The sequence below is a fragment of the Ambystoma mexicanum genome, chromosome 4q (assembly GCF_040938575.1).
Source record: "Ambystoma mexicanum isolate Mex_15411 chromosome 4q, UKY_AmexF1_1, whole genome shotgun sequence".
Lineage (NCBI taxonomy): Eukaryota > Metazoa > Chordata > Amphibia > Caudata > Ambystomatidae > Ambystoma > Ambystoma mexicanum.
The window spans coordinates 444,216,594-444,793,309 of record NC_090928.1 but is presented as its reverse complement, the minus strand read 5'-3'; the positions used below and the strand labels follow the sequence as shown (position 1 = coordinate 444,793,309).

The 576,716-nt window shown below is 44.8% G+C and overlaps 2 protein-coding genes across 2 annotated transcripts in view; both read left to right on the top strand.

Moving 5' to 3' along the window:
* LOC138467255 (uncharacterized) overlaps window positions 1–77,862 on the top strand; it is a 1,232,016-nt gene extending 1,154,154 nt beyond the window's left edge. Inside the window, exons 33-35 of the mRNA XM_069607273.1 lie at window positions 22,436–22,572; window positions 48,058–48,255; window positions 77,752–77,862. Coding sequence (XP_069463374.1) covers window positions 22,436–22,572; window positions 48,058–48,255; window positions 77,752–77,862 — 446 coding nt within the window. The remainder of the gene's footprint in view (window positions 1–22,435; window positions 22,573–48,057; window positions 48,256–77,751) is intronic.
* A 41,289-nt stretch (window positions 77,863–119,151) lies between these two features.
* On the top strand, window positions 119,152–555,227 carry LOC138467253 (uncharacterized). The gene is made up of 9 exons (XM_069607272.1): window positions 119,152–119,201; window positions 119,289–119,408; window positions 287,256–287,330; window positions 312,852–312,926; window positions 354,781–354,855; window positions 423,486–423,560; window positions 454,746–454,817; window positions 551,458–551,523; window positions 555,167–555,227. Exons 1-9 carry the CDS (start codon window positions 119,152–119,154, stop codon window positions 555,225–555,227), a joined length of 669 nt encoding a protein of 222 aa, XP_069463373.1.
* Window positions 555,228–576,716: the final 21,489 nt, after the last annotated feature.

The following is a 576,716-nucleotide window of genomic DNA, read 5'->3' as shown; positions in this document are numbered from 1 at the left end:
TATCACTGATGATTGTATCTGCTTAGATTCTCATGCACCCACCCTCCCTCCCCTCTTTGAGTAGAAGGAACAGACATCTTACACCTTTTTCTTCTGTGCTCACTCATGCACTCTGTAAGGCTCCCTCATGGCAGAACAAAAACAACCAGTGGGACCTCAACACGTGAAGGATTTTGGGTACACTACAAGTCACGTTAGGGATAGAGTTACGGTCACTCCCTGGTCGCATCCCTTTTTGAAAGAAAGATGGAATATGTACTAAATATTTGCAAACTAGTAAAAGAAAATTAGATACAATAAACATTTGAATAATCTGACATCATTAAGCTCACAATGTACTTGCTACCTGTTAGGGGACATACTCCTTTAGGCGGTTCAGTTCTGCTTAAAAAAGAGAATCATTTCACGTCTTGAGAGACAATCGAACCGAATCAGGATTTAATCTTTTGATTAAATATGTAAATGCTAATACATGTACAGGTCCTGCACTCATGTAAGCACGGATAGATATTCTTGGAAGGTTGCAAACTATTTCACTTGTGATCTAAACTAAAGGACTGTCTAGCGGCTTGCACAAAGAAAGAAATCCTGGATTTTCCAACGTTAATGCACGAAAGTAAAGGAAACAAATTAAAAAGTTCAGAATCTGGCAATGACTCGTATTTTTCACTGCTTTGCACATCCACTAGCGTGCAACTTGAAGCAAATATAATTGTGAACACCACCTGTCCCTCCCCCACCCCACTCCCACGCCACCCTCAACATGGATTTACCTGGCATGGTTTTGCAGAATGTCTAAGATTGAGGCGGACCTCCAGATGGGATGATTCACTTGAAGCAAAGGCAGGCAAGAGCGGTAACGAGTAATGTGGTTTCTCTGTGGGAAAGGGTGCCGATAATAGAGGCACAAGAACAGAAGGAGGTGGCACGCCACAGCAGACACGTTGCAGAATCATCTTGTTATATATATTGGCCAGATTAGCAACGCTCCAGGCCATTGCGTATTTGGTCTGGAGGCAGAATCTTAGAATTAGAGACAATGAAGAATACATTGAATGTGACAATATTGGGTCATATACATAGAAGATGTTTTCAGCCCTCGCAAGCCAAGAAGAAAGGTCATGTTGAGCTTGACAGAGTTCTTTGAGTCAAACCCCAACGGGAATAAAGCCAAATTGATGGGGGAATACATCCCTCACTGAAAAGCTACAGTATGAACAGATACGATACAGAGGGACAGTCTTGTTCAGATAGGCCTTTAAATTTGAAACCTCCATCAACGTTAAAAATAAAAACACTTGGAGAAAGCACTGAGTTCGATTGATCTGGCAGGGAATCTCGCTCAAGACCGGAAGAAGGGATTGACAAAACAAGTTGGATGAGCAATAGGGGGTTTGATTAGGAATGAGGTGGAGATTTCAATATTAAAATGTAGCTTGCTGACGCCTTGCTCAAGATCTATCTCCATGGGTGAAAGGGATGCAATGGGATTGATTTTCGATGCTTTCTTTCAAAGGCCAGTTATAAAGGATGTTGGTGTTTACATTCAATCCATAAATCTGCTACAGTCCACCAGAGAGGTGGTGTTGGCCGATCTGAGTTGACTAGACCTCTCATTTTGCTCAATATATGTAACTCAATCGGACAAACCTACAAGCAGTAAATACCCAACGCCCAGGTGCATGCGATTCTCGCAAACCTCTCTCTACTACAGAGGCAGTGACTGTGCATTATTTTGATGCATTTTTCTTCAGGGATTGTTTCATTTGGGACGCATAATTGACTTTAGGAAAAGAGTCTGCCTAAAAATCTCCTTCCTCTCGGAGTGATCTACTTGGGGGATCGCTATCTGGGACAGGGAATGAGGCTTACTTTTAATCGTGGCTAATTAACAATCTATTGCGGTTTATTGGTACTAAATGGTTTATCACAAGAAACAAGTGTGGTGTGCAGCTGAATGAGAGTTTTAGTTCAGAGGTCTTGCTTGAGGAGTTACAGTTAAGGGGTGGAATGCTGAGCAAAACTGATCACGCACCAATGTGTTGGAAAAGGTATTCATTGTTTATTTACACCAGTTGTACTCAACACGTTGACTCATACTTAGAGTTAAAGTTACGCCTGACATGCTCAGATCTGATGACACAATTATATTGAGCATGTATCTTATCATACGGTTGGATTGATTACATTTAATGTCTGCACCCTGAATGCAGGCAAAACATGGAAGCAAATGCAAAAGTAGCTGCAGAAGCGTGAAGCAGACTTACTGTTCACCAGGGAATCCACCTACTAGCTGGAGATGTAAAGCTGCCAGGCAAATAATGTCTCCATGAAAGGGGGAGTGGCTGTGTTAATACATGAGACATGATCCTTTGTGCAGACAAACATATCAAAGATAAACAGAGAGGGTAACAACTAGTCAAGTGTGCAAAAGTAGGGGGATTCTCATGCCGCTAGGGTTGGTGTGTGCACTCAATGCAGTGCAGGAAACATCCCTATCAGAGCTTGCTTCCTAAATCATAAAATGTGCAGACATTCTCTTTGTGTCAGAGCATTAGGCAGCTCTCTGCCTCTCTCAAAAGAAAAAGAGAGAAAGTGAAAGAGAGAAGGGAAGAAGGAGAGGTTGAGATTGACCTCTCGAGTAACTTCAAGTATTTACTGCGGGAAATGGGGATATGTTATATTATGACCCCCATATTTTTTTTAAGGGAGTGGGGGACACCTCTGCTCCCAGTTACCCTATACATTATCCCCATAAATAATGTTGCCTATGCCGTTTCCCGGCAACCATATGTCTAGTGACATTATTTATGGGGATTATATTACCTGATACCGTTATATTGTGGCAGATGCTAATCTCCGGAAAAGAGATTACACCGTTCTTTTTTATGCCCACAAGAACTTCGCTAGAATTGATCCTATTCGAGCGTGCCAGTCTCCTAGAAGTTGAATAGCAAATATTGAAGTTGGAGTAATATGATCCTACCCCTTATTCAGCCAGTGTAAAACAAGCTCTTCAGGCTCCTAGACCCAAGGGGTGAAGACTTTCTTAATTCCGGATACGTGATTCCCATTGATAATGAATGGCATGTCACATCATATTAAAGGATTATATGAACTAAATATAGTTGAAGCCTTTCCAACACCTGGAAATAAAAGAGCCCACTGGAAACACATTTTGGGAGGAGGTGGATGTATTAAACCAGGGGACACTCAGACGACATAAAACCAGTAGTGAAGGGGCCCACAAATCAGATTGTTTATCACTCCAGTTGTTCAAACTACAAGAGTATAACAAGAGGCATAAACCTCCATATGGTTTAAGTGTGAGGATAGCATTCTAGTGAGAGAGTGGCAGAGTTAAAAGCAGAGGGAACTAAGGAGAGTTGATAGCAACACCTGAGTTCACCCAGCCAAAAGGGACAGAAAGCAGCAGGGTTGCTAAAAGAAGGAGACTCCGGAGACAGGAACCTGCTATGGCCATGCTAAAGGGGCCACACTGTAGTTAGAGGAGAGAGAAGGGCATAGCTAAAGCAGTTAGGCCAGAGCTGGTGAGAAGCTGGTTAAAGGGTCAGCTGGCTTCTGAGGCCTGCTGCAAAACTAGGCCCAACACTTTGTAAAGGCTCTCTCCCCAATTTACACATACATACCCAAAATAAATATAAGACACCCCAATGGGGAATGAGACTAAGAGAACAGGTTGCAAGATTTAGTTGCTTTATATAAAGTTGGCATCCAGAGAACTCTGCTGCCTCGAGAACGCTCTGGCAAATATTACAGTTACATGGAAATATAAAGTAAAACAGCATCATAGATGACGCAATTAACATAGGGTACTAAACCAGTGCAGGATTGGCTAGACAATAAGGATAAATATAGCAAAGTAGGTGCTGCTTCATCCAGATTGGTTGCCCAGTTGGCGGGAGGGTTAACGTCACGTGGTCCAGCTGCCAGCGTCCAGGAGGGGTGAGGGTTAGGTCGCGGTGAGATAGGGCGGACACTAACTAAGCTAGCATGAAAAACTACCACTAGACACACAATAAACAGTGATCATTAGTATACCTTTGAGTAAATCTTCACAAACCTATAAATTGCATACACAGAGTTATATCATCGTTCATTAGGACTTATATGGGGTACCGGGCTTAGGGGTCTTGGTTAGTGTGATAACCGCAGTCATGGGGCGGGCCTGTGCGCATCAAAGCAAGTATGGGGCACACTGACATTTGTTAGTTGTAGGGTGCAATGTACTGTGACAGAGGTCTGGTTTCAGTAGGGGGCATGCTGGGGTACGCTGCACAGCAGGGTCACACTTCTGGTACATCAAGAGAATACCTTAGGAGGGCACAGGGTTATAGTGGCAGTAATTTTCCAACAGCGGGGCTAAGAGGGCAGAGGCGGGTTGTGGAGATGGATGAGCTACAAGGCATGGTTCAGGCCGGTTCACACACAGGACAATGATCACAGTGGAAGAGTGAGATGATACAGTGTATTATTTGTTTCAATTATCCCTGGCACATCCGTGAGAAAGAGATCTGTGAAGCGTTCAGACAGAGTGTGACAAGGTGGGGGCCATGAGCGCGGTGTGCGCAGCACTGCAGAGGGGAGAGAAGCCTTTTCGTGTTATTGAAGTGAGGCCTAGTCCAAAGATGGAGTCGAGGGCACACAAAATGGAAGCCAAGTGTCCCCTGCAATAGCCCCACTTAAGCTAATGTTAGCATACAGGCAGTGGAGGCATCCCCCTCTATTGCACGAGCAAGTGTTTTTTTTTCGTGCTGATTGTATGAGGGGGGCCAAAACGACCCCTCACTCCCACACATTCCCCACTTTCGTTACATCTAAAGTAACAAACAAATCGTTTTTATTTACACTCCGATAATACTCTGCTTCTTGTACTGCCTCATCCCATCCCAGTGTCCCTTTGATTGGCATCCAAGCCCTACAAACACCCCTTAGGCTTTGACCTCTCCATGCGTATTCACCAGGTGTGCATGTCATATATATACCCCATCCAGATCCACCCACACCTCCCTGTACCATTGCAATTCACGTGGCTTTTTAATTGTGGTGTGGTATAAGTTATCTACCCTGTCCCCATGCTGGTGATATACAGCAGTCAGGCTGTGCACTGCCGAGATGACGTGGGAGAGGGTCCCGTTATCCGCATCTTCAGAAGGTGCGAATGTACAGCATGCGCTCCTGATTTTTCAGCAAACACTGCCGTCCATTGCTGTGAGGACGTCCAGGACGTACAGGTTCTGCATTGTCATTAGGCGTAGAGCTCGAAGTTCCACTTTTATGACATTGAAGCCTTCTTCAGTGTCATTTGCCAGTTGGATCAGTTCCTAGCGCACGATCTGCAGCCATTTGGTATTTGTTCGCGCTTGATAGTCCTGGCACCAGGAGGGAAGCAAAGAAGGTTTCAGCAGAATTGAACAGTTTACATTTGTCTGGAATCTCAGCAAGGAGGTTGTATGAATTGCTGGAGATATAGTTGGATGACCTCCTTTTGGGGGATACTCTGTCTTGTAGTTCATTTTCAGACAGGATGTCATATGTGGAAGGCTCTGTTGTTGCTGGCGATTTGTCAGCCAAATTTTTCCCCCCTTGGATATAGCTTTCAAGAATCGCCATTAGTGCTGAATGCAGTGTGGCCAGGGCACAGGTACCCCTCCAAGCTGGTGGAAGATGCAGGTATGCTTCTTTGCTGCATACCCAATACGTGTCCATGAGTGCTGCTGTAACTTTTTTCATGTCTGGAATGATAATTGTTTTGTTGCCTTTCTTGTTCGAACCCTTTTGTACCTTCCCTTCGCCATTAAAACAAAGTTCATGTTCAGTCTCTTTCTGTGTTTTGATGGGTTTCTCGAGAGCTGTGACCCATGTGAGCTTTGCGATGTTGGGACCAGACTGGAGTGCATGTCTCTTTAACCCATTGAAAGTTCTCTTCAGTAAGTCCTTGCAACGCTTCTGCCTTGTACGTGATTGTCTCGTCATGCCATTTGTTTTCTGTGAACCGTGTCCCTCTGATAACAAAAAATGGTTCTTTGATGCAAATCACTCCTTGCGGCTTGCTCGTGCAGGTTTTCTCGTTCTGCAGCATTTCTATTGTAACCGTCTGTGACTGGAAGGTGCTCCAAATCCTGCACAATACAAGATGAACTAAACATTGGGCATCCGACAAGGGCACTTCTTGAGGTAGAAGTATTTTAGGTGTGCCTGAGGCGTGCGGTATGAGAGAGCAGACCTAACAGCTCTCGTTTGTGGCTTGTTTTGCTGTTGCACTCATGTCTGAGTACCATTTGTTTGATTGATCTGGGTGGCGGGGGTCTTCAATTTCATTTAATCCCAGGCCATGGTATACATCATATCTTTTCCATCTCCTCCCCCGTTCCCTGTTATTTATCATTTTCACTCTCTGGTAATTTATGGGAAAGACATCTGCCCATGTTGCATTGCTTAATTCACTAGCAGCTTGCCAACACTGTGGTACTGGAGGGTGTGGGGTAATTGGGGTATTGCGGTTAAAGCGCATTACATTGTCTTGTGAGGTAGGTTCTGTGGTTGCATGTGCATTGGTATTTGTCAGATCAGGCTCACCGAACCAGGAAAATTCACCATCATACTCATTAGTCTCATTATCATTCACTAAACCTATAGCAGCAAGTGAAAAAACAGGGGTTTTGACAGTTCGGTTTTTATGCAACGTAGTAAGATTGTCGTTTACAGAGCCATTATGTTTCCACATTGTTGTGAGTCCAGCCCATATGAGGGTTGAGCCTTCCTGTATCATGTTTACCCCACTGCCCCCCTCTTTCATATCCCCAATTAGGAAAGAAAATGTCCAATACAAGGCAGCGAATAATAACATCACTGAAAATACGATCGCTGAAAATGCTAATCCGAATTCATAGTTGTACCATTTATTTATTCTATTATCTACTCTATCACTATCTAAATTTGAATCGTTGTTAGTGAGGGCCCTCCTTTCCGTCATATTTCCACCTGTAGGGGCGATATAAAATGGTTAAGTACATTGCAAAATACTTTTCATACTATACATATTTTCTTTTCGATCATTACCGTATGAATATCTTGTTTTTCAACTATTCACTCTTTCTACTTTGATTTCATAAATGTTCTTTGGAAAAGATGAACTTATTTATAAAAACTTCATACAATAATAAATGACAGAAAAGTACAGAGAGATAGAGAGAGGTAGAGAGAAATATATATGTATATGTATATATGTATATATATATATATATATATATATATATATATATATATATATATATATATATATATATATTCTGAGGCTTGTGGACTCTGCTTAGATCACATGCTGTGCATAGGCCGACATCTAGTGGAAGCTGCAGAGTATTACAGTTTGTTTTTCGAAACTCGAAAATGGGTGTCGACACAGGGCATGCCAGTAATACTATCCCTAGTGTGACGTCCACTGTGCCCATGATCCCTCACGCGTGTAGGACCCTCAGATTGTTTTTTCCGCCATACTTGACAGAAGCATTCCGCAGAGTTCCCTGACTTTCAGCCATATTTTGCTAAAAATCATAATATTTCCCCGTTTCCTTCTCTCCCACGTCGAGTCATCGAAGTTCGAAGGTCGACGCCGGCCCGGAGAAGAAACAACCGTCGAGAGCTGCACGACGGACTTTGGGCCTCGGCCCTGCAAGTAGGGAGAGTGGGGGTGGAAACATACTCTACACTCATATATATATTTCATACACACACTAGCCCGCTGCCACAGGGTGCGTATGGAGGGTACCCCTTTCAAATTCTGCCCCAAGTGCAACCGCAAGTATCCTTGGGTTGACAAACACGCCACCTGTAACCTCTGCTTGCCGAGGGACCACCCTGAGGCGTACTGTAGAGCGTGTAGCCGGTTCAAGGCTAAGACACGCCAGGCAACGCGAGGCCATGGAAGCGAAGGGCACCTTCAGTGATGGCAGCAACGCCGTACGTTCGGACGACGAGGCGTCGAAAGACAGCCAAGCGCAAGTCTCCGACCTCGGAATGCTGTCCGGCAGGGCAGTTATGGGGAACACACCCGGCGACACGAGCGCTACCCACACCACTTCCACACCTAAACACTTGAAGTCCAACCGAGACTCAATGGCGTGTCAAGTTCTTGGAAAGAGGCACACAAAGAGCGGTCCACTGAATCGGTGCCCTCTGAGCGTTCTCGGTCAAGATCGCCTCACAACACCAGGCAACCATCCACAGTTGCCAAAAATGCCTCACTCACCAAAGTCATGGTGGTCCGCTCGTCCGAAGATGAAGACGACCGCCAGCCCCAGGCCACTCACCAGGAGTCGGGGCGCCAGCAGACCGTTCGGCGGCTGCTTCTGAATCCCGACGCTCTCACTCTAAGGAAAGGGACACTACCCCCGAATCTCGACGGCAGGCGTCGAAAAGCTCTGAGAGGGTGAAAACACCAGGGAAACACTCTTCCGCTCATGGGGAAGGGGGGAAACAGCAGAAAAAACCATCTCACCCTTCTTCTGCACCACAGTTGCATAAAGACAGTTCTAAGTCTTCTGATAAACAGCTAGCCAAGACCCCTGCACAAGCCCATAGGTCCAGTCAAGTCATAGAAGGGGAACCCTCTCAAGAAAGGGTCATTCCAGCTCCAAGAAATGGACCAGTGAGGATATAGACAGGGTTATGTCTAGAATTTCCTCCCTAGCAGACTTCTACTCCAAGAACCCAGAACACTTCCTCTCCTATACCCCTGACGGTTCTACTCCCTCAGGGTCTAGGGACCCGCAGCTCCCTGGTAAGAACCCTCAGTTTGAGACCCCAACGCAAGGTCGGTCTTCAGACCCTTTTTACATCCAGCCTTTCACCCAGTATAGTGAGGATCCACTACAGGATGAGGATCCAGACTTGGTAACGTTGGACGACCAAACTGGGGTGGACTATTATGGGGACGACGAGGACCAAGAGGAGGAGGAAGATGACCCAGAAGTCTACAGAATAGACTCCCAGGTAGGCAAAGAACCTCAAGTTACAGACTCTCCAGTCGACAACCAGCCCCTCCTAAATGAGGTCTTGACTAGAGCGGCAGAACACTTCCGCATAGACACTCAGTGGGTACAGGAGGGAGGAGAGGGACTTTGCTGAGGAACTAGTAGGAGAAAAGAAACCCATTGCTCAGGCCATTCAAATTCTCAAGTCCATCCAACGGAGAATTGATCCTTCCCTTCTCAATCCTAACCTCACCAGGGCAGTAAACCCCAGAATCGAGAAATTTTTCAGGGCAGCCCAATCAGACCCGCTTTATATAAGGGGGCAACTGAAGCCTGACTCCCTGGTAGTTACTAATACCCGGAAGAGGACGGGAACGCCTCTATCATCATCTGAGGCTCCCCCCGACAAGGAGAGCAAGAAAATCTACAGTTTTGGAAGGAAGGTAGCCTCCTCCACATCCACTTACCAGGCAAGGATTGCCAGCTCCACCACTCTGCTGGCTAGTTACAACTGCCACCAGTGGGAGCAAGTAGCTGCCCTCATCGACTCCGCACCGGAACCTTTAAAGGGCCAGTTGGCCCAGGTTGCGTCGGAGGGGAGAGCCGTGTCCGGTTGCATCCTTAAGGCAACCTTTGATGCCGCAGAGAACGCCGGCAGGCTAATAGCAGAGAGAGAGGCATGCTTGGTTAAGACAGTCAGGGTTTAAACCTGAGACACAAGCATCCTTAATCGACTCTGAAATCCCTGGTATAGTTGACCACAAGTCCCCTAATCAAAGAGGGAATAGTAATTTTCGTCGCCCACGCGGCCAAAATTCACAAAGAGGCTCCAACTATTCACAGTGGCAGGGTACATCATGGGGTAACAACCAGCAGTCTACCCAGAGTTACAGCAGAGGAAACAAGAGGGGCCGTGGTAAGGGTAGAGGCAGCCCCAGCAGAGGCGGCACGCCTCCCGCTAAACAGTGACGCCACGCTCAGGGTCCCTTCTCACGCATCCCCAGTAGGGGGACGCATTTCCAACATCACCCAAGCTTGGGAAGGGATCACATCAGACAGATGGGTGCTGTTCACAGTGTCCGCAGGATACTGCATAGAACTGCTCAAGCGTCCCCAAAACCACCCCCCACGTCAGAAAGTACATTGCTTGGACCACCAGAAGATTCTCCTCGAGTAGAACGTCAATCTTCTAGCAAAGGAAGCGATAGAACTCGTCCCGGGCAACCAGGTAAACAAGGGTATTTATTCAACTTACTTCCTTGTGCCAAAAAAGATCTGACAATGCGCCCAGTATTAGACTTACGCCCTGCAAACAAGTATGTCAAGCCCCAAAGGTTTTGCATGACTACTCTCCAAGAGGTAATACCCCTCCTAAAAAAGGGGGATTACATGGGAACATTGGATATGAAAGATGCCTATTTTCATATTTCCATGTTCCCAGCACATAGAAGATTCTTGCATTTCAAGGTGGACAGTCAGCACTACCAGTTCAAGGTGCTGCCCTTCGGTATAGACTCGGCTCCAAGGGTATTCACCAAGGTACTGGCGGTGGCGGCGGCACACCTGCCCAGGGAGGCAATCCCGGTGTACCCTTACCTGGATGACTGGCTCATCACGGGGGAGACCCCAGTAATTTGCAGGTCAAACATTCAAAGAACGATCGACCTCCTCTTCGAATTGGGTTTCTCCATAAACGAGAAAAAATCAAGTCTGGTGTTAAGCACCTCCAAACAGTTCTTGGGAGCTGTCTTAGACACTCAAGAAGGGCTGACCTTTCCATCAGAGGAAAGATTTCGGAATCTACTACTGCAAATTCATTTTTACAAGCCCGGTCGCCAAATAAGGGTGCGCAAAGCGATGCGTTTGCTAGGCAGGATGGCTTCATGTATTTACCTGGTCCCCCACGCACGCCTGCGCATGCGACCCATGCAAGAATGGTTGGCGAGACAGTGGTCTCAGGCAAATGGTCAGTGGGACGATCTAGTGGTCGTTTCGCCAACACTTGTTCAAAGTCTTCACTGGTGGACAAGAGAGAACCTGTCAAAGGGGAAACCCTTCTACGATCCAGAAGCACAGGCTGTAGTCACTACAGACGCATCCCTGTCTGGGTGGGGAGCACACCTCCTCCACCACACAGCTGAGGGTCTCTGGTCTCACACAGTAGCCAAGAATCATATCAATCTGCAAGAGCTTCTGGCAGTATTCATAGCACTTCAGGTGTTCGAACCCCACCTGTTGAACCTGTCAGTGCAGATCCTGACAGACAGAACAACAGCAATGTTTTACCTAAACAAACTCATTTGCCAAATCTGTCCAAGCTTGTCCAGAAAATGTGGAGATGGGCACTCAGACGGAACATTTACCTGTCATCTTAACATGTTCCAGGGGATCTCAATTCGCTAGCGGACGCTTTAAGCAGAGATTCCCTCCCAAGAGAACACGAATGGTGTCTACTCAGAGAAGTCGTAGAAGACATCTTCTCACAGTGGGGTTTGCCCACTACAGACCTATTCGCCACAAGCGAAAACAGACAATGCCCAGAATTCGCATCCAGGTTCCCCCAGCCAGACTCCAAGGGGAACGCCCTGTGGATGAACTGGTCACGAATGTTTGCCTATGCTTTTCCACCAACCCCTCTCATGAGGAAAGTGGTCAACAAGATGCACAGGGAATCGATGACGCTCATCCTAGTTGCTCCCATGTGGGCAAGGCAACCGTGGTTCCCACACCTACGCAGACTAGCGGTGTGCGAATCCATCAGACTCCCGTGCTGGTACAACCTACTGTCCCAGCACCAAGGACAAACAGTGCACCCTCAACCCAACTCAATGAACCTGGCAGCATGGCTCCTGAAGTCATAGAGTTTGGACATCTCAATTTACCACAGAGATGTATAGACATCCTAAAGGAATCTAGGAAACCTAACATGAGGCACTGTTACTTTGATAAATGGAAAAAATGTGTTATCTGGTAACAGAATAAGCAAATCAACCCAGTTGATTGCACTCCTTCCAATATTGTCACTTACATGCTCCACCTGCTGGATGCAGGCCTGGTATTGAACTCACTAAAGGTACATCTGGCAGCACTGTCAGCCTACACCACTTCCTACAACAAGGTTTCGTGGTGGAAAGTACCAGTGGTTAAAGCCTTCATGGAAGAGGTAAAGAGACTCCACCCTCCTATTTCAAACCCACCACCTGGTTGGGACCTTAATGTGGTGCTTGCTAAGCTCATGGACCCACCATTTGAACCCATGCATAAAGCCAGTCTCAAACACCTGACCTATAAAACTGCCTTCTTAGTAGCCATTACATCCTATAAGAAGGGTCAGTGAAATTCAGGCTCTGTCAGTGCAGGATCCTTTCTTTACTGTTCATAAGGATAAACGGGTTCTACGAACACACCCTAGGTTCTCACCTAAGTTTATTTCTAAATTCCACGTTAACTAGTCCATGGAGCTTCCTGCCTTCTTCCAAGAACTCAAAAGCTCTGCTGAGATGAAACTACACACTCTATATGTGCGAAGAGCAGTCCTCTACTATGTAGACAAGACCAGACCGCTAAGGAAAACAGACCAATTGTTTGTCTCCGTAGCTACAGGCAGAGAAGGAGATTGGGTCTATAAAGGTGCCATTTCCAACGGATAGTCAATTGTATCCAACTATGTTACTCCCTTTCTGAAAAGACTGCCTTTTACGCCAAGAGCCGACTCTACAAGGGCATTGGGGCCGCTTTGGCTTTCATTGCAAATGTACCCCTTGACACCATTTGGAAAGTAGCTACTTGGAGCTCTATTCACACTTTTACTAAGCACTACTGCATTGACACTCATTCCAAGACAGATACTCAAGTGGGACAAGCGGTTCTAAGACATCTGTTTGCTCATGACCCTTCTCACATCCCACCTCCTTCTTCTAACACTGCTCGCTAATCTATACACAGCATGTGATCTAAGCAGATTCCACAAGCCTCAGAAGGAATACATTACTCACCGTAATCGTATTTCTGATGCTTGTATTTACTTAGATTCACATGCGACCCGCCCTTCCTCCCTTCTGAGAGAAGGCGCATGGATGCTTGTAGTCTTATCTTCCTATCTATCTGCTTGGATAATCTGTACTCATGCTACTCCTCATGCTACCTCATGTCAGATAAAATACAATCTGAGGGTCCTACACGCGTGAGGGATCATGGGTACAGTGCCCGTCACACTAGGGATAGTATTACTGGCACGCCCTGTGTTGACGCCCATTTTCGAGTTTCGAAAAACAAACTGTAATACTCTGCAGCTTCCGCTAGATGTCGGCCTATGCACAGCATGTGAATCTAAGCAGATACAAGCATCAGCAATACGATTACGGTGAGTAATGTATACCATATATATAGAGAGAGAGAGATAGAGATGTGTACTGTAACTTTTTTATTCAATTCTCTACACATGTTTCTTTATCGCAAAATTTTCTTTGTTACTTATTTCTCAAACCTTTTAACTTAATTTTGTTGTACGTTATACATCTTTATTTTAACCACTTGCAACTTCTTCGCTCTGTTGTTGCTCACTCTGAGGGGTTGTACTATCGTGTGCTCTTCTCACATCTGAGAGATGCACCCAATATTTCAACCCCTTGAACTTTACTGCAGTTGTTGTGCAATAGATAACCTCATAAGGAGATGAAACCGTGGGGAGTTCCATCTCCGCACAAAACTTCGCACATACGCATTCTCACCTGGCATTAACTTACCTGTTGGGCTGGCCTGTGCTAGTGTTGTGGTATCTCTATCGCTGTTCTGTGTAAATGGTGGTGCTATTTGTCTTGCTATGCTACGCACTGCACGCGTCAGTTGGGTAATGTATTCCTTAAATTCATACCCCAGCACTGTGGCAGCTCTGTGAGCATCTGATGCTCTCCTTACTGGTGAGAGTGGCGTATGAATGCGCCGTCCCATCTGCTGCCGCATTCCCCAGCGAGATTGCGTCCGTGTTATTGGTATGTGCTTGGCACTTCACCAATGTTAACACTGTTGGTTCTGCTAGTGCTTCTATTAGATCATTCAATAGTGCTGCATGTTGTACTGGTGAACCATCTGCCCTTCTAAACCCTCTTCTTCGCCATCATGACATCCCTGAGTGCACCGTTGTTGTTGCATATGCTGAGTCAGAATATAGTGTCACAACACATCCTTTAGCTGTATGTAGCGCTTCAATTAGCGCTATCAGTTCTGATGCCTGCGTTGAATAATGTGAAGGGAGGCGTTTCTGTACGATAACTTCATACCCTTCTTCTTCCATTCTTAATACTGCCGCCCTGACATATTTTTCACCTGTCTCACTGTCTATTGATGCTGACCCATCAACAAAATATATTTCTCCCTCCTGTAGTGCAGTTTCACTTGCTTTTGGAATGTCATCTTCTCTTTCATATGTAGCGCAATCATGTACCTGTATATCTTCTACCGTGCATGGCTCAGTGATGAATGTGGCTGGGTTCACTGTCTTACATCTAACCACATGAATGTTTGGACTCGATATCATTATTTCGTATGCTGTTTCCCTTTGTGTGGTGAGGGTGGATTTGGACCTTTCTAAAATGGCAAACAGTGAGTGCTCCGCGTACAGTGTCACTGAACAACCCATCACTATTGTGGTGCTTTTTTCTATAGCGAAGGCTGCTGCTGCGAGAGCTTGTTTGCACACGAAGTGGCGCTGCATTAATGAGTCTAGTGTGCCGCTGTAGTAGGCCAATGGCTTGTGGCCTAATGATGTCTTTTGTGTTAGAACTGCGGTCATTAAAATGCCATTACAATGTGAAAACAAGTAGAACTCCCGGTCATAATCCGGGTTCGCTAAAACTGGTGCATGCGCGATAAGGTCTTTTAATTTAAAATACTTTGTCATCATTTCTTGTGTCCATTTTAGCAGGACACTGTCCTTTTGTGCTTCTTTTAAGGCCTGTAATAGTGGGCACGTGTATGCTGCATAGTCAAGTATCCATGCGTGGCAGTAAATGCAAATGCCGAGAAATGTCTGCATTTCTTTAACTGTCTTTGGTATTATCAAGTGGCGTATTGCTGCTGCCCTGTCTGGTATGATTCTTTTGAGTTTAGACTAGAGGGGTGACAACAAGCTACCTTTAGATGTCCACACCAGAGGAATCAAGAATGGGTCTCAAACCATGGAATCCAAGCAAATATATATATGCTAGTTCCAAGTCACCCATGTGCTACTAACATCACTTATGACACAAAGTTGATCAATTGTCTCTTTTTACTTGATACTTTTTTTAGATGTTGTTGAGATTTGCAAATGTGACCAGATGGTCTGTTTTATGACCGAGTTAAACATAATAAATATATGAGTTATTTTTGTTAAAATTGAGCCTCCCATCTCTTTATATTTGCTAAAAGATTGATGGCATGCCTGTATACACAGATGGTTTGAGACCCATTCTCAAGAGCCTCCGTTCACGGTCTGACCACAATCGGGTCCGCACCCCATCTAAGCCGTGACCCGCCTTGGCGAGCAGTTAGTTGGGTCTTTGCAAAGATGACGGGGACCCCTGAAACCTTTCGTTTTGTGCGCACACTGGTAAACCGCGGAGGCGATGGTTTATCTGGGGGCGTCCCGGATCTTGCCGCACGGCACAGGGCCTCAGCGCACTTGTCCCGATCACATCGCAAGGGGTCACCAAATGTAAAGGCTCACTCCCCGACTTACACATGCATATCCAAAATAAATATAAGACACCCCAATGGGGAATGAGACTAAGAGAACAGGTTGCAAGATTTAGTTGCTTTATATAAAGTTGGCATCCAGACAACTCTGCTGCCTCGAGAGCTCTCTGGCAAACATTACAGTTACATGGAAATATAAAGTAAAACAGCGTCATAGATGACGCAATTAACATAGGGTACTAAACCAGTGCAGGATTGGCTCGACAATAAGGATACAAATAGCAAAGTAGGCGCTGCTTCATCTGGATTGCTTGCCCAGTTGGCGGGAGGGTGAATGTCACGTGGTCCGGCTGCCAGCGTCCAGGAGGGGTGAGTGTTAGGTTGTGGTGAGATAGGGCAGACACTAACTAAGTTAGCATGAAAAACTACCACTAGACACACAATTAACAATTAGTATACCTTTGAGTAAATCTTCACAAACCTATAAATTGCATACACAGAGTTATATTATCATTCATTAGGATTTATATGGGGTACCGGGCTTAGGGGTCTTGGTTAGTGTGATAACCGCGGTCATGGGGCGGGCCTGTGGGAACCAAAGCAAGTATGGGGCACATTGACATTTGTTAGGGGTGCAATGTACTGTGACAGAGGTCTGGTTTTAGTAGGGGGCACGCTGGGGTGGGCTGCACAGCAGGGTCACACTTCTGGTACATCAAGAGAATACCTTAGGAGGGCACAGGGTTATAGTGGCAGTAATTTTCCAACAGCGGGGGTAAGAGGACACAGGCGGGTTTGTGGAGATGGATGAGCTACAAGGCATGGTTCAGGCCGGTTCACACACAGGACAGTGATCACAGAGGAAGAGTGAGATCATATAGTGTATCATTTGTTTCAATTATCCCCGGCACATCCGTGAGAAAGAGATCTGTGAAGCGTTCAGACAGAGTGTGACAAGGTGGGGGCATGAACATGGTGTGTGCGGCGCTGCAGAGGAGAGAGAAGCCTTTTTGTGTTATTGAAGTGAGGCCTAGTCCAAAGATGGAGTCCAGGGAACACAAAATGGAAGCAAAGTGACCCCCACAATAGCCCCACTTATGCTAATGTTAGCATACGGGCAATGGAGGCGTCCCCCGCTATTGCACGAGCAAGTGGTTTATTTTGTGCTGAATGTATGAGGGGGGCCCAAACAACCCCTCACTCCCACACAACTTCAAGCAACTTCAAGTAACTTCAAGCAACCTTTGGCACACAACCTTTGGCACACAATCAAATGAAGTCTATAGCTCAGACTCCCCGGTTCCGAGATACCAGTCCAAATAAAGAAGTCTTGCACAATTGTGAATTCCCAGATTGCTGGCTAGAGATGCTACCTGTAATAACCCAGTAGAGTGGCACAGTGCAAAATCACAGGCATTGCAGCAGATATCTCTTAAGGCAAAAGGGGTCCACGGTAGGCCCTGCCTAGGTAGCAGAGTCTGCCTATTGCCTTTTCCGTCAGATTTGGATCTACCCCAACCAACATCAAGAGAAAAGACAAAAGCCCTTCCTAGACGAGGGCATCCATTGCCAGCAGGGCTACACACCAAGGACCAGCCTTGGACACATTAATGCAGTTATCTGGGAGACCTTGAACCACTTAGACAGTGATTGACTGCTTGAACAATGCCTTTGGTGGACACTCAGGAGAATGATGGAATGACCCTGGACATTAGGTCATATAGATTGACCTCAACATTACATAGGCTTTACCACTCTTTCATTTCACTGTTTGTAAAGAATATTTAATTTCGAGTTGTAGCCTGTCCTTGCACCAACCCCTTCCTGTGCTTAAAGAGAATAAATGTCCTGAAATCTATGTTTGTGTCTGTGTTCTGTTGGAGCCACCATGATGGTATCGTCAAGGGTCCACTGTGCCTAAGCAAGCTGTCTCAAAAGAGATCAGAGGCCTCCCATGAACCTATGAGTGAGTTTTTTGTAAGTACGCAAGTCCCTTCAGATTTTCTTCCAGCCTGAATCTGCAGAAATCTCATTTAAGAGACATACATCTTCAGGGAAGTTCAGCAGAGGTTTGGGCTGGTTGGGGATGATTTTTGGGAAAAACATAAGGGCTGCAGGGAACAGAGAAAGGGAGGTGGTAGGGCTGTATAGTGGAGTTACCAAGAGGAAATGGAGTCCTGTGCATCTGTGAATGTTCCCCAGATCGGGCATGCAGAATGAATGCTGCAGTAAGATATCTCAGTAGGTTAATGAACCTGCTGCAGAAATCTATGTGTAACCTGCGGTTTCAGGTATGAATTTGGTAAGAGCAACTCAAGCTTTCATCCTAGTAAAGTCGAGAAAATAAGTAAAGTTGAAGTTGTAAATTGTAATATTCCATGTTAAACCTTACGTTTGTCACATATTGGGCATGTCACTGTCTGCTTTTCATCGTTTAGAGGTGGAAATAGTTACAATTAACAAGATTTGTAATATTATAGTGAAGGAAACTTATAGCAGAGAGGGTCTTCTGAAATGCCTATGGAGCTGTGTGAAAGCCAGTTATGCAACAGATGTGTGGAAAGTTCCATACGCCTGAATATTCTTTCCTGAGTCCAACTGAAGTTAATTATTTTAAATTAGGAAGAGTCCATGGCTGCAATCAGTAACCTCAGAAAGGCCAGTAGGGCTGAGGAAGAGTCAGTCACATGTCAAGCATGCATGGATGTTGTAGACTCTTTCATACGTCTGCCATTGCTTAGATAAAAACCATTTAGTTGGTTAGCTGTGCAATGTAATGAGCTCTACACTTGGGGAAAACGCAGGACATATCTCTACGTTCAACAATAAGTGCTTTTTAAAAGATTATTTTTGTCAGCTGAAAACAAATAATTAAGTTTGGTTACTATATTAAAGAAACAACCAGGTGGAAGCCATGTTTAGGAAATGTGGAAAATTGCACCCAGGGGACCTTGTTCATGGTTCTTGGTGCCCTATAATGCAATTTCTGATTTTTTAAATGACCTCCTTAGTGATTAACATATTCTTGACAATTGATGTGGTTCTATGGCACTATATCTAATTTCCAAAATGACCTGCCTCAGCAACTGCGATTTTCTAGGCATTCTTCTCCTCTCTTCTTCCCTAATTCCTCTGTTGCCTGCACACCATAAATTGAGGGCCTGAATTCGCTATTTCTGCTCAACCTTCCTCCTAGGGGACGTGAGGAAAAGTCTTCCATGTTTACAGCTGTAGTGCTTTACAGATTCCTTTTTGCACTTTTGTGGCAATTGTTGGGAAGGTAATTACTCTGTCCCACCCACTAGGCGCTTTAGGGTGAGTAGAATCCCATTGGAAGACCTGTGACATGCCGGCGGAGAGGTGGAATTCTAAGGATCCCTGCACAATCATAATGTTATATGTAATTTAGATATAGGGCGTGCATATAAGTAGACGCCATTTTGTAGTCAAGGTATAGGGCCTGCATGGCCAAATAGTATTCAGCGTGTTAAACACAGGCCGCAAGCCTGAAGAGAGAATCTGAATAGGCCCAAGAATTGATGAGAGAGGCCCATGCTCTGCTAACTTTGACAGAAATCCCCCTTTGTTCTCTGGGCGCCTTGGCATATGTGTAATCACAAACAGGCCAAAGCAGGCCTCTGACCCCCACCCAGCCAAACACGAGTGATGGCCCCTGCCCATGCCCTAATCTTAACACCTGAATTCCAAGATACTAGTTGACCCCAGACCACTGACCGTAAACCCATCAAACATCCAAGAACATGGGTGTCTCACTTTTATCCTACAATGGCATGATTTGTAATGCGAGGTACAGAGAGGAATACATTATAGTCAAAAGCGAGGGAGGAAGCCTTGGAAGCCGAGTGACACGATCAGGATGAGTGATCTTTATGTGTGTGGATTAGTGTGACCTAGAAACTCCCCCTCTGCTCATCTTCGAGCCTGCCAGGTGCACTGTGCAGTGATAAAATAGCACTATTCTTCAAATGTGTCTAATTGCCTCTTTGACCTTGTTTCCCTGGAGATGATGAGCCCAGCAGACCCCACGTGATGGAAGACGAATGGACTGGGCTGGGGCCAATGGCCTGGCATCCCCTATGGAGTAGGCCGACCATGTATAGGGTAGCACCAACGAGACGCATAGGTTTTTACTGTATGTGAATGACGCTATGCCCCCTTTTAAGTCTCTGTTCACACCCTCTATCCTCAGAACGTTCTCGGCAGCAGAGTTCTTTGCAGGCGCATCAACTTTTGTAAAAGTAAAACTTGTCATCCTTGCAAGAGTTGCTTGGGCCTTCTTCCCTAGCGGGTCGTATTTTTTTGGTGTGAGCGTTCAGGGGCATGCCTTCACAATGTATCAGTCTCTCAGACTATATTCAATTTCATTTTACTTTATAATCCCTTTCTGAGCTGGTGTCACACATATGTACAGCTGAGAGGTGGGCACAAGTATCTTGGTATTTAGCATGACTTAGGGCCTCATTATCAGTTTGGTGGGTTTTCCTCAGGAAATAGTGCCAAACTGGATTACTGAAACGCATGCAGAAAACATGCTTAACCAGGAAAAGTCACTGTGAATTACAGCCATTCAGACCTTTTCTTTATTCACCATATTGGAACTGAATTCTTCCCCATTGAGGAAATTATACATTACCTAATTCGGTATCACTGCTTCCACAAAAAAGCAGGCAGAATACTGAATTTCGCTTTCATCATTTAGTAAAATGGCAAAACAGTATCTCTTTTAGTGTTACCCCCAAACGTGTTTCATATAGCCAGGTGGGAAGCACAAACAGGACAGAAACAGATGTATGATTACACAGCTTTATTTACAGTGTATAGAGAAAATAACTTTGAGAGAATCAAAGGAGAACATATTCAAAATCAGTAGGGTGATATAGCTTTACTCACTTCCGGGCTTCATTGCAGATTTAAGGGGGTCTTAATCCCTTATCTCTTTCAATTCTAGATCCAGGTTTGTGGTATCCCATGTCATTCTTGATATGATATGATATGATGTGACATTTATAATGCGCCTGTACACAAGTCTTCTTCTTCATAGTCTGTTGCAGATTCATCGGGGTACCCGAAATCTACTGCTGATTCCCCTCTGTACTGAACCCCCTACTACCTCCTTTTGGAAGTTACTTGTCTGGGTCCTGTCACCTTCTCTTCCTGGGAGCCTGACATTTCCCTTTTCATTGAGCTGCCTACACCTCTTCTGGCTTCCCGGTTCACAACGAGTTCCTCCTCCTTCCTCAACAGCATGCCTTGGACTATGCCTGTTTGTGTCATCCTCATCTTTTTAAGTACCAGATCTCTCTGACCCTCCTAGCCTTCTCTTTCTTACTGTTTCCCCATTCACCTCCTTCTGTTACCACTGGCTGCTTGCTTTTCTCCCAGCCGCAACTTAACGTTACCATCTTGCTTCCTTACAACTACCTCCTGTTACCACCTCTGCATTGTTTTCCTCTGACCAACTCCTGATGTTACCACCTCTTCTTTGCTTTACTTCAACCACATCTTGATGCTCCCACCTCCTCCTTCTCCCCTTCTGTCTTCCAGTCTCCTCTGAAACCTTTTCTCAACACCTCTTATATTTCTTGCCAACTTGCTCTCCAACCTCCCTCGCCAAACTCTTGCACTGAAAAACTGAGCTGGTGTCTTTTTAATAGCTCAGTGTCCCCTTCCCCGGGGCTGCCCAACTTATGCTTATTTTTGGAGTCTATTTCCCTTCTCTGCCTACTGGTACACGCTGTCCAGTACAGACACGGCACCCCTACTACCGTAGCGTGTGAACCCGATATGGAAAATTGCTCAAAAATCCTCTCAACCATTCCGCCTGCCATCCGAATGGGAAGGGAGGTTTTTTCCCTTGTTAAACTTGCATGATTTTGTTTCCAGCGAAAGAAGACTTGCCGGTAAGTTTGTATCATTTGTAGGTAACTGTCTTGCTGCAAACTACAACCTGGCAACACAGGATCCCTTTCACAAGGCTCATGGAGGACTTCTCTGGGCACTTGGAGTGTGCCTTTCTCTGCCGTGGGTTGTTTGATAGCAAAATATTGTGAGTCTTTTTGGTCTCTGAAACACTGCAAACTGGCAACACTGTATCCCTCTTCGGAACAAAGGGCTTTGGGAGAATCTCCCTGGGTTTTTTAGTTGGGTGCTACCCTGCCACCCGATGTTTAAAACAGTGCGAGTGCTCCAAGTTTCCTGCCCACAAAGCTGCCTGGCATTGAAGCAGTGCATTGTTTTGTTCTTGTGGATTGTGGGCCTACTTGCGTGAACTCATCTAGAGAGAGCCTCTAAATGGGTTTTGTTTTCAATGCCATTGTCCCCCGATCTACAACGGGAAAAAAGGGTGGATATCCAAGGAGCCATGCCAATACCACCTGAAGGTTCCTTATCCACTAGCTATGGGAGGAACCTGACCCCCTTGGTCTCCACTTTTAGTTCCCCAGAATTAGGCAGAGGACTTTGTCACAATTGTAATGTTCTAGGACTCTCACTCACGTTCTCACTATATTTACTGTTCTGTCTAATTTACAAAGTTCCTAAAAGCATAACATTATTAACATTGTATTTAGGAATTACATCATTATAATAATGACTAGCCGCCATTGAGCATACTTTAAATCGTCAGGTGTTAGGAGTGGGGTTACCTATATCAAAAAGCAGCTCCAAATGAGGCAAAATATAAAACGGCTCCATTAAAAAAAATGTGGGTGATTTATTGGGCATTTATTTTGTATTCTTCTTTGTAGATAAATCCTCTCGAGATATAGCCAGATTAACGCTATTGGTCGAACCGGTCAACAAAGAGCCAGAATTTGTCCAGAAGTCCTACTCGGCCATCATTTTGGACTCTGCTCCATACAAATCCCCAGTTGTAAAAGTGCAGGTATGGTATCCTGCTGTCTCTGTGTGTGCTTGTTGTTAAATAACCAACTTCAATGTATCTGGACATGTCTTCCTGCAGCTCTCTCAATACATGGTGAAATTAATGGATCTATGACCAGAACGAACATAACATATCGAAAAAGTCTATGGATTAGTCATGATTCACTACCTTCAGCTGTATCCTCTGCTTCCTATTTTTCTGCAAAAGCTTAGGTTTGTTGGCATTGCCACTGAATGAACAAACATCAAAGGATTTATTGAACTAAATGACCTTCAACTGAATTTGGTTAGGCACTAATGACACTTCTTCAAGGCAGGTGCAAGAATGTATTCTACTGTTACAAAAAGTTCCATGTTGTCTCCCCCCAGAATTGCAAAAGGTTCATTTGTGGGTTTTTTGGTACAAAATATTGCCTTCTAGTACCTTTCTTCTTGCGGTACCATAACTTACCACCTACGATTGATTTATTGCTCCACCAGATCGGAGTCACTTCACTGTAGGTCACCTTACCATGGCTTAGCTATAGTGGGCTCTAGCTTACCCTTGCTCACCTTGTTCACACTCTCCCCTCCGGCTGCTCTTTCTGTATGTCCTGGGTCACTCGACCATGACCGCTCTGAGAAACTGGCGGACTCAGCTGAATCATGCCCTGGCCCCTGCTCACATATACGTTTGTGCACACTCCTCTCCCACGGCCCCCCCCTGCTTCACAGAAGTGTCGGTTTCAGGGACAGTCCATGCCCTCCTCAGTAAAGGGGATGCCCCCACTGCCCGCCCTTTCAAATTTGCCTTTTTTCACAGGCCGGGAAGCCGTATCCTTATCTGCTTGGGGACACAACTGTGAACCCCCATTTTTCATTTCTTTTCATTTATGTATTATTTATTTTTATTTGTTTACTACCATTCCTTGGATATTCCACCCCCTACCAGCTACTTTGTCCACCCCTCCTGCCCATATCCAATAGCCGCATTAAGGTAACCCACAAAAACCTTCCCATGGGACAGTGAACCAATCATGCGCTACCATCTCCAATCCTCTCAGTGCTTGTCTGCAGTGACATCATTTGGGTTACGTACCTGGGGTGGCAGTCTTTGCTCATGGCCCCCCATGTGGTTCATCTGGCATTGCCCTTGTGAACACTGAGCAAGAGGACAAAAGCAAACCGTTCTCTATGAGCTATGTTTACTTTCTTGGTTACCATCCTTTCTCCCTTCCCACTCATCCCAGCAGGAAAAAGAAGGATGTGAGGGGTTAAGGGTCAGTCAGGTGGTGGAAAACTGAGCCTTTGATGGGAGTCAAGCAACCCTCTAGCAGCCTCCTCCTTTCTGCTGGAAGGGAGAGACAAGGGATGGTGACAGTCAATGCCTGCCCCACAGCCATGATGAGACCGAGTGTCATGGCATGCATCCCTCTGTGTCCTTTCTCCTGCTTGCTTCTATGGTGGTGCAAGATGTAAAGTGAATCGTAACAAGTTGTAATTTGACCAAAGACAAGCATTCCTTTCATAAACATAGGATCCAGACCCACCTTCTGATTATTAGCATCAGACTCACCCACTGGAAAGGCTGGGGAGCTGTATCTTTCTCGGGCACTAATCCTCAGCAACAGGAAATGAAATCCAAAATGAGGGACAAGACAAATAAAGATTTGAGCAACCCCAAATAGCCTGAGCATGATCAAGTGGGCCAATTCTCTCAAATTCTGGAAGCCCAGACCAGGCTCAAGGAGCACCGAGCTATAGAACCCAAAGACTCACTTTGGCAGTGTGGGAGTTTGGAGCAGGAGAATTGATGTGTTTCTAGAAACCTGTGGAAGGAGAAAGAGTCCACAAGCAGCAAGGAACCAGAGCACGAGTGAAGGCTGAAGCTTATGCCCAAGAACCGGGAGCGAGAGCAAAGACTAGCGCCACCCAGGGAGCAAAGAGTGGATTAGTGAGCCACAAGTTTGGGAGAAGCAACAAGCACATTTGACACAATAGGAGGTGGTAGCAGACAGTAAACATCAGGATGTCGTAGTTCAAAGTGAAGATAAAAAGGAGGTACAAGTAAACTTTAAGAGGTGGTTGGAGAATGAACATACCAGGAAGTAAAAGGAGAAGGTGAACTGTGCTCTATCACCTTGAAGCGTCTTTTGTGCTAGATGGATTTTCAATAATGATCTCAAACCAAATAATCGGACAGACTAAAAGAATATGGCAAAGTACTACTTTATTGTCATTTAATAAAGTAGGTGGATCTCACAAACATCGGATTGATGCTTGCATAGCTGCTTGATTACATAGATTTCTTATAACCCAATATACGTCATCTATGATGTCATTCTACGTGGCAAAATGCAAAACCTATCAAGGGAAGGGATCGCTTAAGGGAACATATCTACTTATAGAACATATAAGGAGTAGTACATCATTGGCTACCCATTATCTGTAGGGCATGCCTTAAACTATCTCTAATTACGTATAATACTGTTTATAGTGGACAAAACAACAGTGGATTGGTCTATGCTACATTGCACATTAGGTTGTCCCTCAACTCCACTGATTGATTGGTATACAATCCCAATCTTGGATTTTTGGCTCTTTAGCAGCACGTACGTGAAACAAAACTTAGGTGTTTGAATACCATCAGAAAACTTCACATTTTCCCAATTAGTCTATTGAGAGGGTGGGTGGTTGGATGTAGATTGCAGGGTGGATACCCAGGGTTGGGGTGCATGGTGTCAAGTCATGGTCTTGTTGCTGTGTTTAAATGTGTGGGTCCTCCATGCCAGGAGATGCCAATGCAATGACCCTGGGACACATAGTGGGGACTCGTGTGGGCAAGTGTGTTGGTCATGGCTAGAACATGTTTGTTTAGATAATAGTACATATTTACAGGAAGACATTTAGTTTGTGTTCAGTGTTAAGGCCTGTAGTTACGCATCTATATTTACAGGTTAGTCTGGTTTTTTTCTGATGCAAGCTTAATTCACGATCCCCTCCTCGGGAGTCGCAAGAGACTGTTTCTAGTCCTATGACTCTAATGTCTTATTTTGTTTTCCATTTGATGTTTCTCCTGTCAATGGGTTGCTAGGGGTATCTTGTGTTCTGTGAGCTCAACATATTGAGATGTTTGCTGATCCTTGTAATCAGTTCTCTTATTCTCTTATCGTGCTTCCTATGTACATTTGTGAACAGTGCTGGTTACCTTGCAATTTTTTGGTTATTATTGTATCTCATACATAAAGAGATTTTCACGCTGAATGTGGTATTTCCAGTGAGATTTTTGTTAATTATGATAGTGTAGATACATAGTCTAATAGTGGTTAGCTGACAAGTTTTTCGACCCCGAGGGGTCCTTATCAAGACAGGATTAAATGTTACAGTGAATGCTTTCTGGAAAGCATTCACTGGAAGCTTGGCGACACACTACGATCAAGAGCATGAGCTCCGGACAACGACAGACCCAATTCTGGGAGAGACATTTCCATACTCTTACCTTATGAGACACATCCTGGGGCAGCATCCCCCACTCACTCAACCTTTAATCTCTGCTCTGCATTCCCCGATTTCTATGGACTCATGCCAGAGGAAGATCTTTCTCCGTACTAGGTCCTACTCTGTGGAATGCCCTTCCTGTTGAGATTTGCAACATCCCACACTTTCTCTCTTTCCGTAAACATCTAAAAACTTTTCTATTCTAAGTCGCCCTGGCTGCTGCCCTCCTCCCTTCTCCTTTAGCGCCTTGATGCCTTTTTGGTCTTGTTCGCGCTTTATTAAGTTCTATTACAATACAATACAATACATCTCTTTTTGGGAGTAAGCAATGAGTGTACTTAGGCATCTGGTTTCTGTTGCTGCATGTTCCATAATCATTGCTGGAATCTGTCCTTGATCGGTTGGCATTCTGCTTGATATGCATCCTCTTTATTGCAGTTCCTCCAGGCATGAAGGTATCATAGCTGTGATTGCCCATCACCTGGGTACCAAACAAGTTCAAATTCAGGAATGTTTCAAATGTTTCTAAGTGTGCCATGGTACCAGACCAGATCATGAGCATGTCGTCTATATATCAGTACCATTTGATAATGTTGGGATTAAACTCTGGGTTTACAAATGCATGTATGCTTTCAAAGTGGTTCATGAATAGATTAGCAACTGCTGGTGCATATGTGGCCCACATAGCAACCCCTCTTTTTTGACAGTAGTAACATCCGTCGAAGAGAAAGACATTGTTGCAGAGAGAGAATTCAAGCAATTCTTTTGTCATTTTCAGAAGGGAGAAAAACAATGCTGATGCTTTGGCATAGGCGAAGTCAATTGCATCCACTGCCGGGGCATTCTGGATGGATGTGCACAATGCTTTGACATCTAACGTCACCATTTGGTACTCAGGTTTCCATTCTATGTCTTGTAAGATTTGTAATGTGTGCATCGTATCCCTTAGGTATGTTGCAATTATAATGACCTCTTTTTCAATTACATTATTGATATATTTCGTGATGGATTCAGTTACCGAACCAAATCTGCTGAGTATCAGTCTCCCTTCTGGGGTGGTTTCAAAATGTTTATGCACTTTGGGCAGGAATTAAATGGTGGGCATCTGAGGGTGCCCCGCCACCAGGTATTGAGGTTCATAATCTGCAAGGAGGCCACGTCTGTGCCATTTGTTAATCAGTTCTTTAACTTGTGTCGCTATGTTTGCAGTGGGATTGGATGCTAGGGATTCATAGCAATCTAGTGTCATCAGATGATTAGCAGCTATTTGAATGTAGTTCATTTTTATCAAGAATAACAATGTTCCCACCTTTGTCTGCTTCCTTGATTATAATGTTGTGGTTGTCTTTCAATGCGTTGTAGGTTGGGAGTACATTTGGATTTTCTTTTCAATTCTGATATATTCATACACTGTTCATCTATATCCAGATATTGGATTTGTTCACGTTTGGAGATTGTGACAGTGTCAGTGTCCTCCCTTGTCTTTTAGACTGCAGGCTGCACAGCTTGAGATCCCTACGGTTGCTCGCTAACTCACATGCAAACGTGCTCTGCAGTAGGCTAAACGTGAATGAGATGTAGCAATCAGGACCATTTTGTGAGAGTGTGTCACGTGCAATGGTTGGCTCTCAGCACTAACCAACTTCCTCCTTGTCACACCAAACCAAGGTGACAGGCCTTGTAAATGAGCAATAAAATACAGAACCATGAACTGGAGGTGAGTGTGACATTGAAGATGAGTTCTTCATCCCAGCAGTGCACCAACAGGCTAGAGGCTAATATTTTCAGTGCAGGTCCTTTCAAGTTTAGTACAAATCCTGATTGACAGTGGGGCATCAGTGAATGTCATGCTGACATCACAATACAAACTGCTACAACCAGAGTCCAAACTTGCCACTGCGAAAGTAAGTATCTATGTATGGGGAGTCACCCCTTTTCTTGGATTTCCACATACACATTAGTGATGAGCACTTGTCTACATTCACCACGTTCTATGTGACACCTGTAGAAAAAGACACCTTACTTAGCTGCAAGACATCAGAGGACTTGAATCTAGTTCATTGTGCTTACTAGATTTACCAAGAAGATGTTGAACAGCTACTGTAGACATACCAAAGGGCATTTGAGGGCATAGGGTGCCTTAAAGATCAATAGGCACGGCTCCAGATCAATCCATCCATTCAACTGGTGGCCTTGTAGCACAGAAGAAGCCCATTTCATCTTCAGAAGAAAGTGCAGGCGGTACTCCTCAAGCTTAAATCAGCCAATAACATTGAAAGGGTGGAGGGCCCAACTCTGTGCCTCTCCTCAATCGCAGTTTCATGCAAACCAAAGCAACCAGATGAGTTCCAGATCTGCATAGATATACGTCTTCCCAACAGGGCCATTTGACAGCGACAGCAGAGACAGCCTACCATTACCCTGGATGGCATCATGGTTGGCCTACAGGGGACAATGGTCTTCTCAACCATTGACCTAAATCATGGATAACACCAGGTTCCCCTGCATGTCAGCTCAAGTTTTCCTCCCATGTGGCACTTTTTCAATACAACCAACTCAGTTTAGGGGTGTCTTCCACAGATAAGGTGCTCCAGCACACAATCAGAGGGGTGCTGGCAGGGTTTGCTGGAGTCTTCAAACTATCAGGCAACTGCTCAAATTTGCTGCATCAAAAATGGAACACATGTGTAGATTGATGGCAGTATTCTATCAACTCAAACAACAAGGCTTGATGATACACAGATGAAAGTGTCGGTTCTTACAACCCAAAGGAGACTTCTTTGGGTTTCTGTTTCTGGAGCAAAGTCTATCAAGCTATCTTTATGAAGTGGAAGATATTAAAACGGAAAGCCCCTACATCCCCGTCATAGGTATGCAGCTTCTTTGGGATGCTGAAGCTTAGCATGCGATGTATCCATAATCTCGTCACCATCACTAAACCCATGAGACTGTATGAACAAACTGAATTTGTTAACACTGAGTCAGCTCTCTTCTCTAAAACAAAATGGCATTCTCCAATCTCTCGATGCTCACAGATCTGGTGGTCGATGCCAGTTTAGTTGGGCTGGGATGCCATGCTCACTCAGGTGGGTGTCAGGGGTGACTGAATAAATGCATTTGCTGTGCTCATTTACTGGAAGTGAACTTTTCTTTTTGTTCATTCTACCACTTAGTTGAGATTGCTTTCATTCCACAAGAAAGAAGGAACTTAACCTGCTGCAACATGGTGCTGCTACCTGGCCCAGCTGGGAGTGCTTGGGGTACTGAGGGGTACAAACCCACACTAGATGCATCCAACGTTCTGCTTTGTTGGCTGCATGTCAGATTTCCTGGATGGGGACCTGCTGGGCTGTGTCCTCTTCCTCCTGCGATAGAGTTGTTTCCCATTGTCTCTGCTGGGCTCAAATTGGCAGTCACCTACCCTGGTAAAATGGTGTCACAGAGATTACAACTTGGGCTTGATTTCTACTTCTTCCTCCTCAGAGGAGGAGCACAGTCAAGAAGGCGGGCTGGAGGAGAAACCCACCTTCTTCTTCCTCCAGATCCTCAGATTCTTCAGCTTCGCTCCAATCCACTGCTGAGGAGAAAGATGCTAAGAGGAAGCACCATCAGCAAGAAGCAGTGGGCAAGATATTGGAGCACGTGGCCAAAAAAATATAGTTTGCATACTCTGGCCCAATGACCCTTAAACCCAGTGCCATGGTGCACCAATTTAAAAAGACAGTGAAAACGGGGCTACCATTAATGAGCACATCAGCGAAACACTACTCAGTGAATGGAAAGGGCCAGATAAAATCTCCATTTGAGGGTTTATGTGAAAACCCAAAAACCTAACCTGCTAAGAGGTAAAGAATTGAAGATGCCAGTGGCACTGGAAACAGATTCCCATTTGTCCAGTCTGACAGGTCATCTGTCCATGGCTCCTAAAGTAGTGTCAATATGAGACCCAACGGAAAAAAGGGGAATTTTGCCCTAAGGAGAAGATATTCTGGCCCTCACCTAGCAATGCATGCTGCCATGTGTGCCTAGTATACTTCTAAGACTCTGCTGGATAACTTCTAGAAGTTCTATGTCGGAATTGAGGATGACTAAGAATGCTCATCATTATTGGACGCCATGCAGCATCAGGCAGAGTTCCTTTTGGATTTAGCATCCGTCGACTAAGTCCCTATCCATTGCCTTGGGTAGTACAGTGGCCGCCATAAGACATATTCATGTCAGGGAATGCTAAACAGACAATTTACAGATGAATGTGAGACTCAGCCTGCCTTTCCAGGGGGACAAATGTTTTGGATAAGAATTGGAGGAAAAAGTAGCATTAACAAGAGAACATTCGAGCACACTGAGGAACAAGTAGAAGCCGCAGTCATCCAGTCATCCATTCTCGATGAGTTAAGGCGATCTTCGGGCAGGCCCCTATGATGGGTTCTTATAAGGAGGAAGGCCCTGACCCTGTGGGGTCGGGCCGGAATCGCAAAAGACAAATGCCGTCTCCATCAGGTAAACAACAGAGACATTCCGGAATACGCCCTTTACACCATACCCCATTGTTACGGCTTTGTTCTCCTCAGCACACAGCAATACAAAGGTTAACATCTTGCTGCGCCGAGTATCTGAATGTTTACCCTTCTGCTTGGTCGTGTTGGCGGTTGCCGTGGAGATTGGGGCAAGTGCGCCAAATCCATACGTCAGACGCACGCTTGGGTCATGTGACTTTGGCTTCATAAAGTTTACCGTGTAAGTTGTTAGTTGCTTCTGATTTTGCTGAAGTACGCTACATATCCTGCATATCGTAACCTGTTGCTACCTTGTTTTCCTTGTGATCCTTGCCCCGCTTCCCAAGTCCTTTTCTGTGCTTTTGTGTCCTGATTCCACGTTCACCCTTTGAGCGCTCTCCTCCTGTCCCTTGCCTAACATTACCTCTCCTGTTCTGCTTTAAGACTTTTGCCTTGTTACCGATCCGGACTCCACTTGAACTGCTTCTGCCTCATGTTTTGTCATTGGGAAAGATCACTTGTTGCCGACCCGGACTCCATTTGGACTACTTCTGCCTCACGTTCTGTCATTATTAAGGATCCTGTGTTGCCGACCCGGACTCCCTTTGGATTGCTTTCTTTGGACCCACGCTCTTGCAAGTGTCCCGAAAAGACCGCCGGTGCCTTTCTCCTCTCCTCGCCCTAATACGAACTAGAGACTGCAGGAGCATTCATACAGGGTGAGGGGGGAGCGTCCTCTGAACCGTCGGGTATTCCCTGTTGGACTTCCTACCCCCAGGCGTCCGCGTGCCGGCGGTATAGTCCCAGTCACCCCTGCACCTGGTGGTCTTACAGGGAGCATTTGCATCATTTGCAAGATCACTTATTCCATGGTAAGAGTGTCTGTCCTTACTCCAGATTTCATGTCTTTTCATTCGTTCTGATATTTCTGTAAATACTAAGAATACTTGTTTGTTTACTGTGACAGAATCTTTGCAGTGTTTTCTTGGTGTTACGAAACAAGGGGATTGCCTGGGAAATCGTCTCCTTCCAAGAAGAGCATCTTCGACATCGCGTCTGAGTCCATTCTTCCAAGTAATTGATGCCTGGTGCTGGTTTGTTTTATCCAGACACATGGTTACATTGCAGGGTAGAATTCGTTGTCTACACCACAAGGGCAACTTGAGTTGGCTACCCTGACAGACCCATAAGGTTAGAGCTTCTCCTCCACATAAGACAGCCCACTCCTGACTGGAGGAACGTCTTTCCTGCTCCGGTCAGGGGAGGTTGTCATAGTTCTAGGATACTTGGTCCACCTCCATCAGTAATCCTTGGATGCTGGACATAAAATGCATTGGCTATCACATAGATGGCCTCGGGATCCGGAGAAGAATGCTTGTCTGAAGAAGGAGCTGGTATTGCTTTTACAGAAGAAGAAGGCGATTGGGCCAGTCCCACAAGCCTCCTTAGGCAGGGGATGCTACTTCATAGTCTTTCTGGACCAAAAGGGTTTGGGTGTGTACAGATTGGTGCTGAACCTGAAGAATGTTAACTCATTTGTGAGGAATGTACCATTCAAAATGTAGACTTTATAAAGGATCCTGCCCACGGTCTTGGTGGGGGACTTATTACATCATTTGACCTCAGCAACACTTACCTCCATGTTCGGATCCATCCTGAGCCTTTTCAATACCTGTGGTTCACAGTTACAAGCGTCCACTTTCAATTTGTACTTCTTCCATTTGGCCTGCGGTCAGCTCCACAAGTTTTCACATAGGTGCTGGCCCCTCTCAGAGGAATCCTGCATGCAGAGGGAGTGAACATATACCCTTATCTGGATGATCTGCTCTTTCAGAGGTCCACTTCCATGGAGGTGGATAAGATGGTAGATAGAGTATCACCAGCACGCACCACTCACTGCCAGCTGATCAACCAAAAGAAGTCCCAGCTCAGTCCTTCCCTGGATCTGGTATACATCGGGCCATCTTTCAGACCAACCTGGCTTGAATGTTTTGTCCGGAAGACAGGGCTATAACGATCAGACATGAGGTGACTGTCCTGTGTCACCGGAAGATGGTCTCATGCAGCAAGTGGTTGAGGGTCCAAGGTCTACTGGCAGCAACTGTCTTCATAACTCCTTGGGTGAGATTGCATCTTCACCTTCTCATATGACAACTGCACTCCTATTTGCATCAGATCTCCCAGGACTTCGAGAAGATCATTCCAGTCTCCGCTACGACTGTGAAGAACCTGTAATGGTGGCTGCAGAAGGACATCTTGCAGAAGGGGATTCCATTAAACCTGCTACTTCCCGTGGTGGGTTACAGTGACGCTAGGACTTGAGGTTGGCAAGCCGTTCTTGGGGCCATGACTATTCAAAGGCAGTGGTCTCCAACGAATCCCAGCAGTCTTCCAGCTGGAGAGAATTGAAGCCTGTTTGGAGGGCCCTATTGGGGCTTGCCGGGCAGATTCTGGGCCACCCAGTCCAGATCTTTTCGGACATCCCAACCAGGTTCATATGATATGATATGATATGATAGGTTATTTATAACACGCTTAATACCCAGAGGTTTCTAAGCGTGGACCCGGGGATCGAACCTGTGGTGCTCTGTGTTGTTTTGCTTCCAAGGCGAGCGCGTTGCCCCTGAGCTATCCTCCCTAGACTGTGTCTTACTTGAAACAGCAGGAGGGAATGGGATCTGTGGGTCTGGCAAATATTGCCCACAGATTTGGAACCTGGGCAGAGAAATGGGGTTCTATCCATAAAAGGAAGCCCACATGAGGGAGATTAACAACACCTGGGCAGATTCCCTCAGCAGGAATGTTCCATCTTCTCAGGAGCTGTCTCTCAGTGCAGAGGCCTTCTCTCTCATGGTGGCCTGGTTTGTCCTACCGACCATCGGCACGGTTGCCTATAGTCTAAACCACTGACTTCCAAAATTCTATTCCAGAAATGTGGAGGAAGGGGCACCTGAAGTGGATACTTTGTTGATGCCCTGACTGGTGGAGCTGATGTATACATTTCCACCAATCCCTCTGCTGCCCACGGTATTGAAGACAATCCAGCATAACAGGGTAGAGGTTCTATTGGCAGTCCCTTATTGGGTGCAACGGGTTTGGTCACCTCTCATGTCAGATGGCAGTGGATCAATCACTGTTTCTCTCACTCCATCCTCCTTCAATCTTAACATTAGACCAAACTCCACAAACAACTAGTGTTGGGCGGTTTGTTTCTTTAGAGGCAGATGTTGAAGTGTCAAGGCTTTTCTTCCCCAGGTTTGCTAGCAGCCCAGAAATCTAAGAGGCCTTCCATGTTGAAGGCCTACAATAGGCTTTCGGGGGCCTTCTCGGGCTGGTGTCAGCAGAATAATCTTCTCCTGTTGGACTGCTGGCCCTCTGAAGTGGCTAGGTTTTAGCAAGATGGGATTCAGCTGGGTCTTTCTGTCCCCTCTCCTAGGGCTCAAGGTGTGACAATCTGGATGGCCAGGGCTGCTTGGGTGGTGGCCCCTGAGTCTGACCAGGTTCTGGCCAGGTTGTTGCACAACCTTTTGTTGACTAGCATAAAGTCTCTTTCTCCTCCCTTAGCTCTTCCCATGGTTTTGAGGTGTTTTCAGACACCTCCATTTGTATCTTTGTCTACCACTGACATGAACTTTCTGAACATTAAGGCAAGCTTTGTAATGGCCATTGTGTCAGCCCGGAAGATCAGCCCTCTTGTCTCCTCTGTTTTCTTTGGTTTCATCTGAGGCCATTGTCTTAAGATGAGACCATACTCTCTGCCGTACAGTGGTTTCCACATTTCATGTATCACAGGACATTGTTATCCAGCCTCTACCTGAGGATATGCCTGTGGATTCCCGAGCTCTGATGAACGGTTTGGATGTGAGGGTTGCTCTGTTGGGGTGTTTGCACAGGGTTGCTCACTTGAGGTCTTCAAACAGTTCCCCACTTTCAGAGAGGCTCACAAGGGTCAGAAGACGTCATCTCTTTCTTTCAGCTGATGGATCAGGGGCACCATTGTCTTATCATACAGCCTGGTGAGGATTCCTCTGCTTGGTAGGGGGGTGGTGGGAAGATCTACCAGGGGGAGGGCAACTTCCTGGGCCGAAGCAAGAGGTGTGTTATTGATGGACATTTGTAGAGTGGCCAGATGAGCTTCACCTAATACCTTTGCCCACAATTATCACTTGGCTCTTCCGGGCTAGGGCGAATCAGATGCTTGTTTCTGTTGTGTTGTGATCTGTCATTCCATGACACACTTGTGTTGTCTGATTTTGTGCAATAAAGGTGCACTGGGTTTGCAGTATTCCTGGCTCTGTCTGGGTTTGTGGCTTAGACAAGCAACCGGTCTAGGCTTTGGGATACTTTAGATATGTCAGGACTGGATCCAAAAGAAGACTCCAAAACACTTTTTGCATGCGCTCCAATGTGGGTTTATTGGTTATAACAATAGACAATTATCCTCTACACGTGTTTCACCACTTTTGAATGCAGTGGCTCATCAGGAGGTATACAAATATAGTTCTCTGATTGCGCTCAGACTTGTCGGTGAACAAGAAGAAAAGAAAGAAACAAAAAGACATTTTTAGCTATGTACTTTTTGTTTTCAACATAGTAAAGTAGTGCATATTTATATCAAAAAACCTGAGGCTAACAATAGTATAGTTGAATAATTAGAACAGACCTTTAGGTAGTTATGGTGTTTCATACTATTTAACCTTCAGTGTGAAAAGACATTTGATTGTGTCTTGAGAAAATACCCTCATCGTTAAATCCAAAAGCTGTTGCAACATAGCATTCAATTTCCTTTAATAACTTAAAAGAGGCTTACTTTGGTGTGCTTCTTTCTTTCAAATATTTGGATTTGAAGATTTTAACAGGTCGATTTCCTGTGGGCTTTGAGGGGATCAATATTCTCAAGTGTTTACTTCATACTTTTTCATGGGGCAGTCTCTATAGAGGGAAGTGCATTATATTTTGAGATTATTAAGTAAACATCAAATTACAATTTGACCACAAAAATGAACTCACTGAGTTCAAAGTAATACCCTCAGCTTGTGCTCTACATGATTGGTCTCTTACCTAGTGGTCGGTAGCTCCTCGATTCCAATGGATGCAGGTTTAAATTCTGAACTGCTCCATTTTGGATATCAAAAATGGCCGCTATTTAAATGCATAAACCGGCGTCATGACGTCATGCGCACAATCATGTGATATGTGCGATCACGTCAGGATGCCATTTTGGATCAGGAAGAAACTCGAATATATGTTCCGTTCAGTCCCTTTCAGACGGAACAATTCACTTATTACTTATTCTTATTTTTGAAGTATAACTTGGGTAAATTAAATTAAAAGGACATGAGTCCTGGTGTGGCCATCACATCTTTAAAGAGATCTGTGTGTTCATGTGTTTACAATTTTTTAATGCTAATTAAATGTGTTAAGCGTCGACATGGCATACCGTGCACAGTACTAAGCTGTGCCTGGATACATCAGGACGCCACTTTGAAGCGAGCGATCAAAGTTTTTATCTGAATGGATTAAATATCAATTTCTAAATAGAAATAACTGCCATATTGTAAATTAACTAACTAGTAGCAGTATTAATTAAGTATTACAGGTCTTGTAAAATTTGGATCACATAATGAGTATATGTTTATGTATTGGTTAGATTATTTTATTTTATTTTTGGAGATGGCGTGAACCGCCATATTTGGTATAGGTAAGTACTTGTGTTCTGAATGCAAAGTTTAGCATGCTACTGTTTTTGGCACTATCAAGATAGATTGGCCTCTTTAACAAGAGAAAAACTGTTACCAATCTGTATAGAGAGTAGCTTAGTTGGGATGTCACTAATAATTTCAAACACAGTTAATTGGAAACGCTTCAAATGGGTATGACTCTTCATTTAAGTATCAAAATTAATTTTCTACAACGGTTACTACTTATATTACCAACCTTGTAATTGATATTGTTGATCTTCCATTGCCTAAATACAAAACATAATTTGTAGTTCCCAAGCACTGAATGGTGACATGTCATACATTTATTTAATTATTCAGAGGAAATGACTTAGTTCATGGTTCGCATTCAGACCTTTATTTGTGCTGTCCATAGAGAAGATCCAATATGCTTCCCTTTTGCGCAATTGTTTTTCTCTATTGCCTCCTCTCTCTGAGAGGCATATTTGTTCAATTCCAAAAAATCTGATCCTGATGACGTCATCTGGTTAATGATTTTCTAAGAAATGCTTGTTCAATGGGTAGCGGACATCCCTTAGTTTAATCGTCCGTATGTGTTCATAAATTCTTATCTTTAGAGGTCTGATAGTGCTTCCTATGTAGATCTTTCCGCAGACACATTTGATGGCGTACACTGTAAATTTTGTATTGCAATTAAGAAAATCCTTGATTTGATACATTTGGCCATTGGCTTTTGTGCATTCTATTAAACCATTTAAAGCAAAATTGCACATTTTGCATCATCTGCATTTTTAAAAAAACTTGTATATTTTCTGTAGCCCATAGTTGGTGTAGACCCTTCTTTTTCTTGTGTTCTACAAAGTGTGATGGACAAAGCATGTTCTTCAGGTTTGGTGCCTTTCTGAAAGTGAGACATGTCAGGACTGGGATGAGGAAGATGGGACATGGGGGAATGTTCTGTTTAGTTATGGGTAAGCATCATTACAATTGGTTCTTCTTTTACTCATCACGGTTGTGACAACTGCCTCTCCCACCCAAGGCGACCATTGTCTGTGGTCTTGGTTAGGGGACAGGTGGTTGGCTGCATCTAGTCCTGGATTTTACCCCTTGTACGGGGGAAGTAGCAGGGTTGGGGACGGACCAAAGTCCTTCAGATATGTAAGGACTGAGATGAGGAAGAGGAGGACTAGGTGCAATGAAGATTACTGTAAGTAATCAGAGCATTGTTGAGGTCCTTTGATTGCTCACCAGTGACGTCATGTATGTGCCTTTCTACGTACCAACTGAATTGACAAAATCTTTCCACCTCTCAGTTCCTCTCGGTGCGTGAGAAGAAGTTGCTGTCCAGTGATTTACAATGATAACCAGGCACATAGTGTGTTCTTCCCATCTTTTCTGGTTGTACTGGGAGAGACTTTGGCAGCACATCAAACAATGCCTCCAGATAACCTTGAGCGCTTTTTTTCCTGCAGGTTACATTCTTTCTGTGCACATTTATACTTTTTCCTTCAAAGTTCTGTTTAGGTCTTGCTCATACATTATCAATCTGTGAACAATTTGGAAACTCCTGCAACGTTTGAGTCTTGCAAAGAGCCGTTGTCTAGAAGTCTGTATGTGTCACTATTGTGCCTCTCACAGTTCATTTAGCTTCCCTACAATCCGCTACAAGATTGTCAAAGTCTACTGTAGAGATATCGCGGGACCCGTAGTCTCGCGAGATCCGGTCAGAAAAAGGAAGTGCAGGCAGATAGAGTGCGAAGTGCCAGAAGCTGGAGCAGAGGGCATGCAGCAGGTTGAGCTCCCGGTGCTCCTCTCTTGGACTGCAACCACCTACATTATAGACATTACTTTGTCCACAGCATCCAGCATTGTTGAGGGCCAGTTGCCCCAGGACTCATGGACAGTTGAGTGAGTGATAGTAATAAAGCTGATATTGGGGCCACAATAAAAGTGTCTTACCAGCCACACTAAGGTTTCCTGCGCATCCTTTATACAACATAATTGGCGACGAGGATCAGGGCTTGAACCCACGCAGCGCCATGCAAGGAGCAACCCCACCACCGCCGTTCCTTCAAACGCCAGGTAGGCCTGCCATCGCATGGCCACAATGGCAACCCCTATTCACTATGTATCTGGAAGCTTTAGGCGGCCCAGGCAACACAGCGGCAAGGCGTAGAGCCATGTTATTGAATGCACTAGGCGTTGAGGGCCAACGTGTGTTTGCAAGCCTCACGCCTGAACTAGCATTCGGTGATGATGACGATGGGTTTAAGGAGGCGGTTAGGAGCATCGTTAAACATTTTGCCAGCAAGGAGAATACCGTCCTGCACAGAATAAGGTTTTACAGCCGCAAACAAGAAGCATCTGAGCCAGTGGACGACTATGTGACCAAACTACGTGAATTAGCCGCACTGCGCAATTTTGGTAATAACGCTGAAGGACTGATCTGCGATATGCTAACAGTACATACCAACAGCAGGAAGGTGCAGGACAAATTCATTTTAGAAAAGGAGTTACTGCTGGAAAAGGCCGTCGAGATTGCGAGCGCGGTAAAAGAGACCACAGGAAGAAGGAAGGAATACGCAGGCGGACCCAGCCCTGCAGAAGTACAAGCCATAGCCTTCCGGACCAAGAAGGAGAAACCAGTCGCTGACACAAGAGACAGGAAGTGGGTAAGGAAAGAACCATTGAAGTGCCACAGATGGACCAGCACCAAACACTTAGCCAATGACAGAGAATATCCCACAAGAGACAAAGAGTGCCCATTGTGCAAGATGACACTTTCCAATTGTGTGCAGATGGAGAAGCAAAAAGGTCAGCAACATCAATGCCGAGTACAATGCAGAGGGAATCCTCCTCCGACGAAGAAGGGAGGCCAACTGTGATAATGGTGAACAGCTCACGAGCCAGGAGGGAAAAGCCCCACTGTGCTATCAAAATAAACGGCCTGGAAACGAGAGTCATGGTGGACTCAGGCTCAGACTTAACCATCTTGCCCCTTTGCACTTACAAAGAGATGATGGGCACAGAAACAGTCAAAGTCCTCAGCACCCGTCACAAGCCCATAGTGTTCGGAGGTGCATCCATCGACCTACAGGTTTACATCAAGGTGAAAGTGGAGCTTAAAGGGAGAGAAACCACTACAAGAATATATTTCAGTCAAGAAGGCCCGGCAGTCTTAGGTTGGCACGATCAGGCAAAGCACAAAATCAAGCTCGACCCCAGCACAGAGGACCAGGTGTTGACAGTCACTACAAGAGGAGAGCCGGTTGTCAGGGAAGACTTTTAAAGCTGTTCTTGCAAGGGCAAGGAAAAATGAAAGGCTTTGTTCACAAAATACTACTCAAAGTGAATGCGGTCCCTGTCAAGCACAAAGTAAGGCCAGTACCAGCAACCGCCAGAGACACGCTCAGAACCCAACTTGACAGAATGGTGAAGGAGGGCACCATCGAAGAAATCGAGGCATCAGAGTGGTTGAGCCCTATCGTCCTCATTAAAAAACAAAATTCACAAGAATTAAGGGTATGCATTGATCTTCTCAGTCTGAACCTGGAAGTGATTTCAGACAGTTACCCCCTGCCAAGCATTAATGAGCTAATCCTCATGATGAAAGAGGTCAGAGTGTTCTCCAAGTTAGACATGAGGGATGCGTATCATCAAATCCTGCGGCACAAAGACTCCAAGCCCTTGACCGCATTCATCACCCCGTTTGGCACCTACCAGTTCACAAAGATGCCCTTCGGCCCTTCATCTGCGGCCTCAGCGTTTCAACGGATGATGATGTGCTACTACGAGACATAAAAAATGTGTCCTACTTCCAGGATGATATCCTGTGTACGCCGCAGATGAGCATATGCATGATGCCACCCTGAAGATGGTTCTCACCAAGCTGCAAGTGTCTGGGGTCAAGCTAAGATATGAAAAGTGCATATTGAGAGCATGTGAAGTTGAATACTTAGGGTACAAAATTTCATCACACAGCATGAGCTCCAAACAAAACCTGCTGTGAGCAATAATCAAAGCTCCAGAGCCAACAAACAACGATGAAGTGAGGTCATTCCTAGGACTAGCAGAGTATTATACCAAATTCATCCCTAGGTTCTCGGAAATTTCGACGCCACTGCGAGACCTACTTAAAAAAGGGACTGAATTCACATGACAAGAAGCCCAGAAGAAAGCAGTAGAAAGTATCAAACAGCACATAGTGGAAGAACTATGCCTCCTGCCGTTCAATCCAGATTGGTGTACAGTCATCACCACGGATGCCAGCGCGTGTTGATTAGGAGCCGTTCTCACCCAAAGGAAATGAGATGCAGAACATGTAGTGCCATTCGCCTCTAAAGCCCTAACCACGGCTGAACAAAATTACTCCACTGTTGAGAAAGAGATGTTGGCGTGTGCAAGGGTGGTTGAACATTTCAAGACATACGTGTGGGGCACAAAATTTAGACTGGTCACCGACCATAAGCCCCTCATTCACATGCTCAGTCCAGGAGGTACAAAAGTGTTGACACCCAAGTTGGCACGCATTGCAGCCAAGCTGCAGGAATACACCTTCGAGATTAATCACATAGCAGGATGTAAAAATGGGCAGGCAGACTACATGTCAAGATTACCCGAAGACAAAGACAAAGCCACCACCTTCCTGCAGGAGGAATGCATAGTGGTGTCCGTCCAAGACCTCAAGGCCGCAGACTACCTGGAACTAAGTGAGAGACATTGGAATGAAGAAGATGGGAAAGACCCCACCATGGTGATAATCAGAGAATGGATCAGGAATGGATGGCCAGATGAAAGGTCAGTGCCAGAAGGCATGAGGCTGTACTGGAAAGTGGCAGAGGAAGTTTCAGAGGCGGATGGGTTGATCATGAAAAACGACCAAGTGATACCACCGACGGGGATGAGAAAAATAATTCTGTGCAAAGCCCAATCAGGGCATCTAGGGAACACCATGACGCGGCGAAGAGTGAGAGAAGCATACTGGTGGCCCTCCATGGATCAGGAAATTCGCACCATGATTGAGAGATGCCACGAGTGTCTCAACATTGATAAATGCTGGAAGATCAGGCAAGCTCCGATGATTCCCACAGAGATCCCCGAAGCAGTATGGTCGAAAGTGGGACTGGACTTTATCGGACCACTGGAGGCAATGACGCCCGAACATTGGTACGGTATAGTACTGGTGGACTACCTGTCGAAGTGGGTAGAAGCTGAGTTTGTCCCCAATATCACGACTGCCACTGTGATAGAAGTCCTCACATCTATCTTTCAGAGGGAAGGTCTCCCTAGCGAGTTATTAACAGACAATGGAGTACAGTTGGTGTCAAGGGATATGGAGTCATTCCTGCACAAAAACAACATTCATCAAAGAAAAGCGGAGCTGTACCATCCCCAAGCTAATGGAATTGTCGAGTGAGCCAATAGGTTCATTAAAAGAGCCATCCAACTGGCGACCGTTTCAGGGATGGATCCCCTCAAAACTGTCAAAGAGGCCATTGCGGCTCACAGGCTAACGCCTAACGGGAATACCCAAATCTCCCCATTTCGCATGTTGAGAGGGAGGAGAGCAGCGTCTACACTAGTGCCACCATGGTTGGCCCGAGTAAGAGAAGACGATGAAGTAGACATGTCAGAAGTAGTATGGAGATTAGAGAACAGCAAGGCACGCATGAAAATATGGAGCGACAGAAAAAGGATGACCCAAGGTCGAGAGGTAAAGGAAGGTGACTGGATTAAAATACGTCTACCAACCAAGGACCAAATGACCAGTTCGAAGTTCAGTCAACCCATAACAGTGATTCATAGAGGAACCAACCATGTCCACACCGAGGATGGTCGCACATGGAACATGGAGCGAGTAGCCATGTTGGAGAAGCATTGTGAAGGAGAAAAGCCACAAGAGGAACCCAACCCCTGCAAAGGCCCTGACAGAGAAGCTTTGCGAGAACAAGAACTGGAAGCAGGATGGAGAGAGTTCACGGAGGAAGAAGCCAAAGGAGATGCACCAGAAGCCTTCCTGGAAACTGGTCAGGTACTGGACACCAGTGGCGGGAAAGAAAATCGGCCGGGAAGGGAACACAGAAGACAGGTGAGAGACAATGACTGTTGTGCAATAAGCTGTTCTGCATTATCAAGGGGAGGTGTGTAGAGATATCGCGGGACCCCCTAGTCTTGCGAGATCCGGCCAGAACAAGGAAGTGCAGGCAGATAGAGCACGAAGCGCCAGAAACCATAGCAGAGGGCATGGAGAAGGCTGAGCTCCTGGTGCTCCTCTCTTGGACCGCAATCACCTACATTATAGACATTACTTTGTCCACAGCATCCAGCATTGTTGAGGGCCAGTTGCCCCAGGACTCATGGACAGTTGAGTGAGTGATAGTAATAAAGCTGATATTGGGGCCACAATAAAAGTGTCTAACCAGCCACACTTTTTCCTGCGCATCATTTATACAACATCTACTCTGGGAAGAACATGTATCTAGGCCGTAAGCACAGTGATGGTCGTGGGCACTCTCCTCTTTCATGTGCACTAGGCACTTTTAATACGGTCCTACTGATCACTATTTTTAAGAGAAAGTCTTTTTACTAGTCTTGGATGCTTAAAGACGGCGCGAGTGAACGTTTTTTTTTCAAAGGCTTACAATAAATAACCCGATCACAATTTTTGAATATGCAGTGGTTCACTGTTTGTTTGCTTATATTTGAAAAGTGAACCTTCAACAAGTTTCTCTTCAGCAGGAAACGGTAGCACATGCCCTTTAATGCACTCATTACTGTTAGTGAGCCGATTCCTTCTTATTTAGGGTCAGTGCTGAAAGTGTTAGACTTGTGGCACTCCTGTTCTTATTTGTCTTCTTTTTTTAAGGGGCCTGAACAAGAAAGCCAGACACTCCAGAAGTAAAGAGCCACATGGTGCTGGCCACAGCCCAGGAGCTTGCATTACAGAAAAAGAAAAAAACCTTTTTTCTTTGTTGTTTTTTTTGTTTAGAGTTTTCAAGGGAGACCTCAGAGGTCTCAGTTGCGACCTCTGGCGACCCCTACTTGACGTCCCTGTTTATAAGGTTGGTTTTTAAAGTCATAATGTACGTTTGGGGTTCTGAAACAATGTTTTTTGGTGTCTTATATGTTCACCGTATGTCATGATGTCCTAACTTTACCCTGAAGAAACATGTGGGGCATCATGACCGGTGTCCCGATAGCATCTCAAGCCCCGCCGCCTTAGCTCTTGGCTTGCTACAGAGTGGCACTGCAAGAGGCACATAGCATGCTCTGCTTTTTCTTTTTAATTTCACTCGCTGGCAGCTATCGCATCGACCCCACACTGTCTCTACACCACTCCACACCACCACTACCACACATCTACACTGTCACACCCCTACACCTTCACTCCTCCACCACAACTCCAACCACAAAACAAACTAAATACTGTCACCCTACAATACCACACCACTCCACACCACCACTACTCTAAGCCACTGCACTGCAACTCCACGCCCTCGTCACTCAACCTCACCACTACCACCACAACCCAACAACCTCACGAAAGAACTACACCATACCACTGCACCATTACTGTACATTCCCACTCAAAATCGCCACCACTTCACACACCACCACTCCACATTACCGCCACTCGGCACCACTCCACACGTCCACACCACCACTTGACAACACTATCACTCCACACTAACACCGCCATGTCACACCACAAGTCTACACCACCAGGACACTATCATACTACCAATCCACATCATACCCACACACCTGTACACTGCACACCCCTAAACCCTGCCTGCAGTCCCACACTCCACCACCCCAAACCATCACTCCACACTACCACTGTACAACACACCACTTCATACCATTTGACACCTTTACACCACTCTGTTTCAAGCAATCACACCTCAACACCATCAGACCACCACTCAACAGCACCTCTCTATGCCGCAGCTATAACCCAGCACTTCAGACTCCTGTCCACCCTACCTCCCCCCTATGGCTTCATGCCCTCAACCCCCACACCTCCAAATACCACACGACCCACCACACCACTGCATCACGCTGTACACCACAAATATGTACTACCACCCCACATCACCGCTCTACACCACCATTAAACCTAACCAATCCACTCTACACCACCACTCCATGCCTCCACTTACTCTACACCAATGCATCAGTACTCTGCATCACCACTCTGCACCACAACTCGACACCACCACTACACACTACCACTCCAAACAACCACATCACTGCACAGCACCACCACTCTGCACCACAATTCTACACCACTATTCCAAACCACCACCACTACAGACCATCAAACCACCTCTCTGCACCACTACACCGCCACTCCACATCACAACACCACTGCATGCATACACCCCTAGGCTACACCCCACTGCACACCCCATTCCACACCACCACTTGACGCCATTTTACCCCGGCAACCTAAACCCCACGTCATGCTGCTGCACTACCCCATGGGGTAGTTTTATGTTGGCATGCCACCACACCACCTCCCCACGCCACCAACATAAAACTATACCCCCACACACTCAGTCTGCACCCCCACTCCATACCACCACCCCAGGCTGCAACACCAATTGGCACCACACCACCACTCCATACCACCCCCACTCCAAATACCCACATAACTCCACCCTACCACTCCAACATGACACTACACTATGGCAACACTCCGCCATATAACTCCACTCCAACATGAAACCAGTCCACTCCACCACTTTTCCCCACCACACTGTTTTACTTTTTGCCCTGCTCCCTAGCACACACTCTAGCCTACCCCACTAAACCTGCAAACACTCTACCCACACACATACTTTCTCCATGTCCTGTCCAACCCAACCCCTGTCCACCTCAACCTCTGTCCACCCCTTCCCCATACCACTATATCCTACCCACCCTTCCTCATCTCTCCCTACCTCCAGCCAGCCCTCCTCACCCCTCCACATCCCCATCCACCCTTCCTCACCCCTTTCTATCATTCCTCACATCTCTCTATTCCTACGCACCATTCCACACCCGTATGCACCCCTCGCCCACCCTTCCTCACCCATCTGTACCCAACACCCACCCATTATCACTCAGTGTTAACCCACCCACCCTTCCTCAGCCTCCCTCTATCCCACCCATACTTCCTCACCTACCCCTACTATCCCACACCATCCCTAATCCATCCCTATTACCACTGCACTCCACCTCGCCGCTCTTAACCTTCCAGCATGCCTTAATCCTGTCTATCCACCAACCCCACCTAACTGCTCTTTCCCATATCCCTCTCTACCAACAGCCACCCCATTCCACCCCTCTCTACCCCACCCACTTAGCATCTCAGCCCACAACATCCCACCCTGCACTACTCCAGCCAAATTGATCCACACCTTCCCTACCTCACCCCTACCCATCGACATCAGTCCATCAACCCTAACTAGCTCACCTATGCCTACACACACTCCTACTAGCTCATCCATGTCCACCAAGCTCACCCCTGCCTACTGCCCCTGGATTTAGCTCGCCCCTTCTTCCTTAGCTCTTCCTACCACCCTAGCTCACCATGCCTACCTTAAAAGTTACACACATGTCTGCAAACTATTGTTTGGTGACACGTAACTTCAATAAAACACATGGTAAAAAGAGTTCCATCCACCTTTGCAAAGAGAAGCCTTTCTACTATGGCTATCACTGATGCTATATGCCTACAAGCACTAACCCAAGTATTTGCTGCATTGTTACTTATCAATGTAAAATGCAATAAACAACTATAAACACCAAAACTACTGGCTGTGCCAATGCTTTTTTTTATCCAGTAAGCTTTGCTGTGTGTTAATCAGGCATTGAACGTGTGGCCTTCTACCGCCATTCAGTACGTATTCACACTGTGATAGGTCAAAATCAGAACTCTGACAGCAAGGCATTGTTCAAGAGACTTTATTTTTCTTTCAAAGCACAAAATACTGTTTCCTTAAATCTATCTATCCAATACCTAGTCGATAACAGAAGAACATTCCAAAGCATGCTTATCAGGCGGTCTAAAAAATATAATAATACGGTCCACAATCCTTTTCTAACTTAACCACTTTCCCTAGCAACAAAAGAAAATAACAAAACAACAAAGAGGAACTTTGTGTAAATATTAACTGAACGGGATGGCGGCTGGCTTCTGACCCCCAAACTTGTCAACCTTTCAGTAAAAGCTTCAGCCCAAATTTGTAGTTCAAGATAAATAGTTCTTGAGGTGCTCAAATGTCCAGCTGTTCCAGTCCAGGCCTCTCTCTCTTTCTGTCTCCTCCCACTCTGGGATTCTTTCTCTCTCTCTCTCTCTCTCTCTCTCTCTCTCTCTCTCTCTCTCTCTCTCTCTCTCTTTCTCTCTCGCTCTCTCTATCTCTTCCTCTCTCTCTCCTTCTCTCTCTCCCTCTCTCTTTCTCTCCCTCTCTCTCCTTCTCTCTCTCTCTCCCTCTCCCTCTCTATTTAGGGATTCTTTCAGTCTTTCGTCCTCCTCACTCTGGACTTCTCTTTGTGTCGCCCCACTCTGTGTCTCTTCTCTTTCTCGCTCCCCTCTCTGGGTTTACTTCATCTTCTTCCAATAAGGGTTTAGTTTCCTATTTTTTTCCTAACTCTGGGTTCTCTCAGCCACTTCACACTCTGGGGTTCTTCTCTTTCACATTTCTCACTCTGGGGCTTTCGCCCTTGTTTCATACTCTGGAACTGTTCAGTTTTTCACTCCCGCCCCTTGGGGTATACTTGTCTTTCCCCACTCTGGGTTCTTTTCTCTCTTTCTCTCTGTTTTGCCCACCTCCCATTCCACTTGTGCCACTGCATACCTCACTGCCTTGAGTGGTGCTCCTGGGGAGGGGCGTTGAGTCTGGTCAGCTCTCCTGTGTTTGTGGAGCCACTTATGCACCCTTTCAGCTGGCCTTCAGATCTGTCTTCGCCCTTGTTCTCAGGGCTTCTTCGTTGCTGCAGAGTGGCTTATGTGACTTTTCAGCTGGGCTCCTCGTCTGTCTTTCAATGATGTTCTGCTTCGGTCTTGCAGCTCGATCTGTGCAGAGTCACTTATGAAATGTTTCAGCTGGTAGCTGTGTTGGTCTTCTAAAACTCTTCTTCCTCATTCTTGCAGCTCATTGGGGCTTATCCGTCTGGCCGTCAGCTGTGCCTCACTGTACTCTTGTGGTGCATGTCACGGTCCTGCCCACCGACACTAGCGTTTTCCCTAACTCGCCGGCCACACGTCCTTTGGCCTCCATGGTGCATTTGAACTCTGCGGGGCCTGCTGAGAGGCTTCAGTGATCGGTTGTCCCAGGGACACAACTCCAGGGGGTTTGGCTCACTCGTCTGTCCTTAGTCTTTGCAGGAGACTGGGCACACGGAAAGTCAGAAGCCAAGTCAGCCATTAGTAAAGGGTGTATAGGGTTTCTGGAAAAACTAGCCCCTAGATACCCTACAATGGTGTTAGTAACTGGGGAAGGGGGATGGTTTACCCTAAGGGGGAGTCACCTTCAGAGAGATCGGTGGGGGGGTTAGTGTAGTGGGCACACTTCCCTAGTCCCAAAGAGGGTGGCTTCCCCTTGGGAAGAGTTGCAGATCTCCCTAGAATTGTCACAACATCTAGAGATTGAAATAAAGTGTTTCAGTATTTTCAAATATTGCACTAAAGTAATAGACTCTAAACCCATCTTAATCTTGCTTGTATATTTAGACATTTTGATGCTTAGATGTCTGTTGTATCGGATTGCTGTGCTCTGTGTAATAAATCATGCAGCATATTATTTCACTCATCTTTTTTAAAATCTTTGTTGTGTCTTAATACAGGTGAAAGAATCAGATTTTGGAGCGAATCGCCCACTACAATATAGCCTTGTGGGTCAACCAGGTGATGAATTTGCCATTGATGCGAAAACCGGGCAGATCTATGTGGTATCAGTGGTGGGGAAGTCTGGACCATTCTCTTTCAAAGCTGTAGCCACTGACCGAGCAGGGAAGGAACTGCACACACAAACGGAAGTAGAGGTAAGAATTTAAAGATCTGGTTTGTCCCCTTGGGCCTGGGCCTTTTTGTTTTTTCTGCATGCTATTGCTACTCCAGGCATTGAGAGTAGTGCCACTATAGTCAATGCAATCCATAACCCGTACTATTATTCATCCATGGGACAGATCTTAGTCTAAGGTGTACTGTTGTTAAGTAGGAGCCATGTTCCAAATTTCAACTTGTTGAAATCCTTGCTCTTTTAGAGTCAACAATATTTGAAGCATTAATAAAGGTCTGGTTGGCAAACGGAGCCTAGGCGATCGCGGATGACCACGGCCCTGAGCAGATACCTGACATAACCAGGTGGGTGCCCTAGCCCTGAACCCACCCGAACCCCCGTTCAAGATACCTCCCCTGCCTGGCATCCACGAAGGACCCATAACGCGAGGCGAGGCTGCTCACTGCCCGCCCCCCTTCGAGCAGCCGAACACAGAGTTCAGGGCCGCCCGACATCTGCACCCCACTGCCCCCCGGACCGCATCGGATAGCGGCCGCGGACCCATCCCTCGTGAGTGGTTTGGGACTCGACGCCTCATCTTGGCCCTCTCCCCCAAAAGCTCCCCCGTGACTATCCGGTGCAGACCTGCCGGATCCCGACGCTCCAGAGGGGGACATAACGGCGCTAAAGCACTTACCAGAGAGGAGGCCTCCCCCCCAAGCGACCAACAGACTACCTAACAGATCACCCGGGAGCCAAAACGGGGAGAGACTACACGACGCGCCCGGCTCCACCCCAGAAGCGAGGTGCACCCAAGGACCGGCCTTCCAGAGGGTAATGGATGGCTCCCTGCACCCCGTAGAGGGGCCTCACCGGTAAATCACACGCACTCCTGAACCCGAGACGAGAAACCCACTGGAAGTATAGTCTGACTTGGACCCACTAGTAGTGGAGGTGAACGGGACAACCCTCTGAACCACGAACCCCGGCACAGAACGCCGTAGTGTCAAACGGGGAGAGCGACACCAGAAGGAAACCAGAGGTGAGACCCCAAATCTCGGCACGTGAACCAACCAGTGCTTCAATTTTCCTGAGAACACGCGCGAGGCATCTCCAGACCTGAGGCCCCTCCGGTGTACACCTCGCTGGCGAAACAGAAACCATACCAAACGGAGGGTAAGGCCCCTGGACACAGGGCGTGTGCCTCCTCTATTCAAAGGAACCAAGTACACACTCCCCGCCAGCATCACAGCAGTGTATTTCAAATAACCAAACCTAAAGCTGCAACCAACCCACCACTGCCAAGAGGGAACTACCCCATGTGCCTTCTAACGGATCAGTACAGAGGGTAAGGCCCCCAAAACAGGGGCGTGTGCCTCCTCTGCCTGTCGCTTCGAAGAAAACCCCGCATGAACTTCAAGCACAAGCTCCTGCACTTCGCATACGCCCCCACCCTTCCCGCCCTGACTGAACCAGCAATGGCAAACAACATCACTACGGAAAATGAACTAGCGGCAGCAACGAAAGGAGACATTGCTGCCCTTCTGGGCGAAATAAAGAACTTGGGCACTAACATAGGAGGCAAAATAGACAGGATCACCCAAAGACTCGACAGCATGGAGGACAGGCTTGAAGGGGTGGAAAATAACCAGACCTCAATCGATACGTTAGAGATACAACTCGAACAGAGAATAAAGGACCTGGAACGCAAAGAAGATGAGTTCTGACTCAAATTGGATGATTTGGAAAATAGAGAAAGAAGGAACAATATACGCATCTTTGGAATTCCTGAGAAAGAGGGGGAAACGGAGGCAGACCTCAAGGAAACACTTCACAATATTATTAAACTCCTCACAGCAGATGATGAAGTGGATGAACCAATGACGGAACAAATACACAGAGCAGGTGGCCCCACGGGTGGTCCACGATCGGTTCTTGCCCGATTCCATCGCTTCAGAGACAAAGCCAGAATTCTCGAAAAAGCCAGAAGGAGCGACGAGATCACGCTAGGAGGAACACGAATCTCAATTTACCAAGACCTTTCCTCCCTGACCCTGGCTCTCAGGAAAACATGCGGTCCGCTCACAAAGATGCTCAAAGAAAAGAATGTTCGATACAGGTGGGGCTACCCCTTCTCACTTTCATTCGAATATGAGGGAACCAGAATCAGGCTGAGATCCGAGAAAGAAATACAAACGTGCATATCTAACCTCCTTGGCACTCAGGGGGAGGTGGCTGGCCTAGGAGAGACACATGGAGAAGGACGAGAGTGGCGAATCCAAGGCCCCAGGAGAAAGAAAGTAAAGGGGTCACGAAAATTCCGGAGAGGCAACATCTCCCCAGAAGCAGATAACTGAATCCAAGCGACACTGGTAAGACAGTTCCAATTAAATAAGCAAATGATGTAATGAGGCGATACGAACACATACACGTTTCCCTAACTCTAATGACAAAAATTAGGGGGGAACCAAGGAGGGGCTCACTCCGGACAAAGATGACCTATTTGGTTAAGGGGCGTGAAGTAACGGCCCCCCAAAGTGGTCCGATGCCGACCTGGAGCAACATTCCGGGTTCGATCGGACGCCTTCAATTAGGACTGGGGAAGGGATGGAGGGAGGGTGAGGGAAAGGCCACAGGGCCGAGGCGGGTCAAAGCAGCGCACATATTAAACCAAAACAAGCACAGCAGCAAGCAATCCACGAGCACAAAGCATTACCAATCACACACGAAGAGACTGTTTCCCATGAGAAAGAGCAATGATAACAGACACTAACACAAGGAAAAATGTCTCCTTTAGAGTCGGGACACTCAATGTAAAAGGACTCAATTCACCGACGAAACGGTCCCTCGTCGCCAGAGAATTCCGTAGGGCTGAAATAGACATCCTCCTCCTGCAGGAAACGAAATATATAAAAGGAGAAGAAAGACCGATCCTTGGGAAACGAGTTGGGAATGAATACTGGGGCTCTGGCCCGCTTAGAAAAGGAGGGGTGGGAATCCTCATCAGGAAAGGCATAGCATTCACTCCTACCAGGACATGGTCTGATGTGGAAGGACGAGCTCTGCTCGTGAATGGGCAAATAGGTAAGGTGAACGTAACAATTGCGACCCTGTATTCCCCGAACACGGGTCAATCGAGATTCCTCTCCAGAACGATTCCCAAGATATTACTAGAAGCCACCGGGCACATTATCTTAGGCGGAGACTTTAACCAATGGCCGGACGCGGTCAAAGATCGTAAACCTGGGAACCCCAACACGAGTCACCAGAACAGACTTGAGCCAACTGAGCTTGTGCAAATGATGGAAATGTATAATATGATAGACGCGTGGAGGGCACATCATCCCGAAGAACAAGGCTACACCTTCTATTCCGCTCCACACAATACGTATACCCGAATTGACTACATATACCTATCCAGAGACCTCGCTGAGGCTACATCTAAAGCAGGCATAACCCCGATCACATGGTCAGACCACGACATGGTCCTCACAGACATTCAGTGGGCGAATCTGCCGACCAGGAGTGGCAAATGGCGCTGCAATGAGAGCCTCTGGAAAGACGCTGTCTTCAGAGCTGAAATGGAGATGGAAATCTCCCAATTCTTCGAAACAAATGACAATGGGGAGACGTCCAAACAGACCGTCTGGGAGGCGGGGAAGGCTACCTGGAGGGGGATTCTGATACGAGAAGGCTCCTCAAAAAAGAGAGAACGTAACCTTATCGAACAGAGGCTACGAACAGAAATCCACCAACTGGAGAGCAAACCTGACCCAGACGCAGAATTAGACCCCATAAAAATGAGTAGAGCCAGAGAGAAAAGAAACGAACTGAAACTATTAGAACACGAACAAGTGGTGCGCAAATTAAGGTTTCTGAAACAAAAATTTTATGTAAAGGGGGACAAGTCAGATGCGCTTCTCGCTGCCAGGCTTCGAGAGCAGAGAGCTCAACGAAGAGTACTAGAAATCTCTGAGGATAACTCCCCAACATCATACGCTCACACCACTATCCCAGAATCCTTCGCCAACTTTTACGAGGCACTCTATTCCTCGGAAGCGAACCCTGAACAAATAGATACAGAAACGTACCTGTCCTCAATAATTGGCCCCGCAATATCACAACAAGATGCCGAACTGTTAGAATCCCCTATCATAGAATCGGAAGTCCAAGCTGCCATAAAGAGGCTAACCCTAGGTAAATCCCCGGGAGAAGATGGCTACACTGCCGGATTCTATAAAACCTTCATTGCAACACTGTCTCCCTTCTTGACGACCCTTTTCAATGAGATAATGGATACGGGGAAACCCCCGGACTCCTTTACCAGGGCACTGATCACAGTGATCCCCAAGACAAGGAGGCCTCGTACCGCCCCATCTCCCTGCTTAACCTGGATGCGAAAATCTATACTAGAATCCTGGCTGCAAGGTTGGAAACGCTAATCCCGCAACTCATACACCCAGACCGGGTTGGATTTATACTCGGGAGACAGGGGGCTGACACGATGCGCAAAACCCTCCATCTCATCCATACATCCCAGACCCTAGATAATGACCCGGTCCTACTCTCTATCGACGCAGAAAAGGCCTTCGACAGGGTAGAATGGGGATTCCTAAAAGCGGTATTATGTAAAGTGGGAATGGGCACGAGGTTTAGGACAGCAATACAGGCAGTATACTCAGATCCTAAAGCCTCAATATTCGTGAACGGTGAATATTCCAGATGGTTTAACTTGCAGCGCGGGACTAGACAGGGATGTCCCCTCTCGGCAATTCTCTTTGCACTCTCACTAGAGCCCCTGGCAATAACGATGAGGGCCGACCCCATCCTAGAGGGTATTCGAATGGGGTCGACGGAATACAAAATTGCCCTCTATGCAGATGACATCCTCCTCCACATTACTAACCCCCTTTCTTCCATCCCTCGAGCCCTCTGTCTGCTGGAAGAATACGGTCGACTATCAGGGTTCAAAGTAAATAAAACCAAGTCAACGCTCTTTCCCCTTCAAGGCTCAGAAGATGAAAATATCACCAAATTCTCTCCCCTGGGCCTTAAAATTGAACACACAAAACTACAGTACCTGGGGATACAAATTACGAAAAAGCTGAGTGACCTATATGAGGCTAACTTCCCCACCCTACTAAACCAGTTCCGGTCCGACCTGGCAAGATGGGATAACTCACAATATCTTGGCTCGGTCGACTTAATGCAATAAAGATGTTATCCCTCCCTCGATTCCTATACCCCTTCCAAATGTTACCCATCAGGATCCCGATTGGTTTCTTTACTGAAACCAAAAGGGCCATGCTCCGATTCTTATGGCAAGGGAAGAAAGCGAGGATCCCGTATAAGATCTTAACACTCCCCAAAGACAAGGGAGGGGTCGGACTCCCTGACCTACACAAATACTATGAAGCATCCCAACTAAGAGTACTAATCCCACATCTGCATAATCGAACAGCCATCCATTGGGTCAATATGGACAATCACTATTTCTCACCAGCCACGGTCTCGGAAGGCTTTGGGCTCCGAAGGAAAGAATCCGAAGAAAACTCAAAGGTCACCCCATACTGAGCACCATTTGGGACATCTGGACACAGGGAAAGAATATGCAAAACATTACCACCTGGCCTTCCCCTTTAAGCCACTTATGGTCTCCCGGAATCAACGACCACATTCCAAATGTAGGACAATACCAAGCATGGTATGAGGCAGGATTGGAAAGAGTTGGGCAACTACAAAGAAAGGACTCCTTCATCCCTCTCCCAGAATTAACGGAAGCCCTCGGAATAGGTCCACTATCCACTTTCCAATATATACAAATCAAAGGCGTCTTGACGAGACCTCTGTGGAAGCCTAAATTCATGAGAGACCTCACTCCCTTTGAAAAGATACTCGGCTCAAGAACTGAAATGAAGGGTCTAATATCCGACATGTACACGGCACTGATAGGAGGGGAGGGAGTGAACACGGACGCACTGAAAGGCAGATGGGAAAAAGACTTTGCTGAAGAGATTACACCGGACCTATGGAATACCATATGCCAAGCGGCCACACAAATATCCATCTCAAACCAATACAAGCTCCACGCAATCAAGTTGCTGCATAGATGGCAATACGATCCAGTCAGGTTATCCAAAATGTTCCAAACAATCAAGCCAGAATGCTGGAGGGGATGTGGGGAAAAAGCAGACTATTGGCACATGTGGTGGGGGTGCCCCCGAATAAAAGTCTTCTGGTCTGAAGTGTTGGCCTGGATCAAAGAAGTCGACAGCATTATCAGAACAGCTAATCCCTACCTCATGCTCTTCGGCCTCGAGAAGGATGGGGATGACTGGATCAAAATAAAACATATAGCCCCACAACTGCTATTAGCGGCAAGAGCAACGCTGGTAATGAAATGGAAAGCCCCCACAACCCCTACGAAAAGCGAATGGATCAACGTTGCCAACAATATTTGCATAATGGAACATATCACAGCGTCACTACACGGAAGATCGTCGCAGATTGAAGCCCTCTGGATGGAATACAAGAACATACACCTACCCAACGGACGCCTCAGCCATAAACTGACCACCCCAGGAACAGAAGAGAGAAACGAGGCCTAAATAATATTGAGTCCGCCCCCACTAAAATGTCCTCTCAGGATTGAGGAAGTTCCCGACAACACATACTAACTCTGATTATCACACGATGAATGCTGCAAGAACTGTACCAAACGCTGCCTGACCACGGGGAGGGAGGGGGGTGGGCAACAGGGGCGGGGGGAAGTCATGTTTACACTCGAACATTATGTATGGAGATCGTGTCTGCCGGACAAACACGGAATACATGGAGTTTTATGGCTTAGTTCTACTGTTATAAGATATGTACTGCTTTTCTTATTGTTGTACCATGACTCACACTTGTAAAACTTAATAAAATCAAATTTACAAAAAAACAATAAAGGTCTGGTTTGACAATGATTTTCCCCACCTTGCTGTGGGGTTTCTTACATTGATGAGTGTATTTTTGAGTGATCTTGTTTGTGTGGTCCTGACCTTACTTGGAAGATGATGACCGTGTCGAATGCCTTCCTTTACTGATGAAGAGCTATGGCAAATATGTGCTGGCTGAAGTCTGCTACTGCTAAAGTGTCACACTTCGACCTTAAGTTGGAATTCTTTTTAAAGTAATGTTGGACAGGAAATTGGTGCTTTGTATGCACTCTCAAGTGTTCCTGAATTTGGAAATTGGGGTTTGGTTTAATCGATACACCAATTTATCCTTTAACTGTAAAAGAAAATAAGACCCTGGTAGATACCCAAGAAATAAGGTGTTGTCCACAACAGAGACAAGTTTTGTTTTCGGTGATTTATTATGGTGTAGTTGTTCTCAATAACACAGATCATCCAACTATTGCAGCAAACCAAATTTGGAACATAAAATAAATTTCCCAAATTAACTTGAGGGTCCTGTAGATTTCCAAGAATATTCAACAAAATAACTTTTACAAGCATTATAGTGTTTTGTACAATTCAGTGTCTTTGGGCCCCATGATGTCATTTTCTTCCTTAGTCTCCTCCTCTCCTTTTGATGTGATCAAGTAATTACAAATATCAAAATGAAACATAAAAGCTGACCTTCATCCAGGGTCAATAGAACAACCACCCTTTGTTTGAGAAAGTCCATTGCCTCAACAGACAAATCCTGTGAGAAGAGCTACCAGACCTCCGGCTCCATCAGCAATATAGGATACAACTCCACTTAACACTGTTCAGGTTGGCTTAGTATCAGCACCTAAGAGGACACAGCTACAAAAGCCTCAATTGGAAATACAATTCCTTAAGCACTTAGTCACAAAACCAGTCAGCTGATTTAATGATATCTTCAAACCTGGCACCTAGGATGCCCTGGCACTTCTAGGGGACTGAACCCTGAAGACAGCTAACCATGACTCACCTGACACAACTTGCAGAAGTAGAAATACTCACTGGTCTTTATGGGGGACACACTAGCATGTGTTCCCTCTCTGGCTTGACTTCCAGCTGGTTTTGTCTGGTCAAAATGGCCAATTGGTAGACCCCAGCTGTCTGAAAAGTTCTGCTTTCTTTGGTGAGAGAAGAGATCATGTTCAAGATTAACATCAAAGGGGCTACAACATGATCCCTGTGAATCTACACACACCTGCTCCTCCATCCGCACCAGGCTGCTCCGTAGCTCTTGGAGGCGGAGCCGGTCTACAAGTCCCAGATCTGGAATGCAACGGAAGCCAAAAGTCCTGGAATGTGGCATCACATCCTAAAATCAATAATGCTACGAGAAGTAGTGACTCCTCTATGACAGTTTCCTTTTGGATGCTTTAGGATGTCCTGGTTTCATTAAGTAAGATAGGAAAATGAGGATAAAGGTTCATAGTGATTGGATTCCAGGCTTGCATCATCCACCAGAGAGAATCAGGAGAAGAGTCATCCCTTTCAGACTGCACCTTCTCCTAGATCTTCTCCACCATGAGAAAGGGGACAGTCTTAATTAGTCTCCTAGCAGCAAGGGTTAAGAAATGTGTCTGTCGCAAAGATAAAGGAATCTGGCCTCCATCTAAAGAACCAAGGCGATTGTGAGTTGTGTCTGGATGTTAACCGATTTCTCCTCAGATGGCCCTTTGCCATGCAAAGTTTCACAAAAACCTGTGGCCCAATGTCCAATCACTGAGATCTGTGAGATACCTGGATTTTCAATCCCCTACCACATTGGCAGGTTCCAGCATGGACATAACAAGCACTGCAAATTCTCTTTTTCAGTCAAACGTGCCAAAAGACCATGGCTAATTCCAGCAGCAGGCAGAATCAAGTGCACCCAAAGTGGTTTCTAGTGGATTGCAGAACATTTATTTATTTACTTACTTTTATTTTTACATTCTTGAAACACACAGGCCCAAGGGTACCACAGCTTTTTGTACAGTGCAGGCAGGAGCGAAGAGTACATAATACCATCATAGTCATAGAGGCAGAGATGAGCTGTTACAAATATTTATCAAACAACCAGGTCTTGACTAGTTTTTTTTAAGGTGGTGAGTGTTTATTCGCTTCTGATATGAGCAGGCAGATAATTCCAGAGTGAAGGTGCTGTGGTGCAGGAACTGACACTTCCGGCTCTTTTGCTCTTAAAAATAGGGGGTTAACTGTGAGGTGCTAGTACTAGATCTGATCCCTTGCACCGGGATAATTTGTGTGTTACAACTGTTGAGGTAGAGGGGGAACTCGTTGTGAATCAGCAGTGTGCAATAGATAAAGTTTAGAATTTCACACGCGCTTCAATGGGGAGAGAGTGGGATTAATGTCTTGTAGCTGAGATGTGATCCGAGCGTTTAAGCCCAAGGGTGGTACAAAGTGCATTATTTTGGAGTTTGTGCATGTTGGCATTCGAGGTGCCATTGAGTAGGACATAGCAATATTCAAGTTTAGAGAGAATCAATGCTCATGCAAGTGTGAGACAATTGTTTGGTGAGAGGAATTGTCTACTCCTAGAGATAAGTCTTGCAGTATAAGAAGTAGACGATGCTAGGGCATTAATGTGCCTGATCATGCCTAGATCTGCTTCGAGGTAGATCCCCAGAATTTTTATCTGTTTCGTGCCATCAATACAGAAGGAGACCATAGCATCCAGGTGTCTAAACTGGTGTGGAGAGCCAATTATGAGGAGCTCGTTTTTTTCATCATTGAGGCATAAATTGCGGGTGGCCATCCAGTTTTGGATTGTGCTCTATACTACGTTGATTGTGATTGTGTCACAGATGTGATCACCTGTGATGGGGATTAGTATTTGGGTGTCATCCGCAAAATTGGTGTAGATGATCTCCCTGGAGTCAAGAAGATCGAATAGGTGTTTTGTGTATGTGTTATATACAGTAGAAGAGAGACGAGACCCTTGCCAGATGCCTAGCAGGGCGGGGATGGGTCAGCTGCTGATACCCCAGTGAATACTCGAGTGGTGCAACCACTGAGAAAGTATTTGATCCACAATGTGCCTTCATGGGAGAAGTGGAAGTAATAGCTGAGGTTGTGGCATAGTATGTTATGGTCGACTAGGTCAAACGCCGCAGAGAGATCTAGCAGGAGGAGGATAGCTAGTTTGCCGGAATCACAGGAGGAGTGCATTTGAATGTTTAAGTCCAGCAGAGCAGTTACTGTGATATGTTTTGGGCAAAAACCAGGTTGCCTTTGGCCAAGACATTGTCCATCATAAGCAGAAGACATGCTTCTATGTGATTGCCGATCAAATATCTGATCACAAAGGAGCCTGCTAAAAATTCCATGCAATAATACAGCAATCTAATTTGTCTGTTGACCACTTTCCCTTGTTTCAAAATCCCCCCATCGAGCTCCCATCAGGAGCCACTTGCATCATACGCTATCACCAGGAATATGGTAGAACCAAATATGCCAAGTCAACAAGGTCTTTAGATGCTCTACCCACCAGAGTGTCCAGGAATACCATTTGATCAATAAGTCAACTTCCAGCTAAAATGGAAAATCTCACTGCAGGCCTGAAAATAAATATGGCCTGGAAAAATCATCTGACTAGAAGCTGGTAGGAGGTCTTAAGGAAATGTACTTTTCCTTGACCATAGCCCACATTTCCATACTTTGTGTGAGGGCAATTGTATACTTCCATTCTCTGTGTCTTAGAAAGGTATGACTCCTGGCACTATACAAGGTCACCCAAGTCTTGCAATAAAGATCTTGATTTTTGTACCTGTTCCAAAAGGAGCTGGGCAACTTAAAACATGAAAGTCATGTTGTCAAGGTAAATGATCATGCACATTCCACATTCCCTAAGGGTGGCAGCTACTGTTTTTTTTTACTTTAGTGAAGCACCAGATGGCAGAAAAATAGGTCAAAGGGGTGGCATGTGCATTCCCAAAACTAGTCCCTCCAGCAGAACCGAAGGTACCTTCTGTTTGGTTTGGAATGAGGGATTGGTAGGTATGTCTCCTTGAGATGCAGGTAAACTAACCAATTGGCTTTCAATAATCTCCCAGAGTATGTGTATGCCTTCCATCTCAAGAGGCGGGGCCACATACAGTTGTTGAAATCGCTGCATTTTATGAGTGGGCACATTTTCCCTTGTACCGAAAAGAAATTGATCAGGGGGTGCAGAGAGGAAGGGACCATAGCTCCTCTACAGGCCAAGTCTGTCACTTCCTTTTCCAGTATCTGCTATAAATGTCAGTGTGCTTGAGTCAATGTCTGGTGTAACCGTAACCTTCATTTCAAGGGATACCCTCAGACATACCGCACAAGGTTTTTCTCTGGCCACCTTGTCAAGAGCGCTGAGCATTCAAAACCACATATAGAGTGCTAGCTGGAGATCCGGAATCCATTCTGAGGATTAGAGGTGATGTAAGCTTTCTAGTTCAAACAGATGTCAAAGGTTACTCCAACTCTTGTGGGGTGGATAACTTCTTACCCTTGTGCCCTTGCCAATCATCAGCAAGGGAATGTTCCTCATCCTACCCATCAATACTAGCAGTAATGTCCTTGCTTTGAGGACAGAGCCCCACAACCGATGCTGTTGATCCCAACATTTCTTCTCCCTGAGCGGATTTAAAAGGTTAGGCACTTCCCCTTTGACCATACAAGCTGCATTTAGCCATTCAAAAATGAATCCTTTAGGGATATACTCTGGACCAGATGGGTAGAAAAGTCAGGTCTCTTCTGTGCCTCAGGCATGCCTGCTTGGAGGAACTCAGGGGCCCTTTGCAGTTCTCCTGACCACCCGCCAAAGGAATCCAAAGAGGAAAATACTGACACATGTCCTTGAAGTTGCTTCTTTACTTGAGCTACTGGGGGGTATAGTCTCTGGTGAACTGCTCCTGACCCTTGGTGTGGCTGTTGGAGAGAGGATCACATGAGGAGAGACAACCGCCAGGGTGATATCCTGTCATCATCGGGTGGGACATGGTATCCCTCATTTTCACATGAGGAAGATCCCCTGTTACCCAATACCCTAATGGCCTAATGCCATGCATCTGATTCCACCCAAAGGGAAAAAAGCAACCTTTTCCCAACACCTGTTAGACCAAACTCCCATTCATAACCTGAAGATTAAAAGCTCTAAGAAAGCCCTTTTCAGTCCTACTAGTCCTTCCTGTAGAACTTATCTTCCATGTGGAAGCATTGAGAAAGACCCTCCAAGTATTATGCATCCGAAACCATCAATGGACTTTATTTCCGACGACCACCAAAATCATCAGTTTATATCAGTGGACTTCAATTCCCACAACCACCTAAGTATTGAGATGAGGAGGATGAACGGAGTGATACAGAGCAGCAGGAACATTAATTTTAATGAACGCGCTAGTTGTTGGATGCACACAACTGTGTGCAGGACCTTTAAAAATGCTAAGCGAACTATAGGAGAGGACTTGAGAGAAGTTGTGGCCTCTCCATTGAAGGCGAATAGAGGCTGGAGGCACGACCCAGTGTGCAGAACCTGGAGGGGCATGTTGGTGTGCTGAAGCTGGAGGTAAGAGCCGGTGTGACAAAGCAAAGAAGCCTGGCAGCCAAGAAGGAAAGTAAGGTGGTGCAAGCAAGACATACCATAGAGACACCAGGAACCGCAAGAGAATTCCTGGGCATTTAGTACCCAAGAGAAGCAGCATTGTCCTTGCCCGGAGCCGAACAGAAGCCGGCATGCAGGAGCTGAGCTGCGAGAGAAGCTGGAGGGACGTCAGAGCTGCCCAGAGTGGGAAGCATTCGCAAGGGCATGCTGCATAAGCGCAAGCAAGACTGAATAATACAAAGAACCGATGAGTAAATCCAAGCAGAGTGGTGTTTCGGCAGCCATGCTGAAGAAAAGGTGAACATTGTGAAGTTACAGAAGGTGAAATCATAAGAATATTGTGTATGAAGTGAAAGGGCAGAATGACAACTTGAACCCCAATAAGAAGTGAATGCAAATGGGGGGAAAACTTAAAGGGAACTGTGAAAACAAGTAGATATACCAAGATAAGAAAGGTATATGCTACTTGTAAACAAAGAGGAATGCAAGAGAAGTCCTGACGAGAGGAGTATACCAGGCAATTGTGAGCAAAAGACACATCCTGGCAGGAGAGTTCAGCAGGCAGTTGTGAGTACAAGAGAAGTCCTGGCAGGGGAGTATACCAGAAAAATTGCAAACCCACAAGGAAAGTCCAGTAGAATCAGTGTTTGTTAAACAAAGAAGACACTTGTGTTTAAAGAAGGAACTTTGTGTTAAAGAAGAACTTAAAGGATGAACAGTGTTTTATCTAATAGCATTGTTGTGGGCCAAGAAAGACACCAAGAACTGTTAGATCCACAGACAGAGTGCAGGGAGGGTTGTCTGTGTTGTTCCTTTTCCTGCTGCTGCTGTTTTCATTGAGGAGCATGGACAGTCTGCTTTCTATTTCATGCCACGCCTGACACAGAGACATTTCTACATAACCTGCCTGCATTCGCAGAGCGACGCGGAGTGCAGGGAGTGTTGTCTGTGTTGCCTGTGAGGCCTGTGAGGCCATGAGGATTTGAATACTGACATTGTGCTCCTTTCTTATGGATCTGTAGAATGCCTCTTTTTGCTTTTTTTCCCATGCCAAGGACTCGACAGCAACTTAAATCACAGGTGAGATCCTTGGCCATTGTAGCACATAAGTCTGCTAAATCTGCTAAATCCCTGCCTGCCTGCCTAAGCCAGTCTAAGATCGCGAAAAAGCATGCAAATGACTTTTGCTACAAGATCTAATGCGACGTGACTACATGATTACAATGGAGTGAAAGGTATGGGTCTGGCAGACGTACAAAAAACAGGAAAGTACCGTTACTGCCGATGGGCCCGGAACTACCTTAATCTACACCCATTAACTTACCAACTTGCTCGATTACTATGGCTTCTGAGATCCACGGGGAAAACCAGCCGGCTGATTTTACAGATGCTGAGCTTCTACATTCGGAAGCTGCCCTATCAGATTTAGACCATGAGTTTGGGGCTCCGACTGACTCCAGACTGCCTTCTGATCCTGCCTATTCTGGAGAACCTCCAAGGGGGGACGTAGAGGGGTGTCCCAAGGACGGACAATTACCATTGCGGAATGAGGCATCCTCCACTCGAGACTTAACCACCCGCCCTAAGATGCCAGTGAGCGATACAGCCTCCCTCTCTATAGCAGAGGTGAGTCTGGATGGTTTACAAGTTGTCATCCAGCTGGTCGATGACCCTACTCCTGGGCACACCAAGCATTATCCTTCTCATTCAAAAAGGCTCCCGGGAGTCCTCCAAAGAAGTTAATGCGACAGTGGTCAGCAGTAAAAAAGAGTTGGCATATCAGGATGATCTTGTTGACCAATCGTTGATAAAAAGGGCACAAAAAAATGCATTGTAACAATTCTGGCAACATGACGAAGACAGACTCAAGGATCCTGCAGAAAGACCTTCAGCGCCTGATCTAATTTGCACCTGAGCCCAGAGGGCTCCTTACCAGCATAAAAGACCCACAGCTATCTTCAGTGGCTTCAACGTTCTCTCTGAAACCCTCGGCTGACATCAGACAGGGTGACAATTCAACCTTTCAACGCACACTGCAATATGGTGTTAGCTTTAACCATCTCTCTGGCACCGTTTCTCAAGCTATATGAGGCAATAAATGAAAATGCCGAAGATCAAGCTCTGATCAACTCCAAAACTGTTTACATTGAATCTTTCATCACGTCGTTACAAACAAGAGCGGAGCAAGAGTCGGAATGTGCCAATGTGGTCCGTAGGCAGCTTCAAGCGCTCTAGGGTGGATAAGAAATGTCTGCTGAATTCGGTACTTAATCTATTACATCTGAAGTAAAATAAGAAAAAGGGCCTGCCCAATATCACGTTGGATCCCCCTTCTGTGCTGATTTTTGAAGGTGCTGAGTGTCCCCTTCTCCAACCGAGAGACATCATACAACCTTCTGAAGTGAGGCAGATATCTAAAGGTACAAAACAATAGCTACTCATTACTCCTCTCTATAACACCACCAGACCCAGTTTTTGGCCATGAACCGGACAATAATATTTCCCTGGTAGCAACGAGAGAAGTAACAAGCAAAACTCTGCCTACTGCCTACCAACAAAGGTTTTCTTCCAAAAATTCATCCGCCATCTAATTCTACAGCTAATTGCCATCCTTTTCTTATGGGTCAGAAAAGGAAGAAAAGAATGCTGAATCAAATTACATAAAAAGAGAACTCACAGGGCAACAAATTGAAGAATCAGCCTAGGCCCAGAAACAGAAACTTCAACCAGGCACAGGCATTTATTAGAAACCTGCCAACGCTGTGCGGCAACCATGTCCCACCTCCATTTGTTCTATCTCCAGGGCCAACAATGCCTACAAAGCATTCTTCTTTAATGGATCAACCACAATACTTGGAGGAGGCGGTTTACAATTGTGAAAAACATCTGAAATCTGAAGAGGAGGAATGTTAAAACTTCCCCCCCTATACGATGGAGGATGAACAGCCCGCTTGTACTAGATCAGGCCACCTTATCTGAACCGGCCCTTAAAGCACCTCTCCTAGCGCAGGAGGATATGTTAAGGCCTAAGCAAGATGTACCTTCTGCTCAGTCTGTGACTGCTCCACATAACTTCCTTAATTTTCTGCCTACTAAATCTACAAATCAATTCTTGACATCAGCAGAGAAAAGGCAGAAAAGTATTGCTTGTACTAAATCTACTGAGCTACAAGGAAGTTACACATTGCGGAACACAGAGCGTGTGTCCCACCTGGAGGTGCCTGGGCGTTCTTACGACCCTCACAGGCTGCATCAAATCCCCTTAAATTCAGAGAGGCTGGATGATCTAAAAAAAAGAAGGATGCCTACTTGGTCAGCCTGGAATGGCTGTTGACAATGAATGATGGCCTGATCTTGAACCATGCCAACGTGCTCATATTATTCCACAATATTCCTCTGATACGATTTTTGCAGTCAAAGGACATCATGATTGTGGATTTTCCAAAAGTGCACACTACAGACAAGGTGATACTCCCTCTCATATCTAACTGTATCAGGCCTTCCCTCATGGAAATGGCGCACCTCCTGTTACCGATGGGATATTAATGAACGAACTTGCTTTCTAGAAAGATGCAATCTCCTGTGCATCAGCATTGTGGGCCTGATACTTATGAGACTGAGAAGGATACAGTTGACCTAAAACATTGCAACCAACAAACAGCCTCAGCTAGCTTCTTCGGGGGGACTCAAGATGCGGCCAAAGTTGGGTAGGACGACGCTGGCTTCTACCAGGTATACTGATACGATGGGACCTCTCAGCATCACATGCATTAACAACAAGACATCAACTGGGCTCATTACTGTAGGATGAGAAGCTGTCTATCATCAGGAGACATGCTTTTCCGGGGCCAAAGGATCTTACAGACCTCAGTATCATCGAATTTGCAGACATTGTCCTGGAAAATAATCACTACACTTCTCTTACACATAATGAAACTGTTGGTCCGTCTGGCAGTGTCATTCAGCAAACATGTGACGCATCTATCATGGACTCACCAACTGTCCTTACTAATATTATTGACAAATATTCCATTACCAACTAACCGGATGGTCATGCCCACGTCAGATCGGCGTCTTCAATAGACACAGCTGACCTGTCTGGCAACGCAGCCATGCACCATACTCTTCGGGACGTTGATGAATGAATTTGATTAACTCACCCCACTCTATCAGCTTTAAATATGGTCCTGAGCTCTTGTGACATTGTATGACAACATATGGAACAAACTAAAGTCAAACTCTTTGGCACTATTGGAGGTAAATAACAAACTCAACTAGATAGGCTTCAAACAGTGTTTTGAACCGTGTCTGATTAACATCAAAGGAGGGCCACTTTGGGGTAAAACAATTTCCTCTAGCGAGTTAATTTTGATGCCGGACAACTCAGTTGAATTTGTTGCGGGCCTTACTGCAGTTTCCTCTTGTAATCAAAGTAATAATCTGAGAGAAGCCTGTATTCAAGATAATAATCTGAGAGATGCTTCAGGCCTGTCCCCTACAGTAAAACCAGGTCCGACTATTATAGATCTGTCTGGGAGATCAACGAATGCATGCACACTGGCTACCCAAACAACGGCCCCATGATTTTCATTCTACGCTCAGATAGGGCTTGGCAGTAAAGCAGCAAGTGCTTAATACTTTCTTCCAGTGCATTATAGAATCTACATCCACTGTATGCTAAAGAGAATGGGCTATTAACAAAACGAAGATCCTGGCTTTCACTAAAGGAGGGAAAAGAAGGGCGCTCCCACATGGTCGATTGATAAAGTGTTGATTAAGACATGCTCGAGTTTTACCTATCTGGGTTTCCACTTAGTGCCCGACTGGGTCTAAAGAATATTCAGGAGCTCATGTGCCAAAAAGCCATCCTGTTACAGAACCAGTCTAATAAGTTCGACCGTAAGGGCGCTTTTCATTCAAATCTGTACTGGTATTTTATGAGGGTAAGATCGTTCCTAAGGTTACCTATGGTCTTGAATTTTATGGGACTCCCATCTTTAAAGTGCTGGACCTTATAGAGGCAACATTTTGGTGTAGAGTATTAAGGGTTCGTAATGCAATCCCATTAGCAGCCATCAGATTCGATCTGGGTATAATCTCCTTAAAAGCCCTAATCGAATGGTGTATGCTTACTCTATTTGCAAAGCTGACTGCCCCGTGCCCAGGTATGCCATATGAAGTGATGGAACTATGAAAGGAGCAAACAGAAGGGGTGGTAACCCTGTCTCTTATAGCCACACTCAGGTCAGTGATGTGCCTATTGTTAGAAGGCAATGTCTCTGCAACACTTTATAAAAATGTATGAGTGTAATCATGACACTCAGTTGATCAAAAAACAGAGAGGTGCAAATGGAAAAGCAAATAACAAAAGCACCTCAAGAAACAACCACTAGATAATAACAAAATTAATTTTATTTATCTTCATAATAAAACCAATTTAAAAGTTCCACTCGAGAAAGTGGAAAATATTATTCACAATACATCAAAACGTAATTACAGCAATTGATAGATTGTTTTTCAAAGCTGAAAGTGTGGTGGGGTTAGTACGTGAAGAATAGTACTGTATAGGTACTCAATGTGCAACAACAAGCATTTAGGAGTAGAGCACTGTTAGGTTTAACCAGCTCTATCAGAAAAAAGCCTATTAGATGTCTTAGGTTTCTATTTGTGAGAGTCGACATATGTTTCGGCTAAAAGCATCCTAAAAAATCAGGCAATGCACAAAACAGTTGTCTGTTGATGCAGGTGTAGCCGTCTTCAGGACACGGAAAAACAGAGCAATAGAACAACTTGGTGGTGTTGAGTACTTCTTAATAATCGTACTTATTTGATAAAAAGGCCCACTGTAAAGTAAACAAACATAGACACATAAACAAATATGAAGTGGTTGGCATAGTACATTTAAAAAAACATTAGGCATGTTGCAGGAGCGAGGTCTTCCATAAAAGTGCACATCATCAATATCAACACTGATAGTGGCCGAGAGATATGCATGTGATATTTCTTTTTTCATGCATAACAGGAGAAGGCATGTTTTTGTAACCTTCCAAGTGGCAATTTGGAGCTAACTACCCAAAAAGAGTCAGATAACCAAGAGAGCAATCATTTATGTCTCGAGGAAATTATTTTTAAATATTTGAAGTTGTGCAATATAATAGACTCACCTATATATTAGATAAGGTAAGAAAATTGCAGTCTGCTTAGCGAAAAAAATGGCCAAGGCAAAGTTAACTTTTGATCCCAATGAGCAGAAAGGGATCTGTAGATAATGGAGACTTATGGTTAGTTTTGTCTATTTTTTCACTTCTTAATTTGGTGTCTTTCTAGAACGCCAAGTGTATCGACAGCACAAGATGCTACATGCACTCACCTATGTTTAGTGCTGTAATGATTTTTAATTTTAGAGAGTTGACCACGATGCTCATTAGTGAATGATGCTTCGTCCAACATGCGAGGCGTCACAAAATTCTGCTGGGTGGAAATTACGGCAGAAAAAGAAAAAGGCTATACATTTTCAAGGCAAAGTATATTTGCAGTCTTGGTGCAAGCAACGAGGTAGGCTCATTACCTTTTTGTGACTACGAAGGTGGGTACACTTGGTAACAGCTGCATTGACGAGGAACTGGTACGATGGTGAAAGGTGCTTGTCGGCAGAGTTACATTCAGTTAAAGCACGATCGACAATAGATGTGGTGTCAGCGAAGTGAATGTATTGTAAGCTACTGTTATAAAGTGCCATTTAGACCCGAAAGGATCACCCGGTTCTTGCCTAGTTATTGCCCGAAAAGTATGGCCGATCGACGTGAAGCTGCAAATCGGCATCAGGAAGGAGGGAGTAGTACTCTGTGTATTCCGGAACAAAGAGGCGTGTCGGACGCGTCAGCTGTTGTGGTCAGCTGAACGCGAGCAGCTGCCAGATCTTTTTATACAAGCGTTGCGTGTGACGTTACAGGAAGAGAGGACGGTCTTTTCTCATGTTCCTAATTGCAAAACAAGGAACGGAGCGGGGTGGAAAACACTAGAGGGCTGTGGATAACCTGTTTCACCATAATGATCCTTCCGTGGTTTGTGTCTTTCTAAAATTGCAACCGGAAAAATGCAAAATACTTTCTTGCTCGCAAGTTTGAAGAAGTGGAAGGGTGCAGAACGCAATGTCCCCCAAGGTCACTGGATGTACTGCAAGTCCGCAGGTTTATGAACCATGTCATTCTGGCTCTCATATTTCTGTATATCAATTATTCTTTCTAAGAGTGCAGATTCTTCACCGAATAAATGAAGGTGCTGCACTGAATGGATTATTAGCCACCACACCAGTTGAATAGATTACACCGATATGCGAATGGTTGTGAGTGGCAGACATCTAAGGTGATATTTGAACACTGGATGTTGTATTAGTGTTTCATAATTTAAGATGGTTAGTAGGAAACAGTGGGAAAAAGTGAGGAAAACAGGAAGGACTCTAGAAAAAGAGGGACCACTCCACTGTGGTGTTTAAACCCCATTTTACAGGGTCCAGAATCAAAAACCATTTTTGTTCCTGTTTTGTGAGGAGCAGATCTCTATTGCCACCTCTGGGGGGTGATCGGATCCTTTGAATAATAAACCAAAATAAATCATTATGGGAATGTTTCAACTGAGTGAAATGTGCCACCATTGGTTTATTATCAATCTTGTTTTTAATACACGAACGATTCTCTGTTTTATTGGACGCTTCGTTTTACCAATATACAGTAAATTGCATGGGCATTTTATACCATAAATGGCCCACGCGGTGTCACAGTTGGTAAAGCTTGAAAGAGTCCATTTGGTTTAGTATAACTCCATAGTCTTTACATTTTTTTTAAAGAACAAACAGAACAAAGGCCACATTTGAAGTGGCCCACTACCGGTGGTAAAGACCACAAGGTTGTTTGGGAGTTTTCTGGCCTCCGTGTGGTAGGCTAAGTGTGTAGAAGTTTGTCTCTAAGATTTGGTTGTCTCTTGAACGCAAAACGAGGTGTGGAGGGATCAAAATCAGGAGTTTTAATGATGTGCCAGTTCTTTATTATTGTTTTCCTCAGATAATGACTGATGGGTGAAAAAGTAGACACACGTGATTTTATCTAACGTGCTTCGACTGGTTGATTCTAAACAACTTTGTCTGTTGGTATGCTTTGCTCTTCTGTATGCCCGTTAGATGGTTCTAGGAGGATAACCACGGTTTGGGAGACGAGTTTTTAAAATCTTACCGTGGTGTTCAAAATCAGACGTGATGGTACAATTCCTTCTGATTCTGAGGAATTGCCCTATCGGCAAGTTTTCCTTTAGGATTGCAGGATGAAAACTGTCAAACCTTAACAAAGTGTTTTTATCTGTGTCCTTTCTGTATAGTGAGGTTTCCAGATTGCCATTCAGAGATTTTCTGATGACTAAATCTAGAAAAGGAATTTAGTTGTAGTTGTCTGTCCCTGTGAATTGAATATGTGGGATTTGACTATTGAGGCATTGGGTAAACAGAATTAGATCACTCTTTAACCCTGTCCAAACCAATACATCATTGATGTACCTATACCAACAGATGATGTTATCTTTATATGGATTCTCAGGATGATAGATTGAATGTTCTTCTAGATTGGCCATAAATCAATTGGCCAATTCTGGGGCGAAAGTCGCCCCCATACTGGTACCGTTCTTTTGATTGTAAAAGGATCCGTTATAGAGAAAGACATTTTCCATTAACGTGATTCTTGCACATTCTAGGAGAAAAGGTGTGAGTACAGAGTTCAGGGTTGAGGTTCTTTTGTTGAGATAGAGTTCAATGACTTGGATGCAATCAAGTTGAGGTATACTCGTATATAACGAGGTAATGTCAAGGGTGACCAAGATGTCTGTGTTCAAAATTGATAGATTGTCTATTATTTGAATCATGTTGGTAGTGTCTTTGACAAAAGATTTAATTTCTTTGATAAAAGGGCGAAGAAACCTATCGACATAAATGGATAAAGGCTTGAGAATGGAATTCAAAGCTGAAACAGTTGGTCTGCCGGAGGCGCAAGTGACGTTTTTATGTATTTTGGGTAATAAGTAAAACGCCAGAGTAATCAGATTTCTTGCGATCAAAAAGTGTTGTTCATCTAAGCTAATCCAGCCTTCAAGATGTGCGTGGTACATGAGGCTGGTGATTTCTTCTGTAAGTCTGGGTGTTGTATCAATGTCGATTTGGCGGTAAAACGTGGTATCGTCTAGATGCTTTTTTACTTCTGTGTTGTATGCTTCCTTGTCCCAAAGCACAATACACCTTCCCTTATCAGCAGGTTTTATGACAAAAGTGTCATTGTTTTGAAGTGTCAAACGGGCGGAGCGTTCTTTATTAGGGAGATTGTCATGATGGTAATTTGAGTTTCTTAGCAAAGATTCACTCTCATGAGTAATCTTATTTTCAAAGGCCAAGATCGCTGGGCTAACCATACTGTTAGTTGGAATAAATGTAGACGGTGGTTTTAGTCCCGTGATGTTATCTCGTTCGTCCCTGGGTTGTGAATTCCTAAAGAAGTATTTTAGGCGTATTAGCCTAAAGAACTTCTGTAATTCTATAGCTGTTTGAAAAGAATCTGCTTTTTTTGTGGGAACAAAGGTTTGCTAAGAATGTCAATTTCCTCTTGAGAGAGGATATAGCTGGTTAGGTTGAAAATCTGGATTGCATTTACCAGTTCTGTGGAGAGGCTTGCCAATTGCGGGTATGCATCCGTTGGGGGCCCGGTGGTCGGTTGCGGCTGCCTTTGCCCCACCATTGAAAAAACTGTTGTGGGTTTTGGGCCATACCGCCTCGGTTAGCGCCATTGTTGTTGGTAAGGTCAGGATCACTATTGGAACTGCTGTTGCTGGTATTAGAAAAAGTAACAAACCGTTTCCTTGGGAACCCATTGTGTTTCAGACGGTTTGAGCAAGTTTATTTTGATCGTCATAATATGAATCAATTAAATATGGATATGTTTTCGTTTCTTTGTATGTCTCAACATCTTTTTTCAATTTCCATATTTTTTTATCCAAGATAGTTTTTTAAAATTTGCTCAGTTCTTCTTCTATTTTTTCAAGAAGGGTTTTTATGCCTGCTATGTCTTTATCCCCTTTCAGGGCGATTTCTAATGTTTCAATTTTCAATTGTTGTGCAGTGGATTCTTCTTCTGCCGTCTGTATAATAAGGATAAGCAGATCACGGGAACATTTATTACTAACTCCACTGAAGTTAGTTTTGAATTTTTTGTTATCCGTGAAGACCCTTGGTATTATCCTGACCTTACGACCTTCGGGAATGATCCCGGCTTTTAAATAACCTAGCATCAGTTGGCCATGGCTATTAGTTCTAATTAGTTTTTTCTTCTTTTGTGTTAAAATGTCTGTTCGGTTTTCATTAGGCAGAGGCTGGACGGTGTCCCCGCTAGTGAAAGCTGACGGAAGTTCCATCAGTCTTTTATACAGCTCATCTGAGAAGGATACTGTATTGACATCTTCCATCTTGTTGATGGAGTCGATGGATTGTAAACTAAAAAGTGTGAGTTTAGATTAATCTAAAAATAGAGACCTATCCAACAAGTAATAGGTATGAACACAAGATGAATGTGGAACACCTTTTGTGTTTTTGTCCCAAACAACCAAGGGGTTGTCCAAAGGAGTCTAATTTAAAGAATTGGGAAAGATCCGATTTATGGGAGTGCCACCCTCAGGGATCAGGAACTATGAAAGGAGCAAACAGAAGGGGTGGTAACCCTGTCTCTTATAGCCACACTCAGGTCAGTGATGTGCCTATTGTTAGAAGGCAATGCCTCTACAACACTTTATAAAAATGTATGAGTGTAATTATGACACTCAGTTGATCAAAAAACAGAGAGTTGCAAATGGAAAAGCAAATAACAAAAGCACCTCAAGAAACAACCACTAGATAATAACGAAATTAATTTTATTTATCTTCATAATAAAACCAATTTAAAAGTTCCACTCGAGAAAGTGGAAAATATTATTCACAATACATCAAAACGTAATTACAGCAATTGATAGATTGTTTTTCAAAGCTGAAAGTGTGGTGGAGTTAGTACGTGATGAATAGTACTGTATAGGTACTCAATGTGCAACAACAAGCACTTAGGAGTAGAGCACTGTTAGGTTTAACCAGCTCTATCAGAAAAAAAAAACCTATTAGATGTCTTAGGTTTCTATTTGTGAGAGTCGACATATGTTTCTGCTAAAAGCATCCTAAAAAATCAGGAAATCACAAAACAGTTGTCTGTTGATGCAGGTGTAGCCGTCTTCAGGACACGGAAAAACAGAGCAATAGAACAACTTGGTGGTGTTAAGTACTTCTTAATAATCGTACTTATTTGACAAAAAGACCCATTGTAAAGTAAACAAACATAGACACATAAACAAATATGAAGTGGTTGGCATAGTACATTTAAAAAAACATTAGACATGTTGCAGGAGCGAGGTCTTCCATAAAAGTGCACATCACCAATATCAACACTGATAGTGGCCGAGATATATGCATGTGATATTTCTTTTTTCATGCGTAACAGGGAAAGGCATGTTTTTATAACCTTCCAAGTGGCAATTCGGAGCTAACTACCCAAAAAGAGCCAGACAACCAAGAGAGCAATCACTTATGTCTCGAGGAAATGATTTTTAAATATTTAAAGTTGTGCAATATGATAGACTCACCTATATATTAGATAAGGTAAGAGAATTGCATTCTGCTTAGGGAAAAAAATGGCCAAGGCAAAGTTAACTTTTGATCCCAATGAGCAGAAAGGGATCTGTAGATAAAGGAGACTTATGGTTAGTTTTGTCTATTTTTTCACTTCTTAATTTGGTGTCTGATGGGCCAGGCACTTAGGAGTGCATCAAGTTCACCCTCCCTGCACTCCTTGGCTGGGTTTGGTAAAGATGTGAAACACTTCTATCTGAATTATCTATGGAGGTAGGTACACTTTTGGCTAACCCACTTAAAGTTAAGAGGACATTGACAGATCATGATTGGATAGTTGCAACCAAATTGTTCCATTCCTATCCTTCATTGAACCATCTGGCTCATGAGCACAGAAAATGGGGGTCCCTTTCCACCATGCAACGAGAAGCGATACAGAGATGCCGAAAACAGCCGGCCTAAGGGAAGAGGTAGCGCCAATCAAAAGTTTTGGGAGGATAGCTCAGGAGCAACGTGCTCGCCTTGGAAGCAAGACGATACGGAGCACCAAAGGTTCGATCCCCGGGTCCGCGCTTAGTAACCTCTGGGTATTAAGCTCGTTATAAATAACCTATCATATCATATCATGTTCACTTTGTTTCCATTTAAAATCCATAGGGATATACTGATGAGATTCCGGTGGAATTTTCTCCCAACTAGGGAGATCCAATTTAGGAGAAAGCTTATCTCCGCTAACAACAGTGGATGTAGATTCTATAATGCACCGGAAGAAAGTATTAAGCACTTGCTGCTTTACTGCCAAGCCCTATCTGAGCGTAGAATGAAAATCATGGCTACATTCCAAATTTCCGACTTTATGTTAGATAATGAAAATTTGGTGGAGATGTTTAAATTTCAAGAATACTTGGAAAGGTAATGCGATATCGGTTTTTATTAAGAGTATGAATTTGATTTAGTACTTTTCTCATCTATGTGAAATTACAGATGTAAATATATTTCCTAATGTTTTACTTATTGTTTTTTTGCTTTATTGCGCTGATGTAATAATGTGTAATGTGTTAAGTATCATTTCTTCTTATTTTGTTCTAATTGTAAAGGTTTTTTTTAAACCATGTACAGTAAAATAAAAATAACCCTCAGTGCAACAAACAATTGAAACAAAACAGCTTTGGAAACTCTAAAATCATTATGGACTACAAGACCCATAGTGATTATGGAACTGGGCTAAGGAAGAGGAGCAAAGAGCTATTGATGATCTGTAGGACTGCCAAGGAGACCACACCGTATAGTTGTTGCAATTCCAATCCCATACGTGGGATATTTAAAGAGGCCAGAGAAATCACAGAAGTTGGGAAAGCCACGGAAGTCAGATAAGCAAATGAAGCAGAAGAAGAAGTGGAAACAGCAGGAAGTGAAGTTGTGTGGAAGGTAGTGGGGAAAGAAGCCCAGCTGGAATGGAGAGGTACTCCCAAGCCACAGAGGGTTGCTCTGGTGTGCTGGAGTACCCGGAGACCCGACGGAGCCTGGTGAGCACCCGGGAAGTGCCATGCAAGCAACAACAACTGCAGGAGAGCCGTCATCAGTGTTGTGGGACCTTGGAGGGTTTGACAGTTTACCCAAGACCTGCCCACAGTGATATTGCACCGCAGAAATGAGAAGCGATACAGACAGCCGGGGAGTTGACCTAAGGAAAGAGGTAACACCAGGGCGCTCCGAAAAGAACAATTACAATCGAAAGACAGTTTTGAATACAAACCAAGTAGAAAAGACAGGCAAAGAGGGTACAATTCTCATAACATGGGATATCAGTTTGGGGAAACCTGCAGCCCACATTGGCACCAGCCAAAAAACTATAAAAACAGGCAAACATTGTCCAACTCTCCTCATTTGAGATATTGGTGTGGAGAACTTGGAATAAACATTGCCACCAACAGAAGAAAGTATTTACAGTATTTATAGTTGCATGAAGTTGAAATCCTTCCAGGCAGGTGAGTAAACCAGGAAAGGAGCAAGTTATATGAAGTAATAGTTAATCCTGGCAGGCAAGTAAACCAGGAAAGTAATAATTGCTTTAAAGAAGGAAACATGGGTGTGATAAAGAGTGTTGTGGAAAGAAACTGTTTACTTTATCGTTCTGACAAACTATTGTATAACAAGAGACATTCGCTATGCTGTCCTGACAAAAGTATTGTATGGAAAGAATGGTTGTTAAATCTTTCTAAATGATAATTTTTCAACTTGGAAGAATACTTTGTGGAAGAAACAGTTGCTTTGGGTTTGAACAACTGTTTTGTGGAAGAGACAATTACTTTGCCAATTTGAAAGATGCGCTGGATGGAAAAGACATTTTTCATTGAATTGAATAGAACATTCTTGAAAACAAAACTCTTTCAAAAGACTACCTGAATTGATTCAGCTGCAGGGTTTCAAACCCTGGATGCAAGAATTGCTTGTGGGAGTTATATATTTGTACTTTTGCACATTTTGGTTGAACTGAAAGCAGATACATTTACCTTGTGTACTTTGATGTATATGTTAGTGTGACAATCAGATACATTTGGACACAAGGTCATCTTTTCTTTGGTCTTAGTCTGCTAGGTAGGAACATTCTCATTAGGATACAGACAGATAGACATTTATCTCACCCCTATTCTATTTTAATACATATGGCAAACATTGAGAAAACTACAACTTTATGTCTGTCTCTCATTTTTGACAACTCACAGTATCCAGCAACTCTTCATCGAAACATTCTTGAAAATCACTCAACCTCGAGACTTCTGCCATCATCCAAAGTAGGTCTTCAAGCCTGTTGGAATCTAAAATAACCTTATTCCTCTTTGTATAATCAGGGATTTAACTGCTTGCAGGATTCTGTGGTCTACACCCTTTGGGAATGTTGCAAGACATGACCTCAGACTGGGACTGAGGAACTTCTGCAGTGATCGAAGTGGTGATGGTCCTGATATTTCAATTGGGTTTAGGACATCTGACTCCTCCTTCTCCTGATAGACCACCATAACTGTACCATGCAAAGTTCCTTTACCATACAGAGTATCCTTGAGGAAGTCTATGTTGCCAGCAGCACAATAGACAAATCTGCCTCTGACTAACTCTGAGGGAATGTATGATCCTCCACACACATCCATGCGTTTTTTTACCTCTGTGGCTATTTGTGTCTCAAACCGAAGGACTCTGGCATAATCTAAAGAAGTTCCCATGCTATGCAGAAATTGAATGATGATTTTACTGCGGTTAGCTGTGTGCATTGTGAGCCCAACTGCCACTTTCAAGGGAATTCTTTTCGGATATGCCATGTGGCAGAAGTGCTCGCATTGGAAGCTTGTTGTGGTGATGTCATTTCATATATAAACATCTGTGACAATCTATGAGCCCTGTTCTTTACAGTGGTACTCTGCTTTTCCAAATTACTTTTCATATCCATCTCTTCGTCAGAGCACCACCTGTAAAAATGAACAACTTCCTTTGAAACAACATCTGTCAAACTTACTGCTACAAAACTTCCAGTGAATTTCCGTTTTTCACAAGTTAGAACGGCTCTCCCTAAAATCATAGCTGCTTCAGGAAGAGTTCCCATATTTTTCTAAATATCCCCAAATTCTTCTTCTGCAATTACCCTTTTGGAATTACTTAAAATAATGCCAATACATTCAAGCTCCTCTTCTATGAAACTTTTGATTTGTTTCTTGTTTTCATCTGTCCTTCTTCTAAACCATTGTTAGCTGCATCTTTCCTGTAAAGCTTTTCAATTTCCCCCATTGTTGTTACGTTGCCTTCAAGGAGAAAATCACTGATTGAAGATACAAATTCAACATTTGTTGCTTCATAAGACAGGGAATTTGGCTGCATCTTTCCACTTAGTGAAGGCTTTTGTCATCAGTCATTCACTACATGTGTGTTCCAACATAGCTTGTAATATGCAATGTCCCTTGCATGAGGGTCTCCAGGATCTGTACAATCACTCAAATGAATCTTAAATGTGTCACTATTAGACAGTTCTACTGCTCTTTTTGAACGGATCCCTGCTGAATCAGTTGCTATAAAATGTCTTCTTTTTCCTTCTTTATTGCAAAAGAAGCATTTATTTCTGTCATACACAGGTATTTTTGATCTTGTAGTGTAGCTTCATTCTACTTCTTCCTCTTCTCCATGGCTGCAGATAGATAAGTTTGGTTCACATAACTGCTCTCCATACAATCTTTTGCTTGAATCCATGTTTGCCTTATGAGTACATTGTTTGTAGCATTCCGAATGCCATGATGCCTTTTCATTTTTCAGTTCTTAAGATGTCAAGTTACCTAATTGCAGACTTATCTTCTAGTATTCATTATTGTTCCACTCGGCTCTCTTCTTAATACACTCCAAAAGCTTTTTTTCATAACATTTTGTATTAACCAGGGGAGCTGTCTTTCATTGTTGACATCAGTTATCCATTTTCTTTTTTGGCTGCTGGTAGAAGTTCTGCTTTTAAATGACTTTCGATTTCTGGAGGTATCGACATTTTGAAAAAAATAGATTTTAATGGAAGATAGAATCACATTTCAAGCTTCAACTGCTCATAAATCATTTTCATATTTTCTTGACAATTACCAGAACCTGTAATAAAATAGAAGCGAAAATATTTTAGAAATCATAAAAAGGGAACTGCGGACAGACACTTCGAAACAATACGAGATATCAAATTATTTATTCAGTTTTTTTGGTGTTCAAAAAAGGTCCTTAGGAAATATTTCATAGTATCACAAATCTGATGCAGCGGCCATCTTGGAGTAAGGACGTCACACAGGCCCTGTGCCTCAAATTCAGACAAAACACCTGGTAATACATGATTTTATGCTTCATCTGCAATGCACCCTCGGTATTCATAACTTCCCTTCATTCAAAATCCCATGGAATTACATGTCCCTCAACTATAAGGTCCATTGGTTTTGGAGCGGTGTTGGAATGAGGATTTGAATGCATAGCAAACAGGGGAGTGTGCGGTGGAGTGGAGAGGACGTGAGGGAGAGAACACCAGAGAGGAGGTGGTGGGCAGCCAGAAAAAGTTGATAGAGAAGAAGATGATTGGGGAGGAGGCGAAAGAGAATGGGTAGGCGAAAGAGAATGGGTAGAGCTATAAAGAGGAGAAAACAACCAAGGAGAAGGAGGTGGTGGCAAATATGATGTGAAGGAGGTTGAGAGGAGTTATGAGGCAGAGAAAGAGAGAACAACTTGTAATTCACAGTTGTAATATGTGGCCGGTCCTGCTATTCCAATACCAATAACATTGCATTATTATTATTATTATTATTTTTGCAGGTCACAGTTATTCCCAGCACCAGCGATAACATTGCATCTCTTGCAGTTAATCAGCCAATCAAGGCTGTTGAACAGAAGATTTCAGAAATAAAAAGGTATGGTGCTAAATAAACACTAGAAATGTATAGGAAGTCTGTTATTTACTGCTGGATCTGGATAATATGACATGCATTATTCGCCCACAACTTGTTATTAGCAGTTGTGTGGTGAAGTAATTCAGAGTTTTCTTTTTTTGCATGTACATTTTGGTTTACAAACAACCTTTGAATTTAATTGATATTTTATTTATATTGCGCTTGTACACAAGTGTTTCAGTGCGCGAAAGACATTCTTAAAGACATTCATTACATAGGTTTCAGAAGCCAGCAAAGAGAAACGTAAAGAATCATGATAACAGTAATTGGAAAGCTTAGCAAAGTGCTGAGAGAATGACTCTTGGTGATCAGGTGTTTCACAGCAATGGAGGGTTTTGGTTGACAGAACATTTTGCTGTGGATGAAGATGGTTTCAGTGGAAACTGTAAAAATGTTGGAGCTGTTGTTTGATAGATTTTCCAATGAAGCTGTGCCAGCAATACAAATAATCGAAATTGAGATGAGGCACATAAAGGATTGGTTTTGGAGAGGCCCGTGGAGCACTTGGGAGTGGGTGGGATGGTGAGGGATGGAGAAGAACGTTGATTAGTGTAGATGGGGTGCCAGTCCCTTGAAGAATTTGAAAAAGAGGGCTACACATTTGAAGAGCAGTCTGGTTTGCTTACGCTGAAAGGTAACAATAGGGAGGGGACGAAAGTTGAAAACTGCGATGCAGCAATTTTGAGTACTTCGTTGAGCGCTTTGAAGCATTATCGGGGAAAAGCTAGACAAAATCTGCAGGAGCAGTAAAGCTTGCCAAATGGAGAGTGGAATTGCATTGGATCTTGCAAGTAATGATCAGCGTTAGATAGGCAGAGCTGATGATCCTGATGATAGGGGAGGGCAGAATTATGCTTTTGAAATGAACTCGACTCTGAGGTTGCAGGCAAGTGAGAGAATGAAATATGAGGGAAAGCAGAAAAGAGCTGTTGCTGCTGCTGTTGCCGTGGATGAGGGCAAATCGAGAATCTCATTTGCGGCTTGGTTGAGCATAGCCAGGCGCAGAATCATCCGCATTAAGTAATGATGTGATCAGGGAAGTGGTATATATTGATAGAAAGGAAGGGCCAAGTACAGAACCTTGAGGCACATCCACAAGGAGATGGTTGGTGGTAGGAGTCTCAGAGGAAAGGAATACCGAGCATGAAGATTCACACAATTAAGAGTAGGGCCAGAAGAGTGCAAGATGACGAAAATAGACAACGCACAATAAAAATAGTTAATTGAAAATGTCTTTGGCTAAAGTGTCAAATAGGGCCCTGGGCTGTTTCTAGGGCTCCAGGAAAAGCCCATGGAGTCGGGGGAAACTAGGATTGCCTGGGAAGGGCCATCTAGTTCACTGGTTTTATGTCTTAGTCTCCTAATCAGGCTCAACAGTGCCAATCAACCTTTTTAGTCCCTCACTTGGCAGCAGAAGCTGATGATTCAGTTCAGGTATTTTGATACGATAAGTGTCAAGGGCCGAGAATACGGCTTTTTGTCTGAATAATCAGGAGGCATCAATATTCTTAATGTCCCTCTAAGGGCTTGATTCTGAGGTCTAGTGCCTGCTTTTTTGAAACTGCTGAAAAGCAAATGCACTCTGTCAGGATCTATTGTGATGGCTGTCACCATACCTTTGATGATGGTGGCACTCTTATTGATGACATTCCATACAGATTACTGACATGCAGTGGTCGAAGTGTACACAAAAATCAGTGGAACTATGTTCCCTGCTAGCCTGCCCCTGCTCCCCACAAACCCCATCACCATGCCCCCTCCCACACGCAATCCAAACCCCCAAACAGACACACCTGATGTTTAAGGGAATGTTCAGTGCAATGCACTGAAGTGCAAGTTTCTAATGCGTCCTACACTTTTATTTTACAACTAAACTATTCTGGAACGGTTTCTTTTTCAAATAAAAGTATAGGAATAGTCCCAATTATTTTTTGTAAAGTAGAGGAGCACCGCTCCCAACCTCTCCCGTCCACTTCAACCACTGCTGACATGGAGCGAGAACAGTGGTGGGAACCCTGCATTTGCCTGCGTTTCAGTGCCTGACACTGTTCAATGCAGATAATTAGGAGCAGACTGCACAGAAGCCCCCGATTGCAGAGGCAGATATTCATTATTCATTCATTATTTTCAATTTCCAGGAAATTGTTGCCCATCATCTATTACCTCCTCTGTTAATTTCCTCATTTCTTTATTTATTGTAATTCTTCTTTGTTGCACCCTGTGGCCATCCACCATCCATACTAACTAATGGCCCTATACAGTCCCCTCTGCTAGCCACGCGTTCTCGTTTATTCAGACAGTAAGCCACAGCACCATTTAACCCTTACACCTGCCGCACCATTGTTATCCCGAGTGCGTGCTCTCCTGTGCTTTTGACAGGCACTCAGGCTTGTCTCACAGCTAACTACACACTCCCTTGGCGTTAGCCTGGAGCCAAGAGCGTCAGGGCGACGCTAAAGTGAAACCGTGTTTCGAAGTTCTTTTTATAGGCGATGGGCCTTATTTTTCCCAGTAGCATTAGTCCGGAGCTGTACTACCCAACACAGCACACGGACCCTCTGGAGACGAGCAGCAGCCCGATCACAGGTACGCCATCCACCTAGGCCCCACAGCTGTGACCCCACACAGCCTCCGGAGTCCACTCTAACATCAATTATATTCCCAACAGGTACGCTTGACCTGCGAGCCCTGTTTGCCGTTTTGGGCTTCTACTGTGTGGTGTTGTTTCTACCACCCTTGACGTCCATCGGCCTCCTCCCTCCTACATTGGACTTATGCCCAGAGGTAATAATTTGTTTTTTAGCACCTTGCAATGGCACCAAGTAACTGCACTAGCCCGGGTTTTTTCCCAATAGGGGCCCATAGGTTGTTTGACCACCATGGCACCTCGTCCATCCTTAGTGTATATGGTGCACTCACCCCTAGATTTCACACCAGTCCTTTCCCTTCTATCGCCCCCACGTTCTTAGCCCCCCGGCGGTGAGACCCACCACAGGTGCCCAGGCACCCTCAACTTCTCCTGTAATTAATTACCCTCACAGTTCCTGCTTCCTATGCTCACCCAAACACAGTAAGAGCTCCATCTCTGCAATTGCACTGTTCTTACAGTTACCAGTGCCACCCCTTTTTGCCCTGATCGTGCTTTCCCCCTGTTCCTCCCCCCCTTCTTTTGTCTCCCTACAGGAGACACCAGAATTTTTCTCGATCATGTTCAGCTGTATTCTGAACCTTGGCAACCTAGCCTGCATCTAAAATCAACGGTCCTGACGAAGATGGCACAAATCCCTATCGCCATTGAAACCGGTCGACCCTTTTCGGTCATGAGGGCTCTCATGACCCACTTCTGATCTCTTGCATACCGACAGAGAGATTTTTTTCCTGAATAACCTGTTGCAGCACGCTCGTCACCACCGCGTGAGCTCAACACTTTTACAAGAGCCATTTTTTAGCCCTCCAGCCTTCCCCTGGCAGTGTTTTACCTCTCCATCCACCAGTGGTTTCTCCAGACGAATTGTTTTCCATCCCAACCTTAGTGACCCACGGGCACCAGTAAGGTTATACACTTTGGAAAGGAAAAAACTGTTGACCTGCCCTGCAGGTTGTACCTACCCTCTAGATCAAGCAGCCCCAAGATCTAATCCATACCTTGTTGAACATTGCTCAACCGTCTGGAGAATACCATTTTTTATTCTCTGTTTTCTCTCCTTTTTTGGACAATATGTGTCTGTCACTGGACACAGCCACCAGTATAGAAGGTTGAGGGACAGCTCTCTCCTCTATATCTATTTAGTAGGCGATACACCACGCGCTACCCAGGGAGAGACACCCCCGCCAGGGCTAGGGTGTTCTTCCTTAGGGACAGGTACGCCAAGTTGGGTGGCCCCCCTATTTCTCTGAGTTTGAATGTGAGCACTCCATTTGACCAATGTGTTAGCATACTTATGATGCACCTAAAAAATCTACCTTCCTAGTATAACCGTTGTTGTTGTGTTACCATATGTTCTCCTTGTTAACGGTTTAAAGGACGATCACGGTTTTACCGTGCACTTTAGCTTTCCAAGCATTCCCTGTTGTTTTCAAAGATATGGCCTCTGCCATTTGACCAGATTTTCTGGCTTCATCATTATGAAGCCAAAAGAAATTAGAATCTACATTTTGTTTCTTAGGAGCCTGCAGCACTACAAAATGTAAATCTGAAATACCCACTCTGTGTAATAAATATCTCTAAATATATCTAAGATGCATTTCTAGAATCTGGCCTGGTGGAGAGATTTTTGAAGAACACCCTCATTATAGTTATAGTTAAAAGGGGAGCTCTGAGAGGTTAGCCAAACCCAATCAAGGGAAGTGTGGAGAGTGGTCAAGGCTTGGTCTCAGGAGAAAGTGAGTGGGCTCAGGGGTAAACAATGAGTCCACACATAAAGTACAAAGTTATTCAATTTAGACAGGTAAGTACAAAACTACTCTATTATGGGCCCAAAACACACAACAGAAAATGAATTGTGCAGGTAGTAATATCACACAATACTCAAAACATATATATAGTCACATTTAGGAATACATACAATATTTTAGACAACTAAAATGGTTTAATTCCACTGCACCCGTGTGCAGTAGAATGAAACCATTTCACACAAATTATCCCCTCACTTTAGAAGTCCTAAGCCCATGATGTATGGGTCCTTGTGCCCAAAGTCACAAAGCTTCTTCTTAGGAGAGGGGACAGATGTAGGAAGAGTTCTTGTGCTGGTGAAAGATATTCAACAAGTTACAGGCATGTAAAATATTATTCCTATCTTTCAAATTAAAGCTTTTACATCTGATGATCAAAAAGCGCTGGAATTGAAAAACCAAAGTTTATTCAAAGGTTTACTCTGACAGAACAGAGGGAGGTGAATGCCTTGCAATTACTTACCCCCTGACTTTTCCCAGGTGACTTTTCCCAGTTTCCCAGGTGACTAGGTATGTCAACTAGGGGTCGCTGGAGGTAGGTTTTCCCACCGTTGGATCCAGTAGAAGATGCCCAGGAGCTGTGGGTGCAAGGATTCTTCAGGTCGGTTCTAGGGTCAGAGTGCAACCCTTTGTGAAGAAGAAATGCAGAATTCACCAATACAGACCTCTTCAGAACACTTCAGCAGATAGGGGAAGCCCAGTTCCGGCGACAGCTACTGCACACGGGTGACAGCAGGCATGTTTCCATTTGCGATTGAGGAAGACCTCCCATAGCAGAATCCCTTAATGATGAGATGCATAAACTTGGCCGGAAGGTGACTTGTGGCACGAGCTGGAGACCACCCAAGTTCTGGCGATGAACGCAGAATGGCGACAATCCTACTGAGGTAGCCCACTGAAGTGCTTGTCACTCCACCAAGGGGTCCTGGGACACCTCCGAAAACTCAGGACAGCTGGATCATCAAGAATGAACCAAGACTGTTTGCTCCCACCAGCCTAGGGTTGAAACACTGCTCATGGCCTTCACAGATCAGGTAGTCAAGCAGGGCTTTGCTGGGCCAAACGCAGGAAGGGATGCCAGGCCTCTTCAGGAGTCATCCACAGATCTTCAGTTGGCTGCTATTCTACACAGGGCACTTGGCTCCAATGCTTGTCTGAAGAAATGGCTGCAGGAGTCTTCTTCTTATCCTAAATCCAGGCTGGAAGCAAGTCCAAGCCCACCAATGTTAAGGATCTGCACCATGGAAACAGCCAGCAGTGGTCCAATCAGGGACTGCTGTGGGTTTCACACCTAGACTTTCAGGCACTCCAGATGTGGAGTGGGATCAGGCAGTCCCACCAGCATCCTGGGTCCAAACACACCAGGCCGGCAATAGCCATTGAAAGCAGAAGCAGAATCTTTTCCGGGCAAATGCATGGCCATATAAGGGATTTTCTGACCTGAGAAGGCAGGAAGAAGGTCAAACAACAATATCGCCAAAGAACAAGCAAACAATCTTGTGACACAAAGTGATCAAAGTGATCGGTCTACAAAGTGAGACGTGGCAAACTCGCTATGTGATAGTGGGAATGGACATTTAAGGAGCTTCATAGATTATGATACTTTTTCGTTGAGCAGCATGCAGGGCCATTCGATCTTATGGATGACTGCCACACCTTCCCCGATTTTCTCTGAACAAGCAGCAGGTTGGATGCTGTATCCCGGTAGGTTGATGACGTCCAAGACATGGGAGGAGATGGGGGAGAGCCAGGTTTTGGTGATAACCGTGGCAACTGGCTTATGAGTAATGATGAGATCAGCAGTGTCAGCTGAATGTAAGACTGCAGAGTGAACATTAATAACCATCAGAGTATGATAATAGAGTGCTTTGCGAAGGTGTGGTGCTGAGGGAAATATGGATGACCATATCAGAAACTTTGAACCATTTTCTTATGGTGGCATCGAGCATCTGACACTGATCCTTTACAATCTCCATCTTAAACTTCCTTGGGCCTGAACTTCCCTGGGATAAAAGAATAACCTTCCCAGACAATTAAACCTACACATGTAAAACATATAACTGTAGTTCCCTTCCAACAATGGTTCACCCTACTTGTTATCCTGTTTTGGTCAAAGTAAGTCTATCTGCATCTATGACAGATCCCCCACATCAGCCAGTTCACTGTATTGGCCCACTGTTTTTTAGGGAGGAGGGGGTCAGCCCTCCATAGTTCCCACCACATCCTAGCCATAACCCCATAGACCACATGTTTACTGTAAAATCAATGTTGGAAATTTTAATCACGAATGAGTGCTCTAGAATTTAACAGAAGTGCAGTCTTCCATTTTCCTGTGCTATGTTATGCTATAACCCGTGAGGTGGCACATTTTCTTAATAAATCTACTGTAAAGTTGTTGTGAGCCTGATCACAATGTGTTCTAAGTCTATTAAGAGGGCATAGCTAGCATATGAAATATGTTTAAAAAGCATGCAAGACGAACTCAGCTCAAATGCATTTTTCTTAAAATACTAAGATAAACTGTCTGCATCAGATTTAAAAAAAAAAATCTTTGCATGGTATGCCATTCTTTCTTATGTTAAATGTAATCATGCAATGCTTCTGTCACTTCTATGACAGGGTCTTGGAAGATAAGTTCCGAATGGATGTACATGTTGTTGACATCTTTTCCAAAACAGTTGGAGAAAAAATAAACAAAAGCCCAGTTGGAACCATCATGAAGATAATTGCAACTGACCATAAAAACCAAACCCTGTCACGCGAAGAAATGGAAAGGTAAGCTCTCAAACTATATGTTAATCAATGGACAGTGACAAAAGTGTCTGTAGCGTTTGAATGCTTTTTGTGAGCTATTTTTTGCTATTACATACATCCAAGCCTGCCACTTAACTTTCACTGACAGATAACCAGACTATTGTAAATCAAAGGACTACCTGTCAGGGTCCGAACTCACCAGCTTATCTGCATGCCAAGATCAATGCAAAAAAGGATCGCCTTTTCCTGGAGTCACTTAGCCCGCGCTAAGAGATGGGCTCAGGACCCTCATGGCAAGGTCTTCAGAAGGGGGGATATCTCCCTGGCTTGACTCCCCTCTTGGAATGTCTGTAAAGCATAAGGTCCTCAAAAGAGTTAGTCAAGGATCCTCCAATAGAGGAGCGATCACAAAAAGAAGACACAAGTGCTGCGAGGCATCTTCTTTCTGTCATTGTACTCTTAAGTACGATGCGCCAACCATTGACAAGAAGAGGGGGTGAAATATTGGAGCAGGATACTGCAATGAGGAGGATCCAGCCCGTATCCCGTGCTAGATTGGAAGCAAAAAAAGGGTAGATGTATTGTAATGCAAAAGTCCCCCTAAACCGTGGAGTAACCGAAAAACCAACAGTGCTTCGACCAAATGACACCTCTCAGGTCCCAACGTTCATGGATGGGCAAACGAGAATCCTTACGCCAAATGACACCATCCCTGAACCCTGAGCTGGTGGACTCTGAAACCAAGAAATGAACAACCGGCTGCATATATCATTGATGCCCCTCAAGACCTGTTAGTGCATCTTGATAGTATCCCCTCATACTTCTTGGAACCCTGGGTTTATTAGGAAATTGATGATGAAAACAACAAATCAGAATGGGAGGATGGAAAAACTAAATGGATACTGTGGCCGTGCATGTTTCTTGGGGTGGCCAAGGGTGCCAGGCGCCACCACAAGCATGATGAGGATAGGCCCGGAAGCAGCGTGAGGAAGATTTCCTGGCCATCTCCTCCATGCTTTGCGCCTAATGGTGGGAGCAGGGGACTTCTTACATGGCTTACTCAGTCACTCCAAATGCACTGAGGAACAAACCCCATCTGAAACTTTAAGAATCCCGGTGACCGCTGGGCTGCGTTTTGAAACGATTATGGGAATTCTATCCCTCAGAAAATATGACAGCAGAAAAACATACAGCACTGAGGTAACACAGTCCAGGTGGCTGAAAGTGTGCCTTTCCAATTCCGAGGTAAATTCTCTGCATGTGAATTCCAGAGCTGGAGAAATCCGTTCAGCACATTCAGCACCCTGTTCCACACAATACTATTACCTGTTGAAGAAACCGCAAGATGGGAAACTTGCACACCACTTCACTTCAGAATGCTGACATTGGGAAGGGGGGCCCCGGGGGGAACGCGCAGCGTTTCCCCCCGGGGAGTATTTTGGCGCTGCACACGGCCAGCGAGTGGCCGTGGGGGGGTAGAGCGCCTGGTCCCGGGGTATTTAAGGGCTCAGGGAAGGTTCGGGAGGCAGGCGACGGTTAGGACTTGTCGATTGTCCCTCCCTCCCACCCCTTCATTTTGTTTAAGGAAGTTATTTGTAATGGGGGGGTCGTTTTGGCAGGGGAGGATGAGGAAGAGGGGGGGGGGTTTTATGGTTTGGGGGTCGGTTAAGAGGGCGGGGTTGGTAGCTTGGCGTGACAGGTCAGGGCATCGGGGAAGTTATGTGTAATATTGTTGCTGATGTGGCAGGTCAGGCTGGCTGCAGGTCCCAGGTAAGAGGAGTTTGGTGTAGAGGGGAGTTAAAGGGGTCAAGAGTGTTCGGGTGGCCGGGGGCATGGCCCCTTTTGATGTGGGGGGGGGAAGCACAATGGGGGAATGACACGGGAAAGGAGGGGGTGGCGCTGCTTGCACAAGCAGGTCACCCCGGTGGATCAGGTATTGAGCCTGGAGGGGCATGGCCCCTGGGGAAAAAGCGGGACACCTGGAAAAGGGGCAAGGATTCGGTAGGATCCAAGGGATCATTTGGGAGGAAATGGGTTATTTAATTATTTAATTGTTGGGGGAAAATGGGAAATGTTTAAGTTATTTTAATTGATTGTTTAAATAGCCATTTAGTTTGTTAGGCCATGGAGCCAGTTATGCGTTATGATTGTAAGCTTTGGCCTGTCACATTAAAGCGACCTTTTCCACTTTTAAATGAGTCTGGGTTTTTGTGCAGTAAGCCAAAAAGCAGAGCTGTGGAATCCCAGCGATCTTAACACTAATGTGTGACTGGCTCCCAGCAACCACGTGAACGGCCCTGTCTCGGTGAAATGACTAAAAAAGAAAGCATTTCATCCTGTTGGAGTTAAACCGCGGCTGTCACGCTTCAAATGAAAATCAATGACCGGGTCAAAACTGAAACTATCAGATTTGCGCCTCCACCTATGCAAGTTTTAAAAGGAGCACTGTGATTGATGGCTCTCATTTCTGGGCATTTTAAAGCACATTCCATTTGTGAATTCAGTATGCACTTTAAAATGCCCAGAAACGCAAATGTGCAAAAGGGGAAAAAGGGCATCTGAATGAGAGCATCTAAGAAGCGCTCATTTAGATGCCCTGTGAACTTAGCTGCTACTATTTTTTGGCCTAAAAGAGAAGATGCACTTTGCCCCAAAATGTTTTGAGAGTCTGGCCCTCTGACTGCATGTCCACAAAGGACAAAATGCAAGGCTGGATACTAGTAAAAACCCAAACAAGACAACCTCCCAGAATTACCCTCACCTAAGCACTGTTAGGTAGGGGTTGATCCAGGGGGGTGGCCAAGTCCCTATTCAAGCAGAGATCTGGCAGATAGAGGTGTGGGAGTTTGGAGCTGCAGTGCATGTGCAGGCAGTTGGAGACAGGAGAGCAAGAAGCAGGAGGCTGGAGAGAGTAGGACCTAGCGAAGAAGGGTGAACGGAGTGCAATGGAGAAAAGGAGTACCAGTACATAGAGGGGCGGGGCTGGAGGAGACATGGAAGAATGAGGAGAAGAGAGACAGCATTAGGTGGTTGGAGAGAACCTTAAGAGGGAGAGGATACCTGAAGAGGGGTTTGATGAGCTGGGCGGTCAGGCCCTGAGTCGATCAAGGTGGAAGAGAGTGTTGAGGAGATGGAGCAAAATACGATGTCCAATGAGGATAAGCCTGGGAAGGGTGAAATAATGAGCCCATGCCATTGTATCTTGGAGGTGCAGGTGAAGCCACAGAAAAGTGAGGAGAACAGAGAAACAGGGAGGAAGCAAGAGCCTTAGAAATAAGGCTGTGGAAACTGTAAGGTCGCCTCCTGTGCAGTTGAGACTGTGGGCCCTTGTGAGGTCCCCGTCGAGTTTTGACTTTTAACACTGAACCAACTTGCAGTTGGAGACACCAGACCTGAGGGGGAGCAAGTGGCCTTGCCACCCAATCAAGCAAGGAAGCAGCATCTACAAAAGCAGGAAGATCAAAAGAGAAGTGACCCAGGGAGAGGACCAGAGAATCCAACAAGGATTTCGATGGACAATTATACAATGGAAGAATGCCAAGCCATACTGTTTAGAGTTTTGAGTTCTATTAAGAATTACTTTACCCAACCTTGTAAATATTCCCACTAAAACCCTCTATGACCATAGTTCCGGCATTGTGCCTTTTGTGGAGTCATGACAGCACCCATGATCTACAACTGAACCATATACTGTAAATCACTCAAATAAATTCGAGCATCATTACTCTCGGAAACTGCTAATTCCTCATGGCCACCCACCAGTATCACTGGATGTGGAATTACGTCCCAGCAAAGAGGTCAGATCCCACAGGATTCACTTGAGATATGGTAAACAAAGGATAAACCGTCAATTCGGAGGGCAAACAAAGCAACACAGTGGGCCTCATCACGAGTTTGGCGGTAACCCTTAAATCCGGCAGTAGCGCTATTACCGCTGGATTTAAGGGTCTGCCAAATCAGGGCTTCAGGGCTACGGCGGATTTCTCCCCAGCTCTGAGCTGGGGCGAAATCTGCCGAATATTCGCGCTCATACCGCCGGCAGGAAATCCCCCGGCGGTATGGGCGCGAAAATTCCCCATTGCGCCCAATGGGGAATGGGGCATTCCCGAATGGGCTCAGTGGGGAATGGGGACTTCCATTACTGCCTTACCCGTGATCCGGCGCTAATAGCGCCGGGGGGTTTAGCGGTAGGACAGATAGCGCCAGCGCTATTAGCGCCGGCTTTACCGCCCAACTCGTGATGAGGCCTAGTGTCTGGATTTATAATGTGCTTAAGAACAAAAGCTCTAAAAAAAGAGGATTCATTTCACCGTACAGAATCATCTGGAAGAAATCATGAGCATAACCCAACTTACTTTCAAACAGAATCTTCTGGAATTTAAAATGTATTATCTCTCCTTCAACCACAACTTCGCCAGTTTTTGAAGTCTCAGCAACCAAGGAACAAGTCTGACAAAAAATGGTGGGCCACTTGTATTCTGCTATGGCAGGCCCTACTGTTGTGTATCTGCAGCCAGAATAAAAGGGTATACATGAGCTTTTAAGGGAACATAAGTGATATAGCCTGACTCTGTTGTGGCAAGGGGAACCCACAAGTTTTTGTCCCAATGACTGATTCACTTTATCTGCCTGATCATTAGTTTTAGTAGAAAATCAATCAACCAAGAGCCCCCATGCCACATCTACTTTTTGTTAAATCACTTTTTATTAAATGTTCCCACAATACAAGTTACCAACAACAACTTTACTTATTCCCAAGCCCACCACCTTATCCCTCCCAACAGCCCTCAACAGCAGGTGAAGGTACTAATACGAATGATCTATGAAATTAAGATAAATGCAATGTAAAAAAAAAAAAACAGGACATATATAGTTGTGCATATTGGGTATCCTTCGTAATGTTTATGACAGGAAAGCCATGTCATGGGGTCAACCTGTAAAGGACATTGATAGTGAACCCGCTTTACATTATGATTTTCCTTTCATTCCAGTTCATCCAGGACTCTTCATTGCAAGACTGGGTCTTTGCTATAAAAGGTGTCTGACCGTAAAGGAGCCCAATAATCAACAGGGCTAGCCCCTGCTGGGAGAGAGGAAAAATACAATGTCTCTCGGCATTCACAGATTTTCAACATATGCATCCATTCTTTCACCGAAGGAGGTCTTGATCTCTACCATGTTTTAGCTATTAGGGCTCGGGGCAGCGCAGAGGCCATGGCCCAATGTTTCATATCCGCTTTAGTGGAGACTTCAAAATAAGACAGTAGCCAAGCCACAGGAGTATCCCATGGACAGTTAGGGACCAGTCAGACCATTGCCCTACACACACCTTCCCAAAAGGACTTATTTGACTGCAATTCCAAACCATGTGCATGTAGTTAGCCGGGTCAACATTACACCATGGGCAGGCAGCTGTTCTCTCAGGATAGTACTTTTGAAGTTGTGCAGGGGAGTGATAAGGCTGATGCAGGAATTTAAACTATATTAGGCGGAGCCTAGAGTTCAGGGATATCTTCTGGGTCATTCTACAAATTAGCTGCCATTGCAACTCTGAAAATGGCGTGTCCAGCAACCTCTCCCACCTTGCCTTAAATAACAGTCGAGGAGCAGGGCGAAGGGCTTTAATAAGTTTATATAGGGCACATACCACACCAGTGAGTTTGGGGGGTGGTCTCACACTGGGCCAGTAGGGAAGGGACGGGAGCCAACAGAGAGTCATCCCGCGACCCTTGAAGAGTCTCTCGTAACTTAAAATATAACAGCATGTAGACAGCGTTCCCAGGGCACCGTTCTTAAGGGAGTCCCATTTGATGAAATTGCCATCCTGTACCACATCGCCCAATAAATGAGTGTCCAGTTTCTCAAATTGTGTTTTAAAGACCCCCCTCATGAGTCAGATGTATTCCATTAACAGAGTGCAATGTGAAGTCAGCATGGTAGCTACCCCCTATGCCAGCCCTTGAGCAGACCTTATCCCACGCCCAACGTGTAACATCAATAGGCTGTATCTCACCTCTGGGTATTTGTCTGGGTGTGCCCCACAATATGCCTTTCAGCTCATCTGGCCATGCAACGGCTCTCAACTGTAATATGGGGTAGTTCCGTAGAGGAATGCCACCACCAAATGGAATACTGAATGTGATAGGTGAGAAAGTAGATGAATAAATCTTGGTAGTCCAGGCCCCCTGCCTCATATGGTAGCATCAGGGTGTCCAGTGCGATCCTCGCCTGACCTCCCGCCCATACCAGCTTTGACAACAATGACCAAGCACGCTTCCAGAACCAGGAAGGCGGGATTAGTGGAACATTGTTAAAAATGTATAGCATCTTGGGTATCACAATCATCTTGGCCAAAGCGAGCCATTCAGCCTGAGACAGCGGGAGACAGATCCAAATGCCAACCTTGCACTCCAGCTGCTCCAGGGTAGCCAGGTAGTTATCTTCAAAGAGCTTAGATGGGGAGTAGGAACCGTAATACCCAGATACCTCATTCCCTTGGGGCACCAGTGAATATCTGTTCCAGTATCTGTTGGAATTACCGTTGAGGTAAGGGGCAAAATCTCAGATTTAGACCAGTTGATTCGTAGTCCGGAGAACCCACCAAATAATTATATTTCCTGCACTAATGGCTGGAAATTATGTCTGTGCTGTTTGACATACAGAAGCATGTTATCTGTATAGAGGGAGATGGTTGAGATATGTGAATAGACCTTAACCCCCCTATGAGAGTGAAACTCCCTTAAAGCGCATGCCAGAGGTTCAACCGTTAGGGCAAAAAGTATAGGGGAAAGGGGACACCCCTGTCTCGTACCTCTGGAAGGAAAACTACTGTCTGAGGTCAGCTGGTTTGTCAATATCATGGCCCGTGGGGTGGTGTATAGCAACCAAATTCATTGAATATAGTGGAGTCGAACACCGGACATGCGTAAGGTTTCGGAGAAAAGGCCATTCGACTGAATCAAAGGCCGCCACTGCAATGGGAACCTCATCTTTGATATTATGAATCAGGGAAAATAACTGTCTTTAATTATTTTGCGTGGACCTGCCTGGGATGAACCCGGCCTGGTTAGGGGGTACCAAGGGAGAAGTCTTTCAGCAAGTCATTTGGCGAGAATTTTATTACCCGTATTGATCAGTGAAAAAGGCCTACATGAGGCACAGCAGTGGGGATCTTTATTAGGCTTTAACTGGAGTGTAACTATTGCCGTCCTGGTGGATTCAGGGAGAAGGTCTGTGAACATGGACAATTCATAAATACACAAAGGTGTGGGGCAAGAATGTTGGCATATTCTTTGTAAAATTCTATGGAAATACCATCTTGACCGGGGGCCTTACCACTAGGGAGCTCCTGGATGACCTTATGGATCTCCTCCTCAGAGGGGGGCGAATTCAGTAGATCCATCTGTGGGGGTCCAGCCATCCCAGGGGTACTCGGTCAAGGTACAATCTGATTTCCACCGGGGTCTTGCTATTTGGGATGAGTACAGCCGGTTATAATAGTCACAGAATACTTTATTAATATCATTGGAATCACGCACTGGATTCCCGCTTGTGTCATCCAACTGCAATACCCCTCCCTGACTCCTGTCCTTTTGGATCGCCCAAGCGAGGATACGGCTGGATCTATCAACTTCTGCGTATCTTGCTGCTAGAACCGGATCAAGGGTGTTTGTCCCCCCAACTTTCATGGCACACCATTTTGTTCCCATTCATTTGACTGGGGCACCTTTTTTCAGATTTCATGTCCCCCCCAACATTTTCAGCAAAGTTACTCCACTGGGTTCACCCATATATTTGTCTTCTCTATTAGCCTTTTCTAAGTGATCAAGTCTTTTCTCAGCCAATAACTTCCCACCCAGGGGGTCCCCGTCTAGTGTCTGTTTTTGTTCCAGTTCTTTCATTTCTTTTTCTAAGCGCTGCAGTGACGATCTTAGGGATTTAAGGACACTGCCCTCCCTTGAGATACCATAACCCCTTATGAACACTTTAAAGACCTTCCAGATTGTATTATAGTCCGGGACAGAACCTTCATTGGTTCAAAAGTATTCCTGAATATCCCTCTGGATCCCCTCCCAGAAAACAGCATCCTCAAAGGCACGAGGGCGAAAATGCCATCGCGTGTGTGGTACCTTGTTAGGAGTAGAAATGATAACCAATACTGGGGAATGGTCGGACAGCGTCCCTGGTAACATTCTGGCGAGTTGTGTTACACCAGCCAAGGGAATGGTTAGCATAATATCTATCGCAGAGACGCTACCATGAGCTCATGATATTGGAATGAGAACTCTCTAGAGTCGGGGTTCATACATCTCCATATGTCAACCAGTCCAAATGATTTGTCTATGTCGCCCCAAGCAGTGACTGCTCTAGGCAAAGTTGTTTGTGTCGATGTTGAGCGATTCAAGTAAAGGGACAGCGCTAAGTTAAAGTCACCAACCCACACCACTTCATATGTAGAGAATTTGTGAATCATTGCTGCACAGTTTTGAAAATATTCAGGTGAATCGACATTGGGAGCATATATATTGATAAAAAGAAGTTTCAACCCATGACATTCGCCTGCAAGGAAGATATAACGCCCCTCCTCATCACATATCTTATCATGCAAACAAAATTTCAATGAGTGATGTACATATATTGCGACTCCTCTAGATTGTGACAAGTAGGAAGACCCATATGTATGTATCCCCCAGCCCCTTGCCAATAGAAGCGTTCCATCCTTAGGGAGGTGCGTCTCTTTCAAGCGCAGCACATTTACCTTATGTAGCTTTGCTTTGTTAGTCACCAGTCAGAATGTTGTCCTATTAGTGACTCCCTTGATGTTCCAGGACATTATATTTAGGGATTCAACCCCAGTGGATGAATTAATAGAGGTCAGGTGATGTGACACCCCAGCCCAACAGGGGCAAAATGCATTGTTTTATATTCAGTAAAATGGCAAAACAATATAACATAATTTTTTTTAAACAGATAGTAGCGATCACGTAAGCACCATAAAAACAAAAGAGAAACCTTTACCTTCCCCCACCCATGCCAGAGGCACCAACATACCGGCATATTACCCACCCAGATGAAACCAAAACAAATAAGGAACAAAATGCAGTGACTGGGGAACTGGCCACGGCCGCACAGCTAGGGTGACCAGCAACAGGACTATAGTCCCCCTATCATGGGGCAGGCATGACCCCTTTCAAAACCACAATTGTGAGGAAAGACATGAATAACATTGTGAATTTAGGGGCGAGGCACAACAACGCGAAATAAGACAATCGTAGCAGCAGGCCTCTGGTAAGGACAGACAGCATTGTAAGAAGAGGAGCAAGTACAGGGCTTAGCGATTAGGGTCTCTTGGGGCATCAATGGGGTTAGATAGCTCAGAGGCGAAGCAGTTAGCAGAGGCGGGCTGGTGAAAAAAAATGTTTTTTTCATCGTGGACTACCCAGAGTTAAGGAGGGAAGAGCATAGCATAGTAGACACCATTCTTCCTGAGTTTGTTTTTAACAGCCTTTAATGACTTTCTCTGCTCCTGTACCTGTGGACTGAAGCCTGGAAATGGTTGTATAATGGAAGAGCCATATCGAAGCTTGCCTTTGTCCCTTGCGGTTCTGAGAAGAGTGTATCTGTCCCTATAATTAAGGATCTTGGCAATGATGGGTCTTTCCAGCGCTCCTGGGGGTGGTTTTGCGGCGAGGGCGCGATGCGCCCTTTCGACTATGAACATATTGGATATCGGAGGGTGCTCATGTATTTCCATTAAAAGCTTTTCCACAAACAGTTCCATGTGGATTCTGAGTGGATTCGGGAACCCCCACAATGCGAACATTGTTCCTGCACAATCTCCCCTCCAGATCATCGTTCTTGGCCTCAACCAGCCTCAATGACTGTTGCAGGGATACCAGCTCTTTGTGCAGGGAAGCCACTCTGTCCTCGTTGTCCCCAATACGCTGATCCACAGCCGTCATGCGGCCACAGAGCTTGTCGATTTGGATAGCTGAAGTTTCAACTTTGCATGTTAGTGTATCAGTTTTACGACCAAGGTTATCTGTACTGTTTTTCAAGGCAAGCAGAGTCTGCTCCAGAGTGCTTACATCGATTGTAGCGGAGCCTGAGGCAGCAGCAGATGGAGGGGAGGGCTGGTCATGCCATGCAAACTGGTCCATTTTGAAATTGTTCCTTTGGATTCCTCATTTTATTGTATAGGAATTAAGCAGTTGAAAGGGGTAGGTGGCAAGAGCACAAGACTCAGGAACAAGACCGATCAGCGTGCTAGCGACAGCCAGGGGATGCACGGGAGAAGCAATGCCTATCCCAGCACTGCCACCAACACCTCCAGACTGGGCCACATCCGAACCCCCGAGGCAGGGTACTATGTGACCCCAAATGTGGAGACGCGGTACCACTAGGTGCACTACACACCGCGGCATGATGTTTGTTGCTTGAAACTGGGAAGAGGTGTTACAGTCCAGTGCAATGTACTGAGTGATAGAGCACCGTCCGTGCACTACGCTGATTGTGCTGTCCCTGAGGATTAGGCCCCAGGGGGTTGTAATGAACACGCCCGACTGTTTCCTGGGCCGTAGTCAGGTCAGAACCCCATCCGCTAATGAAGCCCCACGCGGAATTGCGGGTGAGAGCTAGAGTCGGTCTTCAGTGTGGGGGGAGAGGCGCAGGGCTGGAGGCCGGGGGGTAGGACTGTACGGCAACCCGGAAACAGGACGCTGAGCCACGGAGCCTCAACAGAGTGTGGAGTGGAGCGCCGATGTACTTCACTCAATGTTCAGATGTCCAGGGCCAGTACTTGCCGGGCCATGGTGTCAGGGGGAGGGTCGAGCCCCGCAGCTTGACACAGGATCCAAACACCCATGGCTGGGGGGACGCACCGCAGAAGCCCCACGCCCTCACCAGTCGGGACCAGACATGGAGACATGCCGCCAGGCCCGGGAAGGAAGTTGCAGGGCTCCAGAGTCCTAGGATGTTTGCCAATCGAGCTGCAGGTAGGGTCAGATGAAGCTTCTCGTGTTCAGGAGCGCAATGCTGATATTTTCACCAGGTTATAGCCACGATAGAGGAGAATATTTTATTATGTTGGTGGATGCAAGCTCTTTCAGGCAGTGGCCCTCTTGCAGCCATGCAACAGTGCCCACCATCCACGCCACATCTCATTCCTTACCAATGGCACCCAAGATGTTGGCATACAGAAAGCCACATCAAACTTATTATTTTAAGATTAAAATATTTCTACTACAAATGTTTGGGTCAATTCAAAAGTGGTAGGCAACTTCCTTTGTGTGGTCAAATGAACCTCTTTAAGAAAGTATCCAATGACGTGCATATTACATATTGACTCATAATCTGCAATTTCACAGTAAAATCTGTGGCAAAATCAAACCAAGAATCTAGCATGAATCTGAACATCTTAATGGGCTGGGAGGGTATCTCAGGAGCAACACATTTGTCTTGAAAGCAAGACAACCCAGAGCAACACAGGCTTGAATCCCGGTCCCACATGTAGTGACTGGTCTCTAGTGTTATAAAAGATTAATTAATTGAGACCGGTCATTGATGAGAACATATAATCTGGGCCCAAATAGAGCAAAAACTGACTTACCTGCAGATGCCCTCCACCAAAGTCAGCCACCAAAATGACCTTTAGACTAGCTATAGAGTAGGCATGATACCTCTATGGCCTGCCTCTTGGCATATTCTAATCCTTTAAACACAACGTTATTTACTGGGTATAAAAAAGGCCAGACAGCAAAAATATGGTCTATTCTTCTTCACAAAATTTTGTTCCTAACTGACTGAAGATATAACTCTGTGATCACCACTAAACACATCCTCCCTTTAATTTGAAAAGAAAGAGCAGGCTAACAGCTACTATTCAGTAGCAGGTATTGTTGGGCTAAGCCTCGTTAACCACCTATTACAGATACCTCATGACACAGCATTTGCCTTGGTTTTCCTATGTCCCGATTGTAGGTGATAAAGAAATCTAATGAGAAAAGGTATACTTAGTGTGCTTCACAGCTATTTTGACACTGTACCCACCAAGGTACTTGCCGTTAGATGAATAACTTCTCTAAAGGGAGCCAAGGACCCTACAGGTGAAAACTAACTTAATAGCCATATATTCTTGTTCATTCACTGAAAAATTTAGATCAAAAGAAATCTGAAAGCAGAACAGAAAATAGGATGATCTGCTTTACCATTAGCCTCTTGTGTCGAAATAACTTGTGGTTAAACCTCCCACTCAGACCCACACTATTACGAAAGCAGTGATCCCAAACATAAAGTTGAAACACACACAGCCTGACAGGTATCTCCTTTATCTCTTTCAGTAACGTGGGCAGAGGACAGGCTACACACTTCAAGAGGGGTGTGAGCTGATACGGTTGCAACACAGGCAAAAACAGTACAGTGGTACCAAAGTACCAGAATGTCCAACCATGGTTCTTTAAAACTAGAAACGTGAATGTAAACTATGAAAGCCCACAACTAAATAAAAAAACTAAAGATTAAACCATGTAAGAGAAGCACAGAGAATGCAGACTTTGATGATAAAAGGCACTCTGGGTTGATAATCAGAGGTAGAGAGACAAACAACCTGCCAACCTCTGGAATTCCCTACCCCCACCATTAGACTGGAACCATCCTTCAATGCATTAAACTCTGGCTTACTGACAAGCCTAATAACTGATGGCTCCCAGTGATCCTGCAACACAGCTTCATTGTACTGCTAGTATTCCTTTGCTCCCTTCCTACTGTACATATTTGAATATCAGACCTCGCTGTATGTTCCCATCCTAATGTATTTTTTGGAAGATTAGACCTCTATGTAACCCAGGTCGACCTCCTGCAAATTCTTTATTTATGTCCTCTTATGTAATTATGCTTGTGTGTGTAACATGTTAAGTTCTCCAGTGCCCAATTACCTCAGGGTTAGGTGCGCGATACAACTAATAAACAAATACAAATACAAATACAAAAGAGTTCAACAGCAATGTCAGTGTTCAAGTATATTTTATTAAAAAGGCACATAAGGGGGCTTAAAAGCCACCATACTCCCTTAATTAACTGCCATGGGATTTCCCCCCCTAGTGCCAAGGCCTTTTTTGGTGATGTTGGTATTTCGCCATTCAATGCCTTCTAACGTTTTCTGTTTCATTAACCCCTTAAGTGCCAAGGACGTGGTAACTCATCCTTGGCAACAGGGAGGTAATCCCAAGGACGAGATACCTCGCCCTTGGCACTTAAGGGGTAACAGGGGGACGTGACCTCCTCAGGATACCTTTAGTTCTTTTCATGGATGCTCAACGGTTGAGCCTGCCTTTTAGGCACTTTTACTGTGATTAAGCCGATGTCGAGACATGTGAGTCATACAGTTCCACTGACAAGTCGACATTGAGTCGGTTCCATGTGCAGGCTCCTACTGGGTCAATTTGGCATTTGAAACTGGCAAGTCGATTGCTTCCAATGGTTTGAGCTGGCAGTTGAAATCAGTGGTGAAACAATGCTACTGATGGGTCAAGTGCGCAATTGAGATGGGTGAGTCCATGGCCTCCAGTAGATCGAGTACACATTTGAATCAATTGCTTCCAAGGAATTGAGCCGTCAATCGGGTCAAGACAAAGTTGTGTGCTTCATTGCATCAAGTCACTGTCTGTATGGCTCGAAGTGCAGGTAATTGGTTCGAAAATGTGTAAAGTTCCAAAAGCACGGTCCTGTAGCGGCTTAAAATACCATGAGTGCCACCAAACTGGCTTGATAGTGTTTCAAGCTGCAACTGGACTTCTTGGATGTTAGGAGTCCCAATCCAGGGGTCCCAGGGAAGAGGTGAGTCCATAACTTGCATTTCCACTTGAGAAAGTTGTCTGACACCTACCGGCGTTCCTTCACCTACAGTGAGAATAATCCTAGTTCCAGTGCACAGGCAGCATAAAGGCCTTGGTCCACAGCAGTGTCACCCCACCTTTCCATGGGGTTGGTTAGGGACCCGCAATCGCCTTTGCTGTGAGTGCCTCTGTCTTCACCTCTTAGGCAGGAACTTGGGTATAGACTGTATCACCAACAGAGGTCCACTGTATCCTTCTTATTCTTGTGAGAGTCTAAAGATGAAGCAAATAAGGAGAGGATTTCCCCTCCTTATAAAGGCAAAATGTCACAGGGGATTGGTCCAAAGCAAACCTGCTGTAATGGGTCCAATCCAGGCTGTTGTCACAAGTGTCATTTAGCTTCTGACATCATACCCAAAGTGTCTTGTCTACAGGAAATGGGGAGATGAGGAGGTTGTAGAGAGCCCTATCAGAAACCAAGATGGTGGAAAGTCTCACTCTGCCTCACTCTGTCCTCCGGCTAACCCAGCTCAAACCCCTTCCCATGTCTGCTGACTTCAAAGAGGCTTCACTGGTCAGCCCCCTGATGTGCGAGTGTCTCTGTTATGTCAGTGCTAGCTTTTAAGCACACATTCCCACAGGATCGCATGGGTAGGGCCCCTGTGCACTGCAAGGCTGATGTTGTCCTACCTCCAGGAAGATTAACAGGCAGTTCCCTGCCATTGTCCCATGTGACAGTTGTGGGGATACTATGGCAGTGGGGATACTATGGCAGACTGCTTATACACATCCCTCTCAACACTGATCACCAAGCTGACATTAGTATGATATCAAATTGATGAAGCTGTATAATTGTGTGACACTAGTAACCACCATGCCACACCCAGACATGAATCACAGTTGCAGACAATGTAAAAGCCAACTCTGCATGCTTTAATGTTGTGCAGCTGCCAGTAATGTGCATGTGACATTTGAACCTGAATTGCTGCCACTGCAGGGCTAGTGCTGGGGGTACCAGGAGATAGTCTCAGCAAAGGCACATGATGGCACTATAATATTGTAATGGGGCATTTATTAAAGGGGGTCTGATTAGCACACCTTCCTTGCAGAAACAAAATTACCTGCATCATTTAATTTCTCCAGCATTGGATCTTTCATGGATTCACATGCTTAGAATATTCCCCGTCGTCAGAGTGGGACCCCTCGGTACACATATATAGCCTTTTCCAATAGGAAAACTTACGACACTTTTGTGTCCTATCTACGTCCTTTTAGGACCCGCCTACGCATGCTCCGTAGGCCGTCCCCGTATAAGAGGCCCGTCCCCGCGGTTCCCCTTCAGATTTCAACCGTCTCCAAAGTAGTGGGATCTCCTCGTGTTGTCCTACTTTTTTGTACTAGGTTGCGTCATTGGATTTCGAGTAATAATGTCCTCTGTGCCAGGTAAAGCGCTGTTACGTCCATGCGCGACATGCGGCTTAAAAAAGGTTTACGAGGGGGACGGACATATGGACTGCATATATTGCCTCCACCCTCACCATTCGGCGGATACCTGTGACATATGCAAGGGGTTTTCTCAAAAAACCCTCAAAGACCGGAACCGACGCCTGGTGACATGGCTGAATGATGGAGCGGGGGCATACCCCCCCTCGGAGGTGGGCTCCACACAGTCGGCGAAAACATCACGCCGCGCGGCCTCGTCGGAACCACCGCCGAAGAAATCTAGACTGTCGGAAAAAGAGTCGTCTGGAAGTCACTCCACTAGAGACTCCTCGGCAAAGAAATCATCCTCATCAAAAAAGCATGAGAAGGAAAGGAAACCCTCCTCTGGCGATCATCACAGATCGACCACGAGTCGAGAGTCCAGTAAAAGCGGGCACAGTGTGGAGAAGGCGGGACCGCCGAAACCAACTGTGAAGTCTTCGTCGTCGACGGCGGTCCAGTCATCGGCCGCCTCCCTGCCACTGGCACAGGGGGCATCCACCGTCCCGTCGACAATGGCGTCGACGAGGGCCTCGTCGACGGGGTTCCTACAGGAGGCCTGGAGGCCTGAAGTCTTTGACCCGACCCCCCCGGAGCCTTTGCTTCAAGAACAAGCTATGTTGCTGTCTTCGGAGGACGAGAACGAGAGAGTTGCCGGCCCAGCAGACCTAGGGCTACGAGCGGCTGACAAGTCGTCGACGAGGGCATCCGTTACACCGGTATCTGCCCCTCTCCTCAATCCTCAATCGGTTCTGTCGTTAGATATTCTGTCCACGCTTCAGTCCTTGTTGCAGTCGTTGGACCATCAACTACCCCAGGCAAGCCTGCCACAGTCACTCGTCGACGAGCCGGGCCCGTCCCGTCAACCGACGCACCCACGCATGCCAATCTCAACACTGGCACAGGAGGAAGGTGAGCTACCAGATTCGGAGTCTGACAGGGGAGCCATGTCGGATATCTCATTATCCCCCTCCAGGGATCCTACCTGGGAGTCAGAGGCGGAGTGGGAAAACCCCAGAAGCCCAGCTCACCCGTCCCCTCCGGACGACATTGCGTCATTCCATTCTATGATGGAGAAGGCATGCAAAGAATTTGGTCTGTCCCAAGAAGAACAGAAAAAGGATTGTTTTTTGTTCGACCACATGGGCAAGAGAAGGAGGTCGGTGTTCTCGATACCAATACTAGACCATGTATGGAAAGAGGGGTTGCAGACAATGAGACACCCATTCTCAGAACCAGCAGTGAAAGGATGCCTAGAAAAGAAGTTTAAGGCTCCAGAGTCGACCCCCAAGTGTTTATCCTCTCAACCAACACCGGACTCGGTGGTGTCGGCGGCAGCAGCGAGGAAGGCAAAGGCACAGCACAAGTGCACGACTCCTCCAGAGAACGAGGCGAGACGCCAAGATGCCTTTGGCAAGAAAGTGCTCTCTGTGGGAGCGACCACAGTAAAGGCCGCAAACTCTCTGGCAATTGTGGCCAGATACGATAGGGAGATGTGGCACAGACTAGCTCCGCTGCTTGACCATCTTCCAGAAGAACAGAGAAAGGCGGCGATGCTACTGGTCCGAGAGGGTGAGGAAGCCTCAAATCACGCAATAAACATTGCGGTGGATCTCGCTGAGTCAGGCTTCAAGCAAGTCAACAATGGGGTGGTATTGCGTCGACAGTCATGGCTTAAGTGCACCTACTTCAGGCCAGAAGTGCAATACAAGACCTTAGATATGCCCTTTGAGGGAGACCTTCTTTTCGGTGAAAAGGTGGACGAGGCCCTAAAAGGGATGAAAGAAGATTCGGACACGGCACGTTCATTGGGTGCCCTCCAGAGTGGCAGAAGTTACAAGTCTTTTCGTCCCTTTAGAGGGGCTTCAGGTAATTCAAGATTCTCTTCTGGAGACAGATCCTTTGCCAGATCGGTTTACCCCTCCCAGGGATACCGACGTGCCTCACAATCGGCTAACCGTCGACGAAACTTCCAGTCTTCCAGAAAACGACCATCATACCCGTCGTCGTCGAGAGACAAGCAGAATAAAGATCAGCAGTGACATACCACACACCGTTCTGGGGGGAAGAGTTTCAGCATATGTCGAAGAATGGGAAAGGATAACAACGGACCAATGGGTGCTAGACACCATAAGAAACGGACACTCTCTGCAATTCAAACACAACCCTCCGCAAATTCCACCTGCGTTCACCGCTCAGTCCCATATGAAGGTACTGCAACAAGAGGTTACACTCATGGTAGCGAAGGGCGTGATAGAATTAGTTCCAACATCACAGAGAGGTCAAGGAGTCTACTCAAGATACTTCGTCGTAAAAAAGCCGAACGGCAAATGGGGTCCCATTCTAGACTTACGCGATCTCAACAAGTCCTTAAAGAGCCTGAAATTCAAGATGCTCACTCTGCAGGAGGTGATCCGCGCAGTTCAAAAGGGAGATTTCCTGGCGTCCCTGGATTTACAGGACGCGTATTTCCATATTCCAATGTGTCGAAACACAGGAAATTCCTACGCTTTGTAATAGGGCGAACTCACTACCAATTCACGGTTCTTCCTTTCGGGCTCGAGACCTCCCCCAGAACGTTCACAAAATGCCTGGCTCCAGTGGCTGCCTGGCTAAGAAAGCAAAGCCACCACGTATACCCATACCTCGACGATTGGCTGGTAAGGGGATCCTCCCCAGCGTCGACCAACACAAGTCTGCAAGCCACCATGCAGCTTCTACAACGGCTAGGATTCGCCATAAACTTCGAGAAATCCTCTCTCCGGCCATCGAGAACGCTGGCATTCTTGGGGGCATGGTTCGAGACTCAGTTAGGGCTGGTGAAACCTTCCCTCGACAGGACCTCAAGACTCATTCAACAAGCGGCCCGACTACGGCGAAACACCAGGATCTCAGTGAGAAAGTATGTTTCGGTCCTAGGGGCCATGGCATCCTGCATCCATCTGGTGAGAAACTGTCGACTATTCATGAGGCCAGTCCAAGAATTCCTTGCGGACCGATGGACACAGGCTCAGGGATCGTGGTCGGACAGGATAACCGTCGACGACGACAAGCTACGTCGGACCCTTCAGTGGTGGCAGAGTTCCCACAATCTGAACAGCGGTGTGCCCCTACAGGAGCCGGAGTTTCAGAGCACCATAGTTACGGATGCGTCCCTAACCGGATGGGGAGCGCACATGGGTGCTCTCCAAACGCAAGGTCGCTGGTCTCCAACGGAGTCACTCCTACACATAAACATACTGGAACTCAGAGCAGTACGATGGGCTTTGAAGGCATTCCTACCACACATCAAGAGTTCGCGAGTGCGAATACTGACGGACAATACAACAGCCATGTTTTATCTGAGGAAACAAGGAGGGACACGATCAAGGACTCTTTCCATAGAAGCCCAGAAAACATGGCATTGGGCAGCGAAGCACGGAATTTCCCTCGTGGCTCATCACCTTCCAGGAGTGAGGAACGGCCAAGCCGACTCCCTCAGCAGAAGCATGGCCCAGATACACGAGTGGGAAGTGGACACGGGTCACTTGAGGAAAGTGTTCAAGAAATGGGGTCAACCCCCTCTGGACGCCTTCGCGACCAAAGACAACAAGAAATGCGAGCAATTTGCAAGCAGATGGCCCCAAGAGGGGTCGTGGGGGAGGCGTTCTCCTTCCCATGGACGGACATGTTCCTCTATGCTTTCCCCCCGTTTCCCCTCATACGGAAAACAATACAGTGGATACGCAGATACAATTGCTGGGTGATTCTAGTGACACCATACTGGCCGAGGCAACCGTGGTTCTCAGACCTCCTCCATCTGTCGCTGGAACATCCCATAGCGTTTCCGAAAGTCCCGTACCTTCTATCCCGGGACAGAGGCACGGTGTGGCATCACGACCCGGACAGTCTCAACCTTACGTCCTGGCTCCTGACTTCTCGGAGTTCGGCGCCTTAGACATTTCAGAGGATTGCCAAAAAATTCTACAGGCGGCTAGAGCCCCTTCTACAAACAAATCCTACTCCTATAAGTGGCAGAGGTTCTGTGAATGGTGTAAGGGGCAGCAGGGCCTACAACCGTTGTCGGTGACGCCGGAACAAGTTCTACCTTACCTGCTCCTCTTAGCGGAGAGGGGATTATCCTTCACATCGATAAAGGTGCACCTGGCGGCCATCTCGAGGTTCACAAGGAAAAGGCAGTTGTCTCCTCTATTTAGCGACAGACTTGTAAAACACTTCATGAGGGGTTTATTTTGAGCTTTTCCCCCGGAAAAACGTTTCCCCCCGACTTGGAGTCTCAACACAGTGTTGGCAGGCTTAATGAAACCGCCTTTTGAGCCTATGGCCACGTCCGACATAAAATTCATTTAGTGGAAGTTGGCATTCTTGATTGCTATCACATCGGCTAGAAGAATCTCGGAACTGCAAGCGCTGGTCGTAGACCCGCCATACCTAAGATTCTTTAAGGACAAAGTAGTCCTGGCAACTAATCCTATGTTCGTCCCAAAAGTTCCGACAGTGTATCACAAACACTCGTCCATTGTTCTCCCTACTTTCTTCGCCACACCATCATCGGCAGCAGAAAAAGCTCTTCATACCCTGGACGTTAAGAGGGCTCTGAAATTTTACCTACATCGTACACAGGAATTCAGGTCTACTAGACAACTGTTCGTCGCGTATGGTCCGTCGACGAGAGGAAAAGCAATCTCTAAACAAGGATTGGCTCGATGGGTCTCATCGACGATTGCGTTTTGTCACTCTAAGGCCGGAAGGCCACTGCAAGGACATCCTAGAGCCCATTCTACAAGATCGATGTCCTCCTCAACAGCTTTGTGGGCAGGAATTCCTTTGACGGACATATGCCAAGCTGCGGCATGGTCAGTGCCCCACACGTTTACCCGCCACTACTGCCTTGATAGGCAGCATGCGGACGAGGTGCAGATGGGAAGAGCTGTCCTGCGCCATCTGTTTCAGTAAGGTAAGCTCCACGCTGTGGAGAATCTGTTGTCTACCTTTTTAATGACAGTTCATTTTATGTGGGTAAGGTTATATGAGGTAACTTATTCCTACTGTACATACGCATTGTGTAGTATGTTGAGGGTATATTGCATTACATTCTCACCACCGTCTCAAGTGTTACTGCTATACAATCTATTCTAAGCATGTGAATCCATGAAAGATCCAATGCTGGAGAAGGGAATAGTTTCTTACCTGTAACTCCATTTCTCCAGCATTGGTATCTTTCATGGATTCACATGCGCCCGCCAAGCTCCCCGGAATGTAATGTATTTAATGGATAAAATTAACCCTTCCTGCTTTGGAGGGGCCGAAATCTGAAGGGGAACCGCGGGGGCGGGCCTCTTATACGGGGACGGCCTACGGAGCATGCGTAGGCGGGTCCAAAAGGACGTAGATAGGACACAAAAGTGTCGGAAGTTTTCCTATTGGAAAAGGCTATATATGTGTACCGAGGGGTCCCAGTCTGACGACGGGGAATATTCTAAGCATGTGAATCCATCAAAGATACCAATGCTGGAGAAATGGAGTTACAGGTAAGAAACTATTCCCTTACTAAATATCAAGAAAGCTTGGGCTATCCCGCATTCAGCAGATGGCACTCTTTCACACCTGTACTTTTAACAACAGAGCTCCTATCATGCTATTATAAGTATCTCTTTGGATGAAAGAGGGCATTTAAATATCAAGATGTTGCCAGACAGGTGCAGTTTAATAGCCTTGTTAAGAGTTAAGCCACGTAATCGGGGTCAGTAGAGAGCCCAGTAGAAGAAATCCAATTCTTACACAAGCATGTCTTTAATTATGCAAAGAGGTAGATGCATTGATCAACATATCTGTAACACAAACAGTTTTTAATTCATTTAAAAATGAATTCAAAATCTAATCCATGAATCTCTGAAAACTGCTGGCGCATTGTACATCCCAAGGTGCGTTAACTGATGACCAATGTTTGTGCACAAGCAGTTTTTCACTCATCTCGTGACCCTATGCTCAAAAGTTGAGAAACTCTTCCAAATCTAATTTATAAATAAACAACCACATCTTATGTAGCTTCCAATATGTCACTTCTCGATGGTACCACAAATCAGTCTTTCATCAGGGTAATCTGTTAGACACCACACAGCGGCACATTTAGTTTTTCCTGTGGTACAAACAACCAATAATGCCCGAGCAGGGCACTGACATGGAAAATGAATATGTTATGTGAATTATCCTGCAAATATTGTACCAGAATTTCTTTTTCCTTCTGTGACAAGCTATCCCTATCACCAGGCCCTGATCCTCCCTCTCTGGCACACTCATACTCTTGATAAAGAATGAGTACATTTTTTGATGGTTTCTGAAAAACACCCAAAAAACTTGCTTCAACTAATGTGGTTCACTGTTTTTAGTTTTTGGGGAGAGCCACTGAAAAATAAATATAATGTTGCTGCTATGATTTTAATGTATTAATAGAGATAGCACCCAGCCGGGGTGAATGGAAACCAGCTGCTGAAAGTGAAACATGTAATGCATACAATCAAATGTAGTTCTTTTAGAAGGGTAAAATGAGACATCTTTGAAAAAGGCTATGAGAATTTGAGGAATCTATTTGAGGTACTTGTGACGTAGAACTCTGTGCCCTCTTTGTTCTCGTGTTTGACTTTTGAAGGTCGCATGAAAAGGGGTAACAATGGAGTCCTTGATTCATCTACTCCATTGGGAAGGGGCAATTTACAAACATGGTTACCCTTGGGGTGTGTTCATGCGCCCATTTGTTTGAACTCAATTGAAATGAAAAAGATCACACAAAGTTTGTTTTTGATTCACACAGTGTTGATTTATGTAAAAATTCAGTGATCAAATCAGGGCTTCAAAATCTAAAATCAAAAAGAAAAGCCCAAAAATACCCAAAATAATGTATGAATTTTTTGAACATTCAAAATTGCGACAAATTGCAATTAAAGTGATCATTGCCAAGTTATAAAGTGAACGACAGAAAGAACATCATTTCAACCATTATTTTTAAAGACATAAAGTTTTCAATAATTGTTGGTACATATATGAAGTAAAGAAAAAGAATGGTCATGTTCGGGAGGGGAAAGGGGTAGGAGGTTTGTGGGAGTTGAAGAAGAGAGAAAATAAAATAAAATGAGAGAGAAAAACATTATTATTTGTGAGAAACAAATATTAAGATGAAATTAATCTGGTGTATAGTTCAGTGTTGATTATTATAGCCAATGTACAGCCTTATTTTGTGTATTACCCAATGTCAAACTTCGCTTTAATTATCCTTAACAGCTTGCTCATCCGGTCATGGGTTAATCCCTGTTTCCCTATGGGAGAAGTGCCCACATTCAATCAGAAAACTTGTTCGTGTTGTCACAACAGTAAAAAGCAAAACTTTTTGTGCTTGTCCTATCCTAACATTCTTCAATACTATGAAGATTACATCCTGGTTATGCCGTGGGGCAGCTTCGTGTTACGTTTTTTTTTTTTTAAAAGGGGGTCATTCCGTGTATAGGCACGGGCAAAATAATCCTGTGATCAGCCCTGGCTTTTCATTGTCAGAGAGCCGCTGAACGTTACGTGCTTTATAAATTAACAATGGATTCGAGGGTATCCTGTTGCGTATTGTAAACACGGGCAAAATAATGTCTGCTTGAATGGTGTATAAAGGTTGCACAGAGCCGCCGCCGTGAGGCTAAGCCGCATTACGCGCGTCAAAATATTGAACAGTGTGTTCTGAAAGCGCAGAATCCACGAGGGTCTGCATGTCTGCACTACGTTTTCAATTCCCTGGTGGGCTATGATACTGTTGAACTCACCTCCGTCTTCTCAAAGTTGTGCCTTTCAGTCCTCGTGCAAGTGTGTCCACCCAACCTCTGTCTATTGTATAGTTACGTTGCTAGGTGACCGTGGTCCTACTGCTGTTTCTAACTTGGCGGCCATCCTTTGGGCTAATCCACTTCTTACCCAATGTATGTTACGTGTTTCTGTTGCCAATTCCTTCGATTGGACGTGTTAAAATAATGTTGAGATTGATTACAAATCCCGTATTTTTGACTGATTAGTTATACCCATCTTAAATGAAAATAAAGAAATTACAGCACTATTTCCGGCACGTGTTGTGAAAAAATGCGCCAAATTGTTTTTATAAATAACGTGTTACCCGCTCTCATTTCGATTTAGTTTCTTAAATGTTGAATCAATAACTTCTAATTCTTCTAATTATAATGTAGTGTAATATGATGATTCCCAATTCTGAGGGCAGTTCCCTTATGATGTAGTCCACCTCGAAGCTTCAACACTAGCACTTGACTGCTGGATTCAAGTCTGAATTAACATACCTTATCGATGTTATTGAAATAAAGTGCAGTTAAATAGTCTAATAATAGCTCAAGCATGTTCATTTGATATAAATGTGCCATGCCTACAGAAATCCATGCCTCATTCTTAAATCTGTATTTTCCAATAGTGTGCTGAAGTGTTCCGATTCACATTTGAATGAATCTAGTAATTGGTGATTCCCGTGGGTTTGACCTGATATACGGATAGTAGGTCATAGTGATTTCAGATCATGTGTCAAAAATATGAAACACTCATTATGCCAATGATATATGTGTTCTCTCATGGAACCCAGATGAACAGGTTAAAACATTATGGATAGATCAGAGAAAAGAATACATTTCATTATCCAAATTTAAACCTTGTTCAACTGTACGTAATTTGCAAATTATTTTTGCTTCTTCTTGTCGTAATTTTAGCTCATGGTTTCCTCCTCTTGGTCCTAAGGTCACTCTCTTCAAACCAGCAAATTTTAAAGTCCTTTGTCATGACATTGGTGTTCTTTTTGCCAGTTCTGGGCCAATGGTGAGTTCGTATTTGGATTGCCTATGGATGAAAGGTGTTCTCTTATTCTAGTCCTTAGTTCTCTTATGGTGTTCCCTATGTAAATCCTGTGGCATTGGCAAACACTAACATATATGATGTATTTGGTACTGCAGTTAATGTGTTCAGAGATATTATGCTTTGTGCCATGTTAGTCCTCAAAAGTTGTCGTGTTGTCCATGGCATGTTTGCACATTGTGCAGATCCCACATTTCCTAAAGCCTTTTATTTGTTTGGGTAACCAGGTGGCTGCACTCCCTGTCTCTAATATTGGAAGTAGAAATGGGCTTAATATGTTCTTAATGGTTCGTGCTTGTTTCAAAATAATCGTTGGGTTGTCCAAATGTAGTTCCTGACATGTGGGTCCAATTGTATAAGATGCCAATTCCTTTTAAGGATCTTCCTCAGGGTTCCATTGATTTTACAATAAGTGGTAATGAAGTTGACTTCTTCCATTCGGTTGTTGGTTTTAGTCTTCGGAGTTAGAGTCTCTATTCTATTCAATGCTCTGGCCTTCCTTTGTGCCTTAGAAATGGTTTGATTGCCATATCCCCAAGCTTTAAACCTACTTGAAAGCAGATGACATTCTTTCTAAAAAATCTCTTGTTCAGAACAGTTCCGACGGGCTGGAAGGAGCAAAAGAGAAGCCTTTGTTCAACAAAGCAATGTCTTCTGTTTTTAAGTGATAATCGGACAGGTTCAGAACTAGGTTGTCTGTTTGTTCTTTCTCGCCGCTTCTCTTGCTCCAGCTCTTGTTAACCGCCTGAAATCTTCTAGAGCGTCTGGATTGCCCGTGTCCACCACTCCCCCGCTGACCCCTCCTCCTATGTTCTGTAGTTGTAGATTGGTCTGTTGGGGTAATAAAAAACGCACCTGTTTCTGTAAGTTGATTTTGTTGCTTTTCTTGTACCGTCTAATTTGATTGAGGAACCCTTGTCCCTCAGTTGTTTTCTCTGGTGCTTCTGTGTCCTTTATTTGGTCTCCTTCTGATTCTGCATCTGTACTGCCGGGTGATGTGTTTGGAGTGCTCTCTCTTGATACTGGTTTTGTGAACTGTCTGTATTTCTCTTGAAAAGTATAAATTTTATCATCCTGGTAGTCCCTATCATCTCGTAAAAACTTGCGCATTTTTCTTAATTTGATTTCATCTTGGTAGTCTTTCAAAATTTCAAACATTTTTTGGTAGTTCTTCTCCTTTGTTACTTCCAAGGCTTTAGCCTCTGTGATCTCTTTTTTAATTATGTCTATTTGTTCCGTTAGTCTCTTGTGCTCTCGTGATGCATGTTCAATTAGGAGTTCCAACATGACATGGGAGCTTTGATTGAGATTCTGTTCCCATGAGTCTGCTAAATCTTTATCGTCATCTTTAGTGAAATCCAGAAAAATTAGGATGCTTAAACCTCTGGGTATTTGTTTTTTAGTTACATAATTCTTCAATTATATAATCTCCCAATATTTATCAACTTCTTTCTTTGAGGCTCTTTCCAGTTTAACAAATTTGTAGCATAAGTCCTCTCTGGGTTTGGGCAGATTAGATGCAAAAGCATGAGCATTGCTGCCCTTGGGGGCAAAGAGATTTACAGCATCCTCTTCCCTCGTTTCCAAATATTCTGCCATTTTGGCTGGTGACCGGATTAATCCTGGTCTGCAGGTTCTGAAGTACCTATTGAAAAAAGTCTAAGACACAAAATAAGGCTGTACATTGTCTATAATATTCAACACTGAACTATACACCAGATTCATTTCATCTTAATATTTGTCTCTCACAAATAATAACGTTTTTCTCTCTCGTTTTATTTTATTTTCTCTCTTCTTCAACTCCCACAAACCTCCTACCCCTTTCCCCTCCCGAACATGGCCATTCATTTTCTTTACTTCATTTATGTAACAACAATTATTGAAAACTTTATGTCTTCTTTAAAAATAATGGTTGAAATGATGTTTTTTTTGTCGTTCACTTTATAACTTGGCAATGATCACTTTAATTGCAATTTGTCGCAATTTTGAATGTTCAAAAAATTCATACATTATTTTTGGGCTTTTCTTTTTGATTTTGAAGCCCTTATTTGATCACTAAAGGGCACTGAATTTTTACATAAATCAACACTGTGTGAATCAAAAACAAACTTTGTGTGATCTTTTTCATTTCAATTGAGTTCAAACAAATGGGCGCATGAACACACCCCAAGGGTAACAATCTTTGAAAAAGGGTCTGCCCATATCAAAGCAAGAGCATCTATCAGAAAACTGGCAACTGAACATTTGTTTTTATTTTTATTTATGTGTTACAGTGCAAAGAACCTTTTCAGATATATTCTTTTTATACAATAAGATTACGTACATGATAACACAATAGTAACAAATAGAAACAAAGAATTCAAACACATAATACGATTGCGTACATTATAGCACATAGTAACAAATACAAATGAAGGATTAAAAACAAAGAGAAATAAAAAAGAGAAGAAAAAAGAGTGCATTCCCTGTAATATTGTCTAAATAAAATCATATCATCAGAGCCACACAAAACATTAGTATATTTCCTGATTCCTAATCTGCAGCGTTCCCTAATTTACAGACCATGTTCCTATGGGTATTTCCTGCTAGCAAACAGGTGGTCCAGAAGGGATCAGATTTCATCAAATTTGCGTCATGTCTGAGTTCCCCTAGCTGAATCATACAGACATCTCCCTGTGAGCTACATTGAGTGAGAGCATGTCTATTTGTTTTCATGATTTCTGTACAAAGTCAACAGTACAATTGGTCCAAAATAATGGCAGTGCTCCAGTGCCACTTGCAAAGATCTCAGTAGAGCCACTAGATGCTGTTTTGAAGGATTGCCCTGAGCACACAACACACTAAAAACAACACTGTGGTGGCCATCAGAAGACCAAGTAGAGCTCCAAAATGCTTGATGCACAAGCTTGAAAGCAGCCTTCTCATTCTGAAGCTGTATAATGCTATACTCCAGCCCTCATCCTGTGGCTTTTTCCATCCTTAATCTAATGGAATACGCAGCTACTCTATCACCCTTCAATCTTCTGTGAAAATAACTAGAATGAGAAGTGCCAACCCCACAATCTGTTGCAGGACCAATAATGCCAGTGATGGACAATACCCAGGATCTAACTCAGGGCACCACCTAGATGTGTGCTCATATTCTCATTTTGTGTTGTGCTCCAGTTGTGCTTGACCAGTGATTCCTCTCAAATTAGGAATAACATCTTGTTTTTCGTGTTACTTATCACTACTTGAGCTGAGTAACTTGCATGTGTTAAATCAATGCTTCACTGCACATTGGAGCACAAAGAGGGTATAGTTGGTATTGGTTAAGAACAATTTGTGGTTACTTTTGTATAGAAATTGTTGCTATGTGCTGCTTTTATAAAGCTTCTTATGGCACAGGCCCACAGGCACCTTTGCTACCTTCATATACCAAGCGCAGGCTCCAAAGAGAGGAACCCTATGCCCAGCAATGCTGAAGTGACACATGGTCACACTATTACAAAAGGCAACCACCTTGTCATACAGTGCTGTACTGCACCATATCTAAGTAAGCCCTTGAAATACAAAAGGAACTGCACATAAATGCAGGTTTCACGTCCAACAGAACACCATTGCTAAAACATCAAACGCATGGAGCACAGACCTCTTTGGTAGATAAGGACTCCGCAGACATTGAGAAGGTTGAAACCTTGTGCAGAGTTACTGCAATGCAAAATAAGAAACGTTAAGCAGAACATGTTATGACATGTACAAAATCGCCCTTCATCAGTTTCCAAAATGCAATTACCACCCGATTTACCATTGCTCGCCTTACAGAATCTGTGCCTGTTTGGTAGGATGCTTTCTCTCGATACTTGGTCCACTGTGTCATCGATGCCCTCAAGAACACATCAACTCCCAGGGATGGTTAGTTCAAGGGTTTTTATTTCTGATTTGTAGAAATGGGCTCTAAGGCCCATCAGTCTCGCTCTCTGACCCTCTCTCTCTTGTCTAGCGATGGGCAGTCCTCCATAAGCCTGGTATCCCTAAACCCCAGGCTGGTAGACACTATCTGCCTTACCATAATGGCCTAAATGCAATCACCTTAGCTATCTAGACTTCCTCAGGGGTTCCTACACAATTATGTTCCAATGATGTGATTCACGGTTTGTGCTTCCAGGTGCTCTGCTCTCACTCTATCTTGTTCTTATGCACTCTGGTGTTCCTTTCCCTATATCGCTCTGTCACTCTTCCTTCCTCCTCCTACTCTCCTCTCTCCTTCTCCAACCACCATCTCCATCCGGAAGGTGTCTCCATGTCTAGTCCCCTGGGAATCTGTCATCCAGGTGACCAGGACCCAGCCATCGCTTTTGGATCCAGTTCCTGGGGGTGGACCAGTGAGGGAGGATCATCTGGATGGGGGTCCTATGGCAGTTTGAGTGGGACACCGACGGGTGAGACGCGGTATCTCCCTTCCTTGGACACCTTTTCCCCCTCCTCTCACTTAGGCCATTCTAAACCACTGCCCCTCCCACTTTTCCAACACAAACACTTTCACACAACATAGATGACAACAGCCTAACACCAGAGCCATTCACCTGACATGTCCCAATAGAAGGGTAGGGCAAAGTCAGGCAATTGATCAGAATCGCACATACCTGACAGCCATTTCCCTTCCCCCCAGGGATAAAAGGTGGAGCCAGAGAGCACAGTACGAGTATGGCAGACAGCACAACAAGACGACTAATCAGGTGCAGCAGTTCAAGAGAATGAGAATGGGGGAAGGAATTTGTGAGGGTGGCGACGAAAGAAGTGACCTTGCCCTTTTCATCCCAGACCTGTGCAATCTTTGTGGAAGCGAGCCTAAGACCGCAAACAGTAGTACAAGTGTCTTGCAGCACATGTCAACAGTACATAGGGCAAGCTCATGTCGATAAGCAGGACCGAGGGAAGCTCCAGTGCCAGTGCCACTGGCCTTGACTCCAGGAAAGCCAGAAGCCAACCGGTTCATCACAGCCAGTGAGTCGAGAGGAGAATCGATAAGAACCAGGCTGTGTTGAATGAGAAGCGCAAAGTGGCAAGTTTGAACCAAGTTTAATGAACTGTGTAAAGAACTGTAAAAGTGTTAGAGGGATACCAGCTGCAGAGGGAAAACCGGCAGCACATGGGTGCTAATTCAAGAGACTCTGGTCAATCCCCGTCTGAGAGAAACTACGGGTACCAAAAGGCTGTAGGCGAGTCCCCGAAAGAGGTCAAAGTGGTCATACAGGAGGTCTAGTAAAACCCCAGAACAATCAAAAGAATTGATGCCAGTGTGAAAGCAAGGGAAACAAATCCTGCCATATGAGTAAGCAAATGAAGTGAATCCTGCAAATGCAAGCGAATGTGAAATTGACGAGAGTGAACCCGATGGAGGGATGCTGATGAAAGGGGCAAGTCCCAGGAAACAGTGTGTTGACAAGAGTAAATCTGGTGGAGGGAAGTCCACTAGAACTGTTTGGAAAAGACATCAACATTTGTCAGCAAAGGAGAAGTCGTAGTGAACTCAGAAGAGGGGGACCCAGAGGTGAAGCCCTCACCCCATGTGAAACTATAGTAAGCAATTGAGAAGGGTCAGCACCCAGAAGCAGGGGACGCAGGGGTGAAGCTATCACCCTACATGAAACTATAGTAAGCAAATGAGAAAGGTCAGAGCCCATAAGAGGGGGACTGAGGGTACCCAGGGGTGAACCTTTCACCCAGTGAACATTGAAAACAAACTTTCAATTGTTAAAGGAACTTTATTTGAAACCAAAGAGGCCCTCGAAAGCTATCCGGGGTCTTGATATCATTAAAGAACTTTCTGGGGATTTGCGCCCAAAAGAGGGGGATCCCGGTGAAAGTTGTCACCCAAAGCCCAATGCAAAGAGACTGTATATTTTTTGTGTTATTTGAAAACCTCAGATCCTCGAAGGGAAGAGACTTTCAAGTGAAATGAGACTTGGCCATCGATGGCCCTGATAGTTGAAAGCTCAAGAGTGTGTCCTGGGAGCTGCCATTAGAAACGTAGTCTCGTGCTGGAGAAGCCCGAGACTGTACTGTGCTCCAAGCTCCTATTTTACCCCATGTCCTAAACGCGGGGAAGAGAGACACAGCTACTGCATCCTGACATATTATTTGCGAACACTTCTTTCTTTTTTGGAGAATCATCCCACACCCCTTTTTCTATTATTTGTGAGGTTTGGCAATAGGTTTCTTAGTACAGGCCCTGTTATTTTGGACACAATGCCCCTAGGACTACCTTATTTTTCATTTGATGGTCGACACTTGCTCCCATCTTAGATTTAGGTTTAGAAGAGGTGTTTTTGCAACCTTCATAAAGAATTCATTGTTCAATAAACACCCTTGAACTGTGATCACTTGTGTCTGTCTTACTGTGTTCCTCTTGTTATGGTCTACCTCCACCCTCTGTATTACTCTGCCCTCCCCTCTTCTTGCCACTACTACTCTGCCCTCTCTAAACTACTACTCTGCCTTCTACACACCCATAGTACTCTCTGCGTGCTGCTCCTCCTGCTTCACACCATTACTTTGCTCCCCTTTCCACAACATTACTACTCTCCCCACATTGCTACTACTCCACTCACAACCACTGGCTCAATCACCCCCTCTTTCACTCTTCCAGGCACCTTGTCATTCACTCCCTACACTCTTCCACCACTTGACTCATACAGATACTCATTCAACTCCTAGTACCACTTCCCCTTACCAACCAATACCTTTCACCTCCTGAATTATTCACCTCCATGCTCCTTTGCACTATCCTTCCTCCGCCTGGTCTCGTAGTCTACCTCCACCTCCTCTGTCCTCACCTGAAGACCCACACCCTCCTGCTTCCTGGGTCTACTTTAGTCCTTCCCTTTCACTCCATTGGATCACCTCTTGTGCTGGTTCCATGAGCCAATCTCTCACTATTCTGCCCACCCAAGTCGTGTTACAGTATGCAAAGACATAAAAGGGGGTCTAAGCCCTGTCCCTTTCTCCTGTGCGGCTCTGCAGTAAATTACTGGTTAAGAAATAAGATTTAATCTGACCTCCAGTTGGGTTTTTGCAACTGAACAATGCCTAAACCTATCTCAAATCATGGACAAGTACTGCACTGTTATTTTCTGGCATTTATGGACTTGTGCACAACCTTTGACACTGTTGATAGCTCACTTATTTGGGTCATATTGCTAAAATTAGGTACTGTGACGAATCCTTGGATGTCGTCCCTTCTCCTGTAGGGGTGGGGGCCCTTCCCATGGGGCCAGGATGGTGCAGCAACAGTATAATAGCCCCTCTGGTGGATGGTGCACAGGGGGTGGATCACATGGGAGAGGAAGCCTCTTATGGGATTAGGGACGACTGTACCCAGAGAACGCGGTATAACGTATATGGGCCACCCTCTCCTTATCTGGTAGAATCAGACCCCTCAGATATATTGGCAAAGAATACCAGCATGTTTTATTGTGATGTCAGTCCAGCTAACACAATTGACTGGAGGAAGCCTCAGGAAAATCAAACTCTCACTGGTGACGGTAAGGCGAGTCTGTCGGTGAGCCGCCCGTCATACCAGCGGCTTACCGGAAAACTCGTAATGAGGACCTTTGACTTGCTGACTGTATGCTTAAAGCCCTTCAAAAGTACATTTGCCCACAGTTAGATAAAGTTTTGGGTTTAAGGCTTTTTGTATCATCCATAGAGCCATCTGCAATTATGATCCTAAAATACCCAACTAACCGATTTAACCACTCCAATTCATCTATGCAAAAGAACTCACCCAACCACTTTACCAAAGAAACAGGAGGGGAGGGGAAATGTTTACTGTGAATGGCCTTAGTGTTTAGAACAATCTTTTCCAGGATCGAAGATGTGTCCCCCCTTCTTCGATTTCAATAAGACTTTTAAAAACCTAATTACTCTGTCTCAAACCATGGTTGCTTTGTCAGTCTGGCTTAAGGCACTAATCTGAATTGTACTGTACCACTTTCTTTCTTCAGGTTAATTTAAATTAGCTTGTACTAAATGTTGTCAAAGACACCCATTTCAGCATGTCTCTTTTTCAATTTGCCTCCGATTTCTCTGACCCCTCCCGCCCAATTTTCATTTCTGATACTTGGAAGATACTCTGTTATGTATGTACTGTGTTCCAAGGACACACATAAATCAATATGTCGTAAGTTTACCATCACCTCTGAATTCCCAGTCTGTGAATTAATCTCTGATTTGAACCACCCCAGCATGATTAAATCTAGAGTTTATCAGTGGTTCTTTAAAAATGAGCCTGTATGTGAAATTCCTTGAATACACATCCCTTTCTAATTTTAAGGAAAGAGTTCCAAGATCTTTTGTTTGCAAAGGCTAACGTTTAATACTAATAACAATGTCCCAGGTCATACTTGACCAGCTCTTTGTTGTCTCTCCCACTGTAATGTGTGTGTATGCTGCAACTGAACATTGAAAACATGCTTCCTTTTTCTTCTACATTATATGTGTTAAATGCCACAGGTTATAAAGCCACAAAACGAATAACTCTTTCTTCGTTAACAACATTTATATACATTCTGAAAGGACTTGGATAATTTTATCAATTTGAGATTTAAGGCTACAGAAGATTAAGGTCCGTATCAATCATAATGTTAGTTAAAAATAAGAGTCTGTCTAGTTCATTGTGACCTAGGCTGTCTGTTCATTTAACGTTAATTGTTCATTTGCATGTTTAATTTGGTGTAGACTTTTCCATGAAACATTTTAACCTTCGATATATGTATATAAGAGACCATCAATTCGTAGACCACTAAAGCACAAATGATTGTAGTAAACTAGCCGTTCCCAGTTTAACATATGCCGTTCTAGCATATCTTAAAGGTAAATATCGGGCGGTAACTCATAGGGTCACTTCTGTCCACCTCTGAAATGTCGTTTTGAATTTGAAAGGCATATTTGTATCAGATGGAATGGTATGTGCGGTATAAGAAATGTATCTAAGTGTAATCCATCGATTAGAAAGGCCTCTGTGATGTGTCTTTGTAGATGCATAATTGTCAAGAGTCCCTGTGTTGGCATGAAATTATGAAGTAGCATAATTACAGCACCTACTTTCAATTTTAGCTTGTGAAGAGGCATTCGTCCTACATCGTTTCGCTCTTTAGATACTGAAACATTGAGCTAGTAATTAACTGTCCATTGACACAGGAACTGCTGTGCCTTGTATGAAGCGAAGTGGGGGTGGAAAGAAGTAACTTGAAATTATTCCGAATGTTTACGATAGTGGAAGGTGAAGGTGACCGCGTAGGACTGTGCTCATTCTGTTTATTAAAATTATTGCTGTTGTTTAAGTGGAAGTCACACAGAGGTGCACTTTGCTATTTAGACAGCAGAGTGCAACCTAACACTGATACATTTCATCAGCTGAGTACAGAAACCTAAGTGTTTATATATATAGATGTTCCATGTTATGTGTGTGATTCTACCATCGACACATACATATTAATTGTAGCTAGAGACTTAAAGCTAATATGACCAATTATCTGTCTGCTGCAACACCACGTTGTATCTGTCCATTGTACTAATACATTCTAAACATGCTAGTTTGAATGCTCTATCAAACAATGATTTAATCGTTCATTATTTCAGGATGTTCAAACATATGCCCAAGGAACTGCAAAGAGAACTAGATAAAGTTTTTGGAAAATCTGTGGATGTTAAATTTGAAGAAACTCCAACGATTCCTATGTCCCCTGAGCTCATTGCAACAATTGCATTAAGTTCTCTGCTTGGATGCGTGTCTGTAGGTTTCATTGGATACATTGCCGCCACAAAAAGAGGGTATGTTTTAATTACCTGAATAAAATGTCACTACACTGAATTAAATGTTTGTTATTAAAATACACAATGCTAGCATAAATACCTTTTTGCTATTGTCTTGTAAAGTGATTGATCATTTTTAATTTAATTACCTGAATATCCAATCACAAGAGATACCTATTGCTTCATGTCTCTTTTTTAGAACTAAAACTAGAAAATCGGTTTCCAAAAAGGCGCATGAGGTTTCCATACATGTTGACAGTCCCCATGTAGATGATGATCCAGGCAATGGAAGCACAGGAGGGACAAAGGAAGGAAGTCCGTAAGTAAAACACTGTCTTTGTGTTACAGAATTTCGATGCCCAGCTTCTCCCCATGCAGTAAAACTATTCAGTGTGACTGTGCTTTAGCATTTCAGGCTGTAGTTCCCGCTTTATATAAAGTGTAATTTTAGAATTCCCTTAGTTTGCGTTCTTCAACATATTTCCTCGGCCACCTAGTTTTCATACCACCATTGGGTGGACATGTTACTGAATCCCCTGTGTTGACATGGTGATGTGTATACCTTGAGAAAGGAACGTGGTCTGCAGGAGAAGAGAAAAAAGCCAAGGCCATGGTGAGTATGTAGACCCAGAAGGCCGCAAGAGGGGGTGACTCAAGTGCCTGCTTGAGATTATAGCTGAAGTGAATGCAAAGAGTGAAGGTCACGTGGTGTCAGAAGAAAATGGGAAAGGTGAGCGGGGGAGAGGGAGGCAGGAATGGAGAACACAGTAGTATGGTATGGTAATGTTTATTTGTAAGGCGCCTATACACAAGTGTTTCAAAGCGCTCAAGGAGGGAGGGAACAATGGGAGAAGAGCAACAGTCATTCAGAGTCTTTGAGTTTCTGAATGATACCGGTCTGCCCAGGCAGAGTAAGTGCATATAATACAATTAACAGTGTAGATAGCAGCAAATCGGTCTGACGACTATTCTGCAGATTTTCCTGGAGCATAGAGGCGCCACCATGCAGGAGGGGAGACAGGGAGGAAAAGATAGACGGTCTTCAAGGCATGGTAGGTTCAGATCGGGCAAGTGCATAGATGGTACAGGAGAGGGGAGGGATGGGGAGGACAACTGCAGGGTGGGGTCCAGGAGCACCCAGTTAGTCATAAACTGGGTAAGTGCTGAGATGCAATTTTCAATGGGTCATTGACCAAGTGCAGTAGCAATGCAGCAAGTGCAGGCCCAGAGGCAAGTGCTGGAGGAATGGCGAGGGTGCCGCAGACCTGTGAGACTCTGAGGTACGCACGGCGGCCAGTCGGCATGCTGTGTGGACAAGGGGGGAGAGAGAGATAGAGCGGAGAGAGATGTTGGCAGGGTAGAGGAAGGAAGAGGAGAAGAGGAATGTCTTAAGGAGTTTACGGAACATAAGGAGATCAGGCTCAAGACGGAGGCCAGCAGGGAGGCTATTCCAAAGGGAGGCTCCTGCTGAGGATAAAGATCTCCCTCCAAATCTCAGCTTAGAGAGCAAGCTCACTCGTAGAAGGGTGGAGGTAGATGAGCGGAGGGTTCGGGAGGGTCAATATTTAGAAAGACATCAGTGCAGATAGGTGAGACCCAGGCCCCAGAAAGCCTTGTGGACAATGCAGAGGGTCTTGAACTTGATCCTTGAAGCCACGGGGAGCCAGTGGAGGGATTTTGGCGCCAGAGAGATGCAGTCCCTGGGCTTGAGGGCAAGGATAAGTCTTGCGGTTCTGTTCTGGATGAGTTGCAGAGGGTGCATAGCAGAGGCAGGAATGTTGAGTAAGAGGCTGTTGCAGTAGTCCAGCCTTGAGAGAACCAGGGCTCTGGAGACAGTGAGCCTCTGGGGGAAGGTGAGAAAAGGAAGAGTACCTTTGAGGAGGTGCAGCTGGTAGTTGGACTTTTTAGAGATGTCTGAAATGTGAGAGAGCGTGGAGTCGAAAAAGACCCCAAGGTTTTTTGCCTCACAGGTGGGGGCAGGCGCAAAGGCCGAGGGAGGGCAGGCAGAGAGTGAGAATGGGAAAGCGGGATCAGGGGTCCCAATGCGTACGCCCTCAATCTTACTGGCGTTGAGGCAGAGGTCATTTGACACCATGACTGAATTGCGGACAGTCAGATATGAGCGAGGTAAATGAGGTGGCTAAGGGTAGCCTGAAGGAGAGTTCTGTGTCATCCGCATAACAGTGGAAGTTAGAGGTGAAACTGTCAATCACACGTGCCAGGGCAGTCATGTAAACACTGAAGAACCGTGGGGATAGGTTAGAACCCTGGGGGATGCCGCAGGTTGAAGAGTGATAGTGGAGAGAAAGGACCCAAGTTCCACCTGGGATGGCCAGACGGAAAGGAAGGAGGTTTACCACGCCAGAGCCTGACCTATGATTCCCAGGGGGTCACAGAGACATGCGATCATGTCATAGGCAGAGGAGAAGTCAAGATGAATGAGGACAGATGGGGTGTTAGTGTCAAGATTTGAGAGCAGGTCTTCACAGGTGTTCAGAAGAGCAGTTTCCGTGCCTCTGGATGCACTAAAGCCAGGCTGATGGTCGTGGAGGCAACCAGCAGATATTGTGTGCAGGGTGAGCTGAGAGATAGCCAGCTACTCCAGGAGTTTGCCCAGGAAAGGGGTGATAGAGATGGGGCGGTAGTTTGCTGGAATGGAGGGGTCAGCAGACGGTTTCTTCAGCAGAGGGTGCACATGGGCATCCTTAAGAGAAGTTGTGAAAACTCCCATGGCAAACGAGAGATTACAGAGATTAGCCAAGGCTAGAGCGAGAGAGTCAATGTTGTCCTTAACAGTTTTGGAGGGGCAGGGATCCACCTGTTTGGATGAGGCCTTCACAGATCGGACTTGTCAGGTGTGATGGGAGTGAGAGAAGAGAGGAGAAGTGGTGAAGGGGCCGAGGGAGGCTCCAGGGGTGTTGGTGTATGATGTGGTGTGGAAGTGAGAGAGAAAGGAATGTCATGGGTTTTTGCTGTGAAGTGAGAAGCCAGGGCAGAGATGGGAAGGGCAGTCAGAGAGTAATAATGAGGTCAACCTGTCAAGTGCCAAGGCTGTGATGCCAAGGGTGTCACAGAGCCGAGTTATGGTGGCATGATTGACCGTGTTGAAGGCAGAGGAACGATCCAGAAGTATAAGAAGGGAAGGAGAGTTGGAATCGAGATTTGAGAGCAAGTCTTCACGAATGTTCAGTAGAGCAGTTTCCGTGCCTCTGGCTGTTCTGAAGCCAGACTGGTGGTCGTGGAAACAATCCACAGATTCAATGTGTTGGATAAGTTGGGAGATGACCAGCTTCTCCAGGAGTTTGCCCAGAAAGGGGATAATGGAGATAGGGTGGTAGTTAGTAGAGCAGGAGAGGTCAGCAGAGGGCTTTTTTGAGGAGAGGATGCACAGGGGAGTGATTTAGGGGTAACGGGAAGGAGCCAGTGGCAAAGGATTGATTACAGAATTCAGCAAATGCTGGCACAAGGGAGGAAATGTTGTCCTTGAATGTTCTGGAGGAGCAGGGGAGCACCTGTGCAGAGGAGACTTTCATAGAGAAGACTTGTCTAGAGACCTCATCCGTTGGTATAGGCCCCAGCGATACAGGCTTGGATATGGGCCCTCTTCTTAAAGCGGATGGAGAGTCTGTATGCCTTTGGAGCAGGCGTCAGGCCAGTCTGTCAGAGGATGTACCTGATGCCCGCCACTTCTGCTCAGCAACTCCGCACTTGCTTTTCAGAGAGGCTCAGTCAAAGTCATTCCATGATGTGCGCCTCACTTTGAGTACAGAACACTCATGGTATCCAGCTGACCTCTCTTAGTGTTGAGGTTCTGGAATATTTTCATGAGCCCTTACTTTTGGACCCTAGTTGTAAAAAACTGCAGTTCTGTAAGCATTTCATGTTGTAGGCCTATATAACTTGAGGAGACTGCACTTCACTATCAAATTGAAATTGTTCCAAAAGATATTTGCAGCAACATTCTTTCATACAGTTATCATAATATATTTTTTTATCTGGGCAGTTATTATTTATGCTTCAAATGCCAGGTCTTTCAGTCAGGGTTTCCAATAAGCAAGGTTTTTTGTTGCTATAGGTGTGTAATCAGATATACTAAAGAAGCAGTTATAATAAAAAGACATGTGCTATCAGTTTCTTTTAACATCTTTCCCATGGAAAATGGCTTAGGAATGCTTAATGGCCATTCTAGATCTGATACTCTAGGCCAAGAGACTTTTTGAGGCAGTTGGGGAGGGAGGAAAGATTATTTTTATTATTGCATAACTGTGAACATCATGTTATCTGATTTTCAACTGTAGTTTGGGTGCAGGGTTTGGATCCATTAATCGTCCGTAAACCTGCTTCTTCAATTCTATAAATATGGTAATGTTAGGGAACTAACTATATAAAGGGCCATTAGCACCCTGTCAGGGGGAGCCAGCCAATCAGGTGGCTAGGAACCAGTGCTTCAATTGGAGATGAAAGTCTGCGTTTCATGCCACCTGATGGCCGGCTCACCCACCGCCATCATTCCTCCACCCTCCATCCCCTTTTTTTAAAAAATTTTCCACCCCCTCTAATTACCTTATTTTGGCAGTGACAAGTGCCGCTGCCGCAGCTGCTCCTTCCCCCTGGCTCCACGAGGTTGCCATTGAAAGGGGAGTAGGGGCTCTGAACGGAGCCCCGCCTTCCCTTGCCAGCCATCTTCAGAAAGCATTTTTAGTTATTGAATGGGACGTGCGAGGCACCCGGGTTTCTGCTTTGGTAGCCCGGGATGCTAATGGCCTTAAGCCCCTGTACCAAGTGCTGGAACGGGGGTAACAGTCTGGAGCCCTCGTTAATGGCCCTCACTTCGCTCTGGTCGTTAACTTGGGCTCCCGGGCAGTTACCACCTATTCCAGCCCTTGGAATGGGGGCTTAAGGCCACATTAATGACCTTATCACTGCATTTGATCTTGTTTATCGGATCATGCTCTGGCTCATTTGTGACGAGCCAAACACACCAGGAGGGCTCCTAAGGCTTCTGATGGCGTTGTACTCGAGCACTGATGCAGTGGTCAGATACAGTAGCATGTGTGAACACCTGCTTTTCACACTGCCAGAGGACTTCAACATGGCTGTTTTATGGCCCCTATAATTTTCAGTTTGTACCCCAATGCCTTTCAGAGTTTTCTGGTGGTAATAACCCCAGATGTTACGTTAGTTGGACAAACGAATTTGTAATGTAAAGTATTGTTTTTGTGTGTCACATTCATCATTAACATATAAATGAATGCATGAATGAATGAATGTGTATGTTGTGAATACTTGCCTTGGCGCTATTAAAGAAGTAGGATCCCAAATATCCTGGGTTGATTCCTCTCTAAACATCTATAAACTCCTTCCTTTTTGGGGATGCAGGTTTGCAAGGACATGTGTAGCTATCTGTCCACGTCTGTATTCATAAAACATTGAATGCTTATCCCAGGTAGGAAAACCCAAGGGTCCAATGTTTTTTTCCAGTTTCAATTTTGAAGTCAGTGAACAGTTAGCGCCAAGCACAGTTTTTAGGTTTAGTTAATGGGGAAAGCAAGACGGGTTAGCAGTGGACTTCAGCCAGGCTATTCAAATACTCATGTGTTCTTGGCCTCGGGCCATAATTAGCTGACAGATCATTGACCCAAGCAATAATGACACGTCACAGAGTCTACTAGGATATTAGCACATAGTGGTAACAGCAATATACGTTTTGCAGTTCTGGTGAAGTGAAAAAAACATTAGTTTAATACACAACAAATGATAATAAATGACATGTGGAAACATTATGTAATATTTAACTAGCGAGACTGTCTTTAAAATGTAAGCATTTTAACTGAAAACTTGGTTGAAATTGAATGTTTAGAAATGAGCATGCATTTGGTACAGTATAAATGGACAATTTCTCTGTACGAAAGTAAACGCATTGTTCCATGGTTTCGTTTTTATTTCGCTGCGTTTAACTAGATGTTGACGAGAAGGTGCAGAGAAAAAAGAAAGAAATTGCATTTCTGTTTCATTAATGCAGAAAGAGTGACAGTTACTGTTCACTGTCATGAAGAAAATGAATGCTGACCTCTTTTAATGTGTAAGGCTGTTATCCACTGCCCAGAAGCTGTTGTATGGGCATTCAGGCACTACCCATCCACTGCTTTCTCCCAGGCTGGTGGGACAAGGCTTTGATGCCACTACAGACGATATTCATGTGCATTGCCTTGCAGTTACTGAAAGCCCAGGTCAGAACAGAATCACATTTGAAGGGATTTAAATAGGAAAAGGGTAGACGAGCAACGTTTCCTGTTTGCACGTTCCTTACTCTGCCTTATTGCCTTAGACAGATGAAAATCATGTGGTCTTTTCGACGTTGATCTGGGATACTAATCCTGGGAGTAAATCAACGGTGCCCCTAGTGGTTGTTAGCAGAAGATGCGACATGTAAACAGATTGGCATGTGAGTTACCAAGAATCAAGGCTGAAGTAGGCCATAGTTGTACCTACGCTGGATCTCACTAGGGACCTGTGTTTTCTTTCAGAATGAATCTGGCAGGAGTTAAGAAATTAGGGAAAATCATAAAGTGAACCTTTAATACAGGAGGGTATCCCTCTAGGTTTCCAGTTATCCAAATCCTTAATTGGCTCTCATAGTTTCAAATATCTCTTTGAGTGATGGGCAGAGTTTAAAACAGTCCCAAAATGTGTAGATAGATTTCCCACATCCCACGTTTCTTCCAAGATGGGTCACAGAGGGCTGATATTGTATTCAGCTTTACTTACTTTGGGTCCCAACAGTATATTTTCTCTTATTTCACAGATGGCACAGAAACACTCTAAGTCTTTGAGACAGTTTAAGGGGTTGTCCCTCTTTCTCTCGTCTGCCCACGACCCGCCTCCATAGCCCATGCCTCCGTAAGCACTGGTTGGTGTTGCTGAATGTTGATCCCTACCATCTACAACTTTGTCTTATAAAACTGATTGGTCCTTAAATGCAGGCTATCTGAACTCCCTCAGGGACTTCCTATCTCTCCACTAGTCTGGGCAAATGTTAGTGTTCTAATGGGAGTTTGGCTAGTGCCTTGCACTTGGTCTGTTGGATACAACTGATTCAGTCACGTCCACTCGCCTCCCCCTTACTACTCTTACTAACCTACTGCTCCTCCACACTCCTCCTACAAATCCTCAATCCCTCAGATGTGTCACGCCTACTATACTGTGCCTCTACCCTTTGATGTTAGGTCCCCTCCCACTCCTCTCCACTAGAACTCTTCTCTGCTCCTACCCTCCACTACAACCCCTTGGTTGTTAGGTCTCCTCCCACTCCTCTCTACTACAACTCTTCTCTGCTCCTACCCTCCACTACAACTACAACCTCCACACTGCTACACCCCTTCTCTACTACTACTACTACTGTCCTCCCACCACTACTACCCTCCCCTCACCCCTACTACCCTCCTCATCCCCACTACTACTCTCCTAATACTACCACTCTCCTCCTCCCAACCCTACTACTCAAACACCCTCCTTTCACACAGTATCATTCATTTCACATTCACTCTCATTTCTACTCACTCACCATACAAACATACTCACTCAAACTGCACAGCCACTTTCATTCTTAAGCCAATACCTCATCTGCACCAATATTCTCCTCCACAAGCCACTGCTCATTCCTTCATCCTGTTGGTCTCTTGGTCATCCTCCATCTCCACCTCTGACCTCAGCCCAAAAAACACACTTCCTGCTTCCTGTTTCTCCTTTAATACCTCTCCCTCCTTTGGGATTTGTTACTTTTCCCTATACAATCTATACTGCTCGCCCCTCCCCGGATGTGTATGTGCACGGGAAAAGTTGGAAAAGGGTCTTCGCCCCACCCACTGCCTCTGTGCAGGCTCACGGCTTAATGTCCATGGTGGCATACCAATTTAATTGCAGCAGTTTGCGTTTCGTGGTCCATTCTCCCAGACCGTCTTGGTATGTTTTAGAAAATGTCCCTGGTGGTTAAGCAGGTTTTTATAATGTAGCGCTGGCTTGCTGGCAGAGTCCGGCAGCCTTGTAACGTGGGTCTCTTGGTGGTTTACATGCTTGGCTGCAGCAGCAGTTGTCACTCTCCTTTGAGCCATGCAGCTGCAGACAGGGCTCTGTGAGGCTGTGATGACTTGTCTCTGTTTTGCTGTGTCAATCGAAACCTGGATTGCTGCAGCTGGTCCCCTCAATGGGCATTCCCCTTTGTTCACTATACTTGTGCTCTGTTTCCCTGAAGGTAAAGTAAAACACTGGAGGGCTTGTGTTCTTATTGGTACTGCTATAGACAAGGGCCTGCACACACACATGCTGGCAGAGGAAAAGGGGAACAGGAATTGGGGCTCCCCTTCTGTATTTGTATTGCCCCCTTCACCTCCCACTACCCAGTAAGAGGGGCTCTTTCCCCATCCTGACAAGGACAAGTCCTTGGCCTTATCACAGTAGGTAGATGTTTCAATTTTAATATGTAGTGAAAAGGTGCATGCCCTTTGCCACATTCTCTCCTGGTGCATTACCAGGCCTCTAATCCAATAATTAAGCTTTCACCTCAGGCTAGCCCCTTGTGGTTTCTAGACCGTGACTGTTTTGAATGCCATAGTTTTTCCAGTTGCCACTTTCCTTACCTCTATGCTCAAAGCACATATCTGCAATTGTTCCATATTGCACTGTAGTGCTTTAAATTCTCCTCATTGAAATATGAGTGTGAATTTCTCAAAACGTCCCTCTGGCATTCACAGTGTTTTTTTGTGTTCACCCAGTGTTATGAAAAAATGATAATCTTTGTCCAAGTTATGTTATGCAGGTTTTGTTCTGTGTCAATCACCAGTGTGGTAGTCTCAGAGCACCTGGCTTGTCCGGAAGTATGCATATTGTGTCTTTGCCAGGGATGAACAGGCCTTAGTCTGAGGAGAGAGGAGGAGTGGAGATAAGAAAAGGGACTGGGAAAGCGGGTCCTGTTCTAGACAGACATTGGGCCTCATTACGACTGTGGTGGCCACGGTATGAACGGTGCCGGTAAGGGACCGGCACCGTTCATACCGGACCACCACATTACGAGTTCTGCAGCGGGTCCCAGTCTGTACGCCTGGTCTGACCAGATGTGCAGACCGGCACCAGCTAGCAGAACAGGATGCTAACAACGGACCCGTCATTAACGGGTCCGTTGTTAGCATCCTCCCCATTCCCATTGAGACCTATGGAGGTTCAAATGGGAATGGGGACGTACCGGGTCCGGATCCCGCGAATGGGAATTACCGGGCCCGCCATGGTCGGAATGGCCCGGTAATTCCCATTTTGCGGGATCCGGACCCGAGTTTGGAAGACAGGGACACATTTTGTCAGTAAGGTTTTTATTGTACACTTCCCCTGCCACCACATTCCTACCGAGCCCCCCAGTCATCAATCATTTCTGGGGAGAAGGAGGCTACTAGACAGCGTTTATGGGCCATGTACTATCCACTGTGTATGCATCGAGAGTTCTGCTGCTTCCAATTTTTTCAGCCATCCCAGTTGTCTGAACCACCTTAATAGCTCCAAGCATGTCCCAACCCTCAGGATCCCCACGCCCAAACATTTTTTTTTTTTATCACATAGTGGATTGCAGAACGAAGTTTGTGGTCAGAACGTCTGTTATTCATATTGACTTACTATTTCTGCCTATCGAATGATTGTGAGCACTTGCTTCTGATTTGTACCCACCTGCAACTTAAGCACAGTAAGCGGAAGAGGGGTTGAGGGGGGGAGGAGACAGAATCTGCCATCCTCTCGAGCCACTCGGGCATGCCCTGCCACGGCTTCTGCTTCTGTTGAATATCATACATTCTCGTTAACAACTGGTGCTCGGGGATACACACGTTCACTGATTCATCCATCACTGCCATTATGTCAAAGAGGAAAGCCACAACCTCCATAGAGACCCATAGAAAAAGTCTCTAAGATGTTTGACCCCCTGAAAGAAGTAAATGTCCTGATCATTGAAATCAAAAACTGAATGCAGGACAGGATTGTTTAGATACTAATGGGGGGAAGATGATGAGGACTGTAGAAAAGTTGGATGTGTGTCAAGGCATGGGTAAAGGCGTTTCCAACTGTGTGGTAGTGGATGTGATAGTGATATTGTCGTAGATGTATCGGCCACCCAAGACCCACCTATGAGTCTCACTAAGCAATGACAGAAACATGAGGTTGATTAAGAACCCGCTTAAAGCTTTTATGGTTGGAAAAAGGGTAGTGCGGGGGGGGGGTTTGTTTTGCCACCAAAAAGAGGTGGGGTCCCTGGGTGTGACCACCAGTGACATAATTGAAATACATCCCCAGCAGGCAGTTGTGGATTTTGTTAGCAGCGTTAGCACTGAAAACACTGCTGGCATAGGGGTTAACTCGGGTCTATCAAACATGCTGGAGGAACCCCCAGTTCCACTAACTGAGGGGATCATTGTGATTGAACCAAGTGTTCCCCTTAATAACAGGTTTTATTCATTATGCTCTCAAGACACTTTACTCAAACAAATTGAGGAACATCAGGGTGAACGGAAAATAGGCAGGAATGTTCCCACCTGTATGGTCCAAAAAAAGATCAGGCATTCAAAGAGTGGCAATCCCAAGTCCACCAAACAAGGGGTTGTGGGTTGCTGGAGTATGAGTTGTGCTAGCTCTTGCAGCGAAAAATGCCCACCATTTTGACACCCTAAGTGATCTCAGTGAAATAAAGGATCTTATTCCTTAGCTTAACATAGGACAGTTAATTGGAGAGTTTCACTAACTGATGGCACAGATCAGATCCTTCAGTGGTAGCATTCAGAATATGGGTGCAAAGCTCAACTGCTGGGATGGGACAGAATATAATGCAATGATGCCCATGGCGGGTGGCGAAAGTGGGTCCAGCACAGCCATCGGCCAAGCTTGACCGAGTCACAAGATCAGGATTTAAAAGAACAGTATACAACATCTGTGTTGGGTCGGATGACACAGTTAATTAGGATATAACCCCTGCCTTACATGCTCTAACCAGAGATCAGCCACTCCCTAACTGTCTGATGCCTATCATTGATTTTATCAGCTTTAATACAGTCCAGAAAACTTAAGCAACCAGGCCCGATAGAATTAAACCTACTGAGAGGTGTACAGCTGACATGAGGAGGTTACAATCTGCTGGCACAAGGTACCACAAGTTGGACCTGCCATTTGTGGTAATGGATATTGTCTCCAGGCTGCCCCCCAACACTTTTGAAAGTCAAGCTTTCCAGGAAGATAAATGTATTTGTTGGGTTAGGAATGTGAAAGGGTGTACCTCAATAATTCAGGAGGATATTATCAGATGTGTGCGGAGGCGGGAGCCTGATGGGCCATTAAACAGCATTAAAATATATTTAGCCAATCAGTATTTGAAGTATTGTCTCCTGGCTATTGATTATAGAACATATCCACCCAAGGGAACCTCAATAAGCTTGAGGGCACACCTACCAGAACATACACAGGCACAGGGTAACACAGGGGACTGCCTGTGAGTAAAGGTAAAATTTGATGGAATACCTACAAAATCATGTGGGACCCCCAAGGCTTGTGCTGACTCAAGAAAAATTAAATCAACACTGCGACCGGAAGATTAGAGGGAGGCGGCTGACATTCACTGGGCAGCAGAGTGGAAGCTCCTACTTCGTCTTTTAACATTCTTTCTTTGAATATTGCAGGCCTTCTTAAACATCTGTCAACACCCAGTTCACTCACCTTTACCAGAAAACTGGGCAACGGACCTAGTGGAACTGCGAGGATACCAGACTTTCCAAATCCCTCCTCACAAAGGCAATAGAGGCCGCCCAAATGGAGGATTTCTCATTTGGATCGACCCATCTCCGAATTGGAGGGTAACATCCTGTGCGACAACCCGTTTAGACCTCCAAACCTTGACAGTCAGCACCAACAACGATCAATGCATACTGCCATTTAATGTTTACAACCGCCCAATTCGGTTTCAGTCCTTACAGAAATTCAGGAGCTGGTTTAGACCTGGGAAGGCTCTGATTTTTATAAAACCTTCATAGTTGCTTCAGGGGATTTCAACATGCAACTAGAACCACTGTCAGAGCTTGAGGGGATTTGGAACGATCAGGATGAGGTGTGGAATATCCCTCCTTTAAGAGATTCCCGGCCAAATAAAGCCCATAGATTAGCAATAGACACTATTCGCATTTTATAAGAGATGGCGCAAAGAACATGTAATCAGTGTTATTCCAGTGACCATCCTACTGACAATACATTTTTTGGAGCCAACGGCTCCTCCAAAATTGATTATATTTTTGTATTTGCCAGGGCCTGGAAGAAAATAACCAAATTTGAGATTTTAAATAAAAATGATCGTGATCACAGGTTACTACTATCAGTTGATTTTACGTCAGTATTATCATCCCAACTGATCCAAAAATACCATACTACCACCCAGGCCTTAACTATAATTGACCATGCTCTCAGGGGCATCAAATGGGCAAAATTGTGGTATGATTTAAAACCTACCCACTATAAGGCGGTTCTTTGAACACAGAGACAATCTGTTTTAACAGTACCGATGACCGAGAGGTCCTCCATTTGGGTGGGTAGCTGAAGGAATTCTCCCTCTTTTAACCCACTCTAGACCTTTGGTCAAAAGGCAAGCTTTGGCCAAGGTCGAGTGGTATGACCAGGAGTGCACTCTAGCGAGACTTACTGCGTGCTATGTGTTCACAGTATAAGAACATTATTAATGGGGAAAAAAGAGTCTTATCTGAAGTCTAAATGTGTTACGCTCTGGAAATTCGTGTCGGCCGCTGAGGTCAAAGGGGATGTTGATATACAGTGCAATATAACTGCAGAGGTTTGGCAGAACCACTTCTCCAATTTGATGGTGGGGGGCGGGACCTTAAGGTCCAAGAGGAAGCAAATATAAGACCCTTGGCAGTAGAAGGAGAGTTATCATTTAGCATTGAAGATGACACCATTGCCATTAAGTGACTCGCCAAGGTACCAATTGACATCTTCAAAGATGAACTATCGCTCTGTGCCCCTGTACTCTGGAGGCCTTATACTGCTTGGGTTATGATGTATGATTGGTTATTTATAACACACTTAATACCCATAGGTTTCTAAGCACAGACCCGGGGATTGAACCTGTGTTGCTCCGTGTCGTCTTGCTTTTAAGGCAAGCATGTTGCCCCTGAGCTATCCTCCCGGGCAACACAACACAGTGCTTGAATCTTGGCGATTGGTGGAAATTGTGCCTGTCTTTAAAAAAGGAGACAAAGAACAGCCTGTAAACTACCGCCTAATATCGCTTTTCGACAGCTCAGGCAAAGTCTTTGCTAAAGCCGTCCTAAAGCGCATCCAGACATGGGTCAATGAGAATGAAATAATTGGTGCACTTGAGGCGGGTTTCCAGAGTTGTAAGGGTACCATAGATCAAAGCTATCCTCTCTTTCTACTTATTCAAAAATATACCATCCTGAGGAAAACAAAACTATACGCCACCTTCGTGGACCTTAGGACAGCATTTGACAGTGTCCCCTGTGACCTCCTCTGGAATGTGCTAGGTAAATGAAATATGCCACACTGCCTTATCTCAACCATACAGTCCCTTTATAGGAACAACAAGGCGGTTGTTAGCTGTGGGTTAGGTGGAGAAGTTACTGCACCATTTGACGTACCCAAAGGAGTACGGCAGGGATGTGTCCTGGCCCGAGCTGTTCCGCATATACATAGAAGAAGTCATCAAAGCTATGCTCTTTGAGTGCAAACCCCCTCCTAAATTGGTCTCAAACAAATTCCCTGCTCTCTTCTTCAAGGATCACAGCGTGATTTTATCTACCTCTCCCCAAGGGCTGAGGTCATCTCTGGAGTCCTTCGAGGAAGTGTGTGGAGTTGGGACTGAAGTTAAATACTGACAAAATTAAAACCATGGTCTTTAAGCCAAAGTTTGGAAAACATGCGAAAATGGAAACCACGGTTGAGGGCAACATCTTAGAGCAAGTCAAGATGTATGAGTATCTTGGAATTTGATTCCATGAGAATGGCTATTGGGCAGGCCAGTTGGAAAAGGTTTGTGTCAACCTGGAAAAATATAGTAATGGGACCTGCACTTTTTTAATAGACATGGGGGGGCTATAAAACCAGCCTTGGACCTGTGTAGGAAACAGACCACTATGTCTGCCCTCTATGGGTGTGAGCTTTGGAGGTATCTAGATGTTAAGAGACCAACTGTTGTAGAAAACAAGTTTTTAAAGAGTCTTCTTCTGTTATCATCTGGTACGTCCAACTCCTTAATTTATCTAGAAACAAACATGTGCCCCACTGACATCATCGCCTGAATGAAGCCAATTGTATACTGGTTACATCTATGGCATACTCCGGAACTCGCAGCTTTCAGGAATGAGCTAGTTCATGTGATGAGTTCTGAGGGGGTATGATCTAGGGTGGGTTGCCCATGCCAACAAAGGCCTTCCAGACTTGAATGAGCATGACTTATGGCTGCGCCCTGTGCAGATCAATAAAGCCACGTCCACCAGAATTAAAAGCAAGCTACTTTTAGCTTATTATAGGGAAAATGTGGTGGATGCATGCTGTAACTTGTGGCTCCCGGTTGTTTAAGGATCAAGCATGTATTTGGTTTTGAAAAATAACCTTGATACTGCCCTCACAGACCTAGGCTTTATACATCAGGTCACGGAGCCTACCCATATTAAAGGAAGATCCTTGGACTGTGTAGCGGACCTGAACAGTCAGATCACCATCACGTCTAATGCCCCTTGGCCTTGGTCGGACCATCACATCCTCTGCTTCATGCTCCCCTTGCAGAAACAACTTTCAGGCACTCTGAGCCTACCATTGACAATTGTCTGGAGCTCCAGGAACATATCTAAAAAATCTATCTCCCGCTTCTTGCCCCTCTGGCCCTGGAACACTTAACCTCAACAGACCCTAAGATCCTAGCAGCCCTCTACTCAAGAACCTTAACAAAACTTTGTTATTTGCCTGAACCTGCCAGCTGCTTAGCTAACGTACATAATATGTCATGTAAAGCACCAAATGCTTATACCTAACTCCAAGAAGGTATAGACATTCTGCCCCCCGAGTGTGTCTGTGTGCCCCCTCTGCCCCTCAGTTGTGTCTGTGTGCCCCCTCTGCCCCCCGAGTGTGTCTTGTGTACCCCCTCTGCCCCTGAGTGTGTCTGTGCTCCCCCTCTGCCCCTCGAGTGTGTCTGTGTGCCCCCTCTGCCCCCTGTGTGTATGTGTGCCCCCTCTGCCCCTGATTGTGCCTGTGTGCCCCCTCTGCCCCTCGAGTGTGTCTATGTTCCCCCTCTGCCCCCGTGTGTGTCTGTGCTCCCCCTCTGTCCCCAAGTGTGTCTGTGCGCCCCCTCTGCCCCCTCCCCCCCTTGTCTCTCCTCCCCTCCCTTCTCCGCCTTGCCCTCCCTTCTGTAAATCTCCGGCACTACCCCAATTGCCGCCAGGCATAGTAATTTGTAGTCGCCTGTCTTTTGCAGCCTCTCCCCCTCCCCCCTTCTCCTCTCCCTCCCATGTCCTGTGTAAGCTAGGCACTACCCAAATTGCCGTCTGGTGTATTGATTGTAGCTGCCTGCCTCCTTCAGCCTCTCGCCCTTCCCCTCTTTCACCCCTCTCATCTTTCTTTTATCTTAGCACTTACTCTTATCACAGTCCCTTGACTTCTGATAAATGCTTGTCTGTCCTCCCGCCTCCCTCCTTGTTTTCTCCTCCCACTCCCTCCCCAGCACTATCTTGGTAAGTCGCAGACCCTTTTGAGATAGTCTAATGTTTTGTTCCTCTCCTCTTCCCTTCTCCGCTCCCCCCTACCTCCCCTCCTCCTCTTGTCACTCTTGAACTACAACCATTGCCACCAGGCATAGTAATGTTACTGCTTGTATTGTTTCTCCTTTTTTTTCCTTCCCTCTCCTTTCCTTTATTGTTCCATGCACTTGTAGTATCTGTTATGATTTGATAGTCATTTTTCACATTCTGATTTGTTTCAAGGACCTGTAGGAATGTTACTGTATTTTCCCATGCTCCCTCCCTCCTTGAAGCGCTTTGAAGCACATTGTGCATAGGTGCTATACAAATAAACAATCAATCAATCAATCAATCAATAAATCAGTCAAGTAATGTCTTTCATGTAACACTCTATGTATGCTCCAGTCGTCTTCTTGTAACAGTGCCTCGATGCCTGTGGGCTGTTTGTGCGCTTTATACATTTATAAATGTAAATAAAATAAAGCAGTGAATTTGGTAGCGCCCATCCTCCCTAGAAACCAATAAGCCAAACCAACTCGTGGTTTACACCAGACCTCTTGGCCCTGCGTTCCAAAAAGAGACAGGCGGAAACTGACTGGAAGAAAGACCCCACACCACACCTCACCAAAACTACCTTCAGCATCACAGCTAAGGAATACAAACAGGCCAACACTGATGCTAAAGCAGCAGTCTGCAACGTAAGGCTAGCCAAGGCCAACTCCAACTCGCAAGAGTTATTTAAAATTCTCAGAGAACTTGAGACCCTGTCATTGCCACCAAGCACCATCACCAAGGACGAGACCTGGTGTATTGGCATTCAGAATGCTATGCATGCAAAAATAATCTCCCTGCAGCAGAAAATTGAAACCAAACGAGCAACAGTAACTCCTATCAATTTGCCAGCCAAGTCAATGACAACTCACGCCACCCTAGCTTTCAAATTTAGAAAAGTATGAGAAGTTGAAACAGCTATTATTCTCAAAACCCTAAAACCATCCGGATGCAAAGGGGACATATGATAATCAAAGAGTATGCAACAACATTAGTCCCCTTCACAACAAGATTTATCAATGTCTCCTTCTCATCGAACCTAGTCCCAACGAGTCCAAAACAATCCTGGGGACTCCCACTGCTAAATAAAAACATCCTTAGACCCACTATCTCCCAACTATCGGCCTATTACCACAGTACCATTCCTTTTAAAGATTCTAGACAGGGCAGCGTACATCCAAACACAGTCATATCTCGAAACTAATAACTTCCTTGGGATGTGTCAATCTGAATTTCGTCCTGGTCACAGCACAAAGTCAGCGCTCGTAGACCTAAAAATGCAACCATGATTTTTTAAAGACGAGGCCAAACCACCACTCCTCCTCCTCTTGGACCTATCTACTGCTTTTTTTCTGGTTGACCACAACACATTATGCCACCGAATCACAGCTTCAGCCAACTTCTCCTACGAAGCCACCTCGTGGGTAGCCTCCTTCTTCAGACAGCACAAATGCCTCGCCCATCCCCATACCCTGTGGCATCCCCCAAGGTTCCTGTGTCTCTCCCTCACTCTACAATATCTTCACCAAACCCTATTCGGCCTCCTTGACACAATTGGCATCTCTGACACATATTATGCAGACGAAACTCAAATCCTCCTCCCTCTGACTGGCTTCTACCAAGAAGACACCCTTACCAGCAACAAAATATACTCCACCATCCAGACCTGGATGGCCTCTAACCATCTATGTCTGAACAATGACAAGACGGATATCGTACTAGTGGGCTCCCCTGCTATGCTCAAGAAACTCAGTGGTGAATTAATCTCCTTCACCATAGATGGAATCCAGATACCTGTCTCCTCCACCACCGTAAAAACACTGGGGATCCATTTGGATGCCACCCTCTCCTTCACCAAACAAGTAAAGGCGATTGCCTCCTCCTCTGCATACACAATGAAACTTATCAACGTGGCTAGACATTCCCTCACACCGACGAGCTGTTTAACCATCGCCAGAGCAACCATTAGAGCAAGACTGGAATATTGTTATGTCCCCTTTGCAGGAATCTCTTGACTGGGGACACATTGTGGAACCCACTTTCTTTCCATAATCACTAACCAGTTTTCATGACATGCTAACTCTAAAAACAAAAAATTCTAAAAACTAAAAATTCTAACTCTAAAAAGCCAGCTTTGCCAAAGTATATGGGCTTTTGGATTGGTGTAAGGATACGTTGTAATTCAGCTCTCATTGCCTTTCTTGGTGTGTATGCATTCAAGCTTAGTGTATGCATCCGATCTTGCTGCTTTTTGTTTTGGCACATTTAAGAGCAACCTTGTGACCAAAACATTGCTACAAAGAAGCAAATAGGAAGTCGAGTGTTGAGAAGCAGTACTTCTCCCTCATCAGACCTTCATCGTAGCCCTTCTTCGTTGTCACAATCCTTCCTTCTCCTGCTTCACACTCCCCTTTGGTCATTGTACTTATCCTTTGACACATTCCTTGTCCTTTGTCACAGACCTTTGTCATAGTCCTCCTTCATTACAGTCCTTCATCATAGTCCTTCTCCTTGGTTGTAGTACTGCCTTCTCCTTCGTCACAGTCCTCCTTCATCAAAGTCTTTCTCCTTTGTCACAGTCATTTGCCACTGTCCTCTGTCGCAGTCCTTCTCCTTCATCACTGCCTTTCTCTATCACATTCATCCTCCTTTTTGATGGTCTGTTATCACTGTCCATCATCACAGTCCATCTCCTGTATCACAGTCCTTCACCATCACAGACCTTCTCCATTATCTCAGTTCTTACCCTTTATTACAGTCCTTTGTTACAGTCCTTCCTTCTCCTTCATCATTGTCCTGCTTTGCATAGCCCTTCTCCTTTGTTACAGTTCTTTTCCTTCCTTCATCAAAGTCATTTACATTCATCACAGACATTTGTCATAGTCCGTTTCTTTTGTCAGTCCTTTACCTCTGCCTAATTCCTTATCTTTCATAAGTCCTTCAAAACAGTCCTCCTTTATCACAGTCTTGGTCCTTTGTCAGGCCCTCACAGCCCTTCTCCTTTATCAGTCCTTTATCACAGTCATTTTCCTTTGTCACAGTTATTCTTTATCAAAATATTTCTTTTTTATGTCCCTCTCCTTCGATACACAGTCCTTGTCCTTCATTACAGATCTTCTTCTTGCCTGTACAGTTAGTTTCTTCATTGTACTACAGTATCATTGCAGCAACTGAGGGAGTCACAAATGCAACCATGGTGGATGCATAACATGTCACACCTTCCCGAGAAACAACATAAGAAAGTAGTGACATTTCTCAAGATGAAAAATTCTTTAATGAAAGCTTTCATGGGCAATTTCCAAGATTTGAGACCTGTTTTATGTTTACTAAAGGAACTATACTTTTGAAAACAAAGTGCATTCCCTCAACTTTATAATGTTCTACCCAGGGGGACTTTTCTAAGAATGGAAGAATTAACATATGTTAGCTCCCCACAGGTGGAAATAATAATGTCAATTTGATCCCCAGTTTTCTTATGTAATCGATCATCAAAAGCTTCACACTCGGTGTTAGCTTGACTTTCACAGGCACCTTGCTGGTATTCTCAACCTAGCTGCATGGCTTGCAGACTTGTATGAGATAGTCCAGGATTCACATATTGACCTGTGCTGAATGAACTCTTCTGTGAGATCCAACCTGCTGGATGAAATTGTGAAGCATTTACATTCAAGATTGTCCTGGGGGGGGGGGTGGTACACTTGACTTGAAGATTCATCGGTGACAACCTCAATGGATGTCAAAGTTGATGAGCCAAATTTCACTAATTTAGGCCCTCATTCCGAGTATGTTAGTAGCCATGGAGCAATTAGCTCCATGGCTGCCTCCCATACTAGTACCGCCTCCGGCGTCTTTCAATGGGGATTTACCGGTCCATTCCGACCCTGGAGGGACCGGTAAATCCCCATTGAACAAACCATTCCCCATTTGAGCCCCGATAGAGCTCAATGGGAATGGGAAGGGCGCAAATAACGGGCTCGCGAATGGCAAGCCCGTTATTTGCACCCTGGTCCCCTAAAGGGACCCGTAAGGTACGTTTGGTCTGACCAAACATACCTTACGGGTCCCGTTAGTAGACCTCGGAATCAGGCGGTAGGGGATTACCGGCATCGGTCTCCTTACCGGTGCCCGGTATCCCCTACCGCCCAACTCGGAATGAGGGCCTTAGTTTTTATTTTCATGATTCTTCTTCTGATTTTCGCTTTTTATTGAAGTGTTGACCAAACTAATTAATACATATACAATGTACTATCCCATTCCTGCAGTACTTATTTTTAATTTTTTAAAACCTGCTGGCTGTTTCTCCAATGTCGCTAGTAGTCATTCTCTCAGATGTCCCTAGTTAATCCTCAAATAAAATGTGGAAATAGTCAGATAAGTCTGTTAATTTGTTTCGATGTTCATCCCCTAATGGGTTGGTTTACTAACTACTGAGAGTTTCGGGGGACGTCAGTACTGAGTAGCATTATGATTGAATGTAGGTTTTCCCTGTTGTGGTGATGTAACTGTGGTATCTATGGAGTCAGCTAAACAATCTTTAGTTTTATGATCGATAAATAGATTTACATTCATCTACATTCTTAGAATATGCACCAGCAGGACAATATCCTTCACTGAGTTCTTCCTCTTAACAGTGACACCAATATGGATTCTGGGCCTCATTCCGAGTTTGGAGGTAATCATGGCGCTATTAGCGCTATGACTACCTCCAATACCGGTACCGAGTCCGCCCTCGTACAATGGGGACTTACCGCTCTAGTCTGACCTTTGCGGGACCAGTAAGTCCCCATTGAAAATACCATTCCCCATTCCCATTTGAGCCCCCATAGGGCTCAATGGCAATGGGGAAGGTGCAAATAACAGTACCGCAATTTGCGGTACCGTTTTTTGCTCCCTGGAATAGGGCGCAAAGGGATTTCCGGCACCGGTGTCCTTACCGGTGCCCGATATCCCTTTGCGCCAGCCTCGGAATGAGGCCCTCTGTGTCTTGGCTCATAGATGCTACTGTTGCAGAGGGGATAGGTGGGGGATGCCGTTAGAAAAGGTTTATCCATTATAATGAGAGAATTTAAGTCATCACGATGTACATGGTCCAGCATTTATTTGGGGGAAGGCAGCAACACCAATATGTTCAACAATGTGCCCCAAATGGACACATGTGTACATTCTAAAAACTGTATAGACTAACCAATTAGGGGGACGATTTCACAGTTAATTCATAGGCCCATCCCAATGGGGCCATAGAGCAGGAAGGTATATCTAAGTGTTGGCAATCTGAGTCTTGAAATGTTGGTAAATGATTGTCCTTGGTATGAGGTCCGTCCTCTTAGAAGGATAAAGATTTACAGGTACTGACAAGAGCATAATGAAAGTGAGTTATTACGAAAGTGGGAACAAATATTTTGGTGGGATTTGTTGGTAATTCCGCTACAATTGGGTCTATCACATTCTCTTTCTTGGGATGTATTATAGGAAGAAAGTTGACTTTGGTAGCCTCCGTAATGGAGCAGGCGCTGCAGGTCATTTATTCAGACTTCCAGATGTTTCCAGGCTTCCTGAGCTCTTAAGCATAATTCTGCAGGCAGGTGTGGTGAATATATTGTCCCTATCACTAATAAATAACCCCTTTTCTACAAAAGAATTATGGTTACTTTTAATAGGGCAAAAGAAAGTGGTTATCTTCTTTTCCATTTCCTTACAATATGTTCTACCATCAAGAATACACTGCAATGTAGGGTGTCACAGTTCCACTCTTCCATTACAGTCCATCTTTTTCCTGTTCCTCACAGTGCTTTTCTTCCCTCACAGGCCTTCTTTGCCATAGTTATTCGCATTCTTCACAGTCCTTCTACTTAGTCACATTCCTTCATCATCATAGTCCTTCTGCTTCTTCACAGTCACTTCCTTTCATCGGTTCATTGGCACAGTCCTTCTCCTTCGCCACCGTACTTGTCCTTCATCACAGTCCTTCTCCTCTGCCACAGTCCTTCATCCCAGTACTCTTGCTTCATCATAGGCTTTCTCTTTCATCATAGTCCTTACCTTTTGTCAAAGTCCTTCTCCTTCATCACAGTCCTTTTCTTTCGTCTCTTTTCTGCATCATTGTTCTTTGTTACATTCCTCCTTTGTCAAAGTCACCCTTCATCCCAGCCCTTCTCTTTTATCACAGTACTTTTCCTTCATCATATTCCTCTCCTTCATCATAGTCTTTCTTATCCACTCCTCCATCACAGTTCCTCTGCTATATTATAGTCCTCCATCACTGCCTGCCTTCATTGCATTCCTTTTCCAGCATTACAATCCTCCTTCATCAGTATTCTCCTCTGTCATAATCTTTCTCCTTCATCACAGTCCAATGTCACACTCCTCCTTCACAGTTTTTCTTCAGCGAAGAACTCCTTCATGATAGTCCTCCTGAATCACAAGTCTTCTTCTTCTTCATAGTCATTCTTCATTACAGTTCTTTGTCATAGTATTTCTCCTTTGACATAGTCTTTCTCTTTCATTCCAATCCTATGTCATAGTCCTTCTATATCATAATAGTCCTTGATCACAGGATTTCTTCTTTTTGACAGTCCTTGTCCTTTGTAAGTCCTTCTGTTTGATCACAGCCCTTATTAACGACAGTCCTTCACACTCATCATGCCTGCTGCACATTCCTCCTTCTTCACAGTCTTTCTCTTTCTTTACAGATCTTCTTTGTCACGGCCTTTCTCCTTTATCACAGCCCTACCTTCTCCATCATTACAGTCCTTCTTCATAGTCCTTCTCATTGTCATACTCCTGCTACTTCATCATAGTGCTTCTTTGTTCTCGGCCCTTATCTTTCTTCTTCACAGTCCTTCCTCTTAGTCCTTCCCCTGTGTCCTAGTCTTACGTCACAGTCCTTCTCATTTGTCAGGTCATCATAGTCCTTCTCATTTGTCATTGTCCTTTTTCACTTCATAACAGTCCTTGCCCTTTGTCCATTGCTTTTCTTTCATCAGTCCTTTGTCATAGTCCTCGTTCATCACAATCCTTGTTGCCACAAACCTTCTCCTTCATTATAGTCCTCCTTCATCACAGTCCTCCTTTGTCACAGCCATTTTCCTTCATCACAGCTTTTCATTATTGTTATTCTCCTTCACCTTAGTCCTTGCCCTTCAACGTAGTCCTTATCCCTTCACAGCACTTCTTCATCATAGTCCTCCTTTATCACAGTCCTCCATCAAATTCCTGCTCCCTCGTTACAGTCTTTCTCCTTCATCACAATCTTCCTCCTTTGTCTTAGCCCTTCTACTTTGTCACAGTCCTTCTTTGTCCATCCTTCTCCTTAATCGCAGTCCTTCTTCTTTGTTAATCCTTCTCTTAGTCAGAGTCCTTCACCATCACAGTCCTTCATCATAATTCTTCACTTTTGCAATAATCCTTCCTCAGAGTCCTTCATCTCAGTCCTTCCTCGCATTTCTCCTTTCTTACAGTGTCTATCCTCCTTCATAGTCCTTCTGCTTCATCACAGTCAGTTTCCTTGATCACAGTCCTTCTCCTCCAGTCCATCCTCACAGCCCCTCTCATTATTCCCAATACTCCCTCGTAACAGCCCTTCCCCTTAATCAAGGTCTATGTTATCATCACAGTTCAGCCCTTTCATCATATTTCTCCTTCTTCATAGACTTTCTCTTTCATCATAGTCCTTCTCCTTTATCAAAGTCCTGCTCTTTTGCCACAGTCCACCCTTCCAACAAAGCCTTTCACCCCAGTCCTTATCTATTATCATGGTACTTCTGCCTCATCACTGTCCTTCTTTGTCATAATCCTTATTTTGCCCAAAACTCAGAACTCAGGGGTAAATGGGTGTGGGAGGGGATCAATTGGTGGAAGCTCCAGCTGAACAAAGCTTTTGAATAATCTGTAGCAATGGCAGAGGGCAGGTTTATTGATACAGTGAACAGTATGGGATGCGTCTCCAAATACTTCTGCAACTCAGGATCCATGTTTCGTGTGTACTACATACCAACAACATGCCCCACGCATCATTCTGGGACATGATGTCTTCTAATGCTAAAAATGAAAATGCAGCTGTGAGTGAATGTAGCTCCTAAAATATGAAATAATGAACACTTTGATAGCAATACATACAATATGTACAGTACTGTAAAAAGAACAAGGGATAAATACAAATGATAAATGATAAATGATCTTGATGATTCCCATCTATTTTTAGGGAGCGCCACATTCATCAGGGCTGAGCGGACACTTCTGGGTTGGTGTGTCCATGTGGATGGGAAGATGTGATGCCGGTCCGTGTACACTCGTTTGTAGTTGTACAACTACAAACGAGTGTACACGGACTGGCATCACAACGCGAGCCGACTCACCGTCTGGGCCGTCGTAGAATCACAGAGAAGACCCAAAAGCATGACCATTTTCTCATGCCTCCCTGGGAAGTTCAGCACGTAATCTTCCCATCCACATGGATACAAGTGGGGATCTCTACAACTAGGTGGGATTTCCCGGTACCATCCAACCAGTTACCGATACATAGACACACCAACCCAGAAGTGTCCGCCCAGCCCTGATGAATGTGGCGCTCTTGCCACTGAAACCGGTAGGCTTTTTTGTGGCTTCCATAGCAGGATGAGTCCTAGACGAATAGATAATTAAGAATTGCCGGACTTCCTGATCCTTGACTCCCCTAAAAATAGATGGGAATCATCAAGATTTCTGAACTGGATTCTACAAATTGTAATAAAGACCAGAACAGAAGTAAAACATGGGAGATTTGAACTCTTGAAGAAAACAATTTGAAAATATACAAATAACAGGATACTACCTTTTGAGATCAATGAACATAGGTATCCAATAGGAATACGGTTACATGTATTTCTTTTTAACACCCTGTGGACAGAGAAATTTAATAAAAATATTTTTTTTCATCTTTGAAGCAGCTTTTAAAGGAATCTTAAGTACCTCACAAGAGGGTGAATTGAATCTAAAAAAAGAAAAATAATATATTTTTGGAACATTTTTATAGAATTGGCTAATCTGAGTTCTTTAATGTGTGAACATATAAGGGTAGACTCAGGTATGAGATCCCCCCTCTCCATTTGGTCCTTTTGTGTCAAGTACTTGACTTTAGTACATTCCGGGGCACGTTCATCAAGCAGTTTGACCACATTTGATAAACCATTGTGTGAAATCCTGCATTATACACCCTTCATAGTCGCAGCTTGCATTTATAATGAGCCGTTATGTTGACTTCATTATCTATCTACATGATGTACGTGTAATTCTATGACAAGACAGGAGGCGAGCATTATGCTTCATCTTCCTTTATTTCTACTCTTCGGCAGTTCAACAAAACACATAAAACTTTTTTTAAAAGTGTTCAACAACTTTTTTCTATTTTTTAACTACAACATCCATGAGTCTCTGTAGTCCATGTTCCCTCAGCCAGTCACAATCCACTTCCTGTACTTGGACTCCTACTCTTCTTTTACTGCTCTTCAAGCAGATAAGTACCCTTTTCTCCCTCTCCGTGTGTCTGAGCGATTTGACTGAGAATATATGAGAGAGTTGTGTCAGAAAATGCATTAATACTGGAGAAGTGTTTGCACAGTGAAGTACGAGAGAGGAGATTTAGTTTATGATCAGGTATACATATATAGATTTTATATGAAGTTGGTTCTACGAGCGCGCAGGCGCATAGGAGATTAGAGACTGTATGTCGGAGGTAGGCGCGAAAAAGTACGCGTGTTAATTCGTGGGAGGTTCCGTCGGTTCGGGCGGAAATTTTCCCAGCGAGGCGGACGACCCCGTGTCGCATACCCGACACCTCAGGGGTTTCTTGTCAGCCTCGCGGGCAGCATCCGAACGGACGCGTCGGTTCTCACAGTCCTGGCCCCCTCCCTCGCGGAGGAAGAGTCGGCGCGCGCGAGGATCGCAGCGTCCTGAGGTTCACAGCGGCAGACCCCACCCGCGGGTGGGCGGAGCTACCGCGAGCGGAGAGCGGAGCGCGCAGCATAACGCTCCTAGACTCTAGCCCCCACCCACGGGTGGGAGGAGCTACGGCACGTAGGACCGCGCATCAAGCAACGCCGTTGTCACAGTAGTGCGACAGTGTCCGGCGTTAGCAGCGTGCATGCAGCAAAGCTACTGAGGTGTAAGGCCATCCTTGTGGGAAAATATCCAGCTATCATACGATCGCGCGCTGTGCGTTTATGAGCACTCATAAGAGCTTCAGCTCTCGGAGCCCAGTGCAGTAGAGAGCACGGGCGTTTGTTGACACTGCTATTAAGCAGGGATTTGGCACACTGACAGCGAAGTGTTTCGCAGGAGCCAGAAGGCATAATAAGAGACTTAAGGTGCATCCACTAAAAAAAGAAAAACCAAAAAAGAAAAGAAAAAAAAAAGGATTTACCAAAATAATCAACAAGAAGAAGCAGTGGGCGTGTCAAGACACCTGACTCAGGTATTTTAGGCACACAGCACTTCAGAGATGTCTGAATTTGAGTGGAGCAAGGAAGAGCAGTCGCAGGACCTCGCTGCCAGCTTTAAGCAAGTGCTGGGAAGCTCCCTCATTGATGCAGTGGCAGAAGGGGTTAGGCCCCTCCAGGAGAGGCTAGAGACATTGGAAGCCATGCTTTCGCAGCCCCATAATAGCACCAAAGAACTTAAGCGCGCGCCCACAGAACCCTCCGAAGAGGGACATAAGGGGAGTAAGACAGCCCTCAAGAGGAAAGCCTCTGACGACCCCCGGGATTCAAGGGAAGAGGCAGTGGAAAAGGCCTCGGAGGTGCCTGACACTTTCGCAAAGCTGAAACAAGCTTATTTACAAAGGCAGGCAGTGCCGAACCTCACGACCCCCTCTCCAGGGGAAGAAAATATGGGAGAAGACCCAGGCAAGAAGAGCTAATAGAGGACCAGGCCTCGCAGGAAGAGGGGGAGGCCGAGGAGGAGGACTGGGCAGGACCCAGCGGGGGCAAGAGAGCGCGTAAGGAGAAGCATCTCCTAGAGCAGGACGATATGTTCGACTCGGACAGCATCCGCAATCCGAGGTCCACCGAGTGGCAACCGTCCCCCCGAGTAGCTCAGTATATGGCAGCAAGACTGCGCAAACCGCTAGACAAGGAAGTGAGGCAGCGACTTCGAGCAGAGTGCCCGCGACCGGACCTTCCAGGGAAAGTGGCAGAGGCCCCGGAGCTCGATCCGAAAATGCTGACCTTCGTGTCCAAGTCGAACAAAGATCCCTGCAAGGGTATTGATAGATCCTGGAAAAGTTGCCAGGAGAAAGTATTAGATTTAGCGGGACCTCTCGCCAAGATTATGGACCTCGCAGAGAGGGCGAGGGACACAGGAGAAGAGGTTGACCCAGAAGCGCTGGCGGGTTGGGCTCAGAGGGCAGTTTGTCTATTAGGCAATGCGAATTGTGCCATTGCATCAGAAAGAAGGAAGGGCCTACTACTCAAAATAGATTCAAAGTTGAGTGATCTCTCTTCGTATGAAGCGGGAGAAGGGGCCCAAGGCCTCCTGTTTGGAGAGACATTTGGAAAAGAGATGGGACGATTCGTCGGGACCTATGCTTCGCTAGAGAAGGCGCAGGCATCGATCCTCAAAATTTTCCCCAGTCAAGTTTTTGGAGGGACCAGCCGCGTCAGAGGTCGCGCAGCCGGTCGCGGTCAAGGAGGGAGAAGACCTCAGAACCCCAGAGCACAATACTGGGAGAACAAGAGTCAAGATACATTCTTCCCGTCCAGAGGGAGATTCCCAAGAGGCCGGAGGTCCAGAGGATCAGGACGTGGGCAAGGATTTACCCCAGGTGAGAGCGACTCTATATCCTCCCGTAGGGGGGAGGACGGGCATGTTTTTAGAGAATTGGCACGCGCTTTCAGCCGATTCTTGGATATGGCAGACCGTCAGAGGGCTGCGCCTGGATTTTATAGAAGTCCCAGTACAGCTAGGCAGACCGCAATGTCAGAAGTTAGCTCAAGCAGAGCAAGTTTGCCTAGACAGCGAGATAGAGCAGCTGGTCCACAAACAGGCGATAGAGAGATGCGACTCAGCCCCGAAGTTCGTCAGCAACATGTTCCTGGTGCACAGGAAAGAGAAGGTGCGACCAGTTATAAAACTCAAAGAGCTAAACGGTTGGATCATATATCGACACTTCAAGATGGAGGGCATACATCAGCTCAGAGACTCCCTGAGAGAGGGAGACTGGCTTACGTGTTTGGTTCTGAAAGACGCTTACCTTACAGTTCCAGTACTCAAGGAGTACAGGCCGTTCCTGGCTTTTCGCTGGCAGAAGCAATTCTGGCAATTCAAGACAATGCCATTCGGGCTTGCTTCCGCTCCCTGGGCATTTACGAAGCTGATGAAGCCGGTGGCAGCAGCAATCAGGGAGAAGGGCGTCAGGCTGATCATTTACCTGGACGACCTCTTACTTCTAGCGGAAGATCGGGAAGTACTGGCATACCAGACGAGATGGGTGCAGGATCTCCTGGCATCACTGGGATTCCTAGTGAATGTGGAGAAATCAGATACCACTCCAGCTCAGAGGATAGACTTTCTAGGGTTTATTCTCGATACCAAGAAAGCGACATTGGAGCTCCCAGCTCGCAAGATAAGGGACATCAAGAGAGAAATCAGAGTGTGCTTAGAAAGGCAGCAAGTATCCCTCAGAACAATAGCGAGGATAGTAGGGCTTCTAGCAGCATCTATTCAGGCCATATTTCCAGGCTCCCTGCACTACAGAGCCCTGCAGAGATTGAAGATAAAGCATCTTCAACAAGGTCTAAGATACCACCAGCAAGTACCTCTAGATCAAGATTCCATCACAGAACTACAGTGGTGGTTAAAGAATATGGACGCTTGGAATGGGCGAGCCATTTTTGGGGACAAGCCGGATCTGATAATAGAGTCGGACGCCAGCCAGAGAGGCTGGGGGGCCAGATGTGGTACTCTACAGACCGGAGGCAAGTGGAGCGAAGAGGAGCTTCGCCTTCACATAAACTGCCTAGAGCTCCTAGCAGGATTGTTTGCGATCAAAGCTTTTACAAGAGGAAGAGTAAAATCTTGCGTCCTGCTGAAGATGGACAACATATCAGCAGTGCGATACATCAATCACCTAGGCGGTATGAGGTCCAAGATGCTAGCGGAGCTAGCGAAGGACTTATGGCACTTCTGCCTCCGCTCAGAGACATGGGTGACGGCAGAGTATTTGCCAGGCACACTGAACGTGATAGCAGATTGGAACCCCCGGTACCTGACAGACTCCAGCGATTGGAGACTGGATCCAGCAGTGTTTCAGAGGCTGAACACGAAATGGGGTCCCTTTCAGATGGACATTTTTGCGTCCCGGCTCAACACGCAGATAAGCCACTACAACAGCTGGAGACTGGACCCGGGAGCGCAAGGAACCAATGCTTTCCTGCAAGAGTGGACAGGAGGTCCGCACTACGCCTTCCCTCCCTTCGTTATGCTGAGCAGAGTTCTAGCGAAATGTCGGAGGGAGAAGGCGGAGTTGGTGTTAATAGTGCCAGTATGGAAGTCACAGGTGTGGTTTCCAACGCTAATGGAGCTAGTGACAGACATACCCAGAGAACGACTGCTCACGGACCCAGCTGGGTCATTTCATCCTCTGAGAGTGAGAGGGACACTCCTGTTAGCCGCGTGCAGGATATCAGGAGATGTTGGGCTCTGCCAGGAATTTTGGCGCAAGTTGCACAGCTCATCGCGGAATCCTGGGCTCCATCCACTAGGAGGAGCTATGACGCAGCTTGGGCGAAGTGGACAAGCTGGTGCAGGAACAGAGGTGTTCATCCCGTTTCAGCACCTGTGGTAGAGATACTGAATTTCTTAGCGAACTTATTACAGAACGGGAAAGCCTTCCGTACAATAGGAGTGTACAGGTCGGTGATATCGGCAGGGCATTTGCCCATAGAAGGCGTCCCGACAGGAGAGCATCCCACAGTAGTGAGGCTCATTAGAGGGGCGAGATTCAGAGTTCCCCCAGAACCCAGGTATAATACCACATGGGATGTGTCGGCGGTACTACGATTATTATCAGGTTGGCCGGCAGATAAATATCTCTCTCTTAAACAGTTATCAGGGAAACTAGCTATGCTGTTATGCCTAATTTCCTGTAAACGAGTGTCAGACGTTAGAGCACTAGAGATTAACAGAAGGTCCTTTGGACCGGAGGGGGTGACTTTCTCTATAGCCAAGAGGACCAAGACAGGGACCACTACAGTGCATTACCCGTATTTCCCAAGCAATACTAAATGGTGCGTAGCACGATGTATTAAGGAATATGAGAGTAGGACAGCAGAGTATAGGGCAGCAGGTACTACTCAGCTTCTAATAGCGCGCAGGAAGCCCTATCATGCAGTTACATCAGCCACCATCGCAAGATGGGTCAAAGAGATTATGCTAGCAGCAGGTGTGAATGTGGACATGTATGGAGCGCACTCCGTGAGGGGGGCAATGGCTTCGTCTGCCGTAAGAGCAGGTGTACCGTTAAGTGAAATTATGCTAGCAGCTGATTGGTCAAGTGACCGTACATTTGAAGAATTCTACTTTAAGCCAGCTGAGAGTTTAGCTGGGACAGTGTTGGGGAAGCTTTGAACAAGCATAATGCTCGCCTCCTGTCTTGTCATAGAATAAAGATTACCCCTGCTAACTGCGCAGGGAGTATTAATTCTGTTAAAGACTAGGAGACGAGCATTAAATTCCCACCCTAATAGTGTACAGTCTATATTATTGAATTGTGTTATATTGCTATGTACACTACGTTGACTCCACCCTAAGTCTCCTATTTGTATCATTTCTATTAGGAGAAGATCAGAAGAATAACTGAACAGTAACTGAGTTATACTGAGAGCAGAGTTCCGCCAACAGTGGAGTTACCAAGTTAAAGATATTGTTGCACCGTTAGCGAGGATCAGTTCTGGACGTTATGGAAGTTAAGGAAGTTAAGAAGTTTTCAGAGCAAGTAAAAGCAGAGGAGGAGTCCAAGTACAGGAAGTGGATTGTGACTGGCTGAGGGAACATGGACTACAGAGACTCATGGATGTTGTAGTTAAAAAATAGAAAAAAAGTTGTTGAACACTTTAAAAAAAAGTTTTATGTGTTTTGTTGAACTGCGGAAGAGTAGAAATAAAGGAAGATGAAGCATAATGCTCGCCTCCTAGTCTTTAATAGAATTAATACTCCCTGCGCAGTTAGCAGGGGTAATCTTTATTGTTTTTCAGAAACCTTAAAACAACTAAGGACATTGATAAGGAAAAATTGATTGGTATCTCTGATCTGAAAGATGGGATGAGAGAAGGGTATGTCAAGACATTTTACTTTTATATACAGCCAGTGCTTAATGTGTGCCGGTGTTTGGTGGTGGTTAAGCCCTGGAACATTTTTACTAGCATCTGCACGTATTTAAAGTCTGTGATTTTTGTTTACTGTATTTTATAAAATGTTTGTGTCCTTCCTTAGTTTTTGACTGGGGCAGTGGTTCCTGAGACCTGAGCTGGCTAGTTGTTCTGCCCTTATCTTGCTATTCTTGCAGGATGGCAGCATAGGGTGCATAGCCCTTTTCTGCTAGGGTACAAACTCACCAACTGTTGGACACACGGAGGCATGTGCCTGTGTTCAGTATTCACACTCAAAAGCTAGTGGGCCTTATGTGAGGCAGAGCAGAAGCAAGTTCCCTGTGCCGAAGAAACCCCTGCACGTTTTGGTCGCCGAGGTTGCAACTGTGAGCCAAGTCATATCATGAAAGTGAGACAGAGAAGATAGCTCGATTGGTGTATGGAGAAAGGATGAGGGAATTGAGAGCAAGACGAGAGGAGAGATGAGAGAGGGTGGGTGGGATGAGAGGAAAGCTGTAACCAGATGGAGAGAGAGGGGATGAAATCGGGGACCTGCAGGGCTGTAAGTGAGCTGGGCTAACTGGGGCAGAGCCCTGGCAATCTCCAAAAAGGCTCCAGAGCTGGGGAAACTCCCGGCTACCCCCAAATACGCTGACCCCCTGAAGCAGACCATTCAGTCAAAGAGATGCATGATTAAAGGGCTACCTGCAGGTGCCAGTGCTTCTGATTAGAAAAAAAGGAGAGACATTGACACCTGAAGGCATCCCTTTAACCATGCAGCTCCTTGAGTAAAAGGGCTGCCTGCTGGGGATTAGCTCTGGTCACTAAGAAGCAAAAGAAGAGTTGGGGTGCTCTGCTATCATACCTTTGGTGCGCCCAATCTCTCCTTTTGTTTCTTAATCACAGGCTCTGGCCCCCACAGGCAGCCTGCCAGCTGTGATTTAGGAGCAGAAAGAAGAGGCTAGGTGCACCAAAGGTGAGGGGAGGCTCTAGTTAGTGGGCAAGACCTAAGTATGAGTAGGTGGGGTGGCCACCACTGCCACCTCACCGACTCGTACTTAGGCCACGCCGTGTATCTATAGTCCCTCATCCCTTGATTCTGCCTCCCACTTAAAGCTCTGGGAACATGCAAAGAGTGAGGAAGAGAGAAAACACCTGTCTTTGTGAGAAAGAGAGAGATGAGATTGAGCTAAATAAGACAGAGAGGTGAATATAGAGAGTGAATGAGAGGGAAAGAATGATATTGGAAGTGGGCCGGTGGTCCCAAATAGAGAAATAGGAGAGGCATGCAGCTATTAACTGCTATCAATAGGGGTGCTTGCCTCCACTCTTCAGAGGTTGCTACAGGTCTCACCAGCTAATCGGATTCTCCATAACAAGTGGTGAGGATGGTGAGAGGAGATGACGAAGAAGACCTTACCTCTCCACCTGCCACACAGCCTGTCCTGTTAACCAAGACATCACAAGGCCTCCTCTGGCTGCAGCACCCACACAAGAAGTCGAGGCATTGAGAGTGTCATCTGCCCTGGGCCCCAAGTGGTCTCTTTGGTGGTGAAAGAGACTGATGATAAAGCTAGAATGTCATCATTGCTATTCTCAACAAGCTCTGGCTTGCACGGATCTCCAAGACATTGAACCCTCCTAATGACATTTTGCGTCGAAACAGGCTCTTAGTCAGGTAAGAGTGGACCTGAAGTGAGTGGCGGGGATTACTATCTGTGTGTCTCTAACCCCCCTTTAACGCTGTCCTTTTTTCCTTGCAACTCTGAGGTGAACCAATGAGTGCTTCCTCTACCCTACCACTCTCATCCTCCCCACAGGCTGTTTCCTTTAAGTGGTGGGTTGGGGAGGAAGGTATGCCTCCTGCCGGGAGCGTTCAACCTGGCATTTTTGACAGATGATTCTGATGACTCAGATGATAAGTAGGAGGTTTTCCTATTTTCGTGCAGCAAACAAAGGGCCGCTGACAGGTCAAATACCAGGTGCTGGTGCTAGGTACAACTGTTCCAGCCCTCATTGGTATTGGGGTATCTGTGAGGTTTATAGAGATTGCATCGGAAATTAAGGGTCGACATACCAAACCATTGAATAGAAAACATCTAATGCCAAAGCATTGACAGGCTATCTTTACATGTAAAAGTGCCTTTCCATCGAAACCAGTCCATCGAAAATATAAATGGACTGGTTTCAATGGAAATGCACTTTTACATGTAAAAGATAGCATTTCAATGCTTTTTTCTGTAACTTTAAAACGTTACATGGAACTGTCCAGTGCTGAAACTTCGGCACTGGAAACAAAGGGGTGACGTCCTGCCACGTATATTTTCATTCAGTAATACTTTACTTTTCTGATTACTGTGAGACTTTTCTCATTTCACATATTGCGTATCCTAGAGACTGTGAAATTGTGCTATTTACAGTACAGAGATACAAGAGAATGATGCAAAAAACACAGGTGACTCTTAGCTTGTTTATTCAGCTAATATCACAAAATAAAGAAAAAATGGGGATGGATTACCCGTGATATTACGGTAGTTTTTTAGAACAACACTTTTCTAGCAGTTTAGTGTACATGTAAAAATGGGAGTCTATGTAAAGTAGAGTAAAGCCACAATACAGAGCTCTCATGACATGAACTTGGAGGTGCCAAAAGGCTTGTACATAAAGTTAGAGTGGTAACAGTAAGCATGTACAGTAGGGCACAGACAGTTTCACATTTGTAGTAGGTTCGTTAACATTACTTCTTTACAAACATCATCCTAATACTGGTTTCAAATGGTATATTGGATGTCTTTCAAAGAGGAGAAAACCAAGTCTTTGGTCTACGTCAAGATGTTTATCAGATGTTTTATGGAGGGACGGGCTTGCTGGCCTGGATGTGACGGGGGTCCCAGGACGTTTCGGCGTCGAAAAGCCTTCTTCAAGGGTTTAGACCCAGTCTCCCTGAAAGGGTTGGCATGGAGGAGGTGGGAGTGGTTGGTCACCCTCCGTAAGTAATGGCGTGGGTCACAGTATACTGGGTACCGTTAGGCCTGGAACATGTGTCTGTTCCTGTGCTGGGGGTATTGAAGGGCCCGGCACCTCGAGGCTGGAGAAGTCGGGGAACCCCGTTGTGGATCCCAACGGGGGCAGCCGTCTGTTGCTGCAGTCAAAAAATGCAGAATGTGCGATTGTATTCTTTAGAATTTTGGCTGTTGTCAGCGGCGGGCTGATCGGGTAGGGTCGAGCGCGAACGAAGCAGCGTCAGGATCCCGTTTTTTTTGTATATGGGGGGTTTCTCCCCCCAGACCGCCCAAACCCCACAGCCCACCCCCCCAACCCTTACCCTGATATAACCCTTAATCTAACCCTAGCCCCAACCCTAACCCTAATGTAACCCTTAATCTAACCCTAGCCCCAACCCTAACCCCAATGTAATACTTAATCCAACCCTAGCCCCAACCCTAACCCTAACCCTAACCCTAATGTAACCCTTAATCTAACCCTAGCCCCAACCCTAACCATAATGTAACCCTTAATCTAACCCTAGTCCCCCAACCCTAACCCTAATGTAACCCTTAATCTAACCCTAGCCCCAACCCCCAACCCTAACCCTAATGTAACCCTTAATCTAACCCAAGCCCCAACCCTAACCCTAATGTAACCCTTAATCTAACCCTAGCCCCCAACCCTAACCCTAATGTAACCCTTAATCTAACCCTAGCCCCAACCCTAACCCCCAACCCTAACACTAACCCTAATGTAACCCTTAATCTAACCCAAGCCCCAACCCTAACCCTAATATAACCCTTAAGCTAACCCTAGCCCCAACCCTAACCCTAATATAACCCTTAATCTAACCCTAGCGCCAACCCTAACCCAACCCTAATCCAAATCTAAACCCTAATCTTAACATTACATTTTGATGATCCACTGAATTTAATTCAACGAAATGGCCATTCTATGGAATTGTATTTCGATGGATAAAATTAGATGATTTGGTGTTAGATGGTTTGCCATTCGATGAATGACCAGATACCATCTGGGAATATATTGACCCACACCCAATTTACATCACTTCATCCGCGACCCCAGCTTGCAAGCACCCGGGTGAAGATTTCCACTTATGGATGGGTCACGCCCATGCCACTACACGGCATGAACCGTCTGCAGATCCAACACAAAGGAATCAGTGCAAAAAGTAATTTCTAGGTAACTTTTGTGGGGACCGCCGTGCTCCTTAGCTGAGAGCCTGGAGCTAGTCAGCTTTGCAACCAGCATCAATGAAGTTGAACTGAAAGATCTTGTCCATGAATTTAATGAGCTATTCTGAGGCACTGTAGAGATGTAAAGCCACAATGTGCGCTTCATATCACTGAAACAATTCGGCACGTTGCCCTAAAACACACAAACACACAGGTATCCCTTTTCCCCTCAGAGCTAAGATATATGAGAACTCCTTAACCCCTTAAGTGCCAAGGACGAGTATGCGCGTCCTTTTTGCATAGACTTGCATAATAGCCTGGCACTTGCTAGAAGAAGCAGATTTTAGGGAAATGTTGCTCAGAGGAACACCATGGGTATTACCCATAGTGGTAGCTCAGAAACCCAAAAAGCCTGACTACATCGTTTTTTGTGTCAACATGCTCGTCCCTAACAAGAGTGAGAAGCACAAGAGGCACCCGACCCGAACCATCAGTATTATTAGTGAGGACCTTCAAGGTAGAAAACATTACACCCTATCGCCATTTCACATTCCTGTAAAATTCAGCAAAATAGCCTTTTTTTCAACTACACAATAAACTACAGTCTTTCCAAAAACACCTGCGAAAATGTTAACTTTTGCAAAAACCGTTCTTTAAACAAAAGAAAATAAGACACAAAGGGCCAGGTTGTCAAAACCTTTTTGGGCACAAGTGATGTGCTGTGCTAGCGCATCACATCACTTGTGCCAAAAAGGAAGCAGCCCTATCCACAATGCACATCGGAATGTGTGCATTTTAAATGCACGCATTCAGCTAGCATTTTTCAGCCCTTTGCACAAATCGGGGGCTTTTCTGCGCTTTTAAAAGCACATCCTGAATTCACAAACAGGATGAGCTTTTAAATGCACAGAAAACTCAGGCAACCCCAATGCACCTGCTTGGAATAGGCGTGGTGGAGGGGGCATGGGTGCCGGGGGTTGGGGGGCACTTCTGACCCTTGCATGCAATTTGTTTTAAGTGTGGCAGCACAGGTACGAACCCTTTCGGTCTCAATTGCATTCTATTCCCCAAACAGGGATATACATGTTTTTTTCTTTTGGATCACATTTTAGAGTAACAGGCCCTTTATCGGCACATCCTGGTGAAATGCGCTTCAGTACCTGCGTGGCTGCTAGGAGCCTGTAGAACATCAGTGCCGGGAGCGTCGTCCCAACACTTACATATTCCAGGCAGCTAGCCACACTTCATTTGCTCTACAGCTCAGCTTCCTGGAAATGTGCAAGTCACCTTTCAGAATAAGGTGACCTGCACATTTTCCAAAAATGGATCATCTAAAAACAGCGTTCTATTTTTAGATGTCTGTCTATTTTTAGATCTGACCGAAAATCTAAGTTTTTTTATGAGTCGCACTATGAGGGGAAAGATGAGAAAGAGCGATACAGGAATCGATGGTACATATGGGGAGTGATGGGCAAGAAAGCAAGAGCATAGCAGTGGACCAGAGGGGGAAACGATGGACTAGAGAGCAGAGAGGGAGGTGCAGGCCAGAAAGCAGAGTGGGAGCACAGGGCAAGAAAGCAGAGTGAACGGTGGGCTAGAGGGGGGGAAGTGGGCCGAAAAGCTCAGAGGGAGTGGGTGGCCGGAAAGATGCATCATTCTTCGGATTGGGAGAAGAGTGTGATATAATGGGAGAAAGGATGCAAAATGCAGTAGGAGCAAGAAGGAATGAAGGGCTGCAGACTACAGGAGGAAATAGGGAGCGTAAGGTGTGAGTTGGGACTCTGGTTGGAATTGTCTCAAGAACTGGGGAGTGTGAGTTGTGACTTTGGCAGTGTGACCGAGCACGGGAGTATGCTCAGAGGGAGAGGGTTGGGAGTGTAAGTTGTGATGAGGAATCAGTGTGTATGACAGGTTTTGGCGGGTGGGGTTTAAGGGTGCTTGGAGGATTGGAGAACAAGAACGGTGAATGTTTCCACCATTACACCAGATAATGATCAATACAATTATTAACATTAAAAATCACTATTTAATGTTAATAATTTTATTGCACATTCTATCAAAAATGTCAAGCAAAACAAACACTGTTCTGTCCAGCCTGGGATATCTGGCACTCTATTCAATTGATACAAAGGGTGCAAATAATGACAACCTGGCTCCTTGTAGCCTCGCACAGACCTCTTTCTTTCAACCTGCCAATATTACATCCGCCAATCAATAGTGCTGCAAGAAATACAATTTTGTGCCAAAAAATCTGCTTTATTATGCCACAAAATATTCAATATCCTGCAGGGCCTGGTTTTTGCATTTCAAAACTGGGTACTACCAGATTCCCCTTTATGAGGACCCAACTACCTTCTCATCATATACCAGCTTATACTGTTCCAAACACCTCAGCTTTGGCATGTCCTCTGCAGCTGAACTCTTTCAGGACATGACCGAGGATTTTTGGTCAGCCTACACAGAGTCCTCAATGTCAGCTCTAACATACTAATATTGTCTTGGGTCTGACCTGGTAAGTGTGGGATGTCTCCAGGAACAATGATAGTGCATAGAGCTAAACCCCACAGTAATAAAATTTCAACCCAACCACTAAGCAAGAAGAAAAAAGATCACTGCCTGGAGGAGGCTTGATCAACAACGGTCTGTGCACAACTTTCTCAACTTGGTGTGCAGTAGTATAGAATCAAAAATGAAGGCAAAAAGGATATTTCAGTAATGGGACCATCAACTCTCAAATACCTCTATGTGCCTCCCCTTTTTGTGACATCTCCAGCTTGAAAACCAGTCCGAGTGTGTAGTGATTGGTTCTTTGTTTGGCTGCCAATCACTGTGGTACAATCGTCTTATTGCTTCAAAGTTTAGGTTTAAGGTGAAGCGATCCTTATAAATGTTAATTTAGATTAACGTATGTACCACCCTTAGTAGTCAGGGTTTTCCAAAACAAGATCTCTTTTGCAGGTATCTCTTGGAGGCGGTGCAGTGGGGTGAGAGGGTCTTAGGCTGGAGTTTTTGGGGAAGTCAGCCCTCATACTCCGGGTATAAACATCGTCCACATTTGACAGAGTACTGGTTCAGGGTCATGAAATGCTGCATAGACACTGTTCCTCTGACGTGCATCTAACTTATGGGTGAGGCTTCCCTCTACAGTTTTTGTTTGGCGGGCTGGCCTTTGCATGCCTGCCCTTTGGGTTTTTCGGCCTTGCCTGTCTTTTTCAGGGATCCGTATCATCCAGAAGTCAGAATATTGGAGTAGGCCTTGTCCCTCCTCTCCTCTTGAAGCACAAAACTGCATATTTACATTCAGCCTTGGTGCAGATGCCATCGTCCCCAGGAAGGGAGCACAATAACTGCCACTGTGGTGGAAGTCTTTCTGTGTGCCCTTTGAATTGAGTGCTTAACAGTCTGTCCCCGCAAAACCACACACCCCAACCCCTATGTAAAATTCCAGGTTTGTTTGGGTTGAGAAGATGGTAGACTTTAAGGGAGAGACGTGGTCTCTTGGGCAAAATACTAGATTAAAGTGGAATACAACATTCTACAAGAGTTCATAATTTGTTTGATTTCATACTCCTCCTCCTCCTCTTATGGCCCCACTGCTTGGGATTTCCTGTGTGTAAAATGTTGGTAAAATGGATTTCATTAGGAGGCTACAATCTGTAGATGGAAAGCCCGTCATTTGAACGGGCGTGGGTTCTTTCACCAAGGCAGCACGTTTTATTCCTTTATTGAATGTACCCTTCAGCTAGTTTGCTAGCTGAAACATTTCTATCCCAGATCTGTCATCTTGATGGATTTCCATAACTCATTATTACAGACTGTGGATCACAGTTAATGTCAAGATTTTGGAAAGAAATGAATCACCGACTGAGGACCATCCACAAGTATACGTCTGCCTATCACCCTTAAAGTGGCGGTCAAAGCGAAAGAGCAAACCAATAAATATTTACAATGTTGCGCTACCAAATCCATTGATGATTAGGTGTTCCTTCTCCAACTAGCAAAGGTGGTATAAAATAACTCCATATACACACATCATTGAAAGACATTCCCTTTCATATAGCCCACTGTTTCAACGATACTACGCTAATGTCCCAAATCCACAAGGGTTTCCAGAAGAAACCTCCACCAGGCCCATGATCAAGCCAAAAGAAAGGCAGACAAACACTGCAGACCATCCCTGCATATAATGTCCCAGACCAAGTATAACTTTCTACTTCACACATCCATCATCATCATCATCATCATCACATGCTTTATTTGACAAATGTGTCTTTAGCAAACAATATAATACAAAAACATCACAAATACAATGATAATAATATAAAAATCTAAGAGGTATCAATTCATAAAATCAATCATGGCTCATATATTATTATGGTTTTAGAAGGCCACATATAGCTCTCATTGCTTGTAAGAGATTACGGCGAGTCCAAGCCCTATAAACAAATCTTGCCACAAAATATACATCATTAACATTTTTGGTTGACTGACATAATAGTTAGGCTTCCAGGGGGCATGAAACAGAAATGTTTTGAAAAAGTGGCAATAAATACAATCTTCTTAAATCGTTATAATATTTATAAAATAACGGAAAGTGCATGATAGACTCTGGGCTCGTATTACATAGCGGGCAACTTTGCGTGTTCTGTTCTTTCCAGTTACTTGTAAATTTGGCTGTCTTTAAAGTGCTGATTCTAAATTCCATAAACAGTGTTGAAGCATAAACAGGTGTTATGAGGTCCAGATAACTTTCAATTCCCTGCTCACTTTTTAAATACAGGTAATCCAGACCTAACTTTAGTTTTAGGCAATTGATAATACGTTTTTCATAACTCGCCTGTTTTATAGCAAGCTTTACTTCTTCTCTTGTATGGCTTGTTATATGTTCAGGGTTATTCCAGATGGTGCTTCACCCCAAAGATTCCAATTGTCATTTAACATGCTTTACTCATGGTAGTGAACCCACACCTGGGGAGCTTAACAAGGCTATAACAGCCTCCTGGAATTTACTTTCCAAACCAAGTGTGTATTGATTGATTCTAATCCGCACTCCATCCACAATGGTGCATTGGGAAAGCTGTTTGGTAGATGCATTAAAATGTTTAGGGAGGTATTCTCTGTAATATCAAATTGGGGGTTCACAACATGACCCCATAGCTAATTTCCATATAAGGCAGCAGGTATAGCTTGGACCTTGTAAATACACAAGACGGGGATACCGCCCTCTCGCCATGTTAAACAGAATTTCCTTATACCCCTGCTGTTCCTGTCAGGGATTATCTTTGATTTATCTAACTGTATTGACCATGACCCACCTTTGGTGAATCTCACACCTAAGTAATCGTAATATGGTACTTGTTCCAGCTCTACTCCCTCAAATTCCTTGCAACATACACTGGGTTTGGCTTTTGAAGGTCTTAATACGTTTACCTTTGTTTTGGTCGTATTCAACATAAGGCCTACTCTGGTACAGTTGGTGACGAAACATTTCAAACTACGCTTGATCCCCAAAGTGGCCAGAAGAACGGCATCATCAGTAAAAAATAATGCCGGAATAATATCTTTGCCAAGTTTAGGGGGGTTGAGGTTATCACCTGTACACTCAGTCAATAATGCCAAGATAACTTTGTTGATGAAGAGGCAGAACAAGAGTGGAGCAAGAACGCACCCTTGGCACATGCCTTTGCCCACCCAAATTCTTCAGTGCATTCACCTGTAGTCCCCCACATTACCACGGCAGTATTTTCACAGTGCAATTGTCGAACAGCTGTAATCAATTCATTTGGAATACGTTCTACTTTGCACATCCAGTTACCCTCTGGTACAAGGAAACCTAAACCAGAATATATTGGATCCTTTCAAATATGATAGGTAATCAATCCTGTGGCCATGCTCCTTACCCTACCCAGACAAAACAAAATACACCAAGTTTTTCATGTATCAATGCTAAAAATTGTCCAAATCTCCAAAGGGGATCAACATGTTACACTCAGGAAATCCCATGCAGTGTGGCCATAAGAGGAGTATGAAATCACATGAATTATGAACTCTTGTAGATTGACGTAATACACTTTAATCTAGCACATTGCAAAAGGCATTGATCATCCTGCCAAAACCCAAATACTTTCAGATCAAGATGGAGGCTAATTCCTTGGTCAGGGTGTGGAAGAACTTACACATGTATTTATTAACAACGCTATCATCACTGACCACAAGCCACTGGTGCTGGATCTGAAGTCTGATCTTCACCTAGTATTGAAAAGTAGACCCTCCAGATTCAGAATCACCTACTGATCAGCGGCTACCAAACCTGCAGACGTTTCTCTAAACATCCGCAGTCTACCACTGTGCAGAAGGAAAAGCCAACTCACTAATTGGAGCATCATCTAGGAGTCTAAAATAATTAAATCATATTGTCAACAATGAAACCACCAAAAATAAGTAATAGGCGTTTGAAAGCAGTGAGTGCCCTCTCCATCTTTCCTTTATATGGGAACATCAGATAGGCACCCTACCAATGATGGCTACCACAATAGAAATCAAATATGCATTAAACATAATCTGTTCTTTAAATAATAGAGATGTGACCCTCCTCCAGCAAACAACATAAATAAATGTAAAACATGCACTGGCTTTTCAGGAATAATGGTTATTAAAAGAACACTGTGAAGGATCTTGTCTCTCTAAAATCAGAGTTTTAAATGCAATGTCAAACCTAAAATAAGTAAGTCACATCTTCAACAGTTACACCAACAAATAGATGGCTCAAAGAGGCAATGCCTTGAGTTTAGTTCATGTGATGGGCCTCTATCATGGTATGTGAACTAAGTGAGGCTGACCAGGGGGCCCTCCCCATATGGCTAAGGACCCCATCATCCACTAGGGTAGGGATGACCCTGGCTTCATTGTTCTCCCTGCAAGCTATTCCCAGACTAAGACCATGGAGTTCATTGCAGTGCATATTCGTTTCATATCACTATTTGGGAATCACATTTTGTGCATAAGCAGACTGCTTTTTCGGAAGCACAAATGCACTTGCACTCAAGCTGTGTGAACCAGGCAATCGGATCTAATGAGACAACATTTTTAGATAACCTTTTTTGACCTCAGTCATACAAGCAAACGTCATGTGAGCATCATCAGAGAGAAAGTAGCTGTGAAAGCTTTCAAAGCAGGTTCAACATTGGCATCATAAAGATATTGAACACTGAAAAGAGATAGGAACAGGATTAAGAGTGGGCAACATTTTAATTCAATCAGCATGTTTGGTATTTTTTTTTTTTTTACATTGATGGAATTCATCTATACGTTTATTTTCCAGTTTTGCTGCTTGGAAAATGGTTTGACAACAAGTCTGCCATAAAGCAATTTCATGAAGTTAATCTACAAAATGTGTTGAAAAGTCAAGCAAGCAGTTTTCTTAAAAATTCAGCAGACATTGTTCATTTTCAGATTTGTTTATCAGCAAAACAAGTGGAGGATTCAAGTAAAGTGTTTCCCCTTAACTTGCTAAGAACATCGCCAGCAAAACATTCTCTGTTTTTCCAGCAAAATTATTTGAAAACTCAAGTAATACATCTTCACTTAGTTTTCTGGAGAGGCTCTGCATCTAACATCAATTTGTAGATTTGTGTATCAGCAAAATTGGTTGAAAACTCAAAGAATTGTTTTTATTTAGTTTGCTGCAAAACTCTCCAATGAAAATACATTTGCAGATGTGTTTATCAGCAGCATAACTGAACAACCCCAAGAACGTGTTTTCTCTTATCCTTCTGAAAAATACAAACTAGCAAAACTGCATCTCCAGAATTGTTCTCCAGCAAAAAAGGTTGCAAACAAATGCACATAGTTTTCATTTACGTTGCTGAGAATATCCCAGCCAAAGATCCCAGGCAGATGTCTATATTATCAAAATAAGTGAAAAAGCTAAAAAAAACTCAAATAAAGGGTTTTCACTTCGTTTGCTCAAGAAATCGCCAATAAAAGTATATGTGCATATTTCTTCCCGTAAATTCAAAACTAAAGTAAATAATCTTTATGTCCTTTTTGAAGAAGATATCCAGGAAGAGACCTTTTGTGCTATTTTGAAAGAAGTCCTTTTTTTAAAACAATGTAAAATCTATTTTTTCAAAACTCAATTTCATGTAAATGCACTGATTGGGTTTTATTTACATATCTTACAATTTTACAAATGTTGTGAAACTGGCAAAATGTTCTGCAACATTTCCCTGACATTTCCAGTTTTGCACACCATAAACAACATATGTCAATGTTACTCTTTGTTTACTGTTAATAAAAGATTATAACCAACTCTCGGCCTGCTTGGGCTTGCCAGCCACACTGTCAGCCATCTTCAAGAAGGGCCAAACCAGTGGGTTTCCCACACTTTGTATATTGAAGACCAGAACATCCAAATAAATGAATTTAATTTAGAAAATTAATGTTCTCACAAGAACACATCTTAGAAAATACAAACTACTGATACAGGAGCATATGCATGTTGGGAATTTCATCATCAAAATAATGTTCAAGCTTGTGCATTATATAAAACGTTAAGCCTCTTTTTTGCAATAATGTAATGGAAGACATTTTCCAGTTACCATTACTATATAACAACAGGATCCAGAAGTTACTTCTGCAACAGAACTGTGTTCTGAAAAATCTACGGACAGTCTGACAAGAATATTACAGTAAAATGTATGGCGAGGGTGACACCCTTTTCATAATGACTTCTATGGAATATGACCGGGACATTGTTAGCCAATTGCATGTTGTTTTGAGTTATTTGAATAGAATGAGTAAACATTCAATTAAGACTCTTACAGATAGCAATCTATTGGTAATGGATTCATACAACCACAACATTTTCACTATTAAAGAATTTTGGTAATTGTTACCCAAAATTCACCAGAAGATTGGTCACCCTCTGTGGAACCCCATTATTGTAGGCTCACATTCACTCATGTAACCTCTTATATTAGATGTTGTTACATTTCTCCAAACGCTAGAACTAAATATTCCTACCTATACTCAAGATACCTCAATTGTTTATTGCAAGATCTCCAACCTTACTTTGAATGGATAGCAACATATTTTATGCACATTTTATGTGCAGTCCGATCCTTCACTTTTAGTGACGGCACTGGAGCCTGGTCTGTTCTATAGTGACTCAATTGTATGTTATTTCTTTTAAAAGGTTTGTTTTATATATACCGATCATACTCCCTTCTAGCCATTTCACAGTGATGCTACAAGCTAGGGGGAAATAATTACATATGAGACAGAAATAGATGGGGTAGCAGAGGCCGAGCACCTTTGTGATTCTTGTATCACACAGCAACTGATATTAGTCCGGCGCGAGGCATCAAAGGCATGTGTGAGGTGGGCAGTGCTGTTTGGAGTAAGTGAACATGTAGTCCTCATAGGAATTTATGTCGTTTTCATACATTTTCCAGACCATTGTACTACTTTAAAAGATTTGTCGAGATTGTTTAACTTAAAGGGTTACATGAAATAATCACATTTACATTAACAATTGGTGGTATGACTGCGATCTTTCAGGATGTTAAGTTTTCAATCTCTGAGGGCTCTATAGTAACTGTTTTATTTCGACCAACGAGTCATTAGCCTACAATTTGCACCTTAGGGGCTTGATTCACAGAATTATTTGTTGCGTGCCAAACTGTGTGCAAAATCCCATTTGTCGATTCATGGAATCGACTGCGCAGCATTTATTCGTACTATGCCGGGACATTGCGCAGGCTTGGCACGTCCCTGCAAGCGGCCGAGTGCCTTGCGTGAGACACCACACAGAACGTGGGCATGGCTTGCGCAGAGGGTAGGAAAGGGGCAGAACTCATAAAATGAGGAAGAACAAGGGATAATGTGGTCATTATGAGGGACATCCTGCAGGCAGTCCATTGCACGCCCACTGTTGCGGGGAACTATACGTATTCATGGATTAGACTGCGCAACCTCTCGGTAGGGAAATGGCCATGCAAAGCCCTCATACTATCTGCCACCTGAAAGCAGGCGTACAGACATTTCTGCATAGTATTCACCACACAGAGGTAAGATTGGGTGTCGGATTCAGGGGTGCGAGTACAAAGCTGGGGTTCCGATCTAATTTATGGGTGCGCATACACAGTGTAGCAGGGTGCAGTTTTACCCTAGTTATGATAAATCATATGCATGTTGTCGGGGTGCTGGTAACAGTTATGGGGGACCCCGTGTAGGGTGCCTGAGATGCAGACCTGCTTGCGGGCGACCCCACACACTGTTTTAAGGGTACATGTATTCATGCCTGGGTAGCACGCAAAGGTAGCTGTTTATGGGTGTTTTTGCTTTGCGTTGGGGCATGCCGGGGGTGTTCCGGCCACAACTTGCGTTTATGGCTACTTTGCGTGAACAATTCCATGAATACGCTGAGCGCACAGAAAAACCTCTGCACGCAGGCTTGCGCAGAGTCGTTCTCTGTGCACAGGGTTTTCTGGATCTCTGCGCACTTTTCCATGAATTGGGCGCTAGGTGTATAAACCATGACTTGCCTTTCAGCCAAATGTTACAATTTTGGAAAATCATGTCAAGCTAACAGGAGTACTTTGCATGTCTTGATGAACATCTAGCGCAATTTCCTGGGGTTGGGTGCTCATCACAAAACGTATGAATGACTCATGAAAAGGTAGTTGCTTTTCAAAAGCAGGGTACACTCTGACTCAAATTCAAGTCTACAAAATGAAACTTGTGACCTTATACTGATCAGGTTATAGTTGTTGTGAGGAACAATGGGAACAAGAAAACAATATTGTTGCATTATTTGCGCTGATATCAATGTTAATTCACAGAAACGAATGTTAGATATGTAATATACTGGTCAAAGCACAACATCCCATATAATGGAATAGCAAACAAATTTAATGGCAAGACCAATTGGATGGATCCATTTTGATTTGTCAGGTTTGTGACAATATCATAAAAGGAGATCGTACAATTGAACAAAGGAAACAAATCAAAACAAAGTATTATGACATATGTAACTCTAGCGTCATGGTATTCTATATACAACCAAGGAAAAACATATCTGGGCAAATCCAAACCACCCAAATATTTGCTGGATTAGTCATGTTGAGGTTTCAGAAACTTTGTTCTAAATTTGGGCTTAGAGAGTCAAGTGAGTATGATTAAAATGGTATACACAGGGCAATGTGTGGTTCAAGTTCATGATCACTCTTTTAAGGAGAGGCTGAGGCAGTGGCAGAATGTTCCTAGAGAATTTGAGGGAGAGGTAGCAAATACAGTTTTATTTTAGTGAGAGGTAGAACACTAAAACAGTATTTTGATGAGACAGCAGTAGAACACTGAAATAGGATAGGATATTTGTGTGACTACTAAGTGGAGGCAATCCCAGTAGTAATTGTACATGATGTACACACATCCACACACAACATTTCTTGTCAGTGACTAGGGAGTGAGTAGCAAATGCCAGAGTTCATTTAAAGCTGACAGGAGATCACATCCTGGAGCTGTAACTGAGTGCACAATCTTTTTGTTTTGAGACAAAGCACTAGATACAGAGAAAGAATTGTCGGAATGTGTGGTGGCATTACAGTACAATAGAGGTCTGTGCCTAAGTGTGCAAACCTTTAGTGACTGGAAAAAGAAATTACCATGGGGATTGTTCTGAGATTGCTGGTGCTGTAAAAGTCTGGTGGTAAATCCATTACCAGAATATTTGTAGTTGCCACATAATGACCACCATGCTATCCGCCCCAGCACTTGGTATTTATGTGGAGGATTTACCTCCAACACGAAAAACGGGAGGAAGTTCCACTGGCGGAATAAGTGCCCATGGTAATTCCTCTCTGTAGCACTTGCCCAGCATATATGGGACATGTGAGGGTGCCATCCGAGATGCCGCCATCACACAGTGACATTGGTCATACCTGGCCCTCCCCTGCATCCTCCCACTGCCGTTGTACTACTCTCATTTCATGACGTTCACGTGACCCATTCATGTGACTGGATTTCTGCCGGTTCTTCCCGGTGCCGGTTGGATGCTTTGCAGCACTTGACTAGCAGATGCAGGATGAGTGAGTGTACCGTGCGAGGTGCCACCATGAAACCATGACATTGGTCGCTCCTGGTCCTCCACTACCTCTCCCACTGCCATTGCACTGCTCACCTTGCATGGTGATCACGTGACCCACTCATGTGACTGAATTTCTGCTGGCTCTCCTGGTTGCCGGTTGGACACTTTGCAGCATTCACCCAGGATCCGGAAGGAGTAAGGGTACCGCCCAAGGAGCTGCCATCACACCATTACATTGGTCACACCTGGCCCTCGTTTGGACCCTCTGACTGCTGCCGTTCTGTTTTCAGTAATACTCACTTTATTCTTGATGTTTTTCTTTGGTTTCATTTTCATTTCCTCTGCATCACTGTAACTTGTATTTCATTTTCTAACAATACCACTACAGCTCCTCTACTCTCCTCTCTCACTAACTCCGCCCACTCTCTCTGCCTTTCCGGCAAAGTTGGTGGTGTAGGCATTCTTTTCCACTACTCATGGACGCTTGCTCCTTCTCCTAGCAACCTTCCAGAATTCTCCCGTTTTGATGATCACTTTTCCACCTTTTCAAAACCTCTCCCCGTTGCCTTTCTTATATCGGCCTCTCTACATTTCTTGATGATGTCACACCATTCTGTGATTTCTTCTTCCTCTTCAATGCCCTTTTCTTCTTCTTGATAACTTCATTCTTGATCTCATTTCTGCTCATTCCTCCCTTGACCCGTCTTTATTCTTTATTGCTCAGCTTCCTTCGCCACTATCTCACAACTCTTGTTCTTCCCATGACTTTACATTTGCTTCCTTTCTGTCAACACCCCTGTTCTTGACTATCCCTTATACTTATCTGACCACTTCAGTCTTCCTCTTCCCCTCTATCTATCTCCCTTCATAGACATGACCTCTGCTTCTACTCTCTCCTCTTCTCTGCCACCCTCACTACCTTTTCTTCTCTCTATGCAGGTCTCACCACATAGCTGGATTCTTCTATGCTGAGTATCCTTGACTCCTAACACCTTTCTCGTTCATTTTCTCCTTCATGTAAATCTCTGCAACCATTGTTAACTCCCTGGTTTACTCCCTCTCTTCTCCCCCCCCCCCCCCGTTCTCTACTTTGTAAAGGCGGAACCCCATTCTTCCAACAATGTTCTGTCTCTTTCATTTCTTCAATCATCCTATAATATTCTCTTGATTCATCTCTGAGAAAAAAAATCATTTGTCTTCTCCCACTCTTTCCCTTTCTCAACACCCATGGCATCTGTTCCAACTTGTTAGATAGATTTCCAAAATCCATCCCTGGGGGTAGATGTTGGAGTCCACCCTATTATGGTGAATAGGTAGGCACTGAAATGCTAGCTAAACCCAATCATGGTAAGGTAGCAGAGCGGCAGGAGGGCTGTGAGAGTTGTCTAGGGCATCAATGAGTCCACACAGAGCAACATCGAAAAATTCCAATTAGATTTGAATAAACTTATACAATCGTTTATTATATATATATTGACCATTTGGAGAAGAAAGAAAGCATATACTTCACTAACTAGTGTGATGCACTGAAGTACGTACATTTATGGATGAAATGTAGAAAATATACTTTAGAATAAGCACAGAACAGTTCCCCTAACACCTGTAACACTTTATGAGTCCAACACTAATATCAACTTTGTTGAATGCTGCCGACAAATCCAAAATAACCAGCACTGCTGTGCAACCCTTGTCTTGGAGTTATAATAATTGTTGTCGCATGTGCAATGAATGAAACCCGGACAGGGCTACAGTCAAATAAGTGCCCTTTTCAAGATGCCTTGTTAATTGACAAGTTGCTTCTCCTTCCAGTATTTTACATAGGAAACAGAGGATAGTAATAGGTTGGAAATTGTCAGGGTCAGCTTGGTCTAGATGTGCCTTTTTCAATGGAGGAGAAACATGAGTTGTGAAGACACATTGCCTATCTGGAATTAAGCATTAATAAGAATTGATAAGTCTTCAGCCAGCAAAGCAATATGATCTTTTATAAACATCGGCAGAATTTCAGTGTGTTGTCCACTCCCACTATTGAGCGCATTGCACATTACTAGGTTTCTAACTATCTAAATTCTCACTCTCTCCTTCCCCATCACTAATCTGACCTTCATCCAATGAACTCAACCAAAACGTCTTTACTTCATGTCACTAACTCTCTTCTTGCCATAAGGCATTCTAAACACTCTTTAATACTCATCCTACCTGTCCTCTGAGTTTCTATTAACACATTCGATAATTTCACACTTCTTTCCTCTCTTACTTCTATAGGTTTTCTAACTCTGCCCTTTGCTGGTTTTCATCTTATCTTTCAAAAAAGTACCTTTTCTGGTTCTCAGTCTAGCACTCGCTCCTCTTTCCTCTCATTGCAATTCGGTGTCCCCCAGGATTCTATCATTAGTCCCCTTCTTTTTTCCCTCCACACTTCTCCTGTTTCTGAATTCTATATTTAGGTTTTTGTTCCACCTCTATGCTGGTGACTTTCAAATATTCCTTTCCTTCCCTGACTTTCCTGGCTCTTTCCATATTTTCCTTTCCTCATGTCTGCTTGCCATCCAGCACTGGATGCATTCTCATTTACTTTGTATGAACCCTTTTAAGGACCAATATCCTCTATTTCCCTCTTTTGATTCTCCTTCTTTCTCTACTCTCTCTTTTCCCCCTTTTTCCGACAACGCACAAAATCTGGGTGTACTCTTTGACTCTACTCTTTCTTTTTCTCACCATATTAGTACCACTGCACGTACCTGTTTGTTCCACTTAGACAGTATCTACAAGATCCTCCTCTCTTGTCCTTTTTAATAGCAAAAACTATCATTTGGTCCTTCATTTTCTCTCACCTTTTTTATTGGTCTTCTTTACTTTTCAGTCTTCTCACCTACCAGCTTTCACCACTTAGTTCAGTCTACATCTATCTATTTCCACTCGTCTCTCTCTTTTTTCCCACACTTCCATTTCCTGAGCTCTCCTTTTATCTCTCCTAGCTCTCATTTGAAGGCTGTATTTTCTTTAATTTCCTATGCATTTTCTTCAAATGTCTTTAGGGTATTTCCTCACCCTATCTCTCTTTTTTATATCATTTTACCCCCTCACTCTTTGCTCTCCCAGTCTCTCTTTCTTTTTGCTTTGCCCAAAACTCCCTACACCCCATCCCGCTTCAGATCATTTGCCCTTGGCGCTCCTAAGTACTGGAACTCTCTGCCCCTATATATTTCTTCTTCTTCTACTCTACAAGTCTAGCACACTATACTTAACACTTTCCCTCTCTCTTCGCCAGCTTAATGTCATTTTGTAACTGATTTTCAGTTTTTTCATGTTTTTGTACCATTTATTTTGCTTATGTTCAGGACTTAAGCCGATGCACTTTTTAAATAAATGAAAAAACACATACAAAAGGGGCCAGCAAAGAGCCTGTAGCTTTCATTCCCTGCAGTCTGTTTAATACATCTGTTGGGAGGAACTCCCAGGTATGCCAGAGGGACATTGGAAGTTTTCAGACTTGGAGGGCCCAACACCCTCCCCCAGGATACATGGAGGAGTCAGTCAACAGCAAGTTCAAACTGCGGTTTATTACAAACAAAACCAACAGGGATCAGCACAGGAACAGAGAATATTCTTGCACATCTCGCTCTTCCTCAGCTCGCAGGCAGGTGTGACCCTTTAATGGCATCAGCACTTTATCACAACCTGGACCCCTCTCCAGAAAACCTATTGGGCCCGGAGATTGGTTATTGAGTATTCAATAACCTATATAGGACATTATAGATGTTATTCTACTGTCTCTCGCATGTCAGGTGGCTGGCCTGTTCGATCCCCTATTCACTAACTATAACATTGTTGCAGTGTTGTGGATTTACCATTGGTTCTTGCCCGTTGCTACCCACCCCTAGGGTACTAAACTGTGATTGGCTAGAGCTGACATCTCCAGGCCTGGGACCCGAAAAGGTTCTCAGCTCACTGTGTACCCTTTCAAGGTGATGAGAACGATTATGTGTCTATATTGTAACTTGTGTGCACCACCTTTGCCTTATGAGAGTGCTCTCCTGTCCGGCGCAGCACTTGTTGCAATCAGTGTCTGTCTGCCTGGGACCGGCTATCCTTTCCCACCGTCGATCACTCTCCATTGTCTGATTTAGCCGCGTCACGTGTTCAGTGACCACGAATTTGAGCTCTGCAGCTCTGAAGTAAGAGGATTTATTCGTATTTTCTGCAGCTGATCCCTTTGTCGTCTGGGGATTGGATTGTCATCTGTATCTCTTGACCTTGGCTGCGGGTCCTCTCTCACACGTCTTGCTCTCTGTCCAGCCTGAATCAGCTCAGCTCGTATCTTGCTCAGAGGCCTGAAGCCTGCTGTAATTTTCCTAAACCTTAAAATGAGGTTCCTACTGTGTCCATGCTATACTAAATTCTCCATAGGTTAGTCACACTTGGTTCTGTCAGGTCCTATAGGTGCTCCCGCAGTTCCATAGGGTTACTCGCATCTAAGCATCTGCAAGCTTTGCTCAGGATCTCTTGCACCTTGTGGTTTCTGCAACAATAATAAAAGTGATGACAGTATGTATATGTATCTGTCTTCCAACTATAGAACTGTACGCTTGTGTTCTTCATGTATTCGAGTGTGTGTTTGTGTCCCGAAGTGCGGATGGCACATGTGCTTCCTGTCTAACGCTGCTATGTTGTGCTGTCTCTAACGTTGTCAGCAACATTGCTTTTTGGTGCTCTAGTCCAAGATGTCCATATAGGTCTCTCTGATCATCGCCTGCGACTCTTCATCCACACAGGGATAGATCTGTACCACACCTGGTCTGTATGGCTGGCTGAGGGGATACCTCTCAACGTATTTGACAATCATTGGTGCATGAGGAATTCGTCCAAAGTAGAATGGATGATTGCGGTGTTTCCTGGCCTACTTTCTTGTTATGAATTTAGTAGGAGGGAGAGGGTGGTGGTGGCAGGATCCCGAACCCCTCTTCACATCAGTGCTAGATACAAAGTCGAAAGATTTAAACTCTAACTTTTTTCATATAATCTTGCAAGGCGAACTTTCTAACATTCCAGGTGCAGCTGCTATTGATTCCCGTTGCTTAGAAAATGTAACCAGAAAGAAAATTGCTTATTCATTGCAGAGTGCTTGTGACGGAATGCGATTGGCTACACCCTGTTTCTAAGAATGCCTTCCCAGGTGTAATATTTGTCCTCTCTGCGCGGTTTTACTGGCAGTTGATGCTGGACTCTTGCAGTCTCTCACCAAAAAGGTGAGTGTGACCAAGTAAAGGGTCAAGTCAGTGTACCACTTGGGGGTTTATACTCGCTACTCTTCTCTGTTATACAAAGGCTGCATAGCTACTCCCTCTGGTACTTGGACGCATGATGACTTGGGACGTGTGAAGGGGTTCCAGGAATCCTGGGCCTACCCAGATACTGCTTCACACACACAACTATTTCACATCCAAGGTTCTCAATGCCCCCCACTGGGTCCTGTCAGGGTTATTCAACGTGACTTCTGTTTAGTCTTGGGAGAATAGCTCAGGGGCAACGTGCTCGCTTTGGAGCAAGACGACACAGCAACATGGGTTCGATCCCTGGGTCCGCACTCAGAAACCTCTGGGTATTAAATGCATTATGAATAACCTATCATATCACACCACCCCCACCCAACCAAGGGTGTGCAAGTGGGGATTTCCTCGCATTTCAAAAGGACATCCCAGTTCAGATCTGCAAAGCGCTTAGTAATTTGGAACAGATGCAGTGGGGAGCACAGTGCAAAAGAGAGTCATTTCTAACCCCTCTGTTGACTTTCTTTTAAAACGAGAAAGCAGCAGTATGAAACCGCTGGTGTCATGGATGCATTTCTATCCATTAAGCATTGATTTCTTTTTTCATGAATTTCATAATGACAGACTTTTTAATGTCGCATCACAGACTATCGAGCATTAGTAACTGGCACACGTGTGCAATCATTGGCAGCTAATGGTTGGGGTTTAGGGGTGATGCCCTAACGTCCTTCAGCTGTCCCTGAGATAGATATTATCTCCAAGTGACATTTGATCTAACCCTCCCTTTCTCAATCATGTCTTTCTGTACTGTGAAGGTGGCTTGGTGAACTAATCCTGTCGCATGTGGACATTACAATTTTTCCTGGCTTATGGAGCATTGGCTCCACCATCCTGCAACAAAAATTGGCCTAGTACTAAACTTCAAGCGCCCACACGGCACACAGGGGACTTGCCTTCACCACTATCCTGTCTTTTACAAAAACTTGGGCAGTGTCCTACTGCTGGTCAGCCCCAGCTTTGGCACAAGCATGGAGAGTTTGGAGCCAAGAAAGTTACCCTGTGCTGGTGCTGGGCCACTACCCCATCTTGGGCGTTGGTGGTTGTGAAGCCCCACCGAGGAAGGGTGTTGCTTAGTAGAGCATGTGTATTGCATCACCCTGCCAACACGGAGCCAGACCGAGCGGACCACCGGTGCCGATGCATGCCGGAAGCTGAGTGGATTTTAGGTGTGCTTTTATGTACTGGGGGCCCATTGGGGGCAGAAATGTGGTAACAAGTGAGCCTTGTAACACACAACCTGAAATGTGTATCAAAGTAGCAATGCTTGCTGGCCTATACTGTTGGGAAAGGGCCTCTTCATTGCTTCTTCTCTCACTCAGCTTGAAAGGGCACAGCCCTGCTATTCATTCTTGAGATAGATCAAATTCTATTCATTGGCCACATGCAGCATGAAGATATGCTTTACAGTGGAAATGCTGGCCTATATTGCTGAGACATGATTTTCTTGGGACACAAACTGCATTGAAGGGTGTGGGGCAGGTCTCGCATATATTGCTGAAACATGCCTCATGATTATCCTTGGGCTCAAACAGCATCGAAGGAGATCGGGGAGTGGCGCAGCTCCAGCATATATTGTTGAGAAAGGCCTCATGGTTTTCTTTGGGCACAACCAGCATGCAACTTTGTTTCACAGCGGCAATGCTAGCATATATTGTGGAAACGGAGCCTCATGATTTTCTCTTGGCATAGCCATCATGAACGGTTTTCCAAACTGCTGCTGTGAACTCCTAGTGGTCTAGCATGTATTGGGGTATTTCATGTGTCACTACAGAACCAATTGTAAATGTAGGGCTTTTTGGCACATTTTCTGAAATGTGTGCTCTAAATTGCACCCTTTCCACCCATTATTTTGATAAATTATTTAGGTGGAAACCCTTTCACCCCTGGTTCGAGTTCACTCACTAAACCCATTTGCTCATGTCATTCTGGGGAAAATATTTGTGCCCGGCCATTTTAAAACAACAATAGTTATCTGTGCCCACCACTGATATAGGCAAGGCCGCTGGCCAGCCCATCCTCAGAGTGACGTGCGCTATTCAGAGAATCACTTAAGTAAAAAAAGTCCATCATCTACCGTTTTTTTACTTGAGTTATTCTTTGTGAGTACATCTCCTTGTGTTTCTTATATGATAGTGTTAGACATTTGAGTGTTGTCCAGTCTGTTACTGCACAATTCCTTCAAATGTGTATTGGTTTGTAAAATAAGTGCCACCTCCCTTACAGGTATGCTGCAATCTGCACAGCATGTATAAACATAGGATGCTTTGATCTACTGTCTGTTTAAGTAAATTATAGGTTTTTCTGACGGGCAAATACATTTTGTAAATTTAATGTATACTGGAAACTGTGAAACGTTCTTTGTATGTAACAGATAACGCAAGCACATACCGGACTACAAGTGGTTCAACTGCTTATGTGTTATTAGTGATTGGTATGTCTTTATTTTTTGTAAACCTAACTAATAATTAGATAAGAGGAATAGAGCATGCTGAATACTGACATTCTATGTCACTTGCATCAGATATTTCCCTCTGACCAGCATCGAAATGGGAAATTCAAGGGCTCATTTTCATGGCCGTTCAAAAACGACTGGAACGTAATCCCCAGGCTGGCTGCGTGTACTGCCTCTACCTGCAAACTACATTCTGTTCCAATTAAATGGAATTTTCTCCACATAGAAGAGGACAAAGTGAGAAGTCCTTTTCGCCTCTTATCCCAGATCTGCCCAGAAAATTCATAAGCCTCTCCGCCTGCATCTAATTTGGATGTGGGCAGAGAAAACATGAATCCCTGTGGATTCCACCTGTTTTTTACACCTGTAATTATCAATGAGAAGCCATCGTGATTCATTGTAATGCCACCTACTTTTCACATACATGGTGTTTGGCTTTACCGCTTGTTTTCAGTTAGGGTCTGTAAGGGTGTTTCGGAGAAGGAAGGTGACACAAAAGTGGCATGGTTTTGGTTATAGACTTTTATTTTATATAAGAAGAAAATCCTCACTATCCCTAACTTCTAAGAAGGGTTTCCCTGCCTCAAAACTAATACTACAGGGTCCTGTCAGAATGTCTGTCAAAGTAATTTCCACCGTCCTTTGTCACAACCTACTTCTATCCCTCACACTACAACTAAAAGGTAAACTAACAGAAAGTTCCTTCTTTAAGGAGAATGGCTCAGTTCTCCTGCTTCTTTTATAGTGTTATGATAGGTTATTTGTAACATGCTTAATACCCAGAGTTTTATAAGCGCTGCCCGGGGGATCGAACCTGTGGTGCTCCATGTCGTCTTGCTTCCAAGGTGAGCACGTTGCCCCTGAGCTATCCTCCTGAGACTTCAGAAAGAATGTTCTCTAACAACAAAATACTAGGGGGAATTACTCCCTTCCCCTGGCTTGCGGGTTTCAGCCAGTCTTTGCACAATTACCCAACTGACCCAGCACACTGAGCTTGTTGGTTGCCTGCATGACCATCAATCTGGATTCCGAGCATCCAGAGGCACGGAAGCTGCTCTTTTGAACACCTGTGAATAATTGCTCTCCTCTCTTGACTCCAACTCTCCTGTTCTCATTCTACTTGATCTCTCCTTTGCTTTTGACACTGTCAAGCACTCCATCCTCATAAAACAGATCCATGATACCCTTGGTATCTCGGAGTGGGCACTGGATTGGCTGACCTCCTTCCTCACTGACCATCCCTCCCATGTTATCCTGTGTTCTTTCTCCTCATCCCATTCTATCTCCACTTGTGGTGTTCCCCGAGGCACTATACCTTCGCCTTTGCTCTTCAACATCTATCTCACTCATCTGATCTCCACTTTCTCCCCGCACTTCCAGTGTTATGCAGATGGCACTCTACTCTTCTTCAGACTGCACTCTGTATCTTATCTGACTTCCTCTATCACTCCTTTTGCCTATCCGCCATCCAGTCTTGGTGTACCTCCAATGATCTCTGTCTCAATGCTAAAAAGACTGAGATTGTTGCTATCGGGACTCCTGCTCCCTCTTTTCTCCCTTCACTCTGGCCACCCTCAATGGGCTCTCTCCCCTCTCCTTCCTCCGAATGCAGAAACCTGCGATTCATCTGTGACTCCTCTCTGTCATTCCTCACATCCTGGACCTTGCCAAGAAGGCCCATGTCCAACTCTACCTCCTCAGGGGAATCCTCCCTTTCCTCACCTTTCCCCAGTAGCTTATAGCTTAATGTCTCGAGAGCTCCACTACTGGCCAGGCTGAACTATTGTAACAGCCTATTCCTTAATTTACCTTCTTCTTCTCTCCGCCCCCTCCAACTAATCCAGGATAGGGTGGAAAGACTTATCCTTGGCCTCAAGCCCAGGGACTGTATCTCTCTCTAGACCTAAAATCTCTTCACTGGCAACCGGTTGCTGCAAGGATAAAATGTAAATCCCTCTGCATCATCCACAAGGCTATCCAGGGTCGGGGACCATGCTATCTGCAACTCACCTTCAATAAATACTCTCCTTCCAGATCCCTCTGTTCCTCTGGTTCTAATTCTCTGCTTGTTAAGCCCTTCTCTAAGCAGAGAGCGGGCATCCGTTCCCTTTCCTCAGCTGGGTCCCTTCTCTAGAACAGCCGCCCCCTTTCTCTCCATCTTGAGCCGATCTCCTCAAATTTCACAAGCACTTAATGACTTTCCTCTTCTCCTCCTGTAACGCTCACCTGATTCCCGTAGAGGCGCCGGTCTTGACTGGGCATATACCGTATCTTCAAAGGTGATGTGTAACACACGGCTGGCTCTTTGGGCTGGACCTCTGTGCACTGTATGTCTGACTTGAAGGGTAAGATGTCTGCAGATAGAAAATATGGGATTAAGGAACTGGGTTATTGAATGTCTCTCTCTTCTTCCCTTTCTCTTCTCCTGTAGAACCCCAAAGGTTAACGCTCTCACCTTAGGTAAGTGAACGCCGTGCTCTCCATCTGCCTCGGGGCAGGGTGCTGTAACCAGTTTGTTCACTGGATAAGGGGAGCAGGCCTCTTGACTTCAGAGGACTGCTGTCCGTCGTTTACTGCACGAACGGTAAGTTTCGAGTAATTCTAATGTCTTTAAAGTCTTTAGTAATGATGTTTCTTGTTTTGCAGGGTTCCGGCGATGGCGGATGACGGGCTGAAGTGAGTTGAAGATGGAGCCCGTGTGATGAATAGAAGCGCCTGGAAGCACGTAAGTAAGCGCTTGTTGCCTGCTTCACGATGCGCTCTAACTGTCTTTTTATTTTGCAGGTACAAGTTCGGAGCGGCTGCAGGGTGCCGGAATACCCACTGGGTTAGATGTGGAAAGGAGTAATGGCACGTGAGTATTAAAGTTCCCCAATGTCTTTAAACGCACCTTGTTTTGTCTTTCAGATGCGGGATGCAGCGCCGAAGGCCTCCGGAGCGTGCAAAGAGTTGGTAAGCTTTTGTCTTTCAGATCCCGGAATGCAGTGTGAAGACCTCCGGAGCGCACGAAGAGTAGGTAAGCCTTTGTCTTTCAGATGCCGGAATGCAGCGCGAGGCGTTGGTGACAGCCGATGGACAAGGTAAGTGAAGAGCTGTCACTGAAGACCGTAATGCTTATCTGTTCTTTCTTGTCTTTATAGGTGTTGCTGAAGACTGGATTCAGGATGGTAAGCCTTTTTCCTTAGGCCCAGGATCAGATGCAGAAGACACGATGAGCGTTCTGCTGCAGAGGATGCAGAATAATGCAAAGCAAGATTCATCCATCGGGTGTGGTTTAAATAGCCTCCTGTAGTGCTTAGGTGTCTCCTTCCACAGCCACGCCTAGGTAAGAAAAGAGTTCCTGCTTTCCAGAAGAGTTCCAGTGTTCTGAATCTAGGGAGTGGCTCCTGCCCCACCCAACAGGAAAAGTAGTTCCAAACAGAAGAGGATCAGAGGCTCAACTGGCAGGCAAGTAAGCAGCATGGTCTGCTGCAGGTAAGTCCACCCAAGCATTATGAGCCCGGCGCTTCCAGCGCTGGGACTGGGCATATTTATGAGCCTGGTGCCACTGGCGCCAGGACTGGGTCCAAAAGGTCCCAATTGGGACTGGTTGGCACTCGGAACCTGGGTTATGGATCTGCTTCCAAGGGAGTTGGGAAAACCCTGACCTTTTGGAAGCAGAGATCATGACACTTCCTCCTTCTCTCTCCCCCTCCCATGCTAAACCCCACAGTCACTGTGAATGGTGGAATCACCCGCAGCATCTGCCCTCCCCCCGCACTTGACTTCGGGCAACACTGGCCTGTGCTGTTTCACTGGCCTGCACTTATTGTATTGGTAGGTGATTCCCGCATGTGGTCACTGCCTGGCACTTACCCGTTGTCTTTGCAATTGGCTCTCTGGCACTTCCCTCACATTGGAATCCTTTAGCACTTCCGCTCTTAATCCTCTAGCACGTAACCCCTTCCCTGTCCCTTCTCTCTCTCTCTGCACTTGCATGCTCCAAATGTTCACAAGGCCAAGTAGGACCTCCTTTTGTATTCTACTCATCATTGCCATCATGTTTCACTGTCTTGTTATTCCCCTGTTCCCCTTCCCTTTGGCCTGTGGGTGATTTGAAACACAATTCCTTGATGTATAAGCCCCTTACAAATGCACAATAAACAAATGTCACATCCAGGAGAATTCCTCCTATCTCCTGGTATGGATCTGTACAACTTAAAAAAAAAAACAGGGGGATGACCCCTTGTGTCTCTCTGTTCCGGCACAAGAGAATGCCTCCCTTCTCTGTTATGACTTTGCAGAGTTCCCAACAAGGCTAGGAGGAATGACTCCCTTCCCCTGGCCTCTATAATTCCACTCCGGGTTCTATACCAGGAGAATGACTCCCTTCTCCTGGTATACAGTTCAACACAAGGCTAGGGGGAATGATTCCCTTCCCCTGGCATCTTTATCAAAACCCTGATTTGGTACTAGGAAAATGACTCCCTTCTCCTGGTATTGCTGGATACAGTTCTTTATCACTGCTTTCAGTTTGGATTCACACTTTGCCACTCTATTGTTAGCAAAGTCCCAAGTCTTATTGGGATCCCAGACCCTTCACTGATGGTCAGTGGTTTTCTCTTTCCCACTGCGACAAAGAAGATTTCCTTTGATGCTTTCAGTATCTGCTCTTAGATTGCAGATCCTTTTCTGGTGGTTAGTGGTTTTCTCTTTCCCACTGTGATGGGGCAGATTTCCTCTGACACTTTCAGTATCTTCTCTTGGGTCCCAGACTCTTCTCTGGTGGTCAGTGGTTTTCTGTTTGCCACTGATATGTGGAAGATGGTGCTGGAGGGACGAATGACACTGGGTAGCCCCGATAACTGCTTCAGTCTCACTGGGCCACCTACAAACTGCTTGAGCATCTTGTCTTTGAAAAGAAGGGGTCAGCCTAAAAAGCAGTGTTGGCGCCCCAAGTCGGAGAAATCAGAAGAGATTAAATTAACAAGAGCAGAGATGCTGCAACAAAGGGATGCCACATAGGCTGACCTGGGCTTGAAACAAACTGGAAAATAGGGCCCTACTGTAGCGCTTCTCTGTTTTGCAAGAGATTGGCTAGACATGAATGGATTTGAAATCATAAGAGAGAAAAAAAAAAGGTTTTAATTCTTTTGATAAATGCAAACACTCGTAAATCAAAGATTAGGTTGAATGCACAAAATAAAACAAAAGATGTTAAAGTCACAATTTGACATGCCAAGTGTTTTGATGAAGTCCATATATTTGAGTGTTCGTGATTCTCTTAAATCAAACATTTTGGCAACACAAATTGATTTATGCTAAGTTGCATTTGCTTAGTCTTGATAAACAATATTTTGAGAGTGTTGCGAAGTAGTAGGAAACATTCTCTTGTGGCCCTTATTAGTATTGATAAGGAATTGTGCCCTTGGTTGTTGTTAAAGTAACATTGAGGAGCAATTGGCTCTATATTTGAGAAGATTCCTTGATGAAAGAATATGCCCTTAGTTATTTTTTAAGGTAATATTGAAGAGCAATTGGCTCTGAGTCCTTTTGAGCATCTTGTCTGTTCGCTCCCGCATCCCCTCCGGGTCTCCCGTACCTCCCCTTACCTCTTCTGGGCTCTAGGTACATCACTGGGGTTTCTTAAGATCGGGATCGGCTTTGTGGGTTCTTCGGGCTTCTCTCCGCATTGGGATCCACAATGTGCCATCTCCCTGCACAGCTCTGCTTCTTCCTTCCCTCAGTCACGAGCTTGGGTCTCCATCGACAGACACAACTGAGAATTCCCACAGCTGGTCACCGGCATTCTTCACGTCCCTCTCCTTCTGGACCATCATCAGGATTTGCTTCTCCCCCGCTGGAGATTGTCTGCACCTGTGTCCTCTCACAGCTGCGCTTGACTCCACCGCCTCGCTTGCCTTCTCTGATTGTCCTTTGTTGCTCTTTATACTTTGTATCAAGTTCCTCCCATGCGGTTTACAAGAGTCCTCCGTACCAGTATAAATACAGTCAATGATTTTTATGGCTCCCGTTGTATTCCTCGTTCTAGTACTTTTGGTGTTATGTTCTAGGTCACAGTAATGCATAGGCTTTCCTTCAATGTAGTGGCTCTGAACATTGGGGAAGGTTAGGGAATGTCAAGAAGTGATGACATTCAGTGGGCTGTATCCAAGGGGGTCGTCCTTGTTCCCAGAGGTGGAGTCCCTCCCCACTGAGGTCCTCCCGCATTAAATCACCCCTATGGAGACTATTGGGTAGTAGCCTCTCCTCCCTAGCCTCATGGGAAAGGGCTCCTCCTTTGGGAGAAATTCACCCTGTGAATCATCACAGGGCATAAAAAAGCAGTGACACACGGGACTGCACGGATTGCAATGGCTGTTTTGCACCCTTAAGTGAAAACAAGCTATATTGCATGGACAGGGTTGAAGCCATCACATCTGTAAAGAGTGTATCAGAGACGTAAAGAGGAAAATGTAAACATATATAAACTACACCTTTTTGAGAGCCCCCCACCTTTTGACAGAAAACAGTAATTTTAAACATACTGTCTGACCATCACTAGTGTTCTCTTTCTGCATGAAAGTGGAAAGCTTTAAATACCTTTCTCTGTCTTATACGTTACTATTTTCAGATTTGAAAATTTAGCAGGTGTGAAGCAAGTGAAAGAACGCATTCAGGGTATTTTACATGGAGCAGGGATGCACAAAATGCGCAAAATATGGGATTTAACCACGCAGATATTTGCTAGGTGAGTTTTTCTGGAAACTGATGGCTTTGGATTTGTATAAATGACAACAATGCTATGATGAAATTTGGCTCAAATATATCCACCATCCCCTTTCCACAGTATCCTTATACTGTCCATTAGGGTATTTTCATGGTCCTTACTCCACCAGTGTAGTGTACATAGCTGTTTCACTTTGGTTTATCATTATGCATAGAATATTACCCTTCTAGATCTTTATAAGAACTTTGTAGACTTGCAAAAAGGCGTACAAAACTCAGAATTCTGTGCAGTGCATGCTCTCTTTAGTGTGCCTCTGGCGTTGGCACAGGTAGAAAGGCATCACAAAAAATACAATTGCCACAGGCATGCATAGACTCTAATGGCATTTAATTATTTTTAAATGTTCATCTTTAATCTCTTCTCATAAAAAACATTTTTCATCAGAATGTATTAATTTTTTTTAAAAATATGTTTATTTTAAACAAGGCAGGAAACAAATACAGTTATGCATTGCAGCGACATTCCGGACATATTTTAATCACATTACGATCACCTTTCTCCCCTCCCTCCTTCCATCCCCCACCCTGAATGCCTGTCTGGGTTACGATCCTGGAGGTTGGTGCTCCTCCCCTTCCCTTTTCATGTTTCGCTCCCCTTATTGAGTGTGTCCCCGCTATACAGGATCTGCTTAGCTTGCTGGGGCTTGTATGTGAGAGCCATAGACAAAGAATGGGCCCCAAATGTTTTGAAAGCGGTGAAGAGTCCCTGCCTTAGCCGCCGTCACCTTTTCTACGATGAGGATATCCCACATTTTGGTCCACCAGAAGGGCAGGAGTGGTCCCTCTCTGGCTTTCCAGGAGCGGGCAATTGTTATTCTTCCTGCTAGAAGGCATTGGGATAAAAGCTTAGCTTTGGCCCGTGACCTCGAGTATATTCCTGGGATTGGTGCACCCAGCAAAATGGGTGCAGGCTCTAGGGGGAGCGTCGTTTGAGTAATATCTTCAATGATATTCAAGCATTGTCTCCAAAATTGTTGGGCTTGTGGGCATGTCCACCACATGTGGAGGAAGGACCCCGTGTGTCCGCATTGTCTCCAGCATGCCGGGTCCAGGGAACTGTTCATGTGGTGGAGCCTCAGGGGGGAATAGTACCAGCGTAACAATATTTTATAAGCACATTCCCTGTTGGTGATGCAGGCTGAGGATGAGTGTGCCTGGGACCATATATCCGCCCAGGCCTGGTCCTCTATGGGATGGCCTAGGTATGCCTCCCACTGTGCCATGGTGCAGGTTTTAGAGGTGAGGAAGTCCCCCTGGAAATGTTTATATAGGGCAGAGATCTTACCTCGGGCCGGGAGATCCATCAGAGTTAGTTCCAGCGCTGTAGGAGGACGGACTGCTGCGAGGCGAGTTTGCGGGTGGGAGCACCAATGGCAAAGCTGGATGTAGGAAAACATGTCGGTCTCGTGAAGTCGAAATGTCTCCTTGCATTGTAAGAATGTGGGCGACCCCCCCGCCCTCGAACAGTTGCCCCAGCGGTTCCAGGCCCACTGCAATCCAGTTCTTAAAGTTCCGGGGGTTCATACCCGGAGAAAAAATTGGGTTATGAAATACCGGCGATGAGGTGTTCAGTCCTCTAGGGACCCCTTTTTCCTTTAGTGCTTTATCCTATGTGTCTACAGTGTGCCCGGTGGCAAGCAGTAGTCTATCTGTCTGCCGCATAGGCAGTGGAATGTGCGAGAGAAAGTGTAAGGGGAGAGAAAGGCAAGATTGTTCGAGTTCCACCCATCTTGGGCGGTCGGAAGATATCCGCTAGGCTTGGGTGTATGCCAATTGTGCTGCCATCTGGTATCCTTGTAGGTCGGGTACTCCCAGGCCGCCTAGCCTGGCATTCCCCAGCATTGTTCTCGGGGGTATTCTAGGTTTTTTCCCCCTCCAAATAAACTGCAGCATATTCCTTTGGAGATCCCGAAGAGCCGGGGATGGGATAGGCACTGGGAGTGAGGCGCAGGCATATAGGAATCTGGGGAGAAGGTTCACTTTACAGGCAGTGATGCGGCCCATTAATGAGATTTCCTGTAATTTCCATCGCTTCAAGTCATCTGCCAGTTCCTTGAAGAGAGGGGGAAGTTTACGTGATAGACCTCCTTTGGGTTCGCCGGGATTTGGACCCCCAGGTAAGGGATTGCTGTGGATTTCCACTGAATGGGACAAAGCGGGGTCAGGGTTGCCTTTTCCGATGCGGTCAAGCCTATCCCAAGAGCTGTAGATTTGTTGAAGTTGATAGAGAAGCCAGTGACCCTTCCATAGTTCTTTATCTCGGCTAGGACGTGTTTCAGTGAGAGGCAGGGCTGTGAGATGGTGAATTGGAGGTCGTCCGCGTATAGGGCCACTTTGTGTTGGGAGGATCCGACCTGGAGCCCCCTAATGGAGTCATTTAGTCTAATTCTTTGGGCAAAGGGTTCCATAACCAAGGCGAATAAGAGTGGAGATAGCAGGCATCCCTGCCTGGTCCCGCTTGTTAGAGGGGGTGGGGAGGAGAGGGTGCCATTAATTCAAAGGAGGGTCTTTGGGGATCTGTAATTCGCCAGTACCATGGTCCGGAACCCCGGTCTGAAGCCAAAGGCCTCCAGGGTGAGGTTCATGAAGGTCCAGTCCACTTTATCGAACGCTTTGGTGGCGTCAAGGGCTAGGAATGCCAGGCCTTGAGAGTTTGGGGTAGCCAGGTCCACCAGATCCAGCGTTCTATGTATGTTATCACTCTGCTCTGGTTCTGATGAATCCAGTCTGGTCTGGGTGGATTATGTGAGGCAGGATGCGAGAGAGACGTGTTGCCAGGACCTTTGAATAGATGTTGGCATCGATATTATGCAATGCAATAGGTCTGTAGGAGGCTGGGTTCGCTAGGTCCCCCCCAGGTTTAGGCAAGCGGACTGTGATAGATTCTTGCATGGAGGGGGTTATAGTGCCTGTGCTCCGAAAGGAATTAAAGAGATTCACCAATGATGGTAATAGTTGATGCCTGAAGATTTTGTAGAATTTAGTGGTGTATCCGTCTGCTCCGGGGGCTCTGGGTTTAAGGGTTTTTATAGCCTCTTCGACCTCTTCTGCTGAGATTGGTGCGTCCAGCGTGCCTCTAGCTGAGGGCTTCAGCTGAGGGAGGGTGGCCTTCTGCAGGTATTCTGTCTGCTCCTGCCGGTTTCGTGGCTGTGCGGACATTACTTGTACAAGGTGGTTGGTCGCTAGCCGTAATTTCTCCGGCTCCGAGTATTGGGTTGTGCCCTGGGCAGAGGCGGCTCCTTATGTAGGGCGTGGGGGCACCGTCACCCCACCCCCGGAATGCAGAGAGAAAAGAATCAGTTTGTGGCAACAACAGCTTGTATTTATTTAAGTTTGCTGCGTGGGAGCAACATGTAGTCATAAATAATGACATTCCCTCGTCACGCTCTGCTCCTGTGGCTGGCTGGGCCTGAACACAGGGGTGCGTCCCATTAATACACTTTTCTTTTGTTTATACTGCATGGAGCTCGTAGCTCCAAGTAGTTTACGCAGCACTGACTAATGGCAGCTTAATTAGGAGCCTGGCGGGACGCAAGAGCAGTGGCCCCGGCCCTGCCAGTATAAATCTATGGTCTATGCGCAAATAGCGTAGTAATCAGCGTGTCCGAGTCTCTGCACAGAAACAAGAATGTACAGTTTTGATTGGCTGTTTAACAGCCAATGAAATTCATTATTGTAACGAGTGTGGGGTGGGTGATGGGCACAGCGCACTTGTTGCTGAGCCCAGGGTGTGGGCGAGACTTCCTCCTCCTCTACCAGCAGAGCCTGCCTGACCCAGCCCAGCAGCCTGCCAGCCACGTGTGGTGTGTGCTGCGGCCTAGTAGACCTTTCTGTTAGATTGTGGCCCTGGCCCACCCCGACCTGAATCGGACAGTGCACTCGGTCGACTCCCACAAAGGTAAGAGCTGTGTGTCTGAGGGGAATGGGGATCAGCAGGCTGCCACCACTAGGGTCGGGTGAGTGAGACATTCACATTCTACACAATACGCGATTCAAAATATGCCACATTTCCTAATCTTTCTATGAATCCGTTTATATTTTACTACATAAAATGTGGAAGGTTCTGTGAGAAGCAGCGTGTGCTGACAATGCTGAAATATGTCTCTAACAGCCCCCATATCAAGCAGCAATTATTGTGCCATGTATACTTTGCACTTGCTCTCACCCTCGCTTTTTGTACTAGTCGCACTAGGCATTCTACCACAGTGGCACCTCTGACGCACGCTGTCTCTGCTGCAGAAGCCTCCAGTGAAAGCAACAGTGAGAAATGTATTTATTTTACTGAAAATGAGTCGGCGACAAACAGGGGCTTCATTATTTTACCAGTATGTTTAACTCCCTTCTCTCACCCATTCACAGCGCCCTGTCGGTCTACCCTGCTCCCTCCTGCAGTGATCAAGCTGCTTTAGGGGCAGAAGGTATGTCTTACCAGTGTGACTTCAGTCAAGGCCTGCTGCTGCCTGAATAGTGCGTGTCAACTCCCTTGCCCATTCCCACGCTCTCGCGCCTCTCCCCCAAGGGATGCCTTAAGAATGTCAGTGCCTTCAGCTCCAGCACTGAAGGTGTTTAGCCTACATCCTCCTCGGCATGGCAGGGAACTTAATTGCAAGTCACAGAACATACGAAAAGGAAAAGGGCAAATTATAATGGGCTCAGATGAGTCTGCTCCTTTAAAAAAAACACCTTTATAAATAATTAAGAAAGGCGTTGAATGTGACAAAGTGTGTTTTATCTACGATGGTGTGTCGGATGGATCCTCAGAGCAGCGAGTGCCCGCTGATCTTGCGAGAAGACCAGTTAATCAAAGCCTGCATGTCATAACGTATCTTCCTATTTGTCTTGATGTCACGTGCTTTATTTTTGCTACCACTCGTACTACTCTTTCCATTCACCTTCCAACAGATCATTTCGCAAGTGATGCCACGTGAAAATCAATGTTAGTGCTTCAAGTTACATGTGTGCGCCAGGCCAGCGCGAGACAGACATTTAGGTGACAGTGGGCAGAACACACGCTTCATGCTCACTTGGGATACTGCCAGTTTGCCATATTAGAAATTAGTATTAAGCGTATGTTCTCCCCACCCAATTTTATAAAGACACTTGTTAGGGCTATTGTTCCTGCTGAGACATAGAGGAGATGACTCACTCCAATGTGTTACAGGAGTCAAAACTGAAAGCCCCAGCATCGTGGCTGTCTGGCCCCTTGAGTTACTGGTAAAACTTTCCCTTTCTTTGACAGCCAGACGGGTCTCGCAGCTGTCAGCTACTTTTTGTTAGTCAAAAAAGTATACATGTTTTAGATCATGTGAGTCGGGCAGGAAGAGTGTGTGCCTGTTGCATGCACAGTGTGCGAAATAAACACTTAATGTGGGTAGGACTTATTGGAAGGAAAAGCTGTTGCCATTCCTGTAGTTCCCTTAGAAACCCTTCAACCAGAGTCATTAATTGTCTGGTGCAAACTGAAAGGCATTTTCTCTTAAACGTAACACTAGTAGAAAGTATCTACAAGTGTTAAGAGCTTTTCAAATCTCTTGCCATTCCCTGCCCCACCTTCAACCTGACGAAATCGGTCTTGTTCATTGCTCTGGTTACAGCCCTTGAGTGTGCACAAAGATCAGGCTCCTTTAAATGCAAATAAATTAGCCAGCACACCTGAATTACATACATTTTGCACTAGTACCGTGTAATTTTTCACCCCATATGAATTGTTACAACAATGCATTAACGTTAACGCTATCCGTAAATACAGCCGGGCAATATTTGTCGCTTTGCAAACGTGGATGCAAAATTGCACCGCATCAGTCCAACCTTTATCTAAATTTGAAATGTTTTTGGAGAGATCCATTGAATATTAGGGAGATTAGGAATATAAACGGCACCCGAATGTTCGCTGGGAGTGGAAAAGCGCTGTTTGTGCATAGGCTGGTACAGGCCATTTTTCACTAACAGATTTGGCACAGCTTTGTGTGTAAATTGAGGAGAGGAAAAGTTACTTCTGTTAGCAGCCTGCCACCCACTCTCCTAATTCCCTTTTTTTTTCTTTTGACATACAATGCTCTGCAGTTATTCAATCGAAAGGTCAGTCTCCCCAAGCTTGTTTAATGTACCTACTTTTTAAAAAGGCAAAACCTAAAGAGAAAACCTATACACATACACACGTTGTTATGGTTTGGATGCATGCCAAGAGTGGAGAACTGGTTAGGAGCCCTTCCCTTTCGCACTTGATAACTGGGAACAGAGCAGGATGAGGTAGGACAAATGTTGCATTAATTAAGTGGTAAATAATATTTTAGCTTAGTTTCTCCCCTTTTAGATAATGCCGAAAATTACACCTTAGTAAGAGGATGAACACATTTGAATGCCAGTAACAGCACAACAAATGATATTTTTCCATCATTACTGGATATCTATATAATGAATTTCATAATGCATACAAAATAGTACCAGCTATTCTCAATTCAAGCTGCTGCAAAATACACCATCACACTTGCACATGTAAGAATAATGTACAACCATTAGTACCTAAAACCTAATGCTTTTCAGGCCCTATTGATGTGCGTTTGGACAGTAAATTGCACATTTTAGAAGCCATTTTTCCAAAATGTTCGTGGGGGCATACCCAGTGCTTTAAGTGGGGTAAGAAATTGAGGGGGGGCCCTCGTTTGGAGGCGTGGCCTCCATTGTGGGCGTGGCCTAAAAGTGCACAAATCATAGTAAGGTGCGCAAACAAATATATAAATGTATTTGAGCATTTATATATTTGTTTGCGCACTACTATGGTTTGTGTATTTTTCAAGCCTTCTTTTATATTCATAGCAATGTTACATATTTCTATGTTTATAAAAGGTGGCTTGAAAGTGCACACACCATAGTAAGTTACGCACACTTGTGTGCTTACCTTACTATGGTTTGTGTACTATTCAAGCTGCCTTTTATAAACAGACATTTGTAACATATGTCTATGTTTATAAAAGACGTCTTGAAACGTAGGCATCTTTTATAAAGCGTTGAGGACGGACAAAACCCAAGGTGGCTTTGTCCGTCGACAAAGCTTTATAAAAGTTGCTTTGAATTGTGTACGATTCAAGCCATCTGTTATAAACATAGAAATATTTCTACGTGTATAAAAGATGGCTTAAACGTACACAGTTGAAGGCATCTTTTATAAAGCCTTGCCAAAGGAGAAAGGCGCCTCGGGCTCAGTGATCTCTGCTCAGAGCACTGACCCCGAGGCGTCTTTCACTCTCTGCGAACCCGCGGGCTCCGTGATCTAATCTACATATTAGATCATGGAGCCTGCGGGTTCGCTGAGGGTCAGTGACCTGGCGAGGGGAACTAAGGGACTGTAGCTTCCTCAGATGGCCCCTCAGATGAGGGGTCATCAGAGAAAGTTACAGAGACTGACGGAAGTGCCAGCCAGTCACAGCGACGCTTGCCTGACGTTTAACTGGCGGGCGCATCTCTCGTTGCGGCTGCGGCCGCGGCGGGATAATGCGTCCTGCCATGGCGTGGTGGGGCTCGGGGGCCCCGGCAGGGCCCCGGCTCAGCCTCACTTTTTGGAGACTGCCGGGGCACGGCCCCGGCAGGCCCCGGCCCACTTAAAGCACTGGGCATACCCCCCGCACCTGCTGGTGCTTAAGCTCACTCGCTCGCTGCGCTCGCTCGCTTCCAAATTCGCCCTGATTGATTTATGCCTCACCACTTTCAAAAGTGACCAGCCGCCACTGGCCCTGGGGGTCTTGCAGTCTGATAATGGTGTTGTTCTTCTTGATTTTGGCGAGTTTTGCCACCATTAGTTTGTTTGCTTTGTTGTTCCTGACATAATAAAATTGCTTGGCCTTCGATAGTAGTTGTGCCATGTGTTCGGCATAGTGTGCCTCAATTTTCTTCCGTGCCGTCCTGAGCGCTCGTATTTTGGGGGACCATCCTTTTTCCTTATGCTATAGCTTCCACTTCCCAAAGGTCTTCCTCAAGAGCCATGCGCGTCTGCCTTCTGCTCCTGTGGTATGCTACTCCGCGGGCTATCAGTTCTCCCCGGATGACCGCCTTCATAGCGTCCCAGATATTGGCCGGGGAGGTGTCCTTGTTGGGGTTCTCCTGGAAGAAATTCGAGATTGATGTTGCTATGGCGTCCCTTAATGACATTTCGTTCAGCATTGGGTCATACAGTGACCATTTGCGGTGGGCTGTGGGGGTTGGGTCATAAATGCTTTCTTGCTGCCACCTGAGGCAATTAATTGTTTAGGGAATTGTGGTGAGCGTAGGCGCCCAAAGTCTGCTGGCAATAGGTGGGTTTCCTGGAGCAGGGCCACTGCTGCTTACACGTCCTGGAGCTTCTGTAAAATAGATTTACGTTTGGGGGGGGATTTAGCCCCCTGACATTGAGGGAGATGACTCTCAAAGTGCTATGACCCCGCTTGGGAGGGGAGCCTCTGGTGGGTTCATGTGAGAGGTATGGGTCGGGTTGAAGTCAGCCATTGCTCGGATGGATAGGAATGTTTTTAGTCCCTGCCTCCAACAGGGAGGCTGGGTGTTAACTAGCGGGGGGGCTGGCTTTGTGGGGCGGCATCACCCCAGGCCAAGTGGGCCAGATAACTGAGGTCAGCCAACATGGCTGGAACTTGTGGCCAGACTATGACTGGCATTCCAAGGATTTGTAGATGTAAAATACCTCAGAAGTGGGCAGGAGCCGTGGGGGGCCCCGCTGCTATGGATGTGTGATGGTACTTCTGCGGTGTTTTGATGTATGGCGTCCCGTCAGGGTCGAGGAGAACCGGGACTGAAGGAGAAGTGGGGTCACGTCAATTCGGACCCCGGTTGTGTGAGGGTTGTGGAATATCGATATCCGATATGTAAGCTTCCCAGCCTCCTGTTTACACGCCATCTTGTAGTGTTCGGTCATTTTTTCCTGCTGTCCCTCGGAACCCTTGTCCATGTATTTTGCTTTTCTTTTGGCGGGGGCACGGGGTCCCCATCTGTAGCATTTTCGAAGGCCCCTGGGGAGGTTGTCCCGGGTTAGAGTGGATGCATTATTTGTGTGGCGTCCTCTAGGTGGTTAATTCTTCATAGAGTGCCTTTAAAGGGAAATTGTAACGCTGTTGCGCAGATCCACCTGTAGCGGACCTGTTGGGCCTGAAGGAAGATAGCCAACGGTCGGAGAGATCTTCTTTTTTTAGAATGATGAGAGAAAGGTCCTGATAAATTTGGAGTGGGGAACCTTGAAAGGTTAGTTCGTCCGGGGTGCAACAGATTGATGAGAGGGCCTCTTTGGTGGTGAAAAAGTGCACTCTGGTGATGACATCGGGAGGAGAGTCTGACTCCACTCCGCGGCGTGGGCGTAACCTGTGTGTGCGATCTAATTGGAGTTGGGCCTTGTCCAGATGTGGGAGAAGGCCCTGGAAGAGATCCCCAACATATTCAGTTAGATTTTGATCCGGAACCGGGGCAGGAACACCTCGAATTTGTAGGTTATTGCGCTGGGCTTGGTTTTCAAGGTCCTCCTGTTTAAATTCCAGGATTTCACACCTGTTTTGTAGGGCTCTGATGGAGTGTTGGATTCCATCTATAGCCGTGGTATGATCTTGGGACTGGTCTTCAACCTCCCCCAATCTTTGTTCTGCCTCTGTTACTCTCTGGCCTGTGTGCTCTAATTTCGTCAAGAGCTCGGTCATGCAGGACCTAAATTCAGCTTTAATGTCGGCCATAAAGGCCAGTAGGTCGCTTCTGGTTGCGAGGGACTCTTTGCCCTCCTGGTCCGTCTGTGGCGTGGAGTTGGGGGGGTCTTGTTTCTTCCCCTTGTCTGCCGCCAGCAGCATTGTGGCAATGTCTGTATTCTTTGTGGGTTTAGGTTGCTTAGACATGATGCCCCCTCTCCTGGGCAGGGCAACGGAGGACAGGGAGTCGCTGAATGGGCCGGGCACCCAAGGAATAGTGCTGAGTGTCCTTGAAAGCCAAATAGTTCATGGGCTGTAGTGGAATACGAGCAGGGGAGGGCCCCACCGGTCTTTTGGGGTAAGGAAGAGGCGCACCCTATGCTGTGGGCGGTAGTGGGTAGGCAGGAGATCCCGGGGTTCCCCACTCATAGGTGCTGGTATTCCAGAGGATTATGTTTGGGTCCTGGAGACGAAGAAGGTGGGGGGGAAGGACTCCTCCCCTGGCGTTGCAAGGCGTACAGGAATGTCCTCATCGGGAGGGGCGGGGAGCCCTCAAGTGGGCCGGGGCGCCCCAGGAGTGGTGTTGGGTGCCCCAGGGGGTTGATGAGGCTGCAGAGCCTGGGGCAAGTCAGCACCGTGGCGTATTTTAGCTGGGGCAGAGTGCTCTTGCGGGGTTGCCCTACACCGGGGCTCCTGATGGTTGTGTTCTTCTCCTAAGGGCGGTGAAGACGAGGGGAGAGGGCCTCCCCCATCTAGCAGCGTGTGGTCAATCAGTTGTACCCCGGTGGGGGAAGGGTGGTGGGTTGTGAAGTTGGCCGGGGTGCCCCAGGAATTGGCAAGGAGACAGCTGGCCCTCCACTGGGCTCTGGATTGGGGCTCCTCCCGATGTTCGCCCCACAAATGTCCCAGGATGCAGACAGGCCTCAGGTTCCAGGCGGGGGAGTCCCGCCTCGGGCTACATGCCCCTCATTGCTGCAGGCAAGGTGCGGTGATGAGTCATGCTGGATTCAGGCCCGAAGCCTGTGAGCCGCCGCTGCCGCCGCTGCCCCCGATCGGAGCGGACCCATGGGAGGAGGCAGGCTGGCCCCACAGTATGGATCCGGCTTGCCGTGTGCACAGATCAGGGGCCGCCGAACCCAAGGCACAGGGATCGAAGGACGTCAAGCGGGGGGGTGGGCAGGCAGGGAGCAGGGCAGCGCGTTCCCAGAGTGCGCCGCGATTAGCTGATGCAATCGGTAACAGCCCCGCTCACCACGCAGTGGGTGGGGGCAGCACCCCCACGATCTCTGCACCCGCCGTCCAGAAGCCCCAGATCCACTCCGGTCACGCAAGGCACAATGCTCCGTGATGCTGTTGGGTCATGGGGACGTTGGCCCTCACTCGTCCTCCGTGTCTTCTCCACTCCTCCCCTCTTCGCCGAGGTGCCTGTCCGCCATCTTGGGATCACCGATGCCGGCAGGCAGATGCTTCCCGCACCAATTTTGGAGCCTCAGGAGGTAAGACGGCCGTACATTTTGGCACCAGATGTGCCTGGGGTGTTCCGGGTGCGGTAGCTGTAGTTTCCGACCTTTATAGGTTGCAGGGACCACCTGACTTTCTGCACAGCAGCAGGCTCCCCACGGAGGCCGTTAAAAGAACGGCCACATCAATGGCGCTTTTGGCCATGCCCCCTCAGAATGTATTAGTTTTTTACAATTTCTTCTTTTTATTATTTTATTTTCTAGAAATCATCATCATATATAAAGACAGTATACATTAGAGTAACAATCATTTAAAACATTAGTGAAACAATACAACTATATCTGTAATCAAGCAATGTCATCGTATTGGCACAACACCACATACTGTGATCACACACTCTAACTCATCCATATCAATTTCATTCATACACATTCAAAAAACAGTCATACTTGTGCAAAACACGCAATAGAAGCAATTTGTCAAAAAACAACAGGTCATATAATTAGACCTTCAATGCAAGGTAAAATGTGTTGTCCAGGAATGCATCAATACTTAAATAGTTCTGGCATATATTATGTGATTATTCTAATACAATCAGTTGCCACAAACGTTTATGTAAACCAACACAATCGAGATCCTAATTGGAACTTGAGCTGTTACAATGTCGACTTGAGTTTCATGTATGGTATTTGATGCAATTTTTCAACCACCACCCTCATCAGGACATATGAAGAAACCTTCATCTTGGATCACCTTGGTGTGTGTTGAATCATTTGGTCAATGAATTTCTCTGTCTTGTCTAAGTTCTTGCTTTGCAATGTCCATTTGTCAACATCCCTCTACGCCAGAGAAATAACTGTCTCTACTTGTCAACAGCGCTAAATCCGGTATTGAAATATAGCAGGCTCAACATTGCTTGGTTACTGGATAACTCCACCAATTCCCTCTTGTTTTTGTGAATTGGTACTGATGAACGAGGGGGACGTTCAAAATCTCAAAAACAATCCAGCCAGTTGTGTGTTGATAACCGCTGACTGGTGTGGCCTAAAACAATCTAATTGGTGTAGACTTCCCCAGCTGATTACTGTATTTTCATGCCACAGTGCTGCATACGCGTGCCCTGGCTTGTGAAGTAGCCGTTCAAAATGCTTTAGGTAGAAAGATAGGATACATAGTGACCCAGGGTGAAAGCAGGAGAAGGGTGCAGCATCTCTGTTCTCTCCCTCTGAACAGTTCAAGCAGCATGTGTGGGAGAGGGAGAAGCGATGCTCCACTCCAATCGCATGACCGGCCCTAATAGGGGATCCAGCCAATGGTTAGCGACACACTGGGAAACACCTGAATATTATTCTGCAATTCTCTTTAATTGGTTGTGTACCGAGGCATATGAGGGTGATCCCTAAAAATGATGTGAGTTCCTGGGGTTTGAAGGAAGCCCCCTACTAATAGTGTGCATACCTTTCACGGGAGTGATTCCTGAACTTTTGATAAGATTAACAATTAATGGTGTAAAATAACGGAGGATTAGTTGGCAATCCCTGACCATGAAGTGAGTTCCTGGACAGTTGATGGCACTCCATGGAGATGATGAATGTGATTATGCATTTGATGCTAATCCTTGGGTGGTGTGAGCACCTGATCCTTTGATGGCAGTGCCTGTTGGTAGTATGGGCACCTAGTGATTTCATGCTAATACCCTGCTGTTATATGCATACCCACAGGATGGATGACATTACTTGAAAAAGGAGTGAGTTCTTGTCCTTTTGATGGAAACAATGGCAAAGGCCAGATTCACTGAGCATCCTCAGTCATTGTGTGGGATATGATTGTAATACCTGTGATAAGATGTAGGTAACAGAGCATATCATAGCAATACCTGTCAAATGTTAGTGTATCCTGAGCATATCATTACAATAGCTGTCCAATGGGGTGCAGAATTCTAGAGTGCCTCAGTGCGCCCAGACACTCAGAAGCTGCTACTAGGAAGCATTTGTGTCACAATAGAAAACAGCAAAACAAACAGACAAACCATAAATAATGGTAAATGTTTGGAAAATTCCAATGCACTGAATTCACAAACCCTAATGCCATTGGCTTTGTCAATGCTTCTTTCTCCTGGTATTAAATAGGTTTTCCCCAAAATCTCTTAACATAACGCAACATGTAATTCTCAAAAAGCATTCTGCCATCATAACATCATTTGGTGCACTTTATGACATTTACTGCACCGTTTACGCCTCGTTCATACAGGTGTAATTTAGTTATGGAGAATAGTGTAGGAAATGAATGTTTGTGAATAGCCATGCTAATTATTGTTATGTGGGTGTGCTCATCAACATTTGCCTTGTCCATTCATGACCTCTTCAGGACCTCTTCCTGGACTCGCATTGGGACAACCAGTTATGCAGATCTGTATGTCAATAATATGGGTTAAATATTTACTCAGGACCTCAGTCTATGTATGTGTGTGTGTTTGTGTGTGTGCCAGGCGCTCCTGTGCTTCTGGATCACCCGCCAGACAGTTCTGACTGATCATATAGATTGCCATCAAACAAAATGTTACCAGAGAAACATCAATCACATTACCTAACTGAGCTATGAAGCCCATCTGTGCTGGACAGATCTATTAACCTTTAAAGTGTCATTGGAAGGAGGGGGAATACAATTGGACTTTGGTCATTTTGACAGAGCTTTGGGTATTGAGGATGAGTAGAGGGGAGGTTTGAAGCAGAATGGTCCCTTCATGCCCGACTGAGCTTGGTGGAGATTTTAATGCCATTTTAGGACATGAGACTGAGGTGGGTTTGGAGATTGACCTGGAAGATCAACTTTATGGGGCTTCAGCTGGGACATTGTCAAGTATGAGTCAAGATGCAGTATTTCTAGGGTAATAGGTTTGGCACGGGGGCTACACTGACTAAATGGCTGAATGGTCACTGATTATCCCCCTAAATGTACTTTTATGGTGTGAAATCAGATGTTAACAATTTTGCCTTTCTAACTATTGAAAATTGGTGTTGCGTTGAGGACCTAGAATTGATCGGTGGGATGAAGTTGATAAAAATAATCCCTCATGAAAAGTAGGACAACTGACTGTTATTTGCAACTATTTATGAGATTTTAGATGGAGGCTATTGGAAAACGAGGTAGTACTGAACCTGAATGTGAATTATGGACATTTATTTACTGCCATTTTATTACCCTTATTTTGGCCACAAACTGCCAGATATATTATTTGATACAGCTCTGCAAGTAGGTTTATTGCTTTCCCATTAGGTGTCACCTTATTATTCAACAGGAGTTGAAGCAGCTGCCCGTGTATGCCCTGTACACAACACATACGGGTGCACTGTTCTCAGAGACACAAAAGTGCTCTGCTGCTTTTCATAGAAATGCATTAAGTCTTGCTCCAAATGGGCAAGAACTGTGCCAACAAGCCAACAAATGATTACAACATACTGTGATTAGGCTTAGATTTGGTGGATGAAAACGTGAAATCTAAATATGATTTTGATCAGAAGTATTTATTAAATGGCTTTCTTTGATACTTTATTTCCAATCTGACATCCAAAAATGTGATGGAAGCATGACCTTCTTCCATTGTAAAATTGTTTCTAGGATTAACATTGATGAAACAACTGTCAGTTGTCCAATGGTCCTGGCCAGATTCCAAAAATGTTGTCACTGCACCAAGTGTATAGTTTAAGATGTGGCCTATTCTGATTGCTGTAGAATATGGTGGGTTTTACATACAAATATTGGCATAGATTGATTCCATACTCAAACCAATAGAGGTTCCAGGCATTTGAAGGTAGAATTGACCCTAAAATATAAAAAGAAATGTTATTTAAGATTAATTTTGACAATGCAGGTATTATTTCTTCTTATTGTAATAAACTATTCAACTCCTAGAGGTCCAACCTCATGCGGGATTTAACTGGAAGCAACAATTGACAACAACGGTCAAAAGTGACAGTTTCAATAGTTTTTAGTAAAAGCCCCTGTATCTTTAAGATAGGCTTTTGTTGTTGTACCTACATATTGTGCCAATTAATTAAAATGGGTTTCTGTTGCTGTTGTCATAGATCTTCTTGGTGGGCGTTTTAGAGTTTTATGGACCTTGGGTAATGAATAGAGCACTGGTGTTATGTGGAGGTCATTGGTCAGAAAGCTGTGGCTAGTTAAAATGATCAATTCATTGGCATCTGCTTCATTTAACATCTGCATAATGAAAGATTGTATTTAATCAGTTGAATCTTAATCACATGTGATATAGGTAGGTGCAGCTCTTGTTATTCTGTGACATTCCGTATTGTAATCAACACATTTTAAAAACACTACAGCATCTCCTTTATCAGCTGGATTGAAAGTGCGTGGACAATCATTTGCTAGTTTTCCCACAGCCCATTATGTATCAACTTTTTCATGACATAAAAGGGGTCCTTTGTTTTCAGGATGACATCTTGGTGTATGGAGAGAGCTGTAAGGAGCATGATGTGAGATTAAGGAAAGTTCTAGATATTTTCATGAATGCAGGTTTAACCTTAATTAGGCATAAATGCAAATTTAGTAAGACTGCTATCCAATATTTGGGAGATGAGATATCTTAACAAGGTATTCGACCCAAACCTTATTTAGTAAATAATATTGTGAACTTTCCCAGTCCCACAGTCAAAGAAAAGATAGCGTCATTCCTTGGCATGGCTGAATATTATTCAAAATTTGTACCAGGTCCGGCAAGCAAACCTGTTCATATGAGGAATTTTGTTAAAAGGGGTCTAAGATTTCAAGAAAAGTGTGGTAATGACTGATGCAAATAATGATGGTCTTGGTGCTCTGCTCTCTCAGAAGAGTGAAGTGTTAGGGAGAATTCTCTGTAAAGGCTAATTTCCCAAACCTAGTGAGTCCCCCGGCAGCTTTGCTGGATTTTTTTTTTTTTCTCCTGCTAAGAGTGAGACTCTTTTCCTCCCACTCTTAGGTATGATTTGAGGTATGTCTCTGACTTTTTGTGTGCTTATGGGCTATGGGGTCTTTTACTCCATAGGGTAACATCTGTTTTTGTGTATGTGTTACACAGCACCCTCAGTGCAGTAACACAGGGTTGTCATAGTGACCACCAAACATAGACTGCATACCCTGGGACTGACTACTGTCTGCCAGGGTATGTAAAGTCACCATTGACTTTAATAGTCCAAAATTGTGAACAGAACCAGTACAAACCATCATATTGTGGAAGTACTGGAAGGGGTTAATGCGATTGCCCCTGGGTCTGTTCCCAAGGGGGCACTGTCCAGTCCCCCCTTGTCGAGTTTCTGGCTGGTAGCAGTGGTTACCACGCAAAATATTCCATCGGAATATTTCCTCTGGGATTTTCCCATTGATTTTAAACGCACCACTTTTTGGTGCACTGTTAAAGATACCGCCGGTTTATTTATTTAATATTAAATCAACGGTTGGGTCTTTTTGCCAGAACTCTTTTCTAAAATGGCGTTTGTGTCCGTCTCTGTAACTCCAACCAAGGTTGGGCCCTTTGTTCCACTTTTTGGCGGGCTTCTCCACAGAAGCCCTCCAACTGGTGCCACTCTGTCTGGGGAATTGGCACCCTGGACTGCGTTGCCTTAGCAACCCAAGTCACATTCTGTTCTGATTGTGCCCGACGACATCACCGGTGGAGCCCTGCTGCAATGACCTCACCACTTTCCCGACAACAAGAGGAGATCTTCTGCTGGAAGAGTCTTCTCCTTCTGAGCTGGTGAGATCAACCAGTTTGCCATTTCGCCTTACAGGACGTCTCTTGGTCGAATTGCCCGTGCCAAGCACCCCGGCGGCCGGATAGCCAAGCTGCACCATTGTGACCGCGAATACCAGGAACACACCTTTTCACTGACAAACTCCGCGGCCGGTTTCTTCCCTGGGCAGTGCAACGAATCCAAGTTTCCTCCTCGACGAGATCCTCTCTTCCCCTGGTCGAAACCATGAACTGCACCTGCTGCCAGGAACAACTGCCACCGCTGGAGCTTCCTCACTCTTTAAGGTACTGTGTTCTACCTGGCCTCCCTTTCTTCGGTTTGCCCAAGGTGACCCTTAAATCCTTGGCTTTCCAACTGGGTTGGCCCCCAGACCTTCTAACTTTGTCTTTTGAACCACCCCAACCTCTTTTGAACATTTCTACAAAGACTTGAATGCATTGCTAAACCGTGTGATCTTGGGCACATTTCGCCTTGTTCCATTCAAAATGGGCCTGGCCTATGAACTTTGGCTCTACAGTATACCCTGCCTCAGTAACTTGATTTTGTCTCTTAAAAGTGTTGGGAACTGTTTTATTTTTATGACCTGCCTTTTTTTCTCCCTTTACCCTGATTCTTGGAGTGCCATCTAAGTTACGCGCTCCCCTCTGTTTTGACAAAAAGTGGTGTTTTAACTTAGACTTGTCTAGTAATTGCTATGGGAGGTGTAAATACTTTTCTGATTGTGTTGGAACTTGCTTTTGATTAATAGTGCTAGTGTATTTTCTAAAGTGTGTGTTAAATAAATAATTATATACTTTTGATACAAAGCTCTGGTCAGTGTTGGCTGTATTGTGTATCCTCTGTATACTGCCTAACTCTTCTTGAGAGAAGTCTGACTGCTCAGCCACAGCTACCAGGTAAATCTGGGTGGTACAGACTGCTATCAATTGGGTTTACTGCTTACTTCTGTAGTCTTAATCTTCTTGCAGTGGTCCCTAAGGGAACTGCACAGGATTCTGCCTAACACTGGTGTACAGCGGTGGGATTTGTATTGAGGATACATTGTAGAGTGCTTCTAATACTTTAGTGCAACTAACCACAAAACTTAGCACTAGAAAAAGTGTATTTTCTAACATGGAAAGTTACAGCCAGGAGCCCCTTTCTGCAAAAACTGCTGATTGTTTAAGAGTTCTTTGTAGACATAAGGATCTTCCTGTAAAAGGCAAGAAAATGGAATTGATATAAAGATTGTTAGAAAACCAAAGTCTGGGTGGTGGTTCAGATGAGCTTACCTCCCCAGCAAACGTAGACATCAGTGTTGAAGTTAATATGGATCAAAGTGTTGATAATATTGTTGTAGAGTCAGATGAGGACAGTGAGGCCAATGTAACTGCCCCCTACTGGCCCTCTGCCTGCTCTAGCACCTCAAGCTATATCTACTGGACCTTTGTCAGGTCCCATATTAAGTCCTGCATTCATTGAACTAGAAAAAATGAGGCTTGAATTAGAATTCAAAAGAATTAGTGCCCAAACTGAACAAAAGCACCAAGAACTAAGGCAGAGAAAATGGAGCTCAAACATGAGCTAGAGATGAAGAAATTGTCTGTCGAAAATGCTTCTCTCCCCGGATTCTCTGGGAGTTCCAGTCCCAAAAGACCCTGGATGCCTAAAGAGATTGTGGGTATGTATGAACCTAAGTTGGATGTGTTGGATTGGTTGGCTATGTTTGAGTATAACCATGGGCTCCAGGATATCACACGTAATCAGGTGCTTCCTTGGTTGTTCTCTAGGCTCCCCCCTGTTGCATCTGATGTGGTAATGGAGTTGGGGGAGGTGGATAGGATGGACTATGAATGTGTGAAGCTACCTTTAATAGCTAGATTTGGGAAGACCCCTTCCCAGTACCTTAAGAGGTTAAGGTCCCTCAAAAAGCATGATGGTACCCCTTGGGCTACCTGGGTGAGTGAAAGTTTGAAGAACTTTGAGGGATGGATTAAGGGTTACAGAGTGAACACTTATGAAGGAATGAAAAACCTTGTTATGTTGGAGTCAATTTATGATGCCTGCTCTCCTGAGCTCAGACAGCACTTGGCTGATTCAAAGGAAATAGATTCCAAGAAGCTAGCTAAGGCTGCTGACTTGTGGGTTGCCAACAGGGCCACTCACAAGGATTCTGTGGTAACTCAGAAAAAGGATAAGGGGAAACAGCCTAAAAAGGACTCCAAAGAGAATTCCAATAATTCCAATTCCAAAGAGGGACCCAAACAGTACCATAAGGGTAAGCCACATGGGAAATCAAATCAGGCTAGTGTACCTTCTGGTCCCAGACCAGAAGGAGGTCAGAACAAGCCACCATTCTTGAAGGCATTTGGAACATGCTATGTTTGTAAGGCTACTGACCATGTGAAGGGGCATCCCAGATGTAAGGGTAAACCTTCAGGGGTCCACACTGTCTCCTTAGCCTTCGCTCCAGAGGAGGAAGTACAAATGGCCAGTGTCATGACTACTGGGTTCCCCCTCAAAAGAATTTCCAAAATTTCCTGGGTGGCCGCTTACAATTCCTGGTGTGAGGATAGGTAGGCTTTGGGCTATGCTACAAGGGCGCTTCCTCATCAACCAACATGGCCGCCTGGTGTTGCAACCCCTAGATTGGGCAAGCGGTCTAGTTTTCTGTCACTCTGGAGTACTTAAGCCCCTCCCCTTTGTTCAACGGTGCTTCGCTCCTTCAGCTGTGTTCAGCGGACGCTTACCGCCGTTCATCCCTCTGACAAGAATTCCTCAGCCCCTTTGTAATTTATAGATACCCCCTCACGTCCTCCCCGTTAACATTCCTGTCTCTCCCTCTCTATTGTGCCATGGTCATTTGTTTTCCCGTGCCATCCCCGCAACTACTATTTTGTGTGCTCTGTGAGGTGTTGGCGTTCGTCAGTGAGGAGTTGTCGGGAGACGCATTCCTTTTTGGCGTTCACCTGTGAGGAGTTTTCGAGACACGCATCCCTGTTCTGTCTCCTATCCACAGCAAGTATCATTTACCTCAGTAGCTTTCTCCACTCATTATCCGTTCCTAATGGCGAGTGCTCTGCTTGCATTTTCTTCAGGGGCAAGTGTATGTTTAACCGCCTAGTAATTGTATTAGCGTTACGGAGCCCGTGGGTTTAGTGTGGAGATTCTGTTTCGAGGAACAGAGGCGTTCCTTTTTTCTGTCACAGTTAGGTACACCAATACTAGACATTAAGGTGCTTTAAATGTTAAATGTTTACGCAAGTTTAGTTTTGACACATTAGAGTTTTTCTTGTAAGGAATTCGTTAGCAATATTATCTCTGGCTGGGAATAGTCAGAAATAGCACTCTTGAGGTAGTTACAGGAGAGCGGGAGAATAAACTTCACCTTACCCTCAGACTTTGTGGCATTTTAACCGTGTTGGTACCTTGCTCCAGGATTGGAGTTAGCACACTTTGTTACCTTTCACTTGCCTCAGTTCTTCTGTGTTCTCTCCTGAGTACCTCTCCAGTCACAGTTGTGTTTGTTGGAAAGGGTTGAACATTTTTTCACCTCACCATTAGGCATCTTCTCAACACCCTACATTCCATATAGGGCTGTCCTTCTCCCCTTGTTTTTCCACGCCTAATCTAGCCCTTCTTCAGAACATGCACCCCTGCGCAGAGGCAGGATGGAGAGCTAACCAAATAACAAACTAAGGTAATTGATCAATACTGTTTTGCTGGGGATTTTTTGACCTGCAATATTTTCCCCTTACATTAGGACGCATCCCAATTATTCTTTGTGTTGTGATTTATTTTCTGTGGTATAGAAAGAGAGTCCAGTAGGGGTAGTGAACAACAGTTAACAGCGCACCCTGAGAAGTTTCATAATATCTCGTGGTGTCCCCGAGGAGTCTAAGGTAAGCGTTACAGCCAGTGGAAACTTTCTATTACTGGCTGATGAACCCATAGGAGTCTCAGCCAGTGTTTCTTTAGTGTCCCTGGGGTTGTGGGAACAACAAAATTTAGATATCTATAATTCTATCCCAGATAATACTAAAGAGTATTATAAGGACAGTGTCCAGGTGAATGGTCAGGAGACTCCTGCCATTAGGGACACTGGGGCCAGCATACCTGTGGTGGATGAATCTTTTTTAAAGGCAGAGGATGTTGCTAAGGCACCCAAACAACCTCACCAAGTTAGCTGGAGGGCCTGTGCAGATGCTTCCCCAGTTACCAGTTCTCATCCAGTGCAACAATATGGCTGTGAAGATACCTCTCAGTGTACAATGTGAGGTACCAGGAGGGGTTCTGTTCGGAAATGACCTGGAAACTCTTGGAGTAGTGTCACACATCCCCAGACCTCCTAATAAAAGGTTACAGGCGCTAAGCAGACCTGCAAGGGAGAGAACCATGAGAGGTACTCCCAATGAGATGATGAGGAAATAAATCACTCCTACTCCACTAGAGCTACTTACTGCTACATCTGAGCAACCAGAAGCAAAGGGGAAACCCAAGACTTCTAGAAGAAAAGCAGCAGCAAGCACTCCAGTGCTTCCAACTAGGTCTTCCCCTAGGTTGTCCAAAGTTATACCTGTAACTCCAGCTGAGGCTGAGAGGGAGGTACAACCCTGTGTGGTTGAACTGGACTCTGAAGAGACAGAGCTAGTAGAAGGCCAAGAACTTATTGGAGATCTGGATCCTGATGACCATCCTGAGCTGCAGTCTTTACTGGCAGAAGGTGGACCCAACAGGGCAGACTTCAGTAAAGGACAAAGAGAATGTCCCACTCTGGAAGGTCTTCGCCACCAGGCAGCTTCTCAGGCTGATGGGCAAGAGCCTGGGAAGCATAGGTTACACTGGGAAGATGGCCTCTTCTACAGTGAACCGACTGAGTCTGCACCTGGAGACTACAAGAGACTTGTAGTGCCTCAAGCAAACAGACTCCAGTTCTTGCAACTAGCCCATGGGATTCCTTTGGCTGGTCACTTGAGTTTCAAGATGACCAAGGAAAGGCTTTCTCTCTGCTTTTATTGGCCACAAATGGGGGCTGAAGTAGATAAGTTCTGCAAGAGCTGCCACACCTGCCAAACTTCTGGTAAGAGTGGTTCCAAGAATGTGGCACCTTTAGTGCCTCTCCCAGTAGTGGGAGTCCCATTTGAGAGAGTAGGGATCGACATTGTTGGTCCCCTTGATCCTCCAACCTCCTCAGGCAACAGGTTTATCCTTGTAGTAGACCATGCTACTATGTACCCTGAGGCAATTCCTATAAGGACTGTTACAGCGCAAGCTGCGGCTAAGTCCCTCCTTGGTATTGTTACCAGGGTTGGGTTTCCTAAGGAGGTAATCTCTGACAGCGGGTCAAATTATATGTCCCACTACATGAAAGCCACGTGGAAAAACTGTGGAGTTACCTACAAGTTCTCCACCGCCTACCACCCTCAGACAAATGGGTGGGTTGAAAGGTTTAATAGGACCATCAAGAGCATGATATGTGCTTTAGAAGAACCCCTTAAGAGAAAGTTGGATCTTCTACTGCCATGCCTTCTCTTTGCTTATAGAGAAGTCCCTCAGGAGGGAGTAGGTTATAGTCCCTTTGAACTTCTTTATGGCCATCCAGTCAGAGGTCCATTGGCCCTGATTAAGGAGGGGTTGGAGAGTGCTCCGACCCCCAAGCCAGTCAGACTGACTGACTACGTGATAGGACTCCGGAGGAGAATGTCACAGATGATGGCTCAAGCTAGTGATAACTTGAATTCTGGTCAAACTTTGGTCAAGCATTGGCATGATCAAAAGGCTAACATGGTTGAGTTCACTCAAAACCAGCTAGTTCTCGTTATGATACCAACAAGGCAGAGGGCCTTGCAAGACAAATGGATGGGACCCTACAAGGTTGTGGGAAAACTTGGAGAGGTGAACTATCTGGTGGACTTGGGCAATCCCAAGGAGGCTCCCAGAGTCTTCCACACCAACAGACTAAAAGCGTATGTCTCTAGACCTGAAGTAGGAGCCTTGCTTCTAGCTTCAGCAGAAGAGGAAGAAGAGAGTGAACCTCTCCCTGATCTACTCAGAGGCTTACCTTTGGATGAAAAGATTGAATGAGTTAATCTCTCTTCAAATCTGACACATGAGCAACAAGAGCAGTGCAAATCTATGTTCAATCAGTTTGCCTCCCTGTTCTCACTTCCACCAGGCTTGACCCCTTGGGGCCAGCATGATATACTCACTGGTGACTGCCTTCCAGTAAAAAGCAGAGGGTACAGAATGTCAGAGAATGTAAGAACCCACATCAAAGGAGAGGTCAGCAAGATGCGTGATGTCGGGGTAATAGAGCCCTCTTCTAGTCCATGGTCTAGCCCAGTTGTGTTAGTACCAAAGGCAGGATCCAAAGAATTGAGATTCTGTGTGGACTATAGAGCTCTTAATGCAGTCACCAAGACTGATGCCCATCCTTTGCCAAGGACAGATGAGTTGGTGGATAGAATTGGTTCAGCCAAGTACCTCAGCACATTTGATCTGACGTCAGGCTATTGACAAATAGCCCTGACAGACTGTGCCAAGGAGAAAACTGCATTTTCTATCCCAGTTGGCTTATACCAATTTAAGGTTATGCATTTTGGGCTGAAAAATGCACCCACTACATTCCAAAGGATGGTAAATAAGGTTCTGACTGGGATGGAGGACTTCTGCATGGCATACTTGGATGACATTGCAGTGTACAGCCAAACCTGGGAAGAGCATGTTGACCACCTGGTACATGTTTTGCAGGCTCTTGAGAAGGCCAATCTGACCATAAAGGCAAGTAAATGCCAGATTGGACAGAGTAAAGTGGTCTACCTTGGACATGAGGTAGGAAGTGGAGAAATAAGGCCTTTGCCCAGCAAGATTGAAGCTGTGCAAAATTGGACAACACCTACAACTCAGACCCAGGTGAGAGCCTTCTTAGGTCTCACTGGGTACTACAGGAATTTCACAGAGAACTATGGGACCAGAGCTTCTCCACTGAATGTGATCTCCTCTCCTAAGTTCCCTAAAAAGGTCAGATGGAATGAGGAGTGCAATCAGGCCTTTGAAAACCTGAAGAAAGCCCTTTGTCAAGCTCCAGCGCTAAGAGCTCCTGACTACCACCAAACTTTCATTGTACAGACCGATGCTTCAAATGCAGGTATAGGTGCAGTCCTTAGTCAACTGGATGGGAAAGGTAGGGAGCACCCCATTTGCTTCCTCAGTAGAAAACTGAAGGAACCTGAGACAATGCGGGCAACCATTGAAAGAGAGTGTTTTGCTTTTTTGACTCTGAAGAAGTTTAGGCCATACTTGTATGGTTCTACTTTTGTTATTCAGACTGACCACCAACCCTTGAGATGGTTGATGCAAATGAAAGGGGAAAACCCAAAACTTTTGAGATGGTCAATCGGCCTCCAGCGGTTTGATTTCACCATTGAGCACAGGTCAGGGTGTCACCACCAAAATGCTGATGGTCTCTCTAGGATGTTTGTAACCGACTAGAGGTATGAGATTCATCCAGGAGTGGATTCAATCCTCCTGTCCCTTAGTCTGGTGGGGGGGGCGAGTGTTAGGGAGAATTCTCTTAAAAGGCTAATTTCCCAAACCTAGTGAGTCCCCCAGCAGCTTTGCTGGATTTTTGTTTTTTTCTTTCTCCAGCTAAGAGTGAGACTCTTTTCCTCCCACTCTTAGGCATGATTTGAGGTATGTCTCTGACATTTTGTGTGCTTATGGGCTATGGGGTATTTTACTCCATAGGGTATCATCTGTTTTTTGTGTATGTGTTACACAGCACCCTCAGTGCAGTAACACAGAGGTGTCATAGTGACCCCCAAACATAGACTCCATACCCTGGGACTGACTACTGTCTCCCACGGCATGTAAAGTCACCATTGACTTTACTAGTCCAAAATTGTGAACAGAACCAGTACAAACCATCATATTGTGGAAGTACTGGAAGGGGTTAATTTGATTTCCCATGGGTCTATTCCCAAGGGGGCACTGTCCAGTCCCCCCTTGTCGAGTTTCTGGCTGATGGCAGTGGTTACCACGCAAAATATTCCACCGGAATATTTCCTATGGGATTTTCCCATTGATTTTAAACGCACCACTTTTTGGTGCAATGTTAAAGATACCGGCGGTTTATTTATTTAATATTAAATCAACAGTTGGGTCTTTTTGCCAGAACTCTTTTCTAAAATGGTGTTTGTGTCCGTCTCTGTAACTCCAACCAAGGTCGGGCCCTTTGTTCCACTTTTTGGCGGGCTTCCCAACAGAAGCCCTCCAACTGGTGCCACTCTGTGTGGGTTCCAAAGGATGTGTGGGTGGGGGAATTGGCACCCTGGACTGTGTTGCCTTAGCAACCCAAGTTGCACTCTGTTCTGATTGGGCCAGTGGTGAGCCGCCCGGCTCACCACTTAGCATGTTTGAGTGACAGCTAGGCTGTTGAATGGGGGTTTTTCTGCATAAAAGCAGAGCTTTTGGGACTGGAACTTCAGAAGTTGCCACAGGACCTAAGAAATCCAAAGAGGGAAGAAGCTGATCCATCTGCAATGATGACACCACTGGTGGAGCCCTGCTGCAACAACCTCACCACTTTCCCGACAACAAGAGGAGATCTTCTGCTGGAAGAGTCTTCTCCCTCTGAGCTGGTGGGATCAACCAGTTCGCCATTTCGCCTTCCAGGACGTCTCTTGGTCGAATCGCCCGTGCCAAGCACCCCGGCGGCCAGATAGCCAAGCTGCACCACTGTGACCGCGAATACCAAGAACACACCTTTTCACCGACGAACTCTGCGGCTGGTTTCTTCCCTGGGCAGTGCAACGACTCCAAGTTTCCTCCTCGACGCGATCCTCTCTTCCCCTGGTCGAAACCATGAACTGCACCCGCTGCCAGGAACAACTGCCACCGCTGGAGCTTCCTCACCCTTTAAGGTACTGTGTTCTACCTGGCCTCCCTTTCTTCGGTTTGCCCAATGTGACCCTTAAATCTTTGGCATTCCAACTGGGTTGGCCCCCAGACCTTCTAACTTTGTCTTTTGAACCACCCCAACCTCTTTTGAAATGTTCTACAAAGACTTGAATGCATTGCTAAACCGTGTGATCTTGGGCACTTTCGCCTTGCTACATTCAAAGTGGGCCTGGCCTATGAACTTTGCCTCTACAGTATACCCTCCCTTCAGTAACTTGATTTTGCTTCTTAAAGGTTTTGGGAACTGTTTTATTTTTATGACCTGCCTTTTTTTCTCCCTTTACCCTAATTCGTGGAGTGCCATCTAAGTTACGCGCTCACCTCTGTTTTGACCAAAAGTGGTGTTTTAACTTAGACTTGTCCAGTAATTGCTAAGGGAGGTGTAAATACTTTTCTGGTTGTGTTGGAACTTGCTTTTGATTAATAGTGCTTGTGTATTTTCTAAAGTGTGTGTTAAATAAATAATTATATACTTTTGATACAAAGCTCTGGTCAGTGTTTGCTTGTTCTACTGTGTTTTTAGCCCTATTGTGTATCCTCTGTATACTGCCTAACTCTTCTTGAGAGAAGTCTGACTGCTCAGCCACAGCTACCAGGTAAATCTGGGTGGTACAGACTGCTACCAATTGGGTTTACTGCTTACTCCTGTAGTCTTAATCTTGTTGCAGTGGTCCCTAAGGGAACTGCACAGAATTCTGCCTAACATGAAGTGGGTAGTGCACGGTTGCTTTTGCATCTAGAGTATTTAGAGATGTAGATACAATATACTCTACAATCGAAAATGAGTTATTAGCAATCAAATGGGCTATTGAAAAGTTTTGTCCTTTTCTGTGGGGTGTGAGATTTACGGTACGGTGAGACCAGAAACCTTTGAAAGAGATTCTTACCATAAAGGTGTTGGATAAAGTATCGCCTAGTATTCGGACGTGTCTAGCAAGTAGGATTCGGAAGTGTGTTGGAAGTTTGCTGGATTACAATTGGGAGACAGAGTATCTGCCAGGGATAAGAAACAAGGCAGTCTCTCGAACTTGACAAATGTGATTGAAGATGAAGAAGATCAGGAGGATAAAGAAGATCAAGTTTTGATTAGGTAGTGACAGAGTGAATGGCATGAAGCTGTGAAAGGCTTGAATGTGGCGTGAAGAGTAATGTGATTAGAAGGGTGTAATTTCTGATGCTGTTAAACATATCTTTGACAAACCTCCCATAAAAGATGGGATAGGTTTGAGAGGAGACAAATTGTTTCCTCCCATTGGAGTACAACTGAAAATAGTGGAAATGGCACATGAAGGTCATCAAGGAATGATAGAGGCAAAGCAATTAATAAGGCAGGAATATTGGTGGCCAGGTATGTATTTACAAGTTGAGAGGGCCAACAGCGGTTGTGCAGTATGTGAGGGCACTGCCAAGGGTTGTGGCATGAGAGTGGAACCAATGACTTGGATGTCCATTCCATCTGTGCCTTTTGAACACCTAGGTCTAGATATTGTGGGACCAGTAAGAACTCGGGGAACATTTAAGTATTGCATTGTATTGGTTGATATGCGTTCACATTGGATAGAAATTTCTTTGATTCAGAATGTGTGTGCCAGAAATATTAGATTTCTGGATGGAGGGATTTTAAAAAATGAATGGCATAGAACACAAAACCAGCTCGATATATCACCCAGAAGCCAATGGTGTAGTTGAAATATTTTAATAGGGTGATTAAGGACAGCATCACGTCTGCCATTTCAGAAGGAGGTGCTTGGAGAAAGGCTGCTGAGGACACAGTGGTGGCTTATAGGTTTACCCCTCATTCTACCACTGATCCTTTTTCAAATGATAGGGGGAAAAACCCAATACCAGGGTTTGCCCGGCGTGGTTAGGCAGAGCATGCCTCATTGACATTCACATGGATGTGATGAAGGAAAAGATTAGCAAGAAGCAGATGTGGATTAAAGTTTGTTTTGATGTTAGGAAGGCCACTAAGAAATCTGCAGTCACAGAAGGGGATTGGGTGAGCATAAAGTTCTCAAACAGCAGACTGGAAGGAGGTTTGACTTGGTCAAAACAGTAGAATTTATAAAAAGATTACATGGTGCTCTGAAGGTGGCAGATGGGCAGGTGTGCAATGTCAACAGTGGGCAGGTGTGTTGGAAGTCCTGTGGAATTGCAGGCTAGGAGAGAGATGAGCAATCGGAATGTTCACAAAGAGGAAACTGCGCTACAGCAGGATTGTGGTTTTCACAAGAGAACTCACCTTGTGAAAGACCTTTGTATCTGAAAGATTATGGTGAATAAAATCGCCCTGTGGTGGTGTTAAATGTTGTTATACTAATGCATTTATAGACATTTTAGATGTTAGTTATGCTAATGTACTGCCATCTTAGTTGGAATTGTCAAAATGTGTATACACATACAGCTGTAGTACTTTTAATTTAGTAATGCTATGTAGTTTGTAAATAGTTGTGTTTTGTAAATAGGTTTGCTGTTTTGTAGAAAAGGGAGATGTGTAGCATTCTCCAATATGTGGAATGTTAGAATGTTATGTTATCAGAGAATGTAGCCGGTCCGATAGCACAGCTAGTAGAGCGCTCGCTTTGATATCTGTGTAGAGCCTGCTGACGCAGGTTTGAATCCTGGCAGGGCCAAACTCAGCCTTTCATCCTTCTGAGGGTGCTCAGATGCCTGAGGGTTTGTAGCCCTATATAAATGCTAAATTAGTATTATTATTATTAATGTAGAGTGTAGGAGAAAGGATGCAGGACTGTTGGTCAGTTAAGAGGGAACCTGAGAAGAAGCTTGCGGGGTGTACATACGATCCATAAATAAAGAGGACATAAACCGCTTACGTGTCTCTGGATCATTTCAGTGGGCCTCATTTCGAGTTTAAAGGTAGCCATGCCCTTAATAAGGGCATGGCTACCCCCAAACCCAGTACGGGTTCCCTGAATGGGGAAATACCGGGCCATTCCGACCTTGGAGGGTCCAGTATTTCCCCATTCAGGGTACCCGGACCCGGTCCATCCCTATTCCCATTTGTGCCCCCATAGGGCTCAATGGGAATGGGGAGCATGCTAACAATGGGCCCGTTAATGACGGGCCCATTGTTAGCATACTGGGCCGCTCGTGGGACCTGCTAAGGACGTCTGGTAAAACCAGGCATCCTGAGCGGGTCCCGTGAGCAGACCTTGTAATGGGGCGGTAAGTGGTTAACGTCTCCGGCACCTTTACCGGCGCTGTTAACCCCTTACCGCCTTCCTCGTAATGAGGCCCAATGTGTTTTAAAGAAACATTTAAACATTTATTTTATTTCAAGACACAAATACTGCTATGCTGAATTCACCCTCAAAGAACCAGTAGGAGTTGGAGCTTTAACCCCAAATATGTTGACAGTGTATGGAACAACAGTGGGTGGTGTTCTAGTAGACATGGAACTGCCTCTCGCCCATTCAAGAAAATATTTGGACCCTGCTACTTATTTTCTGAAGAATTAAGCACTGGGTGCATTCCTTACCATTCTGTGACATTTGATATTGTAATCAACATATTAAAAAAAAAAACTAGAGCACCTCCTTTATCATCTGGACTGAAAGTGACTATGCAATAATTTGCTAATTGTTTAATCTCTTGCTGTTTGCATGATACATTTGAATATGCGTGCACAATACGTGTGATTGTCTGTAAATCATGAATTTTAGATTCATAGAAATAATCAAGCGCTGAGTTCTGTATAAAAAGACTGAAGATGCTTTTTTGGGTCAAACTCTACTGTGGTTTGCAAGAAAATGTCATGGTTAGTGCCAAGCTAGCATAAAAATCTTAAAAGTCAACTTTCTAATAAAATAAGCTAGAGAAATGCGTTGCTTAAAGAATGTCATATTATATGTAGGAAAAAGATTCTTTTAATGGTTAGTCGGTGGTTTGAGATAAATTAACAAGTTTTTTTTTCTGAGATTGTACTTTGCACAGAGGATTTCCGCTTTTTACCACTTCTAACATGGTATCATATTCTAACAAAACGTACTGTTTAGGATCACTATAATTGGTAGAAGATGTTTCTCCAATTACATTAGGGTAAGATGCTATTCATTGTGTAACTTTCTGAAAAATCAGAAGGTGTATAACTCTAGTAAGTGGTCGATTCTGTTTTTCTAATCGTTTTTTGATAAGCCCCTTGCCAATACATGCTATATGAAACTTGTAATGAAGTGTTTCCATTCTAAATATTATTTTTTACTTAGCTTCTTTTCTTTTTTTAAATTAGCTAACTGGCGGGTCGGAAGGAGGAGTCGGACACTCGGAGACATGATTCAGATTTTTCATGAAATTACAAGTAGAAGGCCTACATTTTCATATCACTAGAGAGAATACCATACCTATCTAAAAATAACCGAACTAAAGGTGCTCGTACGATGTCATAAAGTCAAAAGGAAAATATGTTCTCTGTTCAAACTACCCTATCTGGCTCTGCTACTAATGTTGTCTAACTTAAATAAACTAAGGGAATGATTTATCTTTGTCTGGTCTCCCCTCTCCGTTAAACATCTCTGTGATCGAATCTTGGAGCTCCTACAGAACACTTTTCTTTCTCCCGCTTTTTGTGATCCCCTTTTCCAAATGTCTTTTACAATAACCTTTCTTGCTACTCAGTTATTTGCAACCTCTTTCCAGTCCTTCTCCTCGGTCAGCAGTTGATAGGGGTTTTAATTTTGCCCCTTTCTAGGCTTCCATTATCATCTGTTCTCTGACTGAAAGTGTCTCTTGCTTATGTAGGGAGTTTCTCACAGGAACAGGAGTCCTTGTCCCCAAAGGGGCAGACTCTCCCAGAGAGGTCCCACTTACCTCAACCCCTAGGGAGTGCTTTGCACAACCGCAACAGGCTCACCTCCCGAGCCTCACGGGAGGGGGGCTTCCCCTTGGGGAGAAGGGGCGAATTCCTGCGATTCGTCAAAGTTTACACAGTGTTGAAACAGGTAAATCTCTTAGAAAATGTTGATCTGTAAGATATTGAGAGAAGAAGTCCTGGCTACCTTGCAACGGTATGTTCGGAAAAAGTGATTTCCACGCTACGTGTGGTTGGTACAGTGTAAGTTTTATTTCAGTGTGGACTCATGGTCCTAGTGGTGGTCAGCCAATGTTATGGCGCTGGGCTGTTTCTTCAGTTCTTTGGAATTGCATATTGTCTGTTTTGTGGCAAAAAATGTCTTGAGTTTAAGTCGTTGTGTAAACTTGAAAAGGTCTATTTGTATATCTACAAAGTTGTTGTGGCTCGTTGGTGAAAATGAGAGACCTTTATTTAGTACTTGTATTTCTGTTGGTGTCAACTGTGCTCTGAGAGATTCTTGAGTAGATTTTGTCGTTCCCCTGTCCCAGCTGATTCTGTGATTGGGATCTTGTCTGCATTTGATCTATTTATTGAACTCATTTGCGCTGTTTGTCTGTTCCTCCGCCTCTTTTCTGTGTTTTGGCGTCATGTATTTGTCAATGGCACCGCAAACCTTACAGTTTACCTGAACAGAAAATATACAAACCCAAAGAACTGAAGAAACAGCAAAGCGCCGTAACATTGGCTGACCACCACTAGGAACATGAGTCCACACTGAAATAAAACCTACACTGTACCACCGCATTTAGCGTGGAAATCACTTTTTCCGAACATGCAAGGTAGCCAGGACTTCTTCTTCTCTAAACATACCGAGAGGTGTGGGCTTCACCTCCACCAACTTGCGACCTTGCATGGATAATAATGGCAATACCAAGGACAAAATAACCAGAGGAGGAGTAGGAGTGTTCATAAACTAGGGCCCACTTCTCTTCTTTCTTTAAAGTACTAGCGAACCACTAGCGCTCAAGCTCTCCTGTCGAAATGGCAGAATACCTTTTATCAAGAACAGAAGACATTAGGGCACTTTTTGCTCCAAGAGGCTCCACAGACGTCTTCAGAAATACGAGCAACCCACAAGAGGATCTCAAACACAAATTTATAAAATTGGAGAAATTCTCAACGAAAGAGTTCAACACATTTTGGGAGAAAACAAACTATGCAAGAATATGCAGACCAAAAGAAAATCCCAAGAGGTCTAAGGATCCTAATATTTCCAGACTTCGAAGACCCAAAATATGCAGATTTAAATCTTGATCCACAGCTCTACGACAATGATCCTTCTCCTAATTCAACATGCCAAAGGAGCGCATGCTAGACTAGTGGCACTCATCAATGAAGTTGAGAAGGAAATCGAGGAATATGAGGCGTCAGCAACTACCACAGAGAAGAACTACAGAACCATGTACAAAATACTAAAAATACACCAAGATGAAGTAAAAATGAGGCAACTACACAAATTCTTTCGAGATGTTAAAGACTATCGGGAAGATAGAGTTTTTACATATCAAGCCAAATACTACCAGACCAAACCCAAGTCTTGAGAAAGCGCCCCAAACAGCTCACCGGCAAGTTCAGATGTTGAAAGTGAACCAGAGGAAACAGCAAATCAGAGTGAGAACTCCAGCACTGAACAATCCACTAGCAAACTCTCTTTTTAGAGCAAATCAAACATCACAAAAAAGCAAACAGCACCAAATTGCAACCAAGACAAACTGTATGGTTTCTGGTGCCATTGATGAATACAGGAACCCCAACAGATGGAAAAGAGGCGGAAGAACAGACAAATAGCGCAAACGAGTTTGAAAAAGAAATAGATCAAAGGCAGACAAGATCCCAGTCACAGAAGCAACTGAGACAGGGGAGCAACAAAATCTAGTCATGAATCTCTCAGACAAACAGTTGACACCAACAAAAATACAGACAATATACAAACCCAAAAGAACTGAAGAAACAGCCCAGCGCCATAACATTGGCTGACCACCACTAGGACCATAAGTCCACACTGAAATAAAACCTACACTGTATCAACCACACTTAGCATGTAAATCACTTTTTCCGAACATACATTTGCAAGGTAGCCAGGACTTCTTCTCTAAACATACCGAGATGTGTGTGTTTCACCTCCACCAACATTTGACACTGCATAGATAGTAATGGCAATGCCAAGCACAAAATAACCAGAGCTTAGCGTGTTAGGGAGAATTTCTCCAACCTAGTGAGTCCCCCAGCAGCTTTGCTGGATTTACCAGATCTTAGCACAGGAGTGTTCATAAACTACGGCCCACTTCTCTTCTTTCTGTATAATATTGACCAAGAATTGAGGCATGCAATTTCTGGTTGATTTATTGTTTAATGAACTATTTGAACTGTTTCATAATCTGCTCTGGTTGTCCTTTAGGCATGAGGTCTGTCAATGACTCAAAGGGACGAGGGTATTAATTCCCTCTCCCGAACCACAGAAGCTGAATAGATCGACCCTCCCACTGTGGTTGGCATGGGTGCCTGAATATAAATAATACAGGGAACCACGTGGCAGCCAATGGGGGGAAGACGGAGTTAGGGAAAGGGGATGGAATGACAAAGGGAAGTTAGGATAAAGAAACATGCATCTCACAACAAACACTAATAAGACCTAACCTGTTTCCTGCCTCCCTATCAAAACACTACTCCTAAGCACCCTACACCTGTAATCTTGAAATACCTGTAACCCCTGTATTACACAGACAATGCATAAGCACAATGGCACAAACAAGGGAATTCCCTGTAATGACATACACATAGACACATGGCCCTAATGGGCAAGCATAAGCCACAACACATGAACATAATACGGTACATATAGCATGAAGATTTCTCAATCATCTTCCTGTAGGTTAGTCCTAGCCCATAAACTCAGATTTGCACAGTCCTGTAAATGTTACTCAACATGCCCTTAATATGCAAGATATGACTGTGCCTTCATGTCTTTCTTTTCAGTTCACACCCATAACTCCGCAGCAAGTCAGCTTCATACGTATTACGCTGGCTATTGTGGCACATCATACTTAACTCAATGCTCGGATGCCTTCTGGAGGTCGTCCCAGCCTGTAGATATGCAGCAATGAGCCTGTAGATATGCAGCAATGTATCAGCGAAAGTCACCGCCGCAACCCAGGCTGTAGCAACTGAGCATATACGGGCACCGTTTTTTAAACGACACAACAAAAGCAGCACTTAACTGAGTGCTCGGATGCCTCGTGAGGCCGTCCGAGCCCGCAGGGATGACGCTGTACACCAGCCGGCTCCTCGAATCACTGCCGCGACCCGGCCTTCCTCAGCACGGCTCCTGGATATCTGGAGCCCAATTAACGGTGTCCCATGAGCGATCCTGCAATATGCCCCAAATCTCACTACTGGGTCTGCCACTGTGTCCGCCGCTCGCGCCGCCGTCACCGTCCGTGCTCCATAACATCAATCAACGGCACAGGAGCGTTGGGATTTATAACTCCGCCCCTAGATTGCCTGCAGCTGGTGCATGGTGCGCAGGCTGAACTGCAATTATCCCATTGCCTGCTAGGAACTGTAGTTGTTTAGCCCCTCACATTCACTTTATACATCTCCTCTTAACCAAGCCCTGAATTCTGACAAGATCTACTTGAGATTTTTTACAGTAAATTTAAAATTCTTTGGAGGATAGAGGTAAAGTTTCTTCAAATGTATAAGTTAGTATTAAACATTTTGAAAATGCCATGCCAACCTATATTCACATGGTGCGATGTGCAAAAAAGTGTGTGTAAGTAATCCTAAACTATATCTCGAAAATTAACAGCAAAACTCACTTAGTTTTCAAATAACTTTACAAACCTTTTAAGAACATTGATAGGGTTATGGGTGCTACCACATGTATGTCAACAATGCCTGACCAAACATGAAACAGAAATGCATTAAGTCTTGCTCCAAATGGGCAAGAATGGTACTGCACTCTCACTGGCCAACAATCCAACAAATGATTACCATATTCAATATATTAACACTGTGGTTATTTTTTAGATGTGAATGGTATTACTAATCTAAAGTCTCATCCCAGTATGCCTGATGCTGAAGACATGACCAAATCATTGGTATAAAAGTACCCTTGCTTGCTTCACATTTAGCACATTGCACATCTTCCATCTTCCACATCCTGTGAAGCCTGTCAACAGGAGTATACATTATATGCAATGTTTTAAATTGTATTCAGTGAAGCGGGACACTAATTGGGATCTCCTTGGGGGCACACAGAGCCTCAATCAGGTCTCCTTCTTCCATTCTAATCCCTCTGCATTGTACACAAGGCCTTCTGGGGTCTGGGGCCGCAATACCTTCAACTCTCTCTTCCTAAATATCTTCCTTCTCGAGCTCTTCGCTCATCCACCTCCATCTCCCTCAGTGTCAGTCGCTTCTCCAAACAACGAGTTGGTGGCAGATTACTCTTTTCGGCTGGGGCCTCTCTCTGGAACAGTCTTCCTGACTCCCTGAAACTCGAGGAGAACCATCTCCGGTTCCGGAAGCACCGCAAAACCTTCCTCTTTGTCTCGGCTTTCTCTCCCCCTCTCCCCTGCTGATTTCCTGACTGAAACTGCTCGGGTTACCGGCCACCCTTTGTGATCTCTGGCCCAGGCCCCGTCAATTGCCACTTGTACTGCCTCCCAGGCAACCCCTGCTCCTGGGGACCGTTGTTCTATATCCCTACAGTCCCCTTACCAGCACATTTGTCTGCACTTCCTTGCACTTGCCACCAGCTGGCCGTTTATATATTTTCTTATTTATTCCACTTTTTCCCATTTACTGCACTTTCCCCCCTCCCTTCCCCTGCGCACTTTTCCTTTTCCCCTCTTCCCATGCACTTGAGCAATCTGAATGACTCTGGCCTAGTAGGATCATTGTCTGTCCTCCCTTTGTTTCCCCCCCTTGCCTCGTCGCGCTTAACTTGACTAGTGGCCCTTAGTGATATTCCCTGTAAAGGGTTGAGATGGCTTTCCTTGGAAACTGCCCCCCCTCACCCATTGTCCAGGCAAGGAAGCCTAGGGGGTTCAGGTCCCTGTTTAATTTGGTATTGGGGGCATGAACAAATTTGATGTTGAGAAAAAATACTCCTGATCCATTTGAAATTCTTCCTGGGCATCAGTAAAAGATGTTAACTGACCCTTAATAACCACCTCCCCCACTCTCAATATTCCCAATTCGGCCCATGCACTATTGATAGAGATTTGTTTAGCTACCCAAGTAAGACATTACCCAAAAAGGAAATTAGCAGCTTGGTACCCCCACCCCATTCTATCTTGTTCCTCCATACCTTTCTTAACTGTTTCACCAGTCTACCTGTGAGGGAAGTGTTCATGACGAACCTGTCTTGGCATTCCCTACTCAATGCATTCCTTTTCTAATATTTCCGGTCAGTTCCAGCACATAAACCCCCCTTTATCATATGATATGATATGATATGATATGATATGATATGATATTATATGAGAGGGAAGACAGAGTCAGCGATTTTACTAGGCCAGGTGACATTGAGACCGCGCAAGTGCAGGGGAGGTGGGATGAGGAGAAGTGCAGGGAAAGGGGAGAGGGGGCAGTGCAGTGCATGGGATAAAGAGTAAATAAATAAAGACAATAAATAAAAAGTGCGGCCAACTGGTGGCAAGTGCATGGGTAAGTGCAGACATCAGGTGGCAAGTGCTGGCAGGGGACTGTAGGGATTCAGAAACAGCCACTGAGTGCAAGGGTAGCCAGGGGGGCAGTGCAGGTGTGCAACTGGCGGGGAGGGGACCTGGGGCAGAGAACAGAGGGTAGCCAAGTAGCCAGTGCAGTTTCAGTTTCAGCCAGGAGATCAGCAGGGGAGAGAAGGAGAGAAAGCAGAAGCAAAGAGGAAGATCTTGAGGTTCTTCCTGGAACCAGAGATGGTTCTCCACAAGTTTCAGAGTGGCAGGAAGGCTGTTCCACAGGGAGGCCCGAGCAGAAGAAAGAGATCTACCACCGACTAGTTGCTTGGAGAAGCGACTGACCCTGAAGGAGTTTGAGGCGGAGGAGCGAAGAGGTTGAGAAGGAAGATATTTAGGAAGAGAGAGTTGAAGGTATTGAGGCCCTAGGCCCCAGAAGGCCTTGTGGACAATGCAGAGTGTTTTGAACTTAATCCTTGCCGCCACTGGGAGCCAGTGCAGAGATTTCAGTCCTGGAGAGATACGCTCCCTGGGCTTGAGGTCAAGGACAAGTCTTGCAGTCCTGTTTTGGATGAGTTGCAGAGAGAGGAGATAAGAGGCAGGTAGAATAAGAAAGATGCTGTTGCAGTAGTCCAGCCTAGAGAGAACCAGAGCTCTGGAGACAGTGAGCTTCTGGGGGAAGGAGAGGAAAGGAAGAATACCTCTGAGGAGGTGCAGCTGGTAGTGTGACTTTTTAGAGGCGTCAGAGATGTGAGGAGAGAAGGAGAGTGTGGAGTCGAATATGACCCCAAGGTTTTTGGCCTCACAGGTGGGAGCAGGAAGAGGGCCAAGAGAGGCCAGCCACAGAGTGACAGGAAAGGAGGAAGCAGGTGTGCCGATGAGGAGAATCTCGGTTTTACTGGCATTAAGGCAGAGATCATTGGCGGCACACCACTCCTGGATAGCAGACAGACAGTCAGAGATGAGAGAAGGAGAAGAGGTGGCAGAAGGGAGCCTGAAAATGAGTTGAGTATCATGCGTATAGCACTGGAAGTTGGGGCAGAGAGCGGTAATGCAGTGGGCAAGAAGTGCCAGGTATTGGTTAAAAAGCCAGGGAGGGAGGTTAGACCCCTGGGGAACACCACAGGTAGAGATAGAGATAGAGTAGAGGAAGTACCCAAGTTGGACATGGGAGGGTCGATCAGAGAGGAACGAAGTCAGCCATGCCAGGGCCTGATCGGTGATACCCAGGTTATCACAGAGACAGTTGAGCAGGATGGCATGGTTGACTGTGTCAAAGGCAGAAGAGAGATCAAGTAAGATGAGAACACAGGGTGTGTAGGAGTCAAGGTTGGAGAGCAGGTCTTCACGGATGGTCAGGAGAGCAGTTTCCGTGCTTCTGGCTGCTCTGAAGCCAGACTGATGGTCATGGAGACAACCTACAGATTCAGCGTGAAGATTTAGCTGGGAGATGGCCAGCTTTTCCAGGAGTTTGCCCAGGAAAGGAGTGATGGAGATTGGGCGATAGCTGGGAAAGAAGGATCAGTCGAGGGTTTCTTAAGAAGAGGGTGCACAAGGGAGTGCTTCAAGCGGCGAAGGGAAGACTCAGCGGCGAAGGAGTCGTTGCAGAAGTCAGCCAGAGCAGGATCCAGGGTGTCAATGTGGTACTTAATGGTTTTGGAGGAACAGGGATGAACCTGTTTTGACAAGACTTTCATAGGTCAGACTTTTCTAGAAACCTCACCTCGGGAGAAAAGGGGCAAGGCAGAGAAGGAGGGAGGAGAGGTGGCCGAAGAAGGGCGAGAGGAGGAGCAGGAAGTAGAGGGAAGAGGGGAAGTGGGGAAGAGGAAGTGCGAGAGGACAGGATGCCCTGAGTTTTAGAGATGAAATGAGAATCTATGGCCATGCGGAGAGCCTGGGAGGGGATGGGAGAGGTAGAGACTGCAGCAGGATTGGCCTGCTCCGTGCAGATTTTAAAGAGTTCAGCTGAGTTGTTAGATGCCACAGAAGTCGCAGGCTTGGATGTGGGCATTCTTTTTGGTGTGGACAGAGAGCCGGTATTGGGCTTGGAGCAGGCGGCATGCCAGTTTGTCAGAGGGTGTACCTAAAGCATGCCATTTCCTCTCAGCTACCCTGCACTTGCGTTTAAAGGTGACGAGGTCTGAGTCATACCAAGAGTTGCACTTGGCTTTGGGCTTCAAGCGGATCCTCATGGGGGCTAGAAAGGGTAAGGTCTGAAGAGATCAGAACATCCAGAGTGTGCCCTGCAGAGTGAGTCGGGCCAGAGGGGAGAATAGAGAGTGAGAGAGAGTTGCAGAAGTCGAAAAAGAATCCAGAGGAAGGACAGGAAGCATCCAGGTGGATGTTAAAATCTCCAAGAAGGAGGAGTTGAGTGGTCGAGACCGAAGATCTGACCAGAAGGCTGATAGATGGTAGCCACAGTAAGGGAATGCCCAGGAGAGAGAGAGAGAGAGCCTGCAGAGGAGGCATTCGAAAGATGAGTAGGCCTGAGTAGGAATGATAGAGGCAGGAATCCACTCAGGGAAGATGTGCTTTATTTGTAATAACCATATGTGAGGCCTAACAGTACTTCTGATGGTGTGGGAGAACCAGCCCACCGTGCCATGTGGATATACATACAGTTTTCAAGGTGATCCTTGTGATTCTATTTTCCCACAATAGTTTGCAAAAATACTCGTAGGTAATATAGAGATTCATGGAAATGTGATCATCTTAAAATTGCAACCCTACGATTTAGAGGAGAGGCAACATACCGACTTGTTCTAGTTAATCCTAAAACCACTGCAGTCTCAAAACTGTTTAAGAATATCCATGTCCTGCGTTGGTGACAGAGCAGGGTGATTTAGATAAAACATGAGATTGTCCACATATAAAGAGACTATGTCCTCTGCCTGTGGACCACCCGAAACTCGTCAGTACTGGGTCTTTTCCTTTCCATTTTGCCAAGAATTGGATTGTCAGGGTGAAAAGGAGAAGGGACAGGGGTGCAGGGGTGCCCTGCCTCATACCCCGGTTCTGCAAAAACATACTGGAGTTATCAACATTAACTCTAGCCAGTGGTGCCAAGTATAGCAGTCGTGCCCAGCTTAAAATGATTAGAAAAAAGCCCATCTATTCCAACAGGGTTTACAGAAATGTCCATTCCAGGGAGTCAAAAGATTACAGGAGACCAAATAATCTCCTAAAATTAATTTGGGCAGATATCATGGACATAAAGCCACATTGATCCAGATGAACCCGGGATTCAGTCACCTGCATTAATCTCCTTGTCTCTCAAGCATACAGGGCTGGAGACATTTACAATTATTTTCACTATACAGTGCAATAAATGCGTGTTAACCGGAATCTGTCAGATTTAACATGCATTGTTGGCACTTTATAGTGGCTAAAGTGCATGAAAGACGGCTAATTTCAGAGAGGATGTGTTAATGAAATACTACATTTTTAGACAGGTATATCGGACAATCTTGCTCACCGCCCATCCTCTATGTAATTTGCCTCGCTGCTCGTTTTTGCCTCTCCCCCTCCTGCAATCCGTAGAAGCTTTGATGACAGAGTGTTATATACAAGCAATAATTACTTTAAAAAGTAAATAATGTGTGCCACACCTTTATTGGAAACTGTCCATTTTTTCCTGAGCCATTACGAGCAATTTAACCATGGGTTTAAAGCAGTTTTTTAATGTGATTACTGCTCGGATGCAGGTGGCAAATGCTAGAAGTCTTGTCAGCACTATGGTATGAGAGCTTATTTATAACGCGCTTAATACCAAGAGGTTTCTAAGCACGGACCCGGGGATCGAACCTGTGGTGTTCCATGTCTTCTTGCTTCCCAGGCGAGCACGTTGCCCCTGAGCTATCCTCCCTATTTCTAATATTCGGCAACAAACGATGCACATCTTTCCCCAATGCGAAACATATAATCCCATCTAGTGTGTATTTTTCTTGTCACTGATATGTCTAAACTGACACAAACTTCACATACGCACTCTTCTTACAGAGTGTATGGAGGTGGATTGAAACTGCGCTCCACATGCACAAACGGTTGCTCAAGCTCAGTGCATGGTGACATATGGGGAATTAATACAAAAGTGGCCCAGACTGTAGCACACATTTCAATAAAGATGTCATAATAAAGAGACACTGGTAAAACAAAGTGGTTGTCAAGCGTTTTCTAAACTCTGCTACTTGATACTTCGAGGCACTATTTCAAATCATCATTGGGAGTCTGACAAATAGAAAGATGATCTCCAGCTAGCAAGTCAGTGCACAGAACCCCTTAAACAACCAAGCAATGGTGGTAAATCTGTTCCCAAGAGTACATACGTTTAAATACAGTATTGTAAGCTACAATTAGTATTTACATTATGTGATTTGGTGTCGTTTGTATTTCTATTGCTTGAAGATGTCAAAGCAAAAGATCCATGGTCATTTTTAAAAAGGACAGTTCCAAAAGCCATTGAAAGATGTGAGAGTTGGACCCAACTCTGATGGCTTCTTGCCACAGAAGGCGAGCACTCCTACCACTTCATAACCAGTGGCTTGAAGTTGAAATCAGGAGAAGCTTAAATGAACATCAAACCCTCCACATACATCATAATGCCTTTTGATTAACGAGATGATAACATTTCACTTTATCACAGCATACAAGGCTCAGTGTAGCTCTGAGCATGTATGGTGCTGTTTCTGTTTCCTTTTTGCACTGTATGAAAACCAACAAAAGCAAGCATTGGAAAAGTATGTTTTGGCTTTTGTATGAAGTTTGCAACCCGAGGCTCACCTGATGTGTGGGCTACATCTCCCATAATCCATCACCATTGACAACAATGAATGGGGCTGAAGGGAGGCATAGTCCCAAACACCTGAAGTGCCAAAGGCTGCCGATACCTGAGAGTAACGATGTGTGTATCACTTTAAAAAGAGGCAACAGCGACGTTAATGCTAGGCTATGTTTTGATAATTTCAGGTATGCTGTACCAGCATGCAAATGTTGCGGCTTGATAACACAAAGCAACAACATATTCATTACACAGTGGCAATACATCAATCAATGATGCAAACATGTTCATATTTTCTTGTGGTTGTCAGCATTTAATGTATTATATGTGTGTAAAGAAAAGCTTCTCACAAAAAACAGTACAATATTGTGTAATTGATCAAGTTTTAATAGCTGTAGACTTGCAGCCACACTGAACTTTCTCTCAAACCCCACACCATCCTTCACCACAGGTGCTAGCTGAGAACAGCTGTCAAACGTCCATGAGGTGGTGGAAAACCATTGCCAGCCATTGGCAACTGTGATTTCTTTATATTTCTAAAGGGGGAGGATTCAAGTAGGTCAAGTGTGAAGCAGCACTTTGCTGTAAGAGTAGTCGGAGGTGAGGAGGAAAGAGAATTCAAGTGTACTGCAGGATCCAAGGACAGCAGTGGGACAAAGCATTCAAAGAAGTGAAAGGGGGGCAATTACTGTGATGGCACATGGAAAAGGGAGACGATTAAACAGATCAAAGTTGTAGAAGATACTATCACCCAGCTGAGGTATCTTTACAACACTGGTTGACGAGCTCTACAGGAGACTCAGACGAGGACAGGAGATACTTAAGACATTGCACCTTGTTAATGTAAGACATTTAACCTGGTTTTTGAAAGGTAGGATACATGGACATGGAGGCAAAATAGGAAGTTATTTGCATGGCTAGCACATAGGCTATGTAGTCCCATGGAATCCCTTGATTTTCGAAAGGGATTCCCCTAAGATGACGCCTGCAACTGTGGCTGCCTTGCAGTCATTTCATTACCCCAAGCTTAGGCCCTGCCCTCAATGCACTCTCCAAGAAGACCTCATGGATCGAAGACACGGAAGCGTTGCGTCGCTGCTCTCCTGCGAGCGGTGCATAAGTTTGTTCTAGCTTAGAATCCTTGTTCCTTAGCCCTTCATTTCACCTCTGTTACTTACCCCTTACTTTCTTTCTAGCGACCCGAACAACAGTCACAGGTATTCACTCCATGCGCAACACCAGCCATTAGTCAGAGCTTCCCAATGCTCTCCGGTTGCCTAGCATTGGTGCAGCACACATCATTCGTATTTTTAGTGTTCCCGGCTACAGCTCTCACACATAATTCTAAACTCTTTCATACCTTCTTTAGATTCTTCTGTCTCTTCCACACAGGCCGCACGCAGCTATTTCGGTCTCAACCCTGAACCTGCAGCACCGAGGTAGGTCACACTTCAACACTCACAGCATATCTACAATTACGATCCTTCCGCCTTCTGACAATCTTTCGGTACTCTTTAGTTCTGTAACTCCGGCGGACCCGCCGCAGACAGTGCAAACAGCAGAAGGGAAACTCCTGTGGCACTGACCTAGACACTTCTGCGTCCCATGTTATTTCTCTTTCTTATGATCTCTAAATACTGTACAAACTAAGAACCCCACTTACCTTGCCTTTGTTCGTAGGATTCCCAAGACGTCCAGCCACAGAAGCAGACAACCAGGTTCTTGTTCCTTAAGAATCCAGTCCAGCACTACTCCATTTAGCGGAGTTCGGGCGCAGAGTTCAGTCTGCTGCAGTCTTGGTCATGAGAGGAGCTGCAGCTACTGTTACGTGAATTCAAAATCGATTTGGTGCTCTTGACTTTGGCGTTTGCTTCTGTGCCTTTAGGGATTACAAGCCCCATAGCCTTTAAAAACTCTTGGCGAGCGCGGAGCGCGCGCGGGGTTCAGGCACAGAGTTCAGTCTGCTGCCGTCTTGGTCGTGAGAGGAGCTGCAGCTACTGCTACGTGAATTCAAAATCGATTTGGTGCTCTTGACTTTGGCTTTTGCTTCTGTGCCTTTAAGGATTACAAGCCCCATAGCCTTTAAAAACTCTTGGCGAGCGTGGAGCGCCGCAGAGTTCGGGCGCAGAGTTCAGTCTGCTGCAGTCTCGGTCGTGAGAGGAGCTGCAGCTACTGTTACGTGAATTCAAAATCGATTTGGTGCTCTTGACTTTGGCTTTTGCTTCTGTGCCTTTAAGGATTACAAGCCCCATAGCCTTTAAAAACTCTTGGCGAGTGCGGAGCGCGAGCAGAGTTTGGGCGCAGAGTTCAGTCTGCTGCAGTCCGTGGAAGCACGCAGAGGTAAGCCTTACATTGAAACACATGGCCGAAAGCGGCCCGCAGACCTGTGCAATGTTAAAGCAATCACTGCATTTACGAGATTGCTCCTTAAGCTCAAACATGCAACAGCAACAGCAACACGAACACGAACATGAAGAGAACACAACAGTAACATAGGTGTTGGGTGGTTATGACTGGTCAAGGGGGGGGGGTTGGAAGGACGGGTGGACGCCCAACATAGACTTCATAGCCCCACAAGATCCGAGCCACCCCCAAATCCATCCTCGTACCCTCAAATATACCCCCAAATATATGACCAAAATCCCTTGCCCAACTTGCAAAGGAGAACCTAAAATGCGATCGGCAGCGGCAGCGGCTGCCAATCAAAAATGTAGCAATGGACTCCAACTCGATACCCGATGTCAATGCCGACGCTTGTAGCGTCGATGTTCCCTCTAACGTAGCAGAAAGTGCCCTGCGGGTCAAGGCGGAGGTCTCGATCAGCGTGGCAGCCGAGGAAGCGAATGTTGTGGGAAAATTCAACAAGAAGGGCGTTGACGACATAAGAAAAAATGCTGTCCAAAACAATGGAGAAACCTCAAATATGATTGAAGTGAACATTACTGCCTTCCAATCGCCTTTTGATGTAACTAACACAGAGTTACTCGAGTTGGAAGTGCCTACTACTCACGTCGACACAACATTGCTAAAATTCACGTTTCCGGACAATACAAGGCGGGTCAGCACAACTTCAGAAGAAATGGAAAATTAAATCTCTAAGGAACCTTTGGCGATGTGAAGACAGAAGCAAATGGCGATGCGACAAACCATCGCCACAGGAGCCAAAGCAAATACAATGCCTAACAACGAATGCTTGAAATTAGCTGTGGTTGAAGCCCCGTTTCTCGCACAGAGACGGATTGACAAATCTTTGTCAGAGTTGCCAATAACTCCGGCACCACAACAGCAAGGAGAAAATAAAAACACACACCTCCATGTGTTCGACCTCGCGGGACGGGAAGCCCGGCTAATACAGCGTCTCAAGGCAGACTTTGAGACAATGAAGGAGCGCCTGTCGGAAAGCTTTGCAAGACCCGGCAAGCAAATAGTGGGCGAGGAACTTGAGTTGACTCAATCAGTGGGAGGAGGAGGCATTTTGTCACGAAATTCACACTCGAACACTTTCAAACAAACAAATCAAATTGACTCGCCTCAACCCAAAGCCGCTATGGACACGTGCGATGTACGTACCACCTCACAGGGTCCAAAATCTAAAACATTGCTTGATCGAGAAAACGGGACTCATCCCAATAACAAAAACAAAAGCCTACCGGCTAGAGCCGTGTGTTAAGATTGAATACAATACTTCACTGTTTTACACTCAAAGTCGCGGGCAGAGTTGCACGGTCCTGAGCATGGCTTGCAAGGAAGTGCAGGACCGGGAGCACATGCAGACAATGAGCCGTTCAACATGAGCAATGAAACTGACTCTACGCCCGTCTTAAAGATGCATCAGCAGCTATGAAATCTAACCTGTCAGCTGCTGCATCAATACAGTTCCATAATAACGTACTCGCAGCGACATCATTGGCACTCATTCTTTTCACCAAGCTTTATGAAAATTTACATGAAGCAGTACAAAATAAAGGAGCAATGCTTGGTCAAATAAACGAAAAACTGGCAAGAACAGAAAATGCGAATACAATGATACGAAGAAGTCTTGACAAGGAAATTGCGACTTTAGCAACGATGCAAAATCTTTTGAATGAAATAGCCACAAACGACATGTTAGAAAAAAAAGCGCTGATGGATGCAGTGATTGAGTGTCTGCAACAACTGACTACTACTATGAGAAACACATCGCCAATAGGCGAGGAGAGGAGCGGACACCCTTCAAATGAGATAATACTCACTTGCTCAGCTACTGAAGTCGGCACAAAGAATAACCTGCAAATTGCAGCCGCATGCGCTGGCCACTCACGAGAGAAACCGCCGGAATGCCCCGATGGCCTTGGTATAACATCAGCGGGGGCCACAAACAACATAACCGTGATTCAGAGCGAGAGCACTAATGGGCCTGAGACTGGGCAGGCATTGGCAACATCCGACAAATCCCCTACAACTACAATCGGAAAAGAACTTAACAACGAAGGCCCTGAAAAGGCGCCTGCACAACAACAGCCTGAGAAAGCTCATTGCTCCACAACAAAAATGTCCTTCGGTATATTTACTGGGCCTGCCAAAACTCTAACGACTGAAAAGGCCAAACAAAAAAAACAGGAAGTAGGCCCAGATCAACCGAAAAAGAAAAAGGAGAAACTGAAACATTGTGCCGCGAATAAATTGACCAGCAATTCAAAAAAAGTTCATACGAAACCTACCTACACTGACAAAAACAAGTTTATTTGTACGAGAAAAAAAGCGAGTATCGGCCAAACCAACAAATGCTGAAGACAGGAAACTCGGAGAGGAGCAGGTGCCCACACAAGAAACATCGAACCCAAAAAAACGTCAAAGACTAGATTCCGAGGCTCCATCAATCCATTCAGTAACGTCATCAGCAGATTTATGCAACCTCTCTACATACTCTAATGACTACGAGGTCAAAAATAATATCGCAGACCTTGAGGACTGCTTAGTCAGTATTGACGATCTTGCTACGCCGGATAAGGCGGAGGACACAAGGACCTCAAACCCATGGATATTGAAAACCAAAAATGGAACAAAACGTGTGGACGATACCTCTCAAAATGACAGAGTAAAGAAAACTGGAATCAGAGACACAAGCAATATTCCAGCACCTACCAACAAAGGTACCGTAGAAAGCAGCTGAGTAACTGCTCAACAAATGTTTGTGAACAAGACAGTGAAACTAAATCCAAAATTAACGACAGCACAGAGACAAAAGGAGGAAAGTAAAAACAAACAACAAAGCAGGGTGGCACACAACCAATTAAATGTGAACATTCTGGTTGCAAATATATTTGAGGATGAAAATGACGTGAATCTAAACAGAGGAAACGTAATCCGTCTACTTCATTCGGTTCATTCGGTACCGGCTCTAAGAACTGTGTCCTCCCACGACATTTCCATTGTCGAATACATCTCGGAAGACCAAGCCAACCAAGTATACCTGCACATAAACTCCCAGGCAGTACGCATGATCATCCTGTCTACCAAAGATGAACTGCTATTGTTGGGTTTTGAGGTCATTGAAGTGATAACTGATTCAGAATCAAGTTATCCCACAAACAATCACAACCAACTGAAGGAGACCTCTCACGAGCAGCATAGAAACGATGTAAGGCAAAAGCTGACAACAGTGCCAAAATCACCACAGTCGTCCGGCAAAAGGATGCAGAGCGCAAAAAATAATTAGCTAGCCCAAAGCCCGGAAGCAACAGCGCTGACCTTGATATCTTGGCATACCCGAGGCTTTCGACATCTGTATGACGAGTTTCCCGTAGACCTACATAACAACTTTGCAATATGTCTTCAGGAAACATGGTTGAGGACTCCTCCAGTGAAAGATGGTTACGTTACTCTGCTAAATCCTGCAGGGAAAAATGCTCAAGGTCGGCCGTATTCAGGCTTAATAACAATGATAAAAGTCGGATTAGACTGGGAAGTGATTGAAGTCGAAAATCTGAACATCTTTGTGCAAAGCATGCTGTTACAATACCATGCCGAAGCAATCCAACAAGTGCAATATCTCCTATTAATCAATGTGTACTGGAACCTGGCCCAGATAACACCTGAAAAATGTGTATCGTCGGTAACTGCGATGATAGACAAACACCAACAATCCCACTGCAACCTTCTTATAATTATATGTGGCAACATGAACCTAACCTGGTTCAACCGGAACGGACACTGCATAAAGGAAACCAAGAAAATTGGACCTCTACATCATGTAAGAAGAAATAAATGGGACAGTGAAATGGAGGCACACGATTGTGACATGGTCAATGGCCAAGTAGCAGGCAACATACCACCCAAATACACTTCGCACAATATGGGATGCGAGAACACCCTGGATTACATCTGGATATCAAAACATTCCTGGCAAAAAATACAGACAGTAAATAGCGATCATGATGCATTAGTAATGGAGATGATCTTACCTAAAAAAACAAAAGTGGGAAGAAAGGACCAAACCTTGGAAGTAAGTAATGGGAAAAACAGGCTAAACATATCTACCCAGCAGATAACATCGTTGTCCAGCAAATTTCAAAACCTGGACAAAGAACATGGACCGACAGTCAACTATCTGCTATTGCTCCCTCGTCAAAAAGAGAATTTGTTATGGCAAAAACACACAACGAAGATACACACTCATGAATGGAGTAGGACAGTAAAAAAGAAAAAAAGAAGCTCAATAAAGAAATACGCAAACTGAAATCGCAAGGAGGGACAGGTGCCACCAACTTGATCAGAAAACAAAGGCAAAAATACCGAAACTGGGCTAAAGCATTTGCCTCTCAGCGCGACCGAGAGCGAGGTGAGACAATGTTGGGATTAATAAAATCGAACAATTGCAGAGAGATCTGGCGATCCCTGAATAACTGCACAAACAATCAAGTCGATAGGATGGCCAGTGGAGTGACTGAAAGTGAGTGGAAGAAACACTACAATAAAACAGAACAATGCAATAGTACCCCAAACACATCATGAAGCGACTGTTAGTTGGGACTGCATTGAAACAGCAGATGACATCAGCAATATAATTGCAAAATTGAAAACTTCACGTGCGGCGGGGCCTGACGGCATCACAAACGTGATGTTGAAAAAAAAAAACCACGAATGGTCAAAATTCATAGAAAAACTATTCGCAAAAATTGCACTACTGAGAAAAATACCACTCACTTGGACAACCGCCATAATAGTCCCAATCTTCAAAAAGGACAATCGGGCAGATCCAGCCAACTATCGCCCGATAGCCTTGCTTGATACAATCGGTAAGATATTTGCAAATTTTCTCCAACAAAAACTCACAATCTGGGCAAATATGAAGGGAATCACAGACTTTCGCCAAACTGGGCTCACGAAAGGTGTCGGAACTGAAATCAACTTGACATTGCTAAACATGTTAAAACTGGACGCTCTGGAAAAAAAGGCAAATCTATTCCTAGCGTTCGTGGACATGCACCAAGCATTCGAAACAATAAACAGGGAAATGCTTTGGCAAAAATTAAAAAACTGGGACTGTTGGAAAGTCTTCTACAACCAATAAAAGCCCTGCACACAACAACAACATTTCGAATAAGAAAAAACGAAAAGGGTCAGTTATCAGAAGAAATGAAGACGCAAAAAGGAGTGAAGCAGGGCTGCCCGATCGCTGCATGTCTCTTTAAATTGTTCATTGCTGACGTTGCCGACGCATTGAGTGATGTAAAATGTTTTCCCCCAAAGATAAATGGGCATCAAATCAACTGCATCCCTTACGCCGACGATCTAGTGTTGGCGGACACTACACAAATAGGGTTACAACGCCTGCTGACGAAACTACAACAATACATGAATCATAATCAACTAAAAATCAACGTCACCAAAACTAAAATTATGAAAATTGGACCACAAAAAAGAGCAAAAAACAAATTTCGTTGGAGAATAGAAAACATGATTATTGAAGAGATTACAGAATTCAGATACCTGGGCATCATGGCCAGCAAATCGATACGGGAATGGAGTTGGGTGCAAGACGTTATGCGTCAGACTAACACTTTGGCCCTGCAAGGCGCACGAATCCATAACCTATACGGAAAATTTTCATTAATACCAATACAATCATTCTACCTGCAAAAAGTAATACCTGCGATCACTTTTGGCTCGGAAGCAGGTTGGAATCTTGATTACAGAATTTGGAAAAGACTAGAAGGGTTATTTTGGAAACGTGTGTTAAAGTTACCAAAAGGCATATCAATTACTGTCATCAGACACAAACTTGCATTAGATGAGCTATATCTAAATGTGATTTGGAAATCGCTGTCCGTTTTCCGAAAGATAATGCCAAACAAAGAACCAGCGTATGAAATACTCGGAGTCAAAAAAGAACGTCCTTATGCGGGAATCTTGCTGCAATGGGTATGAAGTCTAAATGCGATTATCCTAGCCGCCGACATGAACAATGCCATGTTGAAGGAGCAACCTCAAATAGCAAAAAGAAAATTGAAAGAATGGGCGTGGATACAAAACTTGGCTAGGTTTGAAGGACTACCAACTGCTCCCAACCTCGGCCCAACAAGGAACAAATTGAATAAAATTCCGAGCTATCTGTCACAATTTCCTTCGCGTCATCATCGTGACAGATTTCTGCGTCTACGAATGAATGCCATTAGAACTAAGGAAATGCTGTTAATGAAACATGATCACGATACTAGGGACAATTTATGTAGATACTGTCTAACTGAAATAGAAACAGCAAGACATCTCATAGCTGAATGTCTCAAACTCAGTGATTTGAGATCCTTACATCTTGGGAAATTTGCTCCAACGAATGGAAACATGGACGATTGGTGGTACCGCATATTAAGTGGGAGCTCGGTGCACTTAACATGCTCTGTGATAAACTTTATTGATATAATCATTGACTGAGATAACCAAGAAATCAGGAGGAGAAAAAGCTCGAACCAAGTAGTTGTGCATGTGACAGAATGCGAAGATTGATTTGGTTTGTAACAAAAGTTTGTAATAAACTATATGTTACAATAAAAAAAAAAATTAAAAAACTACTCCATTTAGAAGACTCCACACCATCAGGGTTTTCTTCCCCAGAGGATTTCCCTGGGGATTTCTTTTTTATTTTACAACTTTCTTTTTACAGTGCAATGAGAAACATACAACCTCAAACATAATCTACAACATATATATTAAGCAGAGTATTAAGTGTACATACATGTGGGTGTCGCATAGGTCATGTGAATGATTACACTCAGGATTGACTTAGGCATCATTATTCAGCGTTCTGAGCAGATAAGTATTCTCAGAATGGTTCCCAAATGTCCTTTGGCCTACAACATGGTGTTACAAGTGACACATAGGTTTCTTCACATTCATTGGCCTAAGTCATTTCCTGGATCCACATTTTAATGTCTAGGGCTATTCTAGATTTTCATCTCAGTAGAATGCATTTTTTGGCCAACAAGCAGCCCAGGTTAAAGAGGCATCTCAGTTTAATTGGTGTTTTCTTATATCTCTGAACAAATATTTAGGAAGCATCAGGTGCAGGGGGACTCACGTACATTTCTGGAGCACGGCTGCCACCTCTTGCCAAAATTGGCCTATCTTGAGGCAGCCCCAGTACATATGAAGTGCATCAGCCACCTCTGCATTACATTTGACACAGGCACTGGACGTCAGTGGGGCAAATTAAGCAGTTTTTGCGGAAGTGCAATGTAGTCTGTTGAGTAGCTTAAATTGCATGGGTCTTTTGCCTAGCATTGAGGGACCTCTCCTTTGTCAGGCGGCACCATCGGGTCCACTGTGTATCCTCTAATGTGGTTCCAGTGTCCGCACCCGTTCTCTCTTTAGCCTTAAGGAGTTGTGTTAGTGTGTCTTGGCATTTTTTGTACAGTTTGGATACTAATCCCCTGTGGTTCCCGCCTGTTACTACCATACTCAGCACTTCGCACTCCTCAGGTTCGTTCGGGAATTATGCCCAGTGTCCCCTAATAGCCGCTCTGATTCAGTAATACTATAGCATTTTGATGGGGCTAGTGCCCACTTTCTCAGAAATGTCTGTGTGTGTGACAAAAGAGCCCTTTGGGAAAAGATCATGTAGCGTCATTATGCCATCTGGATCCGAAATACTCTGTATGGATTTGTCATATTTAGGGAGCAGCCCCGGGCAGTTCCACAGGGGGATCGCTCCCGCGTATGGTACTGTGACATTCAGTTGTTTAAATATTCTGGTCCAGGCATTGACAGTCGTACAAACCAGGTCGAAAGTGCATGTGTCAGAGTGTTGATTGCCCAGAACTATTGTACGCAAGTCTGAGGGGGATGTGCTATATTTCTCCAGGCCTGTATGTGGTGGTTGATCATGAGAGTGGTACCAGTGCCCAGCAAAATGTGCCTGCGTCACTTCATAATATAGCTCAAATCCGGTGCTTGGAGCCCTCCATGTTCATACTGCCTGATCATGTCTTCCCATCTCATCCGTGGTATATATGCAACCCATGTGAAGCCCACCGCAATGGACCTCAGCTTATCAAAGAATATGCGCCCCGGCCATATTGGAACATTAGTGAATTAGTACAACAGTTTCGGGACTATGATCATCTTAAGGAGGGACGGACCATCTACCATATAGTGAGATTGGAAGCCTAGCCCATAGGTTCAATTTGTCTTTAAGTATTTGCATGTAGTTTCCATGATTCTCAAGTAATAGCGTGTGGTGCTGGTGTGTGATCACTATGCTGAGATATTTCATTTTACTTTGAGCCCATCGGAATCCCTCCAGGTTGGGGGGGAGTGGTGGCCTCATTCAAGGGGAATAGTTCTGACTTGGCTTCATTGATGCGATACCCTGAAAAGGTAGCAAATTTGCAGATCTCGTCTAGAATTGTGGTGAGATTTGTGACAGGGTTTCTGATGTACAGTAGTGAGACGTCTGCGTATAGTGAGATAATGTGTGTCGGACACGTCATGCGTAGGTCACAATGTATATGTCTGAGGTGCATAATGCAAGCCAGTGGTTCTATAGTAAGGGCGAACAGCAGCAGGGATAGTGGACAGCCCTGCCTCATGCCTCACTCCAGCAGGAACATCAGGGACAGCGTGGACCCAGTGCGGGCCCTTGCCGTGGGGAGGTATATAGCAGGTGGACACATTGGATGTAAACTTTGCCCAGGCCCATGCGGCGCAGCACTGAGAACAGGAACTGCCAGGAGACTGAGTCAAAAGCTTTCTCTGCGTCCAGGCAGGCAGCTACCATCATGTGCCTTCGGGTTGAGTTGAGAAATGATGCCAAAGAGTCTGCACAGGTTGAATGCCGTAGTCCGCCCGGGGATGAATCCTGATTGGTCATGGTGGACTAGTTTTGTCATGTGTGGAAGCAGCCTGGTGGCTAATAGCTTGGAGAAAATCTTAGAGTCTGAGTTAATTAGGGACAGTGGCCTGTACAAGCTCATACCTAAGGCTGGTCTGTTGAGCTTCAGCAGGACTGTGATCACTGCTTCCAACATTGATGGAGGAAGTTTACCAGATTGAAGTGACTCCTCCCATATTCGCAGCAACTGGGGGGCAAGGGTGGAACCCAGTTTTTTGTAGAGTTCCATCCCTAGACCATCTCGACCCGGCGCCTTACCGGAAGGGAGTGATTTAATAGCTTCAATGATCTCATCAGTGGTCAGTGGCAGGTTAATGTCCATTTGGGCCTCCTTCAAGTCACTAGGAACGGTGTCTCGTCTAAATATGTTTCGAGCTCAAATGTGCAATTATCTGAGTTTGTGTATAGGGATTTGTAAAACCTACAGAATTCCGATTTCACCTCTTCCAGGGTATTTAGGGTAGTGCCAGTTCTGCCTTGAATCCCAGTAATATGTTGGACACCAGCCTCCCCCTTGACCGTGTTTACCAATTGGCGTCCTGGTCTGTTGCCCTCGCCGTATCGCCTTGCCCGTACAGGATAATAAAGTAGTTGAACCTCTTTATCGGCTAGTTCCCTGAACTACAGTAGATTCCCTTTAATGTAACCCAGAAGGGCACGGTCAATTTTTTAAGGTCAGCCTCCACCCGACAAAATTCCTGCCTAATGCCCCGCAGTGTCCCAGGAGCCGTGTAGATGATTTCCCCACTAATCCACACTTTATAGACTTCCCATACCGTGCTGTGGTGTTGTACGGTCCCCTCATTCCTGAGGAAGAAATCGACCGTCCCATTGCATAGTCCATCAAGGAAAGCTGGGTCCGCCAAACACGAGTGGGGCATACGCCACAACGGTTGTGAGGTGGGTTGTGCACTCCATTCCATGGTCAGAAAGATCGGTGAGTAGTCTGAGATTGTGCGAGGGAGAATTTTAGCCTCAACTACGCGTGTCACAAGCGACGTGGAAATCAGCCAGAGGTCTGTTTTGGAATGCGCATCGTGGATTGTGGAGTAGTATGTGTATTCTCTTGTGGATGGGTAACAAGCTCACCATATATCCGTTAATCCCAAGTGTCCTGCCACAGTTAATAGCATCCGAGCTGCAGCGAATAGGTACCTCTGCATAGGCCTGGATCTGTCCATGATGCAGTCAAGGATCAAATTGACGTCCCCCACACATGATGTATGAATGCAATTCCCCAGGAAGGATATCTAAGATCTGGCCCTAAAATTGCGGGTCATCAATATTAGGACCGTAAGTGTTTATTAGAGTCGTGGTCACCCCTGCCAAGACTCCCCAGTGGATAACATATCTGCCAAGTAGGTCTATACTCAGTTAGTCTCTTGAAATTGTATAGATCAGTGTATTAGTGTTAGCACTCCACGGGACTGAGACGAATAATTAGTGCAACTGCATTGTGGGCCCCATGCTTAAGCAAATGAGTCGTTGGTGGGCCCCTGGGCATGTGTCTCCTGCAACATCACCACCCTGGGGGATTGTCTATTTATGTAAGAAACAACCTTGCGTGCCTTGATAGGGTGGTTTAGACCGCAAATATTCCATGACATAAACGTAATGTTAGTACCCAACATGTCTGTAGCGTAAAGAATTGTGGCCCGGTTGTAGTCGGGGCATATCTAGGGTATGAACGTATACCATGATCGAGGTGTAGTTTGCACTGTTTTTCAAATTAAACATATAAACTCCAAACTGTGTCCTATACTGTCTAAACAACAATAAACAAATCCAACAATTTCCCTGCTCCCGGCCCCCATCATCACCCCCAACTTGATGATGAAACCCATTATGCATTGTAACATTTTAGAACACTCTTGGGGTGCGCTGTGTTCAGACCACAAGGGTCGGTAGATGATCGCCTGTCTGCTGCCAGCACCGCAGCAGGAGTTACGTGTGCCCTGTCACCTTGCAGGATTAGGCCCCAGTTTCACAATGGGGATCAGTCAGTATCCATGTTGGCAGGTCCATTGTTGTCTCTGGGTAATCTATAGCCATCGTCGCAGTCTCTACCCGACAGCGGGATAGAGATTTTGGATTCAATGCACGCCTTAGCTTCGTCAGGATCTTCAAAAAAGTGCACCCTCCCTCCATTCTGTATGCGCAATTTCACTGGATATAGCAGGGCATATTGGACATGACGGACACGTAGCAGTTTTTGAACTGGGTCAAATGATTTACGTTTTGACAATATATTTGTGGCAAAGTCCGGGTATATATATGTATGTCGCTGGATTGAAATCGGAGTGCCCCCTTCTCCCTTGCCATGCATAGTATTAGGTCTCTATCTCGATAATTTAATAATTTGGCCTGCGTGGTGCGAAGGGGGGCTCCCGGCTTGGGGACACGGGCCAGGACCCGTTGTGGCCTTTTGACCAGGAAGTGTTGCGAGAATCTAGAGGGGTCAAACAGCGATTTCAATAGGTTTTCCAAAAACTGTTGCATTGGGCCTTTGCAGGAGGCCTCTGGGATCCCGACAATCCAGATGTTGTTCTGCCGCAACCTAGATTGTTTCGGACACTCCCCGGAATCCAGGCCTCCTCCAGTGATCACAGATTCTAGACAGGAGTTCGAAGTTGCAGGGATCTGCGATTCCTGCTATTTCCGGGGTCGTCTCAAGCATTTGATGGACTGGAAGGTACATTCACCGGCGGAACATTCCTGGGAACCTGCTTCAGCGGTGCATGCCAATAGGCTGGTTCGCCGCTTCCATCTGCTGCACCCGGGCCGACCGGGGGGGTCCTCCCCTTCGGAGGTGGCATACTGTCATACATCAGAGGCAGGGCTGGTCTCTTTGGGATCGGTGGCGGCATGTTGTCATGGCAACTCCTGGTTCCCCAAGGTGGCGCCCGCAACTGTGGCTGCATTGCAGTAATTCTGTTCCCCGAGGCTTATCTCCTGTCTTCATGGATCCAAGACACGGACGCGTTGCGTCACTACTCTCCTGCGAGCACTCCGTAAATTCATTCTAGCTTAGACTCCTTGTTCCTTAGCCCTTCATTTCACCTCTATTACTTACTCCTTACTTTCTTTCTAGCGATCCGAAGAACAGTCACGTGTATTCACTCCAAGCACAACGCCAGTCATTAGTCAGAGCTTCCCAACACTCTCTGGTTGCTTAGCAACGGTACAGCACACAGCATTAGCATTTTTAGCGTTCCCTGCTACAGCTCTCACACATAATTCTAAACTCTTTCATACCTTCTTCAGCACTGAGGTAGGTCACACTTCAACCCTCACGGCATTGCTACAATTACGATCCTTCGGCCTTCTGACAATCTTTCGATGCTCTTTAGTTCTGTAACGCCGGCTGACCCACCGCAGACTGTGCAAACAACAGAAGGGAAACTCCTGTGGCAGTGACCTACACACTTCTGCATCCCAGGTTATTTCTCTTTCTTATGATCTCTAAATACTGTACAAACTAAGAACCCCACTTACCTTGCCTTTGTTCGTAGGATTCCCAAGATGTCTAGCCAAAAGGTAGACAACCAGGTTCCTGTTCCTTGAGAATCTAGTCCAGCACTACTTAATTTAGAAAACTCTACGCCATCAGGGTTTTCTTCCCCAGAGGGTTTCCATGAGGATTATGTATCTCCCATTCCGTATTTGGACCGGGGCACAGGGATACTGGGGTATCTCCTCTTAGCAGCCATTTCTCCACGTCCGATTCAGGTCAGTGCTAAATAAATGTTTGGCCTTTGATATCTTTGAAAACATTTTGACAGGTGGATTCCGTTGGAATACAATGCATTATTGCCAGCATGAAATAAATGTCATGCTGGTATTAATGCATGGTTTATTGCATCCGGAATGTACAGGACAGGTATGAACTATGGGCCTCATTACACGGTAGGCGGTGGACCAAGGTGCTATTAGCACCTTGGTCCATGCCGGTAAAATACCGGCACCTCCTTGGTGGAAAGGGGAATTACCGCCCTATTCCAAGGTTGGCGGGGCGGTAATTCCCCCTTCCACCATTGCCCTTCCCCATTCCCATTTTTGCCCCATAGGGCATAATGGGAATGGGGAAGGTGCTAATTACGGTACCGCAAATTTGCGGTGCCGTAATTAGCACCAAGGTCCCTTAGCGGGTTGGTTTATAACGCCTGCTAAAAGCAGGCGTTAAAGCACCAACCCGCTAAGGGACCTCGTAGTAAGGCGGTAAGGGTTAACGGTCACCGGTACCATTACCGGTGACCGTTAACCCTTACCGCCTACTGTATGACTTTGTTCTGTGCCACATAAGAAAATGCCCTAAAGTGCAACAAAATGTGAAAGACCTGCTTATGTCTTCCAGTGTTTCAACTTGTATGAATATGTTGTTCATATAGAATATTACCCCATTGTGTCGGAAAAGTGAGTCACTTCAGAACAAGGAATGCCTTTCTAATGACAAGGTGATATGCATTGTGCCTATTTCTGCTGTAGCCCCTTCAGCCCATCTGGATGTAAACATTTACCCTCTACTGAAGAGACCTCAAACATATTTTGTTGTAATGTTTAGATTCTTCTTGAAAATATACACACTCTTCATGATGTTGATCAACTTCTGCAATACAATACATGTATAGCCTTCTCAACATCTATGTGAGTTGCAATTAAACCCATAATTACCATATTTTCCTTTTGATTCATCACCTCAGGAGTCTTTAGTTTCGTAGCATGCAAATACTAAGTTGCAAGATACAATGAAGGTGCTGGTCACCTCTCAGGTTAGGCTCTTGCTTCTTGCAGGGAATATATGTGAGCTGTGTGGATGCTGCCCTCAGCTGTTGGGGACCAATTCATCCCACGGTACTTTTATATTTGTATTTGTAGTAAGCTATGAAAGAAGATATTGGGCCTGGTTCCGAGTCAGCCAGTTCAGTATTGAATTGCCGGTATTCATGTATACAGGCACTTTATCAGACCGGTCGACTACAGGTTTGCCGATGGGTTACCCAAGTTACCTCCAGCTAAAAGCTGGAGGTAAGGCAAGCGCCCTACCAGCATAAAACACCATGATCACTGGCACTGGTATTGCTGATGCCAGTAATGGGGGCAAAGGCCCCCATGGAGTCCTATGGAACTCCATGAATGGGGGTTTACACTGGCACTTCAGTGCTCATAATCCGGGGGTAATGCTGCCTGACCGAGTGCCACAGAGGGTAATAGCCTTTTCTGGTATCCTGGCAGATTTACCTCCAGGATACTGACAAGGTCATAATGAGGCCCAATATTGTGTTTTGACACAAGACGCTTTATACAGTGGTATGGTGGCTAACACAGTCACATTTAGGGCTGGCCGAAATTGTGAAATTCCGTTCTGCCAGCCGCATTAGATTGAGATCCGTTTTATCACAACCCACCATTCCACCACCCATGCATATCGAATAGGGCGTGAAAAGTTTCTAGTGCCGTCTCGTGAACCGAAACGAGTCCCGCAAAGTTCTTGTGCCACTGCGTGAACCTAGCATGGATCAAAAAGTGCAGCATGAAGTTTCTCATGCCACTGTGCGAACCTAGGCCAAAACGAAAAGAGCGGCACAAACTTAGTTGTGCCGCTGCGTAAACCTAACACGAATAGAAAACAATGATACAAAGTTTCTCATGCTGCTGAGAGAACCTACCAAGAATTGAACAAAAAGCTGCGCGAACCTAGTACGGTTTGAAAAAACCTGCAAAGTTTCTCTTGCCACAACACATAACTAGTACAGATCTAAAATAAGCCTATGTGAAGTTTCTCATGTCGCTGCATGAAACTAGCACAATCGTGGCAAACCGTGCAAAGCTTCTCATGCTGCCACACATAACTATTGCAGATCGAAAAAGACCTGTGCAAAGTTTCTCCTGAGGCTGCACAAAACTAGTACGGATCAAAAAAGACCTACACAAAGTTTCTCGTGTTGCAAACCTAGCACAGATTGAAAAAAGACTTGCACAAAGTTTCTTGTGAAGCTGCACAAACCTAGCATGAATTGAAAAACTGTGCAAAGTTTCTCGTGGCACTCTGCAAAACTAGCACAGTTCAGAAATAAAGACCTGTGCAAAGTTTCTCGTTGCGCTACACGAAACTAAAATATGAATACAACACCATGCTCAATGTACAAAACTGGGTGAAATTTCTGTGCCAGTGGTAATCGCAATGCTAATTTCATGAAACAGGCCAAAGCGGAATGCAGTGCCGATGCTGCACTTTTCACTTTTCGGGAGAGCATTTCACTCACCCCTAGTCCCATTACTGGATGCTTTGCAATCATAGAGCACTGCTGATGGAGCAGTTACAGTAACTTGTTGGTGAAGATACATATTATTTGTGAATAATTGTACACATTTCCTCCATTTGACATTGGTGTTAAGATGGATTTCTAGAATCTGCCCTGGTGGACAGATTTTAGGAGGTCACCCTAGTTATAGTGAACAGGGTAACTCTGAGTGGTTAGCCAAAACCCAATTAAGGGATTAGAGGAGAACAGTCAAGGCTATTCTCAGGAGAGTGTGAGTGGGGTCAGGGATCCACAATGAGTACAAAAAGTGAAGCACACAATAGGTAAGTAAATAAGTATTATATTTATTGTAGGCCCAAAACACACCCTAAGAAATGAAACACACAGGTGATAATATTACACAGCACTCAATTATAAACATATATACAGTAACAATAGGATTTTATGAATGCATTCAATAACGTATTCAACGAAATAAGGTATGTAAGAGATGCTGTAGGGTGGAGCCAAGTCACAAGAAATGTGCCCTAACTTCAGAAGTCCAATCCCTGTGAAGAGTTGCAACTTTTGCCCAACAGTCACAAAGCTTCTGCCCAGAAAGGGTTCCATGTGTTAATTCCACCGCAAAAATATCGCAATGCAAGAATATCACCATATTTTTGCAGCACAATTCACACATGGACCCTGCGGGGGACACCCCCCGCAACTCCCGCATCATTTTTTAATGTGCGGGGGACACCCCCGCTCACACATAATATCCCCCCAAAAATATCGCCTATGGTGAACCAAACGGCCATATCTACACAATATTTTTGTTGGGTATATTATGTAGTGATACCCCAGAAAGTGTCTTAAGTAGGTAAAGTTCTTGTGCTGGTGAATATTCCAGAGAAGATAAGCAACAAAGTTACTGGTAGGTCAAATTAAGTGTATATCTTTCAGGTACAGCTGCTTTTCAACGTGATAATCAAAAAGCGATGGAATGGAATAAACAAAGTTTATTCTAAGGAGAACAGCGGGGAGACAAATGATATTCGTATACTTAACCCTGTGACTCCGATTTTTCCCAGAAGACTATGGCGTGCCTTAGGTTTGCTTAGTGTCAAGAGAAATATCATATATGTGCTCTAATGCTTCTGACTTGATTCTCAATAATGAACATTTAATGAATGCTCTTACACTCTCCTGTATAGTGTAATTAATGTTATTATGAGAAATAAATGTTAAAGAAACATTGCTACTAGTATTGCAACTACACATAACACACTCAATATGCAAAATGTTATAAATTAATATTCAGCTATCATTGTCATTGTCTCCGTGTCTACTCAAGAACAGTAAACCATTTTGGAAGCATAAAAGCCACTTCAAAAGTAACTGACTACCTCATTAGGTCTCACTAGACCTCTCCTCTATCTCAACGTGATATCAAAGATGAGTAAAACAGTGTCATGTCCCAAAGGCGCAGATGGTCCTTATGACAGCACTGGAGGCGGATTGGGTTGATCACTCTTGGCTCTCCCAAGATGGTGCTGTGGAGTAGAAGCTGTGTTCCAGCTTCCAGCAGTGCTCTCATGGGCTAGCTCTGCCCCGTTGCCAAGGAATACTTATCTGAGCAGCATTGCATTGCTATGCTTCCCTTGGCTACACTCTGTGAGTTTTGTCCTGGGACCCTTTCAGCATGACTTTCTACTCTCTCCCTATCTCCGTTATGTGTTAACTCTATTTATCTTTCCTTCTATCAGCCCTGCTATTGTTAGCAGCGACCTTGCCTCCTGTGACGGCTTCGACACCATCGATTGCCCTCATTCCTTCAAACTTCAATGTGTACGTAGGAAACTGTTGTAGGCAATTGGGGGGAACTGTACCACATCTCTCTTACCTGCTAATGTGTGAAATCCATATTCTGCTTTGTACATAAAGCGATCCGCGATCTACACCATTCGGTTGCCAAAGCAACCGCTCTCGCGTTCTGCAGACCCAGAAGTCTGCGCACGCTCAGCTGTCAGCACAGCCACGCCACGAAACACAGCCTTCATGGATACCGGTAGTGAAATGGTCCTTGATTATTGGCACGCACCATAGGTTTTCATTCTTGTGGGCTAATCTTCTTACTGTGCCTTTTTTCCCCAAAGTCTAGTCAAGCCTTTCAGTGGTTTCCTTGCCACACAGGATGACTTCATTCTGCAAACACATCTCCCTTACTTGCTGCAGTACTGGTAAGCAAGATTCCCATCACTCCTGACTATCCTAGTCTTAAATCCTAACACTTGAACCAACAGATCCCGAATTATTTCACGACGCAAACTCCCAGCACTGAGAAGGTTACAGCTCTCCCTACACAACAGTCCTCCAGCAGAAGAACCACCAGGGGATGACGTCTAATCTCCACCAACGTCAGGGTTTTATTCCCCAGAAGGTTTCCCTGGAAACCCACTTCCTTCTTGCAAGTACCCTCTGCAAGCGGGCGCAAGGCGACCAGGGGAATTCTTCTATCATATCCAACAGTAGCTTCTGTTCCAGGTAGGTGGCTTCCTTTCATACTTGAGACTTAGAAGTGGGAATTTATCGCTGGTACAGACAAGCATAAGTTAGCAATGCCCAATCAGGATGCTCCAAGATGGATCAGACACAGCAGTTGGTAGCTGCAGTCCAATCATTAACACCAGAGGTTTAGCAACTAAAGCAAGCAAATGCCGCTTTACGACAACAGCTCGTTAGGACACACCGCTGTTCCGAGCTACCTCCAGGATGCTTACCTGGGGGCAGATTTGATGGGAACTCGCATAGGTTGAGAGAGTTCCTTGAAGGCAGTACCATCCAGTTCACTTTCAAAGCAGCATTTTTTCCCACTGATAGAGATAATGTAGGCCATATGATTTCAAATCTATCAGGAGCAGCTCTTGCATGGGCTACCCCCCTAGTTGTTAACAATAACCCGATCCTCGACTCTTATCATGCCTTTATGAATGGTCTCCGTACTATGTTCGGAAGGCTAGAAATAACAGTTTCCACACAAGAATATCTCTTAGACTTTAAGCAGGGATCACAAGACCTGTTAACCTTCATCACCAGACTTAAACAAATAGCCACGGATACTGCTTGGCTTGATCAGCCTATTTCGCAGATGTCTCTTGGAAGAACTTAAGTATGAGGTTTCTTGGGTTCCTCAACCAGGAAATGTCACTGAAATGGTGGCATTAGTTATGCAGCTTGACTACCGGCTACAGGAGCATCATCAGGAGAAAAGAAGAAACAAGACCCCTTGTAATTTCCCATTGTTCACACTTCAAACATACAAAAGTTTAGCCCCGGAAGAACCTATCCATTTGGGAGCTGCACGAGGTCCCTTTTCCTCAGAGGAGAGACTCCGGACAAGAACTCTTGGCTTGTGTATGTACTTTGGGTCCAAGGATCATCTAGTATAGAACTGTCCTATTGCTCTCCCTCAGAGTCACGGAAACGCCAACGCCCGGTTGTAGGGGGAACCACGACTCGAGAGCAGGCTAACGGTTCTCCATCTCACTCTCTTTTCTCACAGTATAATGAACGACAGGACTCACTCATGGATATATCATTTCGGACAGGGGTTCACAATATACCTCCCGGTATTGGAAACACATCTGTTCCATTTTACAAATAGACCATGCTCTGAGCTCCAGGTTCCACCCACAGACGAATGGGCAGATTGTGCGCCTGAAGGCTTTCTGAGATGTTACATTTCGGCAGTGCAAGACACTTGGGCAGACCTCCTATCATTGGTTGAATTTGCCTATAATAATGCCTCTCATGCTTCCCTGGGTATGAGTCCTTTTCATTGTTCTGCCGGGTTTCACCCTAGCTGTTTTCCATTAGCTGCACCATCGGCCACATAATTTCTGGACATTGATGGCTTGCTTCAGGTCATCCAGCAGGGGCACCAGTCGGTGAAGATTGCCTTGTGAGCAAGGCAAGGCTGAAGATCGTGCCAAACGATTTGCCGACTGTCACCAGACCCCGGCTCCTGTGATCTTGGTCGGTGACAAGGTTTTGTTTGCATCACATTTTTGTCCTCGGCACCTTGTTCCTTCAAAGTTGTCCCCACGCTACGTTGCCCTTTCCGTGTGTTGGCATTGCGGGGCACAGCTGCCTTTCGACTGCAGCTTCCTCCTTCAAAGGCAAGGATCCATCCGGTCTTTCACATGTCTCAGCTCAAGCAGGATGTTCCTGACCACTTTGCTAGGGCGTTCCTGGCCAAACCTTCTCCTGTGGCTACTTCTTTGGGTCCTGAATTAGAAATATCCCGCATTTGTGATTCTCATTATCGCCAGGGCACCTTGCAGTATTTGGTGGATTATAAGGGTTATTCCCCTGCTGATCGCTCTTGGGAACCTTCCTCGGCAGACCATGCTCCTTGTTTGGTCCATAGTTTCCATTTGTTGCATCCCGGTAAGCCCGGCACATCCACCCTTCAGAGGGAACATACTGTCATGTCCCGCGGGCGCAGATGGTGCTTATGGCAGTGCTGGAGGTGGATTGGGTTGATCACTCTTGGCTCCAGCAAGATGGCGCTGTGGAGAGGAAGCAGTGTTCCAGCTTCCAGCAGTGCTTCTTGTGGGCTAGCTCCGCCCCATTCTCAAGAAACACTGGCAGCAGAGACAGAACAGCATTTAGTTGCTACGCTTCCCTTGACTACACTCCGTGAGTTTCATATTCGGACCCATTCAGCATGACTTTCTACTCTCTCCATATCTCCGTTCTGTGTTTACTCTATTTATCTTTCCTTCTATCAGCCTACACTATTGTTAGCAGTGACCGTGCCTCCCGTGACGGCTTAAACACCATTGCTTGCCCTCAGTCCTTCAAACTTCCATGTGTACGTAGGAAACTGTTGTAGGCAGTAGGGCGGGGGGAACTGTATCTCGTCACTCTTACCTGCTAATGTGTGAAATCCATATTCCGCTTTGTACATGCAGCGGTCCACGATCGGACGCCATTCTGTTCCCACAGCAACCGCTCTCGTGTTCTGCAGACCCAGAAGACTGTGGACGCTCAGCTGTCAGCACAGACGTACCACAAAGCACAGCCTTCCTGGATAACGGTAGTGAAATGCTCCTTGATTATTTGCACGCACCATAGGTTTTCTTTCTTGTGGGCTAATCTTCTTACTGTGCCTTCTTTACCCAATGCCTATTCCAGCCTTTCAGTGGCTTCCTCGCCATGTGGGATGACTTCATTCTGCAAACGTGTCTCCCTTACTTGCTGCCCTACTGGTAAGCAAGATTCCTATCACTCCTGACATCAAGCTTATATCCTAGTCCTACATCCTAACACTTGAACCAAAAACATCCCAAAAGATTGCACGGCGCAAACTCCCAGAACTGAGAAGGTTACAGCTCTCCCTACACGACAGTCCTCAGCAGAAGAATCGCCAGGGGGTGACGTCTAATCTCCGCCAACGACAGGGTTTTATTCCCCAGAGGGTTTCCCTTCTTGCTAGTACCCTCTGCAAGCAGGCGGAGGGCGACCAGGGGAATTCTTCTATCATTTCCAATGGTAGCTTCTGATCCAGGTAGGTGGCTTCCTTTCATACATGAGACTTAGAAGTGGGATTTTATCGCTGGTACAGACTAGCATGACAAACAGGCCATCATACTACTGTCCTTAGAGGGTAGAGTGATATCAGCTGGAGGTTGGATGCTGGATGCCTGGAAGACCTGTAGAATCCAAGAATAATCCAAAAAATATTAAATCCAATTATAAAAACCACCTATAATGGTCTCTTAGCATAAAGCAGCCACGATAGATACAAATGCCTTAAAAGGTTTTTGTGTCAATTGGAATTGACCATGGTGTAAACACCAGCCAATTAAGAAAACAATATGTCCATAGGTGGAGAGCTGGTTGCCATATGAATGCTTATTTATGCAGCTCAATCAAAAATAATAGTTCCTCTCAAAAAGCAAAAAGAAAGTCATTTCAGTCTCAAACCCAAAGGACAATTTCTGGTGCTTCACAATCCAAGCAGAAAAAAGGAGGAATTATCCCCCTCCCCTCTCCATTGGTTTGCATGGAAGGAGTGGGTTCAGTCTTGCTTCTACCAGCTCTATAATCAGCTCTCCTCCTGCCCCTCTCAGAAGCAAGTCTTTGTATAGATTTGGAGCTTTGTTTACTTAGGCCGGCTCCTCTCAAACAGCCTGCTAATGGCAAGTTGCTAAAGGGAAGATGCCAAATTATCTCCTGTAGGACAAGGCTAATGTCAAGTTGCTAAAGGCAACACACCAAATTATCTCTAAACTCTATTGGTCAACATTCTCCATCATGTCCAGCCTAGCATGGAAGCATTGTAGTCCATTGTAGTCTCCTAGAAGATTGTTATTGTTAATGGGAACATTTAGAACTATTTACCAATACAAACAGAACAATTGGAACACATCCAGACCATTGGAGTGCAGCCCAGAAGTATTGTTATTATAATGTACTTGTGTGTTCCAAAACAATAGATAAGTCTGGCGTAGAGCCCAGACAGTCAAACTGAATGACAAACTCTGTTCATAATTGTAAATATATGCTCACTGTCAGAATTCATTTCAATGCATTTCACTATGTATTTGGCTAATGGCTCCATGGCTTGACGTATGCTCAATCATCATGACTGCAGCCAGGTTAAAACTAAAACTACATTACCTCTCCGACCCATGAATACTCTGTGGAGGCATCTTAGAAATCATGGAAATAAGAGTGAAGAGACAAAAGAACATACGAACATTCCATACTGCATAGTACCAGTTGCTGAGGATCTTCCCAGTTCCCTGAAATAAAAACAGTACCAAAAGTAAAACATATATCTCCTTGAGAAGAGCTGGCTTTGGCAGATACAGGTTTGAATACAACTTCCAGTTGATGAAACAAATGCACTTACTGCAGAGGATATTGAAACCAATGTAAAATCATCATAATTGCTGAACTAGAGATGAGTCGTTTTTCATCACATGAAAGGTTCCAACCAGTTCTCATCTGTCAGTCAGGTTCCCACTTTGGTGCATTAAACATATTTTCTGTTATCTGCCACAACTAAATAAAAAGATTGATCAGGATGAATGCAGCTGCTAGGATACAGAAAGTAGGTGACATTTCTGAGGCAATTTTGCCAAAGAAGTCCAATATGCTTGTCAATGGATTGAAGGAAAACATTGAATCCATTAGCCAGTCAGTGATGGATCCCAGTATGAAACTCCCATTTGATGGAGAGGAGCTTTCCAGTAGGGCTTCGACCTCTTTTTGACCAATGTGGTGTTTTCTCCAGCAGGGCTTTGGCCATGTGCAGCGCTCTGTTTGATGCTTCCACAAAGGTTTCTGCGGTGCTAGTAACATGTATCTTCATGTGCTGGAGATATGCCAGTTTCAATGATAACTGTAGGAACTCCAGAGGTGTTAGCTTCAGGCCAATTTAATAGCACTACCGGTGGATGAAGGATAATGTTGCAACAGTTTACCACCTTTGAGACAGTGATCACGCTGGCAATTCCCACAGGCAGACCACAGCACGAAGCATTAAACTGCATGATGTAGGATCCATTATGTAGTAGTAGAGCTTTGCTACTAAAGGTGTCTGATCGAATTGCACTTAACATACATTTGGTGGAGCTTGTATTTTGCTCACATGGGCTGATCATAGAAATATCCTGGCATCTTAATTTGCATGTTGCCACACATTCTTCCAGGGAATACTGATGTACGGTAGAGTCCCCATGCACCACACAAGCATGGGTGTAGGGCACCCGTATAGATGGTTTGTACCCATTCATCTTCCCACTGATGTATGGTGCCCCAGGACTGCAATTCCTCACACAGCAGAGGTGGACTTGCTTACACAGGAATGTTCAAGATCAGATTAAGTGTCCATGACATAAGGTCTTTCTCCTGCTAATATTCCATAGAAAGTGTTTTTGAAGACGCTCAGCAGAGTATAGTTGGACTCTGAAATGGCCTGTCACTGTGCTTGTTTTAATAACTTCATTTCCTTCAGTTGTACTGGCCATGTGATGGTAGTCCAATCCAAAACTCCTGCAGACAGTATATCCAGGAAGTCTGTGATCTTCAGTAGTTTGACTACTGATTGTTGTTCAGCATGTAGGGTTTCCAAGTCCTGCTGAATGATATGCACCATATCCACTACCACATCTCTCAGTTTGTAGATTCCCTGCTGCAATTCAATGAAGTTGTCGGTTCTCAACAAGAAAGAAAGGATACTGGTATGTGTTGGGTTGGCTACTGTGAAGTCTAAATGAATTGGAAAGGTTCACCTGGTCTCAACCCATATAGTCTTGATAATTTATCAAAATTTACATGCACAGAAGGTGTGCTGGAAACCTCCACAATAATGGAACAAAAAAAAGGTTTTTTAGAAAAAAAACCTTTTATATCACAACTTAGTGCATATAATAAAAACCAACTTGGAGGTACATATATAATTGAAGACATAAATACAAATCTTCCATTTGTGGAAATAAAGAATGACAATTTTAACACAAAGGGAAAAAAAAGAGAAGGATTAGTGCATCAAAAAGAAAGCATACATAAAAATACATACGACAATTTTCCTATTAGCAAAACAACAGTTATTTATCACTAAAGTATTGGAATAGATCAAATAGCAAAACATTAGAGTAAATATAGTGATAAGTACCATACTGTCTCTATTTGAAATTATAGAAACTCAAAAATGAATATTCTTCAGTGTTTTGAATCAATCCCCAAGGACTCAGGAATGAGAATGGGGTCTGCCAACGCTTTGGGGGGAGTCAAAAAGCAAAAAATTAGATATATGTTTAACAGAGAGGACATGGTCCCATTAATGGATACATGTCACATAGGCAAAAAAAAAAAAAGGAGAGAGATCCTGGTGTCCACAGGTGATGCTGTGAAGGACCTGTAATTCCCCTCTGATAGAAGAAAAGCGTTTCGGCGGAACAGGATTGGATAAAGACAAGAAGAAAGTGTTTTTCATATCCAAGGATTGTCCTCCGCCTTCATCAGGGCAATGTTTGGCAAGACCTTGAAAAGGGCTGCTGTCTAAGTGAGCCAATGGACGTGGGGTACTGATGGCTGGTGTCGCAGAGTCCGACCGTCTGATGAAGTGTATGAGGGTCCAAAAGGTGATTCGCGTACAACAAAGGCAGAAAAGAGGGACCTGGTTCGCATATGTGTCCTTGGTCCGAAGGTAGTAAAAGAGAGACCGGAAACCATCAAGTGGAAAAAGGCTGAAAAAACATCTCGGTCGACTTCCCAATGTTAATGAGTGCCACCGGGACACGGAAAGTCGGATGTGGGCCCTGTGTTAGGGGATAGAAACGCTTGTGAAAAGTGAAGAGCGTGTGAAGAAGTCACAGAGTATCACATACTCTGTCAGCTGCCATCTGGTTTGTAAGCTGCGGCAACGCTGAGACGGAGTTCTGAGGTTGTCGGGGAAACCGTAGTGTGGCGTCCCTCAATGAAGTTGTCATCAGCAGTTAGAGAGCTCTTCTCTATGTAATGTTCTACCAGTCTTTGAATTTCCAGTACAGATTCTTCCAGATGTAGGAGGCTTCTGCACTTAGCGTCTTTTTTTTGGTCCTAGCCCTTTCTAGTTGACCTATCCTGTCTAGGATTGATGACCAACTGCCTGACTTTCCCATGTGTCTATCTCGCTAATGACCTCATTTAAAGGTGTTTGCTTTGCCATTAATTGAAATGCTTTCTCAATGGAAATGACAAAGGTTTGTGAAATGTTTCGTCGTACAAAAGCCGGTAGGGACCTATGCCTATACCTCTATGCCTTTTATAACACTCATTGGTGCCAAGATTCCAGCCTACTGGAATGAACTGTTCGCACTTCCCCAGTTCCCTCCCCCCTAGCACTTCTCCTCTCCCCCTCGCCTCTGCACGATCTGAATGACACAAGGCCTACTAAGATCATTTGTTTCATCCTCCTTGTGTCTCCCCTCATTGTCTTATCGCACCTATAAACACTTGTATACAGGCACGTTATACATTTCTCATCATATCATATCATATTTGTAATATGTTCATATTTGTTTTCCTGCATCACTTTATTAAGCTGCATAATTTTCCTCCAAAATGTACCCTCTTTGGCTTTCCAATCTGGATATGTGTATAGAACATATAAACTACAAATTACTGTAAACGTTGTGGGATTTAGGAAGTACATTAAATGTGCATTTCTACATGATATGATATGATATGATATGACATGACATTTATAATGCGCCTATACACAAGTGTTTCAAGGCGCGCCGAGGCAAGGGAGGAGGAACAGAGGAAAGACAGACAACGATCTTACTAAGCCAGGTGTCAATCAGTTCGCGCAAGTGCAAGGGAAGCGGGAAAGAAAAGTGCGGGGGAGGGGAAAGTGTAATACATGGGATAATAATCATAATAACATAAAATAAATAAAGAACGGCCAGCAGGTGGCAAGTGCAGGGTGAGTGCAAACATAAGTGCTGGTTAGGGGACTGTATGGATACAGAAAACAGTCCCCAGGTGCAGGGGTTGCCAGGAAGGCAGCGCAAGCATGCAACTGGCAGGGCTTGGGCCCGAGATGAGATGGGTGGACAGGTAACCCGTGCAATCTCAGTATCAGCCAGGACTCCATCAGGGGAGAGGGGGAGAGAAAGTAGAAGCAAAGAGGAAGGTTTTTAGGTGCTTCCGGAACTGAAGATGGTTCTCCTCAAATTTCAGGGAAGCGGGGAGGCTGTTCCAGAGGAAGGCCCCAGCCGTAGAGAGAGATCTGCCACCAACTTGTTGCTTGGATAAGCGACTGACCCTGAGGGAGTTGGAGGCAGATGAGTGAAGAGCTCAAGAGGCAAGATATTTAGGAAGAGAGAGTTGAAAGTATTGAGTCCCCAGACCCCAGAAGGCTTTGTGGACAATGCAGGGTTTTGAACTTAATCCTGGCAGCCACTGGGAGCCAGTGCAGAGATTTCAGTCCTGGAGAGATACAATCCCTGGGCTTGAGGCCAAGGACAAGTCTCGCAGTCCTGTTCTGGATGAGTTGAAGAGGGCATAGAGTAGAAGCAGACAGATTTAGAAAGAGGCTGTTGCAATAGTACAGCCTGGAGAGAACCAGAGCTCTGGAGACAGTGAGCTTCTGGGGGAAGGGGAGAAAAGGAAGAATACCTCTAAGGAGGTGCAGCTGGTAGTGTGACTTCTTAGAGACGTCAGAGATGTGAGGGGAAAAAGAGAGTGTGGAGTCGAAGATGACCCCCAGGTTCTTAGCCTTGCAGGTGGGAGCAGGGAGAGGGCCAAGAGAGGCCAGCCAGAGAGCTACAGGAAAGGAGGGAGTGGGAGGGCTGATGAGGAGAATCTCAGTCTTACTGGCATTAAGGCAGAGGTCATTGGCAGCACACAACTCCTGGATAGCAGACAGACAGTCAGAGATGAGAGTCAGGGAAGAGGTGGCCGAAGGTAGCCTGAAAATGAGCTGAGTGTCATCCGCGTAGCACTGAAAGTTGGGGCAGAGAGCGGCAATGCAGTGGGCAAGGAGTGCCAGGTATTGGTTGAACAGCCAGGGAGAGAGGTTGGACCCCTGGGGGACACCACAGGTAGAGAAAAAGATAGCAGAGAGGAAGGATCCAAGTTGGACCTGGGAGGGTCAGTCAGAGATGAAGGAAGTCAGCCACACCAGGGCCTGACCGGTGATACCTAGGTTATCACGGAGAAACATTAGCAGGATGGAATGGTTGACATTGTCAAAGGCACAATAGAGATCAAGCAAGATGAGGACACAGGGGGTGTTAGAGTCAAGGTTTGAGAGCAGATGTTCACGGATGTTCAGGAGAGCAGTTTCCATGCTTCTGGCAGCTCTGAAGCCAGACTGATGGTCATGAAGACAGCCAACAGATTCAGTGTGGAGATTAAGCTGGGAGATGGGCAGTTTCTCGAGGAGCTTTCCCAGGAAAGGAGTGATGGAGATTGGGCGATAGGAGGGATCGGCAGAGGGTTTCTTAAGAAAAGGTGCACAAGGGAGTACTTCAGGGGGAATGGGAAGACTCCCATGGCGAAGGAGTGGTTGCAGAAGTCAGCCAGGGCAGGAGCCATGTTGTCAATGTGGTCTTTGATGGTTTTGGAGGAACAGGGGTGAACCTGTTTTGACGAGACTTTCATAGATCAGACTTGTCTAGAAACCTCATATGCAGAGAACAGGGGAAAGGCAGAGAAGGAGAGAGGAAGGGTGGCTGCAGAAGAGCCAGAGGAGGAGCAGGGAGTATAGGGAGGGAGGGGAGAGGAGGAGAGTGAGGACAGGATGTCCTGAGTTTTAGAGATGAAGTGAGAAGCCAGTGCCATGCAGAGGGCCTGGGAAGGGACAGGAGAGGCAGAGACTGCGGCAGGATTGGCCAGTTCCTTGCAGATTTTAAAGAGCTCAGCTGAGTTATTAGGTTCCGCCGAGACGGGGGCTTCGATATGATCTCTCTTCTTGGTGAGGACAGAGAGCCGGTATTGCCTTTGGAGCAGGCGGCAGGCGAGTTTGTCAGAGGATGTACAAGAAGCATGCCAATTCCTTTCGGCTATGCTGCACTTGCATTTAAGGGTGACAAGGTCTTAGTCGTACCAGGAGTTGCACCTGGCTTTGGGCTTCAAGCGGATCCTCATGACAGGGGCAAGGATATCAAGGGTATCAAATATAGCAGAGTGGAGCATGGAGAGGGCTGTGTCAGTGTGAGAATCAGCCAAATGGGGAAATGGGGGGGTGAGAAAGTGGTGGCGAAAGCCTCAACTGATATGCGCTTCATGAGTCGGATGACCGAGAAGGTGGGTGGCTGTGATGGAAGTGGCTTGGCCTGTGGGGTAGATTGGGTGAGATGGGAGGAAAGGAGAAAGTGATCAATCCAGAAGAGAGGAGTGGTGAGAGCGACAGAGAGAGGAAGGTCTGAGGAGATCCAGAGTGTGCCCTGCAGAGTGAGTCGGGCCAGAAGGGAGAACAGTGAGAGAGAGAGAGAGAGAGAGAGAGAGAGAGAGAGAGAGAGACGCAGAGGTCGCGAAAGAGTCAAGAGGGAGGACAGGAGGCATCCAGGTGGATGGTGAAGTCTCCAAGAAGGAGGAATTGAGTGGCCAGGCCAGGAGTGAGGAGGAGAGGTCCGCCCACTCAGAGAGGAAGGAGGAAATCTGACCAGGCGGCCAATAGATAGTAGCCACAGTAAAGGAATGGCTGGGGGAGAATGAGAGCCTGCAGACGAGGCATTCCAAAGAGGAGTAGGCCTGGGTAGGGATGACAGAGAGGATTTTGTAGCCGTCAGGAAGGAGCGTGTCAAAGCTTGTGACAGAGCTGGCCGTGAACCATGCCTCTGTGAGACCAAGGACATCGAGGTCAAGTTCTTCCAGAAGGCGGCAGATGTCGGAGGAGTGTTTGACAGCTGAGCGAGAGTTAAGAGTGGCTGTGTGGAGAAGGTTGGCACCCTTGAAGGACATCCGGGGAGGGGTACAGATCAGAGGTACGCCCTCCAGAGGTGTGGAAGGAGCCCAAAGGGGGGCAGAGAGAGAGTGAGAGGGCAAGGTAGCCGAGCGGGGGCAGCGAGTGGAGGCGAGGAGGCTGTGGAGGGGAGAGGGGAAAGGCGGAGATGAAAGGAAATTGATGAGGCATGGGAAGCGTCTATCAAAGAGGTGAAGGTTGGCCTGAGGGCCTAGGACCAGGACGGTCCCATTAGAATAAACATTAATGATGACCTTAGAGGAATGGAAGGAAGCCAGGAGGGCATCCCACCGGGTGCCGCCATTAATGGGAGAAGAAGCGAAAGGAGAGAGCACAGAGACCATATGTATGGTCCATAGGTCTAGCTAGGGAACGACAAAGAGGATGTCGGTGAGAGTTTCCTACGTAGTTACTGGTGTAGGTGTCAGCGATAGGAAGGCCTGGGTTGCAGACCAGGATATCCTTTTTAAACTTCTTCCTACCAGATTTTGTGAGTAGGGCAGGATAGTCACTTGAGAAGCAGTTAGAAAAGATAGGAGAGACAGAAATCACCACAGGGGAGGAGAGGGTGTAAAGGAGAGGGGAACACTAGGGCAGGCAGACGAGACAGCGAGAGCCAAGATGGTTGAGCAATAGGACAAGATGAACAACACTCAGGATTAAGGAACTATCCAAATGCACGTTTAAAACAGGGGGGAAAAAAAACCTAAGTTTCAGATTCCTCAATGGAGGGAGAAAGGCCTAGGGTTCACAATGCAAATTTAAGTACTGATACAGTGCAATTTGACAACAACAGGGGGAAAACAACTGTAGGCGGCGGAAAAGGGAAGGCAGGGAAGTCAGAGGGATGGTGACTGGCAACAGGCGTCCCCTGCGGACACCTGCAGACACAGCCAGGCTCCGCCTAGATGGGAGCCGCACTTAGCCTAGGGGCCCTTCACCGAGAGGGCTCCCAGGCAGGGGGCTGCCAGGGATGGTCAGTAAAGACCATTTGGGCAGCCAATCAGGTGGTGGGGTGGGCGTGCTGGAGGCGGGAGGCAGTGGGACCAGGAAGTGGGTGCAGGGGGAGGCGAGAGAGAGAAAACAACGCTGCACCGGACACGCACAAAATCAGCAGAAAAACACAAGATTGGAAGACCAGAGAGCCGGGCGTGTCTTACTGCCGAGTTTGAATCACAGGCCCAGGCACAGTTGCTCACACCCACGTCGCCAGACAAAGGAGGCGAGCGGGGAGAGAAGCGTGCAGGTAGTCCACGAGGGCTAAGATTTTCCACCAATTGGGGGGGGCATGCTGGGAGGTGGGAGGTAGTGGGACCAGGAAGTGGCTGCATGCTAAATCTAGTGTGTCTGTTCCATGTACTTTCCAAGATTCACCTCCCCCCCATGTAGTGTTAAGAGGGATTGATTCTTGCCATGTTTTCTCTGTCATTGTGGCATAGAATATTTTATCATAGCCCACGAAATGTGTGGCCCACACAAACTGCCCGTTTGAAGGTGGTGGGGGGAATTTCTAGCTATTCGGATCTACAAACTCTTCATCCACATGGAGTTGTTATACATATGGGAATTGTGCCTTAAATTCAAGTGGTGAGTTCAGAAAAGGAACAGGACAGTGCTTAGTGCTCCCAGTTGATTTTTTCTAGCGACTGCACTGGTCTTTGTAAAATAAAGAGTTGTCATAATAATTCACAAAACATACATAATCTGCAATGTCATCTAGCTTTTCTAGATCGTCTTCAGGATCTAACAGTTCTCCTTGAGCAAAAGCTTCTATCTTGGCCCTTAACATGTTCCTATAGGTATCATAAACATGCATTGAAGGGGGGCACTATCCTAGATTCAACTATCATTGATAGTGTATGTACATGAAGCTGCATACTAGGCCCACTGTAGGTTTTATACTGGCGTGTCCAGAATTGTCCTAACTCTAGTGGGTATATGTTTGTGTGCTCTGTGATGAGACTCCACCCTTATAAGCAGCCTGCACCTCCCTCTTGTGTATCGTGTATTGTGTATGTGCTACAGCTGAAGTTGACGTGTTCAACTTTCTGCTAGTCATTCGAATTGCCATTGGGAATAAAAAATGCCCTATGCTCAATATGACAATAAAGGTGAGAAGACTTATCCACAGCAAAGTGTAAAACAGGATTACTGCTCCAATAAACATGTTACAGTTCTTGGTGCTCTTTGGAGAATCAAAAGGCTTCATCTTCATGATGGACCTTGCACTTGGTTCTACTTCTAGCCTTGTTTTTCGCTCTTCTGTTCCAGGAAAAACAAAATGTTCTCAGAGGTTGAAGAGGTTTCTGGATTCATTGTTAACATCATGTGTTCCTCTACTCTTGCCTGCTTGTCATGTTGTTCAAGATGGTCTCCTCCCACAGGAACACGGGTGTAACCATCTGGAGCTGGCTTAAGGTGATCTACTGATACCTGATAAGTACCTTTCTTAGGAGATAGTGCTAGTAGAATGGCTGTTCTTGAGCCAATTAGTTCTTGTACCTTCACAGGCGGTCTGTAGCGTGGTACAAGTGCTTCTTTGTCATGGAACGTAGTCCTCAGACCTCAAAGTGCTCTGTAACTTGTCTTTATCTTGATGCTGCAGTAAGGCTTCTTCACCATGGATGGAGTCTCTCAGGAGATTTATTATGAGCAGGTGTTCTGGCCTGGTGAGAGAACTACATGCATTGTATAAGTCAGGTATATACATGGAAGCGCCAAATAGCAACTCATATGGTGTTTTACCCTCAAATTGAGAAAGGAGAGATGAGTTATTTATGCTACACTGCACTAAAGATACATGATTTCCCTCCAGTTTAAACAGTTACTCTTTCATTGCATGCTGATTTTATACTGAAAATACAGGAGTTTGTGATGTTTCTCGGCGATGATTTCCAAAGAGTAACTGGAAAACAAAAGTGTTAGATTAAACACTGAATGTAGCACCTTTTTTCGCAATTTATCCTGGATCGAGAGGGGGGAAGTCAGTTTTTGTTTTTTGGTTTGTCTTAACTTTTTTTCCCCATTTAAAAACTGACCCCCTGTTAAAACAAAAATTAGGGAATTAGGGAAAAGAACCAATTTGTAAGCCCCCTAATGTTAGTGCTGCCATAGCTGCTTCAGACAACAATCCTTATATGACCTCTTTACAATCAGCTTTCTTCTGGGAAATTAGCCAGGTAAATCTGGTGCACAAGTCTACCATGGCCAACATATTTGTACTTGTTGACGTAAGGCATTGAGGTGACAAGTCCAGACCAGTGTCTGTGTAATAGGAAAAGTGAATACGTTGTTAAGTGTAAAGTTTCTGTTTTAAGCAGTTTTCTGATTCACTTTTACTAACTCCATCACCCATTTCTGTGAAAGGTAGCCCACTGAGAGTGGACTTGAAACTGTCTTTTGCTCCTATTGAGTTTTTAAATATTTCTTATATAATAAAAACATTTATTTTTGTACTGTAAACCATTGAGCATGGTAATGTTTATGCAGGTAGAACTTTTCTGAATGGAGTGTAACTGAGTGCGAATGATGATAGATGGCTGGTCAGAGTCACGAAAACATGTGTCTCCCACAGGTGTTCTTTTTTTCTAGATTTGTATACCGGTAGAGGGAGACACTGGTCCGGGCCCGCCTTTTTTGAGATTGTTGATGGGTGTCAGGGAACCTATGTGATCCATATACCTGCATTAAAATGGCACTGTCACCCTTATCAGTGTGCTCTCTGGTGGTTTTCAAACATATGGAGCAATTTGTCATGTACTGTCATACTTCGTTACTGTACCCTGGCCACCAATATCTGTCTTGCAAGAGTTGCGTAGTAGCTGACACCCTAACGTGGGTTGTGGATACACTTACATGTGCTTCAGAGATTAGTTTCAATCTAGCCTGTTTATTTGGTAGGACCCTGTCAAAAGAGCCTCCCTTTGACCTAGGGATAGTGACTGTCACTGTATTCTCTTTTACAGTGCAGTTATAAGTAGTGGGGAACCTTGGCGGGTTAGGACTATTTGCATCCAAGCATACTTTTAGTTCCTCATCTATGTATGTGCAAGAGCATGTTAATGCTGCCACCACCATTTGTACAGTCTTCTGTCTTGCAGACTGATCGGCAAGCATATTTCCTGCACTATGCACAGAATTCTTTCTCTGAGTTTATGCATAACCCAGATGAGAGTTCTCGCCTTCTTGATGTCCCATATATATGTATTTAACCTTTGTTTGAATTTTTTATATGTGTGAATGAATATGAATATATGAATAACTGACTGGAATGAATGAGAATAAGTGGAAGAGTGATGAATTCAAGTATGACTAAGTGATGATGCACGACACAAGCCACTTTACCATATAGGCCCCTTTTTGGGCTTTGACTTTGGAGTTGTTTTTCACACATTACTGCAGTGAATTTTTTTGTCTAGAATCACACTAGCATTTGGATCACACGTGTTTGAAGTACTCTGTGAATTATTTTACATGACAAATGTGATGTATATTTTTGTATAATGCAAATTAAAATATGTATTTTTTCTACACAAAGTAGCAATACCGTACTTATTTTTTGAGTGTTGGCTGAAGTTTGAGGACAGGAGGTAGTTTTTCCTGTTACAATAAGAAAGCGGTACTTTGGAGTCATTAGCTCCATTGTTTATTATCCAAGGGTTAAGCCCTTTACATGAGGGTCTTCTTTAGAATCCTTACACAATTTCCCTCAACCTCTCTGTGTTATGATGCCATATATACGTATTGCCAAAGTTATTTTGACAATATTTGTTTGCCTTTGGAATCTCTGAATTAATTGGCCTGCCACCAATGTAGGTCATAATTGTAAAAGTACATAGGGCCTCATTTCGACCCAGGCGGTAAGTTACCGCCTGGGTCGTACCTTTACCGCCATGGCGTAAACTACGTTTACACCATGGTGGTTGGCGGATTTACCGCCCCATTCCAAGGTGAGTGGGGCGGTAAATCCCCATTTCCCATTTTACCCTTCCCCATTCCCATTTTTGCCCCATAGGGCATAATGGGAGTGGGGAAGGCGCTAATTACGCCACCGTAAATTACGGTGGCGTAATTAGCACCATGGTCCCTTAGCGCCATGGATTTTAACGCCTGCAAAAAGCAGGCGTTAAACTCACCACGGCGCTAAGGGACCTTGTAATCAGGCGTTAAGGGTCGGCGCCGTTTACGGCGCCGTTAACCCCTTAACGCCTGACTCGTAATGAGGCCCATAGTCTGAATCAGACACAATTAGAGTGGGCTTATGTGGACCAACTTGTCGCAGGAGGAGGCCTTGAAACTCACCAACCTGAGCTGATTAGTCCCCTAAATGTTTTGTTTGTGTGTCCTGGTGTTCAAACTCATTCTTATGGTTGAATCGCCCTTTTACAGCAGCGCAGGCAGCAGAATATTTAGAGCGTGTCCTAACTGCTGGAACAGCCCTTCCATCACAGTAAATTACATTTATAAACATCCAAAGCGGGATGTCTTGTACTGCTGCATCTGCTTCTGGTTTTAAAGACCATTCCAGTTCATGCATTTGTAACAGTTCTGGTTTGTAATGATATCATATATCTGGTGCTGTCTGCCTCGAGGCCCATTGCACCCATCTGGAGTGTAGTGTCTTCCCATTTCATAAGTAAAGGCCGAAGTCAAGGTGGCAATGTAGCTTCTCTGCCCAGATCGGAAATCATCTGGATCCCGGCAGAGACCAGATTCCCAGCTCAAACAGCATGCCAGGTGATCATTTGCCTGCTGACCCCCACCACCATTCCACGATGGCTGCCGCCGCACAGCCGTGCTTTTTCATGGTTGCTGCCCTCTACATGCGGCCTTGCCATTGGCTACCGTGAAGAGCTATGGAGCCTTTATTTCCTCAATCTGCGCAGATGACCTAAATGAAGGCCGAAGTCAAGGCAGCAATGTAGCATCCCTACCAGGATAGAAAATCATCAGGATCCTGGCAGAGACCAGATGCCCAGCCCGAAGAACATGCTGGATGATCATTTGCCTGCTGAACCCCATCACCATTCCACAATAGACACCACTACACCACCATGCTTTTACATTGTTACTGCCTTCTACATTCAGCCTTGCCATTGGCTACCATGAATAGCTATTAAGCCTTTATCTCCTCAACCTGCGCCGGCAGGCGCAACCAGCCTCAGTGATGGGTGAAGTCAAGGCAGCAATGTAGCATCGCTGCCGGTCTTAGCCAGCAAAACCTGAAAGCAGCACACCTGGTGTCATCCCCTAACCAACCTCCCTTTCAGTACGGTAAGCCAGATCACTGGTGCCTTATCTTGCACTTCTGCCACGTTTCTTCTCCTTCGTAATTGTATGGCGCAAATGATATATGACTTATTCCCCTCCCACTCTCTTATCTCTCCACTTTCCCCATACCACCTTACTGGATTGAACGCTGCAGCGGCCATTAGCAATATCATTCACATGCTGCTATCAAGATTTGCACTGTTGCTGCCCAGCATCTCTACCCACTCCGCTCCTATATCTTTCTGATCTGGACTTCATTGGACTGCCTGCAAGTAATGAACCCACATACTCGGTACCCTGGGAACCCTCCCAAGAACTCATCCTCTCTTTGCCTGCTTGCACTCCGGCATTTAGCCATCTGCCCCATGAGGTGAGGCTTTCCAAGAATTTACCCTCAATAACGTTCTCTTATGCCTGCCTACTCTCCTGAAGTAGCCCTCTGCAGCATGAGGTGAGGCTTTTCAAGAATGTCCACACAATAACTTTGTCTCTTATACCTGCTTACACTACTGAAGTAGCCCCCCGTACAATGAGGTGCATACCAATTTTGTCTCTTTGTCTGTTTGTACTCCCATCGCACCATGAGGTGAGGCTTTTTCAAGCATGTTTACATACACCAATTCTGTCTCTTTGCCTGCTTGCACTCCTCTATTTAACCCCCCGCACCATGAGGTGAGGTCTTTCCAGAATGTACACGCAATAATGTTGTTGCTTATGCAGAAGTAGCCCCTGTACCAAAAGGTGAGTCCTTTCCAGAATGTCTAGGCATACCAATGCTGTCTCTTTGCCTATTTGCACTCCTGTATTTAGCTCCCTGCACCATGAGGTGAGGCTTTTCCAGAATGCACGCGCATTAATTTTGTCTCGTATGCCTGCCTAGATTGCTCAAGTAGCCTTCCGTTGCATGAGGTGAGGCTTTTCCAGAATGTGTATACACACCTATCTTGTATTCTTTCACTTCGTGTACTGTACTCTGCACTTTCTGTAACTAGCGTGTAGATGCCTCAGGGTTTTGTGCGATGATATAAATGCAAAAATAAATAAATACTTTTACAATGCTAGAGTGTGTAGCTCCTTCTAACTGCACTAAAGATGTGTTCATGTACATAGTTTTATTTACAGCTAATGTGCATTCCTTCTACACTATCATTTGAACTGCAGCCAGAATCTTCGCATCTAGAGTAAACTTCTGCTCTGTAATTGTATAGACATGTGAATGGTATGCTATGGGTTTTGTCTCTCTGTGTCTACATATTACATATGTAAAGCAGTCGAACCAGGAAACTATTTGACTTTTAAGTCTTTCTCTGTGTTTCTGTCCTGAAGAGGGCTACTTTGTGTCCTCTGCTTCAAAATGTGGTGCAAAATGCATGTGTGCTCTCCCTTCCAGTCCGATGGATGGAAGTTGGACTTCAACAAGTCATATATTGGTTTCACTAATGCTGCACAATCTGCAATGTATGGACGTCCACAATTCAAAAGTCCAAGTATGGCCTGTAACTGTATAAGTGTATGTGGGCCCTGCAAGTGTGCACATTTCTCCAGGAATTGGGGTCCAGGTCCCCTTCCCTCATCAGATAATAACATTCCCAGAAATATGATTTCTCTATTGGCTATTTTAGATTTTCTAACATTTAAAATGTAGCCTTAAGTTGCTAGTGTCCTTATAATCAAATCCACCATCTGTAAGTGTTCATTCAAATCATCTGTACAGTATATGTCATCTCTGTATGTCCAGAATGTCTGCATGCCTTCTAAGAGGGATTGCATTCTACTTGAGAATAGCCCTGGATGTTTTTTGTACCCTTGTGGGAGTCTCTTGAAACAATGATAAGCTGTTCCCCTCCAAATGGTATAGCTGTGTATCCAAAGGTTGTGCAAATAATCAATTTTCCAGATCAACACAATGTTATATTTACATCTATGTATGTGTCATGCGCGGCCGAGCCGACTGGCGGTTACTACCACGATGGAGGCTCCGGCGCCGACCGTAGTTCCAGCACGTTGTATTGCTTACGTGCAGTCACGGTCTAGTTTTCATTCAACATGGCGATCGCTGGGAGGTTCATAAGTCTCCCTCTCCCAGCGATCAATGCGTTGCAACCCCCGTAGCTTCCTCTTCAGCCTTTTGGGTTAGACGCTAGTTTTCCGCCTTGCGGCTTGGCCGCTCTGCCTTTTTCTCATTATCGCTCCTTGCGATACCTTTATTCTTCCGCATTTCTCCTCCCTCTCTTTCTCTTCCCTTCCTGGTTCTGGGTCAGTTTCGCTTTCAGTTCCGGCGGCTCTCCCCTGCTCCTCAACTGGAGTCTCTCTCTCTCTCTCTCTCTCTCTCGCTTTTTCTCCTGGGTCCCGTTGCCGCTCGAGTTCTCTTGCTTGAGCTTCCTTCACGCTCTCCCTTGTTGTGAGAGCGCTTACTGGTCTCCGTCCCCTTCGGCTCTGTTCTGCCACTTCAGCTCGCAGCAGCCGTCAGCTTCATTGGTTCGATTGCTGGACTCTGATACTTCCCCAAGGAAGACCTCTGCTCGACCTCCTGCCTCACAAGGGTTTTTTGTGCCAAGAAGGCTTTTTCCCTTGCCGCCTCCTACGGGAGAGGGGTCCCAGGACTGCTTGTTCCTAGCATTCACTGTGGCTTCCTCTCGTGGTAGGCAAGTTCCTTCATCCACTAGGAGAGATTTCTGCGCACGTCGGCGTCTCAATACAGATGAATTGGAGGATTACCACTCAGGTGAGGAGGGGAAAGGAAAGGAACGGGACAGATTGCAACGCCCGGAAACCAAGATGTCGGCCGAGGAACAGATCCAGGAACTCTGGAAGGCGGTTCAGGGCCTATCACAAGAGTTGCAGACCGTCAAGACCGAAAACATAGTCCTACGACAGCTTGCCAATACCCGAGATGTTCCGCCTGCCGAACTACCCCCAATGACGCTCCCCTCAGGGAAGTTTGATGGCTCACCAAAGAAGATAAAAGAATTCTTGGAGGCGTGTGTGGTGTACTTTACCTTTAGGCCTCGTGCCTTTGCTACCGATCAATCCAAAGTTGGGTTTTTGATCTCAAACATGACGGGCAATGCCCTTGCTTGGGCCACACCGTTGGTTACCAGTGCCAATCCCATACTACACGACTTTACCGGGTTCCAGGGTCTACTGAAACAGACTTTTGAGCGACCGGAACTAACTTTCACTGCCAGCGAGGACTTGTTGGATGTACGACAAGAGGCCTCGGATGTTCTTGCATACATATCTCGATTCAAGGCTCTGGCTGCAGAAGCAGGTTGGCCGGAACAAGCCCAGTATGCCATATTCAGAAGGGGCCTTCGAGAAGAAATCAAGGACGAACTAGCTAGGTCCTCCCGACCACCAACCTTTTCTGATTTGCTATCTTCCACATTACAGATTGAGTACCGCCTTCAGGAACGCCGAGCTGAACGCCGCAAGCACCGCCTCGCAACGGGTTCTTCTGCCTCCACTCCGTCTACATCCTCTTCTTACTCTTCCTCCCATTTCTTCGAAGAACCAATGCAGATTGGGGCTACCAGAGGCCCTCTTTCATTTTCTGAGCAAAGACGGAGAAAAGAAAAAGGACTGTGTGCCTATTGCGGGTCAGAGCAGCACCTTCTTAAGGAATGCCCGGTGGTACCAACCAGATCACAGGGAAACGAAACTCCTCGGCGCCAGTAGGGACTTGGCTCCGAGGATCACCCTGCAATTTCTTACGTCCCCACGTATCTCTCTCTATTTCAGCTCCCAGCACGTTGGAGGATTCCAGGCTAATGGTGATTCCGGTATGTATCGAATCCCGGGGGAAATCCATAGATGCCTTAGCCCTCTTGGACTGTGGGGCTGCCGGAAACTTTGTGGACACTCTATGGGCTGAGAAGGTGGGCCTTCATAGAGTAGCCTGTAATGAAGATCAAAAGGTAGAAGGGGTGGACGGTTCTCCCCTCTCTTCGGGCCTGATAACACATACCGAACTTCTCTGAGGTAGTTCTTCCCATCACAAGTCTCTTGAAGAAAGAGTCAGGGCCTTTCTTGTGGTCACCAGAAGCCGAACAGGCTTTTAGGGATCTGAAGAGATTGTTTTGTTCCACTCCGCTTCTTCGCCATCCAGATCAGAACCTACAGTTTATCGTTGAAACAGATGCATCGGCCATGGCCATAGGGGCAGTACTGTTGCAAACCTACAATACTGTGGAACATCAAGTCGCCTATCTCTCTAAAACATTGTCCTCCAGCCAACTCAATTATTCCGTTCTCGAAAAGGAACTACTCGCAATGAAACTGGCCTGTGAGGAGTGGCAACATCTACTGATGGGAGCACGACATCCCTTTATCCTCAGGACCGACCATAAGAACCTCAAAGCCTTACAAAATATGGAGTGCGCGAATTCTAGGCAGGCCAGATGGGCTTATTTCTTTGCCCAATGCGACTTCCATATCACATATGTACCTGGCACCTCTAATAAGGTGGCGGACGCCTTGTCTAGGAGGGAGATTCCCGGGGAGGGTGTCCCTAATCCTCGGGAGACCATGTTCAAAAGGAATAAGATCCTGGGATTTATCCATGTCTTCTTTCAGGAGATTAAGACCGCTTTGGCCTCAGAAGGGTCAACATCTCGGAGGCCACAAGGAAAGGCATACACCGAGAGGGAAGGATTAGTGTTTTTTGGGAACCGGCTATACATTCCAGAAGGTCCTTGGCGCAAGAAGATCATTCGGTGGTGCCATGATTCATTGACTGCAGGTCATAGAGGAGTGCATAACACTACTGAACTCATCACAAGAAGGTTTTTCTGGCCAAATTTGAAAGGAGAGAGTAAGGACTACATCAAGGCTTGTCCGACATGTGCCAGAGCCAAATGTCCCTCTGGGAGGCCTTTAGGTCTGCTTACCCAACCAGAGATGCCAACACGCCCATGGGGTCTCATATCGACCGATTTCATTGTGGACCTACCCGTGTCTGATTCCTGTACTTGTATCATGGTGACGATAGACACCTTCACTAAGTTGGCGCATTTTTCCCCGCTGCCTGGATTACCTACCGCCACTCAAATGGCAGAGACCTTTACAAGAGATGTCTTTAGACTGCATGGCCTACCAGATAAGATCATATCCGACAGAGGTAGTCAGTACGTCTCAAACTTCTGGAAGGCTTTGTGTTCTAGGGTCGGCATGGAAAGGGCACTTTCTTCTGGTTTTCACCCTCAGTCAAACGGCCAGACGGAACGACTAAATGCCACCCTGGAGCAGTATCTGAGATGCTATATCAACCAACATCAGGACAATTGGGTATCTTTATTACCCACAGCAGAATTCATGTACAATAATTCCACCCATTCCGCTATAGGTCTTACTCCTTTTTTTTGCACATACGGAGTGCATCCTCGATCCATTTTCCCCCTGATTCCGGTGCCCATCAATTCTCCCTCTGCAGAATCGGTACTTCAATCCATTGGGGAGGCGCATAAGACAGCTAAGGTCAGTCTGCAAAGGAGCAGAATCCAGAAGAAGGAACAGGCTGACAAACACCGGCAGGATTGTCCTGATTGGAAACCAGGGGATAGGGTATGGCTCTCTACCAGGTTCTTACCTCGATGGGTTCACCCTTCCAAACTTTCTCCTCGCTTTCTAGGGCCTTTTTCCATTCTATCTAAAATCAATCCTGTTTCTTTCAAATTGAAACTGCCTCCTCCTCTCAACCGCATTCACCCTGTTTTTCACTCCTCTCTTCTCAAGCCCTTCACTCATGACCCGCACCGACGGTTCCCTCCTCGTCTTCACATTCAGGGTTTTGGGGGTGCCAAGGAGTACGAAGTTTCGACTATCCGTGACTCCAGGTTCTACAGAGGTCGATTGCAATATCTAGTCTCATGGAAGGGTTACCCGGAGTCGGAGGACTCCTGGGAGCCGGTCTCCCACATACATGCCCCCCGATTACTGAGAGGTTTCCATCGGCGTTTTCCGGGTAAACCTGGGGGTTTTCGTTTTGGAGGGGGGCATACTGTCATGCGCGGCCGAGCCGACTGGCGGTTACTACCGCGATGGAGGCTCCGGTGCCAACCGTAGTTCCAGCACGTTGTATTGCTTACGTGCAGTCACGGTCTAGTTTTCTTTCAACATGGCGATCGCTGGGAGGTTCATAAGTCTCCCTCTCCCAGCGATCAATGCGTTGCAACCCCCGTAGCTTCCTCTTCAGCCTTTTGGGTTAGACCCTAGTTTTCCGCCTTGCGGCTTGGCCGCTCTGCCTTTTTCTCATTATCGCTCCTTGCGATACCTTTATTCTTCCGCATTTCTCCTCCCTCTCTTTCCCTTCCCTTCCTGGTTCTGGGTCAGTTTCGCTTTCAGTTCCGGCGGCTCTCCCCTGCTCCTCAACTGGAGTCTCTCTCTCTCTCTCGCTTTTTCTCCTGGGTCCCGTTGCCGCTCGAGTTCTCTTGCTTGAGCTTCCTTCACGCTCTCCCTTGTTGTGAGAGCGCTTACTGGTCTCTGTCCCCTTCGGCTCTGCTCTGCCACTACAGCTCGCAGCGGCCGTCAGCTTCATTGGTTCGATTGCTGGACTCTGATACTTCCCCAAGGAAGACCTCTGCTCGACCTCCTGCCTCACAAGGGTTTTTTGTGCCAAGAAGGCTTTTTCCCTTGCCGCCTCCTACGGGAGAGGGGTCCCAGGACTGCTTGTTCCTAGCATTCACTGTGGCTTCCTCTCGTGGTAGGCAAGTTCCTTCATCCACTAGGAGAGATTTCTGCGCACGTCGGTGTCTCAATACAGACGAATTGGAGGATTACCACTCAGGTGAGGAGGGGAAAGGAAAGGAACGGGACAGTATGTTACTCAGAATGCCTGAACTATGTATGTTCTGAACAGCGTCTGTGTGTGTTGGCATTTAGAATCCTAAATTCAATTATCACTCGATATGATCTATCTGGTTTGGACACTGGAAGTAGTGCTTTGTTGTGTGGGTGTGCCTCTTGTACCAGAAATCCTTGGTCTAATAACTGATCCACTATTATCTTCAAATCTGGTATTGCCTGTCCCTTGATTGGATATTTTCTCTGAGGCATTTTATGTGGAGGGCAATCTATGTCATGTCCTACATGATTCTTGAATAATTGTGATGCACCTATAACAGCCCATGAGTCTGCATAAGCGTCCAACATATTTTATACAACATCCTTGGAAAAAGCTGGTGTAATTACCTCTTCCCACCTAGAGCTTTCCCTAACATATAGCCTGGGCCAGTCTTGTTCTGCTAAAATGTCATCTCTTTCCTTTGGGTGTACCCCTTCAATTTGTATTGTGACTATGTACACTTCATTTTCCTCAACCACTTCTCATGTGGGAGTACTTACTTCTACTTTTTGATCAGTGAAAGTCTTAATATAGAGAGTTGTGCACCAGAATCCAACTGTACTACTAGCCAATCAGTTGGTTGTTTAGTCACTGGTATTATCCTGTGAGTCTGATTTAGTGATTTTGCCATTGTCCACTCTCAAAGCAGCAGTTTGCTTCCTTTCTCCCTTCTGCTCCGTCTTGACAGGCGTCTGCTCTCCCTCGGGGCTGAGCCTTGTTTCTTCTTTTTCTGTGAAGGAGAAGAACAGTCTTCATCTCTGTATATTTGTGGTTGCCTAAACTGGGCATATCCCTTAACTGATAGGTAATTTTCTCGCCATTTCCACCCTTGTAGGATCTTCTACACCAGCCAGCTGCCTGCCTGGGACCTGTACTGTCCCTCTCTACAGAAACTGTTCTACTATGAAAGGTATCCCTCTCTTCCGCTCCTATGGGCGCAGACTGGAAGAACGTGTCCTTCCCTTTCTAACTTCAGATGACAAGGCATTTCTGTCTGATTCGTGTTTGGTGCCAGTAGTGCTAGTAGGTGGTGCCCTTCTAGTATGCTTCCACTCACTTAATTATTTCTGTGTCTTCTCCCCAGGGGGCCTGCCCAGGTGATCTTTACCTATGGACCTGTATGTAGCTGTCACAATCTGGAGTTTCATTTCCTGTTCACTGGGCAATATCATGAGGCACCTGAAGACTTCCAGTCTCACTGATTCTCCTTTTATTAGTGGCATGAGTACTCCCTCTATCATGGGATAATTTCCCCTAGGTATTTGCAGTCCTAAACTCATTGCTGCTTCTGCTCTCTGGGAGCTCAGTATCTCTCCCAGAATGGAGGTTAGTGCTATCATTGAAGAAGTCTCTATTAAATCACAGTGTTCCATGGGTGGATTACAACAGTGTTCCATGGGTGGATTACAACCTATTGGCAGTATAACTGCTAAAGCCCTATGCTGACAAGTGACTTGAGGGTAGGCTGCCTCCAACTAGCTCAAATTAGTGGAATACCATCTAGGGATTTCATTTTACATAGTGGGGCAGATGCCCAATAATGCTTTGAGGTTCTGATATAGAAGTGTTCCTTCCTCCCCTGCTATTACTAGTCTATGTGATGCGGGTGCTGCCCCCATAGCGCTGTAGTCTACAGCTTGATCATGGACAGTGTCAAAGTGTCCACACAGGAGCTAATAGTGTTCCCTGATATAGGGCTCATTTGCATCCTTATTTGGGTGATACCTAAGAATGTGATCTAAGGTTACACCTTCCATAGGAAAAGGGTCATGTCTGGCCCTGGTAGTGGGATATATCAAACCCCTTGTAACCAGTTCTGGTGTTCTAGGTGCTGCAAAGCTAACTCATGATACCTATAGGATGTATATTGTATTTGGTCTAGATCCCTTCTAATGTATAGGGTGTCAAACCTCTCCGCTGGCCTGACGACAGGTGTCTTCATATGTAATCAGGGTTTCCCCTGGCAGTCCTCCAGGCCCAGCCACTGCCACGGGCCCTCCCTCTTCCGGCTCCCCTCTGTGAGGCTAAAAACCTCTGGGTCATCTTTGACTACACACTCTCCTTTTCTCCTCAAATCTATGAAGTCTCTAAACTACCAACTGCGCCTCCTCAGAGGTATTTTCCTTTCCTCTCCTTCCCCCAGAACCACGCTGACTCTAGAGCTGTGGTTCTCTCTAGGCTGGACTACTGCAAATGTCTCTTTCTAAATCTGCCTGCTTCTACTCTCCGACCCTCTGCAACTCTTCCGTTACAGCACTGCGAGACGTGTCCTTGTCCTCAAGCCCAGGGATCGTATCTCTCCAGCACTGAAATCTCTGCATTGGCTCCCAATGGCTGCAAGGATTAAGTTCCAGACCCTCTGCATTGCCCACAAGGTCTTCTGTGGCCTGGGTTCTCAATACCTCCAACCCTCCCTTTGTAAATACCTTCCTACTGGAGCTCTTTGCGCCTCCACCTCCAACTCCCCCAGGGTCACTCGCTTCTCCAAGCAACAAGTTGGTGGTAGATATCTTTCTTCAGCTGTGGCCTCCCTCTGGAACAGCCTCCCTGAATCCGGTTCCGGAAGCACCTCAAGACCTTCCTCTTTGCTTCTGCCTTCTCTCTTCTTCTCCCCTGCTGATTTCCTGTCTGATACTGCACTGGTCACCTGGCTACCCTCTGATTTCAGGCCCCGGTCGCTGCCCGCCAGTTGTACACCCTCACTGCCACCCAGAAACCCTTGCACTTGGGTCTGTATATGTAACCCTACAGTCACCCCTACCTGCACTTTTGGACAGCTGCTGTCTGCACTTTCCCCTGCACCTGCCACCTGCTGGCTGCACTTCTTGTTATTGTTTTGGTCCCATGTACAGCATTACCCCTTTCCCCTTCCCCTGGCACTTTTCCCCTGCCCCCTCCCCTGCACTTGCACAATCCCAATGTCACTTGGCCTAGTAAGATCGTTGTCTCTGTCCTCCCTCTGTTCCTGTCGCGCCTTGAAACACTTGTGTATAAGCGTGTTAAAAATGCCATATCATATCATATCACTGTAAAGTTGGTGTTAACATCTCTAACACTCCCTTCATTTAACCATCTGGTTACCGCTTGGTGGCAATCTACAGGTATAGGGACATCAACATGTGGGTTAGCCATTCCAGTATCTCTTAGCTAGATAGCTTTCAAGAGTACTTGCTTAAAAAGACACAATACTGTTCACTAGAGTGTTTTTTAAAAGATTCTTATATGCAATTCTTTGTATCACCAGACCTGTAGCAGCCCCCTTACCCCCTCTTTAGTAGCTAAGTAGGGAGAATACATAAGGGTGTAGGATTGTTTAATCTGTCGTGTCCCATCTGGGGCACTAGTATGATGTGAGTTCTTTCACCTCTACCTCACAGAGCCTTTCCTCCACCCCTCGGGGAATGTCCGGCAAACTGACCTGCCATTTCCGCCACCTGCTATCCCAGAATTTCTCAGATATTACAGGTGGTGGAAAGGTTAGTAAATCCCCATTCCATTCCATGGAGTCTCATCGGACCACATGGATGGGATTTCCAGGGTTACTGGCACCAGTAATATCAGCGGTTTTCTGTCTTTGGGGGCCTGATTCTCCTCCAGCTGTTGGCTGGAGGTAAATCAGTGACCCCCACGGCAAACTTGTACTTTTGCAGTACGTTAAATATGCTGGTTATAGAATTAACAGCACTATTACCGGCATGCTTCCTGCACCATAAAACTTGTAATGAGCCCCTAAGTGTCGATGGTGCAAACAACAGCCAATTAAGAATAAAATATTTCCATAGGTGGTGAACTGATTGCCATGGGAATGCTTCTCTATGCAGCTCAGTCAAAAATAATAGTTCCTCTCAAAAAGCAAAAAGAAATGTAATTTCAGTCTCAGAAAATCCCCAAATGCAATTTGAGGTGCTTCAGAATCTAGGCTGAAAAAACGAGGGATTATCCCCCTCCCCTCTCCATTGGTTTGCATGGAAAGAGTAATTCCATTCTGCTTTCTGGGTCCTTCCAGCCTCGTCTGCCTCCAGTCTGGTGTCATCCGCCGACGCTCTTGGTGCCTGTTTCCGCGTTGGCGGCTCTTCGACAGGAGGAGGAGCAGATATTCCGCCATGTTCCTTCCCCTGCGTAGACTGCCGGTCTAGAGGTTTTTCAATATGGCGACCGCTGGGAGGTACTTAGCTCTACTTTCCCCAGCGGTCGTCGTGGTGCAACCCCCTTGCTGTGCGTTTTCGCTACCTTTGGGTCTAAGCGCTAATGTTCCTTTTCTCACGGCCACGCTTGACCGTGCCTTTTGTTTCTCTGGCTCGTCCTTCTCACAGGTCGCCTTCTCACTCTCTTCCCTCTTACGCTTTCCTTCTTTTCTCTGCTGCTGCTCTCCTCTATTTCCCCCGCAGTTCCTGCTTCATATCTCAGCAGGCTGGCCGCGGTCGCCCTCTTGTTTTTCCCGGCAGCCTCTCTCTCCTGCCGACAGTTTTGTCTTTCTCCTCTCTCCGACCAGCTCTGTTTGTGGACGGTGTGTACTTGGAGCTGACTCCAGCGGCTCTAGTATTTCAGCGGTACCCATTCCGCTCACGCTCCTGCTGCAGCCTGCTTCTGCCAACTTACCTTCTCTCAAGTACTCGGTCAGCATCATGATCCTGGACTTCTATCAGTGCAATACGGCATTTCCACTCGCCAGAAGGGTTTTTTCCGCTGTTAAAAGCTTTTTCCCTTCTGCACAGTCTGATCACGCAAGGGGGCCCCAGGACTGCTGTTTACTAGCACTCACTGTGGCTTCCTCCCGAGACAGGCATTACACACACAAGAAAGAAAAGGATTACTTGTCTCATTGACAGCTACATTTGGAGGACTTAGAATCAGGTGAGGAGAGTGGGGAGGAAAGAGGGTTGGAAGAAAGTATTGAAGAGGACAGATTGCAACGGCAGACAGTAAAGATGTCAGCCGAAGAGCAGATTCAAGAATTATGGAAAGCAATCCAAAGCATGTCCCAAGAGCTCCAGACTGTAAAGGCAGAGTATGTTGTTCTGAAACAGATGATCTCGACACGTGAACCTCCATCGCCAGAACTACCTGTCATGGCCCTCTCTGCAGGGAAGTTTGATGGAACCCCTAAGAAGGTCAAGGAGTTCCTGGAAGCTTGCATCGTGTATTTCACCTTCATGCCCCGTTTGTTTGCCACTGACCAAACAAAGCTTGGGTTCATGATTTCTAATATGACCAGTAACGCCCTGACATGGGTTACTCCACTGGTTACAAGTGCCAACCCAATTCTACAGGATTTTACAGGATTCCAAAACTTATTAAAACAAACCTTTGAAAGGCCTGAACTGACATATACAGCCTGTGAAGATCTGTTGGATATCCGCCAGGGGTCTTCGGAAGTTCTGACGTAGATATCGGAATTCAAAACATTGGCGGCAGGGACCAGATGGTCGGAGCAAGCCCAATTCGCTATTTTCTGGTGAGGCCTCAAGGAGGAAATTAAGGATGAACTCGCTAGAGCTACTTGACCACCGTCTTTCTCGGACTTATTGTCCGCTGCTCTGCAAATCGAATATCACCTACAGCGACAGCCTATCTCACTGAACCCTCAACTTCTTCCTCCACTCCTTCTTCTTCTTCCCTTTTTCCTGAGGAACCCATGCAGATTGGAGCTACGAGGGGACCTTTGTCTGCAGCAGAAATAAGGAGAAGAAAAGAGAATGGTCTATGTGCGTATTGTGTTTCAGATCAACATCTTCTCAAAGAATGTCCCGAACTTCCTCACAAAAGGCAGGGAAAAGGGCTCCCTCAGCACCAGTAGGGACCTGGTTCCGAGGGGCTTCTGGCACTACTTGCAGTCCCTATGTTTCTCTCTCGATTTCGGCTCCCAGTTTCCAGGATGATGCAAGACTCATGGTCCTTCCTGTGCTCATCAACGTCTATGGACGGTCAGTTGAGTGCCTCGCACTCTTGGATTATGGCGCGCCAGGGAACTTTGTGGACACCCTATGGGTCAAACAGGTGGGCCTCCGTAGACTGCCCTGCATTGAAGATCAAAAGGTGGAGGGAGTGGATGGTTCACCCCTCTCTTCAGGACCCATTACTCACACTACTGAGGAACTTCCTGTGACCATCTTCCAACACTCTGAGATTATCAAGTTCAATATAATACAAGCTGCCCATTTCCTGGTTATTCTCGGTATCACGTGGCTGAGGAAGCATAACCCGTACATTAACTGGGCGGATAACCAACTAAACTTCTGCTCCTCATACTGTAAGCTCCATTGTTTGTCCAGCAGAAGTGATCTCTAGACCATGACAGTGTTGGCCAAGGAGCAGACCGGTGTTCATGCATTACCCTTGTACGGCTGTCCCTACCAGGAAGTGTTCATTGAAAGAAAGCCAGCTACCTTGCCTCCTCATAGGCCGGAGGATTGCACCATAGACTTAAAACCCAACGCACTGGTTCCGTTTGGAAGGATGTTTTCTTTGACGCAAACTGAAAAACAAGTTTTGCGGGACTATCTTGATGTCAATTTGCAGAATGGGCTCATACAACCTTCTAAGTCCCCAGCGGGAGCTTCTTTGTTTTTTATAAAGAAAAGAGATTCTAGTGACTTGCATCCTTGTATAGACTACTGAGGCCTCAATAAGGTGACAATCCGGGACCGGTACCCCATGCCATTGATACACAAAATAATTGAAGCAGTTCAAGGAGCACGCTTGTTCACTAAACTGGATTTAAGGAATGCTTACCATCTATTGCGGATTGCACAAGGGAACGAATGGAAGACAGCCTTCCGTACCCCCTTTGGGCTGTATGAGTATAAGGTTATGCCTTTTGGATTAGTTAACGCCCCAGCAGCATTCCAAAGGTTCATGGACCAGATGTTTTCAGACTTGTTGTCAGTCTCTGTTATAATCTATCTAGACCACATTTTGATATTTTCTGCCTCTCTGGAAGAACACAGGACACATGTACAACAGGTATTGGAAAGACTTACAGACAATCAGCTTTTAGTCAAACCTGAGAAGTGTGTTTTTGCCGAGTCTTCTGTTCCCTATCTGGGATACATTCTATCTAAGGAAGGCATTTCTATGGATCTGGGCAAGGTGACGGCCATTCTCGATTGGTCTTCTCTGTCTAATGTCAAAGAGGTACAAAGATTCCTCGGGCTTTCTAATTTCTATCGCAGTTTCATCCCCAACTTTTCTGAGATCGTTCTCACCATTACTCGACTGCTCAAGAAAGAGGTTAGTCCGTTCCGATGGACCGAAGAAGCGGAACAAAGCTTCGGTCGTCTCAAGAACCTCTTCTGCTCAGCTCCCATCCTTCGCCATCCCGACCGGACCAGACAATTTATTGTGGAGACTGACGCTTCTGCTTTGGCTATCAGAGCTGTTCTATTGCAGTCTTTTGACGACTTGGGACACCCCATGGCCTATCTTTCCAAGACGTTGTCTCCTAGCCAACTTAACTATTCGGTCCTGGAAAAGGAGTTACTGGCAATAAAACAGGCCTGCGAAGTCTGACAACATCTTTTGATGGGAGCTCGTCACAAGGTTATAATCAGAACGGATCACAAGAACTTAAAGGCTCTGCAAACTATGGAATGTGTCAGATCCAGGCAAGCCCGATGGGCCTATTTTTTTGCCCAATACGATTTACACATCACGTACTTACCTGGCACCAATAATAAGTTGGCTGATGCTCTCTCTCGGAAGGATTCCATTGAAGCTAAAATGCCAGTGAGTGAACCAATGTTCCACAGAAACAAGATTTTGGCTCTAGTCAACACCTTTCTCGAGGAAATAAGGTCTGGGTTGACTTCTGAAAGATCAGGACTGATACTCCAAAGGAAGACGCCATATATGGAGAAGGAAGGTCTGGTATACCTCAACAATCGCCTGTATATATCTGCTGGTCCTCTGCTTCGGAAGATCATTGGCTGGTGTCACGATACACTCACTGCCAGCCATCACGGAACGTTCAACACCACTGAACTGGTTGCTCGATCTTTTTTCTGGCCGGATCTTAAGAAGGACGTAGAAGGATACCTGCGTGCTTGTCCCATTTCTGCCATGACCAAAACCCTTACCGGTAAGCCCTTAGGCCTTTTCACCCAACCAGAGATGCCTACACGTCCTTGGGGGCTGGTATCTACAGATTTCATCGTCGAACTCCCTGTTTCCAACTCCTGCACGTGCATCATGGTGACTATTGACACCATGACCAAATTGGCTCATTTTCCCCATTACCTGGTCTGCCTACTGCTACGGAGATGGCTGAAGTTTTTGCCTGAGATATCTTTAGACTTCACGGTCTTCCTGATAAGATCATTTCTGATCGTGGCTGCCAATACGTCTCCAAGTTTTGGAAAGCTTTTTGTTCTCGTCTGGGTATGGAACAAGCTCTTTCATCGGGATTTTACCCCCAAACTAACGGTCAGACGGAGCGCCTCAATGCTACTTTGGAGCAGTATCTGAGATGTTATAGCAACCAACTCCAGGATAATTGGGTTTCTTTACTCCCCACAGCTGAGTTTACGTATAACAACTCTAAGCATTCTGCTATTGGTCAATCTCCCTTCTTCTGCACTTACGCGGGACATCCCAGTGCCATTCTCCCTTTAGTGCCGATGCCTACTAACTCCCCAACGGCAGAAGGAATCCTGCAATCCATAGTAGAAGCCCATGCCACGGCCAGACGGTGTTTGAAAGAGAATCGGAGATGCAATAAGGCTCAGGCCGATAACCATCGCAGGCCTTGCCCGGATTGGAAGGAGGGAGACAAGGTGTGGTTATCCACCAGGTTCCTACTCCGCTGGGTGCATCCCTATAAAATTTCTCCTCGTTTCTTGGGGCCCTTTCCTATCCTTTCTAAAGTTAACCATGTCTCCTTTCGGATTAAACTGTCACCTCACTTGGGGTGGATCCATCCTGTCTTCCATGCCTCACTTCTCAAGCCTTTTTTCCCTGACTCCTACCAGAGACCCGTACCCGACCAACAGTTTTCTCAAGAGACACACTCTGATGAATATGAAGTCTCTGCTATTCGGGATTCCAGATATTACCCAGGGAGATTGGAATACTTGATTTCATGGAAGGGGTATCCAAGGTAGGAGGACTCTTGGGAACTGGCTTCCTACATCCACGCTCCCAGGTTGCTTGCACGTTTTCATTCCCATTTTCCCAACAAAGCTGCGGTGCCCCGCTCTGGAGGGGGGCATACCGTCATCTGCCGACGCTCTTGGCGCCTGTTTCTGCGTTGGCGGCTCCTCGACAGGAGACGGAGCAGATATTCCGCCACGTTCCTTCCCCTGCGTAGACTGCCGGTCTAGAGGTTTTTCAGCATGGCGACCGCTGGGAGGTACTTAGCTCCACTTCCCCCAGCGGTCGTTGCGTTGCAACCCACTTGCTGTGCGTTTTCGCTACCTTTGGGTCTAAGCGCTAGTGTTCCTTTTCTCACGGCCACGCTTGACCGTGCCTTTTGTTTCTCTGGCTCTCCCTTCTCACGGGTCGCCTTCTCGCTCTCTTCCCTCTTACGCTTTCCTTCTTTTCTCTGCTGCTGCTCTCCTCTATTTCCCCCCGCAGTTCCTGCTTCATATCTCAGCAGGCTGGCCACGGTCGCCTGCTTGTTTTTCCCGGCAGCCTCTCTCTCCTGTCGACAGTTTTGTCTTTCTCCTCTCTCCGACCAGCTCTGTTTGTGGACGGTGTGTACTTGGAGCTGACTCCAGCGGCTCTAGTATTTCAGCGGTACCCATTCCGCTCACGCTCCTGCTGCAGCCTGCTTCTGCCAACTTACCTTCTCTCAAGTACTCGGTCAGCATCAAGATCCTAGACTTCTATCAGTCCAATACGGCACTTCCACTCGCCAGAAGGGTTTTTTCCGCCGGTAACGGCTTTTTCCCTTCTCAACAATCTCATCGCGGGAAGGGGGCCCCAGGACTGCTGTTTACTAGCATTCACTGTGGCTTCCTCCCGAGACAGGCATTACACACACAAGAAAGAAAAGGATTACTTGTCTCATCGACAGCAACATTTGGAGGACTTACAATCAGGTGAGGAGAGTGGGGAGGAAAGAGGGTTGGAAGAAAGTATTGAAGAGGACATCTAGTTTCTTCCAGCTCAGCGAACAGCTCTTCCCCTGCTCCAGCCTGTAGCCAGTCTTTTTATAGTAGGAGCATTGTTTACTGATGCTTTCTTCTCCCCAACGGCCACATGCCAACTTCAAGTTGCTAATGGCAAGATGCCGAATTATCTCCTGCAGCACAAGGCCAACAGCATGTTCCTAAAGGCAACATCAACTGACTAATTATTTCTAAACTCCATCAGTGAACATTCTCTCTCACGTCCGTCCTAGCCGGAAGTATTGTAGTCTATTGTAGTCTCCTAGAACATTGTTATTGTTATCAGGAACATTTAGAACTATTTAACAAAACAAACGGAACAATTGGAACACTTCCCAGACCATTGGAGTGCAGCTCAGATGTATTGTTATTATAATGTACTTCTGTGTTCCAAAACAATAGATACGTCTGGCGCACAGCCCAGACATTCAAACTGAATAAGAAACTCTGTTCATAATTGTTAATATATACTCACTGCCTGCATACATTTAAATGCATTTCACTATGTATTTGCCTAAAGGCCACACGGTTTAAGATATCGCTCAATCATCATACCCTATGCCTAGCAAAAACTAAAACTACAGCTAATTCAATCAACTGGGGGTCACTGGAGGTAGGTTTTCTGTCGTTGGTTCCAGTGAGAGGTGCCCTGGAGCTGCAGGTACACAGATTCTTACGTTTGATTCTAGGAGCAGAGTGCTAACCTTTGCGTTGAAGAAATGCAGGTGGCACTGATGTAGATCTCTTCAGGAAACTTCACCAGATGGGGGAAGGTTTAATTTCAGTGATGGCCAATGCACAGAGGCAACAGGAAGCATCCCTCCAGTCAAGGTTGAAGAAGACCTTTCAGCGCAGGATCCCTTCAAGTTGGGAGGCCTACAATTTGGTAGGAAGGTGACTTACACCACAAGTTGGTGACTACCAAAGTTCTGGCAACAAACACAGAACGGTGATGATTCTAACTAGGTAGCCCACTGGAGAGCTTGTCAGTTTACCTGGTGGTTTAGGGACAATTCTGAATGCTCAACATGGCTGGATCCTTGAGAACACATCGTCCCACCAGTCCAAGGGCTCAAGCACTGCTCAGTGCTTTCGCAGATCAGGTAGACTAGCAGGGCTTCACTGGGCCAAACTCAGGAAACATTGCTGGGCCTCTTTGAAAGTCATCCACAGATCTTCCATTGGCTCTTTTTCATGAGCCAATTTGGGCTTTTAATCAGCACAGGTGTTGTATACCTGTTTTTAGCAACTATGGGTTTCTATAAGCTTTTTGAGGAGGATTTGGTCTCTCTTTTTTCAAGTGTACATTGAGATTTTCACTCAATGTTTAGATCAGCAGAGAACATTTGAGCTGATTGTTTAAGCATGATGAGAGGTACAATCTTGTTGATATTATCTGATGCTGGCTTTTGGTGCCATTATATATCATTGAGATATTCTGCAGTGGCTAGTCGTGATCTTAAGCATCACTCAAGATGAAGCCTTGTTTGTTTGTATCTAACACAGATGTTTTTATTTCTTTGGTGAGCAAAGCATTTGTACTTTTCAATTTCAAGCATTCCTTCGATGGGAAGCCAGTGGAATAGATATAACACTGGGTGAAATGGTCTATGTGGCTAGTCTCATTTGGATCCCTCTGTATAATTATCAGTTTATTAAGTGCTGCTTTGGGGAGCTCTAGATAGAATGCTTTGCAGAAGCATAACCTACTGGATATCAAAGTGTTTATCAATTGGAGCTTATGAGAAAATGAAAACTGGTGCAGAAATATCTGTGAAATGAGGAGATAATGAAATCAAGGGTGGAACACTGAACTAATTTGAGCTTTCACTACTCTGGAGCTGAGGTCAAGTATCAAATGTAGTCAGCCAATAGGTAGAGGACTGTCCATCAACGCTGGAGCCATCCAGAGTAAGAAGTGACGAGGCAAAATGCCAATTTTTACTGGATTGATGTTTACACCGTTGCTGACAGACAAACCTCCTCCATACAACGTTGGAGTTTTTCCACTGTGGCATCCAGGTCCTCTTCAAACTGGAGAGTGAACTGACTGTGTCAGGATTCTTTTCTGCCACCCCGGCATTCCAAAGTTGGTTGTTATTGCGACGTTGGCGCTGCATTCGCCCCTTCCAAGGTGGAGGAATGCACATGCTGCTCACGCAATGTGACGCTGTGACATCACAGATCCGGAACTCTACCACCCATCGTTCTTCATGAAGGCTTTCTGGCCAGCATCCAGAGCGTTGTTCTACTCTCCATTGCAGTAATGTTAGTTTTCCCCCGGTAAGCCCTATTGGAAAATCGCCTATCCTTTTCTTGCCTCTCTGTCTCTGACCCTTCCTTGCTTCTGCCTGGCTTGCTCAGTTTTTCTCAGTTCATTTTCCCATTCATTATCTGGACACCTTTTCTACTGTTGAAGCTATTTGGACCTCTGTGGCTGTACTTTGGATGTGTTTTCTTTCCCCTACACAGGGTTTTTTCTCCTGCAAGTTTGGCCCACATTCCCTGGGTAGAGCCAAACACCCAGTTCACTCTCCTGGGTCACAGTGGCTGCCCAGGGTTTGGGACGCCACAAGCATCACACCGATCCACCTACTGACCACAAGGTAAGGTGCGATCTTGATAGTCTGTCACCCATGCACATGTAGATTAACAGGCCTTATGAGTGAAGAAGATAGGCCAGTGGTCCCATGTATGAGCTAAATAGTAATGGGACCCATAATGATCCCTGCCAGACTCCAAATGTGATGGCGCTGAGGGCCAATTCAAAGGCTGGAAGAGCCATGGATTAAGTTGTGCCCATCAGAAAGCAACTCAAACAGGCCAGGTTCTGGTATCTTACCTTTAAGCAGAAGAGACAGGAGTGTGGGGTGGCTAAGATCTTAAAGAATGAGGGCTTCGGTCCCACCACTATCAACCACGCTCCTGCAGTGGTGAATTCCCATAATCACTTGTGACTTGATTTCTACATATTAATACTGTTATTATTCTTAGATATAGATGGTATTACTAATCTAAAGTCTTATCCAAGTATTCTGAAGATGCAGACATGATCAAATCGTGTGTATGAAAGTACCTTTGCTTGCTTTGCATTTGGCACATTACACATCTTCCATCCTCCACATCCTCTGAAGCCTCTCAACAGTATAATACATTATATGCAGTATTTTAAATTGTATTGGGTGAAGCTTGGCACTAATTGTAGTCTCCTTTGGGACAGTGCCTCTGCCCAGCCTCCTTCTTCCATTCTGCCCAGATCTGCCTCCCAGTTCCCCCTTAGCTTGACTAGTGGCCCTTAGTGATATTCCCTGTATAGGGTTCAGATTGCTTTACTGGTAAACTCTGCCTCCATCATCCATTGTGCAGGTGGGGTGGGGGGGCTTCTGAGGCTTCAAATTCCCCTTTAACTGGCCATTCAGAGCTTGTAAAAATGTCAGTGATTGGAAACATGGTCCCTGATCCTCATGGATATCACTAAAAATGTTTAACTGACCATTCCTAACCACCTCTCCAATTTTCAATATTCCCAATTCAGTCCATGCTCTACCGCACAGAGATGTGTTTAGCCCTCCAGGTAAGTCATTAGCCAACAAGGAAATATATAGCTTGCCCCATCCACCACATCCTATCATTTTCCTCCTTATCTTTAATATCTTTAATATCTGTTCCAGCAGTCTACCTGCGGGGGAAGTGTGTATGGCTTTCTTGAGCAGTGAAGACCTGCTCTGATATCCCCTATGAATGCATTCCCTTTCTATTCTAATATCTGGCCATTTTCTGCACATAAAGCCCATTAGTTATAAGTGTGAGGCCGAGTAGAACTTCTGAATGTGTAGGAGACCCAGTCCAGCCTGCCATGTGGATCTACATATAGTTTTCAAGGTGATCCTTGTGATTCTATTACCCGACAATAGTTTGTGAATAGACCGCATAATGTAGAGAATCATGGAAAAGGGATCATCTTAAAATCACAACCATACCGATTAGAAGTAGTGGCAGTGACCATTGTTGAATAGCCAGCAGGGATCTATTAAGGAGACAGTACCAAATCAACCTGAATAAATCTGCTCTATTGCTAGCCAAATTGATCCAAAGGTACTTGAATGAAATTAGTTTGCTCTATAACAGACAATCAACTAGATATTATGTCCGCCTTTCGCTCTCCGTATTGCATATCAAGTAATTTCAGTCAATCCTAAAACCACTATATATCCATAGTCCTCGAAACCAACAGAACATGATCGTTTAAATGAAATATGAGATAATCCACATATAAAGAACTGTGTCCTCTGTGCTCGTGGGCCACTAGAAACTCATCAGTAGTGGGTCATTTCGCCAAGGGTCATATTACCAGGGTGAAAAGAAACAGGGGCAGGGGGTTTCTGCCACATCCTATGGCTCTTGGAAAACATCCGGGAGGAAACAATATTGACCTTAACTCTACCCAGTGGTGCCATATATAGCAGTCATAACCATCCCAAAAAGATTAGACAAAAGCCCATATATTTCGGCAGGCCTTTCAGAAATGTCTATTCCAGGGAGTCAAAGGCTTCTAAGATTTATTTCGGCAGATTTCCCAGACATAAAGCCACATTGATCTGTGTCAATTGTATTACCTGCATTAAACTCTTTGCCAAAACCTCGGTTTACATACAGGGGTGAATGACATAATATTAACCACAAAAAGAATATGTCTTTGGGTGAAAAAGGTTAGAATATGACATAACCAGTCTCAAGGGCCCAAATGGACCAAGCAAGCAGTCATTGGTCGACTGTACCTCAATTTGGGTCTTTCGCTGGTCAAAGGCTTTAAGCAGCGGTACGAGTTCAGTTTTGGTACAGTGGATTATTTGGGCTCAAGCAACAAGTGGGCGTCGAGCAGGTTCAAATGTGTTAGCTCTATGCAGCTATAAGTTGGCTTTCGGAGAGGCAGGTCAGGGTGCTCACCAGGATCTCTTCCAGGTAGGCTGGGGTAGAGTCAGGGTATAACTGTCGTGATAGGTTGATGCATGTCAGTACAGTGGTTCAAGTCAGCAGGTGGCATCGGTTGAAATGATGATCCTTTTGCTATGATGTGCATTTCGGCAAAGCAGCCCTTTCGTGGGGTGAGTTGGGTCGAGTCATGGCATAACCCCTGGTTCGAGACATTGAGTGACTCTCAAGCGGTTTGAGTTGGATCACAGTGTTGAGTGGATGATTCTAGCCCAGCATGGGACGGGCTCGGCAAGGCCACGATGAAGCGTTGAGTGGGCTCAATGTGCGAGCCATTGTTAGAAGGTTCAGAGGAATGCAAATAAGTTGCTCTGGCGGTATCCCTAGGTGTCGATGGCATCGATCTCGGCTTCTATGGCATCAAGTTTGGCTTACATGGCAGTCTCACTGGTTTCAAGGCAGCAGAACAGGGAACCTTAGCAGATCTAGCCTTGCAGAATCTGTGAGAGCCAATTCACGGGCCCTATGAGAGGGTGAATTCTTTGAGGGTCTGTTCTTCCAGGCCTGGGAGATTCTGGTGCAGAATGTCATTTCATGGTCCACGGCAAGTTTCTCCTCCAATGTGCCCTGGGAGCCGGTAGGGGCAGAGCTCTCCTCTACCTTGGACTACTCCTTCCTCCACTCACGCGTTGAGGGCTTTGGAAAGTACAACACTCCCAAAAGAGGTCCAATGAATCCTTCAAAGATGTGGTTCCAGAGTTCATCTCAAAGAAGTGCTGTGTGCCTCCTCTTTTGAAGGTAAAAGCCAGCAGGTGCTTGGATTAAGGCTACCCTCCATTAGTGGCCCAATCCCTGTACTTAAAATAAGTGGACTTTGCCCTTCTGACATCACCCCAAATGCTTTGCTCTAGCGGAAGTGAAGGGGATATGAAGGAGAGAGAGAGGCCGAGAGAAACAAGATGGTGGAAGTCTTCCTCCACTATACAGAGATCGCCTATCTACACTAACACTGGCTCCTTCCCTTCTCACTAGGATCAAAGGCCTCTAGAAATGGGGGACACTGGTGTGAGGCTACTCCCGTTGAATGGCGTGCCCTTTTGATGCCTGGGCCCATGACAGCTGCCTGTTGGGCGACTGTCTCAAGAGGACGGTGTTACCTAGCCTCACAAAGATATCAAAGACGAGGCATGGCCATTCAGGTTCCAGTCCTGTCATTTGTCAGGCTTAGTCTGTCTGATCAGAATACACTTCGCCTTCCACAGCTTAGTTAGTTCGCAGGAGCGGACACATGTGTTATATCAAATTGAATGTGGCTGCAATGATCACGATTAGTGACATACACCATGCCTTAACCTAGGCATAACCTGTCTTTAGAGTTTACCCTGCCACCAACCTGGGCCTCTTATGATCATCATAGTTTTGGTTCAAGGGTGCATATCTGGAATGAAGCCCCTGTGCTGACGAGACTTAGCTGTCACTGCAGCTGTCAAATGGGCAAATGAACCTGCTCTGTGCCACTGGTAGAGCAGACGCTCAGATCAGGATACTGGTGCAGCAAGGCACGTATACACACTATGCTTTTGGCATGGAGCTTATGAAAGGGGAATCTGATCAGTAGACTAACCTTTCAGAGATGGAATTACCTGCATAATTGTCAGATAACAATTCCTCACAACATCACAGTTGCCAACAGTTATCCATGGTTTTTCCATCACCTCACTCACCTCACTCATGCACATTTGACAGTTAGTTTCATCTAGCACATGTGGTCATGTGTGATGTGTGGTTAGAGTCTGAGTTTGGGGAGTGTGGGGCAGCAAGACTACAGCTCTTACATTGTGATTAAATATAGAATATTGTACAGTGTTATCTGAGCAGCTGATACTTTCTACATGCAAGATGAGCGTGGTTACATCGTTGAGAGATTTATTGCCACTGCATAATGGAATATGCTGCTGCTTTGTGTTATCAAGCCAAAGCATCTGCAGACTGGTACAGCATACCAGAAACTATCAAAAGATAGCCTAGCACTGAGGTATGTTTTGTCTCTTTTTAAAGTGATTTTTTAAAGTGATTCAACATAACATACACAGTGTTACTCTCAGGGATCTACATCCTTTGGCTTTTCAGGTGCTTGGGACTACATCTCCCTTCAGACCCTGTCATCTTTGTCAATAGTGAGTGCTGATGTGAGATGTAGCCCAACACATCAGAAGAGCTGCAGGTTGCAAACCTCAATACAAAAGCCAAAACATGCTTTTTCAATAGGTTATTGCATCTAAAGTACTAAAACAGACATATTTAATACAACACTGTTTCAGACAAACGACGACACTCTGAACAATTGTGCCTAGGGGTAGTACGATGTGACTTGAGACATTTAAGAATAGACAGTTCTCAATAAAAGTGTAAGGCACACTATTTTCCTTTAAACGAATTGTTGCTTGTATATAACACTCTGGCTTCGCAGCCTCTACAGATTGCTCTCAGGAAAACAGGCAGCGAGGAAAATGACATAGAAGATGGGCGGTGAGCAAGATTGTCCGATCTGTCAAAGAATTAATATTGTACTTACACATCCTGTCCAGAATAACCAGTCTTTCATGCACGTCAGTCACTAACAAGTGCTCTCATTGCATGTCAAATCTGTCAGATTCTGGTTAACAGATATTTATAGCACTTTATAGTGAAAAAAATGGTAAATGCCTCCCACATTGTATGCTTGCTAGAAGCAATTACTATGGGTTCCTATGAAATTCCCTGCTTTTAGAAGAGGCCAAGGTCAGGTTAATTTGTTCGAAATCATATTCCTTAATACCAGCAGGAAAAACATGTGATGCATGGTTTACTCCAAAACGAGAGAGTTGGCCCCTACCCTGTCAGGGACTGGGGTACATAGAACTAAAGGTTAAGGTGAGGTGTCCCGACAGGAAAGAAATGTATGTTTTAACAGAGGTTTGAGTCACTGGAAATGTCTCAACGGAACTGCATACACGTTTTGTTATTCACACATTATGTAGTGTCCTCATGCTAATTCTCTATTTGGTTAGAGCTCAAACACACTCCTCTGAATCCTAGCACTTGTGCAAGTTTCACATTTATTGTTTGCAGTGTTAAATATATACAAATATATACAAAAAAAGGGGGATTAAAGCATAAAATAAGAAAGGACTGAGTCAAGACTCAGAAAAATAGATGGAAAGATAGACAGGGATGCCTCTGGCATGTACATTCTAGGCAATGTATACTTACATTCCAAGAACTATGTTAGAGCAAGAATTGCCTATAATACATTTTCTTCACATCTTATTAACAGGACATTTTGACCATAAGCTTGTCTATAAACACTGTAAGCATATTTTTAAATCCGTGAAGCTTCAAACAACACACAAACCACTGTCCTATTGGATACAGTTAGTACAGTACGAACCTGCTGCGTTATTCTAGGATCATTGTGTGTGTGAAAAGTCTCTGGTTAGGTCGATTCGGGGTCTATTATGGCGCTGGTCCGAATCCAAGTCAGCTCACAGCTCTTGCGTGTCTGAATCGAAACGCGAGGGTAATTACTTTTGGTGATGGAGGATAATGTCCGCCTTCCTCAGGACCAAAATGGTAAGTTGTAGCGAACTGACCGCTTGCAATAGGACATCAGGTGCGTCCAAGGAGTGGGCTTGGAACGTTATCTAGCAGGCGGGAAGGTGGAAAGACCTAGCTTGAGGGGACAGAAGAATGGGGACTAGCCTGTCCCTGTGAGTTCAGGCATACGAGGTCATGAGACACAGTCAGGAAAACTCTCGGGCTGCGTGGCTGCAGAGTCAGAAATGGGTAGGACTCCCGCGCGCGTCGGGGATGCCTGCAGCGGCAAAGGTTAATGCTGGCTCAGTGGCCTATCCGCTGTGCATGGTGTACTGGCATGCAGAATGCACAGGACAGGCATAATTCATGACTTTGTTCTGTGACCCTGCTCTGCATGCCAAAAAAAAGAAAATGGCCTGAAGTGCAAAAACAGGTGAAAACCCCGTTTTTTCGATAACGTTTTCAACTTGTATTAATACTTTGTGCGTATAGTAAATTACACCATTGTGTTGGAAAAGTGAGGCACTTTTGATCAAGAAAGACCTTTCTAAAGGCAAGGAAATAAGTGATGTGCCTATTTGCTGCTGTAGCCCCATCAGCCCCTCTGGATGTGAACATTTGCCCTCTACTGAAGATACCGCAAACATGTGTTGCTGTAATGTTTCTATTCTTCTTGAAAATATGTACCCTCTTCATGATGCCGACCAACCTCTGCAATACAATACATGTCTAGCCTTCTCAGTTTCTATGTAAGTTGGATTTAAATCCATAAGTACCCTATTGTTACTTTCTTCCGTCAGTTCAGGTGGCTATAGTTTCTGGCCTTGGAAATGTCAAGTTGCAAGACTCAATGAAAGTGGCAGTCACCTCACAGGTCAGGCTCTTGCGGTATACACATGAGCTCTGTGGATGCCGCCCTCAGCTGTTGGGGTTCAATTCATCCCAGGGCACGCTTACGTTTCTGATTGTATTAAGTATATGAAAGAAGCCGTTGGCCCGATAAACAAAAATGTTTTCAGTGGGACTTTCCCATGTTATAACATGTTTATAAATCAGGCCCATTGTATTTTGCAGGAGACGCTTTATAAAGGTGGGGTGGCAGCCAACGCAGTCCTATTGCTGAGTGCTTTACAATCATAGAGCACATTTGATGAGGGAGTAACAGTAACTTGTAGGTAAAGATACATATTCTTTATAAATAGTTCTGCACATTTCCTGCATTTGACATTGGTGGAATGGGGTATGCAGGCAAGGGGGCGCAGGCATTTCTTGCAATCTCAAAATACTTCTTAGGTTTTTTCTAAGTAAATTTGGGCCTTTAATTGTCACAGGTGTTATTTGTGTACACATTTGTCACAACTACGAGTTTCTATCGGTTCATTTGGTCTCTGGAGATTTTCTCTCAATGTTTAGATCAGCAGAGAACTATGGAGCTGATTGTATAAGCATGATGAGAGATACTATCTTGTGTATGATATCTGACGCTGGCTTTTAGTACGCAGAGGAGCTGCCTTTCTACATCTTAGAGTTCTTCTTCATGGGTTAGTCATCCCTCAAGTTAAGGGCTTCATTACAAGTTTGCTGGTCCAGACACAACGGTGCCCGTAAGCTTACTGGCACTGTTGTTTCCGGACCAGCAAACTACGAGTCTGCTGGCAGTGCCTTTTTGCCTGCCATGTTGACCCTGGTGGGCAAAACGGCACCCGTCAGCAGACTTTCACAAAAGCACTGGCAACGGTATTAACGGTGCCGGTGCTTCCGTGGTCCCCATTCCAGTGGAGTCCTAGGGGACCCCACGGGAATGGGGATCAACATTTTACCGGCGACTGACTTACCGGACCTGTAATACCCCAGTTATTCTGGCAAGACAGGTGCCGGTAAACCATTACGGGTCCGGCGGCTACCTGCCGGTTTTTCCGGCGCCGTTTCCGTGGGGTTGTAATGAGGCCCTAGGTCTTGATTTTTCATATAACTAACCCACGTGTTTTTATTTCTTTGCTGACCAACGTATTTGTGCTTTTCGATTGTAATAGAACAGGAAATTAGAAAATCGCCATACCAGTCAATTCTAATTGGGTCTGCATTGCTGATCGGGCCGTGTTTTGCAATGATGAGGTCTGGATTCAAACCCATGTTATGAATGAAGTCACTTACTCTTCTAGGCAGTTTGTATTTGCAGTGAATGGCATTGCATACATTCGATTTACAATAGCACACACATAATTTTGTTTTTTTTTTTTACAGAAAAAGTAAACCAGCTCAGACCACTGATGAAATAGCAGTAGAAGATGAAAGTGGAAAAAAACAAGGCGAAGAAAGGTAAGAACTAAAGATTCAACCATAATAAAAAACTCTTATAGGGATGCAAGAACACAAAGAGATTGTCAATGGCCCATACAAAGGGGAAGCTGACCTATGAAAGTTGTTTAAAACGCTCATTATCAGTCCTTTAAAGGATTTCCCACAGTGTATAAATACATGACTTGTTTGGTCATTTATGTAAATGAGAAAACTAGTATGTTCCTAGCTTTAGGAGGACAAAGAACATATTATTGGAAAGGTAAAACCTAACAATTTTACAGTTATAATTAATGATTCTGAACATGCTGCTGGCACGCCCTCTCTGTGACTGCGCACGGTCAGATGAAAGTAAACATTGCACTTCCATTGTGCATTACTATTGCTCACACTGCCTTATCCCATTATGATGCGTATATTTCCACATTAGTTCACATTATGCCCTCGTGCATATGAGCATGTAGCATGTTCACATTCTGCCGGCCTCTGTGCAGTTTAACATGTCAACACAAATGCTGGACTGTGGATACCTTCCTTAGATCATGCTAGATCCATTTGTTTACTTTTATTTGATATAGAATGGATCCAACCCCCAGGCGTGTCAAAGTGCTGTAAAGAGCTTGTTAAATCAAGCACAGACATAAGAGAAAAGTTTATATATGAACTCAATACCATTAGCACACACACAAGTACATGGAATGTTATAGTGCAGGGTTTAATTAAGCGCTTCTACCTCTTAAAGAAGTACCTTGGCGCTAAAGCAGCCTCTTACCTCTGAAAGGGTACAAGAGCCATAATAGCACGGAGATGGGAGCCCAAAGACAAGGAAGGACCCAGAGAAACATCTGTAGGCAGTGATGTGAAATCCTAAATTGGGAAAATGATAGGGCTTGAGCTTGTGTCTGAATTGTAGGTGGTCAGTAAGCAGCCTGGTCTCTGCAGGAACATAGACTCTGGCACGCCCTCCCTGCATCTGTGCACGGTCAGAACAAAGTAAACATTGGATTTCCATTGTACATTGTTACTGCTCACACTGCCTTATTCCATTATGATGAATGAAGTTCAACGTTAATTCACATTATGCCCTAGTGTATATGAGCATGTACACATTCGCCGCGGCCTCTGTGCAGTCTACCATTCTGGCTTCTCCTCCTCCTGGAGGGCAAGTCTATGTATATGCTGGACTGTGGATACCTTCCTCACACCATGCTGGATCCATTCTTTTACTGTTATTTTCTATAGAAGGGATCAAACCCCCCAGGGTGTCAGAGTTCTAGACATAGCGAAATCTAACACAGAGATAATAGAACAGTTTATGTATAACGTCAATACAATTAGCACACAGTAGCACATTGTTTAGTATAGTGTAGGGTTTTATTAAAAGCTTGTTCACCTTAGAGAGGTGCTTTGGCGCTGAAACCACCAGTTACGCTGTAAGGGAAAAATAGCCTTACTAGCATGGAAATAGCACAGTGACAAGAAAGGACGAGGAGAAATACATGTAGACGGGGAAGAGAAATCCTCAGCGCGGAAAATAATATGCTTTGAGTTTGTGTCTGAATTTTAGGTCGTCAGTAAGCAGCCTGATCGCTGCAGGAATGGAGCTCTATAATTTGGCTGCCTGCACAGAGATGGAGTGAATCCCCTATCTGGAAGTCTGAAATGGGAAACAATCATCGGAGAGTAAAAGTAGTATTACAATGGTTGTTTAGGAATAGACAGAGAAAACGAGTGCTATGGAAATTCCTGGGCCTATGGTATACAGTGGTAGTCATTCCAAGGTGGGTGGTAAGGGATACCGGGTCCCGGTAAGGAGACCGATGCCGGTAATCCCTTACCGCCCTACTACAAGGTCCCTTAGCAGGGTCCGACCAGTAACGGCTGGTCTGACCAGCCGTTCTGGACGGGACCATTAAGGGACCAGGGCACAAATAACGGGCTTGCCATTTGCGAGCCCGTTATTTGCGCCCTATCCCATTCCCATTGAGCCCTATTGGGGCTCAAATGGGAATGGGGAATGGCATTTTCAATGGGGACTTACCGGTCCCGCAAAGGTCGGCCTACACCGGTAAGTCCCCATTGAACTATGCCTGTGCCGGACCCGTTATTGTTGGCGGTCATGGCGCAAATAGCGCCATGACTACCACTAATCTCAGAATGAGGCCCAGTGTTTGCAGTTCAACCATTTCTTCGATGGGAAGCCAGTGGAATGCATATAACACTGGGTGAAATGGTATGGGTGGACTAGTCTCGTTAGTCTCACACTGTATAATTATCAGTTTATTAAGTGCTGCTTTGAGGAGCTCTAGTTAAAATGCTTTGAGGTAGTCCAACCTACTGGATATCGAAGTGTTTATCAGTTGGAGACTATGCGAAAATGAAAACTGGTCTAGACATATCTGTGAAATGAGAATATAATAAAAGCAAGAGTGGAATACTGAATTAATTTGAGCTTTCACTACCCTGGAGCGGGGAGCAAGTATCAAATGTAAACAGCCAATAAGTAGAGGACGATCCTTCAACTCTGCAGTTATCCAGAGTAAGAAGTGACAAAGTTAAATCCCAGTTTTCGCTAGATTGATGTTTACACTGTTGATGCCAGACAATACACCTCCGTATAAAGTTGGCATTTTTCCACTGTGTATCCAGGTCCTCCCCAAAATGGAAGGTGACCTGACTGTCACCCACGCACATGCAGAATAACAGGCCTTATGAGTGAAAAAGATAGGCCAATGGTCTTGCGTGTAAATTAAATAGTAATAGGACCCATGATGAACCTTGCCGGACTCCAGATGTGATGGCACATTCTTATCTGCAGGAGCACTGAGACGAGTTGTGCCCTGCGGTGCCGTGGAAGCAGTTTTTACGTGCTACTGGTTCTCGAAATTGGCACAAATCGCCCTCTACAAAATGGCCGATGCCGCGAGCTGTACTCGTTGCTAAGCAACGCATGGACACTTTGAAAGCCCATGCTGATTTGCTTTAACGTGCCTACAAACACCAATCAGGTGTACCGGTAGGCAGGTGCTGTCCCTCACCAGAAGGCCCTAATAAGAGGCCAAATCTGTCTGGGCTTGTCTGGGCCGTAACGAGCCAGGGGCCATCCATGGCGCCCATCAGACACCTCCCGTTCCGGTAGCAGGGTAAGCAGTCTTTCGCCCTTTACTTGCTCCCCTTGTACTGACCACTGCAAGAACCACAGCTCCTAGCACCTTGTATAACATTGCACAAGCATCAGAGTTCTATGTGTTGCTCAATAACCTGCCTTCACACATATATCACAAGTCTTCAAATGCGCGATTCTGGGCTTTCAGGACTTCTGTGCCTAGAACTGTATATCTGCAATAAAACTAACGCTAGACACTACTGCTTTGCCATTTGCATCCAGGCACGCATATCACCATTCGTATTCTGTTAGATACGCCCCCTTCACGCATCTTCCTAAAATATGTTGCCTACTGTACTAAATCCACAATGTGCTACTTTTACTGCTAACTGCATTGTGTTGGACTTCACCCAACGTTTACAACTAATTGCATTGTATTAGACTAGACCCCACCAGAATCTTATCAATTATGTTGCCCTCTACACTGTACTATATATGAATTCTCGCTATCTGCATTACGCTAGCCTGGTCTCGCTTCTCTATCACATAAATGCTTATAACCTGTTAACAAAACCTTGCATGATTACTGCCGCAGTAACCATCTTAGCATAACTGATGTATTTACTAACAACCCCTATTTGTATATTGTACGAAGCACCCTCATTTGAACTAGATACCTAGATACTACACCTCTCATATTTGGTATCTCAATTTAACTTAATACTCAAACATTAGCTACGGTGTACTGAGTTGCTCTGACTTATGCCTGAGATTGACTTTATAGTCATTTTTCCTCACGTCCATAACTTGTTTGGGTGTCAGCGTATGAATACTGCATAAATATCCCACCTGGTATCTCCCAGCCACTCCCCACACTGCCCGTATATCAATACTGTGGTGATTAACGACTGACCTTATTCTAATTCAACTTAATGCTAGGAGGCACCAAGCATTGCCACTCCGTATTATGTATCCATATCGCATCACAGATGATGCCTTACCTTGCACAGGAGGTGCATTTATCCCAACAAATAATGGCCTTGCTAGACTGGGCTGCATTTGACACCATCACCTACATTGCCCCACTCCTTTCTTACCCAAAACCTCCCCTTTACAGCTCATCCTGGATCATAGGAACTGGCAAAGCATCGATTTTAACAACAAGGTAGTGACGAACACAGCCACCATCCTTAATACCTCACTTACCCCAGCAGGTCACACTGTCCCTAATAATAATACGGACCACTATGCAAAACTTAGCTCCAGATCTATACTTCCCTCCCCCATCACCATGCTCCCCATTCTATGTACCACTAGGCTAAACAGACTGCAAACTCGAACTTCCACCCAATATCCACCCAAGCCACTGAAAAATCCGATCTTGGTCATACCCCCATCTGTACCCAAAAAGTTAACAATACAACACACCACTGTGCCTGATCAACACACGAACACTACGACCCTACAGCCACAGCCCATGGCCCTCACCCAGGTATTGCAGAGTTTCCACATAGCATTAAAAGTGCTCTCCTAAATGTATGTTCATTGGGAGCGCATGCCATCGAGACCCACAACCTCACTGTAGATCAACAACTGGATCTACTAGTCGTAACTGAAACCTGGTTGCACCAAGCCTCAGACCCTCTACTAGCACTGGCCATCTCGCCTGGCTTAGGACTGACAGACCAAATGCTCACTGAGGTGGAGTGGCCATAATAGACAAATCCAACCTGCAACTAAGAACCTGCCCTCTGGATGCTATAGGAGGGTACAAACTACTCCTTATCAAAATTACTGCAAACCCCAAAACCACATTTAACATCCTAGTAATCTATAGAGCTCCTAATAATAACAACCACCCTGAATCGGACATACCACTTCTCCTAACACCCCTCCTCAAACCTAATACCAAATGTATAATCCTTGGTGACATTAAACATGATTACAAAGCTAATGCTCTCCACGCTGCTCTCACAGATATGAACTTTACACAGTTAGTCCATGCCCCCACTCATAATAAGGGCAGAATACTAGACTGGATACTTACACTAAACACTCTTATCTCAATAGACTCTATTGCACCAGTTGACTGGACGTACCACTAACTTGTCAGCTTCACACTATCTAGCAATGAGAAATGCCACACTACTCCAATCATAATGGACACTGCCGAGACAAGAAACATTCAGAATTTGACAATAGACAGCTTTACCCCCATTCTTAAGGAAGCCCTCTCCTCGAACACCCTCTCTAGTGACAACCCTAGTTGTCTTGCAGATCTCTACCATCACTGCCATCACACCATCGATTCCTTAGCCCCACTCACAACCAAATCACGACGGCCAGATAAACGCTCACATTTTTGGTTTAATGAAGCACTAGTGTTACTTAGGCGCAACAAAAGATCCACGGAACATATCCATTCAAAAACTCTCACTAATGACTCCGCCAAAGCTTTCGTAGAAGCCAATCAAACCTACAAAGCAGCTATTAGCGCATACAAAGCCAATGCCTTGAAACACCCGTATCAGCAATGCCACCTCAAACTCCAAAGAGCTCTTCAGAATGCTCAGAGAATTGGAAGATTCCATCCCATCTTCCACACGGGTTAACTCTAGTAAAGATTGGTGTACCACCATACAGAATGCTCTATCCTCTAAAATACAAGTATTTGAAGGCAAAATCGCCTCCAAAAGAAAACCCTTGGCCAAAAAAAAAACACCCCCACCTACTTTAGACAGAACCAGTGATAACACAAAGGGCCTCATTCCGAGTACGGCGCTAACCAATGGCGCTATTAACGCCTTGGTTGACGCCGTACCCGGACCGGCAGCGCCTTGGTGGATGGCGGAATTACCGCCCCATTCCAAGGTTGGCGGGGCGGTAATTCCCCATTCACCAAGGCTCTTCCCCATTCCCAAATGAGCCCCCATAGGGCTCAATGGGAATGGGGAAGATGCAAATAACGGTGACCGTTCATTACGGTCACCGTTATTGGCTTGGAGGCCCCTTTGCGCCCTCGACTTTAACACCTGCTCAAAGCAGGCGTTAAGGGCGAGGGCGCAAAGGGAACCTCGGAGTATGGCGGTAAGGGATTACCGCCACCGGTCTCGTTAGCGGTGGCCGCTATCCCTTACCGCCATACTCGGAATGAGGCCCAAAGACCCAATTCCATTTCACCATGGTAAGCCAAGACCAAGTGCTAGACACTATCTCAAAATGAAAGCCTTCCAATTGTAAAGGAGACAGTTTCCCAGCTCACTTAGTCAAACTGTGTGCGTCCCACGCTCATGCCCATCATCACAAAATGTGTTAACGTCTCCTACAATACCTACACCATCCCTACCAGTATCACAGAAGCCTGGGTGAGCCCGCTCCTTAAAAAGCCCTCCCTGGACCCAACAAACTACACAAACTACTGCCCCATAACTACTGTCCCCTTACTGAAAATAATTGATAAAATAGCCTATACTCAAATTCAAGCTCACCTTGAACAAAAACATCTCCTCGGATCCAGACAATCTGGTTTTCGACCTAACCACAGCCCGAAACAGCACTTCTGCACCTTAAAATCCAGATGGACTCCATTAGAGATGCGAGCAAACTCTGCATTCTATTGCTACTATATTTGTCTGCTGCATTCAACTTAGTCGATCATGACAAATTATGTGCCACTCTGGCAAATGACTTCCAATTCTCACAAGAAGCCACCCTATGGGTCAAATCCTTCGTTGCAGATCATACATCCCGAGTCACTATTGGGAAGGAAGCGGTAAACCCCATCCCAGTACCACTACGAGTACCGCAAGGAGCCTGTCTGTCGCCTACCCTCTACAATGCTTACGCAAAGCTGCTATTCGCTGCTCTGGACGCTATGCTTGTCATCTACACAAACTTGACTGATGACACCCAGATCCTCATCCCTATCACGAGCAACTATGATCAGGATACAATCATGATTAACAAAACTATGCAATAATTCACAACTGGATGGCTAATAGCCTCTGCCTCAACGACGAAAAAACGGAGATACTCATCGTGGGCTCCCCAGCCAAAATCAAGAACCTATACTCCGACTATTCATAAATCACCAATGATATTACTCCCATACCAGTCCTTAACCAGGTTAAAACCCTTTGGATTTACTTAGACCAACCTAACAATGTCTAAACAAGTGAACGCACTCTCCTCAGCCACCTCTTACGCATCCAAACTAATTGCCTTAAGTCGACATTTCCTCACACCGCAAAATTGATCCGCCCTAGCGAGTGCACTCATTTTATCGAAGTTAGATTACCGCAATGTACTATTGCTAGGCACCTCAAATGTTAACCTGGCCAAATTACAACTGTTATAAATTAAAGCTCTGCAAGCAGCCCTTGGAATAAAAAAATTGATAATATTTCCACAACCAGGAGGGAAGCCCACTGGCTACCCATAAAAGCCAGAATCATATTCAAAACACTCTTTGTTACCCATAAATGTCTCGCCAAGAAGGCTCAACAATACTGTCATCTTGAACAAGACAGTAAGGGCTCTTAGATCAAACAAGAATGCTCATCTCTTTGTCCCACAGTACAAATGTTCCAGAGCCAAGGGAAGCAGCTTCTCAGTAATGGCCCTAAAAATCTGGAACACATTACATTACACACTAGAATGAGCCATCCCACCAATGCTTCAAGAAGTCCCTAAACACCTGGCTTTTCAACAAATTCTAGGCCTCTGCATCATCAACCGTAGTTTAGGACCAGGTAACGTCCTACCCGCATCCCTATCCTATCCACTGTTACAGTTTTTCCAGCGCCAGCCCCTTCCTGTCTCTGGTCTAATCCTGTTCCACTACCTGTATCCTGTAAATTGATTTTAAAGTTCTAACCGTGTATCTGACCGTTTGTAAATGTTATTATCTCCAATGTGTTTATTTATGCAAGATGTCTGTAAATACGCCGTGACACCTCTGGGTTTGGGCGTAAAATAAATGCAATAAATAAATAAATGGCTCTGAGGGCCAATTCAAAGGCTGGAAGAGCTATGGATTGCGTTCAACCCAACAGGAAGCAACTCAAACCCGCCAGTGTCTGATATCTGACCCATAAGCAGAAAGGTAGAGACAGGAGAGTGGCCTGGCTAATGATATGCTATATTACCGCAAGATCTAAAAGAATGAGGACTTCTGTCCCACCACCATCAAACATGCTCCTGAGGTTGTCCATTCCCACAATCACTCATGACTCAATTAATTTCAACCTATTATTACTGTGATTATTCTTAGATATAAATGGTATTACAAATCCGAAGTCTTATAAATGTATTCCTGAAGATGCAGACATGATTAAATCACGTGTCTGAAAGTACCTTGACTTTCTTTGCATTTGGTACATTGCACATCTTCCAATCGTCTGCATTCTCTGAAGCCTGACAACAGGATAATGCATTTTATGCAGTAATTTAGATTGTATTGGGTGAAGCTGGGCACTAATTGTGGTCTCCTTGAGGGCAGTGCCTCGGTCCAGCCTCCTTCTTCCATTCTCCCCAGATCTGCCTCCCGGTTCCCCCTTAACTTGACCAGTGACCCTTAGTGATATTCGCTGTATAGGGTTGAGATTGCTTTACTTGAAAAACTCTGCCTCCATCATCCATTGTTCGGGTGGGGAAGCTTCTGGGGGTTCAAATACACCTTTACCTGGGCATTGAGAGCAAGTACAAATATCAGATATTGGAAAAACTTTCCCTCATCCATTTTAAATTCCTCCTGAAGATCAGTAAACATGTTTAACTGATCATTCCTAACCCAGTCCCCCCTGACTTGTGGATCTACATATAGTTTTCAAGGGAATCCTTGTCATTTAATTACCCAACAATAGATTGAGAATAGGCCGCATAATAAAGAGAATCATGGAAAAGTGATCCTCTTAAAACCGCAACCATAACAATTAGGAGGAGTGGCAGTAGCCATTGTTGAACAGCCACAGTGATCTATTAAGGAGACAGTACCAAATCAACCTGAAGAAGTCTGCTCTGTTGCTAGCCAAATTGATCCCAAGATACGTGAATTTAATTAGTTTGCTCTTTAACAGACAATCAACCACATATCATGTGCACCTTTCGCTCTCCGTCTTGCATATCAACTAATTTTAGTTAATTCTAAAACCACTATGGTCTCCAAACTCATAAACAATATCCACAGCCATCGAAACCGAGAGAGCTGTACCTTTTAAATAAAACATGAGATAATCCACATATAAAGAGAATGTGTACTCTGTTCCTGTGGGCCACCAGAAACTCGTCAGTACTGGGTCACTTGTTATCCATTTTGCCAAGCGTAAGATTACCAGGTTGAAAACAAGCAGGGTAAGTGAGTTCCTGCCACATCCCACGGTTCTGGGAAAACATCCAGGAGGTAATAGCATTGACCTTAACTCTACCCAGTGGTGCCATATAAAGCACTTGCACCCAGCTCAACAGGATTAGACAAAAGGCCATATATTTCAGCAGGCCTTTCAGAAATTTCTATTCCAGGGAGTCAAAGGCTTTATTTTTTACTCAAAAGAAGTTTCTTTTGTTAGGAAAATGGCATACCATAAAAACACAACAATTGACATCACAATATCCATAAAAAAACGGAAACAAATAAAATCATCACATGAACTTAAAAGCAGAATCATGGACAGTCAAGCCTTAATAAAGATTCGCTTAATGATAAGGCTTGCTTTAAAAACATTAAAACAGGCCACCCCACCTGAAAAGAATCAACCCTTAACAAATAATGTAATGCAGGCTTGTAGCGTCGCAGGCCACAGCCCTGCAAAACAGGGTTTAATGTGTTCTGCCCCACTTTCTCACTAATTGTTGAGAAAGTGGGGCAGAATAAGAGAAAATGTGCTAGATCTTCTTTGGGTGCCCTGCACAAGAAACAGGACTGGGTCGTTCTCTCTTTGGACCAGACCGACATCACTGCTCTTAGGTGTGTGCAGTTAAAACGGGGCCTTGAAACAGGACAACGCTGAGACAGATGGTTAGCGCAGCTCAGATATTTCTGGATGCCAAGGTACATAATCAGTGAATGAGACCTATTAGCAGACTTCACAGAATCAGAAGACGCTCTTGTGGGCAAAAGGAGCTGGAGCACACTTGTTCTCGCAGAGTTTATAATCTTAGGAGATAAGACTGATGTATAAAAACAATAACCCGCCCCTGCATCGGTCAGCAGCGTTTAAACATGCCTAAGCCACGGAATGTTTTAATAAGAGTCGCTGTGCAGCAAATAACTAATTCATTCCTGAGTCAAGGTAGCTCTAATGTTTCTCCAAATTCTGAGCCAGTGGCTGACCGGTGAAGCTACAACCAGATCGCCCAAGAACCGACAGCCAAGCTCTTGATGGACTGCCGAAATTAGGAGGAGACCCAGGCAGCCCAAGAATGCTCTTAAAAACACATTCTCAACCACTTGGATGAGCTCCAATGTGCCAAATCTCCACAGCTCCATGCCATATCTTGCCACAAACGTGGCTTTGCCAGGGTAGACTTTTAGTACCAATTCTGGCGGTTTCACTTTAAATAAGCCCAGAGCTCTAAATAAACCCCAATTGCCTGTTTAAACCTTTGTGATGGCTTCTCAAAATGAGCCGCGGGCCCCAAGTTTGCAAAGAATCTTACCATGAGATAATCTAAATGGTTAACTCTTGGGATTACCGCTCCATTATAAAAGATAACGAAAGACCTAGGGGGGAGGGTGTTTCTTTCCGTAGCAGGCCATAACGAGTGATTTCCCTGCATTCATGTTGTACCCAAGATTATCCATAAAGCCAGAATAATTGTCCACCAAATGCTGTAGTAATCTAGCGGTGCGGGCAAGTAAGATCACATCATCAGCGTAGAGAAGTACGGCAGACGTCTATTGCCTGGTTGTATACAAATTGTTCGTTTTACAACTGTTCGAATTACAATTGACCTTTTCACAATTGACCGAATTGTGAAGGTCAATTGTAACATATATGTGGGGGGAAACCCCCCACAACCCCCCACCTAACGCCAAACCCCCCAAAACCCCTATATATATAAATAAATATATATTACCAAACAGATATATATATATATATATATATATATATATATATATATATATACGGTCAATTGTGAAAAGGTCAATTGTGACCCTTTAAATTCGGTCAATTGTTCATTCGAACAATTGTAAACGAACAATTTGGGTAATACCTATTGCCCAGCTTGGAAAAGTAAGAAGACAAATTCAATAAGTGTTCTTATAGGCCGTTTGTGTAAAGACAAAAAAGAAGGGGAGCCAGGACACACCCTTGACGCACCCCACACTCCACTTTGAATAAGAGTGTGCGTTGTCCATCAGCTTCACTTCACACTTGGGTCATTGTAGAGAGATGCAATCTCTACATCAGTTCCGTCAGTGGACGAGGGCAATTCATGGACTGAGCACGCTCCACAGCCTAGCCCGATTGACCTTGTCGAAGGCTGTGCTCAGATCCATGAAAGCCCAAAAAATTGGCTCCTCCTTAACAAACAATGAATGTGCTGCAATTAGATAAAGATTCAAAGCCTGCTCTGCTGGGCCCAGACCAGGCCTGAAGCCCAGTTGGATAGAGGAGAAGATAGGTGCATTCTCAGCCCAGGACTGAAGTCTCCCTAGAAAAGCCTGTCCCAAGATCTTAAAAGCTAAATCTAGCAGGGAGACTGGCCTATAGGACCCTGGCTGCTCCCTTGGGGCCCTTGCTATGTATTGGGCTATTCAGCGCCTGTTAGGCAGAATCATATGCAGTACCCTTTGGGAACACCACACACAATTAAGACTACAAGTGACAGTACAAATTCACCTTTGGTACAAGCCTTTACTACACAGTAAAGTGGTAGCCATGGTTGAGCAACCAGACTTATCTCAAGAGTAAAGTGAGCAGTATCAATAGTTACACAAAGGACAACAATTACTATGGTTCAAACAAACACTGACTCAAGGTTTTTGAGTAAAAGAAGATACATTTATTTACACATCAGTTGTAAAACAATTCACTAAGTGAAGCAGCAGAAAAATCGCACTCTTAATATACTACATAACACCTGATGAATTCTGGACAAGTTAAGCTCAAAATGAAGTGTGAGCAAAATGGCACTCCCGCAATTTAAAAGGGAGGGAAAGACAAGGTTATACAAGATTAAGCAGCACCAACAAGTAAGTGGGCAGGGCAATCTAGAAAAGGCTTGCTACAATGAGGATTCAAATCAATAGTTCTGGGCCAATGTTAATGGTGCAGAGTCTGCAGAAGATCAGACAGTTCAGTGTAGTTCGCGGTTAAGACTTTGCTAAGAGTTCGAAACGAAGTTGGCCGGAAGAAAAGTTACTTTAAAGAGTAGAGAGGCATAAGCCCTCGGATTGGCAAAAGATTTCAAACACTTTCACCGTGGTCGGACAGAACGAACAACCGGATTAGAACAGTACCTTAAATGAAGAAGAAGGCTGTAGCTGAGGCAGACGGTCCTGGCAGATCCTGCAGGCTCACGGTTCCTGAAGCGACTTGCAGACTGACACAAAGTAGGAAGACTGGAGGGTCCTGCACTGCCCAGGGAAAAAAACCAGCAGCAGAGCAAAGCAACAAATAAAAGGTGCGCTCCTTAAAATCCAAACAGGGTCCGCTCCTCCTGGCTATCCGGTTCACTGCAGCTGTGCACAGCAAATTCGACCAGGGGAGGGAGGCCTTGCTTGGTGTTTGGCGAACTGGTTGGTCCCACCAACTCAAGGGAAGAAGATTCCTTGCAGATCTTCTCTGTCGTCGAAGTTTGGAGATTCGGACCTGCAGCAGGGCTTCACCGGGAGGTTCAGTCGTGGTAGTGGTCCTCTTCTTTTAGCTTCTATTTGGTTCTCTCTCCTTCCAAGCCCCAGAGACCTGCTTTTTATGCATTTTTCCCCCATTCACACAGCAGGGTGGCTGTCCTAGTTGGACAGTCACCACAGCCAATCATACAGAGTGCGACATGGGTCTCCAAGGAGACCCTGTGCAGGGAGTCTCAAACCCCTCCCTCACATCCTGTCCCCCTCATACATTCAGGCGCCTAAGGAGGGCTTCTGTGCAGAAGCCCGCCAAAGGATGGCGAACAAAGGAACCAAACCTGGTTTGGCATGCAGAGTAAAACACAAGAAAGACCTTTACAAAAAGAAATGGCGAATAAACCCAGCCTGAACCAAATATAAGTAAATGGGGTCCAGCGGATTTAAGTTCGAGGCTACTAACTTAGCCTAAAACAGTACCAAGGCTATTTGCATAGACAGTGGTAGGAAAAATAGGGTAGATACCACTGCCACCAGAAAAATCTTAACGAAAGGGGAACAAAATAATGTTCCATGAGAGACAGACAAAAAGGGATAACTATTAACCCTTTTCAGTACTCAATGGAAGATAGTTTCTAGTGGGTCTGTGAATTTAAAAAGACTAATAAAGTCAATGGCAACAGTAGTCAGTCCCAGAAAATGGAGTTTAAAGTGGGAAGTCTGAAAAAAACAACCTTGTGTCACTGCAGTAACGGTGCTGTGTGTTACACAGTAAAAAGATGATGCCTATGTAGTAGGTGAGGCTCCACAGTCTATGAACACAAAAATGTTAAACACACACAGCAACACACATGTAAGCGTGGGAAAAAAGGCTCACACTCTTATCAGGTGAAAAAATAAATCCTAAAAATCCAGCAAAGCTGCTGAGGGACTCAGTAGGTAAGGGAAATGAGCCATTCTGGAGAATTCTCCCTAACAGCGCCCTAGATCAGTAGGCAGGGATAGGTCCTCCGGCACAGACAGCGTTAAATCCAAGAGTCAAAACGAGAGCCCACAAGTCCAGCTGTGCCATGAACAAGTCTGCTGGAAGACTGTCCGGACCAGGGGCCCTGTTCTTGCCTTGATTGTTGATAGCCAATAGCCAACAAAACTTCCTCCACTGTAAAGGTCTTCAGTTTTGCATATTCTGAATTAAACCGCCTCGGGTGAGGACTAACCCTCCTTTTGCCCTCCCCCAAAGTGAATGAGGCCTAAAGGTTTGACAGAAGTAACAAAAGGTCTGGCCCGATAGCCTCCTGTTCCCTACACCCAGAGCAGTCTTTCCAAAATCTGCCAGTTATTTGTAACGATAACGCTTTGCACAATCTGAGGATCCACTGATTGCCATTTCACCCTGCGTTGCAGAGCAGTAGAAGGCACTCCCTAAAAACCACTGGAGCCCACAGGGGCGACCCACATTGAAGTCTCATTTCAAACTGGATTTGCGAATTATCACTATCTAAATTTTCAAGTACTCTAAATCCACTGATACGGCTCCAAAACTTTACTGGGACACAAAAATGATCAAAAGTCGAACGTCCTAATGTGGAAAAAAAAGTAACATTCCACGCAATGTCCTCTATAAAACGATCACTGACTGAACGCAATCCCCACACAAAAAGGACCCTCCCAATCCTAAGCCCCTACCCACAAGTTTGAGCATCTTTCATTACAGGAGGCGACACACCAGCCTGATCGTCTTCAGCCGGATCGAACAAAGTGATGCCCGTTTCACTTCCCAATTTAGCATTAAAGTCCCCTCCCAAAACGAGAAATGCCTCTTTCATGGGCGCCCAGCTCACTTACCCTCCATTGCTAGTGTGAAGGTGGAAAAGCACTTTTTACCAAATTGGGCATTGGGCTGTTATAAAAATGGACCTCCAGCATGTCTTGGCCACCCCTCCTACCTATTCTCACCCCTTGCAAGAAGGGGTGAAAAGACTCAAAATGGAAGACTTTACTCACAAGAGGGAGCTTGACCAATATACATAACACGCCATGGTGTCACCCCCTACGTCCCTTAAGGGCCGTTATTGAGTGGGTTGTGAATCCCTCTGAAACTATATTCTCACCCAGGATTCTGGTATTAAAGCAATGTAAATTCCTTCACGCAATAACAAAGATTACAAATATCCTAGTTTGGAATTAATACCTGCCACATTCCAGGACATAACGACCAAGGTTTCCATGGGCTTAAGGCAGGGAGATAACTCAAACATTTCATCAGCAGAGCGGATGGCCCTATTGAGCATGCCATTGCCGGTACAATTCAGGGACTCCCTTGCAGCAAGGGCCCTAAACTCCTGGCTTAGACTTCAAAGCCTCCATATCCGAGTATGCTAGACCAGAGCCAGGCGCCTTGGGTTTCTTGGCTCGATCGCACATATCACCTGGGTCAGAATGATTCGAAAGACCAGAGACACAGCCTCCAAAGTCACAAAAGCTTTAGGCACCGCAGCACGAGCAGCCATCAACTGCTAGCAGACTTATCACCTCCAAGCAAGAGTCCGGTAACCCTGCATCTTTATCATACCAGTCTTTAAGAGACCTGAATTCCAACTTCAGTTCCAAAAAAGCTACGGTAAAACTGCTGAGATGGCCAATGATAAGAGATGCTTGGGCTGTGTTTGAGACTGATAAGGAGTCCGCAACTCCAGGATTTGAGAAACAGAATACCGTCTGCTGAACGACCGTCTATTGTTATGGAAGGCGGGGTTGCGGGGAGTCAAGTTGGGGACTGCAACAGACCATGGTCACTGTAGAAATGCACAGAAGTTCGCTAAAATGACAGCCCTTCCGCGTTCTGAGGTTATCATCGCGGCCTAGCAAGCACCCCATCAGGACTGAATGACAAGAGTCCTCTGTGCAATTACAGACCTCAACACCCCCTAAGACCTCACCATTCAGGAGTCCCCCATCAGTTGGCTGGAGTAGAAGAGCACTGGGCTCTGATGGTTCGCGTATGGCCTGCAACAGACAACCAGATATTCTGTGCACCTTTCGCTCTCTGTGTTGCATATCAACTAATTTCAGTTAATCGTAAAACCACTTCGGTCTCCAAACTCATTAAATATATCCGCAGCCCTTGAAACCAACAGAGCAGGATCATTTAAATAAAACATGAGATAATCCACATATAAAGAGGCTGTGTCCTCTTTGCCCGTGGGCCACCTGAAACTCATCAGTGCTGGGTCACTTGTGATCCATTTTGCCAAAGGTCAGATTACCAGGGTGAAAAGAAACAGGGGATGGGGGGTTCCTGCCACATCCCATGGTTCTGGGAAATCATCCTGGAGGTAATGACATTGACCTTAGCTCTACCCAGCGGTGCCATATATAGCACTCGTACCCAGCTCAACAAGATTAGAAAGAGACTATCTATTTCAGCAGGTCTTTCAGAAATGCCTATTCCAGTGAGTCAAAGGGTTTATATGAATCTTAACAGCAGCGGGAGTCTACCCAATAATGCGGAGAGAACAATTAATGTATTAGGATTAATTTGGGCAGATTTCCAGAAATAAAGATGCATTGATCTGGGTCATCAAGGGATCGAATTTCCTACATTAATCTGTTTGCCAGAATCATGTACAAAGCTTGGCTTGGTTTCCCTATATATAGATGAGATAGAAAGGAAGGATTCATAAGATGCCAGTAATTTACCATCCTCATATATTACAACAAATAAAGTGTTCTTAGATCCAGACTCCCTGATCGTTACTATCCGTGAAATTATTTAGGAGGTGTTCATTCACCTCTTCACCAATTGCTTGCCACCACTCACTTTGGAAGCCATTTGGTCCTGGTGTTTTCCCATTTTGCAGCCGGTGGACACTGTGCTCCACTTCTGCCTGTGTTAGAGCTGCCTCCTAGGATTCCTTCTGTTGAGGCGTTATTTGTGCAAAGAAAAGTCATGTTTCCCATTACTGGTTGTAGCACTTAAATACAGTTTTAACTAGTCGGTAGCAAAGGTTTAGGCAGTTTCCTCAAACAATCTTTTCGTGAGGCCCTCGTCATCCAGCCCCTCGATTAGCCACATACCGGCCTCTTTTCTATATGACAGCCAGACAAATAGCCTCCTTATTTTGTCACCATGTTCACATATCCTAGATTTCAGCAACCAGCTCAGATGTCTCACTTTAACAAGGGATTACACTTTAAGTATCCCCTGCCTTTGGGAGGTCCCATGTAGAACTCTTCACCCAGCGTTGTCAAGAAATTTTTTTCCAGGTACGGAAATTTTTTTCCAGTTGGGTGATATTCACTTCTACAAGGTTGATTTCCGTACCTCCATCCCTTTTCCTAGTGGCTGTTAAACAGCCATTTCTCTCCCACTTTCACTGTTTTGAATGCATTGCCCCACTGCTGTTTTTGGATCCTCCTGTACATTTGAAACTTCTATCATCTTCATCTCCAACTACTCTTACAGCAAAGTGGTGCATTCAAACCTGACCTACATTGATTGCGCCACCTTTGTAGATATAAAGACATCTGTGACAAAATGAATTATGCTCTGCAGGAGTACGAGGATGAGTAGAGACCAAAATGCAGATGCTGCCCTCACACTTCTACAAACCAAGAGCCAACACAATCATAAAGGTAAAACAGGCACAGTTACGATATATACCTCCTTCATCTTTTGTAGTAACTGTTAGGGAGGATTCTCCAGAATGGCTAATTTCCTTTACATACTGAGTCCCTCAACAGGTTTGCTGGATTTCTAGGATTTATTTTTTCACCTGATAAGAGTGTGAGCCTTTTTTCCCACGCTTGCATGTGTGTTGCTGTGTGTGTTTAACATTTTTGTGTTCATAGACTGTGGAGCCTCACCTACTCCACTGGCATCATCTCTTTACTGTGTGTTACACAGCACCTTCAGTGCAGTAACAGAGGGTTGTCTTTTAGACTTCCCAACTCAGAATCAATTTTCTGGGACTGACTACAGTCTCCCAGAACATGTAAAGTTGCCATTAACTTTATTAGTCTTTTTAAATCCACAGGCCGAGTACAAACCATCTTACATGGAGTACTGGAAAGGGTTAATACCTACCCTTTTTCGTCTGTTTCTCTTGGAGCCTTTTTTCGCTCCCTTTTCATCAAGACCTGGCTGGTGGCAGTGGTAACTATCCTAATTTTTCTACCACGGTTCTCTTAAATGACCTTGGTATTGTTTTAGGCTATCTTGGTAGCCTCGAACTTAAACCCGCTAGACCATATAGGTTTTTATACGGTTCCAGCTGGGGTTAATCACGATTTCTTCTTGAAAATGTCTTTTTTGTTTTTTTCTCTGCGTGCCAAACCAGGTTTGGTTCCTTTGTTCACCTTCTCTTCGCAGACTTCTACACAGAAGCCCTCTTCAGGCGCCAGAAAGTCTGGGTAGGCAGAATGTGAGGGATGGGGTTTTATGACCCCTGCCACGGGGTCCCTGGGTAACCCTAGTCGCACTCCTGTTTGATTGGCTAGGTGACTGTCCGGCCAGGACAGCCACCCTACTGTGTGATTGACAGCCAGGCTGTGTGAATGGAGGAAAACTGCATAAAAAGCATGTCTCTGGGATTTGAAAGGCAGAGTTGCCACTGGAACAAAAGAACCGATGAGGAGCTGATGGAAGAGGACCCCTACCACGACTGAACTGCCCGGTGAAGCCCTGCTGAAGGTCCGAATCCTCGAACTCCAATGACAGAGAAGATCCTCCCGGAATCTTCTTCCCCTGAGCTGGTGGGACCAACCAGTTTGCCCAAACTACAAGCCAGGACTCCCTTCTCTGGTCGAATTCGCTGTACAGAGCTACAGTGGGCCGGATAGCCAGGAAGGTCAGACCCTGCTTGGGTTTTAAGGAGCGCACCTTTTATTTGTTGCTTTTCTCTGCTGCTGGTATCTTCCCTGGGCAGTGCATGACCCTCCAGTCTTCCTACTTCAAGTCAGTCCGACAGTCGCTTCAGGAAATGTGAGCCTGCAGTAACTGCCAGGAACGTCCGCCTCAGCTACAGCTTTTTCTCTATTTAAAGGTACTGCGCAAATCCGGTTGTGCGTTTTGTCCAGCCGCCGTGAAGGTGTGTGAAACCTTTCGCCAATCCGAGGGCTTGTCCTTCTCTACTATTTAAAGTAACTTTTCTGCCGACCAACTTCGTCCGGAACTCTTGGCAAAGACTTAACAGCGAACTACGCTAAACTGTGTGATCTTGAGCAAAATACTTTTGTCCAATTGACTTTGACCCTAAGCCTATTTGATTTGATTCCATCACTGTAGTTCCTCTTTCTAGATTGCCCTGCTTACTTACTTGTTGGTGCTGCTCAATTTCCTCCTAACCTTGTCTTTCCCTCCCTTGAGTGCCATTTTGCTCCCACCTCATTTTGTGAGCTTAACTTGTCTGGAAACTATTGGAAGGGGTGTGGTGTATTAAGAGTGTGAATTTTTAACTGCTTTACTTTAGTGAGATGTTATACAACTGATGTGTGAATAAATGTATATTCTTTTACTCAGAAACCTTGTGTCAGTGTTTGTTTGAATCATAGTAATTTGTGTCCTTTGTGTAACTATTGATACTTCTCACTTGCTCTTGAGATAGGTCTGGCTGCTCAGCCATCGCTACCACTTTTACTGTGTAGTAGAGGCTTGTAACAAAGGTGAATTTGTACTGTCACTTGTAGTCTTAATTGTGTGTGGTGTTCCCAAAGGGTACTGCATATAATTCTGCCTAACAGTAACGTGGGCCGATGGAAGACTGTGCTCTTAAGAGGGGTAGGAATGTGATCCAGTAGTGACCCAAACAACACAGTAACATAGTCCAAAATAAAGGGAATGTCCAATCAAGGTTCTATAAAGATATTTAGGGCCTGATTCACATACTGTTTTCCAACGGGATTGCACCATTGTAAGACTCTTCCATGAATCAGGCACATATCCTTTAGTGAAACACACTATCTGTAAGAAAACCAAATAGAAAATAGTGCAAAAAAGCCAGTCCTGTGGAAAGAGCAGAAGAGATGCAACAGATTGAAGAACGTAGCCCTCTGAGTATGAATATAGGGGTGAATGGCACATTATTAACCACAAAAAGGATACATCTTTGGGTGAAAGAAAGTTCAAAAGTGACATAACCAGTCTCTAAGGCCCAAATGGACCAAGTGGGCAGTAATTTATCATCTGTACCTCATTTTGGGTCTTTGGCCGGTCAACAGAGTCAAACAAGGCTTTGAGCAATGGTATGAGCAGATGGAGCTCTATTGCGATAGGATAGAATATGTGGGCTCAAGCTGCAAGTGGGCGTCGAGCAGGTTCAAATGTGGTATCTCTTTGCAGCTAGAAGTTGGCTTTCGTAATGCAGGTTAAGGCACTCAGCAGGATCTCTTCGAGGTCAGGCTGGGTCGAGTCAGGTTGTAACTGTCGGGAAGGGTCAATGCGTGAAGGTCGAGTGGTTGGATTCGGCAGGTATGAGAGGTTGAAACGGTGATAATGTTGCTGTGATGTGCGTTACTGTGAAGCAGCCGTTTATCAGGGTGAGCCGGGTCTAGTCAGGGCGTAACCCCAGGTTTGAGATGGTGAGTGTCCCTCCAGCGCTTTGAATCAGGTCACAGGGTCGAGTGGTTGATTCAAGCCTAGCAGGTGACGGGCTCAGCAAGAACACGGTGAAGCATAGAGTGGGCTCAATGTGCAAGCCATTGTTAGAAGGTTTGGAGGATTTCCAGAAAGTAGCACTGGTGGTATGCCTAGCGTCAATGGCATCCGGCTTGACTTCTATGGCATCAAATTCAGCTTCCATGGCAGTCCAACCATTTTGAAGGCAGCGGAGCCGGGATCCTTAGCCGATCTGGCCTTTCAGATACTGTGAGACCCAATTCATGGGTTCTGTGACTGGGTGAGTTCTTTTAGGGCCTGCTCTTCCAGGCATGGGAGATTCTGGTACAGAATGTCAGGCCATGGTCCACAGCAAATGTCTCCCCCAAAGTGCCCTCGTAGTCGGTAGTGGGTAGAGCTCCCCTCTTCCTTGGACTCCTCCTTCTTCAACTCAGTGATGGAGGGCTTTGAAAAGTACAACTCTCCAAAGGAGGTCGAATGAATACTTCTAAGATGTTGTTGCAGGTTGATTCAAGGAAGTGGTGTGAGCCCCCTCTTTTAAAGGTAAAAGTGAGCAGGTGATTGGACTAAGGCTACCCTGCCTTAGTGGTCCAATCCCTGTCCTTAAAATAAGTGGACTTTGCCCTCCTGACATAACCCCAAAGTGCTTAGCTTTAGAGGAAGTGGAGGGGATAGGAAGGAGAGAGAGAGGCAGAGAGAAATAAAATGATGGAAGTCTTCCACCACTGTACAGAGATCTCCTATCTACTCTAACACTGCCCCTTCCCTTCTCACTAGGATCAAAGGCCTTTAGAAATGTGGGATGCTGGTGTGAAGCTACTCCCTTTGAATGGGTTTGCCCCTTTGATGCCTGGGCCCATGACAGCTGCCTGTTGGGCGGCTGTCTCTGGAGGAGGGTGTTACCTACCCTTGCAAAGATATCAAAGCAGAGGCATGGCCATTCAAGTGCCAGTCCTGTCATTTGTCAGGCTTGGCCTTTCTGGTCAGAATACACTTCGCTTACACAGCTGAGCTAGCTCACAGGAGCTGACACATGTGTTATATTACATTGACTGTAGCTGCAATGATCATGATTAGTGCCATACCCCATGCCTTAACCTAGGCATAACTTATGTTTAAAGTTTACCCTACCACCTGCCAGGGCTACTTATGATCATCATAGTTTTGGTAGAAGGGTGTATATCTGAAAAGCAGACCCTGTGGTGCAGAGACTTAACTGTTGCTGTAGCTGTCAAATGGGCAACTGTGACCTCTGAACAGATTCTGTGCCACTGGTAGAGCAGACACTGCAGACCAGGATACTGATGCAGCAAGGCAAAGATACACATTATGCTTTTGGCATGAAACTGTTTGAAAGGGGAATCTGATCAGCAGGCTAACGTTTCAGAGATGGAATTTTGTTTAGCAATGGTTTTTCCATCACCTGACTTCTGCACATTTGACAGTTACTAATACCACCTGTCGCCATGTGTGTTGTGTGGTTAGAGTCAGAGTTCAGGGTGGGTTCGGAAGAAGGACTACAGCTATTAAAGTGTGATCAATCATAGAATATTGTACAGTGTTATCTGAGCAGCTGATACTTTCTACATAGATATAATACAACATTAAAAACGGATAACCACAAGACAAGATGAGCGTGGTTACATTATTGAGATATTTATTGCAACGGCATAATGGAATATGCTGCTGCTGTGTGTTATCAAGCCACAACATCTGCGGACTGGTACAGCATACCTGAAAACATCAAAAGGTAGCCTAGCATTAAGTTCGTTTTTGTCCCTTTTTAAAGTGATTCAACATAACATACACATTGTTGCACACAGGGATCTTCAACCTTTGGCATCTCCCTTCAGACCCTATCATCTTTGTCAATGGCGGGGTTGTTGTGAGATGTAGCCCAACACATCAGAAGAGCCACAGGTTGCAAACCTCCATACAAACGCCAAAACATGCTTTTGCAATGCTTATTTTTGTAATAATGTAAAAAGGAAAACCGAAGCAACACCAGACACGAGCTGCATTGATCCTTGCATACTGTGGTACAGTGCTTTCTTAATGATCTATTTATAGCAACATGCATTGTGAGGTACGAGATGGGGTTAATATTCTTTTCAGCTTCTCCTGATTACATCTTCATTGCACCAGTTATGAGCACGTGAGAGCGTTCGCATCCAGTGGCAAGAAGCCATCAGAGCTGGGTCTAACGCTCACATCTTACAACAGCTTTTGGAATCGGCCTTTTTCAAATGTAAAAGAGAAGAGCGTGGGCACTAGAAACTGAATCCCATGCACTCATGGAAACTATCAGAAGGGAATACTGAGATAGGCTGTTGCAGGTGTAAGTGACTGGAATAGATCATGTGCCCAGCCAGACTCTGAAGACAATAGGTTAACAAGTGGAATCACTGTCTCACCGCACTGGCATTTTAAATACACTGATATTGATTAGAATAACAATAGCAAGAAAGGGAACAGAGTTGACACGTTTTTCGACCCGCTCAGTCTTTTTAGCAGCATCTAACGAGCACGGACCCGCTACTTACTCTGTGCCGGTAATGGGCCCGTTTTTAACGGGATTCTCGGAATGAGGCCCAATGCCTCCCAACATCAAATAGCACCGTTTTGAAACTGCTTGACAACATTTGTCTTTGAGGTAAAATATTAATTATCACAACAGTGTCTCTTTATTACGACATATTTTTTTTAATCTGTGTTACAGTATCGGCCACTTTTTTCATTACTTTTCCATATGTCACGATGCACTGAGCTTGAGCAAAACTTTGTGCATGAGCAGCGCAGTTTGCATCTACACCCACACTATGACAAGAGTGGAGATGTGCAGTTTGTTTCTCTTTAGACATATCAGCGACAAGAAAATACATAAATCAAGCAGAGCTCACCAGATGGGATCACATGTCGCGCATTGGGCAAAATATGCCTGCTTTGCTGGGCGACATTAGAAATAGTGCTGACAAGTCCTGCAGCTTCTGCCACCTTTACCTGAGCTGAAGAACATGGCTTGAAAAATTATTCAGCAAATAGCTCAGCAAAGAATTGACAATTCTCAATACAAGTGTGGTGCAGACTATTTTCTTTTAAAACGAATTATTGCTTGCATATAACACTCACTCTGCCTTCGCAGCTGTTACAGATTGCTATCAGGAAAACAGGCAGTGAGGCAAATTGCAGGAGATGTGCGCTGAGCACGATTGCCTGATATGCCTGTCTAAATAAATTAGTATTTCACGAACCCATCCTCTCCGAAATCAGCACTCGCTCATGCACGTCAGTCACTATAAAGTGCAAAAATGCATGTCAAATGTCAGATTCAGGTTGACACACATGTATTGCACTTTATAGTTCAAAGAATTGTAAATGCCTCCCGCAATGTACACTTGCGAGAAGCATTTACTATGGGTTCCTATGGAATCCCCTGCTTTTAGAAGATGCCAAAGACCCGTGCATTTGTTAGGAATCCAATGCATTAATACCAGCAGGAAATACATGTGATGCTGGTGTTAATGTATGGTTTACTGGCATGCAGAATGCACAGGGCTGGCATAAACTATGACTTTGTTCTGTGCCCCTGCTCTGCATGCCAAAAAATGAAAATGGCCTGAAGTGGAAAAACAGGTGAAAACCCAGTTTTTTCCATGATCTTTTCATCTTGTATTAATAATTTGTGCATATAGTAAATGACCCCATTCTGTTGAAAAAGTGAGGCACTTTCGATCAAGAAAGACCCTTCTGGATGTGAACATTTACCCTCTACTGAAGATACCGCAAACATGTGTTGCTGTAATGTTTCTATTCTTCTTGAAAATATGTACCCTCTTCATGATGCCGACCAACCTCTGCAGTACAATACATGTCTAGCCTTCTCAGTTTCTACGTAAGTTGGATTTAAATCCATAAGTACCCTATTGTTACTTTCTTCCGTCAGTTCAGGTGGCTATAGTTTCTGGCCTTGGAAATGTCAAGTTGCAAGACTTAATGAAAGTGGCGGTCACCTCACAGGTCAGGCTCTTGCGGTATACACATGAGCTCTGTGGATGCCGCCCTCAGCTGTTGGGGTTCAATTCATCCCAGGGCACTTTTATGTTTCTGATTGTATTAAGCTATGAAAGAAGACGTTGGCCCGATTAACAAAAATGTTTTCAGTGGGACTTTCCCATGTTATAACATGTTTATAAATCAGGCCCATTGTATTTTGCAGGAGACGCTTTATAAAGGTGGGGTGGCAGCCAACGCAGTCCTATTGCTGAGTGCTTTACAATCATAGAGCACATTTGATGAGGGAGTAACAGTAACTTGTAGGTAAAGATACATATTCTTTATAAATAGTTCTGCACATTTCCTGCATTTGACATTCGGAGAATGGGGTATGCAGGCAAGGGGGTGCAGACATTTCTTGCAACCTCAAAATACTTCTTAGGGCTGTTTTTTTCTAAGGCAAATTGGGCTTTTAATTGGCACAGGTGTTATATGTGTATTTATTTCTCGCAACTGTAAGGTTTTATCAGTTTCTTTTGTCTCTGGAGATTTTCTCTCAATGGTTAGGTCAGCATAGAACTATGGAGCTGATTGTATAAGCATGATGAGAGATTGTATAAGCATGATGAGAGATACTATCTTGTGTAGGATATCTGACGCTGGCTTTTAGTATGCAGAGGAGGGAGATGGCTTTCTATATCTTGAGTTCTTCTATATGGGCTAGTCATAATATTAGCACCCCTCAAGATTAAAGTTTTGATTTTTCATGTAACTAACCCACGCGGTTTTATTTCTTTGCTGACCAAGGCATCTGTACCTTTCGATTGTAATAGAACAGTGAGTTAGAAAATCGCCATACCAGTCAATTCTAATTGGGTCTGCATTGCTGATCGAGCCCTGTTTTGCAATGATGAGGTCCCGGAATCGACCCTGTGTTATGACTGGAGTTACTCTTCTAGGCATTTTGCATTTGCAGTGATAGGCGTTGCATACATACGATTTACAAAAGCACACACATTATTTTGTTTTTTTTTACAGAAAAAGCAAACCAGCTCAGAGCACTGATGAAATAACAGTACAAGATGAAAGTGGAATAAAACAAGGCGAAGAAAGGTAAGAAGTAAACATATAAACATAATACAAAACTCTTAAAAGGATGCAAGAACACAAGGAGATTGTCAATGACCCAGACAAAAGGAAACCTGTCCTGTGAAAGCAGTTTAACACGTTCATTATCAGTCCTTTAAAGGATTTCCCACAGTGTATAAATACATGAATTGTTAGGACATTTATATAAATGCGGAAAATAGTATGTTCCTAACAATTCTAGCAAAGAACATACTAGTGGAAAGGTAAATCCTAACACTTTTACAGTTATAATGAATGATTCTGAACATGCTTCTGGCACGATCATATGAAAGTAAACATTACACTTCCATTGTGCATTACTATTGCTCACACTGCCTTATACCATTGTGATGCATAGAGTTCAACATTAGTTCACATTCTGCCCTCGTGCATATGAACATGTACACATTCTGCCTGCCTCTGTGCAGTCTAACAAGTCAACGCTAATGCTGGACTATACCTTCCTTAGATCATGCTGGATCCATTTGTTTACTTTTATTTTATATAAAATGGATCCAACCCTCACGTGGATCAGAGTGCCGTACAGACCTTGCTAAATCAAGCACAGAAAAAAGAGAAATCTTTATATACTAGTTCAGTACAACTAGTACATAGGAGTACATGGAATGTTATATTGCAGGGTTTAATTAAGCACTTGTACACCTTAAAGAGGTACCTTGGCACTGAAGCAGCCACTTACATCAGAAAGGGAAAAACAGCCCTAATAGCACGGAGATAGGAGCGCAAAGACAAGGCAGGACCCAGAGAAACACCTGTAGGCAGTGAAGTGAAATCCTCAGTAAGGAAAATGATACGGTTTGAGATTGTGTCTGAATTGTAGGTCAGTAAGCAGCCTGGTCTCTGCAGGAACGGAGCTCCATAATTTAGCTGCATGCACAGCGAATTAATGGCTGCCCTTTCTTGCTACAACAAAACAAAAAGGTGATGGCTGGACGGTTTTGAATTAATCATAACCATGGGCATGGTTATGGGCAACCTACCAGACCGTTGGTTTTCAGCCTGCCAAGCCATTACAGACGGGGAAAAACTATATGCAAATCGGGCTGGGTCCCACTCCAAAAGAGGCAGTCCAGCCCGAACTGCTAGGTCACATCCCCTCTGCACGAGACCACAAGCATCCCCCAACATGTTTCGGCCTTGTTGGGTGTCATCAGTAAGGAGTAGTCCTGTGTCTTGTGTTCCCTGCCTTGGTCCTGCATGAATGCTTTCTTAAGAGAATGCCTGGTGGAATGTTATGTCTTGGAATGTTGTTGTGTGACTGCCCCTGTAAGCTCCATGAATGTCAGTTGGAGTGAAGCAGCCTGGGAGAGAGGAGGCCGGTGGATGTCTCCTGTGTATCTTCCCACTTACTTACCTGATGTATATAGCTTGTCACTGGAACTTAGTAAAGAAGCTCACTTCACTTACCTGAGTATCAGACCTTTCATTTCACCCCGCAACATTGGCGATGAGCTGGCTTGCGGGAAGGGCCAGGAACCTACAGCTGTCCAGAGTGAGCAGTGCCTGAAGGAATAAAGGAAGCAGTGAGACCAAGGAGGGGACATCCACTGTCCTCCCTCCCCCAAGAGGCGAGTTGACTCCTGTCCCATAGCCCAACAGCAGTTACAAGGAAGAAAGGGGGCAGCTGGGGGTGGGAAGCGACTGAAGTGAGCAGTTGGAGCATAGGAGGGGCCAGCCTAACATATTTTGCCCACTGAGGAAGCACCAGTAACAGTAGGCCATCCATGGGTTTTATGGTACTGGAGGACAGTGGGCCATCTGTAGCAATTGGGGCCATCCATTCGTTTATGGCACTGGAATGCAGTGGGCCATACGGATAATTTATGGCCACTGGAGAGCAGTGCGCCATCTTTGAATTTTATGGCTGTGGGCCAACCGTGACCAGTGGGGCCATCTGTATAATTTATGGCCACTGTGGAGAAGCAGGGCATCCGTGAGTTTATGGCTACTGGAGCACATCATTAGAGGCCTGGGAGAGGGGGTCTGCAGGAAGAGAGCAGCGACTATCACCTGCAAACTGAAATGGGGCCCGTGCGCACACCGCTACAACCGCGTGCGTAGAGTAGCAGGTTGCGGTGAGGGGCGGCGGTGCCTTATGGTCTTTATGAGTAAACACCACAGTTGACAGGCTGTGGCGAGGGGAAGCGCAACAGAATTTTCAGACTTACCTTGTACCATTGTAGCATCGGAGCGTTCCTGGGGGACACAATGGGGTGCATCATATCACAGAGCGGGAGCTCTTCTCACTACGCTGCCTGGAAGATTATGATGACATTGGCCAATGTTGAAGTTGCCCCAACGTCGCCACGTTCTCCGCACGCCGAGGAGTTCCTTTACTCAAATGGATAGAGCGCTGGCCTCCTAGGGAAAAGGAGGGTCAGCGCAGATAGCGGGACACTAAAGGAGATTTACTCTGGAAATACCATGAAAAGGGGCTCACAATTAGAGAAAAGTAGAAGATTAGAAGTTGTTTCAGTGGCAGCTTCACAAGATTGCTTAGATATTGTTTTGGCGGCAGCTCCACAAGATTGCCATCCCGTTTTGGAAAAGAAGCCGGTAATGGTGATGGGTACTGGCATGGAGGGGCAATCAAATCTGCATTCCCATGATTTTGGAAGTACTGTGACAGGGATGCTGCGCTTTGTGAAGGGTGTGTCTCAGCAATAAATGAATTAGAGCTTCACTGGGATGAGAATTGGGGTCATTGTTGCTCTTGTGGCATTTTGTTTGGAGAGGAAGTGAGCACTACTATTGCTGTGTTGGAGGATCGTGATCCTGAATTCTTGGCCTTTTTCTTTGTATAATAGAGAATATTAGGGATAGTTTGCATTTGTGATGTGAGGCCTGTTATTGGGTGAAAAGTTGCAATGTTTTGGGCAGCCCTTATTTGTTTACTGTTTAAAAGTTAATGCATAATGCCCTAGAGTGGATGCATTAAGGTGAATGTGTCCCCTGTATGTGAGCTTGGAGAATATTTGGTGCTGCCTCTGAGATTCATTTCAATGGTTTTATTGTGTGACATGACAGCAATGCAAATCTTTACCCGTGTCTTGTGTTCACTGCCTCGGTCTTGCATGAATGCTTTCTTGAGAGAATGCCTGGTGGAATGTTGTGTCTTGGAATGTTCTGGTGTGAGTGCCCCTGTAAGCTCCATTAATGTCAGTTGGAGTGAAGCAGCCTGTTAGAGGAGGCCGATGGATGTCTCCTGTCTACCTTCCGACTTACTTACCCTTGGACTTACATGATGTATATACCTTGTCACTGCAACTTAGTAAAGAAGTTCACTTCCCTTACCTGAGTATCAGACCTTTTATTTCACCCCGCAACAAGTAGGTTGGGTCTCTTCTCATACCCGTCCACCTCAGGGTGACTTAAGCAAAACAAAAAGGTGATGGCTGGAAGGTTTTGAATTAATCATAACCATGGGTATAGCTCTGGGCAACTCCCCAGAACATACTAGTAGAAAGGTAAAACCTAACACTTTTTTACAGATGGAATTAATGATTCTGAGCATGCTTCTGGTACGCCCTCTCTGTGACTGCGCGCTGTCAGATCAAAGCAAACATTGCACTTCCATTGTGCATCATTACTGCTCACACTGCCTTATTCCATCAAGATGCATGAAGTTCACCGTTTGTTTACATTATGCCCTAGTACATATGAGCATATGCACTTTCGCCGCGGCCTCTGTGCAGTCTGACATTCAGGCTTCTCCTCCTCCTGGAGGCTATGTCTACACGAATGCCCGACTGTGGATACCTTCCTCACACCAAGCTGGATCCATTCATTTACTTTTATTTTCTATCAAATGTCAGAGTTCTAGACAGAACTTGTTAAATTAAACACAGAGATAATAGAACAGTTCATGTATGAGGTCAATACAATTAGTACACAGTAGTACATGGTTTGGTATAGTGTAGAGTTTTATTAAGCGCGTGTTCACTTTAAAGAGGCACCTTGGCGATGAAGCCGCAGTTACCTCTGTAAGGGAAAATCAGCCTTACTAGCATGGAAATAGCACAAAGACAAGGAAGGACCCAGAGAAATACTTGTAGGCGGGGAAGTGAAATCCTCAGCATGTAAAATAATATAGTTTGAGTTTGTGTCTGAATTTTAAGTGGTCAGTAAGGAGCCTGATCTCTGCAGGAATGGAGCTCTATAATTTGGCTGCCTGCACCGAGAAGGAATGACTGCCCCATCTTGCTAGTCTGAAATGGGGAACATTCAACAGGGAGTAAAAGTATTATTGAATTGGTTGCGTAAGAAAAGACATAGAACACTAGTGCTATGGAAATCCTCAGCCTTTGTGATACAGTGTTATTCAGTTCAACCAGTCCTTTGATGGGAAGCCACTGGAATGCATATAACACTGGTTGAAATAGTATGGGTGGACTAGTCTCGTTAGGCTCACGCTGTATAATTATCTGTTTATTAAGTGCTGCTTTGGAGAGCTGTAGGTAAAATGTGTTAATGTGTTGAGGTAGTACAACCTACTGGCTATCAAAGTTTATATCAGTTGGAGCCTGTGAGAAAAGGAAAAATGGCCTAGAAATATCTGTGAAATGAGGAGATAATAAAAGCAAGAGTGGAACACTGAACTAATTTGAGCTTTTACAACCCTGGAGTGGGGGGGGAGTATCAAATCTAAACCGCCAATAAGTAGAGGACGATCCCTCAACTCTGAAGCTATCCAGAGTAAGATCTGACAATGCAAAATCCCAGTTTTCGCTAGTTTGATGTTTAAACTGTTGCTGACAGACGATCCTCCTCCATACAGCGGCGTTGGAGTTTTTCTACTGTGGCATCCAGGTCCTCCCGAAAATGGAGGGTGACCTGACTGTCACCCATGCACATGTAGAATAACAGGCCTTATGAGTGAACAAGATAGGCCAATGGCCTCATGTGGAAGTTAGATAGTAATAGGATCGATAATGATCCCTGCCAGACTCCAGATGTGATTGCAGTGAGTGCCAATTCAGAGGCTGGAAAAGCCATGGATTGAGATCAGCCCAACAGGAAGTAACTCAAACACGCCAGTGTCTGGTATCTGACCCATAAGCAGAAAAGTAAAGACAGGGGAGTGGGGTGGCTAATGGTATGATATGCTACCACAAGATCTAAAAGAATGAGGGCTTCTGTCCCACCACCATCGACCACGCTCCTGAGCTTGTCCATTCCCACAATCACTCGTGACTCGATTTCAACATATTATTACTGTGATTATTCTTAGATATACATGGTATTATTAATCTGAAGTCTTATACAAGTATTCCTGAAGATGCGTACATGATCAAATCATGTGTCTGAAAGTATCTTGGCTTTCTTTGCATTTGGCACATTGCACATCTGCCATCATCTGCATCCTCTGAAGCCTGACAGCAGGATAATACATTCTATGCAGTAATTTAAATTGTATTGGGTGAAGCTGGGCACTCATTGTGGTCTCCTTGGGCCAGTGCCTAGGTGCAGCCTCCTTCTTCCATTCTCCCCAGATCTGCCTCCCAGTTCCCCCTTAGCTTGACTAGTGGCGCTTAGTGATATTCCTTGTATATCGGTTGAAATTGCTTTACTCGTAGACTCTGCCTACATCATCCATTGTTCATGAGGGGAAGCTTCTGGGAGTTTAAATCCCCCTTTAACTGGGCATTGAGAGCAAGTCAAAATATCAGATATTAGAAAAATATTCCCTTATCCATTTTAAATTCCTCCTGGATATCAGTAAAAATGTTTAACTGACCATTCCCAACCACTTCTCCAATTCTCAACAGTTCCGATTCGGTCCATGCTCTACTGTACAGAGATGTGTTTATCTCCCCAAGTAAATCGTAACCCAAGAAGGAAATTATTAGCTTGGCCCACCCACCACATGCTATCATTTTCCTCCATATCTTTAATATCTCTTCCACCATTCTACCTGCGGGGGAAGTGTATAAACCTTTCTTGAGCAATGAAGACCTGTTCTGGTATCCCCGACTGAATGCATTCCCTTTCTAATCTAATAGCCATCCAGTTCCTACACATCAAAACCCTTTTATTAGTTATAACCATGTGTGAGGCCTAGTACAACGTCTGTAGGTGTGGGAGACACAGTCTCTCCTGCATGTGCATCCAGATATAGTTTCAATGGAATCCTTGTGAGTCAATAACCCAACAATAGATTGCAAATAGACCGTGTTAGGCAGAATCCTGAGCAGTTCCCTTAGGGAGCACTACAGAAGATTAAGACTACAGGTGAGAGCAATAAATCGCCTTTGGTATCGGTCTGTACCACAATGATTTAGTTGGTAGCTGTGGCTGAGCAGTCAGACTTATCTCAAGAGGGAGATAAGCACTATTCAGGGTTTACACAATAGGCCTACAGTACTATGGCACAAGGAAACACTGACCAAAGCTTTGTATTAAAAAAATATATATATATTTATTTTATACACTTCTAATAAAACACATGTATCACAGTCACCAAGCAAGTTAAATAAGTCAAAGGAAAAATATACATACTCCCTAGTTAAATTGTAGACCAAGTGAACCAGAGTGAAAACTGAGCAAAACGGCACAGTGAAAACACACATTCTCACAAGGGAGGGAAAGCACAAGTTATAGAGAAATAGCTTCTTACACACCCTAACAACACTTCGCATAAGTTTGTGAACCAAATTAATCAAGACAGTGCATCAGTATAGGCAATACTTAAATGAAAACTGAGCAAAATGGCATTTCACAAGGTTAAGAAAGGGGAAGAAAAGGGTAGTTATAAGAAGTAGGTGCACCAACACAGTTCTAGTTGAGAATCAATCTAAAGAAGGCAGTTCTAACAAATGTAGCCAGAGTCAGTAGGCCTGTGACAGAGTCAGTGGTACAGGGCAAGGGTCCAGCAGCAAAATGTTCTTGTAGCTGCAGTGAAGTCTTTGGTTAACAATTTTGAAAAGGTGGATGCAGAAGTTGAAAGACAATGTTAAGAGAGAGTGGCGGCCAACCCAACAGGTAGGTAAAGGATTTAAAACACCTTTAGTGCTACCGCGAAGAAAGGGCGGCCTGGTGGAAAAATGAAGAAGTGGCTCCTGCGGTGGCAGTTGTTCCTGGTAGTTCCTGCAGTTCAGGTGATCCAGTAGAGGAAGAGAGGCTCTCGTCGTGGAGGAAGGTTCGAGTTACTGCACTACCCAGGGATGAAACCAGCCGCGGTGCTGCCCGGCGAATAAAAGGTACGCTCCTTTAAATCGTGGTCCGGGTGGACTGGTGCCTGGCTATCCGGCCTCCCAGTACAGGGTACGGGAGATCCGACCAAGCCAGGTCGGGGAAGGCAATTGGCAAACTGGTTGGCCCCAGCAGCTCAAGGGAAGAAGGCTCTTGCAGATAAAGATCTTCTCTCGTCGTGTGGAGAAAAGTGGTGAGACGCTGCAGCAGGGCTTCACCGGTGGTTCAGTCGTTGCAGATGTCTTTGGCTTCTCTCCTATTTGGCTTCTTAGTTCCAGTGGCGACGTCTTGCTCTTCCAGTCCTCAGGACCCTGCTTTTATGCAAAAAAATCTCCATTCATACAGCCTAGCTGTCACTCACACAGTGGAGTGGTCATCTTGGCGGGAGACCCTCCAGCCTATCAGGATAGAGTGCGACATGGGTTGCTGAGGCAACTCTGTCCAGGGGTCCTACTCCCCCTCCCACACAATGGACCCACCCCAGACTCAGTGGCGCCGAAAGGAGGGCTTCTCGGCAGAAGCCCACCAAAAGGACGAACAAAGGATCCCCGACCTGGGTTAGGAGTTTAGAGAAAGACACGAGAAAGAAGTTATATTAAAGTTCTGGCAAATAAAACCTACTGGAGTCAAGTTAATATTAAAATGCAACAGCGGTATGTTAGAGGCTGTCAGAAAAAGTGGTAGTCTCGAACAATGGGAAAATCCCATAGGAAAATATTTGCGGTTGAATATTTATGGTAGTAACCACTGCCACCAGCCAGAAACATTTGAGAGATGGACTGTACGGTACCCTCTCGAAAATGAACATAAGGGAAAAACTATTAACCCTTTCCAGTACCTCCATAGTAAGATGGTTTGTACTGGTTCAGTTCATAAAAATTGACTAGTAAAGTCAATTGGGACTTTACATGCCCTGGGAGACAGTAGTCAGTCCCAGGGTATGGAGTCTATGTTTGGTGGTCGCTACGACACCCCTGTGTCACTGCACGGAGGGTGCTGTGTAACACATGTGAATAAAGATGGTTCCTATGGGGTTGAGAAAATCCCATAGACATTAAACACAAAAATAGCCTAGAACACACATAGCAAAAAAATGCCTAAGAGTGGGAAAAAGAGTCTCACTCTTAGCAGGAGAAAAAAAACTAACCCTTCAAATCCAGCAAAGCTGCTGGGGAACTCTATAGGTAAGGGAAATTAGCCATAAAATGAGAATTCTCCCTACCAGACCACATAATATAGAGAATCATGATAAAGTGATCATCTTAAAACCGCAACCATACTTATTAGGAGAAGTGGCAGTGACCATCGTTTAACAGCCACCAGGGATCTATTAAGGAGAGGATACCAAATCAACCTGAAGAAGTCTGTTCTGTTGCTAGTTTGCTCTTTAACAATCAATCATATATCATGGCCACCTTTCGCTCTCCATATTGCATATCAACTAATTTTAGTTCATCCTAAAACCACTATGGTCTCCAAACTCATTAACTATATCCACAGCCCTCGAAACCGACATAGCAGAATCATTTAAATAGAACATGAGATAATCCACATATAAAGGGAATGCACCCTTTGTGCCCATGGTCCACCAGAAACTTGTCAGTATTGGTTCACTTTTGATCCATTTTGCCCATGGTCAGATTACCAGGGTGAAAAAGAAACCTGGGGATGGTGTTCCTGCCACATACCATGGTTCTTGGAAAACATCTAGGAGGTTATAACATTTACTTTAACTCTACCCAGTGGTGCCATATATAGCACTCGTACATAGCTCAACATCAGACAAAAGCCTATGTATTTCAGTGGGTCTTTCAGACATGTCCATTCCAGGGAGTCAAAGGCTTTATATGAATCTAAACAGCACTGGTTGGCCCTGGAGTCTACCCATTAATGACAGGAGACCAAATCATTGTCTAAGATTCATTTGGGTAGATTTCCCAGAAATACAGTTGCTTTGATCTGGGTCAATCAAGAATTGAATTACTTGCATTAATCTGTTTGCCAGAATCTTGGCCAAAAGCTTGGTTTCCCTATCTATAAATGATATAGAATGGAAGGATTCATAAGAGGCCAGTCATTTACCATCTTCATGCATTACAACAAATAATGTTGTACTTAGATCCAGATTCCCTGATCTTTACTATCCGTGAAAATATTTAGGAGGTGTTCTTTTTCACCTCTTCACCAATTGCTCTCCACCACTCACTTTGGAAGCCATTTGGTTCGGGTGTTTTCCCATTTTGCTGCTGGTGAACACTTCCCGCCACTTCTGCCTGTGTTAGAGCTGCCTCATAGGATTCCTTCTGTTGAGGCGTTATTTGTGCAAAGGAAAGTCATGCAGAAAGTCTTTGAATGTTTCCCATCACTGGTTGTAGCACTTCAATCTAGTTTTAAGTAGTAGGTTGCAAAGGTTTAGGCAATTTCCTCTAAACAATCTTTTTGGGGTGCCCTCGCCATCCAACCCCTCAATTACCTACATATTGGCCTCTTCTCTATATGCCAGCCAGACAAATAATTTCCATAGAAATTAACTTTCGATAGATCTATATTTATTAGGAAGAGAGCATATCGTGCCGAAGTGAGAAGTCTAGCAAGGCATCCTCTCTCTGTCAGAATGGTTCTCATCAAAAAAGTGCGCTTGACCTATAATAACTGGCTAAAAGGACATCGAGCCTCACTCTACTAAAAAGATGGAGCTATTATGTTGTCAACTTTGGCGGGGAAAAATATATCAAAAATGTGGGCCTTATTAAATCAAGCGAACAATTTCCACCAATTAGACTTGCAAACAACAGCAGTTGAGGTGCATCAGTGGATAGAACACTTCCAACTACTGTATGCACTACCTACAAACACGATGCCCATACTAAATCCTCAAGAGGAGTTGAATTTTTGGCTCCGCTTTGATCAGAATGAAATAAGACAACTAATTATGACCTCAAGCAATTCACACGCTGTGGGCCCTGACGGAATTTCAAATTCTGTGATGAAAAAGCACCCCGAAGTTTGGAGTTCCATTCTTTGTAAAATATTCTCTGCTATAAATAAACATAAAAAATTGCCTAAATTGTGGACTGAAGCAATTACAGTTCCGGTTTACAAAAAAGGTGACCGTGAACTTCCGATGAGTTACCGTCCAATCTCTTTATTGGATGCTCCTGCTAAAATATTTTGTAGAATCATACTAAAAGAGCTTAATGAGTGGGTGGATAAAAATTGCCTAAGGGACCCTTTCCAGTCTGGTTTTGTAAAGGGCATGGGCACGATACCAAACATCTTAGCCCTAACAATGATACAGTCTGAGCAAGTTGATGGTGGACTCCCACTATATCTGGGGTTCATTGATTTTAAATCCGCCTTTGATTATATAGATAGATCCATGCTCTTAGCTAAACTTAGACAACACCAGTATCCAACTTCGCCAGTAAATCTAGTGATGTTATTACATTCGACTACATCTATGCGAGTGAAACTAAATATGGAAGGAAAATTATCACCAGCCATCTTTACACATAGAGGGGTGAAACAGGGTTGTGCTCTCGCATCGTTCCTGTTTAACTTCTTCATCCTTGATTTAGGTCCTGTCTTAATGAACTGTGTAGTAGATGCGCCTTGCATAGGTTCCCAAAAGGTGGCCTATTTACTATACGCAGACGATTTGGTTTTGCTGTCTCGTACACCTATTGGCTTACAAAATATGCTAAACCAACTGGGTTCATACGCAATGGCAAATAACCTAGTGATCAATATAGCCAAATCCCAAATACTTATTTGCAATAACAATATTTCTAAAAAATATCATCTAAAATGGTCTCTTCAAAACTGTGTACTGACCGAAGTTGCGAAATATACTTATCTTGGAGTGTACATTGAACACAAGAAACCTTAAGTACTATCACCACTGAAGTTAGGGTGAAACTGAGTGCATTGATATCACAATCGAAAATTCTCCTAAGAAAATTTGGGAAGTTCACATTGAAACATATTGTGTCTTTTTATAAGTCCAAGGTAATACCAATTGTTTTATATGGAGTTGAGGCCTTGGTGCTGCAAAATTGCAAGTTTTGGGACAGCTTAGAAGCTAGATATTGGAAAGCTGTTCTATCACTTCCGCATGGAACACCATTGTGATGTCATCTTTGATATCCTGGGTGTTAGTCTTAGCAGTGCACAGTGGTGGCGCAAGTTATGGTTGCTTAGCTTACCATAACTGGCGAATTCAAGGGTTTTTTGGCTTTACTTGGAACCATAACATCCCGTTAACAACGTTTTTTTAGTGAATATATGAACTCAGCACACAAAAACTAGCATATACTCAGATATATAAAAACATATAGAAAAATGGCATCACCGTTAGCAAAGAAGCAGAAGAGACCTTCATCTTAGCCACTACAACACTGCTTAGTCCCAGAGCAGGTAGGCGAAGAGATCACTCGTACTAACGGGGTCTGAGACAGAGCGTCCTCCCTCTGAGCAAGACTGCATCACCCGGGGGTCCAAGTTCTAACTGCCTTCCACAGAATACCCGTGTCTCTTCATAGGGACAAATCCACGCCCTTCTCAGTTGTGACTACCCTCGGCCGAAGAGCAGATCACAAATGGAAGGGGCAGAGAGTAGAAAAGCCAGCCAGGAGTGGAAAAACCGAGGGCCCCTCTCCTTGCATTCATTCCCAGAACCCCTTATCATGCACCTACAGAACGCTCTGACTCTCTCCCTGTATTTGTCCTTCAGTGGGCAATACAATAACTATTCTTCACTGTTCGTCCACTCAGCAACAATATTTATGTAATTTTGTGTCCTTGTTCTGCTTTCGCCACTTAAACACTCGTTCATTTTACCCGGCCCGCGGAGACGCATGCTTTTATTGCGGTGATGGGAGATGAGTGTCCAAAATGGCTGCGCACCAACGCCATGTTTCAGCTCGTATTTCGCATAAGCATTACACCAGCTCAAATGTATCACTTTAACAAAGGACAATAACTTAAGTATCCCCTGTCCTTGCGGAGTCGCCTCTAGAACTCTTCCCCCGGTGTTGTCAAGAAATCCTTTTTCCGGTTGGGTGATATTCTATTCTACATGCTTGATCTCCTTACCAGTGTCCCTTTTTCTAGTGGCTATTAAACCCATTGCTCTCCACCCTTTCACTGCCTTTAATGCATTGTTCCACTGCTGTTTTTAGATCTACTGTACACTTGAATCTTCCCTCCTCTTCATCTCCGACTACTCTTACATCAAGGTGGTGCACTCACACCTGACTTACATTGATCGCCCCCCCTTTATAGATATAAAGACATCTGTGACAAAATAGATTCTACTCTGCGGGAGTACAAGGATAAGTAGGGACCAAAATGCAGACTGAGCCCTCACACTCCTACAAACCAAGAGCCAACACAACCATAAAGGTAAACCAGGCACAGTTAAGAGATATACCTCTTTTGCCTTTTGTGGTAACGTGGGCAGAGGGAAGGCTATGCTCTTCAGAGGGGTTTGAATGTGATTTATAACGCACCTATACACAAGTGTTTGTGCCATGAAACACTTGTGTATAGGTGCGTTATATGCCACATCATATCCACTAGTGACCCAAACAACACAGTAACATTGTCCAAAATAAAGGGAATGTCCAATCAAGGTTCTATAAAGATATATATTCGGTATTACCCAAATTGATCGCACAAATTTGAACGAATGGCAGAATTGACCGGATTCAGTGACTACCATTAGATCGAATTTGTGCATTCAATTTGATTCCGAAAATACCACCGAACATGAAGAGCGGGGGTTGCAGGGGGGTCCCATGCTCCCCATGTTCGGTATCTTTGGCCTCTAGGTTGCGGGGGTGTCCCCCGCTTCCTTCTGTGGTTTTTTGATCACATATCTGCAAGCAATCCTTTTCTCTTTATAAATGGTGTCAATCTAGGACGCTAATCGTATACTACCTAGCATCGAATATGTGAACTTCCGAAAAATAAATCTTGCGATATTTGGCATCTGAAGACTTTCCGCCTCTAGTCTCGTTATGTGGGTACTGTGTTTTTGTTCCATATCCTACTTATTACTTGTTGTCATATGGAGATATCTTTATTCTTTTGTTTTGTTAGCAAATAATTTCAGTTTATGGTGTGCGATTTGGAAGCGCGCCCTTTCTCCTCATAATCTGGCTCCATCACTGATGCTACACCGATACCACCCAGGATGCAAAACGCTAACTTCGGATTAGAAATTCACGCGATATTTCGCATCCGAAGACTTTCTATCTGGTGACTCGTTATGCAATGATCATATTATTTTGTTCAATTTCTTTATCTAAGACCTGTACTTCCACAGTACAAATGCAAAACTATGCGACTGTTTAATCTACTATGCTATTTTTGCCGTTATGAACAAAACATTAAAAAGGTCAAAATAACCACAACACTTTCCCCTGCAAGCAATTACGTTGCGAGCAATCAACACAGATCCATATATTCTTTAGTCAAACACACTATCTGTAAGAAAACTAAATAGAAAACACTGTACAAAACCCAGCGCTGTGGAAAGAGCAGAGAAGATGCAACAGATAGAAGAATGTAGCACTCTGAGTATAAATACAGGGGTAAATGGCACATTATTAACAACAAAAAGGATGTGTCTTTGGATGAAAAAAGGTTTAAAAGTGACATAACCAGGCTCTTGGGCCCAAATGGGGGCAGTTATTCATCATCTATACCTTATTTCATGTCTTTGTCCTGTCAACGGCATCAAACAAGACTTTGAGCAGCGGTACGAACGGATTGAGCTCATTTCCAGGAGTGTGGATTATGTAGGCTAAAGCAACAAGTGGACATCAAGCAGAATCAAATGCGGTAACTCTCTGCAGCTAGAAGTTGGCTTTCGGTGATGCAGTCAGGGCACTCACCAGGATATCTTCGACGTCGGTCTGGGATGAGTCAGGTTGTAACTGGCAGAAAGGTTCGATGTGTGATGGTCCAGCGGTTTGAGTCGGCGGGCGGCAGTGGATAAAACTTTTATCCTGTTGCAGCAATTTGTGTTTCAGTGAAGCAGTCATTTTCGAGGGGTGAGTCGGGTCGAGTTGGAGCATAACCCCTGGTTCGAGACATTGAGTGATCCACCAGCGGGTTGACTCGGGTCTCAGTGTCGAGTGGTCGATTCGAGCCTAGCAGGTGTTGGACTCAGCAAGACCACGATGAAGCGTTGAGTGAGTTCACTGCGCAAGCCATTATTAGAAGGTTCAGAGGATTGCCAGAAAGTATAAACACCTCTGTACACATGCGTTATAAATTCCATATCATATCATATCATATCATATCAAAGTAGCACTGGTGATATCCCTTGGCGTCAATGGCATAAAGTTTGGTTAACATGATGGTCAAACTGGTTTCAAGGCAGCTGAAAGGAGAACCTGAGCAGATATGGCCTTCCAGATACTGTGAGACCCAATTCAGGGGCTCTATGACAGGGTACGTTATTTTAGGGTCTGCTCTTCCAGGCCTGGGAGATTCTGATGCAAAATATTTGGTCATGGTCCACAGTAAGTGTCTCCCACAAAGGGCCCTGGGGGTCAATAGTGGGCAGAGCTCTCCTCTTCCCAGACATCCTCCTTCATCAACTCAGTGGTTGAGGGCTGTGGAAACTCCAACTCTTCCAAAACAGGTCCAATTAATCCTTCTAAGATGCTTTCCTAGGTTGAATCAAAGAAGTAGTGTGAGCCACCTAATTTAAAGGTAGAAGTGAGCAGGTGATTGAACTAGGGCTACCCTGCCTTAGTGGTCCAATCCAAGTCATTAAAATAAGTGCACTTTGCCCTTCTGACATCACCCCAAAGTGCTTTTCTCTACAGGAAGTGGAAGGGATAGGAAGGAGAGAGAGAGGCAGAGAGAAACAAGATAGTGGAAGCCTTCCTACACTATACAGAGATCTCCTATCTATACTAACAATGCCCCCCTTCCCTTCTCACTAGGATCAAAGGCCTTTACAAATGTGGGATGCTGGTGTGAAGCTACTCCCTTTGAATGGGTTTGCCCCTTTGCTGCCTGGGTCCATAACAGCTGCCTGATGGGCGACTGTCTCTGGAGAAGGGTGTTACCCACCTTCACAAAGATATCAAAGAAGATGCATGGCTATTCAGGTTCCAGTCCTGTCATTTGTCAGGCTTGGCCTGTGTAGTCAGAATACACATCGGCTTCCACAGCTCAGATAGCTCACAGTAGCTGGCACATGTGTTATATCAAATTGAATGTGGCTGTAATGAACATCATGATTAGTGCCATAAACCATGCCTTAACATAGGCATAACTTATCTTTAGAGTTTTTCCTGCCAACGGCCTGGGCTACTTATGATCATCCTAGATTTGGTACAAAGGTCCATATATGAAATGCAGCCCCTGTGCTGCAGAGACTTAGCTGTCACTGTAGCTGTCAAAGTGGCAACTGTGACCTCTGAACCTTTGTGCCACTGGTAGAGCAGACACTGCAGATCAGGATACTAATGCAGCAAGGCAAAGATACACATTATGCTTTTGGCATAGAGCTTATTTGTATTTGTATTTGTTTTATTTATGTAGCGCAAACCAGGCCCAAGGGCAACCAGGCGCATATTTTAGGAGAACGTTACAGACATGACATATAGTTACAGTGGTCACAATAAATTGTGAACAGAATATACAATTGACGTTACAGTTCAGAGCAACAAACAGAGCACTAGTGAAGGAGCAGAGCATATCAGGGACCCATTGGAACAACCTCCCAAATAAGGTCAGATCAATCGAATCCCATGCTGCCTTCCGCAAGGCATTAAAAACTAGGCTTTTTGTCTAGAGGGCTTCCCCATGTATGATCCCTGACATATGCTCCCGCACTGAATGATACATTGTATAATACTGTTATGTAACTGTACCAACCAAAGCTAACGTTATATACTTCTGGGCCGCTTATTGTAACCCTCAAGCAAGCCTTCTTAAGTATCCTTGACAGCACCTCTATGCCCGTGGGCTTCAGCGCGCTCTACAAATGCAAAATGAATAAATAAATAAATAAATTGGGCCAACCAGGATCAGAAGAACGGTTGTTGGTGAGATGTGGCTAGCCAGAGCTTGGCTTTGTGTTTGAATAGGTTGAATGAAGGTAGGGTTCTGATAGAGAGAGGTACAGTGTTCCAGAGCTTGCCCGCTAGGACTGGGAAACTGGCGCCCCCCGCAGATTGGAGCTTGAATCTAGGGATCGCAAGACCTTGGGATTGTGCAGATCTGAGTACTCGTGATTGAAATTTGCTGTGTAAAATGTGAGGCAATGTACGTTGGGGCCTGATGGTTTACGCATTTGTATGTGAGGGCCAGTGCTTTGAGTGAGATTCTTTGGGCGACTGAGAGCCAATTGAGGTTCGTCCTGGTTTCTGAGATGTGAGCAGAATGAGGGATATTGAGGGCCGCTCTGATGGCATTATTTTGGGTAATCTGAAGTTTATTAAGATTGCCCTGGTTAGTGCCTTGGTACAGAGCATTGCAGTAGTCCAGTTTGGACATAACCAAGTTCCTGGCCAGGGTGATGCAGTTCTGAGTGGTAAGGAATGGGCGACAGGGTGAGATCAATTTGCAAGTGTAAGAAGATGCGGTAGCTACTGCATTGGTTTGCCTAGTGAGAGTCAAGGAGGAGTCCAGATAAATACCAAAGTTTTAGTATCTTTGGATAGTTTAATTAGGTTACCATCAATGTTAAAGGAGCCGAACAGAGAACTCAGTTTGTTGAGTCTCTGTTGCGTACCTATGATGTGAATCTCAGTCTTGTCATCGTTGAGGCACAGCTCGTGTTGGGCCATCCATGCTTGGATGACAAGGTAGATGTCATTGAGGGCTTTGGAGTCGGCAGTGTAGTCACCAGTGATGGGTATGAGTATCTGGGTGTCATCGGCGTAATTTGTGTAGGTGATGCCCAGATAGTCAAGCACATCAAATAGTGGTTTGGTGAAGACATTGTAGAGAGTTGGGGAGACACAAGACCCTTGAGGGACTCCACAAGGGACTGGTGTAGGATCAGCTGATGAGGACGGAGAGAAATCTCTCATGGGCCTATTGTCAAGGAATGACCTAATCCAATTGGAAGCATTGTCGGAAAAGTGGGCGGCGGATTTCAGATGCCAACATAGTTTTTGGTGATTGACCAAATCAAAGGCCGCGGATAAGTCCAATAGTAGTAGAAGGGTCAGTTTGCCGTTTTCTTATGAAACGGTAATCTGATTAGCAGACTACCCTTTCAGAGATGTAATTACCTGCATAAGTGAGTTAATTATTAACAATTTTATTTAAAAAAACAGGGATTTCACACCCTTGCCAGATGACAATTCCTCACAACATCACAGTTCCCATTGGTTAGCAATGGTTTTTCCATCACTTCACTCATGCACATTTTTATTTTTTTCCGAAATATATTTTTATTGATTTTATACATACACTATATCAAAGTGTGGCAAGTACTTGAAGAGCGCTACAAGCAGCGCAGTCGTGCTTAGAGATGCATGTAATAAACAAAAAGAACATAAACAACAACAACAGGTCAGAGAGATGTTCGTGGGGGAAGTCAAGAGGGCAGTGGCGCCATGATAGTCAGTATTAGTTAAATGAGAGCGGACAAGGGGAATTGTACATGCTTTGGGATCAGGGCAATGGGCAGAAAGCGGGGATCACCGGCCTACCTGGCCTTCAATGTTTCGTTCCTGGGTTTACGAGCAGGCGAGCAGCTACCCTGGTTGGATCCTCTGCTATGTGCTGTCCCCTTTGCTTTTACTCAGTTTTGTCCATCCATCGTAAGGAGGGAGGTTGTCGGGCCAAGCCTGGGTATTTCTGGGTGTAGTCCAGGAAGGGGACCCACGTTTGGAGGAATTTGTCTCTGTTCCCGAACCGGAGGGCAGTTATTTTTTCCGCTGCAATTATATCCCAGCATTTCGTCCACCACATTTGTACTGCCGGGCCCTCTGGGTTTTTTCCACAGCCTAGCCACAGAAATAGTCTAGTATGGGCCACTTTTTTCATTCCTTTTCCATATGTCACCATGCACTGAGCTTGAGAAAAATGTTGTGCATGAGCAGCACAGTTTGCATCTACCTACACACTATGACAAGAGTGGAGATGTGCAGTTTGTTTCTCTGTAGACATATCGGCACCTAGAAAAATACACCAATGAAGCAGAGGTCACCAGATGGGATTGAATGTCTCGCATTGGAGCACAATGTGCATGCTTTGTTGGCTGACATTAGAGACAGTACTCAATAAAATTGTGATGCACACTATTTTAAACAGGTATGCCAGAGGACTGAGGTTCATGCTACACAGTCACCATTCAGCAGAGTGGCCAAACCCAACAAGCCCTCCCCCAGTGATGACGGAGGACTCAGCTAAGGGCAAGTTAGAACTGTCCTTAATTTTCTATAACAGACAGAGATCACACAGGAAATCAAAATATCTCCTACAATCAGAGCTCCTGAGCCTATGTCTGGGGTTTGTGTTAGCAAATGTCATCACAACTTAGAACCATTCCCCTAAAACCTATTCTATTTGGTGGCTGGTATGGTAGTGACTGTACAAGGCACCTATAGGTGTTAGATAACTGGCCCTTCCATGTCAGGTGGTCTCGCCTCGCACTTCCCCAAAAACTATTTATTACATTGTTGCATTAACCCTTGCACATTACCCTCCATCCTAGAATTTGTGTTGCCTGATTTGCTGGAGTGTACCTGGGCCCTGCTCTGTTCTCAGCGCTGTGTGTACCTTCTCAAGGTGATGAGAATGTCTATGTGTCCCAATTGTTGCCACTGATCTATCCACCTAGCCTGAGGGAGTGCCTTTAACTTGCAATGTTTGTTGGGCAACACATGAGTCAGTTCTCGTCTGCTTCAGCGTCTCTTCCCACCACGAGTAAATGGCTATTGTTCGGCTCGGCCACATCACGTGGGTGAGGACCGCAAAACTGAGCTTTTCGGTCTGCAATCAGTAAGGATTTATTCTGCTATTTTGCAGGTGGCAGCTTGCCCCTGGAGTCAGGAATTTTCCACCCACCTTTGTCCTTGGCTGCGTGCACTAGCCCCTCGCTTCGTGCTGCAGAGTCTGCATGTCTTTGTTCCTTGTTCTGAGGCCTGTGGCTTTGTGCACTTTCACTTACAATGGTTTCTCTATGTCTATATATGTTACTGTATTGCTTTCTCTTGAGGTTAGTAGTATTCGGTTCTACCAGGTTCTTTATATGTCCCTGAAGTTCCATATGTTTAGTTGCAATATGCGGCTGCAAACTTGTTTTGTGTGACCCTTGCTCTCTTTCTTTTCTGCGTCTCTGCATGTGGCTAATGAAAGAAAATAAGAAAGACTTCTGACAGTATGGACATGTATCTTTCCTCTGTCTATAGAACTGTGTATGCATATTCTTTGTGTGTGCACATGTGTGTATGTGTAACTTCGATCAGGGATTTGAGTTTGCTTTGTGGCTAACGTTACTATGTTGTGGTGTCTCTAATGACATTAACACAGCTGGATGTTTATCGTTAGTCAACCTGGTCCAGTGTTGAGGCACCTGTGTCTGCGAAGACGTAAACTGGATAGGGTTTGAATGTTTGTCTAAGAGAATATTTTCTCACATATGTAGAGTTTGCTGGCCCTCCTGGGGGCTGACCATACAGTGACTGTCATCTCTTGTCCCTCATCCTTCGGGCTGTCATGCATATAGGGATCACCTTGGCCATTCCAGGGATCCTCTTTTCAGTCTTCTCTCTAAATCTTTTCCCCTTAGCTCTTGGGAGCCATATCTTCGTTACTGATCCAAGATGTCCGTAGTAATTTGCATGGTCATCCAAACTCCATGTCATGTAACAGCACTTTCCTTCTGCGTTGCACCACACCCATTTAGTCCAATATTTATTGTAGTCGTTGGGATCATTGCATACTTTAATTTCAGGCAGGAACAGTGGGCACTCCTTTACCTGCACCCTTATTGTATTTTGAGCTTCTACTGTCTTGTCCTCTTCACCATTATTGTCTAGTAATATTTTCATCCCTACCGTTTTCTCTGTTGTATTTTGACATTGTGTTAGGCATATCCTAATCACATGTAATGTCAATAATATTGGTTTCAGTACTGCTAATAGTATTTTAGCCCATCCTCCATCCATGTGGGTATCCATGAAAATATATATGACAGCCAACTTTCATCTTTTCCTGTACCTTTTGCTTCTTCCTCCATTTTGGCATGCATTTTCGATAATCTGCTTACTGCTTTAGTTAGTGTTCTGTTTGCTTCGTCATTTGCTGGCATGAATATGCAGCAAGAAGACCCGATCTTGTGTAAACTCCTCCTTCCATTACTGTGAGAAAGTCTAGAACATATCTGTTCTGTAGGGCCATCAACCTTACTGCTCTGAGCTCTTCTTTCATAGCATTTGTGGGATGTATTAACCCAATGATGCTCTGCCCTGCGGCATCACTGTGTGCTGACGGTGCCAGAATGATCAAAATGGCCACAAAAGCCCTATGCGCGCCAAAACCTATGAAAATTGCACTCTACAAGGCACAAAAAGATGGCTGCCAAATCCATAATGCATGTTGTCAGTGGTGGAACGGAGACCTCACTCCTGAAACATGCCATTGGGCTGCCCAACCAGTAAAAATGGAGCCTGCATGAAAAGCAGTGCTTGCTGAAAGAAAGCTGGAATCTTGTTTTTAAATCTTTCTTGGTTGCTGAAAATACAGAATGCTGGTTCAAAACACCCACAAACATCCATTCTTCTTGCTCGGTGTCACATTTTACTGAATTCAAGAAATCATTGTGAAATTGAAATATCCTGGAAAGCTGAATTGGTCAGCAAAACACCCACAGCACAAGTTTGTCTGCCTGTGGGATCTGTCAAAATCTGGGCGCAGTACGAGCGGCTGCCTGAATGACTGTTTTCAAAAGCCTGCTTTAAAACTGTAAACTTGTACCATTAATATCTAATGTCTTAAATCTAAGTGACCTGTTATCAAGAGTAACCTAGGTTGTAACTATTTAAACTTCATGGTTTAGAGTCTGGAATCAGTGTTCTAGTTGGTTGTTTTAAAATTACAAGTTTATTTAAACAAAGAAAATTGCAACAAAATGACATTTAAAATGAAGCCTGACTCCAAGCCAAACCACAAACAACTTCCCCCACAGGGACCAGGCACCCCCCTTCTGCTCTCTAGACCAGGAACTCACAACCTTGTGTTCATTAAGAGGGGAGGAGATCTTGGGCTGCTGTTGGAAGAGCACAATCGACTTCCTCCAAGGGAAGGAGATGCTAATCAGGAAGGATTGTAAATGGCCTCTGCCAGAAGGAAGGGGGTGGAGATTGCTTCTGAGCTGCAAGAAGGAGAAGGAGGCAGGGTCAGACAACCTTTTGTTGATTCACAATGGACAAAAAGCATATTTCTAAAAAGACTGATAATTTACCTTGTACAATTGTAAAAAATATGGAAACCCCGGACTTCTGAACTTAATTTTTGGCTGCACATTTCTGTGCTATGTTCTGGAAAGTAACTGTAGAAATTGTGGTTTTATACCAAATCTAATTATGTCAAAAGCATGAAACTTCACACGCTTATGCCCAGATACAATGCACACAGTTGTAAACATTTTTGGACCAACTAGATATTGTGTTCAGGCACAAAAGGGCAGAATTCCGTCAAAAGCCGACACAAGATCCTACAATGATGGTGCTTGGAAGAGCATTTGCTCCACAAAATATGTGATCTAGATATGTTATTGTTAGAAAGTTTGCAAAATTGTAAATATGTATTGTACTAAAAGTAGATTTCATGATCAAAAGCCAAGGGGAGGATTCTCTGACTCACAAACCCACATCATCATGGTGACACCCTGTTTTCTCCTCCAATCAAGGGAGATGGGAGATTGTAACCTATAGCCATCCTAGGGGGCGTGCTTAGGATAATCCAGCATATACACCCCTTTACCAAATGCACAAATAGAGAAAACGGAGGACTTAAAAAGATACACAGATTTACCGACTACCCCGACCCTGGCGAAGCACCCTGAAGGAGATCCATCAATATTCCTTGCTCCAGACTCCAGAAACTTTGCAAGCAGAAAGGCCCATTCCATTAGTTTAACCATTTTCAACTACGCCTTGAATTTCCAGAACTAGAATCCCACCACCAAAGGGGAACATCAAAGAAAACAGCTGGGCTGTGCTGTAACTGCTTGCATGCCCAATAATTATCTGCAGAACCAGGGCAGATTAAACCCAATCCTGTGCCATGCTGTGCTGATTCTGTCCAGTACTGTCATGCTGTGACCATAGCGCCTTGGTGATTGCCGACCCTGTCCAGTCCGGTGTGCCCAGCAGAATTCCTGTCCAGAAATCTTGACTGACCAGAATTCCTGACGGTTCTGTTCAAATTCATATAGTGAGTATCCAGAGTATAGAACTGTGTCACTGGCCTATGTACTGTCCATAGCAATCCCTATCCAAAGCCATCCTATCTTGTCTTCAGAATTGCATGGCTAGAAATCTTTTTGAATTGCCTGAACTCTTTATCTTATCCCTACTACCTTCCTTCTGTAATAGTATTGTTAAACATATCTTTGCGCTGATATATTTCATCTGAAGAAGGCAAGCTCCTCGGCAGGCAAAAACTTGATCCAGAGGCGTCCTGCTCTAGTGGCTGTGCTCCCATGTAGTATTTGCTTCTTCATGGTCATTCCCTAGTGTAAAGAAATCCTGTTTGTCTTTTAAAAGCGCATCCCTGTTTCTCAGGGATTACCGCGCACGGAAAGGTTTGCTGGCAATTTTCGTTTTGGCAAAATATTACACATGTAAAATAGCTTTTAATTGCTCCTGACCTCAATTTTAAGTTTTCTCATTGCTTCTTGCTATCAAATCATTGCTAGTGTTTGTCTGCAACCATATAAAGTGGCCCCCATTAGAATTTAAACAATTTCAGTGATTTAAGCCATATTTAGTGTTTTACCCAATCCATTCTCAGATAACTTTAAAAACCATTTTGACAGTCTGCCAATCAATTCTGTTTCTCTCTTGTGTTTGCTGGGCGGAAATTGGGATAGACATTTGCTAGAATTCTGCATTCCTGAAACCGGTTCTCTCTCCTCCTGTCTCTCTACGTTGCATATTGGGGGGTTGAGGGGTGTGCAGGGGGAAAGAGTAACCACATTGCTATTTGACTGAACACACACCCACAAAAGTATTATTGCTGTGCTGCATTGTTTTTGCTCATTATTACCCTTGTGATTAAAGAGATTGCTTAGTTTGACATCACCCCATTGGTGATTATTGTATCACCATTAAAAATAGTGTGGTTATATTGTGAATATATAAATAAATATTTTAACTTTGCAAACCGGCCTGATTCCTGGTTCAGTGTGACCGGGGGGTTCCAAGAGAGGGGCGTGATATAAGTGGTACATCGTTCAGAATAAAAGACCTTTTAGACAAATAAATAAATAAGGATTTCAGTTGTGCATTACACGCTAAGCATTGACTTAGGTGAAGTGCCGGATAAAAATCACTTACACATTGAAGCCGTTGATCATTGAGTTTATTGTCTGCATCACCTCCGACCTCATAATCTGGAGCCATTTTGCATTTGTGTATTTCTGTGCAGCTGGAACAACTGATGCCAAGAACATTTCTGTCCTCCTGAACCATCAGTGTTCAGGTGGTATGTCGTCCAGAGAAACTTCCCATGCTGACGACAAGTAGTTTTGCCTCTTCACCCTATTAACTTCTACTGACCACTTCTTTCTTCTATTATTGTCCATTTTAGGGAAGTCTTCTGTTTTGATGTCTTTTTCTTGGGACCACTAGTGCTGGCGTATTGATGTGCACTAGTGAGCATACTCCTACCCAGTTGGCTGGCAGCTTTCCATACACCTTAGATCTGTACATCCAATAATGAACCATTAATACTTCCATCCCCACCTTCATGTCTGGACGCTTCAGTTTCTGCTTACAGTCTTTGTTTTCTCCAACCTTTACTGCTCCATCATTCTGGAAACATAATGCTGCTTTCTTCAGTGGTATTATGGGCCTTGGTCCAGCTTCATTCTCCACCCATGTCAGTAACTTCGCACTTGCGTCCCATTCCTTTAGGCATTTGTCATTCTCTGCCTGTACTGTGTTTACTGGAACTTTCGGGAGCATCAGGGCCTTGCTCCCTACTACACCTTCTTTCCATCCTTCTGCTGTTTACACTTGGCCGTACACAAGCATCTGTGGTCGTTGCCAGCATCCAGGTTCTCCTCCTATTTACTTGGGTCTCTACTTAGGACATGGTAATTCATTCAGTGTTATAGTTTTTGTCTCTCCTTTTTGTGGGTAGTCAGTTATGTATTGTATAACCTGGTCTTTCTTCCAATAATTGTCCATCAGGTCAAGCTTTTTGATGTAGCTATCTTCGTATGGGAATGTTGTTTTGGACATTAATCTCAATGTTGCCGGTTTCCCTTGGAACCTTCCTTGGGTAGTACACATGGAGGCACTCACAGCATAGAGGATAAGAGAGCAGACATAGCAGCTCTCCCCGTGGTTTGTTTCATCTACTTTAGTCATGTGCTTGTACCATGTGTTATTAGATACTCAAGCAGTATCAGTGAGTTAGACATCCACCCCTCTGATGTCTAAATCAACACTGCATCTACCTCTCCTTACCGTACTTATAGTCCTTATCTCTCCAACTGACATGGTACTTCCTCCTGGCGACATTGGGGTTGTGTTAGTAAGGGTTACAGCTGTATTACTTATAACATATGACATTCACCAAAAGATGAGTGCAAAAATACCAAACAAGATTAATACACAGGACACAATAAGCATTCTTTTAATAATATCACCTATTACTTACTCCTCTTCAGAATCTTGTGTAGTTTTGAAGATATTAATTGACCTCCTGCAATGCGCTAGAACGGGAGTAATTGCTATTAGTAGTTTATTAATTGAAGCCCTGCAAACTTGCTGTTGGGTCATTGCAAGGAAAAATTATTGTTGCCAAATTGTGCGCATTCTAGGATCACAAAGTACTGCAAACACAGAAGGGTTTCCCCTTTTCAGTTGTGGGTACATTTGGGACAAATAGGCCAGGAAGACACGGCAAAATACATTAGGATAGCATCTTCAATTGCTGTTGGATCTCTTAACAAATTGGACAACATGGCCTTGGAAGGTCACAGTATATGGATCATAGGCATCGGACAATGCAATAATAAGAGTCACAACTTTCACAATGAATGTTGTCAGTGTGCAGAAAGAAAATTAATAAACAGTCAGTGTTCCCTCACTCTGGGTGTGTATGAAGTCCTTTCCCTATCTCTCTTGCTCTGTAGAGAGTAATCATCGATTGGCTTCTACGGACTGAGATGTCCCAGGTGATCGTTTGGTTCTTCTGTTTGTGGATCGTTGGCGTTTTCATTGTTGGTGCTGGGAGAGGCCACCACTTGACAGGGCTTGACATCTCCAAGGTAATTCCAAGCCTTCCTATCTCACAATTTCACCGCCCGATCTGTGACCTGCTCCACTGTGTATGGTCCTGTAAACCGGGCTTGTACCACCAACATGTGAAATCTCTTAAAATCACCTGGTCTCCAGGATAAAGTTATGGAGGTTTCAGGCATTCTTTGTTTGCTTCTGGGTTGTTGTTTTCTTTGTTTGCTTTGGGCCTCTCCCATTGTCCCTGCTGTTGGCGAGAAATAAAAGAGGCACTAGCCATCAAGGAAGGGGTGTACTCGTAAATGTTTTGTCCCAATACTTCAGACATTTTATCTGCATCTAATAACGCCCTAGTGAGAGGAGCCAGAGGAAGTGTCATTCGCCATCTGGTTACTACCTCATGTGGGGTTAAATGGTGGTCGAACCCTGTTTTTTTACACAATGCAAATAAGGCTAAAGGCAGACAATGCAACCAACTTTCGTTGAGTGTCTTTTTTATCTTCGCAATGCCTACCTTGAGCAGCCCATTAAGATGCTCACACAACCCGTTCTCTTGTGAGTGATATGCACAAGATAATTTGTGTTGTATTCCCAACAAGGTTGTTATGTGGTGAAACATCTCCTTGGCGAAGTGAGGATCATTGACAGCCCGCAAGACCTCACACATGCCCCATCATCGGAAAATTTCATGAACCAGGAATTTTGCTGCTCTTATAGTATCAGGATGGGAACAGGGACAGGCTTAGATCCATCGAGAAACTGGGCATACAACCACTATCATGTAGCGGTAGCCCTAGCATACTTGGAGCATGTCCACATAGTTGACATGAAGGTGTTGGAATGGACCCATTTGGAGAGGTATGGCTCCTCTCACTACCCTTAGGGTTTGATCTGCTGTAAATTGTTTACACAAGGCTGTCATGAATTCTGCCACATATTCCACCAAATTAGGACATCCTTCCCCATGTGGGTAGGATGGTGTAACTGTGTCAGTGCAGTGTGCAATAATGAGAATGGCATTACCACTTTCTCTGCGTTGTTTTGCCGCCATAAGGCGACTGTTGGAGATACTGTACATCCCCTCCTTAGCCACAATTCTTTCTCTGTCATCTGGTCAGTTGTTGACGTCCTGTACGTCTCCCCCCTCAAGTGCGTTTTCCTGTATCTTTAACATGTCATGGTTTTCTATATTTGCGGTTCAGTCATGCACATAGTCGTGATCCTCTACGGGTTTGGCTAGGAAAGGCGCCGGGTTGACAAGTCAGCTACTCACTATCTTGAAAGGTGAGTTTGACAATAACACCTCATAACCGAAGCTCTGTGTGTTGTCAATGTACTTTTGGGTCTTCCAGTATTGCAAAGAGAGCATGCTCCATATAAAGAGTGGGGCTGCTTCCCCTGGTAATACTTGCTGACTTGTCTACTGCAAATGCTGCTGCAGCCAGGGCTTGTTCTCACGCATAATGTCCCCTCATCACCGGGTCCAATTTACAGCTGTAGTATGCTAATGGTTTGTGCCCCATGCTCCTCTTCTTTGTTAGTACTGCAGTCATCACTACTCCATTGGAGTGTGAGAATAGGAAGAATTCACCTTGATAATCTGGGACCACTAACACGACAACTGTGCATATTGTTTTCTTCAGCTCCTCGAATGCCTCTTGTCATTTCTTATTCCCATTTTAAGGTGCCCTCCCTTCTCTGTGCTTCCTTCAGTGCACTCCACAAGGGCGTAGTATAAGTGCTGTATTCAAATACCCCTGCTCTGCAGTAATTACATAGACCTAGGAACTGCTGCATTTGTCTTATGGCTGTGGGTTTTGGAGTCTTGCGTATTGCCTCTACTCTTTCTGGTGTCACTTTTCGTCTGTCCTGTGATATCAGTTGTCCAATGTCCAACACCTCTTTCTGGCAATATTGTAATTTGGCCTTGTCTACCTTGTGCCCTTTTTCTGCGGGCACAGTCAACATGTGTAGGGAGTCATCTCTACACTGTGCTTCTGTTTGGCTGCAAACCAATATGTCGTCTACATACTGTATAACAACGCTCTCTAACTGTATAATTCCTAAATCCATTTGAAGGACCCTGTTGAACATGGAAGATGATTTGCAGTACCCTTGAGGAAGTCTAGTGTGTTTGCATTTTGTATTTCTATATAGATACAAAGTTAAGTATTGTGAGTCTGGGTGTAGTAGTATAGAGAAGAAAGCATTCTTCAAATCTATAATCATGAAGTGGGTAGCTTCCGTAGGAATGCTAGATAGATTTGTCGCTGGATTCTGAACCAAAGGAAATTCTGTTTTCGACAATATGGTTCAGAGGGCACAAGTGCCTTGTAAAACTTCATGACCCCCTGTTGCCTTTTTGACAAGGTACACTGCCATGTTGCACAGTGATTCTGATGGTATTAAGATGCCTTGCTTCACTAGTCCTGCAATCGTCTCATAAATACCCTCGCCTGCTTCCATCAACCGTGGATACTGCTTAGCTCATGGTAAAATTGCTCCTGGTTTCAGTTTTATTTTCACTGCTCATATCCCTTTCAGAAGCCGCACTTCATAGGGACTTGTGGCCCATAAAATGCTGGGAACCTTTGCTTGTAACATCATCGCCCTCCTCTGTGGTACCTCCCTGTAGTGTATTTTCACCCACTTTGTAATGGTAATGCCAAACAATACCTTGTGATCTGAGCGGTTGTCTCTGAAAAGTTTTTCGTCTGTCATGGTAGTTAGCCTATAAACTCCTGCCACCGCTATCACTGACCTCCATGCTTGTCCGATGTCATCTGTCCCATGTACTGTTATTCGGGCATCTCCCACTATTACTGCTTCTAATTCTAGTGGTATTATTGTCCCTTCCTTCTCGTCAAGAGGTAATTCTGGTCTGAACGTGTATTAATTCGGAAGGTGCCACAGTTCTCCCTGTATTCCCTGGAGCTATGCTATTATTACATCAGCTCCATACCGGAACATCTCTTCATTTGCGGGTACCCCCCTCTGTACAGTAAGTTAGGCATGGTATCAAGAATAGACAGACACAAGTGAACACCGTTCAAGGGTGTTAATTAAACTTTATAATGTGTGAGATGAACTCCTAATCTAAACCTAAATCTAAGATGGGAGCAAGCTACAACCATCAAATAATAATAAGGAAGTCTAAGTGGCGTTTTGTCAAATAAAAGGGCCTCTACTAAAAAACCTATTGCCAATCCTCACAGCTAATTTCAAAAGAGTGTGGAATAATGTTCACAAGAAAAGAAAGAAGTGTTTACAAATAATAAGTCAGGATGTTATTGCCGGGGTCTCCCTTCCCCACGTTTTTGGCATGGACCTTTGAGCACAGCACACTCCTCGGCCTTGCCAGCACAAGGTTACAGTTTGTTTCCAAAATATGAGGGACTTCTGTGGCCAAGTCTCTTTCACCCAAATTGTCTTGCCTCAGAGTACCTGATGTAATCAACCAAAACAAAAGTTCCTTCAATAAACCTTCATGGGGCAATTACTCTTCGCCTTAGGCTCCCCCTCTGCCGGGCTCCGATCTCTCGTACAATGCAGGCCTCCCTCTATCAGGTTCTCTACAGCCTTTCATTCACACTCTAACATTCCAGAATGTTAATGTCTTTTTAAACAACCATACAATGTGGACATCCCTCATCAAGGTTCACGCTTGTCGACACTTTGTTTACTTGGCTTTATCAATATGCGGGTGTCACTTTCATTAGCTTTCCCCTTGGCATCCCTCTGAGGGGTTCACACTTGTCTTAATTCACAATGTTCACCATGTGTCAAAGACTTTCGACTGTACAATGGATTTTACTTGACCCTTGTATGACCACTTTGACACTACACACAGTCTCCCTGAAGGCCCCTTGGTCTTTGTAGTTTTGTTAGCAAAAACGTGTTCTCAGTTCAATACTTTCCCTTTCTTTCAGCAATGGAATACCATATAGAGTCCTTCGAATGAGCACCCAGGTGGCGCCTGACCACTCTATGTCTGGTCCAACTTCACTCACATAAGACCTTTTGTCTATTATTCTCTTTCGGTATATACATTGTTACCACTGCAACCTTGGCCTCAACACAGTCCGGTTCGCTATAACTGGCTTCCGACTCAACAGCTGGGTTAACCTTGGTTGCGTTTCCTTTTGTCGCTGGAGTCAAGGCCGGTACCGCAATAAGAACCATCCCTCCCTGCACTGGCAATCAGTGCAGGAGAGCTCCTTGTATCACAGACCACCGATACACCACTCGCCAGCTGCGACTCCTGGTCTTACCTTCGCTTTCAAGGATGCTTCGCGGGTCTGGGTTGAAAAGGCAGGGGGCAATTCCCTTCTGGTCGTCCTTTCAAATCGCTCTGCCTTTTTTCTCCTCTTGTCCAGTATGGCTGCTTACTCGTGCTTTTGGCCTTGCTCGAAGTGTGCTTTTGTGCTCTGCCTTTTATCCCAGTGGGGAAGGGAAAGGGCCGTAAGGTGTGCATAGTTAAGGTTAATTTCCAAACTTTGCCTGACCTTTGTGTTGGGACATGTCTGGTAAACGGCCCAGATGTTGGTCCGTTGTCTATCTCGGTGGAGGAAAGTATTTGTGTTGGAAAATGGGGGATGTAGAACTTCAAGTATCCTATGAGGTTAGATTGGGAAAAGGTGTTATATGAAAGGGGGTACCGCGTCCCTCCCATCTGTGTCCTGCTTCCACTCCCCAAGGACCACTCATCCAGGTGATCCTCCCGCACTGGTCCACCCCCAGGAACTGGATCCAATAGTGATGGTCATGCCCTGGCCACCAGGATGACAGATCCCCAGAGACTAGGGAGGGAGACACCAACAGGTTTCTCACATACCCTTCCTGCATGCGATGTAACCATATTTGTTTGACAGGGGAACTGGGAAAGAAAATCTAAATTTCCCTAGTCTTTTCCTTTTCAGTGTTCCACGGTGAAACACTAGGGTTGTAAGTCTGGAAACCATTGCATGAACCAAGGGCTGAAGTCTTTGCATTGGCTAATCCAAATTAGCGGTGAGTGATCTGTAAAAAGTGTGAATTTACGTCCTAATAGGTAGTATCTAAGATGGATAATGGCCCACTTGATGGCCAGGGCCTCTGGTTCCAACAAGAGTAATTATTTTAATGTGGGAACAGCTTGCAACTAGCAAATAATATGGGGTGTTCTGATCCGTTGCAAACCTAAGACAGGACTTATCCTAACCCTGTAAGGGAGGTATCCATCTGTAATACAAACTCTTTAGAGAAGTCGACTACTTTCAGGATTGGGTTCTGGCATGGAGTACGTTTCAATGTGTTATAACAAATATCATCTCAGTCATTCCAATGAAGTTTCTGGGGTTCGGCATTCTTGAGTTTATCTGTCAGCTGGGCTCTTTTGTCTGAAAAGTTCGGGATAAACATATGGTAATATCCTATTAACCCGAGAACAGCTCTAAGATCTCTTTTTGTCTTGGAGGTTGGTGTATCCAAGACGGCTTTTACCTTCTCATGCTGAGGCTGTACATTCCCATTTCCTACAAACAAGCTGAGGTATTTTACGGCTGACTGGGCTAATCTGCACTTAGCTGGGTTAGCAGTTAGGCCAGGCCCTCTGAAGACTTTCATGATGGTATAAAGATGGAAGAGATGGACCTCTCAAGTTTTACTGTAAATGATGATATTGTCAATATAAGCTCTGCGGAAATCGGAATAGGGTTTTAGGATTTGATCAATGAGGCATTGGAAAGGAAGTGGTGCTCTGTGTAAGCCAAAAGGAAGGACTTTGAATTGGAACAGTCCTAGCAGCGTTGAAAACACAGTCTTTTCTTTCTCTGACCCATATACAGGAACTTGCCGGTACCCCTTGGTTCAATCTAGTGTAGATAGAAAGGTGGCTACTCCGAGTTTATCAATTAGGTCAGTGATGCGTGGCATGGGATAGTCATCGAAGTCCGAAACGGCATTAACTTGATGGAAATCTATGCAGAATCTCCAGGAACGTCAGGTTTAGTTACCGACACGATAGGAGAGGACCATGGACTTGAAGAAGGCTTGATTATATTGGCTTTCAACATTTTGTTGACTTCCTCAATCACTATCTCTTTACAGGCTTCAGGGAGTCTATACGGTTTTAGATGGACCACTTTACCTTTATGTGTCTAATATACTGGTATGTGGCTTTTACCCTTCCTGGTTTTTCTGAGAATACAACGAGAAATTAAGTGGCTACATCTTTTAGATCTTGTTGTTGGATAGATAGCTCAGGAGGAATTAAATCAAAGTTATCTATCTCTTCATGGTCCAGACAGGCAAGTACTTTGGCATGGGTGACTTACAAGTTCTCTTTCCACTCTTTCAAGAGATTTACATGATACAAATTGACCTTCTGTTTTCTGTCTGGTTGGGCTACTTTATTTTAAGTACAGGTTCCTGTTCATTCTAGTAGCTCATATGCCCCTTGCCAGTTGAAGAATAGTTTTTTTTCTGAGGTGGGTAAGAGGACCAGTACTTTTTGTCCTATGGAGAATGATCTTAAGCTCACCTTTTTGTCTTAAGTGGACTTTTGTTGGCTCTGGGCCTTTTTCATATGAGTACAAACTAGATCTCAAATCACTTTCCTATGTTCCCGCATTCTGGTGGCGGTTTGCTAGATGAGAATCTTCTCCTTCTTCCCAGGTTTCCCACAGCATGTCCAGGACATATATAGGCTCTCGCCCATAGAGCAGCTCAAAAGGAGAGAATCCTGTGGAGGCCTGAGGGGTTTTCCTTACTGCAAATAGTGCCCACTGGATCATTTCGTCCCATTCTTTCCCCCTCCTCATCTACCAATGTTTCGTAAAATTAGCTTCAGAGTATTATTGAATCTTTCTACCAAGCCATCGGTTTCGGGATGGTACACAGATTTTTGCAGAGTGGTAATGTGGAGTAGCTCTTTGACTTCTGTCATAAGCTTACTCATAAAATTCAAACCCTGGTCCGTTAATATTTCTTTGGGAAATTGACCCTGGAGAAATGCGGTAGAAGGTCTTTAGGGATCTGCTATGTGGTATTATTTCGCATTGGGATTGCTTCGGAATATCGGGTTGCATAGTCCACAATCAAAAGGACATATTTGTTGCCTAGTCTGGATGTCTCTAGAGGTCCAATTATGTCCACCCCTATTCTTGAAAATGTGACTTCTATGATCGGCAACAGGTTCACAGGGGCAGGTAATGGGATGTTCGTGCTGGTCTTTTGAAATATTTCACCATGAGTCTGTAAGAGAACCTTTACATCTCCCTGGAAGTTGGGATCGATAATGCCTGTAAGACGTCTATCCCGAACTTCCACGCTAGGCCAGATTTTGGGGCCAATTCCATGTAGCACCCCGGAGGGGGTATCAAAACCAAGTCTGTAGGAGTCATTCCTCTTTTCCCAGGGGGACTAATAGCTTCCATACTGCTATACATATCAAACCCTATTGATTCCTTGGTGGCAAGGGAAGGATTAGAAGATCTCTGACTATGTTTTTGAAATTGTAGGGTTCCCCAGTTAGTTTCAATTTAGTCACATCCCATTTCTGACACCAAATGTAAAGAAGGCATTGTATCAAGAATAGACACACACAAGTGATCACAATTCAAGGGTGTTTATTAAACTGTATAATGGGTGAGATGAACACCTAATCTAAAGCTAAACCTAAATCTAAGATGGGAGCAAGCTACGACCATCAAATAATAATAATAATAATAATAATAATAATAATTCAGTCCTAGCGGTGTCTTGTCAAATAAAAGGGCCTATACAAAAAAAATATTGCCAATCCTTATAGTTACTTTCAAAAGAATGTGGGTTAGTGTTCACAAGAAAAGAAAGAAGTGTTCACAAATGATAAATCAGGATGTTATAGTATAGGGGTCTCCCTTCCCCATTCTTTCAGCATAGGGCAAGGCAGGACCTTTGAGCACAGCACACACCTGGGCCTCGCCAACATGAGTTTACAGTTTGTTTCCAAAATATTAGGGTTTTCTGTGACCAAGTCTCTTTCACCCAAAGTCTCTTGCCTCAGAGGACCTGATGTGTTGCAATCAACCAAAACAAAAGTTTCTTTAATAAATCTCCATAGGGTGATTACTCTTCGCCTTAGGATCCCCCTTGCTGGGCTCCAATACCGCGTACAATGTGGGCCTCTCTGCGTCGGGTTCACTACGGCCTTTCATTCACACTGTAACATTCCAGAATCTTGATGTCTTTTTAAACAACCATACATTGTGGACATACCTCATCCGGGTTCACTCTTGTCGACACTATGTTCACTTGGCTTTATCAATATGCGGGTGTCACTCTCATTAGCTTTCCCCTTGGCATCCCTCTGAGGGGTTCACACTTGCCTTAATTCACAATGTTCACCATGTGTCAAAGACTTTCGACTGTATAAGTGATTTTACTTGACCCTTGTATGTATGACCACTTTGACACTACACACAGCCTCCCTTAAGGTCCCTTGGTCTTTGGAGTTTCGTTAGCAACAAAATGTTCTCAGTTCAATACTTTCCCTTTCTTTCAGCAATGGTTTACCATATAGAGTCTTTCGAATGAGCATCCACGTGGTGCCTGACCACTCTATGGACTTCATTACGAGTTTGGACGTAGCCATGCCGTTTTTACTGGCATGGCTACCCCCAAACTCAGGTCCAGGTCCCGAAAAATGGGAATTACCGGGCCATTCCGACCTTTACGGGCCCAGTAAATTCCATTCGTGGGACCCGGACCTGGTACGTCCCCATTCCCATTGAGCCCCCATAGGGCTCAATGGGAATGGGGAGGATGCTAACAACGGTCCCGTTAGTAACAGGACCGTTGCTACCATCCTGTTCTGCCAGCGGGTGCCTCTCTGCACGTCTGGTCTGACCAGGCGTACAGGGTGGCCCCGCGAGCAGAACTCCTAATGTGGCGGTAGAGTGATAACGGCACTGGCAGCACTGCCGGCGCCGTTATCACTCTACGGCCAGAGTCGTAATGAGGCCCTATGTCTGGTTCCAACTTCACTCACAAAAGACCTTTGTCTGCTATACTCATTCAGTATATACAATGTTGCCACTGCAACGTTGGGCTCAACACAGTCAGGTTTGCTATCACTGGCTTCCGACTCACGGGCTGGGTGGACCTTGTTGGCGATTCCTTTTGCCGCTGGAGTCAAGGGCGGTACCACAATAAGAACCGTCTCTCCCTGCCCTGGCAATCAGTGAGGGAGGGTTCCGCGGACCTCTGATACTCCACTTGCCAGCTGCGACTCTCGGTCTTACGTTTGCTTTCAAGGAGACTTTGCGGGTCTGGGTTGAAAAGGTGGAGGGCAATTCCCTTTTGGCCGTTCTTTCAAATCGCTCTGCCTTTGTCCTCCTCTTGAACTGTGGTCCGGTATCGCTGCTTCCTCGTGTGTTCCGTCTGCACCAAGTGTGCTTTCGTGCTCTGCGTTTTAACCCAGTGGGGAAGGGAAAGGTTGTTAAGGTGTGCATAGTTAAGGTTAATTGTAAAGCGTTATTTGTTCATTTGTAAAGCGCACCCAACCCATAGGTATCTGGGCGCATTTAGATAGTGGTTGTGGCAAGTAATAGTGAATTTACATTGAGCTCAAGTTACTAGAGGTTACATTACATGAGTTAAAGTTACTAGAGGTTACATTTCATAACAATACGTGGCCCAATGACATTTCAGAACGTTGCATTCAATTACATTAGATAACATGTTATAATGGCCAACATCAAGTTAGTGCTCCTTTGCAAAGAGTCAAGTTTTCAAATTTTTTCTGAAGGTCCAGAATGACGGTTCAGCTCTCAGAACATAGTATTACACAATTTAGCGGCTAGTACCGGAAAGCTCTTTCCCCCTGCTTTTTGTAGCCTGAATCTGGAAACCTTTAGCAAGTGAGCCTAAGAGGAGCGTCTAGGTCTGTTGGATTGATGTTTTTTTACTTTGTCCACAAGATATTTAGGTGCTGTATTGGATATACATTTATGTGTCATTGATAGAGTTTTCAAGTTAATTCTGTCTTGGATTGATAACCAATGGGCATTTCGTCCTGCCGGCGTAATGTGGTTGACTCTCGGTATGTTAAGTGCCACTCTTAAGGCATTATTTATGAGGGTTTGTAATTTGTTTACATTGGAACTACTCGCTCCTAGGTACAGTGCATTACAATAGTCAAGCCTTGATAGTATCAATGCTCTGGCAAAGTGATGCAACTATCTGCTGCTAGTAAAGATCTACAAGCGTTCATTCATTTTGCTGTGTCAGCTGTTGCTGAAGCCATTGCCTTAACTTGTCTTGTCATAGTGAGATATGAATCCAGGTATATACCTCAAGTTTTCACTTCTTTAGCCACTTTGATCATACTGCTGTCAATATTGAATGACTTGTATTGGATGTCTAGTTTATTTTGTTTATTTTGAGACCCGATTAGAAGTAGCTCTGTTTTGTCGTCATTGAGACAGAGGCCATGGATAGCCATCCAGGCTTGCATGACATGGTAAATTTCATTGAGAAGTTTAGAGTCAGTGTCATATGAACCTGTGATATGGATGAGGATTTTGGTGTCATCCGCATAATTAGTATAGGTGACACTCAAATCACCCATATGGTCGAAGAAAGGATTGGCAAAAACATAACATCCGCATCACCTGTATCATCCGCAACATCTGCACCATCCGGAACTTCTGCACCATCTGTAGCATTCGCACCATCCACAATATCCGCACCATCTGTAACATCCGCACCATCTGTAACATCCGCACCATCTGTAACATCTGCACCAATCCGTAGCATCTGCACCATCCGCAACATCTGCATTGTCCGCAACATCCACACCATCCGTAACATCCGCACCATCTGTACCATCCGCACCATCCGTAACATCTGTACCATCCGTAACATCCGCACCATCCGTACCATTCAAAACATCCGCACCATCCGTAGTATTCACACCATCCGTAACATCCGTAACATCTGTAACATCTGCACCATCTGTAACATCCGCACCATCCGTAACATCCGCAACATCTGTAATATCCACAACATCTGTAACATCCGTAACATCAGCAACATCCGCACCATCTGTAACATCCGCACCATCTGTTGCATCCGCATAATTCGTAGCATCTGCACCAACTGTAACATCCGCACCATCTGTAACATCAGTAACATCTGCACCATCCGAAACATCTGCAACACCCGCAACATCTGTAACATCCGCACCATCCGTAACATCCGCACCATCCGTAACATCCGCATCATTTGTAACATCTGCACCATCCATAACATCTGCACCATCCGTAACATCTGCACCATTCGTAACATGTGCTCCATCCGTTCTATGTGTTCCATCCGTTGCATACACTTGATCCGTCCCATACACTCCATCCACTCCTTCCGTTCCATCTGTTCCGTCCATTCCATCCACTCCATCCACTCCATCCGCTCCATCCACTCCATCCGTTCCATCCGTTTCATCCGTTCCATTCAGTCTATCCGTTTTAGTCACCCTATCCGTTCCATCCACTCCATTTACTCCTTTATTTTCTCTGCTCAGTCAACTCTGACATTCTGTTTACTGTGTGCATTCACTCTGTTTACTCCATCCATCGACTCAATTCACTCCAATCATTCCCTCTAATCCATCCATTATATCCTATCATGTGGATGTGCACCAGGTAGGACAGCTTTGTTGTGTTATTCGTCATTCGGTTGCTGGGGGGTTTGGACATATCATCAGTGTTATTGGAAGAGCCACGTTTTCAGTAGTTTGCGGAATGACAAGTAGTCTTCGGTGAGTCGGATGTGGGGTGGAAGCGAGTTCCATAGAGTGGGGGCCAAGGCTGAGAACGAGGATCCTCTTATCCTGACTGAGTTGGTGTTTGGTATGACTAAAAGGAGGGTACAGCTTGATTTTAGAGTGTGCGGTGGGTGGTAGGGTTTTAGCTTGTCTTGCAAGTATAGAGGGCCTGTCTTGTGCACTGCTCGGTGGGTGATGCATAGGGTTTTGAAAGTGATGTGTAGCTAGTGAGGCACTTTTTGGTTGACACCTTACGAAATGGTGCCTTGCGACCTGATAGCGATTATGTTGGAATATATTACAGTTCTTGATTTAGATTGAGTAGATATTTCGATCCGTCTTCGCATTGAAGGAAGCTGCTACGGAAACCTAGAGACCCTCAACTCTGTTTGTAAAAACTGATTTTGGTTTGGGTGAGCTTACAGAAGACAATTTGCCGTGAAATAAAGAGATGAAGATTTTTTTGCATGGAAATTGTGTATTCCTTTTATTTTGAGTTGTAGCCTTTGCGGATGGATGAACCGCAAAGGCTACAACTCAAAACCAAAATCGGGTTTTGAAAGTGGCCCTTCGTCCGACTGGGAGCCAGTGGAGAGTTCTGAGAGCTGGAGAGGTGTGGTCTCTTGAGCCCAGTGCTAGTAGCATTTTGGCGGCAGCATTTTGTGCTCTTTGTAATTTAATGAGGTGGTATGCCCGGCATAGAGGGAGTTAGCGTAGTCCAGTCTCGACATTACCATTGACTGAACAGTGGCAAGTCTATTAGGAAAGGAGAGGTAGGGAAAAATGCATCTAAGAATTTTGAGATGGTAATGACAGGACGTAGATACGTTGTTGATTTGGTGAGAAAGGGTTAGGTCAGAGTCCAGAGTGCATCCAAGGTTTTTTACTGTGGCCGAGGTGGTGGGTGGATTGCCTATGGATGTGGGCCAAGGTAAAGGGTGGGAAAGAAGCTTGGTGTAGTCGCACACCATGATTTCGGTTTTAGTGGGAATTAGGAGGAGGTGGTTTGTGGTCATCCAACGATCAATGTCAAGGAGGGGAGGCTGCGAGGTTGTGCTGAGAATTGGAGTCTGAGTTGAGGAGTTTTAGGATTATTTGAGTGTCATCGGCATAGTTATAGCACAGGATATTGTGTGGGCAGATTATTTCAGAGAGGGCGGACATATAGAGGTTGAACAGGAGGGCTGATAGGCATGCTCCTTGTGGTACTCCAGTATTAACTGGCCGAGCGGCTGAGGCAAAGGTGCAGAGGAGGGTTATTTGTTTCCTGGTGTTGAGGAATGAGGCTATCCATTTGAGAGCGTTTCCACGGATTCCTAGGGAGTGTAGGCGGTCAAGTAGGATTGAGTGGTTAATTGAGTCGAAGGCGGCAGAGAGGTCTAGGAGGATTAGTCCAGCACATCCTGCAGAGTCTGCGGTGATCTTAAGATCATCCCAGATTGGTGGTTTCGGTTCTGTGTCCTGGTCTGAAGCCTGATTGGTCGGGGTCCAGGAGGTTGTTGGATTCGACAAACGCATTTAGTTGGGAGTATGCTGTTCGATCTATGAGTTTTGCAAGGAACCTGGTGTTTGAGATGGGGCAGTAGTTTTGGGGTTGAGGTGGTCGAGGGATGGTTTTTTTAGAAGAGGCTTGACGTGCAGTTTTGAAGGTGTCAGGGAAGATTCCCGAGCTTAGGGAGTCATTTAGGATGGTTCTTGCATACTCTCCTGCACAGGTGGATGAGAATATTTCTTTGAGGACTGAGGCGGGGCAGGGGTCAAGGGGGAAGCCAGATAGTTTTCAAGCAGAGAGAAGGTCAAGAAATGTGTCTCTCGAGATTGGGGTGAACGAGTCAAAAGTGGGCGGAGTTTGTGTTGCTGTGGCGGGCGTGGGGGTGATTGATAGGGCGGACGGATTATGTGGCGGTGAGAGGAGGGCCAGTTTGTTGTTAAGAGAAGTTGTTCTGTCGAGAGCAGTGGTGTAGAAGTGGAGAGAGAGCGAGTTGCAGAGTGATTGAGATGGGGTGGATTGGGCTGAGGTACAGGTCAGTTTGACGAATTCAGAAAGGATTTTGTGGCGTTCCTTGCTGTGGTTTCCACAGTTGAGAATTTGGGAGTTGTAGTGGCCTTTTTTTAGCTTTTCTGATTTCAGCTTTGTAGTGGCGATAACGCAGGGCTAGGGTGGATCTACTCAGGTTGGTTTTACTTTTCCGCCATTTGCGTTTGAGGTATTTATTCAGTTGTTTCACAGTCTTCAGTTCTGGGGTAAACCATCTGGGATAAGGACCACAACGAGAGGAAGATTGGCAAGTGGGGGTGAGCGGCATTAGTGAGATATTGAGCCAAGAGTCAAAGGCATCAATGATTAAAGGTTCATTACGTGGGATGGTTGAGGGAGGTCTTTGAAGCAGGGCTTTGGCTAAGTCAGGGAGGATCTTTAGTTTCTTCCAGCATTTGTGGTGGAGGGGGGCAACTGGCTCAAGGATGGGCATGGAGGCAGGCGAGCGGATGGTGAAAGGGACAATGAAGTGATCAGATGAGAGGTGCAGGAGGGGTTAGATGTATCTGCTTGTGGGAGCTAAAGATGTCATCAAGGGTTTGTCCTTTAGAGTGAGTTGGGCTGTTCATGTGAAGGCGGAGGTTAAGCACATCAAGGCAGTCGACTAGTCAGTGGGTCATGGGGTTAGTGGGAATGTCTAGCCAGATACTGAAGTCCCCTAGAAGAGTGAGAGAGGGGTGGTTTACTTGGATGGTGGCTATAGGGTCACAGAGGTTGGTTGTGAAATGTCCGTCATAGCCGGGGGGGATCTGTAGATGATTAGAAAGCTGTGGGAGAACATCGGGGGAGTGATAGTTTGACGTGAAGGGATTCGCAAGTAGGAGTGATTGTCTGGCAGTCGACAAGTGAGACAGAGAAGTGTGATTTGAAAACAACTGCTATTCCACCTCCTCTAGATGGTCTGTTGAGTGGGATGAGGGAGTACTCGAGGGGAAGGCTTCATGAGCAGCATGGGGCAAAGTTGTTGAGAAACAGGTTTCGTGATAAAGACTAGGTCTGGATTGTCGGAGGCGAGGAGATCAAAGATGCTGTGTCTGTTTTTCGCTACAGAGCGGGCATTAAAAAGGATGCATCTTACTTCGGAATGGGGGGTTGTCCTGGAGGTTGTAGGGGTGGTGGTGGGGGGAATTGAGGGTGTGTTGGGGGACGGTGGCAGGGATGGGTCACTGGTAGGAGGGAGAGGGAGGGGGTGGGGTGACAGCGGGATCTGGGAGGTGAATGATGCAGATCGGTTGATGGAAGTTGGGAAGAGTAGTCGGGCGGAGGAGGGGGTCGGCGGGAGGAGGACAGAGTTGGACAGGTGTGTGCGGGTGGGCAGTTGGGCAGAGGGATTTGGGACTGGGGATCCATGGGTGAATCACATGGGGCTAGGAATGCTAGGTGTGCTGGGCAAGAAGTCGAGGGAGAGGGGTTGGAAGTGGGCTGAGGGCGGGGGGAGGGTGGTGATGGTGGGTGGTGAGAGATTGAGGGCATGAGTCAAAGTATGAGGGGTGAGGAGTAGTGGGAGATTGAAGTGGACCAGGCTCGTTTTCTATTTTTCAGGGGCTTCAGTGCAGTTGGTGTGGGTGAGAGGGTGGGGGGGTCGGAGGGCAGTGGAGATGCGGCCACTGTTCTTGCCAGGGCGAGACGTGTAGTTTTTAGGGAGGGGAAGGGATAAGGTGGGTCGGGGATGTTAGTGGTAGTCTAAGGTTGGAAAGGGCAGGGGGTGGGTAGGTGCAGGTGGGTCTGCACTTCAGTGGTGGGATGTAAATAGTTCTGCACATTTCCTGAATTTGGCATTGGGGGAATGAAGTATGCAGGAAACGGGATGCAGGCATTTCTTGCAACTTCAAAATACTATATAGGCCTGTTTTCAATTTGGGCTTTTAATTGGCACAGGTGCTATTTGTGTACTTATTTCTCGCAACTATGAGTTTCTATGAGTTTATTTGGTCTATTTCAGCATGATGAGAGATACAATCTTGTGTATGATATCTGATGCTGGCTATTGGTATGCAGAGGAGGTGGCTCTCTATATCCTTGAGTTCTTCTACATGGGCAAGTCATAATACTAGCACCCCTCAAGATTTTCTTGATTTTTCATGTAACTAACACAGGTGTTTTTATTTCTTTGTTGACCAACGCATTTGTACTTTTTGATTGTAATAGAATAGTGAATTAGAAAATCGCCATACCAGTCAATTCTGATTGGGTCTGCATTGCTGATCGAGCCCTTTTTTGCATGATGAGGTCTGGAATCGAACCCGTGTTTTGAGTGGAGTTACTCTTCTAGGCGGTTTGCATTTGCAGTGATAGGCGTTGCATACATATGATTTACAATAACACACATATCATTTTGTTTTTTTACAGAAAAGGCAAACCAGCTCAGAGCACTGATAACATAGCAGTAGAAGATGAAAGTGGAAAAAAACAAGACAAAGAAAGGTAAGAACTAAACATTTATACAAAATATAAAAAATTCTTAAATGGATGCAAGAACACAAGGAGATTGTCAATGGCCCATACAAAAGGAAACCTGTCCTATGAAAGTCGTTTAAAACCTTCATTATCAGTCCTTTAAATGATTTCCCACAGTGTATAAATACATGACTTGTTGGGACATTTATATAAATAAGAAAACTAGTGTGTTCCAAACTTTAGGAAGTCGAAGAACATATTAGTGGAAAGGTAAAAGCTAACACTTTTACAGTTATAATTAATGATTCTGAACATGCTTCTGGCACGCCATCTCTGTGACTGCTCACGGTCAGATGAAAGTAAACATTTATTTATTTATTTTTGTATTTGTAGCAGCGTGCTCAACCCTGAGGTATCTAGGCTCTAGTTACATTAGGGAAAGGGGAAGGGTGTACAAGTAAAGGTAAACAGGGTAATTTGGAATCGTATGTTCAGGAGGTTCAGCAGTAATATAGTGTCTTGGCTCCGAGGGGCTTAGGCGAAAAACAAGTTTTTCAAGTTTCTCCTAACAGACCAATAGGAGAGTTTCATGCTCAAGAACAATGGAAGATTGATCCACCGCTTGGCGACAATGACAGGGAGGCTTGACCCTCCTGCAGATTGGTGATTGAAGCTGGGCACTCTGAGCAAGTGTCTGTGTGAGGATCTTAGTGGGTGAGAGGGGGTGTATTTATCCACGAGCTGAGAAAGGTTGGCAGGTGCAGTTTCGGAGAGGTGTCTTTTCTGGCTTCTGAGACATGGGTGTTTTTGGTAACTCCGAGGGCAGCTTGGACGGCATTGTTTTGGATAATTTGTAACCTTTTCAGGTTGCGTTACGAAGTGCCATCAAAGAGGGTGTTGCAGTAGTCCAACTTGGCCTCAGTGATAGCTCTGGCAATTGTGAGGCAATTGGATGGATAAGGAGAGGAAAGGCTTACTGGCGTTGATCAGTTTGGCTGTGTAGACGGCAGCGGAAGAGATGACTATAACTTGACGTGAGAAGTCGAGTGAGACGTCCAGATAGACACCCATAGTTTTGGCAACAGGTGAGATGGGTATTAGGTAGCTGCCGATGTTGAAGGAATTGTAGGCCGGATCCAAGTTGCAGAGTGGTGGGGTAGCCAACAATGAGAATCTCTGTTTTATCGTTGTTTAGGCATAGCATGTGTGTTGCCATCCAGTTTGGGATGATGTTGTAGACTGATTTGATGGTAGCTGTGTCTTGGTGGTAAAACCCTGAGGGGGGAAGGAGAATTTGGGTGTCATCAACGTAGTTCGTGTAGGAGATGCCGAGGACATCCAGGTAATCGAAGAGGGGTTTTGTATAGATGTTATACAGAGTCGGGGAAAGGCAAGAACCTTGAGGGACGCCCAGGTAACTGGTGTGGGTGAGGGGGCATGATCATCTATGAAGACCCCAGGGGATCTGTCAGCTTGGAAGGATTGATCCAGTCAGTGGCTGTAGGAGAGAAGTTTGCTGTGGTGGTGAGGTGATCGCAGAGAAACTGATGGCCGACGAGATCAAACGCAGCTGAGAGATCCAGCACGAGGAGCAAGGCAGGTTTACCCGTGTCTTTGATGTCGTCTAGTTGATTTTTCAGATCAAGCAGGGCAGTTTTCATGCCATGCCTTCTGCAAAAGTCTGATTGATGGGTACCGAGGATGTGGTTGTCTTCAAGATGATGTTGTACTTGGTTGTAGGATGCAAGTTGTAGGATCTTTAGGAAGAGGGGCACTGTTGTGATGGGATGTAGTTGGTAGGGATGGAGGGGTTGAGGGAGGGTTTTATTAGTAGTGGGAGGATCCATGCTTCTTTCAGTGATGCTGAAACAGTTTTTGTGGAGAAGGAGATATTGTGAATTAATGGGGTATTGCCACTCACACACCATGCTGGAGTCAGGAACTAAGTTATCAAGTACGTTTATTCCTGACTGTGAGTACAGGTAAGTCATAAAATAGGAAGTACTGGGAAATCCACCACAGCCAGCACAGCAACTCCAACTGTCAGTGTAGAACCCTTAGAACCCCGTCTCACCAACACTCCATGTCCCTCTCACCAGCACTAAAGGTTCCATATGACCTCACATTCTGCTTCCACAAACAGATGCCCATGTGACATCATCACCCTGCATTTACACCTGTCATCTACACCCAGGTGACATTATGCCACTCCTCACTCCCTACAAAACAACACAAGGAGAAAATCCACAACACCACCTATCACTTCTCACACAATCCACGTGTGGCCAGCACGCAGACCAATTAAGACCAACAACACCACCCCACAACGTATGCATTCCAACCAAATCCACCCCAAAATATCAACATACCGTAAAGGTCACACACACACACACACACAAGAATGATTACCTAGAAACCCTGCAATTCCATGACCTTGATAGCAACAATCCGAACCAAATAATGGAATGACGGAACAACCTGAATAACAAACCTAAACACGCCAAGCTCCATAGGCAAATAATGAAAACTGGAACCAGCACACCAAGATGAACCCACCAACAACAAAAGAAAGTTCAAAACAAATGAGATCCAACTCCTGCTAAACCACCCACTGGAAACACGTGAAGCCCTAAAATTCAGCTCCAACCACCAACTGGAAACACATCCCAAACACCAACCTGTGGAACCTGTGGAACTAACAACTTACAACTCACCAACCTGTGAAACTGACAACTCACCAACCTGTGGAACTGACAACTCATCACCAACTTGTGGAACTGACAACTCAGCACTCCACTCCCTCCTTTGACATCCCATCACCATCACCAACTGGAAACACATCCCAAACACCAACCCGTGGAACTGACAACTCACCAACCTGTGGAACTAACAACTCATCAAAGTAGAAATGGTATGAAACTGTGCACTCCCTATTTATAGATGTGAAGTCGATTAGTATTGATTTGTGTGTTTGTCAAAAGTTTAAATTTGATTTGAGGTGCAGAGGAGAGAAAGACAGCCTTGACATCTAGGCTGTACCACATTTATGAACAAGAAAAAAAGTTCCCAATTTGGGAATTTACGTCCCCTGCACACTATTTAATGTCTAGTTAGACATGCTAACAATGTAGGGTATCATTCCATATATGATTAAGTGTTATTCAATAAATATTGGAAAGAAGACTTTTTGTCTAGCATAAATTCAAAAAATGACAATGTAACAATTATTTATCACAAGAATCTTCTTTTTAATTCATTCGTGATGATGATGCAGAAAGGGCCCAACGTGTTTTGAGTGTTAGATCACTCTTCATCAGGGGCATATTAGGTTCTATAGAACAAGTACATATGAGATAACTATTAGTAGGTCTTATATAATGCCTTGTTTCACATTTTACATTACATATTTACATTCCATGTCTCAAGAGGATAACATTAGCATAAAAAAACAGGAGTAGTAATTAGCTATGTACCATATACATTCTGTTCGACTCATATATTACATGTGCACATCAATATTTCATTATTGTAAGTACCATCTGATTCATATAATCTTATAATCAAAAGTATGGCTGAGAATCCATTGGTAATGGAGGACTCAAAAGAGAAATGCGAACCTTGTGACTTTTTGGAGTAAAAAACCCACAGGGGGGCTGTGACTTATGTTCCCATAGCTGGAAGGCAGCCGTTGCTTGTTGAACTGCACAGGTAGCTGAATAGATCATAGGAGTCCAGGACGCTGCCCGATCAGGGACCTATGTTGGGTCCCAGTCCACGGGCTCCCTTGTTAACTATGAAAGTAAAGAAGGGAGAGCTTCTAAGTGTGTCCACTGGTTTAACTAAAAAAACTGAACAAAAATATAATTCCAAGATTAATTTACTATGGCTTTGTCAATGCGGCAGTTAAGGGTTGGAGGAAGCTACTGTAGCTGGTCTTTGGTGTCACGCCTGCAGGAGGTTGTATTAGACTGTTAAGAGGAGAGAGGGATCATGCCATAATTAGTTTGTCATCCAAGACTTAAGATGGAAACTTAGCGTGTGGTGAAGTGAGTGACCAGGCTCCCCCCTAAACATGAACAGACTTACTTAACTCAGAATAGGTGTCCAGTTCCTGAAATGACAGGAGGATGTGACTCACTCCTGTCTGCCATTACGGGCATGCGCATGCGTGCGTGACGTCATAGCTGAATGCCTTATTGTGGAAAAAAAGGGATTTGATAAAGAATCCCGGAATTCACCCTGGAGGGGTGCAGGTACATGAACTCATGTGGTACCTAATGGGGGCTAATGCAGAAACATGTTTTGAGCGTCTAATCCCTACATATATTTAAAGATAGAGTGAAGTCATTGTTCGCATGCGCGAATGACGTCACTGACGAACGTGGGAGCAATCTAGAACATACAAAAAAGGGGATTAGATAAAGAATTACAGAAATCACCCAGTAGGTGTCAGGTACATGCATTAGTGTGGTAACTAAAAGGCACTGGTGCAGAAAAATGTTTATTTATATTTAAGGTTAGAGTGACGTCAGCGTGCGCATGCGCGAATGACATCACTTGCGAATGTGGGAGCCGTTTTAGAACTGTTTTAGAACATAAAAATAGGTATTCCTGTGTCTTAGAGTTGTCAGAAAACGTATGGCTGTTACATGGAAATACCATGAAGTATGCCTTTTAACAGTGCAGTGGTACCCATGTGGGTCTCAGTCATGGCCTTAGCTGGGTAATGGTTGTAAGCAATAGAAGAGAAGGGACATTATTAAAGAAAGTACAAGCCGATATATATGTGTCACCAGAGTAAATATCACATGTCACCTGTGGTACGGGAGAGAAGGGCTAACCCATCGTCATACCCAATTGGTGCTAATTAGGTCCAAATGTATGTTAAAAGAAATGGTTATTAATTCACAAATGGGTTAGATTATTAAAACAGTAAAACATTTGGAGTACCGTATATCAGTTTATGACTGTAGCCACCAGATAGCTCTATATGTGTGTAGCATTGTGGTGTTCAATTGCCCAACATGGATTCATATTCCAACGCACATCTAACGTAAACATATCAACTCAAGTGCCTCAAAATGGGGTTCACAATCTCATCCACTTAATGGTAGTCATATGCATGTCACTGTAACTGACAACTCACCAACCTGTGGAACTGACAACTCACCAACCTGTGGAACTTACAACTCACCACTCCACTCCCTCCTTTGACATCCCATCACCATCACCAGCTAGAAACACATCCCAAACACCAACCTGTGGAACTGGCAAATCACCAACGTGTGGAACTGACAACTCATCACCAACCTATGGAACTGACAATTCACCACTCCACTCCCTCCTTTGAGACATCCCATCACCATAAAACAGCAACCACCAAGCAACCCCTCAATGCGACTCCCAGTAGGCAGGCACACAACGGATTAAGAAAATTGCAAGTTCACACAACCCTAACAAGTCCACGACCTGAGCCTGATGTCCGTCAAGAAAAAAAGAAAAGAAATTTGCTGGTGCCAACACAGAAAAAACATCACAACCCGGCAGCCCCTCACTGCAACCCTACAGCACCTCAATGCAAGAACACCGGCAGCACCTCAATGCAAAAAGGGCAGCACCTCACTGCAAGAAGGGCAGCACCTCACTGCAACCCTGCAGCACCTAACTGCAGAAACACCAGCAGCACCTCACTGCAACCCCACAGAACCTCACTGCAGAAACACCAGCAGCACCTCACTGCAACCCTGCAGCACCTCACTGCAACCCTGCAGAACATCACTGCACAACCACAAAACTCCAAACACCAAACCAGCAGTCACCCACTGCCAAACTGCAACACCACCAGAGCCCACCCGGCCACTCTGACCTCAGCAGCACCTCACTGCCAACATTGCACTCCCAGAACCCACCTAGCCATCCTGAGAATTGAGCAAAATCCACTAGGGGAAAATCCCCTACGAACAGCACACAAAACATAACAACAAGAACACATGCAACTACATGATGTGCTAAACCCCAAACTTTGAACCGAAACTCAGAACAAGTTCCAGCATCAGAGTCACAGCGCTTGAGTCCCAGCACTAGCCCCACACCCTCATGTCCCAAATGATAAAAAATAAACATTTCAAAACTGAAACAGCACCCATGCATCCCCGCACCCACAAGTCCATGAAAGACCCAAAACCCTGTGCATCCCTGTAGCCACATGTACAACATGGCTCCCTGAAAAGGAAACAAAGTCATAATAAAACCAACAAAAACAGTGCACATCTGCACCCACACGTCTACCTACACCTGAACCAATGTCCTAAACAGGAAAAGGCCTCAAACATGAACAAAACATATTTCATAAAAACAGGCCTTAGACGCTAACATTAAGCATTAATCCACAGACCTACCCACTAAACCGGTACTAAATTCCAGAGGCCACCACACTAAACAAACAAAGCAAAACATGACATGCCTCCCATAACACCACCACTATTCCTCCTCGGTGACATTGCGCCCTTTAATATGCATATAGAAAGCCCATAGATTTGGATCAAACTCTTCCAAATTACCCACCAACCTTTTGCAGGGTGAGCAAATCTGACCCATGTGCAGAACCTTCCTAGCGCATACAACACATTCTTAGAGAACCTCGTCCTGGCCCTCCACTCGGCATGACTTTGTTACCCCCAAAGCCACAAAATCCGAACCATGCCTCTTGCCCCTCACTGCAAATGTAGACATGCCTTCCTTGGAAAACTGCAGCATAAAACATACCTCTGCGTCTGTAACAGTCCACCTACTCCTCCTCCGAAGCACACCCCCCAGATCCTATGCGACTTTGTCACGTAACACACATGCCTCCTTAGTGTCATGGGAGCGCTGACTACGACAGTGTAGGCACCCTTAACACAACGGCTGCTTCCTGCGCCCCGCTCAGCACAACCATCACAGGACACCTGATCCAAACGTTGAGTGCATGCAGCGGCTAACGCAGCAGCAGCCGACATCACCAGTATGGCTGCACTTGCGGACCCACCAACACCTCCAGGATCACACAAGCCTCCGGACTAACACCGAGCTCCAGCAGAGGTGCGGACACACCCCCACCTGGCAAATCCTTAAACACAACTGTGGCAACATCCAGACTCTCCACCACCACAGATACATGCTCTGTGAGCTCTGCTCCCGCTCAGATGCTCACCTCTGCTATCATTATAAGACATGGCTGGTGCCGCCCCTCCATGATTCTGCGCCACCCAGCGCCGATGTCGCAGATGAAAACAAACTCCTGGACACTGCCGGTAGACCTCCTGGCTGCATCCCCTGGCACACTTAAACATGGCCTGCCAGCCAAGACACACTCCTCCTGGTGCCCGAACTCAACAAGATCTCCAACTTCACTGCTCCGCTCCTGCACGATGCAGCTTATTGCACAGCCTGCCAAACCTACTCCAGTCACCCGGCCCAAACCTTGCACCGCCTGGAGCGCAACACAGCAACACCTTTTCTGCTGATCCTGCACCCCTTCGCCTGGACTGACAGTCCTTCAGCCTGGCCCTTGACCCCGGACAGCTGCTGCTCTTGCACCGCCTGGCCTGCAGGATCCTCCAGACCAACTGCTTCTGTTCCACAAGGAACTGGCACCTTACTGGATGGATGTCACCCCTGGAAGGCAGTACTTCATCCCCTGCTGCCGCTTCTCGACAGCCAAGACATACTCGTCGGCAGTGAAGTGATGGGGTTCGCACCTCACAAACCACACTGGAGTCAGGAGGTATGTTATCATGTAAGATTATTCCTTACTGTGAGTACAGGTCAGTCATGAGACAGGAAGTACTGGGACATCCACCCCAGCCAGCACAGCAACTCCAATTGTCACTGTAGAACCCTTAGAACCCTGTCTCACCAACACTCCAGGTCCCTCTCATCAAAACTCCAGGTTCCATATGACCTCACATTCTGAATCCACACACAGATGCCCATGTGACATCATCATCCTGCATCTACACCTGTCATCTACACCGAGATTACATTATGACACATTGATTATGGCTGTGATAAATGGTTTGAGTGACTCTGCGCAGTCTTTGATGATGGGGGCTGGGCAAATATCACCTTTGCATTGGGATGGCTTGAGGCTTTTGATTATGTTGGCTACTTCCAGTTATGAGACAGGGTGAAAGTCAAAAGGCGTGGAGGATGGGGAGTGTGGTGCTGCAGGGTGAGAGGAGGGTGGTGGTTTGGCTCGGATGGCTTGTTACTTGGAGTGGATTTTATTCTGGAGATGTGCAGATTTTTCCTGCAACGGCTTCTTGCACCTTGGTGCACCAGTTGTCGTCTGGTTGAACGGTGGGAAGAGTGACTGGAGACTCGATTTCGCACAAGATAGAGAAGAGTTCTCGAAAATTAGGGTTTGTGCTTTCTATTCTCTTGTTGTAGCTGTTGGCTCTGGTGGTGTGTATGGCCTTTTTGTACTCTTTGCGAGAAAAGTGAATTGGGAGTGTTTGGCCGAGTGTGGCCACTACATTTTATTTTTGCAATTTCTGCAGTCTATTGGCTCTGTCCATTGAGCCTGAGGAGGGGGAGCCTGCAGCAGAAAACACTCACCAAAAGCAGAGCGTGGCGGAGAGTTTGGCCGAGTGTGGCCACTATGTTTTTTTTGTTGCAATTCCTGCAGTCTGTTGGCTCTGTCCATTGAGTCTGAGGAGCTGGAGCCTGCAGCACAAAACAAACACCACAAGTGGAGCGTGGTGGAGTGTTTGGCCAAGTGTTCAGCTCGACGAGTTCGGTGAAGAGTGACCTGGTGATAGTATTCGCCGCTGCCGCAGCCCAGTCTAGCCCTCGCAACACCTTATTCTTCATCTGCAGGACCGAAGAAATTAACTAACGACAAGGATCTAACTGGAAACCTCTGAAGTGGGAAAGCTTGCCCAGCACGAGAGACACCTGTGTGAGACCCTTTGGAAATACAGCAGCGCCATGGAAGTGGCAGATGGGGTGAGTGAGAAAAGCAAATCCCTACCATGCCCTATAAACACTCTGAACGTGGTAGTCGTAGCGAGTACGGCTTGCCACATGGCAGAATGTATGACTATTGAACCAGCTGAGGAACTGGCCCCAGTTGAATTTAAAATAGTTGAATCGGTCCAACCAAAACTTGTGAACCAAGAGTCCCCTACTAATGAGGTCATTGAAGGTAGTTGGGGGAAAATGGGAACGCTTCCTCAAGAACTATCATTAGCCCCCCCGGTCCCAATTGCACCGATAACAACTAATCGACCTGAAGCCCCACTGGTTGAAGCAGGTAATTTAACCGCACCACTAGTTAGTAAGGTGGTGGGTGTCATCGATACGGTAATCCCTCAGAAGGAAATACTGAGCCCCATTGACTTATATCTCAGAGGGGTAAACCAGACGGCAGGGGCTGGGTTGGCCAGTGCGTACCATCTGTAATCAATACGGGGGTCCTGGCAACTGATCCTTGTTGTCAATCTGTATCAAAAGGAGGGGGGGAAACCCTCAGCAATCCAAAAACTGGTCCATGAACGTCGGAAAAACAAAGATCCGAGCTACGCCTATCAGGAACCACGCAGCCCTGCCCTACCAACATCCTGAAAGAAATATATGGAAGCCAAGAGGTCTGTTCAAATGTTATCTTACTGTCAGGAAAGACTATTTTTTACCTGCAGCTGATGTCCTCTAGACAGGGGATGGTACAATTCACAGGGAATCTGGGATTGGAGATTCCAGATCAACTCTTGCTGGAATCTGCATCAACACTGGAGAGTGATACATCATGCACGTACCATCCCAAGCAGCCTCCAATTCAACATCTGTCGAGACAAGCTGAAGGGGACGAGGTCATTGTGGGTACGAGCAATTCTTACACCCAAATATCAAATAAGTCTACATCTTTGAATGAGGGGGGCACAAAGGAGAATTGCCTAGGGAAAAAAATCGGAACTCGCAAAACCGCACAAATCCAACAAAGTGGGAGTTGAAGTTTAATGCCAAACAATTCAAGATAAGACAGATGTGAACGAGAAGAGGGATAATCTTGAAAAAACAGAAAAAGACACTGAGGCATCAACAATAAGGACATTAACAGCTATCATGACACCTTTCATGAAGCTGTATGAACAGGTCGGGGATCAACTGAAGGACCAAATGACAATGCTGACCATGTTGACGTCGAAAATGATTTTTGTGGAAGCCTTATAACTGCAATACAAAAAGACATGGATTCAAGTATGGCAAATGTCACCGGCTTACTTCATTCAATCTTAGATCCCTTAATTAAGGAGAAGGAAATGCGTCGGATGTCAAGAACCTTTGATCCCTCGGAAATAAACATCTTCAAGGAAAAAATAATTGAGGGATCTAACTACACATTTGAAGAAAAAGAAACTAGTCCCCCCATGAGAGAGGGGTCTGTAGGAACAGAAGCTTGTAGCTATAATCAACGAACCATGATACCATGAAGAGAGGAGATGAGATCAGAGTCAAAAGATCCAACTCAAGAGCATATAGCAAATATGACTGCAGAAAAAAACATCATTGCACGAAATGCACCAGATGCTATTATAGCGCTCAAGAAGCAGCCAGACCAAGGGAAGAACTTGGTTCCCTCACATACCTTGTCAAAACAAGTATGCCCAATTTTTATGAAAAATCAGGGAAGTCAATGGGCAACTCAGCAGAAAGAAAGGGGGCCACCAAAATCTGCTGCAAGTGCAAAGGGGCCCCTACCTGAAAAGGGAAACACGAAATTACGGGCGATCCCTAAATTAAAAAATCAGAAGATCTCGGCTAAGCAGACAGAGATGATCGTAAAAAAAAATGTATTAACAACATAACAGTACCAACCACCAAAACTATATTCTTTCTGGAGAAAATCACCAAACTCCCGCAGCTGGAAATTCAAGCCCCAAATCGACACCAAGATGGAGTGCAAGTCAGCAAAGAAAACGGGCGTGAAACTATAGAGGAAGACAGAACTCCAGAAATAGATCAAATGAACATGACAACCTACTCGATTTCAGACTACACCTAGGATGATGAGTCAGAGAGGGAAGAAGAAAGTACCATGGACGAAACATCAGATAAAAACAATAGGGACAACTCATCAGAGGAGTATGAGGTCCCCAAAGAACCAATATGTCTGCAAATAGAGAAATCGAAAAGCCAACGGTTAGTGGGGAATTCTCAGCAAGATGTTACAACAAAAAAGGGAAGAACAACAAATCCAGCTGAATTAATAAAGGACTAGGATCCTTTGGACATTCCCAATCCACCTATGGTAAATCCATGTGAATGTCCAGCTGCACAAGATAACCAGAATAAAGATGTTAGACCCTACAAAATATCACCTCTGAAACTCCTGCGTTCTTCTGCTGGAACAGAGGGAAGATCGAACTCCCAGAACTGAGAATTGGGGAAAAATCGAGGAGGAGCAGAGGCAAATAAAATATGGGGCTATCCAGATGGACTACTCTTAGAAAGAATGACCAGGGAATCAGACAAATTAATTCTCAACAGAGCAAACTTTTTAAAATTATTACATCACGTTCCATCCCTAAGACCCCTGACATCTGACGACCTGGCAATAGTGGAGTTTTTGGATGGCGAGCGGACAGATAGGGTAATTATATACCTTACCACTCCACTCATAACACAATTGTTGAAACAAGAAGCACCCCTATTAAGACCGCTGGGGTTCGATCTGACTGAGCAAAAAATGATACTTAAACTAGCAAAAGTGGCGCAGTTACGACAAAAAGATGATTGGAGATCTGAGAGATCAAGAAGGGGTGGTGAAAACCGAGGGAGAACCCCGGAAAGGTATCGACAAGAAAGATTGCTGAGTAGACAGCGAGATCAAAAACCATGAACCCCGCGGAGAGAGGATAATCTGGATCACAGGCACAGCAAAAGACGGTCCCCCTATAACTGGAGAAATGACCCAGAAAGAACTACCTCAGGAAAAGAAGGAGAGGGGAAGAGTACACGGATCCGAAGAAAACTGGATATGGCTGATGAATATGGTTGCAGACAAGATAGGAAAGCCATAGATTCAACAGAGTATTGACTCGCAACCCCTTACTGTGGCAAGTTGGAACACTAGGGGCTTCAAGCACCTGTTGACCACCAGGGGTGACAAGATTGAAGAACATGATATATTATGTCTGCAGGAAACATGGTTAAGATCACTGCCATTGATAAAAGGCTATTCGTTGCACCTTAACCCAGCGATCAAAGGAGAAAAAGGCCGGCCTATGTCAGGTCTACTGATTTAAACTGAACTCCAATTTATGGTACTTGAAGAGCTGTTACCGACACCGCTAATACAAATACTGGTGGGAAAAATAAACTGGAAAACTCACAAAGAAGGGAAAATTCTAATCTTGCTTAACTTGTATTGGAATCCGGCAAGTATAGCAAGTATGAATTTCCCAACTCAAGTGGCAAATTGGATAGAAAAATGGAGGCTAAAATGGAAAGATCCCTGGTATGTGATCTGTGGGGACTTGAATGAAGTCTGTGTGGATAACTTTGGATCCCCAATTTTACTTCAGCTGATAAAAATTACAGCAGCGGAAAAAAGAGGGATCTTGTGGAAAGAAACAATTGAATCCCTAGACATTGTAGTGTTGAACGGGAACACCATTGGGGATATCCCGGCAAAGATTATAAGAAAGGGAAGAAGTGGGGGTAAGGTGCTTGATTATATATGCATGTCTGGAGAGATGGTGGACGTCGCAAACAGATTCATGGTGGTTCATATGGAGGAAAGCGGCCACAACTTACTGTCTGTGAAGCTGATTCCTGTTCACTATAATCGGGGACCTCATACCACGCGGATGTGGAATTAACCAGCGGGAGAAACAGAGTTGAAATTGTCCCGGAAAAAATCCCAGTGCTAATTGACCAACTGAGAAATGCGATCAATTACGCCCAATCTAATGAAGAACTAAGACCCATAAACTATCTGGCCCTATTTAACCTGTTCGAGGTTAAACTAGGGAGATGCACCAAAGAAGGGATTATGCACCGGCATGCCTATGATGCAACGGTTGCCAAAGAGAAAAAGAATATGAGGAAAAAGATTGATTCCCTAAAAAAGGTCAGTCCGCTGATAGCAGATATCCAGCGCAAAAAGATAAGACAACATTACCATAACTGGCTAAGTCGTTATAAAAATGTTATCATGAGGAATGAAGCAGAGAAAATCTTAACCTTGCCCAGCACAAAGAACACATCTAAAATGTGGAGAGTGATAAATCAATCGGATTCCCCACAGGAAGCAGCAATTCTAAATCCAATTCCAGCAGCAACCTGGGAGAATTACTTCGGATCATTCTTTGAGATCAACCTGGACAGAACGCACTGAAGTGTACCAACAAATGAGCAATGGGATATGATTGAATCTGATCCAGATGCAATCGCGGAAATCATTTTCAAATCCTCCAACTCAAGAGCTTCGGGCCCAGCTGGTTTGAGCAATATCATTTTAAAACAAGACATAGACCAATGGGCGATTTTCCTGTCAATACTGTTAAAATACATAATTAAATCTCAGAAGATCCCAACCTCTTGGAGGGAATCAATCATCATCCCAATCCACAAGAAGGGAGCAAGAGCAGACCCCGTGAACTATCGCCCTATTGCCTTGATAGATGTCCCGGGAAAAATCTTTGCCTCCTTAATATTGAAGCCTTTGAGAAGATCGACCATCACCTCGGGACATATTGACAACTGGCAGTCCGTCTTTGAAAAGGGTATGGGCACAAGTATTAACATCTTCCTAATAAATTTGTTAAAAGCCTGTATTGAAAACGGCAATGCCAAGAAATTGTATATCATATTTATGGACTTAACGCAGGCATTTGACCTACTGAGCCGCCCGTTACTTTGGTCCAAACTACATCAGTGGAGCTGCCCGCACTCGCTGTTAGCCCCAATTAAAGATCTGCACAGCGAGACATCGATCAAAGTTAGAATGAATGCAGCGTGGCTATGAACCAAAGCAATTGCAACAAATAAGGGTCTGAGCAGGGGTGCACTTTGGCCCCGGACCTATTCAAACTCTTCATCTCGGACATCGACTTCGCATCTAATGAAACTATTTGCTTTCCTCCAAAAATAGCCAATATGGAAATTGGGAGATTGTTATACGCTGATGACGTGGTGCTTATTGATCAAACCCTGATTGGGTTACAGACACAATTGGTTGCCTTACAGTCATACACTGAAAAAAATGAACTAATCATCAACCCAAAAAAATAATTTGTCCTTCCATTAGGACGCCGACAAGGGAAATCAAAATATTACGCTTGGAACCTGAACGGAACAAACATCTCAGTGTTCGCCTATATTACCTATTTGGGAGTCTGTCTAAATACCAGTACCATCGAAACACAGAGACAGGAGAGTCTTGTAAGGAAAGCACAGACTCTGGCAGGCCAAGCGAGGATTTTACTCAAAAAGTATGGTGGCTACTCATTGCTTCTACTGATCAGATTTTACCACTCCAAAGTGTCGGCTATTCTAATCTATGGAGCCGAAGGTTACCTCAACTTCAACCTATGGAATTGGGCAAAAATAGAAGGTGCCTTTTGGAAAAGGGCATTGAACATACCCGCAAGCACCCTGATCCAGGCGGTAAGGATGGAACTCGGTCTCACCTCAATACGAGCAATAGCTGATTGGAAAACATTGTCTTTCTTCAGGAAATGTATCCAAGAGGAGGTGAAAGGGGGCTTCATATGCCTAAAAAAAGCCCTAGTTGAACGAAATGAGCCTGTGTTGCAAAAATGGGAGATGGAATGCAAGATGCTCTTAGTTGGCATTGAAGAATCGCTGCAATCCCTTGTTGAAAATCCAGTTAAAACTAAGAAGAAATTGTTTATCCAGGATTGGATCCAGACACAGGCCGAAAGACAGAAATAGAAAACCTATGGGAGACCATTAGACGAGTGCAGGAAACTGAACACTCTACCGAAATACCTGCTAGTATTCCCAAATTGGTTCTTCAGAGACCAGTTCTTCCGATTCCGTTTGAACTTGTTTCAGAACAAGACGACAAAAAACTAGGGAAAATTAGATCACAATTGACTAATCTGTCTACTGTGCAAGGCTGAATATTCACAGGAATCTACTGAACATCTCGTAATGGACTGCAAAGCCCTGGACCAACAAAGAAGAAAATGAATGCAGGAGGTGATCACCAAATATGGTCAGAGAACTAGAGATGTTTTGTGGAAAATTCTGCTAGCAGTAGAGAAGACATCTATAACTTTGACTTTGGTTAAATTTTTAATAGTGATGAAAAAGCAACTTGAAAAGTAAAGGAAGAACTAGGAAAGTGGCCTTCCCTTACAGCCTTGGTCTGTACATGGTGTACGAAGTCAGACGATTTGCTTCTCTTCTGACTCACTAATTCATTCTTTCTTTTATTTCTCTTCACTTGATATATGCTTTTTCTGTTTTTATTATGAAGACCATGGTGGTCAAAGGTTGTCAAAATATATAACCAATATGATCCACCATAAATAAATAAAAATAAAAAAATGTGAGAAGCCCTGCCCGAAGTGCTTGGCCAGTTCTCCTCTGAATGAAAACTCAAAGAACCCCAGACATGTTTCGGCCTTATTGGTCCTCCTCAGTGAGGTGCAGCTTGGTTTCCTATACCAAAACGAGCAAGGGACCCATGTCTGGGCATACCCTCTCTCCTATAGGGAGACAAGCTGAAATCAGGAAAATTATGGGTGGAAGATTTTGAATCAATCTGAACCACTGGTGGGGTAGGACCAAGCCTGATTTGCATATGGTCTTTCCCCTTCTGTATTGGCTTGGCAGGTGAAGAAAGATGGTCTGGAGGGTTGCTCAGAGCAATGCCAAAGGTTAAGATTCAGTCTAAACCTTCCAGCCATCACCTCTTTGTTTTTGCTTTGTCAACCCCGAGTGTGAGAGGTATGTCCAGACGTGGTTCCCATGCCTGATTGGCCTAGAGACCCAAGCTACGCCTCACTGAGGAGGCCAAACAAGGCAGAAACATGTCTGGGGATGCTTGTTGTCTTGTGCAGAAGGGATGTGACCTAGCAGTTCGGGCCGGACCGCCCCTTTTGGGGTGGGATCAATGTGGATTTACATATGGTCTTTTCTCTTCTCTAATGGCTTAGCAGCTGGAGTACGATGGCCTGGAGGGTTGCCCAGAACAATGCCAGAGGTTAAGATTCAGTCTAAACCTTCCAGCTATCACCTATTTGTTTTTGCTTTGTCAGCCTGAGTGGGACGGGTATGCCCAGACGTGGGTCCTGTGGCTGCTGGGCCTAGAGACCCAATCTACTCCTCACTGATGAGGCCCAACAAAGCCAAAAAAAACCTGGGGATGCTTTTGGTCTCGTGCAGAAGGAATGTGACCTAGCAGTTCGGGTTGGACTGCCCCTTTTGGGGTAGGGCCAAGCATGATTTGCATAGGTCTTTCCCCTTCTGTAATGGCTTGGCAGGTGAAGAACGATGGTCTGGAGGGTTGCCCAGAGCAATGCCAGAGCTTGAGATTGAGTCTAAACCTTCCGGCCATCACCTCTTTGTTTTTGCTTTACCCCATTATGATATCAGGTTCTATAGTGCAGTGGTGAAGTGTCTGGCCTGCAAACCTGACCACTACGGTTCGATGCCTAAGATCGGCTTTTCGCGCCTTGAAACACTTGTGTATAGGCGCGTTACAAATGCCATATCATATCATATCATAAAAAACAAGGGGGGTCCTGGAACCCCCACTGCAAGACATTAGTCCTGGTTACGAGAGCCTTGCCCTGATTCTTTAGCTCACTATCTTTCACCGAGGAGAAATATCCCAAACATATCAGTCTTTGTCCCGCCCAGGGGCAGTCCAGCACCTAACTGCTCAGCAATTCTCCTCTGAACAAGAGTACCAGTACCAATAGCAACCCCAGACACGTGTTTCGGTCTGGTTGAACCTCATCAGTAGGGTGGGGCTGTGCCTCTCTAAGAATAGTGAGCAAGGGGTCCACGTCTGGATTCCCCTAGTATCTTAGGGTGAGACCCAAAGTTACTTAAATATGCAAAAAAAACAAGAGGGGGTCCTGGGAGTCTCTATGCCAAACATAAATCCTGGTTACGAGAGTCTTACCCAGATTCTTTAACTCACTAACTTTCACAGAGGAGAAATATCCCAAACATATCAGTCTTTATCCTGCTCAGGGGCAGTCCAGCACCAAAATGCTAGGCAAGTCTCCTCTTAATAAGATTACCAACAACAACCCCAGACACGTGTTTCGGTCTGGTTGAACCTCATCATTAGGGTGGAGCGGTGCCTCTAAGAATAGTGAGTAAGGGGTCCACGTCTGGATTACCCTAGTATTCATATAGTAAATTAGAAAATCGCCATACCAGTCAATTCTAATTGGGTCTGCATTGCTGATCGAGCCCTGTTTTGCAATGATGAGGTCCCGGAATCGACCCTGTGTTATGACTGGAGTTACTCTTCTATGCATTTTGCATTTGCAGTGATAGGCGTTGCATACATATGATTTACAAAAGCACACACATCATTTTGTTTTTTTACAGAAAAAGTAAACCACCTCAGATCACTGATGAAATAGCAGTAGAAGATGAAATTAGAAAAAAACAAGGCGAAGAAATGTAAGAACTAAACATTTAAACATAATACAAAACTCTTAAATGGATGCAAGAACACAAGGAGATTGTCAATGATCTATACAAAAGGAAACCTGTCCTATGAAAGTCACTTAAAACATTCATTATCAGTCCTTTAAAGGATTTCCCACAGTCTATATATACATGACTTGTTGGAACATTTATATAAATGAGAAAACGAGTCTGTTCCTAACTTTAGGAGGGCAAAGAACATACTAATAGAAAGGTAAAATCTAACGCTTTTACAGTTATAATTAATGATTATGAACATGCTTCTGGTACGCCCTCTCTGCAACTGCGCACGGTCAGATGAAAGTAAACATTTATTTATTTATTTTTGCATTTGTGGCAGCGCGCTGAACCTTGAGGTATCTAAGCGCTAGTTACATTAGGGAAAGGGGAAGGGGTGTACAGGTAAAGGTAAACAGGGTAAGTAGGAATCGTATGTTCAGGAGGTTCAACAGTAATACAGTGTCTTGGCTCCGAGGAGCTTAGGCGAAAAGCCAAGTTTTTAAGTTTGTCCTAATGGACCAAAAGGAGGTTTCATTCTCAAGAACAAAGGACGATTGTTCCACCGCTTGGCGGCAATGACAGGGAAGCTTGACCCTCCTGCAGATTGGTGATTGAAGCTGGGCATTTTGAGCAAGTGGTTGTATGAGGATCTTAGTAGGCAAGAGGGGGTGTATTTTTTCACAAGCTGAGAAAGGTTGGCAGGTGCAGTTTCAGACAGGCACTTGCGATCGATGGAGAGGATCTTGAAGTTGATCCACTCTCGGATCGGCAGCCAATGGGCGTCTTTTCTGGCTTCTGAGATGTGGGTGTTTTTGGTACTCCGAGGGCAGCTCGGACTGCATTGTTTTGGATGATTTGTAACCTTTTCAGGTTGCGTTCGAAGTGCCAAAAAAAGAGGGTGTTGCAGTAGTCCAACTTAGCCCCAGTGATAGCTCTGGCAATTGTGAGCCAATTGGGTGGACAAGGAGAGGAAAGGCTTACTGGCGTTGATCAGTTTGGCTGTGTAGACGGCAGCGGAAGAGATGACGATAACTTGACGTGAGAGGTCGAGTGAGGCGTCCAGATAGACACCCAGAGTTTTTGGCAGCAGGTGAGATGGGGATTAGGCAGCCGCTGATGTTGAAGGAATTGTAGGCCGGATCCAAGTTGCAGAGAGTGGTGGGGTAGCCGACAATGATAATCTCTGTTTTATCGCCTTTTAGGCATAGCATGTGTGTTGCCATCCAGTTTTGGATGATGTTGTAGACTGACTTGATGGTAGCAGTATCTTGATGGTAAGACCCTGAGGGGGAGAAGAATTTGGGTGTCCTCAAAGTAGTTTGTGTAGGAGATGCCGTGGACATCCAGGTGATCGAAGAGGGGTTTTGTATAGATGTTATACAGAGATGGGGGAAAGGCAAGAACCTTGCGGGACGCCACAGGTAACTGGCATGGGTGAGGGGGCATGATCATCTATGAAGACCCCAGAGGATCTGTCAGCTTGGAAGGATTGATCCAGTCAGTGGCTGTAGGAGAGAAGTTTACTGTGGTGGTGAGGTGATCACAGAGAAACTGATGGTCGACGAGATCAAACACAGCTAAGAGATCCAGCACGAGGAGCAAGGCAGGTTTACCTGTGTCTTTGATGTCATCTAGTTGATTTTTCAGATCAAGCAGGGCAGTTTTCGGGCCATGCCTTCTGCGAAAGTCTGATTGATGGGTACCGAAGATGTGGTTGTTTTCAAGATGATGTTGTACTTGGATGTAGGCTGCACGGTTGAGGATCTTCAGGTCAGGATGTGATGGGACGTAGTTGGTAGGGATGAAGGGGTCGAGGGAGGGTTTTATTAGTAGTGGGAGGATCCATGCTTCTTTCAGTGATGCTGGAACAGGTTTTGTGGAGAAGGAGGCATTTGTGAAGTAATGGGCTTTGCAACTTTCAGACCATACTGGATTCAGGAGCCAAGCTATCAAATACGTTTATTCCTGACTGTGAGTACTGGTAAGTCATAAGATAGGAAGTACTGGGACATCCACCCCAGCCAGCACAGCAACTCCAACTGTCACTGTAGAGCCCTTAGAACCCCGTCTCATCAACACTCCATGTCCCTCTCACCAACACTACAGGTTCCATATGACCTCACATTCTGCTTCCACACACAGATGCCCATGTGACATCATCACCCTGCATTTACACCTGTCATCTACACCCAGATGACATTATAACACTTCTCCCTCCCTACAAAACAACACAAGGAGAGAATCCACAACACCACCAACACTTCTCACACAATCCACGTGTGTCCAGCACGCAAACCAATTAAGGCCAACAACACCACCCCACGACATATGCATGCCAATCAAATCCACACCACAATACCACCATAGCGTAAAGGTCACACACACAAGAATGATCACCTAGAAAGTCTGCAATTCCATGATCTTGATAGCAACAATCCAAAACAAATAATGGAATGATGGCAAAACCTGAATAACAGACCTAAACATGCCAAGCTCCATAGGCAAATAATGAAAATGGGAACCAGTACACCAAGATGAACCCACCAACAACAAAAGAAAGTTCAAAACAAATGAGATCCAACTCCAGCTAAACCACCCACTGTAAACATGTGAAGCCCCAAAATTCAGCTCCAACCACCAAATGGAAACACTTCCCAAACACTAACCTGTGGAACTGACAACTCACCAACCTGTGGAACCGACAACTCACCAACCTGTTGAACTGACAACTCATCACCAACCTGTGAAACTGACAACTCACCACTCCACTCCCTCCTTTGACATCCCATCACCATCACCAGCTGAAAACTCATCCCAAACACCAACCTGTGGAACTGACAACTCACCAGCCTGTGGAACTGACAACTCACCAACCTGTGGAACTGACAACTCATCACCAGCCTATGGAACTGACAACTCACCACTCCACTCCCTCCTTTGAAACATCCCATCACCATACAACCACAACTACCATGCAACCCCTCAATGCGACTCCCAATACAACGGATTAAGAAAATTGCTAGGTTCACACAACCCCCAACAAGTCCATGACCTGAGCCTGACATCCGGCAAGAAGAAAGAAAATAAATGTGCTTGGTGCCAACACAGAAAAAACATCACAACCCGGCAGCCCCATACTGCAATCCCATAGCACCTCACTGCAAGAACACCAGCAACACCTCAATGCAACAAGGGCAGCACCTCACTGCAGAAACACCAGCAGCACCTCACTGCAGAAACACCAGCAGCACCTCACTGCAGAAACACCAGCAGCACCTCACTGCAAGAACACCAGCAGCATCTCACTGCAACCCTGCAGCACCTCACTGCAACCCTGCAGTACCTCAATGCAACCCTGCAGAACATCACTGCACAACCACAAAACTCCAAACACCAAACTAGCAGCCACCCACTGACAAATAGCACCACCACCAGAGCCCACCCGGCCACTCTGACCTCAGCAGCACCTCACTGCCAACATGGCACTCCCAGAACCCACCCAGCCATCCTGAGAATTGAGCAAAATCCACTATGCGAAAATCCCCTACAAACAGCACACAAAACATAACAACGAGAACACATGCAACTACATGATGTGCTAAACCCCAAACTTGGAACTGAAACTCAGAACAAGTTCCAGCATCAGAGTTACAGCGCTTGAGTCCTGTCAAGGGTTTTGACCCATGTTGAATTATTAGACGGGGTAGATGTGGGGATGAGCTGTCGCCGCCCATCATTCCATCCCAGAACCAGGAAAACCGCGCGGTTGTGCGCACACCAAAATGGTTGTCTAACCTGCCACCCACCAGTGCCAGCATGATGGACCGGAAGCGCCAGGGGTGAAAGGTGGTGTCAAAGGAAAAATAAAAGTGTTGTTAGACCAAAAGCGCCTTAAAATCACCTTTGTTTTCCTGAATGCAAGCTCAAAGTGCCTATTTTGAATATTGCAGTATATTCAAAAATCTTACTGAACACCAGCAGACATCTGGCAGAATGAAGTGTTGTGTGCATACAAAATCTGGGAAGATGAAGAGCCCAAAACAATGTTTATAACAAAACTGGCTGAGCTGTGGATGTCAGCAGCTTAATTGAAATTGGATTTAAAACCACTAAAATCGAAATGTTTAAATTAAATGAGTGACCTACTTTTGAGTGTCACATAGTTGCAACTGTTAAATGTCATGGTTTTGAACTTAGAATCAGCATTCTAGCTGCATGTGTAAAAATTGTAAGTTTGATTTAAACTGTGAACTAAAGTGACATTTAGCTGAATTCTGCCTGACAACTACCCCGACAGGAGAAACCTGCTCGGCCACTCTTCCCAGGCCTAGCTGCATCCTGCTGCCCCTGCCAAAAGGAGATGACACCTCTCTGATTGGGTTAGGGGAGGAGCACCTGGGGACTGCAGGAAGTTGAACAAAGCCCTGTCCTGGACTCAGGCAAATGTTATATTGGGAGGGCCGTAAAGTGGCTTCCTCTTGGGAGAAACTGGGAGGGGCAGTGCCTCTGCTAGCAAACTGAGCTTGGGGGAAGTGGATAAACCAGGTATTCCACCATGTGATGTGGGAAGCCACACCCCTTTTTGACCAGGGCATAATTTTAAAAAGATAGATAACTCATAGTGCGGACTGGTCAAAATTATATAAGTAATATCATTATTCTTGTGATTTTTCTGTGCACGTTTTAAGAGGTGTTAGGACCCTGTGGTGTATTCTGGGGGGTTGCTAGCAGGAAATAGGGTCTTACTCCAAATGTCTGCATGTTAAAAATCTGACACTTCATCAATTAATGTCCATACTCCTTGCGCACATTTGTGTAATTTTTGGTAAATGTCCGATATTGGTAAACCGACCAAAATGCGCAAAATGTTGTCATTTCTGAATCCCAGCTCGCAGGAACATGGGGCTTGAACAGAGACCTGTCTTAATTCATCTGTAATATGTACACGTAATGTCAACCACTTCTGTATCTGGGAAATATGCATTTGAATCAAATATAGATTTGTGGGCAAATTGACCAGGGGAGGATCCTCTGACCCATAAACAGACCTCATCATGATGACAATCCATTTCCTCCCCTCAATCATGGAAGAGGGGAGAATTGGGCCAATGACAAGTAGAGAGGGGCAGGCTTAGCTAGGCCCAGGAACACACCCATTTTCAAAACACCTAAAAGGAACATTGAAACCCAGGTAGGGACATTCACTTTCCACTTTCTTGCGGGATGCTTTGCCGGGAGCCTCCAGACTTCAAATCCATCAACCTCTAGAGACCAGAGATCCAGAGAGACCAGAGATCCAGCGAGACCTGAGATCCCGAGAGACCAGAACTGTGCAGTGCTGAGAGCAGAACCAGAGACCAGACCGCTGTGAAGAACCGCTAGCAGAAGTCCAGCCAATCCTGACCCGATCGGTAACGAAGCCATTCCTGTCCAAAAGATAGTGTGAGTACTCTAGGACTGTGCCAGACTAATCTCTTAGTTTAAAATAATCTAATCCAAACTATTTTAGCCTATTAGAACTGCCTCCTAGAATCATCTGTCATTCTGAGCTTTAAAATTTAAAATCCGAAAAACTACTTTGACTAAATCGGCCGTATCTCCGGAACCGTTTGTGCTATAATTTAACTTATATCTTAAAGCTATTATTGTAGGCTTTCCAACGAACCTAGAACCGACTTGCTACTCCTTATAGGGCCTCCATAATTACGCTCGACGCACACGATTAAATTTGCCGCGATTTGACATTTTGCACAATTTCAGCCACGTGTAAAAATCAGCAGCTCCTTGCTTTCCTTTGCTAAAATTTGTTTTAACCTGCTAGTTACTCATAGAGCATTGCTAAAGTGAGCCTGAACTAATATAAACTAGATATCACTCACCCTGAACCTCCTACAGGGAATTAAAATCAATTTTAGCATCATTTCACTTCATTGCCACCACATTCAAAGCATTTTGGGCCTGTGTTTTAAAATCATACCTGTTTTTCTCTAAGCTTGCTAGGGCGGACTGCATTTCGTATTGCATTTTGTTGGAATTCTTGAAGACTGTGTGCTCTCCTTCCATTTCTTACATTGCAAAGGGGGGGGAGTGAATTGCCAGAGAAAAAGTGATTAAATTATCTTTTGCTTAATCATATCAAGTTATTTCTGTACTGCATTTTATTCATCATTGCATTATCCTTGAAGCCATAAAAGCATTCTCAGCTACTTCATCCTCTCTATATCACTTCTAAGCCATCAAAAAGAGTGTACCACTGTAACATTATCCATTGTTGATCACTATCATCTTCCCAAGTGTGCTATCAAACATTAATTTATTATAAAAGTGTGATATATATATATTGTTTACTTTTCAAATAAACCTTTTAAATTTGCAAAACAAGCCTACTTCTGGGCTCAGTGGGGTCAAGGGGGATTCTAAGAGAGGGGTGTTATACAAGGGTTCATCATCCAGATTATAACTTGCCATAAAAATACATAAATAAGGGCTTCCCTTGGGCATCCCAGACAAGGCACTGACTTTGTGGGATTGCTTGATTGGAGTCACTTACAGAGTCAGGGCTCGTCCGGGATTCTGGATTACATTTACCATTTGTGCAACTTAATACAGTGTGCCAACTGACCACATACACATATCCGGTTAGATCACCACGCTGTTTTACACTGTGAAAGCACTCCTCAAAGGAACGCTCTAAGGAAAGTCTGTTTTGCAAAATAAAATACAAACTCTGTAAGTCAGGAAGGAACTAAAATCTCCAGAATGACGACACTGGTAGACATCAAAATAGCTAGAGAGCCCTTCTTACATAAGCTATTTGTGAGAGGTGAGTGGACTCATCAGGACCAAGCGGTCTGGTTGCAGGCAATCGAGCAGCAGGTCACTGAAACAGGGTCAGAAAATGGAGCGATCAGGGTCCATTACATGTGGCCCTGAGTGAACTATATATGCCCATAAGGCCAAAGATGAACACGACAGATGGTCAGGATAGCGGCATATTTGTATCTACATATGGGAGCCATGCAGGACAAATGTGCTGAAGGCCAAGATCTGGCAAATAGGCAACAGATGGCGTTAGAAAAGGCCCAATCTGACCTGGCCTCTTTTGAGCAGAGGCTGCAGAGGAGCCAGGAGTCAGAAAATGATAGTAGGCAGTATATTATTAAAATGAAGGAGGATATGGATATCCTGCAACAGGAAAATGCTGACCAGGATACCAGAATTCTGGCTTTGCAGAAGGAGCACCAAGACAGTTTGCACTCCTTACTGCAGAGCCAGAAAAGGCTGGAGCAACAGATATATTTCAACAGGGCATGCACAAAGCAGGTAGCCACCCTGCAAAGCCAATTGGATAGAGAAAAAGAGGAGAGCAATAAACTGATTCTGAAAGATCTGGACACCCAGACAGAATTTTAGGAAGAGCGCCAGAAAGCTGGTGCCTTTCAAAGGCAGAGGGACGACCTGGCAGCACAGATGCAGGCTCTTAGTCAGGAAAGGGACACCTTAGGCCAGGAAGTCTGCCAACTAAAAGAAAAAAAATGAAGAAAATCACCTGGCCCTCCAAGGGCTGGGTGACCTCCAAAAAGAGCATCACGACTTGCTAGAGCACACCAGGAGGTTGGAAGATGCTCTGGCAAGAAAGGAGCAGGCCAGTAGGGATGGGACTCAGGAGGTAACCCTCCTGCAGCAAAGACTGGCCCAGTTTTCCAGGACCAATCAGGAGGCACAGAGAGAGAATGAGGCTCTCTGTCAGCACAATGATAGGCTCCAGCAACAGGTAGCCATGCAGGAGAGACTGATAGAGTCTAGTAAGGCCTTAACTGAGGAACTGAAAGCGCAGGCTCTTGCATTGCAACAGGGAGCAGGGGCTGACAGAGATGAAGTTCGCTGGGAAAGGGAAACACCTGAGCATAACCTCAGAAGCCCTAGTACCAGAGGCCTTCATCTCTCTCAGTCCCTGGACTCTGCCACCCCCATGTCCCCTGGCGCACATGAGCACAGGGCCACAGGGATGGCAGATTACTATCCAGCTAAAAGTATGGGGCGCATAGGCCAGTACCACCCAGGAATGGAGGGGCGGGCATCCGGGTATGGGCACCCAAGCACAGTGCAATTTAGTGGGGAACCCCAAGAGAGTAGGCCCATTAAGGGCATCCTGAAAGCCTCTGCCCAGTTAGGTCAGTGGGGGGGTTCCCATCAAATCCTGGCAGCAAGGAGGGATCTGAAGACTCCTCTGAGCATTACAGGACACAGAAGACCAGGTCCCCACATTCTGCCAGCCATTCCCAGGCTCGCAGAATCCGGGAAAACCTGGAAGATCAGACGGGCACCTCTGGGAGCAGTGCTTCGGAGTCAGAGGATGAATGGACCAGGGTGACCCGAACCAAAAAGGCCAATAAGGCAAAAAGGGCCTTGATTAAGGACCCATTGAAACAAATAAAGGCAATAAGGAGTGTCATCACGCCTTATCATAAGAACGCCAAGTATTTTGTTTGGGAACAATTGGAGCTCTATGAGCAAATGATGGAGACTTTCCATTTGAAGGACAGCAGTAGCTGCATCCAGTACGTTAAATGGACATTCTCCCCAGAATACTCCAGTTTCTTTGCAGGGCTGGAGGACCAAAGCCATTCAAGATGGTGCGCATATAGGGCGGCCATCTTGAAACATTTTTCTGTTCATAGAAATCCTCAAGAGGCTCGCAAGGCAGCCTACAATTTGCAATGTGGGGAGGATCAGGCCCCACAAGAATTCGTGCAAGAATTGAAGCGTGCCTTTGCGCAGACCACCAGAAGGGTGTGCACGGACAGCAGAGAATTTATCAGTACTTTTTTCCATGCCTTGCCCAAATACATCATGACCCAGCTAGTGAGAGATTTTCCCGAGAAGAGGTCACTAGACTGGGTCATTGAACAGGCTACCCGGATCTATGAGGTGCAGAAGCCCATAGAAAATAAAAGTAATGCGCAGAAAAACCCCAAAACCAACAGCACCCCTGCTGCTGCCAAGGTGGCGGAGGTAAAGGTTGCCCCCTGTTTTAGATTTGGAGATGGGGGAGCCTAAAAACCTGCCTGCACCAAATAATTCACAGCCCAGAAGGCCTTCGGGCCAGTCACAGACAGGGAGTCGAGGAGGTAGTCCCACAAATGGGGTCCCCCGCTCCCCTGATTATGTAAGTCCCCGCTACAAGGGAAACCGACCCATCCTGGGTTATGTGTGGACTCCTCCAGCCCAAGGGGGGGATCCAGCCAAGCACCTGACCCAGGGAACTTCCCTCCTAACTTCCCCCAGGAGGGCAGAAATTCACCAAATCCTGGCCAGAACTTTTTTCCCAGGTATCCACTCAATTTCCAGCCCCAAAATCATCCATCCTTCTTTCCCCAATTCTCTGAGCCCAGACAACCTAATCCGGGAGAGGGGAGGCCAAGGGTGGAGGGGTACCCAAATCTTCCCAATCCGGGCTATTACCAGAGAAGGGATAGCTACCCTTCCCGGGATCAGCCCAGGGGAGAAAATAGAGCCCTGTATCAGCCTGAGCAGGTTTCACAACTTGAGCACCAGGTCCAAAATATGGCACGGGATCTGGGTCACATACTGAGGGCTCAACAGAACCCTCAGATGAGCATGCCACCGCAGAATGCCCCAAACTCTGGGCCTGGTGCTCCAGAACAATGACGGGGGCAGCACCCCGATAACCCACCGGTTCCCAGGGAGGAGGCACAAGGGGAAGAGGGGTTTAAAGCCTTGGAGGAAGCTTCCTTCCCAACTTGTAAACAGCCTCTGGAAAACCAGGAACCGGAAACAAAATCTCCTGCCCCTGAAAGTCTGCCACCCAAAGAGCAAAGAGGAGGTAGGAGAAACAAAGGACCCAAACAGACCCACTTTGTGGAGGAGGTACAGGTCTTCCAATTTGAGGGAGAGGGATCCTCAGAGGACTTTGGGAAAAGGATCTTCTCCTTCAGAGATGGGGGAACTGCTCCCAAGGAAAAATGGGTCCCAAGAGATTCCAATCCAGACTGGGTAGATGTGGGGATTGAGCTGTCGCCGCCCATCATCCTATCCCAGAACCAACAAAACCAAAAACCCCTGGTTCAAACCCATCCTGGTGACTGCCTCCCAAAAGGCAGGGGCGGCCCAGAACCGGAACCAGGGGAACCTAAAACCGAATCAATAGACTGGGTAGATGTGGGGATTGAGCTGTCGCCGCCCATCATTCTATCCCGGAACCAACAATACCAAAATCCCATGGGTCAAACCCATCCTGATGACTGCCTCCAAAGAGGGGGGGGCGGCCCAGAACCCAAAACCATTTCCAGTTGCCAACTTTTTCTTTCAGATCCCCCAGGCTCTCCACAGAATTCTGCCCAAATCTGTTCGCTAGCAATGTCCAAAACCAGAAAATTAGCCCACCAGTTGTCCAAAAATGTGCATTATCTGTGCCCCCTTGAGGAGAAGGAGGGAAGATACTATGCTCCGGTACAAGTACAGGGGCAGGGTACAATTTTGGCACTGGTGGACACTGGATCCCAAGCTACCCTTCTGTCCAAAAGGGACTTTGATGAACTAAATGCAGGAAGGGGGGAGAATTACCGTATCCCTCTCACCTCTCTTCGTGGACAACTGCAGAACTTTGACGGGAAGGAAATTCCTGTCGAGGGGACTGCAGATTTGGACATCAAAATTGGGCGACACAAGGTGAAACACCCGGTCATAGTAGTGACTCCAGAGGGCACCCCTTGTTTACTAGGGAACGACCTCCTGAGAAGGTTGTCACCCCTAATAGATTGTGTAAACAAGGTCCTCTGGACCCAGACTAGCCGACCAATAAAATTGAAACAGAGTGTCAACCATGTTAGTTTAAATGGCACCTGCCACATGGTTGAACAAAAATCTGACCAAGTAGAATTTCACTTCCAGAACAACCAAATTCCAGACGTGACAGTAATAGCAATAGGACAACAGACTGGTGATGGGGGGTCCTCTCTATTTCTGAAAATCAACCTTCCTTCCAGTTTAACGTGGTATTCCACACTGGAAGGAAACACTCTGAAATTCTTTACCAATCCACATTCAGACACTCCCACTCCTATAGTCCAGAAAGATGTGAAATCATCTCAGAGCCTGGCTGATAATCAGCAAATTGGAGAGCAGTTGTTCATCCCTGTTCAGTTAAATGATGGGAAGGACTCTGTTCTCGCTCGAGTGTGTGTGAACAACAGTAAGAGCTTCATCAGCGAAGCCATGTTCCGCCAACTCCCAAAAGATCCAGCCATTCCCACTTTCAAACTGATAGACAAATGGGAAATGGATCTGGAAACACCCAATTCCAAACATCTCCTGCCAAGCAGGTGTATGCTCAAAATCTCCATTGGAAACAAGAGCATAGTGAAAGCAAGCGTCCCCAAACAGCACGATCCTCCCCTCAATGAGAGACAATGAAGGACTCTCCCAAAATGGGAATAAGGCCAAGACAGAGTGCGGGTGAGCGTAAATGGGAGTTTATCAATCAGAATTGGGCATGCAAAGAACTCTGCAAACTCCGAGAGCGCTCTGTCTGACAATAGCAAAGACAGGCGTATATATTTACAAAAAACGTCATCAAAACCTACATACTATAGGGGGCACAAGTTCATTGGGATTGGGTGGCGACGGCTAACTATAGGTGCTGCTGCGGCGTGGTTGGTCTTGGCTGAAGGACGTCATTGGTCACCCTCGTGGGTTGGGCTGGGCCTGGCAGGTCGGCTTGAGTTCATCCGGGCGGTGTTGGTGTGCCAATGCTGCCTGTGGCAGAGATGAATGCCTTTTCTGACTTACTTGCCCTCGGCCATGCACACCGCAGTCATTCATTCATTTACAGTGCTATTCTCTTTAGTAAATCTTCCAATAGGTTATTTTTATAGGTTAATGCAACACAGGAGGAATGCACCTTGTGAGGGGTCTGGAGGTAATATATCGAGGCCTGGTTACTCGTGATCTGTTGACCGGGACCATAGGTCGAGGGGCTAAGCTTCGGGGACTGGGGCGGGTGGTACAGGTCTTCCTGTCTTGTTAGAAGTGGTTATGGATGTTTCGCTGTGTGTTGTCAAAGTGTTGGGTGTCCTGATTGCACAGGGCCATAAGTCTGAGACAGTCCGGTGGGTTGTGGGGTTTACGAGGGGGCGCTTGAGTTTAGACAAAGGTTTACTGCTGTGCTGTAAATAATGCAGGTGGCTGGCCGCGGCCTTGGGTGCTGCAGTGGGGCTACAAGTCTTTGAAGCGGCTCCAGTCGGGTCGGGGGAGGCGTGATAACGCAGAGCGGGGCTCTGTTCTCATGTCTTGGCAGCCTTCGCAGGGAGGGAGGGGGATACATCGAGACCTTGTACGCATTCACAAAGGTATCTCCCTCGTGTGTTGCCGAATATAGGTAAAGACATCGCAAACATTTGAATACTTTCTATAATACTTATTTAAAATCACTTCAAAACATGCATTTAACCTTTGCTGGATGCGTCTCGATTATACCCAGTCCGAGCACCATATTTGTACATTATATTCTAGCAGCTACAGTGTTTTAGTTGCATGCATATACATTCGCAGTAAATGAGGTAGTAGTTAGATCAGTGGAGTACATAGAAAACGACCCGCCACTGTACGTGACGGTGGTGGCACATAAGGGGCTTAGACATACACACATTATGAGTGCATTCTCGCGCATCCTTTACATGAGTTCATAGTATAGTTGCATTCGCTTTCTCGTGTATTCTAGCAGCATTAGCTTTAGTTATGGCGCAAAACCATGGGAGGTAGGCTGCCCAGTGATATACGCAACGAACAGATCCCTGGAGCATTCCTTTATTATTAGTATCCACCTGCAAGGGTGTGAACTCGCCATTGCTTATATCATGGGAGCATGCTTTCTCATTTTAATACATTCTACAGGCGTTTGTAATATAGGAGATTTTGTGGAAGAAAGCATACTTCGCAAGAGGTCTTGACATTAATATATACATATATATAAAGACTGTCTGCCATCAGATGACCATTTTGCCGTTCTTCTCATTGCTCAGGCCTGCTGGCCGGGTCATGCTGATAGTGATAGTACACTGCGGGAGGTGAACTGTTACAATGTTAGCGTATTGCGCTAGCTCATGTCCGTCTTGTTCGTGGGAACGTGCTCGCAGCGGATCTGCCAGGGTGCTGCGGCAACAGGGATGTTCTCCAAGGGTGGGGGCCACGCTACAGTGCGCTGAGCTCGCACCATCTTTACCGGGCAAAGAATGGTTTCTGGGCCTAGCTAAATTTGTGTTGTAATCAATACATGTGGGCATTCGATACGTGTGGGCAATGTCTCCAGTGGGTGAGCCCTCCACCACCTGGGCCCGGGTGGCATGAGGGAACGCCCAATGGGCCATAGCCCTCACCTGGGGAAGAAACGCAGGCGAGAGGGGTCTCCTGGACCAGTCCTCCCCTACATTTCCCCCCTTTCGTTACTTAAGTAACGAATTCTTTAAATCCTCTATCCTCCTACATTCTGCTTCGTCCATCACCGCCTCATCCCATGCAGGAGTTCCTTTGATAGGCATCCATGCTCTGCACACCCCCCTTAAGCTCTCACCTCTCCTGGCGTATTCATCTGGAGTACACGTAAGATATATGCACCCACCATCTCCTTCCAAATCTACCCATACTTCCTCGTACCATTCTAGTATGCGGGGCTCTTTGATGGTGGTGTGCCACAGCTTATCTACAATATCCTTGTCGTGGTACATGGGCACCAGTTGGTACCTGGGTGTGTTGTCTACCCCTGTTTGTACTTGTGCTTCTTGCATCGTTTTTATTGTACCGTGTGAGTTGCCCATTGTCACCATCATCATTGCACCATTTGGTACTGCGTTAGCACAGACTCGAAGACCCACCTGGCATAGGCAGAAAATCAAAAGGAGGAACACCACAGCTGGCATCAAAAATTTCATCGTTGTTCCAAGCCATGAGGGGACCCAGGAGAAGATGTTATCGAACCATGTACTATCTTCTGCTCCGCCTTCCATCTTCATTTTTTCTCCTAGGTTGTGGACTGCTTCGATCACATGGGACAGGGAGCCGTTCTCTGCGTCTTCAGAAGGTACGAAAGTGCAGCAGGCACTTCCTATTTTTCGGCAAACACCGCCGTCCATCGCCGTCAACAGGTCCAGGACATACCTGTTTTGCATGGTCATCAGTCGCAAGGCTCTTAGTTCGACCTTTATTATGTTAAAACCTTCTTCAGTGTCGTTTGCCAGCTGAATTAATTCCCAACGGGTTATCTGGAGCCATTTTGCGTTAGCCCTTGCTTGGACACTTGATACGAGCGAGGCAAAAAATGTTTCTGCTGAGCTGAATAATCGATATTTGTCTGGGATCTGAGCCAATAGTTCTGATGATGCCTTTGATATATAGTTTGATGCTCGTCTGTTACGGGTCAGCACCTCTCCCTTGCTTCCAGAAGACAGGACATAGATTTGTGACTCTGAAGTTGGTTGGGCCACACTCTGCTGCATGCGCTCCTGTGTCCTTTGGCTCCCCTCGATGTGGCTTTCTGGTATTACCATTAGAGCTGAGTGCAGTGTGGCCATTGAGCAGCTGCCACTCCACGACGGGGGGAGGTGTAGGTATGCCTGGTTACCACATACCCAATACGTGTCCATAAGGGCCGCTGTCCCTTTTCTTAGGTCTGGGATAGTGAGGGTTTTGTTGCACTTCTTGTTCGTCCCCATGGACGTTCTCCCCTCTCCTTTGAAACATAGTTCATAGTCTATTTCATTCTGCAATTTGAAAGGCTTTTCGATGGGCGTAACCCAGGTTAGTTTTGAAATGTGTTCCTTCCATACGGGTGTGCACGTTTCTTCTATCCATTGCAATTTCTCCGGTGCCACACCCCTCAGTGCTTCAGCTTTACACATTACTTCTTCGTTTTTCCACTTGTTATCAGAAAAAAGTGTCCCTTCGATTGCAAAAAATGGTTCTTTCAGACATACAACCCCTGATGGTTTTGGGTAGCACGTTTTCTCGTTCTGCAGCATTTGAAAAGTCACTTCATGTGCCTGGAAGGTGTCCTTAATTCTGCACAACGTGAGATGAAGGAGACATTGGGCATCTATAATCGGCAACTCTTTGGGTAACAGTACTTTGGGTGTACCTGATGCGTGAGGGATGAGGGAGCAAACATAACAGCTCTCGTTTGTTGTTTGTTTAGCTGTGGCACTCATGTCTGCATACCACTTATTTGTTTGGTGGGGGTGTCGTGGGTCTTCCATCTTATCTAGACCTAGCCCATAGTACTCATCATACTTCCTCCTCCCTGCTTCCCTCTTCCGTCTATTGTTCTTATTCCTCATATACTTCCCGATTCCCTGGGCAAGGGACAAACTAGACCCCCCTTCCTCATTCCCGCCCCCCTTCACCCAGTCATCATATAATATTTCATGTGTTTCTCTCATTCTTTGATTCTCTATGGCCGTGGGGGCAGGTTGGCTGGTGGGGGTATTATACAACCAGGATATGGCAGAGGGGTTTCGGTCGTTTAAGCTGTGAGCATTGTAATTAGACATCTCAGGTGGGGACAGTGTGTTATTTTGCCTTTTACCCTTTGGCCCTCCATCTTGTGAGATGACAACAGTGGATGACGTAATATAGTAGCCCCACACAAGTTTAGTCCCGTCCCATATCAAAAAATCACCTTCCCGTGTAGTTGCATTGACACTGGCAGTTGTATTGGTCCCAGTAGTTGTGTTGCTCCCTCCCCCCTCGTTCATCTCGATAGAGATGAACGCTATGAACCAGTATGTAACCAGACCAAATAATAATGTAAAAAACAATATAATGCATGCAGATAGTCCACATTCATACGAATATATACATTTCACAGTTAACCACTCTCTAATTCTAGTAAATCTATCCGTTGCAGGCCGCCCGTTAGATGCCATGGAAGCTCCTGTTTTAAGATATAAAAGTGCATTGAGTGCATACATGTAAACATTTTGTTAGCACCATCAGTGCCAATATACATGTGACGGGGGACGGAAAGGGGTGGGGAGACAGGGAGGGGTATTCACAGACAAGGGTGTATACAGGCTATAATTTGGCAATCCATTAACCACACATATATATGTATATTTGTATATACACGCAACCAGGTAAAAGTTAATATCTTTATCAGTTGTGCACTTATTCAACTTTAGCACCAGCACATACACATAAGTTCATATTCAGTCATTCTGCTCAGTCGCATTGTTTGCTGTTGTCTGTGCCTCCCCATCTACCTCCTCTTGTACGTTGCTATATGCTTTCCGTACGTCGGTCAAGTGCACCCAGTACCTCAATCCCTTAACCTTCACTGCGGTGGGCGTACAAAATATTACTTCGTGTGGGCCATGGAATCGTGGTGCATTCCACCGACGTACAAAGCTTCTGACATAAATCCAGTCGCCTGGCATCAGCTGTAGCTGTTGCCCCGGCTCCGTAACAGCGCCTGTTACATTTCCCTCTTCTCTAGTGAAGGGTGGGGAGAGTTGCTTTGATATCACGCGCGCTGCCCTTGTCAATTTCTTTAAATAATCTGTGAACTCATCTCCCAATATCGCGGCGCTTCTGTGAGCGTCTGAGTGTTCGCGCAGTGGCGAGTGTGCTGTGTTCATCCGTCTCCCAGTCACGATCTCGTGCGGGGACAAATGGTGGTCTTTGCTTGGCTGATTTCGTAACTCAAATAGCGCAAGCGGTAGGCAGTAAATCCAATTCTTCTTTAATGAGAAGCATAGTTTTGATAGCCTGCCCTTCAACAGTCCGTTCATCTTTTCCACTACGCCATTACTTTGAGGATGATAAATCGAACATAATTTGTGTTTTATTCCCAATAATGTAGTGACTTCCTTAAAAAGCTCATTCACAAAATGAGTGCCGTTGTCTGAGCGAATCACGTCACAAATTCCCCAGCGTGGGAATACTTCTCTTACTAGGAACTTGGCGGCGCTCTTGGCATCCGGTCGTGCGCAAGGTCCTGCTTCCACCCACCTTGAGAATGGGCACACAACCACGATCATGTACCGTGCGCCATTACACCTTTCCCCCATTTCTGCGTAATCTATATGCAGTTCCTTGAATGGGCCAATGGGTTTAGGAATTGTTCCCCGTAGAGTGCGTAATGTCATCCCTGAATTGTATATTTGGCATGTTGTACATTCCATTGCCAATCGAGACACATGCTCCTGGAGACAGGGCACGAACCATTCTTCCTGTATTTCTGCTGCGATGTGTTGTTTGGTGTTATGTGCAGGGAAGTGTAGCTGTTGAAATGCAATTTCTAATAGCTGTATTGGCATTACCACTTTCCCCGAGTTATTTTGCCGCCACAGCAGGTCTGTTCCTGACTTGCTGCACCCTTGCTTTGTCCACAATAGTTTTTCCTCTGCACTGGCTCCTTCCTGCAATTCTATTATTTGTGGTATGGGCATCATATTATATCCCTCTGGGGGCTCTTCGTTTGTTTTGTCCTTAAGCATGTATTCACCTGTGTCATTTTTCTGAAAATAGGAAGCCTCCTTGGCGGCAGCGTCCGCTGCCGCGTTCCCTAAAGACACAACATCTGTGTTGGATGTATGTGCTTGGCACTTTACTATTGCTACTGCTGTAGGGTTTTGCAGGGCTTTAATTAATTCTTTCAACAATTCTGCATGCTGTACTGGTGTTCCGTCTGTCCGCCTAAATCCCCTACGCCCCCATCTTGCCAGTCCTCCATGTACTGTCGTTGTCATGTAAGCTGAGTCTGTGTATATCGTCACTGCACAACCCTTTGCTGCATGTAGTGCTTCTATGAGCGCAATCAGTTCTGCTGCCTGTGCGGAGTAATGTGATGGGAGACGGTATTGTACCAGTGTTTCATACTCACCGTCTTCCAACCTCACCACTGCCATGCCAACGTGTTTTTCTCCCGTGTCCACGTCAATTGATGCGGACCCATCCACAAAGTACACTTCCCCCTCGCTTAGAGCGTTCTCACACACCACTGTCTCCTCCCCTCTTTCTCCTGTGTAGGTTGCGCAATCGTGGTTCTGCATGTCTTCGAGCGTGCACGCTTCTGTAATGAATGTGGCGGGGTTCACTGTCTTGCATCTCACTATATGGATGTTGGCACTGGACAGTATAATCTCGTAGGCGGTCGCCCGCTGTGTGGTCAGTGTGCTTTTTGATCTCTCGAGTATTGCAAATAATGAATGTTCCACAAACAATGTTACCGGGCAACCCATTACTATGGTGGCACTTTTCTCAATCGCGAACGCGGCTGCAGCGAGTGATTGCTCGCACGCGAAATGGCCCTGCATCACGGCATCTAGAGTGCCACTATAGTAAGCCAGTGGCTTGTGTCCTAAGGACGTTTTTTGTGTCAGAACTGCTGTCATCAGTGTTTCTTTGCAGTGTGAGAATAGGTAAAACTCGCGTCCATAATCAGGGTTTGCGAGTACTGGGGCGCTTGAAATCAAATCTTTTAATGTCTGGAAAGAGGAACTCATCTCTTCTGTCCATTCCATCTTCCTGTTCTCCTGTTGGGCCACCTTTAATGCTTGTAATAGGGGCCTGGTGTATGCCGCATAATCTAATATCCATGCTCGGCAGTAATTGCACATTCCCAAAAATTTCTGCATGTCTTTTACTGTTGTGGGTTCTCTTACTGATCTTATGGCTTCTACCCTGTCTGGTATTATTCTTTTCCCATCTCTTGAAATCAGCTGTCCTAGGTACAGGACCTCTGTCAGACAGTATTGTAGCTTTCCCTTGTCCACTTTGTACCCCTTGTTGGCCAGCAAAGCCAGTAATGTTATGGAATCTGTTCTGCATGTCTCTTCGTTTCGTGCGCAGACTAGTAAATCGTCTACGTACTGAATAATGGTGCTCTCAACTGATAGGTTTCCTAGGTCTTCATGTAATACGCGGTTGAAGATGCTTGGGCTCTCGCAGTACCCTTGCGGTAATCTGCAATGTTCATATCTTTTACCCCCCAGTGTGAAGGCAGTAAGGTATCTACTCTCTTCAGCTAGGGGTATAGAGAAAAATGCGTTTTTCAAATCCACTACTGTGAAATGTGATGCCTCTTTCGGGATGCTGCATAGTATTGATGCGGGGTTCGGGACTAGAGGGAACTCCTTCTGAATTACATCATTGAGGGGGCGTAAGTCCTGTATCATCCTCCAAGACCCCCCTTTTGCTTTTTTGATTGGATAAATACAAGTGTTACATGGGGAGTTTGAAGGCACTATTATCCCTTGTGCTAGTAGGGCATTTATTGTCTCTTTTATCCCTTCTTCAGCTTCACGAGACAGAGGATACTGTTTAACTCGTGGTAAAATTGCTCCTTGCTTTACCTTTATTACCACAGGCTGTACTCCATGCAACAGTCCCACATCATGGGGGCCTGTTGTCCATAAGTTGTTTGGTACGAGCCTCATGTCATCATCAAAAAAGGACGGTGGTGCTCCTACCACTGTCATCAATTGGACGGGGGTCTCCCTTGCATGTATTAAAATGTCACAGGGCATCGCTATTTCCATTACTATCTCACCATCCCCTTCCGTGTCTGAAAAGAGATCCTCATCTGTTACCTCTCGCAGGGCGATGTTGGCGTTTGTGCACAGCACTGTGCGCCACTCACACCCTTCCTCGTCCACTCCAATCACAGCGATTCTCTTGGCTGACACTTGCACAGCGTGCAAGTCTAACGATACCACTGATCCTGGTGCTGTGTTGGGACATACTATGGGGCGGAAGAGGAACTCCGCCGGAATCCTCCAGTCCATGCTTCTTAGCTCGGGAATTATAAGGGCCAGAGTCTTCAGCCCTTTGATAAACATTTCCTCATTTTGTGGCAGCCCTCGTATTTCTTGCGTGGTTGTGTAGGCTTGCACTACCAGCATCGCACGCAAGGGGCATATCCCGGGTGTGGAACACACTATCCCTCTCTCGGTAAATGATATGGTCATGTTGAGTTTACTCAGGAGATCCCTCCCTAGCAAGTTAATTGGGGAATGTTCGTAATACAATAAGGGTGCCTTCACAGTCTTACCCCCCACTGTTACATCCAAAGCTTCTGTGTAAGGAACTTCAACTACAGCCCCAGAGAACCCCTGCGTCTCTAACTTCCTGTTAGATAACGGGAATCGGCCTTCTCTGATACATGATTTCTCCGCTCCCGAATCAACCATGAATATAAACTGCTTGTCTCCTATCTGCGCCCCTACCAATGGTTCCTCTGCTGCATTGTAGGTGGTGGATAGAACTGGACACGCAAGTGTTCTCTGTGGGCTGTCCTATGCGGGGTATCTCGTCGCCCCTCCCTCACTAAAGACATTCCCTGAAACTACCGACATGCCGCTGTAAGGTGCTGGCGCGGGGGCCCCGTTTGCTGTTGTCGCGAAAGGGTTACCTGGCGTGTATTGCATACTGTCATTGTTTTGGGGGTGGTTCTGTGTCCTATACTGGTGTCCCTGTTGCTGGCCCGTGGTACCCTGGCCGGGGTTTCTTAGTTGCTGCTGTCCCATTGGGAGACCATATGGGCTTCCCGGGTGTGGATGACCATAATTCTCCTCCTCTTGGAACCCATTGTTTTGTCTACTTCTGCACTCCCTGGAGTAATGTCCCCATCGTCCACAGTTCCAGCAACTCCCCTGGGGGCCCCTGGGACCCTGCCATCCATTTCCTCCCATTCCCCCATACCCCTGTCCGCCTCCTCTCCGGCCCCTGTACCCACCTCGTCCCCCTCGAGGGGCCCACTCTTGCCACTGCGGACTTCCACCTTGCTCGTGCTCAGTCCACTGCCGCTGTGCTGTTCCTGCCCAATTAGTCGCCACCCTTCCTTGGAGTGCTATCAGCCCCTCCTCCTCATCATCTCCCTCTCTACTGTGTGGGAGCGCGGCTACTGCTGCTGCAACCTTCACTAACTTTGACTGTACTAACTTCGCCTCGTCTGCCAATCTTTTCTGCGCCACCTCCTTCTCCCTCTCCTTGATTCGTTTACAATGGTGTACTATTATGCTCTGAATTTCTGGCCATCCCTTTGCTTCAATACCTGCTATCTTGTCAAGCGCCTTCTGCACTTCCTTTGGGAGCCCTCTCTTTATAATAAAATAAAACAAAGATGTCGATTGATACCAGGGCGTGCCCGTTTCTGCTCTCCACATCTCTTGGACCCGAAAAATGTAATCCATAGCCTCCTCCCCGTCATTCATTGTACACTGCATCACTGACTGCAAGTCCGGTGTGTCTGGGAATGTTTCGCGTAAGGCATCCCACACCCTGGCACGCACTGTGTTAAAGGATGCCCCATCATGGCGGTCACAGTCTAACGTTACTCCCGGGAAACCGGCCTTAACCCATACCCTTTCAGCCTGATCGCCCACTGCTGATACGAGTAGACTTTTTACATCTCCTATGGCTAGGGGTACCCCGGCAGTATGTTTCTCAAAGGCATATATCCACTTACTTGCCCCCCCTGACAACGGGGGCAATAGCTTTAATAAATTGGCTTTATCCATCTGCGCCCATGGGATATAGTTAGGCCTCCCTCCTCCCCTGTGTATCAACGGGAGCTGTAGCCTTCCCTTTGTCGTGCCGTCCGGACCCGTTTTGGCTGCTGATGTTCCCAGTGATGCCATTTTTCCCACTCTGTTCCTTAGTCGCCCCGTCCACTCATCATCCAGGGTTCTCAGTGAACACGTACCTTCCTCTCCTTCGCTTCCCCCTCCCATCGCCATACTCAACCTGTCGCTTTCTTCTACTTCATCCCTTATATCACACAGCAATTCCTCTCTAACTCCCCCAAGCCTTTCTTCGCTCACAACATCTCCCTCTCTGGGTCCTACTTCTATTATTCGAGTTGGTTCTTCAATTCTGAACATAATCTCGCCCTTTTTCCACCCCTCTTCGGGCTTTCTATTTTCACCTGGCGCTCCGGACGTACGCCCTGATCTAGTTGCATCTAGTGCTGTTCGGTCGCATATGTCTTTTATCCTCGAGAGCTCATTCTTTGCTATCGTCAGTCTTGATTCTAAATCATCTGTGAGTTTCTCTATATCTACCCTTTGTGCGCCTGCCTGGGCTCGCTCCCTCGTGCTTTCATATGGCGGAGGTGCCGTGGGGCGGTGGGGTGTATCATCTTTAGGGGGAGGTATGTAAGTGGGGTCACTGTACCCCTCTGCGGGCACAGGCTTCTTTATTATTGGGTACAAACTTATTACCTCTACTGGTGGCGTTACACTTGAGCCTTCTTTGACATCTCTTTGTATTAGTAATGGATTGTCTGTGGTGGACGGGAGATCAGCGTTTAGTGCTGGTGTCTTAGGCGGTGGTATCTCTTCAAATAACCTCCAGAGATCCAATATTTCCCTCCTATTTTGCAGCTGCTTTCCTTTGTATTTTAGAAAAATGCATGTGGCCACCGTATCCAGGACACTTTTATCAAACGACCCTCCCTCGGGCCAAATCTGAGGTAACCCCTCCCCCTTTAGCTCGGTCACCCATTGGTCGTGATATTTTTTAATCCGCTCCACGTATCCCGGGAGATTCTTACAAATATGTGATAAGGGTGTTTCAGCCCCCATCTCTGTGCCCTCCTAATGCTGGTGTGTCTCAGTGTGTTTGCAACTACAATGTAAATGTAGTATCAATATTATCCTTTAAATTTTACTTCACACTCGATGTTGGGTCCCCTTGGGTTCTTCCCCTCCCTGTCTGCACAATACAAAAATGGCCGTACTCAATGTCTATTCTGTTCTCTTTGAGGGGCACATACAAGAGCAACCCATCCTTTATTGTGACAATGTCAACCTGGAAATCAAAAAGGTACTCACTCACTTCACTATAAAAAATTTTATCCGACCACACTTATCATAACCATTTAACTATTATGCATTTATGACCGCTCACACATTCACAACATCAAAATCTCTTCTATCACATACGAGGTGCACACACCTCTTGGCACCATTCACCATTCAAGCTGCCCTCCCTTTCCTCCCTAGCCGGCTGTCCCTGTTCGTCTTATTTAAATATCTAGATGCGTATATATATATGTAGATATTAACCTGTTTTTCCCCCTTCTAATAGGACTCTTTTTCTCTTACTGTCTCCCTAAGTTTGTGCTAATCACAGTTCTTTATTCTCCCCCCCCCACCCTTAAGAAAGGAAAAAAGTAATAGCGGTCACTAATGTACTCTCAGTGTCCCCTTTTGCTGAACACTTTTATTTTATACTCCACTTCTTCATATATTCCCAGTACTAGTCAAGATAGCACTATGCGGCGCCGCCTTCCACCCCCTTTCGGAGCTAGGTTCCCGTCACTTTTATCTCTTATTCACCTCTTAATCCTAATGGCCATATGCAAAGAAAAAGCAAGGAAAATTTAAGATGATCCTTAGTAGATCTGCGTACCCCCTCTTCGTTTCCTGTCCTACACTTCACTCCCCGCTCCCTTTAAGATCGCTCGCACTCAGTACTCACGTGCCCGTCTTGAACCGATAGTCTCCGAAACTGGGTCCGTCCAGGCAGTGTCGCCGTCAGCTCAACAGTCAGCCCCGGCTCCGGCGAGCGGTACTCAAAGGGGATTTTTCAACCGGGATCCCGTACCCCCTCTCTATTGAGTGCGCACTTCTTAGTGTATCGGTCGCCGTTGGCGGGCAGCCTCCCGGAGCCGGCTCACCGTGCGTATCCCTTTTCGACCGGAGATTCTCGTGCCAAAAAGGAGACGGTTATAAGGAGTTAGGAAGAAATAAAAATCACGCTATCGGGGTCACCACTGAAAGCAAGCGTCCCCAAACAGCACGATCCTCCCCTCAATGAGAGACAATGAAGGACTCTCCCAAAATGGGAATAAGGCCAAGACAGAGTGCGGGTGAGCGTAAATGGGAGTTTATCAATCAGAATTGGGCATGCAAAGAACTCTGCAAACTCCGAGAGCGCTCTGTCTGACAATAGCAAAGACAGGCGTATATATTTACAAAAAACGTCATCAAAACCTACATACTATAGGGGGCACAAGTTCATTGGGATTGGGTGGCGACGGCTAACTATAGGTGCTGCTGCGGCGTGGTTGGTCTTGGCTGAAGGACGTCATTGGTCACCCTCGTGGGTTGGGCTGGGCCTGGCAGGTCGGCTTGAGTTCATCCGGGCGGTGTTGGTGTGCCAATGCTGCCTGTGGCAGAGATGAATGCCTTTTCTGACTTACTTGCCCTCGGCCATGCACACCGCAGTCATTCAGTCATTTACAGTGCTATTCTCTTTAGTAAATCTTCCAATAGGTTATTTTTATAGGTTAATGCAACACAGGAGGAATGCACCTTGTGAGGGGTCTGGAGGTAATATATCGAGGCCTGGTTACTCGTGATCTGTTGACCGGGACCATAGGTCGAGGGGCTAAGCTTCGGGGACTGGGGCGGGTGGTACAGGTCTTCCTGTCTTGTTAGAAGTGGTTATGGATGTTTCGCTGTGTGTTGTCAAAGTGTTGGGTGTCCTGATTGCACAGGGCCATAAGTCTGAACAGTCCGGTGGGTTGTGGGGTTTACGAGGGGGCGCTTGAGTTTAGACAAAGGTTTACTGCTGTGCTGTAAATAATGCAGGTGGCTGGCCGCGGCCTTGGGTGCTGCAGTGGGGCTACAAGTCTTTGAAGCGGCTCCAGTCGGGTCGGGGGAGGCGTGATAACGCAGAGCGGGGCTCTGTTCTCATGTCTTGGCAGCCTTCGCAGGGAGGGAGGGGGATACATCGAGACCTTGTACGCATTCACAAAGGTATCTCCCTCGTGTGTTGCCGAATATAGGTAAAGACATCGCAAACATTTGAATACTTTCTATAATACTTATTTAAAATCACTTCAAAACATGCATTTAACCTTTGCTGGATGCGTCTCGATTATACCCAGTCCGAGCACCATATTTGTACATTATATTCTAGCAGCTACAGTGTTTTAGTTGCATGCATATACATTCGCAGTAAATGAGGTAGTAGTTAGATCAGTGGAGTACATAGAAAACGACCCGCCACTGTACGTGACGGTGGTGGCACATAAGGGGCTTAGACATACACACATTATGAGTGCATTCTCGCGCATCCTTTACATGAGTTCATAGTATAGTTGCATTCGCTTTCTCGTGTATTCTAGCAGCATTAGCTTTAGTTATGGCGCAAAACCATGGGAGGTAGGCTGCCCAGTGATATACGCAACGAACAGATCCCTGGAGCATTCCTTTATTATTAGTATCCACCTGCAAGGGTGTGAACTCGCCATTGCTTATATCATGGGAGCATGCTTTCTCATTTTAATACATTCTACAGGCGTTTGTAATATAGGAGATTTTGTGGAAGAAAGCATACTTCGCAAGAGGTCTTGACATTAATATATACATATATATAAAGACTGTCTGCCATCAGATGACCATTTTGCCGTTCTTCTCATTGCTCAGGCCTGCTGGCCGGGTCATGCTGATAGTGATAGTACACTGCGGGAGGTGAACTGTTACAATGTTAGCGTATTGCGCTAGCTCATGTCCGTCTTGTTCGTGGGAACGTGCTCGCAGCGGATCTGCCAGGGTGCTGCGGCAACAGGGATGTTCTCCAAGGGTGGGGGCCACGCTACAGTGCGCTGAGCTCGCACCATCTTTACCGGGCAAAGAATGGTTTCTGGGCCTAGCTAAATTTGTGTTGTAATCAATACATGTGGGCATTCGATACGTGTGGGCAATGTCTCCAGTGGGTGAGCCCTCCACCACCTGGGCCCGGGTGGCATGAGGGAACGCCCAATGGGCCATAGCCCTCACCTGGGGAAGAAACGCAGGCGAGAGGGGTCTCCTGGACCAGTCCTCCCCTACAATAGTCCATAATTGTTGGGTCGTGCGAGATGTCACTGCCACCTTTTACTTACACAGTGACATTCTCAATCGCTTTGCCATTAGTTTGGACCTAATAAACTTCAAAGCTTGGTTCCGATTAGCGGATAATCCCATGGGCTTTGATGATCCAGAAAAAGCATTTAGGTCAGCTCAATTGCTACCTTATGCAGTTGAAATTCAGATTAAGGAGGAAGTCACCATCCCAGAAAGGACCCGACAATTCTCCCTGGAAGTGAAAGTTAAAAGAGGACAAAAATTGAAAAACCCTGATGCTTACATTCATCTAAATGCTTCTCTCCAACAGCAAGGGTTAGGGGTAAACCCAACACCATTAGTCAACATAGAACATGACACCATTCCAATAGAGGTGGATAACAGCGACTTACAGAGTGTTACTCTAGTCGCAGGCACCATTATTGGAATGGCGGTTGATGACCGACATTTCTCCATTGATTTAGGAAATGAACTGTTAGGACCAATCCCCAAGGGCTGTTTTGACAGTGACAGTGAGGACAATACAACACCAGACAGGATTTTCACCCGGCATGGGGGGAACTTCCTGGTGTACACTTTTTTCCCCTATGGTAAGGAAGATGTGACTTGTGACTTCAGAGGGGATGAGGTGATTTTCCAGGTCCATGAGGGCTGCCTTTCCCACCTGAAGCCTCCGGTCCAAATCAGCACTCTGACCTGGGACTTCTCCACCCAGCTGGAGGAGGCCGCTGAGATAGCAAAACCAGAAGTCTTTCCAGGCTTCAGGCAGATGGTGGAAGAGAGAGTCAACCTAGCTGATGCCTGTGTGACTCTGGAACAGAAGCAAAAGTTGAAACAAGTTTTCTTGGATTTCCAAGATCTCTTTGCGGTAGACTCATATGACTGTGGTCGCACCGACATCCACACAACAACAATTCCTACGGACCCTGGAATGACTCCAGTGTTTGTGAAGCAATATCGTTTGCCTCTCGCATCCATGGAGTCCCTTACTGAAATAATTAAGAACCTTGAGTCCCGGGGAATAATCCATCCAGTACACAGCACCTTCAATAATCCGGTGCTGGAAATATTGAAGCCAAACGGCCAGTGGAGACTCTGCGCCGACTTTAGGGAGCTCAACAAACGGGTCCATACTTCCCGATGGCCTCTGCCCTACATTGACCAAGGGCTGGCCCAGATTCAGGCGTCACAGGTATTCACAGCAATAGACCTGACCAATGGATACTGGACCGTGCCTGTCAGTAGGGAGGACCAATACAAACTGGCTTTTACCAGTACAGTACACATGGAACCGGACTCCCTTCGCATACCTCAACTCCGGCAATGAATTCAACATTTTCCTACATAAGGCCATGCCCGGCCTGGGTGCGAGGGATAACCTGGCTTATGTAGATGATGTCCTCATCAAAAGTTCATCTGTGGAGGAACACATAGCGGAGATCCGTTATGTTCTGACACAGTTGAGGGCCGCCGGAGCAAAACTTTCCTTTCAGAAAGCACAGTGGTGTAGAACCCGTGTTAATTTCTTGGGGCATGAGATTACTCCTCAGGGTCTCTGTCCCCAGGAAAAGAAAGTGGAAGCACTCCAGAAACTGAAGGATCCCACAACTCTGCGGGAACTAAGGAGCCTCCTTGGACTTACTAATTACAGCAGAAAGTTCATTGAGGGCTACACAGAGATCACTAGACCCCTGATTCATCTCTTGAAGGGGGGGTCAAGTGGGAATGGGGTCCAGAACAATCCATGGCAGTAAGACAACTCAAGAGAAGCCTCTTACAAGCGCCTTGCCTAGCTTACCCTGTCAGAAACAAGGAGTTCTTCCTGGAGACAGGGTTCTCTAATACGTGCTTGACGACAGTATTATACCAAAGCATGACAAGATCAATAAAGTAATCTCCTATGCGAGCAAAACTTTATCCTCCGTGGAGGAAAAATTCAACGATTGTGAGAAGGCACTCCTGGCAACAGTGTGGGCATTGAAGAATTACCGCCCGTTTATCCATGGGGAACACATCATAGTGGAGACTCCACACCAGCCTCTGCAATATCTCCAAAGTGACAGAATCCGGGCCGGAAATGTGAGTAATTCCCGAATTACTTCCTGGATTGTGTCAATGCAAGGCTTTCCTGTAGAGGTCAGATATGGCCAAAACAAGAAGGTCTGGCTGACTTGCATGATTGTGCCAGAGAAAACTGTCTCGAGGACGAAAGTCTAAATATCAAGGACAACATTGAGGCATACCTTAATTCCCCACACAAAGTCTTTGAAGAAGACAAGTGTGAGGGAATGCCCACTGTCTATGTGGATGGATGCTCGTACATGTTGACAACAACGGGAGAAAGACCTGGTGGCCGGCGTAGGGAATGCATGGGTGAAAGAGTTTCCAGAACCCTCCGTTGGATACAAAATTGGTCCCCGAAGTAGTCAGGTGGCAGAGTTGATGGCTGTGCATCAGGCCATCCTCACTGCTGCCCAACATCAACTCCACGAACTGGTCATAATCACAGATTCGGATTATGTACGGAACGGGTTCGTGGAGCACCTGGTTAATTGGAAAACCAGAGGCATGTTATGTGCTAATAACAAACCCCTGAAACATGGGAAGTTAATCCAAAAAATTGATGATCTGGTCACCTCGAATGGGATGACCATCTACTGGAAAAAGATCAAGGGTCATTCCAGAGTAGAGGGATCAGACAAAACTGGAAATTACTTAGCTGATCAGCTGGCCAAAACCGGGGCCATCCAAGGGGAGCTAATAGAGTCCCTGTTGGGGGAAATCCAGGTCACTGCTATCACTAGGTCCCAGACAAACGCTCACAATGATCTTTCAACTGCACAATGGAGTAAGGAGACCCCTGATGCTGATTTGATTACAGCTCAGAAAGGGGATCCAATAATTGGTACATTTTACCAACACATTGAGGACCCTGAGAACTTTCCCCTGACGGATACCGATTACATTGGGAAAGAGGACGTAAGAGTGTTGATGAAATGTCCAAAAAGTTTCCGAATCCAAGACGGTTTGTTGGTAAGGAAATTCCAAGCTGGCTATGATCAGTGGGTGGTCCCTACCTCATTCCGAAGCCTGATGTTAAGTCAAGCCCATGATGCGGCCACCGCCGGTCATAGGGGGTTTCACACAACACTGAAAATCTTAAGAGAGATTGCATACTGGCCACACATGGGGCAGGACCTCGACCAATACTTGAAGGGGTGTCTTGTGTGTGCACAGTTTCAGCCATCATCCCTCACACACCGTGCGCCTCTCCAAAAGAGGGGGATGACACTGCCATGGTCAGATTTGCAAATCGACTTTGTAGGCCCTGTAATTCGCTCGTCTAGAGGAAACAAGTACATGTTGACCGTCACATGCTTGTTTACCAAGTGGGTGGAATGTGTCCCGGCCCCAAACTGCAAGGCAGAAACAGCAGCTGCCCTGATGACTTACCACATCTTTTCCCGTTTTGGTCTACCTCAAAGGATTGAGTCAGACAGAGGTAGCCATTTCACCAGCGAGGTAATGACAAAGATGTGGGAGATACTGGGGGTCAAAAGGAAGTTACATATTGCTTACTGGCCAGCTTCTTCGGGGGCAGTAGAACGCTACAACCAGACAATTGTGAGCATATTAAAAAAGTTTGTGGCAGATTCTGGACCAAGTTGGGATATCCGATTACCTCTGGTCCTAATGGCCATCAGATCTACCCCTTCATCTGCAACTAAAATGTCACCATTTGAGTTGATGACTGGACGCAAGATGGTGCTTCCTCAGCATTTGCTCTACAGGACCCAAGAGCAGACACTGATAAATGCCTACACAACTCATGAGTATGTGGAGAATTTAAGGAAACACCTCCAACATGCTTTTGCTTATGCTCAGCGGAATCTAGAAAGATCAGCTGAGAGTATGAAAACGCACTATGATTTGAAAACCACCAGGAAGGAATATGATGTGGGAGACCGGGTCTATCTATACAATTTCCAAAGGAACCAGGCCAAACAGCGAACATTTTTGCCTACATGGAAGGGACCCTTTGAAATTATAGACAAGATCTCCCCTGTTGCCTACAAAATCTGCATCCCCAAAGGTAATTTGGCGGAAGGGGAAGATAAGTGGGTCCATATTAATCAGCTGAAGTGTTGCCATCCCAGGCACACTCTGCAACAACTGGAGGAATCCACTGGAATCCCAGAGGGGGCCGCTCCAGAGTAATTCAGTTCCAACCCAAAAATATTCCACATATAGCATATAAAATTCTGTGATTCTTGAATATATATGTTATTTTCTCCTAATTTAAAAAAAAAATGTATATGTTCATATCTTCTGATTTATAAAATGTATATGTTCGCCACACCATTAATAGTGGTGGAAAAATGTCTAGGAATGTGTATTACCGCTTTGCTTTATCATCCTAGGAGAGATGAAACCATGGAGACTGACCAAGGAGAACGACCCAGGGACCGGGAGCAAAGATCCGAGGGGCCCGGGGTACCGCCCAATATTCCCATCAGGACCGGCGAGGAGAACCGACCGATCCAACCGGATGGAGGAAAAGATGCAGAACTGTGCCATCTACAGAATTGGGAGAAGATGATGCGGACATACCAGCGTGTGGATCAAAACATTCTTTGCACCCGACTCCCCCTCGACTCAAATTCAAAGTGCAGTCGGGCGGGGGGGTTTGTCAAGGGTTTTGACCCATGTTGAATTATTAGATGGGGTAGATGTGGGGATGAGCTGTCGCCGCCCATCATTCTATGCCAGAACAAAACTAAATCAATAGACTGCGTGGATTTGGGGATGAGCTGTCGCCACCCATCATTCCATCCCAGAACCAGGAAAAACGCGCGGTTGTGCGCACACCAAAATGGTTGTCTAACCTGCCACTCACCAGTGCCAGCATGATGGACTGGAAGCGCCAGGGGTGAAAGGTGCTATCAAAGGAAAAATAACACGGTTGTTAGACCAAAAGCGCCTTAAAATCACCTTTGTTTTCCTGAATGCAAGGTCAAAGTGCCTATTTCGAATATTGCAGGATATTCAAAAATCTTACTGAACACCAGCAGACATCTGGTAGAATGAAGTGTTGTGTGCATACAAAATCTGGGAAGATGAAGAGCCCAAAACAATGTTTATAACAAAACTGGCTGAGCTGTGGATGTCAGCAGCTTAATTGAAATTGGATTTAAAACCACTAAAATGAAAATGTTTAAATTAAATGAGTGACCTACTTTTGAGTGTCACATAGTTGCAACTGTTAAATGTCATGGTTTTGAACTTAGAATCAGCATTCTAGCTGCATGTGTAAAAATTGTAAGTTTGATTTAAACTGGGAACTAAAGTGACATTTAGCTGAATTCTGCCTGACAACTACCCCCGACAGGAGAAACCTGCTCGGCCACTCTTCCCAGGCCTAGCTGCATCCTGCTGCCCCTGCCAAAAGGAGATGACACCTCTCCGATTGGGTCAGGGGAGGAGCACCTGGGGATTGCAGGAAGTTGAACAAAGCCCTGTCCTGGACTCAGGCAAATGTTATATTGGGGGGGTGTAAAGTGGCTTCCTCTTGGGAGGGGCAGTGCCTCTGCTAGCAAACTGAGCTTGAGGGGAGTGGATAAACCAGTTATTCCACCATGTGATGTGGGAAGCCACACCCCTTTTTGACCAGGGCATAATTTTAAAAAGATAGATAACTCATAGTGCGGACTGGTCAAAATTTATAAGTAATATCATTATTCTTGTGATTTTTCTGTGCACGTTTTAAGAGGTGTTAGGACCCTGTAGTGTATTCTGGGGGGTTGCTAGCAGAAAATAGGGTCTTACTCCAAATGTCTGCATGTTAAAATTCTGACACTTCATCAATTAATGTTCATACTCCTTGCGCACCTTTGTGTAATTTTTGTTAAATGTCCGATATTGGTAAACTGACTAAAAAGCGCAAAATGTTGTCATTTCTCAATCCCAGCTCGCAGGAACATGGGGCTTGAACAGAGACCTGTCTTAATTCATCTGTAATATGTACATGTAATGTCAACCACTTGTGTATCTGGGAAATATGCATTTGAATCAAATATAGATTTGTGGGCAAATTGACCAGGGGAGGATCCTCTGACCCATAAACAGACCTCATCATGATGACAATCCATTTCCTCCCCCCAATCATGGGAGAGGGGAGAATTGGGCCAATGACAAGTAGAGAGGGGCAGGCTTAGCTAGGCCCAGGCACACACCCATTTTCAAAACACATAAAAGGAACATTGAAACCCAGGTAGGGACATTCACTTTCCACTTTCTTGCGGGACGCTTTGCTGGGAGACTCCAGACTTCAAATCCATCAACCTCCAGAGACCAGAGATCCAGAGAGACCAGAGATCCAGAGAGAACAGAGATCCAGAGAGACCAGAACTGTGCAGTGCTGAGAGCAGAACCAGAGACCAGACCGCTGTGAAGAACCGCTAGCAGAAGTCCAGCCAATCCTGACCCGATCAGTGACAAAGCCATTCCTGTCCAAAAGATAGTGTGAGTACTCTAGGACTGTGCCAGACTAATCTCTTAGTTTAAAATAATCTAATACAAACTATTTTAGCCTATTAGAACTGCCTCCTAGAATCATGTCAATCAGTCATCTTTAAAACTGAAAACTGTCATCTGTCATTCTGAGCTTTAAAATTTCAAATCCGAAAAACTACCTTTACTAAATCGGCCGTATCTCCAGGAGCGAAATTTAACTTATATCTTAAAACTAAGATTCTATGCTTTACAACGAACCTAGAACCGACTTGCTACTCCTTATAGAACCTCCGTAATTACGCTCGACGCACGCGATTAAATCTGCCGCGATTTGACATTTTGCACAATTTCAGCCACGTGTAAAAATCAGCAGCTCCTTGCTTTCCTTTGCTAAAATTCGTTTTAACCTGCTAGTTACTCATAGAACATTGCTAAAGTGAGCCTGAACTAATATAAACTAGATATCACTCACCCTGAACCTCCTACAGGGAATTAAAATCAATTTTAGCATCATTTCACTTCATTGCCACCACATTCAAAGCATTTTGGGCCTGTGTTTTAAAATCATACCTGTTTTTCTCTAAGCTTGCTAGGGGGAACTACATTTCGTATTGCATTTTGTTGGGATTCTTGAAGACTGTGTGCTCTCCTTCCATTTCTTACATTGCAAAGGGGGGGTGGGGTGAATTGCCAGAGAAAAAGTGATTATATTATTTTTGCTAAATCATATAAAGTTATTTCTGTACTGCATTTTATTCATCATTGCATTATCCTTGAAGCCATAAAAGTATTCTCAACTACTTCATCCTCTCTATATCACTTCTAAGCCATCAAAAAGAGTGTACCACTGTAACATTATCCATTGTTGATCACTATCATCTTCCCAAGTGTGCTATCAAACATTAATTTATTATAAAAGTGTGATATATATATATATATATTGTTTACTTTTCAAATAAACCTTTTAAATTTGCAACAAGCCTACTTCTTGGCTCAGTGGGGTCAAGGGGGATTCTGAGAGAGGGGTGTTATACAAGGGTTCATCATCCAGATTATAAATTGCCATAAAAATACATAAATACGGGCTTCTCTTGGGCATCCCAGACAAGGCACTGACTTAGTGGGATCGCTTGATTGAAGTCACTTACAGTCCCAGCACTAGCCCCACACCCTCATGTCTAAAATGATAAAAATAAACATTTCTAAACTGAAACAGCACCCATGCATCCTCACACCCACAAGTCCATGAAAGACCCAAAGCCTGTGCATCCCTGCAGCCACATGTCCAACATGGCTTCCTGAAAATAAAACAAAGTCACAATAAAACTAGCAAAAAAAGTGCACCTCCGCACCCACAAGTCCACCTACACCTTAACCAATGTCCTAAACTGGAAAAGGCCTCAAACGTGAACACAACATATTTCATATTTCATAAAAACAGGCCTTAGATGCTAACATTAATCCACAGACCTACCCACTAAACCGTTACTAATATCCAGAGGGCACCACACTAAACAAACAAAGCAAAATAAGACATGCCTCCCTTAACACCACCACTATTCTTCCTCGGTGACTTTGAAACCTTTAATATGCATATAGAAAGCCCATAGATCTGGATCAAACTCTTCCAGACTACCCACCAACCTTTTGCAGGGTGAGCAAATATGACCCATGTGCAGAACCTTCCCAGCGCATACAACACATTCCTGGAGAACCTCGTCCTGGCCCTCCACTCGGCATGACTTTGTTACCTCAAAGCCACAAAATCCGAACCATGCCTCTTGCCCCTCACTGCAAATGTAGACATGCCTTCCTTGGAAAACTGCGGATTAGAACAGACCTCTGTGTCTCAAACAATCCACCTCCTCCTCCTCCGAAGCACGCCCCCCAGATCCTATGCGACTTTGTCACGTATCACACATGCCTCCTTAGTGTCATGGGAGCGCCAACTGCGACAGTGTAGGCACCCTTGACACAAGGGCCACTTCCTGCGCCCAGCTCAGCAGAACCATCACAGGACACCTGATCCGAACATCGACTGCGTACAGCCGCTAACGCAGCAGCAGCAACCATCGTCACTTGTATGGCTGCACTTGCGGACCCACCCACACTTCCAGGATCACGCAAGTCCTCCAAACTAACATCGAGCTCCAGCAGAGGTGCGGACACACCCGCATCTGGCAAATCCTTCAACACAACTGTGGCAACATCCAGACTCTCCACCTCCAAAGATACATGCTCTGTGAGCTCCGCTCCTGCTCCGATGTTCACCTCTGCTATCATTATAAGACATGGCTGGTGCCGCCCCTCCATGATTCTGCGACACCCAGGGCCGATGTCGCAGATGAAAACAAACTTCTGGACACTGCCAGTAGACCTCCTAGCTGCGTCCCCTGGAACACTTAAACATGGCCTGCCAGCCAAGACACTCTCCTCCTGGTGCCCGGACACAACAAGACCTCCAACTTCACTGCTCGGCTCCTGCACGATGCAGCTTATTGCGCATCCTGCCAAACTGACTCCAGTCAGCCGGCCCAAACCATGCACCGCCTGGACAGCAACACCTTCTCCGCTGAACACTGCAATGTCATCCAAGTATGCCATGCAGAAGTCCTCCATCCCAATCAGAACTTGATTAACCATCCTTTGAAATGTAGCAGGTGCATTCTTAAATCCAAAAGGCATTACCTTAAACTGGTAGAGGCCTGCCGTGGTAGAAAATGCAGTTTTCTCCTTGGCATGGTCTGTCAGTGCTATTTGCCAATAGCCTGAGGTTACGTCAAATGTACTGAGGTACTTGGCTGAACCAAGTCTATCCACCAGCTCATCTGTCCTTGGCAAAGGATGTGCATCAGTCTTAGTGACTGCATTTAGAGCTCTATACACAGAATCTCAACACCTTGGATCCTGCCTTTGGTACTAGAACAACTGGACTAGACCATGGACTGGTAGAGGGCTCTATAACCCTGAGAACAAGAATCCTGTTGACCTCTCCTTTGATGTGGGATCTCACATGTTCTGACATTCTGTAACCCCTGCTTTTGACAGGTAAACAGTCACCAGTGAGAATATCATGCTGGCCCCAAGGGGTCAAGCCTGGTGATAGAGAAAACAGGGAGGCAAACTGATTCAACAGAACTGTGCACTCCTGCTGTTGTTCAGAAGTCAGCTGAGAAGAGAGATTAACTCCTTCTATCTGTTCATGTAAAGGTTGGCCTCTGAGGAGGTCGGGTAGAGGTTCACTCTCCTCTTCCTCTTGAGCTGAAGCTAGAAGCAAAGCTCCTACATCCGGTCTCGAGACATAAGCCTTTAAACGGTTGGTGTGAAAGACTCTGGGAGCCTCCTTAGGTCTGCCTAAATCCACCAGATAGTTCACCTCTCCAAGTTTGCCCACATTCTTGAAGGGTCCTTTCCACTTGTCCTGCACATCCCTCTGCCTTGCTGGCACCATAACTAGTACAAGCTGGTCTTGAGTAAACTCAACCATGTTGACATTCTGGTCATGCCAATGTTTGACCAGAGCCTGACCTGCTTTCAAGTTATCACTTGCTTCTGCCATCATGTGTGACATTCTCCTCCGGAGACCTATCACATAGTCAGTCACTCTAACTGGCTTGGGGGTGGGAGCACACTCCAACCCCTCCTTGATCAGGGCCAATGGACCTCTGACTGGATGGCCATAGAGAAGTTCAAAGGGACTGTAACCAACTCCCTCATGAGGGACTCTCTATATGCAAAGACAAGGCATGGCCCACTTTTTCTTAAGGGGTTCCTCTAAAGCACCTATCATGCTCTTCATAGTACGCTTAAACCTCTCTACCAGTCCATTTGTCTGTAGATGGTAGGCTGTAGAGAACTTGTAAGTGACACCACAGTTTTTCCACATGGCTTGCATGTAGGTAGCGGGACATAAAATTGGATCCCCTGTCGGATATCACTTTCTTAGGAAACCCTACTCTGGTAAAGATACCAAGTAGAGCCTTAGCCAAAGCCTGAGTCATAACAGTTCTCATAGGTATGGCTTCTGGGTATCTTGTAGCATGGTCTACTACAACCAGGATAAACCTGTCCCCTGAAGATGTGGGAGGGTCAAGGGGACCGCCAATGTCAATTCCCACCCTCTCAAAAGGAACTCACACTACTGGGAGAGGCACCAGGGGTGCCACATTCTTGGCTCCACTCTTGCCATGATTTATTTTTGCTAAATCATATAAAGTTATTTCTGTACTGCATTTGGCAAGTGTGACAGCTCCTACAGAATTTGTCCATTTCTGAACCCATCTTAGGCCAGTAGAAGTAGAGAGAGAGCCTTTCCTTGGTCTTCTTGAAACTCAAGTGACCAGCCAAAGGTATCTCATGGGCTAACTGTAGGAACTGGAGTCTGTTAGCAAGGGGCACTACAATTCCTTTGCAGTCCCTAGGGGTCGACTCAGTTGGTTCACTGTAGAAGAGACCATCTTCCCAGCTTAACCTGTGCTTTCCAGCTTCTTGCCCATCAAGTTGGTTAGCAGCCTGCTGTCGAAGACTTTCAAGAGTAGGACACTCTCTCTGTCCTTTGCTAAAGTCTGCCCTGTTGGGTCCACCTTCTGCAAGTAAAGACTGCAGCTCAGGATGTTCAGCAGGGTCAAGATCTCCAACTAAGACAGTGTCTTCTTCCAGATCTGACTCTTCAGATGCTGGTTCAACTACACAAGGTTGCACATCACACTCTGCCTCAGCAGGTGGAGAAGTTACAGGAGTGACTTTGGACAATTTTGGTGATGTCCTTGTTGGTAGCACATGGGTGCTGTCTGACTTTTTTTTGGAGGTCTTGGGTTTCCTGTTTGCCTCTGTTTTTCTAGAAATGGCAGTGAGCAACGCCTGTGGAGTGGGAGTGATATTTTCTTCTATCATCTCCTCTGGAGAGCCTCTCAAGGTTCTCTCCCCTGCAGACCTTGTGAGCTCTTGTTTCCTTTTACTGGGAGGCCTGGGGGTGCTTGACACAACTCCAAGAGTTTTAAGGTCATTACCCAACAGGTCTCTCCCAGGCACTTCACTCTGCACACTAACAGGTATCTTGACAGTCATATAATTACACTGGATGAGAGTTGGTAACTGGGGAAGCATTTGCACAGGGCCTCCAGCTAACTTGGTGAGGTGTTTGGGTGCCTTAGCAACATGCTCCACCTTGAAAAAGTATTCATCCACCACAGTTATGCTGGCTCCAGTGTCTCTGATGGCAGGGGTTTCCTGACCATTCACAAGAACACTATCTTTATAATACTCTTAAGTATTATCTGGGATGGTATTATAGACATCTAAATTCTGTTGTTCCCACAAGCCCAGGGACACTAAAGAAACACTGGCTGGGACTATCATGGGTTCTTCAGCCAGTAGGTGAAAGTTTCCACTTGCCATAGGTACTTCTTCCTCTGGGGAGAAGGCTAAGGAGACAGTGTGGACCCCTGAAGGTTTACCCAAACATCTGGGATCCCCTTTCACATGGTTAGTTGACCCAGAAACATAACATTTCCCAAATGTTTTGATGGATGGGGTTTGTTCTGACCTCCATCTGGTTTGGGTCACTAGCCTGATTTGGTTTCCCTTGTGGTTTACCCTTATGTTGCTGTTTGTGGCCCTCTTTTGGATTGGAGGTATTATAATTCTCTTTGTTGTCTTTCTTTGTTTGTTTCCCCTCATCCCTTTTCTGAGTAGCCCCAGAATTCGACCTGCTCCGATCCCCATGGCTTCCCCTTCCTCACGCTCCGCCCGCCTCCCAGACCTTCCTCCCCTGTTATTGGCCCTTCGAGCCATGCTGTGTGCCTGCAGCTTTACTTGGGAGAACGCCATTACCAGCATGGCGACCCCAGGTGAGCTGCAGGGACCCACTACACCATTCCCTGCACCATGCAGCCTCTGCCCTCAACCCCCTCGACCTGCTCTGATCCTCATGGCTCCCCCTTCCCCACCCTCCGCCCGCCTCCTGGACCTCCCTCCCCTGTGATTGGCCATTCGGGCCATGCTATGTGCCTGGGCCTGCAGTTTCACCTGGGAGAACGCCATTACCAGCAAGGCGACCCCAGGTGAGCTGCAGGGACCCACTACGCCTTTCCCTGCACCATGCAGCCTCGGACCCCCCAACCCCCTCGACCTGCTCCGATCCCCATGGCTCCCCCTTCCCCACCCTCCGCCCGCCTCCCGGACCTCCCTCCCCTGTGATTGGCTATTCGGGGCATGCTGTGTGCCTGGGCCTGCAGCTTCACCTGGGAGAACGCCATTACCAGCACTGCAACCCCAGGTGAGCTGCAGGGACCCACTACGCCATTCCCTGCACCATGCGGCCTCGGACCCAATCCTCTCAACCTGCTCCGATCCTGTTTCCCATGGCTTCCCCTCCCTCCCGGTGTTTGACTGATTGTCTGGTCTTAATTGACCCAACCAAAACAGCCCTCTGCCTGGCAGGCCTGCAGCTAAGGGCCCTAAGGCAACAGGCGGCTCCTGCACTGGCGGCTCCAAGATGTTTGCCGCTGTCCACAGGGGAAGCAAAGGAAGCCAGCAGCTAACAGACACCAACACAAACTGTAAGTGTGGCATGGGTGGGGGGGTAGAGCAATCACTCTACTCCAGAAAGCCCTTGCCCCTCTACCTACTCCTCCATAACGTTGACTATCATAAATGTTGCACTACACTATGCACTAACATACTGTTATGTTATGCTGCTTGTCATTTCTATAGTGCATTGTATATCATTGATAGGTCTGCACAGCCAATGTTAACTAGTGCCAATGTTTACTAACCTATAGAGAACGGTCAAGATCAGCCTATGTCACCTTTGACAAGTGTAATAATTGTTAGCATACGCCACATCTAGAGAGAATTGTAAATGTCAGCATATGCCGCACTTAGCTGGAATCCTCAACGTAGCCTGCCTCGCATCTAGATAGAATTGTGAAAGGTAACATGTGCACACATAGAGGGAACTCCTAAGCTTAGCATGCGCCACATCTAGATAGAATTGTAAATGTCAGCATATGCCGCACTTAGCTGGAATCCTCAACGTAGCCTGCCTTGCATCTAGATAGAATTGTGAATGTTAGCATGTGCACACATAGAGGGAACTCCTAAGCTTAGCACGTGCCACATCTAGATAGAATTGTAAATGTCAGCATATGCCGCACTTAGTTGGAATCCTCAACGTAGCCTGCCTCACATCTAGATAGAATTGTGAATGTTAGCATGTGCCCACATAGAGGGAACTCCTAAGCTTAGCACGTGCCACATCTAGATAGAATTGTAAATGTCAGCATATGCCGAACTTAGTTGGAATCCTCAACGTAGCCTGCATCGCATCTAGATATAATTGTGAATGTTAGCATGTGCACACATAGAGGGAACTCCTAAGCTTAGCACGTGACAAATCTAGATAGAATTGTAAATGTCAGCATATGCCGCACTTAGTTGGAATCTTCAACGTAGCCTGTGTTGCATCTAGATAGAGATGTTATTCAATGATTGATATACGACTCTCCTGCCAAGCCTAGACCAAGCATGCAATCATGAATCAATAACCACCCACTAACAATTTCACTCCTCGGCATACACCTCTCAATCTCAAACCAAACACAACCACAAGCCTTAAACGCAGCAAACCGCACAAACTTCACTACACTGCAACAACAAAACAAACCACACATAGACTTGCTCAACAGCACACAACGACTACCAACCAGAAAACTCCCCAAACCCAGCCAACGGACCCACCGGGCTGAGGCTGCCAACAGCATATCACTGCTATCTTGCACTTTTCCAGCACATTCCCACTAACTCACCTCCCCTCTCCATTTTTCAGAGCCGCCAGATCGCCAGAGGACCACTCCTTTGGTGATAGTGCACGGTACAAATATCCTTTAACATTAACAGAGTGCGTAGTGATGTATAAGGAGAGGTTCGTTATCTTTTAAGCTTCTCCTGATTTCATCTTCATTGCACTGGTTATGAATCTGTGGGAGTGTTTGCCTTCAGTGGCAAGAAGCCATCAGAGCTGGGTCTAACTTCCACATCCTACAACGGCTTTGGAACTGGCCTTTTTAAAATGTAAAAGAGAAGAGCGTGGGCAATAGGAACTGAATCCCATGCGCTCATAGAAACTATAAGAAGTGAATGCTGCAGGTGTCAGTAACTGGAAGAGCACCAGTGCCTAAACAGGCTCTGAAGACAATAGGGTACCAAGTGGAAACACTGTCTCACTGCCCTGGCATTTCAAATACACTAGTATTGATTAGAAACAAAATAGTAAGAACGGGAACAGAGCCAACAAATGTTTTGACCCGCTGGGGTCTTTTTCTAGGCAAAGTGAATCCTGACTTATAAAATAACCAATTGACACTAAAAACGTAGCAACGTCAAGAAGCTGTGTCCTTCATACAGTGACTGTCCCAATAATTAAGCGGCAAAAGAGCGGCATCAAGGTCCAATGCTTATTAAGCACGTCCCCATCAGACCAGTATTCCTGATAGGAGGATACCCTGCCGAATATTCAGCATAATACAGTTCGCTGTATCCAGTGACCATGAACAACCTTTCGGCAAAGCAAAACAGTGTTTTGGAGAATGAAGAACACCACACCTTGGCGTTGCTACCTTTTCAGTGGCAATTGGCTATTTTATTAGTCACGATTCCCAATAGCCTAGAATAAGACCCAGAGGGTCGAAACATCTGTTGCCTGTGTTCCCTTTCTTAATATTTTTTTTTCTAATAAATACCAGTATATTTGAAATGCCAGCACAGTGAGACAGTGATTCCACTTGTTAACCTTTTTAAAATGTGATATGATTCTTTTGCTTTGACATTTTAAAACAATCAAAATAAAAAAATAAAAAAATAACAAAATGTCAATACTAGTTGCAGCTTTAAATACTGTATGTACACTTGCATACACTTGGAAAAGCATTTACCATCATAGCCTAGTTGCTTAAGCGGCTTTGTGCACTGATTTGCTAGCTGGAGATCGTCTCTCCAGTTATCGAGACTCGCAGTGGTGATTTGAAATAATGGGGGTCATTCCGAGTTGGGCGGTAAGTATAGGGGAATACCGGCATGGCGTCAAGAGCGTTTCCGTGCTGGCACTAGACCGTAAAAATCGGCCTATTCTGACTTCGCGAGCACGTGCTTACCGCCATGCCGGTAATGAACATTACCGCTATGCCGCAAAAGTGCCCCCAAAGCCCTTACCGCCAACAAATGCACCGTACATAACACTACCGACATGGAGTAATCAGCGGTGACCGTAAATAGCGGTCCCCGCTATTTACGGTCACCGGTAAAGAATGGAACCGGAAAAAATGTCACCGCACAGGAACGGGAAGGGGCACGGCGCCCATCTTTAAAATCACAATCCATTGCCATCCTCTCCATACAGGACCTGGAGGCATATACCGAAGAGAGAAATTGGCATTCGAGACCAGCATCATGCCTAAAGCACTAAAAAAGGGGGCTGCACGCATAAGAAAGGAGCGCTTTACCCAGGATGAGCTCCAGATACTGGTGGACACCCTGCATGAACATGTGGACACTGTATTCAGCAGTGATATGCGTAGGCCCACCGTCGTCAGGAAGAAAGAGATCTGGGCCTTGGTAGCACAGAGGGTGAGTGCTGTAGGAAACACCCCCCGCACCACCAAGGATTGCCGGAAACGGTGGGATGACCTCCGTCTCCGGGTGCAGGCCATCCTCTCGGCAAACCGAAGTCAGGCCCTGGAGACAGGAGGAGGGCCAGGTTCCCCCATCAAAATGATGCTGTGGGAGGAAACGTGCACGGCCATGATGGGCACAGAAGCCATAGAAGGGGTTGGCGAAATGGAGTGCGGTGCAGCGTCATCCGCTGATGGCGGTGAGTGTCATGATTCAAGACATAACATGCATTCCTAATGAAAGTCACTGCCAAGGACTGGGCAAGGTGTCACGTCATGGTTGGGCAAACCCCCCCCTCAATGAAATCATGCCGTAACAAGTGGGACCCAGTCTGATGTCAGGTGCAAGGCTGTAACTCATATGGCCCATACCACACAAAGAGGCCGAATCTGTGAGGCACACGGGGCAGTGATTGTAAACACTGTGAATGTGAGTCATCACAGTACGCCGCCAACATGTGTGACCCAGACATCTGCATGCATTTAGCATCCAAGCCCAGATCACTGTCCCACTCACCACCCAAATGTCCACAAAACGCTGCAATCCCATTGTGATACCATAGGCATGTACTAATGCTGACACCCAAATCATTGCTCATGCCGTCTCTCTCTTCCCCCCCCACAGGCAGCGGGCTTGACAGCGAGGACCATGAAAGCCCCCAGGCCAGTACCTCCAGGGGCAGAGGCAGGGGCCAACATATACCTGCAAGCAGGAGAAAAACACAAGCCACACCACCTGCTCCTGCAACCCCCATGGAGGGTGCACAACCCCCACCTGCACCCCTACCCATGCCTGCAGTGCCGCTGGACACGTGCCCCACGCTGCACTCAGAGGAATCCAGTGTGGCTGGGGAGCATGCAGCCATGTGCCTCCTCGATGTTCCAGACAGTCCACCATCAATTTCCGGAGCCAACGCGGAGGATACCAATGACATTGCCCATACCCCTGACACACCATCATACAGCCAGGTGACACACATTGACTCCGGGCAGAGTGACACCCCAGGGCTCACAGGGCAAGGATTACAACCTGCCTGTCCTGAATCCACTTCACCTGCAGACACTCTGGAAAGGCCTGCAGGCCCAATACCAAGCCTGCCAAGCACATCGGCCACATCGGCCACGGATGTATTGCCCTCCCAGCACCTCACAGGCCTCATTGAGGAGTTCATCAGGGACAATCGTGATTCTAGGTTGGAGTGGCACAATGACCTTCAGGCTCTGGGCGAGGTGATCACGGCAAACACAAACCGGCTCTGCGAGGTGCTGGGCCGGATCGCAGATGCCCTGTAGGCAGCACACCCCACACCACAGCCCGAGCGGGTGGAACCACCCTCCCAAAGCTCGTCCACGCAGACCAGCCCAGTCCGACGCTCACTGCGTACATTGCGCCGCCACGACATGGATCCCCCTGGCTCTAGGAGTGCACGTTGACCATGCTGGCACACACATGTTGACTATGTTGTACCAATGGGACTATTGTGGGGTTGTTGTGGGGGGAGGTGGAGTGGGGTGAGGGTGTGTATGGGAGTTGGGGGGGAGGTGTAGGGGGGGGAGGGTGTGTGTGAGAGTTGGGGGGAGGGGGGAGGGTGTGTGTGGGAGTTGGGGGGGGAGGGGGTGAGGGTGGAGGTTTTGTTGTACACATTTGAACATTATTACTTAATACACTGGTTGATCATCCCTAAGAAACAGAGTGGACATTGATCATTGTGCATGTGTCCTTTAATGTCTCACAGTGCATGGTGTACATGTATCCCCACACCCAGTGCCCAATGTCCTGTCATCCTCACACCCTCAGCTGACTTGTGAGTCAGAAATATTGTCCAATCAATGATTGCTGCACGGAACGTCCCTCCTGTGCATCGGCACCGTGATGCTGTCCTGCCATTCCTTCCTCCTCCCCCTCATCATCATCTGGTGGTAGCAGTTCCACGTCAGGGGGCAGTGGCACGTTCCGACGGATGCATATGTTGTGCAGCATTACACATGCCATGGTGATCTTGGACACCTTCTCGTGGCTGTAGATGAGTGCCCCACCCGACCGGCTGAGGCAACGAAATCGTGCCTTCAACAGGCCGAAGGTCTGCTCTATCACCACCCGTGTATGGGTATGAGATCTTTTGTAGTCCTCCTTGTGCCTGTTCTGTGGGTTGCGGACCGGGGTCATGAGCCACGGCTTCAAAGGGTAGGCAGCATCACCTGCATGAGAGTGGAATGAAGGTAAGTGCTTGTACATTCATGGTGCAGAACTGTACTAGTCTTACATGGCAGCAGGTGATTACTGGCCATGCACACATGTCCCAGGATACAGTCACCCCATTACTGGCCCGGGTATGTGTCCTGTTCAATGGAATGATGGAGGGGGTAGCGTCTTCCTGATGGGTCACGGTGTGCACTCACGTCTTGTTGCATGTGCGTCGTATATGTATGCAGCAGTGTTGGACTGCATTCATTGATCTCATGCGCAAGATTTGGTGACAGGGGGGTGTTGGCTGTAGTTGGTAGCATACTCGTCATTCTGCACTGATCCCTACCATGGTGACTTGCAGCAATCCTATGGGGGTGCTGGACCAGTGACACGCTGTGTGGTCCCTGTTAGACTAACTTCTATGCACTCCCAGGGATGACTGTCCTGTGTGTTGTGATGCAGGAGTCAGCGACATGGTGCTATTGCACTGCATGGTGCAGGATGCCCTTACGGTGTGTATGGGCGCCGATGAGTGGTGCATGTGTTGTGGTATTTGTCCAGGCTTCCTGTTAGTCATGTAGTGTTAGGTGTCGCCTCGGATTCAGCACTGTGTGGTTAAGTGGTCATGTGCCGTGTCACTTGTCTTAGGGCACAGTGTTCTGTGAGGTGCACATCGTGCACTGGCGTGAACATTCCCACACAGGTGGAGTATGCATCTCCCCCCCTCCCCCTTTCCCACACAGGTGGAGTATGCATCTCCCCCCCTTTCCCACACAGGTGGAGTATGCATCCCCCCCCTTTCCCACACAGGCGGAGTATGCCAACAACCTACTCACAGCCCCAATGCACTGCCATGGCCCATTCAGGTTACTCACCAAGTAGCCAGGCACGTCGTCCAGCATGTCGCTCCATGTAGCGTGGTAGTGTTGAGTTCCGCAGGACCAAGGAGTCATGAGTTGATCCGGGGTATCGGGCATTGCAATGTGTGATGACTTTACTGGCATTACACACCATCTGGACGTTGATGGAGTGGTATTGCTTGTGGTTACGATACGGCACCTCCATGGCATGCGGGACCACCAATTTGACGTGGGTGCAGTCAAGGGCACCTATGCAATTTGGCATGCCTGCCAGTGCATGGAAGGCAACTTTGGTGTCATATATCTCCTGGGGAGTCCGTGGTAGGGATATGTAGTCCCTTGTGTGGTTGAGTATCTGGGAAAATATGGGCTGTGAAATACCATGCATGAGCCCCACTGTATGCTGGTAGGTGCCTGTGGCAAGGAAGTGGAGCACAGACACTACCTTCAGTAGAGGGGGGATGACAGTGCAGATTTCTTTGCGGCTCACTAGGTCGTCATGTATCAGGTCCACTATGGTGGTAATGGTGTCCCGGTCAAGCCGGTACAGGGTGTGTATCTGCTCTGGTGTGAGGTTGAAGGGGGTGGCACTGATGCAGGGGATTGGGGGCTGCCGGCGTGGTAATGGTGCCTGCACCGGTAGGGCATGCTGGGCCTGTCTCACCCTCCTTCTCCTCCTGTGTATCCTCTGTGGTGGGGGCTGTGGTTGTTGTTGCTGTTGTTGTAGTTGCTGCCTTGCAAGCAGGGCCTCCAGCTCCAGGAATGCTGCTACAATTGGTATCATCTTGGTGTGGGAGGGGGTGTGGTGTGTGGGTGTGCTCCTTTTGTGCTGTGACAGACTCCATTGCCTCCACCTGTGCTGATTGAGTGCACCTGTGCCTCCTTGAAGCAATGCTCATGGTTCTTAACACCTTCTCGGCGATGCCGGTATTTACTCCATGGCGGTAAGGTACTTTGCGGCCTTGTGGAGGCCGTTTTTTCCATGACCGCTTTACTTTGGATCAGCTCCAGTTTACGCCATGGCGCTATTTTCGGTATGGAGTGTCTGGCGCGCGCCACTGAACCGCTATTTACGGCCTCGTAATTTACGGCGCCGTAAATAACGGTCTGGTGGGTCAGAATGGGCCGTAAAGGGAAACGATGCCGGTAATCCGTTACTGGCATCGTTTTTCCTTTACCGCCCAACTCGGAATGACCCCCATTGTCTCCAAACATCAAATCGCACAGTTTTGAAACTGCTTGACAACTTTTGGTTTTGGGGTAAAATATTCATTATCACAACAGTGTCTCTTTATTATGACATATTTATTGAAATCTGTCGTACAGTATCGGCCACTTTTTCCATTAATTTTCCATATGTCACCATGCACTGAGCAACACTTTGTGCATGAGCAGCGTAGTTTGCATATACCCCCACACTATGACAAGAGTGGAGATTTGCAGTTTGTTTCTCTTTAGACATATCAGCGACTAGAAAAATACATAAATCAAGCAGAGGTCACCTGACAAGTCCTGCAGCTTCTGCCACCTTTACCTGAGCTGAAGAACATGGTTTGAAAAATTATTCATAATGGCTCAGCAAAGAGCTGACAGTTCTCCATAAAAGTGTGGTGCAGACTATGACTATTTTCTTTTTAAACTAATTATTGCATATAATTATGACACTCACTCTGCCTTCGCAGCTGCTACAGATCGCTATCAGGAAAACAGGCAGTGAGGCAAATTGCAGGAGATGTGCGCTGAGCTGAGCACGATTGCCTGATATGCCTGTCTAAAAAAGAGTATTTCACGAACACAATCTCTCCGAAATCAGCACTCGTTCATGCACGTCACTCACTACAAAGTGCAAAAAATGCATGTCAACTGTCAGATTCAGGTTGACACACATGTATTGCACTTTATAGTTCAAAGAATTGTAAGTGCCTCCCGCAATGTACGCTTGCGAGAAGGATTTACTATGGTTTCCTATGGAATCCCCTGCTTTTAGAAGATGCCAAAGACGGTGTGCAGTCATAATGTCGACATCAATAATGTCGACAGTCAAAATGTCGACAAATTAATGTCGAAAAACAATAATGTCGACAAACAAAAATGTCGACATTTTTCGATATTTTTTTCGAAATTTAATTTATTGTATGAATAAATAAATAAATAAATATATATATATATGATGTGTTGAGTATGAGGGGTGGTTGGGGGGGTGTGGGGGGGGTGGCAGGGGGGTGTTGGGTGAGGGGGGGTTGGGGGGGGACCCCCCCATAGTAAATGATCCTTTTTTAGGTTATTTATTTATTGAATAAATAAATAAATAAATAAATAATTGGTATGTGTTGAGTATGAGGGGTGAAAGGGTGGTTGGGGGGGTGTGGGGGGGTGGCAGGGGGTGTTGGGTGAGGGGGGGTTGGGGGGGACCCCCCCATAGTAAATGATCCTTTTTTAGGTTATTTATTTATTGAATAAATAAATAAATAATTGGTATGTGTTGAGTATGAGGGGTGAAAGGGTGGTTGGGGGGTGTGGGGGGGGTGGCAGGGGGGTGTTGGGTGAGGTGTTGATAGTTTTAAGGGTTTATAGTCATAATGTCAAAAAAAAAAATTGTCGACATTTTTTTTTCGAAAAAATGACTTTTTACATTATAAGTATAGGATGTCGACATTATTATTTTCGACATTTTTTTTCGAAATTTTTGTCTGTCGACATTTTATTTTCGACATTATGACTATAAACCGCCAAAGACAGGTGAATTTGTTAGAAATCCTATGCATTAGGCCCAGGCCAATTACAACGGTACCATTTCTGTTAAAAATACTAGACAGATTGGCTTACTTACAGATCCAAAAATACTTGGAGCTGCATCAACTATTAGGTACCAGACAATCAGGCTTCATGCCTCAGCACGGTACCGAAACCGCGCTTATCGATCTCAAAACTCGATGAGCTGAGAGATCTTGGAAAAACAGCCTTACTCCTCCTACTGGATCTCTCAGCGTCTTTCGACTTGGTAGATCATGATGTGCTCTGTACCCACCTGGAATCTGCGGCCCACTTCTCCACACATGCCATTGCGTGGATCAAGTCGTGCTTAAGTGGCAGAACTATGAGGGTTTTCTCTACCTCGGCAGCGGCTGACCCAGTACCTATCACATGTTGCTTTCCCCAGGGTGCCTGCGTCTCTCCTACCATGTATAACATTTTCACGAAGCCCCTGTTTGATGATCTGGACCTTCTGGGTGTCACCTACACTAACTATGCAGATGACACTCAGATTCTCATCCCATTTTCGGGGGATTATGAACAGGATTTGGCCATGGTGAATAAGATATACCTCATCATTCAGGCATGGATGGCCCGTCATGGTCTATGCCTGAATGATGACAAAACGGAACTCATACTGGGGAATACACAAAATATCAAAAGACTGAACGATGGCTATTCATCATTTGTTATAGATGGCAACACCATTAAAGTAGCAAAAGAGGTAAAAACATTAGGTTTTTACCTCGACTCTTGCCTCTCTCTAACAAAGCAGGTGAGTGCGATGGCCTCTAGTACAGCATACACCTGTAAGTTTATTAGAGCAGCAAAACCATACCAGTCTGCTACCAGCTGCCTCACCCTATCAAGAACTCTGTTATTATCCAAATTGGACTACCTTAACGCATTATACATAGGGTCTAATAAACACACGCTGCAAAAAATCCAAACCTTGCAGAACAATGCCTTCAGAGCCGCCTTAGGAATTCCAAGAAGAGAGCATATCTCAGATGTCAGAAGACAATCTAATTGGCTCTCTACAGCAGACAACATGAAACTCAAAACAATATCACTAACATTCAAAAGTATTCATGATTTAGCCCCCAAATACCTAACAGAAAGGTTCAAAAGAAGAACTTCCAATAGACCTACCAGAGAAGCATATACCAACCAGGTAGTTGTGCCCCCATTTAAACTGAGCACAGCCGGAAGCAACAGCTTCCCTGTCAAAGCAGCCCAGTTGTGGAACGCTCTCCCATCCCCTTTAAGGTCTGACCAATCCTATCCACACTTTAGACTTAACTGTATTAAATGGCTCAAAGGAAATAACCTATAACTGACCGACACCAGGACTACCTACGTCTTAACCATCTGTTAACCTGTAGCTGAATGCATACTTACATGATCATCTCCCCAACTTACTCCACCTTGCTTTTTGACTGCCAATGTATACTGTGTATACACCTCTGTGTACAAATACCTGTGTATATAACTCTGTATATAACTCTTTTACAAACTTGTAGGGTAATCATTAGCCTGTTGTCAATGTATCCTGTATCTACTTGGAATGTGTAACTGTAACCTGTAAGCTTAAAGTATTCTTGCACACGCGCCCGGATACCTTTGGGTCTGGCGCGCGCTATAAATAAATAAACAAACAAACAAACATTAATACCAGCAGGAAATACATGTGATGCTGGTGTTAATGTATGGTTTACTGGCTTTCGGAATGCACAGGGCAGGCATAAACCATCCCTGCTCTGCATGCCAAAAAATGGAAATGGCCTGAAGTGCAAAAACAGGTGAAAACCCAGTTTTTTCCATAATGTTTTCATCTTCTATTAATACTGTGTGCATATAGCAAATGACCCCATTGTTTTGAAAAAGTGAGGCACTTTCGATCAAGAAAGACCCTTCTGGATGTGAACATTTACCCTCTACTGAAGATACCGCAAACATATGTTACTTTAATGTTTCTATTCTTCTTGAAAATATGTACCCTCTTCATGATGCCGACCAACCTCTGCAGTACAATACATATCTAGCCTTCTCAGTTTCTACGTAAATTGGATTTAAATCCATAAGTACCCTATTGTTACTTTCTTCCGTCAGTTCAGGTGGCTATAGTTTCTGGCCTTGGAAATGTCAAGTTGCAAGACTCAATGAAAATGCCAGTCACCTCACAGGTCAGGCTCTTGCGGTATACACATGAGCTCTGTGGATGCCGCCCTCAGCTGTTGGGGTTCAATTCATCCCAGGGCACGCTTACGTTTCTGATTGTATTAAGTATATGAAAGAAGCCATTGGCCCGATTAACAAAAATGTTTTCAGTGGGACTTTCCCATGTTATAACATGTTTATAAATCAGGCCCATTGTATTTTGCAGGAGACGCTTTATAAAGGTGGGGTGGCAGCCAACGCAGTCCTATTGCTGAGTGCTTTACAATCATAGAGCACATTTGATGAGGGAGTAACAGTAACTTGTTGGTGAAAATACAATGGAGTATGCAGCCAAGGGGTGCAGGCATTTCTTGCAATCTCAAAATACTTCTTAGGCCCGTTTTCAAGGCAATTTGGGCTTTTAATTGACACAGGTGTTATTTGTGTATTTATTTCTCGCAACTATGAGTTTCTATCGGTTAATTTGGTCTCTCGAGATTTTCTCTCAATGTTTAGGTCAGCAGAGAACTATGGAGCTGATTGTATAAGCATGATGAGCGATACAATTGTGTTAATGATATCTGATGCTGGCTTTTAGTATGCAGAGGAAGTGGCTTTCTATATCTTTGAGTTCTTCTAAATGGGCAAATCATAATATTATTAGCACCCCTCAAGATTAAGTCTTGGTTTTTCATGTAACTAACACATGTTTTTATTTTTTTGCTGACCAACGCATTTGTCATTTTTGATCGTGATAGAACACGAAATTAGAAAATCGCCATATCAGTAAATTCTAATTGGGTCTGCATTGTTGATCGAGCCCTTTTAGCAACGATGAGGTCCGAAATGTACCCGTTGTATGAGTGGAGTTACTCTTCTAGGCAGTTTGCATTTGCAGCGAATGGAGTTGCATGCATACGTTTTACAATAGCACACACATCATTTTGTTTTTTTACAGAAAAAGTAAACCAGCTCAGAGCACTGATGAAATAGCAGTAGAAGATGAAAGTGGAAAAAAACAAGGCGAAGAAAGGTAAGAACTAAACATATATACATAATACAAAACTCTTAAAAGGATGCAAGAACACAAGGAGATTGTCAATGACCTATACAAAAGGTAACCTGTCCTATAAAAGTCGTTTAAAACCTTCATTATCAGTCCTTTAAAGTATTTCCCACAGTGTGTAAATACATGACTTTTTGGGACTTTTATATAATGAGAAAACTATTATGTTCCAAACTTTACAAGGGCAAAGAATATAATAGTGGAAAGGTAAAGCCTAACACTTTTAAAGTTATAATTGATGATTCTGAACATGCTGCTGGCACGCCCTCTCGGCGACTGCGCACGGTCAGATGAAAGTAAACATTGCACTTCCATTGTGCGTTGCTATTGCTCACGCTGCCTTATCCCATTATGTTGTGTTAAATTATGTTACTTTATTTATATAGCGCCAAAGCCCTAGTGAGTCCAGGCGCTGAAACAAAAAGGATAAGATAGAATAGAGAACCAACCATTATGATGCATAGAGTTCAACATTAGTTCACATTATGCCCTCGTGCATATGAGCATGTAGCATGTACACATTCTGCCGGCCTCTGTGCAGTCTAACAAGTCAACACAAATGCTGGACTGTGGATACCTTCCTTAGATCATGCTAGATCCATTTGTTTACTTTTATTTGATATAGAATGGATCTAACCCCAGGGGTGTCAAAGTGCTGTAAAGAGCTTGTTAAATCAAGCACAGACATAAGAGAAAAGTTTAAATATGAGGTCAATACAATTAGCACAAACAAGTACATGGTATGTTATAGTGTAGGGTTTAATGAAGTGCTTGTACACCTTAAAGAAGTACCTTGGTGCTAAAGCAGCCACTTACCTCTGAAACAGCCATAATAGCATGGAGATAGGAGCACAAAGACAATGAAGGACCCAGAGAAACATCTGAAAGCAGTGAGGTGAAATCCCCAGTGAGGAAAGTGATAAGGTTTGAGATTGTCTCTGAATTGTAGGTGGTCAGTAAGCAGCCTGGTCTCTGCAGGAATGGAGCTCCATAATTTAGCTGCCTGCACAGCGAAGGAATGGCTGCCCCATCTTGCTAAAGCAAAACAAAAATGTGATGGCTGGAAAGTTTTGAATTAATCATAAACAAGGGCATAGCTCTGGGCAACCCTCCCGACCATCGTATTTCAGCGTGCCAAGCCATTACAGAAGGGGAAAACCATATGCAAATCACGCTTGTTCCCTCCCCAAAAGGGGCAGTCCAGCCTAGACTGCTAGGTCACATCCCTTCTGCACAAGACCACAAGCACCCCCAGACATGTTTCTGCCTTGTTGGGTGTCATCAGTGAGGAGTAGCTTGGGTCTCTTGGCCCAGCAGCCTCGGGACCCACGTTTGGGCATACCCGTCCCACTCAGGGTGACTTAAGCAAAACAAAGAGGTGATGGCTGGAAGGTTTTGAATTAATCATAACCTCGGGTATAGCCCTGGGCAACTCTCCAGAATATACTAGTGGAAAGGTAAAACCTAACACTTTTTTACAGATGGAATTAATGATTCTGACCATGCTTCTGGCATGCCCGCTCTGCGACTGCGCATAGTCAGATCAAAGTAAGTATTGCACTTCCATTGTGCATTGTTACTGCTCACACTGCCTTATTCCATTATGATGCATGGAGTTCAACGTTAATTCACATGTACACAGTCGCCCCGGCCTCTGTGTAGTCTACCATTCCGGCTTCTCCTCCTCCTGGAGGGCAAGTCTATGTAAATGCTGGACTGTGGATACCTTCCTCCCACCAAGCTGGATCCATTCATTTACTTTCATTTACTATAGAAGGGACCAAACCCCCGAAAGTGTCATTAGCACACAGTAGTACATGGTTTGGTATAGTGTAGGGTTTTATTAAGCACTGGTTCACCTTAAAGAGGTACAACCCTACTAGCATGGAAATAGCTCAGAGACAAGGAAGGACTAGGAGAAATGCTTGTAGGTGAGGAAGTGAAATCCTCAGTGCAGAAAATAATATGGTTTGGGTTTGTTTCTGAATTTTAAGTGGTCAGTAAGCAGCCTGATCTCTGCAGGAATGGAGCTCTATAATTTGGCTGCCTGCACAGAGATGGAGTGACTGCCCCATCTTGCTAGTCGGGACAGCGGAGCAATAAGAAGGGATTACAAGTATTATTGCAATGGTTGTGTTGGAATAGATATAGAAAATTAGTGCTATGTAAATCCAGGGCTTTTGTGATGTAGTGTTTGCAGTTCAACCATTCCTTCGATGGGAAGCCAGTGGAATTCATATAACACTGGTTGAAATAGTATGTTTGGACTGGTCTCATTAGGTTCACGCTAGATAATTATCATTTTATTAAGTGCTGTAGTCCAAATGCTTTGAGGTAGTCCAACCTACTGGATATCAAACTGTTTATCAGTTGGAGCCTATGAGAAAGAGAAAACTGGTCTAGGAATATCTGTTAAATGAGTAAATAATAAAAGAAAGAGTGCAACACCGAAATCATTTGAGCTTTAACTACCCTGGAGCAGGGGGGCAAGTATCAAATGTAAACAGCCACTAAGTAGAAGACGATCCATCAACTCTGGAGCTAACCAGAGTAAAAAGTGACAAAGCAAAATCCCAGCTTTTGCTAGATTGATGTTCAAACTTTTGCAGGCAGACGGCCCTCCTCCATAATACTTTGGAGTTTTTCCACTGTGCCATCCAGGTCTTCCCCAAAATGGAGGGTTACCTGACTGTTACCCATGCACATGTAGAATAACAGGCTTTATGAGTGAACAAGATAGGCCAATGGTCTCATGTCTAAGTTAAATAGTAATAGAAACCATGATAATCCCTGCCGGAATCCAGATGTGAATAGCGATGAGGGCCAGTTCAAAGGCTGGAAGAGTTATGGATTGAGTTCAGCCCAACAGGAAGCAACTCAAACAGGCCAGTGTCTGGTATCTGACACGTAAGCATAAAGGTAGAGACAGAAGAGTGGCCTGGCTAATGGTATGATATGTTACCGAAAGATCTAAAAGAATGAGGGCTTATGTCTCACCACCATTGACCACGCTTCTGAGGTTGTCCATTCCCACAATCACTTGCAACTTGATTTCCACATATTATTACTGTGATTATTCTTAGATATAAATGGTATTACTAATCTAAAGTTTTATACAAGTATTCCTGAAGATGTGTAAATGATCAAATCATGTGTCTAAAAGTACCTTTGCTTTCTTTGCATTTGGCACATTGCACATATTCCATCATCCGCATCCTCTGAAGCCTGACAACAGGATAATACGTTCTATGCAGTCATTTAAATTGTATTGGGTGAAGCTTGGTACTAATTGTGGCCTCCTTGGGGGCAGTGCCTCGTTCCAGCCACCTTCTTTCATTCTCCCCAGATCTGCCTCCCAGTTCCCCCTTTGCTTGACTAGTGGACCTTATTGATATTCCCTGTATAGGATTGAGATTTCTTTACTGGTAAACTCTGCCTCCATCGTCCATTGTTCAAGTAGGGAAGCTTCTGGGGGTTCAAATCCCCTTTTAACTGGGCATTGAGAGCAAGTACAAATATCAGATATTGGAAAATGTTCCCGATCCATTTTAAATTCCTCCTGGATATCAGTAAAATGTTTAACTGACCATTCCCAACCACCTCTCCAATTCTCAATAGTCCTAATTCCGTCCATGCTCTACCGCACAGAGATTGGTTTAGCTCCCCACGTAAGTCATAACCCAAGAAGGAAATTAATAGCTTGGCCCTACCACCACATCCTATCATTTTCCTCCATATCTTTAATATCTGTTCCACCATTCTACCTGCAGGGGAAGTGTGTAACCCTTTATCGAGCAATGAAGACCTGTTCTGGTATCCCCTACTGAATGCATTCCCTTTCTAATATCTGGTCAGTTCCTGCACATAAAAATGTTTTATTAGATATAACCATGTATGAGGCCTAGTAGAACTACTGAATGTGTAGGAGACCCAGTCCACCCTGCCATGTGGATCTACATATAGTTTTCAAGGGAATCCTTGTGATTCAATTACCCAACAATAGTTTGAGAATAGACCGCAGAATATAGAGAATCATGAAAAACCACAACCATACCAATTATGAGGAGTGGCAGTGACCATCGTTTAACAGCCACCAGAGATCTATTAAGGAGACAAAACCAAATCAACCTGAAGAAGTCGGCTCTATTGCTAGCCACATTGATCCCAAGATACTTGAATGAAATTAGTTTGCTCTCTAACAATCAACCAGATATTATGTGCACCTTTCGCTCTCCGTATTGCACATCAACTAATTTCAGTTAATCCTAAAACCACTATGGCCTCCAAACTCATTAACTATATCGACAGCCCTCGAAACCGACAGAGCAGGATCCTTTAAATAAAACATGAGATAATCCTCTGTGCCCGGGGTCCACCAGAAACTTGTCAGTACTCGGTCACTTGTGATCCAATTCGCCAAGGGTCAGATTAACAGGGGAAGGGGGATACTGCCACATCCTACGGTTCTGAGAAAACATCCAGGAGGTAATAACATTGATCTTAACTCTACCCAGTCGTGCCTATATAACACTGGTACCCAGCTCAAGAACATTAGACAGAAGCCTATCTATTTCAGCAGGCCTTTCAGAAATGTCTGTTCCAGGGAGTCAAGAGCTTTTTATCAATCTTAACAGCACTGGTTGGCCTGAGAGTCTACCTGATAATGGCAGGAGATCAATTAACGTATTAAGATTCATTTGGGAAGATTTCTCAGACATAAAACTGCATTGATCTGGGTCAACCAGGGATCGAATTATCTGCATTAATCAGTTTGCCAGAATCTTGACCAAAAGCTTGGTTTCCCTATTTATTTATTTTTGTGTGATTTTGGTTACCAAAGCAACCTTACACAAAAAAAGACATGGTTATACAGAAATGATGCAGAAAGTAAAGCAAGTAGAAAAATACACAATTTCTCACTAGATAAATAACAAGCACATTTCACTATATAAGAACAGAAACACATAATAAAAATGGATACAAAGATAAAATGAGTGAAACCTTGGGGCAGGTTGCCGCCGGACCCGTAAAGATTTACCGGTGCCTGACTTGCCGGTAACACTGGGGTATTACAACCCCAGTAGTCCGGAAAGTCAGGCGCCGGTAAATTGTAAATCCTCATTTCCATAGAGTCCAATAGGACTCTATGGGAATGGGGAACACAGACGCACCAGCACTGTTAATAACCGTTCCGGTGCTTCTGTGACGGTCTGCCTACCATGGCTGATGTGCCTGGCAATGTCCGACTTGTCAGGCACAGCAGCTCCTGTAGTCAGTCCTGGAATATGCCGGTCCGGAAACAACATGCCGGTAAGCTTACCGGCACCGTTGCTTCCGGATCGGCATATTCGTAATGAGCCCCATTGTGTCCCCACATTAAACGGGACCAGAAAAGGTTAATGGAGAAATCATACTCCCAAGGAGCATTTTGTTTGAAGAATCTCTCTCTATTTTCCTGAAAGTAAGGAAAGACAGTAACTCAATGCTTAAGAATTTCCTAATCATGCATACAGTGGATGTTATCAAGTAAGGGCTGTTGGCCTTTCCAGTGTAAAATACGTTCCTTAGAATGAAACTGGTTAAGGAGAAAATGTAAGTAAACCTCTCAGTACTTTACTGCAGGGAAGCTTCTCTAGATATCCGGGATGCATTCAACTTTATGTACAAATTTAGCATATTCAGTGTATTTTCTGTAAAGACCAATTGCATCAACTGTTTCCCCCCAATCTAGTCTGAACAATTTAGACTTAATGGATCCTGGACGATATTCTAATTCCCCTTCAGTTCCACCAATATGAATCAGGATATCCTTCATAGTTTTAATAAAGGAATTAACGGAAAGGAACTGTGGCTTCCTTGACAATATTAGACAGATCAATGTAAAGACTACTGGGGGATGGGCAGAGAATCTTAGAAATAGAAACCAGCATACACCCGGTATACCAGGCCTTGAGTGAAATGAGGCAGAGTTCATGCCTCATTATACAGTTGAAAGTCCCAAAACCTGTTCCACAGTTTACTTTGTACCACGTTAAGATAATCCCCCATATCTGGTAGGCAGAAATCTACATCACACAAAATCACAGGTTCAACCTTAGCCAGATAGAAGCGCCGAATTGGTAGACCAGAAAACATACACACCCTTTTGTACAAATATGTCCTTTTAAAGGTCAAGGGAGAGAGCCTACTCTCAAGGTATGCTGCCAAATTACACTCACAGACTGGTTGGACAGATTATAAACCAAGTACTTTAGGGAGTCCACACATTCCAATCTCTCCCCACATAGATTCCATGAAAAAATGTTGATTCTCTTTCGGCCCTTAGAGAATATAACAATTTGTGATCTACTCCCATTAGGGGATACTTTATTATTGGTGCAGTACTGAGCAAATAAGTTAAGTTTGGATTGCAAGCCCCTGGCTTGATCTCCTTACCTCTCTACCTTTTCCTAGTGGCTATTAGAGGCATTGCCCTCCTCCCTTTCACTGCCTTAAGTTCATTGCCCCACTGCTGTTTTTATGATCCTACTGTACACTTGGAAATTCTCTCCTTTATCTCTGACTACTCTTACAGTAAAGTGGTGCATTCACACCTGACCTACATTGATCGCCCCCCTCTGTAGATATAAATACATCTGTGACAAAATGGATTCTGCTGTGCAGGAGTACGAGGATTAGTAGGGACCACAATGCAGGCTGAGCCCTCACACTTCTACGATCCGAGAGCCAACACAATCATTAAGGTAAAACAGGCACGCTACCTCATTCACGTTTTTTGGTAACGTGGGCCGAGGGAAGGCTATGCTCTTAAGAGAGGTGTGAATGTGATCCATTAGTGACCCAAACAACACAGTAACATAGTCCAAAATAAAAGGAATGTCCAATCAAGGTTCTAAAAAGATATTTATTCTTTAGTCAAACACACTGTCTGTAAGAAAACTAAATAGAAAAGACTCCAAAATCCAGCATTCTGGAAAGAGCAGAGAAGAAGCAACATATAGAAGAACACAGCACTCTGAGTATGAATACAGAGGTGAATGGCACTTTATTTACCACAAAAAGGATATGTCTTTGGGTGACAAAGGTTCAAAAGTGACAGACCCAGTGTCTAGCGCTTAAATGGTTATTCGTCATCTGCACCTCATCACAAGTCTTTGGCTGGTCAATGGCGTCAAGCAAGGCTTTGAGCAGTTGTACGAGCGGATTTGACTAAGTTCCAGGACAGTGGATTATGTGGGCTCAGCAGCAAGTGGGCATCAAGCAGGTTCAAAAGTGGTAGCTCTGTGCAGCTAGAAGTTGGCTTTCGGCGATGCAGACCAGGGCACTCACCAGGATCTCTTCGACGTTGGGCTCGAGTCAGGTTGTAACAGGTTGTAACTGTTGGAAAGGGTCGATCCAGCGGTTCAAGTTGGTGGGCGGCAGTGTTTGAAATGGTGATCCTGTTGCTTCGATGTGTGTTTCGGCAAAGCAGCCATTTCGTGGGGTGAGTCTGGTCGAGTCGGGGTGTAACCCCTGATTTGAGACAGTGAGTACTCTCCAACGGTTTGAGTCAGGTCACAGTATCAAGTGGTTCATTCGAGCCTTGCAGGTGATGGGCTCAGTAAGACCACTATGAAGCGTCGAGTGGGGTCAATGTGCAAGCCATTGTTAGAAGGTTCAGAGGATTGCCAGAAAGTAGCACTGGTGGCATCCCTCGCAGATCTGCCCTTCCATTCATGGGCTCTATGACAGGGTGCGTTCTTTTAGGGTCTGCTCCTCCAGAACTTGGGAGATTCTGGTGCAGAATGTCATTTCATGGTCCACAGCATGTGTTTCCACAAAGTGCCCCGGGAGGCAGTAGTGGGCAGAGCTCTCCTCTTCCTTGGACTGCTCCTTCTCCCACTCAATGATTGAGGGCTTTGGAAAGTAGAACTCTCCCAGAAAAGGTCCAATGAATATTTCTAAAATGCTGTTGCAAGTTGAATCAAAGAAGTGGTGTGAGCCACCTCTTTTAAAGGTGAAAGCGAGCAGGTGATTAGACTAAGGTTACCCTGCCTTAGTGGTCCAATCCCTGTCCTTAAAATAAGTGGACTTCACCCCAAAGTGCTTTGCTCTAGAGGAAGTGGAGGGCATAATAAGGACAAAGAGAGGCAGAGAGAAACAAGATGGTGTAAGTCTTTCTGCACTATACAGAGATCTCCTATCTACACTAACACTGCCCCCCTTCTGTTCTCACTAGGATGAAATGCATTTAGAAATGTGGGACGCTGGTGTGAAGCTGCTCCCTTTGAATGGGTGTGCCCCTTTGATGCCTGGGCCCATCACAGCTGCCTGTTGGGTGGCTGTCTCTGGTAGAGGGTGTTAACTACCTTCACAAAGACAACAAAGAAGAGGCATGGCCATTCAGGTTCCAGTCTTGTCCTTTGTCAGGCTTGGCCTGTATGGTCAGAATACACATCACCTTCCACAGCTGAACTAGCTCGACAGAGCTGACACATATGTTATATCGAATTTAATGTGGCTGCAATGATCATGATTAGTGCCATACACCATGCCTTAACCTAGGCATAACTTATCTTTCGAGTTTACCCTGCCACCAGCCTGGGCTACTTATGATCATCCTAGTTTTGGTACAAGGGTCCATATATGAAATGCAGCCCCTGTGCTGCAGAGATTTAGCTGTCACTGCAGCTGTCAAATAGGGCAACTGTGATCTCTGAACCTCTGTGCCACTGGTAGAGCAGACACTGCAGATCAGGATACTGATGCAGCAAGGCACAGATACACACTATGCTTTTGGCATGGAGCTTATAAAAGTGGATTGTGACCCGCAGACTAACCTTCCAGAGATGCAATTACCTGCATAATTATATTAATTAATACACATTTAAGAAAAAAACAGGGATTTCACACCCTTGTCAGATGACAATTCCTCACAACATCACAGTTCCCAATGGTTAGCAATGGTTTTTCCATCATCTCACTCATGCACATTTGACAGTTGGTTACATCTAGCAGCTGTGGTCATCTGTAATTTGTGGTTAGAGTCAGAGTCCAGGGTGGGTGTAGCAGCACGGCTATAGCTATTAAAGTGTGATCAATTATAGAATATTTTCCAGTGTTATCCGAGCAGCTGATACTTTCTACATACATATAATACAACATAAAAATGAATAACCAAAAGACAAGATGATTTTGGGAAGGGGGCAACCCCGTCCCACTGCCCCTAAGCGATTTAGAGTACGGCGAGCGGCATACGAAGCACTATGATGGGCTAGGGGGAGGTGGGACAGGGGTAGGACCCCTGCCCAATATAATCACCCCACATAGTGTAGCCCAGGACACGAGCAAGACTGCCATTTTGTGTAGATGTTAGCGCATTTTGCATAGATCTTAGTAATTATAGTTAAGAGACAAGGGGTCTCATTAGGGGTCCAGTGGTAACCCTGCCAGTGCTACTGGTGGGTTGCCGCCAGACCCGTAAAGAATTACTGATGCCTGACTTCCCGGTGCCACCGGACTATCCCAAGTCCAGCAGCTGGAAAGTCAGGCGCCGGTAATTTTGTTAATCCCCATTCCCATAGACTCACATAGGACTCTATTGGAGTGGGGACATGGAAGCACCGGCACCATTGTTAACAGTGCCGGTGCTTCTGTGACAGCTTTGCCTGCCATGACCACTGTGCCCGGCAGGGTCAGACCTGTCGGGCACAGTGCCTCCGGCAGGCAAACATGTGGTTTGCCGGTCCAGCAACAAGGGTGCTGGTGAGCTTACCGGCACCCTTATTTACATACCGGCAAACCTGTAATGAAGCCCAAAGTCTGCGGCGAATGAGGCATTTCATGCACTAGGCCCGAATTGCGAGATGAGGGAAACTTCCAGCCATGCCCGAGCTCTCATGAGGAGTACCCACACCGCAAACCACCATAAAGCTCATTCATTGTTCTAACAGTGTTGCAAAATATGTTTTTCTATCTGAAAGGAATGTGCCCAACAAGGCCCTCTCTCATAGACGTGCGCCTGGTGTGCATGTTATCACACACTGGCCAAAGCATGACCCGGCCCATCCCCAGGTGACCACGAATTATAGCCCATATAACTGACTAATCCCCAAGATCCCTGAATTCTATGGCACCAGGTGACCTTCGACCACTAACCCTAAAGTAACAAGTTCTGAATGTTAAAAGAGAACAGACATTGCACGTCTTTGAGCTACACGTATATGATTTTTATTGCGAGGTGATGAGAGGCATAAATTATAGCTCAAGAGTGGAGACCTTGGAGCCAGATGGCGCGGAAGGGAGTGAGTGAAATGTGTGTGTGGAGGTTAGAGTGCCACAGACTCTACTTTATGCCAGTCTTAAAGCCTGCCAGGTGCACAGTATAATGATGAAGTAGCATTGTGTTAGGAGTGTAGTTAATTTGTTCTTTGACCTTCGTCAGTGAGAAGAAGATGATCGCTGCAGCACCCACGTGATAGAAGACAGACAGACTGGGCTGGAACCAATGACCTGGTATCCCTTATGGAGAAGGCGGATCCTGTATAGGCGCACGCCAACCAGCCATGTGGGTTTTTACTATATGTATAGCATCACGATGACGATGTGTCTCCTCTTAAGCCTCTGCTTGTACCCTCTTTCAGCAGAACGTTCTTGTCAGCAGAGTTCTTTGCTGTTGCTCTCATCTTTGTGTGAAATTAAAACTTGTTATCCTTACAAGATCGACTTGGGCCTTTTTTCCCTAGCGGGTTATATTTGTTCTGGTGTGAGCATACAGGGGGGTTCCTTCAATGAGCATGGTTACATCATTGAGAGATTTATTGCCACTGCATAATGATATATGCTGCTGCTTTGTGTTATCAAGTCAAAACATCTGCAGACTGGTACAGCGTACCCTTTGAGACCCTGTCATCTTTGTCAATGGTGAGGGATGACATGAGATGTACCACAACACATCAGAAGAGCCACAGGTTGCAAACCTCCATACAAAAGCCAAAACATGCTTTTCCAATGCTTATTTTTATAACACTGGAATAAGGAAAGCAGCAGCAACACCAGACATGAGCAGAGCTGCATTGATCCTTGCATACAGTGGTACAGTGCATTGTTATTAGCTCTTTATAACAGAGTGCCTTGTGATCGCTGGTTATGAAGCAGTGAGAGTGTTCGTCTCCTGTGGCAAGAAGCCATCAGAGCTGGGTCTAACTCTCACATTTTGCAACTGCTTTTGGAACTTGCCTTTTAAAAATGTAAACGATAAGAGCGTGGGCACTATAAACTGAATCCCATGCACTCACAGAGACTATCAGAAGTCTGTTGCAGGTGTCAATGAATGGAAGAGATCCAGTGCCCAACCAGACTCTGAAGACAATAGGTTAACAAGTGGAATCGCTGTCTCACTGCTCTGGCATTTCAAATAAACTTGCATATGTTAGAAAAACAATAGTAAGACAGGGAACAGAGCCGGTATGTTTCTTGACCTGCTGGGTCTTTCTTTTAGTCAAAGTGAATCCTGACTAATAAAATAGCCAATTGGCACTGAAAAGGTAGCAACATCAAGCAGCTGTGTCCTTCATACAGTGCCTGTCCCAATAATTAAGGGGCTAAACAGCCGCATCAAGGTTGAACGCTTATTAAGTACATCCCGATCAGACCTGTATGGCTGATAGGAGGCAAACCTGCCAACAATTCAGCATAACACGGTTCACTGTGTTCAGCAACCACAAACAGCATTTAGGCAAAGCAAAACAGTGTAATAAGACCCAGCAGGTCCAAACACGTGTCGGCTGTGTTCCCTTTATTACTATTGTTTTTCTAATAAATACCAGTATATTTGAAATGCCAGCACAGTGAGACAGTTATTAAAATGTAATATGATTCTTTTGCTTTGACATCTTCAAACAATCAAAATAAAACAAATAAAAAATAACAAACTGTAAATACTAATTGCAGCTCACAAATCTGTATGTACACTTAAGCACCCTTGGAAAAGCATTTACCACCATGAGTAGTGTTAAGGTTACCTTCTATCAAACTCAAAAAGGGGCGTGGCTTGCATAATGTGACATGTGGGCATGCCCCTTTAACCCAGAAGTACCGCCCTGCTGGAAGTCCTGCCCCGGTACTGACATCATGGGGTCACCCGGAGGTCCCGCCCCAGAAGTGACATCATGGGGGTTGCCAGGAAGTCCTGACCTGGAAGTGACATCATGGGGGTTGCACGGAAGTGCTATCATGCAGGATCAAACGTAAGTCCCACCCTACTGGGCGTGGTGCCCCAGAAGTGGCATGACCGTAGCCTAAGTGTTACCAAGGATGTGACCTCACGGCAGTGACCCAGAAGTCCCCCAAACCATATCCTGGAAGTGACCTCATGGAGGTCCCCCGGATGTTTTGCATGGTTGGAAGACTTAGCCCAGATGTGGCAAGATGTGCTGCTCTCGTAAGTCCCCCCTCTAGGTTGGGGGTAAATGGTGTGACTATTTTGACCCGGAAGTAATTTGTGTGAAGCCCTGTTTGTGTATTGTTTGCACCGGTCAATAGAAGTCCGCATGGCTGTAGATGGTGTGTTTGACCCTCCACAGGTATGTCCCCAAGACCCCAGAAGTGGGGTATAGACTTTACAGGGTGCCGAGAGATGATGCAGGTATTAACCTGTGATGTTACGGGTGGTGTGGGGTAGGCAGGGCGCTTTTGATCTGAAATGTGTCATGGTGCGCCAGGGGCGCTGTGGAGATGATGTAGTCATACACCCTCCCCATACGGATGGAGTGAATTGTATATATATACAGAAGGAGCTCCGGCCAGTGGTATGCAGCACTCCTGAAGACTGGCTATACTATTTGTCTAACGCTAGCAATACCCTGAATCATGAAGCATTAAAGCTAGCACTCTAAGAATACCTTAGGCAATGATGACTGCAACACCATTGAAAAGTATGATCGTCCGAGAAGCCTGACAACAACAATTCCTGTAGCTGATGAGGAATCGCAACACCCCGCCGGTAGTGGGATGATTTGAGCCAGGCCTTTTTTTTAATGAATCTTGGTGATATGCTGCCGCCTAATTCCCAAACTTTCAAAGCTGCTGTTGAATGCTGTGATGGTGTAGATGCGGTTATAACGGACACCAATTCCACAGAGCCAGACTACAAAGCTATGGATGAGTCTATGAAGACTCCTGAAGAGCCCTTTTATGAGGACCTGGGCGTCCTGGATAAGCTATTTCAAGAAGTGGCCATGACACCCGAGCTGGAAGCAAGTCCCGATGAAGATAGGCTGTTTATTGATGCTGCTGATGCTATGAAGGCTTGCCCTTTGCAATCTAGTATATAGGAAAGTGTGTGTTTGTGTCTGTATTAACTTTGTGTAAAGATACATATTAAAGTAGTAAACTTCTTTCTTTTTTGAATTATAGAAAACTGCAGATAAGGTTGACGGCATTGAGAGTTAGCGGTCTTCATTCAATACCGTCACTTTTGTTTGTGTGTGCTGTTAAAAAATGATCGAAAGTACAGCAACCCAAAGCACTAATAAGTGTAAGAAACATGTCTGTTTAAAATGCTTTGAAAGTTCTGATTAAGAAGAAGAGGAAACTATCACCATTTTGGAGTCCTTAACTGTTCATTTTTTTGTGGCCTGTGTAGTGAAAATGTGCTTGAAGCATGATTATTACCAATGGTGCTATAGGCATAAATGCGATGACCCACAACAGGATGCTCATGAATGTTTACTTCCGAATGATCACGCTAGAACCATATGGCAGATATGTTTTATGTTGAATTCATATCAAGCCTTTCAGCTGTTTAAATCTGTCTATAAAGGCATGGCCATGCACGTACATGCTAGTATGGAGAGTGTTTTATCAAAAACATTCATAAAAATATACCATTGCCGCAAACCAGATAGAAAAATTAGATCTTTACAAATAGCTAGTCCCGTGGTTTTAGAAACAGGGTAGCCCGATTAATACAAAAAAGATTTTTGTAACCTTTACACTTTTGGGAAGACCCATAAATCTTGTCCGACACGCCGTAAGCTGTTTTAAATAGAAAAGAAATACAAAGAGGTTGCTTCTTATATGTGTACATTTGTTTCTAGGATAAAACTTCTGAAGTTCAAGCAATGCGTGTGGATCATAAACTGAAGCCTGAACATTTATATGTGGAAAAACTGTTATACGCTATGCTGAAAGAGAGAATATTGGAAACCACCCCAAATACTCTGAAATATCTACAGGTACCTACAACCGACCCTACCGTTCTTATAAAAGCGTGATGTTTATAGCTAACATATGTACAAACACCTGTCTACCGGTATTGGTTGAATACTGCCATCTGTACAAATACAATGTGGGCTCTCTATACCTGCACCCTAGAGCGGTATTGCAACAGCTTCTGGAGCAATTGTATGAACATTACTTTAGCATTGAAGGATACGTTTTACAGGACCGCGAATTGTATGAACTTTTAAATGCTTCGAGTCTTTTTTTACATACAGAGTTACATGCGGGTGGAGCGGGAGGTTTTGAATAATGGCATTTATAATGCTGCAGAAAAAATATCACAAATGGTAACGCTGTGTCAGGCCCTATATGTATGATAGCTGTAATAAAAATGTCTTTCACCCGTTATGCCTCTGTTTATTTTTTCAAGTGCTTCAGCAGTTAACAGCTCTCATTCAAGCATGCACAAAAGCCATTATGATAAAAACGTAATTGGTAGTTATGGCGATATTGATGCTCTTTATAAAAAACTACAACACGACAAACAACCCATCACTCATGGAGCTGTTAAGGAATGGTTATCTGGTATAGAGGCATATACTCTTCATAAAAATGCTAGAAAACATTTTAAAAGAAGCAGAGCCTTGATAGCTGACCGTGACAAGCAAAGGCAGGCAGACTTAGTGGATATGACCCCGTTTTAAAAGAAGAAGGACTGTGGTAGCTGACCGTGACAAGCAATGGCAGGCAGACTTAGTGGATATGACCCCTTTTGAAAAGCAGAACGATGGTGCGCGTTTCATCCTGGCGGTAATTGATATTTTATCAAAACATGCTTTTGCAGTGGTTTTGAGGGATAAGACCGGATCAAGAGTGACAGCTGCTTTCAAACATGTCTTCAGCAAAGGACAGGTGCCTGTAAAATTACATACGCATGCCGGCAAGGAGTTTTTAAATAGGCCCCTGCAAAATCTTCTAAAGCAACACAACGTGCATCATTTTATAATGTACAATGAAGTTATGGCTGCTGGTGTTGAATGCTTTAATAGAGCCTTAAAATCTAAACTCTGGAGATTTTTTACAGCAAACAATACACATCGTTATGTGGACATATTACAACATTTTATAGAGGTGTCCAATGATAGCTATCACTGGTCTATAAACATGACTCCAAATTCTGTAACGCCTAAAAATTCACAAACAGTGTGGAGAAAGTTGTATGCTGATATGTTATCGAAGAAGGTCAAGAAAACGCCCTTTTGAGTAGGGGGCCACATCCTCGTTTCCAAGTCAAAAGGTGTCTTTACAAAGGGGTATCACCAATCATTTACTGATAACATTTTTATAGTGTCCAAGGTGTCTGCGAAAGATGGGGTATACACCTACCAACTGGTTGATTATGTTAGGGATGGTGGGAGCAGTCATTTTTACACTGAAGAGTTACAGATGGTCACAAATGATCCCCAATGTTTTTATAGGGTTGAGAACATTATTCAGAGTAAAGGTAAAGGAATTAAGAAACAAAGGGCCTCATTACACGGTAGGCGGTGGATCAAGGTGCTATTAGCACCTTGGTCCATGCCGGTAAAATACCGGCACCGCCTTGGAGGAAAGGGGAATTACCACCCTATTCCAAGGTTGGCAGGGCGGTAATTCCCCCTTCCCACATTGCCCTTCCCCATTCCCATTTTTGCCCCATAGGGCATAATGGGGAAGGTACTAATTACGGTACCACAAATTGCGGTAACGTAATTAGCACCCTGGTCCCTTTGCGGGTTGGTTTTTAACGCCTGCTAAAAAGCAGGCGTTAAAGTACCAATCCGCAAAGGGACCTCGTAGTAAGGCAGTAAGGGTTAACGGACACCGGTACCATTACCGGTGACCGTTAACCCTTACCGCCTTCCGTGTAATGAGGCCCAAAGCCTGGTAAAATAGGTAGGGTGGCCTGAGAAATTTAACATTTGGGTCAGCGCTGCATCTGTTAATGATATAGAAAGCAAACGCACTCCCTGAGAAGATGGAAGCGTCTATTAAATCACCTTTCCCACTAACGCTTCTTTAGATACATTCCCTAACAATGAAATATCAAATTATTTTGTTAAGATGGCCAAACTCCTTGATTTACAAGGATTGTGGTAAGCTAGTCTAATGGTGATTCAATACATCCATAAATGGGACACTATGGATAGAACAGAGGCCGAATTTACCATCAAGCTTGAAGGTCCTATTGAACAGTTACACTTAGGTTTTCCTCTGGGTTTTTACAGCAGTATACAAACTTTGCTAGTGCTATCAACAAGGCTCTCGCAAACATTGAGCGGTATACAGATATACAGCTGTTTCTGGATAAGGCGCATTGAGAAGTATTTCTAAATTCGACTGGTTTTACCACAGAGTTTATATGTAGTGGGAAACTCTTTAGGGTGTTGGGAACCGTTCAACATGTAAAAAGAAATAAAGCTTTAGGCAGAACACGTGCTGATAATGATTGGGGGTTTTACAACCTCATGATCTACAGTGATACAGTAGAATATCAAAGAGTAGGTGACTCATATGCCCCCCTAATGAGAACATCCCAGGTGAAAGGGGAAAATAACGCTATTGTTAATATACAATATATTAAATCTGATTATATCCCGGTTTCTAAGAATCATTTTGACACCATCAATATACAGATAAGGGATGATCGGGGGGAACTGTTCTCATTTAAATAGGGGAAAGCCCTAGTGAAACTACACATGTGCCCTAGGAGGGAAAACGACTATTAAAACATGGTATTCATGAAGAACTATGGGGAGCTGTACGTTTATAGTGATTATTACCAGCGGCAAGCCACTTATAGAGATCAATATTACTTTCAAGGGGTGCCCGTTATGTATGGAGTGGGTTTAGGAAGTATTTGTAGAAGTGTCTTTCGAAGGGCTATGCCATTTTTATGTAAAAAAGGGTTTGAATTAGCCAAATCACATGTGAAAACCGCAGCTACAAATATCGCTAAGGATGTGCTGTCTACGGCAACAACCTCCATCGCAAATCGTTTGAATCATCCACCGCAAGAGGGTTCAGGTCTGGTACATGTGATAAAAACTCCAACCAAAAGAAAAAGGAGAGCATCGCACAAGTGAGGGCCTCCAAGGGCGCATAAAAAACAAAGATCAGCAACGAAAACCGCTCAGAAGAGAAAACGAATTAGCAAGAACAGACCAGCCAAGAGAAATCCATTGTGCCTCGGTGGAACTTGTCAAATCTGAACTAGATCTGTTTGCCGTACCCCCAACACAAATGAGCATTGAAAACAGTTTTTCCATGGAAGTGGCTCCCCTCACAGCAATATCTCTTCTAGCGTCCATAGAGTTTTACATATTGGGATCAATGGAGATGTACCTGGATCTAAATGACACATTACTTTACCTGACCTGTAAAATAACAAAGGCCGATGGGTCAGCTATCCCTTCAGTTGCTAAATTAGTCATGATTGCTTACCCCGCAGCCACCCTCTTTAATCAGGTTGACATCACTCTAGGCGACAGCCTGATCACGCAGAGTAACAACATGTATGCTTAGAGAGCGTACATAGAAAGCATTTTGAACTACAGCAATGATGCTTTGGACACCCATGTTACAGATGGGCTTTTCTATAAGGACTCAGCAAGACATATGGAGGATTATACTCTAGATGGGTCTAACACCAGATTTATAAAAACTAGCGGCACATGCAAGAGGTAGTAGAAATTTTGATTTACTAGGCCGTCTACACTCATATCTATTTTTCCAGGAGAAACTAATGGTGAATGGCGAAATTTTGATTTACTAGGCCGTCTACACTCAGATCTATTTTTCCAGGAGAAACCAATGTTGAATGGTGAATGGCGTTGATCTGAAAATTAAACTCTCTAGAAATGAAGATGCCTTTTGCCTTAACAGTGATGACGCTGAAGCCTACAAGTTGATCATCGTATCAGCAAGTTTATTTGTTAAAAGGGTCAATGTGTTCTACAAGTATTTAACTTAAAATACCCTGTCGAGAGGACATTCTTGAAAATGTTCAGTGTTACAGCGGGTAGCCGTGTCGCCAGTCAAGATAACTTATTCCTGCGGCAGTTACTGTAAATAATTATCATTGGTTTTGTGGACAATACTGCTTTTTCTGGGTCTTACGCCAGCAATCCTTTCAATTTTATACATTACAACATAAACTACGCAGCTCTTTTTAAAGACAGGGTCGTTCTACCATCCAAAGCCTAAAGCCCCAGTTTTAAACACAAAAATACAATTAGGAAGTATATGGGCCTAGTCTCCATCATTGGTAAACACTTGCGTGATAAAGGCTTTGTAATACCCTGTGACGATTAGGATGGGGGTTACACACTGTTGGCTTTTGGATTTGAGACCTGATAATGCATTAACTGGCTATTATAATCTGATTAGGAATGGTAATCTGTGCATTGAGGTACATTTTGCTGCAAGTTTACCAAACACTGTGAATCTTATTATTATGGCTCTATTTAACTTGGTCATGGAACTCAACAATCAACAGCAAGTATTGTACGACATGTAATGAATACCTACCAGATCAAATGTTTCCTGAGTAAAGAAAAACATGCTAAGAAAACATTTAGGGGTGTGTATTAATGTGATAACCTTGCAAGAGGTATACCTGATGAGCGACCTGCCAGCCTTGTGGCCAACACTGATCTAAAGAATCACAAAGGCACCCATTGGATAGCTATGTTTATAGACAAGGGTACAATAACTGTCTTTGATAGCCTGGGGTAATTCCCAAACCACCCAATATGCAGAGGCGCAATACTGAGCTATGGTATGCATATAGCATCCGTAATACATTATAATAGAACACTGGTTCAACATCCTGAAGCCGTCACATGTGGACAACACTCTTGCTACTTTGTATCTAAAATGTCTGAGAAACACTCTTTGATGGGGGTTATACAGACCTAATCACTCGACCGGCACCAAAATGATCTGATGGTAACTGTGTTCGTGAACAAGAACCAATATCACAGGACATCCAGCGGTGCTGTCTGTATGAAAGTAAAAGGTAGCACTCTGAATGTTGGCAACAGTATGAAAATCAGTTTTGATAGCTTAAAGGAGTTAGTGCAGAAGTACTCTTTAAAAAACACAACCAGAAATATCATGGTCCAGCAATCCTCAATAGTGCATGAGAAAAAACACCGGGAGATTAGTACCCAAATGCTGCAAAAAACCTTGAGGGTAGTATTTGATAAGTGTATGCTCACCGCTGATTACACGACATTACCCTATGGTTACTGAAAAGGGAGCATCATGTACGATAGACACCCTGTTACAACACCCTTTTTCATGTGTGTTTGCAGGCCCTTCTAGCTGCGGTAAAAGCTATTTTATTGAACCTCTTTTAGAAAATGCCCCCACGGTTATGACAGCAGTGCCCGAAAATCGTGTCTAGTTTTACTCCTGTTGGCAACTCCTGTATAAGGATCTGGCCGCTAAACCACCTCATTTGAAATGTGTGGAAGGTTTACCTGATTCTCTGAATGATGATCGTTTGATACCTCCGGACCTTGTAAATATGATCATTGTAGATGATTTGATGATGGAGGGTGGGCATAGTTCTGAACTGGAAAGGGCATTCACTCAATATTCCCACCATCGTAACCTCAGCATTTGTTACATTGTTCAAAATGTATTCTACCGCGGAAAGGGCCACCGCTCAATAACATTAAACGCCTGTTATATTATGCTGTTTCAGAACCCTAGAGATGAACATCACGTCACAGTCCTAGCAAGATAGATGAACCTGGGTAACAGCCGATTTTCTATGGAGGCTTTTGAAGACACTACCTTGAAACACTTTAGAGGACTACAGATTGAGGGCCAGTCTTTTCCCCCCTGATCTACCAGTGGTTTATATACAAAAGACTTCTATAAAATCCAGGTGAAAAACAATCATTCTCATTAGTGTTGATGATCAGCTGTCATGACGGCCGCTATAAGTTGGAACTTTGCATCCTGAGAATGCAAGTAAAACCGCTGCCCCAACAATAAAAGGCCATTCTGTGCTCAGCCTCTGATAATCTAGTATCGGCTATAGCAGAAATTTCCTTTAACACCATTAAGGGGAACGTTCCATTATCCACCTGTCAGTTAGGAGCCTTAAAAAAGAAAAATCACCTCTTTAAGAAACAGGGGAACAAGAGGGCATCCATAAAAACGAAAAGAAAACTTTTTAAACAATGTGGGGGCTTCATAGGTGGCTACTAGGTTTTGCATTGCCTCCATCTCTGTGCCTTATCCAGAAACAGCTGTATATCCGAATAGCGCTGAATGTTTGTGAGAGCCTTGTTGATAGCATCTAGCAAAGTTTGCATACTGCCATAAAAACCCGGAGGAAAACCTGTATGTAACAGTTCAATAGAACCTTCATGCTTGATGGTAAATTTGGCCTCTCTTCTGTCCACAGTGTCCCATGTATGTGGGTATTGAATCTCCATCAGACCAGCTTCCCACAATCCTTGTAAATCAATGGGTTTGGCCATCTTAACACAATCATTTGATATTTAATTGTGTTACGTTCACCTGGTATCCACAGGGACGCCACCCAGCCGTGTTACTCGCTGGGATGTTTCTCAGCTTTGCCCAGATGTGGTCTGCGGGGAAGGTTCTGCCTGAAAATACAGGAGGACTGTGTTCAAGGCTGACCGACTGGGGTAAGTATCCTCCCTCCACCCCCGTATGATTTCAGCCCCTCTGGGACCCTCTCCTCACCTTGTGGTAGAGTTAGGCATGCTCTCCGTCCTGCCTTCTTTGCAGGGGCGCGTTGTCTTTCATGGGCGTGTGCGGTCCAGTTACTTCACTGACGCTGGCCCGTTTGATATTGTTCATGTAGGTCTTATTGCTGTTGTTTAGTTTTGTTGCTATCCTGCATGCCTTTCTTTGTTTAAAAATGTCTCTTTATTCTCCCTCAGGTATGCGGAGCTTCAGCGCGGCGAACTGGCTTGGTTGAGCCCATCTGGTAAATGATGGCGTATTAAGAGCGCTATGATGCGGTAACGAAGCGCTATGCGCAGCGCTACAAAGTCTTGCCTTTGCTAACCTGTGTTTTCCTTCCTTGTAGGTCACGGTGTTCTTCAGCGTGAGTGGAATGTCCGAAGTGGTGCCAGCCGAGAGGTGACCAGCCAGGTAAGCCTTTTGAGCAGTTCGTAACTTGCAAATGTAACTACTGCTTTCTTTAATGTTGCCTCTATCTTCCTCTTTCAGGTCGTTCTGTCTGGGAGGCATGCAGATTCGAGGACGCTGTTCTCAGTAGCTGCGAGTGGCTAAAGATGAAGACTGCAGGTAAGATGCTGCTGCTAATGGTGTTCCTTTTGTCTCCTTGCAGGTTATGCTTCTCCGAGGGTCGAGGGAATAGCTGGACATGATGAGCGTCACGTTGCAAGCTGCAAAATAACGCAAACCGTGTTGTCTTGCTCGGGTGTGGTTTAAATAGCCCCAACAAAATAGTCCAGGTAAAGTATTCCCTAGGCTGCCACACCCAAAACACTAGACCGCATTGCTTGGTTCTTTGGAACCAAGCTATGTTGAAGCCTCCATGTTGGCTGATAACACATTAAGTAGTTCCCAAGCACATGTTTTTCATGGTGTATGAGCCTGGATTGGCCCCAAGAGGGTTTTGGAAAAGGATGCCAGGTTCTAGAGGCCGAGTCCTGACTCCACCTGTCCAATTGGTTTGCCAGAGAGGGTTTTGGGCGAGGGTCGTGACAAATTGTTAGGGAATGTATCTAAAGAAGTGTTACTGGGTAAGGTGATATAAAAGCCGCTGCTTTTCATCTTCTCAGGGAACACGTATGCTTTCTAGATCCTTTACAGATGCAGCGCTGACCCAACTGTTAAATTTCTCAGGCCACCCTATCCATTTTACCAGGCTTTGTTTCTTAATTCCTTTACCTTTACTTTGAATAATTTTCTCAACCCTATAAAAATGTTGGGGACCATTTGTGACCTTCTGTAACTCTTCAGTGTAAAAAGTACCGTTCACACCATCCTCATCATAATCAACCAGCTGGTATGTGTATACCCCCTCTTTCGCAGACACTTTGGACACTATACAAATGTCAGTGGTAAATGATTGGTCATATCCCTTTGAAAAGACACCTTTTAACTTGGAAACTCAGACATGTTCCCCTACTCGAAAGGGTGTTTTCTTGATCTTCTTTGATAACACATCAGCATACAACTTTCTCCACACTGTTAGTGAATTTTCAGGCGTTACAGAATTTGGAATCATTTTTAGAGAGTACTGGTAGCTATCGTTGGATACCTCTATAAAATGTTGTTATATGTCCATACAACGATGTGTATTGTTTGATGTAACAAATCTCCAGAATTTAGATTTTAAGGTTCTGTCAAACTGTTCAACAATAGCAGCCTTAACCTCATTCTACATTCTAAAATGATGCAAGTTGTGTTGCTTTAGAAGATTTTGGAGGGGCCTATTTAAAAACTCCTTGTCGGCATCCGTTACGAATTGTACAGACACCCTCCTTTGCTGAAGACATGTTTGAACGCGGCTGTCACTCTTGATTCAGTCGTATCCCTCAAAACCTCTGCAAAAGCTTGTTTTTATAAAATATCAATTACTGTCAGGATGAAACGGACACCATCGTTCTGCTTTGCTTGTCACGGTCAGCTACCACGGTCCGTCTTCTTTTAAAACATTTTCTAGCATTTCTATGAAGAGTATATGCCTCTTGACCAGTTAACCATTCCTTAATAGATCCATGTGTGATGAGTTGTTTGTCATGTTGTAGTTTTTATACAGAGCATCAATACCACCATAACTGTCAATTCCGTTTTTATCATAATAACTTTTGTGCATGCTTAAATGAGAGCGGTTAACCGCTGAAGCACTTGAAAAAATAAACAGAGGCATAACGGGTAAAAGACATTTTTATTACAGCTATTATGCATGTAGGGTCTGACACAGTGTTACCATTTGTGATATTTTTTCTGCAGCATTATAAATGGCATTATACAAACCCTTCCGCTCCCCCTGCATATAACTCTGAATGCGTAAAAGACTTGAAGCCTTTAAAAGTTCATACAATTTGCGGTCCTGTAAAACATATCCTTTAATGCTAAAGAAATGTCCATAAACTGTTGCAATACCGCTCTAGTGTGTAGTTATAGAGAGCCCACATCGTATTTGTACAGATGCCAGTATTCATCCAATACCGATAGCCAGGTGTTGGTACATATGTTACCTATGCACATCACGCTTTTACAAGACCGCTCGGGTTGGGGTGTAGGTACCTGTGGATATTTCAGGGTATTTGGGGAGATTTGCAATATTCTCTTTTTCAGCATAGCGTATAACAGTTTTTCCACACATACACATACAGGGTTCAGTTTACGATGCTTGACCTTCAGTTTTATCCTAGAAACAAATGTACACATATAAGGAGCAAACTCTTTCTATTTCTTTTCTCTCTAAAACAGCTTCTTGCGTGTTGGACAAGGTTTATGGGTCTTCCCAAAAGTGTATAGGTCAGAGAAATATTTTTGCATTAATCGGGCTACCCTGTTTCTAAAATCCACGGGACCAGCCATTTGTAAAGATCAAATTTTTTTATGTTTTTGATAAAGCACTCTCCAGACTAGCATGTACACGCATGCCCATGCCTTAATAGACAGCTTTAAGCAGCTGAAAATCTTTATATGAATTCAACATAAAACATATCCGCCTCATTGCTCTAGCGTGATAATTCGGAAGTAAACATTCCTGAGCATCCTGTCGCGGGTCATCGCATTTATGCCCATAGCGCCATTGGTAATAATCACGCTTCAAGCATATTTTCACTACACATTTATTACACTTATTACTGCTTTGGGTTGCTGCACGTTAGATCATCTTTTAACAGTACACACAGAAAAAAGGGACGGTATTGAATGAAGACCGCTAACTCTCAGCGCCGTCAACTTTATCTGCTATTTTCTACAATACAAAAAAGAAAGATGTTCACCTCTTGAATATGTATTTTTACACATAGTTCACACAGATACAAACACACACTTTCCTACATACCAGATTGCACAGGGTAGGCCCCTCAGCTTCCGCCTCCATAGCAACAGCAGCATCCATAAACAGCCTATCTTCATCGGGCCTTGCTTCCAGCTCGGGTGTCATGGCTGCCTCTGGAAACAGCTGTCCAGGACGGCCAGGTCCTCATACAAGTGCTCTTCAGGAGCCTACATAGACTCATTCATAGCCTTGTAGTGTGCCTATATCCAGTCTGCGTCCATCATAACCACATCTGCACCATCACATCTTTCAACAGTAGCTTTGAAAGGGTGGGAATCAGGCGGCAGCATATGACCAAGATTCATTAAAAAAAGGCCTGGCTCAAATCATCCTCATACTCCATCGCACTACCGGCGGGGCGTCGTGATTACTCATCAGCTACAGGCATTGTTGTTGTTGGGCTTCTCGGATGATTGTACTGTTCAATGGTGTTGCAGTCATCATTCCCTAAGGTATTCTTAGAGTAGTAGCTGTAACGCTTCATGATTCAGGGTATTGCTAGAGTTAGGCAAATACTATAGCCAGTCTTCAGGAGTGCTGTGTACCTCTCTCTCTCAGTGCCCTGTAAACTATATACCCCACTTCCAGGGTCTTGGGGACATACCTGGGGAGGGCCAAACACGCCATCTACAGCCTTGCCAACTTCTATTGACACCCTATGAACCAGTGCAAATAATACACAAACAGGGCTTCACACAAATTACTTCCAGGTCAAAATAGTCACACCATTTACCCACAACCCAGAGGTGATTCTTCCGAGTGAAACACATCTTGCCATATCTGGGCTAGGCCTTTGAACCAGGCAAAACATCTGGGGGACCCCCATGAGGTCACTTCCAGAGTATGAGTTAGGGGGGACTTCTGGGTCACTGCCCTGTTGTCACATCCTGGGTAATACTTAGGCGATGCCACTTCCAGGGGGCCACGTCCGGTAGGGCGGTACTTCCGTTTGATCCTGCAATATAGCACTTCCGGGGTGAGGCTTCTGGGTAACCCCCATGATGTGACTTCCAGGGAGGGACTTCCGGGCAACCCTCATGATGTCACTTCGGGGCGGGACTTCCGGCAGGACGGGACTTCTGGGTAAAGGGGGGTGGCCATCTGTCATATTATGCAAGCCACGCTGGTTTTGGGTTTGATGGAAGGTTTACCTTTACACTACTACCATGGCTTGATTGCTTAATCAGTTCTGTGCACTGATATGCTAGCTGGAGATCGTCTCTCCACGTATTGAGTCGCCCAGTGGTGATTTGAAATAATGCCTCCAAAATCAAGTAGCACAGTTTTGAAACTGCTTTACACATTTAGGCTTTGGGGTAAAATATTAATCATCTCAACATTGGGCCTCATTCCGACCCTGGCGTTAACCAAGGCGCTATTAGCGCCTTGGTTGACGCCGTTATCTTTCCGACTCCGCCATGGTGAATGGCGTAATTACCGCCCCATTCCAAGGTGGGCGGGGGCGGTAATTCCCCATTCACCATGGGCCCTTCCCCATTCCCATTTTTGGCCCATAGGGCTCAATGGGAATGGGGAAGGCGCTAATTACGGCACCGTAAATTACGGTGCCGTAATTAGCTCCTAGGTCCCTTTGCGGGTTGGTTTTTTAACGCCTGCAAAAAGCAGGCGTTAAGTACCAACCCGCAAAAGGAACTCGGAATAGGGCGGGAAGGGTTTAACGGCACCGGTCTCGTTACCGGTGACCGTTAACCCTTACCGCCCTACTTGGAATGACCCCCACTGTCTCTTTATTATGACATATTTATTGAAATCTGTGCTACAGTATGGCCCACTTTTTTCATTACTTTTCCATATGTCACCATACACTGATCTTGAGCAAAACTTTGTGCATGAGCAGCGCAGTTTGCATCTACACCCACACTATGACAAGAGTGGAGATGCACAGTTTGTTTCTCTTCAGACATATCAGCAACAAGAAAAATACATAAATCAAGCAGAGCTCACCGGGTTGGATTACATGTCTCGTATCGGAGCACAATGTGCATGCTTTCTTGGCTGACATTAGAAATAGTGCTGACAAGTCCTGCACCTTCTGCCAACTTTACCTGTGCTCAAAAACATGGCTTGAAAAGTTATTCATAATGGCTCAGCAAAGAATTGACAGTTCTCATAAAAGTGTGGTGCACACTATTTTCTTATAAAACAAATTATTGCTTGTAAATAACACTCTGCCATCGCAGCTGCTACGGATTGCTCTTAGGAAAATACGCAGCGAGGCAAATTTCAAGAGATGGGCGCTGAGCAAGAATGCCCGATATGCTTGTCTAAACAATTAATATTTCACTAACACATCCTTTCCAAAATCAGCAGTCTTTCATGCATGTCAGTCACAACAAAGTGCAAAAAATGCATGTTAACTGTCATATTCGGGTTAACACACATTTATTGCACTTTATAGTTAAAAGAATTGTAAATGCCTCCCTCAATGTACGCTTGCGAGAAGCATTTACTATGGGTTGCTATGGAACCCCCTGCTTTTAGAACATGCCCAAGACAGGTGAATTTGTTAGCAATCCTATGCATTAATAACAGCATGAAATAAATGTGATGCTGGTTTTAATGCATGCTTTATTGATATGCGGGAATGCACAGGGCAGGCATAAACAATGATTTTCTTCCATTCCCCTGCTCTGCATGCCAAAAAAAAAGAAAACTTCCGGAAGTGCAAAAACAGGTGAAAATCCTGATTTTTCCATAATGTTTTCAACTTGTATTAATACTTTGTGCCTATAGAAAATTACCCCATTGTGTCGGAAAAGTGAGGCATTTGCAATCTAAAGGCTAGAAAATATGCCATGTGCTTTTTTTAATTTCTTTTTTATTTATTGTATAAGCTGTATATACAACCTTTCATTGTCACATATTATTTAAAATGATTTCATAGTATTCCTATAAAAACTGTCATGATTCCTGCCCCTCATGTACCCAGCCCTCCAAGGTGTCAGGCTGGAGCCAGGCCACAATCACCTACATGGCCCTCAAGGGCCTCGCCATCCCTCCAAAGACCCACTTGGAGTCGGACTTGGCACTTGTGGCACCAGACTCACTCACTCCTGTAGGATAACATTGGGGATTGGACTTGTAGTGCATTGATGGGGACAAGATGGATGCCCCCACATATTTCGGTTCCCAGAACTGCATGTGCGGTCTAGTCTTTTGGGTGTGGTTCAGCCCAGAGACAGCTGGGATACCCAGAGACTATTTAAGCCACACCCAGGCTGAGAAACATGCTTTGCGTTTTCTGCACCTGCAGCGTGACGTGTTCGGATCGGTCTCCAGTAGGCCTGCATCTTTCTTCTGCGCTCAGCTCCTGCAAGAACAAGAACACCGTTAGGAACAGCCTTACCTTGCGGCGCTTCTGCCCATCATTCATCGCTCCTTCTGTTCTGCGGGCATCTTCGGCGGTGTCATTCCCATCCCAGTACGCCGCTTCCTAAGGAAAAGGGAAAAGAACAGAAAAAAAGGCTTTAGTAAGCATTCTGCAAATCTTCGCTTATTTTAAAATACTGTACGAGCTTCAAACGCTTACCTGAATCCCAGCCGCTCTGGGAGTACTCTGTCTCTGGAACTTCTCATCCATCTGCAAGAGGGAAAAGACACTCCAGGTTAGCGTGGAAACATGTAGATGTGCCGCATACCGCTCTTACCCACCGCATTTGTTTTTCACAACCGGCATCCACGCTGAAAACATCGCGGCACCTAAAAGACACAGAAAAAGAACACAGTTCAATGCATATATGAAAGGGGTGCATCGCGCATCACGCTCTCACTCAGCTTCAGCGCTACTCATCTCAGCAGCACACCGCCATCCGCGGACGCCGGCCATCATCTAAGGAAGGAAAGGAACGAAGTTAGAGAACTGTTCAAAATACTCATTATACTTACCTGTAGGACTCTTGCCAGTGAAGTAACTAGGCAGCAACGAGCCTGCATCAATCAACGCACCCCTGCGCTGAAAGCAGGATGGAGAGCACACTATCCAAGAAAACAAGGTGAGCTGTGGATGAAAGGGAAGGGTTGGACCCCGGGGAAGAAGGGGTTCAAGCACACAGAGACAATAGGGAGTTAAAATCTATCACTCCTGTGTTTCAGGCCCAGTCTCCAGTCGAATAGCCTCCAGGGAAGGGTTTGAGGTCGTAAGAGGTCAGAACAGGCTGAGTGACGTCCCCGTGGATACCAGGTAAGCGTTACAAAACAAATTTGGTTACATAAAATAATCTAATTTCATGAAACATTAAGGAAAAGAAAGACTCTCATGTAATATTCACAAATATTCTAAAAAGTTTATAGTATATCTTATTAAAAGAAAGGGAATTTTGCATCTTAGTTATCAGATTAAAACAAACATTATCTATAATATGACACTTTCCTAATAAGGAAAAGGAGCTTAAACTTTCTCAAGTTTACATTATGAATCATGTGCTTTCCCTAAATCTAAAAATTCAAGAGATTGAAGGATGGCTATTCTCACAGACGTTCATTTAGTAACAAAACTTAGAGTCCATAATGTTCCTTTATGCAATATCTCAAAACCCATAAAATGTTGTTTAAAATAAAAGCAACGTTTGTCCATTAATTTCAAACATTCAGCAATCAGATGTTTTAGGGTTTCTTTTTGTGTTTTGTCCTTACAAAATCGACAAAAGTTCTCTTCATCGGTTATAATGCCTGTGCTTGGCATAATGTCTCTCGTGTGAAGTAAATTTAATCTAAATCTAAGATATAGATTCCTAGATTTAGCGGACGGAAATTTTAACAAATAGCGTTCTGTGTTATTCCATTTTTTGTATCCAAACGGCTACTACAAAAATCTCATTATTGTCCGCATTTGTACAGGGTGTTTATCCAATCCATTTGGTATAATTTCTTTGCGCACAACCTGGATTCTGAGTTAAAAGTTCTATAGAGACATCAGAAGCATTATAAACATGATTTCTCCATTTCAGGGGGAAATCATGTGTAGACGTCAGAAGATAACTTGCTAAGTTCTAAAGTACATTTTTCCCACCTTCAACCATCAGACATTTTCTCAGTAAACAACATAGCTTCCACAAAATAATCACATTAATCACATACAAGGAAGAAAGTCCTAATTCAAACCTAACTAAGGATATTGGGGCACAATTTGGCAGATTAAACACCTTTCTCCAAAATGTCCATTTAGTCTCAGCTACGTACGTTAGTACAGGTACAGCGTTTTGCCTATAAAAGGTTAGAGCTGAGCCGCACAAGAATTTACCATATTTGTACATTAATATACACGCTTGCTATTTGTTGCTGTAGCTCCATCAGCCACTCTGGATGTGAACATTTACCCTCTATTGAAGATACCTAAAAAATATGTTGCTGTAAAGTTGCTATTCTTCTTGAACATATGTTCCCTCTTCATGATGCTGATCAACCTCTGCAATACAATACATATATAGCCTTCTCAGTTTCTACGTAACTTGAATTTAACTCCATAATTACCCTATTGTTACTTTGTTCCAACAGTTCAGGCTTGTAGAGTTTCTGGGCCTGCAAATGTCAAGTTGCAAGACTCAATGAAAGTGCCGGTCACCTCACAGGTCAGGCTCTTGCGGTATATATACGAGAGCTGTATGGATGCCGACCCTCAGCTGTTGTTTCAAGCTATGAAAGAAGACATTGGGCCATATTTACAATAATGTTTTCAAGGGGCATTTCCCATGTTAAAACCCACTATATTTTGACAGGAGACGCTTTGTAAAGGTGGTGTGGCAGCCAACACAGTCCCATTGCTGAGTGCTTTACAATCATAGAGCACGTTTGATGAGGGAGTTACAGTAACTTGTTGGGAAAGATACATATTCTTTGTAAATAGTTCTGCACATTTCCTGCATTTGACATTGGGGCAGTGGAGTATGCAAGCAAGGGTGTGCAGGCCTTTCTTGCAACTTCAAAATACTTCTTAGACCTGTTTTTTTTCTAAGTCAATTTGGGCTTTTAATTGGCACAGGTGTTATTTATCTATTTATTTCACGCAACTACGAGTTTTTATCGGTTTCTTTGGTCTCTCGAGATTTTCTCTCAATGTTTAGATCAGCAGAGAACTATGGAGCTGATTGTATAAGCATGATGAGAGATACATTCATGTTAATGATATATGATGCTGGCTTTTAGTATGCAGAGGAGATGGCTTTCTATATCTTTGAGTTTTTCTACATGGGCGAGTCATAATATTAGTCATCCCTCAATATTAAGAGCCTCATCACGAGTTGGGCTGCATTCCTGCGTGTAATACCGCTGACTGTAATAGCCCTAGCACCGACCGGCCCGGTGGTATTACCACCAGATCACGGGTTGGGCCTTAATGGTAAATCCCCATTCCTGATTGGGTCCATTGGATCCAATGGGGAATTTTCGGTGCTAATACTGTGGGCTAATGCAGCCGGCTGTAATACCACTGAAAACAGGGATTTTCTCCTCCAGAAAAAAGCTGGAGGTAAAACAGCCAAATTAGCGCCCAACTCGTGATAGGGCCAGCCCTTAAATGCGACAGTAATACCGTTACCACCGCATTTAAGGCCTACAGCCCAACTTGTGATGAGGCTTGATTTTTCATGTAACTAACCAATGTGTTTTTATTTCCTTGCTGACCAACCCATGTGTGCTTTTCAATTGTAATATAAAAGAAAATTAGAAAATCACCATACCAGTCAATTCTAATTCAGTCGGCATTGCTGATCGTTCCCTGTTTTGCAATGATGAGGTCCGGAATCGGACCCGTGTTATGAGTGCAGTTACTCTTTTAGGGAGTTTGCATTTGCATGAATGGCGTTGAATACATACCATTTATAATAGCACACACACCATTTTGTTTTTTACAGAAAAAGCAAACAAGCTCAAAGCACTGATGAAATGGCAGTAGAAGATGAAAGTGGAAAACAAGGCAAAGAAAGGTAAGAACTAAACATTTAAACATAATACAAAGATATTAAAAGGATGCAAGAACACAAGGAGATTGTCGATGACCTATACAAAAGTGAACCTGTCCTATGCACACCTTTTAAAACCTTCGTTATCAGTCCTTAAATGATTTCTCACACTGTAAATATAAATGACTTGTTGGGCCATTTAAATAAATGAGCAAACTAGTGTATTCCTAACTTTAGGAGGGGAAAGAACATACTAGTGGAAAGGTAAAAATCTAATACTTTTTTATAGTTGGAATGAATAATTCTGAACATGCTGTTGGCACGCCATCTCTATGACCGCACACTGTCAGAACAAAGTAAACATTGCGCTTCCATTGTGCGCTGTTATTGCTCACACTGTCTTAGCCCATTATGGTGCATGGAGTTCAACATTAGCTCACATTATGCCCTCTTGCAGATGAGCATGTGCATATTATGCCTGGCCTCTGTGCAGTCTAACAAGTCAACGCAAATGCAGGACTGTGGATACCTTCCTCACACCAAGCTGGATCCATTAATTTACTTTTATTTTATATATAATCGCTCAAACCCCCGTGGGTGTCAGAGTGCTTGCTGTACCGAGCCTGTTAAATCAAACACAGAGATAAGAGAAAAGTTTATATAGGAGGTCAATACAATAGTACACACAAGCACATGGTATGATATAGTGTAGGATTTTTTTAATCACTTGCACACCTTAAAGAGGTACCTTGAAGCTGAAGCATCCAATTACCTTTGGAAGGCAAAAACAGCTCTAATAGCCTGGAGATAGGAGCACAAAGACAAGGAAGGAGCAAGAGAAATCTGTAGGAAGGGGAAAGTGAAATCATCAGTGGGGGAAAACAGTAAGGTTTGAATTGATGTCTGTATTTTAGGTGGTCAGTAAGCAGCCTGGTTTCTGGAAGAATGGAGCTCTATAATCTGGCTGACTGCACAGAGAAGGAATGGCTGCCCCATTTTGCTAATCTGAACTGGGGAACAATCAGCAGGGAGTACATGTCTTATTACAAGGGGTGTCTAGAAATAGACATGGACAACTAGTTCAACTGAAATCCTGGGCCTTTGTGATGCATTGTTTGGAGTTAAACCATTCCTTCAGTGGAAGGAATGCATATAACGCTGGGCGAAATACTCTGTGTGGATTGGTCACATTAGGATCTCACTGCCTAATTATCAGCAGATACAGTGCTCCTTTGGGAAGCTCTAGATAGAATACTTTGCAGTAGACCAAACTACTGGATATCAAAGTGTTTATCAGTTGGAGCCTGTGAGAAAATGAAAATAGTCCAGAAATCTCTATGAAATGAGGACATATACAAAGCAAGAGTGGAACAATAAACTAATTTGAGCTTTCACTACCCTGGAGCAGGTGGCAAGTATTAAATGCAGACGGCAAATAAGTAGAGGGCTATCCATCAGCCAGTTTTCACTAGATTGATCTTTAAACCATTGCTGACAGACAAACCTCTTCCATACAACATTGGAGTTTTTACACTCTGGCATCCAGGTCCTCCCCAAAACGGAGGGCGACCTGACTGTCACTCATGTCCATGTAGAATAACTGTCCTTATGAGTGAACAAGATATCCCAATGGCCTTGTTTAAGTTAAATAGTAATGGGCTCCATGATGATCCCTGCTGAACTCCAGAAGTGATGGCGCTGGGGGCCATTTCAAAGGGTGGATTGAGTTCAGCCGAACAAGAAGCAACTCAAATAGGACAGGGTCTGGTAGCTGTTCCCTAAGCAGAAAAGTATAGCCAGGAGAGTGTGGTGTTAAACGGTATGAAATACTATCAAAATATCTAAAAGAATGAGGGCTTCCATCCCACCATCACCCGTCACGCGCCTGAGGTTGTCAATTACCACAGTCACTAGTGATTCATTTACAACCTATGCATACTGTGATTCTGTCAAGACTTGTAGATTTCCCCCGTTGCCTCTCCTCACCTGAATCTTCTAAGGTGCTTTTGTAAGTCTCTACTTTCTCTGAGTCTTCTTAGTCTCCTTAGGCTTCTTGTCCTTCTTTTGATGTAATTAAGGTCAAGCTCCTTCGGAGGCCACCTTGACATGTTAGAGTTCCCATGTCACGGCGCACCCCAAGGAGCAAGCCCCAAAACTCCAGGGAAAAAGCCTTGATGGCAGAAAAAAAATCTTTTGTAGTTGTAGAGACTGAACGTGATAGTAAAAGTAGTCCTCTTGATCTTGAATAAAGTTGAATACAGCAGGAAGAAACCCCACAGATCTGTGGATCGTGGTAGTCAAACTTGCAAGTGTAAGTAAGTCCTCTTGATCTTGACTGGAGTTAAATACAGCAGGAAGGATCTCCACTGATCTATGGACACAGTCTTCCTCATGAACTCCATGTAAGTCCAGAATCCCCACTATAGACTGGAGGAGGAGCGCAGTCACAGCAAGGAAGGAGAAGGCGGTATGTAATGACAATGAGACAGGTAACAAAAGTAACTTTAAACTGGCCGAAGGGCCAAGTATAGATAAGACAGATCCTCACAAGTAAGCTCACAGAAGAAAGAAGAAGATCAGCTAACAGAATACCGAATAGAGAGATAGAGGTTCAGAGCAAGATAAGAGTGAAAAGAAAGAGGATAGAAGGCTGTGCCGAGAGGGGGTGCAGCAAGGAAGGAACGCTGCTGGGAAGAAAGCCGAAGAGAGTACCAGTTAAAGTCAGAAATCTTGTAATGCAGTTACGAGTGAGAATACGAACTTTGAAAACAACCAAGCGGCTTATAGGTAAGGAAGAAAGGAGAACTGCAGAGGAGCAGGAAGACAAAAGTACCGAACCGCAGAAGGTGGAACAGAAACAGAGAGAGAAACTGAAAGTAAACAAAGGGGTATGAAATTCCCCCAACCGAGAGAAGGACGAAAAAAGATACGGAAAGATAGTAAACAAGTACCGGAGAGGTACTGAGAGTCAAAACCGAAAGGAGAATAACTAATACGAGCAAATATAGGCTGGTACCACAGGAGCGAAGTACAAGCGGAGTGATAGCTTCCAAAAGACGGATACAACGCGCTGGGCAACAGAAAAATGTCCATAGAAATAGAGGCAGCGGCCATTTTAGGAGAAGACTAGACTGCATAGTATAGTTTCAATCACAGCCATACTATCGCATCCTCCACCGGTTCCAGCACTTCCACTGCCGGTGCATGACAGATTCTTAGATATGGATGGCATTACGGGGGGCATGGCAAGCAGGCAACCGATGCAGTCTTAACTACATGGGGGTCCCAACGCCACCCATAGTAATTCTGTCCTGTATTTGTGCCGGAACTGCTGAATTTTTGTAAAGAGTTGTGTGTGGGGGTTGGGGGGGAACAGGAACCTAGAGATACCTTCCCCTAGGAATATAACCGTGAAAAACAACTGAATTTTAAAAATATCTGCAACGAGGAAAGGCACGTGACATCTGTCACTTGGCACCAAGATGTGCGGCGGTGATAGTCAGCCCCAGGGTGTAGACAGAGAAGTGCAGGGGCCAAGGTGAGCTGTGCTGAACACCCCATACTGAGTCCAACTTCACCTGAAGGCATAAGGGGCAAATGAACCCACAGAGCAGGCACATTGTATGGTGTCCATGGGCATGAGATAGATTTTGGAAGAGGAAGTCAGGATTAAGAGACCTATTATAATAGCTTGGGGTTCCCTTGCCCACCAACGCTTTGCCCCACAACAGCCAAGCTAAAATGGGGTCAAGGGCAGACAGCCTAACATGGACAAATATATGGGCCAGTGCCACATCTGCAGACCCCTATAGCTTTGCCCCTCCCTCGACCAAAAGAGGATGTCCCCTCCAATCCAGAGGGAAAAATAGCAGAGGTTTTACAGGCAATACAGAGCTCCAGATTATCCCTGCAGTCTAAAATTGGCACAATAGCCGAAGAGCTGAATCTCATTAGAGTGGATATGCAAAAATAGATAGATAAAAAGCGACCGATCTTTAAGTCACAGTAATGAGGAGGAGGTGCTGACTCTCAAGAAACAGGTTTCTGCATTGCTAGAGACAACCAATACCCTGAAGGCTCGAGCAGAGGTTGCTTAAGGCCGTTCGAGAAGAAACAATCTGCAGATAGTCAGCCTTCCTGAGAATTTAGAAGGGGACTCTATGGAACTGTTCTTGGAGAAGTGGCTGCAACAAAACAACACAATCGTTTGCAGTGGAGCGAGCACACCGGCACAGACCGGTGGAGGCCAGAATATTTAACTACTGGGACCTGCTACTACAAGCAGCTAGGTACAAGGGACCGATTACAACCTCCAACACCTCAGTCCTGATGTTTCCTGACTACACAAAGCGCATCCAGCAACAGCAGCATTATTTTGATGAGAAGATACAAGTCTTAAGAGACAATGGAATACGCTATATGCTGCTACAGCCGGCTCGACTGAAAATCATTCGGGATGACAGACACTGGTACTGTAACTCCCTATAAGAGGCTTGGGAATAATGGGAAGCCAAAGGAAGTTGGTAAACAAATCCATCAAAACATAAACATGAAGGGCGGCTCACCAATCATTGAGAGCATAACCACGTAGGATCATAGTGTCAGAGGATGGAACTTTACAATTCCATGAGGAAGGTGAGAAACCAAGGGACGAACTGTCTGAGCCTATGCAGAGTCCGAGACCATAAGCAGGAAGGGCCAGGACCCACACAAAGCCACAAACTGGGACACTTCGGGACAGACTCCTGCAGCGTTTGTTAAGATAACCAGGAGAGAGCTTACATCATTGTACATGGGTGAGGGCGGGGGGATGGAGAGTGATGCTTTACAGGTGTCCACTGCATATTGTCTGGGAAGATAGCTCAGGGACAACGTGCTCACCTTGGAAGCAAGACGACACAGAGCACCACAGGTTCGATCCCCGGGTCCGCGCTTAGAAACCTCTGGGTGTTAAGCGCATTATATATAACCTATCATATCATATTGCATTACCTGCCTACACAAAACGCGTTTGTAGCCCCTTGCATGGATGACTGAGTCCGCCCATCCTCCGGCATGGGAACACAAACCACTCCCTCCTCAGTGGGGGGACAGGCCACTGTTGAATGAGCAGGTTGCAAATATTAAACCACGAGGGGTGGAATGGGTAGGTTGGGTTTGGCGGTTTGGTTCCAGTCTGGACAGACATACTTTACCTTGGTTCGAGAGTGGAAGCAAGACTCATAACCAGGACTATGGATCTTTTGATGATTTTAACATGGAATGTGAAGGGGTGGGGCAAGCTGCCAAATGTCATGAAACACTGGGGTTCCTAAAGCGGTAGGGGGTGCATACATAACTTCTCCAGGAAACACTCCTTAATAGAACAGAACTCGAGAAGGCAAAGTCAGCTTCGGGGGGTGGGTGAGACACATGGCACTACATACTCATCCTATTCCGGGGGGTGGGGGGATTTCATTTGAATAGTGAAAGGAGTTCCCTTTAAGACCACCAAGGTTCTACGAGACAAGGAGGGGAGAACTCTCATACTCCTGGGCTGTTGGATAGGAGACAAATGTGCCTGAAAAATTCATATGCTTCAAATGCAGACATAGACACATATTTCCTAGAGGTGGCCAGTATGATAGGAGGTCAGAAGTATAGGGAGCAGAGACAGGGACTTTAATTGTGTGCTCGACCCTCACTTGGACAAATCGATCCTAAAGAGATATACAAGCCCCTGGCCTCCAGGACCCTGGCTCAAACTTGATCTGACCTTGACTTAGTGGATTTATGGCAGGAAATGAAGGGCGATGAGAAGGGTTATTCCTTTTACTCCAACCCGCATGGTGTATACTCTCGCCTCGATTATATCCTAGTGGGAAGGAAACAGTTCCCCCAATTTCAGGAGGTTGAATATCTGGGAAGGATGCTATCAGACCATGCCACAATATAGGTCCCAATGGTCTGGGGGAAGGCACTGTGCATATTCCTCACCTGGAGGTTATGGGCGGAAGTGTTGACAGACTGTATATACAGGGGGGAGATCCGACAAGCCATTGAAGAATACTTTGAGTTCAATAAAGTATCAATGGACGACTATGGGTTGATCTGGGAGGCATTTAAAGTAAAAATTAGGGGGAAATGTATGGTCACTACTCATGGCATTCACTCCACTCAACCCTGAAGGGGGCAGAGGACTGGCCTAGGACTTTGGAGTTTGAAATGGCGAGGGAATCATTATGTGAGGCTGAGCACCTCCAGGAAAGGGTTCACCGAAAGCAAGCACAGAAAAACCTGGGGAAACACGACTATGCCCAGTATACCACAAGGATTCACTGGGAAGGGGATAGGATGGAACACCTCTTGGCTTGGTTTCTTAGGCAGGAACGACCAAATGAACCCATAATCCAGTTTGAGTCCCATGAAGGCAATTTAGTCACGACGCAGGGGGCATAAAAGTCTTTTCAAGAATACTATGAGCACGTGTACAGTAGTAACAACCCAGTGAATGCCACAGACATGGAGGATGTGCTGGTGCAGGCTGCCCTTACCAAGCTATGCAAGGAGGTCGCGGTAGCGTTAGATGAACCACTGATGGAAGAGGAAACTAAATTGGCAATAGAGTCCCTTGGGAATGGGAAATCGCTGGGAGGAGATGGCCTCCTGCAAGAAATGTACAAAACATATTCTTTTATATATGTCCCCAGGCTGCGGCAGCTTTATGACTCAGCCTTCAGCAAGGGATTTTTTCCGATGTCTGTCTTGATATTGGGCAAATCTTCCTCGGGACCAGCCCTTGGGAGCAAAAATTACCCAATTCAGCCCAAAATACAGGTTCTATTGTGCCGAGCAGTGAACTCATGCTAGTGACAAATGACACCTTCAAAAAGTTTTAGTATTTATTCTAAACAGTGAATTTCAGCAACATCTTGGGATTCGAGTTAGAGAAGATTACAAAGCACAAAACTTAGAGAAATGCAAAATATAGAAAAACATAGAACTTAGAGAAACTTAGAGAAACACAGTCTTACGCCCCTTCAATCAGCACTGGGAGACCCTGGCCCTCATAAGCTAGCTGTAACAAGCCCCGCTCAGAGGACAGCGCTGCAGGGTGCCGACAGAGCCATAAATTCCGGACACTTGATCTTGCTTGAACCAAGTCCACAGATCAATCTCCCACCTGAGTCATGTGGGCATGCATTTTTATAATCTCGTGCTGTCAGTCCATGACGCACAGTTCCAGAACTTTCCCTGTGCAAAATATAGGCTTGCTCATGGAAAAACCCAACTCTGTGAATTTCCACTGTGCTCCTTTTCTGTGCCCCTCCCTACTTGGAGCCCATCTGCGCGAAAGCTCAGGAATGTCTTATCAGTGCCTTCTCAGAGAAAGAGGATTTGTTTACGAAGCCATGCAGGGCTACCGTTAGAAAGGCAGAATATTCTAAGAGAAGCCGAGATGAATTAACCCCATGTGAGCAAGCTCTAAAAGGCATGCACTCATAGCTTAGTGTTCATAGTGCTTAAGACTTGCTATCTAAGCGCTATATAGGTGCCATAATGTTACAAACACTCCAATAATGTCTATTAGCTACAGAGCTGGGGCCTTCGCCCTGCCTGTTTATCTACAATGCATAATGTGACCTACCACCCATACTAGGCCTGCATATTCCTTGTAGCTCACTACTGCATAATGGAAGTGCTACAACAGACTACTGTCAGCATTTTTGGCACATACTTTGAATAAACTATTGGCTTTCAGCGGCTAATGCTGTCATCTAAAGACCTGATTGGCTAATTTGCAATTTTGTGTATCACTACACTCCACCCCTATTCAAAGTGTGTGCGACAATGCTGACTAATACCCATCAACATAGTATGTAGTGCAGTGATAAAGACCTTGGGGCTTTGCAAGAGGTTTAAGCAAACTATCTTCTAGCGGTTAGTCAGCGTGGCATGCAAGGTTAGTAAAAACACTACCTAAACAAAAATGTACACAAAGTGAACAGTGACATATACCCTTGCCAAAACCTGGCCTACACAAAAATACCTACACAAAGTGAACATGGACATTTACTCTAGCCAAAACCTGGCCTACACAAAAATATCTAAATAAGTATTGTATAACTGATTGTCAGTTAAAAAGCAGCATGCAGTTAGAATGTCAAGGCAATCCGGTGTAGTCTAATCTACAATGCACTATTGCATTTATGTATGGTTACCAATTCTAAACCTGGCAGCCTTTCACTCTAAGGGCCTACCCTCCCCCTGATCCCAGGGCATTCAAACGTGACTATGGGCTGTGTGATTAGACACTTCCCCCATGTATGTGGAACCCAACCAGAAACCATCTAATTTCATGAGCAAGGTGAACCCATGGGCACCAGGTTATCTAAATAAAAACAATTCTACTAATTTGCATTAAAGCATGGCATGTGTTATTCATGCAATCAAAAGCAAGCGATATGATCCATATGTTTGCTGGTAACTGTAGCTCTGTGTGCCAGTGTGTTGAGGATGGTCGCCCCCACTCAGAGTGAAAAGCCAACACCTGCTGATTTAAACAATGTTTGCCATAAAATGCATCGTGTGTATTTAGCAGTTTTGTTGACCTGCCCTATGGCAGAAAAAATGTCTTCATACCTAAAATTCTGCCATCTGAGGTGGTGGCCAATACTTGTAGCAGTGTTGGGCGTATCAATGGACCCCACTAGGCCAGAAGTTTTATAGCAGAGCTGGCATCAGAACCCATAGTGGCTAGCTTATTGTGCACAGTTTCTATGTCAAAATCGTTTAAAGCTCCTGGTACTCCCCGCTGCTCCCGCAATTAATGAATCTAGCTCCCTAGCTACGCGCACTCTGGTGATGGGCCATAGAAATGGACTCCATTTGTAGCAGCTTGGTAGTACTAAGGAAACATTGCCTCATGATAAATCTATGTCTAAGTGTATCACTGTAATAATAGAGGTGTGCATTACCAGCCTACAATTTAAATGTTGCCTTACTACTGGAAAATCTAACATGTTCACAGTTTCTACCTTGTGTGACTTGGAGAATACCCTTCTCCAAGTAAGATACCTACCATATACAATATTAGTTTTTGCTACAAACACCATACTACCATCCGGCAGTGACTGTTTCATCACACCATTGTGTGAAATGCATTTAGTCAAGTTATAGTCCATAAAATCTTGGCGAGAACACTCGCTACAGTTCTTGGTCAGAAAAACATAAAACAAACAAATTGTTGGATCCATTCACTGAAACATTTGGGCCTAGGATCTCATAAACACCAGTCATATGAGTCAGTGACAAAAGATGCCCGACAATGTGCCAGGCCAGTACGCTAGCAATTCCATGTGGATACTCATTTGTAGCGCTTTTCCAAAGAATTATTCTAAATGTCTACAATCAAAAGGTGACTCTTTGCATTAGTGTGCTGGAGACAGCTGTCCCCACAAAAAACATGAAACTGGTTGGTTTAACAAAAACCGTGTCACACTATGTGTCATAAAATCAAACATCAAGTCAGTCATGGTTTCATTTTACCCGCCTTAAGGCTGGCTGTAAAAGAATCCAGTGTTTCAAAGGTTACCATCTCAAATTAGAGCTCACACACTTGGCAGCATCACTACAAATTAAGAACCTTAACCAACGCAAGCTGACTTTGGTGTGCGCACTCATTTTATCTCAAAATCAATTACGCTCCTGCTTGCATAATCCTGCTGCCCACACAATTCATAAATCATTTTCCTGCCTACGTGCAACGTAGTAGTTTTAGAAAAGGCAAAATATCTCTGGTTAAAGCAATTCAGTTGGAAAAGCAAAAAATTTCGTTTTTTCAGATTCATCTCAAAAATGCATTTAAAAACCATTTTTCAATGTGTTAGCATTCAAGTGCTGTGTCACACAGCTGTTTGTGGTGCATGATGTCACAGTCCACAACTCATTGTCCACAGTCCTTTAAACAAGGAAGGCAAAACATATCAACCAAGTTATTTCCAGCAACTGAATCATTTGAATGTGCAGCATCAAATGTTTGGTAACTAGCCAAATCTGCACCGTGCCAGTTCAGCAAAAGTTATTATTCTGCTGGACACCTTTCGCAGGTTGCAGAAAAAATGTCCTCATACGTCATGCATGTTAGCAGCATTGAGTGCGGTGCAGGACAGGTTCAAAGTTCACATATCATCTCGCAGTGATTCGCTTTCTCTGAGAATGCGTCTGCTTGACTGATCAGTGTCACCCGCAAATTGCACACATCTACCCCAATCATGGCACGCAACTGTCTTGGTTTTTTGCCTAGGCAAAATACAAACAGAAATGTTAGCATTTCATCAAAAGTACAATGTCATTGTTCTTCACGTTAGGATGTCATCAAAACTACAATATCAGCGTTATCCACCCCTTCCTTTAACACCACCCCCACCTTCAGAAGTCTCATCGGGTAACTACACACTTTATCATTGCTACCACAATTATTTGTCACCCTTCTGCATGTTTCTGGGGGCTTATTTGCACTCAACCATACGGGGTGTAACTGCCTAGTCACAAACTCATTTGTGCAATGCGATCATAGTTGGTCAATGGTACTTCAGACTGATCTGTGATTTTACAAAAGCCATATAATAAGTACCCAGGTCGCACTTCTCAATGGATCAATGCTTTCCTTTTTCACCAAAGTGATCACGAATGCCAGGCGCCATCTTGCTTCCAGTGTCTCATGATCTTGATTTAGGTTGCCCTGCTGGCATCACTCCATATTTCAAAGGTAAAGTCCTTCAGTCCAATACCGCCTGCAGTTAGTTGCACAAGCAGCTTTGTTTATTTTTCTCCATACAGCTAGTGTCTTTCAAGCCTCTGGTTTTCCACTTGTCATTTTCCCAAAGGGTGTCTGCTGATTTCTTGGCCCACCCCTTTGAGAGCGATAGTCTGAATCAGTTCCTTTTATTTGCTTCAACAAATCATTCATTCTTGCACTAAGCCGTGAGGCTTCTGGATCATGGCTAATGTGCAGTGTTCATGTTATACTCCAATGCCCCGCTCTGCATGTTGTCTCTTGCAAAACGGCTACATTTGTCAGTTGTGCTTCCATCTGGAACACCATAATGTCTTTGTCAGTTACTCCAGCCCTGGCAATGTAGCTTGCATTTTTGCCAGCTGTGTATTTTCACTTCTCAAAGCGCCTAGAGGTTTCTTCTCCAGTGCACAGCGCTTTACTTCAGTTCATATCACATGGAGCACTGGGATGCAGCTTTCACAGCAATGTCTCTTCACTTCACATCACATCACATGGCGCATGGGGATGCAGCTTGCACGGCAATGTCTCTTGAAATGGGCAGCTGTCTTTTCTTAGCCCATTCACAGATGCACAGGTTCCCCAAATGTTCAGATGCGATGTGCCCATTCTGCCATTCTGCATGTAGCATTTGTTTTCCTTCCAGTGTTGTTACTGGGCAAATTCTTTACTTCTGATCAGCTCTGTTATTGCATGCCAGTGTCCGAAAGCATGCATACATCATCATGTGTAAGGTAGATTGCGCTCTTTTTCATTTTCTCACTCACAGCAATTATTGCCTTCAGTTCTGTTTCAGCATTCTGTCTGTGCACCCCCCTCCTCAGTTTTTGCTCACACTGATGGTGTCTCTCACAGGGGACGGAATGCAGGAATGTCATTGTTTATCTTTCCTGTGCACATGGCAGCGCCATGAGCACGCAGCAAACTTATCTCTTTGCCTATAACTCTTAAACTGTGGCGGCTTCAATGAAAGGCACTCGTTTCAGACAGTTCATCCAGATTAACTATTTCCTGCACTGCTTTCAGCAACTCAGAAAAGCTCCCATATCTGCCAGCTTCTGTAAACACCATTTCACTGAACAGGAGCGCAGTATTCTGCTTTTCTGCCTTCCTCCAACAGTTTTTTTTTTCCTCGCGCACCTCGCCCAAGACAGTGCAAGTTATCTTCAAGGCACAAGCTCTACACACACAACAAGACTCTTATTTTCAAAAGAGGCACTTTCTTGTCATCAGATTCTACTCCATGTAATTTTGCCAAAATGTCAACGCGTCTTTTAGCCTGTTTTGAACTGATCAATGTCCCATTTAAAGGCATACATTTTTCTTTTCTTTTTCCTCGTAACCTTGTAGTTTGGCTTCACAAACTCACTCCAATGCAATGTGCGATCTTTAAAAAGAACCCACAACCCACTAAATCTTTGTGCTGTCTTATCACACACAGATTTTTCATTCTGTTGTACCATTGCCAGAATATAACCACTTATCTCAGTGCATTTAAAACATGCCATGTGTAGTGCAGCTCCCTGCACATGTTTTCTTCCTGCAAAAGCAACCCCCACTCTATATTGCTTGTGGGCTGTTAATGTGTCAACAACATTTTTCACCATATACCGCAGTCAACAGGTCACTATTTCCAAACCATACATCACTTACAACGCAACAGTACAAATCCATGGCATAGCGTGGGAACAGTCAAAATACTCCAGGGGCAATTTAGGGGCAATTTAGAAAAATATAAATTGTCTTTTCCCCCCAAACCATTGCAAACTGATTCTGCAATTCCAAATCAATACACAAAAATCGAAAATCCAAATCCAAATACTATTCACTCACTTTCTTTTTAAAGTGAGTCTCTCACCCATTGTAAGCATGGCACAGCTAAAATGCAATGTTTCCTTTAAACAGAATGCACCACCAGCACATGGAATTTACAGTTGCCCAAAAAACAAACCCTTTAGGCTCTCAACACAGATGTTACTCTTTCTCCTAAACACGGCTCATTCCCACGTTATCTTCAGGAATGTCAACACTTCAAAAGCATACATTTAAAAAAAAAAACAAAAACGAACCTTCGCCTCCTTACATTACAGCCCCCCACTCGCTAGCACACTGGGGCTGAATCAATAGTTAGATTACTATTCACAATTTGCATATCAAATCCTCGCAACTATTTTCCTGCCCTCATGACAGAATAGAGTTGAGAACTCCGTCTCACTTTGCATTTCAAATTACAACTTTAAACTTGGGGAAACCGCATGATAAAATTCTTTCCTAATTGAACATAAATCTTTCTTGACCATTCATCGGAGCACTTTAAACATAGCCATTTCCCGCTTGTTTATCGCCATGTGCTCCCTGGCTCCATTCCCAAGCAATAAGTCAGTCACGACTGATTTACTGAAGGGAGTCTTAACCACACAAGCTATCGGCCACGGCAAGCCGACACAACGTTGCTGTCTTTTGTGTCTCAGAGCTGCAGTGAGACCACCAAGGAAATGCGACAGCCTGCTCATCACTCTCACTGTGTTCTCTCACACAATTTGTCACTTCACAGCAAGGCACTGCTCTGCACAAATCCCACCGCTGCCACCAAATGTCTTGATATTGGGCAAATCTTCCTCAGGACCAGCCCTTGGGAGCAAAAATTACCCAATTCAGCCCAAAATACAGGTTCTATTGTGCCGAGCAGTGAACTCATGCTAGTGACAAATGACACCTTCAAAAAGTTTTAGTATTTATTCTAAACAGTGAATTTCAGCAACATCTTGGGATTCAAGTTAGAGAAGATTACAAAGCACAAAACTTAGAGAAATGCAAAATATAGAAAAACATAGAACTTAGAGAAACATAGAGAAACACAGTCTTACGCCCCTTCAATCAGCACTGGGAGACCCTGGCCCTCATAAGCTAGCTGCAACAAGCCCCGCTCAGAGGACAGCGCTGCAGGGTGCCGACAGAGCCATAAATTCCGGACACTTGATCTTGCTCGAACCAAGTCCACAGATCGATCTCCCACCTGAGTCATGTGGGCATGCATTTTTATAATCTCGTGCTGTCAGTCCATGACGCACAGTTCCAGAACTTTCCCTGTGCAAAATATAGGCTTGCTCATGGAAAAACCCAACTCTGTGAATTTCCACTGTGCTCCTTTTCTGTGCCCCTCCCTACTTGGAGCCCATCTGCGCGAAAGCTCAGGAATGTCTTATCAGTGCCTTCTCAGAGAAAGAGGATTTGTTTACAAAGCCATGCAGGGCTACCGTTAGAAAGGCAGAATATTCTAAGAGAAGCCGAGATGAATTAACCCCATGTGAGCAAGCTCTAAAAGGCATGCACTCATAGCTTAGTGTTCATAGCGCTTAAGACTGGCTATCTAAGCACTATATAGGTGCCATAATGTTCCAAACACTCCAATAATGTCTATTAGCTACAAAGCTGGGGCCTTCGCCCTGCCTGTTTATCTACAATGCATAATGTGACCTACCACCCCTACTAGGCCTGCATATTCCTTGTAGCTCACTACTGCATAATGGAAGTGCTACAACAGACTACTGTCAGCATTTTTGGCACATACTTTGAATAAACTATTGGCTTTCAGCGGCTAATGCTGTCATCTAAAGACCTGATTGGCTAATTTGCAATTTTGTGTATCACTACAATGTCCAAGAGTGAAACCATCATCATAGTGTTGCTGAAACCAGGGAGGGAATCACAACACTGTGTATCGTATCGCCCCATTTAATTGCTAAATATAGATACCAAACACTGGGCAAAGTGCTTGCGAATAGGTTACTGAAAGAGACCTGATCCAGAGGGATACAACAAAGAATCTTAGAAGACTCCAATGCGTTATAGATAAGGTACATGATGCACAGGAGGAAATGGCTGTGGTTTCTCTGGACGCGGTCAAATACTTTGACTCAGTGGAATGGGACTAGCTTTTCCACATCCTAGAGAAGAATGGGCTAGGTCCAAACATGCGTAGGTGGATTTGGATACTATATCAGGAACCTCTAGCAAGGGTGAAGATGGGCAGGGAGGTTTCTCAAAGATGTCAACTAAAGAGGGGTACCCGCCACGGTTGCCACTTATCTCCTATCCTGCTTGCCCTAGCTCTGGAACCCCTTGAGAATATATTCAGGACAGTTTTGAGATGCAGGGATAATCAATCATATGTAATTTCACTGTATACGGGTGATGCCCTTCTTTATGTAAGAATTCCCAGACTATACATTCCATATATGTTCGAAGTATTGGAACATTTTGAGGAGTTCACATGCTTCCAGATTAACATAGAGAAATCGCTAGTATTCCTCCGGGGCTCACTAAGGGAGAGGGAGATTAAGGAACTCCTTGGGTAGAAATAAGATGGAAAACTGATTCCTTCTGTTATTTGGGCATACAGATCCACCACTCTATGGCTGAAACATTTCAATATAACCAGGGCAGGGTACTCACCAGTATATAAAATAGGATCACAATCTGGAAAAGATTGTCTTTGTCATTACTGTGCAAGATAGCGTTCTACAAAATGGTACTACTCCCCAGATCACTGTACCTGTTTACAAATATCCCACATATGACCATGGTTCCCTTTTTCAGATTATGAGACAGTAGGATTGCAGACTTAATGTGGGTTGGACGACGACCTTTGGACAGCACTTAGCACACTACCTGGAACATACCAAGAGTGGGGACTGGCCCTCCCCAACTTTTAGCTATATTTTATAGCGGCACAATTGCAACATTCCACTAGGAGGGACACTAGAGATGCGGAGACAGACAGACTATGGATGGAGAATCCCAGCAAATATACAGGGATGGAATTACTCTGGATAGAGACCACTGAGGCAGAGGCATCCTATTTGAGCGGGGGGGGGCAGGCAGGTGTGGAATAAGGCACGCACTAGGTTGCAGACAGGGGACGGCTACAGCCCCAACAAACCGCTGAGGGTGGAGCATAAGGTGGCAGAGATTTTAAAAGACATAGGTGATACTAAATGTTCATCGGCAGTGTGTCACACGTTCAGGGATCTCTTTGAGGGAGTGCACTTGCTACCATTCACAGACTGGGCAGACACATTTCAGTTGGCCAGGGGACAGTTCCTGAACCATGCAAGGCTGATTAGTTTAAGGCCTTTGCATCCAAGTGGGGCACTATGCCAGAAGAACATCCAACCACTCCAATCCTTCACACTATACCCACTATATGCAACAAGAGACATGCTATTTCGAGGCTATAGGCTACATTACAGGATAGCAGAGCCCCAGCTAAAGGTAAAGGATAAGTGGGAACAGGATATGGAAACAATGTTTGAAGGTAAAGAGTGGAATAAAATATGTTTACAGATTAGCCAAGTGTCCAGGAATGCCCGGTTTAAATTATTTCAATTTAACATCCTGCATCGCTTTTACATGACTCCCCAGAAGTTGGATATGATTCATGTCGATAACTCACATCAATGCCCCAGGTGTAGGCAGGACTCTGCAGGTTTTTGGGACCTGGTGTGGGTGTGCCCAATAATACAAGACTTCAGGCACAATGTAATGGTCAGAATAAATACCTTACTGGGGAGCAAACTTGAATGCTCACCCATGGTTTGTCTGTAGGGGGTTGTGCCAGGGGGGAAGAAGCAAGGTCAAAGGAAGAGGATGGCAGCTTTCTTACTGTTGTTAACGAGACAAACGGTCCCTTGCTGACACAATAGCTCTCCGATGGACAACGTTGGGTGGCAGCAGAGAAACAGATTACACGAGAACTGGGGAGAAAGGAAGGAGATAACAATATGGGGTTTGCATGCAATATTCTCCTTAACAATCTGCAGACCTCACCAGATGACTTCCCACTCTGATGCACATGAAGCTGTTTCCGGCTGGTATGGCAGGGACCATCAAGGGAGGAGATCACAGATCGGAATTGTTTCATGCATCACACGGTCATATACATAGAACTTTTATTGGGAGGTGCACATACTGTATGATATGATTTATGTATAGGCCAAGCTGGAATGGGTGGGATTATACATTGGAATAGGTGGGGGGGGTTACTGTTATTTGTTCTGTTATTTGACTTGAAAACTCTAATAAACATTATTTTATGTAACCGCTTCAATGGAATCCAGGAAGAGCGCAGCCTCTGGGTGAGTATTGGTTGCAAAGATCCTGAGAGTGGCAGAAGGAAAAGCCTTTCAGATGGACTGCTTCTCAGGTAAGGACTCAACCACTGTTCTAGTTCTTGTTCTCTCTTCCTTTCCTTTCTCCACAGGTGCTGATGGTTATTGGTTCGCAAGACAGGCATAGCTGAAGACCGAGTAACTGGAGCTGAGCAGACACGGTGAGCGTAACGCTGCAGGAGTGCATAATAACGCGAAGCGTGTTCTGTCCTTAGTGTGTGGTTTGTATAGCTTTGCACAAGTAGTCCCAGGTAAAGTAGTCCCTCCAGCCACACCCTGCACAAGTAGTCCCAGGTAAAGTAGTCCTTCCAGCCACACCCAAAGCTAGACTGTATGGCTCAGTTCTTTAAGGCTGGGCTATGTGTGTGGGTTCCAAGTGATAATTTTTTTTTATGACGTTTTTTGTTTGAAAATGGGGGTTCCCCCCAATTCCCCCTTTTTTTTTACCTATTTTTTATATATATACTAGAGCCAAAAAAAAATATAGAAAAAAAAAATTATTCGACATTTATTTTTGACATTTTTTTTTCGACATTTTTGTCTTTCGACATTTTATTTTCGAGATTATGACTGTCCACCATGTGTGTGTCCATGCTCCCTGCAACAAGATGGAATAACATGAGCCTGGCTCCAACGGCGCCAGGACTGACTCCAGGAAGTCCTAAGGCAACCTTTTGGGGTCTTAAAGGTCCCCCTGGGTGCCAGCAACTGGGGTAGGCTGTTCTGCTCCTGATGTCTGGGGGCATGCACCATGACAACCGTTACTGCAGCTGCCTTTCTGCATGGATGGGCTACCGTTCATCCTGAGAATACATCTGCAATGACAAGAAGGTACTGCCAATTGTTGCACCATGGTAATTGCAGGAAATCTATTTGTAGGCACATAAATGGGCTATAGAGAGTGGGGGGTGCCCCCTGCCTATAAAGAACCATCTTGCCCACATTGTTTTGCATTCAGATGATGCATATCTGACAGAATTCCTGAGCCATTTAAGTGAAGTCTAGTGAGAACCAAGAACGTTTCAGTAACATTAAAATTCCGTCCCGCCCCACATGTGCTTCTCCATGGTACAATCTTACAAGATGAGAAACTAATATCTTGGGAGCCACTAACCTGCTCTGCCCATTTTTCCACAGTGAGTCTTTGTTAAGTTGGCAACTCTTTTGAATTTATTTGTTTTTCTCAATGGAGTGGTATTCTCCTGTATTAAGGCCAATTCTTCTATGGTTCAATTTGGGGAAGGGAGCAGACTGGCTTTGACAGGTAACACATAAGCATCTGCCATTCCCAATGTGGTAGCCAACTTGGATGTACAGTCTGAGAAGTAATTGCCGCAGCTAGTAGGATCATTCAGGTACTGATGTCAATCTGGAAAAATGAATACCCTTCATTTGAATGATAGACGTAACTTGATGGCCGTGGGCCAACCGTCTTATGCACCGAATTATAGAAATATAAACTGCTATGCTGACCGACGAGCGGCCATTTTAAATGTAGTAAGAATCGCCATTTTGCTTGTTAACCATTGCTCATTGCTTTCTGTCTAAAAACTGCTTTGCAGCTTGCAATTCTTGCGGATTCTGCTTACTCTGCTCAACTGTTAACATTGTTGTCTGAATATGAAAGGACAAGGTCGCGGGACTGAAGAGTTTGCTGAAACTCCTCATGAGTAGCCCAGAGAGGAATGCCCACGCTCCCTCTCTGTAGCCTTGGGAGGAAGCTGCAGGGCATTTAATCACTTCACAGCTGCCAGCCAGTCTCGTAAGATGGTAGAATATGTTAGAATAATACAGTTAAAGGCTTGAATTATGCTTCTCTTACGGCCCCCCTTTGCAAAACCCTTTAGAACGTGTCGGCTCCCAGGACACGAATAGTACCTCATAGATAGCAAAGCTTGGAATGTGGCTCTTCCCCCATGTACATATTGCTTCCAAGAACAGAACCATCGTGTTCTAAAAGATGCCTCTGCACTTTCTAAATTGCACATTGTTACTAGAATAGACATCGAAAGCATTATAATCGTCATACTCGTCGGATATGTCCATCGTCATCCCGAGTTCAAAGGAACTTAGTACAGTGGGGTGTTGAACATGACTTTGCTGATTGTATGATATGCATTTTGTATATATGTAACTGATGTACGTAATTCGCTCTCTTGCGTCCCTCGAGGTCTAGGAAACTCACATTGCGGGGTTGAGATCAGAATTGGCCAATTGATACTATCTTTTGCTTGCAATAAACCCTAGCATTGGGAATTTGAAACCTCGTGTCTGGCGCATCTTTTCGTGTATGATCATTGCCTTATTTCCATAGCACGAGGGACCCCTAGGGGCCCCTTTCAAGATGGCGCCCGAACAGGGACCCTCCCCCACTTGCCCCATCGTATATGTTGTAACGGAGTAAAGGCGGAAGAACGGCGAGGACGGGACGGTCAAGCCGGGATCAAGAAGTGTACGGGGCGCCCTGTAGAAGAGAGGAGAGATTCCTTCCGCAGATCTGCACACATCTGATCCCTGATCGACGTACCGGGCCAGAGGGCAAAGGAGGCAAGGGTCCCGAGACGAGGCAGAAGCCAGAGAAGCGCAGACACGACGTGGGGAGAGGTTGCGTTAGAATAGGCGACTTGTTTTATCAGGTGAGTCATTCCCCGATTCAAAGAGAAACCTGATTTTTGGTAGAGTGTTGATTTTGCAAACTCAAACTTCCAGGTAAAAGTGGCTAACCAAAGGGGAAGGTTAAAGAAACATGCCTGGAGTACTGTCCACTTTAGCGGGGCTTTTCAGCTGCGGTAGACAGTCCTTGGAATATGGCCAAAGTGCGCCGCCTGGGGGAACGCCGGCTTATGATATGTATGCGAAATATGGTGTGGGTGCGATAATATTTTGTGAAATTTGGCATAGGCAAATTAGAAAGCAACCCGACCATCAGTGGCCAATTAATGGTAGTTTTGAGATGGGGAGGATAGATAACCTAGAGAGGGTGCTGATTAGAAAGAAAGCGCGACCTGCAGCTTTTGAGACCGTCAAAGATTGGAGGAGGGAAGCGATGCTCCGACTAAGGAGTAGAGAGAAGCATGCGCGCAGGCATAAAACAGAGCTTGAGATAGCAGAAGAGAAGGAAGAGGAGGAGTGGACTGAGAGTCTAAGATGGGAAGGGAGACGGGACCAGATGAACATAGACAGAATATACCCGCAGCGGGAACTACACATGGCAGATGAATTAATGGAACATTTGTTAACTAACACTGGTCGAGGCCCAAAACCAGAATCAAAACCAAACACACCAGCATTGACTGCGCGGGCCCAACCAATAGCACTCATACCCCCTCCCGCAGCCCGAGCACTTCCCCTCACGCAAGCGTTAACCCAAGCCCCGCCCACAGCACGAGCACTCCCACAAGCGCAGACCGCGGACACACAATTTCCCAGCACCCAGCAAGGCCCTCCACAGATGCCACCTGTGTCACTTGTCCCATCCGCACCTCCCGCTGTAGAGACAGATTCAGCACCATCCGCCCCTCCCGAAGTCGAGATTGAGACTGGGGAGGCGAGAGGCGGTGCTGAAGGAACAGGATTTGGACGGGTAACTCGAAGCGCGATCAGCAAAGAGCGAAAGATTGAATTACGGCAAGAGGCAGAAATGTACATAGAAGGAAATGATGAGACGGCAGCATTGGCCTCATTGTATGGGTACCGAATAAGAGACGAGAGACAGGTAGTGTTGGAATGCATGGGGGAAATTCTGGTGGGAGAATGGAAAAAGTTACTTGGGAATTTACCGCCACAGCGGTTGTTAGATTTGAATAAGTTAGCACACAGTGAGCAAAGAGATGAGGATGTAAGAAAACATATGCACAAACTGATTGAAGTAAAAAATGAAATGGAAGACAGATATGCTGAACTGTTTGCTAGACCTGAGTATAGTAGAGAGTTTATTAAGAAAGGTAGGAAGGAGGCGTCAAGGTTGAGTATAAAAAAATCATGGCCGAGAGTTTTTCCAGGTGGTACAAAGCATTTGCCGGTACCGGGACAGATAGGCGATAAACAAAGATTGCAGGTATGGGTAGGGGAAACAATGCGATGGATGTCGAACAAAAGAATGTCAGTAAAAGAAGCAAGTGAGATATGTAATGGGTACCCATTGGAGATGAGAAAGGAAGCGATGCAAACGACAGTAGGGGTGTTTCTGCAGCAGGTCATTGGATACAATAGAGGTAGAGGTAATGCACAAAGCCGGGGAAATTTGAATAATATGCATGGGGTGTCATTGGGATTAAATCAATGTGCGTACTGTAAGGAGGAAGGACACTGGCGAGCGCAATGCCCGCACCTACAGAATAGAGGTGGGTTTGGTCAGAGAAGGCCTCATAGAGGACATCAGGGGTCGAACGGCCCAAGCAGAAGTAACATGCAGCAGCAGCAGGGATATACCAATGGAGGTACTCAAACCCAATCATATGGCCAAAACCAAGCACAACAGAACCAGACATTGAACCAAAGTGTTTCGAACCAAAATCAGGGTGGGCAGGGCCAACAGAGAAATGATCAGAGTGGAGGACATCGAGGGGGAAATGGGAATATTTTTGATACACAACCAAACACGTATTATAGCAGTAGCGGTGACTACACATCGGACGATGTGTTATTTTCGCGATAGGACAGCCCACGACAGGGGTCGGAACCAGTGTCTATTCCCGTGAATCAGAGAGGACCCTACGTAGAAATGAGAGTCGGGAATAAGGAGCACTGTTTCCTTGTAGATACAGGGGCACAGAAGTGTTCGATAGACCACCACTTGGTTCCGGAGATACCACTGTCGGGGCAGAAGAATGTTTCTGTAGGGTTCGCAGGTACACCAGTAATTAACCCCATGTCCGAATCTGTCCCAATTACAATAGGACCATTTATGGAGCAGTGTACATTTCTTTTGACAGAGAATTGTGAAGACAACTTGCTAGGATTAAATTTGTTGAGAAAATTAGGGGCAGTCATACATTGTACGGCAGACGGGGTGTTCCTCACGATGTGGCCTCACGATGCACCATGACGGAATTCATGTCAAAAGAGTTGCCAGAAGAGTTAAGTGGAGTACCAACCTGTCTGTGGGCAATGCATGATAATGATGTAGGATGCTTGAAAATAGAGCCAGCAAAAATAACTCTGAAAGAAGGTGGAACACTACCACGAATTCCCCAGTATAAAATTTCTGTTGAAGGTAAGAAGGGATTGAAAAGCATTGTTACTGACCTGGTGAGATTGGGGGTGGTTGAGGAAATCGCAGGTAGCACGTGCAACAGCCCGATTCTTCCAGTTTACAAGAAAGGAGGCAATGAAGTACCCTATCATTTCATAATTGATCTGCGCGCATTAAACAAAGTGGTAGACCCACAATTCCCTTTGGTCCCAGATGTCACAACAATGCTGACAATTATACCGGCCACTGCAGAATACTTTAGTGTAGTTGATTTGAAGAACGCATTCTTTAGCATCCCAGTGGATAAAAGCAGTAGATATCTGTTCGCGTTCACTCTAGGAGGTCGATCATTCACATTCACACGCATTCCACAAGGATATACAGAAAGCCCGAGCATTTAGCGCTAAAAGAGCAGCTAGACATGCTAGAAATACCCGAAGGTTGCGTACTCTTGCAGTACAAAGATGACTTGTTATTAGCTGCTGACACGAAAGAGATCTGCAAAGAAAGTACTGTATTACTCTTGACACATTTAGCGACCCATGGTCATAAGGCAAGTTTGAAGAAATTCCAGTATAGTCAAAAGGAGGTGTCTTATTTGGGATACCTACTTTCGAAAGAAGGGAGAAGATTAACAACAGAACGCATAAAAAGTATTTCTAGTATGCCTATTCCAAAAACTCAAAAAAGGAGTTAGAGCTGTAATAGGCATGGCCTCTTATTGTCGGCAGAGGATCAGTACTTTTGCGTTGATTGTGAAGCCGATGATAAAATTAACTAAAAAGGATGCAGTGATGCCTTTGCAGTGGGATGAGGAATGTCAGAAAGCGTTTGAGCAATTGAAAGTTGCATTGTGTGTTGCGCCAGTTTTAGGCACTCCCAACTATAAAAAGATCTTCAGACTATTTGTGAGTGAGAGTGTAGGATGTGCATTGGCGGTTTTGACACAGGAACAAGGTGGAAGAAATAGGCCGTACAGCTATTTTTCTTGCGCGTTGGACCCTGTAGCGCACGCACTAACACGATGTTTGCGATCCGTCGCAGCGGCTGCTGCATCAGTGAAACAAACGGAAGGAATGGTATTGGGACACACTTTAATTCTGATGGTGCCACATGCTACAGACGTTCTATTAAATAGGACGCAGATGCAACACCTCACCTCAGCTAGACTGACAAGATATGTGCTCATCTTGTTTGCACCCCACATCCAAATTATGAGGTGTAGCGCATTGAATCCTGCAGAATTAATGCCACTGCCCATAGCAGAAATTGGTGACAACGAATCACCACCCCATGATTGTTTAATGATCACTGAAGATGAAACAAAGAGAAGGATTCATTTAAGCAATATCCCACAAAAAGAGCCAGATGGGGAGTTATTTTGCGATGGCTCTTGTTTTAAATTACCTGATGGCACATCAATGGCTGCATATGCAATTACTACCCTAAAGAGAGTTGTAGAGAGCAGAAGGTTCCCCTACAATTCGGCACAAGCCGCAGAAATAATAGCACTGACCCGAGCCTGTGAACTCTCTGAGAATCTGAACCTAAATATTTATACTGACAGCCAGTACGCCTTTGGCGTGGTTCACAACTTTGGCCAACTTTGGGCTGAGAGGGGTTTCTTGACATCACATGGAGCCAGGATTCAGCATGGCCCTTTGATTGTGCGATTGTTGTCTGCACTCACGTTTCCAAAGCGCCTAGCTATAGTAAAGTGTGAGGCGCATAAGAAAGTAACATGTAGAGTGGGAGAGGGAAACGCGTTTGCAGACAGGATTGCGAAGCAAACAGCCACAGATTTGGGGAATAAAATGATGACAGTACAGACTGAGGAAGTACCTTGTATGATAGAGAATGGAGTTGACACAGTCAAAGAAATGCAGGCTGAGGCCACGACCGAAGAGATTCAGGGGTGGGCTAAGGGCTCTGCTGAGTTAGATTTGGAAGGATGTTGGGTGGACAAGGAAACAAAAATCTGGATGTTGCCAAATTGTTACGTAACTGCAACGGTTATAATGGCGCATAGCCCTACCCACATTTGCGCAAAGAAAATGGTACAGCATTTATCCACAGTATGGAAGAATGAGCACATAAAAAAGAATGCAGAAAGGCTAGTGCAGAATTGTATCACGTGCCTGCAACACAATGTAGGAAAGGGAACCGTGACTCCAGCAGTTAGTTTCGGCCCACCCTCTATGCTGTTTGAGGTGGTCCATTTTGATTTCATAGAAATGGAAAGGTGCCAGAACTACAAGTACGTGTTAGTGGTAATCTGTGCATTCAGCAAGTGGGTGGAGGCATATCCTTTAAAAGATTGTACTGCCCTGTCCACAGCAAAAGTAATGCTGAAGGAGTATTTCTCCCGGTGTGGGTTGCCTCGTGTCCTGTGGTCAGACACCGGCCTCCACTTTGTGGGTGGAGTAGTGCTACAGATCTGTGCAGGTCTGCAAATAGAGAAACGATTCCACAGTTCCAGGCATCCCAGTTCTCCCGGGCTTGTGGAGAGACACAACGGAATCCTGAAGTCAAAGATAGCGGAAATTTGCGCTGGGAGCAAGTTGAGTTGGGTGGATGCATTACCCCTAGCGCTGTTGTGTATGCGCACGTCTGTGCAGGCTAAGACTGGGCTCTCCCCTTATAAGATTATAATGGGGAGACCAGCAAATGTATGGTGCGCACCGCAGCCCAGAAAATTATGTGAGGTCGAGCATCCTATGTTAAGCACTTACTGTGGACTTTTAATACAAAAGTTACGTTTGATTCATCAGCAGGTGCAGGAGGCGTTGCCGATGCGATATACAGGACCGGGGCACTCACTGGAGCCTGGGAGCTGGGTGCTAATCAAAAACAGAAGACAGCATTAGCACCCAGGTGGCGCGGCCCCTATCAAGTACTTTTGGCAACACAGACGGCCATCCGAGTGGACGGACGCAAGGCATGGATCCATGCTACCCATGCCAAAAGGTTCCCAGCGTTACTGAAAACTTTGCCTGATCCAGACGACGAGAAAAAGACAACGGTCTTGGAAACGAAAGAAACTGTTGCCAGTCCAGTGTCACAGCATCAGCCTGAGCGAGAAGTGAAAGTTGAAACAAAGCGCAAACGAGAAGTGCAACTCGAAACAGAGCCTGAGGAGGCTGCCAGTAAGGGGGAAGGGCGAAAAGTGCCCCAACGTTGCTCAGCGGAAACAACATCACTGCCGAACGACACGAACCCTGCATTACAAACACGAGCAGAAACAACACGTGCACCCCTTTGGCGCCCACCAGTTCTCGTGAATGCACCAGAGCCAGAGAAAGAAACTACATCATTGCCACGACGCCCATCGCTGCCCATCATTGTGCCACAGGCTGACACTGAGCCTGATACTGGAAATGCAAGGGCACTATTCACGGATCATACAATAGCAGGAGTGAATCGATATAATCTGCGGCCTCGACAGGCAAAGTGATCCACAGATCTTTGATGCTTTTCTTTTTGGCCTTTGGTTCTACTCACGGACTGTGTAGGAACCAGGGGCGTAAAGGAGAGAAGTGTGAGAATTGTGTAAGTCAGACAATTCAAAACTCACGGCTCCTCGGTGCGCTTATAAAGTACATGTGTCAGGAGCCAGAGCAGGACAAGCTGGACGCACATAAGTACTAAGGCTGATAGAGTACATGTGACCTAAGCCAGAGCGGGACAAGCTGGATGCACATGGCACTCTATCAATAAAGAACTGTTCAGAAATTGTCTGAGCAGTGGGAGAAAGAACAACTAATCTTGCTCGGGAGTGGATAAATGATCCAGGCTGTGAAAAGGCTGGGAGAATTGAACTGTGACATTTTTCGTTGAACTTTTCTGGCATCAAGAACGAGAGACATTCACGACGAACTTCGCCAGCAAGAAGAAGGACGATGAAGAACAAGTCAAGACCGGTTTCAGCCTCCTCCTGCACCCCTGCTAAAAAAATAATAGATTTAGAGACTGTAAATTTAGGGAAAAAGCATGGTAAAAGGAATAAGGTACTGATTTGGACATTGGTTCTATGTTTCTTAAGTATGATAGTACCAACAATAACAGCTATTACACTATGGTTCCTGGAGTACGTACACCCATTAGAAACACTTTTGCCAAAAACAGCTACTGAAAGCCGGGTTCATGTAATCACTGGTACTTTTCCCCCAATGGAAGAAAGACATAGAGAAGGTTACGGCAACAATACATTGTTGCTCATCATGAACATGACCCATGTGGTGTTAAAGAAAAAAGATTGCTGGGTTTGCGCCCATTTACCACAGCACGGTGGGAAAGGGATAGGCTGGTATGCACAACCATTGGCATTGATTTATTCCTGTGAAGTAACGTTAAGTGCAATGTTCTTTGGGAAATGGAACAAGAGTAATACGGGTCAGCTAGATGAGACCAATATGAATGAATTTGAAGAAGTAATCATGAGACCTGTGGGTTGTTCCATATTCCAAAAAGCTTGCGTGTTTGCACTAGAACCCGTGAGAAAGAATACACGAAAAATAACAAGACTAGATAGATTACATAGGCAGAATAGACCAACCCCGCCAGCAGAAAGAACATCAGTAATGACATTTCAGATGAGGGATGAATGGAACAAAGATGCTGTGCCCCCTGCCTATACAGTGGATCACAGCCCCAAAACTGCTCCCCTATGTCTACAGAAAAAGGGTTCCCATAAAGTAGGAACGTTTAGCAACTGCCTGAACACAGTGGTTTTAAAACATGAAATAGAACCTGTGTACGTGGGAGACCCTGTTTATTTTATATGTGGAGAAAAAGCATATCCATGGTTACCTGGGAACTGGGGAGGTACATGCTACCTAGGTCTACTGTTTCCAGGAGTGTTCCTCTTGGAGACAGCAGAAGTAGCCAAACGAACAAAAGGTAGAACTCGAAGGAGTAGTGAGGATGGAATGATAGCAATGAATATAGCCAAATCATTTATACCGTTCTTGTCCCAAATAGAAAATTCTTACAATATAAGAAAACTGTCTGGAATATTACAAAAAACAATAGGTTCCACAACAGATATTTTATTGAATATGACGTTAGAAGAAAAAGGAATAAGACTGATGGCACTTCAAAACAGGATAGCTCTCGATATATTATTAGTTGATCGTGGGGGAGTTTGCAAGCTCGTAAAAACTGCATGCTGTGTGTATATAGATGACTACTCCCCTATGATATTTAAAGCGATCCGGAAATTACATGTCATAAGTTCCACCCTCTCTACTGAAGCAGGGGGTTGGGGGATAGAATCCTGGTTATGGGGATTATTGCGGTCTTGGGGATGGAAGTTAATTTCGATACTAATGATGGTACTCGGGATATTCATAACATGCTGCTGTTGCATACAATGCTTACCAATAATATGCACTGAAATAACTGGTGGATGTACTAAGGGATGTATGCACATGGTGTTGAAAGGAAAACAAACGCATGGCCGGAATAACAGAGACACTGAGGAAACAAAAATAGTAAAACAATTCCTGGCGATAGACATTAATGATGGAGATGATTCAGATGCAGATACCCCAGACTCCTCCTCAGAAGAGGAGGATACAATGAATAAATAAGACGTTTGGCACACGGCCAAAATGAGGGTTTGTCAATCTGGAAAAATGAATACCCTTCATTTGAATGATAGACGTAACTTGATGGCCGTGGGCCAACCGTCTGATGCAACGAATTATAGAAATATAAACTGCTATGCTTGACCGACGAGCGGCCATTTTAAATGTAGTAAGAATCGCCATTTTGCTTGTTAACCATTGCTCATTGCTTTCTGTCTAAAAACTGCTTTGCAGCTTGCAATTCTTGTGGATTCTGCTTACTCTGCTCAACTGTTAAAATTGTTGTCGGAATATGAAAGGACAAGGTCGCGGGACTGAAGAGTTTGCTGAAACTCCTCATGAGTAGCCCAGAGAGGAATGCCCACGCTCCCTCTCTGTAGCCTTGGGAGGAAGCTGCAGGGCATTTAATCACTTCACAGCTACCAGCCAGTCTCGTACGATGGTAGAATATGTTAGAATAATACAGTTAAAGGCTTGAATTATGCTTCTCTTACGGCCCCCCTTCGCAAAACCCTTTAGAACGTGTCGGCTCCCAGGACACGAATAGTACCTCATAGATAGTAAAGCTTGGAATGTGGCTCTTCCCCCCGTGTACAGATTACTTCCAAGAACAGAACCACTGTGTTCTAAAAGATGCCTCCGCACTTTCTAAATTGCACATTGTTACTAGAATAGACATCGAAAGCATTATAATCGTCATACTCGTCGGATATGTCCATTGTCATCCCGAGTTCAAAAGAACTTAATACAGAGGGGTGTTGAACATGACTTTGCTGATTGTATGATATGCATTTTGTATATATGTAACTGATGTACGTAATTCGCTCTCTTGCGTCCCTCGAGGTCTAGGAAACTCACGTCGCGGGCGTGAGATCAGAATTGGCCAATTGATACTATCTTTTGCTTGCAATAAACCCTAGCATTGGGAATTTGAAACCTCGTGTCTGGCGCATCTTTTCGTGTATGGTCATTGCCTTGTTTCCATAGCACGAGGGACCCCTAGGGGCCCCTTTCACTGATGGGCACCATACTTGAAAATGGCTATTTTCCCAGGTAACAGAAAGGCATCTAATAAAGGCTTTCAATAGCAACCATTTTTAATTGGGCTCCCAGTGGATGGTGGACATCAAGAAGCCTTGCAAAAAGAGTCAGTTTAGCTATTCACTGATTGTTGAGTGGCTAGCAGACACCAATTTGCCTACGTGAGCTGAGTTTACATGGGGTAGTTTTCCACTTTCTACTACTTCCCCTGGGAGCACACATTGCGTACCCTGACACCGCCTTCCCATTCTGCTCTCAATAACAAGAACCATCCACAAAATATTCTAGGTCTGGTTCCGACAAAGGCACATCAGTCAGATCCATTTGTGGCATCAATAAACAATCACTGATTGTAAAACAGTCATTGATGTGCTACAATGGGGTTCTCCATCTAGCGGCGTTGGGAGGAGAGATGGTGGATTTAAAACTGGGCACTGAGTCCAAGGTATGGTGGAGGAGTTAAAAAGTGTTTCCTATTTACTAGCATTTGAAATGGACATATGTTGAGTTTTAGTCTTTAGTAATAGGGAAACGGCTGCATGAGGTACCGCTACTCCCGGAGAGCATCCTAACACAATGTTTTCACTCCACTCCACTGCCAGGGCAGCCGCTGCCCTGATCTTAAACAATGGGACATTCCTGCTGCAACAGAATCCATCTCTTTGCTTTAATAGGCAATTGGTCTAGAATGAATCCCATGTTTCTGAGTAAGCACTGCCAATCCAAATCCATTTCAGCCAGACATGATTTTGTTTTCACAAAGGCTTATTCTGCCTCCATCATCCATTGTAATGACTCCACTGTGTTCAATTGAATATACACTATTATGATAATAATATCCACATACTGAATGAGCACTGACTTTCCTAGTAATCTTATATTGTCTAAATCCTTTATTAGCTGCTGTGAGAAGAGGGTGGGATATTCTGTATACCCTTGTGGTAAACAAGTCCATGTGTACTTGACGCCTTTATGTGAACATACAAACAATTATTGACTGTCTTTATGTATGGGTATGATATGATATCATATGTAATTTATAATGCGCCTTTACACAAGTGTTTCTAGGCGCGATGAAGAAGAAAGCGTAACGTAGGTCCACTATGGTAAAGTGGGGAGCAGGAGAGATGCAGGAAAGCATGGCAAGCATGTTCAGCACCACCGGAAAAGATGGTATCACGACTGCATTAACAGCCCTCAATTCCTGAACAAATCTATAGGTTGACTTCCCAGGCTTTTTCACTAGAACCATCAATGTATTGCATGGACTACCAGCAGGCACTATAATTCCTTCTTCTAAAAGAGATTGAATTACTGGTGTAATACCTGCTTCAGCATCTGGCTTCAAGGGATATTGAGAAATCCTCAGTCGTCTTTTGAATGGATCGACTCTAATGTGGACAGGTTATGTTGTATTGATATACTACTCCTCATTGTAATGAGCAGACCACAAGGAGTCAAGTATAGAATCAATCAGCACCTTTGAATCGCCTACCCATTCTTGATTATCAGTATCTAGCTGACCTCAATTTTCTTCCTGCATTGTTGCTAGATCTGCCTCTGCATTGGCAAAGAGTACACTCAGAAACACTCCAGATGGGGTGCAATATATGGCATACCTAAGCTTAGATAATCAATCTCTCCCTACAAGATTTAGTAGAGCAGTCAGGCTCAAAAGATAGGCATGGTGGTCGTTAATAGGTACTTCTGTGATTGTAAGAGGCTTGATAATGGAGTGTATAATAAGAGAGTTTGAAATGCCTGCAGCTTTGACAGTTCCTGCAGAAACAAGCATATCTAAAAAGGCATCCATCCTCAGGGTGGACCTGTTAGCCCATGTGTCTACGAAGAAGGCTACAGATTTCATATCTATCTGACATTGGACATACGGACCTTCCTCATCTACTGGAATCAAAAGGGACATACGTTAGGGTTGGGAAGGTATGGTGGAGCTCCCTGCAGAGCTTGAGGACCCTGAAGTCATCCTTCCTGCTGAGGTACTTGGACATTTCCGTTCCCTACATTCCCTTGATGATATGCTCTCGATGGTCTCAATGGGCACTCATTTTTTCAGTGTCCCTCCTGCCCACAAAAATTGCAAGGCTAGGGGCCAGGAATAGTTGCCCTGGCACTCTGCTGAATTGGTCTTCTTTGCTGTATTTGCTGATTGGGTGGGCTCAATACTGTTTGGTGGTCTAGCAGCCCCCAGATCTGCTGCTGCGACTGCTTCCTGGGGTCGCAGGTTACTGCCAAACACCACCAGAGGTTCGGGCCCCTAACCCTTGGCCTGCCCCCTTTGAGGATTATTCTTGCCATTTTACATCTGTCCCTACACCTGTTCCGGAAGGCACTGCATCTGTAAAGTCATCAATTTACTCTCAGTTCTCTTTCTTTTGTTCTTGGCATGCCACACAGTGATTCACATACACCAATGGAAGGGCTAGTGGTTTGGTATGCCACCTGAAGCACATGTTCTTAAGCTGTGTCTGGATCTTGGGTAAAATATCGCCAATGAAAGAGTCTGCTATCGCCGTTTGAGTGTTTTCACCTGGCTAGGAGATGCCAGTGTAGGGTGAACACCACCTTTGATGTTTCTAGATGATCAAGCTTTCTTTTGTTTACAGTTGATATCTTAGCCCAATTGGTCTTTATCAGACATATTTCAGGAATGCTGGTCACTATCAGTTCCCTAGTCTGAACTATAAATCCCCTGTTTCTGGATCGAGACCTGGCCACGTGTCGCTTTCTACTAGCCGTTGACATACCTCAGGAGGCATGATTACCCTCATTAACTGATTCATAACAGGCCAGGAAGGGTTATGACATTGTAAAACTGTCTGCAATATTTCCGCAAACCGCTGCGGCTCCTCCCGAATATTTTGGAAAGCCTTTGCTATATTTCTCAAATCCCCCAGTGTCCACATGATATGTACGTAACAAGGTTCGACTTTTGCTGTCCTTCCATATGCTTTGCCTACCCTCATCACGCATGGAATATCTGCCGGAGGTGCATCTTTCAACATATTCCCCCTAGGAGCACCTTGGTCGCTTGGTGCTGGGCTTCAGGGCTGTAGCTAATGCCGGCATCAGACCTTTTGGTAAATGTCATCTTCAGTCGGCTGCCCCACGTCTGGTTATCTCTCTCCTGTCATTATGGTAGATCGCATTCTTGTGAAGAATTCAGTAATGTCTTCAGACGATTCACTACCCTCTTCCTCCCGGTCATCTTTCCCTCTTTCTTTTCCTTTTGCCTTTTCCGATTCCTGCATTATTTATGGGCACAAGTGTATGTTCTTGTACCCTGCACCTCTTAATCTCAAATGCTTTATCTGCCCTTGGAACTGGTTATGGACTTCCTGGACTTTACTATCATTCCTTTTCGCTGTCACCTCCTCTAACCAAGTTGCAAATGCTCCCCATGATTTCTGTGTTATTTTCTATTTGTGTTTCTCTATAGCCCGTCTAAGGGCCAAAACGTATCCAGATTTAAAGTGCCCAAACCCCGCCCCCCCCCGCAATCGGGAATTGTGTGCGTTTATTATGTCGCGTGTGTGTTTAAATCTAGGGAGCTCATTGTGCTCCATGCTGCAATTTGGCAGCGGGAAGCTGTTCCATGTAGAGATACAATTGTAATCCAATGTGGCGCACAGCAATTAGACATGATGTGATGGTGAATAGTCTACTGTTTTGAAGATTAGCAGGTGGAAGGGAGAAAAATGCAGTTCCGGCACAAGTAGCTGCCAATATAAATCAAGCAAGATCGGTGTCCTTCAGTGATGGGCACTCCCGTCCCTTGCACACCATATATTTTGAAGCAAGTCTGTCAAAAGTTTTGGCTGTTCATAAGTATTAAAAATTATTGAAATATAGTGCAAACCATAGGTAAAACATAAGTATGTGAATGTCTCTGTTTTTACTACAAAAACACATTATTTAGCTTAAAGCAACGAATGAATAAACGGATGAGCTCTACGCATTTCGGGAGAATTATCCCTACATCAGGAGCAACACATCTTTAGCAGCTTGTGCTGAAGTCAATCTTCAAACTTCAAGATTTGTGTTCAATCTAAGGTATTTAGAGCAGTAATATTCTGTTCTCAGACTATTCTATATATAATCATATTGAACCTGAACTTCACCTTAATGGCAGCCAGGTGGCACCAAAGTCTCAAGTAATCTTCTTGGGATTTTCTCCAAGTAGTTTTCTAAGTGAAGGACAGAAAACATCCACCAATTTTGGAGGTTAAAAGAGTTTGAGCTAAAATTCATACTAGCATAAACCAGGGGAAAGAACTTGAGTGACAACTTAGTCAAAGCAGAAAGAGCAGATACGCAAAGACAAGAATTTCTGACCAATCCCAAACATGGGATCTTCCTGTGTCTGCATTGCAGTATTTGCAATAATGTAGAGAGAAAGGTTACCATGTGAGGATTCCACATAGTGGTAACAAAAATTTGACCGGAAACATTATGCCACCTGCGACTCCAAGCATGTTATATAGGGCGTGATTTACCCCCGTGGACAGTTCTATGTAGGACAAACTATCAGGCAAATAAAGAAAAGATTGACAGAACAAAAATCGAACATCAGAACCAATAACCAGAAATCTCCAGTTGCTGAACACTTTACTGAGAGCAGACATACAATAGCCCAATTAAAATACGTGATCCTAGAAGTAGTAAAGACACCACTAAGAGGAGGCAACCCCAATACACTGCTAATGAAGAGGGAAATGTTTTGGATCCACACATTGGACTCCATGGTACCAACAGGCATGATACAATGTTGAAAACGTATTCAACATACAGGCATGTGTAGAGATGTGACTACAGCTGGCTCAATCCCGAGAAGGCCACGCTTCCACACTTCCTTCACCACTGGAGTCTTCCCCTCGCCCCTGATGCACTCCCTTGTGCACCCTCTTCTTAAGAAACCCTCTGCTGACCCTTCCTGCCCGGCTAACTATCGTCCAATCTCTATCACTCCTTTCCTGGGCAAACTCCTGGAAAAGCTGGCCATCTTCCAGCTAAATCTTCACTCTGAATCTGTTGGTGGGCTCCATGACCATCAGATGGCTTCAGAGCTGCCAGAAGCACGTAAACTGTTCTCCTAAACATCTGTGAAGACCTGCTCTCCAACCTCGATTCCAACACTCCCTTTGTCTTCATCTTACTTGATCTCTCTTCTGCCTCTGACATGGTCAACCATGCCATCCTGCTCAACCGTCTCTGTGATAACCTCAGTATCACTGATCAGGCCCTGGCTTGGCTGATCTCCTTCCTCTCCGATCAACCCTTCCAAGTCCAACTCGGGTCCTTCCTCTCCCCTATCTGAGGAACACCTTTGGTGTTCCTCAGGGGTATAACCTCTCTCCCTGTCTGTTCAATCAATACCTGGCACTTCTAGCCCACCACATTGCCGCTCTCTGCCCCAACTTTCAGTGCTATGCGGATGACACTCAGCTCATTTTCAGGCTCCCTTCAGCTACCTCGTCTCCTTCTCTCATCTCTGACTGGCTGTCCACCATTCAGGAGAGGTTTGTCTCCAACGATCTCTGTTTTAATGCCAGTAAGACCGAGATTCTCCTCATCGGCACTCCTGCTCCCTACGTTCCTGTCACTCTCTGGCCGGCCTCTCTAGTCCTTCTTTCTGCTCCCACCTGTGAGGCTAAAAACCTTGGGGTCATCTTCGAATCCACACTTTCCTTCTCTCCTCACATCTCTGATGTCTCTAAGAAGTCACACTGTCAGCTGCACCTCCTCATAGGTATTCTTGCTTTCCTCTCCTTCCCCCAGAAGCTCACAGTTTCCAGAGCTCTGGTTCTCTCTAGGCTTGACTACTGCAACAGCCTCTTCCTAAATCTGCCTGCCTCTACACTCCGCCCTCTGCAACTCATTCAAAACAGGACTGTGAGACTTGTCCTTGGCCTCAAGCCCAGGGATCGTATCTCTTCAATACTGAAATCTCTGCACTGGCTCCCAGTGGCAGCAAGGATTAAGTTTAAACCTCTCTGCATTATTCACAAGGCCTTCTGGGGACTGGGACCTGAATACCTACAACTCTCTCTTCCTAAATATCTTCCTTCTCGAGCTCTTCGCTCATCCGCCTCCAACTCCCTCAGGGTTAGTCGCTTCTCCAGGCAGCAAGTTTGTGGTAGATCTCTTTATTCTGCTGGGGCCTCCCTCTGGAACAGTCTCCCTGCCTCTCTGAAACTTGAGAGGTACCATCTCCAGTTCCGGGAGCACCTCAAGACCTTCCTCTTTGCTTCTGCTTTCTCTCCTCCTCTCCCCTGCTGATCTCCTGGCTGAATCTGAAACTGCACTGGTTACCTGGCTACCGTATGATCTCAGGCCCAGGTCCCCTCCCCACTAGTTGCATACCTGCACTGCCCCCTGGCAACCCCTTCACTCTGACTGTTTCTGTATCCCTACAGCCCCTACTAGCACTTGACACCCGATGTCTGCACCTACCCTTGTACTTGACACCCGATGTCTGCACCTACCCTTGTACTTGACACCTGATGTCTGCACCTACCGTTGCACTTGCACCAACTGGCCGCACTTCTATTTACTTTATTTACTTATTTATTGTCCTTATTTATCTTTTCTGTTATCCTATGTACTGCACTTTCCCCCTGCACTTCTCCCCTTCCCCCATCCCCTGCACTTGCGTGATCTCAATGTCACCCGGCATAGTAGGATCGTTGTCTCTGTCTTCCCTCTGTTTCCCCTCCCTTGTCTCGTCGTGCCTTGAAACACTTGTGTATAGGCGCGTTATAAATGCCATATCATATCATAACTGAACAAGATAAAATGTGTTAGCTAGGTCACTATCATCTTGAAGGTACCTAGATATATGATGCATTGTACACTTTAGAAACTCAAATGAAGCTAATAAAAGCATGAGGACCCATACAGAGATTAACTCAATGAACCTCCTTGTATTAATTCCTCTTCCAGTCACACCCTATGTGGGATCATTTTTACCCTCAAGCTTAACCCAATATTAGGGGCTCTTGGGAGACATTGCCTGAATCCTTTCTATGAGGTGTCCATCACACACACATAGAAGGTAGGCATATAATTGCACCAGTCCTACAGATGGACCTCACCCTAACAGGCAAACACCTTAGACACCCTAACAATGGTAAAAAAAATGCTGCTGCAATGACGTCATTACGTTTACCTTGACGTCCGGCACTCCATATTTCAAGCGGCCATCTTAGATCCAGAGCGTTTCTTCTCTATGATCCGAAATGATGTGTACTCGTGGTGAGCTGGTACTTACCTTTCTTCCTATTTGGAACCTATAGCCCATTGACCCTATTGTGGTAATTTCCACTGAAGCCAATCAGTTTAGTGTTACCATATAAACTTACACAGCGCTGATATTTTCTTCTCAGATATCAGAACACACCTAATGTAAGGATGCTATCACATCCTTTCCATGTGAAATGATCAGCAAGCTGTGAGACTCATCCTATCCGCAGGTGAGTTGAGACTTCATGATCAACTCTTTTAATATAGAAATGAACCACTACACATAGAGAGGTTTTAAACTTCCATCCCGCGTGATTTATTACAGATAATCTGAATCACATTACTGGCTGATCGGAGACGATTGCAATCTGCTTAAAAACATTGTAAATCGTGTTGAACACACACCCTTGTCCTCCTTCAACACCTGTTCTTTCATAATCCAGAAGGTAGGCTCCCTAGTCTTTACATCCTCCCAGCTTAATACAGTATATGGTATTACACAGGGTATATTATAGCAGGGATCGCCTTCATTGAATGGGGAGGGCAGCAGACCCCGGTGTAGGAAATACAGGGCGGGAGTGGGCTCATTTTACCATATGCTATTGGAGTGTCCTAGAGTGAAGTCCTTTTGGGACCTAATCAGAGATAAGTTGTCCCGGACAATTGGTGCACCAATACTGAACTGCCCCAAATAGATGCTCTTACATGTATTTGGGGGACACAGGATTCTTTGTTAAAGAAAATAACCTAATTGACGCCACTATGATGATGGGAAAGTGTTGGCAATAGAATTGGGTACTGCCACGCCACCAAATATCCACAGACAGGTGAAGTGGTTGGATTATTGCTATGAATGAGAAAAAAGGGTGTATAGGGACAGGGGATTCCCCAAAAAGTTCAAAAAAGAATGGGGTTGATGGCTGGTGGTGGTTTAAGCTGTTCTTTGGGGGAAATCCACAGGAAGCAGGGGTGGACTGGCCTTTAGGGAACTCTGGGGATTTCCCAGTGGGCCTTTGCACCCTGGGCCTCTTTTCTGTGGTATTTCCAAATTTTCTCATAGGAAAAGCATTGGGCTTGCTGAAAATGTGTCATATAGGGCCACTTTGAACTTTATTTCCAGGGCCTCTTTTGGTCCCCAGTAATGATTTCCAGGGCCTCTTTTAGTTCCCAGTCCAGCCCTGACAGGAAGGGGTGAGGGGATGACGGGTCAGTGGTGTAGAGGCATTCGGCCCAATGGGAGGGGGGGGGTGGTACAGAGAGATGGGCTGGAATGGGTTTAATATTGAGTTGATACAGGGATTGGCAAGTGGACTGCTTAGTGCAACTGTACTGATCAACTTTTTGTAATGGTTTGTTTTGAAAAAATAAAAAACAATTAAAAAAATGTATGAAATTATGAAAGATGCAGACGCCTTTCTTTGCAAGCACATTTTATGGCCAATAGTTCCTTCTCATTCACGGAATAATGGATTTCGGAATAAGTAAGGTTCTGTGAATAATAGGCAAGGGGTGCTATCTTTGGACTTCATTTAGTTTTTTCAATGCTCCCCCAAAAGCACAGGTAGAAGTGTCTTCCTAAACAATGGAAGGACGAGAAGGATCAGGCTGTTTCAGCACCGTTTTCATTGAAAACATTTTTTGCGGGTAGTGAAAGCTTGTGCCGCTTCATGAGAGCATAGGAAGGATTTCTGTTGTTTTAGAAGGTTGGTCGGGGGAAGGCCATGTACAAGAGGTTCAGTATGAAATAGCGATACGTTGATCATCCTTGAACAATGAAGGTGTAGGCCACTGTAAAATAGCTTTAACCTTCTTAGAGTCCATAGTGATACCATCTGGAAATAGACGGAATCCAAAGTAGAGCAAAGAGGAGACATTACATTGAATTTTCTCAGGTTTGCCCAATAGCTGATTTAGACAGAGTCAATAAAGAACATCAGTAAAATCCATAATGTGTTTGGCTTCAGTCTCGGATAATATAAGAATGATGTTTGGATAGACAATCACGGAGTGACCTATGAGGTCAGAAAACAAATGGTACATAAACCATTGAAAAATGGCAGGGACATTAGTAAGGCCAACAGGCATCACCCTCTAATGACCATGCGAAAAGCAGTTTTTCATTCATCTCGTCTTGTATACCGACTAGGTGGTAAGCCCTCAGAGGTTAAGTTTGGTAAATATCACTGTCCCCTGTACTGCAGTAAGAATGTCAGAGATTAATTAAAGAGGGTACTTGTCCGTCATGATCCCTTTGTTAATAATCCTGAAATCCAGGCAAGCACATAGTTCATCCATATCCTTCTTCTGTACAAAAAAGAGACTTGGATTCTGTGATAAGTTCATTGCAGAGATTGCATTCTAGCTGCTCTTTAAGTGCGCATTTTTCTTTCTTGGACAATGCAAACATTCTTCCAAATGGCACTGAAGCTCCATAAATAGGATCGTTTGCACAGTCATCATCTCAATGCGGAGGATGTTTCTTGGTAGTGTCATCCACAAATATGTCCAGGTAATCATGGTACTTAGTGGGAATTATAGTTGCTTGGACAGTCAAAGCTAAGAAGCTAAGAAATGAAATTCCCTCCCACCTGCTCTTAGAGCAGAAGGTTCCTTTTGGGCCTTCCACAAAGCCCTTAAAATGTGGCTGTTCAAATATTCTGCCTATGTCAACCACACTGTAATCTGTTTGCTATTCCACGAATGTTGTCTGCCTCGACCCTCGGCCACTTTGTGATTTTAATGCGACTGGTTTCACAGCGCCCTGATGCATGAGGGTTTGTGCTCGCTTTACAAATGAAATAAATAAATAAAATAAAAATGGTTCCAGGAGAAGTGGTGAGGAAATGTTTATGGTTATCAAAGGTACATCGTTGATTTCAGTATTCTGAGCCTAGAAACAGGGTTCCAGTAGTCCAATTGATGTAAGATCCTTAGCCCAAGTATGCCAAGTATCAAAGGGAAATGGGCAGTGGTGATTAAATCGAAGGTTTACTCTTCCTGGTGGTTTGCCACTACCATTCGAACTGGATAAGTACACTCTTCCACAGGCCCTGCAAACAAAGATCACCAACTCCCTCAGTGACTACTGATAACCCTGAATCCATAAATATACCTGCCAATCCTGAGTGAACTAATGCAGATACCTTCCAGTCAATGTTGGAAACAGTGATTTCCACTAGAAGGACAATCATGCGTTAGTCTTCTTCCATAGGTTTGGTCATGGAAAATATTGGTCCTTGACTACCTTCCCGTTCAGATGAGCCCATTATGAATGGGAACTGGAATTTCACAAACACCTTGGAGGAACGATCGGGCCATCCTTGGCCAGGTGAGTATTGAATGCACAGTACATACAGAGACCAAGCTTACATCAGCAGTTTCTTTTTTCTGTTGAAAGAGGTCCTCTCATGGCTCCTATTTGCATGGATTCCCCTGATGCTGTAGCGGAATTTGTGTCTGGACTGTTTTCACCAAGTGAATGGGGAGCAGGAACGTAATGGCTTCTATGACGTCTTGTTTCTGATCGCGTTCCTAGAGACGATAATCCAACTGCAAATCCAAAGTCATACGTTCTGTGAAGGATGCCGGTTGTGGTATTCGTGCCAATTCGTCATTTATATCCTCTGAGAGACCACATCGGAATAAAGTGAATTGTGCCTCTTCAAGACATGCTGTTTTGGCAGACAACTGTTTAAATTTAGAAATGTAGAATAGTACATCTAAGAACCCTTGCTGGTAGCCCAATAGTGTTTCTTGTGCAGTGTAGGATAGCTCATGTCTACCAAACATCTGTTTTGGAGCTCCAAGAAAACCATCATAATGATCCAAGAGTGTGCTCCTGGTGGTGTCAAGGGCGTAGTCCAATCAAGGGCACTTCCGGTCAGAGTCAGACTGGGCCATAAAATTGCCTTGGACACCAATGAAAAAGTGGCCCACAGTTGCAAATGGCTATTCCTTCCTTTTGTGACACTGTTTGAAGAGTACCCAAGGGGGAGTTTTTTGATAAAATGTGATGCAAATGGTGAATTTTAAAGAATATTTATTCAGCAACACTGGTCAAAACTATTAGACGCATATTGAAGTAACTCATCAAACTAGCCCACATTGTCCCAAAAAGTGGCCCACGTTGACCAGACCAACTGCCCTACACCAGCATTTTACGTTTTTGGTTCGGCCATGGGCCTATTGCCTTATAGGCCAGTCCGAGCTTGCTTCCAGTAAGATTGGAGTTGAGATAATCCACTTTGACTCGACCGGTGGAGAAGGCGAGTGGCTTGAAAGTAAACTGTATAGTACATGCATCAATGAAAGACTTTAACTTGCTAGGAGAACCGTCATAGTGGCCATGCCTAAGGGTGGAGTAGAATTTCATATGCATGGAATCCCGGGTAGCCACGTACTGCTTAAGGGCTGAATTGTCCACTTTTGAAGAATGAGCTTTGAAGGTAAGTGTCTGTACCGCAGTCATCAATTCCTGGAAATGCTCCATCTGTATTGGCTGGTTTCTCAAACTATCACAACTGTCAGAATATGAATGCCACTAAATATGGCTGGTCTCAATAGGTAAGGTCGATCTCTCTTGGGTTCCACACTCTCTGAGGACGGATGAAAAAATAAAACACCTCTTGACAAGTGGATTCCAAGATTAACCTAAGCATGGGGGGGAAAGCACAACAGCTGAAAATAACACTGAGTGGATTTTTGCTTCAGGGTGAGTAGATCTATAGCACAGGACAGAAGAAGGGAATTAAAAGGGAAACCAAGGAACCTAGACAAGAACTGACCAAATGGGTAGATAATTTTCACAGGAATCTGAAGACTACTAAAAGTGGAAAAGGGGGAGAGTGGAAGGCTCCAGGAAAAGGAGAATTAGGAGGAAGAGACTGGAAACAAGTCAGCGTCCGCACGGTACTCACGGTCACAGAGCGTTGAGACACACCGCCGAATCACTGCGTTCCTCTCTTATCCTTCGGTCTCTCATTTGGTGTTCTCTGACATCTCGACGTGGATGGTAGCTGCCATCTTGGAATGGGCAGCAATGTCTCCTGACGTTGTGGCCACCTTGGATTGGGGAAAACATCCTATTGATGGTTGCAAGCCTTTAATTAGTGCAGTAATGCTGCTGCACTCTGCGCAGAGCCATGACAAATGATTGGATAAAAGAAGAGCATCTGACACCAAAGCCAAGTACTGCCTGGTCCCATCCTTGCCTTGCTGTACCAGCAGAATATTGAAGGTTCCTCCATCAGCAAGGCAGCAGAGCAGTGGAAGTTCAATCTAAATTAAGAAAAGAATCACTGATACATATACAAAGTGCACAGAGCAAATGCAGGCAATCCCAGATAGGTCAAAGCAGTGGAAAAACTTCTGTGGTGGCAAGTCATGCCGCCTGAATCTGTCTCCCTTTGCTGAAACATGCCAGCAGGTCCAATGCCTGCAGTTCCTCATGGATAGCCTCTATGTGCAGCCCACATAATACCACATAACTTTGACAATCTGACAGAACAGAAAAGCCACTCAACAGGATGTGGGCTTCTGCTGCTTGTCTACAGGTGTGAGCCCTCGCACTAAAATACTCCTGAATGCATGGGGTATATCACCTTGCCACCACTATTTTCAATGACACACACTGTCAGACTGGGTGTCCTGGATTTTATAGATCTGTAATCTGTCCCGAAAGTAGACCAAGTCCTTGAGTGTCTGCTCCGCAGTTTTCTATTCCATTCATGTCAATGCCAAAGTCTGCATTCAATTCCAAATCAGCCGAATGGAATCTCCAGTCGCATAAACACATGGCACCCTGCACTCCAGGAGGACCCACCCAATTGACTACCCGCATGGGTAAGAATCTTCAGGTCTGTGATTTGACAATACCTGTGCTGAGCAAATATATTCCTAAATTATAAACTAATACACATATTTTGAGACATCTACTCTCCCTACAACTCTCTCTTCCTAAATATCTTCCTTCTCGAGCTCTTCGCTCATCCGCCTCCAACTCCCTCAGGGTTAGTCGCTTCTCCAGGCAGTAAGTTTGTGGTAGATATTTCTTCTGCTGGGGCCTCCCTCTGGAACAACTTCCCTGCCTCTCTGAAACATGAGGATAACCATCTCCAGTTCCGGAAGCACCTCAAGACCTTCCTCTTTGCTTCTGCTTTCTCTCCTCCTCTCCCCTGCTGATCTCCTGGCTAAATCTGAAACTGCACTGGTGACCTGCCTACCTGGCTACCTTATGATCTCGGGCCCAGCTCCCCTCCCCACTAGTTGCATACCTGCACTGCCCCCTGGCAACCCCTGCACTCTGACTGTTTCTGTATCCCTACAGCCCCTACTATCACTTGACACCTGATGTCTGCACCTACCCTTGTACTTGACACCTGATGTCTGCACCTACCCTTGCACTTGCCACCAACTGGCCGCACTTCTATTTATTTATTTATTGTCCTTATTTATTGTCTTCTTTATCTTTTCTGTTATCCTATGTACTGCACTTTCCCCCTGCACTTCTCCCCTTCCCCCATCCCCTGCACTTGCGTGATCTCAATGTCACCCGGCCTAGTAGGATTGTTTTCTCTGTCTCCCCTCTGTTTCCCTTCCCTTGCCTCGTCCTGCCTTGAAACACTTGTGTATAGAAGCGTTATAAATGCCATATCATATCGTAACTGAACGAGATAAAATGTGTTAGCTAGGTCACTATCATCTTGAAGGTACCTAGATATATGATGCATTGTACACTTTAGAAACTCAAATGGAACTAATAAAAGCATGAGGACCCATACAGAGATTAACTCAATGAACGTCCTTGTATTAATTCCTCTTCCAGTCACACCCTATGTAGGAGCCTTTTTACCCTTGAGCTTAACCCAATATTAGGGGCTCTTGGGAGACATTGCCTGAATCCTTTCTATGAGGTGTCCATCAAGCACACATAGAAGGTAGGCATATAATTGCACCAGTCCTACAGATGGACCTCACCCTAACAGGCAAACACCTTAGACACCCTAACAATGGTAAAAAAAATGCTGCTGAAATGACGTCATTACGCTTACATTGACGTCCGGCACGCCATATTTGAAGCGGCCATCTTAGATCCAGAGTGTCTCTACTCTATGATCCGGGATGATGTGTACTCGTGGTGAGCTGGTACTTACCTTTTTTTCCTATTTGGAACCTATAGCCCATTGACCCTATTGTGGTCATTCCCACCGAAGCCAATCAGTTTAGTGCTACCATATAAATTTACACAGCGCTGATATTTTCTTCTCAGATACCAGAACACACCTAATGTAAGGATGCTATCACGTCCTTTCCATGTGAAATGATCAGCAAGCTGTGAGACTCATCCTATCCGCAGATGAGTTGAGACTTCATGATCAACTCTTTCAATATAGAAATTAACCACTACACATAGAGAGGTTTTAAACTTCCATCCCACGTGATTTATTACAGATAATCTGAATCACATTACTGGCTGATCGGAGACGATTGCAATCTGCTTAAAAACATTGTAAATCGTGTTGAACACACACCCTTGTCCTCCTTCAACACCTGTTCTTTCATAATCCAGAAGGTAGGCTCCCTAGTCTTTACATCCTCCCAGCTTAATACAGTATATGGTATTACACAGGGTAAATTATAGCAGGGATCGCCTTCATTGAATGGGGAGGGCAGCAGACCCCGGTGTAGCAAATACAGGGCGGGAGTGGGCTCATTTTACCATATGCTATTGGAGTGTCCTAGAGTGAAGTCCTTTTTTTGACCTAATCAGAGATAAGTTGTCCGGGACAATTGGTGCACCAATACTGAACTGCCCCAAATAGATGCTCTTACATGTATGCGGGGGACTCAGGATTCTTTGTTAAAGAAAATAACCTAATTGGGGTCACCTTGATGATGGGCAAGAAAGTGTTGGCAATGGAATCGGGTACTGCCACGCCACCAAATATCCACAGATAGGTGAAGGGGATGGATTATTGCGATGAATGAGAAAAAAGGGTGTATAGGGACAGGGGATTCCTCAAAAAGTTCGAAAAAGTATGTGCTTGATGGCTGGTGGTGGTTTAAGCTGTTCTTTGGGGGAAATTCACAGGAAGGGGTGAGGGGATGACGGGTCAGTGGTGTAGAGGCATTCGGCCCAATGGGGCGGTGGTACAGAGAGATCTGCTGGAATGGGTTTAATATTGAGTTGGTACAAGGATTGGCAAGTGGACTACTTAGTGCAACTGTACTGATCAACATTTTGTAATGGTTTGTTTTGAAAAAATAAAAAACAATAAAAATTGTTTTATAAAAATATAAAAGATGCAGACGCCATTCTTTGCAAGCACATTTTATGGCCAATAGTTCCTTCTCATTCATGGAATAATCGATTTCGGAATAAGTATGTTTCTGTGAATAATAGGCAAGGGGTGCTATCTTTGGACTTCATTTAGTTTTTTCAATACTCCCCCAAAAGCACAGGTAGAAGTGTCTTCCTAAACAATGAAAGGACGAGAAGAATCAGGCTGTTTCGGCACCGTTTTCATTGAAAAAAACATTTCTGAGGGTAGCAAAAGCTTGTGCCGCTTCATGAGAGCATAGGAAGGATTTCATTTTAGAAGGTTGGTCGCGGTAAGGCCATGTACGAGAGGTTCAGTATGAAATAGCAATACATTGAACATCCTTGATCAATGAAGGTGTAGGCCACTGCAAGATAGCTTTAACCTTCTTAGAGTCCATAGTGATACCATCTGGAAATAGACGGAATCCGAAGTAGAGCATAGAGGAGACATTACATTGAATTTTCTCAGGTTTGCCCAATAGCTGATTTAGACAGAGTCAATAAAGAACCTCAGTAAAATCCATAATGTGTTTGGCTTCAGTCTCGGATAATATAAGAATGATGTTTGGATAGACAATCACGGAGTGACCTATGAGGTCGGAAAACAAATGGTACATAAACCATTGAAAAATGGCAGGGACATTAGTAAGGCCAACGGGCATCACCCTCTAATGACCATGAGAAAAGCAGTTTTTCATTCATCTCGTCTTGTATACCGACTAGGTGGTAAACCCTCAGAGGTTAAGTTTGGTAAATATCACTGTCCCCTGTACTGCAGTAAGAATTTCAGAGATTAATTAAAGAGGGTACTTGTCCGTCATGGTCCCTTTGTTAATAATCCTGGAATCCAGGCAAGCACATAGTTCATCCATATCCTTCTTCTGTACAAAAAAAGGAGACTTGGATTATGTGATAAATTCATTGCAGAGATTGCATTCTAGATACTCTTTAAGTGCATTTTTTTTTCTTGGACAATGCAAACATTCTTCCAAATGGCACTCAAACTCCATAAATAAGATCGAGTGCACAGTCATCATCTCGATGCGGAGGATGTTTCTTGGTAGTGTCATCCACAAAGATGTTCAGGTAATCATGGTACTTAGTGGGAATTATAGTTGCTTGGACTGTCAAAGCTAAGAAGCTAAGAAGTGAAATTCCCTCCCACCTGCTCTTAGAGCAGAAGGTTCCTTCTGGGCCTTCCACAAAGGCCTGAAAATGTGGCTTTTCAAATATTCTGCCTATGCCAACCACACTGTAATCTGTTTGCTATTCCACAAATCTTGTCTGCCTCGACTCTCGGGCACTTTGTGATTTTAATGTGTCTGGTTTCACAGCGCCCTGATGCATGAGGGTTTGTGCTCGCTTTATAAATGAAATAAATAAATAAATACATATGGTTCCAGGAGAAGTGGTGAGGAAATGTTTATGGTTACCAAAGGCACATCTTTGATTTCAGTATTCTGAGCCTAGAAACAGGGTTCCAGTAGTCCAATTGATGTAAGGATCCTTAGCCCAAGTATGACAAGTATCGAAGGGAAATGGGCAGTGGTGATTAAATCAAAGGTTCACTCTTCCTGGCGGTTTGCCACTACCATTCGAACTGGATAAGTACACTCTTCCACAGGCCCTGCAGACAAAGATCACCAACTCCCTCAGTGACTACTGATAACCCTGAATCCATAAATGTACATGCCAGTCCTGAGTTAACTAATGCAGGTACCTTCCAGGAAATGTTGGAAACAGTGATTTCCACTTGAAGGACAATCATGCGTTAGTCTTCTTCCATAGGTTTGGTCATGGAGAATATTGGTCCTTGGCCACCTTCCCGTTCATAACCCCATTATGAATGGGAACTAGAATTTCACAAACACCTTGGAGGAAGGATCGGGCCATCCTTGGCCAGGTGAGTATTGAATGCACAGTACATACAGAGACCCAGCTCACATCAGCAGTTTCTTTTTTCTGTTGACAGAGGTCCTCTCATGGCTCCTATTTGCATGGATTCCCCTGATGCTGTAGAATTCATGTCTGGACTGTTTTCACCAAGAGAAGGGGGAGCAGGCAGGTAATGGCTTCTATGACGTATTTTTTTCTGATCGCATTCCTGGAGACCATAATCCAACTGTAAGGTCCAATGCCTGCAGTTCTGCAAGGATAGACTCTATGTGCAGCCCACATAATACCACATAACTTTGACAATCTGACAGAACAGAAAAGAAACTCAACAGGATGTCAGCTTCTGCTGCTTGTCTACAGGTGTGAGCCCTCACACTAAAATACTCCTGAATGCATGGGGTATATCACCTTGCCACCACTATCTTCAATGACACACACTGTCAGACTGGGTGTCCTGGATTTTATAGATCTGTAATCTGTCCCAGGCCGCACTCTGGGATGATCTTATAGCAAATTTGCTGGTTGTGAGTAATGAGTTCAGTTTGATCACTTAATGACTGAGAAAGTAGACCAGGTCCTTAAGTGTCTGCTCCGCAATTTTCTATTCCATACATGCCAATGCCAACGTCTGCATTCAATTCCAAATCTGCCGAATGGAATCTCCAGCTGCATAAACACATGGGACCCTGCACTCCAGGAGGATCCACCCAATTGACTACCCGCATGGGTAAGAATCTTTAGGTCTGTGATTTGACAATACCTGTGCTGAGCAAATATATTCATAAATTATAAACTAAAACACGTATATTGAGACATCTATGTCGGTCAAGTGGCACAGCCGCCCAACTTTGGAACACTATTCCACTGAACATCAAATCCCTCCCCACCTTTCAACCGTTCAGAACCCAGGTCATCACCTGGCTATTAAATACATAATTTAGGGATCCCTCTCTAGCACTCACTCACCACCACCTATATGTGCCGCTACTAGCTAATTCAGCTGTATCTCTGTGTACCTGTTATTTAATTGCTCAATGCCTTCATCATACTGTCTGCTTGATATCTGCACCTATTGTATTTTTGTAAACTGTATAAACTCTTGCACACTATTTCTGTAATTGTATTTATGCGGCACAACTGCTCCAATGTATTACATGTAACCATATCCTTGAGCGCTCATATACCCCTGGGTCTGGAGCGCTATACAAATAAATAAACAGACAAACAAACAGCGAGTAGAGTGCTTGCTTTGACATCCGTGCAGAACTTGCTAACGCAAGTTCGAATCCCGGCTGGGTCAAACTCAGCCTTTCATCCTTCCGAGGTCGATAAATGAGCACCACACACCGTGGGTAGTAATAAGCAGCGCTCAGATACCTGAGGGTTCGTAGCGCTATATAAATGCAAAATTATTATTACTCTCTAGCATATTTATACGCCACCTCCTTTTTCCAGAAATGGGCCCCGGGAGTCTGCTGTTCTCTAAATACATGCGTCTCCTCTAACAGAAACATCACAGTAATCAGTGTATCTACTGGAACTACTCCTTCCTAGCCCGTTGCAGTGGGAACCAGCATTTGAACTCAGGGATCTCTGGTTCTCTCCCCCTCAAGGTAAGATTTGGTTATGCCTATGGAGGGGCCCCTCTTGATTGCCCATAACCTCACCCTCCAGATCAATTTCTTCGGTTACACATTTTTGTACATAAACACTGGCCCATACCCCAGGTATTAGAATTCAAAATGTCTTCATTTGCTGGTTCCCCCACATGGTCACACACCTATGCCCTGATGAAAGTGGCCCACCACCGAAACGCAACAGTGCAAGGGGACATAGGTGGTTCCTTTGATCACCTCTACTAGTGCACGAAGAATTCCTCAATACATGTGCCCTTTAGTTCAGGTTCTCCTGCCAGCGTCAGCAGACCCAATGGGGTTTCCCACTAAACAATTGGAACATTGGCAAACTGAATAAGGAATTTCACATATGATTAGTGATGCGTGAACATTGAGATGCTATTTTTGGATTTTGTTACATTGTGGAAAATAGGAGGACTTCAAGCCATACATTGAAAAACTAAATGGTCCCACAAGCCATTGACTAGGTATGAACAACGGCCTATTGGACTAGAAAATGTGCACATAGTATGTAGTTAAATATGTCATTTACATTGTGTTTGAGAATTGTCTGAATTGTCATTTAATGGCAACAAGCACTGACAAGAATGGTTTGTGTTTTGATTTGATTACAAACAATGGCTGTTACACAATACGTTTTTTTATAGTTTTTTACAATTTGCTTGAAACCTCTTCTTGCTTTCCCCCTTTTTTCAAGTTATTTATGCTAACACTACAGGGTTTGCTCACAAACTTTGCCTCTCACACTGGGTCTTACCTTTCCAGAGTCTATACCTACTTAGACCTTATTACTCAAGAGTCTATATTTATTTAGGCTTACTCATATGGTTGAACTTCAGAGAAATATATTTAGAATATGACAAATGGTCTGTATATTTCCTTTTTGTCTTCTACTGCATCTTGTTTCATTTTGTTAAGGATAACATATATTTTTAATTAATTCAGATTTGTGTGTATTTTGTATGCTTGTATGTTTGTACTCTCTAAATTGTGGAAAGCGCAACAATAATATTTCTTTAATTTTGTTATACCTTAACAAGCTGTGTGGTTGTGTTTTTTTTACATATAATATATGTGTAAAGTGGGATTTGACGTTTGCAAAGGCCTACGGTTGTGATAACCCCCCTAAAGATTCATTGGCCATTGGGCCATCTAGCAGCACCTTTTCTCCATTTGATATATAAAGTCTGCAGGGAGCCACTGGGGCTGTGATCTTTTAGTGGGTCTGGTAATTGGGAATGGAAGTAAGCATGGGGTACTTGTTTCAAATTCTATCTCTAGGAGTACCCTTTCCTTAAAGTGATAATGTCACTGAACTGGTTCTCCTTAAAAAGGGTAAGCTGATTTGTGTTAGGGCCGTAGGTCTGTTAGAAAGGGCAGGGTAGTTGATTTGTTTGAGCTAGGTTGTTTCTTGGAGGTAACTTAAAGGACTGGTCTCATAAAGTGTGTTCCCAGTGACTGTACCCTGTCCTATGTGTGGGGGTAAATGAGGATGACCAGGGAATCCTCACCATACCACACCACGGCCTATGTTCCTCAAGCTTTCAGACTCCACACTCTCCTTCTCTCCTCACATCACTGACATCTCTAAGAAGTCACACTACCAGCTGCACCTCCTCAGAGGTATTCTTCCTTTCCTCTCCTTCCCCCAGAATCTCACTGTCTCCAGAGCTCTGGTTCACTCTAGGCTGGACTACTGCAACAGCCTCTTTCTAAATCTGCCTGCTTCTACTCTCTGCCCACTGCAACTCATCCAGAACAGGACTGTGAGACTTGCCCTTGACCTCAAGCCCAGGGATTATATCCCTCCAGGACTGAAATCTCTGCACTGGCTCCCAGTGGCTGCGAGGATTAAGTTCAAAACCCTCTGCATTGTCCCCAAGGCCTTCTGGGGACCGGGGCCTCAATACCTTCAACTCTCTCTTCCTTAATATCTTCCTTCTCAAACTCTTCGCTCATCCACCTCCAACTCCCTCAGGGTCAGTCGCTTCTCCAAGCAACGAGTTGGTGGTAGATCTCTTTCTTTGGCTGGGGCTTCCTTCTGGAACAGCCTCCCTGCCTCCCTGAAACTTGAGGAGAATCATCTCCGGTTCCGGAACCACCTCAAAACCTTTCTCTTTGCTTCTGCTTTTTCTCCTCCTCTCCCCTGCTGGATTTCCTGGCTGATACTGAAACTGAATTGTTTACCTGGCCACCCTATGATCTCGGGCCCAGGTCCCCTTCCCCGCCCGGTGCATACCTGCATTCTGCCTTCCTGGCAACCCTGCACTTGGGGACTGTTTTCTGTATCCCTACAGTCCCACCACCAGCACTTGACACCTGATGTCTGCACTTACCCTTGCACTTGCCACCAGCTGGCGTTACTTTCACTTATTGTTATTTATTCTGTTATCCCATGTTATGCACTGTCCCCTTCCCCTTACCCCCTGCACCTTCCTCTTTCCCCATTCCCATGCACTTGGCGATCTGAACGACACCTGGCCTAGTAGGATTGTTGTCTTTGTCTTCCCTCTATTCCCCCTCCCTTGCCACGTTGCGCCTTGAAACACTTGTGTATAGGCGCGTTATAAATGCCATATCATATCATATCATATCATAGCTGGCCCCTGAGCCACCCCACTAGAAGTTCCCTTAATAGGTCAGGGGACTTTGTCACAATCCCTGTTTGCTGAATGGTGCAGCTAATCAGTTCCAGTCTTTTGTAAGAAGGCTGAAGTTTGTTTGGGAAGAGATTATTTAGGGCCAGTTCTTAAATTCCCTGTTTTCGAGTGTCCAGAGAGCAAGATGGAGATGACTTACCTGTAATTAAATTATGTGGAGTCCTTCCCGTCCCAGTCCTTACTCATTCAATCACCCTATCCCCTGAAAAGGGCAGCACCTTCTAAAATTAAACAAATTCCTTGACCTATTCATGAATCCTACCGTCCATACCTCAGCAGTGACACCCCTACAATGACCACATGGGAAAGGGGCAGAGGAACCTAGGATTGGGACGAGGAAGTAAAAGACTCGTCTTGTTTTATTATTATTACGGGGGGGTGGCCAGCAGCCGAGCAATGCAGACGTGCTGACTTTAAGCTCCTAGGCCGCCTGTGGAAAAGCCTGCTAAAAATCCTGCTTGATGCACTCAAAACACTGAACAATCAGTGGTTCCCAACACATCGTTTTGGGACTGAGGTGTAACGAGGAACTGACCGAGACTGAGTGACGGGGGAGGCTTCGTGGAGGTGGCAACCAGTGCCTGAAGGGGCTGCTTTTCTATCGTGTTAGGCCAAGAGCAGGGAAGAGCCCCACTGAAGCCCAGGAGATTGGGGCAATATGCAGCAGTAGGTCCGGGCCACCCGCAAAGTGTCAGAGCTGGGGACGCGGCAATCAGAGGAGGAGCAGAGTTTGGCAGGCCTGAGAGGGGGGAGACTGACAAGAGGTGTGCCGCACCAGCTTGCCCCTTACATGGGTGCCATGCACGAGGCACCCTTGGAGCAGTGGCTCTTAGAAGCTAACTGCTGGTCAGCTGCTAAGAAGCTGAGGTGTTGGTGGCTGCACAGAGACCCAGCGCCAGCAGTATTCTTCTTGGCCAGGACAATAGAAAACTCAATGCAAACAGAGTGGAGTGTATCGGTGTGTGGGACAACTCCAGGAACATGCTGAGAGAACTGGCTGGGGGAGGAATAGAAGAAAGGACAGTATATGAGAGAAGCTGCATCGTGGAACAGTTGAATGAAAACAACACTGGATTTCTGCAAATACAAGACCTGCTCAAGGATAGCAGGTTAATAACAGAAGATCAGTAACTCATAATACACATTATTGGGGAAAAGCCCATAGGGACTGCATTGTGTTGGTGCTGTCACTTCCTACTGCTGGTGTCCAGGGAGCCTGAAGATACTAACAGATGTCTGGAAAATATCACAGGTGACACTTGGAATGCGCAGTGGGGAAATTAGGTGAACTGCATAAACAATATCGGACTAACAGAAATACAAAGGTTAAAGGACAGAAGATGGAACAATTTGTTGGCATGAAACACAAACAAGGCAACCATATGACAGCAGAGGGAGATTGCAATGATGGGGGCCCCAAGGCCACAGGTTGAGTCACTCTGGAAGGTCTGATGTCTGCAATCCAAGAATCTAGGTCATCACTGGAAGGTCAAATCCAAGAAGTGTAGGTGGATGTCTGCTTAGCAAAGGTATGCGAAAGAGTAACTGAGGTGGAACAGAGAGTGAACGCAATAGAGGACAAACTGACATTGTTGAGAAATCGAGTAAAGGGTCTTGTGGGGGTGACAAAAACCTTGGAAGCAAAGGCAGAGGATGAAAAAGGTTGTTCCCGCAAGTGCAACATACGTCTGATCAGAGTATTGGAATGAGAAGAAGGACCAATGTGGAGTTGTGTATCAAAAAGTTGATCCTAGAGACAGTACGCATAAGAGGTCTGTTGAAATTATTTACAGTGGAAAGTGCAGACAATGTGCCGGGAGTACAACCGAGGGCGATTGTGGACAAAGTGTTAAACTTCTGGGACAGAGATGCGATTCTGCAGGGTTCCTGGAGAGTCAGCCGCTTCGAAGTGGGCAATGCCATTCTCACCTTCCCAGACTTTACACAGGAAGTTCAAAAACATAGAAGATCATTTGACGCAGTACGCCGCCATCTATACGAAGTCAATTTAAGATACATGATGTTCTTTCCTGCAAAACTGAAATTGCTCCCAGGCGGGAAATCACATTACTTTGGCCCTCATCACAAGGTAGGCGCTCCGGTAAGAACGGTGCCGGTAAGGCAATACCGGCATCCATTACCGGTCCTGTGTATCATGACCCTAGATGCCGTTGCTACTGGCATCGTCAAGGACCCGCTGTGGCCGTGCACCACCGTACCGGCATGCGGGCACGCGCGCAGATGGGGGAGGCCTTAATAGCGGCATGCTGCAAAGAAGGGGACAACACGAGTCGCACGTACAAGTACATACCGGCATCGAGATGCCGGTAAGAAGGGCCACCATGATGCCGGCAATACCGGCATCGTGGACCACCCGTAAACTGCAAACTGCTGTGTAACCAAGTGCCACAGGTGCACACAATCAGCACAGCGGGAGGCAATGGAGTCAGGGTCAGCACAAAAGGAGCACACCCACACACCACATCCCCTTCCAAGCCAAAATGCTACCACTTGTACTTGCCATACTGGGCCTGGAGGACATGCCTGCACTGCTACTCCTTGAGCAGGCAGTACAACAGGAAACATAGAGGAGACGCAGGAGGAGGAGGAGGGTGAGACATGCCCAGCAAATCCCACCAGTGCAGGCAGTCGCTCCCCACAGACAGCCAACAATCCCATGTATAAGGCCAATCCATTTGACTTAACCCCAGCACAGATCCACACCCTGTACCACCTGGACAGAGACACCATCACCAACATAGTGGAATTAATACAGGATGACTTGATCAGCCTGATCAACATCCGCACAGCCATCCCCCCTTTGCTGAAGGTGGAATCTGTGCTCCACTTGCTGGCCACAGGCACTTACCAACACTCAGTGGGCCAAATGCATGGCATATCCCAATCATGCTTCTCTGTTGTGTTAAACCAAGTGCTGGATGCACTACTGAAGCATGCAAGTGCCCACATATCCTTACTAAGGACACCACTGGAGGCAAATGCCACCAAAATAGCATTCCATGCACTGGCAGGCATGCCCAATGTAATTGGTGCCCTCGACTGTACCCATGTAGAGTTGGTAGTCCTACATGCCGTGGAGGCGGTGTACCACAATCGGAAGCTATACCATTCCATCAATGTGCAGATGGTGTGTGATGCCAGCCAGATAATAACACATTGCTGTGCCAGATACCCAGGATCCACGCATGATGCCATGGTGCTGCGGAACTCCTCACTACCCCGCTACATGGAAGGAGACGTTGTACGAAGTGGCTGGCTGTTGGGTGAGTCTGCCCTCTGGGCCATGGGGGCAGATGGATTGGGGGGGTACATGCATATGCAAGGGGAATGCCCTCTGGGCCATGGGGGCAGATGGATTGGGGGGGTACATGCATATGCAAGGGGAATGCCCTCTGGGCCATGGGGGCAGATGGATTGGGGGGTACATGCATATGCAAGGGGAATGCCCTCTGGGCCATGGGGGCAGATGGATTTGGGGGGGTGGAAGTTTCTTAAGCCATCCGCCGACACACAGCACTCACATTTGCATGCAAAATGCCCCTAGCCAAGACATACATTGGGTGGCCTGGTGGTTTAAAAGCCTAGGACCTAGGTCGTGTATGCCACACAAGGATCCCTCTATGGATTGGCATGCACTGTACAGGGCTGACAGTCATGTGGATGTGGCTGCTAATGACTGGATTGTGCATATGAACTTGAATGATGTACAGGCTGAGCACACCTGTCAACTGAGCCTCATCCTCACACATACCTCCTTCTGCTCCCATGTAGGTGATGCTGGATATCCTCTGAAGCTGTGGCTACTCACGCCTGTCAGGAACCCGCAGAACAGGCACGAGGAGGACTTCAATCGTGCACATACACGTACACGTGTGGTCATTGAGCAGACGTTTGGCCTTTTGAAGGCACGGTTTCGCTGCATCAGCAGGTCGGAAGGGGCACTCATATACGGGCCTGAGAAGGTCGGCATGTGCAATGCTGCATAACATGTGCATCCGGCGGAACATACCCCTGCCACCTGACGTGGAGCTGCCACCACCCAGTGAAGTAGAAGGAGAGGAAGAAGTAGAAGTAGGACATAGGCCAGGACGCGTAACACGTGAGGGTCGTACAGTGTGCCAAATGGTCATATACCATTCATTCTGATGTACTTTGATGCAGAGGGTGCCATGTGTGTGAACTGTGGGCACTGGCGGTGTGGACACATGTGCACGAATCACCATGAAGCAATAAATTGACATACAAAAAATCAGCAATGTCCACTCATGTGATGTTTGCTACACAACTGGTGTATTCGTGAGGAAATTAATACATGTTTCAACAATCCACGCCCCTACCGCCCCTCCACCTCCCCCACCCTACTCCCATGCCCCCAAACACCCCAGTACTACACACTACACCCACCACCCCTCCACCTCCCCCCCTACTCCCATGCCCCCAAACACCCCAGTACTACACACTACACCCACCACCACCCTCCACCCACCCCCTAACACCCAAAGTCAACTATGGCACGACATGTGTCTGGATGTATATCCAAAGAGATTCTGCAGGGTGGCCCTGCTACTGTTGAGCCCCCTTCGGAGGTGGGGGTTGGATCTCTGAGCGGCGGGAACTCCGCAGAGACATGCGCACAGGGCTGGCCTGCCTCGAGCTCGCTGGCGTGGATGATGCGGATGACCCAGATGGTTGTGATCCCAGGGGCAGGGTTTGTCGTTGGTCCATGCTGTCAGCAATCCTGGTGAGGATCTGACCCAAGGCATTGAAGCCATCACGCACTTGCTGTGCACTTGAGTTAATGGACTGGATTACGGCTGCAGTGCTGTCCTGGATGATAAAGCGTGTTGTCTCCCCTTCAGCAAGGTACTGCTGCACATAGCCTTGCATCACCTCCTGCCGGGCCTCCATCCTAGAGAGACGTCCCGCAAGGTCCTGTATGGCAGTGTGGGTTGTGGTCGGTGGGTGATGCTGTGGCACAGCATGGATCATGGGGCTGTGCATGGCCGGAGACCACTCTCCATGGCTGCCTTGGTCGGATGAGTCCCGCAGAGGTGTGTCCTGTGAGGTGGCCTGCGGGCTTGGTGTGTGCACTACAGGCTCTGAGTGGAAAAGTCCTGCATCGTCCTCATTGTCCGGCTCAGCTCCCTCATCAACACTATGATCTGCCGATGCAGCCATCTCCCCAATTGTGCTGGCAGCAGCAGACTGTGTGCCTTCCTCCATTCCTGCTGTGTCCTCAGCCAGTGTGGATAGTGTGACCAGAGGTGCAGGGGCAGGTGTCTGCTTGTCCTGTGTGGTTGTCTGTGTGGCTGTATTGGCACCGGTTGTTGACCCGCTTCCCGCTTGGCCCATCCTTGGTCCACTTGAGGTTGATGGTCCTGTGCCATCAGCTTGCCCCCTAGGCCTTTTGGCTGCTGTTGTGCATTGTGCACTCCCATGTGCTTCATCACTGTCTGCATCCGTACCTGTGGGGGACAGAGAGTGGCAGGGCATCAGTGATTTTGGCGCTTGCATTATGCATGCATTGGTCTTTGGGCATGTGGCGCCATCTGATCAGTTGCATTCCTGGCTTTGTAGGGGACTGTGTACATGCAATGTTGGAGGGTGCATTGTGAAAGCGTAGTCATGTTCACATGTACACCATCTTGGCTGCTGTTGGGCCTTGATGTGTGTTGGGAGTGTCGTCCTGGGTGACACATGCCCGTAATATGTGTGTCGGGTGTGTATTTGTGTATGGGCGCAACATGCATTGGGATGGGATAGTGGTGGACCAGGCATGTGTATATGGATATGTGTAGGTGTGCATGATGGGCCATGTATCGGCTGGCTTTGCTGCCACATTTGGGGGACAATGATTTTGATTAGTTATCGTGTTTTTGTAGGGACACTCACCTTCACCTGCCGATGTTGGCACGCCAAACTCTGCTCCAACAACTCCTTCGATTGACTCCACGTCTATGACGGAGCTGCAGGTCTCCTCCCATCTGGCCAATTTCAGTGGTGAGTGTGGTCCTCCTCCTGTTTCCAGCCCCTGGCTCTGATTGGCCGACAATATGTGCCGGACTCTCAGCCTGAGGTCGTCCCAACGTTTTTTACAATCACGCACTGTGCGTGCGGTGGTGCTGACTGCACTTACTTTCTGGGCAACTTCTTCCCAGATGGCCTTCTTCTTTAGCTGGGCTGGATGCCTGAGGTCATTGTAGAACACCACTTCAGCATTTGAGACTAGGGTGTCAGCAAACATGTTGAGCTCATCGTCCATGAAACGTGGTTTGGGCAGGCAGGCCGTGCCTTTCTGGGTGGCCTTCAATATGTTGTCCGTGGTGGCCTAGGCATTGTGGTGTAGAAGGTCCTGTAGGTGGAGGATGGCAATGGATTGTGTTTTTGAAGATGGCCGCCATGGCATTTCCCGTTCCGGCGCGATGACGTTACTTCCGGGTCCGGTATTAACGGACCTGTTATTAGCACTATGTTCATAACGGTAGCGCTATTTAGGGGTTGCCGAGGCCGGAGGCGTTCTGTGCGTATTGGTCGATGCCGCTATCTGGGGGTTTGAGGGTCGTTAGTGGCATGCCGGTACGGTTGTTACCGGTATGCAGCGGTGCGCGTGCTCGCACACTCTTGATCTCCGCTATTTACGGGTTTGTGCCAAGACGGACATGTTATTACCGCCATGCCGGTGCGGGCTGATTTTTACCGCCAACCTTGTGATGAGGCCCACTGTTTCATGAACATTGGCACTGAGACTCATTGGATGAAGCAAACAGTGGTGTTAGCCACCTATGAAGCCAGTTTAAGACCATGAGTTTGATCTATAGATGATAAAAAGAGGGCAGAATTAGTATTATAGCAGGCTGACTGGCAGTAAACCATGGTCCAATTCCCTGATCTGAGGTCCTTCATCATTGAGAGGAATTGCGAGGGTGGATGAAGGACGAGTTACTCAGTTATAAGTGAGAAGTGGGAGGGAGGGGGCAGGGCTTGTGGTTGGTTGAGGGTGCATAAGGAAGTGGGAGGGAAAGTTGGGGATGGGATAAGATAGGAGGGGGGGATTGGGGGGTGGTAAGAGGAAAAGTTGAAACTGTTAGAGGACTCACAAAATGTGTTGTTTTTACCATGCTCATTCGTTACAGTGGAAGGGAGAATTGGCACAGAGACATGTTGTAGGCAACGAGAAAATACAATGTTCAACGGAGATGAATTTTGACAAATGGGATGTAGTTACTTGAAAGTCGGTACATGGAATGTAAGAGGCCTGGGGAAGAGTTGGAAAAAGCTGAAGGTAGGGACATTCCTGAAACGTAACTGTGCAAATAGCAGTGCTTCAGGAAACACACTTGTAGAGGAGGGGCCTACAATATCTGGAAGCCAGATAATGGGGAGGGTGTTTGGATCCTCATACTCCTCCTATGCAAGAGGGGTTTTGATATGGATAGCTCCAGGGGCCTATCAAGATAGATAAAACGATAGGAGACTCGGAAGGTAGAGAACCATAATACTGGTGGGCAAATTGGAAGGGAGAGATATATGTGTGATAAACTCATATGCTCCGAACCTGGATGACAAAGAATAGTTCCATTCGGTAGTGAAACTCGGAGGAAGTTACAGATCTGATATATGTACGTATGGGGGAGGGAATTTTTTCTTTTTTTACATCAGGAATGGGACCGAACAGGGAAATCCACTCCCTCTAAACAACAAGCATCTACATCATTACGCAAGGTTGCAATAGAATTGGATTTGGTGGAATTATGGAGGGAATCTCATGGATCGGGGAGGGGTTATTAATATCACTCACATGTATATGATTCATATTCTCGCATATACTATATCTTTGTAGGATAGGAAAATGTCCATTGGTTCACAGATACAGAATACCTATGGAGGATAATATCAGATCACTCCCCTCCGGTGACGATCATTCATGGACCTCTGCAATCTCATTATGGAGACTTGGGGTCGAGGCCTTGTAAGACGTGGCTTTTTACACTACATTGCAGGAGGAGATAATCATGTTGTTTTAACTGAATGAAGGATTGGTAGAAGATGTGGGGGTGCAATGGGAAGTCTTTAAAATGGCCTTGAGAGGAATATGCATGTCAAAGTTGGCAGGAATTTAAAAAACATTGAATGAATCCCTGAGTTAGATTAAAAAATCGGTTCATAGTTTAGAAGGTGAACTGGTGAAGGGGTTATGAGTAGGGGAAGATCTTGCACAGGGCACTAAGGTCTCGCCAGGAGGTACAGGAGCCTCTATTTAAGTTTTAGCGGAATCAATATAAAATTGGGAGTCACAGAGAAGGAGATAAAGTGGGCCGCCTATTTGCATGGTCAATAAAACAAGAATTACCTAAACCGTTGATTACTTAGGTGGTCAACCAGAAAGGGGATGTGGTGGTATCTCAGAAGGGGATTAATTAATTGTTCCGGAAATACTATAAAGACCTATATGCATGTGAGGGCACATATTCAGAAATAAAGACGGCTGACTTGTTGAGTTTGGTACAGGGGAACTCAGAGATGCACTAGATGCACCCATGGAGGAATCGGAAATCCTGTGTGCCATCACTTCTTTGCAAAGAAATAAATCACCAGGGAGTTATGGTTTCACACTGGAATTCTATCATAGGTTTGCGGAGCTTCTTGTACCACAATTGAAGAGAGTTTACAATTGCACGATTGAGATAGGAATTCTCTCAGAAACTGCGCAAAGCAGTGATTACTGTTCTCCTAAATAAAAATAAAGATCTTAGCATTTCGGTGCTGCACTGCCTTTGTGGGTGGGACAAAGACTGATATGCAAACGGATATTTCTCCTCTGTGAAGGGTGCAGTGAGCTAAAACGTGGTTGTAGATTGCCCTAAGAGGAAGAAATTCCATAGAACAGGGTATTTGACACATGCTCGTTCTCAGTAGAGGGGCTCCAACACTCCTTTGTACATTAAATTGGAGGCTTTCTTGCAGGCTTCATAGACATTTCTTTGAGTTGAATATTTTTTTTTAAATGGCTGTCTTGTAAGCGACCATTTGTAAAGATTTTGATCTTCCAGCGAAGAAACTAGAAAACTCGGGAAAGAACGTTCATTTAATGAATTCTATTTTGTTTTAGTCATTTTTCTATCTAATGATACCATCATCTGTTCGTCCAATGCTAGAATATTTTGCATTTTCATGGAAAGGGGTAATAAAGGTTTTTATGGCATTAATCTGCTAAATTGGGTCTTTCACAAACTGTGATTGTGGTTTTCTCTTTCTAAATCTCTTTACCTGAGTCCAACTGCCCTCATCAGAGTCAGAGCCACTATTTGAACCCCCCAGCCCCTGCTCGCATATCTGGCCCCTTATCGTAGTGGCTGTAAGGAGGTTTCCTATGGTTCTATGCGATTTTAATTAACCAAAAAATAAAAAATTACATTTGAATGAACCCAAAATAATGGAAAAAATACAGATTTATTTTTTGGTGGGGTGAGTCGCACCCCCGAACCCTTTGGTTTTCCATGTATAAAACCCCACCCAATCCCCTCCCCACCAGATTGAACCCCTTACCCCACCCCACATATATTTGTGTTAAACATTCTGTATTTTTTCATTATTTTGTATTTGTTATAATTTTATTCTTGATCTTTTATTAGGTATAATCACTGGATACCGTTTCCGATTTGTACAGTATAGGGCATCCTCTCTCTTTTACATTTCCCATTGGACTACTGGGTTATGGCCTTCAAATCTTTTCTGAGGGGCAGGATAGTAGGCTATGTCTTCATATTTTTGCACAGAATCAGTATTTTCCAATCTACCTAGGGATTCCGGGGTATCCCCATACACCTTGGCGTAGATAGATGACTTTTAAATGCCCTTTCTGCCTCTTAATGTCAGCCAAATGGGCTAAATGGTCTCTCTGTTGTATCATACACTGTAATTCCTATTTACTTAACTCATTTTCATATCTTGATTCAGTAATTCTATGTTTGGGTGTGCTCTCATATCCTCTCCTGTACAATCCTGACATGCCAAATGTGCCACTCCCCTCTCCTCTCACCTGATTTTCTCTATATCCATCTGTATCGGACAACTAAATTAAGTCCTCTTGTGTATCTGGGTGAGTTTAGGAAGGAGAAATGTTATGCGTGGCGCTGACTATGGCTAGGCATGCCATAACCACCACTAGGACGCTGGGACGTTCTTGGCATTGGAGAGGAAGTTTCAAGGATTGGGGAGTATCTCCCTTCTTCAACAAATGTATCTGTCTATGAGTTTTAGATTGCGATTCTGAACTCAACTGAATATCTTTGATTTCGTGTCTCCATCTAGCATTATGGTCCATTTCAACTGTAATCTGCTGTTTACTGTACCAATTGTTCTCTAGATTCATTCCGATTATCCTGGCCTTTGTCAAATGCTTTACTTTTGGAATTCATTTTTTCTTTCATGTTTTGTAGTTCTTTCTGCAAGGAATCTTTTTCTTTCTGATCAATATTTGTTTCTTCCACTGACCCTTGGCAAATAGTCTGCCAGCTAGCTATTTCTTTCTTCAGGTGCTCAATCTCTGTCATTGTGTGTTCAAGATCCTTGCTTAATGTTTCTGAATTCTCTCTCAATGTTATTATCTCTTCTATTCTTTGCATCAATTCTTCTTTAGTCACCTAATTTGAACGTCCCGTGTTTGTGCCTGTGTCAATTGTAAGGTAAACTGATGTATTTCCTGCATTGTATCATATTTGTCTTATGCCGAATCCTTTGCTTCTTAGTGATTTGTATGTAATTATATAGCTGATCAAATACAGTCTTTGAATTAACCTACTTCACAACAAGTTTCTCATTTGTCTTTTTGCTCTCTTTTAGTTGTTGTTTCACATTCATCATGTGATCTAATAAGCCACCACTATATGTGGAGTAACTAGTTTGGCCTTTAATTTATCATGTGCCTATGGGCACAGACTAGGAATGCCATTAGTATTTAACATTTCTATTTCCAATCATTGCTTGGCTTCTAAGCACACTTTCAGTTCACTTTGTATTGCATCTATTATGCTGTGTAGTTTCTGTAGTGACTATTGCTTGTCACTCATAGATTCATTCAAATGTTTGATCTCTTCTTAAAACTGATCATTAGTTTCTTGTAGGAGTATCAATTCTGCTGAGGCATGCTCTGCAAGGTGGTGCAAATGATGTTAGTTTTCAGCTAACCTGATCTCCACCATCTTAAGGTGGAAAAAGAGGTCGGTAAAACAAGTCCAAATCATTTGTTTTTCTTCTCTAGCTGTTGAGGTTCAGTATAACTTTTGTCAAGCATCATCTAGCAGGCCTTCTGGTGCTCAAATATCTGTTTGAACATTTACAACAACATTTTTAATTTAATCTTTCCATTACTGGAGATCTTGCATCAGTCATTGCCCATGCAGAAATATCTGGTTAGTGCATGATCAAAGATCACTTCCAAATAAGCCCTGACATCTTTTGACGTCATGGCAAGATTATATATTTTATAAAAAGTATGATCCTGTAACTAAATGTACCTGAATTACTTCTCTCACTTCCAAATCCACTATTTCTGAACAATAGAAAATCATAATTGCTAATTTACCATCACTACCCGTATAATCTAATGAGACTATACAACAGGAACCATCTAATCCCACCACTAATGCAACTTCCCAAACATTCTGCTTTTCATTGCATAAGTGTGTCAGCATCAGTGATGTCATCAACCTAACATCCTGGCATGAACCCCCAGTGTCTGTGAGATACATTTTGATTAATATATGGAGACACATAGTGGACCATGAAATGAAGCCGGGGCTTTATAATGCGATACTCACACACATCGAATCGATTTGCAGAGAGGGAGCCATTGATAAGTGCCAAGGACGAGTATGCTCGTCCTTTTTGCATAGACTTGCATAATAGCCTGGCCCTTAAGGGGTTAAAATAATCAGTGAATTTAAGATTCTAAAAGATTATATTCTCCCCTTTGTCACCACCTCTAAACAAATAGTCAAAAGCAGTGCCTTACGCGAACCCCTTGGTATGTGTCAGGAAACGGTATGATAACACGATTCAGGCTCCACGTTTCCATTTCCCACTTTATAATGGTACTGTTCGTACTAAGTTGTTTCATCTTGCCTCACCCCGACAACGCTCTTTGCCGTTGGCTCAGCCCGAACCCGTTTCACAGAGTGTGTTCGGTTGCCCTGGAAACTGGGCCGGCTTCCTTTTCGGTGTGGTCGCGTGCAACGTGGCACAAGGTCACGTGATGGCACACGGTCATGTGACGACCGGCTCATAGGCCATTTCAAGAAGCAGCCTGGCGCTTCTAGTTGAGACGCTTTTGCCTCTATCGTCTATTGTTTCTTGCTACGTCCTTTTGGTATCCTGACCTAAGCATTGTTATATGGACTGCTCTTGTCTATATCTTTCTGCTTATTCCTGCCCGCACATTGCTCTGACCTCTAGCTATGTTTTTTGGATTGTCTGGATATCCTTGCCTGGCCCTGTAGCTTGCCCGACCTTTGCCGAATCCAGCCTGCTTCACGGACTGTCTTTGCAATTCCCCTTATCTGCTTACGTTACTTCTGGCTCTCCATTCCAGGAATCTCAAACTGCCGCGAGCCCCATTTGCACAACCTCATATCACTGCATCAGCATCTGGCTTTACTCGTGTTTATATAGCGCACAGAACTGAACCAGTGTTTGCTGTATTGGCGGCCCGTGTATATCTGGAGGTCAGTGCACTTTCTAATTTCATCAGCTCTCAAGTGCATCTTACTAAACTGCATTGCTACTTATCTGGAGTTTTCCTGTAATTACAACAAGGACAAGAAAACAACATCTCCACCTTCTGGTCTGGGGATTATCATCTCTCAAGGCGTTCTCGTGCCGTCTGGACCGGTGGCATTTTTGGTGAACTAGAGACTCGCCACCTTAGCATAAGGCGTCCTTGTGCCGTCTGGACCGGTGGCTATTGTGGACTAGACACTGGCCATTTTGGGGTTTAGGCGTCTGCGTGTCGTCGGGTAGAGCCCTAACATTTCCCCAACCAGAGAGAGATCCTTCTCATCATTTCACTGTGGTAAGCATATTGGGTTTCTCTTTGATTTCCTAATTTCTTGTTACTCTGATTCTTATGGTCTCTTACGCCTCTTGTTGTTTCAGGGGAAGACCTGTTTTGTGTTTCTGCCTGTATCCTTTGATCTGCAGTACTACTTGTAGTACAGGTTAGTACAGGTTAGTATTCCCTGTTGTTTGCATAGTGCTTATCACGATCTGGTGTACATATATGGTGACCTATGAACTTCGTTCTGCAGGTACCACGTTGTCCAAAGTATTATTGGAAATTTCCCCTGCACGAGCCAGGACATCCACTGATCTACTTCTTCTGGTCAATATCCTTCTTGGTGTTTTTTGGTTTTTACCTTTACCCAAGAGGAACATTGTCTTGAGGAATTCTACGGCTACACGACAGGGTCAAGGCCGCTAGATTCCTAACAGTATGACCAAGAATGTGTTGTAGCGAAGAACGCTGTGCTAGCCTTCTTGTCAGCAGGGTTGGAATTAAACAGGACCTAATTACAGAGACACAGATCTTTATATAAAGGGCTAATCAAAAGCAAGAAGGCAGAGTTCCGCAAACATGAGTGGAAGCGCTTAGCGAATGCTTATGATGAGAGGCATTGCGTGACATTCTGGAAACTTGTTTCTGGTGCCGAAACAGACACCGGTACGGAACTAGATTGTAACATAATCCCAGGCAAGTGGGTTGAGCATTTTACAATTCTATATGGAGGGGGTGTAGCTGAGTTTCATCGGACAGGGCCAAAATATGATGCATTGCTGGGTGGCGGCCTGCTCCACTTGGGGATAGACACCGTGGCTATTGCCATAAGGTCGCAAAGAGGGGGCACAGTGCCAGGCCCTGACAGAGTTTCATCTATTGTGTTGAAGGATGAACTGATATGTGCACCCTTTTATGGAAGCTATTTCTGGCTTGTATGCATACAGGTTCTATTCTGGAATCGTGGTGCAAGGCCGTAATCATACCGATATTCAAAAAAGGTGAGAGAAACCTCCCAATCAGTTATTGCCCAATCTCTTTGCTTGACAGCATTGGAAAGATCTACGCAAAAGTACTCTTAGAATATATCCAAAAATGGGCTAATGATCAGGAAATTGTTCACACCTTACAGGCAGGGTTCCAGAAAGGTAGAGGAACTATCGATCCATGCTTCCAACTTTTTGCATTAATCCAGAAATACACCACCTTGAAAAGAACTAAACTCTATCCCTTATTCATGGATCTTAAAACAGCTTTTGATGGAGTCTGTAGGGACACCTTGTGGCAAATACTTGCTAAAAGAAAAATGCCAAGTGGCCTATTGTCACTGGTCCAATCCGTTACGGGCTGGCGGGGAGACAACATCACAAATCAGAGTTACTAAGGGCGTGAGGCAAGAGTGCATGCTTTCCCCCTTATTATTCTGTATTTACATTGATGAAGTGACTGGTGCTTTGCTAGAAGAGTGCCAGGATCTGACAAAATTGGGGCCAGAGAGATACCTGGCACTCTTCTTTGCTGACAATGCCATGCTCCTTGCTACATCGTCCAAAGGGCTTAGAGCAACTCTATGCTCATTTTTAAAGAAGTGCATGGAATTGAAATTGACCTTGAACACCAATTAGACCAAGGTGCTCTTGTTTTGTAAAACAGGCAGGATTAATTATCAACCTCGAGGGCCACGACCTAGAACAAATTGAGTATTACGATTATCTGGGCATCAGGTTTCATGAAAATGGGTCCTGGACTACTCAGATAACAAAGGCTTGTATGAGTCTTGAAAAGCATAGTGGTGGTGTACGGAGCCTTTTTACTCATCACAGTAGAGGTGTTGTTTCCCCGTCTATAGACCTGTATAAAAAACAAACCCTCTTATGGGGCTGAAGTTTGGGGAAACTCGAATTTGTCTGATTTGGAAAAAAGGGGAAAACACATTTTTGTAGGGCATGCTCATGCTGTCCAGGGGAACCCCAAACGCATTAAGTCATATTAAGCTGGATGTGTGCCCCATAAGCATAGAACTCACATGCATTTGATTGGATTACAAGAGGGAGTGAATCTCCCGTGGGTCAAGCATTTAAAAAAGTCCTTCTTGACCTCAACAAGATCTCCGTTTGGGAAAACCCTGCAAGGATAGGCAAGGTTGCCATTGGAAGAGTAAAGACAGCCGTGGAAAATTCCCCGTAGGGAAAAGTTAATGGCCAATTGCCAAATATTTAAGCTGGATGAAGCCTACCTACGCTTGGAGTATCTTCATGGACTTTAGGATGGGCACCCTGAGATTGACCTCATTCACTAAAAACTCAGGCAATGGGAATACCCATATTTGTCCATTATGTAGTCAGTCACTGGAAACATTGAATCATTTTCTCTTCTTTTGTCCAAATTTGAAAATATTGAGAACTGCTTAATTGAAACTAATTCAGAGAATGGAGGGTGTTTTCGAACAATAATTCATGCTTTGACCGTTTTAAAATCAACTGAAAATCAGGTGGTAGTTAACATGGTGGTTAAGTTTATCCATCGAGCATGGCTGCTTAGGCAGAGCCTCTCAAATGGTAACACTGATCCACCACTGTTATTACCTTCACCAGCTGAATGAACATGACTTACAAAGATGGGTTGCGAGTTTGTTTTCTCCCCATTAGTGTTGGTAATTGCCCTAACTGTTAGAATATTATTGCGGAATGTGCTGCAAGATATTCTTCTCTCCCATTCATGAGTTTCCCAACCCTCAAATTGTCTAAGAATGATTATCTGCTGGAACCATTTGTATTTCTTCAAACTAGAAAGAAGGTATCATTGTAGGATACATTGAACGGAATAGATCTTTTTTTTTATCAAAATATCAACATCAAGTATAAGTGTCAAGTATGTAATGTATTTACAAGGAATTCTTAATGCTATTGGGGAGTTATTCAGCTATATACATTTAATTATAGGATCATGTCTATTTTATGTACATTGTTTACATGTTTTAATATTAATGGAATGTTTCCTGTTGTTGTATGCCTTTATTGCTCTACAGCAGAATAAAGCTAATTCATAATCGCAAAAACGAAAATAACATACCTGAATGTATCTCACTATTTCTCACACAGAAGCACTCCTGTCCCTAATCAGTTCTGTATGCACATTGAGATCTGAATAAATCAAAACATTCTAATTGTAACTTTGCTGCTTACAGGGGAATATGTCAACACTTCCTTTGCATTAAAACATTTCAAAATTACACTTGAAGCTACATTTGCAAATGATGCATAAAGATTGTTTTAGCCAATGCCACCAATGCATGCTAGAACCAAAGCGTTGTTTCAGGTCCCATACTTCCCTTGTAGATATGATACTTTGAGCTGCTAACCAGTGTGTTTGGTTTAAAAAGTGCTTATAATAACTTATGTTAGAATTCTGTAGGTTTTGGTTTAGGGAAGTCATGTTTTCAATTTACAATGCACAGACTATTTTGACTCATCTCCAATTCACACTATTACTATGGGGATAGAAGTGACACTACTAAACTTACATTTATTTCCCATTTTTTACTAAATAGCTATGGGCATCATAGAATACACATGATCAAATATATCTTCAGTAGGCTGTGGTATAGAGCCCTTAACAATGGTCTAATGTCATCTATATCTGTGATAACGCTTAGGGTACTTTTTAAGCATCACTTACTAAATACTGCACTGTCATCACTGGGAAACATTCCTTATTTTACAGAGGACTCACCACGGAGAAAGCAGTTTTATATTTATTTGGGTGTAATATCCATCGGCTTCAAATAACATTAAGTCAGATTGTAGTTCGCACTAGCAAACTACATTTGTTCTATCTGCAGTAAAATCTCAATAAGCTTTCAATATAATTGGAAGCACTGTTGCATTTCACACAAAATTAGTATTTTTTTAATTTGGCCTGATCACTCCTCAGTGGAAATGACTTCCCAATTCCCTAGCACACCAGGAGGATAGGGAAAGGATTATAGTGGGTTTATATATTTACATTTGGGGAGTTTTCATACTTTGTTTATATTTATTTAATTATTATTTGTATTGCACCAATTGGCAAGCCCGGGGGCATCAGGGTGCTCACAAACACAAACAAACAAACATAAAAAAGACAATACACATACAGATCAGGTGGTTTAAAGTAGCGGGACTTATTGCCAAAGCATAATCATGCAAAGAGTTGGGTTTTCAAGGAATGCTTGAAAGTTTTCAGGGCACTACAGCCCCTCAATTCAGGTGGTATAGCATTCCAGAGCTTTGGGGCCACAACATCAAAGGCACACTGTACACCAGATACCAGAGTACTTCTTGGCACAGTCAGCAAGTTTGATCTTAGTGTTCTCCGTATATGTAGCTTCAAAGTCCTTTCAGATATGTAGCTGGGGCTATTACCAAAAAGACATCCACGCATGATGGTAAGGAGACGGAAGGTTGTTTGGGCTTCTGCTGGCAGCCAATGAAGTGCGCACCTGGTCTGAGAGATGTGACCTCTCCTTCCTGGACCTTCAACCACTTGCACAACACTATTTTGGATAACTTGCAATTTAGCACTGCTGCTCTTGTTTATGCTGTACAACAGCTACCACAATAGTCACATTGTGCTTTGATAATTACCCTTGCTATAATAGCACAATTTTCCTTCGATAGGAAGGGTTTGATTCGGCTGAACAATTTATGATGGTGTGCAGATGTAGATACTATACTATTGACATGTGCCTTCATGGACATTTCTACATCTAAGTACACCCCTAAGGTTTTAACTTTCTCTGCGGTAGCAATGGAATAACCTGCGATGATAACATTTTTATATTCAGAACTAGTTTCTTTGTTCTAGTTGCAGTGTCGGCTTACAATAACTCAGTCTTAGAATCATTTAGGGCTAACCCATTATGAGCCATCCAATGTTGGATAAGGGAGTGAACCTCATTGATGACTTAAGAATCCCTCTTGTAGCCACCCCTCCCCCGAAATAGGGATGAAAAACAAATTCAGTATATTCCGCATAGTTGGTATAGGGGATACCCTCAACATCCAACAATTCAAACTGTGGCTTGGTAAAAATGTTGTATAAAAGTAGATGACAAGTACTTTGCATTGATCTTTAAAGGCACTGAGCCAGCATCAGTTGGAGACCGGTCCTCCCAGGTCTCTGATACCTTTTGGCACAGGTGAAACCTGTCAGCACTTGCTTAAGACTCCCTCCTAGACAATGCTCCTCATTTCCAGATATTCCCAGGTCAGCACCCTTCCAGTTGGGCAGACAGCCTGTTGTTAATCATAAAAGAAGGTTATTTCCAGCACAATTTCCCAATGTCTGAATCCCTCTTCTCTGTGCTTACACAATTTCTAAAGGGTCCAACATGCCCATGCTTATGTCATAATTATATCACATTATGTGATTGGCCTGATCCTTCCATTGGCTTGCCCAACAGTCAGACACTCCTTTGAATATTCATATTTCTATATATATGTGATCAGAAAAAGGTGGAGGTCAGAAACTACTCCTAATACTTTTGACAGCAAATAATGTTTTGTTCCATAATTCAGGGCAGCGATAAGATAACTTAATGAATCTGGAATGATTATAATCCTTCGGTGTAGATGAATGTCTAAACCTGTGAGATGACTATTTGGCACAATGCTCGTTATGTTAAGTTATGTTGATTTATACTGTGCACCGCTACCACCTTCTTTGGGCGTGGTGTTCCAGAGGTTTGAATTAGACGTGAGAACCCTGTTCCTCCGAATTTCCTTTTTTCATATTGTTTTGTCTCTATTTGTAGGTCGTTGATTGATGTTAGGTATCTTCTTGGGCTGCTGCATATGATCTTGTCTTGGAGGAATTTGTCTCCTTATCTGTGCAAGGATTTGTGGGCGATGCAGACTGCTTTGAATTTAATGTGTTTTTTTACTGGTAACCAGTGTAGGCTTTTCAGAGCTGGAGTGATGTGGTCTCTTCCATTTTATCTTAATGGATTCCTTGCTGCAGTGACTTTCACCCTTTGGAGTTTCTTGGTGAGTCTTCCCAGCATTCCTAGGTGGAGGCTGTTTGCGTATTCAATTCTTGTACGTATCAGGGATATGGTTGTGAGGGTTCTGTGAGGGAAGGAGGGGAATGGCAGTAGTCCTCTGAGTAGTCTTAGGAGGAAGACGCATTTCTTTGTGATTGCATTGACTTGCAGTTCCAGGGATAGTCTGCAGTCCATCAGTATTGCTATGTTATTTACTACGTTGGAAGTCTCTGGTTACATTTCATTGCCGGCCAACCAGTCCAGTTGTGGGTTTCCTGCGTTGATTTCTGTGGGTGAGAGCATTATTTATGTTTTTGCCAGGTTCAGTTTGAGGTTGTTTGATGTCATCCAATTGTAGATATCTGTGAGGCAGTTATTTTGTTCTTGTGTTGGGTTTGTCTTCACAATCAGTTGTGTGTCATCTGCATGGTTGTAGGGGCTTCATAAACTTATGCATTTTTCTCATTTTTCAGATTAATGTATAAAATGCAGTTTGGTGTCTAATTAAAGAGAAGTCTCTGATCTTTGAAACAAACCCATTCTCATCTTTCTAAGTCTTAGAATTCCAGAATGATGAACAACATTTGCTTTTGCAAAGAGGATCAATGGTATATAACATGTGCTGTTTACCAACGGCAATATGCATGACAAAAAATGTCCTGTAATTCAACACATTACAGGGATGTTGAATATGAGTGTTATTTAAACCACCAAAGAACTTTTCTTCTTCATTTCAATTTCAGTTTTTTACTCTCTGCATTACTTCACATGATTTGAATGCAATACATTGCAGGATAAAATGCATGTATCAATAAACTGTCATGCATTTAGAAATAAATAGTAGGTTAATTGAGAAAAAAATAGGTGATTACCTTGACTTTATGTATTGTTTCATAGAAATATCTCTACAATGTAGGCTGCATTTATTTCCTTGTTGACTCAAATTGCACACTTGGGTCTTTTGCTTTGCCAGTGCAGCAGGCACAGGTCTCCTGCTGTTAGTGCTGTCTCTCATGTGCACAGGTGGATTACCTGCATCCTGCAGGTGCACACTTGGTATAGAATAACAAGCGGAAATCATTAATAAAAGTATACCTTTTTCTTTCACCTCTCTCACTTAAACGCACATCAATCTCCATTGGTTTTATTATGCTTACACCGAGCCATCTGCCTCACACTTAAAAAGAGCAGTGTGGTGCACAGTGTTTCGGCATTAGTTTGCTTTAGGGAAACAGTCATGGGTTCCATTTACACTTACAGATACAAAAACAAAGTTGATGGAACATAAAGGTCAAAATGAATAGATGAAAGTGATATTTATTTAAGTTTCTAATATAGCAGAATTGTATGAATAAGGATCGGAGAACAGAATGTTAACATCAACTGGATGTTATTTATTTTTTGAGTAAACTCAACTTTAAGCAATGGCTGTGGCGTGAGTGGATAGATGATGGTATTCATGTCTGGAAAGCTTTCTTGTTATCAATGATAGGAGAAGAATTAAGTGAATTCAGATCGTCTAAGTCAGTACCAGGAAAAGGTTACATATTTTTTTTTAAGATCTATCAGACCAATATGTTAGTTACAGGACAAAGGGAGAAGAGATGTATAAAGCCCCGCTGGCTGGAACAGTGAAAATGACATTAAGGAGGAGATGGCCAGAGAGTGTACAAGCAAATGTAGGTTGAGAAACTGGGTCAGACCAGAGAATAGGGACAAAATATTATCAAGAATTTCGAAAGCAATGCGATAAAAAACAAAATAAATGCTGAAACCTAGAATAAAGATACAGAGAAAGGAGGCCTAAAAATGTAAAGTTTTTGAGTTGAAGCTTAAAGAACCCTGGAATGAAAGACAGGTTGAGCTAATAGACAGGTTGAGCTCATAGAAGGGTAGAACAAAAGAGAGTTCTACGTCAATTCAAAAACAACCAAGTGGATCTGAAGGTAGGTAGGTAGCTGATAAGACATTTGCTTAGATTGAACAGGCACAGGGGGCAAAATAATACCCAAAGGAGGCAAATGTAAGAGTTGGATGACTGTATCTTAGATGAATTGAATAGAAAACCAGTGTTCCCAATAGAGCCAATCGAGCAAGTAGAGGCGGAAAGAAGGATGGTGGTGAAAGGTACAGGAGTGTGAATGGAGTAATTCAGGTGTCAGTAATGCAGAATAACTTAAAGCTGGAATGGAGAAGCAATTCAAGAGAGTGTGTTTCTTTATTGTGGGGATATCACCCAATCAACCAAAACAACTAGCGTGAGAGAAGTATGAGAGATACTAGCATCGGTAAAGTTAGAGAAAGAGCAGCAACAGACAGGAAGTAAATGAAAAGGAGGTGTGTTTAACACCAGATTAGAAAAATGTGTGATAGGAAAGGAAGTAAAGAAAAATAATGGAGGACATAATGTTAGATGTGCAGTGGGAGTTTTGAGTGCAGCTGCATATAGGCACTGCAGGTGCGAACATATCCAAATAGGTAAATTCAGTCTCTCCGGGCAGCACCCAGTTGCACAGTATTATTTCTCTTGAAATTCCAGGGCAGGACATGCACATCAGACTAAGCAGGAAGTTGGCAGGAAAAACGGTCCCTCCAGCTGTGATAACATGGTTGGGCTTAGTACCCGTATGACATGGCAGAATATCCAAAGATCAGGTAGGGCAGAGAATAGAACAAACCTGCCCTTTGTACAAATAATTCTTATAAATCTGCTAATCTTCTGAATATGTTTTGATCTCAAAGAGAGTGATCCAACTTGACAGCCCCTCTCAGTCTTCTGATCTGCCTTATCTGGAATTGGTAGAACTTTACCTATAAGACCCTTCTATTAGCCAATGAGGCACAACGGTTGCTGAGCCCTTTCTGTTCACCAATCTTCTTCCAACAATCTCCTTGAAAGAACTTAAGCAGAAATGAGACCTCTAGCTTTATTGTCTGCTCAAGCTAGATTTCCTCTCCCCTGCTGATTTCCTGTCTGCTACTGCACTGGTCACCTGGCTACCCTCTGATTTCGGGCCCAGGTTCCTGCCTGCCCAGTTGCACACCCGCACTGGCTCCCGGTAACCCTTGCACTTGGGTCTGTATCTGTAACCCTACAGTCCCCATAGATGCACATTTGGACACTTATACTTGCACCTTCCACCTGCTGGCCGCACTTCTTGTTATTGTTTTGATCCCATGTACAGCACTGCCCCCTACACTTTCCCCTGGCACTTTTCCCCACCCACCTCCCCTGGACCTGCGCAATCTCAATGTCACTTGGCCTAGTAAGTTCGCTGTCTCTTTCCTCCCTCTGTTCCCCCTTCCTTGCCTTGTGCGCCTTGAAACACTTGTGTATAGGCACATTACAAATGCCATATCATATCATTTATCTGAGCTGTAAACGCATTGGTAAACATAAACTGAAACTCATGGCTACATCTTTCTTAATGGCTCAACAAAGAATTGACAGTTTCAGTGAAGTTGTGGCGTACACTTTTTATTTTGTTACAAATGTTGCTTTCATATAACACTCGCTCTGCCATGGTCCCTGCTTCTAATTGCTTTCAGGAAGAGGCAAGGCACAACAGGTAGGGAGGCAAATTGTATAGAAGAAGCAGGGTGGGCAAGACTGCCCATTCGCACCAGGGGAAGGACGCTCAATCAGGTGGCTGGTACAGTGGGCGAAATTACACAATCACTGCCCGCTTTCCCAGACACCCGAGGCCCTTCCCCGGGTCACGCTTCTTTTCATTTTTTTCTAACGTGGGGAGTGAAAAGGAAGTTTTTGCCTGTTGCCTCCCCGTGTTTGAAAAACCCAATGCCCCTCCCTCCGAACGCCCAACTTACCTACAGGAGGAGCATGCTCTCGTCCTGCTGCCATAGAAATAGAAAAGGGACTAGCTCCCCTTTTCGGATGACAGAGGCCATTTTTTAACATGTTTTCAATGGCTGGCGTCATCTGAAAAAGGGACCTAGTTACTTTTTTATTTTCATGGTGGCGGTCATTTTCTTTGTCATTTTTTTCTTACCAGACAGGCATTGTGCTTGTGCTCAGCACATCTCCCATCGGAATGAAAAAAAAAATGAAAATGATCCACACCCTGGGAAATCCTGGGGTGCAAATAACTTTCAACCCCCGCTGCTGGGCTGGACATGGTATTTAACAGACCGTCGCTCGGGCCTACCAGAGCTCGAGCTGCGAGGCCGTTAAACGCCATGTCTGCCCCAGCGATGTGGCATGAAAGTTAGAATATGCCTGCATAATAAAAGAATGTTTTTATTAAAACACTCCCCCTGAAATTAACAGTCCATTTTGGTCCCGCCTGTGCACTTTTTTCATGTGTCTAAGCTTGGTAGATTCAGGTAAACACACATCTTTTCCACTTCAATGCGCAAAGAAGTCTATATACCTCCCACAATTTACATGGATTCTAATGGAATCTGTCTGCTTTTAAAAGGTACCTAAAATAACTGGATTCAATAATAATCCTATGAATTAATGCTAGCACGAGCATGTGATGATGGCATTAATGCATGTTTTATTGGCAGGGGTAAACTGTAATCGTGTTATGTGCCCCTGCTCTCTCTGCCCAAAAAAAGAAAATGCTCCAGACTGTTTGAACAAGTGAACAAGTAGGTGTACACCTTTTATGCCAGGTTGTTGAACCGATTTAAACACTCCTCTTCATGATGCTGCTTTAACCTCTGCAATAGAATAAATTTAAAGCCTCCTCATTTTCTAGGGGAATTTCAATCAAATTTAACGCATTCATACTTAGATCCATCATTTCAGGTGTGTATAGTTTCTGTCCGTGCATATACCAGGGTGCCAGATGTAATGAAACTGCCAGTCACCTCACAGCTCAGGCTCTTGCTTTTTCCATACGTGGACGGTGCTCGCATCAGTTGGAGACCAGTTCATCCTTTATATGTGTATTTGTATTACGTTATGAAAGAAAACGTACTGTTTCGACAGGAAACACGTTTCTAAAGGTAATATGGCAGCCAACGCTGTCCCAATGCCGGCTGCTTTACAATCTTAGAGCTTTTTTGATGAGGCAGTTACACGAACCCAGTGGTGTAGATGCATTTTCTTTGAGGAGAATTCTATGCATTCACTGCATTCTACATTTGAGGGCAATGGAGTAGGTAGGCTTTGGGCTCTGAACATTTCTTGCAACTTCCAAAAACATTTTAAGTCTGTCAGTTTGGACATTTAGATGTGAGGCTCCACAGATGTTAATTGTGTACTTCTGTCTAGCAGTCTTCATGTTGATAGAAGGATTTTCTCTCCTTGTTGTTTCAAATGTAGATATGCTTTTTCTATCAATATTTAAATATGCAGAATTCGTTGGAGCTGACAGTTGAAGCTTTGTTCTTTCATGATCAGAGGTGCAATTTCATTAATGATATCTTCTTTTTTTAACTCAGATTTTTCATGTATCTAAACCTAGTTGTTTTGCTCTTGGCTGACTAATGCATTTAGACTTTTGAACTGCAATAGAAAAGCGAATTAGAGGAGAGTTGATTTTAACTGTGTCTGCATCGGTGATGGAGTCTTGTTTTTCGGGGTGTCTCATCTATAATCAGCGAGGGTTCACTGACCAGCCAGTATCTTCGCCCATTATGGAGGAGCCACAGCTTAAACTATTTTGTTTGGTAGTTTCTGTTCCTCAGCATGCACATTCAATGGACCATGCAAGGCTGGCAGTGTTTTGCCTCTCTAGCCTTGCATAGTCCGTTGGGGATGCAGGCTGGGGAACTGCACTTCTGAATGTGTCTAGGGGACGCTCCTGCGCCTTCCACCACATTCTTCTCAGGCAGTGAGTTGGGAGTGCTCTGGCTCCTGAAAACATGTGTTATATTGTGTTAATTTAAACCACACACCCCACTATTTGCATAGTCTCCAGGCGTTCACGTGTCTCTGTAAGAAAGTGTGTAGGTAGGTTAGTGAGGTAGGAGAGATTTATTAATTTATTTATTTATTGGGTATTTATAATGCGCCCATACACAATGTGTTTCAAGCCGCAAGAGGGATAAGATAGAGGTTGTGCTCTTTTGTTAAAGCTCACAGAACTAGAAGAAACTGGCATCTGTGTGTGTCAGCTTTCTGAGTGTGCTTTGATTGAGTGCACTGGTCTTGTGTCGGGAGGGGTAACATTCAGTGTCTGGGTTGTTTGCGGCTGTTTGTTCTTGTGGCGGATATGTGGCTTGTGTGTGTGTTGTGTGTAGCATGGATAGTCCTTTTGGGCATGTGTGGTACATTGGAGGTATGCTACAGAGGAGCAGGGAACAGGGGGTGGTTAGTAGTTAATAGTGCGTGGTTGTTTCATTGTCCGTACTGTCCCATGATTACCTTGGGTCCAGGTGTGAGTTGTAGGAGGTGCCCGTTTTTATGCTTGTCTCGGTCAATTGAATAGCCAGGTTTTCAGTCATTTTCTGAATGTTAGGTATTTTTTGTTGGTCTTATTTCCTTTTGTAGCAAGTTCCATAGTTGGGCTATCAAAAGGAAGAATGTGGTTCCTCCAAGTTTCCTTTTCTCGAAGTGTTTAGTTTTGATTTGGATGTCGTTGCTCGATCTTAGGTTTCTTCCTGGTTTTTATCGTTTGATTTTGGCTTGGAGAAATTCATCTCCTTGTCCATGTAGTGATTTGTGAGTGATCCACAGGGCTTTAAAGTTAAAGTGTTTTTATTACTGGAAGCCAGTGTAGGCTTCTCAGGGCTGGTGTGATGTGGTCTCTTCTGTTTAGTTTCAGGAGTAGTCCTGTTGCAGTATTTTGGATACATTGGAGTTTTTTGTGAGGTGTTCTGGCATTCCAAGGTAGTCTAGTCTAGTCTTAACAATATCAAGGAGATGATTGCAAGAGTTCTGTGTGGGAAGGTGAGCTAGGGGACTATCCTTCTAATTAGTGACAGGAGGTAGAAGCAATTATTTGTTATTGTGTTGACTTGTAATTCTAGTGAGGGTCTGTTGTCCATGAGTATTCCCATGTTATTTATCCCAGAAGATGTCCCTGGTTGCTTTCCCATGCATGGTGGCCAGCTTGTTTGTGTGTGTTGCGTTACCATGGGAAGATCATTATTTCTGTTTTGGTTGGGTTTAGTTTGAGATTGGTGATTGTCATCGAGGTGTATATGTCCATGCAGCATTTGTTGAGGGTGTTGTTTGGGACTTGGGTTGAGGTTATCTTGAAGATGAGTTGGGAATCGTCTGTGTAGTTGTAGGCAGTCAGTCCATGGGTTTGAATGAGTTTCATTAGGGGGATATGTAGATGTTGAAGAGGATTGGGGAGAGGCTATATCCTTGTGAACTTTGCAGCCAATGTTGGCAGTGTTAGATGTAATGGCGGCAAGTATGTCCTTTCAGTTCGGTTGGTGAGGAAAGATTTTAGCCATTGCAGAGCAGAGCTATTTATGCCACATTCCTCCAGTCTCTGGATTACTGTTGTGTGTCTAATTGCGTTGAAGGTGGCTGATATGTCTAGTAATATGAGGGCTGATCGGGTGCTGTTGTCTGTGTTTATTTTTAGGTCATCCCATATGGATAGAATGCTGATTCCATTCCTCTCATACTTCTGCAGCCTACTTGGGAGTTGTTGAATGTTCCGTTGCTTTCTATATGGTTGAGTAGTGTTTTGTGGATGTGTTTCTCAAGTAGTTTCACTGGGTGGGTTAGGTTCGATTTCGGTCTGTAGTCTGTGGCGTCTTCTGCATTTCCTGTTTTGTTTTTTACGAGGGGCTTGATGTAGGCTGATTTGAACTTTTTAGGTACTGTTCCTGTTTAGGGATAGGTTCATTAGTAGCCAGAAGTATGATGCTGGTGTTCTGTGGTTGGGAATTTCTTTGAAGATGCATGGTGGACATGGAGGTTGGTGTCTTTTATTCATTTTTTGAAGGTTCCTTCGTTTATATGTTTGAATCGGTCAAGAATTGTGGTGGTTGGTGGTGCACTGTATTCTGGTGCTTTCGGATTTGTGTTTATTGTTGCACGACTTGCGTCGATGGTCTGTTCAATTTCTTCTATTTTTATTCTTAGGTGGTTTGTGATGTTGTCACAAAGGTATTGTGATGGTATGGCACGTTTATTGCACAATGTTAGGTTTTTGATTTCCTTGATGATTTTTATAAGTTCTTTTTATGGGTTTGTTGTCTATTGGATTCTTGTGATGTAGTATGCTTTTTTTGCTTTTAGGATTGTTAATTTGTATATTCAGTGTTTTCATCAGAATTTGTTTTTGTCCGATTGGTTGTAATGTATTCTTCATTGGTTTTCCAGTTTGCGATTAGTTTTGTTTTTTAGTTCCCTCCGTTCTTCTGTGAACCATCTTGCTGCCATTTTTTTAATTGTCTTTGAAACATTTTGCAGGTGCTAGTTGGTTTAGGGCCTCTTTGATCAAGGTGTCAGGTTTTTCTTTCACTGATTCTGGAGTCATTCTGTTTAGCTGGGAGATGCTTGGTTTGGTTGATTTCAGTAGCATAGTTAGGGTTTCAGGTCAAGATGCTTCCAGTTTTTTTTATTAGTGGCGTTGAGTATTGCGTTTCTGGGCATTATGTGGTTTGGGATTTCAACAGTGAATGGGATCAAGTGGTGATCACTCCATATAATCGATACCGGTGGGGCGGTGATCGAGAGTTTATCTCTGCAGAGAATTGCGTCTAAGGAGTGTCCAGCACAGTGGGTGGGTCTGTTTACTATTTGATTGAAGTTGAGGGTTTCCAGTAGAGCGCTAAGGAGTTGGCAGTGGTTTAGTTTTCTCTTTCAAACCAGATGTTGAAATCCCTCAGAACAATTATGTTATCCTGATAAGTGGAAAGGTTGGCAATGGCGTAATTGAACTTTGTTGCAATGTTGGGGTTGAAGGATGGCGGTTTGTAGATCAAGAGGAACAGTAGGTTGTATTGGTTGTTGAGCTTGATGATGATTAGGAGTGTCGCCCACTCTTAGGAGGTCATATATCTCTGTTTTGTGTGTTGCCCATGGATTTTACATTGAGAAGGCTGCAGTGTAGAGTGTGTACTTTTCCTTGTTGCATATCCTTTCCTGCATTTCAGTCGGGGTGATAATTGTCAGGTTTTCTTTTCCTGAGATTCTTTCTACATAACCAAAGACTATAAAACAGACCACGCATACAAACAACCCACTACTACAAAGCAGACCAAAGAAACCCAACCCGCACTTAAATTGAACTCCCCAATGAAGAAACATAGGCCCCAACTACATAATCAGCAAATAGCAGCTGACAGAAACAAAAAATGGCCTGATCAAATGGATGCCGTGCACTTACCAAAACTGCACCCAAGCAATGAGAGCTGGAATCTGGCTGCTGAAGTCAGAAGCGCACACATGCACAAACGGACCATCTCTCAGGCAGCACTCATAGCAATGCTACTTCCTAGCTGGAAGGGCCAATCAGGGAAGGGATGGGTGGGAGTAGGGTGGGGAGATGGGCCATGGAAGGAACAGAAGGAGAAGGGGCTCAAAGAGCTCAGAAAGCGCAGGAAACAAAAATGGCCTGATCAAATGGATGCCGTGTGTAACGCTCACCTGATTCCCGCAGAGGCGCCGGTCTTGACTGGGCGAATACCGTATCTTCAAAGGTGATGTGTAACACACGGTTGGCTCTTTGGGCTGGACCTCTGTGCACTGTATGTCTGACTCGAAGAGTAAGATGTCTGCAGATAGAAAATATGGGATTAATGAACTGGGGTTATTGGGTGTCTCTCTCTTCTTCCCCTTCTCTTCTCCTGTAGAACCCCAAAGGTTAACGCTCTCACCTTAGGTAAGTGAACGCCGAGCTCTCCATCTGCCTCGGGGCAGGGTGCCGTAACCAGTTTCTTCACTGGATAAGGGTGCAGGCCTCTTGACCTCAGAGGACTGCTGTCCGTCGTTTACTGCACGAACGGTAAGTTCCGAGTATTTCAAATGTCTTTAAAAGTCTTTTGTAATGATGTCTCTTGTTTTGCAGGGTTCCGGCGATGGCGGATGACGGGCTGAAGTGAGTTGAGGATGGAACCCGTGTGAGGAATAGAAGCGCCTGGAAGCACGTAAGTAAGCGCTTGTTGCCTGCTTCACGATGCGCACTAACTGTCCTTTTATCTTGCAGGTACAAGTTCGGAGCTGCTGAAGGGGGCCGGAATACCCACTGGGTTCGGCGTGGGAAGGAGTAATGGCACGTGAGTAATAAAGTTACCCAATGTCTTTAAACGCACCTTCTTTTGTCTTTCAGATGCGGGATGCAGCGCCGAAGGCCTCCGGAGCATGCGAAGAGTTGGTAAGCTTTTGTCTTTCAGATGCCGGAATGCAGTGCGAAGACCTCCGGAGCACGCGAAGAGTAGGTAAGCCTTTGTCTTTCAGATGCCGGAATGCAGCGCGAGGCGTTGGTGACAGCCGATGGACCAGGTAAGAGAAGCGCTGTCACTGAAGACCGTAATGCTAACCTGTTCTTTCTTGTCTTTATAGGTGTTGCTGAAGACTGGATTCAGGATGGTAAGCCTTTTTCCCTTAGGCCCAGGATCAGATGCAGAAGACACGATGAGCGTTCTGCTGCAGAGGATGCAGAATAACGCAAAGCAAGATTCATCCATCGGGTGTGGTTTAAATAGCCTCCTGTGGTGCTTAGGTGTCTCCTTCCACAGCCTCGCCTAGGTAAGAAAAGAGTTCCTGCTTTCCAGAAGAGTTCCAGTGTTCTGAACCTAGGGAGTGGCTCCTGCCCCACCCAACAGGAAAAGTAGTCCCAAACAGAAGAGGATTAGAGGCTCAACTGGCAGGTAAGTAAGCAGCATGGTCTGCTGCAGGTAAGTCCACCCAAGCATTATGAGCCTGGCGCTTCCAGCGCTGGGACTGGGCATATTTATGAGCCTGGTGCCACTGGCGCCAGGACAGGGTCCAAAAGGTCCCAATTGGGACTGGTTGGCACTCGGAACCTGGGTTATGGGTCTGCTTCCAAGGGAGTTGGGTAAGTCCTGACCTTTTGGAAGCAGAGATCATGACAGCACCCCCCCTCAAGGCCCCTCCCAAACCGGGCTTCTCTGGGGGTTTGGGCTTGTCAGGAAATGTTCGATGGAATCTTTTGATTAGACGAGGAGCGTGGACATATTCTGCAGGTTCCCAGGATCTTTCTTGGGGGCCGTAGCCTTTCCAGTCAATTAGGTAAAATAGTTTAGATTTGGAGATCTTGGAGTCCAGGATGCTTTTGAATTCAAACTCGAGTTCTCCATCAACTAGGATAGGTTTTGGAGATTTAGTTAGTCGGGTTTGAGGTTGCACGGGTTTTAATAGAGAGATGTGGAAGACCGGATGTTTCTTCATGTGAGGGGGCAAGTCCAACTTGACCGCTACTGGGTTTACTATGGTAGTGATGGAATAGGGACCAAGGTATCTTGGGTTGAATGTGCGTGGTCCTTTTAGAGGTAGATATTTGGTGGATAACCAGACTTGATCTCCTACTTGATATTGGGGGGCTTCCTTCCGATGTTGATCTGCTCCTTTCTTGTATTGTTCCTTAGCCCTTTGAAGGTGAGAAACGGCTTCGTTAAAGGCTTGGGTGATTGTAGAATGCAGGTAGTCTACTGCTGGTGTTCCAAGATCTTGGAGTGGATCCAACTCCGAGGTTCGAGGGTGACTGCCGTATAGAAGAAAAAACGGGGTTTTCCCAGTTCCCGAGTGGACAGAGTTATTGTAGGCATATTCGGCTATCCAAAGGATATCTTTCCAAGTTTTTTCAGTTTGTTGCAGCATGCAGCGTAAATACTGTTCCAGAGTTTGATTGGTCCTCTCGGTTTGTCCGTCGGTTTGAGGGTGGTGACTGGTCGATAGTCTCACATCAATTTGAGCCGACCGACAGCAACTTCGCCAAAAATGAGAAATGAATTGACTACCTCGATCCGAAATTAGAACTGAAGGAAAACCGTGCAGTCGGACGATGTTTTCGAGAAATTCTCGGGCCAGAGTTGTTGCTGTTGGCAAGCCTTTGAGTGGAATGAAATGCGCCATCTTGGAGAATAAGTCCACGATTACTAGGATCGTATTGTATCCGGAGCATGGAGGTAGATCGGTGATGAAGTCCATAGAAAGCATATGCCAAGGGCGTGGTGGGATGTCAATAGGGCGTAAGAGGCCGGCTGGTTTTTCCTTTTGACTCTTGTTTTGGGCGCATACTCCACAGGACATTATAAAGTCTCTGATATCTTTTTTCCAAGACGGCCACCAGAAGTAGCGCTTGATCTTTTCTGAGGTTTTGGCCATACCGGGATGTCCTTCCATTAAGGAATCGTGATAACAAGAGATTACCTTTTTCTATAAATCTGTGCTGGGCAGGTATAATCGTTCTTGGAAATACAATAAGTTGTCCTTCACTGCAAAGTCCTTTCCCTGCAGATGCCAATTCTGTATGTCTGCTGGAGTTACAAGTTGCCTGGCTTTATCCTTAACTTCCTCTATGGATTGTGTGGCGATTACACCCAGAATTCTTTGTTCGGGAATGATAGGTACAGGTTTAGGGTTGATCAAGTGTTCTTCCACTCCCATCCGAGAAAGGGCATCAGCTTTACCGTTTTTGTACCAGGTCGATAGGTAATTATGAAATTAAACTCGGCAAAGAATAGTGCCCAACGGAGTTGTCTAGAGGATTGGGCTTTTGCGGTTTTCAAATATTGCAGGTTTCGGTGATCCGTAATCACAGTAACGGTGTGTCGGGCCCCCAGAAGATAATGCCGCCAAGCCTTAAAGGCAGACTTGATAGCCAGAAGTTCCTTATCAGTAATAGTGTAATTGATTTCGGGAGGCGAGAATTTGCGGGACCAAAATGCCACGGGATGCAACTGATTGGTTACTGGGTCCTTTTGTGATAGAACTGCCCCCATGGCAAGGCTCGAAGCATCAGTTTCAACGATGTAGGGGAGTTCGGGGCGAGGATGTTTTAAAATTGGTGCAGAGATAAATTTAGTCTTCAAATTCTGGAAAGCTTGCTCCGCCTCGGTAGACCATTCAAAACGTTTGTTTTTCTTTCACAAGGTGGTGATGGGCTGGACTATTCGAGAGAATTCGGGGATAAACCTGCGGTAAAAGTTAGCGAAGCCTAACATGCTTTGAACACCTTTTACGGAGGATGGTGATGGCCATTTGAGAATTGCATCGACCTTCTTTGAATCCATACGCACTCCGCTAGGTGATAATATGAATCCAAAGAACTCAACTTCAGTCACGTTGAAAACACATTTTTCCAACTTGGCGAAAAGTTTGTGTTGACGCAATCTCTCGAGGACCATTTTCACGTGTTTCCGATGTTCAGATTCCGATGAAGAATAAACGAGGATGTCGTCAATGTAAACAACAACACACACATCTATGATCTCTCTGAGGACATCGTTCATAAAATATTGAAAGGCGGCCGGGGCATTGCAAAGTCCGAAGGGCATGACCTGATATTCAAATAGCCCATACTTGGTGCGGAAGGCCGTCTTCCATTCATCGCCCTCTTTTACTCGTACCAAGTGGTAGGCTCCTCTAAGATCCAGCTTTGTATATATGCATGCTTTTCTGACTTGGTCCAGGAGTTCAGGGATCAAAGGTAACGGATATCTATTCTTAACGGTGATCTGGTTCAGGGCACGATAATCTATACAAGTTCTAAGGTCCCCTTCTTTTTTTGGAACGAAGAACAAAGCTGAAGAAGCAGGGGACTTGGAAGGACGAATAAACCCATTCGCTAGGTATTGATCCAGGTATTGTCGGAGGTGAAGGTTCTCAGGCTCGGTGAGGGCATAGATTCTACTACAAGGAGGAGTAGATCCAGGTATCAGGTCTATCTGGCAGTCATAAGACCTATGAGGAGGTAGAGAGTTAGCCTGATCCTTCCGGAAAACATCTTAGAATTCTAGGTATTCGGGAGGTAACTGGGGAGTCTCCAAAGAAATTGCTGCCAGTGCAACACCAGGTGGAGGGTGACAAGTAGAGACACATTCTGGAAACTGAACTGTTCTTGCTCGCCAATCGATCTGAGGATTGTGTTTCTCTAACCAAGGTATTCCTAGAATAATCTGGAACTGAGGGGCCTTGATCACATCGAACACGATCTTCTCATGGTGTCCATCTTGACTTACTAGCGTCACTTCTTGAGTGGTATGCGTTACTGGTCCGGAGGCTATCTCCGTACCATCCACCGTAGTAATGACGTCCTTTACAGCCTTGGGACAAAGAGTTAGATTCATCCTCAAAACCATTTCATGATCCACATAATTGCCGATGGCACCGCTGTCGACGTAAGCTTCAATCACATGTAATCGATCCGGATGATCAGGGCTAATGAGGACCATAGGTATCACGAAATGCGAGGTCACGGAACTGGTTTTAACGCTCGGCAAGAGGACCTCTATTCTTGTCGGGCGAGGTTGTTTCCCTGCTCAGAGTTTGTGACCTTGGTAACTGCAGCTGCTACTGCCTTCTTGGCTGGTTTCACTGGACAGTCTCGAAGAAAGTGCCCTGAGTTTCCGCAATAGAGGCATAATTGCAACTGTTTTCTCCTTTCCCGCTCCTTTTGTGTGAGTGGTCCTTTCAGGCCCCCTATTTGCATGGGTTCCCCGGAGTCTACTCCTTTGGAAGGAGTTGGTGGTTTGGAAAATACTCGAGCATCAAACTTGGAACGATCGGCCTTCCTGTTCTGCAGTCTGTGATCTATTTGAACGACTAAGTCTATATAGTCCCAACAGTCTTGCGGGGGATTCACTACTTGGGCTAACACATCTTTGAACTCTCCACGTAGACTTCTATAAAACAGCGTAATCCTTTTGTCCTCAGGCCATTGAGTTTCCACTATCAGTCTGTTGAAAGACGCAATATAAGCCAAAAGGTCTTGATTACCCTGTCGCAACGAAAGAAGCTCATTGTCCAAGGCCTGCCCCTGTGAATGTCTTGCGAACAGTTTTCCCATACTGAGCTGAAAAGCTTGAAAATCATGGAGAACCGGATCATCTTGATTAACTAGAGGGATCGACCAGTCTGCCGCATTGCCACTAAGGTACGAAAGCACGAAAGCTACTTTAGCTTGATCAGTTGGAAGGGCTGCTGGCCGGCATAAGAAATGCAACCGGCACTGATTAATAAATACTGCAAACCTCTTTGGGTCACCAGAAAATCGTTCGGGCGGAGCCAGAGGTACATTCCCAGGTAGGTTGCTTTGCACTGGATTCATAGAGGATGTTGAAGGAAGATTTGCTCCTGATGCGGGTAATGGAGTCTGTCCGGCTTGTGACTGTAGCAATTGTCTAGCGAGATCGTCTGTTCGCTCCTTGGAAATGATCAGTTCCCTTCTTAGAGCGTTCGTTTCCTGACGGGCTGCATGCACTTCTGCTCTTAGTTCCCCAAGTAACTGGGCTAGCTGATCGGTATCCGAGGTTTCCATAGCGCCTGGGCGGGAGTTTTGCGGTAGGCTTTGCGTTCTGTAACGCTCACCTGATTCCCGCAGAGGCGCCGGTCTTGACTGGGCGAATACCGTATCTTCAAAGGTGATGTGTAACACACGGTTGGCTCTTTGGGCTGGACCTCTGTGCACTGTATGTCTGACTCGAAGAGTAAGATGTCTGCAGATAGAAAATATGGGATTAATGAACTGGGGTTATTGGGTGTCTCTCTCTTCTTCCCCTTCTCTTCTCCTGTAGAACCCCAAAGGTTAACGCTCTCACCTTAGGTAAGTGAACGCCGAGCTCTCCATCTGCCTCGGGGCAGGGTGCCGTAACCAGTTTCTTCACTGGATAAGGGTGCAGGCCTCTTGACCTCAGAGGACTGCTGTCTGTCGTTTACTGCACGAACGGTAAGTTCCGAGTATTTCAAATGTCTTTAAAAGTCTTTTGTAATGATGTCTCTTGTTTTGCAGGGTTCCGGCGATGGCGGATGACGGGCTGAAGTGAGTTGAGGATGGAACCCGTGTGAGGAATAGAAGCGCCTGGAAGCACGTAAGTAAGCGCTTGTTGCCTGCTTCACGATGCGCACTAACTGTCCTTTTATCTTGCAGGTACAAGTTCGGAGCTGCTGAAGGGTGCCGGAATACCCACTGGGTTCGGCGTGGGAAGGAGTAATGGCACGTGAGTAATAAAGTTACCCAATGCCTTTAAACGCACCTTCTTTTGTCTTTCAGATGCGGGATGCAGCGCCGAAGGCCTCCGGAGCGTGCAAAGAGTTGGTAAGCTTTTGTCTTTCAGATGCCGGAATGCAGTGCGAAGACCTCCGGAGCACGCGAAGAGTAGGTAAGCCTTTGTCTTTCAGATGCCGGAATGCAGCGCGAGGCGTTGGTGACAGCCGATGGACCAGGTAAGAGAAGCGCTGTCACTGAAGACCGTAATGCTAACCTGTTCTTTCTTGTCTTTATAGGTGTTGCTGAGGACTGGATTCAGGATGGTAAGCCTTTTTCCCTTAGGCCCAGGATCAGATGCAGAAGACACGATGAGCGTTCTGCTGCAGAGGATGCAGAATAACGCAAAGCAAGATTCATCCATCGGGTGTGGTTTAAATAGCCTCCTGTGGTGCTTAGGTGTCTCCTCCCACATCCTCGCCTAGGTAAGAAAAGAGTTCCTGCTTTCCAGAAGAGTTCCAGTGTTCTGAACCTAGGGAGTGGCTCCTGCCCCACCCAACAGGAAAAGTAGTCCCAAACAGAAGAGGATTAGAGGCTCAACTGGCAGGTAAGTAAGCAGCATGGTCTGCTGCAGGTAAGTCCACCCAAGCATTATGAGCCCGGCGCTTCCAGCGCTGGGACTGGGCATATTTATGAGCCTGGTGCCACTGGCGCCAGGACAGGGTCCAAAAGGTCCCAATTGGGACTGGTTGGCACTCGGAACCTGGGTTATGGGTCTGCTTCCAAGGGAGTTGGGTAAGTCCTGACCTTTTGGAAGCAGAGATCATGACACCGTGCACTTACAAAAGTACACCCACACCAGGGGATCTGGAAGCTGGCTGCTGAAGTCATGAGCGCAAGTAGGCACAAAGGGACCATCTCACGGGCAGTGCTCATAGCAGAGCTGCTTCCTAGTTGGAAGGGCCAATCAGGGGTGGAGTGGGGTGAGGAGATGGGCTGTGAAAGAAACATAGGGTGAGGGTGGCCCAAACAGTGAGGAAAGCCCATGAAACATAAAGGGCTTGATCAAATGGATGCCACGAACTTATCAAAGTGCACTCAAAGCGCTCTTTGTTTCCTGGTTCCTGTTTCTGTTGCGGAAGTCACATGGTTTTCAGGGAGGTGCCGGCAGTGAGGAGAGGAGTATCTGTCCCAGTGCAGAAGATTAACTTTAAAGTTTAATGTTTGTTATGTGTGGGTGTGTGCATGCATGTGTAATGAGTGAGTGTATGATGCATGGGTGCACATGTGAATGAGCGACTGCATGTATGGGTGTGCTTGTGAATGAGTCAGTGAACCCTGTGTGTGAATGAGTTAGTGAATGGGTGTGCTTGTGTTTAGTGTACTGGGGCACGAATTTTGTCACAGGAAGGTGAAAGGAATGTGTGCATACTACAGCATCTAGCTATTTTACTGCAGCATGACATTTTTTACTGGGCATCAATGATGAAACAAGCATAATAATTGTTATTAAGCAGCTAGAGTGTCATATTTTGGTGGAGCTAGTCTGGTTATAATTTCTTACTATGGTATGGCATTTTTTACTGCCCATTTATGATGAAGCAAGCATAATAAGTGTAATTATGTGGCTAGACCGGCATATTGGTGCTGTCGGTTTACCTATTTCCTACTGTAGCATGGCTTTTATTACTGGGCATTTATGATGAAACAAGCATAATAATTGTTATTAAGTGGCTAGAGTGGTGTATTTTGGTGCAGCTAGTCTGACTATATATTCTTCCTGTAGCAGGGTATTTCTTTACTGGGCATCAAGGGTAAAGAAAACATGATGAGTAGAATTGTTTGTCCAGACTGGCCTAAATTGGTGCAGCCGCTCAGGACAGGTTTTCTTATTGCGGCACAGCATTTTAATGTCAAAGTGTCACAAGGGTCTGAAATGTCCTCTTCCTCAAAAGAGGACTCTGTCTCACCTCCCTCCCCTTCCTCCTCACCTTTACTCTTCCACTTGGGTTCAGGCTTCTTTTTCCCTTTGATCCCGGATCTCTCCTTTTTTATAGAAATATAGGTGGGAGGTGGGCAATCCTCTGTGACCGTCGATAAGGGGAAAAAGCCAACGGCACAAAAAAGCCCAATGAGACTTCCAAGGGCTGAAGAAGGGCAGTCTAGGTACGTTGGAAGTCCGAATGAAGCAAGACGCAGGTCACAGGCAATCCCAAAGCAGGCAAGGGTTCCGGTACACAGGCGAGTAGGATGACACAGAGATGAAATGCAGTGGCAGTCCAAAAGCAGGCAATGGGTTCGGGTACACGGGTGAGTAGAATGGCACAAGGACGAATGTAAATGGCAGTCCAAGCTGCAAGGGAACAGAAAAATAACAAAGCGAAGGAAAGACAGAACCAAGGAGGAAACAGCAAAATGAAAACAATGATCGAACAGGCAGGGAGAGGAGGGCAAGGACGGGAGCAAGAGAGGGAGAGAGATAGAGTAGGAGTAAACTGGAAAGAGGAGTGGAAAGGCAACAAACAGGGGAATAGCGGACGAGACCGCAAAAGGGGAAAGCACTGCAAGCGATAGCAACAACAGGAGGAAACCTAGGAACGTTGCAACGTGTCCGTAACCCGGAAGTGGCTGAATAAATACTACTGGTGACGGACGCGCATCAGAAAGAACTAGACCCGTACGTGCCATAATGGGAGATGTGACGGAACAGTCAACGTCGGCCCGCTATTCCAGCGGTTCCAAACCCGTCATCTCCCCCAAGGCGTGACACAAAGCCAATAGGTGTATGATCCAACTAGCAAATACTGGCAGAACCAGTGTGTACATGTTTTCGTACAGTATCATTCCTGTTCTCATGTGCAAAGCAAACATGAGTATGTTCTTAAGTGATAATACTGGAATATATTGGTGCAGCTAAGCATGAAGTGTTATGGGCACAGCCAGCATGAACATGTTTTTATACTGGAATATTTTGGGTGGAAAGGCATCATGAAAATGCATTGGGAAATCTTTATGTGCACTGTCGGTGACTTGCATCTGTTAGATCTTTTCATGATGCACTTCCAACAAAACCAATTGAAAACTGTCCGGATTTGTACACAATTTTTCACAGGAAGTGCTATATAATGCATCATTTTAACCCATTATTCTAAAACATTTCTGTAGGGAAGACTCCAGCGGCCCATCCTTGGTTGGTTCAGGCTATGTCGCTAAACTGGGTCGCTAAGCCATATGTATGGGAGGTATTCACACCCCTGTAATTAAAAAATTCACCAACCACCAGTTTTGCATTGCCTGTTTTGCATTGATGAGATCCACGATTGAACCACTGTTACCAGCCTGGTTAGCGCAACAAGATTTGTGCAACTTTGGATGAATAAGAAGAGTGACATATGGATGCTTTCATTGTCTTCTCAGCGGAAGCTGAAATCCCCAAAGACCATAGATTCTCTGCATTGCGCGAAGTTTGTTTTCTACTCTTAGGCAAGCCCAGAGCATACACCAATCTCCATGAAATCGCAAAAGATAGGTAAGGACTAGATTTCTAAATGTATTATGAATCTCTAACCGAACCGCCCCCATACATGTTTTTTTTAACAACCTAAACTTTCAATCCTTTAGAGGATTTCTGCCATTGAAAAAGTGCATGTATTTTAGGGGCATTGAAAGAAAGAAAAACAATTAATTAAAATTAACTTTAGGAGAAGAAAAACTTAATAGAGGAAAGGAAGAATGAAATTATGGTGAAGAGTCTTTAGCACTGGTGAAGTATATTGATGCGCCTGAGCTGCCCAACTCTCAATGAATAATCCAATTTTCATGGGCAAAGTGGTGGAGGAAGTAGGCGAGGTTGATAGTGTCTGCTGTCTTGTGAAAATGTTGGGTGTCTATTGTGATAATGTTGTGTCCCACCCAAATGCTTTTCCTAGTGTTCCATGTCTTTGCTCCAAGGTATTTTCTGCACAGGTCTTTACCACACAGAACATACCTTGCAACACTCTCCCTCGATACGTGTCCACTAACCCAAGCCACAGAACTTATTGCAAGGGGGCTTCCCCGTTCACCCTGTACTCCCCGCTTCTTGTCTTGCTCACATGGAGAAAGGATTCCCATTTCGACGCATATCCCCCACTCCCTTCCCCATTCCAACCTTCTGCCCCACACCTACCTCTATACAGCTTCCATGGCATGTCTGTCTCTTCTGGGTTCTTCCTTCACATTACACCCTGTCATGCCCCCTATTCACGCTTTCTACCTGTCCATTGCATATCCACTCCCCACATGCCTCCCAAGCACAGAGTAACCAAGCCACCTTTAAGGCACTGTGAAAATCCACCATGTAAGTGCATCAAGGTAAATACCGATGCCATACAGGTGGCATGGCATATCATCCTCAATTCACATTATAGGAACGCAATTGTGGACATTTAAGGAGATAATGCTTGTGAGAAGGAGGAGTAGCTGGACATTGGGACCAGGATTTCAGTTATATCTGTTCTAGGTTCCAGGGCATAGTGGTCTGCTCACAAGTTCCCTGCCATCAGCGATGTTTAAGTGCATTCACAAAGTTAGGTCTAACAAAGATAACTCTTAATGTTGTTATTCTTCTTAGAATCTATGTACTGAAAAAACCTGAGTTATCTTTCAGTAAAATTCACTTTGTGGTATTTTTATACCCACCATTTTATTTCCGTTATTCGGTGCTATCGCTTTTTCTCCTTACATTGTTAGAAGCTGCAAATGTTTTGGGAAACCTGTTGCATATTCAATGACAGGCAGAGTTCTGCAACCTTTGGCTCTCCAGATGTTTTGGACTACAACTCCCATCATCCAATAGTGGGGGATCATGGGAGTCATAGTCCAAACATATGCTCAGTCGCAAGTTGCCCGTCCCTGGTTGTAGCAAGAAGGGAGCAGTACCTACCTATAAAAACGGTGTGACCTAAACTCCTTTCAAGTCCAGTACTTCTATCATTAATATCGCAATCTATTTAGTATTGTATGCCATGTTCGCTCTGTTCTAAGCACTGTATCATTATGCGTTCATTACAACTTAATTTAATGGTACTCATTGTATCGACCTCAGAAAGATGAAGGAATGTGTCAGATTTACCCGTATCAATCATGGGTTCTGAAGGCTTTACACAAATGTTTTGAGAAAGTGCTTAACTTACTAAGCTACCTTACTGGACAATGCAGGACTCCATTAGCATCCTTAGTCAACCTGTAGCAGAAAGATTGAACGATAAGTCAGGATGTCTGCAAGAGGCAGTGTGGCAAAGTAAACTACAATATACAGGAATAAAGATCAATATTCAGTGTTATGTGATAAGAGTTCTTATCAAACCTTTTATCAAAAACGCATTGGATAGTTTCAAAGTTGAAACACTCCACAAATTCTAGACTTCTGATCCCAAGAAAGTTCAGGAGCAAAGTAAAAATGACATCTATAGTGAATATTCCGGACTGACAGTAACATATGTAGTTGCTTAGAAAGTTATTTGAAATTTAGTTCTCTTCATAATAGTGTGTGCTTCTGTCCCAGGCTCAGCATCTTGGTTTCTTAGTGATTCTGGACCTCAAATCAGTATAAGTGTAAAAAAGGATATTTTTCCTTGTTAGCAGCCCCTTTTTTCTCAGTCTCAAAGGATAAACTAGAGGGTCTGTGGTGTAACGAGGGCACATATGGCCATGCAATCAATGGTCCTTTTAAAAGACCAAAGCAGTTGTGAACCTATTCTCACCTTAAACCGGTTCTTGTGCAAGAACAGCTTTTAAATGGTATAACAATGCTCAGATTCTAGAAGACAGGCATCTCAGTGCTCCTCAACAGTGATCTGATCTCCCTAAGGCCCAATGATTCCTTCTCACTGCTGCCTTCCCATGAGCTGGAGGAAGAAATTTCCCAACTTGCAGGGAGAGATGTCAGACAGGCCCCTTCATTATGCACCACAAAATCGACCAACTCCTCAAGGACAGGACACAAGTTGCAGAAACCACACGAGTCCACTTTAAATTGACTTGCCAGGATTCTGGTCTGGCAGGCTGTATTCTCCACTGGACTCTTAAAAAAGGTAAGGAAGGCCAGCCTTCAGACTAATAGACAAACAGATTTGGTCCTCTGCATACTGGTCGTAGTTCAAGTTTTGGTTACTGAGACCCAGTGTGTGGTGCCTTGTGGCATTTATGATGAAACAAGCATAATAATTGTTATTAAGTGGCTAGAGTGGCGTATTTTGGTGCAGCTAGTCTGACTATATATTTGTCAAGTAGCAGGGTATTTCTTTACTGGGCATCAAGGGTAAAGAAAACATGATGAGTAGAATTATTTGTCTAGACTGGCCACATTGGTGCAGCCGCTCTGGACAGGTTTTCTTATTGTGGCACAGCATTTTAATGTCAAAGCAAATAGGTGTATGATCTTACCTGCAAATACTTACATGACCAGTGAGTACATGTTTTCGTACAGTATCATTACTGGTATCATGTGCAAAGCAAACATGAGTATGTTCTTAAGTGATAATACTGGAATATATTGGTGCAGCTAAGCATGAAGAGTTATGGGCACAGCCAGCATGAACATGTTTTTATACTGGCATATATTGTGTGGAAAGGCATCATGAAAATGCATTGGGAAATCTTTATGTGCACTGTCGGTGACTTGCATCTGTTAGATCTTTTCATGATGCACTTCCAACAAAACCAATTGAAAACTGTCCGGATTTGTACACAGTTTTTCACAGGAAGTGCTATATAATGCATCATTTTAACCCATTATTCTAAAACATTTCTGTAGGGAAGACTCCAGCGGCCCATCCTTGGTTGGTTCAGGCTATGTCGCTAAGCTGGGTCGCTAAGCCATATGTATGGGAGGTATTCACACCCCTGTAATTAAAAAATTCACCAACCACCAGTTTTGCATTGCCTGCTTTGCATTGATGAGATCCACGATTGAACCACTGTTATCAGCCTGGTTAGCGCAACAAGATTTGTGCAACTTTGGATGAATAAGAAGAGTGACATATGGATGCTTTCATTGTCTTCTCAGCGGAAGCTGAAATCCCCAAAGACCATAGATTCTCTGCATTGCGCCAAGTTTGTTTTCTACTCTTAGGCAAGCCCAAAGCATACACCAATCTCCATGAAATCGCAAAAGATAGGTAAGGACTAGATTTCTAAATGTATTATGAATCTCTAACCGAACCGCCCCCATACATGTTTTTTTAACAACCTAAACTTTCAATCCTTTAGAGGATTTCTGCCATTGAAAAAGTGCATTTATGTTAGGGGCATTGAAAGAAAGAAAAACAATTAATTAACATTAACTTTAGGAGAAGAAAAACATAATAGAGGAAAGGAAGAATGAAATGATGGTGTAGAGTCTTTAGCACTGGTGAAGTATATTGATGCACCTGAGCTGCCCAACTCTCAATGAATAATCCAATTTTCGTGGGCATAGTGGTGGAGGAAGTAGGCGAGGTTGATAGTGTCTGCTGTCTTGTGAAAATGTTGGGTGTCTATTGTGATAATGTTGTGTCCCACCCAAATGCTTTTCCTAGTGTTCCATGTCTTTGCTCCAAGATATTTTCTGCACAGGTCTTTACCACACACCACATACCTTGCAACACTCTCCCTCGATACGTGTCCACTAACCCAAGCCAGAGAACTTATTGCAAGGGGGCTTCCCACGTTCACCCTGTACTCCCCACTTCTTCTCTTGCTCACATGGAGAAAGGAATCCCCATTTCGACACATATCCCCCACTCCCTTCCCCATTCCAACCTTCTGCCCCACACCATTTCTCTATACAGCTTCCATGGCATTTCTGTCTCTTCTGGGTTCTTCCTCCACATTACACCCTGTCATGCCCCCTATTCACGCTTCCTATCTGTCCATTGCATATCCACTCCCCACATGCCTCCCAAGCACAGAGTAACCAAGCCACCTTTAAGGCACGGTGAAAATCCACCATGTAAGTGCATCAAGGTAAATACCAATGCCATACAGCTGGCATGGCATATAATCCTCAATTCACATTATAGGAACGCAATCATGGACATTTAAGGAGATAATGCTTGTGAGAAGGAGGAGTAGCTGGACATTGGGACCAGGATTTCAGTTCTATCTGTTCTAGGTTCCAGGGCATAGTGGTCTGCTCACAAGTTCCCTGCCATCAGCGATGTTTAAGTGCATTCACAAAGTTAGGTCTAACAAAGATAACTCTTAATGTTGTTATTCTTCTTAGAATATATGTACCAAAAAAACCTGAGTTATCTTTGAGTAAAATTCACTTTGTGGTATTTTTATACCCACCATTTTATTTCCGTTATTCAGTGCTATCGCTTTTTCTCCTTACATTGTTAGAAGCTGCAAATGTTTTGGGAAACCTGTTGCATATTCAATGACAGACAGAGTTCTGCAACCTTTGGCTCTCCAGATGTTTTGGACTACAACTCCCATCATCCAATAGTGGGGGATCATGGGAGTCATAGTCCAAACATATGCTCAGTCGCAAGTTGCCCGTCCCTGGTTGTAGCAAGAAGGGAGCAGTACCTACCTATAAAAACGGTGTGACCTAAACTCCTTTCAAGTCCAGTACCTCTATCATTAATATCACAATCTATTTAGTATTGTATGCCATGTTCGCTCTTTTCTAAGCACTGTATCATTATGTGTTCATTACAACTTAATTTAATGGTACTCATTGTATCGACCTCAGAAAGATGAAGGAATGTGTCAGATTTACCCGGATTCAATCATGGGTTCTGAAGGCTTTACACAAATGTTTTGAGAAAGTGCTTAACTTACTAAGCTACCTTACTGGACAATGCGGGACTCCATTTGCATCCTTAGTCAACCTGTAGCAGAAAGATTGAACGACAAGTCAGGAAATCTGCAAGAGGCAGTGTGACAAAGTAGACTACAATATACAGGAATAAAGATCAATATTCAGTGTTATGTAATAAGAGTTCCTATCAAACCTTTTATCAAAAACACATTGGATAGTTTCAAAGTTGAAACACTCCACAAATTCTAGACTTCTGATCCCAAGAAAGTTCAGGAGCAAAGTAAAAATGACATCTATAGTGAATATTCTGGACTAACAGTAACCTATGTAGTTGCTAAGAAAGTTATTTGAAATTTAGTTCTCTTCATAATATTGTGTGCTTCTGTCCCAGGTGCAGCATCTTGGTTTCTTAGTGATTCTGAATCTCAAATCAGTATAAGTGTAAAAAAGGTTATTTTCCTTTGTTAGCAGCCCCTTTTTTCTCAGTCTCAAATGATAAACTAGAGGGTCTGTGGTGTAACAAGGGCACATATGGCCATGCAATCAATGGTCCTTTAACAAGACCAAAGCAATTGTGAACCTATTCTCACCTCAAACCGGTTCTTGTGCAAGAACTGCTTTTAAATGGTATAACAATGCTCAGATTCTAGAAGACAGGCATCTCAGTGATCCTCAACAGTGATTTGATCTCCCTAAGGCCCAAGGCTTGCTTCTCACTGCTGCCTTCCCATGAGTTGGAGGCACCAATTTCCCAACTTGCAGGGAGAGATGTCAGACAGGCCCCTTCATTATGCACCACAAAATCGACCAACTCCTCAAGGACAGGACCACAAGTAGCACAAACCACAAGAGTCCACTTTTAGTTGACTTGCCAGGATTCTGGTCTGGCAGGCTGTATTCTCCACTGGACTCTTAAAAAAGGTAAGGAAAGCCAGCCTTCAGGCTAATAGACAAACAGATTTGGTCCTCTGCATACTGGTCGTAGTTCAAGTTTTGGTTACTGAGACCCAGTGTGTGGTGCCTCGTGGCATTTATGATGAAACAAGCATAATAATTGTTATTAAGTGGCTAGAGTGGCGTATTTTGGTGCAGCTAGTCTGACTATATAGTTGTCCTGTAGCAGCAGGGTATTTCTTTACTGGGCATCAAGGGTAAAGAAAACATGATGAGTAGAATTATTTTTCTAGACTGGCCTAGATTGGTGCAGCCGCTCTGTACAGGTTTTCTTATTGTGGCACAGCATTTTAATGTAAAAGCCAATAGGTGTATGATCTCACCTGCAAATACTAGCAGAACCAGTGTGTACATGTTTTCGTACAGTATCATTACTGGTATCATGTGCAAAGCAAACATGAGTATGTTCTTAAGTGATAATACTGGAATATATTGGTGCAGCTAAGCATGAAGAGTTATGGGCACAGCCAGCATGAACATGTTTTTATACTGGCATATATTGTGGGGAAAGGCATCATGAAAATGCATTGGGAAATGTCTATGTGCACTGTTGGTGACTTCCATCTGTTAGATCTTTTCATGATGCACTCCCAACAAAATCAATTGCAAACTGTCTCGCTTTTTACACAATTTTTCACAGGAAGTGCTATATAATGCATTATTTTAACCCATTATTCTAAAACATTTCTGCAGGGAAGACTCCTGCAACCCATCGTTGGTTGGTTCAGGCTACGTCGCTAAGCTGGATCGCTAAGCCATATGTATGGGAGGAATTCACACCCATGTAATTAAAAAATTCACCAACCACCTCTAACTGTTTTGCAATGATGAGATCCAGGGTCGAACAACTGTTATCAGCCGGGTTAGCGCAACAAGATTTGTGCAACATTGGATGAATAAGAAGAGTGACATATGGGTGCTTTCATTGTCTTCTCAGCGGAAGCTGAAATCCCCAAAGACCATAGATTCTCTGCATTCCGCCCAGTTGGTTTTCTACTCTTAGGCAAGCCCAGAGCATACACCAATCTCCATATGTTTTTTCAGGGTACCTTTTAGTATAACTAGACGTAGTCCTTCTCTGGGAATTTGTCTCTCATAATTTCATGTTGGGTTATTAATGCAAGGTACAATCTATCTATGTTCAGATTTCCATCCTACAGCTTCTTAAAAGTTTGCATTTGTTGTGAACGTCATTGCATAAATTTAATTTAAAACAGCACATGTATCATTGTTTTGCAGTGAAAGTGCACAAGCTGAGAGCAGTGAAGTGGCAACAATAATGGATGATGAAAGTGCAAAAGATAGGTAAGGACTAGATTTCTAAATGTGTTATGAATCTCTAACCGAACCTCCCCCATACATGTTTTTTTTAACAACCTAAACTTTCAATCCTTTAGAGGATTTCTGCCATTGAAAATGTGCATGTTTTTAGGGGCATTGAAAGAAAGAATAACAGTTAATTAAAATTAACTTTAGGAGAAGAAAAAACATAATAGGGGAAAGGAAAAATGAAATTATGGTGAAGAGTCTTTAGCACTGGTGAACTATATTGATGCACCTGAGCTGCCCAACTCTCAATGAATAATCCAATTTTCGTGGGCATAGTGTTGGAGGAAGTAGGCAAGGTTGATGGTGTCTGCTGTCTTGTGAAAACTTTGGGTGTCTATTGTGATAATGTTGTGTCCCACCCAAATGCTTTTCCTAGTGTTCCATGTCTTTGCTCCAAGGTATTTTCTGCACAGGTCTTTACCACACAGCACATACCTTGCAACACTCTCCCTCGATACGTGTCCACTAACCCAAGCCACATAACTTATTGCAAGGGGGCTTCCCAGTTCACCCTGTACTCCCTGCTTCTTGTCTTGCTCACATGGAGAAAGGATTCCCCATTTCGACACATATCCCCCACTCCCTTCCCCATTCCAACCTTCTGCCAAACACCTACCTCTATAAAACTTCTATGGCGTTTCTGTCTCTTCTGGGTTCTTCCTCCACATTACACCCTGTCATGCCCCCTATTCACGCTTCCTACCTGTCCATTGCATATCCACTCCCCACATGCCTCCCAAGCACAGAGTAACCAAGCCACCTTTAAGGCACGGTGAAAATCCACCATGTAAGTGCATCAAGGTAAATACTGATGCCATACAAGTGGCATGGCATATCATCCTCCATTCACATTTGAGGAATGCAATCATGGACATTTAAGGAGATAATGCTTGTGAGAAGGGGGAGTAGCTGGACATTGGGACCCGGATTTCAGTTCTATCTGTTCTAGGTTCCAGGGCATAGTGGTCTGCCCACAAGTTCCCTGCCATCAGCGATGTTTAAGTGCATTCACAAAGTTAGGTCTAACAAAGATAACTCTTAATGTTGTTATTTTTCTTAGAATCTATGTACCGAAAAAACCTGAGTTATCTTTCAGTAAAATTCACTTTGTGGTATTTTTATACCTGCCATTTTATTTTCGTTATTCAGTGCTATCGCTTTTTCTCCTTACATTGTTAGAAGCTGCAAAAGTTTTGGGAAACCTGTTGCATATTCAATGACAGGCAGAGTTCTGCAACCTTTGGCTCTCCAGATGTTTTGGACTACAACTCCCATCATCCAATAGTGGGGGATCATGGGAGTCATAGTCCAAACATATGCTCAGTCACAAGTTGCCCGTCCCTGGTTGTAGCAAGAAGGGAGCAATACCTACCTATAAAAAATGATGTGACCTAAACTCCTTTCAAGTCCAGTACTCCTATCATTAATATCACAATCTATATAGTATTGTATGCCATGTTCGCTATTTTTCTAAGCACTGTATAATCATATGTTCATTACAACTTAATTTAATGGTACTCATTGTATCGACCTCAGAAAGATGAAGGAATGTGTCAGATTTACCCGTATCAATCATGGGTTCTGAAGGCTTTACACAAATGTTTTGAGAAAGTGCTTAACTTACTAAGCTACCTTGCTGGACAATGCAGAACTCCATTTGCATCCTTAGCCAACCTGTAGCAGAAAGATTGAACGACAAGTCAGGAAATCTGCAAGAGGCAGTGTGGCAAAGTAGACTACAATATACAGGAATAAAGATCAATATTCAGTGTTATGTGATAAGAGTTCTTATCAAACCTTTTATCAAAAACGCATTGGATAGTTTCAAAGTTGAAACACTCCACAAATTCTAGACTTTCCCAAGAAAGTTCAGGAGCAAAGTAAAAATGACATCTATAGTGAATATTCCGGACTAACAGTAACATATGCAGTTGCTTAGAAAGTTATTTGAAATTTAGTTCTCTTCATAATAGTGTGTGCTTCTGTCCCAGGTGCAGCATCTTGGTTTCTTAGGGCCTCATTAGGACCCAGGCGGTAAGGGGTTTACGGCGGCGTAAACAGCGCCGACCCTTACCGCCTGATTCCGAGGTCCCTTAGCGCCATGGAGGATTTAACACCTGCTTTTAGCAGGTGTTAAAATCCATGGCGCTAAGGGACCTTGTTGTTAATTATGCCACCGTAATTTACGGTGGCGTAATTAACGCCTTCCCCACTCCCATTATGCCCTATGGGGCAAAAATGGGAATGGGGAAGGGTAAATGGGGATTGGGGACTTACCGCCCCGCCAACCTCGGAATGGGGCGGTAAGTCCGCCAACCACCATGGCGTAAACGTAGTTTACGCCATGGTGGTAAAGGTACGACCCAGGCGGTAACTTACCGCCTGGTTCGTAATGAGGCCCTTAGTGATTCTGAACCTCAAATCAGTATAAGTGTAAAAAAGGTTATTTTTCTTTGTTAGCAGCCCCTTTTTTCTCAGTCTCAAAGGACAAACTAGAGGGTCTGTGGTGTAACGAGGGCACATATGGCCATGCAATCAATGGTCCTTTTAGAAGACCAAAGCAGTTGTGAACCTATTCTCCCCTCAAACCGGTTCTTGTGCAAAAACAGCTTTTAAATGGTATAACAATGCTCAGATTCTAGAAGACAGGCATCTCAGTGCTCTTCAACAGTGATCTGATCTCCCTAAGGCTCAAGGCTTCCTTCTCACTGCTGCCTTCCATTGAGCTGGAGGCAGAAATTTCCCAACTTGCAGGGAGAGATGTCAGACAGGCCCCTTCATTATGCGCCACAAAATCGACCAACTCCTCAAGGACAGGACACAAGTAGCACAAACCACACGAGTCCACTTTAAGTTGACTTGCCAGGATTCTGGTCTGGCAGTCTGTATTCTCCACTGGACTCTTAAAAAAGGTAAGGAAAGCCAGCCTTCAGGCTAATAGACAAACAGATTTGGTCCTCTGCATACTGGTCGTAGTTCAATTTTTGGTTACTGAGACCCAGTGTGTGGTGCCTCGTGGCATTTATGATGAAACAAGCATAATAATTTTTATTAAGTAGCTAGAGTGGTGTATTTTGGTGCAGCTAGTTTGACTATATATTTGTCCAGTAGCAGGGTATTTCTTTACTGGGCATCAAGGCTAAAGAAAACATGATGAGTAGAATTATTTGTCTAGACTGGCCTACATTGGTGCAGCCGCTCTGGACAGGTTTTCTTATTGTGGCACAGCATTTTAATGCCAAAGCCAATAGGTGTATGATGTTAGCTGCAAATACTGGCATGAGTACATGTTTTCGTACAGTATCATTACTGGTATCATGTGCAAAGCAAACATGAGTATGTTCTTAAGTGATAATACTGGAATATATTGGTGCAGCTAAGCATGAAGAGTTATGGGCACAGCCAGCATGAACATGTTTTTATACTGGCATATATTGTGGGGAAAGGCATCATGAAAATGCATTGGGAAATGTCTATGTGCACTGTTGGTGTGTTAGATCTTTTCATGATGCACTCCCAACAAAATCAATTGCAAACTGTCTCGCTTTTTACACAATTTTTCACAGGAAGTGCTATATAATGCATTATTTTAACCCATTATTCTAAAACATTTCTGCAGGGAAGACTCCTGCAACCCATCGTTGGTTGGTTCAGGCTACGTCGCTAAGCTGGGTCGCTAAGCCATATGTATGGGAGGAATTCACACCCATGTAATTAAAAAATTCACCAACCACCTCTAACTGTTTTGCAATGATGAGATCCAGGGTCGAACAACTGTTATCAGCCGGGTTAGCGCAACAAGATTTGTGCAACATTGGATGAATAAGAAGAGTGACATATGGGTGCTTTCATTGTCTTCTCAGCGGAAGCTGAAATCCCCAAAGACCATAGATTCTCTGCATTCCGCCAAGTTGGTTTTCTACTCTTAGGCAAGCCCAGAGCATACACCAATCTCCATATGTTTTTTCAGGATACCTTTTAGTATAACTAGAGGTAGTCCTTCTCTGGGAATTTGTCTCTCATAATTTCATGTTGGGTTATTAAGGGCAAGGTACAATCTATCAATGTTCAGATTTCCATCCCACAGCTTCTTAAAAGTTTGCATTTGTTGTGAACGTCATTGCATAAATTTAATTTAAAACAGCACATGTATCATTGTTTTGTAGTGAAAGTGCACCAGCTGTGAGCAGTGAAGTGGCAACAATAATGGATGATGAAAGTGCAAAAGATAGGTAAGGACTAGATTTCTAAATGTGTTATGAATCTCTAACCGAACCTCCCCCATACATGTTTTTTTAACAACCTAAACTTTCAATCCTTTAGAGGATTTCTGCCATTGAAAATGTGCATGTTTTTAGGGGCATTGAAAGAAAGAAAAACAGTTAATTAAAATTAACTTTAGGAGAAGAAAAAACATAATAGGGGAAAGGAAAAATGAAATTATGGTGAAGAGTCTTTAGCACTGGTGAAGTATATTGATGCACCTGAGCTGCCCAACTCTCAATGAATAATCCAATTTTCGTGGGCATAGTGGTGGAGGAAATAGGCAAGGTTGATGGTGTCTGCTGTCTTGTGAAAACTTTGGGTGTCTATTGTGATAATGTTGTGTCCCACCCAAATGCTTTTCCTAGTGTTCCATGTCTTTGCTCCAAGGTATTTTCTGCACAGGTCTTTACCACACAGCACATACCTTGCAACACTCTCCCTCGATACGTGTCCACTAACCCAAGCCAAATAACTTATTGCAAGGGGGCTTCCCAGTTCACCCTGTACTCCCTGCTTCTTGTCTTGCTCACATGGAGAAAGGATTCCCCATTTCGAAACATATCCCCCACTCCCTTCCCCATTCCAACCTTCTGCCCCACACCTACCTCTATAAAGCTTCTATGGCGTTTCTGTCTCTTCTGGGTTCTTCCTCCACATTACACCCTGTCATGCCCCCTATTCACGCTTCCTACCTGTCCATTGCATATCCACTCCCCACATGCCTCCCAAGCACAGAGTAACCAAGCCACCTTTAAGGCAAGGTGAAAATCCACCATGTAAGTGCATCAAGGTAAATACTGATGCCATACAAGTGGCATGGCATATCATCCTCCATTCACATTTGAGGAATGCAATCATGGACATTTAAGGAGATAATGCTTGTGAGAAGGGGGAGTAGCTGGACATTGGGACCCGGATTTCAGTTCTATCTGTTCTAGGTTCCAGGGCATAGTGGTCTGCCCACAAGTTCCCTGCCATCAGCGATGTTTAAGTGCATTCACAAAGTTAGGTCTAACAAAGATAACTCTTAATGTTGTTATTTTTCTTAGAATCTATGTACCGAAAAAACCTGAGTTATCTTTCAGTAAAATTCACTTTGTGGTATTTTTATACCTGCCATTTCATTTTCGTTATTCAGTGCTATCGCTTTTTCTCCTTACATTGTTAGAAGCTGCAAAAGTTTTGGGAAACCTGTTGCATATTCAATGACAGGCAGAGTTCTGCAACCTTTGGCTCTCCAGATGTTTTGGACTACAACTCCCATCATCCAATAGTGGGGGATCATGGGAGTCATAGTCCAAACATATGCTCAGTCACAAGTTGCCCGTCCCTGGTTGTAGCAAGAAGGGAGCAGTACCTACCTATAAAAAATGATGTGACCTAAACTCCTTTCAAGTCCAGTACTCCTATCATTAATATCCCAATCTATATAGTATTGTATGCCATGTTCGCTATTTTCCTAAGCACTGTATAATCATATGTTCATTACAACTTAATTTAATGGTACTCATTGTATCGACCTCAGAAAGATGAAGGAATGTGTCAGATTTACCCGTATCAATCATGGGTTCTGAAGGCTTTACACAAATGTTTTGAGAAAGTGCTTAACTTACTAAGCTACCTTGCTGGACAATGCAGAACTCCATTTGCATCCTTAGTCAACCTGTAGCAGAAAGATTGAACGACAAGTCAGGAAATCTGCAAGAGGCAGTGTGGCAAAGTAGACTACAATATACAGGAATAAAGATCAATATTCAGTGTTATGTAATAAGAGTTCTTATCAAACCTTTTATGAAAAACGCATTGGATAGTTTCAAAGTTGAAACACTCCACAAATTCTAGACTTCTGATCCCAAGAAAGTTCAGGAGCAAAGTAAAAATTACATCTATAGTGAATATTCCGGACTAACAGTAACCTATGTAGTTGCTTAGAAAGTTATTTGAAATTTAGTTCTCTTCATAATAGTGTGTGCTTCTGTCCCAGGTGCAGCATCTTGGTTTCTTAGTGATTCTGAACCTCAAATCAGTATAAGTGTAAAAAAGGTTATTTTTCTTTGTTAGCAACCCCTTTTTTCTCAGTCTCAAAGGAAAAAGTAGAGGGTCTGTGGTGTAACGAGGGCACATATGGCCATGCAATCAATGGTCCTTTTAGAAGACCAAAGCAGTTGTGAAAATATTCTCACCTCAAACCAGTTCTTGTGCAAGAACAGCTTTTAAATGGTATAACAATGCTCACATTCTAGAAGACAGGAATCTCAGTGCTCCTCAACAGTGATCTGATCTCCCTAAGGCCCAAGGCTTCCTTCTCACTGCTGCCTTCCCATGAGCTGGAGGCAGACATTTCCCAACTTGCAGGGAGAGATGTCAGACAGGCCCCTTCATTATGCACCACAAAATCGACCAACTCCTCAAGGACAGGACACAAGTAGCACAAACCACACAAGTCCACTTTAAGTTGACTTGCCAGGATTCTGGTCTGGCAGGCTGTATTCTCCACTGGACTCTTAAAAAAGGTAAGGAAAGCCAGCCTTCAGGCTAATAGACAAACAGATTTGGTCCTCTGCATACTGGTCGTAGTTCAAGTTTTGGTTACTGAGACCCAGTGTGTGGTGCCTCGTGGCATTTATGATGAAACAAGCATAATAATTGTTATTAAGTGGCTAGAGTGGCGTATTTTGGTGCAGCTAGTCTGACTATATATTTGTCCAGTAGCAGGGTATTTCTTTTCTGGGCATCAAGGGTAAAGAAAACATGATGAGTAGAATTATTTGTCTAGACTGGCCACATTGGTGCAGCCGCTCTGGACAGGTTTTCTTATTGTGGCACAGCATTTTAATGTCAAAGCAAATAGGTGTATGATCTTAGCTGCAAATACTGGCATGACCAGTGAGTACATGTATTCGTACAGTATCATTACTGGTATCATGTGCAAAGCAAACATGAGTATGTTCTTAAGTGATAATACTGGAATATATTGGTGCAGCTAAGCATGAAGAGTTATGGGCACAGCCAGCATGAACATGTTTTTATACTGGCATATATTGTGGGGAAAGGCATCATGAAAATGCATTGGGAAATGTCTATGTGCACTGTTGGTGACTTCCATCTGTTAGATCTTTTCATGATGCACTCCCAACAAAATCAATTGCAAACTGTTCGCTTTTTACACAATTTTTCACAGGAAGTGCTATATAATGCATTATTTTAACCCATTATTCTAAAACATTTCTGCATGGAAGACTCCTGCAACCCATCGTTGGTTGGTTCAGGCTACGTCGCTAAGCTGGGTCGCTAAGCAATATGTATGGGAGGAATTCACACCCATGTAATTAAAAAAATCACCAACCACCAATAACTGTTTTGCAATGATGAGATCCAGGGTCGAACAACTGTTATCAGCCGGGTAAGCGCAACAAGATTTGTGCAACATTGGATTAATAAGAAGAGTGACATATGGATGCTTTCATTGTCTTCTCAGCGGAAGCTGAAATCCCCAAAGACCATAGATTCTCTGCATTCCGCCAAGTTGGTTTTCTACTCTTAGGCAAGCCCAGAGCATACACCAATCTCGATAAGGTTTTTCAGGGTACATTTTAGTATAACTAGACGTAGTCCTTCTCTGGGAATTTGTCTCTCATAATTTCATGTTGGGTTATTAAGGGCAAGGTACAATCTATCAATCTTCAGATTTCCATCCCACAGCTTCTTCAAAGTTTGCATTTGTTGTGAACGTCATTGCATAAATACAATTTAAAACAGCACATGTATCATTGTTTTGTAGTGAAAGTGCACAAGCTGAGAGCAGTGAAGTGGCAACAATAATGGGTGATGAAAGTGCAAAAGAAAGGTAAGGACTAGATTTCTAAATGTATTATGAATCTCTAACCGAACCTCCCCCATACATGTTTTTTTTAACAACTTAAACTTTCAATCCTTTAGAGGATTTCTGCCATTGAACATGTGCATGTTTTTTAGGCGCATTGAAAGAAAGAAAAACAATTAATTAAAATTAACTTTAGGAGAAGAAAAAACATAATAGGGAAAGGAAAAATGAAATTATGGTGAAGAGTCTTTAGCACTGGTGAAGTATATTGATGCACCTGAGCTGCCCAACTCTCAATGAATAATCCAATATATGTGGGCATAGTGGTGGAGGAAGTAGGCGAGGTTGATGGTGTCTGCTGTCTTGTGAACACTTTGGATGTCTATTGTGATAATGTTGTGTCCCACCCAAATGCTTTTCCTAGTGTTCCATGTCTTTGCTCCAAGGTATTTTCTGCACAGGTCTTTACCACACACCACATACCTTGCAACACTCTCCCTCGATACGTGTCCACTAACCCAAGCCACAGAACTTATTGCAAGGGGGCTTCCCAGTTCACCCTGTACTCCCTGCTTCTTGTCTTGCTCACATGGAGAAAGGATTCCCCATTTCGACACATATCCCCAACTTCCTTCCCCGTTCCAACCTTCTGCCCCACACCAACCTCTATAAAGCTTCTATGGTGTTTCTGTCTCTTCTGGGTTCTTCCTCCACATTACACACTGTCATGCCCCCTATTCATGCTTCCTACCTGTCCATTGCATATCCACTCACCACATGCCTCCCAAGCACAGAGTAACCAAGCCACCTTTAAGGCACGGTGAAAATCCACCATGTAAGTGCATCAAGGTAAATACTGATGCCATACAAGTGGCATGGCATATCATCCTCCATTCACATTTGAGGAATGCAATCATGGACATTTAAGGAGATAATGCTTGTGAGAAGGAGGAGTAGCTGGACATTGGGACCAGGATTTCAGTTCTATCTGTTCTAGGTTCCAGGGCATAGTGGTCTGCTCACAAGTTCCCTGCCATCAGCGATGTTTAAGTGCATTCACAAAGTTAGGTCTAACAAAGATAACTCTTAATGTTGTTATTTTTCTTAGAATCTATGTACCGAAAAAACCTGAGTTATCTTTCAGTAAAATTCACTTTGTGGTATTTTTATACCCACCATTTTATTTTCGTTATGCAGTGCTATCGCTTTTTCTCCTTACATTGTTAGAAGCTGCAAAAGTTTTGGGAAACCTGTTGCATATTCAATGACAGGCAGAGTTCTGCAACCTTTGGCTCTCCAGATGTTTTGGACTACAACTCCCATCATCCAATAGTGGGGGATCATGGGAGTCATAGTTCAAACATATGCTCAGTCACAAGTTGCCCGTCCCTGGTTGTAGCAAGAAGGGAGCAGTACCTACCTATAAAAAATGATGTGACCTAAACTCCTTTCAAGTCCAGTACTCCTATCATTAATATCACAATCTATATAGTATTGTATGCCATGTTCGCTCTTTTTCTAAGCACTGTATAATTCTATGTTCATTACAACTTAATTTAATGGTACTCATTGTATCGACCTCAGAAAGATGAAGGAATGTGTCAGATTTACCCGTATCAATCATAGGTGCTGAAGGCTTTACACAAATGTTTTGAGAAAGTGCTTAACTTACTAAGCTACCTTACTGGACAATGCAGGACCCAATTTGCATCCTTAGTCAACCTGTAGCAGAAATATTGAACGACAAGTCAGGAAATCTGCAAAAGGCAGTGTGGCAAAGTAGACTACAATATACAGGAATAGAGATCAATATTCAGTGTTATGTAATAAGAGTTCTTATCAAACCTTTTATCAAAAACGCATTGGATAGTTTCAAAGTTGAAACACTCCACAAATTCTAGACTTCTGATCCCAAGAAAGTTCAGGAGCAAAGTAAAAATGACATCTATAGTGAATATTCCGGACTAACAGTAACCTATGTAGTTGCTTAGAAAGTTATTTGAAATTTAGTTCTCTTCATAATAGTGTGTGCTTCTGTCCCAGGTGCAGCATCTTGGTTTCTTAGTGATTCTGAACCTCAAATCAGTATAAGTGTAAACAAGGTTATTTTTCTTTGTTAGCAGCCCCTTTTTTCTCAGTCTCAAAGGATAAAGTAGAGGGTCTGTGGTGTAACGAGGGCACATATGGCCATGCAATCAATGGTCCTTTTAGAAGACCAAAGCAGTTGTGAACCTATTCTCACCTCAAACCAGTTCTTGTGCAAGAACAGCTTTTAAATGGTATAACAATGCTCACATTCTAGAAGACAGGCATCTCAGTGCTCCTCAACAGTGATCTGATCTCCCTAAGGCCCAAGGCTTCCTTCTCACTGCTGCCTTCCCATGAGCTGGAGGCAGAAATTTCCCAACTTGCAGGGAGAGATGTCAGACAGGCCCCTTCATTATGCACCACACAATCGACCAACTCCTCAAGGACAGGACACAAGTAGCACAAACCACACAAGTCCACTTTAAGTTAACTTGCCAGGATTCTGGTCTGGCAGGCTGTATTCTCCACTGGACTCTTAAAAAAGGTAAGGAAAGCCAGCCTTCAGGCTAATAGACAAACTGATTTGGTCCTCTGCATACTGGTCGTAGTTCAAGTTTTGGTTACTGAGACCCAGTGTGTGGTGCCTCGTGGCATTTATGAGTGAAACAAGCATAATAATTGTTATTAAGTGGCTTGAGTGGCATATTTTGGTGCAGCTAGTCTGACTATATATTTGTCCAGTAGGAGGGTATTTCTTTACTGGGCATCAAGGGTAAAGAAAACATGATGGGTAGAATCATTTGTCTACACTGGCCTACATTGGTGCAGCCGCTCTGGACAGGTTTTCTTATCGTGGCACAGCATTTTAATGTCAAAGCCAATAGGTGTATGATCTTACCTGCAAATACTGGCATGACCAATGAGTACATGTTTTCGTACAGTATCATTACTGGTATCATGTGCAAGGCAAACATGAGTATGTTCTTAAGTGATAATACTGGCATATATTGGTGCAGCTAAGCATGAAGAGTTATGGGCACAGCCAGCATGAACATGTTTTTATACTGGCATATATTGTGGGGAAAGGCATCATGAAAATGCATTGGGAAATGTCTATGTGCACTGTTGGTGACTTCCATCTGTTAGATCTTTTCATGATGCACTCCCAACAAAATCAATTGCAAACTGTCTCGCTTTTTACACAATTTTTCACTGGAAGTGCTATATAATGCATTATTTTAACCCATTATTCTAAAACATTTCTGCATGGAAGACTCCTGCAACCCATCGTTGGTTGGTTCAGGCTACGTCGCTAAGCTGGGTCGCTAAGCCATATGTATGGGAGGAATTCACACCCATGTAATTAAAAAAATCACCAACCACCACTAACTGTTTTGCAATGATGATATCCAGGGTCGAACAACTGTTATCAGCCGAATTAGCGCAACAAGATTTGTGCAACATTGGATGAATAAGAAGAGTGACATATGGATGCTTTCATTGTCTTCTCAGCGGAAGCTGAAATCCCCAAAGACCATAGATTCTCTGCATTCCGCCAAGTTGGTTTTCTACTCTTAGGCAAGCCCAGAGCATACACCAATCTCCATATGTTTTTTCAGGGTAACTTTTAGTATAACTAGACGTAGTCCTTCTCTGGGAATTTGTCTCTCATAATTTCATGTTGGGTTATTAAGGGCAAGGTACAATCTATCAATGTTCAGATTTCCATCCCACAGCTTCTTTACAAGTGTGCATTTGTTGTGAACGTCATTGCATAAGTACAATTTAAAACAGCACATGTATCATTGTTTTGTAGTGAAAGTGCACCAGCGGAGAGCAGTGAAGTGGCAACAATAATGGATGATGAAAGTGCAAAAGATAGGTAAGGACTAGATTTCTAAATGTATTATCAATCTCTAACCGAACCTCCCCCATACATGTTTTTGTTAGCAACCTAAACTTTCAATCCTTTAGAGGATTTCTGCCATTGAAAATGTGCATGTTTTATAGGGGCATTGAAAGAAAGAAAAACAGTTAATTAAAATTAACTTTAGGAGAAGAAAAAACATAATAGGGAAAGGAAAAATGAAATTATGGTGAAGAGTCTTTAGCACTGGTGAAGTATATTCATGCAAATGAGCTGCCCAACTCTCAATGAACAATCCAATTTTCGTGGGCATAGTGGTGGAGGAAGTAGGCGAGGTTGATGGTGTCTGCTGGCTTGTGAAAACTTTGGGTGTCTATTGTGATAATGTTGTGTCCCACCCAAATGCTTTTCCTAGTGTTCCATGTCTTTGCTCCAAGGTATTTTCTGCACAGGTCTTTACCACACAGCACATACCTTCCAACACTCTCCCTCGATACGTGTCCACTCACCCAAGCCACATAACTTATTGCAAGGGGGCTTCCCAGTTCACCCTGTACTCCCTGCTTCTTGTCTTGCTCACATGGAGAAAGGATTCCCCATTTCGACACATATCCCCACTCCCTTCCCCATTCCAACCTTCTGTCCCACGCCTACCTCTATAAAGCTTCTATGGCGTTTCTGTCTCTTCTGGGTTCTTCCTCCACATTACACCCTGTCATGCTCCCTATTCACGCTTCCTACCTGTCCATTGCATAATCATTCCCCACATGCCTCCCAAGCACAGAGTAACCAAGCCACCTTAAAGGCACGGTGAAAATCCACCATGTAAGTGCACCAAGGTAAATACTGATGCCATACAAGTGGCATGGCATATCATCCTCCATTCACATTTGAGGAATGCAATCATGGACATTTAAGGAGATAATGCTTGTGAGAAGGAGGAGTAGCTGGACATTGGGACCAGGATTTCAGTTCTATCTGTTCTAGGTTCCAGGGCATAGTGGTCTGCCCACAAGTTCCCTGCCATCAGCGATGTTTAAGTGCATTCACAAAGTTAGGTCTAACAAAGATAACTCTTAATGTTGTTATTTTTCTTAGAATCTATGTACCGAAAAAAACCTGAGTTATCTTTCAGTAAAATTCACTTTGTGGTATTTTTATACCTACCATTTTATTTTCGTTATTCAGTGCTATCGCTTTTTCTCCTTACATTGTTAGAAGCTGCAAAAGCTTTGGGAAACCTGTTGCATATTCAATGACAGGCAGAGTTCTGCAACCTTTGGCTCTCCAGATGTTTTGGACTACAACTCCCATCATCCAATAGTGGGGGATCATGGGAGTCATAGTCCAAACATATGCTCAGTCACAAGTTGCCCGTCCCTGGTTGTAGCAAGAAGGGAGCAGTACCTACCTATAAAAAATGATGTGACCTAAACTCCTTTCAAGTCCAGTACTCCTATCATTAATATCACAATCTATGTAGTATTGTATGCCATGTTCGCTATTTTTCTAAGCACTGTATAATTATATGTTCATTACAACTTAATTTAATGGTACTCATTGTATCGACCTCAGAAAGATGAAGGAATGTGTCAGATTTACCCGTATCAATCATGGGTTCTGAAGGCTTTACACAAATGTTTTGAGAAAGTGCTTAACTTACTAAGCTACCTTACTGGACAATGCAGGACTCCATTTGCATCTTTAGTCAACCTGTAGCACAAATATTGAACGACAAGTCAGGAAATCTGCAAGAGGCAGTGTGGCAAAGTAGACTACAATATACAGGAATACAGATCAATATTCAGTGTTATGTAATAAGAGTTCTTATCAAACCTTTTATCAAAAACGCATTGGATAGTTTCAAAGTTGAAACACTCCACAAATTCTAGATTTCTGATCCCAAGAAAGTTTAGGAGCAAAGTAAAAATGACATCTATAGTGAATATTCCGGACTAACAGTAACCTATGTAGTTGCTTAGAAAGTTATTTGAAATTTAGTTCTCTTCATAATAGTGTGTGCTTCTGTCCCAGGTGCAGCATCTTGGTTTCTTAGTGATTCTGAACCTCAAATCAGTATAAGTGTAAAAAAGGTTATTTTTCTTTGTTAGCGGCCCCTTTTTTCTCAGTCTCAAAGGATAAAGTAGAGGGTCTGTGGTGTAACGAGGGCACATGTGGCCATGCAATCAATAGTCCTTTTAGAAGACCAAAGCAGTTGTGAACCTATTCTCACCTCAAACCAGTTCTTGTGCAAGAACAGCTTTTAAATGGTATAACAATGCTCACATTCTAGAAGACAGGCATCTCAGTGCTCCTCAACAGTGATCTGATCTCCCTAAGGCCCAAGGGTTCCTTCTCACTGCTGCCTTCCCATGAGCTGGAGGCAGAAATTTCCCAACTTGCAGGGAGAGATGTCAGACAGGCCCCTTAATCATGCACCACAAAATCGACCAACTCCTCAAGGACAGGACACAAGTAGCACAAACCACACGAGTCCACTTTAAGTTGACTTGCCAGGATTCTGGTCTGGCAGGCTGTATTCTCCACTGGAATCTTAAAAAAGGTAAGGAAAGCCAGCCTTCAGGCTAATAGACAAACAGATTTGGTCCTCTGCATACTGGTCGTAGTTCAAGTTTTGGTTACTGAGACCCAGTGTGTGGTGCCTCGTGGCATTTATGATGAAACAAGCATAATAATTGTTATTAAGTGGCTAGAGTGGCGTATTTTGGTGCAGCTAGTCTGACTATATATTTGTCCAGTAGCAGGGTATTTCTTTACTGGGCATCAAGGGTAAAGAAAACATGATGAGTAGAATTATTTGTCTACACTGGCCTACATTGGTGCAGCCGCTCTGGACAGGTTTTCTTATTGTGGCACAGCATTTTAATGTCAAAGCCAATAGGTGTATGACCTTACCTGCAAATACAGGCATGACCAGTGAGTACATGTTTTCGTACAGTATCGTTACTGGTATCATGTGCAAGGCAAACATGAGTATGTTCTTAAGTGATAATACTGGCATATATTGGTGCAGCTAAGCATGAAGAGTTATGGGCACAGCCAGCATGAACATGTTTTTATACTGGCATATATTGTGGGGAAAGGCATCATGAAAATGCATTGGGAAATGTCTATGTGCACTGTTGGTGACTTCCATATGTTAGATCTTTTCATGATGCACTCCCAGCAAAATCAATTGCAAACTGTCTCGCTTTTTACACAATTTTTCACAGGAAGTGCTATATAATGCATTATTTTAACCCATTATTCTAAGACATTTCTGCAGGGAAGTCTCCTGCAACCCATTGTTGGTTGGTTCAGGCTAAGTCGCTAAGCTGGGTCGCTAAGCCATATGTATGGGAGGAATTCACACCCATGTAATTAAAAAATTCACCAACCACCACTAACTGTTTTCCAATGATGATATCCAGGGTCGAACAACTGTTATCAGCCGAGTTACCGCAACAAGATTTGTGCAACATTGGATGAGTAAGAAGAGTGACATATGGATGCTTTCATTGTCTTCTCAGTGGAAGCTGAAATTCCCAAAGACCATAGATTCTTTGCATTCCGCCAAGTTGGTTTTCTACTCTTAGGCAAGCCCAGAGCATACACCAATCTCCATATGTTTTTTCAGGGTACCTTTTAGTATAACTAGACGTAGTCCTTCTCTGGGAATTTGTCTCTCATAATTTCATGTTGGGTTATTAAGGGCAAGGTACAATCTATCAATGTTCAGATTTCCATCCCACAGCTTCTTAAAAGTTTGCATTTGTTGTGAACGTCATTGCATAAATACAATTTAAAACAGCACATGTATCATTGTTTTGTGGTGAAAGTGCACCAGCGGAGAGCAGTGAAGTGGCAACAATAATGGATGATGAAAATGCAAAAGATAGGTAAGGACTAGATTTCTAAATGTATTATGAATCTCTAACCGAACCTCCCCCATACATGTTTTTTTAACAACCTAAACTTTCAATCCTTTAGAGGATTTCTGCCATTGAAAATGTGCATGTTTTTTAGGGGCATTGAAAGAATGAAAAACAGTTAATTAGAATTAACTTTAGGAGAAGAAAAAACATAATAGGGAAAGGAAAAATGAAATTATGGTGAAGAGTCTTTAGCACTGGTGAAGTATATTCATGCAAATGAGCTGCCCAACTCTCAAAGAATAATCCAATTTTCGTGGGCATATTGGTGGAGGAAGTAGGCGAGGTTGATGGTGTCTGCTGTCTTGTGAAAACCTTGGGTGTCTATTGTGATAATGTTGTGTCCCACCCAAATGCTTTTCCTAGTGTTCCATGTCTTTCCTCCAAGGTATTTTCTGCACAGGTCTTTACCACACAGCACATACCTTGCAACACTCTCCCTCGATACGTGTCCACTAACCCAAGCCACATAACTTATTGCAAGGGGGCTTCCCAATTCACCCTGTACTCCCTGCTTCTTGTCTTGCTCACATGGAGAAAGGATTCCCCATTTCGACACATATCCCCCACTCCCTTCCCCATTCCAACCTTCTGTCCCACAACTACCTCTATAAAGCTTCTATGGCATTTCTGTCTCTTCTGGGTTCTTCCTCCACATTACACCCTGTCATGCCCCCTATTCACGCTTCCTACCTGTCCATTGCATATCCACTCCCCACATGCCTCCCAAGCACAGAGTAACCAAGCCACCTTTAAGGCACGGTGAAAATCCACCATGTAAGTGCATCAAGGTAAATACTGATGCCGTACAAGTGGCATGGCATATCATCCTCCATTCACATTTGAGGAATGCAATCATGGACATTTAAGGAGATAATGCTTGTGAGAAGGAGGAGTAGCTGGACATTGGGACCAGGATTTCAGTTCCACCTGTTCTAGGTTCCAGGGCATAGTGGTCTGCCCACAAGTTCCCTGCCATCAGCGATGTTTAAGTGCATTCACAAAGTTAGGTCTAACAAAGATAACTCTTAATGTTGCTATTTTTCTTAGAATCTATGTACCGAAAAAACCTGAGTTATCTTTCAGTAAAATTCACTTTGTGGTATTTTTATACCTAGCATTTTATTTTCGTTATTCAGTGCTATCGCTTTTTCTCCTTACATTGTTAGAAGCTGCAAAAGTTTTGGGAAACCTGTTGCATATTCAATGACAGGCAGAGTTCTGCAACCTTTGGCTCTCCAGATGTTTTGGACTACAACTCCCATCATCCAATAGTGGGGGATCATGGGAGTCATAGTCCAAACATATGCTCAGTCACAAGTTGCCTGTCCCTGGTTGTAGCAAGAAGGGAGCAGTACCTACCTATAAAAAATGATGTGACCTAAACTCCTTTCAAGTCCAGTACTCCTATCATTAATATCACAATCTATATAGTATTGTATGCCATGTTCGCTCTTTTTCTAAGCACTGTATAATTATATGTTCATTACAACTTAATTTAATGGTACTCATTGTATCGACCTCAGAAAGATGAAGGAATGTGTCAGATTTACCCGTATCAATCATAGGTTCTGAAGGCTTTACACAAATGTTTTGAGAAAGTGCTTAACTTACTAAGCTACCTTACTGGACAATGCAGGACCCAATTTGCATCCTTAGTCAACCTGTAGCAGAAATATTGAACGACAAGTCAGGAAATCTGCAAGAGGCAGTGTGGCAAAGTAGACTACAATATACAGGAATAGAGATCAATATTCAGTGTTATGTAATAAGATTTCTTATCAAACCTTTTATCAAAAACGCATTGGATAGTTTCAAAGTTGAAACACTCACAAATTCTAGACTTCTGATCCCAAGAAAGTTCAGGAGCAAAGTAAAAATGACATCTATAGTGAATATTCCGGACTAACAGTAACCTATGTAGTTGCTTAGAAAGTTATTTGAAATTTAGTTATCTTCATAATAGTGTGTGCTTCTGTCCGAAGTGCAGCATCGTGGTTTCTTAGTGATTCTGAACCTCAAATCAGTATAAGTGTAAAAAAGGTTATTTTTCTTTGTTAGCAGCCCCTTTTTTCTCAGTCTCAAAGGATAAAGTAGAGGGTCTGTGGTGTAACGAGGGCACATATGGCCATGCAATCAATGGTCCTTTTAGAAGACCAAAGCAGTTGTGAACCTATTCTCACCTCAAACCAGTTCTTGTGCAAGAACAGCTTTTAAATGGTATAACAATGCTCACATTTTAGAAGACAGGCATCTCAGTGCTCCTCAACAGTGATCTGATCTCCATAAGGCCCAAGGCTTCTTTCTCACTGCTGCCTTCCCATGAGCTGGAGGCAGACATTTCCCAACTTGCAGGGAGAGATGTCAGACAGGCCCCTTCATTATGCACCACAAAATCGACCAACTCCTCAAGGACAGGACACAAGTAGCACAAACCAGACGAGTCCACTTTAAGTTGACTTGCCAGGATTCTGGTCTGGCAGGCTGTATTCTCCACTGGACTCTTAAAAAAGATAAGGAAAGCCAGCCTTCAGGCTAATAGACAAACAGATTTGGTCCTCTGCATACTGGTCGTAGTTCAAGTTTTGGTTACTGAGACCCAGTGTTTGGTGCCTCGTGGCATTTATGATGAAACAAGCATAATAATTGTTATTAAGTGGCTAGAGTGGCGTATTTTGGTGAAGCTAGTCTGACTATATATTTGTCCAGTAGCAGGGTATTGCTTTACTGGGCATCAAGGGTAAAGAAAACATGATGAGTAGAATTATTTGTCTAGACTGGCCACATTGGTGCAGCCGCTCTGGACAGGTTTTCTTATTGTGGCACAGCATTTTAATGTCAAAGCAAATAGGTGTATGATCTTACCTGAAAATACTGGCATGACCAGTGAGTACATGTTTTCGTACAGTATCATTACTGGTATCATGTGCAAACCAAGCATGAGTATGTTCTTAAGTGATAATACTGGAATATATTGGTGCAGCTAAGCATGAAGAGTTATGGGCACAGCCAGCATGAACATGTTTTTATACTGGCATATATTGTGGGGAAAGGCATCATGAAAATGCATTGGGAAATGTCTATGTGCACTGTTGGTGACTTCCATCTGTTAGATCTTTTCATGATGCACGCCCAACAAAATCAATTGCAAACTGTCTCGCTTTTTACACAATTTTTCACAGCAAGTGCTATATAATGCATTATTTTAACCCATTATTCTAAAACATTTCTGCATGGAAGACTCCTGCAACCCATCGTTGGTTGGTTCAGGCTACGTCCCTAAGCTGGGACGCTAAGCCATATGTATGGGAGGAATTCACACCCATGTAATTAAAAAATTCACCAACCACCACTAACTGTTTTGCAATGATGAGATCCAGGGTCGAACAACTGTTATCAGCCGGGTTAGCGCAACAAGATTTGTGCAACATTGGATGAATAAGAAGAGTGACATATGGATGCTTTCATTGTCTTCTCAGCGGAAGCTGAAATCCCCAAAGACCATAGATTCTCTGCATTCCGCCAAGTTGGTTTTCTACTCTTGGGCAAGCCCAGAGCATACACCAATCTCCATATGTTTTTTCAGGGTACCTTTTAGTATAACTAGACGTAGTCCTTCTCTGGGAATTTGTCTCTCATAATTTCATGTTGGGTTATTAAGGGCAAGGTACGATCTATCAATGTTCAGATTTCCATCCCACAGCTTCTTAAAAGTGTGCATTTGTTGTGAACGTCATTGCATGAATACAATTTAAAACAGCACATGTATCATTGTTTTGTAGTGAAAGTGCACCAGCGGAGAGCAGTGAAGTGGGAACAATAATGGATGATGCAAGTGCAAAAGATAGGTAAGGACTAGATTTCTAAATGTATTATGAATCTCTAACCGAACCTCCCCCATACATGTTTTTTTTAACAACCTAAACTTTCAATCCTTTAGAGGATTTCTGCCATTGAAAATGTGCATGTTTTTTAGTGGCATTGAATTAAAGAAAAACAGTTAATTAAAATTAACTTTAGGAGAAGAAAAAACATAATAGGGAAAGGAAAAATGAAATTATGGTGAAGAGTCTTTAGCACTGGTGAAGTATATTCATGCAAATGAGCTGCCAACTCTCAATGAATAATCCAATTTTCGTGGGCATAGTGGTGGAGGAAGTAGGCGAGGTTGATGGTGTCTGCTGGCTTGTGAAAACTTTGGGTGTCTATTGTGATAATGTTGTGTCCCACCCAAATGCTTTTCCTAGTGTTCCATGTCTTTGCTCCAAGGTATTTTCTGCACAGGTCTTTACCACACAGCACATACCTTGCAACACTCTCCCTCGATACGTGTCCACTAACCCAAGCCACAGAACTTATTGCAAGGGGGCTTCCCAGTTCACCCTGTACTCCCTGCTTCTTGTCTTGCTCACCTGGAGAAAGGATTCCCCATTTCGACACATATCCCCCACTCCCTTCCCCATTCCAACCTTCTGCCCCACACCTACCTCTATAAAGCTTCTATGGTGTTTCTGTCTCTTCTGGGTTCTTCCTCCACATTACACCCTGTCATGCCCCCTATTCACGCTTCCTACCTGTCCATTGCATATCCACTCCCCACATGCCTCCCAAGCACAGAGTAACCAAGCCACCTTAAAGGCACGGTGAAAATCCACCATGTAAGTGCATGAAGGTAAATACTGATGCCGTACAAGTGGCATGGCATATCATCCTCCATTCACATTTGAGGAATGCAATCATGGACATTTAAGGAGATAATGCTTGTGAGAAGGAGGAGTAGCTGGACATTGGGACCAGGATTTCAGTTCTATCTGTTCTAGCTTCCAGGGCATAGTGGTCTGCCCACAAGTTCCCTGCCATCAGCGATGTTTAAGTGCATTCACAAAGTTAGGTCTAACAAAGATAACTCTTAATGTTGTTATTTTTCTTAGAATCTATGTACCGAAAAAAACCTGAGTTATCTTTCAGTAAAATTCACTTTGTGGTATTTTCATACCTACCATTTTATTTTCGTTATTCAGTGCTATCGCTTTTTCTCCTTACATTGTTAGAAGCTGCAAAAGTTTTGGGAAACCTGTTGCATATTCAATGACAGGCAGAGTTCTGCAACCTTTGGCTCTCCAGATGTTTTGGACTACAACTCCCATCATCCAATAGTGGGGGATCATGGGAGTCATAGTCCAAACATAAGCTCAGTCACAAGTTGCCCGTCCCTGGTTGTAGCAAGAAGGGAGCAGTACCTACCTATAAAAAATGATGTGACCTAAACTCCTTTCAAGTCCAGTACTCCTATCATTAATATCACAATCTATATAGTATTGTATGCCATGTTCGCTCTTTTTCTAAGCACTGTATAATTATATGTTCATTACAACTTCATTTAATGGTACTCATTGTATCGACCTCAGAAAGATGAAGGAATGTGTCAGATTTACCCGTATCAATCATTGGTTCTGAAGGCTTTACACAAATGTTTTGAGAAAGTGCTTAACTTACTAAGCTACCTTGCTGGACAATGCAGGACTCCATTTGCATCCTTAGTCAACCTGTAGCAGAAATATTGAACGACAAGTCAGGAAATCTGCAAGAGGCAGTGTGGCAAAGTAGACTACAATATACAGGAATAGAGATCAATATTCAGTGTTATGTAATAAGAGTTCTTATCAAACCTTTTATCAAAAACGCATTGGATAGTTTCAACGTTGAAACACTCCACAAATTCTAGACTTCTGATCCCAAGAAAGTTCAGGAGCAAAGTAAAAATGACATCTATAGCGAATATTCCGGACTAACAGTAACCTATGTAGTTGCTTAGAAAGTTATTTGAAATTTAGTTATCTTCATAATAGTGTGTGCTTCTGTCCGAGGTGCAGCATCGTGGTTTCTTAGTGATTCTGAACCTCAAATCAGTATAAGTGTAAAAAAGGTTATTTTTCTTTGTTAGCAGCCCCTTTTTTCTCAGTCTCAAAGGATAAAGTAGAGGGTCTGTGGTGTAACGAGGGCACATATGGCCATGCAATCAATGGTCCTTTTAGAAGACCAAAGCAGTTGTGAACCTATTCTCACCTCAAACCAGTTCTTGTGCAAGAACAGCTTTTAAATGATATAACAATGCTCACATTTTAGAAGACAGGCATCTCAGTGCTCCTCAGCAGTGATCTGATCTCCCTAAGGCCCAAGGCTTCCTTCTCACTGCTGCCTTCCCATGAGCTGGAGGCAGACATTTCCCAACTTGCAGGGAGAGATGTCAGACAGGCCCCTTCATTATGCACCACAAAATCGACCAACTCCTCAAGGACAGGACAAAAGTAGCACAAACCACACGAGTCCACTTTAAGTTGACTTGCCAGGATTCTGGTCTGGCAGGCTGTATTCTCCACTGGACTCTTAAAAAAGGTAAGGAAAGCCAGCCTTCAGGCTAATAGACAAACAGATTTGGTCCTCTGCATACTGGTCGTAGTTCAAGTTTTGGTTACTGAGACCCAGTGTGTGGTGCCTCGTGGCATTTATGATGAAACAAGCATAATAATTGTTATTAAGTGGCTAGAGTGGCGTATTTTGGTGCAGCTAGTCTGACTATATATTTGTCCAGTAGGAGGGTATTTCTTTACTGGGCATCAAGGGTAAAGAAAACATGATGGGTAGAATTATTTGTCTACACTGGCCTACATTGGTGCAGCCGCTCTGGACAGGTTTTCTTATTGTGGCACAGCATTTTAATGTCAAAGCCAATAGGTGTATGATCTTACCTGCAAATACTGGCATGACCAATGAGTACATGTTTTCGTACAGTATCATTACTGGTATCATGTGCAAGGCAAACATGAGTATGTTCTTAAGTGATAATACTGGCATATATTGGTGCAGCTAAGCATGAAGAGTTATGGGCACAGCCAGCATGAACATGTTTTTATACTGCCATATATTGTGGGGAAAGGCATCATGAAAATGCAGTGGGAAATGTCTATGTGCACTGTTGGTGACTTCCATATGTTAGATCTTTTCATGATGCACTCCCAGCAAAATCAATTGCAAACTGTCGCGCTTTTTACACAATTTTTCACAGGAAGTGCTATATAATGCATTATTTTAACCCATTATTCTAAGACATTTCTGCAGGGAAGTCTCCTGCAACCCATTGTTGGTTGGTTCAGGCTACGTCGCTAAGCTGGGTCGCTAAGCCATATGTATGGGAGGAATTCACACCCATGTAATTAAAAAATTCACCAACCACCACTAACTGTTTTCCAATGATGATATCCAGGGTCGAACAACTGTTATCAGCCGAGTTACCGCAACAAGATTTGTGCAACATTGGATGAATAAGAAGAGTGACATATGGATGCTTTCATTGTCTTCTCAGTGGAAGCTGAAATTCCCAAAGACCATAGATTCTTTGCATTCCGCCAAGTTGGTTTTCTACTCTTAGGCAAGCCCAGAGCATACACCAATCTCCATATGTTTTTTCAGGGTACCTTTTAGTATAACTAGACGTAGTCCTTCTCTGGGAATTTGTCTCTCATAATTTCATGTTGGTTATTAAGGGCAAGGTACAATCTATCAATGTTCAGATTTCCATCCCACAGCTTCTTAAAAGTTTGCATTTGTTGTGAACGTCATTGCATAAATACAATTTAAAACAGCACATGTATCATTGTTTTGTGGTGAAAGTGCACCAGCGGAGAGCAGTGAAGTGGCAACAATAATGGATGATGAAAATGCAAAAGATAGGTAAGGACTAGATTTCTAAATGTATTATGAATCTCTAACCGAACCTCCCCCATACATGTTTTTTTAACAACCTAAACTTTCAATCCTTTAGAGGATTTCTGCCATTGAAAATGTGCATGTTTTTTAGGGGCATTGAAAGAAAGAAAAACAGTTAATTAGAATTAACTTTAGGAGAAGAAAAAACATAATAGGGAAAGGAAAAATGAAATTATGGTGAAGAGTCTTTAGCACTGGTGAAGTATATTCATGCAAATGAGCTGCCCAACTCTCAAAGAATAATCCAATTTTCGTGGGCATATTGGTGGAGGAAGTAGGCGAGGTTGATGGTGTCTGCTGTCTTGTGAAAACTTTGGGTGTCTATTGTGATAATGTTGTGTCCCACCCAAATGCTTTTCCTAGTGTTCCATGTCTTTGCTCCAAGGTATTTTCTGCACAGGTCTTTACCACACAGCACATACCTTGCAACACTCTCCCTCGATACGTGTCCACTAACCCAAGCCACATAACTTATTGCAAGGGGGCTTCCCAATTCACCCTGTACTCCCTGCTTCTTGTCTTGCTCACATGGAGAAAGGATTCCCCATTTCGACACATATCCCCCACTCCCTTCCCCATTCCAACCTTCTGTCCCACAACTACCTCTATAAAGCTTCTATGGCATTTCTGTCTCTTCTGGGTTCTTCCTCCACATTACACCCTGTCATGCCCCCTATTCACGCTTCCTACCTGTCCATTGCATATCCACTCCCCACATGCCTCCCAAGCACAGAGTAACCAAGCCACCTTTAAGGCACGGTGAAAATCCACCATGTAAGTGCATCAAGGTAAATACTGATGCCGTACAAGTGGCATGGCATATCATCCTCCATTCACATTTGAGGAATGCAATCATGGACATTTAAGGAGATAATGCTTGTGAGAAGGAGGAGTAGCTGGACATTGGGACCAGGATTTCAGTTCCACCTGTTCTAGGTTCCAGGGCATAGTGGTCTGCCCACAAGTTCCCTGCCATCAGCGATGATTAAGTGCATTCACAAAGTTAGGTCTAACAAAGATAACTCTTAATGTTGCTATTTTTCTTAGAATCTATGTACCGAAAAAACCTGAGTTATCTTTCAGTAAAATTCACTTTGTGGTATTTTTATACCTAGCATTTTATTTTCGTTATTCAGTGCTATCGCTTTTTCTCCTTACATTGTTAGAAGCTGCAAAAGTTTTGGGAAACCTGTTGCATATTCAATGACAGGCAGAGTTCTGCAACCTTTGGCTCTCCAGATGTTTTGGACTACAACTCCCATCATCCAATAGTGGGGGATCATGGGAGTCATAGTCCAAACATATGCTCAGTCACAAGTTGCCTGTCCCTGGTTGTAGCAAGAAGGGAGCAGTACCTACCTATAAAAAATGATGTGACCTAAACTCCTTTCAAGTCCAGTACTCCTATAATTAATAACACAATCTATATAGTATTGTATGCCATGTTCGCTCTTTTTCTAAGCACTGTATAATTATATGTTCATTA

Excerpts from the sequence above, each read along its gene's own strand:
- LOC138467253 (XM_069607272.1), top strand. The coding sequence starts at position 119,152 with ATGTTTGTTATTAAAATACACAATGCTAGCATAAATACCTTTTTGCTA. Across the intron at positions 119,202-119,288 it reads ATAAATACCTTTTTGCTATT|AACTAAAACTAGAAAATCGG; the intron begins GTCTTGTAAAGT and ends TCTCTTTTTTAG. Across the intron at positions 119,409-287,255 it reads GGGACAAAGGAAGGAAGTCC|AAAAAGTAAACCAGCTCAGA; the intron begins GTAAGTAAAACA and ends TTTTTTTTACAG.